The 572,260-nt window shown below is 40.4% G+C and overlaps 3 protein-coding genes and 2 long non-coding RNA genes across 8 annotated transcripts; 2 read left to right on the top strand and 3 right to left on the bottom strand.

Annotated features, from left to right (window-relative positions):
• Nucleotides 1–90,113: 90,113 nt before the first annotated feature.
• LOC132825216 (uncharacterized) lies at nucleotides 90,114–100,523 on the bottom strand. Its single transcript, XR_009645765.1, has 3 exons — nucleotides 100,479–100,523; nucleotides 92,713–92,792; nucleotides 90,114–90,185 (listed from the first exon to the last, which is right to left on the bottom strand). It is a non-coding gene; the product is annotated as an uncharacterized LOC132825216 (long non-coding RNA).
• Nucleotides 100,524–100,537: 14 nt separating this feature from the next.
• Nucleotides 100,538–376,382, bottom strand: LOC132825603 (probable helicase with zinc finger domain). Its single transcript, XM_060840985.1, has 21 exons — nucleotides 376,314–376,382; nucleotides 376,160–376,216; nucleotides 366,805–366,850; nucleotides 364,586–364,661; nucleotides 357,974–358,172; nucleotides 354,212–354,319; nucleotides 351,053–351,350; nucleotides 350,530–350,797; nucleotides 348,066–348,405; nucleotides 340,463–340,590; nucleotides 339,331–339,510; nucleotides 338,519–338,626; nucleotides 336,595–336,773; nucleotides 276,414–276,532; nucleotides 239,055–239,200; nucleotides 227,622–227,769; nucleotides 204,254–204,441; nucleotides 172,401–172,625; nucleotides 162,702–162,915; nucleotides 100,619–100,662; nucleotides 100,538–100,562 (listed from the first exon to the last, which is right to left on the bottom strand). Exons 1-21 carry the CDS (start codon nucleotides 376,380–376,382, stop codon nucleotides 100,538–100,540), a joined length of 3,165 nt encoding a protein of 1,054 aa, XP_060696968.1.
• An 8,732-nt stretch (nucleotides 376,383–385,114) lies between these two features.
• LOC132825215 (uncharacterized) lies at nucleotides 385,115–409,481 on the bottom strand. 2 transcript variants are annotated; one of them, XR_009645764.1, is made up of 3 exons: nucleotides 409,414–409,481; nucleotides 388,627–388,830; nucleotides 385,115–385,929 (listed from the first exon to the last, which is right to left on the bottom strand). It is a non-coding gene; the product is annotated as an uncharacterized LOC132825215 (long non-coding RNA). The 2 variants fall into 2 exon arrangements; XR_009645763.1 differs by having other exon boundaries at nucleotides 385,115–388,830.
• Nucleotides 409,482–409,634: 153 nt separating this feature from the next.
• On the top strand, nucleotides 409,635–439,833 carry LOC132825458 (E3 ubiquitin-protein ligase RBBP6-like). Of its 3 annotated transcripts, XM_060840751.1 has the most exons (7): nucleotides 409,635–410,978; nucleotides 418,805–418,904; nucleotides 423,560–423,596; nucleotides 427,106–427,195; nucleotides 438,840–438,890; nucleotides 439,002–439,046; nucleotides 439,446–439,833. In XM_060840751.1, exons 1-7 carry the CDS (start codon nucleotides 410,813–410,815, stop codon nucleotides 439,446–439,448), a joined length of 492 nt encoding a protein of 163 aa, XP_060696734.1. In that variant the 5' UTR covers nucleotides 409,635–410,812; the 3' UTR covers nucleotides 439,449–439,833. The 3 variants fall into 3 exon arrangements, with proteins under 3 accessions (XP_060696734.1, XP_060696736.1, XP_060696735.1); XM_060840753.1 differs by lacking the exons at nucleotides 427,106–427,195; nucleotides 438,840–438,890; XM_060840752.1 differs by lacking the exons at nucleotides 427,106–427,195; nucleotides 438,840–438,890; nucleotides 439,002–439,046; nucleotides 439,446–439,833 and having other exon boundaries at nucleotides 423,560–424,034.
• Nucleotides 439,456–468,948, top strand: LOC132825602 (E3 ubiquitin-protein ligase RBBP6-like). The gene is made up of 16 exons (XM_060840984.1): nucleotides 439,456–439,549; nucleotides 440,051–440,142; nucleotides 444,429–444,497; nucleotides 444,632–444,720; nucleotides 444,822–444,918; nucleotides 445,582–445,721; nucleotides 446,025–446,197; nucleotides 446,499–446,602; nucleotides 446,928–447,304; nucleotides 449,933–450,023; nucleotides 451,531–451,591; nucleotides 451,667–451,724; nucleotides 454,184–454,543; nucleotides 461,947–462,048; nucleotides 462,947–464,731; nucleotides 466,923–468,948. Exons 1-16 carry the CDS (start codon nucleotides 439,456–439,458, stop codon nucleotides 468,493–468,495), a joined length of 5,265 nt encoding a protein of 1,754 aa, XP_060696967.1. The 3' UTR covers nucleotides 468,496–468,948.
• The last annotated feature ends 103,312 nt before the right edge of the window (nucleotides 468,949–572,260 follow it).

Raw genomic sequence — 572,260 nt, 5'->3', positions numbered from 1 at the left:
AAGATAGAGAAAAGTAAAAACATCTGATCAGTTATTGGTGTTTCAGTTGTAATGACCCATGATCAAAGATCAGCAGAAGCCAGTTGAAAGCTTTGTACAAGATTTTAGACAATAAATCATGATAGAAGAGTTATCGAGCAAAGCCATTCTGAGCTGTTTAGAACTGATGGATACAAGGCTGGATAAATATGAGATTCTGCTGACATTCAGCAGAACATCCAAACCACTTATGGTTTTAGGAATTGTCATCTTTGTTTTACATTCCTTATATTATAAAAGATATGTAGTGTTCCCATTCACTTCTGGGATAGATAGAAAGTCTGGTACTTTCTGACAGAAACTAATATTGAACCTGGATGAAGGGAGACAGTTATGTAACTTTAATTTATAAGCAAAGAAAATTAATTGCACTGGAATCTTTATCACAACAGTGCCAACAGGTGTAATTAGTACCACAGCTACCTACTGTGAATGCTTCTTTAATAGATCTTGACATATAAACCCGACCCAGATGTTTTCCATGAACTCTGAGAATGAACGTTCTGATCCATCCAGTGATTTTCATATAGAATGGATTATAAGAGTGTATTAGCATATGTCGTGTGATGTTGCTCTGAGTTGAAGGATTTGCTTATTTGTAATGACAGGTGCAGTACAGCATGTAAGAAATGATGCCTTATTTCAAGGTCAAATTCTGTTCCTCAACAGCTCAATATCCACTAGGCAAGCCTTTATAAAACCTTTTACCAATTCTTGCCTCCTTTCCCATTCTACTGTAAGTTGCATTAAGTTAGCCATCTCTTGATTACACATTAAGGATTCACATGGATCTTTGCAAGATTCTTAAATTAAAATATGAAGCAGCTTTTGTTTTTTTTTCACCAAAATATTTAATTAGTTGTTTTATGTACAATAAATAACAAAAATAGTGGCAACTTTGCCAAAATAAAGCAAGTTTAAAATGGCCAAATCAAACATTTTCCGCACAGCTTGTTGAAGTGAACAGCTTGAGCTGTCAGTAAATTGGAAGCATACAACTGTTGGTACAGTTTTGAATTAGACTTTCTGTGCAACAGAGGAAAGTAACTAAAAATTCAGAGAAAGGAGGTCATTACCATTTAAGGTAGACACCATGCGGTTTAGGAAAGCACAGCGTAGCTTAGCAACTGAAAAATTACAACAGTTACAAATGCTGAATGCAGTCAAGACTTTTTTTTTAAATACCATATTAAATACATTACTACATAAAGAGAATTAAGAAACACTACAGACTTTGGATAATGTCGAGTATATAACTTGGACACTCAGATTCAAAAGAACAATGAAAATGCAAAGGTCAGAAGTGGCAGTGCTAAAAGCTCATCACATTTGCTATGTCATATCTTCACGACGGAAGACAATATCACAGCTCCAACAGAGCATAATCACCTTGTAACATAAATACAAAGCTCAGAGAGAAGAGAAGTTTGTAAAATTTAGAAAATAAACAGAATTTAAAATATCACTGTTTTTCTTGCAATGTTACTCGTGATCGTTGAAACATCGATTACTGTAATATTAATGGGCTTAGCTTCTCTCTGACATCAATTAGTTTCCAACCATACTCTTTGAGTATGGCTGAGTGATTCTGAGAAGTGTGGTTGACTTTCCTCTATGGTTGGAAGAGGGCTGCATCACATGTCACACTCATATTAGTACAAAATCAAACACCAGCAAAATTAAAAGTCTAAATTAAGCTTTGGTACAACATTTTCCCTCCCAAAAATACAAAATAAATAGAACAAACCCCACAAAAACTCACAATACCCATTTTAACAGAATTCATCTGGTTCATGTGCAAATAAGCAGAGATGATAAGCTTTTGTAAAAAGAAACATTTTCACAAGTGACGCCTTTCTACATGTCCAATATAGCATCTATAGAAATTTTTATGTGCACACAATAATATCTTACAAAAAAGGGTTTTAAAGAAAAGTAATAATGTCTCAAAAAAAAAGCAGTGAGAAGTGCTTTGTAAATTAAATCATGTGATCATAATCAGCTACATCAATTATTCAAAATAAGAATAGTAGCCACTGTCGTTTAAGGATGACCTCTTACTCAGGTCCTGCAATATAGAAATAGGATCAATAGGTTTCCTATCTGCTTCTGAAGACAACTTCAATCTCGTCTTGGGTGGAGCTCGAAGAACACTGGCATAAGAAGCAGCTCCTTTGCCTTCTATCGGCTTGGATGGACTCTGGTACTGAAGTTGGTTGGGCTGTGTGAGGGAACTTACATTGGTATTACCTTTATTACACCCAGTATCCTCCTCGGTCTCAAAACCTGGAGCACCATGGCCTAAAATAAAAGAGATAAATATGAAGCTTATTTGATGCAAAAATGTAACTTAATCCAAATGTTGCCAAACATAATAAATGTTAACATTTATTTATATAATTGATTTAGTTGTTTGCTCCCTTCCCCTTCTTGGTCCTCACGCAAGATACATCATTCCCCAATGCTGCCAATACAATGTCGCTCTGCAATAGTATCTGGGAGAGATATTAGCACCACTTTATTCCCATCAAGAAGGCTTTATGTTGATGACCCTATATATGGTACAAACTTGTATTACACCATTCAGATACAAAGCACACTGGAAGCTCCATCTTACCAAAATGACATTTGTTAATTTTTGCTTCAGATTATAATGAGGGCAGATTTCATAAAATAAACTTGTAGGCCTTTGAGTATGGAGGATTAAAGAGTGAAGTAATTGAACTGTTTAAAATGATTAAAGCACTTGATAGGGTGGATAGATGGCAATTATTTCCTTTGGTGGGGGTGGAGTTCAGAATAAATAATAGCCTGGCTGTTTCAGGAGTGATATCATAATGTCAAGAAGCACTTCTTCACACAAAGGGTGATGGAAACCTGGAACAATTTCTCCAGAAAGCTGTTGAAACTGTGGATTAATTGAAAATGTACAAACTGAGATTGACAGATGTGTGTTAGGCAAGGGTAATAAGTTACAGAACTAAGAGATGAGATAAGATATGGATCGGTCATGAACTAACTGAATGTCAGACAGGCTTCAGTAGCATTGTGTTCAGTTTTAGGCATCACTCTTTAAGAAAAAAATTGAAAGATTAAGTCGGTGCAGAAGAGATTTACTAAAGCACTTCCGGGGGAATAAGCAATTATAGTTTCGTGGATAGGCCACGTAGTTGCTCACCAGGAACCAATAAAACAAGAAGGAAATTGGATAGAAGTGTTTGAAATCATGATTAAAGTAAATGGGATAAACTGTTTCCAACAGCAGAAACATTTATAAAGAAAAGGTAAAACTTCCTTGCAAATGGCAAAACAACCAGAGGCAATGTGAGGAAAAACACTGTTACACAAGCAATTGGGATTTGGAAAGCACTGCCTGTTAGTGTGCTGTATACAAATTCAATGGTAGCCCTTCAAAGGGAAATTGGATAAACAGATCATGGAATGGTTAAAGTATAAATGAAAGCCAGCTGTCTAGTCACATCTGTAACAGTGCTATGCAAAAGCAATTTTGTTAGTCCCACGCTTCCATATTTATCCTGCAGCTCTGCAAATTTTATTCTGTTCAGGTGCATATTCAAATTCTTTTATAAAATCCCTGAAAGTATCTGCCTCTATTTCACTCACAGCTGTAACCAGCTCCTCACCACATTGTGCAAGAATAAACATTCCTCATGCTGCTGTAGCTTCTTCCAACAATTACCTTAAATTGGTCACCTCTGCTCTCAACATTTCTGGAATGAAAATTGTTTCTTTCTATATAATCTAGACAGACTCTTCCTGACTTCGGACACTAGGATCAAATCCCTCAAGATTACCTACTCTGAGGAATCTAACCACATAATTGAAATCCCTCATCCCTGGAACAATTCTTGTACATCTTTCTGCACCCTCCCTAATATCTTCACATCTTTTTGGAAGTGCACAATTGGATACATTGCTGAAGCTCAAACTGTTTATTTATAGAAGGTGAGCTTAATTTCTACATTACTTACAAAGATTTGGATCCCAAATGCCTCACTAACTGTTTTTCAATCTGCAGTGCTATCCTTAACAACTTGTGGACATTTACCGCAGTGCCCCCACCCCCCACCTCACCCCACCCCACTCCACCGATCTCTCTGCTCCTGCACTGCATTTGGAATTGTAACCCTTATTTTATATTGCCTCTTCTTGTTCTTCCTACAAAAATGTATTGCTTCACAGCACTCGATTGCACCTACTATATGCCAGCCATTTCACAGCCTAGCTACATCTTACTGAAGTCTATTAATATTCTCCTCACAGTTTCCAATACACAGTTTTTGTTATCCACAAATTTTGAATTGTGCCATGCTCTGCAACAAGAAATGTAGTGTTTTTAACAGCAATCCATGGCAAATTCATAATCATGGAACCGTATGAGTATAGGAGATAGTGAGGACTGCAGATGTTGGAGAAGTCAGAGTTGCCAAAGTTATGATGGGTTGGTGATGAGAGGTGGTGTCATGGTCGAGGGGGCAATAGAAGGAGACATCGGCAAGTTGGCATCTGGCCTCAGCGATGTAGAGGTTGGTGCACCATATAGTCCCGATGAAGGGTTAAGCCTGAAACGTCAACTCTCTTGCTCTTCAGATGCTGCCCGACCTATTGTGCTTTCTCCAGCATCACAGTTAATTGACCCCATGAGTATGCATTGCTCCTGTCTGAAAGACTGTACGCTATTGCTCTCGGTTTCCTATCACTCTGCCACTATATTCCAGGATGCCATTTTGCTTTTATTTCAGGGATTTCAACTTTGCTGATAAGCCTATTATGCAGTACTTGAACAATATATCAATGAATCAAACAATTTTTTGGAAGCCCATGTACACCACGTCAAATGCATTACCTTCATCAATCTCAACAATAAATTTCAATCATATTAGTAAAACATAATTTATCCACAATAATTCCTGTTGACTTTCCTGAATTAGTCCGCATTGTTCTAGTCACTGTTAATTTTGTATTGAATTATTGTTTCTAAAGTCTATCAGTACTGAGGTTAAACTGATTGGCCCAAATTTGCTGGGCTTACCTTTACACCCTTTGGTGAATGAGGGATAACTTTTGCTATTCATCAATCCTCTGACAGTATTTCAATTTCAAATATATACCTTATTCATAAAATATCTTTATATACATATATAGTCACCAAAGCAGCACTAAAACAGTAGCATATGAAGAAATAAAAAACATTGGAGTTTGACTCTATCCAGCAAACAAACTAAAGGCATTTCTTCCTTGAAGAAGACTAGATTTATATATATCTGAGGCATTGGGAGAGTCTGATAACTAAATAGATACCATTTAATTTCAGCAGCAAGACCTTAGAAGGTGATCTTTCCCCACTGCACCTTGGTGGCAGCTGCGCCAACTGTTTGTCCGTCCCTCAGCACGTGGTCTTGGACTTTGGAATGTGTCAGTCTGCAACAATCGGTTCAGGTCAACTCCATGCTCTGGAAGATCAACAAGTTCCGAAACTTATTGGAGACCAAAGAGCATCTTTTACTGAATTGATGGTCCTCCGGGTGCAATCGATGCTTGACCCAGTGTGTGCCCTGTGTCACAGAGCTGCTCCGGATGAACCTTGACAAAGACCATCCTTTCATTTAAAGAGGATTGTAAGTTTCATGTCCAGTGTAAGCTCAATTTCCACCCTTACTTCATTTGGCATCTTCCAATCCATCTAGTTTGGTCCTGGTGATTAAACAACTTAAAAGATGTAATGACCTAATAAGAGCCAGCCTACCTATTACTTCTCTTTAGCTCATCCAGTGCTTTAACTATTTCCTCTTTCACTGTGACTTTGGTAGCATCTAGTATCTTCCTCCTAGGTAGACGGAGATGCAAAGTACTCATTAAGTACCTTAGCCCAGTGTCTCATCTTCATAGGCAAAACTCACTGAGTGCACCCAGATTGGCCCTATCCTTCTTTTACCACACCTTACTAATTCAATGTCTACTGAAGACTGAGACATTTCCTTTAATGAGTGAAAATTAATTATTCTTCTGCTGGGGACTAGGAAGTGAGGGAAGAGGGGAACAGTTGTGAATTCAGGAGGGAAAGTTTGGGAGGCAGTTTGCCTAATTTCCGGATTCTCATCTCTTGCTCCCACAGATTGTGACTGGTGGTGGGCTCTCCTGATCGAGCACCCCTAGCCTACACACAACCCCAAACAGTGAAGCTGAAAGACAGACCTCTTCACTTCACCAGGAGCACCACATCACTGACTAGCCCCAGTGATCTCTCCAAACTCACCTTAATTCAGGTCTTCCTCCTCTGGACCTCGACTCCCAATGACATTGCTGGAACTAAATGAGAAACCTCCAGCCATCTGATTGGTCAACAGCTCTCAGAAGTTTGTTCCCAGGAAGAAAAATGAGTAAAACTGCTGAATAAGCTGAACTCATCTGATTTGTCTTGTGCTCTTCAAAATTAAAAGGTCCAGTACATTTATTTCTGAATATTATTGTTTGTTTTACTGTTTTTCTCCGTCTGGGATCGCCTCTCTTACATGGGTAGAAGCTCCGAGAGGTGGCAGTGAACTACCTACCTACTATTGAAATTAATTGTGGCATTTTCAAAAAAAAACTGCAGCAGACTGACACCACCTTTCCAGTCAGTGCATGAGGATATCGCTGCATACATTAAATACAACGCTATTGTTGCCAGTCTCTTCCCATACACTCTCTTTACCTTTAATTTGTTTTCTCACTTTTCTACCTTCTGAACTTTTAATAATCAGCCCGGATCTCACTTGTATTATTATTAACTTGATGTTTGTCATTTGCATCATTTTTCCGTTTGTTAATAGCTCAATTTCTTATCTCATCTATTTCATTTGCCCTCCCCCAATTAATGTGTCTCCCCTGGAATGTCATAAAGTCATAGAGATGTACAGCATGGAAACAGACCCTTCGGTCCAACCCGTCCATGCCGACCAGATATCCCAACCCAATCTAGTGCCACCTGCCAGCACCCGGCCCACATCCCTCCAAACCCTTCCTATTCATATACCCATCCAAATGCCTATTAAATGTTGCAATTGTACCACCCTCCACCACATCCTCTGGCAGCTCATTCCATGCACGTACCATCCTCTGCATGAAAAAGTTGCCCCTTAGGTCTCTATTATATCTTTCCCCTCTCACCCTAAACCTATGCCCTCTAGTTCTGGACTCCCCGACCCCATGGAAAAGACTTTGTCTATTTATTCTATCCACCCCCCTCAATTTTATAAATCTCTATAAGGTCTCCCCTCAGCCTCCGACACTCCAGGGAAAACAGCCCCAGCCTGTTCAGCCTCCCCCTGTAGCTCAGATCCTCCAACCCTGGCAACATCCTTGTAAATCCTTTCTGAACCCTTTCAAGCTTCACAACATCTTTCCAATAGGAAGGAGACCAGAATTGCACACAATATTCCAACAGTGGCCTGACCAATGTCCTGCACAGCCGCAGCATGACCTCCCAACTCCTGTACTCAGTACTCTGACCAATGAAGGAAAGCATACCAAACGCCTTCTTCACTATCCTATCTACTTGTGACTCCACTTTCAAGGAACTATGAACCTGCACTCCAAGGTGTCTTTGTTCAGCAACACTCCCTAGGATCCTACTATTAGGTGTATAAGTCCTGCTAAGATTTGCTTTCCCAAAATGCAGCACCTCACATTTAGCTGAATTAAACTCCATCTGCCACTTCTCAGCCCATTGGCCCATCTGGTCCAGATCCTGTTGTAATCTGAGGTAACCCTCTTCGCTGTCCTCTACACCTCCAATTTTGGTGTCGTCTGCAAACTTACTAACTGTACCTCTTATGCTCACATCCAAATCATTTATGTAACTGACAAAAAGTAGAGGGCCCAGCACCGATCCTTGTGGCACTCCACTGGTCACAGGCCTCCAGTCTGAAAAACAACCCTCCACCACCACCATCTTCTACCTTTGAGCTAGTTCTGTATCAAATGGCTAGTTCTCCCTGTATTCCATGAGATCTAACTTTGCTGATCAGTCTGCCATGGGGAACCTTGTCGAACACCTTACTGAAGTCCATATGGATCATATCTACTGCTCTACCCTCATCAATCTTCTTTGTTATTTCTTCAAAAAACTCAATCAAGTTTGAATGTGATTTATCCATTTCTACGGCTAACCTAATCATAGTTCATGGAGGCCTGCCTCCTGCCTTCTTACCTTGTCCCAGGTTTGTGAAGTGGCAAACCCCTCAAGCTATGTGCAACGAACTGTCTAAATCTAAAGGAGATCATTTGCGGAGCAGTGGTACCAATCTTGCCTCTGACTCAAAAGCTCAGATATTGAGTTTCACTCCAAAACCTGAAGCCCAAGGAAACTGCATTCATAATGTGACCAAAGTAGTTTTGACTTGTAAGACCTTCCAACATATGTCAATGGCAGGCAGTAAGAGAGAGAGAGAAAAATTGCTCATTAGCATGTAGCAGGAAGAAGATGGAACCTGCATATTCAGGTCTTGAAGCTACAGCATGCATGGAAAAGGGTAGTTTGCCTGATTAATACAGACCTCATTGGGTGATGGCTGACTCAGGTGGCTGTCAATATGACTGGGTTCAATCCCTGCGTGATGCTTTGAATCAGACTTGCCTTCAGGCAGAAAAGTCAAGAAAAATGAGAAAAATGGAAAGAGGTGCCTCTGGTGATGTGTCCTTAATGGACTATGGCTAATTACCATGGCAAACCTAAACTTTATAAGCACTGTCCCCTAAAAGATTCCCAATGATAAATGATCCATTTGATCTCAGATCATTTTCCAGAACCAGGGTGCATAAATACCTACCGGGTCAGACTGGAAATATACCAATCTAAGGAAAAATCTCCTGAACAGCCACAACTGTTCACATTATATATTAATGATCTGGATGAAGGGACTGGGGGCATTCTAGCTAAGTTTGCCGATAATACGAAGTTAGGTGGGCAGGCAGGTAGTACTGAGGAAGTGGGGAGGCTGTAGAAAGATCTAGGCAGTTTGGGAGAGTGGTCCAGGAAATGGCTGATGGAATTCAACGTGAGCAAATGCAAGGTCTTGCACTTTTGAAAAAAGAATAAAAGCGTAGACTACTTTCTAAACGGTGAGAAAATTCGTAAAACCAAAGTGCAAAGGGATCTGGGAGTGCTAGTCGAGGATTCTCTAAAGGTAAACATGCAGGTTGAGTCCGTGATTAAGAAAGCAAATGCAATGTTGTTGTTTATCTCAAGAGGGTTGGAATATAAAAGCACCATTGTGCTACTGAGACTTTATAAAGCTCTGGTTAGGCTCCATTTGGAGTACTGTGTCCAGTTTTGATCCCCACAACCTCAGGAAGGACATACTGGCACTGGAGCGTTTCCAGCAGAGATTCACACGGATGATCCCTGGAATAGTAGGTCTAACATACGAGGAATGGCTGAGGATCCTGGGATTGTATTCATTGGAGTTTAGAAGATTAAGGGGAGATTTAATAGAAACGTACAAGATAATACATGGCTTGGAAAGGGTGGACGCTAGGAAATTGTTTCCGTTAGGCGAGGAGACTAGGACCCGTGGACACAGCCTTAGAATTAGAGGGGGTCAATTCAGAACAGAAATGCGGAGAAATTTCTTCAGCCAGAGAGTGGTGGGCCTGTGGAATTCATTGCCGCAGAGTGCAGTGGAATCCGGGACGTTAAATGTCTTCAAGGCAGAGATTGATAAATTCTTGATGTCACAAGGAATTAAGGGCTATGGGGAGAATGCTGGTAAGTGGAGTTGAAATGCCCATCAGCCATGATTGAATGGCGGAGTGGACTCGATGGGCCGAATGGCCTTACTTCCACTCCTATGTCTTATGGTCTTAACATTTGAAATAAGCCCTTGATACTATTACCGTCTATCAGTCTACATTATAATAATTAAAGCTCTTCCATTATAATTACTTTGAAATTCTCCCATCTTTCCTTGCAAATTTGTTCCATGACATTGTTCCCAATAGCTAGTACCTATAGAACACACTCAACAATGTAATAGTAGCTCTATTGCTTCTTAGTTCTAACCATATAGACTCTGTCCTTCACCCTCCGACATTCTCTCTTTCCAGCACAATAATCCTGTCAACCATTCGTTTTCTTTATTTTCTTTTCATATTTGAGCACCTTGTATCCAGAAATATTAAGTAGCCAGTCCCACCCTTTTTGAAACCAAGTCTCTGTTATCACCATATAATATTTACAATCGGCTATCTGCACCTAATTGATTAAGTTGACTAACTTTAATGATCATATTCCATGCATTCACTTCAGCATGTAGTAAACCTAGATTAGACATTCCCAGGAATTTAAGGCTCTCCCACCAAACCATCTCTCCTGGCACATTTTTAAAACAAATTCACATGGACATTGGCTCGGCCAGCATTTGTTGCCTATTTCTATTTGCCCTGGAGAGGTGGTAGTGAGCTGTCTTCTTGAATCACTGCAATCGTTGGAATGTAGGTGTTCTATACTCACTAGTCCAAGACAATGGGAATAATATGGAGTTTACTACCATTGCTTTTATTTAAGAGAAAAATAATCAAGCAAAAAGTACTGGAGAAACTCAGCCAGATTGGCAGCATCTGTGGGGAGACAAGAAAAGGTAGAGCAAATGCTTTGAGTCCAATATGACTGGTCTTCAGAAATAGAGTCCCACATAAGACTTCCAGGAAGACAACAAACCATCTTGGATTCAGATCTGTGGCTGCAGAAATGCTTATGTTTCTATAATCTCAAAGTGTGTATAACTGTTGTCTGTCTGATCTTCATGCTGTCACGGATGAACCATGGTATCATGTATTTGGCAGCGATTGCATTCCTCAGAGGAATCATCTCTCTAAACAGTGTTCAAAGGTTGGAGAGAAAAATTCAGGCCACTACCTGCCTAGTCCTCCTTGACTTCCTAGTAGCTATCCATTTCCATTATATTTACATAGAAACTAAACAGTGACCACATTCAGAAATGGAAAACCCACAAAACTGTCACATTCACGGATGCATCTCGGTGTCATAATCTCCAGCATGACAGAACCACATCATTTCTTCCCTTCTCCTTCCAGCATTCTGAAGAGATTTCTGCTTCTGGTCCACTCCCCTTTTCAAACTAACTTCCATTTTGGATTCATAGTGAGGAATCACTGAAAAGAACTACACAATAATATCAACAGGCTTCATCTCACCATCAGATTTACCACGTACCATTCTTTAGAATCAATCTCATACTTGGACACATACATCTCCAGCAAGAATGGACATCTCAGTACCTCATGCTATTGCAAGCCCACAGATAATCACACTACGCACTTCTCTAGATTCCATTTCAAACATGTTAAAGAAGCCATCCAGTACGGTCAAGCCCCACGTATACACAGGATCTGCTCAGAAGAGTAGGAACGTGATGGACACCTAAAGATGTTGAGTGACAGCCCCATAAGAATGGGATATGATGCTCAACTCATTGATTGTCAGTTCAGACGCATAAAACTTTGCGCATTTGACAACTGAAATTATTGCACTCCTTCAAGAAGGAAACTTGCTTCAGTTTGCCGCAGTGAAAAAACCGCACTGATCTCCTTAGGTGACAGACACAGGATATGACTGAAAGAATACGCTTCATTGTAGAATACTTTCCCCCCTGTGGAAAAATCACACCATGTTCTTCACAGCCTTCAACAGGTCATTGATGAAGACGAAAATCTCGCCAAAATCATCACCATGCCTCCGCTTCTTGCCTTCAAACAACTGCCAAACCTTAAACAGCAAACTATACAGCCTCCAAATCACATCGACCACAACCCTGTCACGGCAACCTCTGCAAGAAATGCCACATCATCGATATGGATACTACCATCACACATGGGAACACCACCCATCAAGTACACATCAGATACTCATGACTCAGCCAATATTGTCTACCTCCTTTGCTGCAGGCAATGATGCCCTGAGGCAGGATATATTGGCGAGACCATGGATGAATGGGCACCACAAAACAATCCTCAAACAGGAATGTCCTCTCCCAGCCCAGGAACACTTTAGCAGTCAAGGACATTCAGCCTATGATCTTTGGGTAAGCATCTTCCAAGATGGCCTTCGAGATACACAACAATGCATAATCACTGAGCAGACACTGATAGTCAAGTTCCATACCCATGAAGACATCCTCAACCATGATCTCGAGTTCATGTAACACTATATGTAACCCCACCATACTGTTCTGCATTTGTAAAATCTTCCTTACTGCTCTGTTTTAACATGATCACCTTGATAACCTTTAATGATCTCTCTACCTTAATTAGTTTGCACAGTTTTGGATTACTTGTTACTTTGGTTAGACCTTTGACATACAACTCTTATACCTATCATGTTATTCCAGCCACTTGATTTGTCTCCACCATTACTTTATTTTTCATTTTTGATAGTTATCTCTCTGCCTCAATTAGTTGGATCATTCGTCATCCCTTCACTTATTATTCAACTGTTGGCACTTTACTCACACCATCTGACACTTTTGATCACCTGTAGGGACTTATTATTCAGCCTGTTGACACTCCACTCACACCATTTGTATAATTTTTTGATCTCTCTGCCTATAAATTGTGTGCATATTTTCTTCTATTCACTTCACCTGATGAAGGAGCAGCGCTCCAAAAGCTTGTGATTCCAAATAAAACTGTTGGACTATAACCTGGTGTTGTGTGACTTCTAACTTTCATGTGAGCACAGCAGATGCAACATCTCAGCTTTCAGCTCGTCTCTCCTCACCATCCAAGGCCCCAAACACTCATTCTGCATAAAACAGCAATTTCCATTTACTGTTTTTTATTTTAATAGGTTGCATCTGCTGGTCATAAACCAGTCTATTCTGTTCTATCCTCAAGCATGACCTCGAAATTCCTGTAGCCAATCATTTTAATTTTCCACTTCAATCCCACTCTGACCTAGACGTCCCCTATCTCCTGCAGTGATCCAGTAGAAATCAACATAAGCTTGAGTATTAGCTCCTCAAGTTTCAATCAGGCATTTTACAGAACCCTGCAGGCTTACAATTTCGAATTGTAATCTCCACTCTCAATTTTTCCCTTTTTCTTTGCAATTTTCAGTTTTTCTCTTCCTTTCTCATTTCTACTTTTGGGCAGCAGTTGTTCATCGTTAAATCATTCATATTTACTCTAAAACATCTTTTGTTTCTATATATCAGTTCTGGTGAAGTAACTGCATGGAGACTGGATCCTGTCACCAATTCAGCCTTTACTTACTAGTTCCCAGTACACCGAGTCAATCATCAACTGAGGAGTTTCTAATCGCCTCTTTTTTTAATTTACACACAAAATACGAGCAAAGAAACCCTTGAATAAATAGTTTACAATCAATGAAATACAATTGTACAGAAGAAACGAAACCTTGTGCTTTTGACAATCCAAATTATTGCACTCTTTCAAAACAAAAAAGTTTGTTTTTCTCCAAGAGTAAAAATGCATTGCAGTGCATTCAAGTGAAGCCTGAGGTTTGAAGATCAATTCACATAATATCTCACCAAGCTGTCAGCTTAACACATGAAAGCTCGGTCCACACTCGAAGGCTCAGTCTGGGGCCTACATACTGAAACAATGGCACAGAAGCTGGGTTCCATTGCCACGTCACCCTTTACTGGTACATTAGTACACTGGCTGTAGCTAGCCTGGAGTCAGTCTTCAACTGAGGAGATTCTAATCTCCTGGTTTTTTTTTCCTAATGTCCTGTTTTTTTTAATTATAAACCCTCACACTACCGCCTCCTCCTGGTTGTATTGTTAACCTTGGCTCAGGTTAACAATCCCAATCAAGAACCTTGCAGTTAACGAGGTCAACCTCATCCCAATCACTACATCACTCTCACTCCCACTGCTGCCCCCCCCTCCCCAAGTACAGCGACCTAGGCCTGGTCTTTTGCTTGCAGCTTCTTTTGCAATGCTTTCGCCCCGGATCCAGTTCCTCAGATTTGGACTCAGACATGGGTGGCATGTACCGGACCCTGGCTCATCCCTCATGTCCAGAATGTCTTGGAAGAGTCTCATTCTCTTCTTCCGGCAGCAATGGTATCGCGGTTGCATCCATTTCGAACTCTGATATTTCCTCAACACTAGATGGAGGGAGAGCACGCAGTTTCTGCCAGGCCTTCAGGCTGTTCTGAGGAGCCATTTATGTTTTGCTCCTGCCCCATTTGAGAGGTAATGGTTTTTAGGAGCTCCATGTGTTTGTTCTGAGCAGTTTCACCAACCCAAACTTTCTAAATCACTGGGCCTGACCTCACATCAACCTTGCCTCATACCCATACAGGGCCATTTCCATGGTTCCAGCACCGAACTTCATCCCCTGAATTAAACTGTTCTCTTGTTTGGAGAAAGCATGTGGCCGGCATTGGCGTTCCTGCTGCTGTTTCACCTTCTCCCCCCGCCCTCCCCAAGTTTGGAAATATCAGGTTTAACCTGGTGCAGAATGTTCTCCCCATCAGCATCTACGCTGGAGCTATCCTGTTTGTTACATGCAGTTGATTCTGCAATCAAACAGAAACCAAGACAGTTTGGTCTCAATTGACACTGTTGGCCGTTTCTTTAAGGGCTTTCAATGTTTGGACTGCTCTCTCCATTAGACCATTTGACGATGGGTGATATGGAGCTGTCCTTATGTGTCAAATGCCACTGGACTTTGCGAAATATTTGAGTTCCCTGCTGGTAAACAATATCCCATTGTCTGTGATCAATACCTCTGGGAGTCCATGTGTCACCAATGATCCTTGCAGCTTCTCAATTGTCATCCCGGAGTTTGCTGAATGAACTTTATGCACATCCAACATCTTTGAATGGCGTCCACAATGACCAGGAACATTAAGACCATGAAAGGACTGGCATAGTCAGAATGCAATCGAGTCCAGGATTTATCAAGATATTCCCACCAATATGGGGATGCTGCTGGTGGCAAGTTTTGTCCTTCTTGACACTCTGGGCACTGCCCCACCAGCACAGCTATGTTGTCCTCCAATCCTGGCCACTAGACATAGATGCTTGCTATCATCTTCATCTTTTAAACCCTTGGACTGTGATAGCATGAAGTACTCCAGCCAATAGGTGGCAGCGATGTTTACTGGAAATACATCACCCTTGCTCCCCACAGCAATATGCTGTCCTCTATGGTGATCTGGTCTCACCAGATTCAAAAAGGTTTCAAACCTGTTTCCAATGGCTTTTTTGTTTCCCCCATTTACACCAGCTGTTTAAGTTTTGCTCGAACATGATCTTTTTGTGTCCACAGTAGGATATTGCCCACGGTGACTGGAAGAGTGTCAAGAAAGTTTATAACCAAAATGGAATCTTCCAGGGAAGGCACCACCAATGGAAGGTGGCTTAAAGCACCTGCATTAGCTACTTGGCTTCCTGGACAGTGTTCTAAGTTGCACTTGTACAACTAAGAATAAAGGCCCAATGCTGAATTCTACCAGAAACTATGGGTGGCATTGCCTTGTCTTCCTTCAGTGGCCCTAGCAGGATCTGTGATCTGTGACTATGACAGATTCCTACCTGTAAAGGAATTTCCTCACACCAAAGATGACGGCCAAACCTTCCTTCTCTATCTGGGCACACTTAGCATTCAGCATCAGCCAGAAGCCAAAAAAGCAAACACTATCAAGCGTTCCTCTCCACTGGGTCACCAGTGAGCCAACACCACCCTGATACCATACCATGTGAGCACTACTTCTCGCTTCGGATCGTAGTGTGCCAACACCTTGGATGCTGCTTCCTCACTTCCCTAAACACTGCTTTTTGGTTTCGTGACCATTTCCAAGGCTGACCCTTCTTCAACAACAGATGTAAGAGTGCCAACATAGAGACCAGGTTACTTATGAATTTTCTGTAATGATTCACTAGCCCAAGGAAAGACCTAAGCTCTGGTACAGACATAGGAGACGGGGCTCCTTTGAGTGCCCTCACTTTCTCTTCTAAAGGGTGTAACCTAACTTTATCGACTCTGTAACCAAAGTAGGTAATTTGGGGTGCCTGGCATATGCCTGCCAGGAAGAAACATTTAAGCACTACGTCCAAGTTCTCCATATGCTCTTTATAGGTTTTCCTTATTATTAGGAGACAGTGAGGTTTGTAGATGCTGGAGATTTGAGAGTGTGTTGCTGGTAGAGCACAGCAGGTCAGGCAGTATCCGAGGAGCAGGAAAATCAACGTTTCAGGCCGGAGCCCTTCATCAGGAATGTTATCTATTGTAGTTAGGTGATGTTATGTTGAGACAGTGTCCCTTTTAAAGGATGAGTTATTAGTACATCATCCAGATAAATGGCAACCTGGGCTAGCCCTTGTAAACTGCCCTCCATAGTCCACTGGAAAACAGCAGAGGCTGATGATACCCAAATGGTAGTCTTGTATATTGGTATAAAGCCTTATGGGTATTATTTGTAGCATACCTCTGGAAATCCCTTATTCAGTTGCAATTATAGATAGGCATGGCTCATACCCAGCTTTGTAAAGGAGAGCCCCCTGCCAACTTTTCATAGAAGTCCTCTGTGCAAGGGATCAGGTATTTATCCAGCTGCGAGAAGTGGTTTATAGTTGACAAAGATGAACAGAGCTGTGGGCTTCACAACTGGTATGACTGGTGCTGCCCAGTTTGCAAACTGCACTGTTTGATGATTCCTTCACTCTCCAGCCCCCTGATTTCCACCTCTACTTTTACCCAAAAGGCAAATGGCACTGGGCGGGTCTTGCAAAATTTCAGAATTACATCCCAGTCAACGCGTAAAGCCTTCTTGGTAAACGCCTGGACATTTCATTAGGACTTCACTAAGACAGTCATTTTCCAATTGAAAAATGTTGAACCAATCAAGGTTCATCAGGAAGATATATTCTGGAGTTAAGATTCTAAATTTAAAATCACTTGTGCCTGCTAACCTACAACACCTAAGTGGTGGAATTTCCTTATTTGTAATTCAAGTCATTTTCTTAAAATTTGAGATGCATATTGCCCAGTCTGCTGTAGCGTGAAGTGATCTTTCTCACACAAACCTCTGTTCTTTACCTTATTAACAAGGTTCTTGGCCACCTTTCTCAGGGAATCATTTGGTTGAAAATGCACAAGTACATGTCACTGCCATGACCTTAAGTTTTCCTTAGATTCAGCCCCTGAGCTGAATTGCAATAGGTTCTCATTAACTTCTAAGTCTAAATATGTGATTTTTCTTCAAATTCCCTGCCTCTGTGCCAGAGACCTTTCATGTAGTGAGCTCTGCAGCCCAGGCTTTCTGGATTTCCTCCTGTTTAAAGTTTTAGTTCTCTCTTTTTTTTTGTTTGTGAACAAGGAATCTTCCATCCTTCCTCCATCTCTCTCTTACTGGGCCCAGAGTCAGGTGACCTTCCCCTCCTGTTGGTCCAATGTTTGAGGCATGCCAGTGGGTGAAAGAAAATCCATTGTTCCTTCCCTCTGTCATATGCTGGCTGAATTCTACTCTTATTGCCAGCTATTTTGTACTGGGCAGAAATTAGACTGCAGTCAGAACTAACCGAACAGAGAGCATTTATGCCAAAGCTGTGTACACTATAAGAACCTGAAACAAGTTTGAAGAAGCCCACGAAAGTGGTTGATGACACATCAGTGTGACTCAACAGTGCTCACCTGACTCACCCTTGAAAAGGGACACTGTCTCAACATAACATAAGCCAACTATAATAGATAATGCTACACTTGTCCCATCAATACTGCTTTTAGCCTTGATCCATCAACTCTCCTGTCATTTAATTTCTCCTATTTTCCATCCTGTCACAGATCTTCCCTTGTGTTTTATTTCCATTATCTCATCCTTCACTTGCTTAATCATGTTACATTTCCAAGTTTTCCCACTGCTGATGGAAGGTTATCACTTTCTCTCCATTGACCTGCTGAATATTTCCAGTATTCGGTTTCTATTTCAGATTCCAGTAGCCACAAAATGTGGCTTTTGTACAAAAGTCAAACAGAACTCAAAGGTCAGTGGCACAGTGGTTAACACTGCTGCCTCACATCGCCAGGGATTCAGGTTCAATTCCCGCCTCAGGCAACTGTCTGTGTGGAGCTTGTTCATTCTCCCTGTGCCTGTGTGGGTTTCCTCCAGGTATTCTGGTTTCCTTCCACAGTCCCAAAATGTGCAGATTGGGTGAATTGGCCATGCCAATTAGTGTTAGGTGAAAGGGTAAATGTAGGGGAATGGGTCTGGGTGGGTTGCTCTTCGGAGGGTTGGCGTGGACTTGTTGGGCCGAACGGCCTGTTTCCACACTCTAAGTAATCTTAAAAAAAAGGTAGATGGCCACAATTTCACCAAAGTGAAAGACAACAGCACAACATATTAAAACCAGAGCTGGAGAAGCCTGTGACAATATATTCCAGAGTTAAGATTCCAAATTTAAAATCACTTGTGCCTGCTAATCTTCTTTTGTGTAACACTTTATTGGTGGAATTTCCTTATTTGTAATTCAAATCATTTTCTTAAAACTTGAGATGCATATTGCCCAGTCTGTTGTAGCGCAAAGTGATCTTTCTCACACAAACCTCTGTTCTTCACCCTATCAACAAGGTTCTTGGCCACCTTTCTCAGGGAATCATTTGGTTGCATAAGTACATGTCACTGCCATGACCTTAAGCTTTCTTCAGGTTCAGCCCCTGAGCTGAATTGCAATAGGTTCTCATTCACTTCTAACTCTGAATATGTGATGTTTTTTACAATTCCCTGCCACTGTGTCAGAGACCTTTCATGTAGTGAGCTCTGCAGCCCAGGCTTTCTGGATTTCTTCCTGTTTAAAGTTCTTCAGCACCTTTCTCAGGGAATCATGTGGTTGGAGAAGCAGAAGTACATGTCACTGCCAGGACCTTCTGGCATTGATGCCTCTTCAACCAGTGAATCCAGATGCACACCACTTCAGATTCTGCAAGCCAGGAAAGACCCATATGCTGTATTGATTGAGGTGCTACAATCTAGACTTTGCCCAGGAAAAAAGAAAGCTCACTCTTCACTGTAGACAGGGATTGGGAGCTGCTAGTGGATGTGGTGACGGAAAAGAGGGCAGTACTTTCTCTCGTTCACCACCACAGGATGTCATGCAAGCAGCGAGATTCAGTCTGGAGCAAATTGCAACCTGGGTCCTCGGTGAAAATGGATGCCCGGGAGGAGATGTTCTGAGATGTGCAAGAGTAAGTGCCATCATCTTCTCTCTGTTAACTCACACTCACAGGGTCACCATTCACTCTAACTTTGTCACTGCACATTTCACCAAAGCTCATCCTTCCAAACTGGTAACTCTACCTGCCCTCTGCACTACTTACTTACTCAGTAGATATACTCATGCATTCCCACTAACTGCTCTTCACAGAATCAGAGAATCACAGAATTGTTACCATGCAGAAGGTCATCCAGACCATCATGCTTGCACCATTTCGATGACCAAGTGCCCATCTTCTGCCTTTTCTCCATACCCCTGCTCACCATTTCTATCCTAATAATTCTCTAAAGGCTTCAACTGAATCAGCCTCCACCATATTTCCAGGTAGTGCAATCCCGTGCCCTAACTACTTGCTGTGCGATAAAGCTTTTCCTCACATCAGTCATGCTTTATTTGCAAATTATTTCATTCAATGTTCTTTTGTTCTATTTTCCTTTATGAGCAGGAATAGCTTTGCTCTGTCTACTGTATCCAGTCTGCTCATGGTTTTGAAAACCTCCACCAAATCTCCTCTCAGCCATCCTCTCTCCAAGGAGAACAGGCTTCAATCTATTCTCATCACTGAAATTTCTCATTCCTGAAACCATTCTTGTAAATCACTTCTGTATTTACATCTTTACAATTATACACAATACTCCAGCTGAGGTCTTAAAAATGTCTTGTATAAATTCAACATCACTTCCCTGCTCTTGTATTCTATGCCCCGTTAATTAAACCGAGGACTCTTTTAATAACTGCTTTTCACCTTTCCTGCTACCTTCAATAATTTGTGCACATATACAGCCAGGACCTTTTGCTCCTACATTCCCTTTCGAATTGTACCATCTATTTTATATTTTCGATCAATGCTCTTCAGGCCAAAGTGCTTCATCCCACAATTCTCTGCATTAAAACTCATATGCTACCTATCTGCCCACTCCACCAATTTGACAATGTCTTTTTGGAGGTCCATACTGCCCTCACAGTTTACAATTCTTCAAAGTTTACTGTCATCTCCAACTCTGAAACTTTTTGTCACATTGTGTAGCATTGTGTCAAACTTTTACTGGAAATCCATGTACACTATATTAACAATGTTACCTTCTTCCATCTGATTCCATGATACGCAATCTTTCTCTTTGTTCCATTACAGGAAAACAACTGGCCTAGCACTTTCTGAATGATGCCTCAACAGGATCTAGACTGATCCACCTGTAATTCCTGGCCTGGTTACAATAACCTGTAGGCTGACTATGATCCAGTCCCCAGACTTCCGAGACATGTATCCCTGAACTTTGATAGGACCACATGGCCAACATCTGGACTGGAATCGAACAAGCCCTTTGACGGACTGTGGCAGTATCCCCTGACTGACTGTAGTCCACGTTCAGTCCACTAAGGATTGCTTCCTTTAGAGTTTCACACATAGCCATTTGCTTGAATCACTTGCAGTGTGTTTGCCACGTAAACAGTTGGCACATGTTGCATGTGTGATACAACACAACATAGTGTCACATAGCAACAAGTCCACCTCCTTGACTGTTCAATGCTCCGCACTATAACACCCACCTCTCTTCTGAGATAAAAAGCAAGACAAGCTACAGAGGCTGACAGACAGTAACTGAATATTAAAGACCCTGTACTTTGAAAACAATGTGACTATACAGAGGCTGACAGTCTTTAAGTCAATGTAGATGTCAGTAGTGTGTGCTAAGAAGGTGGTGTGAGCTATACAGAAGCTGGCAGCCTCAAAGTAGGTACAAAGTGAACAACTGCTAAGAAACTGACAGCCATAAGATGTCTTCTGTGTCAATGCATTAGATGCTTGTGTCTCTGTGTGCAAAGCAATCTACCAGAAGCAGCAAAGTCAGTGTCCCTGAACTTTCATGTAAAATGCGAATGGCTGAGCTGGTGTTCAGGTCGTACGTGAGCAGACATGATGATGTGGTGAGGCTGGTGATTTTGCTGATGCCAACCTGTACGTATGAAGGAGGATGGTGGTATTGGAGCATATAGGGTATATTTGTGAAGAAGCAGTTGAAGGATGGTCGGGACAAGTATTTGGTGAGCTGCAACCACCAGCTAGATATTCTGATTTACATGTCAGAAATTTGTGCCAAGTAGTTTCTCAGGAAGGAGAGGAGAATTGTAAGCAAGCATATAAATAAGATGAACTAGGTGTGTGCTTTAATGAGATACAAATGCATCATTATAAGGTAGTCATCACTTAAGGTGTGGTTCTGAAAACACCATTTAACATTCCAGAGGAAAATCAGACAAAGTTTTCTTGACATTAAGATTCTGGTTTTTCCATTCTGATTGTATTTTCCTATCTTTCTCATCATCACGCAAGCTGCATAAGGAAGGGGAGCATTCTACCAATGTTAAATGTAACATGATGGTTTGGCTTATTGACTGCAACCACAAACAATAGTTCAATAATCACTGAATTATTAACGATTGTGATGGACTAATTCTACCTGTAGTTGATATTTGTAATGAATTGCCACCAAATAAATGTCAGTACTTGTCACAAGTGTGAACAATATTTTCTCATCCATTTATTAGTTGAGTCAAGTGTAAATGAGCATGGAGAAAAAGTCTCAAAATATAAAAACTCTGACAAAAGATTTTGAAATCAAAATAGGGTTAACATTTTTTTTGTTTGAAGTAACAACCAATCCCCTCGTCACAAACTTACTTCTACTATTCAATAAACAATTCAATGCAGTTACTCTTAGTGGCTCTTAGAAAATTACAATATGTTATTACTTTAAAATAGTTAATAAACAGGGAGAAAACTCTTCTTAAAAGCATTAAATGGATTCCAAATATTACCAAGTGAAATGTAATTACCTGTTAAAAACTGTCCATTGTACACAATTCTTTCTGGACTCAATGGGGGTGATTGGACGTTATAATTACTGATGGTGTTATAAAGCTCTTCATTTGGGTCCCCTGGCAATTGATTTGCTGGGACAGGTGATAGCTGCTGATCGGGGCTGCAGTATGGACTTGGACCTTGGCTGCTTTCCATGGGAGATGCTCCCAGAGGGCTGGACGCAGAATGCCTCTGGTACAGTGGCCTGCCTGACACTCGGACTTCAGCCTGGAAAGGGTATTAAGGTAAAATATACAATCAAAGAAGCAACTTGAATCAAAACAGTATGACGTATCTCAGCACACAGTATAAGCATTTCTGTCCTGGAATAGAGAATATTTGTTCACTCATATCATCAAACTCATTTAAAGTCTCAAATGCATACAAACCAGGTATGTTACAATCATATTTATTGGGAGCTTTCATCTCTGACCATAACCTAATCTGAGACATTTAAAGAAAGCTCTGGTCTAGGTCTGTCACAAAAAATCTTCAGTACATTACATATGTGTATTACATATGGTTGTTATTAACACGTGCAAATTGCCATATTTCTGATTGGTCCTTTTAGGATTCAGAACACACCCAAAAGTTTGTCAGGCATCTGTAATTTGATCAAGTTATAGTCAGATAGACAATCAGGTTTCAAGAGCAAGTACTGCTGCTATGAATAAACTGTTACTGAGAAAGGTGCAAATCCTGCAATATTGGCTTTATAGAATACACAAAGTGGAAATGCAAAAATTGTGTGTTATTTAATGTCCTAAAGTTGTAATTATATTCATCCTAAAGCTATGAAGGACTTTAGAGCTTAATTCGTGTTAGCTACTTATTTGAAGTTCTTCGTTTATTCTCCATATGGAAGTGATAAAAAGTTAAGAATTGCTGAAAAAAGACACATTTTGTCAAAGTGTTTTGGCTGCATGAGAGGAGAGGGCTACTGATTATTAAGTGACCTCTGACTGGTAGAGATGTTGCTGTGGAGAATACATTAATGATGACTGACATTTAACTGTGAAACAGTATCAATGTTTGTCGTACCCTTGAATTCATATTCTTGCAAATTGTCCTGATGAGAGCAAGATGAAAAGCTTCAACAAAATGTGTCCTTTCCCAGCAATATTCAAGCTCCGTACTACCAAATGCCTATTTGATGAAAAAGGATCTTTAATCTCAAATAAAGTGCAGTTTTATAAAATACACCAAATTGGATAATAATAGTGTCTTCATTGTTTCTCAACTCCAATCAAAGATATCCTCTTTGCCCTCGAGGACATTCCTTCTTATACCTTAACCAAAACTGACCTCTTTTTCTCCATATCTTAAAATATTAAAAGTTAATTCTCCCTCTTTTTGAGGTATCAGGTATCACCATTACATTGTAATTCTATATGAGGATTTGGACCAGTTGCTCACCAGCCTTGTTAACTACACTTTTTACATTTGCACACATGCACGCCAAACCAAATTTATATTTTGCTATATTTTCTCATGATCCAACATAATTCTGTCTTACTTCAAAATCTAAACATGCCTCACAGATCTTTGTACACCTGGTTTAAATAATTAATCTTGCATCCTGATGGGCCAAAGGGCCTGTTTCCACACTTTAAGTAATCTAATATAATCTAAACCTTGTGAATTAATTTAAACATTTTCTCACAGCACTAGTCAACGTGCCTACAAGGATTCAGTTCCAATTCTGCTTAGATGTAACCCATATCTTGAAATGTTCTTTTTTGTCACAAACTGGCCTCAATGCTCCCTCTTGTTTCTTCAAAGGTCGATTATTTTGGTCATTTCAGAAGTCTGTACTAACGGGCTATATTTTGCCAATATTCAATAATTTTATCCTGTATTTTAATAATTTATCACCAACCGATTAACTGACTGATTTCTTAGCTTATTTTGCTTTCCTTTGTTTCCAAGTGCAGAATCTTCACCCACAACCTTCAGGTACAATTTTTATTTTCACGCAAGTCTAGAAAACTCTGGTTAGGTCCTCTTGAAATTGTTTCCAAAGCATATTCAGATGTAAAGCATTAGTTTTGGTGATTTGTCAAACTTGTGGGTGAATAAGTTCCTTATTTCTTGAATAGCAAACATATTATGTCAGTTTATCACTTAATTATACTTAAGCAAATAATTATATTTGTAAATTCCTTGATGTTTCCGAGTTGGATTGAGTATAAATGCTTACATATTAATCTGAAAGGATAAAATGTCTGAATGGCTCAGATGAAGCCCATTGAGCTGATTGTCTCCTTTAAAGGTTAAGTGCTAGATACCATGACCTTCTCAAAGAAAAGCTGGCGACGTTTTGCATTACAGGAGGAAATCTTTTCGTTTAAATTCAAATAAAGGTCAGGGGTTTAAAAAAAAGATTTATTCGCTGTTGTCAAAACTTTCAAGACAATCCAGTTGAATTCTCATAAATGCAACCTTATTATCAGAAAATAACTGCCAGTCCTTTCCACACAAATCATCGCAAAGTCCAATATTATCATGCTGAAAGTCAGTTTGTACACACGTTCTCCAACAAGTATTTACCAACCGAAGCAGACCTTTGCTATACTGATATCTGACAAATAGCACTATCCATTAAGATATGGATTACTCCACAAATTACACATAATTGATGTGTTGGCTTAACAATCATATTCAATCCCCAATGGAAAGAAAATCAGCAAAAAAATGGAAAGCTAGCACTCAATTATGTATTTCCATTTACACCTACTGTAGCATGAACATTACCATAGCCAAGGTCTCAACTACATCAGCTTATTGAATGAAAGACAGATCAGGGCATTGGGAATGGTACATAGATACATGAGGAAACAAGGTGATACTTAGACACAATTGTTCGCAAGTACAAATGTATTCTGACCTTAATTCTTGTATTAATACACCTGAGTTAAGTGTCTTGAACCTCTCTATTGGCTGTTAATGGTAGTTTCACTATCAAAAAATCTAACTCTCCAATGGGCGGAAGCAAAACTGGAGACAGCAAGGTTAACTAACTACCAATCAATTTACTCTCAATGAAGGGATCTGCAAACATAAAAAAAAACCTTATGAAACTGAACTTCCAGGGTTTCAGGTGGGAGAGGAGGATGTGTCATTACTTTTATTCATGATATTGATCTGTCAAATCACCTGACTGCTTCAAATCTGGTGGTCTTGGTAGATTCATTGAAGACAAAATGTGCAAGGGATATCAAAGGGACAGAAGCAAATTTTCTTTCTATTTCTTCATAGAATGTTGGCCTCACTGGTTAGATTAACATACATTTTCCAAAAACTTCTTGTGGCTACATATCCGTAGGTTCAAAGGCCACTTGTTTCACTTAAGTAGCACCCTCTCTATAACTACCACTAATCATCATGCATAGTGAACCTCAACTTAGATTAAAGAAGTGGTCTTTACACAAACTCAATGCAGCTCTGTAGACTTTTGACCAATATAGCTCCATGCTGCTAATTCCTGAAAAGAAACTTTCTGCCAATGTATAATTTCTACGTATCCAGATGTTTCTTTGCCAACTTGTCTGTCTGGTATTAAGTGAGAGCAGGTGTCATTCAAATGACAATACAAAAAGAAGTATTAGGCCTGTTGCATTTGAATTGAAGCCAAATAAAGTACTAATACACACAGGCTCACAAGCAGAACGGCTTGTTCTAGAGAGAAAAGCATGGACAAATGCCATATAAAAGAGCAAATCCTTGTGACTTATTCCTGTGGTGATGTGCTATATTTGTTTCAAACAGGAATTTAAATTAATTATCTCTAATCTTCAAAACAATCCTTTGGTTCTGTGATCTGCATGATTAAAATATAGCGTTCACAGCCATTTTTCCATATTTACTATGACCATCAAAAAACACTCTGCCAAAAAAGTTGCTTTTAGACCTTTTGATTTGAGAACAATATCCATTATTTAAAATCGCTTTCTGAAATATCTATCCCACCAAGCTAAGAAATTATTTCCACACTGACCTTACTAACTAAGTTCAGATTACCCTGTAAACTGCCATTACTTGAGGAGGTCCAGCAATTTCTAAAACCTACCACTTTAATTACCTTGCCTGTACAAATTTAATTTCTTCAAAACTAAAAGTTTTCCCAAAAATTTTAAAATGAACTATGAAACTAGATGATTATGACAATAATAATAACTTGTAGTCACAAAATGCCTTAACCTTGTAGAACGTCTCACAGTGGTTCACAGGAGCATTATCAACCACAACCAAACATTGAGATGCATTCGGAGATATTAGAGAAGGACAGAGATAAATTTCAAGGAGATAAGATAAGTGGAGAGATTTATGGAAGAAATTCCAGAGTTTAGGCTCTTGATACTTGAAGAAAAGGCTGCTGATGTGAAGTGATTAAACAGGAGATGCATAACAGTCCAGAATTGGAGAATCTGGGAGGGTTGAAAGGCTATGGAAATAGGAGAGAGATCATGGAGGAATTGAGTGGTGCCAGAACAGGAGCCAATGTGGATAAGCAACCATAAATAACGATGGGTGAATAGAATTTGTTAAAAATTAAAAGTAGGCAAGCAAAGATTTGAATGAGTTTAAGTTTATGAGAGCGAAAGAAGAAGGGAATCTGCCAGAAGAGCACTAGAATAATTAAGGTCAGACAGAACAAATGGATATATGGAAGTTTCAGCAGCAGATGAGCTGAAGTCATGCAATGTCACAAAGATGGAATTAGGCAATCCCGATAAGGAAAAGATGTGCCTGAGATTAGATGCTTGTGTACTGTCCATGAATTTAATCTGAAGTTTTTTTACCATGTTACCAGTTAGAAATAGTAAAAGGGCAGAACTCTCAAAGACAATGATTAGTACATTGTGCAATATATGATTTGTTATATTTACGATATTTTGTCTTATTATTGTGGCCACTTGGTTGGCATGTCAGCAATTCAAAGCACTGGTCAGTGGAAGAATATAGGCAAATACCCATGAGTTTAAAGATGTCAGTAATGTCATGGACCTATAAGGGAGAATCTGGAAAACAGGATGGATGTGGAAAGTTCTGGAAGCTTTTGCAGTAACTAACTTCAAATGGCCTTGATAAACAGAATTAGTTGCTAAAAAGTGAGTGGGCACAGGAAACTTTAAAAAAATGTTAAAATAAGAATTACCTGGTTTTTAGTGACCCTGCTCAATGCAGACCCTATCTCTTTCATGACCATGCCCTGAGGCATACTTACATACTATAGATTTTATGAGGAAAAGAACTACTTGTTAGGATTTACGGGGCAGCACGGTAGCACAGTGGTTTGCACTGCTGCCTCACAGTGCCAGAGACTCGGGTTCAATACCCTCCTTAGGCGACTGTCTGTGTGGAGTTTGCACATTCTCCCCGTGTCTGCGTAGGTTTCCTCCGGGTGCTCCGGTTTCTTCCCACAGCCCAAAAACGTGCAGGTTAGGTGAATTGGCCAAGCTAAATTGCCCAAGCTAAATTGCCCATAGTGATGGGTGAAGGGGTAAATGTAGGGGAATGGGTCTGGGTGGGTTGCTCTTTGGAGGGTCAATGTGGACTTGTTGGACCAAAGGGCCTGTTTCCACACTAATCTAATCTAATTTATATGTTGAATATTCCACATCAGTTCAATTTTCATTATTAATATGATTATAAAAATTATTAATTGCATCTGAAAATATTTTAATATAAAATTAACATCTGCTCCAGTAACATATAGCTCTAGTATCTTCAAACACTACTGTTACTGAAAGAGCTACTGTATTGTAGTTAAGAAATTAATGGAGAAGAAAGTTGATAAATCTCCAGGATCTGATGGCCTTCATCAGAGTCTTGAAGAAAGTGGCTATTGAGATGACCAGTGCATTGGTAATTATTTTCCAAAATTCTATAGATTCTGGAATAATTCTTGCAATAGCAAATGTCACTCCACTGATTAAGAAGGGAACACAGACCTGTTAGCCTTAAACCAGAAGTAGGGACAATGCTAGAACCTATTATAAATGAAGGGATAAATAGACCTCTGATTGATAATGATCTGATTGTGCATAGTCAGCATGGAATTGTGAATATGAAATTATATTTGATAAATATGTTGGAGTTCTTTTTTTAAGATGTTACCAAAGGAAATTCAATGGACATGGTATACTTAGATTTTAAGAAAATTTTGATAAGGTCCCCACAGGAAAAATGTGGGAGAGGGGGTAATGTACTGACATGGATTAATGATTGGGAAACAGAAAGAAAATGGAGAACGGGACTTTCTCATGTTGGCAGGCTGTGACTAGTGGGATACCGCAAGGATCAGTATTTAAGACCCAACTGTACGTAATATATTTCAATTATTTGGAGTTGAGGACTGTGATACTATAAGTTTCAAACTTTTCGTTACTGTTCAGAGATTGATAGAATCAGCAACAACTCTTTCTGGAATAAACCGTTTATTGAGATAAAAGAGACAAGGAGAAAACTATTATAGAGGAATTAAAAGCAACATGCTAATTTATCATCCCGAGGAGGGAAGAGTTGAAGCAACGTAAACAGAAGCCAGGAGGTAACACTGCTTCATAACCTGCTGCCTTCTGATAAATGGGCAATGAAGATTGTCTGCAGAAAGAATGTCCTGAGGTAAAGGGGTTAATTGCAGAAAAGTTGTGTATCGAACAGGGAAACTACTCCTGATAAGAAGACAAGCTATGCACTTGAATCTAGAAGTGTAATCTATGTTGTGGATGATCACATCTAAAGGATTATCAATAATGTCACAACAGAAACTTCATAAACAGAAATTCCTATAAGAATTCAATTTCAAGATTCTTCAGTAGAACTTTGAAGAACAACACTGCACAAGGATCGAACTTTGGACATTTCCAGAGAGAGATATTTTTGCCTGGAATCATAACTAAATTCAATAAGGCAATAGCTAATTTGAGTTGGGAGGCTTAACTTGCTTATATGAGGCATTTTATTTTTGTTGCTAAATGCAGTCATGTATTTGATTGTGAGATTTCTTAATAAGTAGCCAATTTAAATAGTTTGCGGTAAGTAATACTCAATGGATCACTATATTTATATATATCAGGGCACGAGAAAGACAGAGAAAGAGAGAATGTATGTCCAAGTCCGCGGATGATACAAAGTTAAGTTGGAATCTGTGTTTTGAGAAAGAAATGTCTTTAGGAAGATTTGCACAGACTTAGTGAATAGGCAAGAATTGTGCAGATAGAATATAATGCAGAGTGTAGGAGAAACAGGTACTCAGATTTTTTTTTAAAATGGCAAAGGTTAGAAAGTATAGATGTGCAAAGCGATCTGGGCATCACTGTTGCTAAGTCATTGAAAGGGTAATATGCAAGTATAGCAAGGAATTAGGAAAGTAAATGGAACGTTAGCCTTTATTACATGAGGATTTGAGTACAGGAGTAGTGAAATCTTACTTCAAGTGCATAAGAGCTGTATTAGACTGCACCCCAAATTATGGCTATTGTTTGGGCCTCTTTATCTCAGGAAAGGTATTATTGCCATTGAGAGATTGCAACAATGGTTCAGTGGACTTGCTCCCAGGACGGTGAGGTTGTTCGAAAAAAGATATTGGGAAATTAAGCTTGGATTCTCTACAGTATCAAAGAATGACAGGTTATCTCATTGAAATCCACAAAATGCTCAAAAGGATAGATAGGGTGGATGCAGTTAAGATGTACCACTAGTCAGGAGTCTAAACTCAGGGCACACAATTTAAAAATAAGAGGAAATTCACTTAGGTTAGAGATGATGAGAAATTAGTTTCCTCAGAGTTAAAAACACTGGAATTCTCTACACTTTGAGTATATTTAAGATAGAAATTTATCAATTTTTGATTACCAGTGACATACAGGGCTGTAGGGATTAGATAAGTAAATGGCAATGAAGTGTTTGATCAGTCAGGATTGAACTGTATGGCAGGGCAGATTCAATGGGCTGGCATCTGAGAATTTGTAATGACACTCAAGTTAAGAACTGATCAGATCTAGAAAATATCATCCCACCTCACAAATTGGTTCCTGCACTGAGGTTTTCTCTCAGAGGGGGAACTTGCTTTCCACCATGTGGCTCACTTGCAAAGAAATGTTCAAGTTTGCTCAACCTTCATCCATAAAACATTGACATTAGCGCATTCTATTATGTCCCATTTAAGAGACCTTTTGACAAGTCTCAATCACTCAATGCTCTCCAACCTTTTGATCAATTTGTACTTTTCCTAATTTGCTTGCCTCCTCTCTTTCGTCAGTCACAAAATTCTGAATGCTGCTACCACTGTCTGTTCATTTGTTTTGCAGCACTCCCTTGCTCCTTTCATTGACCGGCACTCCACTACCAGCTGATCGATCAGCAATCAGTTGTTCCCATCCCAGGCTTCTTATTGAAACTGCCTCCTATGGCTGTGGGTGGGGGTGGAATGTTTTCAGACATTTATTTTACTCACATTGCAAGCTGAGTTGACAGCTGAGAAAGACAATGACTGTGGGACTGTACTGACCCCCAAGCAACTCTTTTTAATTCTGTAGCATATCATGAAAAATTTATTGAATTATGCAATCTCACTGCCTTTTCTTGATCTGGGAGGCAGGAATTAAACACATGTTACAGATCAGGCCAGATGTTAGGCAGCTGCCCAGATCTCCAATGATGGCTGGACACATATGCTATTTCTGAATTGGCATAGACGTTTCAGAGCAAACTAAAATCAAAAGTGTAGTAGGGACAATGTATAACTGATAAAGTTCTATGGGTGGTTTTATTGATGACTCCATACTAGTGACACTCCTTTTAACTATAAGCGAATTTTATACACATAGGTGGGGCTTACATTATTGAAATCATTATTGTGGACTATATTGCCATAGCTGTTTTGGATGAGCATCTCTGAACAAAATTGTGCTTCTGATTCAGTGGAAGTGGATTCAGGGTATAAAACATTTGCAATATATAAGTGGTTACAGGCACTAGAACTTCACAGGCACTCTGGATTTTATTTCTTAACAATGCCATAAGCATTGTGCAAAACATAGAACATAGAACATTACAGCACAGTACAGGCCCTTCAGTCCTCGATGTTGCGCCGCCCTGTGAAACCAATCCAAAGCCCTTTTAACCTACACTATTCTATTCTTGTCCGTACGCCTATCTAATGACCACTTAAATGCTCGTAAAGTTGGCGAGTCTACAACTGTGGCAGACAGTGCGTTCCATGCCCCTACTACTCTCTGAGTAAAGAAACTACCTTTGACATCTGTCCTATATCTATCACCCTCAATTTGAAGCTGTGCCCCCTCGTGCTAGCCATCACCATCCAAGGAAAATGGCTCTGTCCACCCAATCTAACCCTCCAATTATCTTATGTCTCAATTAAGTCACCTCTCAAACTTCTTCTCTCTAACGAAAACAGTTTCAAGTCCCTCAACCTTTCCTCATAAGGCCTTCCCTCCATACCAGACAACATTCTAGTAAATCTTCTCTGAACCCTTTACAAAGCTTCCACATCCTTCCTATTATGAAGTGACCAGAACTGCATGCAATACTCCAAGTCCAGACACACCAGAGTTTTGTACAGCTGCAGCATGACCTCATGGTTTTGAAACTTGATCCCTCTACCAATAAAAGCTAACACATTGTATGCCTTCTTAACAGCCCTGCTAACCTGGTGGCAAATTTGAGGGTCCTATGTACATGGACACCAAGATCTCTGCTCACCTACATTGCCGAGAACCTTACCATTTGCCCAGTACTCTGCATTCTTGCTACTCCTTCCAAAGTGAATCACCTTACATCTGCATTAAACTCCATTTGCCACCTCTTAACCCAGCTCTGCAATTTATCTATGTCCCTCGGTAACCTACAACATCCTTCGGCACTATACAGAAATGTACCGACCTTAGTGTCACCTGCAAATGTTCTAAACCAAAACATCTCAAAGCATTTCAAATGGAATCACAGAGATGTATGCTGTTTCTTGGGAGGAGAGATAAGAAAGAATGAACAAGCTCATCTTTAACTGTGAATATATTGGGAGAAAGTGCATACACTCCTCTGCATAGTATTTGTGAATCAACTGTAACCTTTCTGTCACAAAAGTCAAAAACTATTCCTGGATTAAGTTACAAGGAACACTATCCCTACACATGTCACAATGGTATCGCAAAGGAATAAGAAACATGATTTTCCACCGGTTAACTTTGCAATATTTGATACATTACCCTAATAAAAGAAAGCTCCTGCCCTTGCACAAATTTTAAACTCCAAATATTGAGGCAGTTTTCGATGGAGGAACATAAATCACTAGCAGAAGAGATCATACTCAAATCTCCACATGCCCATCTCAGTCAACCCATTAGGGAGGATCTAGTCTGATGTGAAAAATCAGACAATTCAGCTATGACATAGGGACGGGATTATCTGCTTGGAGATACACATCCTCCAGTGAAACAGTGGCCCTGACAGAGTTTATGTTCGTTTCTCTTTGCTGAAATTCAATGTATCGCACAGCAATCAAGAAAGAGGTCAGGAAAACAAATAGGATTATTTTTAAAACACGGAAACTTCTTAAAATGAGTCAAACTGATTTAAAGCAGAAATGTGAATAAAACAACAACGTTTTCACTCTGACAGCAGTGAAAAGACATGTGGTTTGTTTTTAACAGCTCCAAAATGAGTCCTCAAGTGAAGAGCATCATGCATCAGAGTAATGCTAAGTTAACCAAATAAACATGCCATGATGTGTAAATAGGAATTAGCAGCATGCAGACACAGAAAAGTCAGCATGATTAATACGATACTTTAATCTAATTACACAGTTAAACACAGAGAAAAGCATCTGCTGCCTGCAGCACATGGAGCTCATGCTTCTGAAATGAACTCAGACCATCATTCCTTCAAGGTGCAACTGTCATTTATCTCATTAAACTGAATTTGGCAGCATCAACGTTCACATATTACAACAAATCAACAATTCACTAGGAACGTGAGAGGTGACAGAGAAACAAATATATCAACATAATTATGACACAGTTAAACGTTTGGCCAAATGTGATTTCAAGATTCCTATACAACTTATATAACACAGCAGATTTCCACTATAATGAGCATTCAGTTCATTTTCCCCCAGGTGCTTTCCTCAGTAAATGGTCTTTAAAAAAAGACATCTTGTACATGGCAAAGAAGTATCCTTCAGGGAATACACTGATTATCTAATCCACATCCTTTTTGCTTAATTTCAAAAACAGCATCAGACAGAAGTTGTTTTTATTCTGAACATTTCTAATTGTTTTGGAAGTGTGGGAATAAATTTAATCTGAACCTCAGCTCCAGAAACAAGTACAGTGTACACTTTTAACAAGTTCATTGCAACTTAAGTGCTTGGTATCACTGCATTCCAACATGCAGTCAAGTTGTATCTGCCTATGATGAAGTTAAACTCTCAGTTTGGTTGCCCAGCTAATAGTAGCTTTACACTATGCAAGAATAAACCCAAGACAACAAACATCATCATGAGTCGCTAAGAGTATAAAATAGATTTTGAACGAGAAAAGAACTTACAACAAGAGATCCAACTGAAAATCTCACTGCTAGTATTTTGTTTCACTGTTTAAGTTATAGGGATTTAAAGCACTACTGAAAACAAATTACTTTCATAGGCTTCAATGGAATTCAGACTTTATGGAAATACAGGAATTATTGCATAGAAGATGGCCATTTGGTCTATCATGCCTGGAATATGGACCAATTGATGACTAATGTTCCTGATGGCCTCCTTGTTGCCTTCCCCATTTCTGTCAAAAACTGCAGAGTTTGTGACCAAGGTTCGTCTGTACACCATCACCTCTAATCCGAGCTCTGTAGTTCTCTGTGCCTCAAAATTCTTGATTTGAAATGTCTTACCATGCAATCATCAGAAAACCTTCCGAATGAAATACCGTCTCATACCATCCCCTCTGATTTCAGTTTGCAGCTCTCCTTTTTGTTTCACTATTGGAAACCAATTCTTCAGTAATGGCATCTCTGCCTCAGAATGTTTCCCCCAAACCACTTTACCTGACAACCACTAGATCTTGATAAGAATCATAATCACAACTGTGCCTTGGTAATCATCACCCCCATTTACTTCACACTTATTGTTCAACTGACCCAAAGAACACACACACATTTTCTGCATTGCAATAATCCCTATTTATATGAAGCCAAATTATTTCTCAGAAAGAGAAGAATGCCTCTTGTATGTTAACATGATAATTTTTCATTCAGTCTCTTCTGCAGATATAGATTCATGCTGGGATTTGGTCCATCAAAATCCCAGTTCTTGTCACATTGACATCATGTGACCACACAGGCATTGCAGTAAGAATCACTGCACATCAAGCAATAGAGTGTGGGATTTTCTTGGTCAGGCTCAGTCAGGAAAGAAGAGAAAAGAAATGGGTGTGGAGATTTACATTTCATCTAAACTATCCAGGAAAGCTTTTAACAAATAATGGGATGCAATTCAAGCACGTCTGATCGCAATTCAGAACATATAAACTTTGCATAAATTATTTATAAGTTCACATTTGAATTATAAATAATTCTAGTTTAAAACCACATTGCTGGTAAGAAAAACTCACAAAATTAGGATTATTTTTATTAGAATGAATTGATAGAGACCATTATTCATATATGTAAGATGATGCCAAAATGCATATCAAGTAGATTATTTATCTTGGATTATAATCATTGAACAAGTGGGCAAACATAAAATTAAGAAGCCTTCAATGAACAGAAAAAAGTGCTGGTGATGAACAGAATTTCTTTGCCATATATAAAGCAAACATTCGGAAAAGTACATTGGTAATTCCAGTTTTGCTGCTCAAAACATGGATTATAGTTTTGCTTTGACAAAGTCTGACTCTTTTCTGTCCCTTATATTGCACCAGTTCTTTTGAAAAGGAATTTTATTCACATCAGTTATGATTTTAAGCACTATTTAGTTAGTCTCAAAAGCTTAAACAACAGTGTGGTACTTGAACAAAACTCAATACATTTGTGTTCAGTTAAAGTAAATAGGTTATTAATCCTTATAAATCAGTGACAGAATCTCCAGTTTAACACAATCGTGCCTTTGGGGGAGGGGAAGTCAACGAAGGGACAGACCTGCAAGAGCTGTGAGATAACCTTATGTGCAATGAAGCCTACTACACATGATGAAAAAAATTCTCAAATCAATATTTAAAATAATGAATACCAGGACTCAAACTTAGTGCAAAACCAGTGATTAATCTACATGTCTCTACAGAAATAGAATGTGAATAAGCCAGTGGCTGCAGCACTATAGAACTGTAATTCAGATGCCTAGATGCCCCAGTTCCAGCTTTAACTGGACCACTGTCTGGTTTAGTTGGAGACACTAAATAATGGTAGAAGTCAAAATCAGAGAAAGTATAAAAGAAGCAGGATTATGATCAGTTACCCAGGATTCTGTTAGACTAGTTCGCTCAACATTGATGAAGAAGAGCACATTTTAGAAATTAGAAAGTTAAAAGGTAAACTCCAGTAAACTTGACTTCCATCGCCAGTCTATGGTGGTTTCTCATTAAAATAAAGATATCTTTCGAACTGTATTGCCCTATAAATGTACCTGGAAAGGTCAAACCCTTTTTTTCTTGTTTGTGAATGATATTCTGCTTGTTACTATGGGTTTCCTGTGGATTATGCTGGCAGCAATCGAAGAGCAGGCAGTATGGCACAGCATTCATAGTTTGCTCTCACTGACTAGCAGACAAGTCTAATTCCTCACTAAGAGTTTAAGAAAGGATAATGATAATACATACTGGAAAGAAATCATATTAAAAGAAATTAGAATAAAGCTCTAACGCTTTTGTGAAGTTGGAGTGAAATCTGTATGACTACAAAATTGGAGCTAGTCATACTGTTCTTAGATTCATGGTGGACAAGGGAATCAATCTCCACCTTAAAAATACATAATGACCTCAACTCCACTGCTTTCCAAGGCAGAGAGTTCCAAAGTCATGCTAGTAAAAGATTTTCTCACCTCTGTCCAAAAAGGGTGACTCCTAATTTAAAACAGCATCATCTCATTATGGATTCACCCACAGGAGGAAACATACTTTTCACATCCACCATGCCAAGATCATTTAGACCACTTTATAAATTTAATTCAAGCTACTTCTTGCTCTTCAAAGCTCTAGTGAAAAGAAATCCAACCTATCCTCAAAAGATAACCAGCTCATTCCAGTTATCAATCTGGCAAACTTCCTCTGAACTACGTCCAGTGAATTTACATCCTCTCTTAACAAAGGAGATCAAAACTGCACACAGTACTCAATACGTAGTTTTACAAAAGCCCTTTAAAAACTGAAGCATAAGCTACCTAGTTTTATGTTCTCTTCTACTTTGTAATAAAGGACCACATTCCATTCGCTTTCTTAACCATTTGCTGAACCTGCAACCTAAATTTTTATGATTCATGCACCAAAAAACTTAGATCCCTCTGAAGTTGTTCTCGGTTTAAGTAATAGCCTTTTTTATTCTTTTTTCCAAAGTGAATACATCTTCCCACATTACACACTATCTGCCAGATTTTTGCCCACTTACTCAATTTGTCTAAAGTGATCTGCAGGAGATCGTGAGGACTGCAGACGCTGGAGATCAGAATTGAGGAGTGTGGTGCTGGAAAAGCACAGCCAGTCAGGCAGCATCCAAGGGGCAAGAGAGTTTAAGTTTCGAGTATAAGCTCTTCAAAGTGATTTGCATCCTTAATGCTTACAACATACTTTCCTACATACCTTTGTGCCATCTAAAAATTTAATCACCGTGTCTTCACTTTCCTCATCTAAGTCATTGATATAAATTGTAAAAAGTTGTGGGACCAGTCTCTATAGGATCCCGTGTCGCAGCCTGCCTATCTGAAAAAGACACATTTAAGCATACTGTATGTTTTTCTGTCTGCCTGTCAGCCAATCTTCTGTGCCTTGTACAAGGTGCAGTAATTTTTTAATGCCTTCTGGAAATCCATGTATAGAACAATAATTGTCTCCCCATTAACCACAGTGCAAGTTACTCCTTCAAATGATTCCAAACGATGGATCAAACGGGATTTCCCTTTCACAAAATGATGCTGACTCTTCGCCAGTACATTGAATTTTTCAAAGTGCCCCAAATTATAACTTCCCTTGAACACCTCCTACAGAGTAGATATTAAGCTAACTGGTCTATACTTTCTGTCTTCTGCCTTCCAGCCTGCTTTAATGGAAGTGTTATATTTGCCACTTTGCAGCATGAACTTCCCAACCTTTCTAATAGTCACTGAGTTGTACTGCACAAAAACATTCCCTTTGGTCCAACTCGTCCATGCCAACCAGACATCCTGAATTAATCTTGTCCCATTTGCCATGTCCCTCTAAATCTGTCCTATTCATACAACTAGCCAGATGTCTTTTTAAGTGTGGTTATTGTACCCGCCTCCAACACTTCCTCTGGCAGTTCATTTCATACTTGCACCACCCTCTACATGAAAAAAATGGCCCCTTATGTCCCTTTTAAATCTTTCCCCTTGCATCTTAAACTTATGTCCTCTAGTTTTGGACTGCCCTACCCTGGTGAATAGATCTTGGCTATTCACCCTGTCTATGCCCCCCCATGATTTTATAAACCTCTATAACGTCACCCCTCACAGCCTCCGACACTCCAGGGTAAACAGCCTCAGACTAATCAGCCTCTCCCAGTAAACAAACCCTCCAACCAGGCAACATTCTTCTAAATCTTTTCCGAACCCTTTCAAATTTCACATCTTTTCTCTAGAGGGAGACCAGAATTGCATGCAATATTCTAAAAGTGGCCTAACCAATGTCCTGTACAGCTGCAACATTAGCTCCCAACTCCAATACTCAATGCACTGACCAATAAAGGCAAGCATACCAAATGCCTTCTTCATTATCCTATTTACCTGCAACTGCACTTTCAAGGAACAATGAACCTGCACTCCAAGGTCTCATTGTTCAGCAACATTCCCCAAAGCCTTACCATTAAATGTATATGTCCTGTCCTGATTTTACTTTCCAAAATGCAACACCTCACATTTATCTAAATTAAAGTCCATCTGCCATTCCTCAGCAAGATCCATCTGATCAAGATCCTGTCGAACTTCGGGTCACCTTCCTCGCTGTCCATTCCACCTCCAATTTTGGACTTCTCTGCAAACTTACTAACCATACTTCCTATATTCACATCCAAAAGCAGTAAACCTAGCACTGATCCTTGTTGCACACGGCTGGTCACAGGTCTCTTTTTGGTATCTTTTTGACAATCTTTCAGCATTTCTTCCTTTAAGGTCCACTCTACCATATGATTATTGCTTGAGCGTCTATATACTACTTATCTTTAGCATTTCTCACTCCTACATTCTGTAAAGACATTTAGAGAACTAAATTGGGAATGATGGGAAAGGGGAGTGCAATGACACATCAAAGGCATGCAAGAGAGAAAGTTGGCAGGGTGGCTCAGTGGTTAGTACTGCTGCCTCACAACACCAGGGTCCAAGGTTTGATTCCAGCCTCGGGCGACTGTCTGTGTGGAGTTTGCACGTTCTCCCGTGTCTGCGTGGGTTTCCTCCTACAGCCCAAAGATGTGCAGGTCAGGTGAATTGGCCATGCTAAGTTGCCCATAGTGTTAGGTGCATTAGTCAGAGGGAAATGGGGCTGTGTGGGTTACTCTGTGGAGGGTCGGTGTGGATTTGTTGGGCTGAAGGGCCTGTTTCCACACTGTAGGAAATCTAATAAAGTGTTGGGGGCTATTGGAAGGAGTGCCACAGCAATAGTTTTAAAAAGGTGGGAAGAATTTCAGGGAGGTGGTCAAAAAGGGTATTTGCCTTGTAAAGATAAAGATTGGAAGGAGTTTGAGGGAATACAGGAACAAATGAAGCCTGGGAAGTATGTCCTGCCTGTTGGGAAGAAACAAAAAGTGACCTTCCCTAATGCAGGAGTACAGATTCGAAGGGAGAAAGCCAATTGATAAGAAATAAGTAAAGCCAAGCAAATATTTATAATTTTTTACTTCTAATTTGTTAGGCCTTTTTGTGGGTTTATAGTTTCCAAGACCTGTATTCTGTAGTAACAGGGAAGAGGAAAGAAGGACCCAAGAGAAATTAATATAATTTGATAATAAGCATTTTCCAAAAGGCTTCATTTAAAGGAATAAATCATGTCAGGAGAGGTCAAAGCCACGGTGTTCTCAAAGGAAACCAGGTATTAGAACCAGCATGTGAGCAGGAACTGTCTCTTGCTGCAGCTCCCGGATTGCCTTGGTTTTGGAGCTGGAGGGGCAGCTGAGAAAATTGTGGACTATTCGTGAAGCTGAGAGAATCACAGATCAGCATGTGTGGACAGGTGGTCACACCACAGGTTTAAGATTCCACAGACAGAAAAGCAATAGGTGACCAGGAGAGTAAGAGGACCTAGCAGCAGTGCAGGAAGCTACTGTGGACATTATCTGAAAAACAAGTTTACTGCTTGGATCTGTTGAGGGGGATGGGGAAAATAGTGGCAGCCAAATTCATGGCACCATGATTGTCTCTGCTGCGCAAAAGAGGAGCAAGAAGAATGGAAATGCAATAATCATAGATAGGCATTTTTGTGGCTACAAACAAAGCTCTAGGATGTATGTTGCCTGCGTGGTGCTTGGGTCAAGGATGTCTCAGAGCAGCTATTAGACATTCTGGAGGGGGAGGGTTAACAGCCAGTGGTCATGGTACACATTGGTACCAACAACATAGATTAAAAAGGGATGATATTCTAAAAGCAGAATAAGGGAGTTTGGAAGCAAGCAAACAAGATTGCAACGGTAGTGATCTCAGGATTATGACCAGTGCCCCATGCTAATCAGCATAGAAATAACAGGGTATATTGAATGAACATGAGAAAGTGAGGACTGTAGATGTTGGAGTGTCCGAGGAACAGAAGAATTGATGTTTTGGGCTTAAGGCCTTCATCAGGAACTTCAATTCTCCTGCTCCTTGGAAGCTGCCTGACCTGCTGTGCTTTTCTAACACCACATTTTTCAATATTGGATAAACATGTGGCTAAACAGATGGTGTGAGGGTAAGGGTTGCAGATTCCTCAGAGAGATGGGACTACAACAAACTTGATGAGTTACAACTGGGCAGGCCTAGGTCTGATGCCCTAGGGGAATATTTGCTAGAGTGGTTGAGGAGGATTTAAACTAAATTGGCAGGGAAATGAGAACTTATACAAGCAGTCAGAGGAAGGGGAGTCAAGACTGAGACAGAAAGAGGAATAAGAGAAGTGATAGGCAGAAGAATCAAAGGCCAGAATCAAACAAGGCCACAGTAAAAGAAATAGTGGAATTGGACAAGAAACACTAAAAAGAAAAAGTTTAAGGCATTGTGACTAAACGCATAGAACATTCACAGCGTCATACAGCATGGAAACAGGTCCTTCAACCCACCACATCTATGCTGAACAACAAATACCATACTCAGCTAATCCCATTTACTTGGTTCTTTGCCGATGAAGTCCTGGTATTTTAAGTACTCACCCACATGCTTTTGCAATGTTGCAAGTGTACTTGCCTCCACCACCCAGGCAGAGAACACATTCCATATATTTAAAACACCATCTGGGTGAAAGAATTTTCCTCAGATCTTCTCTAAACCACTCACTCCTCACCTTAAACTTCGGCCCTCTGGTCTTAGACACGTCTGCCATGGGAATGAGATTCTCACAATCTACTCTGTTTATGCCTGTCATAATTTTGCATTTTTCAATCAGATCCTACCCCGTCCCTCGCCTCTTCAGCCTGTTCTGCTCCAAGGAAAACAAATCCAGCCTATGCAGTCTCTCCTCATAACGGAGACATTTCTTCCCAGGCAATATCTTGGCAAATCTTATCTGCACCCTCTCCAGTGTAATTACATCCTTCTGATAGTCTGATAACCAGAACTGCACAGACTATTCAATCTGAAGCCTCATCAATATTTTATACAGCTATACCAAGGCTTCCTTGCTTCTATATTCTACATTTCACCTAATAAAGGCGAGCATCCTGTATGTTTTCTTCACCAATCTGTCTATCTCTGCCAACACCTTCTAGATCTATGGACTTGTTACACCAATGTCCCTTTGGTTCCTCAAAATTCCCTAAGGTCCCACCATACGTTGTACATATTCCCTCCCTTATTAGACCTCCCAAAATGCATCAACTCACACTTATCAGGGTTAAATTCCATCTGCTACTGCTTTGCCCAGTTTACCATCTGAGCAATATCAGATGGTAGCTTGAGACCATTGTCCTCACTATCAACACCTCAAATTTTTGTGCCATCTGCAAACCTTTATGATACTGTTTACATTCACATCCAAGTCATTAACATTAATAACAAACAGCAAGAGTCCCAGCACTGAACCCTGTGGCACATCGCTAGTCACAGGCTTCCAATTACAAAAACAACTCTCCAACATCACCCTTTGCCTCCTATTTGCAAGCCAATTTTGGATCCAGTTTGGCATACTGAAGTCCATGTAAACTATATGACCAATATCTTCAGTGACCTTTTCAAAAAAACTCAAAGTAATCAAACAGGATCTCCTTGTAACAAATCCATGCTGACTATCCATGAGCAATTCCTGCCTCTCTAAGTATAAGTTAAGCCTTTTTTTCAAATAATTTGCCTCCCACTAACATCAGACTAACTGGTCAAATTGGCCTATCCCTGCTGTCATCCTCAAACAAAGGAAATATATTAACTATCTCTAATAGGCACTGCCTTTGGCCAACAAAGTATTAAATGCATCCACCAGGATCCCATGAATCTCCTCCCTTGCTTTCCATAGCAGCCTGGGATAGATGTCATCAAGCCCTGGAGATTTATGCATCTGTATGCCTGTTAAACATTTAATATTTCCTCCTTATTAATCTTGGTGTGTTCTGGAACCTCTGCATTCTAACTGAAGACTCTTTGAGAAAGTCCTCCTACACTATTGCAGTGTATTCAAAATAAAGTTGATGAATTAATCATGTAAATAGGTATGTAACAGTTGGGATTATGAACACATGGCTGGATGGGGACCAGGGAAGGGAACAGAACATCTATGGATACATAGTATTTAGAATCGGCAGAAAATTGAAAAGGTCAAAGAGGATATAAACACAATATTAAGGAAAGATATTAGCTCAACCATCTGTGTAGAATTGAGGAATACCAAGGAGCACAAAGATTTGCAGGGGAAGTACACAAACCACTGAAATGTAGTGGTGATGTTGAGAATGGCCTGAAACAGAAATAGAGATGTATGCAGTGAAGGAATATCTGTCATGATGGGGACATCTGTATCAAGAGTGGGCAAATCAAATTAATCACAATACTGTGGAGGAGGAATTCCTAGGGGCTGTACAGGTTGGTTTTCTGGACCAATACCTTGAGGACCCACACAGGCCATCTTACACTGATATTACACAATAAGAAAGGAATAATTGGTAATGTAGTTAGGATATACTCCTTGGGGATGAGCGACCATAACATGATAGAATTCTTCATCAAGATTCAAAGGCAGGTAGTTGATTCTGAGACTAGAGTCCTGAATCTTATCCTGGGAAACTACGATGGTATGATGTCTGAGTTGGCTATGATAGATTGGGAAATGTTACTGAAATGAATGACAGAGAATAGGCAATGGCAAACATTCAAAGAGCAAATTGGTTAGTTACAAAAATTGTTTTACCCTGCCTGATGCAAGAGTGCAAAGAGAACAGTGGCCAAATTGTGGCTTATGAAGGAAATTAGAGATGGTATTAGATGTAAAAATATGCATTCAAATTGGCAAAGAAAAAACAATAGATCTGAGGACTGGGACCAGTTTAGAAGTCAGCAAAGGAGGACCCAGGGATTATTTTAGAAGGGGAAAATAGAACATAAGAGTAACCTTTCAGGAAACATAAGAACTTGCTGTAAAAGCTTCCATAGGTAAAGAAAAAAAGATCGGTGAACACTAAAAATTGGACCCATATTGGACAGCTATTGTAGATTCTGATAGGAAACAGTGATTTTTGCATTAAAAATAATTTTATTCATGCTTTTTGAATGGAATATAAGATTTTTAGATTTAGATTACTTACAGTGTGGAAACAAGCCCTTCGGCCCAACAAGTCCACACCAACCCGCCGAAGCGCAACCCACCCATACCCCTACATTTACCCCTGACCTAACACTACGGGCAATTTAGCATGCCAATTCACCTGACCTGCACATCTTTGGACTGTGGGAGGAAACAGGAGCACCCGGAGGAAACCCACGCAGACATGGGGAGAACGTGCAAACTCCACACAGTCAGTCGCCTAAGTCGGGAATTGAACCCAGGTCTCAGGCGCTGTGAGGCAGCAGTGCTAACCACTGTGCCACCGTGCCGCCTGCAGCTCTGTTTATTTGGTCCTTTACAGTTAGAAGCAGGGGAGTTTATAATTAAAACAAAATGGCTGACAAATTAAATTCATACTTTGCTTCTGTCTTCACAAAAGAAGGCATGAATAACATACCAGAAATGATGGGGCTGCAGGGTTTAGTCAGAAGGATGAACTGAAACAGATCTGTACTAGTACAGAAAGGGTATTGGAGAAATTGATAGGATTGAAGGCTGATAAATCTACATCCCAGAGTACTTAAGGAAGTGGTCATAGAAATAGTGGATGCGTTGGTGGTTCTGCCAAGATTCTTTACACTCTTGAACAGTTCCTATAGTCTGGGGGTAGCTAATGTAACCGCATTATTTAAGAAAGAGAGGTAGAGGGAAAACATGGAATTACAGACCAGTGAATCTGACGCTGGTAGTGGGAAGATGCTAAACTCCATTACCAAGAATTTTAGAGCAGAACACTTAAAAAGAAAGTGGTAGAATGAGACACAGTCAGCATGGATTTACAAATGGGAAATGATGTTTGATAAATCCATTGGAATTCTTCAAAGATGTTACTTGTAGATTTGATTGGGGAGCCAGTAGATGTGATTTATTTGAACTTTCAGAAGGCTTTTGACAAAGTCTCACTTAAAGAGATTAATGTGGAAAATTAAAGCACATGGGATTGGGGGAATGTACTGAGATGGACAGAAAATTGGTTAGCAGACAGGAAACAAAGCGTATGAATAAATGGGCCATTTTCTCACTGGCATGCAGTACCACAGGGATTGGTACCAGGACCCCAGCTATTCACAATATACGTTAGTGATTTAGATGAGGCAACTAAATGTATTACCTCAATATTTGCAGATGACACAAAGCAGGGTGGAAGAGTCAGCTGAGAGGAGGATGCAGAGATGTTATAGTGTGATTTGGACACGATGAGCGAGTAGGAAAAGGTATTGCAAATGTAGTATAATGTGGATAAGTGCGAGGTTACTATACTCACTGTATACCCATGACTGCATGCCAAATACTAGACTAATTCCATTTACAAGTTCACTAATGACACCACCATAGTTGGTCTAATCTCCGATAACGACAAAACAGACTACAGACGGGAAGTGAAAGAACTGGAAAAATGGTGCACTGAGAACAACCTAGCTCTCAATGCCGGCAAAATCAAGGAACTCATTATTGACTTTCGGCAGGATGTTACTCATGGCCCCCTCCACATTAACAGCACAGAGGTGGAATGAGTGGAGAGTGTCAAGTTCCTGGGAGTGGTCATCTATAATAAGCTTTCTTGGACTCTTCATGTGGACGCACTGGTTACAAAGATCCAACAACGTCTCTTCTTCCTCAGGCAGTTGAGGTAATTTGGCATGACGATGAATACCGTTGTCAACTTTTATAGATGCACCATTGAGAGCATTCTGTCTGGATGTATCACTACCTGGTATGGCAACTGTACCATTCAAGGTCGGAGATGGTTACAAAGAGTGGTGAACTCAGCCCGGACAATCACAAAGGCCAACCTTCCAGCTATAGAATCCATCTATCAGGCCCGCTGTCAAGGAAAGGCTGCTGGCATTTTCAAAGATCCATCCCATCCTGGCAATGCTTTTCTACAACCTCTATCACTGGGGAGACGGTACAGAAGCCTGAACACACAGATCAGTGGGTTTTGAAACAGTTTCTACCCTACTATTGAGAGAATACTGAATGGACTCACAAACTCTTAACATCCACCTGTACCTGTGTTTTTGTTTTTGCTACTGTTTACCAATTATTTACTTATCTATGCTACTTAACTATGTGATCTGCCCGTATTTCTTGCAATACAAGGCTTTTCACTGCACCTCAGTACAAGTGACAATAAATTCAATTCAATTCAATTAGTAGCAAAAATAGGAAGACAGATTATTATTTGAATGGTTATAAATTGAGCGAAGTGAATGCTCAATGAGACCTGGAAGTTCAAGTGCACCAATTGCTAAAGTAAACACATAGGTGCAGTAGGCAGTAAAGATGGCAAACTGTATGTTGTCCTTTATAGTGAGGGGATTCGAGTACAAGATCAAGGATGTCTTACTGCAATTATATATAGCATTGGTGAGGCCACACCTGCTGAATACTGTGTGCAGTTTTGGCCCCCTTATCTGAGGAAGGATATTCTTGCTACAGAAAGAGTGATTTCTGGAGTGCTCAGACTGACGTATGAGGAGAGGTTGAGTTGGTTAGCATTGCAGTCACTGGAGTTTAGAAGAATGAAATGGGAGCTTTGACAAACCTATAAAATTGAAACAGAATTAGACAGGTTAGATGCAGGATTTTTGATAGTGGGGGAGTCCAGACCTAGGGATCATAGTTTAAGGAATAGGAGTAAATATTTTGGAACTAATTTGAGGAAAAAAAATCCTCTCCCAGAGTAGTAAGCCTGTGAAATTCACTACCACAGAATGTGGCTGAAGCCAAAACATTGTGTTTTCAGGAAGGAGGTAAATGTAGTTCATTAATCAAGAGATATGGAGAGAGGGCAATATTAGGGTATTTATGAACTCAAATGATCATATTGAATAGCTGAGGGGTTGAATAGTCTCCTGCTCCTATATTCTATGTTTCCCCAAGATTCAAATTGAACAAACTACAGAGTGTATGCACAGTGAAGCAAGGCATCGGTAGTGGAATATCCCTTGTAAATAGAACAACTGCTATTTTGGGACACTGAAGGCAACATTGGCCAACTGAATGGCATGCTGGGAAGACTTGCCAACTGCCAGGCAGGGAATTGGATCAGGCCAGACATACAGGTGTGCAAACCACTTATCTTGACTGATTATACATTGAATAAGTATTAATGAAATAGTGGAACTGAGACATTAAGCCAGGAAGCTTGCAGCATTCACTGCCAAATTGAAACAAGTCAGGCAGATCTGCAAGCCATTCACCTTGATTGACTATTAAATAGGTTGTTGATGAGACAATGCTGTGAGGTTTCAGGTGGAACAATAGATCTAAGTTTCAATAGAACTATTTTTGAGACAGCTTGGCTACCAAGGTCGGTTCAATCTATAGGGGAAACTGTAATATCCAGTACCGTTTTCTGTAACACCCTTCCTGAGATAGAAACTCAATTTAAATTATGCTAATTACATAATTACATTTGATTTGATTTGATTTATTACTGTCATGTGGACTGAGATACAGTGAAAAGTGTTGTCTTATGTGCTTTACAGGCAGATCGCACCATATTTATGCATCAGCTTACAGAACAGAGTGCAGGATACAGTGTTCAACTGCCAAGAAGGTGCGAAGAGAGATCAACATTAACATTAAAGAGGCCAATTCAAAAATCTGATAACAGTGAGGAAGAAGGTTTTCTTGAATCTATTTGTATGTACACAAACTTTTATATCTTCTGCCCAATGGCAGAGAGTATAAATGGGGAGAGGGGGGTTTTTGATTATGTTGGTTGCTTTCCTGATGCAATGGCAGAGAGTATAAATGGGGTGAGGGGGGTTTTTGATTATGTTGGTTGCTTTCCTGATGAAGTCAAGGATGTGAGGCTAGTTTGGACTGTGTTCACAACTCTCTGTAGGTTCTTTTAGTCTTGGGACCAGCAGTTGCTATACCAAGCTGTGATGCATCAAGATATAATGTTTTCTGTTGTGCATTTATAAAAAATAGTATGAGCCTTTATAGACATGCCAAGTTTCCTTAGCCTCCTGAGGAAGTGAAGGCAGTGCTTGCTTTCTTGACCATAAGTCAACATAGGTAGATCAGGACAGATTATTGGTGATCATCACTCCCAGGAACTTGAGGCTGTCAACCATCTCCACCTCAGAACCATCGATGTGGATAGGGTCGTGCCCTGCACTCCACTTCCTGAAGTCAATGATCAGCTCCTTCGTTTTGCTGATATGCGTGGAGAGATTGTCTTTACACCATGCCATTAAGTCCTCAATCTACCTTCTGTTCTCCATCTTATCATTCTTTGAGATCTGACCTACAATAGTGATGTCATCAGAAAAATGGTAAATGGTGTTTGTGCAGAATTTGGTCACACAGTCATGTGTGCATAAGGTGCATATTAAGGGGCTGAGTAGGCACTTTTGTGGGGCACCGGTACTAAGAAGTACAGTGGAGACAGTGTTGTTGCCCACACTTATTCATTGCAGTCTGTGGGTCAGGAAGTTGAGAATCCAGTTACAAAATAGGGAAGCAGAGACCTAGGTCCCAGAGTTTGGAGATTAATTTATTTGGAATTATGGTGTCGAAGGTGGTGCTGTAGTTAATAAGCAGGAGTCTGGCATGGTATCGTTGTTGTCCAGAAGGTCCAGGGATGTGTGTTGGGCCAGGGAAATGACATGTGCTGTGGACCCATTGCACCAGTAGGTGAACTGCAAGGAATCAAGGCAATCTAAGAGGCTGGAGTTGATGTGAGCAATAACCAACCTCTCAAAGCACTTCATAATTATAGACGTGAGAGCCACAGGGCAGTTGTCATTGCGGCATGCTACATGATCTTTCTTTGGCACTAGGATGATAGCGGTCTTCTTGAAATAGGTGGGGACTTTAGAACATAGTAAGGAGAGGTTGAACATGTCTGTGAATACTCCCACTAGCTGGTCCACACAGGACCTGAATGCATGGCCGAGGACTCCATCTGGACCAGTGGCTTTCCATGGATTCACCCTTAAAACGGCCAATCTAACAATTGCAATAGTGATCGAGGGTGCAGGCGCATCCAAGGTTGATGGGTCATGTGATATCGTTTCATTGTCCTTTTGTTCAAAACAAGTGTTAAATGCAGTGATTCATCAGGTAGGGATGTACTATTGCCTGCAATTCTGTTTGACTTTGCTTTGTAGCCTGTTATGTCTTACAATACATCAAACTACTGCAAAGCCATTGTATTTGGAAATTATCCAGATAACTAGTCAAAAGAAACCACTCAAATCAGAAGGGTCTCACGCGCACACACACTCCAGAGAACATTAGAACCAAGCAGCAAGAATTTTGGGAGCAGGAAGAATAGCTACAACTTCAGTTTGACCAACTATAATCGGGGTAGTATAGACTTTTTTTAAACATCTTGTGCTCCCAAAGCAGATTTTAAACTATTATGAGGACATAGACATTTAAGAATTGTAAGGTTACTCAGGATTTTAGAAGGAAAGACTAGCTTTGTAAAGTTGTATATGTATCTATCTTGTGTTTCAAAGATAATAAACCACGTATCATGGTAAACCACGCCTCATTATTAGTTTAAAATGAGTCCCACTATGTAAGCAAGTAGTTCAGACCATATAAATATAAACCTTAAAAACAGCTGGGTTAGTAGTTAAAAGAGAAAGAAACGTTCAAAAGGAGTGAGGTGATACATTTAGAATCATAGACGTATAGCACAAAAACAGACCCTTTGGTTCGGGGGTTAAGTCCCTGGATATATTCAGGAAAGAGCTTGATGATGCTTTTACAGATTAAAGACATCATGGGGTGTGGAGAGAAAGTGGGAATATGGCATCGGGATAGAGGATCAGCCGTGATCATACTGAATGGGAGAGCAGGGTCAGAAGGTCTGAATGACCTCTTCCTGCTCCTGGTTTCTAGGTTTCTGTCAGTTCAATGTTGTCTGGAAAATCTTCCCCTGAGAACTCTCTGGGACTGTATTGGGGAAGCACAGCAGTCTCTGTTTTCAGTCTAACATTGCTACATCTTGAGAATGGGATGTGTGTTTGCAGAGGCTGTTTACACTCAGTCTGAGGAGGGACGTGACCCCCAGGATTCCTGACGGCAAGGCCCCTCACAGCAAGGCCTTCCTTACTCTTTACCCTCTGCCAAAGATTCCAATTGGAGGCCTACTCTGACCCACTGAAGGAATTGGACCCTGACAATTCGATTGACACTGTTTCCCATCAATCTTCACAGGATCCCTACGGCAGAAGGTAAAGAGTAAAGAATGCCTTGCTGTGAGGATTTTAGTGCGACACCATCAGGAATCCTGGGGACCACATCCCTCCTCAGACTGAGTGTAAACAGCCTCTGCAAACATACATCCCATTCTCAAGATGTAGCAATGTCTGACTGAAAACAGAGACTGCTGTGCTTCCCTGATAACAGTCCCAGAGAGTTCTCAAAGCAAGATTTTCTAGACATTGAACTGACAGAAACATAGAAAACAGGAGCAGGAAGAGGCCATTCAGCCCCTTGCTCTCCCATTCAATACGATCACAGCTGATCCTCTATCTCGATACCATTCAACCTCTCCCAAATCCTCCAACATCCTTGTAAATCTTTTCTGAACCCTTTCAGGTTTCACAACATCTTTCTGATAGGAAGGAGATCAGAATTGCATGCAATATTCCAACAGTGGATTAGTCAATGTCCCGTATAGCCACAACATGATCTCTCAACTCCTGTACTCAATACTCTGACCAATAAAGGAAAGTATACCAAACGCATTCATCACTATCCTATATATCTGCGACTTCACTTTCAAGGTGCTATGAACCTGCACTCCAAGGTCTCTTTGCTCAGCAACACTCCTTAGGACCTTACCATTAAGGTGTGCAAGCCCTGCTAAGATTTGCTTTCTCAAAATGCAGCGTCACGCATTTATGTAAATTAAACTCCATCTGCCACTTCTCAGCCCATTGGCCCATCTGATCAAGATCCCATTATAAACTGAGGTAACCTTCTTCGCTGTCCACTAAACCTCCAATTTTGGTGTAATCTCTGAACTTACTAACTACAACTCTTATGCTCACATCCAAATCATTTATATAAATGACAAAAAGTAGTGGACCCAGCACTGATCCTTGTGGCACTCCACTGATCACAGGCCTCCAGTCTGAAAAGCAACCCTCTACCACCACCCTCTGTTTTCTATCTTTGAGCCAGTTCTGTATCCAAATGGCTAATTCTCCCTATATTCCATGAGGTCTAACCTTGCTAACCACTCTCCCATGGGGAACTTAGTCAAATGCCTCACTGAAGTCCATATATATCACATCTATCACTCTGTCCTCATCAATCCTCTTTGTTACTTCTTCAAAAAACTCAATCAAGTTCGTGAGACATGATTTCCCACACACAAAGCTACGTTGACTATCCCTAGTCAGTCCTTGTCTTTCCAAATACATGTACATCCTGTCCCTCAGGATTCTCTCCAACAACTTGCTCACCACCGAGGTCAGGCTCACCGGTCTATAGTTCCTTGGCTTGTCCTTACTACCTTTCTTAAATAGTGGCACCACGTTAGCCAACCTCCAGTCTTCCGGCATTTCACCTGTGACTATTGATGATACAAATATCTCAGCAAATGGCCTAGCAATCACTTCCCTAGATTCCCACAGAGTTCTAGGGTACACCTGATCAGGTCCTGGGGATTTATCTACTTTTGTGCATTTTAAGCCATCCAGCACTTCCTCCTCTGTAATATGGACATTTTTCAAGATATCACCATCTATTTCCCTACAGTCTTTATTGTTGGAAAATGTTACTTCACATCTAACACATTGATGTCCCATTACTGTAAATTCCATGTTGTTCGTAGCGAAGGCATACTTGATCGTACATCACATGATCTAACTTTCATACCCCATTTAATTATGAATTTTTCAGTCAAGACTTCTAAAAACTGGACACAAATAGACTGCAAAAATGGCTACTGATAAAAATTCATTCACTGGGTGATGAGGCCTAGGCCAGCAATTACTGCCATTCTTAATTCCCAGAATGCAGTTAAGAGTCACTCACTTTGCTGTGGTTCAGGAGTCACATGTAGTCAAGACCAGGTAAGGATGGCAGTTTCCTTCCTGAAAGGACCAGATGAGTTTTTCTGACAATCAACAACGGTTTCATGGTCACCATCAGACTCTTAATCCCAGATTTTTATTGATCTGAAATTCCAACATCTGCCATGATGGGATTCAAACTCGGATACCAATGACACTACCTGGGTCTACAGATTAACAATCCAGCAATAACACCTGTAGGCCATTGCCTCCCCACTAATGTGTCCTTTGGCATCTTGGTTCCAAACAATACCAAGTGTCAAGCACCAAGAAAATACTTTGAATATGGGTATTCATAGATATGTGAGGGATTCACACATCTATATTTTTAAGGGTGCTCAACAAAAAATGGTCAGCCAAGAATAACCCTGTACTGTAGACACAGTGGGAGTGAAATGAAAAGTAAAAGCTCTTGAGGACACATAGATGTCATGGTGATGGTTAATTGGAAATAGAAGATAAAGAATTATAGAATTCTAATGGTATAAAAGGAGGCCATTTTGCCCACTGTGTCCCTACCAGCTCTCTGAGCATTCTAATTTAATGTTTACCTCTGCCTTTTCCCCCATAACCCTGCTCATTGTTTCTGTTCAAATAACCATTTAATGCTCTCTTGAAAGCCTCAATTGAATCTGCTTCCACCACAATTCTAGGCAGTGCATCCCATTCAATAACAACTTGATGTGTGAAGATTTTTTTTCTCACCTCACACAACATTTCAAAACCATACCTTTTGGTTCTTGTTATGTTTAGAAGTGAGAACAGTTTCTCCCTATCCACTCTGTCCAGACCTCTCATGATTTTCAAATCTCCCCTTAGCCTTCTCTTCTCCAATCCTTCCTCATAACTGAAATGTCTCATTCCCAGAACCATTCTTGCAAAAATCTTTCCAATGCATTAACATCCTTCCTAAAGTGTGGTACACGGAACTGTACACAATATTCTGGATAAGGTCTAACCAGTGGCCTATGTATGTTCATAAGATCTTTCCTGCTCTTGTACTGTGTACCCCTATTGAGGAAGCCTAGAAATGGTATGCTTTATTAACAGCTCTGTCTATCCATCTTGCCATCGTTACTATCCTTCTCACAGTTTTCAATTCACAGTTTTGTGTCATCCACAAACTTTGAAACTGTCCCTGTACACCAAGATCTAGATCGTTTATATACTATCTATATTTCAGGAAAAGCAAGGGATGCAATACCAATCCCTACAGTTGGGCAACCCATGGTACCACAGGCTTTGCTTTTGCTGCATTCATCCCTAGGACCCATCAGTCTCACTGATTTCCTGAATGGAAAACCAGTTAGTGAGCAGGACCTCTGAGCTCTCCTGCACTATCTGCTTAGCAGTTACCAATTCTATATTTGCCTGCTTGACCCTCACATGTGGTGTGACTACCTCACTGAATACATATACGTACTGTACCACAATAACTCCAGGTGCTGTTGCTCGAGCTCTGAATCCTAAAGTTCAAGATTGTACAGCCAATGATATTTCCTGCATACAAACTCATCTAGGCCATGGGAAGTGTTGATGACTCCCCACTGCCATAGGATCGACATTCTATTGCTGTTTGGACATGCTTTAACTTAAATTTGTAAATCACTTTATTTGTTTTAACCTTAGTTGGGGGTTTGTTAGCTCAGTTGGCTAGGCAGTTGGGTTGCAATGCAGAGTGATGCCAACAGCGTGGGTTCAATTCCTGCACCTGATTCTATGATGACTAATGTTGATTCATGTTCATGGCACGATTTCATCATAAACTGTGGTGAGTAGACAACCCCTAGAGTATATTCTGGACTAAACTGCTTTTGTACTCATACAGTCACATCTGCTGAATTGCCTTAAGCAGTTCAATGCAGATGATACTCAAATTCAGAAGAATCAAAACATGTATCCTATTGTACTTTACAGCTGACATCAGATTATCATTTCTAAAAGCAGCTAATTAAGCAAAATTATTTCACTTAAAATATTTGAGATTTCGAGACTGCACTCAAAATTAGTAAGAGTATTAGCTGTAAAATCATAAATAAATTGCCATCCTGTTAAATTTCTTTACTGCTCAAATCACAGTGGATTAAAAAAAATTTCCAATAACAGAAGAATATGCTGTATGTTTCTGACAACAACATTAGACCACTGGACCTTTAAAGTAAATAGGCCCCAAAATTTAAATTGGAAATATTTCAAAGCATTGATCAGTTGCAAGGATTGTACAAATAAAGAAAGACATAAAATGAAATAGTAAGGTACACAGAATCTGTCAATCAGGCCATGCAACCAAGCAACAATCACTGTAGGGATTTCTTGATGGGCAAACTTCCTTTTCTTCAGAACTGAATCCACCATATTACTTTCATCCTAAGAATAAAACACTTAACCTGCATATCAGGAATGGTGCATAAATACTAATTACTGCTGCATTTATTGCATGTAAAAGCACAAATATATTTTAAAATGAAGGCACACTAACTTTAAGAATGTAATTATATCAACTGGAAGACAGTAATTTTGCAAGTTTGATAGCTACACAATGCTTATAAATAACAACTGGGTTTTCAGAACAAAAGGGGTCATAGTGGGGAAAAAAAAATCAGGAAAAGTACCATAGTCAGAAAAGATACTTCTCTCTCCGAACAGCCCAATGTCACCATGGTGTAGGTTTGTGAAACTGTCAATGATATGTTCAAATTTGTTCTTGTTAGCTGGGTGTAAGGATGGCACTACTTGTCAATCTTGAGCATCTGTACAAGTTAAAACATACTGCTTGACTAAGGGACATGAATACAAATGTGACAGGCCAAGTTCAGGAAGTGCTCCTTCAGACAAAGAGCGGTTGCCTTCTGGAAGGGTTTCAATAACAGCAGTGGAACCAAAAGTCTACAGTTGTTCAATTGTCAAGAAAGATGCTATTACGTAAGATCTCAGATTTCAGTAGAAAAGATGACATAGGTAGATTAGAAAGCCTCCCTAAAGTAATGAAATTTCTTTTCCTTCTTCAATTGCATTCCATTCCCAGAGATGACTCATAGCTAACAAAGCCCCAGAAACCTCTACCACTACCGTTGAAAGGTATGAGAATGGACTAGACATGCTTTTTCTCTCTTTTGAAAGTCCAAAGGTTAACTCAATTTTGTGACCAGAAAAACCTATCACACCACTTCACAGCAATTTGTCTCTTCCCACTATTAACATTGAGATCAGAATGCCCTAAACCCCTCTAGCCACAATCTACAGTTCGAAAAGAAAAAGGCTTGCATTTATAGAGGATTTTTCAAGACCCTGAACATCTCAAAGTCTTCCTACATCTAATGAACTATTTTTGAAGTGATGAGAAAGAACATCATTTAGCCTTACCACAGCAGAGTCATCAGGAACAATGCACATTGTACATTTACAAAATGGTATAAGCAACATTGAGTGCATTACAATGAGCCAGAGATGGCACTGGTTTATATTTTCAAGAGGTAAAAATGAGTCTTTTCTTTGTATTAGACTACAGTTAGAGTCATAGAGATGTACAGCACAGAGACAGATCCTTCAGTCCAACTCGTCCATTCTGACCAGATATCCCAACCCAATCAAGTCCCACCTGCTAGCACCCAGACCATATCCCTCCAAACCCTTCCTATCCATATACCTATCCAGATGCCTTTTAAATGTTGCAATTGTACCAGCCTCCACCACTTCCTCTGATAGCTCATTCCATACAAGTACCACTCTCTGCGTGAAGACGTTGCCCTTTAGGACTCTTGTATAACATTCCCCGCTCACCATAAACCTGTGCCCGCTAATTGTGGTCTCCTCCACGCCAGGGAGAAAAGACTATCCTATCATGATTTTATATACCTTAGCCTCCGACACTCCAGGGAAAACAGCCTCAGCCTATTCAACCTCTCCCCATAGCTCAAATCCTCCAACACTGGCAACATCCTTGTAAATCTTTTCTGAACCCTTTCAAGTTACACAACATTCTTCCGACAGGAAGGAGACCAGAATTCCATGCAATATTCCAAAAGTGGCTTAACCAATGTCCTGTATAACCGCCTGTAGTCAATACTCTGACCAATAAAGGAAAGCATACCAAACACCTTCTTCAGTATCCTATCTACCTGTGACTCTACTTTCAAGGAGCTATGAATCTGCACTCCAAGGTCTCTTGTTCAGCAACTCTACTTCGGACTTTACCGTTAAGTGTATAGGTCCTAAGGTTTGCTTTCCCAAAATGCAGCCCAAGCACTTATCTAAATTAAACTCCATTGTAACTCCTCAGCCCATTGGCCGTTGTAATCTGAGGTAACCTTCTTTGCTGTCTACTACACCTCCAATTTTGGTGTCATCTGCAAATCTACTAACTATACCTCTTATGCTTACATCAAAATCATTTATATAAATGACGAAAAGCAGTGGACCCAGCACCAATCCTCGTGGCACTCCACTGGAAATCCAAACACATAAACAGAAAGCAGGAATTATCAACAGTGCTTCGCCCGGAGGTCCACTGAAAATGTTACCTAGTAGGGTGACGAAATGTCTGGAAATGCATCTTCCAGCTCAACGAGAAAACCTACACCCAGAACCTCAACCTTAGCTACAAATCTTCTCAAAACTCTCTAATACTCCTACTGTCTTTATACCCTTCCAAGGATTCACTCGATCTCTCCTATCTATACCTGATATATGCTTCCTTCTTTTCCTTAACTAAAATCTCAATTTTTTTAGTCATCCAACAATCCCTACACTTACCACCTTTTTCTTTCACCCGAACATGAATATCCTGTCTGTGGACTTTCATTATCCAGCCGTCCCTTTACCTGCAAACATGTGCCCACAATCAGCTTTTAAAAGTTCTTGCCTAATACCATCAAAATTAGCCTTCCTCCGATTTAGAACTTCATCTTTTAGATCTGGTCTATCCTTTTCTATCACTATCTTAAAACGAATAGAATTATGGTTGCTAGCCCCAAAGTGCTCCTCCCGCTAACACCTCAGTCACCTGCCTTGCCTTATTTCCCAGATTAGGTCAGGTTTTGCACCTTCTCTAGTAGGTTACATCCACATACTGAATCAGGCATTTTTCTTGTACACTTATTCCTCTCCATTTGAACCCCTGACACTATGGCAGTCCCAGTTTATGTTTGGAAAATTAAAATCCCCTAACATAACCATCCTATTATTCTTACAGATAACTGAGATCTCCTTAAAAATTTGTTTCTCAATTTCCCGCTAACTATTAGGGATTCTATAATACAATCCCAAAAAGATGGTCATCCCTTTTCTTATTTCTCAGTTCCACCTAAATAACTACCCTGGATGTATTTCTGGGAATATGCTCCCTTAGTACAACTGTAATGCTATCCCTTATCAAAAACGCCATACCCCCTCCTCTCCTGCATCCCTTGCTGTCTTTCCGTAGCATTTGTATTCTGGAACATTAAGCCACCAGTCCTGTCTATCTCTGAGCCACATTTCTATAATTGTTATGATATCCCACTCCCATGTTCCTAACCATACCGTGAGTTCATCTGCCTTCTCTGTTAGGCATCTTGCATTGAAATAAATGTAGTTTAATTTAATCAGTCCTATCTTGTTCTCTGCTTTGTCTTTGCCTGTTTGACTCACTTCTTTTCTCAACTGTACCAGTCTCAGACTGATCGCTTTCCTCACTATCTCCCTAGGTCCCAGCCCCCCACCTGACTAGTTTAAATCCTACCCAGCAGCTCCAGCAAATCTCCCTGCCAGTCTATTAGTCCCCTTCCAATTCAGGTTCATGAGAATGGGCAGTTACCTAGTAGGGGAAGCAACATGTCCTTTTCAAAAAGTCCATGCCAACCAATTATCGTGGGCTTAATAATTGAAGAAAGATACGACTTTCAATACAACAATGTATATCATTAAGGGAGATGATGGTGTAGTGATACTTCCACTGGGGAGGTAATCCAGAGCGAACTACTCCATAGAAGCCAGTACTCCATCACCAAGTCATCCTTCATTTAGACGTGGAGAGTCCTTGACACTGATCCAGCTTCTTCAGAACCAGCTCTCAAGGTGAACCAGGTGTCACACCTCTTCTTAACTGTCAGTTAGAGCTCCCTGATTGGAAAAAAATTAACAGGCCTAATCAGGGAATTCATATTCTATGAGCTACACCTGGCTGACCGTATTCCAATCACTATCACTAATCTCTCTCTCTCTCTGAGTATAAGGGCAGAGGCCAGTTCTATTGTTTTGTAGCTCCTTCTGGGACATTTTAGCACCAATTGCTCCAACTCTGCCTCTGATATGGGCAGCATGTAACACACAGTTGCTCACCTCTTGAACCCGGAGTGTCTCAGAAGAAACTTATTCTCTTCTACAGGCAGCAAAGGCATCGAGGCAGCAACAATCACCATGTCCATCTGAGATTCTGAGGTACCTTCAAAACTTGATGGACAGGAAGAAGCCACAAGGTTCAGAACAGTCGGAAAGGCTGTCGTGAAGCTGGGCACGTTTTGCTCCTGCATCGTTTGCAAGTTTGCAGCTTGTTCAGGGCCGTTGCACCTACACGATCATTATAAAGTCATTGTACCTGACCTCACATCTTACCCAAGCAGGATCATTCACGTAGTTCATATACCTTGTCCCCTGAAGTAAACGGTCTCTCTCGCTTAGCAGAGTCTTGTATCTGACATTGATGTAACTGATGCTATTTCACCTTCCTCTCAGTTCCAGGAAGATCAGATTTAACTTGGTGCTGAATCCTCTCCCTATTAGAAACTCTGATAGACCTATCCCTGTAACTGAATGAGGAGTGGGCCCTATAATCAAATAGGAACCGGGACAGTTTGGTATCTAGTGAAGCTGTAGGCTGTTTCTTTAAGCCTGTCTTCAAAGTTTGAACTGCTCTTTCTGCTAGACCATTGGTCATTGGATGGTATGGAGCTTTCCTTATGCGACATATACCATTCTACATTTGAAAATATTCAAATTCCCTGCTGGTATACGATGAACTATTATCCGTAACCAATACTTTCAGGAGTCCATGAATTGCAAAAGATGTGCGCAGTTTTTCTATCATTGTCACCGTGTTTGATTATGAACTTTATGCAACTCCAGCCATTTTGAGTGGTCATCCACAATGACCAAGAACTTTGACCCCATAAAAGATCGTGAATAGTTCATGTGTAACTGAGTCCAGAGTGTATCCGCCATTTCTACGAATGTGGAGAGCTGCTGGCAATAATGGTTATCCTTGTCGGCACTCTGGACACTGCCCCACCAATGCAGCTATGTCTGCATCCAATCCTCGCCATAACTTCTCGCCAATATCTATAATCATTTTGGGAACCTCTGGATGACTCTGCTGGAGCTCAGTCAGAATCCAGCGGCGACCTTTGCTCAGAACAAACACTCTTGTTCCCCATAATAATATGGTCATCTGGTCTCTCCAGGTCAAAAAGGTTTCAATTCTGGTTGTGACAACTCTTTAGTCTCCCTCATCACCACCAGCAGTTTCAATTTTGCTAAGACTGGGTCTTTCTGATTCCAAAGTCTGTTATTGTCAGCTGTGATTGAAAGTGTGACCAGAAAAGTTAAAACTATCATGGACTCTTTCAGGGGCAGCACCTGTATCTGTCAGCAGAGGGTGGCTCAATGCATCCGAATTTGTTATCTGGTCTCCTGGACAGTGTTCTAACTTGTAATTATACACACTTAATATTTGAGCCCACTGCTGAATTCACCCTGAAGCTATGGGCACCACTACCTTGTCCTCTTTAAATAAACCTAGCAGGGGTTTGTGGTCTGTTATTATTATAAATTTACATTCGTAAAGGCATTGGTGGAACTTCCTAACTCCAATAATGACCACCAAACCTTCTGTCTCTATCTGGCCATATTTGCGTTCTGCATTAGCCAAAGTCCTATGCATCCGCTATTGGGCATTCCTGTCCATTGAGCCACCTGTGAGCTAACACTACCCGATGCCATATGGGGAGGCATTGCATGTCAAAACCAGATCTCGCCTGGCATCATAGTGTGCCAGTATCTTAGAGGATGAAAGCTATTTCTTCACTTCCCTGAAAGCTTTGGCTTGGCTACACGACCATTTCCAAGGTTGACCCTTTTATAAGAGTTAATGCAAAGATGGCAGAATGGAGGCCAGGTTCTGTATGAACTTTGCTTAATAATTTACCAATCCAAGGAAAGACCTCAGCTCCAGTACAGATGTGGGAGCTGGGGCATCTTTTAATCACTCCCATTTTTTCTTCCAATAGGTGTCGAATCTGTAGCCCAAGTAGGTCACTTACGGTGCTTGGAACACATTTTTCTCTTAGAAGGTGTACGCCCACCTGGAAGAAATGTCTAAGTACTATGCCCATGTTTTCTAACTGCTCTTTATTGGTCTTGTCTGTTCTTTGCATGTCATCTAGATAAATGGTGACCTGGGGTAGACTTTGTGAACTGCTCTCCATTGTCCGCTGAAAAATTGCACAAGCTGACGATATCCCAAATTGCAGTTTCATATATTGATACAAACCCTGATGGGTACTGATTGTAGCATACTCCTGGAAATCATCACCTAACTGCAATTGCAAGTACGCATGGCTCATGTCCAGCTTTGTGAAGAAAGACCCCTGCCAGCGTTGTGTATAACTCCTCTATGGTGAGGGACCAGGCTTTAATCCAGCTGTGAAACCGTTTGTTTAAAATCCTCACAAAAGTGAACCAACCCGTCAGGCTTCACAATCGGTATGACCAGTGCTGCCCATTCCGCAAACTGGACAGGTCGATGATTCCTTCACTTTCCAGCCTTCTCATTTCTGCCTCTACTTTCACCTGTAAGGCAAATGGTACTGGGTGGGCCTCACAGAATCACAGAATTGCTTCCTGGTCAACAGGTGGCCTTTGATAGGCCCTAGACCTTCTTGAGAAATTTCTAGGGATTTAATTAGGATTTCACTCAGGCTGCTATTTTCTAATCGAAGAATGTTGAGCCAATCAAAATGAATCTTTCTCAACCAATTTCACTCCATCAGACTTGGGCCTTAGCCTTTTACTACAATCAGTGTTAACTGAACCAGCTGCTTCTCATATGAAATCAGAACCAAAGTTGTCCCCTTAATCTGTGAGGTTCTCAAATTGCCAAGTAAAACCAATAGCATCTCAGAATTAGAGGAGGCTTGGGGTTGTAATATTCTTTAACTAAATCCGTCAACTCTTGAAAGGTTTTAGTATTTGGTGCCTCAGGGAAAGTTAGGCTCCCAATAAATGAAAAAACTGCAGGCCCATAAGTTGTCAGGAGACTTACTTATTGCTGTTCATCTGCCCCAACGTCATTTGCCTGGAAAAAAAATGGATTCTTTTCACATACTGGGCCCAGTCCTCAACTGCAAGGACGAAACTTCCTAAACAATGGCATGATGCCAAAAATGCTCACCTCAACTCAAAGATGACCATTGTGAGTGAATTTCTTCAGGAGAATGTTTGTCACACATTGCCATTGGCATAACTCCACAGAGGGCAGTATTCTGTCAGCAAGTCACCCTTTATTTACATGAAGAGAGTCCAGGACACTGATTCAGCTTCCTCAGAGTCAGCTCTCAGAGCAAACAGGATGTCTGACACTCCTGTTCTTTTTCTTATTTTATTAAACAATACAGTTTACAAAACAATGAACATTAACAGCTTTACACAGAGAAACAGCAATTTACAAGGGAGAGGAGTGGCAAAGCGAGGCCCAAAACTCTAACATTCAAGCAGTTTTCAGGGAAATAAGGACAAACCTCAAACTCCGACACTCCTGCCCTGATCTGTCAGCCTGGCCTCCCTGGTTGGTCTAAATTAACAGTCCCAATCAGGAAACTCCTATTCAATTATGTCAACCTGGCTGACATAATTAAATCACTGCACAGAAACCCAAGCTAATAGGAACATGGATTTGAATTCTACCTTGGCAGATTGTAATTGAATTACACTTTCTCTATCTGGAGTAAAAGCTAGCCTAATGATGACGATATAACCACTATCGATTGTGTAGCACCTGGTTCACTGACATCCTTTAGGGAAAGAAATCTGCCACCCTTATCTGGTCTGGTCAACATTTGACTCCAGATCAACATCAATGTGATCAATTCTTAACCGCCCTATGAGCAATTAGCGTTAAGCAATTAATGCTGACTTAATCAGTGACAAAACTGAAAATGTGTTGCTGGTTAAAGCGCAGCAGGTCAGGCAGCATCCAAGGAACAGGAAATTCGATGTTTCGGGCAAAAGCCCTTCATCAGGAATGAGGAAAGTGTGTCCAGCAGGCTAAGATAAAAGGTAGGGAGGAGGGACTTGGGGGAGGGGCGATGGAGATGTGATAGGTGGAAGGAGGTCAAGGTGAGGGTGATAGGCCGGAGTGGGGTGGGGGCGGAGAGGTCAGGAAGAAAATTGCAGGTTAGGAGGGCGGTGCTGAGTTCGAGGGAATTGACTGAGACAAGGTGGGGGGAGGGGAAATGAGGAAACTAGAGAAATCTGAGTTCATCCCTTGTGGTTGGAGGGTTCCCAGGCGGAAGATGAGGTGCTCTTCCTCCAACCGTCATGTTGTTATGTTCTGGCGATGGAGGAGTCCAAGGACCTGCATGTCCTTGGTGGAGTGGAGGGAGAGTTAAAGTGTTGAGCCACGGGGTGGTTGGGTTGGTTGGTCCGGGCGTCCCAGAGGTGTTCCCTGAAACGTTCCGCAAGTAGGCGGCCTGTCTCCCCAATATAGAGGAGGCCACATCGGGTGCAGCGGATGCAATAGATGATGTGTGTGGAGGTGCAGGTGAATTTGTGGCAGATATGGAAGGATCCCTTGGGGCCTTGGAGAGAGGTAAGGGAGGAGGTGTGGGCGAAAGTTTTGCATTTCCTGCGGTTGCAGGGGAAGGTGCCGGGAGTGGAGGTTGGGTTGGTGGGGGGTGTGGACCTGACGAGGGAGTCACGGAGGGAGTGGTCTTTGCGGAACGCTGATAGGGGAGGGGAGGGAAATATATCCCTGGTGGTGGGGTCCGTTTGGAGGTGGCGGAAATGATGGCGAATGATACGCTGTATACGGAGGTTGGTGGGGTGGTAGGTGAGAACCAGTGGGATTCTGTCCTGGTGGCGGTTGGAGGGGCAGAGGAGCAGGAAGTGGAGGAGATGCGGTGGAGGGCATCGTCGATCACATCTGGGGGGAATTTGCGGTCTTTGAAGAAGGAGGCCATCTGGGCTGTACGGTATTGGAACTGGTCCTCCTGGGAGCAGATGCGGCGGAGACGAAGGAATTGGGAATATGGGATGGCGTTTTTACAGGGGGCAGGGTGGGAGGAGGTGTAGTCCAGGTAGCTGTGAGAGTCAGTTGGTTTATAGTAGATGTCTGTGTTGATTCGGTCGCCCGAGATAGAAATGGAAAGGTCTAGGAAGGGGAGGGAGGAGTCTGAGACACTCCAGGTGAATTTGAGGTCGGGATGGAAGGTATTGGTAAAGTTGATGAACTGTTCAACCTCCTCGTGGGAGCACGAGGCAGCGCCAATACAGTCATCGATGTAGCGGAGGAAAGGGTGGGGGGTGGTGCCAGTGTTGTTGCGGAAGATGGACTGTTCCACATATCCTACGAAAAGACAGGCATAGCTGGGGCCCATGCGGGTGCCCATGGCAACTCCTTTAGTTTGAAGGAAGTGGGAGGATTGGAAAGAGAAGTTATTCAGGGTGAGGACCATTTCAGTCAGTCAATGGAGGGTGTCAGTGGAAGGGTACTGGTTGGTGCAGCGGGAAAGGAAGAAGCGGAGGGCTTTGAGTCCTTCGTGATGGGGGATGGAGGTGTACAGGGACTGGATGTCCATCGTGAAGATAAGGCGTTGGGGACCGGGGATGCGAAAGTCATGGAGGAGGTGGAGGGCGTGGGTGGTGTCCCGAACGTAGTTGGGGAGTTCTTGGACTAAGGGGGACAGAACCGTGTCGAGGTACGCGGAGATGAGTTCCAGGGTGAGGAACAGTTCAGTCAGTGGAGGGTAGGGGAGGGAAATATATCCCTGGTGGTGGGGTCCGTTTGGAGGTGGCAGAAATGACGGCGGATGATACGCTGTATACGGAGGTTGGTGGGGTGGTAGGTGAGAACCAGTGGGGTTCTGTCCTGGTGTCGGTTGGAGGGACGGGGCTCAAGGGCGGAGGAGCGGGAAGTGGAGAGATGCGGTGGAGGGCATCGTCGATCACGTCTGGGGGGAATCTGCGGTCTTTGAAGAAGGAGGCCATCTGGGCTGTACGGTATTGGAACTGGTCCTCCTGGGAGCAGATGCGGTGGAGATGAAGGAATTGGGAATATGGGATGGCGTTTTTACAGGGGGCAGGGTGGGAGGAGGTGTAGTCCAGGTAGCTGTGGGAGTCAGTCGGTTTATAGTAGATGTCTGTGTTGATTCGGTCGTCCGAGATAGAAATGGAAAAGTCTAGGAAGGGGAGGGAGGAGTCTGAGACAGTCCAGGTGAATTTGAGGTCGGGATGGAAGGTTGGAGGAAGAGCGCCTCATCTTCCGCCTGGGAACCCTCCAACCACAAGGGATGAACTCAGATTTCTCCAGTTTCCTCATTTCTCCTCCCCCTACCTTGTCTCAGTCGATTCCCTTGAACTCAGCACCGCCCTCCTAACCTGCAATTTTCTTCCTGACCTCTCCGCGCCCACCCCACTCCGGCCTATCACCCTCACCTTGACCTCCTTCCACCTATCACATCTCCATCGACCCTCCCCCAAGTCCCTCCTCCCTACCTTTTATCTTAGCCTGCTGGACACACTTTCCTCATTCCTGATGAAGGGCTTTTGCCCAAAACATCGAATTTCCTGTTCCTTGGATGCTGCCTGACCTGCTGCGCTTTAACCAGCAACACATTTTCAGCTCTGATCTCCAGCATCTGCAGTTCTCACTTTTTACTTAATCAGTGACACTTTTGTCTCTTGAGCAAATAAAAAATTAAATGAATAAACCTGGAGGTAAAAGGCCACAAAACTATTGTTGTGGAGGCCCATCTGTTTGATTAAATGACCTTTTCTTTCTTTAGGGAAGTAAATCTGCAAATTTTATCTGGCTGACATGTGACTCCAATCCCAAAGCAATGTTGTTGACTCTCAACATCCTTATAAATGGCTTAGCAAGTCACTCAGTATCAAATCAGTGTCCACAGAAAGGAATGAGACTGGTAGCAACATATGGCATTGACCAAGAAACCAGGAATGAAAATCCTCTCAGCCCTATTAACCCTACACAGTTATCCTCATTAATATATGGAGAAATTTCCAACATTTGGGTCAGCTCTCCCACAGGCTAGTCCAGGAACCTTGTCTGAAGCACCTCCATCACCAAAGATGGCATTATAATATTATGCATTTGGGAAACAGCTGCTCCAGGAGATCATAACATTGACTCTACACTTTGAAAATGCTATTAAGTGTTCTCAGTTTTTTGGCTAATTACTATCTACCCTCCCTTTCAGTGGATGAATCAGTGCTTATTTATGTTGAACACATGCATCTGTCCATGACAGTATTTGTAGCAGTGACAACCACAGTCTCTCGGAAGATAAACTCTCTCCTTAAGACCTTTACCTCCACTAATGCTGTACTGAATGGAGTAAATTTTAGGCAGATCCAGCAATTCTAGTCAGAAGTGCCAACTGGATGACCCATCTCAGCCTCCTTAAGGTAAACAGCATCATAAACAGCTCAAGAAGAGCTGAAGGCATTGGTTACTGCAAAGATTAAAAGAGTTCTGACAATATGCACTTCAGAAACAGCAATGCCTATAACCAAACTGTTCCAGAATGGCTACAAGATTGGCATCTACCCAGCAATGTGGAAAATTAACTAGATATGTTCCATTCACAAAAGTCAGGATAAATTCCACGTAGCCAATTACTATCTTATCAGTCTACTCTCACCCATCAGTAAAGGAAGTGAGTGGTTCATTGATCGTGATATCAATTTGCACCATCACTGCTCACCAGAGCTCAGTTTGCAAAAGCCACTCAGCCTCTGACCTCAATATCACCTTGGTCCAAATATGCACAAGAGTTGAACTTCAGGGATGATGCGAGGGTGGCTGCCCTTGACATCAGGGTTGAAATTGACCAAGTTACAACATCAAGGAGGTCTAACAAAGTTGCAGTTGATGCAGACTGGAGGAAAATGTCCTGCTGCCAGGAGTCATATCTAGCACAAAGAAAGGTGCCTGCGATTGTCAATCATCTTTATTTATCTTCAGCTACTTCATTGATTACCCTCATTCCATTATAAGGTCAGCAGTGGGGATGTTCTCTGAGGATTGCACAATGTTCAGCACTATTGTACTCCTCAGATTTGTTTTTTTATTCATTCACAGGGTGAAGGTGTCATTGTCTCAGCCAGCATTTATTACCCATCAAACACATTGCTGTGGGTTTGGAGTCACACATAAGCCAGTCCAGATAAGGAAGGCAGTTTCCTTCCTTGAAGGTCATCAGTGAACCAGATGGGTTTTTCTAACATTCAACAATGGATTCACGATCATCATTAGATTTTTAATTCCAGATTTTGACATGGCAGAATTCGAATGCGGGTCCTCAGAATATTTCCTAGGTTTCTGGATTAACAGTTCAAGAGATATTATCACTCAAACATTACTCCCCTGTAGCAGTACATATGAAGAACAGGACAACATCAAGACTTGGGCTGAAAAGTATGCAAGTAACATTTATAATGCAATAACATCCCGAGTGAATGTGAATCTAACCATCTCTCCTCGGCATTCAAAAGTAATCCCATTACTGAAACCCCATTATCAAAATTCTAGGGTGCTGCCATTGTCCTGAAATGAAATTCAACCAGACAATTAAATCATGTGACTATGAAAGCAAGTCAGAGACTACTTATTCTGCAGCAAGTAACTCTCCTCCTATCTCCCCAGTCTCTGTCCACCAACTACTAGGCTCAAATCAGGAGTGTGATGGAATACTCACCACTTACCTTGATGGGTGCAGCTCAACAACATTTAAGAAGGTCAACGCCTTCTTGAAGTATTCCACATGACAGGTATTCCAACCACTATCTTTAATATTTACCTCCATGCTGCAACTGTGCATCAGTGATGACAGTGTACCATCTATAAGATGCACTGTAGTAATTCACTCACACCCTTCCAATTAATACATTCATCCCATTACCACTACCATAGAGTCACAGAGATGTACAGCGCGGAAACAGACACTTCAGTCCAACTCATCCATGCTGATCAGATATCCTAACCTAATCTAGCCCCATTTGCCAGCACTTGGCCCATATCCTTCTGAGCCCTTCCTATTCATATACCCATCCAGATGTCTTTTAAATGCCGCAATTGGACCAGCTTCCACCAACTCCTCTGGCAGCTCATTCTATACATGCACTACCAACTGTGTGAAAAGATTCTCCCTTAGGTCTCTTTTATCTCCTTCCCCTCTCACCCTAAACCTATGCCCTTTGGTTCTGAACTCCCCCATCCCAGGGAAAAGACTTTGTCTATTTACCCTATTCATGACCCTCATGATTTTATATACTCTATAAGGTCACACCTCAACCTCTGACGCTCCAGGGAAAACAGCCCTAGCCTATTCAACCTCTCCCTTTAGCTCTGGCAACATCCTTGTAAATCTTTTCTGAGCTTTTTCAAGTTTCACAACATCCTTCCTACAGGAAGGAGACCAGAATTGTACACAATATTCCAAAAGTGGCCTAACTGATGTCCTGTACAGCTGCAATATGACCTCCTAAAGCCTATATTCAATCCTCTGACCAATAAAAGAAAGCATACCAAATGCCTTCCTCACTATTCTATCTACCAACAATTCTACTTTCAAGAGCTATGAACCTGCACTCCAAGGTCTCTTTGTTCAGCAACACACCCAAGGACCTTACCAGTAAGTGTATAAGTCCTGCTAAGATTTGCTTTCCCAAAGTACAGCCCCTCATATTTATCTAAATATAACTCCATCTGTCTTGCCTCAGCCAACTGGCCCATCTGATCAAGGTCCCATTGTACTCTAAGACAGCCTTCTTCGCTGTCCACTATACCCCCAATTTTGATGTCATCTGCAAACTTACTAACTATACCTCTTATGTTCAGATCCAAATCATTTATATAAATGACAAAAAACACTGGACCCAGCACCGAAACTTGTCACACCACTGGTCACAGACCTCCAGTCTGAAAAGCAACCCTCCACCACTACCCTCTGTATTTCATGCATCTAACCATGCTCATCAGTCTCCCATGAGGAACCTTGTCAAATGCCTTTCTGAAGTCCATCTAGATCACATCTACCGCTCTGCTCTCATCAATCCACTTTGTTGCTTCTTCAAAACACTCAGTCCAAGTTCGTGAGGCACGATTTCCTTGCTGATGATCCCTAATCAGTTTTTGCCTTTCCAACAACTTGCCCACCACCAATGTCAGGCTCACTGGCCTATGGTTCCCTGGCTTGTCCGTACCACGTTTCTTAAACAATGGCACCACTTCAGCCAACCTTCAGTCCATCGGCACTGTGACTATCGATGATACAAATATCCCAGCAAGGGGCCCAGAAATCACTTTCCTTGCTTCTCAGAGTTCAAGGGTACACATTTTTCAAGATGTCACCATCTATTTCTCCACCTTCTATATCTTCCATGTACTTCTCCACAGTGAATACTGGTGCAAAATACCTATTTAGCATTTCCCCCATCTCTTGCGACTCCACACACAGGCTGTCTTGCTGATCTTTGAGGGGTCCTCTTTTTTCCCTAGCTACCCTTTTGTACTTAATGTGTTTATAAAATCCCTTTGGATTCTCCTTAACCCTATTTGCCAAAGCTATCTCATGTCCCCCTTTTTTACCTCTTGATTCCCCTCTTAGGTGTACTCCTACTGCTTTAATACTCTTCTAAGGATTCATTCAATCTATCCTGTCTATACCTGACATATGCTTCCTTCTTTTTCTTAACCAAAACCTCAATTTCTCCAGTCATCTAGCTTTCCCTACACTTACCAGTCTTTCCTTTCCTCCTAAGATGAATATACTGCCTCTGGATTCTCATTATCTTATTTTGAAGGCTTCCTATTTTCTAGCAGTCCCTTTATATGCCCACCAGTCAGTTTTTGAAAGTTATTGCCTAATACTGTCAAAATTAGCCTTCCTCCAATTTAGAACTTCCACTTTTAGATCTGGTCTGTCCTTTTCCATCACTATTTTAAAATTAATACAATTATGAGTGCTCCCCCACTGACACCTCAGTCACATGCTTTGCCTAATTTCCCAGAGGAGGTCAAGTTTTGCACCTTCTCTTGTAGGTACAGCCACATACTGAATCAGAAAATTTTCTGGTACACACTTAACAAATTCTTCTCCATCTAAACCTTTAACACTATGGCAGTCCCAGTCTATGTCTGGAAAGCTAAAATCCCCTACCATAACCACCCTATTATTCTTACAGATAACTGTGACCGCCTTACAAATTTGTTTCTCAATTTCCCGCTGACTCTATAATACAATCCCAATAAGGTGATCATCCTTTTCTTATTTCTCAATTCCACCCAAATAACTTCCCTGGATGAATTATGAGGAATATCCTCCCTACGTACAGCAGTATAGCTATCCCTTATCAAAAATGCCACTCCCCCTCTCTTGCCCCCCTTTCTATCCTTCCTGTAGCACTAAGCTGCCAGTCCTGTCCATGCCTGAGCCACATTTCTGTAATTGCTATTATATGCCAATCCCATGTTCCTAACAATACTCTAAGTTCATCGCCTTCCCTGTCAGGCCTCTTGCATTAAAGTAAATGCAGTTTAATTTATCAGTACAAGCTTTCTCTTTGCTTTGTTCCTGCCTGTCCTGACTGTTTGACTCACTTGTTTTCCCAACTGTACCAGTCTCAGATTGATCTCTTTCCTCACTATTTCCCTGAGTTTCCCCATTCCACAACACCCAACTTACTAGTTTAAAATCTCCCGAGCAGCTCTAGCAAATCTCTCTGCCAGTATGTTAGTTCCCTTCCAATTCAGGTGCAATCCACCCTTCTTGTACAGGTCACTGCTACCCCAGAAGAGATTCCAATGATCCAACAATGCGAATCCTTCTCCCCTGCATCAGCTCTTCAGCCATACATTCATCTGCTCTATCCTCCAATCCCGAACCTCACTAGCTCGTAGCACTGGGAGTAATCCAGATATTACTACCCTCAAGGACCTCCTTTTTGAATTCCTGCCTAACTTTCTATATTCTCCCTTCAGAATTCCATCCTTTTCCCTTCCTTTGTCATCAGATCCAATGTGTACAATGACCTCCTGCTGGTTCCTCTCCCCTATGAGAACATTCTGCACCTTTCTGAGACATCCTTGATCCTGGCACCAGGGAGGCACCAGGATGGCTGCAGAAATGTCTGTCTGTGCCTGTGAGAGTCCCCTATCATAATCGCTCGCTTGGAACTCATTACATTGAAGCCAGTCTCGATACCAGCGAAACTTGGCTGTTCGTGCTACATTTCCCTCAGAGTCCATCACCCGCTACATTTTCCAAAACGGCATACTTGTTTGAAATGGGAATTGCCACAGAAGTCTCCTGCACTACCTGCCTATTCCTCCTACCTTTCCTGGAATTAAACCAAATACCTGACTGTATCTGCGGCTTTTCTCCCTTCCTATAACTGCCATCCGACACACCCCCTAGCTCTTGTAAATTCTTTATTGCCTCTAACTGCCATTCCAACCAATCCATGTGATCTGATAGGATTCACAACAAATGACACTTCTTGCAGACATAATCATCAGTAACATGGAAACTCTCATAAACTGTCCCTAAACTCCCACATCACTTGACTAAAAGCCATCTTTAATCCTTCACAATCTACAGACCCAGAAAATAGCGCCAATGTTTTGTTCTCGTAAATAGTTCTCCAGGCTAACTCAGTACTTGTGGTTTATATTTTTAAAACTTAATCAAGAGACAGATTCCAATAAAACATATAATCCAGAAAAAACCCCACTCTACTCACTACTATAGACTTACAGCAAGGTTACACATAAAAACTATGCACTTATCTGTTCCTGTGCTGTGAGCTCTCCCACACAGGCTCCTTCAAGATCAGCTGTGAATTTCGCTATTTGTTAATTTTTCCTCCACGCACTGTGATGTCCAGAGATACATGAACTCAAACAGCAAAGGCAATAACTGTGCAGATTCACTGCTGTGTCAGTTATCGGTGTAGATTTCTTTCTCTCTCTCCCTTGCTGACCATGTGGTCACTGCCTTTTTTCTGACCTCCTCCATTGTTTTGATCTTTTTCCCCCCACAAGTTTCAAAACAATGCAACAGCATGTAATACAGTAATTGCTGCTGCTGGAATTCGAAGAAATCACCTCTAGGGCCTAAAATACCTCAAAAAAGAAACAGCTCTTACAGCCACAATTTTCTCCTGTACTCCATTTTGGATTACCCAGCCCCTAGAAGGACAAGAGCAGCAGATACATGGGAATGCCACCATTTGCAAGTTTGTCTCCAAGCCACACATGATTGTGATTTGGAATTATACTGCAGTTACCACTTTCTCAAGGCCTATTAGGGATGAGCAATCAGCCAGCTAACTAACAAGAAATGTTTTAAAAAACTGAATTTTACGAGTGAGGCAATAAACATGCAAGAAACCAAAGGGTGCTCAGGAGATAACTTGTGGTATAATTGGAGGTCTTTTGAAAGAGCAGGAATAGGAGACAACTAGTGAAAAATATTTAGGAAGAGAATTTGAGTACACTTGTGTATTAACAGAATGTTCTACCATTATGGTGTGGAAACAGGATTGGGTACTTAATAGAATATAAATCTTGTTTCCAAACATTGCCATGAGTTCACTTTAGATGGAAACCACTCATCAATGTTAAATATTTAAAATACTGTTTTATGCTTTTGGAAATGATGTATCAATTTTAAACAGATGTACTTAAATTTCCTATCAATACAGTCTGACATTTAGACTACGATCAAATCACTTGTGTATCACATGCCTGTAACTGCTTCATCATTTAAAGCAATGTATGACGAGAGAAGCCACAAGGGTTTTATACATATTTTCATTTTCAGAAGAATCAGAGAAAACTGCACACCTTTTACTTTTGTGGTAATATTGATTTTTTTTAATCAAACAGCATCTTTTGCTGTTCTCCTCATTAAATATCCATTAATAACTGAATGAGAGTTTCTTTTCTCTTATTGTACAGTAGTATAGGGTACAGCCATCAGTTACAGTGAAGAAGACCATTATTGTATGTTGTATTGAATTATATATTGACACAGAAGCAGAATTAAGCTATTTGGCTCATCAAGTCTGCTCCACCATTTGATCATACTTGATATGTTCCTCAACCTTATTCTCCTGCCTTTCTCCCTAACCCTTTATTCCCTTACAAATCAAGAACCTACCTATCTCTGTCTTAAATACCACTCAATGACTTGGTCACCGCAGTCCTCTGTGGCAATGAGTTCCACAGATTAATCACCTGAAGAAATTCCATTTCATCTCAATAAGAAGACTGATGACACTGACTGCACAGAATCATAGAATGATACAACACAGAAAGAGAATATTCATTTCATCGGCCTGTGTCAGGTACTTTTTAGAGCTAGTGCTTTGTGCTGTTTTCCCATAAGCTTGTAAGCTAACCAAGCTATCATTGCTGGGCTTAGTCCCTCTCTTCCTTTAAACAGAGGGAGAGCATATGCGATTCTCAATTCATTTGCAACACCCACATAATCCAAACAGGACAAGAAGAGCCTGGCTAAAGTGTTCACAATTCTCATTCTTCCTACCCTCAATAACCTAAAATGTATTTAATCAACACTGGGGGACTGTTCTACTTTGAGAACTATCAACCTTATAAGTCGCTCACCTTTGTCTATTTTAATCTTATCTGAATTCATTACTGTCTTCTTGTGCACTGTGATAAAGACAAATACAAAATACCCAATTGTTGCTTCTCTGTCTTCTCATGCCCTCTGCCTCCTTTCTCATCCTGTATTGATGCACCAATCATTTGGTCACTCTTTTATCATTTGCATATTCAAAAAAGTCTGTTAGCTTGCTTTTTATGTTAGTCACTAACCTACTCTCATACTCTTCTTTTGCCCATCTTTTTTTAATTCTCCTCTATACTTTCTGTATTCAGCTTAGTTATTTATTGTCTCATAAACCTTGTACAGGTATCCCCCACTTTTCGAACGCTAGCTTTATGCAATTTCGCTTTTACGAAAGACCTACATTAGTACCTGTTTTCGCGAATCCGAAGAGGATTTTCACTTTTATGAAAATCTTTTTCCTCATATAAATCATGCACTTTCACTTTACGCAATTCCCAGCTTATGAAAGATTTCCTGGGCATGCTCTACTTTCGAATAGCGGGAGCTATCCGTACTGTCATAAGCTTCCCTTTTCACGTTTCAATTAAATACCAATCTTAAGTTATCCAGGAAGTTCTATCTGTCAGAGCAATTCTTTCTTCCTTGTGGAATTGTATCTACTCTCTCCATCACCGTCTCTTCTTTTAAGAACTCCCATTTGAAATGACTGTTTTGCCTATCAATTTATTGTTCAAATCAATCTAGACTCTTTTTCATGAAATAAAACAAAGAACTGAGGATGCTGGAAATCTGAAACAAAAACAGAGGATGCTGAAGAAACATAGCAGGTCAGGCAGCATGCTGCAAGATATCAGTGTTTCTCTAAATTCCCATTCATCTCATCTACAGTATAAACCTAGCCATGTACAGGTTCCTGTTCTGCTATTTCATTCCAACCAAATTCTGCCTCTCAACTACATTATCTCCCTTTAGTATTTTAGGACTAATAGGTAGTCGTTCATTAATATTAAGTAAAGATCAATACCATCACCATCTTCTCCTCCCTTTTATTTCCTTCCCTATGCTTCCTGAAAACCTTGGATTTCAGCATATGAAGTGCCCAATCTTCCCCTTTTTTGAGTGAAATATTATGTTATTGCCACTATTGCATAGTTCCATGTTAAAACTTGCACTTGCAACTTCCTAACCTTATTTATCACACATTTTCATCTCCAAGAGTGTGTTTTTTTTGCCTCTTCCAATTCCATCTACTGATGAACATAGGTGGCAAATTATCAGCAAAGAAGAAAATTCATTGTGATCACGCAAAATTCTATTCTATTCTCAGTCATTGCAATGTAATTACCAATGTAAGCCTGTAAAGGATTATCTCTGCCTGACAAGCCTTTTAGAGGCGTGCAAGCTGTTAGAATGTGGAAAAGGACAGAGCTGGAAAAGCTTTAGAGATCATCAAGGATTAATACCCTTCAGTTATTCATGGGCATTTTCCATACACTATATCTATATACTCTTACCAAATGGTCTATTCCACATATTTACCAGCATCTGCATAAAGCAATTGAGTTTGAATCTGCCTTCTGCTAAGCTTGATCCAGCACCCCCTAGTTTTAGAGTTTATTAAATTTCAATCTCTTCCCTTAATAATCTGGAAAAAGTTAATGATGTCCACCTAGAAGTAAAAACCAATCTCTTCAATCGCTCTTCATAGGTCAGATGCTTAAGGTAGGCATTGCCTTGGTTGACATTTTTACCTCCAATACCCTGGATGAATACATTAACCTCAAATATAGCCATACCACCAGGTTCGTTACTACTTTCTAGGGTTTGTGTGTGGTGCAATCTCCCTCTTTACCAAATGATCTCAAATGTGTGTTGCATTGAATTCAATGAGACATCAACCAACTCACAACTTTCATCTCACAGCTCACCTAACCGAGTCTCACTATTCTCCTGTTTGTGCTTGATATCCTACAGCAATTTAGTTTATACCCATTCTATTATTTCTCATCTCTATTTATCAGTAGTGCACAGTTCCAGCCTTTCTGCAATGCCTTAATTTTTGGTGCCAGACTTACTTCTCATCATGACCTATTACAGAAACTACAAGTAAAAATTTAAAACTAAGTAATTTGTATTCCTCATCACAGTTCAAATTTATTTTTTGAAAATTTATGCGTCAGTAGCTGGAACATGTACATAATTAACCAAGAGTTACTCACCAGCTCTTTTCGCCAGCATGTGGGTTGGTGTGTGTCAGAAGTTGGTGAGACAAGCAAAGCTTAATTCCCGCTTTGCGCATCTACCTAATAAAAGTAAAATACTGTGGATGCTAGAAATCTGAAATAAAAAGTGCTGGAGCAATTGAGCAGGTCTGTTAGCATCTGTGAAGTAAGAAGCAGAGTTAAAATGTTGAGCTGAGACCAGTCTGACTTCCGGAGTCTCAAAGAAATGTCATGGTGTACTTGACTCAAAACATCAACACTCACTCACTCTCTCTCTCTCTCCTGCCCACGCAACTCCACCACCCTACCACAACCCCCCACCCCCATCAACCCTTCGAACAGATGCTGCCAGACCTGATAAGTTTCTCCAGCATGTTGTTTTATGGCAGATTTATTTCCGATGGTTTGGTCTGATTGGAAACTCAATTTTCAAAATTAGGTTTGGAAGAGGAAGAGGCACGTTTCCCCCAATCCCCAGCTCACAACAATTATGAGCCACTTCATCAATTGCAATTGTGACTCCTGAAACAAAAAGCACAGGTATCAAAAAGGAAAAAAAACAATTTCAAGTTTAACCAGTTAAACGTTTTCCTGCATCACATTCAGAGCAGTAGATTGTAACAACATGTGATTGGATTTAAATTATGGCAATTCTCTACAAATTCTCCAGAGTATTCAGATCTCAGTTTGTAAAATGGGGTGATTATGTCTGTAAATGTTTACCTTCAATAGTTCAGCAGAAGACTTATCGTCAGTCTATTAATTTGCATGCATTGTTATTTATAATAGTTTTTGTTAATTGCCTGGATGTTTGAAATGTAAACACAGGAACTATCTCTCACCTTCAAAGAGTATAACATAAATTAATTTCAGGAAGAAAGGCTGCTGGGCTTTGATTCAAACTCCGTGTCATCAGCTTAAATTTAGATTCCACAGAAGCAGTTGGAAAGCCTCTCTAATCTTCAAAATGATATTTGTATATAAGGTTAAGTCAATCTTCTGTGCACACTTGAAGTCAAGACTATCATGCCCAGAAGTGACAATAAAGAGTTGAGAATTATTCAGTCAATACACAAAGGTATGCTTCAATGTCCATTTTAAATTATATACTTGAATCTAACTTCATATTATTTGTAGTAAATTGAAAACTTGATGAAATTTGGGAAATTGAGAAGTAAAGAAGATTGGATTATAGGAAATTTTGGCTATATTGCCAAGACAACTGTGAGATGCAAAACCGAGGCATTACACCTTTACTCACCACTGCCAGAAATGAAATTAAATGTGACAAGTTTAAATGGGGAGTTTCAATTTTTAGGGCTTTATCACAAAAAATGAGATAAGAAATCAAAATAACAGCAACTAAAATTTTGTATACAGAAACATATGCAAGATTATCATCTTTGTAGCTCAGCAAGACTCTGGGAGCTGAAGGTGAATGCCCCCTTCATCCTCAATTTTAGTAAAAGAAGTTATTGTCAAATGCTGAAATCTTAACTAAAAATTAATCTTTCTCCACAAAAATGCACATGCAATCTTTGCAAGGTGAGGAACTCACATCCTGTCATCGACAAGGCCAGAAGTCAGAAGGGTGATGGAACCTGGCTGGATGGGTACAGCTCCAACAATACTCGAGACCATCTAAGACAAAGCAGTTTGTTTGGCTGGCACCATTCCTTTCACCAGTGATGCACAATGGAAGCAGTGTACCATCTACAAGATGCACGTTAGCAACTCGTTGTGGCTCCTCTGAAAGCACCTCCAACCTTGCTACCTCCAACACCTTAAAAGGACGAAGATAGCAAATACATAGGAGCCCAACCACGTGCAAGTTCCAAAGAACAAAGAGCGGGCCCTTCAGCCCACTAAGACTGCACTGACATATGCTTTTCTAAATTAAAAGCCTTTCACATTACACAGTATGAATTCCTCTATTCCTTGCCTATTCATATATCTGCCTGTTATAATTTTGTAAACAGCAGGTCACTCCTCATCCTTCAACATTCAAGTGAAAACAAACCAAGTTTGTCCAATCTTTCTTCATAGCTAATATCATCCAAATCAGGCAACATCCTGGTGAACTATTTCTATATCCCCACTAATGCATCCACATCCTTCTTATAGTGTGGTGACCAAAACTATAAACAATATTCCAAATGTGGCCTAACTAAAGTTCTACGCAGATGCAACATTACTTACCAATTTTTATACTCTCTGCCCTGACCATTGAAGGCATGCCTTCTTGATCACCTTATCCACTTGTGTTACCACTTTCAGAGAACTGTGGACCTAAGCACCTACATCCCTTTGTAAAAGTTCTGCCTATATTTGCATTTACTGTATTAGATCCTGCATTAAATCTTTCAAATGCAACACCTTGCATTTGTCTGGATTAAACTCCATCTACCATTTCTCTGTCCAAGTATCCAGCTCATCTACCTCCTGCTGTATCCTCCAGCAATCCTCCTCACGATCCACAGTTCCCCCAGTCTTTGGGTCATCCATAAACTTACTAATAAGGACACCTACATTTCCCTCCAAATCATTATACGTATGTCACCAACAACAGGAATACCAGCACTGACCACTGAGGAACACTATTGGTCACAGATCTCCAGTCAGAAAAACAACATTGCTGTACAACCTGTGTTGTATATAGAGTCATACAGCATGGAAACAGACTCTTCGATCCAACTCGCCCATGCCAATCAAGTTTCCCAAACTAATCTAGTCCCACTTGCCTGTGTTTGGCATATGTCCCTCTTAAGCTTTCTTATTCATGTATGTATCTGAATGTCTTTTAAATGTTGTTCATTCTACATACAAACCACCCTCAGTGTAAAAAAAGTTGCCACTCAGGTCCCTTTTAAATCTTTCTTCTCTCACCTTAAAAATATGCCTTTTAGTTTTGAGCTCCCTCATCCTAGGGAAAAGACCTTTGCTAGTCACCTCATCTATGCCCCTCATGACTTTATAAACCTCTATAAAGAACTTCCTATGCTCCCGTGAAAAAGTCGCAGCCTATCCAGCCTCTCTTAATAAATCAAACTCTCCAATCCCAGCAATATCTTGATAAATCTTTTCTGAATCCTCTCCAATTTAGCAATATACTTCCTATGGCAGGCCAACCAGAATTGTATACAGTACTCCAAAGGTAGCCTCACCAATGTCCTGTACAACCTTGACATGATGTCCCAACTCCTGGACTCAGTGGTCTGAGCAATGAAGGCAAGTATGCTAAATGCCTTCTTAACCATCCTGTCTACCTGTGATGCAATGTTCAAAGAATTATGTACCTGGAATTCTAAGTCTATTTGTTAGACAATACCACTGAGGGCCCTACCACTGACTATATAAGTGCCGGCCTTGCTTGTTTTACTAAAATGCAATAATTCACATTTATCCAAAGTAAACTCCATCTGTCACTCTTCAGCCCACTGGCCCAATTGATCAAACTCTCTTGGTAATCTCTGATAACCTGTTGACTATATAACTAAGCCTGTTCTGGATCTATCTTACTAGCCACTGCGGATTCCTCATGACTTCACCTTTTGAATCAGCCTGTAATGAGGGCTTGCTAAAGTCCATGTAGACAAAATCCACTTCCCTGTCCTCATCAATCATCTTTGTAACTGCCTCAAAAGACTCAAATTGTGAGACACAGCCTCCATACACAAAGCCATGCTGCCTATCGCTAATAAGTCCATAGTTGTCCAAATGCCAGTAAATCGTATCCCTAAAAATACTTCTCCAATAATTTCCACCACTGACGTAAAGCTCACCAGGCTGTAATTTTCTGGATGATCCCTGTTGCCGTTCTTAATCCAAGGAACAACTTTGGCTATTCTCCAGGCCTCTAGAACCTGTCCTGTGACTAAAGAGCATAGAGATTTCATGCAAGGTCCTAGCAATTTCCTCACCTGCCTCCCTCACATTGAAGGATTTGATCAGGACCTGGGGACTTGCCCACCTTAATGCTTTTTAAAATACCTTCTCAAGTACAATTAAAGACAGGCAATAAATGTGGCATAGCCATTGATTCCCACATGCCATAAATTAATTTTTAAAAATATGTATTGCTACCACATGCTGGCTCCAATCTAATGCTCAGTCAAGATTCAGAAAGGCACTTTTCTTGTCAGCAAAGGTCTGTAATCAAAAGCAGGTCCTATTGTTGAGTTTTCAACTGCAACCATTTAAATAATTTCTATGGATGAGATTTACAAGCAAATATAAGATATTTACCAGAGTTCCACATTGAGAAATACATCTACGAACTAAACAGCAAGTCATACCCACCTAAACGTGCAGATTTGATATTATTTTTAACAATGATACACTTCAAGGTGGAGGCACATTGTAAAAGAGAAATTACTAATAATGGCAGCTGGTACATTTTGTTACTGTGCATTTAAAGCACCTGCTGGAGGGATCATAAACAGCCTGTAAGTGTACTAAAAATGTCTTAATTAGTATAAGAGTCATAGGGCACTGGAGGGAGCCAATGGCCTATCAAATCCGGTTAGTCTACTCCTTGGCTCTTTACCCAAACACCTATTAGTAGCTTGCTCCTTCAAGTTACCTTTTGAAAGCTTCTAATGAATCTATTTCCAACACTCTAAAAGGTTATTAGCAACTTAAAGTGTCTGCAAAATAAATATAATCCAAGCAGTAAGATCTATAATAATAACTCACTCAAAACATTAGTTAAAAATGTGAATAATTAAAATCCTTCTCTTCTGTATAGAATACAGGAACAGACTCTCGCCAATCATTCACATTGTTCAGATCTCAAGTGGATCAAGTTGTTTCTATTTATCCATATGTTCTTTAAATTTCTACTTCCTGATTCCAGTGCTAGATCCTGCCATGAATGGATCTACACAAAAAGAGAATCAGACAATGCAAATGGACTCAGCTAGGAAATTTAGGAGCATTGGTCACTCAGCAGATGTTATGTTTTTTGGTGGCGACAGATGCCTCCCAGTGAACTGTCAGCTCATGTTTCAACCTTTTGTCATTCATTCGAATATAATCTAACTCTACCTGATGCAAAGGTAAGAACAAATGAAAAAAATGTAAAAATGGTGACAGATAGATATTGTCCAAGACAAGATGTGGTGCATGAAGATTATTTTTGAATCTACTATTAATTACATTATGACAAACCAGCTCTTCATCTAATAGGGTCATACAGCGAGGAAACAGATCCTTCAGTCCAAACATTTCTTATTCATGTACACATCTAATTATCTTTTAAACATTGTAACTCTATCCCCATACATGCTTTCCTCTGGAAGTTCATTCCCCACATGTTACCACTCTGCATAAAAAACTGTCCCCATGTCTTTTTAAAATCTTTCTTCTCTCACATTAAAATATGCCCCCTAGTCTTGAAATCCCCCACCACAGGGAAAAGATACCTGCCATTCAACTTATTTATACCCCTCATGATTTTATAAACCTCTATAAGATCATCTCTCAACCTCCTAAGCTCCAGTGAAAAAATTCCCAGCCTATCAAGCTTCTCCCCATAACTCAAACCCTCCAGTCCTAGTAATATCCTGGTAAATCTCTTCTGATCCCTCTCCAGTTTAATAATATCCTTCCTATAATACAGTAACCAGACGTGGACACTGTACTCCAGAAGAGGCTTTACCAATGTCCTGTACAACTTCAACACAACATCCCAACTCCAATACTCTAAAAGGTCTGAGCAACAAAGGCAAGCATGCTAAATGCCTTCTTAACCACCCTATGTGTATGTGATGCAAATTTCGAAGAATTATGTACCTGAACTCCAAAGTCTCTCTGTTCTACAAGGCTACCGAAGGCCCGACTTTTGACTGTATAAATCCTACCCTTGGTTGTTTGACCAAAATGCAATGCCGCTCATTTATCGAAATTAAACTCCATCTAATATCTGATAGAACACTTAATGTTAACAGAAAATAGAAACATACTAAACTCTGAATACAATAAGAGAAAATAAAAATAACTGAAGAAACTTAGCATGTTAAGCAGCATCTGTCAAGGAAGGAAGAATTAAGTTTTTCTCTCTCCACAGATGCTGCCAGATCTGCTGAGTTTCTTGAGCAATTTCTGTTTTTGTTTGTTTGAGATCTCCAGTATCTGCAGTTCTTTACCTTGTTTTTTTTATGACAGAAAGCAACTTATGATTCAAAAACATAGTATACATCTGAGTAGTTAAACGACACTAAAGTCTAGCTGGTTGAAAGCTGATATTCAGCTTCTGGTATGTTCTATAAATCTGGATTAAAGGAAATATCAAACCCAAGTGGTTTATCCAGGTTACTACTGCACAGAACAAGCAAAATCATAGTCTTCACAACAACATTTTAAATATACAATTGATTTTAAGCAGTCTAACCATACCATCTATTTTTTAAAGGTCAAACATAAACTGTAAGTATAGAATTAACCAGAACTATAAGTTACAACATCCCTACCTCAACTATTCCTTGAAATGTCTTTGAGTTAATACTGGAATGATAGGATATCTCTGGCTCCTGATGGTAATGGTGCCCTGTATATGTTTTGTCAGCTAAGATTGTGGAGTTTGCGCAGTGGCCTATAGTTTCCAGGGCATGATGATCCAATAAATCTGAAGATGCTTCTCCCGCGTAATTCTGTCCCAACGGAGCATGAGATGTCTGTGCAAAGTCCAAGAGCAGAGGATTCTGCAGATGAAAAGGGTAACAATTGTTCGATGGTAGCTCAGGAGATGGGAAAGGATAAAGGTTGCATATGGGGTACTTTGAAGGGTCTTTAACCATCCTGTCAAAGAGATGAGGAGCATTTTGTTGTCCTGTGTTCTGCAACTGATTTTGACAATATTGAAGTAGCCTGGACTGAGGTGGCATCTCTGCTAACTCAGGGCTTCGAGACTGATTCCATGTTGATGATTGTTCTGTGCTGAAATGAAATAAATAGACAGCATTGTTCACATGCAATATGCTTTATGCACAACTGAAAAGCAAATGTGTACCAAATACTAATCAATTTAGAAATACATCAGAAATGTTATACCAGTACATAAAAATAATAACGCTCATATCATAATTATGAAATATCCTATTAGCATGTATAATGTAGATTGTAGATATTCATAAATGTATTTATTCATTAAGTGAATGCAAATTGCCAAAGCCAAATAATAGGTGATTAGTTCAGCATTTTATTTAAAGAGGATACTATTCAGTAATGTGAGCATAATGGGTTACTACTCAGGTCCTAGCTGAGGAGGTCCACTGTTCTGATCCATTTTATCAAGGACCACTTAAGCTATGGCAGTTCGAAGTCTGCAGTTTGACAGATGGAGTTTGCCACAAGGTACTTTGACAAATGTAAAGTGTGGCATTTTGCAAAGGTAAACCAGGGCAAAACTTATACACTTAATGTTAGGGCCCTGGGAAATGTTGCCAAACAAAGAGACCTAGGGGTGCAGGTGCATAGTACCTTCAAAGTGGGGTTGCAGACAGACAAGGTGTTGAAGAAGGTGTTTTGCACATTTGCCTTCATTGGTCAGAACACTGAATAAAGGAGTTGGGATGTCATGTTGCAACTGTACAGTACATTGGTGAGGCCACTTTTAGAAAGTATCGCCACCCTTCTATAGAAAGGAAGTTGTTAAACTTGAGGTGAAGAAAAGGTTGACAACGATGTTCTAGGACTGAAGCATTTGAGTTATGGGGAGAGGCTGAATAGGCTGGGGCTATTTTCCCTGGTGTCAGAGGCTGAGAGATGACCTTATGGAGGCTTATAAAATCATTAGGGGTGTGGCTAGGTTGAATAACCAAGGTCTTTTTCCCTGCCCGATGAAATGGTGGAGGCTGGTACAAGTACAACATTTAAAGGTATGTGGACATGTTTAAGAATAGGACAGGTTCAGATTGATATGGATGAAATGTTAGCAAATGGGATTAGGTCTGATCGGCTCAGCTGACTTGGGCCAAAGAGGTTATTTCCGTGCTGCATGAATCTATGCCTTCTCATGTTTTCCATTTCTTGATCCAAAGACTGTTTGTGGGCAGATCTTGTTTCGGAATGTTGCTTCGTGCCATACATCAAGACTGAGGGCAGGCATTAGGTGGGTTAACAGGTCATCATTGAGTGAGGTGCTGCGCAGATGCTTTCAATGAATGTGTGCGTTTTCATCAGTCAGCGGACAAGAGATGTTTGAGGGGCTAGTATGACAAAGGAGGGGTGTTGGGCAGAGGATTTCAGTTATGCTCAGTATTGATGCTTTCAATTGATAAATTATGTGTTGCCAGATTTAACTAGGAAGTTTTCAACATTATAAAAGCAATTAACAAACAGTTTAGACACACAAGTGAACAGGCAAAGAACAAAGGTATATGGACCATGTGTAGGCAGATGGGATTAGTTGAGAATAGCATCTTGCATCAGCACAGACAGAGTGGGTTTAAGGATTGGTCACTATTCTGTTCTGTTCTATATTCTATAGTCCATGCAGTGCAAGGGTCAATTATCAAAGAACAATAAGAGGAGGGAGGAAGGCATTTAGGCATAAATTGTGGCCAATGCAAATCAAATAGAATCAATTGGGTACATGTTTGCAGATCAGAGTGGTGGTCTGTCAAAAAGGGAGGGACTTACTGAGTTGATAGTTATTTTCCCATTCCTGAGAACTCTATTGTTAATATGATTAGTCCAGTAGGTAAAATGCTTAAATGGGATTGCTACCATACCTAATACTTTTTCAAAAGTGTTTTTCTGAATTCATTCATGGATCAAGAGTGTCAACATTTATTCTCCACTCCTTAGTGATTCTGGATGCAAGTTTGCTCACTGAGCTGGAAGGTTCATTTTCAGACATTTCGTCTCCATACTAGGTAGCATCATCATCAAACCTCCGGTGAAGCACTGGTGTTATGACCCACTTTCTATTTATGCATTTAGGTTTCCTTGGGTTGGTGATGTCATTTCCTGTGCTAATGTTATTTCCTGTTCTTTTTCTCAGAGAGTGGTAAATGGAGTCCAAATCAATAGGTTTGTTGATAGAGTTCTGGCTGGAATGCCATGCTTCTTGGAATTATTGTGCTTGTCTGTTTGGCTTGCCCTAGGATAGATGTGTTGTCCCAGTCGAAGTAGTGTCTTCCCTCATCTATATGTAAGGATACCAGTGATGATGGGTCATGTCTTTTTGTGGCTAACTGATGTTCATGTATCCTGGTGGCTAGCTTTCTGCCTGTTTGTCCAAATGTAGTGTTTGTTACAGTTCTTGCAAGATGTTTTGTAAATGACAGTCATTTTGCTTGTTGTCTGTATAGGGTCTTTCAAGTTCATTAGCTGCTGTTATAGTGTTTTGGTGGGTTTGTGGGCTACCATGATGCCAAGAGGTCTGAGTAGTCTGGCAGTCACTTCCGAGATGTCTTTGATGTAGGGGAGAGTGGCTGGGATTTCTGGACATGTTTTGTCTGCTTGTTTGGGTTTGTTGCTGAGAAATCGGCAGACTGTGTTCATTGGGTACACATTACTTTTTAATATGCGGTATAGGTGATTTTCCTCTGCTCTTCGTAGTTCTTCTATGCTGCAGTGTGTGGTGGCTCATTGAAATAATGTTCTAATGCAGCTTCGTTTGTGGATTTGGGATGAATGCTTCTGTAGTTCAGTATTTGGTCCATATGTGTTGTTTTCCTGTACATGCTGGTTTGATGTTCCCCATTGGCTGTTTGCTCTACTGTGACATCTAGGAATGGCAGTTTATTGTTGCTTCCCTCCTCTTCTGTGAATTTTATGCCAGTAAGGATCAACTCAGCGAGCAAACTTACATCCAGAACCCCAATCTGAGCTACAAATCTTCTCAAAACTTGCTAACTCCTCAATGATCTTGAACTGAGTGATTTGCTAAACCTTTTCAGAGGGCAGTTAAGTGTCAGCCATATTGTTGTGGGTTGGTGTCACATGCAGGCCAAACCAGGTAAGGATAGCAGATGTGGGCGGCACGGTGGCACAGTGGTTAGCACTGCTGCCTCACAGCGCCTGAGACCTGGGTTCAATTCCCAACTCAGGCGACTGACTGTGTGGAGTTTGCACGTTCTCCCCGTGTCTGCGTGGGTTTCCTCCGGGTGCTCCGGTTTCCTCCCACAGTCCAAAGATGTGTGGGTCAGGTGAATTGGCCATGCTAAATTGCCTGTAGTGTTAGATAAGGGGTAAATGTAGGGGCATGGGTGGGTTGCGGGTCGGTGTGGACTTGTTGGGCCGAAGGGTCTGTTTCCACACTGTAAGTAATCTAATCTCAAAAAATGTCATTCCATAAAGGACATTACAAAGCAACGATGGTGACAAGGTTACCATTAAACTACCTTTTCGTCCCAAATTGTTATTGAATTCAAATTTTACCATCTGCTATTGTATGGTTCGAACCATTTCCCCAAAGGACTATTTTCAGCGATGGAATATTAGCCGAGTGATATTTCCATTATACTACCACCTCCCGAGAACATTACAAACACTGGGAATATAAACAAACTTCAGATATTAACTGCCTATTTTACAGTCAGGAAACTAATTTGCTAGAACACAGGCTTGATTTTCAGGTACAAGAACCTGGAGTGCAGGAGGGGAAACGAAAAGAAACTTTCCATGTCTGTTAAAATGGTGCACTTTCCTGAACTCATGAAATCAGTCAATACAAATTATTTATCCTGCAATTATTTTTTGAATTTTGTTGAAGGACATGGATGTTCCTGTCTAAACCAACATTTATTTTCCATTCCTATTTGCACTGGAGAAGGCAGTAGTAACCAGCCTTCTTGAACTGTTACAATCCATGTGCAGTTGGAAGACCCACGGTATTGTCAGGATACTTTTGACCCAGTAACGGTAAAGGAACAGGGATATAGTTCCAAGTCAGGATGGTGCATGGCTTTTTGTAGTTTTGAAGTGAGTTTGCAGCTGGTGGTGCTCCTGCCTTGACCTTTAAGGTGGCAGCGGCAGCCGGTTTAGAAGGTGCAATCAAAGGAGTGGGGGCAAGTTGCTACAGGTCATCTTGTAGATGGCACACACTGCTGCCTCTGTGGTTTGGTGGTGGAAGGAGTGAATGTGGCATGAATGAAGTGGGCTGCTTTGTTCTGGATGTTGGTAAGCTATGCTGATTCAGACAAGTGGAAAGTCTTCCATTGTACTCTTGACATGTGCCTTTAAGTGGTGAAAAAGCTTTGGGAATCAGGAGGTAAGGGGCTTGCTCAAAATTCCTAATTTCTGACTTACTGCTGTAGCCACAGTATTTATGTCTTAGAGTCACAGAGTGATAGAGCTAGGAAACAGACCCTTTGGTCCAACTCATCCATGCTGACCAGATATTCTGAATTAATCCAGTCCCAGTTGCCAGTATTTGGTCCATATCCTTCTATGGTCTTGCTATTCATGTACCCATCCAGATGTCTTTTAAATGCTGTAAATGTACCAGGCTCCACCAATTCCCCTGGCAGCTCATTCCATACAAGCACCACTTTCTGCATGAAAAAATAGCCCCTTAGGTCACTTTGAAATATCCCCCCTCTCATCTCAAGCTTGTGCCCTCTGATCTTGGACTCTCCTAACCTGGGAGAAAGACCTTGGCTATTCATCCTATCTATGCCCCTCATAATTTTATAAACTTGCATAAGGTTATGCAAGAGCCTCTGATGCTCTGGGTAAAAAAAACACCAGCTTATTCAACCCCTCCCTACAGTTCAGACCCTTAAACCCTAGCCACATCCTTGTAAATCTTTTCTGAACCTTTTCAAGTTTCACCACATCCTTCCTAAAGCAGGGAGACCAGAATGTGGCTGATCCAGTCCAGTTTCTGGTAAATGGTAACACCCAAATGTTCACAGAGGTTCCAAGTAATTATAATGTCATTGAATAAATGGTTAAGTGAGTAAATTCTCACTTTTGGAGTTGTTTTAGGGAAGAACGTCTTATCTGGTCTAGCCTACGTGTGACTCAAAACTCACAGCTCAACTGACCTCTGGGCAATTAAGGATGGGCAACAGAAGCTGGTCTAACCAGCAATGCCCACATCCTGTGAATGCATTAAAACGATGGCTACTGCCTGACATTAAGGAGGTATGATAGTTGACACTTACTCACCCAAGTCTACATGTTCTCTTGCTGCATATGGACATGGACTGCCCTGATAACTGAAGAGTCACAAATTGTGATAACATTGCGCAGTCATTAGCGATTATTCTCACCTCTGGTCTTACAACATAAGATAGGTCATTGTCAAAGCAACTGAGGGCTTGGAACACTCTTCTGAGGAACAACCAGCACAGTGATCCCCACCAACATTTGTCTCAGAGTAGGAAACCAGAGATGGGTATTATATGGTTTGGAAAGAGCTACAGTAAATAGCTATGTAAATTACAAGGTATAGATGAAATTGGAATACAATTACCTTTTCTGCACAAATACTGGGATGCCTCCCTGTAGTTCACCTATATGACTATAGAAGGGTTGCAGATTGAACTTGGATGCATATTCCTGAAAGTGAGATTTGACAGAGTTTGGAGAGTCCATATCACCACTACAGTCGAGCAATTTGGGCACTGGATTTGAGTAGCTTTGTTCAGTCCATTGGTTGAATCTGGAATGGAGCCGATTACTCTTCTGAACATGGGATTTCAACAAGGAGTTTGTTGTGCCTGGGAAGAAAACAAAATGATGTTTCAGCTTAGTTGCCCTAGGATTTTCAAGAAACACTGACTGATTAAAAAATAGGTTAGTTCAGAGTTTCTCTCAACTATCACTAAACAAACTATAATTATTAACTTCTGCCTGTATGTAGTGGATATGTGGGAGAAGGAAGGAAAAGGAGGAAAAGAATGAGGGCAGACGAGGCTATTTTTTTTAATATAAAAGCAAAATACTGCACAGGCTTGACATCTGAAACAAAAGCACAAAATACTAGGAATATTCAGGTCAGCGAACATGTCAAAAGAGAAAAATAGTCAATGTTTCAAGTCAAAGGCCGCAAAGCAAGTACAAGGCAGGAAAATCTTAAGGTAGTCATGGTGGGATGGAATAAACAAAAGGGAACATCTGTTACAATGTGGAAGGCAAGAGAAATGCAACGGAATAAGAAAAGGATGATAGTGTAAACCAAAGAGAAATGATAATGGGACAAGCACAAAAAACAAAATGTAAGTTTGGAATAACTGTATATATCAACAGCAAATTCACAACAGTTACAATCCAAACAAAAATGCAGTGCTTATGGATTGAGTTTTTTGTAGTCAGTCCATGAGCCAGTACGAAGTGACTGACTGGAAGATGAGAGTTACTCTTCAAGTTTCCCTAAGGCCTAGTTGAACAGCAAATGAGACTAGGTTAAGGATGTCAGAATTGGGGTAGAGTAGAAAATTAAAATGACAGGCAGCCAGCGGCTCATGGACATTCTTGAACAAATGCATTCAGCAAATAGATCCTCGATATGTGTAAAATCTCCAACGTGGAGGAAACAGTACTGAGTTCTGAATTAAATCAAAGCATGATGTCACAGGAAAACAGCTAGTTCATTGGTTGGTTTGTATTTCTTTGTTTATTAGTAAATGTGATGTTTTGTTAATAGTAAAGTTTCCTAGCAGTTGTAAAGATCATAAGGAGCAATAAGTTATATTAATCAAAGCAGATCATTTAATTAACACATAATAAAGGTGGCATGGCAGAGGTGGTGTAATACCAAGGATTGTCCTGGGCAACCTCATCTGCAGTAAGTGTTTGCAGCTTAAGGAGCTTCAACTCTGAATCATTGAGTTGGAAATTGAAGTGCAGATCCTGCAACACATTGGTGACGGTGGTTTGGTGGGGGTTATGACATGATCACATCCTTTAAGATAGGAATAGGATAGGGTGGTCTGATTTGGTCAGTGATCATAACCAGGAGAGTGTCACTGCAAGTAAGATTGGTAAAGGGATAAAGGAGATGGAGATGGATGAGCCTCACCTTTTCCAATTGTACAACAGATTCAAGATTCTTGCCGTTAGTACAGATGAGAATGGTGGCTGCAAGTTGGATATGTGAAGTGACAATGGAAGAATACACTGGAATATTGCAGCAGTGGGGCATGTTATCGTCAGGGAGATAGACAGAATTGTCTGCAGCCAAGAGCAATCTTCCAAGTTGGCTTGCTATATCTGCTGGAAGTTGAAAAGGAACCTCTAATGGGAGGAGGAGAATCCAGTTGTCATGGTCCACATAGGTATTAACAACATAGACAGTACTAGGAAAGACGTTGTAGTTAAGAATTATGAGCAGCTAGAGAGCAAATTAAAAATTAGAACTTCAAAGCTCATTGGACTATTATATGACCCACAAGCAGGCTGGCGTGAGGTAAATAAGAGATGCTGACATGACTCAGACTGGTGTAGAAGAAATGGGTTTTGATTCATTGGGCAGTGGCACCAGTAAAAGGAAAAGTAGAAATTGAACTGTAGGGATGGCCTTCAAATGAATCTTGCTGGGAATAATTGCTGCTGAGTTGCATATTAAGGGCAGTAAAATGGGTTTCAAAATAAATAGTGAGGGCAAGGGATCAATTGAGAGGAGATATGGCAAATTAGAGGGAAACAACAAAGTAGGGTAGCAATTTGGGTCATGATAACCACAGTGTGGCGGGAAGGGTCAGAGATACAAACTTCAGAATGCCCTCTGAAATAAAACCAGAAATTGCAAAAAATGGTAAAAGACCAGTGTTAAAAATTCTATGAATGTAACCAATATTTGTGACGAAACACATTGACTGTTAGTACAAACATAAATAAATTTCTATGACCTGATAGCCATTGCAGAGACTTGGTTGGAGGATGACCAAGACAGAATCTGAAGAGTTCAACATTTCACAAAAGCAGAAAACTTGGAAAAGGTGATGGGTAGTTTGGTTAATTGATCTAATCAGCATAAGGATGAGAAATGACCTTGGCTCAGGAGAGTAAGACAAAGAATCAGGTTGGGAAGAGATGAGAAATAGGGAACTACCGATGGAAGTCAGTAACAAACCCTCTTAACAGTAGCAGGTTATTAGTAGAACAGAGTATAAAGAGGGAAATAAGCTGGGCAAGCCAAAAAAGAACTGTAATAATTATGGGTGAATTAATCTACATGGAGATTGGGTGAACCAAATTGGCAAAAAATAGTTCATAATTAAATTAGTTATTCTATGCTTTAGGTATACAGCCAACAGCAACATTCAAGTTACACAAGAAATCTTAAGAAAGGGTTTAATGTCAAAGAAGCCTCAGGCACTTACCCAAGAGAGCTTGCCCTCGGAGGATGTGGTCATGTTCATCAAAATGAATATGTTGAGTTCCATGGTGCTTGGAGAAATTGGTTGGGCTGGATGCTGAAGCAGGTGGCAGTTGGTGATGAACTGCAACGCGGGGTGAAATCTGACCTCTGTTGGTAGTGTCAAACTGAGGTGGCAATGCTGTCTGAGCTTGAATATAACAAGAATGGCCTGGTGTCTGTCCAGGAGAAATTGTAGGATGTTTCTGGGGACTGCACAGATTTTGCTGGTTAAAAGATCGACTCTGAATATTCTGTGAACAAAAACCTTGTTGTGATATCAACTGTGAATAGGACTGATCATGAATATTCTTGTGACCAGGACCAAACTTCATATTTGAAGTCATGTTCATCAAGTTGTCAGAAAGCCATACAGGACCATCTTGAACCTGAAAAAGGAATAAACAACATATCACACACGTATACATTTCACAAGGGGACTGAGGGCCTGTCAAAGACTTCATGACAAAATATCATGATTGATTTGTTCAAGTCAGTGTTCTGTTTTTAGCTTTTAGTTAACCAGATAATTTCATGTAAATGAAATAGATGACCAGAATCTTCCCAGTCCCTGAATTACTTAGGCATTGATGGGAAGGTTTTTTTAGATTAGATTAGATTACTTACAGTGTGGAAACAGGCCCTTTGGCTCAACAAGTCCACACTGACCCACCGAAGCGCAACACACCCAAACCCATTCCCCTACATTTACCCCTTCACCTAACACTATGGGCAATTTAGCATGGCCAGTTCACCTAACCTGCACATTTTTGGACTGTGGGAGGAAACTGGAGCACCCGGAGGAAACCTACATAGACACGGGGAGAATGTGCAAACTCCACACAGTCAGTCGCCTGAGGCGGGAATTGAACCCGGGTCTCTGGCACTGTGAGGCAGCAGCGCTAACTGCTATGCCACTGTGCCGCCCATCAACAGTAAGCAGTTTCCCATTGTCATGAGCAAAATGTCTTGTTTTTAAACAGAACATTGAAAGATAAGACAGGATTCTTGCAGGGAGGGGCAAAGGGCCCATTCGCATGTACGAACATCTTCATTATGATGTTATCTTGCCTCATTGATCCTCCCCCCTGCCACATAGAAACTAGATGGTGACAATTCCCAACACTGAAGTCAGAGTAACCTGGTGACTCCAATTCACCACTTGATCCTCCAAACATCCATCAGTCACGAATATCTCAGGGTACTGTCTATAGGCAGTGACTACACACACCCTCTCACCCAGCAGGATTTTCAGGTCCTGTAGGACAGGTTGCTAATTACCCTTTGCACAAAATACCCAGGGCAAATACATTAAAATGTTCAGGACAGCTTTGGGCAGCCAGTGCCTGATCAGTCGCATGGCTGGGCACAGACACAGACCTCAGGAATCTCTTTCACCTGTGACAAGTAAGATGCCATGGGGCTGTGGCACTTTTGTAATGAGACATGTTCAGGAAGATAGTATGAGAAACCCGCTAGGGCTCATGGACAGAACCCTCCATGAAAGGTGCCAAAAGCAGGTTTTAGCTGATTTTTCCTGAGCTTCAGTCTGTTCTTTCACTCAGCCCAGCGTTACTGTTTCAGACCTTACATTTGCACTGGTATCACAACGCAACAGTTTTGATGAAAAGAAATTAAATTGAAAAATTAACTTGGTTTGTTCATCTACAGGTTGGGCTCGATCTGTCGATGATTGCTTTGAATATATAGCACATACATGGCATTTAACCAGCCATTCTTGTAAGCTTCCACACAATTCTTTTCGCACTTCACTTTTTATTTTAGATTTCCACCATTTATAATAGTTTTGTTTAAAAGTAAACAGGATGTTGCTAATATGAACTTACAAAAACGTTTAACAGCCAACCATATAAACAGCTTGTGGCAAACATATTTACACAAGTAATTGAGAGAAAAGAACACTCATATCTATAGAGACGCAATTGCTGAATCAGAAGGAATGATGTAAACCAGACCTTCTCAAATTGTCGGTTGCTATAGCAAGTTGTGATTGAGACTGTTAAAGACTGCACAAGCAAATGATTAGGGATGCAAGATGGGCATTTGGAGTTTAGAATATTGTTAAGTATCGTAAGTTTGGTTGCAGTTCCATGTCACACTGGTGAAACCTGCTAGTTAAAGTTAAATCTTTCCCAGATGTAAATTTTAAAGTAAGATTTCAAACAGAGTGAAAAAGTAGAAGAGCCGAGATTGGTAAATCCTATTATTAATAGTGGGAGCAGCAGCACATAATCCAGAAAATGGCAAAGCAAGATCCTTTATTTAGATGGTAAGAGACCACAAATCAAAGGGAAACATAAAAATTAGCAATGTATAGAATGATGACTTTTCTGCCACAAATTATTGAAACAGTCATGAGTACTTCTTTAAAAAACATTTTTTCAATTTTTGAGAAATGAGAACTTAAAGGGACACAAAGAGCTTGTTAAATGGGAACTGATGTGGTGGGACATGCAGGAAAATAATGAAGAAGTAATGGATCTTGCTGGGACTGCTGCACATTGTGAGAAGATGCAGGAAGAGAATGCTTTCAGGAGTTTGGAAAAATCTAAATTTCCTAATTTGGAATTCTGTCCTGAACATTAACAGTTCCTCCACAACAGAATGCTGATTCAGTGGTAGACATGGCTTTGATTCACATGTTCCAGAGTTGGAAGAGCATCAGATGATATTAAAGCAATGTGGTATTCCACATTACAACGGTTATTTCTTGATCTTCCAATCAACATCAATTCAAGTTAACCAGTTGGCATTCAAAGTAACCTTGGTACATCCATAATTCAGATGACAAAATCAGAAATTTTTGTGATTACTTCCCTAATCCATTGCTAGGAGATGGATCAACATCACTTTTCCCTTTTGTAAATTAAAATTATAATTTATGAGCTAAAATACCTTTTCTCTCACATCATTATTCTTTCTGCCCGGAGCCCAAAATGATCCCAAGTCCGATCTTGGTGTCATTCTTTCTCTACCTGAAAATGAACAATAATGATTATTTCGTACAATGAGGGAGTATTATAAGCAGCAAACCATATTGAAATGAAGCACACATGTCACCTTGCATGGTCATGAACTTCAACCATTTCCTGCTAAGCCTGTAGGCATGCAATGGCTGAAGAATAAACAAAAAAACTGAACTTGCACAATTGCTTTTCTTCAGGTATTCCATTTTTGCTCTTGACTGAAGCTGTTGCAGAACTATAGATGGAAGGAATTAAATCTGTCCTATGTGAAACTAATGCTCAGAAACATTCTCCTATCCTATGCATGGATTGTGCATTTTTCACTGAGGCTGCACAGGATATGATCATATTTCATCTAATGCAATGAGAAGCAGTTGATAATAAGAAAATTTACTTCAGATTTTTCTTTTTCTTTTGTATCATTATGCATAGCTTTGAGATTGCAGAAAATATTAGAAATACTGAGCAGGTCATGCAAAATCTAGACAGAGTGAAACAAAATTGGCAAAGGTCTCAGGTCAATGATCTTTTTGTGATGAAAGGTTATCAACTTAAAATGTTAACAATGGTACAAAGTCTTTTGAGAAATGGCAAGCACTCCTGATTGCTGCATTTCTCTTACTTTCTTGTACAATGACAGAGCTCTGCTTTTCTGGGCCAGATTTCTGATCTGAGCTTCTTCCATGGTGTAAAGCACACCTAAAATCCAATTGCTCCCTCATAGTGCAAGAACATTTGGGAAGGCAAGACACACCCCTTGCGTTAGCACCGATTGCCATCTGCTGATAAGAGTTTAAATGTCCATTGTATCAATTGCAGTATGTCCAACTCAGTTTCACAGAAGAAAATAGTTTCAAAAATAGAATTAATATGTCTTAATTATTAGGTAGCCTACATTTCTTTCTTTAGTGTTCTCCTCCCTCCTTGCCTGACACCCTCCCCCAACAGTGTTCTCCCTCACACTCTGATATTGTTCTCCTCTCTCCATTGATATATTCCTCTCAATACCCCCTAAAAGTGTTCACTTCCCTTCCTCATTCCATGATAACACTGACCCTATTAACATTGGCTGGACAGGAGCCAGGAACCAAATGAAGAAACACTTCTTCACTCAAAGGACAGTGAACCTGTGGAATTCATACTGCAGAAGGACGTGGAGACCAAGTCACTGAATATCTTGAATTAGCTTTATGGTCACATGTACTCAAACTAGTACAGTGAAAACTTTACACGTCATCACTCATGGTGTCATCTTCGGTATAAAGGGACCCAAATGCAGATGCTTAACGTACAAATTCTTAGGAAACAAGTACAGAAAAATAGAGAAATATAAAGTGTAAGGAAAGCATAAGAGGCCATAAACCAAACCAATATATTTGGCAATTACTTCCACAGTTAGCAATATACATCTGGTGAACAAATGCATAGCCAATGCATTTTAAAACATAAACAGATACATCAAATGGATGCAAGTTAACTAGATGAGTTAGAAGGTTTGTCTTCAGACATTTCATCACCATGAACTAGGTGACATCATCAAAGAGAGTCTCCGGTGAAGCGGTGAAGTGAGACTCTCACTGATACGTTACCTGGTCATGGTGGCGAAACGACTGAAAACAAACCTTCCAGCTCAGCGAGCTAGCTTACACACTTTTCAACCTGAACTACAAATCTCAAAAATCGCTAGATAAATCAAATATTTGCACAGAAACTATTAATTTGTGTGTCATAACTCTTATGTAATATTAATTCCACCAAGTTGGGAATCATGAGTTTCATGTGATTGAACAGGTCAATTTCTGACCTGTACATCTTTGAACACATGGGACAATATATCCCATCTCTGAGGCAATGGGATCCAGAGTACAAAAATTGTTTCCTTTTCTTTCCTTCTCTCCCATGGCTAGTTGTCTGTCTCAATGTAAAGGCAGGTGAGTCCAAGTGTGTCGTGATTTGATGTCACCACTTTGAATGATTGGTACAAGCTTCTCCCAGTCATTAAGGTCGACATATATTCTTCAAAGGAGCTTCAAATTGTAGTTGAAACATTTTGTTTTGTCTTCTTATGGAATTTAGGCCTTTTAGAATAAAAGAACAGGATATGATGGTGGACAGTTTTTGATCACCTGGAAGCACCATCCAAAACACGGAAATTGATTTTGCATGTGGTTTGCCAAATGCTTGCAGGGTTGGCTTCAGGAAGCATAGTAGTGTTGGGTCATGTCCACTAATTCAATATGGAAGATGCAGAAGACACATTGTTGATAGAAACCTTCTACCAGCCCACTAAAACTGATAGTAGTGAGTGTTTGACAAGATTAACCTCCACAAGTGAGCAAAAGTAATATTGTACAAAGAAATTATTGTCAGAATGCTCCAATTTCAGTGGGACCCAGATTCTGTTTCAGCAACACATAAGAGACTAAAGAAATGCCACCTATATGTATAAAGACAGATGTGTACATAAGGAGGCAAGGCATAATAACATTAACTGTTGTTGGGTGAAGTAGTAGGACAGCTGCTAGACAGATATACCGGAGATGTGGAATAGAGTTAGCCACAGAGGTCTCTCAAAATAAAGGTGAATTGTAGGGAAAAAGCAGATTACAGGGAAAGGCCTTGAAAGAGGGACGAAAACCAGAAACTCATTGGTGGAAAAGCATAAACAGACAAGGTAGACTTCTTGGAAAACCTGACCAATAACAGGATGAGCCAGAGATTCTTGTCTTTATTTGTTTAAACACATAGGCCAGAGACTGTGGAGATAGTCTTCAAGGTAAAACAAACCACAAAGTTAATTCAAGGCAAAAATCCTCAGTTAGAAGTGAAAAGTTGTCTTAAACTCATAACATAAGAACCATTGTCAAAAACACATCATATGGCACAATATTTACGAGAGAGACAGGTGACCTGACTTTAACAGGATAAGCCTTTTGACATAGAGTCATAGAGCCTCACAGAATGGAAATAGAACCATCAGTCCAAACATCCATGCCAACCAGGTTTCCTAAACTGAACTAGTCCTATTTGTCTGCATTTGGCCATTACCTGCCCAAATTCTGCAAGTGGCCTGATTACATTGCATTGGTTTTAATATAGCATGCAACCTTTATGACATGACTGGAGCCAAACAGACAGCTGGTAAGTAAGACACCTTATACTGAGGTCACATTTGAAATACTGCATACAATTATGGTTACTTTGTGTGATGATGCTGTCACTTTAACAAAATTATTTTGTCCTTGGGTTTTTTTTAAGAGAGGTTGTGAAGATAGAAGTGACGAAATGTCTGGAAAGATCCTATTTTGCAATGGCAGGGGAGTGGCCAGTTCTCCCAGTTCATGGTTTTTCTAGTTTGGTTTAGTTGTAACAGTGAGAAACTGTTGGTTTAGCTGTAACAGAAGCTTCTGCAGTGCAAAAGATTCCATGCTTCAGCAGATGTTTCGGGGCTGACTTTTCTCTCTGAAATCTCTCCTGCCTGTAACAACCTGTGCTTGAATTTATCTTTTGACAAGGGTGTATTTAGGAATATTGTGGGAATTGGAGAAGCTCCTCAATTAAGTTGCTGGATCCAGTCGGTTGAGTTTTCCAATAGTTACACTATTCTAAATTCTGTTTTCTTTTGTTCGTGTTTCAACTGAAGCGTTACAATAAGTTTAGTTTACTTAAAGCGGAGTGGTTTGACCAGCTGCATCACACCTTGAATGTCAACTTCACATCTGCATTTAAAATAAGCAAAGTTAGATGTTGGGTTACCTTCTTAAAATATTTTGAGGGGGATTGGCCTGGTCCAAAACACTTGCTATCAGAAGGATGTTGTTAAACTAGAAAGGGTACAGAAAAAAATTAAAAGGACTTGGGACAGAAGGGTTTGAATTATAAGGAGAGGCTGGATAGGGTGGGATTTTTTTCCCCTGGAGCATTGGAAGCTGAGAGGTAACCTTACAGAGGTTTATAAAATCATGAAGGGCATGATTACAGTGAATAACCAAGGGTCTTTTTGCAAAGGTAAGGGAATCCAAAACTAGAGGCCATAGGTTTAAGGTTAGAAGAAAAAGATTTAAAAGGGACCTCAGGGGCAACATTTTCACACAGAGGGTGGAATGTGTATGGAATGAGCTGCCACAGGAAGTGGTAGAGGCAAGTACAATTACAACATTTAAAAAGTATCTTGACAGGTACAACATGAAGAGAAAGAGCACAGAAATAGCACGTGTGTTTCAGATGAGAAATTAATAGACCTTGAGACAAGTTTGAGAATTTTGAGTTTCAAGAGCAACATCAACACACGTTTTTCAAGAGGTTGCAGATTAGTGTCAGAACTGGTTGAATCTCGCTATCATACAGGTTTACCAACATCTGTTTCACAGTCCTCGTAATTTAATGCAACCAATTTGCGATTAAAAATGCCTGTATGTACCCATGGACAGATTAAGCAAGGATATAAGCACTTTGATGGCTCATCAGGATTTATGGTGAAGACCAGTGATTTTAATTTTAATCTAACTTAACTAAATGAATTATGCTGAATGGTAGTTAAGAAGCTACAACGCAGACGTTGATACTAACTGCAAACAAACTCTAACTAATTTATGCTATTACTTAGGATGCATTTTTTAAATCAAGGATATTGCCATTCTGGGCTAGGCCAGTAATAATTGCCCATCCTAATTATCCTACAGAAGGTGATGGTGAGCTGCCTTTTGGAACTGCTGCATCCATTTGGTATAGGTACACCCACAACGCGTTCAGGGAAGAGAGTTCCAGGATTTTGACCAAGTGACACTGAAAGAACGACAATTCATTTTCAAGTCAGAATCATCAGTGGCTTGGAGGGAATCTTGCAGGAGGTGGTGGTGTTTTCATGTCATTTAGATGGCACTTTACAGGGTCAACAGGGCTCAGTTTGCAGTTGTAGTTTCTGATGCCTTGGTTGATGGAAGGTGGTCCATTCAGTTTCAATTCCTTTACATGTTTTAGCAGTTTTATACAACTGAAAAATTTGCTGGGCCATCTCAGAGTACATTCAGAGTCAGCCATATTCCTGTGGGTCTGGATCACAAGTGGGCCAGACAAGGTAAGGATACCTTTTACGAAAGGAAAATTGCTAATAGTTGACCAGATGAGTTTTTTTTATGATAACAGACAATGTTTTCATGGTTATCCTTAGACTTTTAATTCCGATATTATTTTATTCCAATTTGAACCATAACAATGTAATGCATAAGGACAGAAGCGGGCTACTTGGCCTATCAATCTATTCCATTACTCAGTGAGACTGTGCTGATCTGATAATTCTCAACTTCATTTTCCTGCCTTTTTTCCATAAACCTTGATTTTATTACCATTTAAAAATTGTCTATCTCAGCCTTAAATATTCTTAACAAAACACCCGTGACAGTTCTGTGATAAAGAATTCCACAGATATACTACCCTCTGGGAAAAGAAATTCATCCTCATCTGTCTGAGATTATTCCTCTCTCACAAGGTAAATCAACTATTCACCACTTATCCTATCAAGCACCCCAAAACTCTTGTGTCATTTTAATAAGGTCACCTTCTATTCTTCTAACTTCCAATCAGCACAAGTCAAATTACTCAACCTCTCTTCATGAGAAAATTACTCCATATCCACAATTAACTTAGTCAACCTTCTCCGGATTCCTCCAATACCAGGATATCTTTTTTCACACAAATTGTTCACAGTATTCTAGGTATTGTGGTCTATTTAATACCTTATACAAAGACTTGCCTATTTTTATAGCCCATTCACTTTATTTCAAAGGCCACTGTTCCATTTATCTTCCCTAATGCTGGTAATCTGGTAAGTGAAAGTTGATACAACCTTTTTTTTGATTGATTCATGTATGAATCCTGCTGCAGCTTTTTGTTTCTCTATTTAAATAATATTCAGCTCCTCTGTACTTCCTGCTGAAGTTATAAGCTCACATTTTCCCACATTATATTCCATCCGTCAAATTTTTGCTCACTTGTTTAACCTGTTCATCTCCTTTTGCAACTTTGTATCATCCTCACCACTTGACTCCCTATCCATTCTTGTGCATCCACAAATTTGTTTCTGGCACACATACTTCCATCAACTAACTCATTAACATATACCATAGATAACTGTAGCCCCAGCAGTGATCTCTATTTTACTCCCAGGTTACAGGTTGCCATCCTGAAAAAACACCCTTCATTCCAAATCTCTGTCTTCCATTAGTTATCCAATTTTCTATCCACGCTAATATACTAACCCTAACACCATGGACTCTTTTATTATGTAGCCTTATGAGTGGTATCTAATTAAGTAACTTTGGAAATCAAAATATTACACCTATTGGTTCCCTTTCTTTCTATCCTCCTTGTTACATCCTCAAAAGAACTCTGATAAATTTGGTAGGCATAATTTCCCCTTTATGAAGCCATGATGACTCTGCTTTATCATATTATATATTTCTAAATGCTCTGCTATTACATCCATTACAACAGACTTTAATGCTTTCCCAATGATAGATGTTAAGTTAACTGGCCAATAGTTACCTGTGTGTAAACAGGGATATACATTGGCAGCTTTCCAATACACTGGATTCTTGGAAGGTTAAGCCAATGTGTCCATTATCTGAGTAGCTAGTTCCTTTAATATTCTAGGATGTAATCAGGTCCAGAAGATGTATCCATTAGGCCCATTAGTTTCCCTAGTATTTTTTACCTAGTCATAATTATTGCATTTATTTCCTCTCCTCCTTTTGCTCTTGATTATTTAGCAGTTTGGAATGCAACTAGCATCTTTTACCATGAAGAGTGATACAAAGTATTTATTCAACTCTTCTACCATTTCCTGATTCCTCATTATTGTTTCCCCAGCCTCATTCTCTAAGGGACCTATGCTCACTTTGCTGTCTGTTCCGATATTGCTCCCAAAATGTTTTTTCAGTTATCGTTTGTTGACTTTTAAACTTTCCCAAATAGCTGGCTTTCCACTAATATTTGCTACATTGTATGTTTTATTTGTTTCAATTTGATGTTATTCTTAACGTCCTTGGTTAACCATGGATGTTTTATCTCCTTACTAGAACATTTCTTCCTCACTGGGATATATCTGTGTTGTGATTCATGAACTGTTTTCTTAAATATCTGTCATCATTCCTCAACTGTCTTTTGTGTGAAACTCCTTTTAAAGTTAATGTTAGTTAACTCAGCTCTCATTCCTTCCAAATTATCTTATTTAAACTTAGTACAATTGTTTCTAAACTAATTTTCTTGTTTCCAAATTGAAAAATAAATTCTAACATGTTATGGCAGGCAAATCGTTTTTTCAATATCATTCAACACTTCCTGCCGGGAAAGGAAAAGAGGAATCCACTTCTGCACATATACGTGCCTCCCAACAATCTCAGGACAGCAGTAACATTAGCACAGACTATGAAGCCATTTATATGATGATTATAAATAAATGATAAACAAGATTATTTGTTAAGAATCTGAATGGAACAGAACATCTATTTTAAACAAAGATCTGAATCATTGAGCATCAGTATAAAAATTATAGATGAGGACATAAATAGTGAGAAACAAAAATCCTTAATTGAACATACCAAGCTCGCTCATTTCATTGACCATGAATAATCTACAGTATGGCTAACACAAATGCTGTACCAACAGACAGCTTAAATTCTAGGGATAATAGCTCACCAGACTTGGTATGTTCCAGATCTCTGTCCATATGCGATTGATGTGCCGAAGTCCCAAGGTTATAAGGACCAGGTGAAAGCCTTCCTGGAGTCTGTAACAACTTGAAATTATATGCCATGGCCGCCTGACGAGCCACAAACCTCGGGTCTAATGCTAATCTGTTCTGGTATCCCAACCAGGTTACCTAAACAAAGTTGGAACGACATAAGTAACTGGTGCCTTTATATCACATTTCTGTCAAGGACACATATTTATCAAAAAAAGATTTTATTAGAAACGTGGACAAATAAATAGTACTTAAGTAATTCAATAATTACAAGAAATATTACTGCCAATTTTCTAAAATATTATCATTTGCAAATTAGAAAAATCCACAAATGTGGTCTTATTTTGCTTTTTTTGAAGCATGGTGGAATGAGACATTTGCATTTTCAAAAGGAAAAGAGAATGCATTTGTAAACATTTACTGCTAAGTTGTAAAATAATTTCAAAAGTTTCAGTGTCTACTTTTGAGACTACACTAACATTTTCATTATATCCCTCAGCATGATCAGACTGCGTTTCATTTTTGTTAACTGCACACATGATCAAATATAATGAAATTCTACTGAGCATCTTATTCGCCCACTTCATAGCTTTTAGACTGAATTTCATTTTCTGTGCTTTTAAAGAAGTTACAGCAAATTGCTGACTGTAGTGGCTTGCTGTTCAAAATTATAATGACAAGCATCACTTCAAGTTAGCAGAATTATAAGGACGCCCTTGGTACCAAACTGAGGTAAATATTTAATACAGTTATACTATTTTGTGATTACAATAGATAAAATGTAATGACCAGCTGTTTTAAAGTTACCGGTGCAGATAGTATACGTTAGTGTACAATATCAACTATATAATATGTAATTCATGAAGTCTTACTGCAGTTAATCCATTTATTTTAAGGCACATTGAACTAGGGCAAAGCAAGATCAAATTTTTTTTCTCTGAGGGTTGTGCAACATTGGAACTCTCTGCTTCAAAAGATGGTGCAAATAGTGTAATTAAATATTTTCAAGGTAGAGATAGATAGATTCCTGTTGGGCAAAGGAATCTAAGGTTGTCAGAGGGATAGTGGGACTCAAAACACAAATAGATCAACAATGATCTTAGTGAATGATGGAGCAGGTTTGAAGGACTGAATTGTCTACTTCTGCTCCTATTTCATATTTTGTAAGCCAAAATAATTACATTTTGAAATGGGCTCATGTCATGCGACTGCTTTCAAGACACTAAGGGCAAGGAAGCTAGCTCAACATGAATTTGGCATCTTTACAGTGAACTACAACAAAATCAATTACAGATTAAAAGAAATATCAGAACTTTCTCATATGGACTTTCAGTTCACAGATACATTTTCCTTGTCTGCCTGGATTTCCCCAAAACCTTGCTACTAGCCAAAACTTTTGCTCACCAGACTACATAGTTTGAATCTAAATGACAATTCTATTCATTTAGTGATAAGACAATCCTTAACAGCAGACACACATTGTATAGTTCTGTCTTTTTACTTCTAAGTTAGAAATGAAGATACATCAGGTGAAAGCACCAACTCATGGAAACTGGTTGAATATGATATAAATGGATAGTAACTTTGAGAATTCAGGGTCACTCGGAAAAAGGCTGTTTTTAAACACTGAAACATTAATGCATCTGATAAGGTATATTGGGCTTTTGCGGATGACTGAGCAAAGTCTATAGAGATACAAGCAGGATGACTCTGTATGTGATTTGGTTAGTAACGTATTGCTCAAAGTGAATGAAAGGTGTTTGAATTAACTATGTCAGTCACAGAAAGATATCTATTTCATTTTTTTTAACATCAACATGGAGACGGACAATAGACAAGATGATGAACAAAAAGAAGCATGAGGTTCTCATTCAAGAGATAAAGCTGTGATGCTGGTTAAGTCTAGGATACTACCCTGAGGAGTGCTTGTAGAGATATCCTGTAGCTGAGATGATCGATCTCAAACAACTACCACCAGGGTATGACTTGTGCCAAGTATAATGCCAGGTATGAACTCACACTCAACATCCTCCTATACTCATTGACTCCAGTTTTACTAGGGCTCCTTGATGTCACATTCGGTCAAATGCAGCCTTGATATTGTGGGCATACATTCTCACCTCACCTCTGGAATTCAGCTCTTTCATCCATCTTCCAACCTTGGTTATAATGAGATCAGGAGTTGAGTGGTCCTGGTGGAGGCCACAATGAGTGTCCGTGAACTGGTAAAGTGTTGATTGATAGCACTGTTGATACTTTTGATCATTTCACTGTTGGTCAAAAGTAGATTAAGTGTGCGGTAACTGGTCGGATTGCACTGGTCCTTCTCATGTACAGCACATGCCAGGGCAATTTCCATATTATCGAGTCGATGCCAGTGCTACAGCTGTACTAGAACCACTGAATTCACATGAAATGAATCAAATTGGCTGAAGACTAGCAACTGTAGTTCTGGGAAACATCTGGAAGAGCTCAAGATGATTCAACCACTCTCAGCATGTCTGGCTGAAGACTGTTGCAAATCTTGCATTTTGTCCTAATGTTTTGGATTCCACCATTACTGATCATGGGATATTTGTAGACCCTCATCCTCCACTGAGTGGTTTAATTGTCCACCATTATTCACAGATGTGGCAGGAGCTTATGTCTGATCCATTGTTTGCAACATTTCTTAGCTCTATCTATCGCTTGCTGCTTCTGCTGTTTAACACTCAAATAATCCTGTTTGTAACTTCACCAGGTTGACAATTCATTTTCAGGAATATTTGGTGCTACTCCTGGCAAGTTGTTCTGCAAGCTTCATTGAACCAGGATTGATCCTGCTAACTTTATGGGAATGGTAGATTTGGGGATACAATGGGTCATGAGATTATAGATTGTGGTTGAAATCAATTCGGCAACCACTGATGGCTCACAGTGCCTCATGAATGCACATTCTCGAGTTTCTAGATCTGTTTGAAGCCTATCCCATTTTGCATTGTGATAGTGCCACATAACACGATGGAAGGTATCCTCAGTGCAAAGACAGGACTTCATCTCCACAAGGACTGCAAGGTCATCATTCATTCCAATAGTGTCAAGGACAGATGCACCTGGGACAGGTAGATTAATAATGCTGTGGGCAAGTCTTCTTTTCCATCGTGTTGGTTCCCTCATCACCTGCTGATGACCGAGTCTAGCAGCTTTGTCTTTTAAGACTCAACCATTCTGGTCAGTGTGGTGCTGCCAAGGCACACTTAATAGCGGACACTGAAGTCCTCCAACCAGAGTAAAATCTGTGTCATTGCCACCCTTACTGCTTTATCCAAATGATATTTCACATATAACTGCACTGATTCATCAGCTAAGAGTGAGGCTTGATGTGGCAAACTGCAGGAGGTTTCTCTGCCCATGGTAATATGTATAATATTTGCATGTCTTCTTTCTGATGCTATGAAACATCATGGGCTCCCGAATCAATGCTGAAGACTCCTTAGGCAACGAGCTCCCAAAATTATACCACAGTGACACTAACTCTGTTGGGTCTATCCATCGGTTGTCATGACATACCATTGATGGTGGGATTACTTGCTGCAACTGTGTATCCGATATTATTCTGAGAATACAATATGTCAGGATGTTGCATGATTAATCTGAGAGACTAGACTATTTTTTCACCAGTCACAGATGTTAGCAAGGGAGTCTTTACAGGGTAAATAAAGCTATGTTTCCTGCAGTTATTTCTGGTACCTTAGTCTGTTATGTTTCATTCCTTTATGTTGAGAATTCTATCAGTTGATACAATTGAATAGCTTGTCAGTCTATATCAGATAGCAGTTAAAACTCAATCACATAGCTGTGGGTCTGGAGTCTTGGTTGGGCCAGATCAGATTAGAACATAGGTTTGTCTTCCCTAAAGGACATAAGTCAACCAGATAGATATGTATTGACAATCGACAATGTTCTCATGGTTATCATTATTGATTTCAATTTCCACCATATGCCATGATGGGATTCAAATCTGGAAACATTACTTTGGTCTTTGTATAAATAATTCAGCAACAATGCCACAAGTCAACTGTCCTCCAGCGGTATTAGTGTGAACAGCAGCAGTTGGTTGATGAAGCCAAAGATCGTATAATGCAGGGCTCTACAGAATGAATGTGAGTTGGAGAATTGGAGAATGACCAATGTAGAACAACGTTATAAAAAAATTAATAACTAGTTAGAGATATAGCCAGAGATATATTTGAAGATTACCCTAAGACACCAAGTGAGCAATGTCCAACTCAAATTTCCACAAAGTAACAATTACAATTATAGGGTAGAAAGTAATTTATATACTACTTGTGTGCCTTCTTACTCTGAATGGTAGCAGACAATGTGAAAAAGGAGTTCTTATCCCAACAGCAGCACTTTAACACAGAAATTTTTATTAAATTATCCTTTGTTTATCTGCTTCTTCATTTTCTGAAAAAAGCAGATTACACATTTATAGGTAAAACATTGGAGTTAGCCTTTAAATAGTTGGGGTAAGATTCGCATGCATACAGGGAAAAACCAGTGACTACCTGCCAAAAACTGTTAGCTTAAACCACAATAATTCCCACCCCACAATCTCACAATCCTCTCAACAGTTTACAAACTGGGGAAATTTTATGGGAAAATAAAGATTAAGGGGAAAATAAAGATTAAGTGGAAAAGAATGAACCTGGACAAAGCTCCATGTATTTATTAATGTGCAAGTGATCAATAAAGCTATTGCTTGCATACATCTGCTAGAATCTTCAGTGAAGATGACTTTGTCAAATCAGCATAATTTGAGGAACACCAGTGACCTATGTTATGAAATTTTGATAACAGTTTTGATAACAGAGCTGTCACCACAAAATGAACATCATTTGGTTGACTGTTTTTATTGGCACAGGCATATTCTGACTGACCCCGATTATCATGAACACAGATTTCTGTGTGCAGTGCATTTTCAGCACTACATTTCAAGGATGATAATAACATTCAACCATAAGCCACTTGTCATCCATACAGTAATAAATTCTGTAGAATGATCTGAAATGGTGGAATATGGCTTTAATTTAATTTAATTTTAACTCCTGAGGTAAATCAATGATCAGTTCTGACTTATAGATGCCATCAATCGCCAAAATTCCTCAGACAGCATCTTCCAAACCCATGACCACTACTATCTAGAAGGACAAGGGGAGCAGGTAGATGGGAACACCACTACCTGCAAGTTCACCTCCAAGCCATCCAACATCCACACTTGGAAATATATCACAGTTTCTTCAGTGTCTGGGGACAAAATCCTGGCATTCCCCACTCCCCCCCCCCCACCCCCCGAATGACTTTGTGTGTCTACCTGTAGTACATGGACTGGAGTTGTTCAAAAAGGCAGCTCACTGCCAACTTCTCAAGTACAACTAGGGATGAGAAATAAATGCCAGCGCAGCAGGCAAAACCCACATCCCATAAGGGATGTTTTTAAAAAAGAGGCAACAAACCAGGGAATCTTGGGGTTTTATCTGGAGAGTTTCAGCTTTGATTGATCATTTGAGTGTCATTGACCGATTTTAGCCAAGGTTCTGCATTCTCAGTATTACTCAATGATACCTTTTAGAAGTCATTGGGTGTAGATTTGAGTTGAATGATGATTTCCTATTTTCTTACCAGTGCCAGTTATTGCCAAGAGTTACATACAAAGAATGGTACTTGGACCTATATATATGTTAATATCATTTATTTTTAAGTTTGCATTTTAAACTAATGGCACGTGGACTGTGGCCTGTGTGTCTGAAAGAATTTAATGATGAACTTGTAAAGATTAAACTTTCTAAAGTTACGGCTTTTGTAAAAAAAAGCGCGAGAGAGATTGTTCCTGGAGGCTAATGAGAATTTGTTTACATTGGCAGAGTTTTTACAAGCAAAAGTGGAATACATTAAATTTCAGTTAGAAGGATCCAGAAAGTTGTGTCTTTGGGCTTAAGTAGAGGCTCTGCTTGAAGCTAGACATGTAAAACAGTTTCGCCTGAGAAAAGGATATAGCTTACAACTGCTAAGAAATAGGATACCTCAGTGAGCGTTTAGTTGAAAACTCCAGATCAGACGTGATTGGTTAAGACTTAAAAGGATCATTTGAAGCTGAGAGGATTGAAGCTCAGATATATGAAGCTTCAAGGAAAAGGCAATCAGATTCTCAGGATCAACAATCAGTTGTTAAACCGCATAGAGGTAACAGGGAGGGAGTTTTCTCTGGTTTGAAAACCGGAAAGAAGTGCAGTTGGGATTAATGTAATTGTACTTTACTGTGTGTCTTGAAATATTTAAACACGTGCTAAATGTAAATAGTTCTTTTTTTTCCTTCATTCTTTTGTAACAACCTTCTGTTTTATTGTTAAAGCCAAATCTGTAGCATTATGTGCATGTGTTTCAGTAAAAGACCACCTTGTCAAAACTAAAAAAATCAAATATGATATATCTATCCAGATTTTAGTCTTGGATCTAACTTGTCCAGTAATAAAATGAATTGGGATCATAACAGTGCCTTTTGCTGATACAGTCCCAAACATATGGAATGCCCTTTTGTAACCTGTAGCACAGAGAAAATGAAGCATAAATGACCCTACTATTGCAGATTTTTTTAACACCATTTTATCAGGCACTCTGTAGTTTACACAAGAGAACTAGAAATAAAGTCTGCTTCAGTCCAAAAGCTAAAAAGGAATCAGTTTAATATTTACAGTACTAGAACAGGGCAAGATATATTCAAACTGTCTGAAGAATGACATTTACATTGGCACAGCTCCAGTACTGGAGATAATTAATAAGTTGGCATTAAACTGACTGCTTAGATGAATAATTAAAGGATTAGTATTTATAAAGAGGATGAAACAGGGACAATAATTGGTTATGTTAAATTAAAGACCATCGAAATCAGAACAAGATAAAGGCCTTAGCAGAAAGGAATGGCAACAGGATATTTATCATTTGCACAAAATTAAATATTAGGCAAAGAATTTTATTCAAATCAAGTACAATTTAATCTACCGTAAACCTGAAATATCATTTAAAAAATACATAGACTATGGAAACTGATTTAATTCAATCATTATTCAACGGCCTAATTACTAAAGATGCCAGTTATGCTTCTATCTTCCCAAGCAAGATTAAACTCACAAAATCTCTGGCTTCCCACACGCAGACTTAGATCAGCTTGTAAATATTCTAATGCCAAACTTGACCAACTCAAGCAAAATGTGGTGGCCTTGGTACTTGCCTGTATTTGCAGTTTCTAGGCTGTTCTTTCCACAATCAGCAAAATTGCTACTGAAGTTTATCTTTTTATAATTTGATGTCTTTCTAAACCACCTGGATCAAGTCTATAACCCAATGTCAAGTCACGTCTTAGTTGTTTTGGACCAAAATGCACCAGAAAAATAAAGAAAATTTGATGCACAAGATTAAATGTAATATTGAAATTATAGAAGTGTACAGTGAGTCACTGTATTTGTCGTAATTTAGTCATAAAACTTGTTGGAAGCATCTTTCAGGATTCAAACTGCAGTCATTGCCTGACAGGTACATGATACCAGTGTCTTACCACTTTCTAATATATGCCGTCTGTCTGCTCCAATACCAACACACAGACAAGTATTACTGTGGGCACTTAGGATTTGGGAGGGTGAGGTTTAGGGGCAACAACATGTGTATATTTTAATCCCCACCTACGCAGTGGAGCCTCGTCTCTTACTGCCTCAGCTATCTCTGCCACTGGTCAAAGACCTTGCTCTGCCAGTAGCAGGTGGCAGTAGGAATGTAAAGACCACCCCATATTACTCAATGAGGACAATGATATCAATGATATACTGGTGGAGTTCCCAAGCTATAATAGTGATATGATGTTCAGATGTGTTGCCACCAGAGTTGGCCATGAAGGTCTTGATGTTCCAGGTTTCAAACTTCGCTATGAAGAGGTGGGAGATGCCTGTGAGTTCTTGCAATGTGGCGCCTCCCCTTTGTACTGATAAACTGGCCTTCCCATAATTGAGCAGTAGCATGTCTATGGCAACTCTTCTTCTGGTTATTTGGTTAATTGTCCATCATCGTTCATGACTTGATGTGGCAGGATTGAAGAACTTTGATGTATTATATCGACTGTCAGATTGCTATCCTTATTGACATGCTGTTTTTGCTGTTTTACTAGTAGATAACCATATGTTGCAACTTAACCAGGTTGTCATTTACAGGTCTGTCCTGGCATATTCTCTAATACTCATCATAGAAACCAGGACCATGCTTGAACTTATAATTGTTGTTGAATATAATTCTGCCACTGCTGGAGGCCTATAGTGCCTCATGGACGCACAACATTTTCTTTCAATGAGATGCACACATCACTAGAAAGGTAGTGTTTTCATATCTAATATCTCTTTAGAATATATTGGTAAGTCATGTTCTTGAACATCAGTCCATCTGATGTTTGTATCTCCAGAGTGGTGTTCGGAGGGATGTTTCAGGTTTTTGACACAGCAACAGTGAAGGAACAAGGATTTAGGCTTGAGGCTTAATTTGTGGATGGCAGTGGTTGTAGGTTTGAAAGATGATTTCAAGAAGGCATGGTAATTTGCTGCAGTGCATCTTACACATGATACACGCTGTCACCATTGTGTGTTGCTGGTGGAAATGAACATTTAATATTGAGGGTGAGGTGCTAAACAAGTGTGATTATTTTCCTCTATGGGTTTCAAGCTTGAGTAGTGATTTGGACTTCATAGATTGTAGATAGGTTTTGGGGAGCCAAGAGATGAGATACTTGCTGTGAAATCCTTTCTAATAGGTATGACTTCAATCAGAACAGAGATTTTCCTCCCCAATTCCCACTGATTCCTGTTTTACTCGGGGTCCTTAATGCCATGCTTGATGTTAAGGGAAATCAACAGGAGTTTGACTCTTTCATCCAAGTTTGAAGCAAGGCTCTATTGAGGTTAGGCCCGGCATAATTCAACTGAGCACCAGTGGTTAGGTTATTTCTTTTGGAATGCCACATGATAGCATTGTCTACAACTTCTTCCATCACTTTGTCACTTTGCTGGTGACCAAGGGTAGGCTAAATGGGGAGCAACTGGCCATGTTGTGTTTTTTTATTATGGACAGAATAAACGTGAACAATTGTCCACATGTCAGGCAGACACCATTACTGCAGCTGAAACAGCTTGTCCAAGAGTGTGGTTAGTTCTCTAGCACAGGTCACAGAAGCACAGAATTGATACAGAGTTGGAAGATTTGAGCTATAGGGAGACGCTGAAGAGGCTGGGAGCTTCGGAGGCTGAGGGGTGACCTTATGAAGGTGCTTAGGTCGATCCTGAGTGGTCTGTCTGTTTTATTCTTTTTCAACTTATTTGTGGTTGACTCCTACAAATTGAATAGCCTGCTGGACCATTTAAGTAGGCAGTTAACAGTCAACCACACTGTTGTAGGTTAGAGGGACATGCAGGCCAGGCTGGATCAGGAAGGCATACTTTATTCCTTGGAGGACATCAGTAAACCAGATGGAGTTTTACAAAAATCCAGTAGTTTAGGGATCACTATTAATGAGGCTTATTTTTTAATTTCAGATTTATTTTTAATTGAAGTTAAATTTCAGCAGCTGCCTTGCTGAGAATTGAACTACTACCTCAAAACATTAATCCAGCCATCTTGATTAATTGTGCAGTAACATTACCCTTACGCTACTGTCTCACAAACTCAGACTGGAGTGCAAAGCAGAGTCTTAGTTGGATTCAAGTAGTGACTTGACAATATCGAATTTGAGTATCGCTGAAAAAAAGAGATGTACCATAAAGGCTTCTGGTCTTGGACTCATCAGGACAGCTGCAAGAAATTTCAAATGGAACAATAATTTATACTCCATGACAAAAGTTTGCTGATTGATTGGCAAATGGACTCTGATTAGTTGAGGTGTGGCTGTGAGAGAATGCATCTTGGCACAGTTATCTCCCATGCTTTTGCAACTGTTTCAAAAAATATGGGCAACAGGTGAAGCTGAAAGTTTCACATTGCTACAAAACAATAAAACAAAAGAATGGTATTGTCCACTAACAGGATGTAGTTTGCTTGAGGAATAAATATACCTTGCACACTTTCCATGGCTACCCCTCGACCAGAATCCACTTATCAATCAATCGGCACCTTTTTCTAACAAAGAATAAAAAACAGTTACCCTTGAGATTGGTTAGGTTACTATGGCTTCTCCAATGACATCCAACAAATTGGAAATAATGAGGAACAATTTAATGCTATTGGCCAGTTTGAATGACAATGAATTGTTCTTAGTTTCGGATATCTAAATAATGTGAGTAGACTTAAAAGGGCAAAAGAAATCTGTGAACTCTAGAAGTCTGTGATTACAGCAAGAAAATATTTTGAGAAGTACCAATGGTCCAGCAGCATCAATTACGGGGTTAATGTTAATTTCTTAATTGATGCAGATGGATTTAGTATATATTTTCAACAATTTTGCTTTTCTCAAATCATCAAAATTACAGCCCTGCAATATCATTCTACATGCAATGTATAACTAAAAGGAAAATGTGAAATCACTATGTTTACCTTAGTTTACATACTGGAACTGTGCAGTTATTTGCTCTTAAAATTTTTAAGTATTCTTATAACATGGAATGTTACAGTATGACGTGTACTATTTCCCTGACCGCAGTTGTTTTATTTATATCCTGTTCTATTGTGTGCAGACTAAAGCCATTCACCGTGTTGTTAGCCTGCAGGCGTGTTCTAATAAACTGCTTTCATCTCATTCAACTGTTTCCATTGCTCAATTTGATGAGATGTTGATCCAACAATGTCACCAGTTTCTAGCAGTGAACCTGTGACTTCAAATCTAAGACTAATGACAGAAAAATGTACTGCACAATGAGTGCAATAAAACACACATATGCACTAAATTGAAAGAACAATCACATCTCAGATAAAAATGATGCATATTATTTCATACAGCGCAAACAGTATGTAGCCTTGGGCTGGATTAGAAATTGATTGCAGGTAAAAAGTCAAACATACTGGAAGGTTCATAAATATACCACTTCAAATTCAAGTATGGGTCACGTCTGCATTAACACAGTGCTGCAGTATAAAGTGGCAGATCACCGAAGCATGAAGGAAAGTGACCCTTGTGAAAAATTAATGGAATATTTTACTTTTAAGTGACATCAAACAGCTGTCAAAAAATTACTGCAACTCTTCACATTTACAGGGTGAACATTAATCTAGCACATCACAGGTAGATAGGATAGTAAAGGAGGTGTTTGGTATGCTTTCTTTTATTGGTCAAAGCATTCAGTATAGGAGCTGTGGGGAGGAGGGGGGTCATGCTGCGGCTGTACAGGACCTTGGTTAGGCCACTTTTGGAATACTGTGTGCAATTCTGATCTCCCTCCTATAGGAAGGATCAGGTTCAGAGAAACTTTACAAAGATGTTGCCAGGGTTGGAGGGTTTGACTATAGAAAGAGGCTGAAAAGGCTGGGCCTGTTTTCCCTCGAGCATCGGAGGCAGAGGGGTGGCGTTATAGAGGTTTATAAAGTCATTAAATATAGAACATTACAGCACAATACAGGTCCTTCGGCCCTCGGTATTTCAATGACCTGCGAAACCAATCTGAAGCCAATCTAACATACACTATTCCATTCTCATCCATATGCCTATCCAATGACCATTTAAATGCTCTTAAAGTTGGCAAGTCTATTACAGGTAGTGCGTTCCATGCCCCTTCTACACTGAGTAAAGAAATTACCTCCATCTATTCTATATTTATCACCTCTCAATCTAAAGCTATGCCCCCTTTTGCTAGCCATCGCCATTCTAGAAAAAAGGCCCTTACTGTCCAACCTATCTAACCCTCTAATTATATGTCTCAATTAAGTCATTTCTCAACGTTCTTCTCTCTAACGAAAACAACCTCAAGTTCCTCAGCCTTTCCTCATAAGACTTCCCCTCCATACCAGCAACATCCAAGTAAATCTCCTCTGAACCTTTTTCAAAGCTTCCACATCCTTCCTATAATGCTGTGACCAGAACTGTATGCAATACTCCAAAAGTGGCCCCACCAGAGTTTTGTACAGCAGCAACATGATCTCATGGTTCCAAAACTCAAACTCACCACTGCTAAAGACAGACACCGTATGGCATCTTAACAACTCTATCAACCTGGGTGGCAACTTTCAAGGATCTATATACCTGGACACCAAGATCTCTCTGCTCATCTACACTACCAAGAATATTACCATGAGCCCAGTACTCTGCAGTCCTGTCACTCCTTCCAAACTTAATCACCTCACACCTTTCTGCATTAAACTCCATTTGCTACCTCTCAGCCCAGTTCTGCAGCTTATTTATGTCTCTCTGCAACCGACAACATTCTTCATTACTATCCACAATTCTACTGACCTTAGTGTCATCCATATATTTGCTAACCCATCCTTCTATGCCCACATCCATGTCATTTAATGAATGACAAATAACAGTGGACCTAAAACAGATCCTTGCGGTACCCCACTAGTAACTGAACTGCAGGATGAATATTTCCCATCAACCACCACCCTCTGTCTTTTATCAGCTAGTCAATTTCTGATCCAAATCACTAAATCACTCTCAATCTCATGCCTCCATATTTTGTGCAATGGCCTACCATGGAGAACCTTATCAAATGCCTTACTGATATCCATATACACCACATCAACCGCTTTACCCTCATCCACCTGGTCACCTTCTCAAAGAACTCAATAAGGTTTGTGAGGCACGACTATCCCTAATCAACTTATTCCTCTCTAGATGATTATAAATCCTGTCTCTTATAACCCTTTCCAACACTTTACCCACAAATGAAGTAAGGCGAACAGGTCTATAATTACCAGGGTTGTCTCTACTCGCCTTCTTGAACCAGGGAACAACGTTTGCTATCCTCCAGTCTTCTGGCACTATTCCTGTAGACAATGACGACATAAAGTCTAAGCCAAAGGCTCGGCAATCTCCTCGCTGGCCTCCCAGAGAATCCTTGGATAAATCCCATCCAGCCCAGGTGACTTACCTATTTTTATACTTTCCAGAATTGCTAACACCTCCTCCTGATGCACCTCAATCCCATCTAGTCTGGTAGCCTGTATCCCAGTATTCTCCTCGACCACATTGTCTTTTTCTCGTGCGAATAATGATGAAAAGTATTCATTTAGCACTTCCCCTATCTCCTCTGACTCTACACACAACCTCCCACTACTATGCTTGATTGGCCTTAATCTTATTCTAGTCATTTTTAAAATTCCTGATATGGCTATAGAAAGCCTCAGTGTTTTCCTTGATCCTATCCGCCAATGACTTATGTACCCTCCTGGCTCTTCTTAGCTCTCTCTTTAGGTCTTTTCTGGCTAACTTGTAACTCTCAAGTGCCCTAACTGAGCCATCACATCTCATTTTAACATAAGCCTTCTTCTTCCTCTTGAAGAGAGATTAAACGGCTCCCGCGCTTGACAACTTCTCTGCCTGACTGGTACATACTTACCAAGAACCCACAGTAGCTGGTCCTTGAATAAGCTCCACATTTCAATTGCGCCCATCCCCTGTAGTTTCCTTCCCCATCGCATTGTAATTGGCTTTCCCCCAGGTATACCTCTTACCCTTCAGTATACAGCTATCCCTTTCCATCCCGAAAGTAAACATAACTGAATTGTGGTCACTATCACCAAAGTGCTCACCTACCTCCAAATCTAACACCTGCCCGGATTCATTACCCAGCACCAAATCTGATGTGGCCTGTCAGGAAATACTGCATCAGGAAACCCTCCTGCACACATTGGACAAAAACTGACCTATCTAAAATACTTGAACTATAGTATTCCAAGTCAATATTTGGAAAGTTAAAGTCCCCCATAACAACTACTCTATCACTTCGCTCCTATCGCGGATCATCTTTGCTGTCCTTTCCTCTACATTGCTGGAACTATTTGAAGGTCTATAGAAAACTCCCAACAGGATAATCTCTCCTTTCCTGTTTCTAATCTCAGCCCATAATACCTCAGTAGAGGAGTTCTCAAACGTCCTTTCTGCAACCGTAATACTGTCCTTGATTAACAGTGCCACACCAGCCCTAATTATGCCATTTTCTCTGTTCTTTCTGAAACATCTGAATCCCAAACCTGCAATAACCATTCTTGTCCCTGCTCTACCCATGTCTCTGAAATGTCAAAATCCCAGGTACCAACCCATGCTGCAAGTTCACCCACCTTATTCCGTTGAAGTAGACACGCTTCAAACCAACTTCTTGCCTGCCGGTGCCTTCTTGCAATCTTACTACTCTCATCCTCCCGTATACTCAAACGACAATCTCAGTTTCCATCCCCCTGTTGAATTAGATTAAACCCATCCAAAGAGCATTAGCCCTCCCCTCAGGATATTTGTACCCTCTGGTTCATGGGAAAAACCATCCTGTTAGTAGAGGTCCCACCTACCCCAGAAAGAGCCCCAATTATTCAGGAATCCAAAACTTCCCACCTGCACCTTCCCTGTAGTCAAGTGTTCAACTCCTCTCTCTCCCTAGTCTTTGCTTCACTCGCGTGTGGCACGGGCAACAAACCAAAGATAACAACTTTGTTCTAGCTCTAAGCTTCCACCCTAGCTTGCTGAATTTCTGCTTTAAATCCCTATCTCCCTATGTCGTTGGTGCCTATGTGGTCCACAACTTAGGGCTGCTCCTGCTCCCCCTCCCTTTCAAGGATCCCGAAAACACGATCAGAACCATCATGAATCCTGGCACCTGGGAGGCAACACACCAACCGTGAGTCTCTCTTGTTCCCACAGAACCTCTTATCTGTCACCCTAACTATGAAATCCCCAATGACTAATGTTCTGCTCCTCTTCCCCTTCCCTTCTCAGCAAAAGGAACAGACTCTATGCCAGTGCCCCACTGCTTACCCATAGTAAGTCATCCATGAGGGGCATGGCCAGGGTAAATGCACAAGGTCTCTTCCCTGGGGTAGGGGATGCAGATCCAGAAGGCATAGGGTTTAGGGTGAGGGGGGAAAGACTTAAAAGCGACCAAAGGGGCAACTTTTTCACACAGAGGGTAGAGTGTGTATGGAATAAGCTGCCAGAGGAAGTGGGAGGAGGCTGGTACGATTGCAACATTTAAAAGACATTTGGATGGGTATATGAATAAGAAGTGTTTAGAAAGATATGGATCAAATGCTGGTAAATGGGACTAGATTAATTTAAGACCATCTGGTCGGCATGGACAAGTTGAACCGAAGTTGTTTCCGTGCTGAACATCTCTATGACATCAATGTGAGTGGTGCACATGTATGTACATATATCTAAGTAATATGCATAACCCTTAGACAGACACACAACATTCAAACACATGCATGCAGGTACATATGCGCAAATGGCAAAGATGAACTGAGAGAGACACATACACAGACAGACATACAGATATTAACAGAGTGACCAACAGGAAATGAAAATGGATTTCCTGCAATGTGTACACGACTAGTTCAAAACCAAACACACAAAAATGGAGGTTTTGCTATTCAATCTAATAATAGAGAATATCAAAGAAATCAAAATAATAAATTAACATCAGTCACAGTAATGTCAGGCTGTGAAGGAATGATGTTGATTAAGGGATAAATATGTTAATATCACAGGCAGTGAGGGAGGATGAGTTTAAAAGAAATGAAGTTAAAGTAGATAAAGCTTCTGGTCCAGACTGGGGGATAGTTAATTTCTATATTCAAGACTTGCTTAGGAAATTAAAAGGAAGTTCAGGATCAGAGGTAGGAAAAAGTAAGGATTTTTCTGGAATGGCAGGATTGAAGACCATTAAGAAGAGAAAAATATTACAATTAGTACTTAGCATGAACTTCACAGGGAAAGTTTTATTTGACCTGGCTGACTGAATCCTTTGAACAGGGGAGTCGGCAATGGTAATATAGTAAAAGTACCTGAAAATTTAGAGGGCTTCCAATAAGTACCTTATAATAGACCCATGAACAAGGTTGAAGAATGAGGATGGCAAATGGCAAAATGGATTGTTAGTTGACTTCCAGACAGAAAGCAAAGTTGGAGTGTCGGGTCATTATTCAGAATGGCAGAGATAGGAATGGATCATTGCAGGGACCATTGCCATTCACTTTTACAGTTACAACGTAATTTTAGAAACACAATACAATTTCTAAATTGGTGGATAAAACTATATTGGAAGTAATAATCAATATTAAGGAGGACTACAATAAATAGACAGACATCAAAAATTTGTAGAATGTGAAAATAACCTGCAAGTTCAACAAAAACAAATGTGAGGTAGTACATTTTAATGGATGAATAAGGAAGCCATTTATCAGTACTAGGGTGCAAGTCTACTGGGGGTAGAAGGCCAAAGAATCCTGGAGTACAACTATACCAGTCACAAAAGGCTGTGCCACTGGCCAACAAAGCAATAATAAAAGCAAACCAAGCATTATGATTTATTTCTCAAGGGATAAAATTGAAAAGTAAGGAAGTTATGCCAAACCTGTATCAAACCTTGATGAGACCATATGGATTATAGTATAGTATGTGGTAGTTCTGACCATGATACAATGAAATGTATAGAGAGGGGTTTGAGAAGGTGCAGAACATATTTAGCATGGTTACAGCATTAGAGGTCAATATTTGGCTCATAGTGTCCACTCAAGGGCATATCCCTTAATCTGAGTTTTACTTTGTAGCACTACAATTATTTTTGCTGCAGCACTTATATAATTCTGCCTCAAACATCCTCTAAAGCATGGCATTTTAGATCATCAACACTTGAGTAAAAATCTTCTTAAACAATATGTTGCCAGTAGTTCTTTTGCCAAACGCCTTAAGTCAGAATTCTTTGGTTGTTGGCCCTTTCAGCAAGTGATAGATTTCCGTATCTGCTCTAGACTCTGAACTTCTCTATAAAACAGTTTCTTGTGCAAGGCAGACAGACCAACTTTTCCAACAGCCAACAGTGGTGGTTTGTCATTGCCTCCTGCTTTGAGGATCCAGGTAAGGAGGTCGGTCACAGGTCTACCTCATAAGGAATGGACCTGCACAGTTGATGTAACTCTGAACTGCACACTATCCTTCTAGTCAACTGAGCTAACAGCTCAATGCCTTTCAGGACAAAGCAGATTGTTTGATTGACACCAATCCACGACCTTCCATATTTGCTCTCTTTACCACTTGTACACAGTAGTTATCAATAAGTACCATCTACAATATTTACTGCAATAACTCATCAACACCATCTCAGCATCACTTTCTAAACCCATGACTACCAACACTTAGAGGGACAAGGGCAGAGGATGCATCTGAACACCAACACGTCGAGCATCCTCTCTAGGTTACATACAACTTCATTGAAACTATATTGTTATTTCTTCATGGTCACTGTCCTGAAACTCACTCCTGAACAGTATTGCGGGTGTACCTAGATCACAAGGTTTGAATGGTTCAAGAAGGCAGCTCATAACCCTTTGTACTGCCTCTCAGTGTTGTTCCCATCAATGAATGATATCGCAATACTCTTCACTAGATTTCATTTGTCATGTGCTTACCCATTCCATAGCCTGTCCCTTTTGAAGTTTTCCACTATCCTCCTCACAGTAAGCTATATTTCCACATTTTGTGCCTCCCACAAATGTTGAAATTGTGCCATTTATACTCAAGTTTAGGTCATTAATTTTGACCAAGAAAAGCAAGAGTTCAAGTACTGACCACTGAGGGGAACACCATACACCCTTCTACCAGTCCAAAAGCAACAATTCACTATTATTCGATTTCCTGTCAATCAATCATGCTGCTCCTGCCTCTTATTTTATGAGCTCTAACTTTGCTGACAATCATGTTATGTGACATATTTTCAAATGGTCTTTTGGAAGTCCAGGAAACCACATCCACTGTGTTGCCTCTATCACTCTTTCTGTTCCTATTTCCATAATCTCAGAAAATTAATCATGTATTATTTGCTTTTAACAAATTGATGTTGGCTTTCCTTAACTAATCCACACTTGCTCATGATTGTTGAATTTTTTCCCAACATTTCACCTGGAAAATCATTTGCATCACTGAGGTTAAACTGATTGGTCTGTAGTTGCTGGGCTGATCCTTATACTGTTTTTTGAATAATGGTGTAATTTTATTATTCATTAGTCCTGTGACACCGCTTCTGTGTCCAAGAAGAATTGGAAGATTATGACTCGTGTCTTTACAATTTCTACCTACATTTATATCGGCCCCAGATTTTTTGAATTCATGTCATTTAGTACTAGTGAATGATCAACTCTAAGTCCAGCCAATGTATCTAATACATCCACTTTGAATTTTTAGATTATCAAGTTTCTCAATTGCCTCCTCTTTCATCATGACTTGGTCAGCACCTTGTTCCCCAGAAAAGGCAACTCGAAAGTATAAACTTAGACATGCCATTCATATTCATTTGTAATTCTGTTTTTGGTTGTCAATCAGCCCAATTCCATCTTTTACCAACATTTCACTACATATATATGCCCATAAAAAGAAAGCTTTTGGATTCCTGTTTTTCTGCCTGCCAGTGTCTACTGATAAACAAACCTAAGTGTGTTCATCTACTTTTTCAGTGAGCCTCTGAACCTTCTTTAGTCAGTCTGTTTCTCAATTGTAATATCCAACTGACAACTTACTATACACATCTTCTTTCTTATTAATCTACTCTTCTGTCATGCAGGTAGCTCTAGATTTGTCTCTCTACCTTTCCCCCTCCATTGTCCTGGAGCTAGATTTTCAAGGTAGCCCTTTGTACAAATGCAGTTTTTAATTCCAATTTATTTAAATCATACTGGTTCTCATTCCATTGATCTTGATTCTCCCCAGCTATTTAATGTTACCCTGGATTGCTCCTTGTACTTTTTCATAATGACCTTAAATGTGATGTTATCATTGGATGAATTAACCCACTTTATTCCTTAGAACCAGACAGTAATATACATTCCTCACTGGACAGGCAATGAAATGTAGAAAATTCTCTTGAACACACCAGAATCACCAGGGTCATGATGTTCCAATGAAATGGCACCAAAAAATTTATTGGGTACCACATGATTCTATTATCAAACCAGTGTTTGGGAATATAGGATTTTGCAGTCTGAGAGGGAGTGACAACTAACCTTCAAATGGAGGTTGGAAAAGGGAGAATGATCATTCTGGTGTTATGGCCATTAGCTGATTCAGACAGGTTGACACTGCATTGATTACCAGTGCTCAAAATAGGGTATATTAAATGGGGGAGGCGGAAGTGAGATGGGAGGTCCAGGGGAACAAGCTGTCACCTTCTTGTGAGAAGACCAAGAGTTTGAGAGAAAAACCAAGGACTGTTACCATTAAAAGCTACTATATTTTGAGAGATGAACACCTTGTCACTCAAAATTGTAGGGATCCACCGCTTCTGCTTCTCCATTCTACAGAATAGTTACAGGATTGGTAAAATGTCCCAACTGTCATAGGTTGTATCTTACCTTTCTTTAATTAACAAAATAATACATCATATCTAAACTGCTGCTTCCTAACATATTCAACAACTATCTGAAGATTGCTTACAAGTGGTTGACTGTCTATATTAGATAACTATGATCATGACATCTCAAAATCTAACATCCCCAGTATAATAAAGACCATAAGAGTTGAAGCAGAAGTAGGCCATTCAGCCCATTGAGTCTGTTCTGCCATTCAATGAGAACATAGCTGATCAGATAATCCTCAACTCTACTTTCCTGCCTTTCCCCCAAAATCCTTGATTCCCTTACAATTTAAAAATCTGTCTATCTCAGCTTTGAATATATGCCCAGCCTCTACAGCCTTCTGTAGTAAAGAATTCTACAAATTAACTACCCAGCGAGAGAAGAAATTCCTTATCATCTCTGTCTTTATCCCTTAATCTGAGTTTATGCCCTCTGCTCCTGTACTCTTGCACAAGTAGATACATTCTTTCTGCATCTAATCTGTCACATTCCTCTCATCTTTCTAAACTCCAAACAGTATCAGGCTCAACCTTCTGAAACTTTTCTTTTCATATCTGGGATAAGCCAAGTGAATGTTCTCTGAACTGTCTCCAATGTCAGTATATTCTTTCTTAGATAAGAGCACTAAATTCTAGCTATAGTCTGACCAGTGGCTTGTATAGTTTTAGCAAGAATTTTCTTTGTTTATATTCCATTCTCTTTGAAATAAAATCAATGTTTAATTTGAATTCCCTATTACCTGCTGAACTTGTAAAATAGCTTTTTCTGATTCATGTACAAAGATTCCAGATACTTCTGTTATATAGCTTTCTGCAGTCTTTCTTCATTTAAATAATATTCAGTTCCTCTATTCTTCCTGCCAAAGCAAATAACCATACATTTTCCCACATAATATTGCATCTGCAAAGTTTTTAGCCCATTTACTTAACCTGTCTGTATCCGTGTGTCATCTTTGCGTCACCCTTGCCACTTGTGTTCTCACTTACTTTTGGGTCATCTACAAACTTGGTTACAGTACATTTACTTTCAAATCATCAATTATTGCGGACCTAACAATGTGGCATTTCACTAGTTACAGCATAGCTACAGGTTGTCATATTGAAAATATCCCCCCTTATCCCAATTCTCTGTCTTCCATTAGTTAGCCAATCCTTTATCCATGCTAATACACTACCCCCAATAACCATAAGACCATAAGACATAGGAAAGGAAGTAAGGCCATTCAGCCCATCGAGTCCACTCCACCATTCAATCATGGCTGATGGGCACTTCAATGCCACTTACCCGCACTCTTCCCCCATCCCTTAATTCCTTGCAAGATTAAGAATTTATCAGTCTCTGCCTTGAAGACATTTAACGCCTGGCCTCCAATGTGCTCCATTACAACGAATTCCACAGGCCCACCACTCTCTGGCTGAAGGAATGTCTCCTCATTTCCATTTTAAATTGACCCCCTCTAATTCTAAGGCTGTGCCCACGGGTCCTAGTATCCCTGTCTGACGGAAACAAATTCCCAGCATCCACCCTTTCTAAGCCATGCATTAATTGTAAGTTTCTATTACATTTCCCCTCACCTTTCTAAACTCTAATGAATACAATCCCAGGATCCTCAACCGCTCATCGTATGTTAGGCCTACCAATAACATAGGCTCTTACCTCATTAAGTAGCCTTCTGAAAATTCAATATCTTACATCCACCATTTCCCTTTTATCTATCATGTGGCTTACTTCCTCAAAGAATTCTCATAATTTTGTCTGACACAATTTCCCCTTCATGAAGCCGTGCTGATTCTGATTGATCATATTATATATTTCTAAATGTTCCATTATTATAGCTTTTATAAAAATACCTCTAACAAGTTTTGAGATTTGTAGCTCAGGTTGAGGTTCTGGATGTAGGTTTGCTCGCTGAGCCGGAAGGTTCATTTTCAGATGTTTCGTCATCATACTAAGTGACATCTTCAGTGAGCCTCCGGACAAAGCAGCATCAGCAGTGCTTCGTCCGGAGGCTTACTGAAGATGTTACCTAGTATGGTGACAAAACGTTTGAAAATGAACCTTCCAGCTCAGTGACCAAACCTACATTCAATACCTCTAACATTTTCCCAAAAACAGATATTAAGCTAACTGTCTCCTATATAGTTACCCGCTTACTGTCTCCTTCCCTTTTTAAGTAAAGGTATTACATTGGCAGTATTCTAATCCTCTGGAACTTCTCCAGAATTTAAGTATTCTTGGAAGATTATTACCAATACTACCATTTCTTCGTAGCTACTTTTTCTAACATCTGAGGATACAACTCATCAAGTCCAGGGGATATACTGATCTTTAGTCCCATTAGTTTTCATAGCACATTTTCTGTAGCGAAGGTTGTTATTATTTCTGCTCCTCCTTTTGCCCCTTGATTACTCAAGTAATCTTGAAATATTATTAGTGTCTTCTACTGTAAAGACTGATATAAAGTATTTATTCAATTCCTCTGTTATTTTCTGGTTAACCATTATTACTTCCCCAGTGTTACAACATGGAGAAGACAGCTAAACCAATCAGCCTTTCTACCTTTGTATTTGCAACACCGTAAAATTAAGCAGTCAAAAACCTTCAATAATTACTCCAATGGTTCCTAACCAAACCTCTGAATAACTAATTCCAGACATTGTGAATAAGTAACTTTAGACACGGTTCAGAATCTCAAACAAAAGACTTAACTATTCATTAAATATATAAGTTCGTCAGAAGAACAATTAAACTACAGGTAAACTGAGGTCTATGTTTTAAACACAAGACACTTGCTGTCATAATTCACACAAAAGACAGACAACGGATGATGAAGGGCTCCTGCCTGAAACATTGATATTCATGCTCCTCGGATGCTGCTTGATCTGCTGTGCTTTTCCAGCAACACACTCTAATCTTGACTCTAATCTCCAGCATCTACAGTCCGCACTTTTGCCTTTCAAATCTTCATGCAGATTCAGCACAGGCAAAAACCATCTTCCAGAAGCTAAATTCAAAATAGCTTTAATTTTGATTACACACTGCTAAACAGATGGACTCTTCCTGAGGCCTCAATTATTGTTCAACAACAGCGAACTGCTTGAACATAGGGTGTCTTCCATACTTGTCAGAATCAATTCCAAGGTATTCAACTGGTTGATAGCCAACTTTTCCTATCTATTTAAACATAATGCTCTGCCCAGTGCTGCTGTGTCCATTAGAATTCCTTTGATCAAGAATCAGCTGAGAATTAGCCTTCAGGTCTGGCCTCGACGCATGACCCCGCCCCCACGCTTGACCCCGCCCCCACACCAAGCAACGTCACTACGTCTAACCCCGCCCCTACGTCGATCTCTGTCCCCGCCCCCACCCCCAGCTCCAGTCCCACACCAGGTCCTAGCTCCCAGCCATGCCGGATCTTCACCATCCCTCCAGACCTCCCCCTCTCTGAGGATGAAAGATCAGTCCTCAGCAGAGGCCTCACCTTCATTCCCCTACGCCCTCGGATCAATGAGTTCAACACGCGGCGAGATATTGAACAATTCTTCCGCCGCCTTCGCCTCCGTGCCTACTTTCACAACCAAGACTCCTGCCCACCCACTGACGACCCCTTCTCCCACCTCCAACACACCCCATCCACCTGGACACCCCGTGCTGGCCTCTTACCCGCCCTCGATCTATTTATAGCCAACTGCCGCCGCGACATTAACCGACTCAACCTGTCCACCCCTCTCACCCACTCCAAGCTCTCACCCTCAGAACGTGCAGCCCTCCACTCCCTCCGCTCCAATCCCAACCTCACCATCAAACCGGCAGACAAGGGAGTCGTGGTACTAGTTTGGCGCACCGACCTTTATACCGCTGAGGCCAAACACCAGCTCACGGACGCCTCCTCTTACCGCCCCCTTGACCACGACCACACCTCCCACCACCAAACCATCATCTCCCAGACCATCCATAACCTCATCACCTCAGGGGATCTCCCATCCACCGCCTCCAACCTCATAGTCCCACAACCCCGCACCGCCCGTTTCTACCTCCTGCCCAAAATCCACAAACCTGACTGCCCCGGCCGACCCATTGTCTCAGCCTGCTCCTGCCCCACTGAACTCATCTCCGCGTACCTCGACACGGTTCTGTCCCCCTTAGTCCAAGAACTCCCCACCTACGTTCGGGACACCACCCACGCCCTCCACCTCCTTTTCGCTTCCCCGGTCCCCAACGCCTTATTTTCACGATGGACATCCAGTCCCTGTACACCTCCATCCCCCATCACGAAGGACTCAAAGCCCTCCACTTCTTCCTTTCCCGCCGCACCAACCAGTACCCTTCCACTGACACCCTCCTTCGACTGACTGAACTGATCCTCACCCTGAATAACTTCTCTTTTCAATCCTCCCACTTCCTCCAAACTAAAGGAGTTGCCATGGGCACCAGCATGGGCCCCAGCTATGCCTGTCTCTTCATAGGATATGTGGAACAGTCCATCTTCCGCAACTACACTGGCACCACCCCCCACCTTTTCCTCTGCTACATCGATGACTGTATCGGCGCTACCTCGTGCTCCCACGAGGAGGTTGAACAGTTCATCAACTTTACCAACACCTTCCATCCCGACCTCAAATTCACCTGGACTGTCTCAGACTCCTCCCTCCCCTTCCTAGACCTTTCCATCTCTATCTCAGGCGACCGACTCAACACAGACATCTACTATAAACCGACTGACTCCCACAGCTACCTGGACTACACCTCGTCCCACCCTGCCCCCTGTAAAAACTCCATCCCATATTCCCAATTCCTTCGTCTCCGCCGCATCTGCTCCCAGGAGGACCAGTTCCAACAGCGCACAGCCCAGATGGCCTCCTTCTTCAAGGACCGCAGATTCCCCTCAGACGTGATCGACGATGCCCTCCACCGCATCTCCTCCATTTCCCGCTCCTCCGCCCTTGAGCTCCACTCCTCCAACCGCCACCAAGACAGAACCCCACTGGTTCTCACCTACCACCCCACCAACCTCCGTATACAACGTATCATCCGCCGTCATTTCCGCCACCTCCAAACGGACCCCACCACCAGGGATATATTTCCCTCCCCTCCCCTATCAGCGTTCCGCAAAGACCACTCCCTCCGTGACTCCCTCGTCAGGTCCACACCCCCCACCAACCCAACCTCCACTCCCGGCACCTTCCCCTGCAACCGCAGGAAATGTAAAACTTGCGCCCACACCTCCTCCCTCACTTCCCTCCAAGGCCCCAAGGGATCCTTCCATATCCGCCACAAGTTCACCTGTACCTCCACACACATCATCTATTGCATCCGCTGCACCCGATGTGGCCTCCTCTATATTGGGGAGACGGGCCGCTTACTTGCAGAACGCTTCAGAGAACACCTCTGGGACGCCCGGACCAACCAACCCAACCACCCCGTGGCTCAACACTTTAACTCTCCCTCCCACTCCACCGAGGACATGCAGGTCCTTGGACTCCTCCACCGGCAGAACATAACAACACAACGGCTGGAAGAGGAGCGCCTCATCTTCCGCCTGGGAACCCTCCAACCACAAGGAATGAACTCAGATTTCTCCAGTTTCCTCATTTCCACTCCCCCCACCTTGTCGCAGTCGGTTCCCTCAACTCAGCACCGCCCTCCTAACCTGCAATCTTCTTCCTGACCTCTCCGTCCCCACCCCACTCCGGCCTATCACCCTCACCTTGACCTCCTCCCACCTATCACATCTCCATCGCCCCTCCCCCAAGTCCCTCCTCCTTACCTTTTATCTTAGCCTGCCTGGCACACTCTCCTCATTCCTGACGAAGGGCTTATGCCCGAAACGTCGAGTTTTCTGTTCCTTGGATGCTGCCTAACCTGCTGTGCTTTAACCAGCAACACATTTTCAGCTGTGATCTCCAGCATCTGCAGACCTCATTTTTTACTCACAAATAAACAAAGCTTGCTTGGTCTGTTCTTTTTCTTTTGTCACATGCTGTCCACAAATCATTTCCAGCTCACAATTCAAAATTGATAAAAGAATGAAAAATCAGTAAGGGTTCGAACAACAGCCTAATTTTCTCAGGGGCCAATGTTACCTTTGGCTCTCTGTTCCATTTTATATTTTTAAAGAAATACTTGCTGTCCATCTAGACTATACTTGAAAGTTTCAGCATCAATGTTAATATTTTCCCTCTTTAGTTTTTCTTGGTCACCTTGTGTTGTTTTTTAAAACATTCCCAATTCTCTGCCATTTTGTTTTTACCTTTCAATTTGATGCTAGTCTTAACTTCTCTGGTTAACTGGGGTTGGCATATCTCCTTCCTAGAATCCTTCTTTCTCACTGGGATATATGTACATAATGAACTACTTCCTTTAACATCTGCTATTTTTCCTCCACTGTCTTTGCTGCTAAACTTCTTTCCCAGTCCATTTGAGCTAGCTCTGTCCTCAATTATTTGTAATTACCATATTTCAGCTTAGCACAGTTGATTCTGATCCAAGTTCCTCTCTCTCAAATTGAATGCTAAATTCTACTGTATTATGATCTCTCTTTACTTTGTGAGTCCTTCTCTTACAGAATTTATTAAGCCTGCCTCACTGTACATCACCAGATAAAAAATATGCAGACACATGTTTGGATCCACAAAATATTGTTCCAGGAACCTGTTCAGAACTAACCTTGAGTTCTTAATAGCTATCTCTGTCAATCTGGCCACCCCAAATTACATGAAGATTGAAATCATCCATGTGCTGTCTTTTTAATGCCCTCATTATTTCCTGATATATTCTCAGTTCTGCCAAATAGCTACAGTTAGGGGCCCCATGACTATTCCGACCAGAGTTGTCTTTATCCCCTGTTATTGCTTACCTCCAGCCATATGGATTCTACATTTTCAGATCCAAGATCATATTTTGCTATAGTACTTATTCCATCCTGTACTAACAATGCTACTCACCACCCTTCCCTTCCTGCCCGCACATCTGAAAAGTCACATGCCCTTGAGTAGTTAGTTCCCAGCTTTGATTTCCTTGTAACCATTTCTCTGTAGTGGTGATAAAATCATACCCATTTACCTGTATTTCTGTGAATAATTTAATCATTATGTTTTGAATACTATGCACATTCAAGCAAACAGCATTAACTTGTCCTTTTCACCATTTGTTTTGCCCCCTTGACTGTATTTACTGCTGCTTTTGTATCTTTGTAGACTCTGTCTCTTTTTTTACTCACTCTGGATATCATTATTCAAAATAGCTGCCCTCTAATGCTGCCATATTCTCTTGCTTTGTAAGCCTACATTTCCTTCTTCCAAACTCTCCCCTCCTTTAATGAGTTAAAAGCCTTCTCTACAGCCCTAATTATTCAATACATTGATCCCAGCACAGTTCAAGTGAAGCACATAATTACTCTAGAATTCTTCACCTCTCTTTATTCTTGGACATTTGCTCCTCTATTTGTTAGTAGCTTATAAAATACACCCAGCAGTGTAATTAATCCTCTCTGGTTTCTTAGCTTCAGTGAAATAGATCCTGTCATTGAGTTCTCCAGGAAATCTTCTCTTTCTAGCACTGCAATCTACTCATCAACTGATACGTCTCCCTCTCCTCTTTTCTTTCCTTCCCTACCTTTCCCAAATTCCTCTCATCCAGGAACATTTAGTATGTAGCCCCATGCTTTATCAAGCCAGATTTCATTATTTCTACAACATCACATTTACATGCTATCTGTTCTCAATATTCAATAATCAGCACTGTCTCCATACACATGCAGCAAGCCTAATTCAGACAATATTAAATTCCCTCTTACTCTGACCCATCCCTTATTATTTGAGACCCTAGTGCTCTCTGTCTCTCCCGATTCATGTGGATATTAGTTTTCCTCTCTAATGTAACCTCCTAGTTCTCACATCGTTGACAATTTCAAACTATATGTGAAGTTTTAAACTAAGAAATCTTTCTGCAAGGTTATTGTTTCTGGCTCTAAATTGCAAACAATTTAGCCTACAAAGGTCCAATCTCCTCCAGCAGTAGTCCCAACAACAGAGAAATCTAAAGCCCTCCCTTCTATACCATGTCTCCAGTCACCCATTCATCTGAACTATCCTCCTTTGGAATTGTACACAGTAATTAATTAGCAATTGCTACCTTTCAGATCCTGCTTGGTTGTTTTGAAACCCTCATCTGTTTCAATAATTACATCATTGGTGCTGATGTGAAACAACACTGCGACTATTCACCCTCACAGCTGAACGCACTGCAGTGCCTCACTGGCATCCTTATCTCTGATGCCGAGGAGGGATTATCTTGGATTATTTTGTCCTTGATTAACATCTGCGACCACAGAAATGCTGGCCTGTTAATGCTAACTATCAAATCCATTATTATTGATTTTGCAACATTCCTCCTGCATTATGTACACAACTGAACCAGCCATGGACTAGGCTCTGGCTCGAGAAACGATCACTTGTATCAGTACGCTGAATGGAATATTGGTTGGAGAATGAGGTACTCCTGCACTAATTCATTAGTCCTTCTTGACTGCCCATCAATCCCCCATTCCCTCTCTACCTAAATACCCTTAAGCTGCAACAGGACGATTAAAACTGATTTTTACTAGGTCAGCCATTAAAATTAGGTTCAGTGCTCCCTATAAAATAGGGAAAGGGGTCAGTAAGATGACATATTTAATTGATAATCCAGATCTAAGAAAAAAAGAATCACTTATGTCATGTAAACACATTGAAATAGTACTATTGCAGAGATGATGATGAGAAAGTACAGGTATGTCAGGTAGTAAGTATAGTAGAGGAGGAAAGAAGAAAGAAGAATGAGCACGAATTTCCACAGCGAACTTCCTACCATTAGACCAACAAATTTGGAGATGTTAGAGAATTTAGACATATGTGTTTTCATATCTGGAGAAAGGTCAACAGGAAGAGATAGTGAGATTCCTCAGGAGAAACAAAGACATTTGCAATGATAGGGTCTAAATCGATGCGTTTATTGATTGAGTTCTGGTTAGAATGCCAGACCCCTAAGAATTCTCGTGTGTGTTTTTGTTTTACCTGTCCTAGGATGTGTAAACAAACACTACATCAGACAAACTAGCAGGAAACTTGCCACCAGGATAAATGAACACAAACTGGCCACCAAAAGACACAACCCACTATCACTAGTTTCCATAAGAAGGACACCACTTTGACTGGGACAACACACACATCTTAGGAAAGGTGAAGCAAAGACACGCATCAGAATTCTTAGAGGCATGGCAATCTAACCAGAACTCCATCAATATATACATCGATTTAGTCCCCATCTACCTTCAAAAAAAGAATCGGAATTTACATCACCCACCTTAAGAACCTGAGACCTGTACATAGAGAGGAAGACATACCATCAGTGCTTCACCGAAGACTCTCACCGATGATGTTACCTAAAATGGTGATGCAACGTCTGAAAGCACACCTTCAAGCTCAGCGATCTAATATACATACATATATATGTAGATACAGAGGAATAAATTTGCAGAAGAACTACGAAGAGTTGTGACAAGTGATTCAAATGACAACTGAATATTTAGGGAACAGTTATTACAGTGTTACAAGGTTTGGGTTAGTTATTGAAAAAGGGAAAGAACAATTTGGAGTAAACCTAATTCATCGCGAAGGGGAAGCATCACCAAGTCATACAGGATGGAAACAGACCCTTCAGACTAACTAGTCCATACCAACCAAGTTTCGCAAACTAAATTAGTACCACTTTCCTGCATTTGACATATTCTTTGAAACCTTTCATATTCAAACATCCAAATATCTTTTCAATGTTGTAACTGCACCTGCATCTACCACTTCCTCTGGCAGTTTGTTTCACATATAAACCACCTCTATGTGAAAAAGTTGCCCTTCAGATCGTTCTCCTTTCACTTTAAAAATATGCTCCCCAGTTTTGAACTCTCCCATTCTAGGGGAAAGACCTTTGCTATTCACCTCATAGATCGAGGCAAGTAAATTGAAATCAAAGATGGGCAGAAAAAATTGTAATTGAACAATGGGTTGGCTTGAAAGAGGAGACAGTATGGGTGAAGTTCAGAAACATTGCCCTGCCTTTCCTCCATGAGATAAACAAATAATAAAGATGAAACAGAAAAAAGGGTGCCCATGATAGATATTAGGTTGCTGATATAAGAACGAACCAGGGTGAACATGAGAAAGTTCAGTGGGAAGTGATTTAAAAAAAGCAACAAAAAGAAAGTTCTGGAAACAGGGGATGGGGTAGTGGAATTGAGTTGCTCTTGTAGAGAGCAAACACAAAGGACAGACTGATTGGCATCTTGCTATGCTGTTATCATCCTATGATTCTGCAGTTTTCAAATCTCTACAGAAAATCAAGATCCTGAGAGGAGTTTTTAAGTTATTAGCAATCAGTTGGAAGCAAGGGTGCAAAGTTAAACTGTATTGCACAGATTAACTGACAAGTAGCTTTTATATCATTCTGAATTGAGAGCAAGCCAACTGTCATGCTCAACAGTGCTTGGATAATCCCAGGTTGCAATAATACAGAGCATATGTAGGATGTGAGAGATTGATTGAGACAATGTTGAATTTCACATATTCATGAAGCATAATCAGGAGTTTTCTTTTTTAGAGGACCTAAATTTAAACCTATTAAAGGTTAGAGGAAGAATTGATTGGAAACTTGAAACAAAAGCTTGAAATATCATGTTCTCCAGGAAGTCTCCCTGACCTCCAGGTGCCCTCTGAAATCAGACAAAGGGTGGGAAGTAAAAATCAGGTTATAAACTGGCATTGTCATTAAAATTCACAATTTCGCAACAATATAACCTTCTACAAATCTCTGGAAAGCTGTGCAATGAACATTTACAATATGCACAAATTAGTTGCACTGGTATAGTGCTTTTAACAGTGAGATAGCAGAAGAGTTTCCCAAAAATATGAGAAAGAATCAAATTAAAATGATTAGGGCAAGTCATGGAGTCATAGTCAAAGAGATGTACAGCACAGAAACAGACTCTTCAGTTCAACTCGTCCATGTCGACCAGATATCCTAATCTAATCTAGCCCCATTTTCCAGCATTTGATCTATATCCCTCTAAACCCTTCCTAATCATATACCCATCCAGATGCCTCTGAAATGCTGTAATTGTACCAGCCTCCATCAATTCCTCTGGCAGCTCATTCCATACATGCACTACCATCTGTGCGAAAACGTTGCCTCTTAGGTCCCTTTTATATCTTTCCCTTCTCATTCTAAACCTATGCCCTTTAGTTCTGGACCCTTGCACCCCAGGGAAAAGACCTTGTCTACTTACCCTATTCATGCCCTTCATGATTTTATATACCTCTATAAGGTCACCCCTCAGTATCCGACCCTCCAGGGAAAACTGCTCCAGCCTATAACTACCCTTCTCCTATAACTCAAATCCTTTAACCCTGGCAACATCCTTGTTAATCTTTTCTGAACCCTTTCAAGTTTCGCAACATCCTTCCGATAGGGAGGAGACCAGAATTGCATGCAATATTCCAAAAATGGCCTAACCAAGGTCCTGTACAGCTGAACATGACCTCCCAACTCCTATACTCAATCCTCTGACCAATAAAGGAAAACATACCAAATGCCTTCTTCATTATCCTAGCTATTTGTGACTCTACTTTCAAGGAACTATGAACCTGCACTCCAAGATCTCTTTGTTCAGCAATACTCCCCAGGACTTTACCATTAAATGTATAGGTCCTACTCTGATTTGCTTTTGCAAAGTGCAGCACATTTGTCTACATTAAACGCCATCTGTCACTCCTCAGCCAATTGGTCCACCTGATCAAGATCCTTTTGTACTCTGAGGTAACCTTCTTCACTGTCCACTACACCTCCAATTTTAGTGTCATCTGCAAACTTACTAACTGTACCTCCTATGTTCACATCCAAATCATTTATATAGTAATGATGAAAAGCAGTGGACCCAGCATCAATGCTTGTGGCACAGACCTCCAGTCTGAAAAACAACCCTCCATCTCCACCCTCTGTCTCCTACCTTTGAGCCAGTTCTGTATCCAAATGGCTAGTTCTCTCTGTATTCCACAAGATCTAACTTTGCTAATCAGTCTCCCAAGGGGAACCTTGTTGAACGCCTTATTTGAAATCCATCTAGATTATGTCTACTGCTCTGCCCTCATCAAACCTCTTTGTGACTTCTTCAAAAAACTTAATCAAGTTTGTGAGACATGATTTCCCATGCACAGAGCCATGTGAACTATCCCGAATCAGTCCTTGTCTTTCCAAATATATGTAAATTCTGTCCCTTAGAATTCCCTCCAATAACTTGCCCACCACCAGTCAGGCTCACTGGTCAAAAGTTCCCTGGCTTTTTCTTAAATAGTGGCACCACATTAGCCAACCTCCAGTCTTCTGGCACCTCATTTGTGACTATCGATGATATGAATATTTCAGCAAGAGGCCCAGAAATCACTTCCCTAGCTTCCCACAAAGTTCTAGGGTACACCAGATCAAGTCCTGGAGATTTATCCACTTTTATACATTTCAAGATATCCAGCACCTCCTCCTCTGTAATATGGACATTCCTCTAGATGTCACCATCTATTTCCCCACTTTCTATCATTTCCACATCCTTCTCCACAGTAAACACTGATGAAAACTACTCATTTAGTGTCTCCCCACCTCCTGGAGCTCCACATACAGGCTGCCTTGTCAAACCTTGAGGGACCCTATTCTCTCCTGAGTTACCCTTTTTGTCCTTAATGTATTTATAAAATCCCTTTGGATTCTTCTTAACCCTATTTGCCAAACTTATCTCATGTCCCCTTTCTGCCCTCCTCATTTCCCTCTTAGGCATACTCCTACTGCCTTTATACTCTTCTGCTTCCTTCTTTTTCTTAACAAAACGCTCAATTCTCTCGTCATCCAGCTTTCCCTACAGTTACCAGCCTTTCCTTTCACCCTAACAGGAATATACTGCCTCTGGACTCTTGTTGTGTCATTTTTGAAGGCTTCCCATTTTCCAGCCGTCCCTTTACCTGCAAAGGTCTGCCCCTAATCAGCTTTTGAAAGTTCTTGCCTGATACCATCAAAATTAGCCCATCTCCAATTTAGAACTTCAGCTTTAGATCAGGTCTATCTTTTTCCATCACTATTTTAAAACTAATAGAATTATAGTTGCTGGCCCCAAAGTGCTCCCCCGCTGTCACTTGCCCTGCCTTATTTCCCATAAGTAGGTCAGGTTTTGCACCTTCTCTAGTAAGTATATACACATACTGATTCAGAAAATGTTCTTGTACACACTTAAATTCCTCTCCATCTGAACCCTTAACATGATGGCAGTCCCAGTCTATGTTTGGAAAGTTAAAATCCCCTACCATAACCATCCTATTATTCTTACAGATATCTGAAATCTTCTTACAAATTTGTTTCTTAATTTCCCACTGACTATTAAGGGATCTATAATGCAATCCCAAAAATGTGATCATCCCTTTCTTATTTCTCAGTTCCATCCAAATAACCTCCCTGGATGAATGTTAGGCCTCTTGCATTGAAGTAAATGCAATTTAATTTATCAGTCCTACCTTGTTCTCTGCTTTGTTCCTGCCTGCCCCTGACTGTTTGACTCACTCATTTTCCAAAGTGTGCCAGTCTCAGATTTGTCTCTTTCCACACTCTTTCCCCCACCCCCCACAACCTTTCTTGTTTAAATCCTCCTGAGCAACTCTAGCAAATTTCCCTGCCAGTACGTTAGTCCCCTTCCAATTCAGGGCAATCCATCCTCCTTGTACAGGTCACTTCAACCCTTTAAAGACATTCCAATGATTCAAAAATGTGAACCCTTCTCCCATGCACCAGCTCCTCAGCCACACATTCATCTGCTCCATCCTCGTATTCCTACCCTCAATCGCATGTACCACTGGCAGTAATACAGATATTCCTATGCGCGAGGACCTCCTTTTTAAATTACTGCCTAACTTTCTATATTCTCTCTTCAGAATCTCATTCTTTTTCCTTCCTATGTCGTTAGTTCCAATTTAGGTCAAAAAGTGTGGTGCTGCCAAAGCACAGCCAGTCAGGCAGCATCCAAGGAGCAGGAGAGTTGACACTTCGAGCATAAGTTTTTCATCAGGAATCAAGAGCTTATGCTCGAAATGTTGACTCTCGTGCTCTTTGAATGCTGCCTGACCCCTAGATGTGCTTTTCTAGCACCACATTTTTTGACTCTGATCTCCAGAATCTGCAGTCCTCACTTTCTCCTGATTAGTTCCAATGTGTACAATGACCTCCTGCTGGTCCTTCTCCCCTTAGAGAAAATTCTGTACCCTCTCTGAGATATCCTTGATACTGGCACCAGGGAGGCAACACACCGTTCTGTTTTTTCATTACAGGCTGCAGAAATGTCTGTCTGTGCCTCTGACTAGAGAGTTCCCTATCACAATCTATCGCTTGGGACCAGATGTACCCTTCATTACATTAGAGCCAGTCTTGATACCAGAGAAACTTGTCTGTTCATGCCCCTCAGAGTCCATCACCCCCTACATTTTCCAAAACAGTATACTTGTTTGAAATGGGAATTGCCACAGAAGACGCCTGGACTACCTACCCAACCATCCTACCTTTCCTGGAGTTAACCCATCTATCTGACTGTATTTGCAGCTTTTCTCCCTTCCTATAATTGCCATCCATCACACCTCCTAACTCTTGTAAATTCCTCACTGACTCCAACTGCCGCTCTAGCCGATCTGATAGGATTCACAACCAAAGACACTTCCTGCAGACATAATCAACAGTAACATGGAAACTCTCCCTAAACTCCCACATCTGACAGGAAGAGCATATCACTCTACTAAAAGTCATCTTTAATCCTTCACAATCTACAGATGCAGAAAATAGCGCCAATGTTTTGTTCTCGAAAACAGTTCTCCAGGCTAACTTACTATTTATGGTTTAAATTTTTAAAACTTAATCAAGAGACGGATCTCAATAAAACATATTATCCAGAAACAAAACACTCTACTGACTACTGTAGACTTACAGCAATGTTACACTTAAAAACTATGCACTTATCTGTCCTGTGTTGTGAGCTCTCCCACACAGGCTCCTCCAAGGTCAGCTGTGAATCTTGCTGTTTGTTAATTTTTCCTAAATGCACTCCGATGTCCAAAGATACATGAACTCAAACAGCAAAGGCAGTAACTGTATAGATTCACTGCTGTGTCAGTTATCAGTGTAGGTTTCTTTCTCTCTCTCCCTTACTGACCATGTAGTTGCTGTCTTTTGTCTGTCTTCCTTCTTTTAAAAGTGCCATTGTTTTGAATTTTTTCTCCAAAGTTTCAAAACAATGCAACAGCATATAAAACAGTAATTGCTGCTCCTGACATTCGAGGAAATCACCTCCAACACCCAAAATACCTCAAAAAAGGAGCAACTCTTGCAGCCACAATTTTTTCCCATCCTTCATCTTGGATTACCCGGAAACTTGGTGATTGACAAAATTGGTTGGCTTGAGTATATTTTGAATGCAGAGATAGAGAAGTCTGTTGGAAGAATGGGCTTTGGGACAGAATGCCGGAACGCACATCTATGACAGAATAATGCAACATTAGCAGACAGAAGGCTTGGGCCAGCTTTCTGAAGCTGTGCATTCAGCCAAATCTCCTGTTCTGCAGAAATACTTGTTTCAACATGCATACATTATCTTCATTGGAAAACTTTCCTGAAAATCCTTATTTTGAGTATAACCCCAAAACAGTAAATGATCACTTAGTTTTGAGCCATTTCACTGGTACACGTGTAAACTTCAGATATAGTAGTCAAGGAAACATCTTGCAGCAAATCTGAATAATACACCACAGATAGAATACAGCTCGTGGCCATATAGATTTACTGATTGATCTCTGTTTATAGGTGTTGGGGAGCAACATTTAATCAAATAAATTATTAACAGAAATGAAATTATTATGGTACAATTTGAATGCTTGCTCTCATCCAAATTTTTAAAGAGTAGCTGATGCATTGTCAAGGGATTTCAAAATCAAAGAATCATGCAAATACACATTAACAAACATCCATGTAACACTTTTCATGTAAAGAACAAGCCAAAATGCTTCACAGTTAGGTGTAAGAGAAACAGCCGAAAACAGTAAGGGAAGGTTCGGGAGGGTAACCATTTCTAAAAGGAGGAAGGTGGGGAGCGGTTAGGGATGGGATGTTAGGAAGCTAAGAATGCAAAAGACTTGAGCCACTTTTTGCAACCTGTCTCCCCCCTATTTATCTGTCTATTTTTTCACTTTTATCGTGCAACTATAATCAAGATCACTGATTTAAGTTTTAACTCAAATTCTGGTATTATTAGAATCAGGATTTTAACCAACATTTTTTGAGATTGTGTCTCCCAAATCTGCCCAATTTCTCATAGGACCATGAAAAGCAGCAATACGCTCACAACCAATTTAAATCCTAATTACCTCACTTGTTATAAAGTTCAGTAATGCCAATGGAATCAACACACAACACAGATATTGGATCAGAGAAGCAGCGTGTTTAGAATGATCAAAATGGAACATTTCCTTTATGGTAAGATTGTTATGGAAGTCAGTCATTCTATGGTTCAAAGAAAGCCCTCTTAAATAGTTGAGAAATATGCGTGAGTATGTTTGACCATAATTTGCTTGAAAGAGAACCAACATTTAATGACAAAAGGGAAGTTCAATAAAAGCAAAAGAAGAAACATAAATTATTTTTAATTCCATACATTCATTTGATATCTACCAATATAAAGAGAATGATCTTCACAGTCTAAACAAAATGTGAAAATGTGAAGGAAAAAGTCACCAAAGTCAAAGAGATTGCTCTCTCTCAGAGAAAGATGGCTGCTGGTGACTTGAAGGTCACTCCACCTCAGTCGACAAGCTAGATTAAGAAGGTGGGCTATCATGGCAACCTCAGTCAATAACAGAATTGAGCTTGCACTGTTGGCGCCGCTCCGCATCACGAAACAGCTGTCCAACCATGTGAATTAAAATGTGACATTTGAACTAGTGCACGTAACGAAACAGACTGCAAACCTAGCAATTTGGAAAGTGGAAGTTCGGTTGGGAGCTGGTAAGGTGCTTGTTTCTTTTGGCTTTCATATCCGTCTCACCCAAAGGAATTGCTTCTTGATTTTGTACAGGGTAATGAGTTTGGTGTTTGCTTGTTTGGCCAGTATTAATGTCTGGATTCTTTGTATCAGAGACAATCACACAAATTAGCACAGGGACTTCTGATTTGAGCAATGGTTAGAGACAGGAGCATTTGACTGTGAGTCAGATAGGTAAGGAGATCCAGATGGCAAAAGTGCAAGAGTTGCCCAATCAATTTGAAGTTATGTCAGCTTATTTGGTTGGATGCGCATATTGACCGTGACACTGTTCAGAGAGCAACAATCAATGTAGTAATGCAACATAGTCAGGAAAAACTGTGGGGGCTACATACCAAATGTGAAAAGATATGATGCATGTGATATGATATGAATTGAGCACTCTTAGAAAGTTTTCAAGATAGTTCCTTAGGCAGCATATTGACTAAAAAAGTCAAATGGCAAGTCAGATGCATGGTCAGAATATAAAGAACAGTAGAGGATGGATAAAAGGTTACTCAGAAGACAAAAATTAGAGAATCAAGGGGCTTGGTCATAGTACCACTGCCTCACAGTGCCAGGGACCTGGTTTCAATTCCAGCCTCAGGTGATATTCTGTGTGATGTGGTGTCCTCCCTGTGTCTGCATGGGTTTTTGCCCGGTGCTCCAGTTTCCTCCCAAAGATGAGCAGGCTAGGTGGATTAGGCATGCTAAATTATCTATAGTGTACAGGGATGTGTAGGCTACGTAGATCAGTCATGGTAAGTGTGGGTTACAGGGATAGGGGAGAGAGCTGGGTGGGATGCTCTTCAGAGGGTGCACACTTGATGCCAAATGGCTTCTTTGCCCACAGTAGGGATGCTATGATTCTAACAGGAAGCTGGGCAGAAATGTGAGAAAAAGATTTCAAGAGTTTCTACAGGTATTTTTAAAAAGTAAAGGAAGTATTCTCAGTCCATTAAATGGGAATGGGGAACAAGTCGTACATAATAAGGAAATAGCAGATGAACATAACACACATTTTGCTTCTACCTTCACTATAGAAGATACAAAAACATTCCAGTAATAGCTACATACCAGGAGGGGAAGCGAGACAGCAACTTAGTGAAACTGCAGTCATGAGGCAAGATGCACTAAGCAAATTAACTAGTCTCGGATCCAAATGGACTTCATCTTAGTGTCTTAAAAGAAGTGGCTAATGAGAGAATACATACATTACTGTTAATTTTCCAAATTTTCTGAGATTCATGAAAAATTCTGTCTCACTGGAAAGTAGCAAATACAGCAGCAAAGAGTCCTTCTATTCAAGGAAGGAGAGAACTAGAAAATTATAGGCCAGTTAGCTTGACATCTGTCACAGGAGAGGTGTTATAATCAATCATTAAAGAGGTTTTTATAGCTGGGCACATAACTTAGAGAAACTGAAGGCAACTGGCAACAGTCAGCATGGATTCATGAATGGGATATCATGTATCACCAATTTATTATCTTCTTCCAAGGAGTAATTAATTAGTGCTGACGCACTGCATTTGGATTTCCAGAAGTCATTTGATAAACTATCATATTAAAGATTACTATGGGAACTAAATGTTCAGGGTATGGGGGAGGGAGGTGGGGGGGAAGAGCATATTAATATAGATAGAGATTAACAAGCTTGCAGAAAACGGTGTATGGGTCTTTATCTAATTTACAGGATGTGATGGCTGGTCTACTGCAAGGGTCTATATGCTGGGGCCTCAACTTTTTACAATTTACATCAATGACACAAATGCAGACAGCAAAAGCACAGCAGCTAAATTTGCAGATGACGCAAAGGTAGGTTGGAAAGCATTTTGTGAAGAAGATGGAAGGAGTTTGCTCACAGAAATAAATAAGTTGGGTGAGTGGGTAATGTTCTGGCAGATGGAGTATAATGTGGGAAAATGTGAAATTGTTCACTTTGGCAGGAGTAATGAAGAAAGCAGAATATTGCTTAATTGGAGAACGGATGTGGAATTCTGAGGTATGGATGAATTTAGCTATTTAAGTTTCTGTGCATGCTTTTGTTTGGCTTGTTCTAGGATAAATCAGAAAAACATGCACCGGAATTCCTTTAGGCCTGGCACTCAAGCTGGAACTCATCACCAAACATGCAGAATTAGAACCCACATACGAACCACTAAGAAACAAAACCAGAAGTGATATCACTCACCCCAAAAAACCAGAGCACAGAAATAGCAAATAGGACAGAACAACAATGCTTCACCAGAGGTGCACTGATGATGTAACCTAGAATGATGATGCGGTGTCTGCAAACAAACCCACTAGCTCAACAAGCAAATCAACAACCTTCAGAATGTGGTCAAGTTCCAAGGCCTTTTTGATTATGTCCTGGATCTGCAAATTAACCTTTTGTGACTAATGCATTTAATTATAGAATTAAATTTGTCTGTCTCTCAGAATTCCAGATTTATTCTCCATTTAACTCATACTCAGCTTTTTCTCATTATTCCTGTCAAAGTGAACTAATTCACATTTTCCCATCTTGTACCCCATCGGCAAGAATATTTTCCAATCACACAATCTATCTACATCTGTCAGCAAACTCCTTTTATATTCTTCACAATATGCATTCCTACCAATTTTTGTGTCATCTGCAAATGTAGCTGCCTTACATTTACACTTTTCATTGCCTAGCCAGTAATATCTATATCCCATGAATGGAAAAAAAAACTTAAGATCTCTTTTACAAGGGCACTAGTGAGACTACATCTGAAATATTATGTGCAGTTTGGACTCTTTATTTAAAGAAGGATGCAAATGCAGTGCAGACATTTCAGAAGAAGTTAATTAAATTGATGCCTGGAATTAGTGGGTTGGTGGCACAGTGGTTAATACTGCTGCCTCACAGCACCAGGGACCCGGTTTGATTCCACCCTGTTTGTATAGAGATTGCACATTCTCTCCGCATCTTATGAATTTCCTCCAGGTCCTCTGATTTCCTGCCACAGTCTAAAGATGCGCAGGTTAGATGTTTTGGCTATGCTAAATTGTTCATAATATCAAGGGATATGCAGGCCAGGTGGATTAGCCATGGTAAGTGAAGAGTTGAATAGATAGAGTGGGGTGGGGGCACTGGATCTGGGTGGGATGCTTTTTGGAGGGTCAGTGCAGACTTGATGGGCCAAATTGCCTCTCTCTGCACTGAGGTGATTATGATTCTTTATGAGGATAAATAGATAGATTGGGCTTGATTCCACTAGAGTTTATAAGGGTAAAGGGAGACTTGATTGAAATGTATAAAGTCCTGAATGACCTTGACAATTTGAACATAGAAAGGATGCTTCCTCTTGTAGGTAAGTTAGAACCAGGCATACTGCTTTAAAATTAGGGATCACCATTATAGGACAAAAAACAAAGATGAGCATTATTTATTTCATCTAAGAGGGTTGAGAGATCTGGGAGCTGTCTGCCTCAGAAAGTGGTGGAAACAAGGGCATTAAATATTTTTAAGGAAAAGGTAAATATATTTCATTAAGCTAGGGAATCACAAGTAATTAGGATGGATAGAAACACAGAACTTGAATGACATTCAGATCTACCGCGATCTTATTGAATGGCTAAGCAAACTCGAGGAATGAATGGTCTGCTATTGCACCTATTTTTCATATTTGTAATTTTTGTGATTACAATTTTAATTTGGTAGAGATAGATGTTGAACTTTGCTTTCTTTGTGTTTTTTTCTTATCACAACCTGAATGTGAACCGAGGGGCAGACAGGCGAGACATTACATTTTGATTCTTCCTTGTAGAAACTTATCACCTTCTTGCTTTTGCACTTTATGTCCTCATGTACAGAGTTAAATACCACTAAATAATTTAATAACAGGGGTATTCATTCTAGCTTATTTGATAATCTTAACTGCATTTTAAACTAAATCGAGAACTTCTTCCTCCATCACCTTTTTCGGGACATGTTCCAAGTACTGTATGGATTACTATTTCTGTAATGAAATGTTTCCTTACATCACTCCTTAACTGACTTTTCTGTTAAAAAAAAGTTCTTATTCTTCACATTGTGCAAATGAAAAACAGTTTTGTACAGCACGACTTAATACTTAGAACTGATATCAATTGCATTTTCTAGTGCTTTTTAAATGTGCCCACAATTTCTAGGCTGATTAGTGCCCTGTGCATCTGGGTACAACAATCAGGAAGTGACTCAGAAGCAGTTAACTTAACTTGCTTTTTTTTATTCGCCAGCAGGTGCATATTTGAAAACACATTCTGTGTTATCAGCAATCAGCACAAATTCAGAAATGCCTCTCGTTATCAGAGAAGCTTCATCAGCACAGCAATTGAGTTTCCCTATTTTTATGAAGTAACCACTTCAAGATACATTTGCAAAATCTTTTCCCACTTTTTCTTACATCTCTTTTTGAAACAACATGTTGCCAAAGAAAACTTCTGAATTTATGAAGAATCCATGCCTCTAACCTAATAAACAATCTCTGATTTTTTTTTACTCCATAAAAGATCAATTCAATGGAAATACACGTGAACAATTCCCTTGTCTAACAATTTTGCTTGTAATAAATAAAATAATACTTTTATTTCTTCTAATGGAGGATGCTACAAACATTGCTGTCTGAACTAAATATTGTGAAGCTTTTTTTGTGTTTGTGCATTCATTAAGCGCATACACTTATCCAACAAAAAGGTTTAGGCTACGTTGCCTTTTCGTATTGTACACCATTCCACCTTCTTCTCTACTCAGCAATACCATCCTGTCTCCACATCCTTTTCACAAAAACAGTGAAGCCAAAATTCCCATGTTGCAATCTAAGTGTGGAGTCTCACCCACCAACATGAAACTTTGCCAAATTAAGCTCCAATGAGCTTGAATAACTTCTCAGTGAGGTATTAGCTCCAACGTTAAAGTCCATTTTGCCAGAAGCTGATGGCCAATGATACATTGGTAGCTTCTGGACCCTGGAGATACTGCTAGTCTGATTAGATTAGATTACTTACAGTGTGGAAACAGGCCCTTCGGCCCAACAAGTCTACACCGACCCTCCAAAGAGCAAGCCACCTAGTCACCCCACATTTACCCCTTCACCTAACACTATGGGCAATTTAGCATGGCCAATTCACCTAACCTGCATATTTTTGGACTGTGGGAGGAAACCGGAGCACCTGGAGGAAACCCACTCAGATGCAGGGAGAATGTGCAAACTCCACACAGGCAGTTCCCTGAGGCGGGAATTGAACCCGGGTCTCTGGCGCTGTGAGGCAACAGTGCTAACCACTGTGCCTTCAGGGGATCCAGTGGCGAACAGGTTAAATCTTTTGCTTTTAGGTCACTGAAACAGAGGGGTCAAAGACAAGGGCAGAGGGTGACTTTTAATTGTTGAATAAATCCCCAATTACCACAATGATCTTTCAACAACCTATTTTAAAGAAACCATTCAAGCTTCTTCCACAAAATTTGAAATGAATTCATTTTTCAACAATCCTTCAGACTTAAATCCGCCAAAAAATTTTAATATGAAGCATCTTTGTAACATATCATTGCCTGACATGTCCACAGTATGAATGCTGCTTGCCACTTATCAGCCCAAGCCTGGATGTTGTCAAAGTCTTGTTGCATACGGACCTGGACCCGCATTAGTATCTGAGGAATCATGAATGATGATGAACATTGTGCAATCACCTGTGATTATCCCCATTTCTAACCTTATGACGGAGGAAAAAGTATTGAGAAAGCAGCTGAAAAAGACTGGGCTGAGGATGCTGCTGAGAAACTCACTCTGGAACTGAAATTATTGATCTCCAACAAGCAGAATCATCTTCCTTTGCGTAAGATTTGATTCCAATCAGCAGAGGGTTTCCAACTAATTCCCAGTTAACTTCAGGTTTTTTTTCCAGGGCTCCTTGATGCCACGCTATGTCAAACACTGCCTTGATGTCAAGGGCAGTAACTCTCACCTCACCTCTGAAACTCAGCTATGCTGTCAATTCTTGGATCAGGAATTTTAGCAACTGAGTGGAACCCAAACTGAGTATCACTGAAGAATAAATGCCTGGTGCAGATTGGAAGAAAATGCTGTGCACGTGTTTTCATTTGTTAAAATAGGGGACAAGTCAACATTATGTTGGCTGATCTACCCAAGCCTACTTTGCATACACTTGTAGTCCTCAACTGGATATCATATAAATAAATTTGTTTAGTGAACAGTAATGTTGAACTTGATTTATTTCTGTTAATACTATTATTTAGTTGCACAGATGTCTTAAAGGGGAATCAAAATAAACATTTTATGGTAAGGTCCTGGGGAGTGTTGCTGAACAAAGAGGCCTGGGAGTGCAGGTTCATAGCTCCTTTAAAATGGAATCACAGGAAAATAGGATAGTGAAGGTGGTGTTTGGTATACTTTCACTTATTGGTCAGTGCACTGCGTATCGCAGTTGGGAGGTCATGATGTGGCGGTACAGGACATCGTTGAGGCCACATTTGGAATATTATGTGCAATTCTGATTTCCCTGCTACAGGATGTTGTGAAACTTGAAAGGGTTCAGAAAACATTTCTGAGGATACTGTCAGCATTGGAGGATTTGAGCTCTAGGGAGAGGCTGAATCAACTGGGACTATTTTCCCTGGAGTCGCGGATGCTAAGAGATGACCTTATAGAGGCGAATAAAATCATGAGGGACATGCCTAGGGTGAATAGCTATGCCTGCCTCTTCGTAGGATATGTGGAGCAGTCCATCTTCCGCAGCTACACTGGTTACTCCTTTGGTTTGGAGGAAGTGGGAGGATTGGAAAGAGAAGTTGTTTAGGGTGAGGACCAGTTCAGTCAGTTGAAGGAGGGTGTCAGTGGAAGGGTACTGGTTGGTACGGCAGGAAAGGAAGAAGCGGAGGGCTTTGAGTCCTTCGTGATGGGGATGGAGGTGTACAGGGACTGGATGTCCATAACGAAGATAAGGCGTTGGGGACCGGGGAAGCGAAAATCATGGATGAGATGGAGGGCGTGGGTGGTGTACCGAACGTAGGTGGAGAGTTCTTGAACTAAGGGGGACAGGACCGTGTCGAGGTATGCAGAGATAAGTTTGATGGGGCAGGAGCAGGTTGAGACAGTCGGTCGGTCGGGGCAGTCATGTTTGTGGATTTTGGGCAGGAGGTAGAAACGGGCGGGGTTGTGGGGCTATGACGTTGGAGGCGGTGGATAGGAGATCCTCTGAGGTGATGAGGTTATGGATGTCTGGGAGATGATGGTTTGGTGGTGAGAGGTGGGGTCATGGTCAAGGGGGCAGTAGGAGGAGGTGTCCTTTAGCTGACGTTTAGCCTCAGCGGTGTAGAGGTCGGTGCGCCAAACTACTACCTCCTTCGACTGACTGAACTGGTCCTCACCCTGAACAACTTCTCTTCCCAATCTTCCCACTTCCTCCAAACCAAAGGAGTAGACATGGGCACCCGCATGGGCCCCAGCTAAGCCTGCCTCTTCGTAGGATATGTGGAACAGTCCATCTTCTGCAGCTACATTGGCACCACCCCCCACCTTTTCCTCCGCTACATCGATGATTGTATCGGCGCTGCCTCGTGCTCCCATGAGGAGGTTGAACAGTTCATCCATTTTACCAAACACCTTCCACCCCGACCTCAAATTTACCTGGACTGTCTCAGACTCCACCCTCCCCTTCCTAGACCTTTCCATTTCTATCTCGGGCGACCGAATCAACATGGACATTTACTATAAACCGACCGACTCCCACAGCTACTTAGACTACACCTCCTCCCACCCTGCCCCCTGTAAAAACGCCATCCCATATTCCCAATTCCTTCGTCTCCGCTGCATCTGCTCCCAGGAGGACCAGTTCCAATACCGTACAACACAGATGGCCTCCTTCTTCAACAACCGTAATTTCCCCCCAGATGAGATCGACGATGCCCTCCACCGCATCTCATCCACTTCCCGCTCCTCCGCCCTTGAGCCCCACCCCTCCAATCGCCACCAGGACAGAACCCCACTGGTCCTCACTTACCACCCCACCAACCTCCATATATATCATGTCATCCATCGTCATTTCCACCACCTCCAAACAGACCCCCACCACCAGAGATATATTTCCCTCCCCTCCCCTATCAGCGATCCGAAAAGACCACTCCCTCCGTGACTCCCTCGTCAGGTCCACACCCCCCACCAACCCAACCTCCACTCCCGGCACCTTCCCCTGCAACCGCAGGAAATGCAAAACTTACGCCAACACCTTCCTCCTTACTTCCCTCCAAGGTCCCAAGGGATCCTTCCATATCCGCCATAAATTCACCTGTACCTCCACACACATCATTAACTGCATCCGCTGCACCTGATGTGGCCTCCTCTGTATTGGGGAGACAAGCCGCCTACTTGTGGAACGTTTCAGAGAACACCTCTGGGATACCCGGACCAATCAATCCAACCACTCAGAGGCTCAACACTTCAACTCCCCCTCCCACTCCACCTAGGACATGCAGGTCCTTGGACTCCTCCATCGCCAGACATTGCAACATGACGGCTGGAGGAAGAGCGCCTCATCTTCCGCTTAGGAACCCTCCAACCACAAGAGATGAACTCATTTCTCCATTTTCCTCATTCCCCCTCCTCCGACCTTGTCTCAGTTAAATCCCTCGAACTCAGCACCGCCTTCCTAACCTGCAATCTTCTTCCTGACCTCTCCGCCCCACCCACACTCCAGCCTATCACCCTCACCTTGACCTCCTTCCACCTATCGCATTTCCAACACCCCTCCCCCAAGTCCCTCCTCCCTACCTTTTATCTTAGCCTGCTGGACACACTTTCCTCATTCCTGAAGAAGAGCTCATGCCCGAAATGTCGATTCTCCTGTTCCTTGGATGCTGCCTGACCTGCTGCACTTTTCCAGCAACACTTCACTTCAGTGTCAATCTCCTCCATTACAAGGCAAAACACCCATTTGCATTTCCTGCTGGTCTATAGTTGGATTGATGATTTCAATGTCTTGTCAACAATAATCATTAAATTGATTTCTTATCAATGTGCTGTAACAATTCTTTAACGTATTAAGAAAGAATTAATGCAACTTTTTGGTTAAAGAGGTTATGTATGCTGCTCTGTACTGCATTGGCACCACATTAAATAAACCCAGGTTTACAAGACAGGAATTAAATTTTAGAAATGTGTACATACATATATATGTTATACAGAGGAACAAAGTATGTTTAATAAGACAGTACAAGCATACATAACAGTGCAAGGCAAAAGCTTAGGTCGTGACTCTGTAGAATAACCAATACTTCTGAGCCGAGAACTCTGGGTTCAACTTCAGGACCTAATGGCCACAGAGGTTCAAACAAGTTCATAACCAGCCTAGTAATCTCTCCAATTCTTTCCTATTATGTACCAAATAGGGAAAAAAATGTGTCAAGATAAGCAAGCAAGCAAGAAATCAACAGCAAAACTAGTTGATGCATGAATATTCAGTATTTTGTCAACACCATGAGGTGCTACATACATGCAAATATTTTCTCCTATTGACTTTACTCTTATGGGTAGACAAGTAAATTTTAGCTCTGTTGAAATGATCAGTACTCAGACAGAGAGCAACTAAGTATTTAGTATGAGAAAATTTGCCCTTTCCTGGCTGTGATGTAAGAAAGAAAATCCCAAAATTTGCAGGAACCAGAAAGAAGGACTCCTGGGACCACGAATGTACTGTACTACATTCAGATTAGGATTTTCATCTACAAGGTTAACTCTGTTCTCCTGATGCTGACTGATGTGCATTTTAAGATTTCCTACAACTTGTAACGCTGCAGGGGTATAATTACGAATGATTCTGGCATTAGGAGGCTTTGGATCAAGGTGATAGCACTTCAGTCTGAGTTAGAAGGTCGTGGGTTCAAGTTCTATTGCAAAAATTGGAACATGAGATCCTGACTGACACTTAGCAATATTGAGCCAGTGATTTGCTGTTACAGATGCTGTATTTGTGATAAGACATTAAACACGAAACCTGTCTACTCTCTCAGATCCCAAGGTAGTATTCAAAGAGCAGTAGAGTTCTCCTACAGCCTTGGATAAAATTGAACCCTCAACCAAAGTAATCAATGAACAGATTATCTGATTACTTACATCATTGCTGTCTGTAGGACTTCCATGTACACACACAATTACTGCTCATTTCTGTACTTTGGAAAACCTACTACATTGCAGAAGAGTTTTATTGCAAAATACTTTATGCCATCCTGAGGTTGCAAAAATGCTGCAGAAATACAAGGTTTATCTTTGTATTACATTTCTAACATGTGCAAATTGGCTTGATTTCAGCAATAACACATAAAATACACATGTACATTGAAGAAAGGTAGGATAAAAACTACAAGTACGAGCCAGTTCACTTTGTTTTTTTTTCAACCAAAATGTTAAATTGTTCCATAATTTATTTAGATTTTTTTAGTAATTCTATTTACTCATCTTTGCTCCATATGTCCCTTCATAGTCTTACTGAAGAAAAATTTAATAATACCAACCGTGAAAATTTCAACTGACCCAACACTTACAAATTTTGATCCAAGAGTTTGAGATTTCTAATCACCTTTGTGTGGGCTTCCTGATTTCAGTTTTGAATAATCTTGTTCTAATTTAAGATTAGAAACTGAAAACGTGTTGAATAACCTTATCTCTTTTCTTTTATAAAAGAGCCACAATTTTGCCAAATATCAAAAAGCAACTTAGGAAACACAAACATGAGATTTCATTTAGTATTTCACTTCACCAGTCCACTTTTAATGTGAGTCTGTTATTTTACTTGATCAACTTTATTTTGGAAGAACTTATGCAGAAAAACATAGCACCTCTGAACACTAATATATGGAAAAGACAAAGGTAAAATTGCCAGCTTGTATGCCCTTTCATCATTCTTGTATTAATGAGTATTTGAATTCCATTCTCTAATTCTCCTCTGACTGTTAACATATATGCAAACGCAACAGTGCATTATTTTTATGGAGTTATTTCATCACATTTTAAATCAACTGGAAATATTTGCAGAAGAGTGACCAGGGGTTACAGGATCTCTAGGACCTAGGTCAAGTTGTCTCAATTTCTTATATTCTAGGTTAGAGTGGTGCTGGAAAAACACAGCAGGCCAGGCAGCATCCAAGGAGCAGGAAAATCAACGTTTTGGATTCCTGATGAAGGGTTTTTGCCCGAAACAGCGATTTTCCTACTCCTCGGATGCTGCCTGACCTACTGTGCTTTTCCAGGACCACTTTAATCTAGACTCTAGTTTCCAGCATCTGCAGTCCTTGTTTTTACCTAGTCAATTTCTTATATTGCCTTGTCAGACATGGATGTCATACCTTGATTTTAAATTCTACCACCCACCAATGTGGGATATGAACCCTGGTTCCCAGACCATTAGCTAAGTTTCTTAGTTATGAGTCTAGTGATAAAACTGCTAGGGCATTATCTCTCCAACTGGTAGTCAGTCAGGATGCAAAATGGTTTGCTTTAGATGCAAATTGAATAGTAAGTGGTCAAGACACATGGTTACAGATTTTTAAAAATAAGGTTTTTATGGAATATGGTAGTGGATGTGACTACATGATCCAGATCAAATGTTGCCTTGCTATCCCTGGAGAATTAAGCTCTCTTATTCATGTTTTGGCCAAAGGTGTAGTGGGATGTGGAGTAGAATGGTCCTGGCAGAACCTGAACTGAACATCAATTGGCATGTTGTTATTGAGTAAGTATGATTTGATAATACTGTTGGTTACACATTTCTATCATTTTGCTGTTGAGGTACTGATTGTGTTTGACTTAATTGTTGTAGACAGCACATACCTGTGCAGTTTTATACAGTCAGGTAGATGGCAGTGTTGCAACTATATAAAAACAGCTTGGTTAGAGACACAATTGGCTCTGAAGCATAAGTCTTCAGGACTGTAGCCAGAACATCAGCAAGGCCGATAGTCTTTCTGTATTGCATCCACTTAGCCCCTGCTTCAAATCACAGGGAGTAAGCTAAATTGGGTCAAGATTGACTTTTTAAATGCAGGGACCTTAGGGAGGCTCTAGTGGATCACTTTTGCTGGCTAGATATGGTCCATTTCTTCAGCCTTGTCCTTTGCACTCAAATGCTGGTCTTTGCAATCAAAAATAATTTTCTGTTTCTAAAGCCATCACTTCCCATTAATTGTTTAATTGTCTGTCACCATTCAGGGCAATACATGGCAGCTTTGCAGCATTTATTTTAGCTCTGCTATTATAATATGCTACACTTGCTGTTTAACACGCGAGTGGTACTTTATTGGAGCTTTACTAGATTGGCACATCATTTGCTAGCACACTTGGTACTATTCATGTTCCTTACATTTTCTTCCACACTCCTCAAAAGAACGTGAATTGGTTCCAACCCTCATAAGGATTAGCCATCATATAAACCAACAAACTGACGATTTTAGATTAGATTGAATTACTTACAGTGTGGAAACAGGCCCTTCAGCCCAACAAGTCCACACCGACCCTCCAAAGAGCAATCCACCCAGACCTATTCCCTTACATTTACCCCTTCACCTAACACTACGGGCAATTTAGAACGGCCAATTCACCTAACCTGCACATTTTTGGACTGTGGGAGGAAACTGGAGCACCCGAAGGTAACCCACGCAGACACAGGGAGAATGTGCAAACTCTACACAGACAGTTGCCTGAGGCGGGAATTGAACGCGGATATCTGGCACTGAGAGGCAGCAGTGCTAACCACTGTGCCACCGTGGTGAAAGAAAATCTGGTGCTAATGTTGGCCCATAGTTTTAAAGTGCAACAAGTTCTGAATCTATTCCACTCAGGATGTCAGTGGTGCCACACAATATGATGGATGTTTCAGCTTCAGACATGACTTTGTTTACAAAACAACTATGTGGTCATTACTCCTACCAATACTGTCCTTTGTGAATACCGATGCAAAGTACTCATTAAGGACCTCACACAATTTCTCTGGCTCCACATATAAATTCCCTCCTTCGTCCTTGAATGTATCTACCCTTTCCCTAGCTAACCACTTGCTCCTAATATAAAGTACCTTGGCATTTTTCTTAATCCTGTTAGCCAAGGACATTTCATGGCCCTTTTTAGCTCTCCTAACTCCTTGTTTAAGTTCTTTCTGCCTTCTTTATATTCTTTGAGGGCTATGTCTGACTTCAATTACCTAAACCCTATGCATGCCTCCTTTTCCTTTTTGACTAAGCTCATAATTTCTCGTCATCTAAGGTTCCTAAATCTTGCTCTCCTTATCCATACATTTGGTCTGATCAATATTTGATCCAAGTTTAGCATATCTTCCCTCCATTTCGATTCTATCCGTTATAAATAAAGTTGAGTGCTTTGCTTTTAATTTTATACGATCTTGTTAATTACTAGTCTATGTGACTTAAACTATACTTTTCAAACTGCAAATATACACACACACACACAAACACATACACACACATACACACACACCTTCATAAGATAGACAGTTTGACACAAATATTAGAGTTGAAAAAAATACAGGCAGTGAAATTTCGACAATCAAAAGTTCATACCACAAGGTGGCTAGTTAATTATCATGATTGTTTTGCTTTTAGAAATGGTCACACTGCATTGTCTGTAGAAAGATGCTCATTCATGAAACCGCTCTGAGGGCTGTAGACAACGTCTCTTAATTCAAAAAACTCTGATGCTGTTATGGCTCAATAATGTAACAATCTCTCTGCTCCAAAAGCTGCATGGTCTTGTGCAACTAAAAAATGTGCACAACTTGATGTTTCCAAATTGCAAAACGATCCTGCTATTTCAGCTACATAGTAATGTCCAACTTCCATGCTAGTTTAATGTCCAAAAATCAAAAATCCTCTATTCTTTTATCCTACCTAGTCTTACACCATCCAAGTAATATCATTAGACCATTAATCCAAAATCCTGATAATGTTCTGGGATCTGGATTCAAATCTTGGCATGTCAGATGGATAACTATCTGGAATCAGGATCAAATGCTGACCATGAAACTACTATTGATTGTTGGAAAAACCTATCTGGTTCACTCATATCTTTAGGGAAAGAAACTGCTGTGCTTACCTGGTCTGGACTAGAGGTGCTTCCAAACCACAGCAGTGTGATTGCCACTTAACTGCCCTCCAGGCAATTAGGAATAAGTATCAAACGCTGACTTAGCCACTGATGCCCACATGAATGAAAAAAAATACACCAGTTTACATTTATCCTATTATTGTTTTATAAAGTTGTTTGCCAGTATCATTGCTGTTTATTTTCCAAAGTTCTATTCTCAGCTCCTCGAAGGTCAGCTTTTCTCCAGTCAATTAAGTTAGCTTTCATCATCTATTGCCGAGCTGTTTTCCTATTTTTAGTCCTCTTATCTGCCCATCTCCATTCCCCACAATGAAATTTAATAGCAAATCTTCTCAATGGACTTCTTACATATTGGGTTAGGTAGGAGTCCTGAATATATTGTAGGAACTCCAATCCCTTATCCATTAACTACCAATCCTTTCTAATCAAATCAGATTAATTGAAATTCCCTGTGATTATTATCCTATTTGTTTCTCAATTCCTGAAATTGACAGAAAATTTCTTCCTCCATGTCCATTCCATTATTAGGTGGTCCTTACATTAGTCTGATTAAACCTCTATTATCTATATCCATATGGATTTTACATTATTCTACTGCCATTACATTATCTCAAATGAGATTGGTTCATCTGCCTCGAGATTTTCTCCCTCTATCTTTGCTGAGTATGTTAGGCCTTGAATATTTAGTTCCATTGTGATTTTTAATGTAGCTCTGTTTCAGTGATCCCCACTACATTTGCTGTCTCCCAATGCATGATTGCCTCCAGGTTTCTAGTCTTATTACAGATACTTTGTGCATTGCTGTTCATGCATTTTAACTCGTTTCAAACAGGATTTCTGCACATTACATTTAATCAAAACTCCCATCCTAGAATTATTTTTATAGTCTTGCCATTAATGTCTTCCTTTACCTGCTCAGCTGCTCTGCTTCATTTACTTGAAAGTTTATAACATCTCTGGTACAACCCACTACCCTCAATTTACAACTTTAAAATCTTTGTCTCCTCCCAATTAACCCCTTCTATGACGGCAAGAGTATTATCCAATTCAGCTGTAGCTCACTCCATCAGTACAGCTCCTTCCTGTTCCAGAACTGGTATTGACGTTCTGACATTAAATCTGATGACACCAAAAGAAGGTTACCTCAGATTACAACGAGATCTTGATCAAATGGGCCAATGGGCTGAGAAGTGGCAGATGGAGTTTAATTTAGATAAATGCAATGTGCTGCATTTTGGGAAAGCAAATCTTAGCAGGACTTATACACTTAATGGTAAGGTAAAAATCCTCCCACTTCCTCCAGACCAAAGGGGTAACCATGGGCACATGTATGGCCCCCAGCTATGCCTGCCTCTTTGTTGGCTACGTAGCACAGTCGATCTTCCGTAATTACACCGGCACCACTCCCCACCTCTTCCTCCGCTACATTGATGGCTGCATTGGCACCACCTCGTGCTCCCGCAAGGAGGTTGAGCAATTCATCAACTTCACCAGCACATTCCACCCTGACCTTAAATTTACCTGGACCATCTCTGGACACCTCCCTCCCCTTCTGGACCTCTCCATCTCCATTAATGACAACCAACTTGACACGGACATTTTTTACAATCCCACCGACTCCCACAGCTACCTGGATTACACCTCTTCCCACCCTACCTCTTGCAAAAATGCCATCCCGTATTCCCAATTCCTCCGCCTCCGCTGTATCTGCTCCCAGGAGGACCAGTTCCACCACAGAACACACCAGATGCCTCCTTCTTTAGAGACCGCAATTTCTTTTCCCATATGGTTAAAGATGCCTTCCCTCGCATCTCGTCCACATCCCGCACCTCCGCCCTCAGACCCCACCTCTCCAACCGTAACAAGGACAGAACGGCCCTGGTGCTCACCTTCCACCCTACCAACCTTCGCATAAACCAAATCATCCACCGACATTTCCGCCACCTCCAAAAAGACCCCACCACCAGGGATATATTTCCCTCCCCACCCCTTTCCGCCTTCCGCAAAGACCATTCCCTCCGTGACTACCTGGTCAGGTCCACGCCCCCCTACAATTCACCTTCCCATCCTGGCATCTTCCCCTGTCACCGCAGGAATTGCAAAACCTGCCCCCACACCTCCTCCCTCACCTCCATCCAAGGCCCTAAAGGAGCCTTCCACATCCATCAAAGTTTAACCTGCACATCCACCAATATCACTTATTGTATCCGTTGTTCCCGATGCGGTCTCCCCTACATTGGGAAGACTGGACGCCTCCTAGCAGAGCGCTTTAGGGAACATCTCCAGGACACCTGCACCAATGAACAACCACACCGCCCTGTGGCCCAACATTTCAACTCCCCCTTCAGGATTAGTGGTGCCGGAAGAGCACAGCAGTTCAGGCAGCATCCAACTCCCCTTCCCACTCTGCCGAGGACATGGAGGTCCTGGGCCTCCTTCACCATCAGACGCCTGGAGGAAGAACGCCTCATCTTCCGCCTTGAAACACTTCAACCCCAGGGCATCAATGTGGACTTCAACACTTTCCTCATTTTCCCTTCCCCCACCTCACCCTAGTTCCAAACTTCCAGCTCAGCACTGGCCCCATGACTTGTCCTACCTGCCTATCTTTTTTTCCACCTATCCACTCCACCCTCCTCCCTGACCTATCACCTTCATCCCCTCCCCCACTCACCTATTGTACTCTATGCTACTTTCTCCCCACCCCCACCCTCCTCTAGCTTATCTCTCCAGCCTTCAGGCTCTCTGCCTTTATTCCTGATGAAGGGCTTTTGCCCGAAACGTTGATTTTACTGCTCCTGAACTGCTATGCTCCTCCTGCACCACTAATCCAAAACTTAATGGCAAGGTCCTAGGGAGTGTTGCTGAACAAGAGACCTTGGAGTGCAAGTTCATAGCTACCTGAAAGTGGAGTCGCAGGTAGATAGAATAGTGAAGAAGGCATTTGGTATTCTTTCCTTTATTGGTCAGAGTATTGAGTACAGGAGTTGGGAGCTGTGCAGGACATTGGTTAGGCCACTGTTGTAATATAGTGGAAAGATGTTGTGAAGCTTGAAAGGGTTCAGAAAAGATTTACAAGGATGCTGCCAGGATTGGAGGATTTGAGCTATAGGGAGAGATTGAATAGGCTAGGGCTGTTTTTCCTGGACTGAGGCTGAGGGGTGATCTTAAAGAGGTTTATAAAATCATGAGGGGCATAGATAGGATAAATAGACAAAGTCTTTTCCCTGGATTGGGGGAGTCCAGAACTAGAGGGCATAGGTTTATAGTGAGAGGGGAAAAGATATAAAAGAGACTTAAGGGGCAACGTTTTCATGCAGAGGGTGGTATGTGTATGGAATGAACTGCCAGAGGAAGTGGTGGAGGCTAATACAATTGCAACATTTAATAAAGGCATCTGGATGGGTATATGAATAGGAAGGGTTTGGATAGAAATGGGCCAGGTGCTGGCAGGTGGGACTAGATTGGATTGGAATATCTGGACGAGTTGGACTGAAGGTTCTGTTTCCTTGCTGTACATCTCTATGACTCTATCGCCAGGTATTAATTCTATTTCTTGCTCCTATGCCTAATTTGCATGTGGTTCAGAGAACAATGCTCAGACTATTATTGCAAGGTCCTGCTTTTTATTTTAGAGCTGGACCTTCTCCTTTTTGTTACATCCAATGTTTATTCCAATGTGGACCATGATAACTGAATTTACCCTTTCTCCTTTCTAAGTTTCTTTCTAGACACTTTGAGATATCCCTTAAGCTGGCAATGGGTATGCAACACAAACTTGTGAATGCTCAATTTTGTTTGGAGAAGCCACTACCTACTCTCTAATCAGAGGACCTAATGCTATCCCATTTTCTATTCTGCTGTTCCATGGTCCCCACCCTTACAGCAAAAGACAACTATGTGAGTCATAGTGATCTGAAAGCTGTCCTTCCTGTGGGTTTTCCTCCAGTCCTCACAGGCAATAAGTATGTCAGAAACTGTTCAAAAAGGTTTGAGACTGCAGGGTTTCTTTCTTAATTTGCTGTAATTCCCCCCAGGGCTTCCATCTGTCACTCCTTTCTTTTCATGAACGTGTGCTTTCCTCGAGGGCATGATTGTACTCTGGATAAAATAGTCCAGAAATTTCCCTCCTCCTTTATGTGTTTGTTTTTCCAACTTGCTCATGACTCTGAGTCAAAGAGATGAAAGTTGGAGACATCTCCTGGAGATTTATTTGCTCAAGAAGCTCATTTTCTATAAACTATCTTGTCCCCTGTCCAAATATACAATCTATTTTGCCATAGCATGGATTAACTAATTAGTTAACAATTACATACCTGCTAACCCAATCAATGTCTCTGGGCTTCTGCTCATGCCTCCCACTCCCTCTCTCAGACTATTCCTTGCTATGTAGGAGAATCAAACAGCACCTCTTCCCTCACTATACCCAATATCCTGACTTCCAAAATCCTAAGTAAATAGCCTTTCAAAGCAGTAATCCATTGAGCTGGACTTGTGCCAATCATAAGGCAATTATGCCCCTTGCTATTTCATAATAATCTACCTTCACATTGCTCAGTAACAATTCAATTATTTTTTGTCAATTTTACTTCCTAGTGACAGTGCATCAAGAATTAATTTAATAAATTAGATTTCCTCATCAGGCACTACAACCTTTCTTCTGTGTACAATTTCCAAAAACACTCTTTCGACTTGGATGCTTTATTTAAGTCAAATGCTTAATATTTACAGATTAGTTAATGATTTTTTTGTGGATAGTCTTTTTGAGGGCATCATTTCTATTCCAACTCCATGTCACCACAAAGGACATTACCCACAGCTACACAGGTTCCCATCCTCTTTTGGTCAATGACATCTGGCTGACAGCTAAGAGCTAACCATGTCTGTCTCTCTCTTACTGTCTGTGGGATGAGGTGGAGAAACAATAGGTTGGAAATTGTGCAAAGGTTTGAGATGATCGGTTTCTCTTTTACAGAAAGCTGAAATCTCAAGCAGGTTTACTTCCACATGTGAAAATATATGCCATTCCCTTCCCTATCTGGAATTCAAACTCCAAATTGCATCATCAGATCCAAGCGTAAACCAGGTTCAAACTAAAGTGAAACAATTGTCTCTTTTGGTATATTGTAGCTGCTTCACCTCCATGAATTGTTGTATTTAGATAAGTTTATGCTTAATGACTAGTATATTGAATTTAGTTTAACTGAGGATAGACTGTTGATTATTTATTGGTAGAACGGAACCCCCAAAAACTTTGAATTCATATTGGAGGCAGCACATTGAGTACACCTGAGCAGCCTGTGCTGTGTGCTAAGTCAATGTCAATCATTCTTGTGATAAAATATTTGAAATGACCAGGTTTAAAATTGTGTACTCTGGAATAAACACACACCCAAAACACTAAAGCAAATGATAGACATTAAGTATACTTCCTCACAGCTGAAAACTGTCTATGCAGCCTGTTTTTTATTTGCACATTTTAATTCCACAGACAGATTAATGAGTTGCCATCAATTACCACTTTTTCATTCTGGTGATCAATATACACTCTTAATTAGAGCTCAATATAAGCTTAGAGAGCCATCGACAGAGGTAGAGAATTGTAACAGGCCTACACTGCCTAAGGTCATCTATGCACTTGCCATCTGTGGCTCTTTGATACAAGTATGGAGAGAAGAAATGTGACTGACAGTCAAATAAAGCATTTGAAAGCTTTGCAGGCCAAAGTTTGGAGGGACAGGTGGGAAATTTTTTGAATCATAGCCTGTGCTATTAATATTTCAAAGAAAAGAACCAGTGACTAAACCTTAAGCTTAAAAAACCTTTCTGTTCTATTTTGAGTCTCCACTATATTTCACATGCATCTCTTAAAGCAGAAGCAATATTAGTTTTTTTAAAAGATCTGAGGCAACAGCCTTTTTTGAATGTTTTCTTTTTAAATCTCAAGAATAATTTAAGACGACAGTGCTTAAGGCATCATGCTAGCACACATTTGGTTTGAAAGCTTTTCAACCTAACAAACATTGTGATGACCAAATTAAAAATTCAGTGTCATGGTGCTGAGGCATGCACAAAAACACAGGTGCACACCAACTTATGAACAGAATAGTGTTTTATACACAGGATTGACAATATATGGTGTGAACTACTGCATGAAATCTATTTGAAGATTTTGAATAGTTTAGATATAAAGTAACACATCATGAAACTTTATTAATGTCAAAATTTAAGATAAATAAGAAACAGATGTGGGCTATTAGTTATCTGAACACAATCAGGGAATTCATGTGGTGCAATGGTAGTGGTCCTACCTCTGAGCCAGACAACTCAGGTTCAAGTCCCATCTGCTCCAGAAGTGTATAACAATATCTCTGAACAGGATGATTAAAGATATCCATTCAGTCAGGAAGCTAAGGACCTTGTGGCTCAGTGGTAGCATCGCTATCTATAGAGCTCTGGGTTTAAATCCCAGTTGCCATGGAGATGTGCCATAACATGTATGAGCATGATGATTTTTAAAAATGGAGTATCTGTAACACTGGGTGGGAAATGAGAGGGGAAGACTAATGAAGTCAATATGCTCTATATAAAAAGGTACATCTATCTTGATCCTGACCTCTACATCTTGCTATGAATCTACTTATCATGGAAGCAAAGGATGGTGTCTAAAGTTGTAAGTTGGAAACAAAGATTTCTTTCAGACAGAAGCTTGTAATTAGAGTTATTTTGGAGAAGAATGATTTCAGTCAAGTTTATAATGTGGATTCAGACTAAAGATTTGTGAAACAGAACCTTACAAGAAGTGGATTTGTGGAGATGGGTTATGTCTTTACCAAGAAGAAAGTAAGGTTTGGCCATTTTGTTGCCTCTTACTAGAAGCAAGATCAGATGAAAAGGATTCTCAGGAGGTAGAGACTCAAGAATTGGACACTGATACATATTTATGAATTTATGAGCAACATTTCATAAAAGAAAGATGTCCTATCAAATGTATATAAATAATGGTCAGACTGATAAATTTCAAAAGCTGATGAAGAATCTATAGAATATACAATGGAATTTAGCAGACCTTTTGCAAGATTGTAAAAATTTTACTCGACTCCTAATTCAGTGCTTGCCTTTAAATTGCTGGATTGTGCCAAAGTGTCAAACATGGATTGGCTATTAACTAGAGTGTTAACTGGTAATATCTTTTACAACCGTTTGCAAGTTTACAAATGGCAGTATCAAAAATACAATAGGATTCAATGATAGCAGCTTTTCAGGCCGTCTGAATATAGGGTGCAAGCATCAGTATGAAGAAAGGATCATAACTAAAGAGGATCATATCACCTTTTTCAGTTATGACAGGAACTGAGAAACTATAAGAATTATCTCCAGGTATGCATGGAGAATGGTCAACAGCTTTTTATATCTAAACCTAAATATCATGATACAATGAATTATCCTAAAGGGCATAACACATTTTAAAATGAAACATGACACAGAAAGTTCAAAAAGTGAGAAGAGGGGAATACTTATTAGGCAGAAGGAATCATACTTTAATCCAGTAATAAATGTCTAGTCACAGATACATGCAATGGTACGGTGGTGGACTGGATGCACATTTATTTAAAGAAGAGGAAACTGTTAATATCTGGTTAAGTCTTTATACAAGGCTGAGAAAAAAAGATAGTGGTTAGAGAAATAGAGGACATTTACAACATTGTGGATGAAAGGGAAGTTAATAAACTCTTCCACAAAAGAAATGTCTCTTAATTGTGATCTCTACAACTAACTTGGAATCTATGAATGTGCATAAAGCGAAAATGATTTTTTAAAATTTACCCTTCCCATCCTAAGCAAAATTAAAATAATGTTTTAACACAGTCCAGGTAGTTGACGGGATGAGTCAACATGATTTTTTTTTGCCCATTCTCTATGTTTCCTCACACTGTATGCAATGCAAATAAATTATCTAGTTGATTAGTTTCATATCTAACAGAGAAACTTGCCCCAGATTGATCTCTCTGTGGCCCCATTTAAAAAATCCTAATCATAATCGAGGATTAAATGTGAGAAATCAGAGAGGTGCACAATAGCAACAATCACCAAGACTAGACAGCTTCGATGCAGGATGATGGTAGGTGAGTCTAGAACTAGGCGTTTATAGTTTAAGGAAAAGGGATAAATCTTTTAGGACTGAGATGAGGAATGGTTGTGGCCAAAATATTGTGTTTTCAAGAAGGAGGTAAATATAGCTCTTGTGGGTGAAGAGATCAAGAGATATTGGAGGAGGGCAGGATCAGGGTATTGAGCTCAATGATCATCCATGATGATATTGAATAGCAGAGTAGGGTCAAGGGTTTAAATGGCTTATTCTTGCTTGTTTCTATGTTTAAATCGTTACAGTCACCAATTCTCCTATCTTTATCTGACATACAGTTTAATATTTGTACTACTGCTATTACCTTCTAGGAGAAAGTGAGGACTGCAGATGCTGGAGATCAGAGGCCCTTCCTGAAGAAGGGCTAATGCCCGAAATGTCGATTCTCCTGCTCCTTGGATGCTGCCTGACCTGATGCGCTTTTCCGGCAACACATTTTCAGCTCACTACTGCTATTACGTAGTGCACATACAGATTGTAGTCATGGGATTAAACCAAACATATAAATACAACAGGAGAAAGTGAGACTGCAGATGCTGGAGACCAGAGTTGAAAAATGTGGTGCTGGAAAAACACTGCAAGCCAGGCAGCATCCGAGGAGCAGGAGAATCGACATTTCGGGTATACGCCCTTCTTCAGGAGTGAGGAAGGTGTGCCAAGCGGGCTGAGATAAAAGGTAGGGGGGAGGGAATTTGGGGGAGGGGCGCTGGGAATACGATAGGTGGAAGGAGGTGAGGGTGATAGGCCAGAGAGGGGGTGGGGGCGGAGAGGTCGGGAAGAAGACTGCAGGTCAAGAGGGCGGCGCTGAATCCTGGGGTTGGGACTGAGATAAGGTGGGGGGAGGGGAAATGAGGAAGCTGGAAAAATCTACATTCATCTCGTGTGGTTGGAGGGTTTCTAGGCGGAAGATGAGGCACTCTTCCTCCAGGCGTCGTGTGGTCAGGGTCTGGCGATGGAGGAGACCAAGGACCTGAAAGTCCTTGGCAGAGTGGGAGGGGGAGTTAAAGTGTTCAGCCACTGAGCGGTTGGGTTGGTTGGTGCAGGTGTCCCAGAGGTGTCCCCTGAAACATTACGCAAGTAGGCGGCCTGTCTCCCCAATGTAGAGGAGGCCACATCGGGTGCGACGGATACAGTAAGTGATGTGTGTGGAGGTGCAGGTGAATTTCAACAGATATGGAAGGATCCATTGGGGCCTTGGAGAGAGGTGATGGGGGAGGTGTGGGTGCAACTTTTGCACTTCCTGTGGTTGCAGGGGAAGGTGCTGGGAGTGGAGGTTGGGTTGGTGGGGGGTGTTGACCTGACGAGGGAGTCGCGGAGGGAGTGGTCTCTCCAGAACACTGATAGGGGTGGGGAGGAAAATATATCCCTGGTGGTGGGGTCTGTTTGGAGGTGGTGGAAATGACGGAGGATGATACGATGTATCCAGAGGTTGATGGGGTGGAAGGTGAGGACCAGTGGGGTTCTATTCTGGTGGCGATTGGAGGGGCGGGGTTCAAGGGCAGAGGTGCAGGAAGTGGAGGAGATGCAGTGGAGAGCATTGTCGACCACGTCGAAGGGGAAGTTGCGGTCTTTGAAAAAGGAGGCCATTTGTGATGATCAGTATTGGAATTGGTCCTCCTGGGTGCAGATGCAGCAGAGGCGAAGGAATTGGGAATATGGGATGATATTTTTATAGGGGGCAGGGTGGGAGGAGGTGTAATCTAGGTAGCTGTGGGAGTTGGTCAGTTTGTAGTAAATGTCCGTGTTGAGTCGGTCACCCGAGATAGAAATGGAAAGGCCTAGGAAGGAGAGGGAGGAGTCTGAGATAAATACAACACAAGAGAAAGTGTATTAAAGCATTCCTTGACCCAAACTGTTGTTAACATGAAAACTGGCAGCTTCAGACTTGATGTGTTTCAGAAGGCCAACAAAATGATGCCTTTAACAAAAAAAACTAATCTGATCAGCTGTTCTTCTGGGATCTGTAGGCACAATCATTTTGTCTGAGAACATATTGTTTGATCAAGCTGTCATTCATGTATCTTTCTTTGCAGCCTCATTCTTTTAGATTAAGCACAGGTCTAATACATTTCAATGGGTTTGCAATCCATCTCTATTTCTGAACATACATCTTACAGCACAGCAGAAGAACCACTCTTTTTGTCATTGCATAATGCACTGCACAGCATGAACCCTGAATAGAGTCATACAGCATGGAATGACATGTCCAACTCATCATCTGCACTGATCTGATATCCCAATCTGATCCAGTCCCATTTTCCAGCATTTGGCCCATATCTCTCTAAATCTCCCTATACATGTACCCTTCCAGATGCCTTTTTAAATGACATAATTGTATTTACCTCCACCACCTGCTCTGGCAGCTCAGTCCATACATACAACACCACCTGTGTGAAAAAAACTGCCCTTCAGGTGCTTTCTATATCTAGCTCCCTACCCCCTACCCCCACATGCCCTCTAGTTTTGAACTCCCCTAACCTGGGTAAAAGACCTTGGTTATTAACCCTATCCATGCCCCTCATGATTTTATAAAACTCTACAAGGTCACCCCTCAGTCTCCAACACTCCAAGGGAAAAAGTCCCAGCCTATTCAGCCTCTCCTCTGAAGCTCAAACCCTCCAATCCTGGCAATATCCTTGTAAATCATTTCTAAACCCTCTCAAATTTAACAGTGTATTTCCTGCAGCAGGGAGATCAGAATTGAATGCAGTATTCCAAAAGTGGCCTCACCAGTATCCTGTACAGGTGCAACATAACATCCTAACTCCTATGCTCAGTGTACTGACAAATGAAGGTAAGCGTGTCAAACACTTTCTTCACCACCCTGTCTACCTGCGACTCCACTTTTAAGGAACTATGCACACACATCCTTAGGTCTCTTTGTTTGGCAACACACTCTAGGGCCCTACCATTAACTGTGTAAGTCCTGCCCTGAATTGCCTTACCAAAATGCAATACCTCATATTTATTTAAATTAAACTCCATCTGCCATGCCTCAGCCCATCCGATCAAGTTCCCATTGTGCTCTGAGGCAACCTTCTTCACTGTCCAATTTTGGTGTCATCTGCAAATACCTCCTAAATTCATATCCAAATCAATTTTACAAATTATGAAAACTAGTGGACTCAACAGCTAATCTGTTTATTGGTAAATGCATATTGTCAACATTGGTTTATTCACCTCTGCTACTGCAGCAAAATGCACACATGAGAATGGGTTTTACCTGAGAACAAGTCTTTGCTGGTGACGCCTGGAGTCTGCCAGAAAAAGCTGTAAAATTTGGAATGGTTCGAGGGATGAATTCAGGAGCCAGGGGGTTGAGCACACATCCTCTGCTGAGTTCCAAGTTGTCAAGCTGTGTCTTAATCTCATGTAAGGTGGTTCCATGGAGGCTTCCATTTTTGTGACAAACGAAGATGAAATGCTCCCAAATTTTCCTACAAAATGAACAATCCCAGTAAGTACTTTTACAGAACTCAAGTTTAACAATTCACACCATGGACTTCTGTCAGAAATCACAATGTGCCTCAAATCATCACCATTTTGACTTGTAAGAAATGCCATTTGTATATCAAACCTTTGCTATTGAAAGTACAATGTCCATATACTGGAGACTTTTGGTAAGGTTATGCTGCAGAAGTAGGACTTATGCCCGAAACGTCGAATCTCCTGTTCCTTGGATGCTGCCTGACCTGCTGCGCTTTTCCAGCAACACATTTTCAGCTATGCTGCAGAAGTAACTCTACAGCAGAAATATTTTCCTCTATATTCCAAGTTTTAATTTTAGCTTATCTTCAAATAACTTAGAACAACAGAATTAATAAATGGATATAGATTTGCTTGCTGAGCTGGAAGGTTCATTTCCAGATGTTTCGTCACCCTACTAGGTAACATCTTCAGTGGGCCCACGGGTGAAGCATTGCTGATAATTCCTGCTTTCTATTTATATGTTTGGATTTCTTTGGGTTCGGACCAGAACTCTATCAACAAACACATCGAGTTAGACACCATCTACCACCCCCTGAGAAAAAGAACAGGAAATTATGTCACCACAGGAAATGACATCACCAACCCAAAGAATTTTGGAAAATTACCATAAATGCACTTGCTTTTTCTCCCGCTATCTCTTTTAGTGCCCTTGGGATGCATTCCATCAGGACCAGGAGACTTGGTTAACCTTCGCTCCATTAGCTTGCCCAATACTATCTCTTTCATGATAATGACTGTTCCCAGGTCCTCCCCTACCTTTGTCTCTTTCATGTCTTCCATTGTGAAGAACTGACACAAAATCATTGTTCAATGCTTCAGCCATTTCCTCAGATCCAATGACTAAATCCCCATTCTCATCCTCTGAAGGATCAATGGCTACTTTAGCCCCTCTTTTGTTTTATATATTTATAGAAACTTCTGTTATCTGCCTTTATATTCTGATTTAGTTTATTCTTATAATTCAATCTTTTCTTTATAGCTCTTTTGTGGCTTTCTGTTGACCTTTAAAGCTTTCCCAATCTTCTAGCTTCTTGCTGATCTTGACCACTTTGTATGCCTTCTCTTTCAATTTGATAGCCTCCCTTGTTTTCTTAGACACTCATGGCAGATTACCTCTTTTCCTACAGTCCTTCCTTTTCACTGGTATACACTTTTGCCGAGCATTTTGAAAAATTGCTTTGAAAGTCCTCCACTGCTCGTTAACTGTCCCATCATAAAGTCTTTGTTTCCACCCTACTTTAGCCAACAACTCCCTCATCCTATTGTAGTCTCCTTTGTTTTAAGCGTAAGACTTCGGTATTGGATGTTATCTTCGCACTATCCATCTATATTCTAAATTCAACCATATTGTGATCGCTCCTTCCAGAGGATCCCTAACTCTGACATTATTAATTATTCCTGTGACTGAGAACTGCCAAGTATATATTCTACATCAAAAACACATCATGGGTGTATTCACCAAAAATACTAGCAGCTGAGATATTTCCAATAAAATGCAATCTTCTTGTATTGCTTGAAGCACATAACATGATTAATTAATGTAATTCATTTACTTAGCTTAAATGGAATGCAAGTATTAATTTCGAAGTCATTCACTGTCATTTTGTTAGTAACAGAATAACTCAAGTACAAAGACTAAGCAAGGATGCACTGTATAAAGACTAAGCAAGGATTCATGAGCCATGGACTAATCAAGGATGCACCACGCAAATGTTGTTGTACAAAATAGAAAATGTATAAAGGAAACAAACATTAAAAAGAACAAGAAAATATATGACTATCACTCAATTACTCTCTATAGACATTTAAAAAGTAGCTTTGTGTTTAGGCAGCTTTACTCAGTACTACATTTTTGATTCACTGTTTTAAGAATCCACCGTAAGAACATAAAATACAGGAGAAGTAGGCCATTTGGTCCCTCAAGACTGCTCTTCCATTCAACACCACTTTCATGTCAACTCAGCATTAGCATCAACTCCTTAGCAATTCAAGATAAAGCCCAATCAATATTCCTCAAGATGTCATCTCATTGATGAAACTTCAATGATAATACTTCCAGAAACAAATCACAATCCAAATCTACATCATATTGTACAGACAGCTGAGATAACAAACTCAACAGCGTTGTTGTAATCTTCATATTATACCAGCAAACCTCACATGGCAGTGAACAGTGTTATGGCTGACAATAATCTATGGTGAATTGGGTTCAAGAGAAAGATAATTGTACTTTGGTCATCACAATATTTCAACATTGGTTTTGATATAAATATATGATGTACTTCCTTGAATATTACACTATTTTCCCCAGTTTTTTTTTTCTGTATTCAGACAATTTCTATTAAAATCTATCAGGTTAAAATTTTCCTCCAAGGCATTTACACTTGCCTTTGCAAGTTCCTAACTGCTGAGTAATTGGTTCATCATGATAATCCCTCATTGCTCAATATATTTTAGCCACCCTAATGCACTTATTCTCAACAAAAATGTTGAGTCTGCCATAATTTCCTCTGTTCCAACCTCTATTTTCATTCCAAGCCTGAAATAACTGTAGAGGCCAGTGTCCCATCATCTAATCACCTTTTATTTACGATGGTCCAGGAACTGGTTGTAGCGCGCCAGCTCGGAATCAATTCTCAATCGGAGAGATTCTAATCTTCTGGTAATACTGGTCAGCACAGGCTTTCCTGACTGGGGTGGTTAACCTGGGCCAATCAAGAAACTCGTAGTTAATGAGGTCCCACCTATTTCCAATCGTTACATCTCCCTGCTCCCTAGTCCAGGTACGTAGGCCTGGTCTTTCACTGGTATTTCTTCTACCATGCTTTCCCCTGGCTCCAGTTCCTCCGACTGAGACTCTAACACAGAAGGCGTGTACCAGACCGTGGCTCATCTCTCACGTCTGGAACATCTTGGAAGAATCTTATCCTCTTCTTCCGGCAGCAATGGTATCGAGGCTGTATCCATTTCGAACTCTGAGGCTTCCTCAACACTAGACGCAAGGGGAACACCTGCAGTTTCTGCCAGGCCTTCGAGCTATTCTGAGGGGCCAGGTATGTTTTGCTCCTGCCCCATTTGCAAGGTAATGGCTTTCAGGTGATCCACATGTTTGTTCTAGACAGTGCTACCCAACCAAACTTTGTAAGTCACTGGATCTGTCCCCGCATCAACCTTGCCTTGTACCCATACCGGGCCATTCCATGATTCTAGCATCGAACCTCATTCCCTGATTTAAATTGTCCCTCTTGCTTAGAGGAGGCATATGACTGGTAGTGGCATTCCTGTTGCCATTTCACCCTCTCTCTCCTTCTCTCCCCAGAATTTGCTTGGAAGAAATATTGCATTTGTTTAGGCATACCGGGTCCAATCTTCGACAGCAAGGCCAAATGAGTCAAGCTTCCCAAATAGAGGCATGATGCCAGAAATGCTTACTTCAACTCCAAGATGATAGTTAGAAGCATCCCGTTTTCTGCCATCACCACTGAAATAACTGCAGAGGCCAGGTCCCATCAACATGTCACCCTTTATTTACCAGTGCCCAGTACACTGGCTGAGGCCAGCTAGCTTGGAGTCAGTCCTCAACAGAGTAGATTCTGAGCTCCTAGTTATTTCTTTTTTCCTTGAGATTCTCATCTCTTGGGGATGTTTTTTTCTTTTGCTTTCTCCATTCCTCCCACACTACTGTCATACAACAGTAGTGCTCATATTCCTCAGCACCCATGTTTATGTGTGTGTGTGTTTAGGTGCAAAATGTGGTGAAAAACCACCAAGTGAAAGTAACTATATTAGCATTCCACCACCAGTAAAGTAGAATTAGGGTGTGTGAGGAAATAAAGCACTCCATTATCCCTGGTGTCCACCTTTGCCTAAAGAAACCTACAGTATTGGTAGACACTGCATGCTCCATCTTCAGGGACACCCGGGCCTGAACATTACCGTGAAGAGGGGAATTTGGTTTGCCCAGGCTTTTCTGATTGGCTCAGGTTAACAATCCCGATGAAGAATCTTGCAGTCAACAAGGTCCACCTAGTTCCAATCACTACAAAGTGCAAGGAGCAAATCTGACTCTCAGTAACATAGTCAATCACCATCAATTCAGCCTTGATCATGGCAAGTCTGACGGCCTTGTTCTCCATTGTCAAGATACATCAGGCCCCTCTTCATGAGCCATGGAGCAACCTACTTTAACTATTTACTTCTTGCCATCCTTATTCTTAGCTCTAATAATAAATGTGAAAAGTTGCAGGATATATATAAGTATCTGCCATCCAGTAAATATAAAGCTATGCCAATGAAAATAACAAAAGTAATGTTTGCATTTGTGGAGGTAACATTTTCAGCAGGTCTCCAAATGTTTCGCACAATTAATTACTGTTATGTAAACAAAGATGGAAGTTATTCAGTGCTATCAACACAAATGGTGTGAACACATAATTGTGTTGCATCACAATTTGTTATTGGCGCACAGTGCAATTGCTCATATCTTCAACTGATCACTCGGTCACTGCTGTTCCACTATCCTGCATATCTCACTAGTGCCAGTGTTTTGGATGAAGAGCAATTTGTTAGCTATGTCCAAGAGGGGTTTTTGAAACAGCATGTAGATAGTCAAATGAGGGAGGGAGCCATACTGGAACTGGTATTAGAAAATGAACCTGGCCAAGTGATCAAAGTTGCTGTGGGGAAATATTTTGCGAATAGTGACTGTGATTCCATATGTTTGTGGATACTTATGAATAAGGACAAGATTGGACCTTGGATGAAGGTGTTAAATTGGCGGAAGGCCAACTGTAACCAAATTAGGCAAGAATGAAGCATGTGGATTGGGAGGGGCTGTTTGAGAATACATCTATCTCTGAAATGTGGAGTCTTTTAGGGACCAGTTGATTACAGTGCAGGACAGGAATGTTCCTGTGAAAATGAAGGACACGAATGGCAGGATTTGGGAACCTTTGATTACAGGGGAAATTATCAGCTTAGACTAAAAAATGAGCCTAACTATTGCATAGGCAACTTCAAACAAAGTCCTTGAAGAATATAGAGAAATTGGAAGGAGCTCAAATGGGGAATCAGGATTAAAAGGAGGTATGAAATGCAGGGTTAAGGAGAATCTCAATACATATATTAGCAGCAAGATGGTAGCTAGGAAATCAGTAGACCCATTCAAGATAAAGGAGGGAGGTTATGTGTGGAGCGAGGGGAGGTAGGTGAGATTCTTAATGAGTACTTTACATTGGTATTCACCAACGAGAGGGGATGTTGAGGTTAGGGAAAGGTGTGAGAATATTCTCGGGCAGGTCAACATAATGAAGGAGAACACGGTGGGTGTCTTGAAATACATTCAAGATAGAGAAGTCTCCAGAGCCAGACAGAATCTATCCCAGGATACTGTGGGAGGCAAGTGAGGAAATAGCTGGGGTCTTAACAGATACCTTTCCATCCTCTTTGGCCTCAGGCGAGGTTCCAGAGGACTGGAGAATGGCCAAAGTTGTTCCTTTGTTTAAAAATTACAAGTAATTACAGGCCAGTAAACCTGACATCAGGAGTAGGGAAGCTGTTGGAGAAGATACTGAGAAATAGAATTTATTCACATTTGGAAGCAAATGGACTTGTTATTCAGAGGCAGTATGGGTTTGTGCGGGGAAGGTCATGACTCAATAACTTGACTGAATTTTTTTGAAGAAGTGACAAGAATGATTAATGAGGGAAGGGCAGTGGATGTTGTATAAATGGACTTTAGTAAGGCATTTAGCTGGTACAGAAGATAGAGTCTCAAGAGATCATAGGTGAGTTAGCTAGATAGATATAAAACTGGCTTGGTCATGGAAGACAGAGTAGCAGTGGAAGGGTTCTTTTCGGAATGCAGATCAGTAACTAGTGGTGTTCTGCAGGGATCAGTGCTGGAACCATTGTTGTTTGTAATATATGTAGATGATCTGGAGGAAAATGTAGGTGGTCTGATTAACAAGTTTGTGGATGACACCAAAACTGGTGAAGTTGCAGATAGTGAGGAGAATTGTCAAAGTATTCTGTAGGAAATAAATAGATTACAGATTTGGGAGGAGAAATGGCAAATGGAATTTAATCCAGACAAATGCAAAGTGATGCATTTTATAAGAACAAACTCAGGTGCAAATTATACAATTACTAGCAGAACCCTTAGGAGCATTGACATTCAAAAGGATCTGGGAGTACAGGTCCACAAAGCCCTGCAAGTGGCAACACAGGTAGTTAAGGTGGTCAAGGCATCATTCAGCATGCTTGCCATCATCGCTGGGACAGTGAAATTAAAAGTTGACAAGTTATGTTACAGCGTACAAAACTTTAGTTCAGCCACATTTGGAATATTCCATGCAGTTCTGGTAGCCAGATTACCATTAGGACATGGATGCTTTGGAGACAGTCCAGAGAAGGTTCATCAGGATGTTGCCTGGTCTGGAAGGTTTTAGTTATGAGGAGAGGTCGGATCAACTCGGCTTGTTTTCACTGAAAAGATGGAGGCTGAGGGATGACCTGACAAAGATCTACAAAAATTATGAGAGGGTGGAGAGTTAGAGGCTTTTTCCCAGGGTGGAAAGGACAACTATAAGAAGGCACAGGTTCAAGGTGAGAGGGGAAAAATGTAAGGAATTTTTTTTATGCAAAGGGTGATAGGTGGCTGGAACACACTGCCATTGGAGATGGTGAAAGTAGGCACACTAGCAGCGAAGGTGTACCTTGGTAGACACATGAACATGAGGTGAACAGAGGGACAGATATCGTGTGTGGGCCATAAGTTGTGGGTGTGAATAAGGAATCGGAATTGGTGCAGGCTTGGTGGGCTAAAAGGCCTCTTCCTGGCTGGAATGTATTGTGTTGTATTGTTCTGCTACTCACAACAAGTTTAACCATTTTAATGGTAATAATCATTAGAAATTTAAATGGCACTATTTCAATAGGTGGAAGGTAATGATATTTTAATGAAGATAAATATTTAGATGAGTCATTAATGGCAGAAGAGCCTCCACACAAAAACTAAAGATTAGCAAATGAACAATCACTTCACAGTAATGTTACAAAACAGGCATGATCAGGATTTCCGTTCTTTGTCACCAATACTATAAAAAGTGGTGCAATTTCTGTTGTCATTCAAAATTCATACATACTGATTTTAAAATTCTGGACAAATGTTTTGGTGACTAATCAACCGTTTTAGCTTCCCATCGACAATTCTTCCTGATGATGGCCATTTCTTGCTGTAGTTGGTGGTTCTGTGCGTGTTGTGCATCAGAGTAATTCTTTCATGAATGTTGCATTAGATCCAGTTGTCAGTGTTAAAAAAATTGAATTATATTGTATTTTAAGGGTTCAGTAATCCACCTGCTTCATCAATAAAAACTGTAACCAACTACTTTGATTGCAAATAATCCATTTGTTTACTGATCCTCCATGATGATGTGTCAGGTCACTGTTTTGGACCTGTCTTGAGAACATTTCTGAGATTGAATATTTTATTATAATGAAGTAAGTGTAAATGATTTTAATCAGGATCAAGTCAGAATACTTCTGGAACATCAATACTGGATTCCAACAACTCTGCCATGATGCCAGCACTAGATCTAGCACTGCTGCATGGAATGCTGAAATTGAGCTTTTTTTCTACTAAGGACTCTACATTATAAGCCAGGCCCTTGGTCCTGCTCAAGAACAACTAAATTAATCACTTATTATCTATTTATTGGATGAAGTGTTATATAGCGCACACCATCTTACAATATTTTCTTGATTTCAGAGTATTTCAGCTGTACTTGCAATTGTCATTATACATGTATTATTTTTTAAAACATGACACAATTTTTTAAATTATAGCCAGTCCTCTGCTTCTTAGGCAGACCTCAAAGACCAAAAATGACTTTCTTCCATTCCAGAACAACGTGGCCTGAGGTGACTAAACAGTCTAATGATAAAGGTTTGGCAGGAAAATTTGGATTTCTGCGCACTCCTCTCACAGTTTGTGCTTGGCCTCCACCTGGGACCATTCAAGATCATCAGAATGTTTGGCATCTTTGAGAATTCTTGGCCAGTTTAGGCAGTCTTGGACAAGACATTCTCATGAAGCAGTGGGGATAGTTTTTTCCAGAGAGGCTTTGAGGATGCCCTTGAAGTGTTTCCTCTGTTCTCCTGGTAACTACTTGCTATGTTGCAACTCAAAGCAGAAAGCTTGTCTGGGTTGCTGGTGTCAGGCATGCAGACAATGCGGCCTGCCCAATTCAGCTGATTGACCTGTAATCTGTGCCTGGATGCTGGGCTGTTGGCTTCAGAGGGAACCTTGACAATGAATTACCAATCTTGCCATTACATTTTCAGGATTTTGTGTGGACATCGCTGGTGATATTTCTCTTGCGATCTGAGGTGTCTGCTGTAGATTGACCACATCTCTGAAACATACAGAAGGTCAGGTAATCTGGCCAACCTGTAGACCATGATGTTGGTGCCAGGTATGAGGTCTTTGATACCAAACACACTATTCTTCAGCTGTCCAAAGGTTGCACTGGCACACTGGAGGCCATTTTAAAATATATTAGCAATGTCTGTTCTCATGGAGCTAACACAAAACAAGGGAAAGTAGTCATTCAATCAGAAGTCAAAATTATTTTAAACAACAGCTTGAGGACTATTCACCCGCCTTATGTCATTCCAACCTCATGATTATAAAAGATAAAATCATCATAGTCTTACCGGACTATAGGGATTCTCTCTTATTAGAGAGAGACAACTGGTGGTGGTTTAACCAGAGGGTCACCACACCTTAAGCAAGCGGAGAATCCTTCAAGGTAATGTCAGCCGATAAGGAATTGAACCCACGCTGTTAGTGTCACTCTTCATGGCAGACAAGCCATCCAGCTAACTGAGTTTAGTTTAGTTTAGGTTTCAGTTTAAACTAACTATGGGCGGCACGGTGGCACAGTGGTTAGTACTGCTGCCTCACAGCACCAGAGACCCAGGTTCAATTTCCGCCTCAGATGACTGACTGTGTGGAGTTTGCACATTCTCCGTGTGTCTGCGTGGGTTTCCTCCGGGTGCTTCGGTTTCCTCCCACAATCCAAAAATGTGCAGGTTAGGTGAATCGGCCACGCTAAATTGTTCGTAGTGTTAGGTGAAGGGGTAAATGTAGGGGAATGGGTCTGGGTGGATTGCGCTTCAGCGGGTCGGCGTGGACTTGTTGAGCCGAAGGGCCTGTTTCCACACTGTAAGTAATCTTATCTAACTCACTTATGGTTATTACAGATATATCAAATCGGCTAATCACAAACTGAAAGCATACATGTACAATAACAGTGCAGTCATGTGTACTACAATAAAAGTCAAGTTAACTATCACACTAATAACATTATTCCAACTACATCAATACAATCTTTTGACACCTTGCTGCAACAGAAAACCACTGACTCACCGACATTTGCCAATGGAACAGAGAGCTACTGGATCTCCAACCACAACCACAAGGGACTGTGTCCTAGTGAGAATGGTATTCAGCATCCTATAACTAGAAAAGAATCCATACTCCAAATCTTCAGCGGACTCTTCAAGCTGAGCATCTCTTCGTCTCACTGATGCTGGTGGGTCTTTGTAGGTGTGCCGTGTTCTGACTGTGCTTAGAAACAGGACTCGGAATTGTCTGTCTGTAAACAGCAGTAAAAAAACAAGAACGTCTCTGAATTTTTGCACATCAATGATATCTGGAATCAGTTCTAATGTACATGTTTTAAAAATATAATTTAAAAATAGATAATAGCTTTAAAGCTTTTAAAGTCCTTTGAATCATGATAATCTGAACTCCAGTAAGTGCCACAGTATGTTAAAGTGTAAGTTTATTTAAATAAGAACTGAAAACATACGAGCAAGTGTAGATAATATCATGGTTCAATTTCTACATGAAGTATATTTTCCTGACCTGTTCCCAGGTCCCTTGATCCGTAAGTGACCAAAAGTATTCTTGCTTAGTCCTAAATATGCTCCTAAGCATCCACTCCCTTCAATTCACTCCCTGTGATATCAAGGAATAACTAAAGGTAGTACTGGGTACTACAGAGGCCAAGGGCCCTGACAACAGTCCAGCAACAGTACCAAAGATTCAATACTCCAAGCCAAGCTGTTCCAGCACAGCCTCAACACTGGTATCAATGTACTAAGTTGCCCAGATACATCCCGTCGGTGAGGGTGGAGTTGGAGGGGGGGGGGGGGGGGTGGTATGTGTGTTGGTGGAACATGATAGGTAGACTTAGAGCCCAAAGAGAGAGAATAACACTTGGACAGGAAAAGGAGTGGTTAAAGGTCAGTCTGGGGAATGAATAGCTACTAATAGGGATGATTAGTGGCTGACAATGGGTAGAGTATGGTAGCAGCCCAGGGGATGACAAGGCCGAATTTATGGGGGTTGAGTAGCAGCCTCCTGGCTGCTAAAAAACAGATAGATTGCTAACTTCTCCAAACAGCAAAGGATGCTGGGTTAATTGACCAAGCAAAACTCTGAAATCACAAAACCCACACACCAGACACACTGCAAAAACAGCAGCCAGGTGTTAATGATATTAGCATAATATAAAACGCAACAGTTATTCTGGACAGACAGACACCCTCAACAACTTATCCATTAAATAAAGGAAAGCCCAGACTGAAAAGCACCAGGTCCTGCTAAACAAAGAAACTGAGAGTAGCATGCCATCCAAATGATTGATTCACTCTTGTTTCAAACTATTAAGTGTATCTCCCTGACGGGCCAGTACTATAGAAAGTTCCAGAAAACCATCTAAAGGTTTCAAAACATGTATTCGCCTGCAGACCTCGCTTCCTGGGACCGCTCTCTTGGAACCACCACCGGAATCTCTAGAACCATCTGAGGCCTTCTGAGGAGACGAGCATGGCAAGAAGAAAAGACCAGCTGACCATCCAGAGAGAGAGGAAGAAAGCAGCTTTGCAGACCCAGAGACAGAACCACAAAGAGAGCGACTGCATAAAGTATTGTAACTTTAGGGATAGTATGTTGAGTAGCAAAGATTCTTGCAATCTTGTTCTTAATAAATTGGGACTGTTTTGCTTTGGCACCAGCTTGTGTTCGTATTGATTTGACCGCTTTGGTATTGTGGGTCACCTGGGCAAACTCATTCATAATATTTTGGGTGGAGTTGTCTAATTTGTTTCAAGGAGAGACCAGACAACTGTTGTTTTTTTAAAGGCTGAAACAATAGATGCAGCCTGAATGGGTTCAGTCAAGCTCCCATAGAACCAGGATTTTTAGTTTTAGCTTGCTGCAGTTGCTGGGGTCTTGAAGATAGATGTGGAAGCTCTTCTTCCTCCCTCTGTTACAGTGAAAAGCTGGGGTTCTCTTCCTGCTGCTAGAATTGCATGTCAGATAATCTATTTTACAGAATTTGCCTTTGCCAAGGGTGTATGTATGGGATGTTACTATGTTAGAAGAATGTTTTGTTAAGCATTTCAATAGAGTTACAGTTAAGCCAATTTTCTTTTTATTTTGTCTGTATTTTAACTGTACTGTAAATATAAAGTGTTTTTAGTTAAAGTTGAGTAGTTTGACCATTCGAATTGCATCTGGAACACAATGCTTTACACTTACCTGTAAAATAAAAAAAGTTAAGGTCTAGGATATAATATTGTTTTTGGGTGTTTGGTCTGGTCCATGACCCACATCCATATTAATCTGTGATCCGAAAATAGATGGATCTGTTCATGATAGTATTGGTAGCAGCGACCACAGTATATTCATTCTGGGGACAAAATCCTGACCATATTGAGGATAAACTTCATCATGCAGTGGAGCATCACTACTGTAATACATGGAACAGGTTTTTGAAGGATCTAGCAACATAAGGTTGGGCATTCATGAAGTGTGCTCTGGACCATCATAAGTAACAGAACTGTAGTCAACAATCTAATCTTTGACCTGGCATGATCCCGACTCTACCATTATTGTCAAGGTAGATCAACCCTGGTTCAGTGAAAAGTGAGAAACTGCATACCAGGAATAGCAACAGGCATTGTTCAGGTGTCAACCTGGTGAATCTACAACACAGGAATACTTGCATGCCAAATAGCAAAAGCAATGTGCAATAGGCAGGGCTAAGCAATCCGATGATCATCAGATCAGACCTAAGCTCTGCGTGTCCTGTCACATCTAGTCATGAGGGTGGTGGACGACTAAACAACTAACATGAAGTGAGGGCTCCACAAATATTCATATCCTCAAAGATGTCAATGCTAAAGACAAGGCTGAAACATTTGTATCACTTGTCAACCAGAAGTGAGAAGTAGGTGATCCATCTCAATCTCTTCCTGAGAGCTAATATCACAGATACTAGCTTTCCATCAACTCAATTTAATCTTTGTGGAATAAAGAAACAGCTGAAGACACTGGATGCCACAGGTCTTGATAAAATTCAGGCAATAGAATTGTGCTTCTAGACACCTTGTTCAGTACAATACTGGTATCTACTCAACAATGTGGAAAATTGCAGAATTTCAAGAAGCAGAGAGATTCAAAATATCTAGCAAAACAGTCAGGAAATGTTAGTCTAACAGATGTAACATACAATCAAGATGACTAATCCAATGCTATCCTTTAGTACAAGAAGAACTTAACATAAATGTCAGGACGTTTTGCTTCAGTTATACAGGGCATCAGTGGAACTACATCTCTAATATTGTGTGCCATTTTTTGTCTCCTTATTTCAGAAAAAATGTAAACCCAAATGGAGGTAGTTCAGAAGACGTTTACTAGTTTGATATCTGAAATGAGCAAATTGTCTTTTGTGGACAGCTTGATCAGGCTGGGCTTGTTTGCACTGGAGTTTAGAAGAATGAAGGGTGACTTATTGAAGTACATAAAATCCTGACTGGCCTTGACAAGATGGATGTAGAAGGGATGTTTTCTATTGTAGGTCATTTCAAAATAAGGGAATATGGTTTTAAAGTTAATGGTAACTCTTTTAGCACAGAAGTGAGAAGAATCAAGACTGAGACTTTGGAACTCTCTACATAAATAGATAATGAACAAGAAGCCATTAAATATTTTTAATACAGAATCCAAAACACAAATCAGCCATCTTTTTGAATGACAGAGCAAGTTCATGTTTTGTATGCTTATAGGATACAAATGCTTGTCCTTTACATCAAAGAGCCCTAACAAAACTGGGGTCAATGGGAATGGAGGAAAGCCTTCTGCTGACTGGAGTCATATCTAAGATGATGTTTGTATTTGTTGGAGATCAGTCATTTCAGCCACAGAATACAACTGCAAAGGCATATTCCAAACCCACGACTTCAGTCACCTAGAAAAATAAGGACAGCAGATGCACGGGAACAACATCTACAAGTTCTCATGCAAATCTTACACTATCCAGACTTGTCACTTGGTCAAATTCTTGGAACCCCTTCCTAAACAGGGCAGTTCTTATCCCTGAATCTTATCAAGGACTACAGCAGTTCAAGAAGACACCTCACCACCACCTTCGCAAAGGTAATCAGGGATGGGCAATAAATACTGGCCTATCCAGCAGTATCCAAAATCAATGAAAAGGACAGTAATACCTTATCTAGGACTGTAAAACCTTATTTATACATAATATAAATATGCTAAAAAGGGAAAATAAAAAAAATGTTTGTCCATCTCAAATTCAGGATAATTAATAATGGGGATTAGGAATTGGCAGAGAAACAAAACAAATGTATGATATCTGTCTCAAAGGACAATAATAAAATCCTCGCAGAAATAAAGGTGAATCAGGAAACAATTTTGAAGCACTAGACAAATGAATGGGTATGAAAGTAGGTAAATCACCTGGACCTGATGATCAACATCTTGGAGGTAGCTGTAGAGATAATAGCTAGCTGGTAGATGACTAGTTTTCAGGATTACATAGAATCTTGACTCTGAAATGGTTCCTGCATATTGAAAGATTATAAATGTATGCCTACTATAATTGAAAAGGAAGGAAGGAAAAGGGAAAACAGGGAATTACAGACTTGGTGGTCTATTATCAGTCATAGCAAAAATGCTAGAAATTATAATAAAGGATGCGATAACAAGACATTGAGAAAATAATGATAGGATATGGAAGAATCAAGGTGGATTTCTGGAAGTGAATCATGTCTAATAAACCTGTTGGACATTTTTTGAGCATCTGACTAACAAAATAAATAAAAAGGAATCAGTGTATGTGCTAAAGAAATAGCTATCTAGAAAGGTGTTGAGGAGTAGGAGGAATGAATGGAAGTATGGTGTTGAGATAAAGGATCAACCATGACACTTTTGAATGGCAGAGTGGGCTGGATGAACCAAAGGGTCTATTTATACTTCAGTTTTCTATATTTCTTTGAAAATTAGAAGATGTATTTCTCTCTCCTGGTTTAATTACACAAGACTAAAACAGTACAACAGAAGGACAGGTTAAATATGTAGCCCAAATAAGCATCTTTATGTAAACCTTGAAATGTAAGGGACAAATTCAAGACATGATAGTAATTATTTCTACATGGTCTCAAGATGGAGAAATGAAGATAGCAGGTTATAAGATTTAGGACAATAGAGAAAAAAATGTTAGAAGGGTAGAAGGAAGGAATCTACTTAATGTGTAGAGATAGAATCATGGCTATGATAAATGAGCTGAGCAAGCATTAATCTTTATGGATAGATTTAAGGAATTGAAAAGGATTGAATAACACAGAAAGATGAGCAGACGCTTCTTGGTAGTAGCTATAAAGTATCAGCTGTCTAAATGCTAAGGTTTTGTGTCAGTCATCACATTAGGAGGCACAAATAATTTGCCAATAACTGATGACAAGGAGGCTATGGCAGGTGAAGGTCTAGAAATAATCATTATCACTAAAGTAGTAATATTGGACAAACTAATGGTAGACAATTCTCTTGGCCTGATGGAAATCATCCCAGAGTATTAAAAGAGATGGCAGGGGAAATAGCAAATGTGCTCATGGTAATTTACCAAACTTCACTGGACTCTGGGGCGGTTCCATGAGATTGGAAAACAGCAAATGTGATGCCTCTGTTTAAAAAAGGAGATAATCAAAAGGCAGACAACTTCAGGCCCATTAGTTTAGCATGAATAGCTTGAATCTATAATCAAGGAAGAAATAGAAAGATATCTGGATAGAAACTATCCTATTGGGCAGACGCAGCATGTGTTCATGAAAGGCAGGACATGTTTAAGAACACTAGAATTCTATGAGCACATTATGAGTGCAGTAGACAAAGGGGAACTGGTGGATGTGGGATATCTGGATTTCTAGAAGGCATTTGACAAGGTACCACACAAAAGGCTGTTGCATAAGATAAATGTGCACAACATTATGTGTAAAGTAATAGCATGGATAGAAGATTGGTTAAGTAACAGCGGGCGAAGACTGGTGATAAATAGGAGGTTTTCGTGTTGGCAATCAGTGGCTAGTGGCATGCCTCAGGAATCAGTGTTGGGACCCCAACTGTTTATAATTTACATAGATGATTTAGAGTTGGGGACCAAGTATAGTGTGTCAAAGTTTGCAGATGACACTAAAGTGAATGGTAGAGCAAAGTGTGCAGAGGACACTAGAAGTCTGCAGAGGTTAAGTGAGTGAGGAAGGGTCTGGCAAATGGAATACAATGTGACTAAACATGAAGTCATCCATTTTGGTAGGAATAACAGCAAAATGGCTTATTATTTAAATGGTGAAGAATTGCAGCAAAGTGACATGGGTGTCCTTGTGCATGAATCATAAAAAGTTGGTTTGCAGGTAATTAAGAAGACAATGGAATAATGTCCTTCAATGCAAAATGGATGGAATTTAAAAATAGGGAGGTTATGCTGCAGCTGTATAGGTGCTGGTGAGGCCACACCTGGAGAACAGAACACAGTTTTGGTCTCCTTACTTGAGAAAGGACATACTGGCACTAGAAGGGGTGCAAAGGTGGTTCATCATGTTAATTCCAGAGTTGAGAGGGTTGGCTGATGGGGGGAGATTGATTAGACTGGGACTATACTCATTGGAATTTAGAAGAATGAAGGGGATATTATGTAAATATATAAAATTATGAAGGGAATAGACAACATAGAAGCAGGGAGGTTGTTTCCACTGGCAAATGAAACTACAGCTAGGGGGCACAACCCCAAATTTAGGGACAGCAGATTTAGGACTAAGCTGAGGGGAAACCTCTTCACGCAAAGGATTGTGAATCTGTGAAATTCCCTGCCCAGTGAAGCAGTTGAGGCTACTTCATTGGATGTTTTTAAGGCAAAGTTAGATTTTTGAACAGTAGAGGTTATGGTGAGTGGGTGGGTAATTGAAGCTGAGTCCATAAAAAGAGCAGCCACGATCTAATTGAATGGTACAGCAGATACATCAACGAGATGGCCTACTCCTGATACTATTTTTTATGTTCTTATGTAATAAAGACAGGGTGATTTTAACAGGGATTTAAATTCGTATATAGATTAGGCTAAGCAGACTAGCACATGTGAAAGATAGTAATGTTTTTGAGTATATCTGGAATTTTATTTGCAGTAATACATCCCAGAACCAATAAGATGATAGGCTATAATAGAATTTGGAATGATAATAAGCAAGATTTAGTATATAGTTTGGCAGTGTATGAACATTTATTGCATCACAAAGTTTGACATAGAGTTTGAAAGGAAGAAATGGGAAACTGCTACAAACATCCTGGATTTGGGCAAAATTGATTGAAAAGATGAGAAGCAGAGTAAATGGTGCAAATTGGGGAAAGTGACAGTAGATGGGCAGGAAGTGTTCAGAAAGCTATAAGCAAACATTTTTTTTAACATCCTGAAACTGCATAAGTTTACCAAAGACACAGACAACTAAAGAGGGAAGGGCTAACATAAAACTAAGCAAACTTAAAAAAATGCAAATCAAAAGCACAGATCCTGACAAGTGGGAAGGATGCAAAAAGCAGCATATGGTAACAAAACAGTTAGCATGAATGGCAAAAATGTAGTATAAAAAATTCCTTGGCAGATATAAAAATAATCACACAAACATTTATTTTTACATTTGGAAAATGAGAATCAGAAAGAATGTAGGCCCCTTAAAATTTGGTAGCTGTTATGTTGATAATGATAGCAAGGAAATGGTGCATATGTTGAATAAATATTTTGCATTTGCACAACAGGGACAAGTCAACAAATGGCCAACATTCCAAGAAAATGATGACTGAATCAAGGACAGTATCTCAACAACAGGAACAAAAACAAGATAACTGTGATGGAGAAATAAAATAAGACAGGGCAGGTGACTGAGGTGTCAGTGGGAGGGGGGGGGCGCTTTGGGGCCAGTGACCATAATTCTACTAGATTTACAATAGTGATGGAAAAGGGTAGATCAGATCTAAAAGTTGAAGTTCTAAAGTGGAGAAAGGCCAATTTTGACGGTATTAGGCAAAAACTTTCAAAAGCTGATTGCGGGCAGATGTTCGCAGGTAAAGGGACGGCTGGAAAATGGGAAGCCTTCAGAAATGAGATAACAAGAATCCAGAGAAAGTATATTCCTGTTAGGCATAGGGAATGCTGGATGACTAAAGAAATTGAGGGTTTGAATAAGAAAAAAAAGGAAGCTTATGTAAGGTATAGACAAGATATATCAAGTGAATCCTTAGAAGAGTATAAAGGCAGTAGGAGTATACTTAAGAGGGAAATCAGGAGGGCAAAATGGGGACATGAGATAGCTTTGGCAAACAGAATTAAGGAGACTCCAAAGGGTTTTTACAAATACATTAAGGACAAAAGGGTAACTAAGGAGAGAATAGGGCCCCTCAAAGATCAGAAAGGCGGCCTTCGTGGGGAGCTGCAGAAAATGGGAGAGCTACTAAATGAGTATTTTGCATCAGTATTTACTGTGGAAAAAGATATGGAAGATATAGCATGTAGGGAAATAGATGGTGACATCTTGCAAAATGTCCAGATTACACAGGAGGAAGTTGTGGAAGTCTTGAAACACATAAAGGTGGATAAATCCCCAGGACCTGATCAGGTGTACCCAAGAACTCTGTGGGAAGCTAGCGAGGCCTCTTGCTGAGATATTTGTATCATCGATAGTCACAGGTGAAGTGCCAGAAGACTGGAGGTTGGCTAACGTGGTACCACTGCTTAAGAAGGGTGGTATGGACAAACCAGGGTATTATAGACCAGTGAGCCTGACGTTAGTTGTGGGCAAGTTGTTGGAGGGAATCCTGAGGGATAGGATGTACATGTATTTGGAAAGGCAAGGACTGATTCTCAATAGTCAACATGGCTTTGTGAGTGGGAAATCATGTTTCACAAACTTGATTGACTTTTTTGAAGAAGTAACAAAGAGGATTGATGAGGGCAGAATGGTAGATGTGATCTATATGGACTTCAGTAAGGTGTTCAATAAGGTTCCCCATGGGAGACTGGTTAGCAAGGTTAAATCTCACGGAATACAGGGAGAACTAGCCATTTGGATACAGAAATAGCTCAAAGGTAGAAGACAGAGGGTGGTGGTGGAGGGTTATTTTTCAGACTGGAGGTCTATGGAGTGCCACAAGGATCAGTGTGAGGTCCTCTACTTTTTGTCATTTACACAAATGATTTGGATGCGAGCATAAGAGGTACAGTTAGTAAGTTTGCAGATGACACCAAAATTGGAGGTATAGTGGGCAGCGAAGAAGGTTACCTCAGATTACAACAGGATCTTGACCAGATAGACCAATAGGTTGAGAAGTGGCAGATGGAGTTTAATTCAGATAAATGTGATGTGATACATTTTGGGAAAGAAATCTTAGCAGGACGTATATACTTAATGGTAAGGACCTAGGGACTGTTGCTGAACAAAGAGACCTTGGAGTGCAGGTTCATAGATCCTTGAAAATGGAGTCGCAGGTAGTCAGGACAGTGAAGAAGGCGTTTGGTATGCTTTCTTTTATTGGTCAGACTATTAAGTACAGGAGTTAGGAGGTCATGTTGCGGCCGTACAGGACATTGGTTAGGCCACTGTTGGAATATTGCGGAAAGATGTTGTGAAACTTAAAGGTTCAGAAAAGATTTACACAAGGATGTTGCCAGGGTTTGAGCTACAGGGAGAGGTTGAATAGGCTAGGGCTGTTTTCCTTGGAGCATCGGAGGCTGAGAGGTGACCTTATAGAGGTTTACAAAATTATGAGGGGCATGGATAGGATAAATAGACAAAGTCTTTTCCCTGGGGTCGAGAAGTCCAGAACTAGAGGGCATAGGTTAAGGGTGAGAGAGGAAAGATATAAAAGAAATCTAAGGGGCAACATTTTCACGCAGAGGGTGGTACGTATATGAAATCAGTTGCCAGAGGAAGTGTGGAGGCTGGTACAATTGCAACATTTAAAAAGCATTTGGATGGGTATATGAACAGGAAGGGTTTGGAGGGATATGGGCCGGGTGCTGGCAGGTTGGACTAGATTGGGTTGGGATATCTGGACGGGTTGGACCGAAGGGTCTGTTTCTATGCTGTACATCTCTATGACTTTATGGCATGCACACACATCTCTCCATTTGGTATCTGTTTCTTGATGTTGGAAAATTACTCATCTCTGGTCTTTTATTAAAGAAAGATGCCAATTTAAACCAAAGCATCACAGACCAACTCACCTAATGCCAGTTTCTGCAAATTACTGAAATCTATTGCTAAGAATATGTTAATTGAACATGTTGGAAATTATCAGAAATCAGATAGATTTGCAAAAGGTTGATCATGCTTGATGAAGGCGATATCTTTGAATGTTACTTACAAGCATGTCCAGAATGAATTTGTTGAAATCTCTCATAACAGACTGTTAGCTAGTGCTGACACTCATGGAATTGGAGGTCACAAAACTGACCTAATTAAGAAATTAGTTGAGTACAAGATAAGGGGAAGGAATAGTGGACATGCACGTGAATTGGCGGAACCATATCCTGTAAAGATCTGTGTCGGGCCTCAACAATTCGCCGTATTTGTAAATGACTTGCAGGATGTGAAAGCTTCAAATTCATAATGTCCCAAAATAGGCAGTATTGTAAGCAGTGCAAATGGAAACAAAATTACTAAGTTATTAATAGATTAAGTGAATGGACAAAATTGTGTTAAATGAATTTCAGTATAGGCAAATGTGAGGCCATATATTTGAAGCCAAAAATGGATAGTACTTTTTAAACTATATAAACTTAGACATAGTCGAGAGATCAAAAGTTTTGAATGTTCTTGTAAATAAATCATTAGAATGTCTTGAGCAGGTACAGAAAATAACCAAAAGGGTTAGTGGTATGCTCACCTTTATATCTAGAGGACTAGTTGGCTTTCACCCCAGTAGGTGAGAACATTTCCAGATAATTAGGACATATATAAAGTTCTCTCCATTTGGTAATTGTTTCTTTAGGTTAGGAAATTATTCCTCCTTAAGGAAGATATACCGGCCTTGGAGTGAATGAAATATGGACTTAAGAGCTTGATTCCTAAATATTATTACAAATTAACCGTACGCTTTTTTTGCTCTCTAAACAAATTGCAAAGTCCACTGTGTATTGAATATAATAATGAAGTTTCTTCCCTCAAATTACTGAATGATTGCAATGTTTTGCTGTAACAATCAATTTTGAAATAAGTAGCGGAACAAACTTGGAAAAGGATATACATGCTATGATAATGAATAACAGTCCAACCTTTGACATAATGCTATTTCAAGAAAACGGATATTGTAGGAAAAGAGGGCATGTGAAATTTTCCTAATTGAAAACTATAAATTTTGGCTGGAGGCAGTAGGTTTAGGCATGTATTCTGACTAACACTCTGTGCAGTTCTAAAAGAATGAAGCAATGTTGACCTTCCTCCAAGTCAGAAGTTCAAGGTCCTGCCTGGATGCTTCAGTGGATTTTGTAGCAATTTGACACAGAGTAAACAATTAACTAATGCTCTGGTGAGGATCACTCCATCAGTCACCTGAATGTCTGTAAATAGGAATATATCTGCACAAGCTATAGAAGGTAACATGTCAGGTCTAAAAGTGATTCAAAATCATAGAGGAGTTTCGTCTTGTAAACGAAGACACAGAGTACACAAATAGGGAAGTCATGCCTTAACTAGTGTATGGTGTCTCATTCTGGACACTCCACTTTACGAAGCCTGAGAGACTTTAGAGGGGGGAAAGAAAATACGTACAAGAATGATTACAGGGCTAAGAGACTCCAGTTATATTATTTAGAAAAGCTGGGGTTGTTTTCCTTGGAGAAGACAACTGAGAAGAAATTTGATTGAAGTGTTAAAATCAAGAAGGATCCAGACAGATTACATAGAGAGCATTTCTGATTAATACACATAACACTACAGGCAATTTAACATGGCCGGTTCACCTGACCTGCACATTTTTGGACTGTGGGAGGAAACCGGACAAACTCATGTAGACACGGGTAGAATGTGCAAACTCCACACAGACAGTTGCCCGAGACTGGAAATGAACCTGGCACCCTGGTGCTGTGAGGCAGCAGTGCTGACCACTGTGTTAACTTGGTTTATCTTGACAAATGTTGCCTGACATGCTGAGCGTTTCTAGTATTTTGTTTTTATTTCATCATTCTTCCTCCTTATCTCAGAATCCATCGCACAGCAAGAATGTCACAAATACCATATTCACAGAACAATTAGTATGTCAGGCAGCCATGATTGCAGCAGTTATCTAACTGAAAATTTGCATTCATTGTTGAAATGTTACCTTCTGTCAGGCAGAAAATGTAGAGGTTTATATGCATATACAGATTCAAAAACAGCTTCTTCCTCGCTGAATGGACTTCTCAAATTTTAAATTTAATGTTGATCTTGCTTTCTGTACACCTCTGGGCTTCAGATTAGTAGGACAGGGTGGCGCAGCATCGAGGGCCAAAGGGCCTGTACTGCACTGTAATGTTCTATCTTCTCTGCAGCCGTGACATTGTATTCTTCGTTCTGTTCTATTACCCGAGGTACTTTGTATTGTATGATCTGTCCCTACTGCACACAAAATAAAACTTTTCACTGTACCCAAGTACACGTGACAATAATAAATCAAATCAAATCAAATTGAAGAGATTAGGATTTTGTGCAATAAATCACAGCCTGCCTCAGGATTTCTTAATCTGAGTCAAAAGGTGTAATGCTGGGAAAGCACAGCCAGTCAGGCAGCATTGGAGGAGGAGAGTCAACGTTTTGAGCATAAGTTCTTCATCAGGAAGGGAGCACTTGTTGTGGTTCTGTTTGCCGAGCTGGGAATTTGTGTTGCAGACGTTTCGTCCCCTGTCTAGGTGACATCTTCAGTGCTTGGGAGCCTCCTGTGAAGTGCTTCTGTGATCTTTCCTCTGGCATTTGTAGTGGTTTGAATCAAGCTGAGGAGGTCACCTAGACAGGGGACGAAACGTCTGCAACACAAATTCCCAGCTTGGCGAACAGAACCACAACAACGAGCACCCAAACTACAAATCTTTTCACAAACTTTGAACACCTGAGGGAGAACTTATGATTCCTTATGAAGAGTTTATGCTCGAAACATCAATTCTCCTGTTCCTTGGATACGGCCTGACCAGCTGTGCTTTTCCAGCACCACACTTTGTGACTCTGATCTCCAGTCCTCACTTTCTCCCAGAATTTCTTAATGTAAATATCAATCAATCAATTTGCACAAATGGTGCATCTGGATGGTTGACATGTGTTGACTTCAATTACGTATTACCACATTCAGTTATAGCATTTATGAATTTACATTTAATATAGGTTGCTCTAAGCTGATTATCCATTGCTTCATTATTATTTTACAGGTCACTTCCCCCAAAATTTAAGTGGAATAAAAAAGACCTTCTATGAGGAGACATGAAATAGGACTCTGAACAGAAAGTCCTATTAGAAAGATCTTCTAAGAGTACCACTGCAATACTGTAATGAGGCAGGAATCATTGGTCAGGAAGAGATAGCTAAGGTTTCTGGACAACCCTGATCATTCCAGTTATCCCTCCTGCTCATCGTGCAAAGGTAGGAAACCACTCAGCATATGTACTCATTATGGACGGGGAATATGTGTATGTATCAAGAGAATCTCTATGTGTCAACAGAACAAGTGTGCCATGATTAAAACTAGACCATTTGGAAGCAATTTTAAAGAATGTCCTCTTGTGCTTGATTTCTCCACCAAAGCAAGTAGTTTCTCTGAAACTTTATAACTTATAATAGTGGTCCAGGAAATCACAAATTAATGCCAAGTTATATTAGGCAGACATTAACAGGATGAGAATTTAATCTTCTCTAACTATTACAATTTTTTTTGAAGAATACTCATTTTCAAAAATGTGACGTGATAATATATAGACTGACACACAAACAATTGGTAGCTCTCTCCCTTCTCAAATCAGAAGGCTGTTCCCCACCCACACTGTAACTTGAAATGTATAAAAATAAAATCACCCTAGCTCATTGAGGGAATGCTCCATTGTCAGAAATTCTATTGAACAAAATTATCAATGCCCCTGTAAACTTCCCTGTCAAAACAGCAACTTAAAAATTCCTGTGTAGGCTGAGTACAAGTCAGTATCATTAAGTTATTGCATAATCAGGGAAAGAAATTTAAAGCATCATGCACTTTAATGAATCAGACGTGCATCACAAAAGAAATTAGAGAATATGTTGCAAAGTACCCTGGTCAGGATATTTTAGTCAAATAGTTTCAATAGTACCAATTGAATTTTCCTGATGTCCTGACTGCCAATAATTCCTCCACCAAAAACAGATGATTCATCATATTAATCATTATGGTGCTATGTTTGTACACACCAAAGCAGTAACTATGTTATTCAAAATTTACCTATTTCTAGTAAAATATATCACAATAAAATGATATTCCATTCGTGTTGCAGTCACACTCCAAAATTAATAAATCACACAAAGTTCTTAGAAGATGTGTCACTTACTCTCTGTTGAAAAATGAGTAACCAAGTGAAAAACTGACATTTGCCCAAATCACAGACGAAATAACATTGGTTGAGGATCGAACAAAGTAGTCTTAACAAGAATCTATTTTCTAAAAATCTATTTTCTTTACAGCAAACTGAAGAGATTACCTCATTTCATGTGAATATCATAGCATTTAAAACTAAGTTTACTTCTAATGTAAAATCTTTAAGATATATTCATATTACCTGACAGTTCTAGAAGCTGACAGAGGTTACAATCTAAGCACATGACTATTTAGTTGAATTTCTTGGGCATTTCTCCCTTTAATGTACTGAAGGGCTCATGCCTCTGCTTGCAAACTCTTACTGGGTCATGTTTTAACAAATCAAAAAAAAGGAGGCCATTGGCCCATCATTTTTGTACCGAAGAGATGGGTCTCCTATGGAGTCATACCATTTGTCCACCCCTCTGCTTTCTCCCTATTACCCTGCAACTTTTGTCCTTACATGGATTTATCCGATCCTTTCCTGAAAGCTAACAATGAATTTTACATTTCTAGGCAATGCATTCCTGATCACAATTTGCTATGTTAAAAGAAAAATGAAGAGTGCTTCAGAATTGGAGGATTGACTGACAAAATGTGATTGATTTTGACCTTTGGACAACTGACAAGTAGAACATGATGTTTGCTCTCACTGTGCCCACAGAGCAGGACATGATTTTGAGACATCATGTCATTGATATCAGGAAGGCAAGTTACAGTGCACCAAGCAGCATGCCAATATGGTTGAGGATCTGAAACCTGAATACAGGCTGAAGTAACCAGTTGTTGTCAGAAACAGCCACTTAACACATGCTCTTACTAATTTGGGTGGCAATAAAATGGCTTCTCAATGCACGTAATATGACAAAATGGCTTCTAGGCTGCAAATTGACAAGTCTGCTAAAAGCTGCATAAAATGCTTTTAACTCTGCTATAGCTGCATAACTGACTAACCACAGTCTGCTTCAATGGAGATTAGCAGACAATGCTTCCTTTACATCATAGAAGTAACTAGGCGAGATAAGACATTACTGGCTATCCTAACTGACCTTCAAGTGCAGGTGCAAAGACTTGGTTCATGAGAAAAGGGTGACTTGAGTGTTAGAGCTGAAAATGTGTTGCTGGTTAAAGCACAGCAGGTCAGGCAGCATCCAAGGAACAGGAAATTCGACGTTTCGGGCCGGAGCCCTTCATCAGGAATGAGGAGAGGGTGCCAGGCAGGCTAAGATAAAAGGTAGGGAGGAGGGACTTGGGGGAGGGGCGATGGAGATGTTATAGGTGGAAGGAGGTCAAGGTGAGGGTGATAGGCCGGAGTGGGGTGGGGGCGGAGAGGTCAGGAAGAGGATTGCAGGTTAGGAGGGCGATGCTGAGTTCAAGGGAATCGACTGAGACAAGGTGGGGGGAGGAGAAATGAGGAAACTGGAGAAATCTGAGTTCATCCCTTGTGGTTGGAGGGTTCCCAGGCGGAAGATGAGGCGCTCTTCCTCCAACCGTCATGTTGTTATGTTCTGGCGATGGAGGAGTCCAAGGACCTGCATGTCTTCGGTGGAGTGGGAGGGAGAGTTAAAGTGTTGAGCCACGGGGTGGTTGGGTTGGTTGGTCCGGGCGTCCCAGAGGTGTTCCCTGAAGCGTTCTGCAAGTAGGCGGCCCGTTTCCCCAATATAGAGGAGGCCACATCGGGTGCAGCGATTGCAATAGATGATGTGTGTGGAGGTGCAGGTGAATTTGTGGCGGATATGGAAGGATCCCTTGGGGCCTTGGAGAGAAGTAAGGGAGGAGGTGTGGGCGCAAGTTTTGCATTTCCTGCGGTTGCAGGGGAAGGTGCCGGGAGTGGAGGTTGGGTTGGTGGGGGGTGTGGACCTGACGAGGGAGTCACGAAGGGAGTGGTCTTTGCAGAACGCTGATAGGGGAGGGGAGGGAAATATATCCCTGGTGGTGGGGTCCGTTTGGAGTTGGCGGAAATGACGGTGGATGATACACTGTATACGGAGGTTGGTGGGGTGGTAGGTGAGAACCAGTGGGGTTCTGTGTTGGTGGCGGTTGGAGGGGCGGGGCTCAAGGGCGGAGGAGCGGGAAGTGGAAGAGATGCGGTGGAGGGCATCGTCGATCACGTCTGGGGGGAATCTGCGGTCCTTGAAGAAGGATGCCATCTGGGCTGTACGGTATTGGAACTGGTCCTCCTGGGAGCAGATGCGGCGGAGACGAAGGAATTGGGAATATGGGATGGAGTCTTTACAGGGGGCGGGGTGGGAGGAGGTGTAGTCCAGGTAGCTGTGGGAGTCAGTCGGTTTATAGTAGATGTCTGTGTTGAGTCGGTCGCCCGAGATAGAAATGGAAAGGTCTAGGAAGGGGAGGGAGGAGTCTGAGACAGTCCAGGTGAATTTGAGGTCGGGATGGAAGGTGTTGGTAAAGTTGATGAACTGTTCAACCTCCTCGTGGGAGCACGAGGCAGCGCCAATACAGTCATCGATGTAGCAGAGGAAAAGGTGGGGGGTGGTGCCAGTGTAGTTGCAGAAGATGGACTGTTCCACATATCCTACAAAGAGACAGGCATAGCTGGGGCCCATGCGGGTGCCCATGGCAACTCCTTTAGTTTGGAGGAAGTGGGAGGATTGGAAAGAGAAGTTATTCAAGGTGAGGACCAGTTCAGTCAGTTGAAGGAGGGTGTCAGTGGAAGGGGACTGGTTGGTGCGGCGGGAAAGGAAGAAGCGGAGGGCTTTGAGTCCTTCGTGATGGGGGATGGAGGTGTACAGGGACTGGATGTCCATCGTGAAGATAAGGCGTTGGGGACCGGGGAAGTGAAAATCATGGAGGAGGTGGAGGGCGTGGGTGGTGTCCCGAACGTAGGTGGGGAGTTCTTGGACTAAAGGGGACAGAACTGTGTCGAGGTACGCGGAGATGAGGTCGGTGGGGCAGGAGTAGGCTGAGACAATGGGTCGGCCGGGGCAGTCAGGTTTGTGGATTTTGGGCAGGAGGTAGAAACGGGCGGTGCGGGGTTGTGGGACTATGAGGTTGGAGGCGGTGGATGGGAGATCCCCTGAGGTGATGAGGTTATGGATGGTCTGGGAGATGATGGTTTGGTGGTGGGAGGTGGGGTCATGGTCAAGGGGACAATAGGAGGAGGCGTCCGCGAGCTGGCGTTTGGCCTCAGCGGTATAAAGATCGGGCTGGCGTTTGGCCAAAGGACTTGAGTGTTAGAAAACAAAGTTGGTACCCAGGATATGTCATTGGACTGAATAGCTGTCAAATAAAACTATTTTGTTAATTGAATGGTAATTGCCTGAATGTACTATACGATTATGATCTGTACCTTCTTTAAGGAAAATATAATAAATGTCTCTGTTTTAAACTGTGTGTGCAGCTCCTCTGAGGAACACGGAATTGTATAACCTCTATGTTTCTGGACGATCTGTGCCCGGCCATATGAAGAAATAAAGTGTGAAGTCTTAAAGGACCAGACTGATTGCGAGTGTTTATTGACCGATCGCGGAACAGAGAGACCCCGCCGGGGGTCGAGATCTTCATGGTGGGGCCCCATAGGACATCCATCAGAGATTTACCTGCACTTCTACATACGTCATTTCCTGTATCGTTGCTCCCGATGCTGTCTCCTCTACAGTGGGGAGACAGAACGCCCACTTGCGGAACGCTTCAGAGAACATCTCCAGGACACGTGCAAGAAGCAACCCTACTGCCTCATGGCCAAACACTTTAACTCCCCCTCCCACTCCCACTCCTCCAGGTCCTGGGCCTCTTCCATTGCCAAACCCTTACCATCCTCTGGAAACTGCAATGGAAGTTCAGAGGATTCTGAGAAAATAATAAAATACATACAATCTTAGTGGCTTCAATGCGTAGAAAAGAATTCTTATAGTTACCTTGGAAGGAAAATAATTGAACTATTAAGGGCTAATACAGGTATTTGAATTCGGGAAAATTCTGACGTGTAAAAAGGTCACTCTAAAACTAGCTTCATCTTACCAATCCTTATAAGATTCCACACCATGACTGACTTTAGTCGACAGTACATATAGATTAGCAGCATCAGATTCACAAAAGTAGTCCAGAAAATAAGTTCCGAGAAAGCATTTATGCTATCCTAGACTTGATAATTTACAATGAGACAGAATCAATGAATATCCTCAAAGTAAAGAAACTTCAAGGTGACGGTGATCAAAGCATGATTCAAGCTGAATATGAAATTATAAGGGAGAATGTGGGTCAATGAACTGTGTTTCAAACCTAAATAAAAGATAACCATGACATTATGAAGGCAAAATGCAGTGGTAAAACTACATTAAAAAGGCAGGAGTTGTAATGCCAGAATTTTAAATAAATATATATTAACTTTCAACAAAGATTTACCCTAGTGAGAAAGCAAAACTCCGAGAAGAATGCCTCATCTGAGGCTAAGTAAGGAAGTTGAAGATAGCACTAAATGTGAAGAAACAATGCATAAATCTGCAATGATTAGTGATAGGTCAGAGGATTGGAATGGCTTTCAGAACAAAAAGACCAAAGAGATAATAAATGCAGCAACACAACAGACTATGAGAAACAACTAACTTGTAACAGAAGAACAAATTCGAAAATTTATTACAAATATTTAAATAGAAAAAGGGTAACTAAAGCTAATGTTCGTCATATGGAGATGGAGGAAATAATCATGAAAAGCAAGCAATGGTAATGACTGAGGAAAATAATCTTTTGTTGCCTTCACAATCAAAGTATTAGAAAACCTTCCAAAGATCATTGAAAATTAAGATGCAACAGAGAAGGATAAACTTAAAATTATCACCACCAGGGAGAAAGTGCAAGGAAAACAATTGGGTGCAAAGGGTAACAAGTCATCAGAATTGGACAACCTGTATCCTAAGGTTGTAAAAGTGGCAGCACAGATAGTAGATGCATTTGTTATAGTCTTCCAAAAGTCCTTCTATTCTGGAAATGTAATAACTTAATTTAAGAAAGGAGATGCACAGAAAACAGAAGAGTTAACCTAATATCTGTGCTGGAACATAGTCATAGAGTCATACAGCACAAAAACCCCTTTTGTCCAAACATGCCAAACATAATCCCAAATTAAATTAGTCCCACCCACCTGCTCCTGGCCCATATCGCTCCAAACCTTTCCTATTCATATATCTATCCAAATGTCTTTTAAACATTGTGATTGTACCCACATCCACCACTTTCCCAGGAATTTTGTTCCACACACGAACCACCTTGTGTAAAAAATTTGCCTCTAACGTCTTGTTTTAAATCTCTCTCTTGTCACCTAAAAATGTGCTCCATAGTCTTGAAATCCCCCATCTTATGGAAAAGACAACTACCATTAACTCTATCTATACCTCTCATTATTTAAAAAACTTCTTTCAAATTGCCTCTCAACCTCCTATGCTCATTCCCAGCCTATCCGCCCTTTCATTATAATTCAATTCTTCCATACCCAGCAATGTCCTGGTAAATCTCTTCTGAACCCTCTCCAGCTTGATATAATCCTTCCTATAAACAGGGCGACCAGAACTGGACACGGTATTCGAAAAGAGGCCTCACCAATGTCAACTTGCTGAAATCCATTATTAAGGAGGCAAGAGTAGGATATTTGGAAGATCACAATGTCACGGGATCCATTACTTCTTCATGAAAAGACTCAATTCCTCTGTGGAATTTTACCTGATTATATTATATTGTATAAGATTAAGCTTAACAACAATGATGCTATTAACTCGTTAAGTGTCATGGGATCCGTCTACTTCTTCATGAAAAGACTCGATTCCTCTGTGGAATTTTACCTGATTATATTATATTGTATAAGATTAAGCTTAACAGCAATGATGCTATTAACTCATTAAGTGTCATGGGATCTGTCTACTTCTTCATGAAAAGACTCAATTCTTCTGTGGAATTTTACCTGATTATATTAGATTGTAGCAACAATGATACTATTAACTCTTTATTGTATTTTAGCCTAGCAACAATTAAGTATAACTATGACTATGTGGCAACTGCTCTCTACCAGCTACTTATCAGCTACTTATTGTTTTCTCAGCTAATTAAGTGTTTAACGCGACCTTTAAACAATGCTGACCGAGGCACAGTTTGAGATTCCAGTTCTTTAAACAAATGATGTAATTGCTTAACTTAGACTGTAAGGGATATAAAGCAGAGCTAAAACAGACAGAACTCACTCTTGTCTTGAAACACAGACAATGAGTCACCCAACCATCCTCTGAACCACCAGGCTTGCAGAAAAGACACATTTGTGCAAAATACGGACCGATCGGATGAAACATACGGACGGCTAAGAGCTTGCTGAAATACGCCTGCCTAAAAGATTCTCGGTTGAGGCACTGCATTCTAGCCTGAAGAAGATACAATCTGAACCAACTAGCTGATACACGCTAGTCTATGAAGATCCCATTTGGGACACTCAGGTATTAAGCTCTGCTTTTATCCTAGGTATCTTTTAAGAACATTCAAAAAGGCTGTAACGATTGTGATTAACTGAAAACATCTGATTGTGAGTATTCAACTTATTATATTGATAAATTTCTATTATATTTTACACCACACACTTCGTATTCGCCGAACCTTTATTTGATAAGATATGTTTACCATTGTGTTGGTATGTTAAGTCTAGAACTTAGCTGAGAAGGCATTAGGATTGACTTAAAGTGAATCCCTCTCACTCCTAGGTGAAAGGATAAACTGAAGGGACCTAGAGACCTGCGATAAACCCAGCCGAGTTTGTAGCTATCAGGACCATACAGTCAATAGGGACCACTGGTAAACTTGACAGGTAACGGCCTCAGGTATATGCCCGAGGTACTGTAGTTTAATCCGGTAGTAACCCATACCTATTGAGGATATCCACCTGAATAACATAACAACAACATGATCAGTCTGAACCAATATGAATTTGTAACAGGGAAACAGTTGTTAACTAACTATTAAAGTTTATTGATAAAGGACCGTTCATAGTGGATATTGGGGATTTGGTTGTTGTGCTGTATTTGAATTTCCAATAAGTGTTTCATAAGGTTGCATATCAATGCTTGCAGAACAAGATAAGAGCACATGGTGAAGTAGGTAACATATTAAAATGGATAAAGGATTAGACAGTTAACAGGAAGCAATTGAAATGGGTAGCAATAAATGTTTTTTTTTCCAGATTTGCAGGCTACAGCTAGTGGAATGCAATAGGGATAAGCACCAAGGACTCTGCTTTTACCAATATACATCAATGTTTTGGATGAAGGGACCAAGCGTATGATAGCTAAATACGCTGACGACAAGTAGGCCGAAAAGTAAAAACAGAATGAAAAGGGATGTAGACAAGTTATGTGAATGCGTAAACATTTAACAGGTGGAGTATAAAGTGGGTAAATGTGAAATTGCTGGTTTTAGCAGAAAAAGTAGGAAAACAATGTACTATAAACAGGAGAGAGATTGTAGGACTCAATGGTACAGAGAGACCTGGGTATCTTTGTACATGAATTAAAGTTATAATAAAAGTGCAGAAAGTGATTAGAAAGGCAAATGGAATGCTGTTGTTTATTGAAAAAGTATGGAGGTTTTACTACAATTGTATGGGGTGATGGTACAAGCTTATGTGAAGTACTGTGTACAGTTTTGATCTCTTTATTTGAAACAAAAGACATAATTTTCTCAGAAACAGCTCAAAACATTGGTTCAACCAACTCATTCCTCAGATGGAGAACCACTCAGCACCTGAAATACTTAAGAGATATTCAGCAACCCATAAGATTTAGCATAGCTACCTATTTATCATATTGTCAAACAAACCACAGTGTACATTGACACTGATTGTATACTAAATTAAGTTCTTCAGTTGGCAATATCTCACCATTCACTCCACTTTTTCCTATTAGGTATAAATTACTGGTATGCATTTATTATCTTTATATATGTATTAGCTAGTGCTTTGAAAGATGAAAATTCCCAAGCTAATATAATAGTGCTTTCCCTGATTTAAAAGTAGAGTACTTAAAGCAATTTAATTCGTAATCACGCTGCCAAATAAACAATGAATCTACCTTTCAAAAAATATATAATTGCTGGAGAAGCACTGTGCATTTGGACCAAATTTTTAAAACTAGGGACCCTTTGAAATAAATACATAAATTTGAATATATATACACACAAAACAAACACTAAAAGATAGAAATAAAACATGCAATGTATTAAGTCCCACATCCTGCAGTCCATAAATAGAGGAAACTACAGGTTCTGGTGTTATAAATTTATAAAGATAATTCTAAGTTGTAAAAATTTAGTCAAAGGCAAATGCTGTTATCTTGCCACCAGCTGCCCTTGGAATTATAAAGAGGATGTGTTCACTTGCTCTAGCAGCAGTATTGAGACATTTTGATGGATTTTGCAAAAAATTGCATAAGTTGTGTCACTCCACTTTGGTACAGTACAGTACCAAAAGGATAAAATAGCAATCCTCTTCAAAGATTAGTTCAGCAACTTCAATAAAAACACTATACAATTGATAGAAATGAGCTCATAGTCAAGTATCCCAAGGAATATATTAATTCAATGTCAATTAGTGCAAACTCTTAAGATCAATAGCCATTAGAAAAGTGATGATGGAATAGGGTAGTGAAAGATGCGTCGTTTACTGTTTTAGGATCCTGTTCCGTGGGCACATGACTTTAACTAAACTGAAGCTTCTTTCAATCCCTAAACTGGTTTGAAGTTTGTCAATTTGTGTCTTTTAATCTATTATATTGGCCAGGTTCATCAACATTATTTATGCTGTTCATTGTCTCAAGGATTTGCAACCTAGAAAATTTCAGTACCTACAGATTTTACTCTATTTTTCTGATCAACCTGTTCAGAGAAGTTGCTACACACCTCTGGAGCAGATTGGACTTTAACCTAGGACTCCAGGTCCAGTGGTAGGGACATACCACTGCACCTCATACTGAGATCATTGTACCTTCAACTACTTTTGTTATTTGCCACCCATTTCCAGAACTGCATCGTTTGTTTTTTCTAATTCTTGATGATTTTCTCATATGAAAGATAGAGTTGAAGTCTAAACAGCTGAGGCAATATTGCACTGAGGAATGTACAGATCACCATGTTTAGATATGAAATAGATCCAGCCTGGACATTAAGTCTTCCATCCAATTTGCATTTAAAGCATGTCACATAATATTCTTAATTTCTTCCACTCACAGAAAATCCAGATTCCAACAACTTTTACCATCAGATCAGAGAGAGAAAAATAACTTAAAATTCCTCTCCCTGCAACTCAAAATCAAGCTTCAAAACCTAACAGATGTAGTCAATTCTAATTTTTGAATGGTGCTCCAAGATGACTTCAGGGGATTAGTAACATCTAGTTCCAATAAATTCCCAAGATGCTCAAGAGTTTCTCTATTATACTTGCCAAGTGACCAATTTACTCAGCACAGCACAACCTGCTGAGTTTCCATTTTTTTATAATTAACAGTATTATAAAAATTTGCTCAAGGTTTGGGTTAGAAATTCATTCCATGGAAATATGCAAATCCCATGGTTATTCAAAATGGAAAACAAAAGCAATTACTGTGAATCCTAGATTACATACAGCTTTGTAGAAAGCTAACCTGGTGTTTAGTCAAATTTAAGTAAAACTGTTACTGGCTTTTGACAGGATTGCTCTCCTGATCAGATATCCAACATCTGGAGATAAAAACTGCAAATATATAGGTCACAGCCTCACTGTCATTTACATCTCTCTCTCAGTGTTTCTACTTAAAATGTAAATTAGTCAAAGGATATTGTTGCTGAAGCACATCTTTGTAAATGAATAAATCTGTTGTTACAGATTTTGCTCAAGAAAGAAGACAAATCTATAATAATGCTACTGCAGAGGAAAGACAAATCCCATTTACACAGCAGTTTACCATTCAGCCACCTGTGCTATTGCCATGTAGGCCTGCAAGACAGAATAGTCAGACAAGAATTTCAGTTTGTCATCTCAAATCAAAGAATAATGCAACAAATTTCTTGATATTATTGAAATAGGATTTCACTGCTCTGTAAGCCAAGATGGACAAGGCTAACTTGCATTTGAGCAATGCCCAATTAACAAAGAGATGTGAAAACACATTTTTCAACAATAATGGACTTAGTCTCTTAGACTCAGGCAACGTGCTTTAATGACTACCACCCAGTGGCTCTGATATCCATGATTATGAAGTGCTTCAAGGTTAGTAATGGCACACATCAACTCCAGCCTCCAACACTGTCTTGATCCGCTACAATAGGTCCACAGCAGATGCCATCTCCTGCTCCTACACTCATCACTGGTACATGTAGATAAACAGGAACATCTTCTTCAGACTCCTATTTATTTGGTTTGTAGTACCCTATTCAGTAGTGGTCTATCATCTCAAGAAGAGCTTTCTTCTCCCCAATGTTGTCATCCTCCCCCTTGGAAGACCACTCCAATTCTCCCACATGCTCAACATCTATTGCAATTCCTTGCTGCCTGATCCAGTTATACAGGAGACAGCATACCAGAATGATGCAACAATAATGGAGGACGAATGATCCAAATAGTAGAACAGCATCTTCAGCAACCTCTTTGTCTATTCCACCACAGCTGTGCCAGCTGAATGACCAACACATTACATTTGGAAAGAGAATGCCTGCTGTGTTCTGACCCCTTCCCATCAAATCCACATCAATTATTCAAGTTTTCACTGTTTTCCACAGACTTTATTGTTATATTTACATGATGAGGCGATATTCCCCTCATCCTACATAACCCTTGTAAGTTTCAAAAGTGATAGGATGCTCTTAGCCAGCATTTGTCTTTTTTTAAGTCAGTGACACTAACTTCTGCATCATTGACATGGAAATGGTAGACCTGAAAGCTCTAATGGCATGGTGCAAATTGCCCTTGACCAACATTCGAAATAGTCACACGTTCACTCTTCATGCATTACAAATTTGCAAAGAAATGATTGCTTATGAAATGTAACTGGAGTTTGCAAACTCATGCTTCATCTGTTTGTGCTTTCAATGTCTTAGAATCGAGCAGATGTGGATCCTGTGCTTTTGTCCATCAAATTGACATTCACTCCTCCCACCTTGGGCATTATCCCAGCAATTCTCCAATTGCATTTCGCATCTAGAGAACAGCAGGTGATGACAGGGAATGCAATTCACATTGAACATCATAAACACCTGACTCCATCTGGTCACAAGGAAACCCCAACTCCTGCCCACAAGAGCCTCCATGTCCCCTTTTACTTTACACTATCCAGAAAGATCATTTCCACCCATTCCCTGCACCCCATAAAGACACACATTGAGAAAACAAAAACACTCAGGCAACGTGCTTTAATGACTACCACCCAGTGGCTCTGATATCCATCATTATGAAGTGCTTCAAGGTTAGTAATGGCACACATCAACTCCAGCCTCCAATACTGTCTTGATCCGCTACAATAGTTCCACAGCAGATGCCATCTCCTGCTCCTACACTCATCACTGGTACATGTAGATAACAGTAACACCTTCTTCAGACTCCTATTTATTGACTTTAGCTTCGCCTTCAGTACTATAATTCCAACCAACCCACCTCCAGACTGCAAGACCCGGGACTCTGTTCCCCGCTCTGCAAGTGGACCCTCAACTTCCTGACCTGCAGACTGCAATCGGTAAGAACAGGTGACAACACCTCCTCCACAATAATCCTCAACACCAGTGCCCCATAAGGCTGCATACTCAATCCCTGACTATATGCCTTATAGACTCATACCTGTGTGGTCAAATTCAGCTCTAACTCCATTTATAAATTTACTGATCCCATGTGGTGGATCGGATCTCAAACACCAGCAAGACAGAGTACAGGAAAGAGATAGACAGTTTAGTGGTATGGTGTAAAGACAACAATTTCGCTCTCAATGTCAGCAAAACAAGGGAAGTAAATTGGAAGACACGCCCCCGTCTGTATCAATGGTGCTGAGGTGGACTTGGTTGAGACTGTCAAGTTCCTAACAGTAAATATCATGAAAAGTCTTACCTAGCCCATCCTGGTCAACACTGCAGTCAAGTAAGCAGACCAATGCCTCTACTTCCTCAGAAAGCTGAGGAAAGTCAGTTTGTTCACAATGGCGCTAACCAATTTTGTAGACGCATCATAGAAAGCATCTAGATGTACCACAGCTTTGTATGGAAACTGCTCTGCCCAGGACTGCAAGAAATTACAGAGAGTTGTGAACGTAACTCCATCCATCACAAAAACTAGCCTTCTTTCCATTGATTCCGTCTACACTTCCCACTGCCTCGGGAGAGCAGCCAACATAATCACAGAGCCCTCCCACCATCTTCCACCCTCTTCTTTAGGGCTGAAGATACAGAAGTCTGAAAACATGTACCAACACACTTAAGAACAGTTTCTTCTCTGCTATTATCAGACTTATAAACAGTCCTCTCAAGTAATAGAGTCTCTGCACCTTGTCTGTAACTGTAACATTATATTCTACATTCAATTCTATTACCCTGACGTATTTATGCAAGGCCTGGTTAGCATACAAAACATTACTTTTCACTGTATCTCAGTACATGTGACAATAATAAATCAAATCAAAACTCAAGAGGTTTTGCCTCCACGTGTTCAGCTGCCTCTGAACCCCAGCATTGAATCGTAGAGCATACCCACCCTAGACCTCTACAGTCCCCTGTGGAGGCCACATTGGTGGTCACTGTTACTACCACCCTGCCAGTAGCCTACCATGTTATCTGGTCCTACTTTGTCTCCCCTGCAATATCTGCAGCACCCTTGTCCTCACCTCTACACACACCTTTGTCTTCTCCCCTCAAGTCTTGGAACCCCTTTCCCACTTGGCAGTGATCCTCCAATTGCCCTTAGAGATCCCTCCACTTTGCACCCTCCTCAATGATAAATGGATGGACCTCCTGGATTGCATTCACCTCAGACTTCTAAGTGACTTTGATGAACAGCCTCTTACCATAACAGACCAGATCCCAGCCACTGTGTTTGCAGCTCCCTGACTGCTTTTGATGAAGCTCACAGACTGACTGTAGCCCACACTCCAGATTGTAATCAGACATAACCCCTTTCCCTGCCTGACACAGTGGATGAATGGCCATATTCAAGACCCTGGACTGTCCGTGCAGTTGGCCCATGACTGACAGCAGACCCACCTTGACTGGACTGAGGACTAGTGTTCAGCCACTTTCCAAGGTGCCATTTGGTTGAATATGTGTACAGTGTATTTGCCACACAGACAGTTGGCACATGCTGTAAGTGATAGATTGATATCTTGGCGCACCATCTAGCTAGATATCCTCCATCCCAACCCCTGGACAAATCCCTACTGACAAGCAGCCTGTATATCTGCACAAAAGAACACAACAATACAACAGAACTAATGGTATCTAGGTTCTGACTGAAGTGACAACATGCTGACAGATATGGCACCACATGGTGCAAGTGCAGGTAGGTGTTACATGAGTGAATGCTAAGGAAGCAAGGCAGCAGCCCTGTCAATTTGTCAGCTGGGTGCCTATCCCTGTATTTTTCCTTGCAGCAGCCTTTCAATGTTAGTTCCTGGTGCACCTTCAATGTAGTTCTGTGCTTTCTAAGCATACAGCAAGTGAATCATAGAGGTGCCATGAGCATCCTAAGGTGCTGGCAAATGTTGAATGCTAATTTCCATGCATGCAGCTGGTGCCCATGAATTGTGCTCTGAAGTGTTGCTTGATACTGAGCTAAATGGTGGGATTTTGTAGCCAGTGGTGAGCTAAAGTCACTAGGTAGCTGCAATATCAAGAATTCTTGATACCTAGTTTGGTTGATATGTTGGGTAAGATCAGAAGCTGAATATTAATGAGGCATTTTTCAAATAACAAATTGGCAACTCACCAGTCCCTAGAAAGAAACTTATCTTTCTGCCTGACAAAGGATGCAGCAAATTGCTCCCAATATCAAGACAGGTTTCGTTGTACTGTGCATGAGATTCTGCCTCAAATGCCCCCATAACCCACATAATTCAAGGCCCTGTCAGTTTCCACCCAACACTTCCATCACCTTTCATATAAATGTATGCATGGACTCAACTAAAGATTCTCTAATCTTTATTTCAGATTTGAGATATTAACTAACGCATATTTTCTATTATGAATTCAGGCAACGCCTGTGCTGAGCGATGGGTTTTTTTATTGTTAGAAACCAACCAAAAATTACTACTGAGACTGTTTTCACAGCAGACGGATTAAAGAGAATTGTATTTTTTATTTTTCCAAGTGATTTAAACCCTGCCAGAATAACACTCTTTGTGTTATTAGATTTCTTTGGACTGTCCATGTCAATCACAGCACGTAGACAGAGACAAACAGGAAGAAACCATCGACAACTGGGAAAACAGTAAAAGCAATGCCAACAGGACAATGCATCTTTGGGTGGGCCAGGGATGGCTGATCAAAGATTGAATTGTAGCAAAATGTAGATATTATATGTTTTATAAAAAGGCCAACAGCCAATTGAATATCCCCTGAACCCCTCTAACTGACTGGAAAGTAAAGCATTTTTTTTCACATTTATGTTTGACCACTTTGATAACCTAATACTGCCAGAGTCTGACCATACTCTTCAGTCATTCTGGAAGCCGTTTCAGAAAGACTCTTTCATTCATCACTACCACCTCCAGATCCCAAAACAACTTCTCACTTTACCTAACCTACATTTCAATCTGCCAGAAGCTTACATTTCCAGACTTCAGAAGCTCTTTGCAATGCTCTCTAGGGTGCCTCATGAGCCATTTCAAAATATCAAACTCACTATGAGCTACACAATATGAGATCTGATATAATAATGAAATATGTTTAAGAGTCAGGTTTAAAGAAGAATAATGAAGTGGATCGAACATAATGTCCTTGTATTTTGACAACCCCAATCTGGATTCAGATAAGATTTTTGAAGATCGTAAAGGTTGATCATTTTTCCAATGTCAATAAATAGAGCATTGTGTTTCTAAATGTGAAGAGAATTACATCATTACCCTATAGGAGGATTTTATTTTATGCTTTGATCAGAAGTTCCTCAAGGTGAAATTTAGAACTAGTTGTTACATTTGCAGGTTTAAACAAAATAATCACATCAGTCTTTCATTGTCAATAATGCATTTTAAAAAGGGGGGCATTTGGAGCCCTCTTGTAGCATAGTGGTAATGTCCCTGAACCTGGACCAGGAGATCAAGGTTCAAGTTCCACCTGTCCCAGAGGCATTTTGCCGAACAGTTTAGTAAATTAGGTAAAGTAGAAAGAAACTGGGAAAAAAAAGAGATTTGAATGAGTTCCCTCCTGGATTTGGTTCATTTCTTCGACATCAATCCAAGATAGGATATAGATAACAAAGACTCTGAAAAAGAATTTTTCTTAACATATAGTGTAGTACTGTGGTTTAACACAGTCTACGTAAGTCAACTTATCTGGTGTTTACACTGGCCATTACATCAATGTGAGTACAGTCAGTTCTTTCAATTTGACCTCTTCTGTCATGCTGTCAAGAACTGTCATGCAATGACTGTTGTGACAGATTTGACTACTGACAAATACATGATCTGATATAAGCAACCTGATGGTTTGGCACAATAGTGCAATTAAAGATCCCTAATTTTGGGCAACTCAGTTAAGTTGCCTGGACTTAAGAAGTGTGAATGAATCCAGATCTCAGGTTGTCAAAATAAAAAAAGCATGATGTCCTGTGATTACCATACAATATTAATTTGTTTATAACTGACAATTTAATCAACCTCATTATAGATCTGGAATGCATCAATAGCCAGCAATTAGCTTCAGGCTAGTACAAATGCTCATTAACCTATTATAACCTTGAAAAGACAACTGGTTGATAATCGATTTGGCATTTTTAGAAATAGTACCAGTAGGAGACAAAACAAAATCGGGGTGGATACTATCATTTAAATTGTCAAGCAGCATTTTAAGAGAACTATTATAACATATTTTATTAAAAGTTTAAATGGAGTCAATTTTGTCTTTTGTTTTGTGTTCAGTGTCACAACAGTAGGAAATCGCAGCCCACCTATTTTCACAATTAATGTCTTATCCAGCTCAAATGTTTCATTTGATAACACTTGGACATTATGGGGCACTGGACAGCTCAACAACATGAAAATCCCACAAGACCCAGTCTGACTACACCATTCACAGTAGAGTGAAAGACATGATACAACAATTTCCCGAGGAGGGAAAGCACACAAAAAACCATAAGAAACAGAAGCATGAGGAAGCTATTCAACCCATTGAATCTGCTGTACCATTCAATAAGATTATGGCTGATTTGATGGTGGCCTTCATTCCACTTTCCTACATGTTTCAACATTTGATCAACATCCACAGATTTGCTGAACATTAGATCTGTATGCGTGCATGCCAGTAGTGGCACAGATATAACTTGGATGTGATACTCCCATCAGAACAAATTACTCTTGCTTATTGTTAAAGCTCATTAATGAGGAAGGGCTGCAGTTTATCAAAGCATCAGAGGTAACACAGACTAAAGAAGGTCCACCCAGCAGGGAGGAGAGGGAGGGAAAATATAAAGGTTTTTTCTGAAACATACAAAAATGTTTTACATTTTCTTTTCCTCTCAGAACCACTGCACAATTGTCCCATGGCCTCTTACGTGGTACTTCTGAACAACTGTTTGGACAGTAATAATTGATTTAAGACAATTGACTGAACATTTCCCTTCCCTCTTTATGGAGAAACAATTATACTCTGTTCAATTCATGCCCAGCAGAGAGAAGAAACTAAAAGTACATGGAATCACATCTTGTGAACTATAATTTTAATGTGTTCTTTAATTTATGATTAACCTTTGAAAATGGGAATTATTATAAATCACTGAAATAAACAAACTTTTTTTTCAGAGTAACTGTAAACTTAGGAAAGTTGTGTCATCATAGTGTACATGTTCACAATATATCTCATACCTTAACAAATGGAACTAACAACAGATGAGAAACAGCAGGAATTAGATTGCCTCAAATAATGTGCAATGATTGTTAGTTTAGTAGAGATTTTGGCATAAAGTAATTAAATTAAGATGCAAGATGCAAAAATAAACTGCAATTTTTAGGAAGATGGAATAAAGCAGAGAATACTTTAATGAACAGTAGATCTGTGAGCATCGGACACAATTTTGACAGAAATTTCCAATGGATTTGCTTTTTCTGCTACTACCAAACCTACTGGTAAAGTTTCAAAAAAGATGTTCAAGGCACTTACCTTGTATGTTCAAAACCTGTTCAACAGTGACGTCATTAAGTTTCTTTTTCTGCATCTCTGCACGGATTCGCATGACTTGATTGGCATATGGCGTCACAACTCCTATGCTATTTTCATCCAGCTTCCCCCAGGCCACTGGCCATCTTTTCTGCAATTCTTCCACTTGCTCAGCTATTTCCAAAACCTGAAATGGATTGCATTTAATTGTAGTACATCCATTATCCTCCCATGATTCCTATCCTCCCAAAGCAAACATGTCGATTTAAAATGCTCCTAAAAATGCTACTTCAAGAAACTAAAATGACACAATTACTAACTTGCACAAAAACTAGAATTATTTCAGACTTTAACTGATTTAAAAGGTCATTGATATTTTAATGGTCAGTTTAGACAGGTTCAGTTCCTAGATTGGTCTGTTCTGATAAGTAAACTGCTCACCATGGTAATTTTGCACTTCAGATATCACTATACCCACGCATTACAAACATTTCAAGAAAATGCCCTTTGACTGAAAAAGATAAAATTCATTGCGGCAGTTGCATATTGCAACATTTATTAACAAAATAGATGGTTATTAAGTGTCCCGCAGACCTCCAGCTCAAAATAAAACAAAACCAGATATGTTGTGTAGAAGAAATCTATGTATGAAGTGCAAAGTTGTCTTCAACATAATAACTATCAGCTCCAGTATTGACACCAAGTCTGATTCAAGAAAAATGCTTTTGACAAACATCAATGCATATGTCCTTTATGATGTTCATTATGGCATTGATTCTTCAGTAAATTAGAAAGTTCAGCCACCTTTACTTAAAGCTCAGGAGAGGACCGCAGATGTTGAACTTCAGAGTCAAAAAGTGTGGTGCTGGAAAAGAACAGCTGGTCAGGCAGCATCCAAGGAGCAGGAGCATCAACGTTTCATGCATAAGCTCTTTGTCAGGATTATGCTTGAAAAATCGACTCTCCTGCTCCTTGGATGCTGCCTGACCAGCTGTTCTTTTCCAGCACCACACTTTTTTACTTAAAACTCAGTCTATTCTGCCAAGAGAAAGGCACTAGAAGCAATAACATTTAAGAGGCATTTGGATGGGTATATGAATAGGAAGGGTTTGGAGGGATATGGACCGGGTGATGGCAGGTGGCACTAGATTGGGTTGGGATATCTGGTTGGCGTGGACGGGTTTCCATGCTGTACATCTCTATGACTCTATGTCACAACAAGTCTGAACAGGTTGATATCTCTTTATAAAAAAAAGGAAATACATTAAGGGGCTCTTGTAACACTGTGGTTGTATCCCTACTTCTAAGTCAGAAGGCCTGGGTTGAAGTCCTACTTGCTCACATCTGAATACTTTGATTAAGAATATCAAACTAGCTAAGGAATAACTAACTAATTAATATCACTGAAGGCATTATTTCATGACTGGTTACTTTCCAAGGATCAGCAGTTATGTCTCTAAACATAGACTTTCAAAGAACCACTCCTCTTTCAAATGGCACTGTTGCACACTATTCTATGTGAACAACATGTAATGTACTTTAAAGTAATTAACATCTGCTCACAGGCAAACCCATTTATTGATCACTTTTTTTTAAAGGATGTTTCTGTCCATTTCCTTACTTCCAATTATTTCTGTTTATCCCTTGCCTTAGAATGGTATGCTTGACCTCATTTGCTGCATTTTACAAAGTAATTCAGTATTCAATTGCCCCAAGATCTTTTGCTAACATGATAAAGCTCCAAATAAATACAAGTATTTGCTTTCCTACATTTTCACCTGTTTTCTGTCTTTGTATGCAATTTCAACAGTTTCTCTCCCACCTGTATGCTTCACAAAGTCTTGGCTTTTGTCTTTGGATTTATGTCTGATTTTAGTCATTCTGCATGCTGCCTCTTGCTCTTCTTGGCAGTTTTTCTTAATCTCTCAAATCCAACTTCTTACATTAGCTCTCCTCTCTTAAAGTCTTATTTCAATTCTCTAAACTTATCTTTATCTTTCCTGTGAATGACTCTTTGTCAATCACACAATCACACAAGCAATCGTTTACTCTATGATACGGCCTGGGTCAATTGACTTCGATTAGCCCAGAAGTATGAGTACTTCTAAACCATCAAAAGAATACGACAACTTTACAGAGTTTGCATAGGGTTTATATACATTGTTCATAGTCTGAAATGGGGCATGATTGCATAGTAACAATCAATTAATACATGATATCACTTCATTGATAGTTGCTTGATCCAATGATATTAACTGGTAAATAACTTAGATCATAGCGGTTTTATCAGTATACTTCTGCATTCTAATGGTTAGCTATTTATTTAGCTTTAGAAACTAGCTGCAGTTAGTCACGTAGGCGCAGGGAACCATTTTGACTCCAGCTGCAATTTAGAATTAACCATTACTTTTGTATTTTATTGGAATTACATCAGTCTGCAGTTTCTTGTTTCTGTCTAGTTCAGTGCAATCTAATTTAGTAATGCAGAGGCCATTTTGTCCCATCTCCCAGATCCCATATCCTCACAACCACACACTGAGGGCCTATCCCAGCTGTGTAAACTGTCGAACATACTAGCCCATGAGCACCCTATAACATTGTCATGGTTGTGTTCGCTGAGCTGGAAATTTGTGTTGCAAATGTTTCATCCCCTGTCTAGGTGACATCCTCAGTGCTTGGGAGCCTCCTGTGAAGCGCTTCTGTGATCTTTCCTCCAGCATTTGTAGTGGTTTGAAGCTGCCGCTTCCGATTGTCAGTTCCAGCTGTCCGCTGCAGTGGTCGGTATATTGGGTCCAGGTCGATGTGCTTATTGATTGAATCTGTGGATGAGTGCCATGCCTCTAGGAATTCCCTGGCTGTTCTCTATTTGGCTTGTCCTATAATGGTAGTGTTGTCCCAGTCAAATTCATGTTGCTTGTCATCTGCGTGTGTGGCTACTAAGGATAGTTGGTCGTGTCGTTTCATGGCTAGTTGGTGTTCATGGATGTGGATCGTTAGCTGTCTTCTTGTTTGTCCTATGTAGTGTTTTGTGCAGTCCTTGCATGGGATTTTGTACACTACATTGGTTTTGCTCATGCTGGGTATTGGGTCCTTCGTTCTGGTGAGTTGTTATCTGAGAGTGGCTGTTCGTTTGTGTGCTGTTATGAGTCCTAGTGGTCGCAGTAGTCTGGCTGTCAGTTCGGAAATGCTCTCGATGTATGATAGTGTGGCTAGTCCTCGTTCCGTTGTCTTTCCCTTAGGCTTCTGTTGATGAAATTGTGTGGGTATCCATTTTTGCGAATGCATTGTACAGGTGTTCTTCTTCCTATTTTTGTAGTTCTGGTGTACTGCAGTGTGTTGTGGCACTTTTGAATAGTGTCTTGATGCAACTTCTTTTGTGTGTGTTGGGGTGGGTGCTTTCGTAGTTTAGGACTTGGTCTATGTGTGTGGCTTTCCTGTATACCTTTGTGGTGAATTCTCCATTTAGTGTTCTCTGTACCAACAGGACAAACAGGAAGAATATAGATTGAGATAGATAGATTCTTGATTCTTGATTGAAAGGGGAATCAAAGGTTATGGGGAAAATCAAGAGAGTGGAAGTGAAAAATGTTGGATCAGCTGTAGTCTCAACAGCACCATGCCCAGTTGCAGTAAGACTTCCCTACTTTTATACTACAACCCCCTTGAAATAATGTCCAACATTCCAGTAACCTTTGTGATTTCTTGCTGCAACCATGTGCTGGCTTTCTCTGTTTCACATATAAGTACCCCCAACTCCCTTTGTGTTCCAGCTTTCTGCAGCTTTTCACAACTTAATAATATTCTGTTCTCCCTTCCAAAATGAAAAAGTATTTATATATGGAGCCAGGGGAACGGCTGAAGTGTTAAATGAATACTTTACCTCTGTTTACAGAGCAATGAGATGCTACCCAAGCCATGGTGATAGAGGAGGAAGCTCAGTCGCTAGAAGGGCTCCAAACTGATGAGGTTGTGGTACTAGATAGGCAGTCACCAGAACTAGATGAGATACATCCAAAAGTACTGAACAAATGAGAGGAAATTGCACAAACATTGACAATAATCTCTCAATTTTCCTTAGACTTATGGGTGGTGCCACAGGGCTGGAGAATTGCAAATGTAGCATACTTATTTTAAAACGGTTGTCAGGATGTGCCCAGCAATTACAGACCAGTCAGTTTAACGTCGATTGTGTCGAAACCTCTTGAAACAATTACTTGGGATGGAATTAAGATTCACATGGAGAAATGAACATTAACAAGGAAGACCGAGCAAGGGATTTTCTGAAGAAAAATTATGTCTAACTAAATTGCTGGAGTTTTTTTGCAAAGGTAACAGAGAGTGTTCATGGGGGCAATGCTATTGATGGGTATATATGGACTTCGAAAGGTAGTTGACATAGTGCAAAACAACAGTCTTGAGGGAAGTTAAATCTCAGTAATAAAAGGGACAGTAGCAACATGGATACAAGATTGGCTGAGTGATAGGAAACAAAGAGTTACGGTTAATCGATTATTTTTGTGCTGGAGGAAGGTTTGTAAAGGAGTTCTTCAGAGATTGGTTTTGGGACCCTTGCTTTTCCTGATAAATATTATTGATGTCAACTTTGCTGTGCAGGGGACAAGATCGACCTTTGCGAATTATACTGATTGGATAATGGATCATAGCCATAAATTACATACAGACATAATCAATGTTTAACACAGGTTTCTTTTGTTATGGACTAGGCCAGACCATCAGAACATTCTTAAGCAGGCAGCCCAGACTAGAACTTAGCAATTTGTTTTGGTAAGTGTACACTGAAAATTACCTGGAGTAAGGTAGCTAGGTTGAGTGCCAGGCTTTAAAATAGACAAAAATTTATTCACAAGGTTACACAATGAAACACAAAGAACAGCACTCAGTCTATCCAAACTGAACTTAATTATAATGTCTGAATATACACAACAGTCCTAATAAGCAAACCCTCTTGAAATACAGTTAAAAAAAGGAACAGATGCTTAGAGATTGAAGTTAGAAGGGAAGAAAGAGAGAGAGTTTGCTCACTGTTGAACTCCCAACTAATTCTGGACTGAACTAAACTGCTTAGCTAGGGAGCTGACCACTCTCTTTTTATTATACAGGTCACTTCTAAAACATGACCACTTTGGCCTGATGTCTGATCTGTTTACGTATAAACAAAAAGGTCTCTTTATACCCTTTAACCTCTGTACCAAACCAGACTAATCGGAACCGGGAGCGGTTTATTATCCCTCTGAAAAAAAACAAGGACATAGTATCGTTGAGAAAAGGAAGAGCTTTTAGAAAAAAAGAAACTAGCTTTGTGATACTTTGTTTAAAAAGCGGGGCCATACACAAGCCTAAGATGACTCAAAAAGAAAATTCTAAGACTGTAATTCAGGGACTGGAAAATTTGTGTGTGTATTTCCTCAGTCCTGTGAGAGAGCATGTAATTGTACACTTGGAAAGTGTCAAGGAACTTCAGAAAGAGACACTTCAAAAGGAAGAAATGCATGGACAAACTAAATTGTAATCTGTTGTGGTTGCAGAGTTAATGGAAGCCAATTACCCCCTCAGCCGAAAACATCTCCTGAGAGTTACAGAGCAGCAGCCTGTGGATGTTATGTAAAGTAAAAGAAAGCAGTGTATTGTGAAAGCAATGTTGCATTTTCCCCTTCCAGGAATGCATATGAGAGATGTTAAAAGATTAATACCCCAGGTTGGTGTGTGCTAGTCTGCTATTCTAGTCCAATGTATTGTGTGCTGTAATGCTCACAATTGCACATAAAAAGTCACTCTCTTTGGCTGATTGCTAGGAGCAAGTCAAAAGTCAGTAAATCCACAATCAAAAAAGAAACAAGACAACTCCCATCAACAAACTGGAAGAACCAAGAATCTCCAGACCAGGTGATTAACCACCGAGGTCAGCACTACTGGAACCACTCAACTTCAATGTTTCACCATTTACTTTTCATAGACAAGCTAAAGACTGATTTGTTTTTTAAAAGACTTATACACAGATTAGGAATGAGGAGTGAGAAAATATATATGCGCAACGTATCCTATTTTTCTTCCCCCTGCTGTAGTAACTAATAAAATAATTCTTTCTTTAACCCAAAAAAGCCAGGTTAAAACAATATCCACAAGAGAAGGAATACCTTGTGTTAATACCTTGTTTGCAATCAACAAAAATGACAAGGGAGTTGAATAAAGAAGTGGAGCCTGTTTTTCCCTCCTCATCCAGTAATATAACATTTGGGGTTGTCCCCTCCAGCATCATAACTTCTGCCTGACGCCTGGTCATAACAATGCAAAGCTTGGACGCATTATAAACTATGAGGAGCGCATTGTAAACTTCAAAAAGACAAGTTGGTAGAATGGGCTGACAGGTAGCATGATGTTCAATGAGGAGAACTGTGAGGTGACTCATTTGGTACAAAGATCCTGGAGAGACAGTATAAAGTACAGGGCACAACCCCCTACAGGGTGTGCAGGAGACAAGAGATCTTGGTGTAAATGTGCTTAAGTCACAAAAGGAGACAGAACAGATTCACTCAGCAATTAATAAAACATACACTATTAGTGAGTTTTGAGAAGATTTGTAGCTCAGGTTGGGGCTCTGGATGTAAGTTTGCTCACTGAGCTGGAAGGTTTATTTTCAATGAAAGAAAAACCTTCCAGATTAGTGAGCAAACTTACATTTAGAACATATAGCATCTTAGGTTTTATTAGCAGGGCATAGAAGAGAGGAGCAAGGAGGTTATACCAAACTTGTAAAGCACACTCATTAGACATAGCCATTGAAGTATTGTGTACAGTCCTGAGCACCATAGTTTTGACCATAAGTAGGTGCTTTAGGAAGCATGTAAACAATTGGAGGGAGTGCAAGAAAAGTTTACAAGAATGATTCCAAGAATGAGAGACTCAGTTATGCTGAAAGTTTGGGAAAGATGGGACTAGTTCCCTGGGGAAGAGAAAAAGTTAAGAGATTTTATAGCAGTTTTTCAAAATCATGAGGGGTCTGGACAGAGTTAATAGGGAGTGAGTTTTCTCTCATAAAAAGATTGAGAGTGAGAGGGCACACATTTAAGGTAATTGGCAAAAGAAACAAATGTGATGCAGCAAAACAAACTTTTTCACAAAGAGACCAGTTAGGGTCTCAACAAACATCGTTGAAGCATGGTGGAGACAGGTACAACTGAAGTATTCATGATGGTATGAGATGATTATTTAAATAGAAATTTTTTTAGCTTATGGGGAAAAGGCAAGATAATAGTGCTGAGCCTTAATACTCGTTTAGAGAAGTGGTGCAGAGACAAAAGGATAACATCTTCCTCTGGACCATAACAACTCTGTGAATGGACTGTTAAACATTAGGATGTGTGGAGTGTGTGGGACATGTGTGCGTGGGGACATGTGTCTGCGGTGTAGCAGGTGGTGATATGCAATGTGGGCTAAATGGCCTAACATTTAACACAACTGGGACAAATGTCCTTGAGCACTGAGGAGTGCCTTTTAACCAGCCTACCTCAGCAGGCTCTGTGACCAGCACCAAATGTTTCAAGATGTGTACGTCATGTGTTGCATGCACATGTGCAGGAAGTGTTGTGGTGTGCGGGGCCTGTCTGTGTGCAGCGTGTGGTGTATGGGGAATGGCATGTGGTGCGTATGTGTGCGCGGGCGGTGGTGTGTGCATCTGTGCATGTGGGATCAGAACACGCATGATGTGTATGACAAAACTAAGTACACCTGTTTGAACCCCATTCCTGCTGCTGCAGCAAGTCGAGAAAGGACTTGTCCTCTTGATAAAGCATGACAAACTGAAAACTGCAAAACTTTGGGAGCGAGAAACAGAGCCATAGACTCAACATTCCACACATTCATCTGATGCAGAACAGTATTTCAATAAAGCCAATTTAATATGCTAAAACAGGACATATGGGTTACAGGAAATCATGAAAAGACTACAGGGTTCTGAGCCAAAATCATATTGAGAAATTATGTCCAGTCTGGTCACTGAGTTAAAACAAAGACATTAAGACCTGGAAAGAATGAAAAGAACAACTCAGTTGTCACTAATTATGAGCAAACATTTGAAAAATCTCAGGCAATTCTATTCCAAAGAGAAAGGCAACCTTCAGAGACATAAAAGATAATTTTAGAGAAAAGGAAAATCCTGAAAATGACTAAACTAAATTGTGAGATTCTAAAGGGGTTCAAACTCTTAAAGAAGAAAACCAAAACCAATATCTAAGATTTCTTCAAAGTATGGTCAACACACCAAATGGATTTCCAGATTAATGAATGGATTTCCAGATTAATGAATGGATACGAAAACCCCAAGGACCATTAATAACAGCTGGATTTTACAACAGGGGCTTTTCAAGTTATTCCAACTAGATAAAGAATTAGGGTTAATCATTCCTCCTAAAATTATCTTATGATATGCAATATAATCAAACAATACATTTATGACTTTACAGTACGTTCTGGGATATGCAGTGATTGGATGTTAGATATCTGTTATAGAATTGAACATTATGAAAACAGACCTCATCCATTCTGACCAGATATCCTAAATTAATATAATCCCATTTGCCAGCATTTGGCCCATATCCCTCGAAACCATTCCTATTCATGTATCCATACAGATGCCTTTTAATTGTTGTAATTCCGAGCCTCCACCACCTTCTCTGGCAGTTCATGCCATACACGCACCACTCTATCGTGAAGAAGTTGCCCCTTATGTCCCTTTTAAATCTTTACCCTCCTATCTTAAAGCTTTGCCCTCTAGTTTTGGACTCTCCTACCCTTGCAAAAAGCCTTGGTTATTTATCCTATCCATGGCCCTCATGATTTTATAAACTTCTATAATGTCACCTGTCAGCCTCCCATACTCCAGGGAAAACAGCCCCATCCTATTCAGCCTCTCCCAGCAGCTCAATCCCTCCAACCCCAGAAACATCCTTGTACATCTTTTTATGCAATCTTTGAAGTTGAACAACATTTTCCCATAGCAACTGATGCGACTACTGGACAAGTTATATCCCAGAATAAAATCTAGCTTGATTGATCATAACTTTTAGTTATTTTTTGAACTTCAATGTGGTGGTCTTTCAATGAAATACAAGCAGACCAGACAATAAAACAGAACTTTATAATGCAAAAGAAAGAAACATAAAATAAAACAAACCAATAATACTAATAATTATAATTAATAACAGTTGAAAGGATTTTAAACTTGCGCCAAAACAAAACATTAACTATCCAACACCATAACTTTATAGTTCATCAAAATCCAGAGATATTTCCATTCCCTCTCAAATCATTAGGTTAGTTCAACTGCTTCTTTCTGTTTCTAGTTCTGCAAAGCCTTTATCTTTGACTCCCACAACTGAGATCTTAGACTTTCTCAGCTTTGAAGAAACAATATAGATTTCTCACCAAACACTGCTTGTCTGAAAGTTTCACAAATTGAAACCCTTACAATGAAGTAATGTATTCTTTTAACTGCTCTGAACAAACTCCTTTCTCCAAGAGAGACTATTCTTACATTTGATTTCAGTTAGGTCTTTTTCAAACTGAATTCAGAAGCTTTTGACTACCTGTGTTTTAAATTGTGAATCCTTGCTTCTGCTAAGCTTGTAGCTTAACTTCCCCCCTCCCCCTTTCTGGTTTGTAAACTTTCACAATAAAAACAAACTTCCATTAACAATCCAGAAGTTCTTCAGTCATTTGCACGCAGAAATATCTTCTGAAAAGACTGATCTAGTCTATCATTACACTACTTTATAAAAAGAGTCCAATACCCAGATGCCACAATTTGAAATCTAAACTAAAAAAAAATTGCTATTAATATAGGTAAAATACATTTTACATCACAAATCCCACAAACATTCAATTTCCATTTTCAGAAAGGTTGCACTAGTTAAGGCTTTAAAAATGTAACGTTGGAGAGTTCTAGTTTACAGAAACTTCACTGTTTAGAAGGTCCAGCATCCTCTGACATCCTGACTTGGACGTTATTATCATTCCTTCAAACTCGCTAAGTGAAAATCCTGGAATTTCCTTTTTTTATATAAATATTTTTATTGCAAAAAAGATTTTAGGTTTCTTTTACAAAGTTATAAACCTAGTCCAAAGTAGTATGACCACTGTACAATATAATAGCAACAACAAAACAAGAAGAAAAATCAAATTACTAATCTACTTCCCAAACTACCAAAAAAATCTATAAAAACTATCGTTCAATCAATAACCAATAAGAAAGAAGAAACAAAAAATAAACACACAAAATAAAATTATACCATTAAGTTATATTCAATTAAATTACTACACTCAGCATACTTTCATCAGACCTCCTCAACACTGGGAGCAAGAGTGAGTAGACACGTATTTATACGGAATTCTTCCTCTCAGGGGCCCCCAAACCGACAGGCACAGTCCCCACAGCTAGACAAAGGTCCTAGTTATATCCAATACGTCTACTTAATATAGTTCAAAAAGGGCCGCCATGTTCTATAGAACAATTCCGTTTTCTGGTGCACCATACTCGTAAGGAAGTTCAGGGGGATGTGTTCTATAACTATCCTATGCCAGATCGAGAGTCCTGGGGGATTTTCCGATAGCCAGCTCATTAAAATGTTTTTCCTCTCGCAGGAAGAAAGAACAGTAAACAGTTTCTTCATATATATATCCAAGGAAAGAAGATTTGGAAAACCCAAAAGGAGGGACCCCGGATCCAACCCAATCTCGATTCCCAAAACCTTTGGCAAAGCACTCGCTACGTCATCCCAATACCAGCGGATCTTGTGGCATGTCCATGAACAATGACTGACAGTACCAACCTCCATCTTACACTTGGGGCACATTGCGAACACTCTTGTCTTAAACTTCAGAAGCCATTCTGGTGTCAGGTGAACCCTATGGAGTACCTTCCATTGAATAGCTTGAGTCCTATTACAAATAGAGATCTTCCTAACATTTTCCCAAATATCCTCCCACATCTTTGAGGAGATTTTCACCCCTAATTCTTGAGTCCGGCGTTTATATAGTCATTCCATGTCCTTTGACACATTACTACCAAATAAATGATACAGAGTGCTAACCAAGGGGGCGCCCGCGGACTGGAGGACTCTCCTCTCCATTTGTAAAGCTAACTATCAATGTAGTCTTTTTTTGTACGAAGTCTCTAACTTGGAAATAGTGAAAGAGATCCTTCCTAGGTAGCCCAAACTTCTGACCCAGCTGTTCAAAGGACATCATGACCTCCCAATCAAATAGGTCTCCCAAACAGGAGATTCCTCTGGACTCCCAAAGCTTAAAGCCAGAGTCCATCAAACCTGGCTGAAATCCCAACATTCCCATTATAGGAGTGAAAGGGGTTTTTTTTTGTAAATTGTCTTCACCCTGCCACATCATCCTCCAAGCATTGACTCTGTTTAGGACAATCGGACATTTACAGTAATCTGTAACAGTTCTCATCTTGTCCATAAACAATAGGTTAATACGGGGCATTTTGTCTGAGAGGCCTCGATATCCAATCAGACTGATCGTGGATCACGAGGGGCCCAATCAGCCACATAGGATAAGAAGGAACTCGGTACTTCCTGAAGTCCGGAAAATCTAGACCACTCACCCACCCCCACCACTTTCTTGAGAAAGCTGCAATTTATCCAGCTTAATAAGAGGCCACCTATGATGCCAAATAAAAGATTTGAGCCAGCTTGTAAAGCCTTGGCGAAACCAAAGGGAGCATTCTCATAGGATATAATAAACAAGGAAGAACATTCATCTTGACCAAAGCTATTCTGCCCAGCCAAGATACCAGAAGATTTTCCCAGTGCTGAAGGTCCTGCCTAAGTTTCTCTGACAACTGTGCATAATTGGCTTTATATAACTGATCAAAAACGGGGTAATAAAAATGCTTAAGTACAAGAAAACCTCCCTGTGACCACTGAAAGAGGAAATGGATTCTATCCCCAAAGTTGGACATATTGGTAAGATACCCCCAGAGGCATGGCCTCTAATTTCATGAAATTAATTTTGTACCCTGAAAACACACCAAATAAATTAATCACTTATATTAAGCGGGGCACGGATGTTATTGGATCAATTAAAAAGAGGACATCATCCGCATGAAGAGTAATTTTATGCTTGCCTGGTCCTACCTCCGGGGCCGTTATATTGGATCTGTCTGAATGGTTTCCATCAGTGGCTCGATCACCAGTGTAAATAATAGTGGCAAAACAGGGCACCCTTGACGACAGCCTCTGCCAACACTAAAACTATCTGATCTTATACCATTAGTGAGCACCGCTGCTTTCGGGCCACTATACAGCACTGCCACCCATTTTGCAAAAACCTCTCCAAGACCAGACCGTTCCATGACATAAAGAGGTATGGCCATTCCACTCGATCAAACGCTTTCTCTGCATTTAGGGAAACTACCAAACCTGATATCACTCTTTGCTGACATACGCGAATCATATTTAATACTCTTCTAATATTATTGGTAGACGTATGACCCTTAATAAACTCTGTCTGGTCCTCCTTTACAATAAACGGCAATACCCTCTCCAGCCTTAATGCCAGTATTTTTGACAGGATTTTGAAATCCACATTCAATAATGATGTAAGCTTGTATGAAGTACAATGTTCTGGGGCTTTCCCTTTCTTAAGGATTAGACAGATATTTGCTTCTCTCAGAGAGAATGGGAGGCTACCCTGACTGAATGAATAATTGTACATATCCAAAAGTGGCCCAGCCACTTTGTCTATAAACTCCTTACAGAACTCACTTTGAAATTCATCTCGCCCGGGCGCTTTACCACCCTGGAGCAGCCTCACCACCTCCTGCACTTCCTGAATTGTCAAGGGGGCACTCAAAAAGGACACTTGTTCCGAGGTTATACCCGAAAGGTCCAAATTCTTAAAAAAGGACTGCATCTTCCTATTCTATCCTCACAGTCCTCCAACTGATACAGCTCAAAATAGAACTTTTTAAATGCTGCATTAATCTTTTTGGCATCACAAGTTAAAGTACCAGCACTCTCTCTAATACAAGTAATGGATTGGGGAGCATTCTTCTTTCTGCCCAAGTACGCTAAATACCTAGCCAGCTTATCACCATACTCAAATAGTCTCTGTTTTGCAAATAAGATCTCTCTCTTCGCTGTTTGGGTAAGTGCAACATTCAAAGTAACTCTGAGGTCTGTGATCCGCTGTAATTTAGTGATGGACGGCCTATCAAAATATGCTGACTCAGCTGCCTTCAGGCAAGCCTCGAGCAGACATTGCTGTTCACTGGTCTATTGTTTCTGGGTCAAACCCCGCGCATAGGCCTCGGTCTTGGCAGTCTCCCACAGCACCGATGGATTGCTGGCCATACCTGAGTTTATACCCCAAACAAATTTAAAATCCTTTGATAGGTATTCTATAAACTTACTATCTTTCAGGAGGAAAGGGTCCACAAGCCAGTGCCGGAAATCCAGTTCACCACCTCCGACCTTAACCTCCATGTATACTGCCGCGTGGTCAGAAACAGCTATATTCCCTATTTTGCAGGACAATACCAAGTTCAAAAAGGTTGATGGGGCAAAAACACATCAATTCTGGTATGACACTTATGTGGGTTAGAATAAAAGGTAAAATCTCTACCCTTGGGGTGAAGACATCTCCATACATCCACCAATCCCAACTCCCTGTTCGGGTCCACCAGTTGCCTAGATTATGGAAACATACCCACAGGACCTCTAGGCATCCTGTCCACCTGGGGGTCAATAATGCGGTTGAAATTTCCTCCTATAATTGTATGATGTGCCCCAAGGGCCATCAATCTGGAGAACTCATCTGTTACAAATTTAAAGAGATTGCCTGGGGGCAGTATACATTCAGAATCCCATACTCTTCCCCATGTATTAAAGCTTTAAGTATTATGAACCGCCCAGACTCATCCATTATTTGGCCTACCAGCTGAAATGGGAGCTTCTTCCGGATGAGAGTGGCCACTCCTCTACTTTTTGAGTTAAAAGATGAGAAAAACGCCTGGCCGAGTCCTCCTTGTTGCAGCTTCAAATGCTCCTTATCAGTTAAGTGTGTTTCCTGTAATAAGGCTACAACGACCTTCTCTTTTCTAAGACTTGACGATATCTTTTTTCTTTTAATTGGTTAGTGACTCCCTTTAACATTCCAGGTGCACCATTTAAATGAATGGCTAGCCATGATCATCCAAGCCCTCCCGGGAGGAATTACCCCACTCATAGCTTGCCAAGTAAAAACCATAAACAGTTCACATAGATTTAAAAACACAACTTTTAAAACTACTAAATCAAAACTGCTAACAACTACTTCTAAAAAAATAACAACATAAAACATGAGTAAAAGAGACTTTCCCCCTTGTCCACATGGGGCATGCCTACCACCCAACAAACCCACCATGACTCCTTCTAGCTAGAGCCATGCCCCTACCCCATACACCACAAAGTAAGAAAAACAAATAGCAATATCTTATGACAAGAAACTTAAGTGGGCACCCAACCCATCCCTTCCACACTGTAACCCTAGGCACTCCTGGCAGAACAACAACATAAAAAAATGGAAAAATTATATAAAATTATAATCCTGACACATATTAAAAGGAAAAGCAAAATTACCCCCCAAAAAACCAAGTAAATCAGGCAAATTACAGACCAAAACAAAAAAGAAGGAAAAAGGGTCGGGGGGGGAGGAGGAGCACAGTAAAGTAATTGTCCAGATAATTCAGGCCAATCAGTCTATTTTAAAGCATCCAAGAAGTCCTTTGCCTTTTCTAGCGAACCAAAACTAAACACAGACCGTCCATGGCTTAAACGCAGTATCACTGGGTATCTCATAGAATACTGAATATTCAGGTCCCTCAGACATTTCTTTATCTCATCAAAGGCCTTCCTCTTGTGAATCACGACCGTGTAAAAGTCCTGAAAAAACATAATTTTTGATCCCTTGTATGCCATAGCCTGGGGATCCTTCCCCAGTTCTCTAAAGGCTTCCACCATGGAAGGATCCAGTCATATAGAGGTTTAGTGTTGCACTGAACCTCATAGCCATTAGGAGAGGATGGCATCTCACTCCTGACCTCCCACGTCCCCTCCAGCTTCTGATACAGTTCAATTCATGTTCAGGGAAACTGCACCTCACTCATGGCCAGAAACCTCTGGGCCTCCTGAGCACCCCACGTATCCTGAGATGCCCAAAGGCTGCGACTCTCCTAGCTGGATGGTACTCATTCTCCATGGGGCTGCTCCTGGACTTGTCATTGGTCCTGCTCCTCCTGCATCATCTTCACCTTCTTAGGTAGGCAGACACAGCATTCAACATACCAACGGTTGCATTAATCTCTGTTGAATGATCTAATTTGGGCAATAAAGAATGAAAGAATTTCTTAAATTTCCAAACAGTCACCAATGGCTAACTTTGCAGTTGAGCACACTTTACTGTACAGTTGGAGATAATGGGGGACCATGTCTGTATTGGGTATCCTCACTCCACCTCAGCATGTACAGGAATCTGAAGGTGTCGCCCAATTAAGTGATGGCATGTCAGTAACAATGGGCTGCAGCATAACACCACCTCCGCAAATTACACCCAGATTAATCACTGAACCTGACACTGCATCCAGCACACACAACTGTGACACTTACACGACAGAGGAATAGTAAAACTTTTATGGCTCACACAGCACCCTTAGGAGTTGCACTAAAAGTGGTTTGCCTTAAGCCAACACTAGTCTTTTAGACCATCATTGCTAATGTTATTGATATACGCAGGCTCAATTTGCAAGTACCAATGGTATGTATTTAATCACCTCTGACAAGCATCTGAGTTCTAAGCATTCGAAATGGGCAATGTAATGATTGCAGATCCAATGTATGTGTTCAACAAATGGCAACTTCTTCCTTTTGTTCATTACATCAGTATCAAACAAATATGGATTCCACTCTTTCAACCTTCAAACTGGCACATACTCCACCCACACTGGGCACTGTTCCAGCCATTTTTCAAAAAAGCACTTTGCTCCTCAAGGAGGAATATTAAGGTTGGCAACACAGATCTTGCTGTCCACTGTCAACACCTGGTTGCCAGGTGCCACCAGCCAGGTAACCTTCATGTCCCTATGACCTAATACAAACCTGACAAACCATTTCAATACCCTCCAGCATCACACCATATTGATGCCTACCCTGTTCCTTTAAATTTCCCATGTGGAGATTATAGTGGTAGTCACAATCAATGATTCCCCTCCCATAACCAACAATGCTCTCCAATCCTGTTCAGAACACCCTGCATTTGACTTGAGAATCCCCTATCACTGTCCTTATCCCAACAACTTCATATGCTTCTGCTTTCACTCCAGTCTCAACCCCCCAAATCCTTCTATTAATGATCCCCAGAACCCTAACACTTCAGAAATATTAACAGGTGACATTCAGGGATGTATTCTCCTTGACCTGCGACTGACTCCAATGACTGCCCAACTGCTGTGTTTGCAACTTTCCAACTGACGATACGTGATTCTCCTGACTACCTGTGCTTGTTCTACAGGGCAGACTGCTGAACACTCCTGGCTTGCATTATGATAAACCCCCAGATCCTGATTGTACAAAATGGACATCTGACCATGACAGAGCCAAAGGACTTGGCCCATGATGGCTCCAACACATCTTGACAGACAGCAACATCTCCCTTGACTTACCTGAACACTAGTCCCAACCAGTTTCAGCCAGGTTTGTTTGGTTGAATGAACATCCTGCTGCACAGACAGCTGGCACATACTACATAGACATCCTCCTGTGCTGTACAGCCGGATGGCTCCTCCCCATGTGCAAAACATTCAAAGATATTCAACATAAATGAAAAGCAGCCTTTGTGCATTGCACTAAGGTGGCAACTAATGTGGGCAGCACGGTGGCTCAGTGGTTAGCACTGCTGCCTCACAGCACCAGGGTCCCAGGTTCGATTCCGGCCTCGGGTGACTGTGGGTTTCTTCCGGGTGCTCCGGTTTCCTCCCACAGTCCAAAGATGTGCAAGTCAGGTGAATTGGCCATGCTAAATTGCACATAGTGTCCGGTGCATTGGTTAGAGTGAAATGGGTCTGGGTGGGTTACTCTTTGGAGGGCCAGTGTGGACTGGTTGGGCCAAAGGGCCTGTTTCCAGGGAATCTAATCTAATCAGCCCTTAGAATGACAATAATGACAGGGCAAAAGTGAGGATTGCAGCTGCTGGAAATCAGAGTCTAGATGTGCTTTTCCAGCACCACTCCAATCTAGACTCTAACAATCTAGCTGGACTGTCAATATGTTAACAGACATGACAGGCCAATGATGCATTGCAAGGCAAGGGAAAGTATTGATCGCATAAAATGAGCGAGCACTAACAAAGCAAGGAAGCAGCTCTAAACTGCAACCTGTTCCAATGTGAAAGGGTCCCTTTCCAAGTGTACAAAGTACCCCTACTGTAGCCTTCTCAATGTTAGTTGCTGTTAAGTTCTGTTATGCACATCTGTGCTTTATAAATGGCCAGACAGTGTATCGGGGAAGTGTCATAATGGTTTGGCAGATGCCAGATACCACTGTCTATGAAAATAGCTGTGTGTGACTTGTGGCCACGAATCATAATCTAAGCAGTTACTGCTCAGTGTCCATCCAAAATGGAAATCATTTGGGCCAAGCAGTGAGCTGAATCTTCACGCATTCTTTGTTAGGTGTTCCAAATGTCAAACTTGATTGGCAAGTTGACTAAAATGGGAGGGTAAATATTAATAAGGCAAGTTATGGTGTTAACAGCGCATTTAACAAGCATTGCTCCCCAACAATTGGCATCTCAGAACTGCCTCATAAGAATCTCACCATGCTGCTTCTGAAAAGCATAAAAGACAAAGCAAGATGACCTTAATGGGCCTTGCCACTCATAATCCAATTCTGTCATACTTCTCACCATTGCTCCACGTCATTCACACCACTGTCAGATTCCATCCTGTAACACTCAATAATTTCACTAAAAATAATGTCTGACAAAGTTTTCTAAGCATTCCATTGTTGAATTCTAGATGGTAAATTGTAAAAGCATTTTTATTTTCTCCAGTTACCAAAAGGATAAAATAATTTTGATTCTCCAGCCTTAGAGAAGTCTGTTCTCAGAACGCTGGCTTTTTCTGTCATGAATAGATCACAAGTCTGCTCATTTGACCTCATCTTTGGTCCAAAACAATAAGCAGACCAATGCAACCCAGAAATGATCCACATCCTCATTACGAATCATTGAGCAGAGAATGGAAAATTCAAATACGGCCACGAATACAGAGGCACATTTAGATCTTACCTACAGAAGATGGATTATCTTGCTGACAGAATTTCTCATGTATTCACCCACTTTAACTTTTGACACAACCAGTGATTTTAAAATTTTGTACATATCAAAGAAGGAATAGTTCATGGCAGAACAGAAGTTTGCAATTAAGTTACAGCTTTATCATTTTTTGTGTGTAGTTCAATATGCAGCTCAATAAATAGACTGTAATCCTAAGAAGTAGACAAAAAAAAGACAAAAGAAAGAAACAGGACCAGAAGTAGATCATTTGGTCCCTTGAGCCTGCTCTGCCATTCAATATCACGACTGATCTGATTGCAAACTTCAGGACACTTTCCTGGCTACCCCCACGTAACCCATGAAAAGAATTGCAAAAATTAATAATTTATTGAGAAAAGAAATTCTTCAATATCTCTTGTTTAAAGGTAAACCTCTGATTTTGATACTGCATTTCTGACTTCTAGATCCCTCCACAAGAGGAAACATCCGCTCAATGTCTACCTGAAAATCGCCTTAGAACTTCATATGTTTCAGTCAAATCATCTCTCAAACCTATCAGAAATTGAAAGGATAAGTCAATTTGCTAATTTTTTGTCCTCATGATTTTTGAGATTGTAACACAATCAGCCAGCTGACCTCAGAATATGAGGAAGTCCTGCCTGACAGATATAAACAGGCGTGTCAGACATTCTGACAGCAGGCTCTGAGGGATCTGAATAAGTGTCAAGGACTCTCTACATGTAAATAAAGGGTGATGTGATGATGGGAATACCTACCTCTGTGGAGTTATTTCAATGATAACCTCTTTAGCAATCTGGTGAACATTATCTGAGCTGCACTCACTACAAGTAGATGCTCTGTAAATTTGGAGGCCAAAACTGTACACATATTCTAGGTATGATCCCACCAATGCCTTGTATAGGTGCAACACGACTTCCCTACTTGAACATTGCAACCTTTGCATTAAAGGGCAACATTCCAGTTGCTTCTCTAATATTTTGCCAGTCCTGCATGCTGACCTTTTGGATTCATGGACAAGGATACGCAGCTCCCCCAAACTGGAGCACACTGTAGTCTCCCTCTATTTAAATAATATTCTGCTTTTACATTCTTCCTATCAAAGTGGAGAACATTCCCACATTGTACTATATCCGATCATTTCTTCCCGCTGCGCACCCCCTCACCCCCATTCACACAACTCTATAAACTTTTGCAGACTTGTGTTCTCACAGCTTATAAATTTGGTTTCAATGCACTCTGTGCCTTCACCCAAGTCATCAGTATAAATCATAAATAGTTAAAGCCCCAGCACTGATCCCTTTGACAGTCCATCAATTAGTTTGTAAACCTGAAATGACTCATTTAACCTGTCTCTATGTTTCCTGTCAGGTAAACAATACCCCAGCATGCTTATGCTTACATTCAACAGCATGAATTATTATTTTAATTTGTTACCGTTTATGTGGCACCTTACTGAATACATCTTAGATATGCAAACGCACTACTGCTACTGGTTCCTCTTTATCCTGTATGTTACATCTGAAAGAACGTGACTCCAATTGTCAAAAAACACTACTTCCCTTTCACGAAGCCGTTCAATTTCTATATGTCCTGCTTCAGAATGTGAAGTCAGTCGCACACCTCCCAATCATGCTGTATAAATAGACTCATGCTGACAATATTCCTCACTTCTTCTGGGCATAATAACTAAGGTGATCCAATAGAAGCTCTTGAAATGACAGGTTTTTACATAACCAAGAGGTACACAATCTTTTTGTTGAATATGCCAATAATCAGAAGTAAATGATTTAAAATAATTGTTAAAACATATAGACAGGATATAAGAATTTCTTCACTAAGTTATTGGGATCTGGAATGCTGTATTTGAAAAGATGATGGAACTGTTTCCGTAAATAATTTTAACAGAGAGTTGGACAAGATACTTGTGGCTGAAGAACTTAAATTCAAGGATGTAGAATTAAGCATGACTGTACTTTGAAAGAGCATGCACAGATACAACAAATTGATTGGCTACCTCCAGTTCTATAAGTTTCAATGATTATAAACCAGAATGCCAAGCAAACAAACAAAACATGAGGTCAGAATAATAAAGAACAACAATGGGAAAGAGGTCTGCACATAAACACTGAAATACATGCAATGAATGAGAAAGATTAATTCCAACAACAAGCAATGAACATTTGAATGATGGGGATCAAAGAATCACAGATAGAGTCGTAGAAATGCACAGCGTGGAAAGATATCCTAAATTAATCTAGTCCCATTTGCCAGCATTTGGCCCATATTCCTCTAAACTCTTCCCATTTATATACACATCAGATACCTTTTAAATGTTGTAATTGTACCAGCCTCCACCAATTCCTTTGGCAGTACATTCCATACACACATTACCCTCTGCGTGAAAATGTTGCCCCTTAGGTCCCTTTTATATCTATCCCCTCTCACCCTAAACCTATGCTCTCTAGTTTTGGACACCCCACCCCAGGAAAAAGACTTTATCTATTTATCTTACCCATGCCCCTCATGATTTTATAAACCTCTATAAAGTCACCCCTCAGCCTCTGAGGTTCCAGGAAAAACAGCCCCAGCCTATTCAGCCTCTCCCTGAGGCTCAAGCCCTCCAACCCTGGCAACATCCTTGTAAATCTTTTCTGAACCTTTTCATGTTTCACAACATCCTTCCGATAGGAGGGAGACCAGAAATTAATTGGCCAAAGACAAAATAGGTGACAGAACAGGTATGGAAAAGGGATCTGGGTAAGGTGCAAAGAGAGTTGTCAACTTGCCATCTTTCACCCAAATTAAATTTCAAATTATCCTCAACACATCACCAAATACAGGTAAGTCACAACATATTGATGAAGAAAACAATTAGAGGTAGATGTTGTTTGATGATTTGATGCCAATCACGGGTTATTTTTAGTTGTCAAACCAGACACGCGTGGTTTGAGACTGACACAGTTGGAATGAATTAAAAATCACACAATACCAGGTTATAGTCCAACAGATTTATTTGGAAGCACTGTTTCATCACCTATAATGTGATGTTGTGTGTTTTTTAACTTTGTCCACCTGTGGGAAAAGATCTGTCATCCTACTAACCAATAATAGGCCCACAAAAGCAAACTTGGCCAAACTGTACCAAAAACACCCAGAATGCCTCAGCAGGGACCAAGCAGGCTGACAAGCAAAACTAGACAGCACTTGCAGACAGGGGAATATACTTCAAGCACCCACTAACAATAACAGAGCATCATCGCTATCCAAAAGCTCCGAGGGCAGTTTTACAACCCAGCAATACCAAAGCCACACAAAGAACAGGTCAGACAGCGATGCACCACCAAAAGCATTGCTCCCAGGACAGGACAATGGAAGCACCTCATCACTTCAGAGGAGACATTAGCACCTACCTGCTAAGAAGAATGGAAGTTCCGAACCCATTGGTACTGTCAGGATGTTGCTTTGTGTAGAGCATTAGGACATTCCTCTGATAACTGTTTTCCGATTAGCATCATTGTAACTAAATTACTCCATTTCTAGATACATTCCAAATACATTGTATTTTCCCCATTTCTAATTCATCTCATTGTACAGGGTAATTATAAAATCTGGCTTCTTCCTCAGATCGAGGAAGAGAAATTCTGATCTACCTGTACAGACTGTCAGTTCTGTGTCAGCCTAGTTAACTTCTCTTCCAGCTATATCACTTGTAATAAACAGCATATCAATTTCACCCAATCTGGTTTTGTGGTCTCTATTGGGCAAATTTCTCTGACACTACCCCAGTCCACACCAGCTCCTCCACATTAGTTTTAAATAGAATTAGTTTTCAACATTTCATCAGGAAATTGGTTGAAAATTCAATCTATCTAGGAAGAAGGTAAAAAAAATTGTGATTTATTTAACAGGATGCTGATTAATAATAACATAACATAACATTTTGTTATCAAATGAAATAATGCTTGCATAAATGGGTGTCTTTGCTCTAAACACAAAACAATACTTGGATCGATCTGATCATTGTTCTTTAAGGAGACTATGCAAGGGGCAATACAATTTGCACACTGTTAATTTCCAAGGGCATGTGAAATTCTCTCACAATTTTAAAGCTGAAATATTTGCCCTAAATCTACCATTCCTGGATTGGTTTCTGAATGCATTTAAACCAATTTTCCATTGTCTGACCTCAGGAGTTAATCTATGATGAGGCAAGGAAATTACTGTGACATATTACATTGATACTGTAGAAGAGAAACTATATAGTGGAGATTGCCAAGCACTTAGATAATGAATACTGTCATTTCACCCAACCCACTCACGGCAAAAGGAAGTTTTCAAACAATGTTTTGTTTTGTAATGCTTCTGTGAAATGCTACATAAAATACATTGTTGTTTTTACTGAAAATCACCATGTGACAAAGAGTCACATAAGTGCAGAAATGGAATAGTTCACTTTGTGAACTTGAAGTGGGTTAAGGAACTGATACAGAAAAGATAATTTTACAAAGGAATGGTATATTCATGCCACACTCCCTACAGAAAGTGGTTTCCAAACCATCATGTTACTAGCAGCAAACCACAACATACTTTGTCCAGCACAGAACAGACATCAAAAAAGGTAAACAGGAATAGGATCTAATTATTCCACACCTCAAAAATATAAATAATATTATTAAAACAAAATTAAACTGTCCTGTTAAATTTGTATTTGAGATATTTTAGGCTAACTTTCTCCTTAGGTAAAGGAGAATGACCATTCCAACTGCTAACATGAAATTAATGATGATCAGGCAAAGCAGCTAGGAGATCCATTAGTGTGTTTCTGAAAAATAATAATATCATGCAGTCCAAATCAAGTGAAACATAAACAATTTTTATAACATTTTTCAACACCACTCAACGTAACTAATTTCATTAGACATCTACAGACAATCTTAAAAATGAATCTCCTCCATCTCTTGATCAAGTATATCAAAAATTAGTATAGAACCAGCCAGGGCTAACCTCAGAACAGTTGTAATAGCTGGTACTGATTTTGTCTTGTACGTCTGCTCCCCAGGCCACACAAAACATGAGGGGATAAAAATCTTTGTGAATTGGCTGTTTGCTGTTAGCCGTAAGGCCTCCTTTGTAGAATAGTTCAGATGCAAGACTAATGAAAGAAAAGCAAGAAAAGATTAAATTGGCATAGGGTAACAAGATAAAAGAGCTATTCAATAGCCACAAGTATAAATCCATTAGTGTATTTCTGAAAAATAATAATCTCATGAAACAGAAAAACTCAACAAGTCTAGTAACGTGTGAAGAGAGAAACACAGTTAACATAATATCCAATGACTTGGAATTACAAAGCAAATATGCTGAGTTAATCCAGCTCTTTCTATCTTTATTTCAAATTGCCAATATCTGCAGTATTTTGCTTTTATATGATACATAAGGTCTCTCATTAAATGAAAGGCATTTGCTCAAAGTCCACATAGAAATATCAACCAGACCAGAGTAACAGGAAACAACATCAAGCAAATACAACTAAATGGAACTCAGACAGAGCTCTAGATTGTGTATTGCTTCATTTACAAAGCCCATTAAATTTAATCATATTTCAACAAAGGATATACAGGTGAGCATTTGTACGGATTATCCAATGGGGATCCATTTTGGAGAAGAATAAAACAAATCACACTATTCACTCACTTTTAAAAGACAGATATTTTCAATTATTTTACGCCCTTCACTTTGAAACTTATAGCTATTTCCAAGTCTACAACAAGAAATGGGAAAATTATAGGGATATATGTAAGCAATAATAATAAAGAATGAAATCACTTCAATGATAGGAAAGGATATGATAAGAGATGTATAGGCAGTGGAGATCTTATGGGATAAATTAAGATACAGAAAAGGACTTAAACCCATAATCGGATTAAACATATGTCCCTGATAATAGCAGTGAAGTTGCAACATGGATTGATGCTGAGAGAAGACAGGCATATGGCAGAGGCTTGGTGGTTTTAATAGAGTAATTTAACTCCTATAGTCTGGTACAAATGAGGCCATATCAGAAGGCTGGCGAATTTCTTTATCGAGGATAATTTTTTCAATCACTGGGTGGAGTTTTCTACTCTCAGAGAAGGCAAAAAGAACAGTGAGCTTAATTGAGCAGGAGTCAAAAATCAGATTCTTGCATCAAGATTAACGTTAGCAATTAAGTTCTCCCTCCATAAAAGCTGAGTTGACCTTCTTGCGAACAGAGGTCAAGAACCTCATCTGCATGCATTTTCATCTCATGAACTACACAATTGATTGGAATTAACCTTGCTTTCCTAATTAACTTCTGCCCAGTCAAGATTCTTGTACTTCAGATACTTGATTGTGAATAAGACCTTTGGCTTCCAGACCAGATAAGTTATTGGCCTTTTCTCCTTCTTGTGTCCACTGTCTTCACGTCTGCTGAAACTTAACAAATGCATTAGCCACCTACAAGAGGACCAAGACAAGATGCATCCCTGGGCCATTATAAAACCAAACTGGCAAACGGTAAGGGAACAGAGAGTACTTCAGAATGGTAACTTGGCACAGAAAACAAATCAGCAGCTTGTGGCTGTAGGGTATAGTTAAGTGACAATGTGAAAGTGCTTGTAAATGTGGCTGTGCATGATTCTGTGCTGCACCAACATCAGAGATGGTGCATTTTCCTGCAGCACATGTCAAAAATATTTTATATGTGGATGAAGGATATGGTGATCTATGAACAGAAAGCATTATTACTGTGGGAAAGTAGATTCATGTCAGTTAGGGAGATCTCCCATAGTGAGTCAAGGAGTGAGCAATTTCAAGCCTGGGCTGTTGGCCATAGTCAGTCAGACAATTGGTCCAAATAAGGTCAGGAGCTCCTCACCATTCCAGTGAACTGAGCCATGGTCAACCGAGAAAGTCAAATAAAATCAGTCCAGGCTTTTCTGGTTGGTCAGTCAGGGATGTACTGAGGGATGAACCATAGTCAGTGGGTGGGATCTGGGGACTCGGTAACAGTTATACAGGGAGGCATTGTTGCTGCTGTCCATGCAGTCATTGACGCCGCGGGCAATCCAAGTCTTGGGACTAGCCAGTCAGATGGGGCAACTAAACATTATAGGACAGAATCTGGTAGATAACATAAAGGAGCATACAGTCTTGAAAGGGAGGTTAGGTGGGGAGTTGAGGAACTATGAGATGTTTCTGGTCTACATGTGGGAAGAGTACAGGGCCAGCTTGAGTATTAGGAGCTTGATTGTGAAGGCCTCCAAGTGTAAAATGGTGAGTAACAGTGAGATAAAGTATAATTGGGAAGGTAGAACAGCGGAAGAAGTCCAGAACAGGGTGGACATATCCGAGGGAGGCTGCACCTGACTACAGTTAACACAAATTCCAAAGTTACAGTCTTGATCCAAAAAATGCGCTAATGTGCTTTCAATTTTGAGCAGGCAACGTCCAAAATGGGAGAGATTAGTAACTGCTTTTTAGAAAGGGGATGGGACTGTTGGCTACAATGTGTGGCTACCTAAAGGGCTAGGGTAACTGAGAGAAGGTGCAAGGCATTGGACGCTTTCTATTTGTATTATAATACAAACACTATGGGAAAAATAGATCAGAAGTTGATCACATCACAGCAAATGTCTCAAATATGTACAGCTGTCTAATTGAGAATAAAAGGCCATACTGGGGTAATATACATTGAAGTAAAAGAAGAGCCAAAATTCTGACCCTCTTCACATAGCCAGTGTCTTGAAATGCAGAACAAGTCAACAAATTTGATTTATTATCTCAAATATTACTTTCATTTTTATTTTTATCAGAACCCCAATGATTATTCAATGTTCTACAAATGTTTTGTGCCAGGGACACATTTGTAGAACAACATAAATAAACTCAGTTAAAAATCACACAACACCAGGTTATAGTCCAACAGGTTTAATTGGAAGCACACCAGTCCAACACCGGCATCTCCAAATCATAAATAAACTCAAGATGACTTATGTGAATAGGAAGAGTTATTAAGAGGCTAAAAGGTGATCCAGCCGCAGTAGATACTCCAAGCATCTGTGATGTTGGAGGCAAGGAGATCCACAATCAACCAATACATGAATGCAAATGGTGTACATGCTGGTTGGAGCTTGGCCATGTGTGAGACCAACTTCCGCGGGCCAAAAGGTGGTAAAGATTTTGAAACTGCTTCTGAAAACAGCCATTGATACTTAATCAATTTTTAATTTTAAAACTGAGATTGACAGATTTTTTTTGTTATCCGTAAAATTAAGCATTCTGGAGTAAGCATGGGGTTAGTTTGCATTATCTAGTGGAACAGAACTCTGAGGATAGCCAAAGGCCAATCATTGAGGACATCCCATAGGCTGACGTTTACAGCCTTCATAACTACATAAGGAATAAAGGGAGGGAAACTAACTCAGCAGGGAAAAACAACAAAGATCATTGTGGGGTTACACCAGAGGGCTAAATCTTCACTCCTTCTTGCCCAAAATCCCATTCAGTGGTGGATCACCTACAACATTAATAGGGCTTTAGTCATAGTGTAAATGTTCTCTGCTCAATCCAACACAGCAACAAAATTTATCTTGTGATTAATTATTCTCCTCTTGATTGAGATTTTGTTTCTCTCTGTGGAGAAGCCAGTTGGGGTAACTGTGAGAAGGTGCAAGGCATTTGATGCTTTCTATTTGTACTACAATATAAACATTATGGAAGCGGCAGATCAGAAGTTGAACACATCACAGCAAATGTCCCAAATGTGTACAGCTGTCTAATTGAGAATAAAAGGCTATACTGGGGTAATAGATACTGGAGTAAAATAAGAGCCCAAAAATCCATACCTTTTCATTTAGCTAGTGTGTTGAAGGGCAGGACAAGTCAACAAATATGATTTACTGCCTCAAAGGTTATTTTTATTTGACTAACATTACAGTTCCACCTACAGCCATAAGTTCGCATTAATATTGGCAACTTAAAAGTTCCAAGGTGGAGGCAGAATAGCAGGGCTATGTGCAGATTCTTATAAAGGGCTCATTTGCGATCATCTGCTTTCTTTTCACTTCTGTTCTGTTTCTTTTATTTTTTCTTTTATTTTTCTTTTCTTTGGTAGGTTAGTTGGCAGCATTGGCACAGTTGCAAAACGGAGTGTGCGGGGAGTGGCAGCAGCCTCCCAGTGGTCAGGCGTGGCAGAAGCAAGGACATCCTCCCAGCATTAGGGGCAGGTCACAGCAGTGGCATAGCTCCTCCAGCAATTGGTGGCAACAGAGTCTTCAACATGGAGGCACCAAAAAGGTAATAATTTGGAGGTGGCCAGCTGCGTGGCATGGTAGCGAAGCCAGGGACTCCTGGTTGCAAAAGACCCAGAGCAGGGACTCCTAGTGCTGGTGAGGCAGCAACAAAATGGTATGCCCAGAGCAGGGACTCCTGATTATTCGTGAGGTGATAGTAGCAGAGCAAGGGACTCTTGGATGTGGAGCCAGTGTGGGTTCAGCACGGGACTTGGCAGCAGTGAGATGGGCCCAGTGGTGAAGAGATGGCATCTAAAGAGTGACAACTCCTACGTTGATGGGTCCAGTGCAGACAGCAAAGCAGTGAAGGAAGGTTGCTGGCACATGTGTTGCTGGTGAACCAACACAGGACTCATGGTGGAGGCAGCAGAATGAAGATAAACTCTCTTTCAGTTATATTGTTTTGCTCTTTACTCTTTTTATTTTTAAACTATTCAAAATGATGCCGGCTTGTGGTGATTGGTGAAGCTTTTCACTATTTTACTGCATTATTCACTGTAAAATGCAAGTGACAAATCATTCACTTTGAAAAATTTGACACTAAGCCCAACGTACAATTAAACTGTTAATTTTATTTTAAATGCAACATTGTACTTTACTCATTGACTTTTGTAATATAGTAATACTATGCTATCCACACTTATAAAATCAGAGTTATACAGCATGTGAACAGACCCTTCAGTCTAACACATCCATGTTGACCAATCTGACGTAGTCTCATTTACCAGCATTTGGCCCCTATTCCTCTAAACCTTACTATTCATATATCCATCCAAGTGAATTTTAAATGTTGTAATTGCACCAGCCTCCAACACTTCCTCTGGCAGCTCGTTCCATACAAGCACCACCCTCTGCATGAGAAAGTTATCCCTCAGGTCCCTTTTAAATCTCTCCCTTCTCAGCTTAAATCTATACTCTCTACTTAATGGACTCCCCCACCTTGGAAAAGCATTTTGGCTATTAACCTAAACTATGCCCCTCATGATGTTATAAACCTCGAAGGTCAGCCTCCAATGCTCCAGGGCAAAAACAAATCACAGCATACTTAACGTCTCCCTTTAACTCAAATCTTCCAGTCCTGGCAACATCCTTGTAAATTCTTTCTGCACAGTTGTGTACAATGTTGCCTACTCAGTTGTACACAACTCTGTTTAATAACATCTTTCCTCGAGGAGGGCCATCAAAATTGTATGCAGTATTCTAAAAGTGGTCTCACCAATGTCTTGTACAGCTGCAACATGATATTCCAACTCCTTTTCTCAATGGTCTGACCAATCAAGGAAAACATGCCAACTGCCTCTTTTTTTTAAACACTCTACCTGTGACTCCTCTTTCAAGGAACTGTGCACCTGCACCCATAGGTCCTGCCCTAGTTTGTCTTACCAAAATGAAACACCTCACATTTATCTAAATTAAAATCCATCTTCCACTCCTTTGTTCTTTAGCCTGTCTGATCAAGGTTTCATTGTACTCTGAGGTAATCTTTTCACTGTCCACTACATCACCAATTTTGGCATCATCTGAAAATTTATTAACCATGCCTCCTATATTAGCATCCAAATCATTTATATAAATGACACAAAGCAATGGACACAGCAACAATTCTCGTAGCACATTGCTGGTCACAGACATCCAGTCCATAAAGCAACCCTCTACCATCAGGCTCTGTCTCCTATCTTCAAAGCAATTTTATATCCAATTGGCTATCTCCTCTGGATCTGACGTGATCTAACCAAACTAACCAGCCTACCATGCGGAACCTTGTCAAATGCTTTGATGAAATCCATATAGACAATGTCTATCGCTTTGCCTTCATCAATCTTCTTTGTCACCTCTTCAAAACTCAATCAAGTTTGTGAGATACAATTGAGATACTCACAAAATATTGCTGATGATCCTTAATCAGTCACAGTAAAAATGGAATTTTTTTTGATGTTCTCCTTTTCCAGATTGGTGGTTTTCTGCTGTATTGCTCACACAAGTCACACTCACTGAGTCAAGGCCAATCAAAACATTATTATTAAGCAGTTGTCCCTTTGTTCAGAGCCCATTGGCTCTGTGCTATCTGTTCCAGGAAAAAGGCACCATTGTACACAATTCACAATGTGGTCCAGTAAAAATGCTTTAAACATGATATAATAAATGTACAGCCATCTCTTTGCACAGACTTCTTGGCTTAAAGCAGTACCTTCCTTTTCTAATCTGCAGTCAAAATTAGGCAATAAAAACATGTGGTCTTTATATGCCTTCACTCTTTAGAAAGATAAATTTTTCGTCATGGTGATAGACAACAAAAAAACAAGAGAAATCTATTCATCCTTTTGCTCCCCTGATACATGCTCCTCAGAGGGACAGTGCATACTTGATAGGTTATTTTGCCTCCTTTCACATTGTAGAGATTCTGTGATTCTATGAAGTGAAGTACTGAAGAGCCAGCAATAGTGCCAGTGTTTCCTTTTCTATGGTACAGAACTTCCTCAATATTTGAAAATGTTATTGTAAAAGTACCCCACTGGTTTCTCTACTCCCAACTCATCACCTTGCAATAAGACTGTGTTTACCCCAAGTTACGAGTGTCAATTACCATTTTAAAAGGTTTGATAAGGTCAGGAGTGATCAACATTAGTTCATTCATGTGATTTGGCTTCAGTTTGTCAAAGGCAGTTTGACACTGTGCTGACCAAAACAGTTCTGTGCTTCTGTAACAAGTTTGTTAACAGTAGCTTTTGTGCTGATATTAGGCACAAATTTTCCTACTAGATACACACAATCCTAAAAATCTAGCGATTTTCATTTAGTTTTAGAAATGGGAAATTCAATCACAGTTTTTACTTTTGCAGTTCTTGGCAATGTTTGTCCCAGTCCTGCAATGTACCCTAGGTAAGTAAGCCTTGCTTTTGCAAATATCCTATTTGCAAGATTGGTTACTAAACAAGCTAACAGAAATTACATAAGCATTAACTAATTAAATAAATAACATCAAACATCTAATTGCTTTACATGTTCTTCATATGTATTACTGTATACTGCATCATCGAAATACACCACAAAGTTAGGTACTTCAACTTAAATTATAGGGTTTTAGAATACAGCCAGGGCATTTTTAAAATCAAATGGCATGAGTCAATACATCCATAATTCATATGGTGACAAAGACAGATTTCTCCGTAATCCTTGATGTTAATGGAGTTTATCAGTACACATTGATCAAGTTTGGAAGGAAATAAGGCCATGGCAACTCTATCAGTACAAGCTTCTAACCAAGGAATTGAGCTTGAAATGGTTTTCACCACTGCATTTTACTTTCAGTTGTTTATGTAAAATCTAGCTGATCCATCTGGCTGAGGAACAAATACCACCAGTGAATTCCAGCTGTTTTGGCATCAATTAAGCTGTTACACAGCCTGCACTGAATTTCTTTGTTTCCACCTGAACTTGTTTCTCTGGGCTCAACCAACAAGGGTGTTGTTTTATCAGCACCAAGTCCCCTCAGTCCACATCATGTCTAGTTACACTGAATATCCAGGTGTACCTTTAAATATTTCCTTATTCTTCCGTAGTAACTTTACAAGATCTTCCCATTGTCCTTCCTTTAAGTATGAAAACAGAGTCTAACTATCCCAGTAATTCTCTATTGCAAGTCAAATTGTAAAACGTTCACTTTGTGAATGGTCAACCTCTCCTTCAACTTCATTCTTACTGTCTTTGTCATCTTCCAGTATTCTTATCACCAGATGCACTTGTTCCTTTTTATCCTCTTCCCTGTGATGATTCTGCTTCAATATGTTTATATAACATAATTAATTCTTCCTCCTCGTCAGGTATATTTATCAGATAAGTCACTTTAATTAATTCTTCTTCCAACTCCTAACTGCCTTGTAAAATAAATCATTCAGCAAAGGCAATAAACTAATACATTGTTTTAATGTTTTATAACCAAACTGCTGATAATATGCTGGAAACAATTAGATAAACTTAGAATCCTGGTCAGATTGTACTTCTTGTTGCTGTCAGTCACTGTGAAGGACCTATCAGTGCAGATTTTAAAGATCCTACAGCAAAATTTCCCAAATTTTGAGCAGAAATATTAAATGGAAATGCATACAAGTATATTAAAAATTATATTATATAAATGTACCAATAATGAGATGCCCAGATGTAACTGCTGGCAAGATAAGTAAACAAACATAACATTTTTGGGTTAATGACTGCATTGCAAATTGGGCAGAATGTTATGTGAACTTGTTCAGTACTAGCTCACCAATATCACTAGCATTAAATTCCAGACTGTCACCTGATATGGAACTGTGGGAAATCATGCCACACGAGGCATGATTGAGTTTTTTGAAGAAATAACAAAGAGGATTGATGAGGGCAGAGCGGTAGACGTGATCGATATGGACTTCAGTAAGGCAAGGTTCGACAAGGTTCCTCATGGGAGACTGGTGAGCAAGGTTAGATCACATGGCATACAGGAAGAATTAGCTATTTGGATAGAGAACTGGCTCAAAGGTAGATGACAGAAGGCGGTAGTGGAGAGTTGTTTTTCAGACTGGAAGCCTGTGATCAGTGGCGTGTTACAAAAATCGGTGCTAGGTCCACTACTTTTCGTCATTTATATAAATGATTTGGATGTGAACATAGGAGGTATAGTTAGTAAGTTTGCAGATGACACCAAAATTGGAGGTGTAGTGGACAGCGAAAAAGGTTACCTCAGAATGCAAGATCTTGATCTGATGGGCAAATGGGCTGAGTGGCAGATGGAGTTTAATTTAGATAAAGGTGAAGTGCTGCACTTTGGAAAAGCAAGTCAAAGCAGGAGTTATGCACTTAATTGTAAGGTCCTAGGGAATGTTGCTGAACAAAGAGACCTTGGAATGCAGGTTCATAGTTCCTTGAAAGTAGAGTTGCAGGTAGATAGGATAGTGAATAAGGCATTTGGTATGCTTTCCTTTATTGGTCAGAGCATACAGTATAGAAGTTGGGAGGTCATGTTGCGGCTGTACAGGACATTGGTTAGGCCATTTTTGGAATATTGCATGCAATTCAGGTCTCCTTCCCATTGGAAGGATGTTGTGAAACTTGAAAGGGTCCAGAAAAGATTCACAAGGATGTTGCCAGGGTTGGAGGATTTGAGCTATATGGAGAGACTGAATAGGCTGGAGTCTCGGAGGCTGAGATTTGACCTGATAGAGGTTTTTAAATCATGAAGGACATGGATAGGATAGGTCTTATTTCTGGGGTCGGGGAGTCCAGAACTAGGTAGCATAGGTTTAGGGTGAGAGGGGATTGAAATAAAAGGAACTTAAGGGGCAACTTTTTCATGCAGAGGGTGGTGCATGTATGGAATGAGCTGCCACAGGAAGTGGTGGAAGCTGGTACAATTACAGCATTTAAAAGGCATCTGCATGGGTATATGAATAGGAAGGGTTTAAAGAGATATGGGTCTCGTGCTGACAAATGGAATTAGATTAGGTTAGGATATGTGGTTGGCGTGGACGAACTGGACATCTGTGTGACTCTTTGACTCTACTGTTAACAACAACAGAAGAACTGACTCAGTCCAAACCAACAAGAAGGCTGGAATGAAAAAAAACATTGATTCTTGATGTGGGAGACCAACAGATCAATGGAGTTGTCAGATAGAAAATAAGAGCAAGCCTAGATGGAATAGGTTCAATGCCACAGTAGCCTTTTCTTTCCACTCCTGAATTTAAGTTGGTTTCCTCTTGGTTTCTGGTTTTACAGTAGTAGTTGGAAGTTTCAGATCTTTGTGACTGGCCAACTGTCATCAGATACCATAAACAGAAATCAGACCAAAATATTGAAAATATTCTTTGAAGTAGCTGTTCCATCTCAAGAAGAACCAGGAGGCCAAAGTGTTTAACTACAGCAGGAGCTTTATTAAGAAGGTGTTTATTCTGTAGGTAGCAAGAGTAGACAAAGCTATTTCCTGCCCAAAGTGATCAACAATTGACATAATAATGTCATGCAATCAAATCTTAAAGTGGCAGTTCACCAAAATTCCAAATACACAATATCTCTCCCCCTTCACATCAGAGATTCCTGCAATGAAAAGATCACAATATTTTCGATCATATAAACAGCATTCATTAGGTAAGATATTGCAGCGGGCGTGAATTCCTGTGTGGCTGCTAGTGTAACTCAGCTGTCCATTTATTTTTCTCATTGGCTTTAACCTCTGCTGTTTTAGCTGCATCAAGAACATCATCTGTCTTTCTCTTTTCCTGAGACGACTGAATGTTCAGAGATTCGCACAATGTCATATTATTCTTTATTAAGGTATTGATTCTCTCAGATGCTCTAGTTACTGCTCTGTCCTGAGGCATATCCTGATTTCTATTTGGCACAGTTATTTGTGGACCTTCAATTAATGTGTTCGCTGGTACATTCATTTTGGTTGCCAAGAGTTGATCAGCATGTCTTCTCCATATTGCATCTGAACAGTATAGAAAATGGGTCCAATCTGCGTTACAATGATGGCTGGTATCTACTTCTCGCCAATGGTATAATTCCTCACTAACTCTTCTTGACCTTTTTGCAAAAAGCAGCATTTGGCCTTGGAAAACATGATCCTGTTGTGTCCTGTCAACAATGCTTTTTGTCATTCAACAAACTGATACTTTACCATGACCAATACTGGAGAAAATTGAGTGGATTGTATTCTGGTATGTCAACAAAAATTGACTCAGTTTTTTGAATAGGATGGCAGGGATGTTAATACAGGCATGATAGAGAAGGAGAAAAAGGAGAACATTCCTGGAAATTAAACTTTTAACATTTGCAATATTGCAACCTGTGTAAAGTCCTGGATCAGCATTTCGAAACAAATGTAAACACATTACTGCCATTCAGCTGCAAAGTGGCAGTTCTATATTTCTGATCTTAGATGGTGATGATGCCCAATGATATTGCTTTCAATAAAGTGCAACTGCAATTGAGTATCAAGATTGTTAACTGGATCTCCAAAACAAGCATAAAGGCAATGTGATGTGCCAAAATGTTTTGCAGTTTGACAAATTTACAAACTCCAATACTTTACCATGATTAAACGCATATTCCAATAAAAGTCAATGTACTACCTGAAACTTTTCAGGAATACCTGATGATGACTTCATGTGATCTGTACTGTTCTTCTAGTGATATATGATAGCAGGAATCAGGTGGATAGAGCTGTGATAAGCGTTTGATCAAAGAAATATGGAGGTTTCGCTCCCGAGCAAATTCACTATAAACGACAGGATTGAGCTGGAAGACAAAATGAGAATCAGTTTACAGATTTATATAGAACTTTTTGCATTAACATTTCAAATTAAAACTATAATGTACAGATTATTTTGCACAGCAACAAACATGCCCAAAGGTTCAAAGGCAAGTGAACCAAACTAATCTGAAAAGTTCTTGTCTCAATTCCCAGGGATGTGCAAAGTTAGCCAATCTAAGACAATAATCAATCATCGTAACCTTTTGTTAAGGAATAAGCAGGTGGGGGCTAAAGAAACAAAAGTTCCATTTCCTCCTCCTTTCCATGTTTTGGTGGCACTACAACATCTAGATGCCGACTAAGTACAGAAGATTAGCTTTTAATAAATTCACTCCAAGAATGGCTACCCAATTACTTGAGAACTGACTGACACCTGGGAACCAGACTTGAGCACCGATCAAAGACTTCATGGAAGTGAGTGGAGAAAACTAACCCAGAATGTATGTCAATTTGGCCAAATCTCACAAAACATTCACTACAGAATCAATGTAATACAGTAGCGCCTCGACTTATGAACTTAATCCGTTCCAGGACCCGGTTCGCGAACCGAAAAGTCGTGAACTGAATCAATCTTTCCCATTGTTCGGATAGCTGAAGAATGCTTGGACGTAGCAACAAACTCTGTTCACAGCGCACGCGCCAAAGACGAACTGATGAGATCACGCGGGGCCAAGAGTTTTTGCGTTCAACAAGCGCGTAGCAAAGCAGAACAATGAAACCACGTGGTCGCACACGGGCTTTCTGCGTTCGTACCTTTGCTCGTACCTTGAATTTTGTACGTACGTTGAAGCAAAATTTTACATACAATCCTATTCGTAAACTAATTTGTTCGTGAACGGGGTCGTTCGTATGTCAAGGCGCTACTGTATCTTTATTCACAGTTTAACCAAGGTTTTAGGGGTTGTGAGGTAGAATGAGTATTTAAAATTGATACAAAATGAATTGATACTAAGTTACCATTCTCTGAGGGCAGCGACATAGCACTAAAGGTGGGGAACAGGCAGTGAGAAAGGTCAATGATAGAATCACAGAAGAGTTTAGCCAAACGAAGTCTTTGACCCACTGACTTTGTGCCAGCCCTTATGACTAACAATCCAATTTGTCCCACTTCCTTCTTCTTTCCGTATATTCCTGCAACAGTATCTCTTTCAAGAATTTATCCAACTCCCTTTTGAAGGATACTGTTGATTATAACAGTGTAAAATATTTTCCTTATTTTGCCTAATCAGATAGCAACACCAGCCATGGGAAACAAATTTTTTTTTGTTTATTCAATCTAAGTTTTCATGATTTTAGTTCTGAGATCCTCTTTTAACAATCACTGCTCTTGCAGAATAACCCCAATTTCTCCAACCTGTTCGTTATAATTGTAATCCATCATCACTGAAAACTATTTAAATATATGCTTTCTGTACCTCCTTCAAATCATTCAAGCACTTTCTAATATATTGGACAAAACTTCCAGTTGGGGTCATAGTCAATTTTCAATATCAGTTTAGCACAACTCCACAGTTTCTTTACTCTGTCTCTGTCTCTTATTAATTATCTAATTAGAGATATTGTGCTAGAAATATTTTTCTACATTACAAAGAAAATAAGTCCTTATACACAGGAGAATGTTCAAGCAATTAATAAATAAAACCATTTAGAGCCATTATAAAAGATTAAATGATAAGACATGTCTATGCTCCATTTGACTGAAGTTTTCTTTAGGTTGACTGGGGAGTAAAGAGAGAAAGGACAGACAATTCACTTCATTTCAGCAACTAGAAGTTGCAAGTAGTTACACACTAAAATAAGCCTCTTTTCCCATTGTGGTGAATAATGGTAATACAATCGTATTATAATATTAGACACCTTGGAGCTTCAGTGTGCAATTTGCATCTAAACCCCAAAAATGTCTTATATAACCATATGATGCAGACTAAAAATTGGCAGGATATGGGGAAAAAATGTTCCCATAGCCACTACAAGGTAGGATTTAGTCAATTGAGCCCATCTGTGTTAGCTTTTCTTCTCCAGCAATACACTTCGGCTGACCCCAGTCTTCCCAGAAAAAGAGAACAGCCCGATTACACCTAACAGCAAAAGGTTCCCAAATGTCCTCAGATGGCAAAGACAATCCTAGTGCATCTCAGATGCTAAAAGAGGTCCAGTATTTTCTGATGAAAATAACCTCTCACATTTTATCAAAAATTATCAACCAGTTATTTGAAGATTAATATTTGACTGAAACAGAATGACCTGCATTTGAGATTAGAATTGACTTTGTAACTCATGCCAAATAATTTATCTTGTGTAAAGGACTACGCCACACCACTCAAAACAGCCCAGATCACAACTTTGCAATTTGTTTCGGTGAGTATACAGTGAAAATTACCCAGAGTGGGTTAGCTAGGTTGACTACCAGGTTTTAAAATAGATAAAAATGTATTTACAAAATTACACAATGAAACACAAACAACAGAATAAAGAACCCTAAAGAACTCAGTCTATCCAAACATACACAACAGTCCCAATAAGCAAACGCCCTGGAAAAAAATAGTAAAAATGGAACAGCTGCTTACAGGTTGAAGGTAGAAGAGCAGAAGGAGAGAAAGTCTTGGTCTGTTCACACACAGCTGAACTCCTAACTAGTTCTGGACTGAACAGCTCACCTAGAGAGCTGACACTCCCCTTTCATTATACTGGTCATTCTAAAACATGAGCACTTTGGCCTGAAGTCTCATCTGTTTACGTATAAACAAAAGGCCTCTCAAAATCCTTTTTCATCTCTGTACCAAACTAGTCACCTTGGAGCCGGCAGCTGGTTTATGACCCCCTGAAAAAAAAACTCAAGGACACAGTATCCTTGAGAAAAGGTATAGGCTTTTAGGGAAAAAGGACCAGCTTTGTGACACCACCCCACCTTTACAACCCCTCATTACCAAAAGATGGCTTCATTTTTAAAACCTTTCAAAAAGAAACTGATTAGTAGTGTAAAACAGACAGACACACTATACTAACTATACACATGGAGACATGCATATCCACATGTGAATTCAGGCCATGGCAAACCCACCAGTGAATGCCTCCATATCTCATTCGAGTCTCGATAACGCATCGGTAACCACATTTTCGCGATCTGTCACATTCACGATTATCAAGTTGAATGGCTGCAACTACAAGCTCTATCTAAACAGTCTGGCATTTTTGTCCTTAAATATTTCCACAAATGGCAATGGGTTATGATCAGTGCATATGATTGTCTCAGATACATTGCTGGTAGTATAAACACTGAAATGTTGTAATGCCAACACCAAGCTTAAAGTCTCTTTCTCCACTATTGAATATTTCTGTTGATGAACGTTCAACCTCCTAGAAAAATACCCACTGGGTTTTTCTATTCCCTTATCATCCTCCCGCAGGAGCACTGCACCGACACCCACATCACTGGCATCGATAGCCAACTTGAAAGGTTTTCTGTAATCCAGTGTGGCTAACACTGGGGCAGTGGTTAACAGTTTTTAGGCTGTCAAATGCCTTTTGACAGTCTGCTGTCCACTGAAATTTCTGCCCCTTTTTAAACGATTCGGTGAGTGGAGCAGCCACACTGATAAAGTTCGGCACAAACTTTCAGGAAAATCCACTCAATCCAGGAACAGTAGACTGCTTTTCTCATCAACAGTGTGGGAAATTCTCAAATTACTTTTGTTTTTACATCTCGTGGAGCCATTTGTCCATGTCCAATAACATGGTCCAGGAAGGTGACTTGGGCTTTGGCAAACTCACTTTTAGCTAGGTTTACTATTCATGCTCCCGAAGTTGATTGAACGAGTCCAATAAATGCTGTAAATGTTCCTTCCATGAGTGACTAAAAACCACCAGGTCATCAATGTAAACAACACAATTGGGTAACCAGCAATGACCTTAATAACCTTAACTGACCTTAAGTCAGTTTCTGAAATGTGGCTGAAGCTTTTTTCATACCAAATGATATGACTTTGAACTGATAAAGTCCATTTGGCGTTACGAGAGCCAAAATTGCCTTTGCTCTCTCCGACAGAGGTACTTGCCAGTAGCCTCTGAGCAAGTCCAACTTAGAAATCTAAGTTATTTGTCCCACATTTTCGACACAGCCCTCCAACTGCGGAATTGGAAATGCATCAGTCTTTGTAACAGAGTCGACTTTGCAATAGTCCACACATAAGTGTTGGTTACCATCTGGCTTTGGCACCATGATTATGGGTGAGCTCCAGTCACTGCAACTCACTTTGATTATGCCATCTTGGAGAATGCACTCTATCTCCTTCTGAACCTGTGCCAACTTTAGAGGGTTATACTTCAAGGATGTTGCTTAATTGGAACAGCATCTCCTATCTCTACATCATGCACAATTAGGTTAGTACTTCCCAGTTTATTTCTACATATCTTCCCATGTGATAACAATAACTCTTTCAGATCATTTCAACTTTCTTGTGGAGGATAACTCAATAATTTATCCCAATTTTTGATGACTTCCTCATTGTCCAATTGATTTGAGGAATCTCCAATTCAGAATCCTCTGAACTTGGCTCTTCCTTCTGTGCTGTAATAATTAACAGCTTCTCCTCTTGCTTTCCTTCCCTATCAAAATACCTTTTGAGCATATTCACATGACACACTCTGTGAGATTTCTTCCTGTCTGAAATCCTTATCAAGTAGTCCACTTCACTCAATGTCCTCTCGATTTGATAAGGTTCACTAAAGCTTGCTTTTAAAGGCTCACCTGTTACTGGAAGAAAGACCAATACCTTATCCCCAATTGCAAAATTACAAATTTGTGATTTCTTATTCACTTGCTGTTTCATTGTACGCTGTGATAAGTTTAAATGCTGTCTAGCCAACTCTCCAGCTCTATCTAATCATTCTCTAAAATTTGATTGGTGGTCTCCGAATTCTAACTTGTTAGTTTCTCTTTAGTCAATTTTAACAGTCCTTTTACTTTTTTTACTTCATGCTCAAAAATTAATTCAGTTGGACTGAATATGGTCGATTCATTCGTTCCATCTCTGATCACGAAAAGTACAAATAGGACTCCCTTATCCCAATCGTCTGGATAATCCTGACCATAAGCCCTCAACACAGTCATTAGTGTTTTATGCCATCTCTCTAGCCCACCCTATGATTCGGGATGGTACGCAGTAGACTTGAATTGCTTTATTCCCAAGATACCCTTAACCTCCTTGAATAGTTTGGATATGAAGTTTGATCCTTGATCTGACTGGATCTCTGATTGGTAGTCTGTATTTAGTTAAAAAAAAGTAAGTAATGCTTCTACAACCCTTTTAGCTGTGATATTGCATAATGGGATTGCCTCTGAAAATCTAGTCGACACATCCATTATTGTTAATAAATATTTATTCCCATTTACATCCTTGTGTACTCCAGGCCAGTAAAAATGTCTTTGTATTTTAGCTTGTGTTTTCCTCACCCCTAAATGACCTCCAAGTGGTTGCTCATGCACCACTCGCAGCACATCTTTTCTATAACCTACTGGCAAAACAATTTGATGAATCTCTGCCCGTTTCTCATCTGCTTGAATGTGTGATAGTCTCCATTTTCTCATTAAAACATCATTTATTAAGTAATCCCACACAGGGATGCATTCACTCTCCTTCTCTGTATATGCCTTTTGATATAACTGTTTTAAATTCTTATCTTTCTGCTGTAACTCAATAAGCGTAGCAGAGCTAATGATACTTGCATGTTTATCTAGTTGCTCCAGCTCTGTCCCACATATCTGATCAAAAAAGTCTTGGATAAAGCTATGTCAGCTTCCTTATCTGTGCCTCTTGATCTCTCCAGCTTCAACTTGTGCCTCTGTCATCTTGTGATCTGGGAAAATTCCTGGATACACATCCTTCATTTCCTCAGTTCCCTGCATCTCCACTGTCTTTTCAGCTAGAGTAGGCAGCATGCCTACCAGTGAACCAGCTATATCAAGGACAAATTGTATTCCTGGAGCTAAGAGTTTGTCTAGTACACCTACCACAAATTCTCCACTCTTCTCTGGATTCTCTAGCCTCACTTTACATAATTGAGTGCTTTTTGTCTCACCATGAATTCCGTTACCAGTACCTTTTCTTGCAATAGTCCCTCAGGCATACATATCTCCTCATCCTTCAGCATTACAGCCTGAGAGGTGCTAGCAGCATGAAGAGTGGGAGATTGGATCAGGGGCCTGTCAGGAAAGGTGAGTCACTGATTTAAAACTTTAAAAGATTACCTTGAGCATCAGTGGTGGCAGCACCTCGGAGAGCAGAGGCTTCTGGGAAAGGAGGGACAATTTGTTTTCCCCCCAGCCACATAAGTGAGTGTAAACCCGAGATCCTACCCTTGTAGGCCCTCCCACTCATCCATCTCCTCAAACCTTATACACCAGGGACATTTTAACTTTCTGATAAGGGGACTAGCAGGGATGGATGTGCAGGGAGAGGAATGTTCCTCATGTATGATACTTGAGATTAAGGACGCCATTAGTGTCCCATCCTACATCTGTAGGAAGTGCACCCAACTCTTGCTCCTCCAAGACCATGTTAGGGAACTGGAGCAGAGGCTGAATGAACTTCGGATCATTCGGGAGGCAGAGTTTGTGATAGATAAGAGTTACAGGGAAGTAGTTACTCCTAGGCACGAAGAAAGCTGGGTAAATGTTAAAAGGGGGAAAAAACAGTCAGTGTAAGGATCCCCTGAGGTCGTTCCCCTGAAAAAAAGTATACCGTTTTGGATACTGTTGGGGGTGAACTTATCAGGAGCATGCACTGGGCTGCTGATCCATAGCACAGAGTCTGTCTCTGTTGCATAGAAAGGAAGGAGGGAAATAGGACAGTATTAGTCATTGGGGATTCAATAGTGAGAGGGTCAGATAGAAGGTTTGTTGGGAACGAAGGAGACTCAAGCTTGGTGTGTTGTCTCCCAGGTGTCAGGGTGGTGTCTCGGAACGTATCTTTGGGGTCCTGAAGGGAGAGGGTGACCAGTCCCAAGCCATGGTCTACATAGGTATCAACAATATAGATAGAAAGAGGGATAGGGGTGTAAGGCAGGATTTCAGTGAGCTAGGGTGGAAGCTGAGAGCAAGAACACAGAGTTGTTATCTCTGAATTACTACCAGTGCCAAGTGATAGCAAGGGGAAGAACAGGGAGAGATACCAGCTGAACACATAGCTGCAGGGATGGTGCTGGAGGGAGGGATTCAAGTTTATGATAATTGGGGGTCATTTTGGGGAAGGTGGGACTTATATAAACAAGACAGTTTTCACTTAATCCAGAAGGATACTAATATCCTGGGTGAGAAATTTGCTCGTGCTTAAACTAGCTCAGCGGGGGGGGTGGGAACCTATATTGTAGTTCCAGTACACAGGAAGATGAGAGTAGGGAGGGCATGGACAGGATGTCATGGTCACAGGAGTGTGCTGGCACTCAGCAAGTGGTTTGAAGTGTGTCTACTTCAACACCAGGAGTGCCTGGAATAAGGTCGGTGAACTTGCAGCAGAGATTGGTACCTGGGACTTTGATGTTGTGGCCATTTCGGAGAGATGGATAGAGCAAGATCAGGAATGGATGTTGCAGGTTCCAGGGCTTGATCTTTCTTTAAGATCAGGGAAAGTGGTAAAAAAGGGGGAGGTATGGCTTTGTTAGTCAAGAACAGTATAACAGTGGCTGAAAGAACATTTGACGAGGACTCATCTACTGAGGTGGTATGGACTGAGGTTAGAAACAGGAGAAGAGAGGACATACTGCTGGGAGTTTTTTATAGATCCCCGCAAAGTTCCAGGGATGTGGAGGTAAGGAATGGCAAAGCGATTTTGGGAAGGAGTGAAAGGAACAGGGTGGTCATTATGGGGGACTTTAACTTGCCCAACATTGGCTAGAAATGCTATAACTCTCGTACATCGGATGGATCAGTATTTGTCCAATGTGTGCAGGAGGGTTTACTGTCATAGTATGTCAAAGGGCCGACAAGAGGGGAGACCACACTGGATCTGATACTTGGTAACAAACCAGGCCAGGTGTTTGATTTAGTGATAGGTGAGCACTTTGGAGAGAGCGACCATAATTATGTTTAGTTTAGCGATAGAAAGGGCTAAGCATATGCCACAGGGCAAGAGCTATAGATAGGAGAAGGGCAATTATAATGCGATTAGGCAACATGTAGGAGGCATAGAATGGGGCAGTAAAATGCAGGGGATGGAGACAACCGAAATGTGGAGCTGGTTTAAGGAATAGATATTGTGTGTCTTTGACAGGTGTGTCCCTGTCAGGCAAGGAGGAAGTGATAAGGTAAGGGAACTGTGGTTAAGTAAAGAAATTGTATCTCTTGTTAAGCGGAAGAGGGAGACTTATGTGACATTGAGGCAAGATGGTTAGATGAGGCGATGGAGCATTACAGAGTAGCTCGGAAGGATTTAAAGACAGAGTTAAGCAGAGCAAGGAGAGGACATGAGCAGTCTTTAGCAGGTAGAATAAAGGAGAACCCTCAAGCTTTCTATAGATATGTCAGGAATAAAAGGATAAATAGAGTAGGAATAGAGCCTGTCAAAAACAGAAGTGGGAATTTGTGTGTGGACCCTGTAGAGATCGGAGAGATGTTAAACAAATATTTCTCATCTGTTTTCAGTCAGGAAAAGGTGAACAATGTAAAGGAGAAGACTGAGACATGGGCTATTAGACTTGAAAGGATTGAGGTTAGTAAGGAGAAGTGTTATCAATTCTAGAAGGTGTGAAAGTACCTAAGTCCCCTGGGCCAGATGGGATTTTTCCAAGATTTCTCAGAAGCGAGGAAGGAGATAGCCAAGCCTTTGGCCTTGACCTTTGAGTTGTCATGTCTACAGGTTTAGTACCAGAGGATTGGAGGATTGCAAATGTTGTGCCCTTGTTCAAGAAGGGCAATAAAGATGACCCAGATAATTATAGACCGTGAGCCCTGCGTCTGTTGTAGGAAAAGTTTTGGAAAGGATTGTAAGAGATAGGATTTATAATCAGCTAGCAAGCAACAATCTGATTAGAAATTGTGTCTCACAAACCTCTGAGTTTTTGAGAAGGTGACAAAGTATGTGGATGACGGTAGGGTAGTTGACGTGGTATACATGGACTTCAGCAAAGCCTTTGATAAGGTTCCACATGGTAGGCTATTGGAGAAAATGCAGAGGCATGAGATTAAAGGTGATTTAGCAGTTTGGATTAGAAACAGGCTTTCTGGAAGAAAGCAACAAGTAGTGGTTGATGGAAAATATTCAGCCGGGAGTGCCACAAGGATCTGTTTTGGGACCATTGCAGTTTGTCACTTTTATAAACAACTTGAATGTATGCAGACGTGGATAGATTAGTAAGTTTGCAGATGATACTAAAGTTGGTGGAATGGCTGACAGTGTGGAAGAATGTTGCAGGTTGCAAGGAGACTTGGATAAACTACAGAACTGGGCTGAAAGGTGGCAAATGGAGTTCAATGCAGATAAATATGAGGTGATTGGCTTTGGGAAGAATAACAGGAAGGCAGAATACAGGATCGATGGAAAGATTCTTGGTAGTGTGGATGTGCAGAGGGATCTTGGTGTCCATGTACATAGATCCCTGAAAGTTGTCACCCAGGTTGATAGTGCTGTTAAGAAGGCATATCGTGTGTTAGGTTTTATTGTAGAAGGATTGAGTTCCGCAGCCGTGATGTCATGCTACAACTCTACAAAATACTACTGCGGCCTCACTTGGAGTACTGTGTGCAGTTCTAGTCGCCCCATTACAGGAAGGATGTGGAAGCATTGGAAAAGGTGCAGAGGAGATCTACCTGACTGCTGCCTGGTCTGAAGCGAAGGTCGTATGAGGAAAAGCTGGGAGACTTGGGTCTGTTCTCATTGGAGAGAATAAGGCTAAGAGGCAATTTAATAGAGACATACAAGATGATCAGAGGATTAGATAGGATGGACAGTGCGAGTCTTTTTCATAGGATGATGACATCTGCTTGTATGAGGGGGCATAGCTGCAAATTGGGGTGTGATAGATTTAAAACAGATGTTAGAGGTAGATTCTTCACTCAGAGTGGTAAGGGCATGGAATGCCCTGCCTGCCAATGTAGTTAACTCAGCCACATTAGGGGCATTTAAACAGTCCTTGGATAAGCATATGGATGATGATGGGATAATCTAGGGTGATGAGCTTACATTCGCTCTCAGGTTAGCGCAACATCGAGGGCTGAAGGGCCTGTTCTGCGCTGTATTGTTCTATGTTTTATGTCCCTTAATTTTGTAAACTCTTTACCTGCTACTCCTGCCCTATGTGAATAAACTTTACCCTTGCATGTATATTTTTTAAGCAGATCTGGCATTTCGTCCTTAATCAACCTCTGATCATCTTGTACAGTCTGAGGCAGTTGATTAACTTCCCTTGTGCTTTTTGTTACTAGTCCAACAAAACATTCAGGCTTGTCCGGTTTTCCTACATCTGGCTTTCTCCTAGCCCACTAACACTGTAATTTTGTATATCCCACTTTATTACAATGAAAACACTGGAGCTTTTTTAACTTCTTTGTCCCCTCAAGAGTTTCTTTTTCACCCTGTGGTAAGTTATTCTCATGATCTTCACTGAAATCCATCTTTCCCTTTCCACATGAGGATATCTCTTTGCCCCAATTTCTATCCCCCATGGACTGAAATTGATTCTAGAAGCCAAACCAAGTTTTCTGGACCAGCTCATAATCATCAGCCACTTCAGCTGCTAACCTTGCCATTTTATCTCTCTGCTCTTCCACATGAGTTTGCATTACCTTCAGCCTTTATCTCCAGACTTTTAAGCTAACTTTCCTTTTTAAGTGTCAGTTTCTGAAGTTCAAACACTCTTTTCTCTCTGTTCAGCTGCTCTCTCCTTTTCCGTCTCTTCCACTGTTAATTGTAATTCAAACTGTTTCAATTCTGCTGCTCTTTCCATATCTCTCACCTCTAACCCAAGCTGTTACATTTGCAATCGAATTCTTGCTATCTCTATAGATCCTGATGGTTTCTCAAGCAAGTTTAAATGCTGAGCACTGCTGTAATTGTCTCTCCTTTCCTCACAGTAGCAGACAGTTTCAGTCCCAGCTTGTCTGCTAATTCCTGCAGCTTAGTCTTATTCACCTTTTGCAAACCTTCCAAAGTAACCGCATCCACTTCAGAAAACGTTTGGCGACTGAAAGGTCCATTACTATCCCAAGGTTTGTCTACCCAACTAAATAAATACTCGAAATAAAGACATTAGCATCAACCACTTGCTGTTTAAAATCCCACAATGAGCCCCCAATCTGTTATGGTCTAGGCCAGACCATTCAAAATATTATTGAGCAGTCAGCCCAGACTATAACTTTGCAATTTGTTTCGGTAAGTGTACAGTGAAAATTACCCAGAGTAAGTTAGCTAGGTTGACTATCAGGTTTTAAAACAGACAAAAATGTATTCACAAAATTACACAACAAAACACACAGAACAGAATAAAGAATCACTACTGAACTTAGTCTATCCAAACTAGACTTAATTATGCTGTTCCAAACATCCACAACAGTCCCAATAAGTAAATTTCCTTAAAAAAACAGTAAAAATGCAATAAATGCTTACAGGTTGAAGGTAAAAGGGCAGAAGGAGAGAAAGTTTTTGCAGCCTGTTCACAAACAGCTGAACTCCTAACTAGTTCTGGCTTGAACTGCTCAGCTAGAGAGCTGACTACTTCCCTTTCACTATACAGGTTGCTTCTGAAACTTAACTACATTGGCCTTAAGTTTCATCTGTTTACCTATGAACAAAATGCCTCTCAAAATCCTTTTTCATCTCTATACCAAATGAGTCAGAGCCAAGAGCTGGTTTGTGACCCCTCATAAGAAAAAAATCAAGGACACAGTATCCTTGAGAAAATGAACAGGTTTTAGGAAAAAAGGACCAGCTTTGTGACACTTGGCAGTATTTATACTGCAAGAAAAATGAGTGATGGAGCTGATCCAAATATAGAGAATAATCACCTGGACGAAAATTGACCCAAAACAATAAAAGTATATGTATGTGTTATTACAATCTAACAAGCCTGGGACTGTAATCTGCTGTATTGAGGCAGTTGGGAGATTTCCAGCTGTATCACAATGTAGTCCTTATGCTGAACAAAAGCAATGCTTCATCAGATATTTCATGTAATTCTGTTAGGGAAATTAGCTCAGTTTAGTGGAAGCTTTGAACATTTTGAACAGCTGTCATTTATTCTGAAAGCAATGTTTTATATTTCCTTGTAATCTTTTTGAATGGAAATAGAAATTTCAGTATGACATTATAAATAAACAGAATTATTTTACTCCATGGAGGTGCAACCAAAGCAGAGTTAAGAGATAGCATATGGTGCATTATAAAATTTGAAATTAATAACTAGTACAATGGCAACCACGTTATTGTCAATTGTCATAAAAACCCATCTTATTCTCTGATAGCCTTTTAGAGAAGGAAATCTGTTATCCTTACCTGATCTGGTCTATCTGTGACTCCAGACCCACAGCAATGTGGTCAACTGTTAACTACTTCTGAAATGGCCTCAGAAGTCACTGATTTGTATATAAACCATTACAATGGCAAAAGATAGGAATGAAAGCTGATGAAGTCCAGCAACAAGGGCCATCATCACCAAGAGTGGCTTGTTAGCCCCATGACTGATAGAACTGGCCAGTCCTAACACAGCTGCTAGACTGGGTCTGGGGGCAGGTGGCAAGGGAACAAACACTAAAACAAAACGAGCCTAAGTATAATCATCTTGAAACTCTCATACAATTCTCCAGCTACAACATCACACATTTCTTCAAGCATTTTAACTAAATTTCAGTTTAACAGAACCTAGCAGAGACCTAGAAAAATCATCAACTTTCTATACCTGATCAAAGACTTTCCTGAACTACTTATTAAAACATATGAATCAGGTCAAAGACTTTGGGAGAAGGATAAAAGATTTTTTTTAAATGTGAAGTAAATGTTATAAAACAAACTATCTTTGGTTTATGACAAGATGAAAACTGGGAAGGGGTGCTGTGTAAGGATTTTAGGACCCAGGATCAGCTTCATATTTCTATGATTACCATAATTAGCAGCATTTCATATTAAAGTTCAATAAATAATATTTCTTCACCTCAGCCTGAAGGTAGTTCTTGACTCTGCTTGCTCCTCAACCCCTATCTTGACCCAAACTTTTAGTGTGGCATCAAACTACACTTACAAGAGTGATATAGGTAGATGTTAAGAGTCAATGCTTAGATTCTCTTGTTGAAGATGGCCATTGCCTGGCAACTGTGTGGCACAAATATTACTTGCCACTTCTCATCCCAAGTTAAATGCTGTCCAGGTCTTGCTGCACACAGTCAAGAATAGGTTCAGTATCTGAAGAATTGTGAATGATGCTGAGTATTGTAAAAACACCTGTACTCCTGACCTCATGACAAAAGGAAGGCCATTGATGGAGCAATGGAAGATGGTTGGGGCTCAACCACTGCCCTGTGGAACTTGGACTAAGATGATTAACTGCTAACAATCGCAACCATCTTCCCTTCTGTCAGATATGACTCCAACCAGCAGAGAGTTTTCCCTTTAATCCCATTGTTTCCAGTTTTGCTTTGGCTCCTTGATTCCACATGCAGAAAAATGCTGCCTTGACATCAAGGACAGTCATTCTCATCTCAGCGCTGGAGTTCAGCTTTTGGTCATTAATTGAATCAAGGCTGTCACGAGATTGGGAGCCGAGTGGCCCTGGGAAATACAAACTGAGTGTCTGTGTGCAGGTTATTCTTCGGCAAGTGTCAAGTGACAGTACTGTCAATGACACTATCCATAATTTATTTATGATGACTGAGCATGGACTGATGGGTAATTGGCTGGCTTTTTGTACAGTGGAAAAACTTGGGAAATTTTCCATATTGATGGATCCATGTTATAGCTGTACTGGAACAGCTTGACCAATAATGCAGATAGTTCTGGAGCAAAGGTTTTCACTACTATTACTGGAATATTGTCAGGAATCATAGCCTTTGCAGTCTACAGCACCTTCAGCTAATTCTTTATTACATGGAGTGAATCAAATTGGTTAAGAATGGCATCTGTGATGTTTCTCAGGAGGAGGCTAAGATGAATCATCCACTCTGATTTCTAACTGAAGCTGAATGAAAATGTTTTAGCCATAGCTTTTGCACCAATGTCCTCGGCTTCCCATCATTTGTGAAGCAGCCTGCTAATGCTACTTGTTTCAGTGTAAACCATCATTCATGACTGCACTTGGCAAGATTGCAGATTTTCAATTTTATCCATTGGTTGTGGAATCCCTTAGCCTCAGTCTGTTGTATGTTGCTTCTGCTGTTTTGGCATGAAGGTAGTCCTGTGTTATAGTTTCCCATGCCTAACACTGTCCTTGATATGTCCTCTTGCATTCTCCACTGAACTAGGTTTAATCTTCCAGCTTGATGGCAAAGATAGAATGAGGGAAATGCCATTCATGCCAGTTGGTGGTTGAATCAGCTACTGATGCCCAGTTTTGAGTTGATAGATCTGTTCAAAATCTGACCCAGATCACGTGGTAATGCCACACAACATGATGGAAAGTATCCTCAATGTGAAAATGGGACTTTGTCTTCAAAACCAATGCATGGTGGTCACTCTTAATGATACTGTCATGGGTAGATGCCTCTACAACAGAGTAGTGGAGATAGAGTCAAAGTTTCACAGCATGGAAACAGACCCTTCTGTCCAACTCATCCACGCCGCCTAGGTATCCTAAACTGAATTAGTTCCATTTGCCAACATTTGGCCCATTTCCCTCTAAATCCTTCCTATTCATGTAACCATCCAAATGAGGTGTAATGTGTGTTTTTCAGCTCCTGTTGGTTCCCTTATCAACAGCCCCAGAGCCAGTCTAGCAGCTATGTCCTTTAGGACTCGACAAGTTCAGTTGGTAATTGTGCTGCTAAGTTAATCTTGGTAGTGTACATTGAAGTCCCCACCCAGAGTACACTCTGTGCCATTGCCATCCTCAGTGCTTCCTCCATGGGTATTCAATATGGAGAAGCACCGATTCATCAGCTGTGAGGGGCTCTGTACATGGTAATAAGAAGGAGGTTTCCTTTTCCATGTTTGATCAGATGTGCTGAGACTTCATGGGTTCTATAATTAAAGTTGAAAACTGGTTTAGACCATCCAATCAATTATTTCTCAAGAAACCTTAATACATGTCACTATAAGTACTCTCTTGTTTTGTTTCTTCGAGCGTGTGATTCAAATGATCAAGGACAGACATTAGCTTATAATGATCATAGCCTTCAGTAAGAAATGGGAACTTTAATAAATGGTACTTTGCAAAGCAAGTACAGAAATCGCAAAAAAATGGACATGCATAGCATAATGCCACCTTGGCGCAGAAATGGTCTTCATCCTCTCGCTCTGGATATATGCATGAACAAACCAAGGAAATGTCTAGCTGTCTTGGTTTGCAGTTCTATGTTAACATTCCTAAGTTTAGTAGGGTGGCAGCTTGTGGATCTCTTTATCTGTGCAAGTTTATAGAAAGAGTTAGAAAATGGAGCTCAGCACGATACAATCCAAAAAATTGATCTTGAACTAAACATGGAATAAGAGAAAGATGACTGTCATGGCATCTTAGGTTGTGCATTCTATTTTTAACAACTGCTCAGTGACAGGTGACAATCCTTGTCAACCAGCTACCTTCTTTAGATGGAAAATGAACCAGGCAATATAGAGGAAGTCCCAAGAGAAAAATTCCTTAACACTTGGACTGGAGAGCAAGGTGCTGCAAGTACAGGCTACAGAGATCCATACACTCTGTGCCAACCACCCCTTCACCTTCTGGCATTAGTGAACCTCCCTTAACAGCCATGGGTTGTAATCTTTTCCTGTCCATATAGCTAATCTAAATAGTTGCTTCTTAACAAACTAGCTTAATATTAGTCACGTTCAGCCTGTTGTAGGGATCTATGACCTCCAAATCCATATTCTTACACCCCTGATGTTTCTGGAAATTTATGCAAAAAGTTTCACTGAGGTTTGATGCTCCAGATCTTCAACCTAAAATAAACTAGCATGCTGCCAGGAGAATGCAATTGCTGGTGCTCATGCCAAACCTGAATGTTCTTGTTGTGTCCCAGCCTTTGCTGCATCCAAGCACAGATTGTTCCAGTATTTGAGGAGTTGCAAATTGTATTGAACACTGTACAAATAGAAAACTTACCCACTTCTGACTTTATCATAGAGAAATTATCAATGGAGCAGCAAGTGTTAGTACTGCAGAGCCAATCTTAGCAATGGACACTGAAGTTCCCTACAAAGAGACAATTATGTACTTCCTACTCTCTGAAACAGTGCTCAATATAAAGAAGCACCAATTCATCAGTTGAGAAAAAGATAAAGGTGGTATGCAGCAGGGGATTTCCTTACTGGTGTATTATCAGATCCCAAAAGACATCATGGGGTCTGTGGTCAACCTGCAGGACACCTTGGATCACTTACCCTTGACTGTATACCATGGAGCTTCCACCTCTAGTGGAGATATCCTGTCAACAATACAAATGCAAGAATGGTGATGGTAGCACCTAGGACAGGAACTGTTTTACATGTATGACTTGGTGAATCTGACTATGTTGCTTGACTTGTACTAAAATTGGGTAGGCTGTTCCATGGAAGAATTCTCAAATGCTAATGAGGAAAGCATTGTCAGATTGACTGGGTAGGATATGTCTGTCAACACTAGTGTCCAAGTTGATTCAAGGTGATTTGTCCTGCTTTATTCTTATTCAACTTTTCTATAACAGTTTACTACACCAAATGGTTTTTAAGTCGTTTCTAAGAGCAGTTAAGAGTCAACCATATTACTGTGGGTCTGATGTTACAGGTAGACCAAGACTGGGTAAGAACAGCAGATTTGCTCCCCAAATGGCTACAAGAGAACCAATTTTTATTCCAAACCTTTTGTGATTATTATTATTACTATTTGAGACAAGCATGTTATTGCATATATAGAATCAAACAGTACAAAAGAGGTTCTTTGGCCCATCAAGTCTGCACTGAAGAAACTACTGTAAATCTACACAAATTCCACTTTCCAGCAATTAGCCAAAAGTCTACAATGTTATGATATTTGAAGTGCTCAGGAAGTGGGAGATGAAGATACAGTTACAACATTTAAAAGACATTGGACAGGTACATAAATAGGAAAGGATAAAAGTGCTACAGGCCAAATAAAGGCAAATGGGACTAGTTTAGTTTGGGGTGGAAGAGTTAGTTGGCGTGGTTGAGTTGGACTGAAGAGTCAGTTTATGTGTTGCATGACTCTACTTTTTAAAGATTATGAGATTTCCTGCCTCAACTACTTTCTTCAGGCAGTGCATTTTAAATTCCCACCACCCTCTGGGTGAAAAGCTTTTATCTCAAATCCCTTCTAGCCTCTTGCCTTTTATCTTAAAATTATGCACTCTTACTATTGACCCTTCAACTGAGGAGAACATGTGCTTTCTATCCACCCTATCCATGCCTCTCATTATCTTATGCATCACAATCAGATCCCCTCTAAACCTTCTCTGGCTTAAACAAAACAACAGAATATGTTATGTAATTAAATTCAAATTCCTACAGTTGCTGTGACGAGATTTAAACTCCTCTCCAGAGCATTAATCCATGTTTCTGCATTACTGGCAAGATTACTACTATGCTGTTGCCTATCTACAACAGGAAGGAGGGACTTTGATGATGTGGGGATACATGGAAAGCTAGAGTTGTTCTCCTTCAAACAGAAACGGTCAGAAGGATATTTGAAGGAAACATTCCAATTCATGAATGCTTTTGATAGTTTCTTGTTATTTACTCCGCTTATAGTGGCAGAAGGTCAGTAACTAAAGGACAAATGCCATCTCTGATTCTTTTGCCAATTGCAGGAAGAGACGTTTTCTTTAGATTACTAAGATTACTTAGATTACTAAGATTAGGTTACTTACAGTGTGGAAACAGGCCCTTTGGCCCAACAAGTCCATACCGACCCGCCGAAGCGCAACCCACCCATACCCCTACATTTACCCCTTACCTAACACTACGGGCAATTTAGCATGGCCAATTCACCTGATCCGCACATCTTTGGACTGTGGGAGGAAACCGGAGCACCCGGAGGAAACCCGCACAGACACGGGGAGAACGTGCAAACTCCACACAGTCAGTCACCTGAGTCGGGAATTGAACCCGGGTCTCAGGCGCTGTGAGGCAGCAGTGCTAACCACTGTGCCACCGTGCCGCCCAGAAGTGAGCAGTGAGCAGTAATGCAGTGAGTTGCTGTAATCCAAAATGCACTGCCTGAAAGTGGTGCAATATTCAACAGTAACATTCAGAAGGGAATTCGATAAATATTTGAAGGAGAAAAATAGAGTGAGTCCATCAGAGATATAGCAGGGCTTTGAGAAAAGAGCAGAGGAGTGATAGAAATCGAATAACACGATCGAATTGCCATCTTAATTTTCAACAATTAAAAATACTCTTGAATTGGCAAAATTGATACAAAAAGCTTTTTGAACTAGTGAAGCAATCCAAGAAATTACAAATGAAACAAAAGAGAAAATGCGTTGCACTTCAGTTGCAGATAACTGAAAAAAAAAAGTCTGTTTTGTCATTCTTTAATTGTCGCTATGTCTCCAAGGACAGAAGAAAAAGTGCCATTCCATTAAGGGCTCACATGCCTTAGAAGTTAGGTAAAATACACATTTTTTCCAAATATATGCTACTTTATTTTGCAATTTTATTTAAATTCATTCTTATAAGCAACAGTCCAGATACCAGAAAAATTATTATTCTGTTTTCTAGAAATTTCTTCTCCCTCTTTTCATCACCAACATTTCAGTTAACCAGAAAATGTCTTTCCTCATCTATCATCGCTGGCTCCCATTCCCCACTGCCAAAGCTTCTGTACTTCATTAACACTCCCACACCAATCTGTCTTGATACTCCTACCCTAAGAGTATATTTGCACACTTCCTGCCAGCTGGTACATTCCAGGTCTCTGTAGCTTATTGCTGATGTTGCCAGAGCTTTAATTAAATATATTTTGAAGTAAGTGCATTTAAAAGAGGTTGTTATAAAAATAAAGTTTCTTTAACAGCAAAAAAAAGAGTCAATCAATACTTCATACAGCAAAAAATCAGCAGAGGCATAACATTAAGCACTTCACTTGACCCATTTTCATTTCGGAACTAAATGCACCAGAAGGTGATGTACAACAAAGAATGATGATTTCCTAACTTATCAAATAATGCATCATTGCAAAATAATCAAAATATGGATTCAGGGCAACATGCCACAAAAAAAACCATACAAATATTTGAATTCCATTTCCTCCAGCTTCACAATGGCCCTGAGCATCCCATGATGTCTTGCGTGTAAAGACAATCTAAACAGTTCAAAAGTGAATCCATAGAACTAAACGTAAAATGTGTGTATGAGCTAAGATATATTTCCAGTCACTCTGGTTAACAACATAAGGGGGACTGCTGATTAGTTTTTAAAATGGCAAGTTTTAAAAGCAGACCCTACAGCAGATTTAGTTGTGTTCTGCATTCCTCCTTTAAAACAAGACTGAAATTCTCTCAAATCTTCTATAACTGACACTTATTTCATGTTTCATACATTCAGAATCAAAGCCAGGCTATTGAGCCATTTTTAAAAAAAATTGAAAGCAGTTTTTTTTTTATCAGTTGCTTATGTCACACGGAAACTAAACCAAACAGCATGAAGGAGCTGATAATTAGCAGTGATAGTCATGAGTGAGGGAGGACAGGATAGGGTATAGATGTTGGCATCATGGATTAGTACAGTAACTATATCACTTCAACTGTGTTCATTCAGCTCCCTCACATTGTTGGGCTCAGTAATTGCTACCATAGCATCTCCATAGCGTCACCATTCTGCATTTACTTACATCTATTCCACATAAAGGAGTGATGCAAAAACATTCCATTTGCCCTTATCAGTCCACATCCTACCTGAAAATTTAATTCAAGATATAAATATTTTTATGTGACTTCTTTCTCTATATTTTTAGCTTCCAATCAGAAATCCAAGTAGTTGTTCTTACTTTTTAATATGATTTTTAAAGCTTTTGAGAAATTATATCACACTGCTGGACCATGGTATAGTTAAAGATGCCAGGGAACTAAGATGTTCACTTCCTGAATTATTATTTTGTTGGATTTTTGCTGCGTGACTCAATGATTTTATGACTCTATAATTAGGCAAGAAGTAGCTGGGGTCTTCAGTCTACATTTTCTGACTAAGTTTGACAGCTACCTCCCATACCCCAAAATATCAAAGTGACCATGACTTTTGCACAAATACTGCTAAGAAATATTGAGGTTATTGCCAGGAATTGGTTTATTAAGACAGGTTCTCTGCTGAACCTTATTCTCATTCATCCGATACCATGTTTTCTGACGAAAGGTGATCTAAAACATTGGGCTGAATCCTGTTGGGAAGAAGGGTCATTGGACTCAAAATGTTAACTCTGCTTTCTCTATCCAGGCGTTGCTTGACCTGCTGAATTAGATTAGATTACTTACAGTGTGGAAACAGGCCCTTCTGCCCAACAAGTTCACACCGACCCGCCGAAGCGCACCCACCCAGACTCATTCCCCTACATTTACCCCTGCACCTAACACTACAGGCAATTTAGCGTGATCAATTCACCTAACCTGCACATTATTTGACTGTGGGAGGAAACCGGAGCCCCCGGAGGAAATCCACGCAGTCACGGGGAGAATGTGCAAACTCCACACAGTCAGTCGCCTGAGGCGGGAATTGAACCTGGGTCTCTGGCGCTGTGAGGCAGCAGTGCTAACCACTGTGACACTGTGCCGCCCACCATTCCTCCAGCAGTTTCTATTTTTGTTTGCTGCTGAATCTTATGCTTTTTGGCTCAATGCAAGTTGTGTCGAGTTTAGAAGGGGCTCTTGTCACAGGGCCCAGCAAAATTTCCAACCATATTTTATGAGTGCATCTCATTCACAATCTATCCCATCTCTATGGCATGTCTCACATCCAATTCTAGCCCACCTTACTACATGTCACACCCAGAACAACTGGCCACTTAGCAGATTTCAGCAAAAAGGCTGGCATCCATGCCATCTTTAGAAGACTGCTGTGCACCCAGGCAAAGTGTTTGCAATGCAATGTACCCCCCTCACCGGCAGCATCATGACACAACAATGACAGTCATGCTGCCCACGACACATAATCGGTATGTTTGATATAACCCTTGCACATAAAACCCTATTATCTCATCCTTGTTGTCGTTTAAGTGCCGTGCCACACAGTTTACCAATACTTAGATATATTCTGTCTCTGAGTCCCAAATGCACTTTCCCAAATGCCCGGTGGTGACCCATATCTTGTCATTGTTCAGTAGGGGAACAAACATTTGGGTGTCGAAGCATGATCTTTCATTGACAGCTACCTAAACGGAACACAAGGAATTAGGCTGCATTTCACACCCACAATACAAACCAAATGCTTGGATCTTGTTCTTGACAGTCCATGATAAGACCATAAGACATAGGAGTGGAAGTAAGGCCATTCGGCCCATCGAGTCCACTCTGCCATTCAACCTTGGCTGATGGGCATTTCAACTCCACTTACCAGCATTCTCCCCGTAGCCCTTAATTCCTTGTGACATCAAGAATTTATCAATGGCCTTCTGCACCCAGCTAGCATCTACTGGATGTGTGAATCACTCCTGTCTGGTTTGTAGAACCTGATGCAGCTGAGTTCCAACATCTTTAAGGAGAGTTTCCTCCAGCTGTGTCCTCCTCGTCCTCAGACAATGGCGCCGTTCCCCAGCTCCTCAGCATCTATCACATTGTCTTGTTGCCTGTTCCAGTTGTGCAGAATACACCATCCCAATATGACAGAAAACAGAAACAAAAATAAGAGTAGGCCATTTGGATCCTTGAATCTACTCTGCCATTCAGTATGGTCATAGCTGATCATCCATCTGAGTAATCTGTTTCAGTTTTCATCCCATACCCTTTGATCCATCCTAAGAACTATACGTATCACTTTCTCAAAACATTCGATGTTTCAGTCTCAACCACTTTTTGCAGCAGAGTATTCCATAGGGTCACCACTCTCTGTGTGGAATTTCCCTTTCTTACAGTCCTAAATGACCTACTCCATAACTTTTACATTGTGACCCCTAGTTCTGGACTCATGATGCTGCAAGTTCTATCTGAACTATATTGGAAGGACTCCCCAGAGCGCTCCAACCAGCAGAATCACATCTTCAACAACCCTACACTCTGCTCCATCACAACTCTGGTCACAACATGTGTACCAACTTGGTGAAGGTGTGGCACTGACTGAGTGACCAACATATGATCAGATATTCATTTTGGATGCACACTTGGGCCCCTTCCCATTCCATAACCAGCTCAACCATTCCACTTCCATTGAGTTGAACAGAGTCCAGCATTACATTTACATAACGTATGATGTAGTCACATTTCATTCATCTATTAGCACCCTCAGCAGTTCTACAAGTGATGGACACTTTTGATCAGTGTTCACTTACTTCTGAGTTATTACCACTAACTTCTGCATCACTGAGATAGCAATGTTAGTTTGGCTAGTACCAATGGCCTGGATTAGCCAGCAGCTTAGCATGTGAAATATGTGTCAGGAACAATATATAAATTTATAAATATACAACTGTATTTAAATGTATTGAACAGTTAGGTAATTAATTACTAAGAAGAACCTCCAAGATAATAATCTTGGGATTACTACCCGAGCCACAGGCAAACTGGCAAAGGAAACTAAATTTAAAGAGTTAAATATATGGCTCAAAGATTCATGTGGGTGGAACAGGTTTTAGGTTTCAGTTCATGGGACACTGGCACCAGTATGATGGTGGAAGAGAGCTGTTACAGTAGAATAGGCTTCACTTGAACTGTACTGGAACCAGTGTCGTGGTGAAGAGAATAGGTACAGCTGTAGAGAAAGGAGAGTTTCCTCCAGTCCAGTGTCCTCTTCTTCTTCCTTCAATAACTGTGCCCATGTTCCGGCTCTTCAGCATCTATCACAGTCTTGTTGCGTACTCCAGTTAGGTGGAAAACATTAGATAGATACAAAAAAGGAACAAGAGTAAACCATTTGGTACCTTGAAACTGCTCTGCCATTCAATATAGCCATGGCCTGTACTCTGTACTCTGTTTCCACTTTCTCCTACATACCCTTTGATCGCTTTAGCCCTAATAACTATATTTAACTCCGTGAAAACATTCAATGTTTTGGCCTCAATCTTTATCGGACTCAGAAAATTCCACAGGCTCACTACTCTCTGGGTGAAGAAATTTCTCCTCATCTCAGTGTTAAGTGGTCTTCCCTGTATCCTTAAACTGACCCCTGCTTCTGGACTCCCCAGTCGCAGAAAGATTCTTCCTGCATTTACTCTGTCTAGTCCTGTTCAAATGTTATTGGTTTCTATATGATTCCCCCTCATTCTTTTAAACTCCAATGAAAATATTCCTAACCAATCCAGTCTCCCTTCACGCATCATTCCTGCCATCCCAGGAATCAGTCTGATAAACCTTTGTTGCATTCCGTCCATGGCCAGAACATCCGTCCTTCCTGAGGCATGGAGACCAAAACTGCAATATTCCAGGTTTGGTCTCACCACAGCCTTGTACAACTGCAGCATGGCATCCATGCCCATTTAGTCAAATCATTTCATTCTGTAGGCCAACATACTGTTTGCCTTTTTCACTGTCTGCAGCAACTGAATGCTTACCTTCACTAACTGGTGGACAAGGACACCCTGGTCTTGCTGCACTTCCACTTTCCCAATCTATTACCATTCAGATAATAATCAATCTTCCTATTTTTGCTACCAAAGGGGATAACCTCACATTTATCCATATTATACTTCATTTGCCATGCATTTACCCATACTCTTAACTTGTCCAAATCACACTGAAACATCCTTGTATCCTCCTCACAGCTCACTCTCCCAATCAGATTTGTGTCATCTGTAAACTTGTAAATACAATATTTAGTACCCTCACCTCAGTCATGAACATATATGATGAATAGTAGAGCTCCAAGCACTTACCCTGTGGCATCCCACTAAACACTGTCTGCCACACAGATAAAGACCTGTTTATTTCTACTCTTTGTTTCCTCTCTGTAAACCAGTTCTCTATCCATGTCAGTATACAATTCCAATCACATGCACTTTAATTGTACATGCTAACCTCTTATGCAGGACCTTATCAAAAGCCCTCTGGATGTCCAAGTAAACCATTTCCACTAGCACCCCTTATCAAATCCAAAACTTAATCTTCAAAGTTCCAATAGATTTGTCAAGCATGACTTTTCTTTTTTGTAAATACATGCTGTTTCCATTGTTTTCCAAGTGCTCTGCTATTAAATATTTTATGGTAGTCTTTAGTGCCTCTCAACGACCAAGGATCACAGTCTCCAATTCCTTGTTTTCTCTCCAACTTTCTTTTTCAATATTAGAGTACATTAGCAACTCTCCAATCCAATGTTCCAGAGTCTATATTAAAGTTTACCACGAATGCATTCATGATTTCTAGTGCCACTTCTTTAAATCATTCGGGAAGTAAATTTTCAGGCCTTCGGTATTTATCAGCTTTAAATCTCATCAATTTGCTCAACACTATTTCCCTACCAATATTTATAATCTTAATTTCCATATTTCACTGGAACCTATATTCCTCAACGACTGGGACACTATTTGTGTCCTCCTTCGCATCAAATCGGTCTGTCATTTTTGTTTCCCCATTATAATTTCTCCTGTTTGACTTTAAGGCATGTACATTTGGCTTCACTAAACTTTTTCTCTTCAATATCTGTAGAAGCTCTTGCAATCAGTTTGCATATTCCCTGCAAGATTATTCTCATACTCTATTTTCCCACTTTATCAATCCCTTTGTTCTCCTTTGCTGAAATCTACACTGTTCCCAATCCTCAGGACTGCTGCTTTCTTTGGCCAATTTATATGCCCTTTCCTTGAACCTAAAACTATCCCTAATTCCCCTTATTATCTGTAAGTGGGCCATTTCTCCCATTTTATTTTTGAGCCAGACAGAAATGAATAATGTTGCAGTTCCTTCATATGCTCTTTAAATGTTTGCCATTGCCTATCCAATATCATCCTTTTAAGTAACATTGTCCGATTTATCACAGCAAGCGTTTACCTCAAATCATTATTGTTTCCATTATTTAGATTCAAGGCTGGTCTCAGAATCAACTACTTCACTCTCCATTTGAATAAAGAATTCTATCATATTGTGGTCATTCTTCACCAATGGGTCTTGCACAGCCAGGTTTCAATTATTCCTTTCTCATTAAACAACACCCAGTCTACTGGCCTGTTCTTGTCCTCAACGTACTAACAGAAAAACCACCTTGTACACACTCTCGCAATTCCTCCCCTATGATATTGATACTAATTTATTTTGCCCATTCCATTTGCATCTTAAAGTAAATAGAGCTGTACCTTTATATTGCCTGATCCATAATTTCCTACTTTATTGCTTGCATCTCCAATTTCCTGCCTTCCGCAACATTACAACTGTAGTTTAGGGGTGTATATATAACCCCCACTAATTTTTAGTTCCCTTGATGGTTCCACTTCACCAGAGCCAAAGTCCTTCCTCGTTATTGCATAAATGTCCTCCTTAACTATCCAAGTTACCTGCTTTCCTTTTCCTTTCTGTCTACCCTTCCCAAAAATTGAATACTCCTTGGATATTCAGTTCCCATCCCTGGTCTTCCTTAGCCACATCTCTGTAATTCTAACTGCATCATATCTGTTTTATTTATGTCTTTTTGCAAGTCTAATGGATCATTAGATGCAAATGCTCCATTCATGAAGATACAACACTTGAACATTCTTAGTCCTGTTCCCATTATTTTGTACAAGGCCCTGTTAATCCCTGAATGGGATTATTTCCCATTCTGCCTTTTGATTTTGCCTTTATTTTTCTCTCCTGTCTCTTTGCAAAGGTTCCCATCCCCATGCCATTTTACTTTAAATCACCCCCAACCGAACTAGCAAACACTCCCTATAGGATATCATTTCTAGTCTTACTCAGGTGCACCCCTTCCAGCTTGTACCAGTCCCATTTGCCACAGAACCAGTCCCAATATTCCAGGAGTATGAAACCCTTCCCCTTGCACCATCTCTCCAGCCACATATTTATCTGATTACATCCTGCTATTTTTATTCTGACTAACATGTGGCAGTGGTAGCAATACTGATATCACTATCTTTTAGGTTCTACTTGTTTCCCAACTGCCTATATTTTGCTTTTAGGACCTCATGCTTTTTTTTATATAAAACCTGCATTGTTAGTAACAATGTGTATCATGACCACTGGCTGTTCACCCTTCCACTTAAGAATGTCCTGGAGCAGTTCCAAGATGTCCTTGACACCAGCACCATCCTGATGTCTCATTTATGGCCACAGAAACATCTATCTATTCACCTTAATTTTGAATTTCCAATAGTTATAGCACTCACATTTATTCCTCCTCAACAAATTTAGTCATTCCTACACTCCTTTGAGAGTCCATTTCCCCTGAAAGCAGTATCTTTGTTTTGCAAGGGCCTCCCATGTTGCCTGTCCAGTCCTCTTGCTCTGCCTGATGGTCATCCAATCCCACCCTGTATGTGGAGTTTTAGCCTCAGGAGTGACCACCTCTGGGGTGTATGTTGGTGTGTGTTGTAGGAGTATTAAACTCTGTGGTAAGAAATCCTTCAAGACTGCTGGAAACTGCATTTAGGGATTAGATGCATTTTGGGTCTTGTCTGAGTGTTTAACCAGCTTAACAAGTTATTAAACTTCTTAAATGTTCTTTTCCTTCCTTTGATACAAAATCATCTTTCAATGAGCCAAGGGCCTGGCCCAATTTATCAGGATGCAGCTAACACTTTCCAAGTAAGACTTCTGACGCAAAGTCACTCCTGGTTTATTCAGCTTAATGTCTAACCCAATAAGGCCAAAGTCCAACTTCCAATCGTAGATTCATATTTAATTTGATCAATTACACATTGTTCAAAATACATAAAAACTCCCCACAGAAAACTAATGATTTTCATCAGAAAGATGCTTACTAGTTTCTCTCTGTGATACCAGTAGAACATTGATTGACATGTTTTCAACTGAATACAGCCTACTTGCAGTAAGATGGAATGAATTGAGTCATAGAGATGTACAGCACGGAAACAGACTCTTTGGTCCAACTCATCCAAGCTGACCAGATATCCTAAATTAATTTAGGGTGGTATGGTGGCTCAGTGGTTAGCACTGGTGCCTCATAGCACCAGGGACCTGGATTCAATTCTGGCTTTGGGCGACTGTCTGTGTGGTGTTTGCATGGGTTTCCTCACACATTCCAAAAAGATGTGCAGGTTAGGTGAATTGGCCTTGTTAAATTGCACATAGTGTTAGGTGCATTAGTCAAGGGTAAATTTAGGGAAATGAGTCTGGGTGGGCTACTCTTCAGAGGATCAGTGTGGACTTGTTGGGCTGAAGGGCCTGTTTCCACACTTTACGTAATCTATTCTAATCTAGTCCCATTTGCCAGCATTTGGCCCATACCCCTCTAAACCCTTCCTATTCAGATGCTTTTTAAATGTTGTAATTGTACCAGCCTCCACCACTTCCTCTGGCAACTCATTCCACAGTTTGCATGAAAAGGTTGCCCCTTAGTCCCTTTTAAATCTTTCTCCTCTCACCCTAAAGCTAAACCCTCTAGTTCTGGAATCCCCCAACCCAGGGAAAATACCTTGTCTATTTACCCTATCCATGCCCCTCATGATTTTATAAACCTTTATAAGGTCACCCCTCAGCCTACAACACAAGTTTCACAACATCTTTCCTATGGGAGGAAGACTAGAATTGCATGCAATATTCCAAAAGTGGCCTAACCAATGTCCTGTACAGCTGCAACATGACCTCCCAACTCTTGTACTCAATACTCTGATCAATAAAGGAAAGCATACTGCTGCACTTTTTCCACGGCCACACTTTATCAACTCTGACTCTCCAGCATCTGCAATACTCAGTATCTCCTCAGGATCATTCAGCTGAACAAGGTGAGATTTTCAAGATTATCTTTTCTGCATAAGGGGAATCTACAGTAACATCCTGATCACCAAACTTCTCTTTGAAACTTCTATCCATAACTCAGGCTTTAGCCTTATATGCACATAAGTAAGCACTTGTCTTTGTGTATCCATCTGCAAGATAAGTCCAGCTGTCCCCTATCTGCTACCTCAGTGGTTGTCCTGAAGACCAGGGAGTCCAGAACCAAGGGCACAGTCTAAGGATAGAGGGCAGTCAATAGAAATAGACAATAGGTGAAGGAGTACCTTTGAGCCAGCACCACCATTCATTATGATCATGGCTGATCATACACAATCAGCATCCTGTTCCTGCCTTATCCCCATAACCCTTGATTCCACTGTCTCTAAGAGCTCTATTCATCTCTTTCTTGATTCAGAGTATCCAGAGACTTGGCCTCCATGCCTTCTGGGGCACAGCATTCCATATATCCACATATATGAACAAGTTTCTCCTCAACTCTGTTCTAAATGGTGTACCCCTTATTTTTAAACAGTGTCCTCTGGTTCTGGACTCACCCATCAGCGGAAACATGCTTCCTGCCTCCAGAGTGTCCAATCCTTTCATAATCTTCTACGTCTCAATCAGATCCCCTCTCATCCTTCTAAACTCAAGTGCATACAAGCCCAGTCACTCCAATCTTTTAACAAATGATAGTCACACCATTACAAGAATTTACCTCTTGAACCTATACTGCACTCCCTCAAGAGCCAGAATGTCCTTCCTCAAATTTGGAGACCAAAACCGCACACATTACTCCAGGTGCGATCTCACCAGGGCCCTGTACAGCTGCTACTCAATTCCTCTTGTTATGAAGGCCAGCATGCCATTAGCTTTCTTCAGAGTCTGCTGTACCTGTGTGTTTGCTTTCATTGACTGATGAACAAGAACACTGAGATCTCATTGTACTTTACCTAACTTGACTCCATTTAGATAGCAATCTGCCTTCCTGTTCTTGCCACCAAAGTGGATAACCACACATTTATCCACATTAAACTGCATCTGCCATGTATCTGTCCAATCACCTAGCCTGTCCAAGTCACCCTGTACTCTCATAACATCTTCCTCACGTTTGTGTCATCAGCAAATTTGCTAATATTTCTTTTAATACCTTAATCTATAGCATTAATGTATATTGTAAACAGCTGCGGTCCCAGCACCGGCCCCACTGGTCACGCCTGTCATTCCAAAAGAGACCTGTCACTACTCTTTGCTTCCTGTCAGCCAACCAATTTTCAATCCAAATCAGTATTTTGCCACCAGTACCATGTGCCCTAATTTTGCTTGTTAATCTCCTATGTGGGACTGTATCAATGGCTTTCTGAAAGTCCAGGTACATGACATCCACTGGCTATCCCTTGTCCATCTTCATGCTTACATCCTCAAAAAATTCCAAAGATTAGTCAAGCACAATTTCCCCTTGTAAATCCATGCTGACTGACCTATCCTGGTACTGCTATCCAAGTGAGTCATAATTTCATCTTTTATAAATGACTCCAGCATCTTTCCCACGACTGACGTCAGGCTAACTTGGTCTATAATTCCCTGTTTATCTCTCCCTCCTTTCTTGAAAAATGAGACAACATTAGCCACCCTTCAATCTGCAGGAACTGCTCCTGAATCTATAGAACATTGGAAAATGATTACCAAGGCATCCACAATTTCTCGAGCCACCTCAAGTACCCTGGGATGCAGACCATCAGGTCCTGGGGACTTATCTTCAGACCTAACAGCCTATCCAATACCATTTCCTGCCTAATATAAATTCCCTTCAGTTCATCAGTTACCCTAAGTCCTTCAGCCACTATTACATCTGGGAGATTACTTGTGTCTTCTCCAGTAAAGACAGATCCAAAGTACCTATTCAACTCTTCTGCCATTTCCTTGTTCCCCATTTCTGTCTTCAAGGCCCCTATTGTAGTCTTAACCACTTTTTTTGTTTTCACATACCTAAAAAAGCTTTTACTATCCTCCTTTATATTTTTGGCCAGTTTGCCTTTGTATCTCATCTTTTCTCCGCACATTGCCTTTTTAGGTATCCTCTGTTGCTCTTTAAAAGTTTCCCAGTCCTCCAGCTTCTGCTCATCTTTGCTATGTTATACTTCTCTTTTATCTTTATACAGTCCTTAACTTCCCTCAGCAGCCACAGCCGCCTCTGACTCCGCTTAGGATCTTTCTTCCTCATTGGAATGAACTAATCCTGCACCTTCTGTATCATATGCAGAAATACCTTCCATTTTTGTTCCACTGCCTATCCCTGCTAGGGTACTGAACCATTGAACTTTGGCCAGCTCCTCCCTCATAGCTCCATAGTTCCCTTTATTCAACTGCAATACTGACACTTCCAATTCTCCCTTCTTCCTCTCAAATTGCAGATTAAAACTTATCGTACTATAGTCACTACCTCTTATTAGCTCCTTTACTTCGAGGTCCCTGATCAAATCTGGTTTGTTGCACAACATCAGATCCAGAATTGCCTTCTCACTGGTAAGGTCCAGTACAAGGAATCAAAAGGTATGAGGTGAAAGTGGAAACAGGGTACTAAATTGGATGATCAGGCATGATTATATTGAATGACAGGGCAGACTTGAGGGGACGATTGGCCCATTAGTGTTCTTATTTTCTATGGTTACATTACGTTCTTTCCAACTCTTTTCACTGGCATCCTTTAGCATTCTAATTTGCTTATGGCCATAAAATACATTTCAATCACAAGGATCTATACTCTCATTGTTTTTCTAGTCAGTTGCACTTTCCTTGACCATATCAAACCACAACCTTGACTCGCCCTCTGATCTTATTTCTGACTACTACGAGGAGATCTCCCCTTTCTAAGATCAGAATTGTTTTCATAAATTTGCCGTCTTTTCAGGTCCACTTTCAGAACTTATATTGTGCATTTTCATCTTCCACATCTTTACCTAATTTTGCCAATCCATCGACCTAAATTCCTGTCCATCATCTTGGAAATGAGCTAGTGGTGGCCTTCCCTACTTTCTTGATATGGTCTGTGGAATATTGGTCCCTCCTGGTATATCTATGTTATTTTGGTTTCCAGTTTTGGTTGCTGCCACCTGGAGAAAAGAGATTTGTTCTGCATACCTGTATCACTGAGTCAATCCTTCTACTTGATAATATGGCGCTCGTAATTATCTTACGTATAATTTAAAGCTCGTGGAGCCTCACATTCTCTATGATGCGTTCGGCTTCTGTAATTGCATTGTAGAGACCATCACTACCCTTCTTTTATTTTTCTCATTATTTGGTTTGGGACGGAGATGAAATTAACAACTGAACTTTTAACAGTGCCATGTTTGAAGAGAAGAGAACAAAGACAGATGTCTTCTGCTAGGAATTAGCCTGGAAAATAAAGAAACATTCTAACTGATCTATGGACACAATAGGCAAATTGCTGTACTACTGCCATCGTCAGGGATGGCAGATGGTTGGATACTGAGTTAGTCAAAGGAGGACCAGTATTAATTAGCCAAACACAGAGAATGCTGATTGAAAAGAGACCCAGTCTGACTGGGCTTCAGCAGAAGGCAGCATGATTTCTGGAAGCTTCCATAACTACACAGCTTTGTTTTGCTCTCTCTCTAATTTCCCTCCAATTATTGAACAGTTGAATGTCCTGAGAAAAGAATCCCAGTCTGTAAGAAATAAATAAATATTTCTTGAAGACAGCCAAAACTGGTTTCGTTAACCCTTGACTTCAGAAGTCAAGCAAGGTATACAGTTCCACTCACCTGTGAATAACCCATTGTCCAAGGAATTTTTGAACACCTGATATCCATGATTTGAAACTGTTTCTGCATTGGCATATTACAACACCTTTTAATTTAATGCTTAATTGTGTCTGTATGAGAGTGAGGGCTTACGATTAAAAGAAGGTAGGGCTTTAGATCATAGGTATCAATTGGATCACCTTACTGTTTATGTTAAAGTTATAAATTTGGAGTCCATGATTTTTTATTTATAAAGTCTTGATTGGAACAACTGGGCAATTTTGAGGATCGCTGAATGATATCATTTCACTGTATACAAATGCAATGATGACAAGGGTAATTTTGATTCAGCCTGCTATCTGTCATAACAATGTAATCAGTACCTCTAACATCAAGGAATGTATCCTACTATTTTGGTTGTCATGCTATGAAGTTATTGTGAAATGTTTTCCATCACTCATGTAAAGATCACAACATTTTTCTGTGTACTTAAAATGGGAAAAAAAACTCCATTATTGGCAAATGTATCTCCTGCCCTACTAGCATGGTTGCCAATTAGGAATTGGGTTGCTGCTCCCAGTCCAGTCCTTTCCATTTCTCCATACCTTGTCCACCTTTACTCTCTCTCTTTACTATAAATTATTAGAGTCTGACTACTAAATGTAGCCACCATATTTATGGCTGGCATGATGACAATGTTATTTTCCTTATTTTATATCTTAAAATCCATTGCTATAACTTGGTTCAAGTCTCTTGCTAGTGGGAGACTCATATTGGCCGCAATGGCATGCTCCGATTTTTCTCTCTGTGTTTCACAGACATCACTGAACTCTTCTATTAATTTAACGTACTCATCAGCGCTTACTCCTGCTTCCCTTAGCAGGATTCTTAACTTACGAAAAGATGGATGAGCAAAGCGCTGATGTAGTTTGAAAATAACTAGCCTATTTTCCTTTAAATCCCATTTCCTGATACCAATACCACCTTTTAACATTTTAATGAATGAAGTTAGATCTTGTTAAAGAAATGCAATAATGTGAAGTCTGGATAAACAGTGGATCCAGAGAATTTTGAAAAATAATTACCTTTTCTTTTTCCATGTCCAGTTTCATTTGAGCATCTTTTATGTTCAACAGTTAGGGTAAATCATTTGACATTACATCTATACTGATAAGTCTACTTTATAGGAAATCATTCATCTTTTTACCAATTGTAGCATGTTGTCATCCCTAAACCTGAAGCATATAGTGCTCTTAAATGCCTTAAGTCTACTTGATCCTTATTATTTAAATAATCTTGGTAACATTTTAATCATTTCTGATGAAGGGCTTTATGCTCAAAATTTTGATTCTCCTGCTCCTCAAATCCTGCCTGACCTGATGTGCTTTTCCAGCACCATACTTTTCGACACTAATATTTTAACCAATCAACTCGACACACAATGTGTAAATATATTCACTATCCAACGCAGCACAATTCAATGTTTCTGCAACTAAAACATTCATTTCTGAGCCAAGCATTTTTATAATGGTATAATTCACTCTGGCTGATCAATATCACCATCTTCTTTTGAACCTTCTGTGTACTGCATAATTTCAAAACTATCTTGATGCATTTAAGACAATTCATTGCATAATGTTATTTCAACTCATTTTAGAGATGCATGTTGGCCAAATCCCAGACACTCCGGGGGTTCATACTTCTGTGAAAATTCTTCAATTCTTCTTTTCTGTTAGAGTAGCCAGAGGCATCACCATCCTCACCAGTTTTAATTATAATTCTTCTTTCATATTAATATTTTCAGTCTGTATCTGTGCAGTCTCACATCGCCACTACCACTGAAGCTTTCATTCTTCATTTGACTGCTGAAGGTCACATTTGAGACAAAGGAAGCTGGGAATGAATGTTTTTCCAGAATTGTTTTAAAGGATTCTGATAATCTGTCCCAAAAGTATTTCTTTCTGAATATCTGAGCTCTGCTAATATTGAGTCAATTCACGTTCAATATTTTAGCACAGTCAAAGAATTTAAAGGTAAGCATTGAATTAGGAGTCTCCAAGCAGAATCTTTGCAACTGTGCATCAAGTCTGTTAAATTCCTTTATATAAAGTAGCCATTCAGCTTTCTAACTTTATCAAAGTTTAATGTTGCCTCATTTGCATTAAATAGGCAACCTTTCTTAAATTTTGTCCATATTTTAATAAAATTTTCAAAACTTCCTCAGTGTTCAATGGTTGAGCCTCAGTTTTGGGAATATTTGACAATTGATCTTTCTTCTAGTAGGAAGTGGCAGTGTCAATGCCACAGCTTGCTATCTTCTTGGTAAAGGCAGAACCCCGTGTCTATATATACGCTTCATTTTTTTAATTAATCTGAAGGTTAAGCTTCACAAAACATCAGTGGAAAGTAATATCCTGACACTTGACACTTGGTTTCAGCCATTTTTCTCCAAACTAATTACAATTACAATCTTCAGTCTGAAAAGAACTTAATTTTCGATCTTCACCTTGAGGCAACTATCCTCTGCTAACAATGTCTGTCTGGATCGAAGACAGTAGATGAGACAGAAACCAAGATAGCCTTTTTTTGTTGATAGAGTTTATTAACTACTCAGTGGAACAGCTCTTTCTTATGCTTGTCCCACTTGTTTCCTCTTTATCTCAATCCAGATAGTGAATTCAAATTCAAGCCATTCAACACCTGATTTGGAACTGTAGCACTCACTGCCGCTGAGCCAAACTTCAGGAACTCCCTTTCTGACAGCACCATCAGGGCCTCTACACCCCAAGGACTGCAATAGTTCAAGACGACAGCACACATTTGCTTTTCCCAGGCAATTAGGGATGGACTGAAGCATGCAAATCTCATGAACAAATGAAAAATACTGATCAATTAACTTTAATCACCTGCTTAATTACTTGCTATCAACCATCAAGACAAATTGAATACAATTTAATACTTCACCATGTTCTTTACCTCCTTGTATAGATTCTTTTCTGATCCTTAATCAATCTTACCCCTCCTCCTGCTACCTTGTTGCTACTTATTTTTCTGTAAAAGACTTATGCTTTCAACACACATAGACAGACCTGAATAATGCTTATTCATTTGGAAAAACTCATTTTCGTTGCATAGTAAAAATGTGTTCTGTGACATTAAAATATTTTATCATGACATAAAAAAGTTAATTAGCTGATATCTTTTGACCAGATGAAACTCAGTACAGTGTAAATGCACAATGTGATATAATTTAAAACTTGATATTTTAAAGAGAAAAATCAGAACTAAAAACTACAAAGGCAATATTCCTCAAGAGCATTTTTAGATTTGTTTCTGCATTCGCAAAATGCCTATATTAATTCAGATGGACTCTAGCCTTGAGGCACCGTGAGACACACTCACATAAGCAAAACACTCAGAATATTTAAGTACCTAAGCACCTAATGGGAACTGCTGACATATTGGTAATGTCATGACACTAGTCGTCCAGAGCCCCAGGCTAATGTTCTGGGGATATGTGTTGGAATGGAGAGGAGATAGCCTGGTGGTATTATTGTTAGTCTATTAATCCAGAGACCCAGGTAATGTTCAGGGAACTCGGGTTCAAATCTGCTATGGCAGATCATTGAGTCTGAATTAAAAATATGGAATTAAGAGTTTACTGATGACTATGAATCAATTGTTGGGAAAACCCATATGATTCACTGATGTCCTTTAAGGAAGGAAACTGACATCCCCACCAGGCAGTTACAGATGGGCAATGAATGGCAAGCAGTACCCACAGCCTCTGAATAAATAATTTGTAAAAATCCCACCACGGCAGATTCAATTAAAAAATTTGAAATAAGCTGTTATTGAAAAAAACCTTTGCAGAAGGAAATCTTCTTATCATTGTTCCCTTCCTGTTCTGAGGAAGGGTCACTTGACTCAAAACATTAATGCTTATTCTGTCCACAGATGCTTTTCCAGCAATTTCTACTTTTGTCTCTACCATTACCTGGTAAAAAATGAGGTCTACCATTACCTGATCTGGCCTATGTGTAATATTGGAATCATAGTATTGTGGTTGGCTCTGAAATGGTCTAGAGCCACTCACTTATACAAAACTGCAAAAGTCTAAACAAAGGAATGAAAACAAACAGGATACAAGGCATTGAACTAAACATTGGAAAGGACAATAGGAAACACTGCCCTCTAACATACAGATATTCTCGGTCATGTTCTGCGACACTACCACCATTCAAAATTGGAACAGACTTCAAACATATCTGGCAATTCAAACTGGTGCTGTAGGCCATCAGCAGCAGAAAAATTGTAATTGACCACAATCTGAAATCTTACAGCCTGGCAAAACCCCCACTCTACCATTACCATCAAGCTTGGAAATCAATCCTGGTGTGATGAAGAGTGAAGGAAAGTATGCAAAAGTAACATATCTGCAAACACAGGAACATTTGCACACCAAGAGCAGAACAGCATTCAAAAGACAGGGTTAAGTGATCCCACAATAAAGTGATTAGATCTAAGGTCTGCATCCAGACACATCCAGTCATGAATGGCAGTGGACAATAAAACCAATAAAGATAAGGCTGAAGCGTCTACATCCACTGACAGTCAGAAGTGCCAGATGGAAGATCAATCTCAATCTCTTCCTGAGGTCTCCAGCATCACACATGGCAGTCTTCAACCAATTCAATTCATCCACATAACATCAAGAAATAGTAGAAAACATTGGATACTACAAAGGGTAAGGGCCCAAAAATATATTGGCAGTTGTATCAAAGACTTGAACTCCAGATCCCTAGCCAAACCATTTAAGTCCAATTACAACACGGGCATCCATTCGATAACATGAAAAATTGCCCAGTTTTGTCCTGTACAGAAAAAGTAGGACAAATTCAACCCAGCCAATTACCACCATCAGTCTATTTTGTAATAGTTATCAAACTGACTTTTGAATTCATAATGTAAGTACATTTGCATAAATATTCAAGCACCATATGTTAGTTAAATTTAAATTTAACCTGCATGAAATATTTGCAATACAATCACTTTAATAGTTTATAGAGAAAGGATACAAGAAAAACAACAACTCAACTTACACCGAGAAGAGCAACTTCTAATTCAAAATCTGAGAGAACCCCATAATTGGTCGAAATAAGAGACTTAACCCTTTTCATGATGAACTAAGTACTTTTTGAATCAGGACTGACTAAAGACAATAGTGTAATAAAGATTATATATTGTCAATAGTAAAATTAAATATTTTGTCTTATGATCTACCTGCATAGGATCTCCAGCCAGGACTATTCTAGTGGTTTTATCAGCCAACCCAAGCGCCATAATGGATTCACATTCAATAGCTCGAGAAGAATCATCCACTAAAATGTGTGTGAAGTAGCCTGCGGAGAGACAGCACATTTAAAGCATTACAAAATCTGCACAGAGCTCAAATGTACAGTATTTATTTGAATATACATCATCTTCTATCTTAATTCATTGTCATTGCTAGCTCTGCATAACGTATGTTACATCCAGGTGAAGATCAGCATGATAGCTATCCTATTCCTCCAGCTTTCTGACTGCAACAGGTTCTTCCCTCCTTCTTTAAGGAATATGCTTGCCAATTCCACCATATTTTAACTATTTATAGCTGTGACTGTAAAACACTTCATGATTTTGACATCAAGGAAGCATAAAAAGTTATCCATTCTTTTGTAGATAGTAGCTTTCACCACGAGCACATGGACAGCCAAAACAGCAGAAAGGTTTGAAACTTATAAGTTGGCTGGAGTGAGGAGAGAGAGAGAGAGAGAGAGAGAGAGATGGAGAAAGTCCCACACTGGATAATGTAACATTTACTTTTCTTCGTCTGCAGAGAAAATAGTTGCTTAAAAACACAAAGGGTTAGCTGGCTTGCCACATGTCTCCCGTGCTCCAACCATCTGATTACCTCAAACATCATGGGGGTATAGAGAATTCCAGATCTAGGTTTCCATAATTAGATGATGGACATCGACGATGCCCTCCATCGCATCTCCTCCACTTCCCGCTCCTCCGCCCTTGAGCCCCACCCCTCCAACCGCCACCAACACAGAACCCCACTGGTTCTCACCTACCATCCCACCAACCTCCGTATACAGCATATCATCCGCCGTCATTTCCGCCACCTCCAAACGGACCCCACCACCAGGGATATATTTCCCTCCCCTCCCCTATCAGCGTTCCGAAAAGACCACTCCCTTCGTGACTCCCTCGTCAGGTCCACACCCCCCACCAACCCAACCTCCACTCCCGGCATCTTCCCCTGCAACCGCAGGAAATGTAAAAATTGTGCCCACACCTCCTCCCTCACTTCCCTCCAAGGCCCCAAGGGATCCTTCCATATCCGCCACAAGTTCACCTGTACCTCCACACACATCATCTATTGCATCCGCTGCACCCGATGTGGCCTCCTCTACTTTGGGGAGACGGGCCGCTTACTTGCAGAACGCTTCAGAGAACACCTCAGGGACGCCCGGACCAACCAACCCAACCACCCCGTGGCTCAACACTTTAACTCTCCCTCCCACTCCACCGAAGACATGCAGGTCCTTGGACTCCTCCACCGGCAAAACATAACAACACGACGGTTGGAGGAAGAACGCCTCATCTTCCGCCTGGGAACCCTCCAACCACAAGGGATGAACTTGGATTTCTCCAGTTTCCTCATTTCCCCTCCCCCCACCTTGTCTCAGTCAGTTCCCTCAACTCAGCACCGCCCTCCCAACCTGCAATCTTCTTCCTAACCTCTCTGCCCCCACCCCACTCCGGCCTATCACCCTCACCTTGACCTCCTTCCACCTATCACATCTCCATCGCCCCTCCCCCAAGTCCCTCCTCCCTACCTTTTATCTGAGCCTGCCTGGCACTCTCTCCTCATTCCTGATGAAGGGCTTACGCCCGAAACGTCGAATTTCCTATTCCTTGGATGCTGCCTGACCTGCTGTGCTTTAACCAGCAACACATTTTCAACTGTGATCTCCAGCATCTGCAGACCTCATTTTTTACCCGAAGATTCCTTTCATAGCCAGAGTTTCATGATCCAAGTGATTAATTGGATTATGTTCCATGGTTTATCGCTACCCAGGCATGGATCAAGATGACTGCCGGATCCTTTACTAATGGGTAAAGGACGTCTGTCATTCATCCTTTTTCAAGGCAATTGCTCCTAGTGACGTTTTGAGAGCAGTGAACTCCACTGAATGATCTTCGAATTTAAACAGTGCAGTGATGCAAACATGCAGCCATCATGGATGATATATCTCAATATGGCTTTAATCTTTCTCAGCATTCAAATGGTGGCATCCAGCAAGTATCCAGTTATTTTTCATAAAGTATGATTTCATTACACCTTCCCACCACGCAAAACAAAACAGTATGATTTCCTTACATGTTAGCCCGAAAATAAAGCATTCATACTCGGACACTCCCTTATCAATTAAGGCAAAACACAGTGCTTTTAGAAATCTGAAACAAACTGGAATGCTGGAGAAACCAAGCAGGTCTGGCAGCATCTGTGGAGAAAGGAACAGAATTTGTGGTTTGTGTCTGGTACAACTCATCTTTCCAGTTCAACTCTCATATTAACGCTTTCCTGCTCTGTTGAAGTTGAAAACTATCATCAACTCCTTCAGATGAGGCACAATTACAAGTGGCTGTCTTTTGGCTTTGGCATCCAGCTTAAGAAAGTTGTTGTTTTGGAAACCTGGGGCCTTCTGTTCTTATTTTGCTAAGCATCAGCAAAGGGGTTTGGGCTTTCAGCAATACATGGTGATAGTTTCTCTTGGTATTTTAATGGAACTTTTATGAGATTTTATGAGAGCTTTACTTTTGTAGAAAATCAAGTTCAATGCTCAAAGTTTTGAGCATTGGGTCCCAGGATTGTATTGTGCACATTTTGTTTTACTGTAAAATTCTTACTGTTGTGTTATGAGCCCACAATCCATGGGTTTAAATATTCTGTGTCTGGTACATTAATATATTTACTTCTAAGGTGACTGGTGATAAATTATTGTTGAGGCCTTGTAAGGTGACTGCATTCTCCCCTTAAGCTTTTAATTCAGTGGATTCAGCTAAGTTTGAACTTTGAACTTGACAACTTGATCCTTGACAGTGGTAATTCTACATTGAGTACACTTGCATTTCCCCTGTAGTTTTCAAATGTGGCTAGTTTACAGTATATTTTCTTGTTCCTTGACCTCAGAGGTGAGCATCCACACAAAATCTGCCCCATGATATCATGCAGGTCACTGTCCAACGTCCACTGCACTTCTCTGTGGATATCTTCTCCAATTTCTGTTGGCCTTGTTGGAAGCTAAAACCACCAAGATGTCACATGAAAACCATCCACTAGCATCTCAAAGTGCTATATTATTTAAATGCTGAAATTAGGCAACTGTGCAGCACAGGCGAAAGTGAGGACTGCAGATGCTGGAGATCAGAGTCAAGATTAGAGTGGTGCTGGAAAAGCACAACAGGTCAGGCGGCATCCGAGGAGCAGGAAAATCAACCTTTCAGGCAAAAGCCCTATGTAGCAAAGGCAGAATAGTATCAATGGGGTGTTTTGATCTTAACAGGGACTGGGAGAAAGCGACAAGCAGCTGCCAGAAAAGTTGTGAAGTTCTAGAGTGTGTCTGGGAAAGTCTTGGATGCGACAAGGGGACAGGCAACATTGGATACAGTAATGAGCTATGAAGCTGATATAACTAGTGACTAAGTTGTGAGCATTTGGCAAATAGTGATCATAATATGATCAAGTTCATGTAGCGTTTGTAAGAGATAAGCAAAGATCAGATACTAGAATTTTGGATTTATGTAAGGCAGACTTTAATGGGTTTGGGCAGAGACTGTCCACAGCAAACTGGGAAGGTCTGCTAATGAACAGAGGAACAGTGGAGGATGTTCAAAGAAACATTTAATGCTATTCAGAAATAATTTGTATCATAAGAAGGAAAACCCTGACCTCAGAGAGAAAAAAAACTACTGCCATGGATATCTAAGGAGGTAAGGGAAAGCATAAAATTAAAAGAAAGATCTTATAGAAATGCAAAGAACAGTACACATCCACAAAATGGGACAAATACAAAGACTAAAAAAAGGCAATAAAGCTGCTTAAAAAGCAGCTAAAAAGAATTCCGAAAGGAAATTTGTATGGGACATAAAAGACAACATGAAGAGATTTTATAGTTATATGAAGAGACAATGGCTAATTAAGAATATTATTGACTCATTGAAGGCTGTGAGTGGGAATATTGTCAATGACCAAGGGAAATGGCACACATGCTGCACAATTATTTTGCTTTAGCATTCACAGCAGGAAAGAGGGACAGATTGCCAGAGAAATTAACAGAGAATCAGGGTCTAAATAAGATTAGTTTAGTAAATCATCTGTAGTGGGGAAATTATTGGAACTGAAGAGAGATAAATCCACAGGACGTAAGAGACTACATTGCCGATACAATCTTTCAGAGTTCCCTTGATTCAGGAGTTGTACCACTGGATTAGAAATTTGCCTATGTCACTCCAGCCTTTAGGAAGGGTGACAGAGGGAAACCAGGAAATTACAGAACAGTTAGCTTAAATGTGTAGTGGGGAAATTGTGAAGTCAATAATCAAGGATAGGGTAACAGATCATCTCGAAAAATTTCAGCTAATCAGGGAGAGTAAGCATGGATGTATGAAAGGTAGGCCTGACAAATCTTTTTTGAAGAGGTGAAAAAGATAGTGGACAGAGATGAATCAATAGATATTGTTTATATGGATTTCCAGAAGGCTTTCGACAAAGTCTCACACAAAAAGCTGTTAGATCAGGAGGAAGCCCACGGAAGTGACGGCAAATTATTGACATGGATAAGGAATTGGTTGAGTGGCAAGACACAGAGTTGGAATAATGGGGAAGCACTCAAAGTGACAGGATGTGACTAGTGGTGTCTTGCAGAGATCCATGTTGCTATTATTCACAATGTCTCATTAACGGTTTGGATAATGAAACGGTATGTCAAATATCTAAGTTTGCTGATGACATAATACTGGGCAGCAATGTAGATAGTGATAACAGCATAAAATACAACACATTATTGATAGATTAGGTGAATGAGCAAAGCTGTGGCAGATGGATTTTAATATGAGCAAGTGCGAGATTATCTATTTCAACACTAAAAGGATAGAGCTGAGTTTATTTTAGAATGTGCAAAGTTAAATACAGTAGATGTCCAACAGGATTTGGGGGTTCAGGTGCATCGTTGTTTAAAATGCCATGTACAGATGCAGAAAATACACAAGAACACAAATACAATGCTTGCCTTTATATCTAAGGGGCTGGAGTATATGGATACAGATGTTTTGATGCAGTTATCCAAAATTTGAGTTAGACCCCACTTAGGGAACTATGAGTAGATCTGGCCACTGTAGTTTAGAAATGATCTTTTGGTCCTGGAGGGAGGTCAAATGAAGTTTACAAGGATGATACCTGGACTTCAGGGGTTAAGTTTATGAGGAGAGATGAGACAAGACAAATTAGGCCTTTACTTGCTAGAATTTAGAAGATTAAGGGGTGAGCTAATCACGGTTTTCAGGTTATTGACAGAGAAAAAAATAGGTAGATAAAGATAAATTATTTCCACCAGAACAAGGAGGCAAAGCCTAAGAATTAGGGCCCGGCCATTCAGGAGAGATGTTAAAAATCACTTCTACATGCAAAGTGCAATGGAGGTTTGAAACTCTCTTCCTCAAATGGTGGTTGATGCTAATTGAGTTGTTAAATTTAAATCTGATTTAGACAAATTTTTATTAAGCAAGGTATCAATGGATATGGGCCCATGGCAGACATATGGAGTTAGGCCATAGAACAGCCACAATCTTATTCGATGGAGAGGCTGAATGGTGTACTCCTATTCCTGTGTAATTTTTCCAGTCCTGATTTAAATCCTGGAAGAAGGTTTGCAAACCACACTGCTGCTGTATTTCAGTCTACCTCTGATGCTTTTACATATGCAATTTTATTTTCCTATGTCGCTATTTTGACATATTTAAACATTTCAGGACCTATCCTCACCACTTAGAATTCTGTTAGCTTTCCTTTGGCCTCCTTAACCTTTTACTGGCTTCATCACCTCCTGTGGAATCTTTGGGATTCCCTTAGCCATTTGCACCACTGCAGGATTTTGCTTCATCGCTTCAAAACCTTCTAAACTGCTACTTCTTTACTTAATAAAGGCCCTTAGCATCCCTCCTGACATGGGAAAGCTTGGATTCATCCAAACTCCTAGCAGGCTTATAACTAGCTAATTACAGTATTCCACAGGTGTTCCTTTATTTCAGGAACCTCCACACATTCTGTAGTGAGTCCCTTAAACATAACTGTCTATATCCTCTTGGCTTTCAGGAAGAAAATATCCATCACCAGTCATGAGCAAAAGTTGCCAGCAACCAAGTTTCTTGAGGATGCTGATCTTTCAAATTAAAATTGTTTCAAACAGAAGGTTCTAACTGATAGTTGGATTGGTTGTCGTAACATTTAAATACGAACTGACAACTTCCAAGGCCACTGTCATGGGTTTGGCTACAAAGCACCCTGCTGAACGAGGGTAGTAGTGAATGGTAAAGGTTCATCTTGGAGTGCAGTTAAGGATCTGTTTTGGGACCATTGCTGTTGTAATTTTTATAAATGACCTGGAGGAGGGGCTAGAAGGTCGGGTGAGCAAGTTTGCGGATGATATGAAAATCGGTGGAGTTGTTGACAGTGAGGAAGGATGTGGCAGGTTACAGCGGGATATAGATAAGCTGCAGAGCTGGGCAGAAAGGATGCAAATGGAGTTCAATGTAGGTAAGTGTGAAGTGATTCACTTTGGTAAGAGTAACAAGAAGATGGAGTACTGGCTAATGGTCGGATACTTGGTAGTGTGGATGAGCAGAGGGATCTTGGTGTCCATGTACACAGATCTCTGAAAGTTGCCACCCAGGTAAATAGTTCTGTGAAGGCGGCTTATGGCGTACTGGCTTTTATTGGTATAGGAATTGAGTTCCGGAGTCCTGAGGTCATGTTGCAGTTGTATAAGACTCTGGTGCAGTTTTGGTCGCCATACTATAGGAAGGATGTGGAGGCACTGGAACAGGTGCAGAGGAGGTTTACCAGGATGTAGCCTGGTATGGTAGGAAGATCGTATGAGGAAAGGCTGAGGCATTTGGAGCTGTTTACACTGGAGAAAAGAAAGTTTGGGGTGACTTGATAGAGGTGTACAAGATGATTAGGGGTTTAAATAGGGTTGACAATGAGAACCTTTTTCCATGTATGGAGTCAGCTATTACGAGGGGGCATAGCTTTAAATTAAGGGGAGGTAGGTATAGGACAGATGTTAGGGGTAGATTCTTTACTCAGCGAGTCGTGAGTTCATGGAATGCCCTGCAAGTAGCAGTGGTGGATTCTCCGTCTTTATGGGCATTTAAACGGGCATTGGACATTCCTGATGAAGGGCTTTTGCCCGAAACATCAATTTCGCTGCTTGTTGGATGCTGCCTGAACTGCTGTGTTCTTCCAGCACCACTGATCCAGAATCTGGTTTCCAGCATCTGCAGTCATTGTTTTTACCTCATTGATTTTAACCCTACTGCGAATCCTCTTGCAAGGATGCCTGCCTTGAAGAAGTTTTTCTCCTCTCTCTACAAGAATCTCAGGGAGTCCCTCTCCCACTGCAACTCCCAGGTCATTTCTTCTGCCCCGAAGCTCTTCAACCATGTCGTGAAACAAACTCGGTATCACAGCCACATTTGCTTCCTCAGTGCCTGCCTCCGTAACCTTCCTAATGAAGGGCTTTTGCCCGAAACGTCGATTTCGCTGCTCGTTGGATGCTGCCTGAACCGCTGTGCTCTTCCAGCACCACTGATCCAGAATAAGGAGGATAGTGGGCTAGTGCAGGTTAGGTAGGCTTGGGTCGGCACAACATCGAAGGCCAAAGGGCCTGTTCAGCACTGTATTTTTCTATGTTCTATGACTGTGGTAACGCGAATAATTAGTTTTCAGATACCCAGATCTCCCAGAGAAAACATACCAGGTGTGCCCCTACTGGATTACCATCGAGTTTCTTTCTTTTTAAAAGTTAAAACTTTTGCTTCCCCTTTTCCTGCAGAGCCTGTATCCATTTCATCTACTTTACTCCTATTTCTTCCTTGTTTACAAAAACCGTCAGATCCCAGCTTGTTTCGCATTCAAAATTGGTATGATTAATCCTGTTTTTGTCTTCTATGAGTGCTGCTTGCCTGCTTTATGAAAATCTTTGTTCTTTCACATGAGATATTGTGGAAACAGGAAGCAAAATTTTGAAACTTGAGGAGAATTACCACTCTAAAGTTCTCATAGTTGGAATCTATTTTAAGAATCTTATCCATTGGTCAAGAGCAAGTCGCTTAATCTTTTCAAATGCAATACAGATTTGCTTGAGCCATTGCAAGGAAGTTCAGAATCTCTGCTGGCATGCCTCCAGTACCAGTTAGCACACTCCATGAATATAGCATTTTTGGTAAATTTACAGTCTGATAAACTTTCAGCAGACAACAGGGAGTACAATGGGCTTTGCAGTGGAAGAGACCAGACCCCTAATGGCCTTCAACCACTTGGGCGGCTTTTCAAATGGCGTCGAAAAACAACATTTCCATGTTGGGTGTTAGTTGAGTGTTCTTTAAGAGCTCAACCCTCAGTCCTAAGCTAGGGCTGTTTACCTCACTCATGGACCTTTCTTCACTTGGTTCGAGTTTTCCTGCTTTTCCTTATGAAAAGTTTGTTCTTCTGCCCTTAATTAGAATTCTCTCTCCTCTTTCCTTTCCCATGTCTTTGTCATGGAGTGATAATATTATATAATACGTAAAGAAAGCCAACCTGTCTTTAAAATGGACAAAATGAGTAATAAAAGGAACCTTATAAAGTTGTCCCAAGAAGCCAGTACTCTTGTGGATTCAGTTGCAGCCAATTAGACTGTATTATCTTAATGGGCAGTCAAAAACTGGTTTTCAAATAATTCAACAATATCCATTGAAACCTCACAAAGTGTGAAGACTCAAAACCTTCTGTAATGTTGAACAGGGATGTCACAAAAAATTCCAATATAATTGACTGTACTCTGTGGTATATTAATTCATCAAAACTAACCTTTCTAATCATTTATTTAATTGTGTAAAAGCTGGCTGAAAACAGCCATTTTGAGGACAGTCACTTGAACACTACGAGAGAAACCTTATGAAACAGCAACTGCTTCTCAACAGGGAGACAGAGGAAGCATCCAGGTCTGCTGTCTTGAAAGAGGCGACCAAGAGCCATCACTTGTATTGCCATGAAAGTGAAACAAAACAGCAGTCATTTGCTCCCAGACCCCTGATCTATTCTGTTCAACTGTGGGAATAACATCCAACTGATGGACGACAGAAGCCATTGCAGGTTCTGAACCTGACTTGGGCCCTGTCAACCACGGAGCTTTCTGAGCCCCCACTGGGTGGTAGATGCCATCATCAGAACAGATGTAAAGGAGACAGAGAAACTGGGAGAATGTAATGGAGTCTTTACAGGAAGCAGGGTGTGAGGATGTATAACCAAGGTACCTGTGGAAGTTGGAGAGTTTGTACTAGATGTCAGTGACCAACCCATCCGTAGAAATGGAAACAGAAGTGTCAAGAAAGGGAAGGGAGCAGTCAGAAATGGACCAGAGTGGAAATTGGAAATAAAATCAATACATTTTCCCAATTCTGGAAGTGAGAGGGAAGTAACACCAATGATGTTATTTATCTACCAGAGAAAGAATTATGGGGAAGGATACAAGTGGGATTGGAACAAGGAATGTTCCACAAACTCCACAAAAAGACAAGCATAACTGACCATCATGTGAGTACAAATGTGCCCATCTTTGATCTGAACAACGTAACAGGAGTTAAAGGAGATGTTGTTCAAGGTGAGGGCAGGTTTGGGCAGGCAGAAGGGGGTGGTAGTGGATGGGGATAATTCAGGCCTATTTTCCAGGAAGGAGTGGAGAGCCCTGAGACCATCATGATGGGAGATGGATGTACAAAGGGATTGCACTTCCATGGGGAAGAGAAGGTGGCTTGTGCCCATGAACTGGAAATTCTGAAACTAACAAAGCGTCAGAAGAATTGCAGATGTAAGTGGGAAGAGACTGGATAAGGGGGAAAAGTATTGAGATGAAGTAGAAAAAGATGGGCAGATGCAGACAGAAGCAATGGTCTGCCAGGACAGACCTGTTTGTGAATTTTGAAAAAGGTAGAAGCAGGCTGTACGGGGTTGGGGGACTGTGGATGGTGGTGGTGGTGGTGCTGGAATCACAAGATGAAAGAAATTAGTGATTGTCATGGACACAATACCTCGATGCTGGATGGTAGGATTCATGGTCTAGGAGAGATAGAAGGAGGCATCAAGAGCTGGCACTCAGCCTCCATAATGTGGACGTCTATACACCAGATAACAACAGGACCCACCCTTGTTAGCAGGCTTGATTAAGAGTCAAGGTTGGATCTAAGATCATGGAGTGCGGTCTGTTCTGAGGGAGGTAGGTTTGAATGGGGGACGGGGAGCAGAGAAATTAAGGCGTTTTTATCACGTCAACGGTTCTCAACTAACAGGTCAAGTGCAGGTAATTTGATAGAAGGTGGGGTCTACGTGGAAGGGAAGACTTAGAGATGGGTAAAAAGGCTTACGGTATGGGGAGAGGAGTCTTGTCCAAAGAAACAGGCATGGAGATGAAGCAACAAGAGTTTGATGTCATGTTATACCTAAAATTAATTGCAATGAGGGAGCAGGGGGATAAAACTAAGACAATTGTTTTGCATGGAATATTTAGCATTAGAGGGCAAATCAGGAAGGAAAGTAATTACCCCAAAAGCAAAGAGATGGAGACAAAGGAAAGCAGAGAGGAGGAAGGCTCCAGAAAGTGTGGGTATCTCTGAGCTGTTGCAGCATGCATTCCTTAATGCCTGAAAGGAAAACAAAACGCTTCTTGTCACAACGTTAAACAAGCCAGAGAATTAAGTGGGGGAGCAGGGCAGCTCTGAGATAGCGTGAGGTGCTCCTGAAGAAGAGAGAGGTTGAGGGTGTGCAAACAGCAGTGCATTGCATTGAGTGTGGATCTCAGAATGCAACAAGAACAGCTGTCTGAGAAGCATTGAATACCTGTGATCCTGGATGGATTCAAAACAAAATGAATGAATCTTTAGTTGGAATCCACGTGTTGTGACTCTGCGCTGGAGGCAGTCACTAAGGAATGTGATGTGGCTGTGGAAGTGAGTTTTGACAAATACCTTGTCAAGTACTGGGAGTGACAATGGAAGTAATGATGGTCCCAATGAGTAACTTATCTTCCTCCCCAGCTCACCATTTCTATCCTTTTGTCTGTTCAACTGCTGTTCTCTCTCCATAGGCTCCATCTCCACCAATATTTTACCCTCTACATCACCCTCATCTTCAGCATAAAAGCCATCTTTTCCAAGCCACAATCAGTCCTGAAGAATGATCACTGAAACCGAAATGTTGTCTCTGTTTTCTCTCCACAGACAGTGCCAGACCTGCTGAGTTTCCCCAGCAATCTGTTTTTTGTTACAATTGTAATGGTAGTTGTGAATAATAGAAAATAAGTCAGTTCTGCTGACAGACAACCCCTGCAACTATAACAACGGATGGGGCATGTGTAGTCAAAATTAAGGTCAGTTCATGGTCTGAAATTGTTGAAATTAATATGGAGTCCTCAAGATTGTGAAGTGCCTTAGAGGAAAATGAGATGCTGCATTGGGCTTCAGGGGAAAACTACAACAGGACTAAGACAGAAATGTGAGCATGAGAGCAAGACTGTACACTGAAATGGCAAGTGGTTAAAAGATTGGGATCTTCTTACAGACAGCGAAGTGGTGCTCGGCATAGCAGTCTGTCTTTAGTCTCACAAATATAGAGAAGAAAGCATTGTGAGCAGTGAATACAGTAGACTACCCAGCAAAAGATTTTCTGGATCTTTTACTAATAGGTAGAAGACAAATGTTCCGAGTGAGGTTTTGCAGGTGCTTGACCGATTTCAAAAACACAATTTGGTTTTAGACTATTTAACAATTTAATTAATAGTTTCCACACAGTAAATTCATAAAGTCATTCTTTTGTAAAGCATGGTTTCATAAATCATCACGTAACGGCATAATTTCAGGCAATCCTTATTTGTTGGGTTTATCCATGAAGTCCAATGATCACCTCAAATAATGCATATTCAAGGAACATGCAGTCATTGTGCAATGTGTGCTATGGCCTTCCTTCTATTCCCTCTGACCCTTCCATTCCAATATGTTGACTCCTCAACATGAGCGTCATGTCTCAGTTTTAGCAAGAACACTGTAAACACTATTATGTTAACAGTATATTCAGATCATATAAGCCAAATAAGTCTCAATACAACAACAAGTAGTTGTATTTACACTGAGTCTTTAAAGTAGTAAATAGCCCCAAGTGGTTTCACAAAAGTGCAACAAAAAATGGTTAGATGCCATTTATGTGGGGTGAACAAAAGATTCAGTCAAAACAATGTTTTTCAAGAGGGCATAAAATGAGAAGGTATTAATGCGAGGTTTCAAGGAGCAAATTCCAGGATGTGAAATTTGCATCTGAAGGTGAGCATTTGAAGGCATCATTCTTTGGAGGTTTGGGCAAAAAAAAGAGTAATGTCTGTCGAAAGAGAAGAGGAGTTGACTGTTCAAGTCAAAATTGTCAAAACAGCTCTGATGAGATGTCAAAAACTTAAAATGTTAATGGTTTCTGTCTCCATAGATGCTACCTGACATAGTTATCATTTTTACCATTTCCTCTTATTATTTCAAATTTCCAGCATCTGCTGTGTGTTGCTTTTGAAGAAGTGAATAAAATTGCTGGAACACTCAATCATATAAATGATGGTAAAAATTGCCTCAAACTAAAAAGTCCAGATGTAATCTGGAAGTAGAAATGATTCAACATCTGTCCAAGCAGAATAAATGCAGCCACAAAGTGAGCAACTGAGATTGCGCGACTGGTGGCTTTCCTTCACGAAGAGAGGAAAACCAGTCCAAGTGACAGACAGTCCCCGTATTCTTAACGTGAGTGCAATTCCCATTAAGGAGGTTAAGCTGCCGGATAGCCTTGTAAACCAAAATCATTTTTATCAACTACGTGAGCTCCCATTGTGGCTTCCTTTCACTTTCGATAATATACAAATTTTTTTTTTCCAAGTTTCACTAATATTGGTTTTGACAGATGTTAACAGTTTAACCCTGAAGCAAACTAATCATTTCTATTGAAATACCCAACTCACTCTTGATTGATTTACCATACTTGACAGACAAGACACCAATACCTCTCATAGACTGATCAAAAGCAAACAAAATCTATTAGTAATAGCCTTTCACAGATGTTTAATGCCTAACATTATAAGAACCTGATAGCTTTCATTTTAAATAAACTCTTCATTAAATTACAGATGTGTAGATAGCTGTTGGTCACCAGAGGCCAAGATGACTCATCTAAAGTAGCTAACCCATCAATATCACCAAAAGCTAACGATTCTCTTACAAAAACATGTTTTCACTGTGTAATGCTCAATTTTGATTAGATTGTGAAATTCCAGTGAAGTGTTATGCAAAGAATAAGGAGATTCCATCAAATAGAATCTTCTGTTTTTTAAGACAAACACAAGCTCATTCAATGATGAGCACAGATAAAGAAAGTGCAAGGTGTATATACAAATAATTAACTTCAGCTCATTTTCCCTATTTTCTCCAAAGGATGCCACATAGCCAATTTAGGTTTGACTACACAAGGAATGGGAGACAGACGAGCTTACTGTCACACACAATAAAGACATAAGTGTCAGAAGTCTCAGATTAGTCAATGCCAAAAATATGAGAAAATACAAAGTTCATTAACTAATTAAATGCTGAGGTCACTAAAGTTGATAATTTATGTTGTTTTGTGCAAGCTGGTACAAGATTCAAATGACACAAAAAAACTTCTATTTTTGTATCGGTCCCTGAATACAACAAGCACACAATTCTGAATTAAGTCAAAGTAGAGGTTTCCCCCACCAAAAAAATGTATAGATGCTACAATGGAAGATTGCTCCTCTTTTCCAAAGATTGGTAACAAATTTGAGGATTGACTATTTTTGGAAACACGAAAAGGTTGGTGTGTGGGGAGGGCAGAATGACAGCAAATTAGCCAGGAATATAAAAACAAACTCTGTAAGAATTTTTACAAATCTAAAGAAAGGAAGAGTATTGCTAAAATAACCATTGGTCTCTTAGAAGCAGGACCAGAAAAATTATGCAAGATGAAGAAATAGCAAGCAAAGGTGAGGACTGCAGATGCTGGAGATTAAAGTCAAGAATATGGTGCTGGAAAAGCACGGCAGGTCAGGCAGCATCTGCGGAGGAGGAGAATCGATGTTTTGGGCATATGCCCTTCATCAGGAATCAGACAATTTGAACAATCATATTGCCTGTTACTCGAAAGACAGACACAAGTTGCATAGGAGCTAAGAAGTAAGAAAATTAAGGAAAAGGAATGGTCAAATTTAAGGGACTAAAGTTAAACAAGCACCTAGGATCAGACTATGTTCATCCTAGATTTCAGAGAAAGATAGTTGCAGACAAACTGAATGTACTAGTTATCATTTTCTCAAAATTCCTAAATCTGGAACAATCACAGGAGAATGGAAATGTGCATATGGGATACTGTTGTTCAAGTTGGATGGAGAGAGAAAACAGGAAACTACAAGCCAGTTAGCTTGCCATCAATTGTTGGGCAAGGGCTCATATCCACTATTATGGAAATCTCAACGCTGCATTTGGAAAATCAGACGATGATCAGACAGAATCCATGTTGTTTTATAGTTCTGAAGGGTCATAGTGCTCGAAATGTTAACCTTGTTTTCCCTCCACAGATGCTTAAGTTCCACAGTTTCTGTTTGTGTTCGTTACAGATCTCCAGCATCCACAGTTTTAGTTTTACTTCATAGAAGGAAAATCCTGTTTGACATATTTATTGGCGGTATTGAGAATGTAACCAGTAGGATATATTACGAAAAACTAGGAGATTTATATCTGGATTTGCATAAGGTTATCAATAAAAAAAACCATAGAAAAAGTCAATTGGCCAGATTTAGGTTCATGGATATGGAAAAGTCATTAGCATCAATAGGGGATAGATGCACTGGAGCACTCCATGATAGCTCCTAATCCCACGAAATAACATTGGCACCAGGTTAAATATAGATAAAGAAACCTCCTGCTCATTACCATCTAGCTACACTCCATCACATTTTGGGCATGATCATCTTTTTAAACATGATGTGGAGATGCCAGTGTTAGAATGGGGTAGACAAGTTAAAAATCACACAATACCAAGTTATGGCTCAACAGGTTTATTTGGAAGTACAACTTTCAGAGCACTGCTCTTTCACCAGGTAGCTAGTGGGGCAGGATCATAGGACACAAAATTTATAGTGCAAGATCAAAGTGTCATACAACTGATGCGAAGTATTGAACAAACCTATATGGGTGTTAAGTCTTTAATCATTTAGAATGAGGATGCAAGTTCTGATTGATTACTATGTAAATCCCAGAATTTCTTTCAAGTTATAGTCCCAAGATAATATAGGTTTAAAAAAAGGGTAACATCTTAGGTCAGACAACGCATTAAAGGTGTGAGGTTAGAGTCTGTTTGTATTCCAACCTTGACTCAGACTGGTTCTATTTCCAAAGAAGGAATTTAAAAGACGTTACATGGACAGACTGACAAAGGATACAACTGATAGGGTATCCTTCGTCGTCCAGTACTTCCCGGGTGTGGAAAAACTACACCATGTTCTTTGCAGCCTGCAACACATTATCAATGATAATGAACACCTCGTCAAGACCTTCTCTACGCCTCCACTTCTCGCCTTTAAACAACCGACAAACCTTAAACAGACCATTGTTCACAGCAAACTGCCCAACTTTCAGGACAACATTGACCACAACATCATACAACTCTGTCATGGCAATCACTGCAAGACATGTCAGAGTGTCAACATGGATATAACCATCACACGTGGGGATACTACGCATCACGTGCACACCAGGTACTCATGTGACTCAGTCAACATTGTCTATCTCATAAGTTGCAGGCAAAGATGCCCCGAGGCATAGTATTTTGGTAAAACCAAACAGATGTTACGACAATGGATGAATAGACACAGCACAACAATTGCCAGACAGGGATGTATCCTCCCAGTCAGGGAACACTTCAGCAGTCAGCCTCGGATCTTCAGGTGACCGTTCTCCAAGGCAGATTTCAGGATATGCAACAATGTAGAATTACCGAGCAGAGGTTGATAGCCAAGTTCAGTATATCACACTACAGGTGACCCCACTACAATATACACTCTCCTACACACATTCTTACACACAATCACACTCACACACTCCCTCTCTCATACACACCCACACACATCCACACCCTCTCTCCCATACATACACACACATGTATAAGTCTATGCAGTGAATTTGTATTTGCAGATACATTCTATTTTGTTCAAAAAAACACAAAATCTGTAGGCAGTCACTTCATGTGGCATTTTATAAATGCATACTTTGGAAATAGAACCAGTCTGACTCAAGGTTAGGATACAGACAGACTCTAACCTCACACCTTTAATGCATTGTCACTTTTTTAAAAAACTTAAGTTACCTCAGGAATGTAACTTGAAAGAAGTTCTGGGATTTACATATTAATCAATTGAAACCTACATCCCCATTCTAAGTGATTAAAGACCTAACAGCAATCTAGGTTTGTTCAATACATCGCATCAGTTGAATGACACTTTGAACTTTTACAACAAATTCTGTGTCCTTTGATCCTGCTCCATTAGCTACCTGACAGAAGATCAATATTCCAAAAGCTTGTAGTTTCAAATAAACTTGTCAAACTATAACCTCATGTTGTGTGATTTTTATCTTTTTAAACAGAATAGGTTTCAAATTGATATAGGAGTTCAAAACTATGAAGCATTGATGACCATCAGCAAAACAGTATTCAACCACAATATGTAACCTAAAGGCCCAGCTTAAATGACACAATATCCTTTTGATTAAAAATGCAGGGAAGCACACAGGGCGCAGCCAACAATAGGTGTCAATCCAGGAAGGAATGTTCGTATCCCAAACAACAAAAACAGCATCTAACAGAACCAAGCAGTCCCACGGTTAACAGATCAGATCTATATTTTGCGTTCCTGCTGCATTCAGCTGTGGTGGATGATTGTGGACAACTAATTAAACAACAGGAGAATGCTTCACAAATATCCCCATCCTCAAACTCAGGGGATTCCGTCACATCAGTGCAAAAAGTAACATTGAGGCATCCACTTTCAGCCAGAAGTGCAAATTGGTAGTCAACTCAGCCTCCCCACGAGATCATCAGCATCATTAATGCCAGTCTTCAGCAAATTCAATTTACTCCATATGATGTCAAAAAAAGCTGAAAGGCACTGGATACTGCACAGGCTACGGTCCCTGGCAATATTCCAGCAAAAGCACATAAACTTATGTTCCAGAACTAACTGCACTCACAATATCAAACTAATGCCCTATAGCTACATTGCATGTATCCAGCAATGTAGAAAATTACGCATTTTGTCCAATTTCACCTCTCTGTTTTCTCTCAATCATCTGCAATTTGATGGAAGGAGTCATCAATAGTGCTATTAAGCAGCACCTGCAAAGGAGTAAACTGCTCACTGACACTTCGCTTGGGTTCCACAAGGTCCATTGAGCTGCTGACCTCATTACAGCCTTCGTACAAATATCGACAAAATGGCTTAATTCCAGAGGTGAGGAGGAAGTGATTGCTGTTGCCATTTGGCCAAGAAGGGCATCAGGGAGCCCGAGCAAAAACTGGAGTCAATGGAATGAAGGAAGCAATCTCTACCGGTGGTGTTATACTGAACAGAAAGGAAGATAGCTTTAGTTGTTGGAGATCAACTACCTCAATCCCTTGACATCGCTCTGAGTGGTTTTCAGGGTAGAATCCTAAGTCCAAATATCTTAAGCAGCTTCATCAATTTCCCTCCTACTATTCCAAAGGTTAGAGGTGGGGATCTTCCTGACGATTACACAATGCTCAACACCATTCACGTTGCTCAGATACTCAAGTAGTTCATGTCTATACGCTACAAAACCTGGACAACATCCAGGTTTATGCTGAAAAGTGGCAGATAACATTCACAATATACAAGTACCAGGAAGTGGCCATCTCCAATGAAAAAATATAACCATCTCCACTGGACATTCAATTATATTATCAACAAAAATGTCCCCACTATTAACATCTTTGGGGTTACCAATAACCAGAAACGGAACTATACCAGCCTTAGAAATACCATGGTTACAACACGTTAGGAATTCTGCAATGAGTAACCAACCCTGATTTCATTCGGCTTGTCCATTTTCTACAAGGCACAAGTTAGAAGTGTGATGGAATACTGTCCACTTTTCCAGATCGAGTACAGCACCAACAAAATTCAAGAAGCTTGACATCATCCAGGACAAAATTGTCTATTTGAATGGCACCTATCCTTCACCTTCAACTTTCATCTTCTCCATCATTGGCACACAGTGGCAGCTTTGTACACCATCTCCAAAAGGTATTGCAGCAACTTGCCACAGCTCAGTCTACAGTACCTTCCAGACCTGCGACAACTCGACAACTTCAAAGGACAAAAGTAGCGAATACATACAAACAGCACCACTTGCAAATTCTCCTCTAAGCCACTCACCTTCCTGACTTGGAAAATGTATTATTTTTCACTATTACTGGGCCAAAATCCTCAAACTCCCTCTTAACAGCATTGTAAGTATTCCTACTCCACAATAGATGATAGTAGTACAAGAGGCAGCTCATCACCACCTTTTCAAAAGCAATTAAGGAAGGGCAGTAAATGATGGCCTCACCTCTGAACAAATACAAAAGCAGAATATGCATAAAGCAACCATCCTGGAGTTAGCAGTCATTACTAGTGGAGTGTCACAAGGTTCAGTGTTAGATTCTTAACTACTTGTAATCTGTATTAATAATATTGATAATTTAAATTGTATTAGTTTAAGTTTGATAGTAATAGAGTCTGCAAAGAGATATAGTCAGGTTAAGTGAGCGGGCAACAAGGTGGCAGATGGAGGATAATGTAAGGAAGTGAGAGATTAATCATTTTGATCATAACGATAAAAAGGCGAACTTTGTTGGCAAGGCAAGAAACTTGTAAATGTTGATGCTCAGAGAGACTTGGAGTTCAAAGTTAGCATGTAGATACAGCAAATGATTCAGGTCACAAATAGCATGTAAGGGGACTACAATGCAAGAATAGGCCATTTTGTTACAATCATTCAGGGCATTGTTGAGATCACACCTGGAATGCTGTGTGCAGTTTTGTTCTCCCTATTTAAGTGAAGATAAACTTGTTTTGGAGATGCTACAATGAAGGTTGACTAGATTGGTTCTGGGATGAGAGTTGCCCAATAATAGGTGGGGATTGAAATATTTAAAAATCTGAAGGGGTAGTTTCTGCTAACTGGACAATGTAATCTCAGGATTAGGGGTCAATCATTTAGGACTGATATAAGAAGAAATGTCTTCACTGAAAAGGTTGCAAATCTTTAGAAGTCTCCGCTTCAGAGGGTTGTGGATGCTCCATTTTTGGCAATTTTTAAGGCTGGACAAGATAAAGTTTTGGTCTTCGACAGTCAAAGCACATGGGGATCAGGCAGGAAAGTTGAGATAAAAACAGAGATCAACTATTATTGTATAGTATGCTCAATGGGCTGTACAGTCTACTTCTGCTTATATCTTGTATGTTCTTATATCTGAACCCTCAGCAGGAATCATCTATATCTAGGCTCTGCGAGGTCCACCAACTGAAGTCAATTATAATGAATGAATGATAAATTAATTATTATATTGGACAACATCAGATACATAAAAACAGACAATGGCCAACCAGTCAATACTGGAATTTACATTCCACCCAAGCCTCTTCCCTTCTTTCCTCATCTAAATTGATCATCATAACCTTTAATTCCCTCTTTCCTTATTTGCTTGCCCAACTCCTCCTTCAATGTACCTACATGATTCATTCCACCAAAATCTGTGGTTGTGTTATTCAGGTACTAAATATTCTTTGGGTAAAGTTTCTTCTGAATTCCCCATGGGATTTCTTATAGTGTCTTATAATTTTACATTGATAGGCTCTAGTCATGCTCCTTCCACAAAAGGAAACCTTCTCTCTATAACCATCCAAATTCAGAAGAGCTTCTCTTATCAATTCCTGTATCAGAAAAGGAGACAATATTCCATGAACATGGAACACCCTTTCCTACACCAGCCCTTGGCCCCATGTTAACTTCTTTCATCTCTCTGGTTCAATGCTAGTTTGCGTGTTATTCAGCCAATAATCCTCAAGATAATTCTTCCCAATTGAGAGCCTAACTCCTGATATTTTCAAGTGGACTGGTTCTTTGCTGCTTACCCAAGTTGTTGTTCCAACATAGACATAGAGGACTTAATCTACTCCCCAGCTTTCAAAATTCCTCTGCAGTTATTAGAGATATTCCTACCTTGGTACCAGATAAACAACACAGCTTCAGTTTTGCTCATATAAAACACGATAGTCCAAAGTACAGACCCCCTGCTCACTGTCATAACTCTATTCATTCCTCCCGACCCAAACCCAGACAGCCTTCTAATCAAATGTCTTGGTGTGCATTATACCTACCATTCCTGTAGTCTTTCTCCTTTCCTCACAGCGAGTGAGTACTCCGAGTGTATTAAATGGGTCTGTTTCTGCAGTACTTCTTTCTCAATTTCTCTTAAATCAAACAGAGTTGAGACAAAGTTTTTTGACAGGTGATTTTCTTGCACTATTGGAGAGAGTTGAAACTAACCCTGTTGGGATGTAGGAACCAGTCAGGAATATTAGAGATCAAGGTCCAGAATACTGATAGAGAGAGATAGCACTCAAAGAAGGAATAGCAAGTTATTAGTTGGAATTAGGGTAAGTGAGAAACTATTGCAGTGTAAACCAGAATTACTTTGCACGTATATGAGTGCAGCAAATTGGTGTGTTACAATGCAGATTGCCACACAGAAATATGACCTTGTGGCTATAATGGAGATCTAGGTCAAAGGAGGTAAGACTGGGCATTAAATATTCCTGAACGCAAAATGTTCAAGTAAGACAGAAATAAAAGAAAAATGGTGGGTCAGTGATATTCAATAAGGAAAGTGCTACAGTGCTAGAGAAACAAAGATTAAAGAGAATCCATTTACCTAAAGCAATGGAACAGAAAATGGTGCAGTTATATGGCTTGGTGCAGTCTATGCATCTTGCCCACTGATTGGCTACCCTGATCAGAGAATTTCTTGTCATGCTTCATGTAAATTCAGGAACATGGTTAAGGCTCTGGACCAGAGAAAAAAGTGAAACTGCTTGTTTCACACTGCTACTGTACAACAGCAATATGACTAATGAGCTGCTGTCAACAAGCCAAAATGCCAAAAAGATATTCACACAAATGAGTATTGCAGTATATGAATTTTGGTGATGCAAGGGATTTAGATCATAGTCCCGAAGACTAGTGGATCATATCAAACAGCGTATTCCTTCAGCTGTTCACAACAGACAAGATACTTCCCATATTCAACCAACCCATGCTTGGAAAACTTAAAGACAGTATCCAACATAGACATGTTTCTGCATTGGCGTAACATTTGCAAAATAATTAAAGCAGTTTAGTATCGCTAGGGAGATCACAGTATGAAGTACTTGTGTACACTTATATGCCTTATTCTTTGCAGACAGAAAGAATATCTGCACCCATTGCATCTGTTTCAACACAGCAAAATAGATGTCAGACATTTTTTGATTAACTTTTCATGCAATACATTAATCAATCAGAAGTAACCTACCTGTTCTAAAATTTAAACAAAGCTTGGAAGCTAATGGTCAGTCATCTTCTAACTGGTGAGTTCCACATGGTAATTCATTTACCAGTCAGAATCCACTTGCAAATCAGCAGTCTCCTATCAGAATTTAAATGCTTTATTTATTGGTATTTCTTGTAAATTGTTCTGATGAGGCAAAACAAAACCCTTGACCAAATACATAAGCAATACTCAAGTTCTGTTGTGCAAAATGACTGAAAAGTGCAGAATGCTAATGTACACAAGCAGTCTTCTTGTGCAAACACAACTCCCTCCAAACTTGAGGGAAGAAAATATAATACTCTGCAGAGGACCGTCTTAAAAGTACTTTGGTCAAGTAACAGTTAAATTATAAAATCAATATTTATTCACAGGCATCAGAAATGTTCATCAGCAGCCAGTCACTTTCCATGTAAACTGTTGGTACTTGTGTTTCTTCCTAGTTGACAGGCTTGAGCTCTCTTTTCTTGTAGATGTTTCCTTTATGAAACTCCGCTTGCGGTGCTGTTATCTTCCACATTTACAACTCTCAGATTTGATGAGAGCGATGTTAGAGAAAGGGATAGAGGGTAAAGGCTGTTTCCCCTGGGGAATGTTCACAAGACAGGATATATGTAGCATCCTAGAAACAGCTGTTAATCACAAACTGAAAGGGAGGGAGAAACTCAAGAAAACTACAATTACAAGGGAACTGGTACTGTGTAACTCGCTGTTCCAGCAATTTACTAAGTCCTCATGTCCTGATGGATTTCATTTAAGGTTTTTACAAAAAAGTGAGGTAATTGATGCATTGTTTTTAATTTTCCAGAACCCATTAGACTTTGGGAAAGGTTCTTTCAGATTGGAAAACAGATAAATTTAATTCCTTTATTCAAATGGAGATAGACAGAAAGCCAGAAACTGAAAGCCAGTTAGCTTAACATCTGTTATAGAAAAAAGTTAGAAGTCGTTATCAAAGATACTATAACAGGGCGCATGGATATGTTTAAGGTAATCAAGCAGAACCAATTTGGTTTTGTCAAAGGGATATCAAGTTTAATGAATTTATTGGAATTCTTTGAATAAATAACTTAGCTTGTAGATAATGAGGAATCAGTAGATATATTATACTTAGATTTCCAGAAGGCATTTGATAAGATGCCAAAACAAAGGTTACTGGGGATAATAAAAGCTCAAGGTGTAGTGGGTAACTGGCATGGATAGAAGATTGGCTGGCTAACAGGAAGAGAAGGATAGGAATAAATGGATCTTTTCTAGGCGAGCAGAATGATGCGAGTGGTGTGCGACAGACATCGGTGCTGTGGCCTCAATTCTTTAGAATTTATGTAAATGATTTGGGAGAATGGAATAAAGGTCGAGAAACCAAATTTGCTGATGATACAGAAAAGGTAGAGAAAATGAATTTGAGGAGAACATAATGAGCCAACAATGGGATTACAGATAGGTTAAGTGGGCAAAGATCTAGCAAATGGAGTTCAAGCTGGGGAAAGTATGAAATTGCCCACTTTGGCATAAAAAATTTAAAAAAGCATAATATCTAAAAGGTAAGAGGTCACAGAACTCGGGTGCAGAGAGATCTGGGTGGACCAACACATGAATCATAAAGGGTCAGTAGCATATAAAGCAAATAATCTGGAAAGCTCATGTTATCTTTTATTGTGAGGGAAACTGAATCTAAGAGTGGGAAGGTTATGAGTCATAGAGTCATATAGCATGGAAACAGACCTCAGATCAACTCGTCCATGCTGACCAGGTTTCCCCAACTTAACAAGTCCCATTTGCTTCTCAACCTTTCTTATCCATGTACTTGTCCAAATGTCATTTAAATGCTGTAATTATACACGCCTCTACCATTTCCTGGCAGCTCACTCCATGTACGCATCAACCTGTTTATGAAAAAGTTGCCCCTCAGGTCCCTTTTAAATCTATTCCCTCTCACTTTAAACCTATGCCCCCTAGTTTTGAACTCCCATTTGCTGCAGAGAAGATTTTACTGTTCACCATATCTCATGATTTTATAAATCCTGATAAGGTCACCCCTTAACTTCCTACGGTCCAAGGGAAAAAAAAGTCTGACCCTATCCAGCCTGTCTTTATAACTCAAACCTTCCAGTCTCAGTAATATCCTTGTAAGTCTTTTCTGTACCCTTTCCAGTTAAAATCCTTCTTACAACTGGGTAACTAGAATTGTATGCAATACTCCTTTTATAGTATAATGTCTTGTATAACAATCCCAATTCCTATACTCAATGCTGTAACCAATGAATGAACCAATAACCGAACCATGCCAAATGCCTTTTACACTACACTGCCCATCTGCGACGCCACTCTCAAGAAACAATGTACCTGCACCCCTAGATCTCTCTGTTCGATAACAGCTCTCAGGGCTCTACCATTAACTGTATAAGTCCTACTCTAATTTGTCTTATTAAAATACAACATCTCGCATTATCTAAATTAAACTCTATCTTTAATTCTTGGCCCACTGGCCCAATTATACAGAGCACTGATGGGACTGAGTCTGGAGTACTGTGTACAATACTGGTCATCCTTCTTAAGGAAGAAATTTAATGTATTGAAAGTAGTTCAGAATAGATCTATAGACTAATACCTGGAATGAGCAAATTTGCTTATGGAGGAAAATCTGAGTTCCATAGTTTAGAAGAGTCAGAGGTGATTTACTCGCAACATGTAAGATCCTGTGGTTGGTTGAGGAGTGAGTGGGGGGGGCTTTGGCAGGTTTGTTGTGGGGGGGCGGGGGGGGGGGGGGGGGTGAAGGGGGTTGATGGTTATGACCAGTTGGATGTTAAAAGCATGCTTCCTTTTCTGGAAAATCTAAATTTTAAAAAAAGGTGTCACTGTTTTAAGATAGGGACGAGGAAAAGTTTTTTCTCTGGGTGGGTTGGGGAGTGGAGGGGTTCTTTGGAGTTCCCTTCCTCAACAGGCTGTCAATGTAGAATAGTTGGAGGTAGAGATAGATAAATCCTTGATTACCATGGGGATGAAAGATTATCATAACGATGTGCAGAGTTGTGGTCAAAATCAAATCAGCCATGATCTTACTGAATAGTGGAGCAGATTCAAAGGGGATACTGTTGTTTCTTGTTCATTTGACAGGAATCCATGCAAAATCCTGTAACTAACACAGTCACAATTTAGCCATTGAATGTGAATGTTAACGTTAAATGTTAATGGTAATTGTTGAATGTTGAACAGCGTTGAATGTTAAACAAATCTCAGGACACAGAGCATCATCCGCCACCATTTCCGCTACCTACAATCTGACCCCATCATCAGAGATACCTTTCCCTCCCCACCCCTGTCAGTATTCCATAGAGACCATTCCCGTCACGACTCCCTTGTTAGGTCCATGCCCTCCACTCTCAGTACCTTCCTTTGCCACCGCAAGAGATGCAAACCCTGTGCCCATACCTCCCCCCTCACCTCCATCCAAGGCCCCAAAGGATCTTTCCACATTCAGGAGAGATTTTCGTGCACATAGAAACACCTCATCTACTGTGTCCATTGCTCTCGATGTGGTCTCCTCTACATTGGGGATACAGGACGTCAACTCGCGGAACATTTCAGGGAACATCTCTGGGACACAAGCACCAAACAACCCCACTGACTGGCCATAAACAGGTCCAGGCAGTGGGCCGTGGAGGGGGTCGTGAGGGCCGACTGCCTGCCCCTCTTCCACGGTTACGTTAGAGCCCGAGTATCCTTGGAGAGGGAGCACGCGGTGTCCACCAACACCCTGGAGTTGTTCAGGGAGAGGTGGGCGCCGCAGGGAGTGGAGTGCATCATTTCCCTCTCCAACTCTATTTTGATTTAGTCCTGCCCTCCCCTTCACTGTTTTTGATCACACAGCATTGCCCTTTGATGTGGAGGGCACTGCTTGTCACTGGCCACTCAGGTGTTTTCCTATTTTTCCTGGTGGTGGATATTGAATAAAGATTTGTACACTTTGTGTCTCACTTTGTCTCACACCTGCACACACATACACACACAATGGGTGCTGGGGAAAAAATAAGCACTACCGCAGTTAGGCAGTAGTGTAGGGGTTAAAAGAAAAAAAAACAACCCCACTGACCTGTGGCCGACCACTTCCATACCCAGTCCCACTCCGCCAAGGGCAAGAAAGTCCTAGGCTGCTTCCACCACCAAATCCAAGCCACTCAACGCCTAGAGGAAGAACACTTCATTTTCTGCCTTGGAACCCTCCAACCACACGGCATCAAGGTCAACTTCGCCAGTCGGTTCCTCCCCCCAACCTCTTCCCAGATCCAACCGTGGAACATGGCATTACCCTACTGAACTGTCGCACCTGTCCATCTTCCTTGTCACCTATCCACTCCACCTTCCCCTCTGGCCTATCACCATCACCTCACACCTGCATCTACCTAGTGCCTTCCCAGCTATCTCACCCCCACTGTCCCATTTATCTCTCATTCCCCTTTCCCCCACCACATTCCTGATGAAGGACTTATGCCTGAAACATTGATTCTCCTGCTCCTCGGATGTTTCGTAACATGTTGTGCTTTTCCAGCATCACACCTTTTGACTCAGATACCAAACCAACATTCCTTTCTTAATTCTTAACTTCTTAATTTAAATTCACACTTGGAAAGCCCTGAAAACAAGACAGAATTTAACTGGAATTATGGATGACAAGGAAAAACTAGGTTTTTTTTTAATCCTGGCTTTTAAATCAGACACACAAGGTACTTCAGTACAGCTGAGAGATTTTCTTTTCCTATATGCAATATTATTGCAAAGATTGACTTGAGCTTTTTGGAAATTCAAATAAACTACAATAACAAATTTCCCCCATTCATTATAAATGCTCTTTCAATAAACTTTCATTAATTAGTTAATAACTAATTCCTGTTACAAAGCCATATCGGTTATGAATGGTCACACTGTGCTCTTCAAGATATCCTGATGCAATCTCCTTGATAATGGATTCCAGCATGTTTCCAATGTCATATATTAGGCCCACTCTTCTCCTTTCTGTGCATCTCCTTTCTTAAATTAAGTTGTTACATTTGCTATTTTGGAAGATTATAACCAATACCTCTATCATCTGTGCTGCCACTCCTTTCACAACTCTAGGATGCAAGTTGTCCAATCATATGGTCTTGTCATCCTTTATGTTAAATTATTTTCTGAGCAACCTTTTCCTGGTGATGATGATCTTAAGTTTATCCTTCCCTATTGCCTCTTGATTTTCAATGATCTTTAGAAAGTTTTCTAAATCTTCATATGTGAAGGCTGACAAAAGATTCTAATTCATTGCCATTCCTTGTTTTCTTTAATCCCTTCCTCAGTCTCCAGTCTTTTTCTATTTATATGTTTGTAGTAAATTTTGGAATTTGCTTTTACATTACGAGTTAGTTGTTTCTCCTCATTGTCAGTTTTGTTACCTTCTTTATTATCTTTATAGTCTTTCTTTTTGCTGGTTCTGAAAACCATCCCAACCCTTTGAGCTTACACTGATCATTGTAGATTTGTGCATTATTTTGTCCCATTTAATATTATCTTTAACTTTGTTATGAGCCTCAGATGATGCATTTTCTCACTGGGATAAATCTTTGTGGAGTGCTAATAAATATTTACTTAAAATTCTGGCATTACAACTCTACTGTCCTACCTTTTTAATGTAGTTTTATCACTTCATTTTAGCCATCTCTGCCTTCACGGTGTCGTAGTTATCTTTTGTTTAGGTTTGAAACACCGGTCAGAGACCCACATTCTCCCTTATAATTTCATATTCAGTTTGAATCATGTTGTGACCACCATCACCTAGAAGTTTCACAGCCATGGTGTGAAATCTTACAAGGGTTACAAGTTGAGATTTTTCTCGTACACCTCAAGATTTTCCTGAATTCAAATAACTGTGTTGGCTGACAATGCCTTTAAAATTTAATTATGTTCCTCCCAAAGAAGCTGTAAGAATTCTTTTCTAAGCATTCAAACTATTGAGATTGTGTATGTTTTATTATTTTCCCAGAATCCTTCTGAATTTCCATTGTAATTTTGATTCCTTCAAAAGTTTAAAATACCAACATGTGAATCTTAATATAATGCCTTGTGTTCTGCGTGTGTCCAGGCTTAGCTGTTTTGAAATGTCTGATGCTCAGTATTTAATGTTGTTACAGCTCTCCTGTTCTCAAGCAGCTTGTTAACAAATGGCTGGCATGGGTTAAAATTGCTTCCTTTTGAGAAGAAGAAGATGGAATCAGATGTAATTATATTGCAGTTGTGTGAAAGGTCATTACAAAAACATGAGAGAGGAGCTGGCCAGAGTTGACTAGAAGGGGAACTAGTAGAGATGATGATAGAGCAGCAATGATCAGAACTTCTGGGGCAATTTGGGAGGCACAGCAGAAACTTAGACAAAGGAAGAAGAATCATACTAAGAAAGACAAGGCAACCATGGACTGGAGGGTGAGAGTTATAAGGTGAGACTGGGTTTTATTTTTCCCTGGAGTACAGGAGGTTAAGTGGGGTTCTGGTAGAGGTTTATAAAATCAGAAAGCACAGATAAGGTATTTTACCTAGGATGGGAGAGTTCAAAAGTAGGGGGCATGGGTTTAAGGTGAGAGGGGAAAGATTTGAAAGGAACCTGAGGGGCAACCTTTTCACACAGACAGTGGTGCATAAATGGAATGGTCTGCCAGAAGAAGTGGTAGATGCAGATACAACATTTAAAAGATATTTAGACAGGTGGATAAATAAGAATTGGAAAGACTCAGAGGGACATGGGCCAAATGCAGACAAATGGGATCAGGTTTAGTTCGGGAACAAATTGGACCGAAGAATCTGTTTCCATACTGTATAACTCTATGATTCGAAGTTTCTGGGTAAAAAGATGATTTTAGCAAAGCATTATGAAGATGCTTAATTTTAACAATGTTTTTGTGGACTTGAGTAATATTTGTTTTAAGTAAGAAGTGAATGAAAGGACAATGGACCGTTTTTGATTACATTTCTCATAAGCCACATCTGTTGTGATAATTGCCTTTTTGCTGAACACCCCTGCTTGGGCTTATGACCATCAATTTGCTGCATCTGCTTTGGAGCTTGTTTGGATACTTCAGTTAGATTTTAGCCTGAAGTAGAGAAAGAGCTTTGCTGTTCAGCTCATCCATGTCTGAAAAAAGAACTCTTATTGCAGGTCCAGTACGATACCTGGAGCCCTGGTGTAGCCAGAACCCTGACTACCCTCATGATGAGTGTCCGAAAAAATCCTTGATACACCTCGGCAAGCTGCATCAGCAAAGATCCCAGAGGCATCTGCATGTTTTTGGTGATACTTGTTTTCATAAGTGAGGCTAATAGCCATTTAAGCATTTCATATCTCAGCCTTTCTTTACCTTCAAGAACAAAGACCTATTAGCCAAAAGTAATTTCCACCCTTCTATTCCCTCCCCCTCACCACTGTGATTTGCTGCAAACAGAAATGTTTTGTGCCCCTTTTCCCCATCTACTCATTTTCATATTATCTTCTCATTAATCAATTTTACATCTTCACTGAAGACTTGTTGTTTTGTTATAAGCAACAATTTTGTGTTCTTATTAAAGAAATGTGGTTGGATAATTCTATTTCACATCTAAAACAGAGAAAGCAAAATAACTGGCCAATTCAAGAACCAGGTATAACAATTACTATTGCATGCAACCCATGGAGTCACAACCAGAGAAAGGCAATGTACTCCTCCCATCTCAGTCATAACAAAAGGATTTGTGAAACCAGAGCAGATCTCTCCCTTTGTTTCATAGGTAAATCAAGTTAAGAAAAAGAGATAGACACCCATTTCAAATATTATATCATTACATTAGTGACTTCTCAATGCCTTGAAATTTTTTTTTAATAAAGGACATTGAACCAACTTCAGTATCACATCCAATAGTCTTCCTTTTAGCTTCATTAATAGATTTTAATAATAGCAGTGCCAGAATAGTGGACACAGCTTTACATCTATAACTCACGACCAAGGAAGCATGTGATTATGCAACAAGGAATAAATGTAAAACATTAACCATGCCTCAAGGGGAGGGAGAAAAGAATCAAACATGACTTATGCAAATCTCACCTTGCACTTTGTTCAACATAAACAATACACCATTAGCGCAGCAGAAATCATGCAAGAGATGTAACTTGCACATGATGTGGTTGGTGACTTTAGGGAAAGTACACCATCATTTAATTGTCTATACCCAATTAACAATTCCATTTATATCAACTTATTAACATAAAAATATCATGACTTCCTCATCAACGTTCGCATTTATTTCCAAAGATTGCCAATCACTTTCCTTAAGAACTGCATTAAACAGTAAATTTTTCATCTTATACATCAGAATTTGATTCAGCTCAAGCAATCATCCAGCACAGAAAAATCATACTGTCACTCTGGGTAATAACTGCAATACCCTACACATTAGTCCATTTTACTCATCAGCTAACAATCAGTCAGCCTCAAACATAAATTGTGTTCCTTCTGAATGTAGTGACCAGGCTTGATCCCTGCTCCTCTCAGCTCGATTGTGGTACAGTACTAAAGCTGCTAAACAGTTCAATCAGCAGTTGGTAGATACTTTCAATCAATCTGTTCAGATATGTTATGACATACCTCAGGAGCACGTCGGATTTGAAACTGGACCTTCTGGCCCAGAGATAGAGTCACAACCATTGTGTCACAAGAGCCCCAATTCGCTATTGATATAAACTTATATCAATCATATAATTTTGATTCAAATAGTTCGTAGTCTTGAAGATAGGAGCCATAGATTTCAGAGAAACAGTCATAGATTTGCTTGTCTTGTTAGGGTATAAAGGTTAATTTATAAAATTTACAGTGAAAGTGCTACCACTTAACAATGACTATGCCTCAAAAGTAATTTATTGGCTGCAAGACACTTCAGAAGGTCCCAGGAATATGAAAACATTTGCTTTATCAACAACCACATTGCTCAGACCATTTTCTACCTTGCCAGAAGTGACAGTTGGGTAGATGAATGTTTTTAAATCAATGCTGAAAGAGTGGACACTTTTTACTCACTGAGCAACTTTTATTCTGCTATCTTCATAATCACTGTTCGTACTGGGAGCACTTGTCATTTCTGGCACAATATCAATATTAATACAATCCAGGTTTGATTAAGGATTATGATATGATACAAAATAAACAGCCCTACAAAAAAAAGAGTATCTGGGAAGGACTATTACCTAATGAAGGTCAGAAAATGCTGCTGAATTTCCTTATGCCCACAAAGTCAATTAACTTGAATTTCCACTGCCAGTCAGCCATCACTGCCCAGTTTTGAATTGTTACGTTTTGCTGAAACTGCCAACTATGAGCAATGAATTGTTCTTAAGAACAGTTTAATAAAACTTGTTAGAGGTATTCCAGAGTATGTCAACCAAATTTTATTACCTCACAAGGAGCCTACTGTTATGGTATTTATTTCTCAGGAGTTTGTTTATGGCTGTTCTGGGTAAATGGGGTTATTAATTATCTTAGCTAATGGCATGACTGACAGTACATGTATATTCATTGCATTTCATTGCCCACTACGTCCCATTCAAATCCCATCAGTCTGCTTTCTGCCCAGCCTACAGCATTATTCTATTATGAATTACATTATTCTGACTTTGACTACATTGCAACATCCCTCTACAAACTGTGCACCTTCCATTTCTGAACTATATATTGTTCTCCAGCATCTCTTCCTGTCTTCATACTTTTACATGCAGACTATGAACTGGTATACTTTCTACAAATGTTTGTCCTTTCCATGCTTCTTGTTCAACTGTGTTTCTCTCGTATGCTTCATCTACATGCAAGTTATGAATGGCTTTCATATCCTGGTGATGATACTCCGCTTCAAGTCTGAGCAACTGCACTATAACGATCCCATGCTATGTGACTGTCTAACCCACAAAGTTATCTATAAACCAAATCTTCGAGCTAATCAACATTAATAAGACTGAATAAAGGCATCCTGCTCAGTCCCCTGAACCACTAGGGCATACCTGAATTTTACGAACATGTCCCAATCCTCCTCATCAATTTGAATGCACACTAAAGCGAAATCTGATATTTCAAATTCCTGATGTAATATGAAACATCCGATTCCGCCCAAGGAAGAAGAATCATTACATTATAGCAATACAGCAGTCAATATCAGTACTGACAGACATCTATACTTAGCAATAAAAATTCAGCAAAGGCCTCTTACCTCAAAAAAGGAAATAACCCTGCTGACAATCAATTTCCTCAAGAGCAGCTTATCACCAATCTAAATTTACAAAACTAAGGATATACGATTTCAAATATATTCCAAATGCCCTTGAATTCAAATTCTTCAAATGGTTCTGTCTGTATCTTAAATTCTGTCAACTTGAAAGTGTGTATCAGCCACCTTTTTCATGATTTCAAAATAAATTGCATGTTCTCAGATCTGGAAAAGTCCCACGCCATACTATTTCTTGTTGTTCACATGCAATATTGTAGTAGCAGGGGTGGGCAAATCTTCCAGCTCGGGGACCAGTCTGGTAATACTATGTATGGCAAACCATCAATTCTCAAGAAACAAACAATTAGAAGAAAGACAAGTTTCGTATGTATAAATAGAAAATCATAGCATTTTTAAAAATCTATTCATTAATGAATGAAATTTACCCACGTTTTCACACAATCTTGGCTTAATTTGAATGTAGTTGGTCATCCCTCTTAATAATGATAATCCATCACCCCAACTTTCCATGAATCTATCTACTTCTGCTTCAAAAATATTCAAAGATTCTGCTTTCACTACCTTTTCAGGAAGATACTTCCAAAGACTCAATGGCTTATCTCTGTTGTAAATGGTGTTTCCTTATTTTTAAATATTGACCCCTGGTTCCAGGTTCTCCCATAAGAGGAAACAGCCTCTCCTCATCTAGCCCGTCAAGACCCCTCCGGATCTTACATGTTCCAATCAATTATCATCTTACTCTTCTAAATTCCAGCAATACAAGGCTGATCCTGTAAGACCTTTCCTAATCAGATAACTTGTCCATTTCAGATATTACTTTGGCAATTCTTCTCTGAACTGTATCCAACATACTCCATCCTTCTTTAGCAGAGGAGACCAATACTGTACATGACTTCTACTCTGATCTCACCAGGACTATATATAACTGAAGCAAAACCTCCTTCTCTATTCAATTCCCGTCGCCACAATCATTCTATTAGTTTTCCTAATTACCTGCTGTGTCTGCATAATAGTCTTTTGCAATTCATGCACCAAGGTCCTTCTACATCTCAGAGCTCTGCAATCTCTCACCATATAGACAATGTACTTACTTATTCTTCGAGCCAAAATGGACAATTCACATTTGCCCACGACTTTGATCACTCAGTTGACTTTTGTGTATCCTTTTGCAATCTTTTTACATCCTCTTCACAACTTACTTTCCTGAGTTATCAGCAAATTTGGCAACAATATCTCCATTCCTTCATTCAAGTCATAGAGTCATAGAGATGTACAGCATGGAAACAGACCCTTCGGTCCAACCCATCCATGCCAACCAGATATCCTAGCCCAATCTAATCCCACCTGCCAGAAACCGGCCCATATCCTTCCAAACCCTTCCTATTCATATACCCATCCAGGTGCCTTTTAAATGTTGCAATTGTACCAGCCTCCACCACTTCCTCTGGCAGCTCATTCCATACACGTGAAATAGTTGCCCCTTAGGTCTCTTCTATATCTTTCCCCTCTCAGCCTAAACCAATGCCCCTTGGTTATGGGCTTCCCCACCTCAGGGAAAAGACTTTGTCTATTTATCCTATTCATGCCCCTCATGATTTTATAAATGTCTATTAGGTCACTTTATATAAATTGTAAGTAGTTGAGGTCCCAGAACCAGTGCCTGTGGTACACCATTCATCACATCCTTTACATTTTCTGATGTATTGCTGCTTCCAGAAAGTTAATTTTAACTTCTATCGTAAAGACTGATGCAAATTACCCTGTTCAATGTATCTACCATTCCTTTATTTTCTATTATTCGGTCTCATTTTTCTTGTGAAAATCCACAATAAGATGATGAGATGTCAACCAGTTAATTGGAATCTACAGTGAGGTTTATTGTGCTTCACTGAGCAACGATGTTTATTTGTACACATTGGTGGAGTTAAACAAATATTTTCTGTACCACCTTGCAGATATTTGGGAACTTACATTTACTCAAGGAGCTACAAAGTTCATTCTGGATTGCATGAAGCAAAAACTTAAGTCACAAATTGATGTAGTTACTTACAATCAAATCTTGGCACAATAACCAAACAGGATTGAACATTCTGATCTAAGTATTTGAATCTACATTTATAAAGATTGCCATCTCTGGCAGTGCAGCATACCCTTGTAACTGTACTGGAACATTTTGGGTTCAAGCCCTGGAGTGGGACTTGAAGTCAGACTACATGATTTAGGGAAAAAAAGAGTGCCACCAACTTAGCCACAATTGTAATTGCATTTCTGTTTCTCCATTCACCCTGAAGTATGGGTGCCTGTGTTTAAATACCAAGCTTGTCAGGATCAATCCATCTATTGAGGCAAAATCACTTGTTAAAAGGTCACAATATCGCTTGTGGAGGTCTTTAATCATACATACCTTGGTAGTCACTGCAGTTATTGCAGCATTCATGCCTCTATATATTAATTCCTTCCCTACCACAGATGAAGATCAAGTTTAATTGTTGTGTCGACAATTGTGCTCCTCTCCTTTTGCCAGTTTACTTATTGTATGTCCTCTAGTTATCAACTCTTCGGACACGACAAAAAGTTCTCTTCTAATAGAGAAAAAAAATCCAGCTTCTCCCAACTCCTCATTTAATGAAGTGCCTCAACTCTGTTTCTATTGTAAAACTACAAAGGTTGACTGGGCATAAAAGCATTCAGAATTTTTTTAATAGACTTTAGGTAAGTAATTGAAAAAACAAACACTCCTGTAATAATAATGCCAGTGAACGAATACTCCAGAGACCAAGATTTATACTCTGTAAACATATATTCAAATCTCACTATTACAGTTAGTGGAATTTAAATTCAATTAATGTCGCTGGAATTAAAAGCTACTGCAATAGTGATCATGAAACCATTGTTGATTGTTGTAAAAATCATCTGGTTCACTGTAGTCCTTTAGGGAAGGACATAGATCATCCTTAGCCTATATGCTCAATCCTTAAAAGTGGTGGGATATCATTGTAATTACAGCAAATTGGCTCGGATAGACAGGACTGGCAGCTTAATGTTTGAGGGTTTGGATGCTATACGAAGGATAGAAACGGGATGGTAAGAGACAAGGGGGAATGGTGTTTTTAAGGATAATATTAAGGCTATACTTAGGGAGGGTATTCCTGGGAAGTTATTTGGGTGGAACAGAGAAGTAAGAAAGGGATGATCACCTTATTGGGGTTGTACTATAGACCCCCAAATAGTCAGCAGGAAATTGAGAAGCAAATTTATAAGGAAATCTCAATCATCTGTAAGAATGATAGGGTGGTAATGGTAACGGATTTTAACTTTGCACAAACTGGGAATGGCATTGTGTTAAGGGCTTGGATGGAGGAGAATTGGTTAAGAGTACACAAGAAAATTTTCCATTTTCATACGTAGATTTGCCTACTACAAAATGAGCAAAACTTGATCTATTCTTGGGAAATAAGTGTCACAAAGCTGGCCCTTTTTTTAAAAAGCTGTTCATTTTCTCAAAGATATTGTGTCCTTGGTTTTTTTTCAGAGCGGTAATAAAATGCTCCCAGCTCCAATTAGACTAGCTTGGTACAGAAATTAAAGGGTATTGAGAGGTCTTTTTGTTTACATGTAAACAGATGAGACTTCAGCCCAAAGTGGTCATGTTTTAGAAATGACCTGTATAATGAAAGGTTCTCTAGCTGAGAAGTTCAGTCCAGAACTAATTAGGAGTTCAGCTGTGTGGAAACAGGCACTCTCTCTCTCTCTCTCTCCCTCTCTCTCTCTGCCCTTCTAACTTGAACCTGTTAGCATCTGTTCCTTTGTTTTTACTGTTGTTTAAGGGGGTTTGCTTATTGGGACTGTTGTGTAAATTCAAAACTGTGTAATTAAGTCTAGTTTAGATAGACTGAGTTCTGTAGGAGTTATTTATTCTGTTCATTGTGTTTCATTGTGTAATTTTATGAATAAATTTCTGTCTGTTTTAAAACCTAGTAGTCAACCTAGCTAACTTATTCCGGATAATTTTCACTGTACACTTACCGAAACAAATTGCAAAATTGTCTACTCAAGAATGTTTTGAGTGGTCTGGCCTAGTCCACAACATAATGCAGGGCGGGTGACTGAGATGCCAGTTCAGGATCACTTTGGGGACAGCGAATGCAATTCTATTAGTTTCAAAATAGTGATGGAAAAGGATAAAACTGATCAAAAAGTTAAAGTCCTAAATTGGAGGAAGGCCAATTTTGATGGGATTAATTTAGAACTTTCAAAAGTTGACTGGGGGGCAGATTTTCACATGTAAAGGGATGGCTGGAAAGCAGGAAGCCTTCAAAATGAGATAACAGGAGTCCAGAGATAGTATGTTCCATTTCAGGTGAAGGGCAAGGCTGTTAGGTGTATATAATGTTGGATGACTAGAGAAATTGAGCTATCAGTCAAGAAAAAGAAGGAAGCATATCTCGGTTACAGACAGAGGGATCGAGTGATTTCCTAGTAGAATATAAAGGCAGTAGGAGTATACTTAAGAGGGAAATCAGAAGGACAAAAAGGGGATGTGAAATAACTTTGGCAAATAAAGTTAAGGAGAGTCCAAAGGGCAAAAGGTAACCAAGGAGAGAATAGAATCTTTTAAAGTTCAGCAAGGCAGCCTATGTCTGGAACTGCAGGAGATGGGGGAGATACTAAATGAGCCATAGTCATAGAGTCATAGAGATGTACAGCATGGAAACAGACCCTTTGGTCCAACCTGTCCATACTGACCAGATATCCCAACCCAATCTAGTCCCACCTGCCAGCACCAAGCCCATATCCCTCCAAACCCTTCCTATTCATATACCCATCCAAATGCCTCTTAAATGTTGCAATTGTACCAGCCTCCATCACTTCCTCTGGCAGCTCATTCCATACAAGTACCACCCTCTGTGTGAAAAGGTTGCCCCATAGGTCTCTTTTATATCTTTTCCCTCTCACCCTATGCCCTCTAGTTCTGGATTCCAGACCCCAGGAAAAAGACTTTGCCTATTTACCCTATCCATGCCCCTCATAACTTTATAAACCTCTATAAGGTTATCCCTCAGCCTCCGACGCTCCAGGGAAAACATCCCCAGCCTGTTCAGCCTCTCCCTATAGCTCAAATCCTCCAACCCTGGTAACATCCTTGTAAATCTTTTCTGAACCCTTTCAAGTTTCAAAACATCTTTCCGATAGGAAGGAGACCAGAATCGCACACAATATTCCAACAGTGGCCTAACCAATGCCCTGTACAGCCGTAACATGACCTCTCAACTCCTGTACTCGATACTATGACCAATAAAAGAAAGCATACCAAACACCTTCTTCACTATCCTATCTACCTGCAACTCCACTTTCAAGGAGCTATGAACCTGCACTCCAAGGTCTCTTAGTTCAGCAACACTCCCTAGGACCTTACCATTAAGTGCATAAGTCCTGCTAAGATTTGCTTTTAACTGAATTAAACTCCATCTGCCACTTCTCGGCCCATTGGCCCATCTGATCAAGATCTTGTTGTCATCTGAAGTAACCCTCTTCACTGTCCAGTACACCTCCAACTTTGGTGAAGTTTGCAAACTTACTAACTATATCTCTTATGCTCACATCCAAATCATTTATGTAAATGACAAAAAGTAGAGGTCCCAGCACCGATCCTGTGGCACTCCACTGGTCACAGGCCTCCAGTGTGAAAAACAACCCACCACCACCAACCTCTGTCCTCTACCTTTGAGCCACTTCTGTATCCAAATGGCGAGTTCTCCTTGTATTCCGTGAGATCCAACCTTGCTAATCAGTCTCCCGTGGGAAACCTTGCCGAACGCCTTACTGAAATCCATATAGATCACATCTACTGCTCTGCCCTCATCAATCCTCTTTGTTACTTCCTCAAAAAACTCGATCAAGTTTGTGAGACAGTATTTTGCATCAGAGTTTACTATGGAGAAGATATGGAAGCTAGAGAAATAAATGCCAACATCTTTAAAAATGTCCATATTACAGAGGAGGTGGTGCTGGACATCTTAAAAATGCCATCTTATTAGGTGGATAAATTCTCTGTTTCCGATTAGGTGAATCTAAGAACTTTGTGGGAAGTTAGGGAATTGGTTGCTGGTCCCCTTGCTGAGATATTTGTGTCATTAATAGCCACAGTTGAGGTGCCAGAAGACTGAAGGCTGGCTAACATGGTGCCATTATTTAAGAAAGGTGGTAAGGAAAAGCCAGGGAACTATAGACCAATGAGCCTGACATCAGTGGTGGGCAGGTTGTTCAAGGGAATCCTGATGGACAGGATTTATATGCATTTGAAAAGGCAAGGACTGATTAGGGATAGTCAACATGGCTTTTTGTGTGAGAAAACATGTCTCACTAACTTAATGAAGTTAAAAATCACATAACACCAGGTTATAGTCCAACAGGTTTATTTGGAATGCCAAATGATGAAGGAGTAGCGCTTCAAAATCTAGCGCTTCCAATTAAACCTGTTGGACTATAAGCTGGTGTTATATGATTTTTAACTTTGTCCACCCCAATCCAACACTGGCTCCTCCACACCATAACTTAATTGCGTTTTTGAAAAAGTCACAAAGAGTACTGATGAAGGCAGAGTGGTAGATGTGATCTAAATGGACTTACCCACATGGGCTGCTGTATTTCTACATTCTCAAGAGTACTAAGGATGGGCAATAATTGTCAGCTTTATCAGTAAAGTCCATTTCACCACAAATATGTATATATAAAAATATAAACTTATTTAAACTGTTTTATATCAGAAATGCCCTGCAATCACTTCCAAATTGCACAGATGCTTCATCCTCAATAGGCAAGCTCTTTGACATTACAAGGGACAAATACTGCAGGATGAATTAGGCCAAGTGCAAGTACCACCCAGTCAACCTCAAGTCCCCAGGATAGCACTCTTGGCAGCCCTCACAAAAGAGACGCAAATTTACTTCTCCAGCTTCTTAACAATGCGGCTCACAATTGAACTCTGTATGCACAGGACTGTAAAGTTGTGTTCTATGCAGTAAACTGAGAAAGAGAACACGCACTTATAATTAGAAATTGTTGCCGAATATATCAGTTATAGCATGCATGCAATTTAGTGAAAGAAAAATCTTCAAAGTATTGTGCAAGAACAGAAAAAGACGATTAGGCACAATAACTGGTTCAGCTTTTTGAAATGCATTAAATATGTTGACCACCTTTCGCAACACTATGCTTCTTGAGTAATACTAATTACCTTGTGATCTCATCGACATTGTCCATTTCAATCTACTTGAATTATATTATATTGCATAATCTGATAAACTGGAGGGTATTAATTCGGCCTTACTTCCTTTCCTATGTTAACATTTAAAAATGTACTTTGGCAGCACCGGATTGCTTGGATCTATTTTGATTCTCAGCTTTGAAATTTTAGCTGCTAATTCATTTAATGGTCACGTGAACCCCAAATAGCGATCAGATCAACAGTTAATATGCCCTCTACTATAGTTTTATTATGAACAGTGAAACAGGGGCAGTACAAAACAGATGTTCTCTATTCAAATAAGGTCGGAGACAGTCTGAACCCCCATTTCATGCAGTTGAATTCCTGGGTGTGCCAACGTGCAGCAATCTGGAATGCATCTTATGGTACAATAAACAGGCTGCTGACAAAGAAAAATTAGAGGGGACATTGCCTTAATGCCTTAGATGATTAAACAAGTACGTTTTATATTGACTGAAATTGACAGCACAAAGACATCAGACAACACTTTCCTGGAAGAAGTGGCATATAAAGGGTTGGAAACAAAACAAGGAGGGGTGGGGTGCAAAGTACTGGACAACTGGGGACATGAATAATGTAGTTCATAATGAAATGATGATAAAAAATACAGACAATCTTAAAAGCTGACAATTAAAAGTATTGCAACATCTGTGAAGAGAGAGAAACAGAAGTTAATGTTTTGAGTTCTGGCCCAATTCTGAAGAAGAATCATACTAGATTTGAAATGTTATCTCTGTTTCTCTCTCCACCAAAGCTGCCAGATATATTCAGTTTCTCAAGCGTGCTCTGCATTTGCTTCAGATTTCCAGCATCTGCAGTGGTTTGCTTTTATTAAAAGTCTTGGACTTTGGGGTTGGGAGAAATAGAGTTTTAAAAAGGAGCTGGGATACTAAAGTGGCTGCTACAGTCACCTGTCCTAAAAGTAGCCATACTCTCGGGACTATATAAAGAAACGCGGAATGGAATTTGAGATTAATCAAATTGCTTAAGAATGAAAGTCTGTCATCCAGGGGGAAGGGGACAGAACACACAAACTGCCCTCAATTAGGATCATCTCAACTGCAATTATTGCTAGAACAAATATTTAAATCCAAAATTGTTAATATAAAGTGAATGCGAGCCTTTTCCTACGCTCCATCAATAGACAAATCACAGGGGAACGCTGACAGTCAGTCAGCACACACACACACACTTTCACCCCATAGCACATACCTTCATTCCCTCACATAAACATACACACACATACACATACACACACGCACCCCGTCATATACACACACTCACCCCCCCACAACACACACACACTTTCACCCCCTCACACACATTTCCACCCCTCACACACACACATAGTTTTTTACCCTGTCATGCACACACATTCACCCCCCCCACCCCACATACACGCACACATACACACTTTCACCCCTTCGTGCACACACACACATTTTCATCCCTGTCGCAAACACACACTTTCACCCCATTGCACAAACGCTTTCACTCCCTCACACAAACACATATACACACTTTCACCCCCTCACACGTACGCATACACTTTCACCCTCCAACACACAAGTGCACACACACACACACTTTCACCCCCCAAAACACACACACACACACACTTTCACTCCCTCACACAGACACACACACTCACACCACACACACACACACACACACTCACCCCCACACACACACCACCCCACACACACACTTTCACACCCTCACACACACACACTCACACCACCTCACACACACCCTCCCCCCCTCACACACACACTAACCCTCCACACACACTCACCCCCCTCACACACACACAGACTCACCCCCCCACACACACACACACACTCCACCCAACACACACAAACACACTCACCCCCCAACACACTTACCCCCCCACACACACTCTCCCCAACACACACTCACACACACTCACCCTCTCCCACATACACACACTCACCCCCTCCCACACACACACACACACACACACTCACCTCCTCCCATACACACACTCACCCCGCCCACACACACACTCACCCCACCCACATACACACTCATCCCACCCACACACACACTCATCCCACCCACACACACACTCACGCCCCCACACACACCCCACCCATACACACACACCCACATACACACTCACCACCCACACACATACACTCACGCCTCCACACATACACACACGCCCCACATACACACACACACCCACAAACACACACACACAAACACACACACACACCCACAAACACTCTCCCACACACACACACACACACACACACACACACACTCACCACCGCCCACACACCCACTCACAACCCCAACACACACACTCACCACCCCCCACACACTCACTCACCACCCCACACACACACACACACCCACGCCCACACTCACCCCCTCTCATACACACACATTCACCCGTCCACATACACACACGCCTCCAACCCCCCCACACACACCTCCCACACACACACACTCACCCCCCACACACATACACAAACACCCTCACACACACATACACACACGCCCACACACACACTCACCCCACCTACACACACACTCACCCCCCCACACACACACTCACCCCCCCACACACACACTCACCCCCCACACGCACACTCACCCCCACACACTCTCCCTCCCCTCACACATACATACACTCTTTCTCCTCTCACACATACATACACTCTCCACCCCCTCACACATAAACACTCTCACCCACTCTCTCACACACACACACACTCGCCCCCCTTTCAGATACACACTCTTCCCCCCCCCCCACGTACACACACACTCTCCCCCCAACACACACGCACTCTCACTCTCTCTCCCCCCTCTCTTACACCACGCATACACATATGCACGCACATATAAATCTGCCAGGTCAATGTGAATTTGCAGATTTGTCCTTGCAGATACATTCTATTTTGTTCAAAAAGCACACAATTAGTTAATGTGGCATTTTATAAACTCCTACTTTGGAAATAAACCAGGCTGACTCCAAGTTACAACACAGACTCCAGACAAGACTTCACCCTAAAATACATTGTCTAACCAGATGTGTCACCTCCTTTGTATCAATAACACCTTGAGTTATCTTATGGCAATGACTTGAAAGAAATTCTGGGAGTTGCATATTAATCAACTGAAATCTGCACTTTCATTCTGACTGATTAAAGATTTAAGAGCCATTTTAGGTGTGTCCAATCGTTCACATAACTTCTATGACCCTTTGATCTTTTCCTTATTAATTCTGAGTCTAAAGTCTTCCTCTCTCACTAACACCTGATGAAAGAGGACTGCTCCAAAAGCTAGAGTTTTCAAGTAAACCCGTTGAACTATAACCTGGTGGATTTTTGACCTTTTTCAAACTGGCACTCCACATCATGTGTTTTTGGCAACACGGAGGATCCATTCAAAAAAGTGAGTCACGCCCAGGAACTTGCACTAGCATCCAGATGATGGATAAACTCTCCTTCTTTGGAACTGGCGTTCATGTCTGTAAAAAGTGATCAACCCTGAGAGACAACCAACAGTAAACCAAGGTAATTTCAATAGATGCAACTTTTGCTACGGCTGACTGCAACTTGAAAACCAGCTAAGCACATTGGCCTCAGACATTTTTTTAAAAAACCTTGTGTTTTAATGATCACTAAAGGACTCTAAATCCTTGCATTCTTATATCCTCATTTGCACTGGACAACATTTCCTTTTAATTTCGTACCCATTTGTTTGTATGTATGGCCCAAGTGACTGTGCAAAAGCTGCATGCTGGGCGCCAGAATGTTATTTCTTCGTTTGAACAGGAGATAAATTTGATCCTTTCACTAAAGAAATTCTTGTTGACTGGCTTATCACATACAGCAAACCATATTTAATTGTATTTCTCATTGAAGAGAACGTAGCCTACTCCAAAAGGAACTTAGACCTGTTGTGATCAACTCAAGGAGAATGAGAGGAATCAGTTTATCCCTTCTCATTTGGGAAAAACAAAATAAAAAGTTTCAAGCTTATACAAAGTAAAAATTAGCATTTTTGTTCCAAATTGCCAGCCAAAGTGAAAGAGTTGCTTGGTTCTAATACTATCGCCACTGCATGTGCAAAGCTAACAATGCTGCTTCCCCCAATCTCCAGAGAATAACCAGAAACAACTACTCATTTATGGAGCTTGATTAATTTTTATAAATTTCAATCAGCAAGCCCTACTATCCAGAGTCAGAGAGATAGGTCAATATCATTAGGACAGTTCTCCAGAGAAAAGAAATTCATAATAGCAAATGGACATGACTGTGATTACAGGCCATCCTCACTTCAAGTTTTCCCATTTAACATCATTCTAAGCTTGTTCGTTCTTTGGGACCTGTTTTGTATTTTGCATCACCTTTTTCCATTTAACATCTTTCGCTGCATTGTTGACATCCAATGTCATCATTGATCTGCATTCAGTACTGCACTGCATGCAACCCAGACATTCTCACCCTTGGGTTCTGGTAGTGGACAAGGACGTTTGCCTCCTCTTGGCCTTGCTTTCGAGTGTTGCTTCCTCCTGGATGGGTCTTCAGCTTGCTCCATCACAGCCTTGTTCTCTCTCCCTGGGACTTGTCTCCCTGTGTTGCTTTGTCGCAGCTTCATTTCCTGCCCTTTGTTCCTACTTCTAGGCATCAGGTTTAGCCTTCTCTTTGCTCTTGGCTCCATTCTTGGATTCTCAGTTCCAATTCAGGAGGGAAGTAAAGTTCTGTGCTCCATCTCATGGCAGAAATTGGTCAATGCATGTAGTTCTGGGAGTCCAACTGCACCAACCAACTTCTGCAATAAGATAAAGCCTGATCACGAAAAGGGAGTAGATATTTTTAACATATTGTACTCTTTTATTTTGAATTTAATAATGCATTTTATTTGGCAAGTTATTTTAGCTAACAATGAAAGGTTGTATTTGTACGATTTCAACTTCTACTTTCTTTTTAAAAAAAAGAGTAAGAAATGTTCCAAGGAACCCAACTCTGGCTTTAACATTGATTCCTTCAGGAAACCATTTCACTTAAAATTCAAGAGCTCTGCAGATGCTGAAGATCTGAACCAAAAACAGAAATTGTTAACGGTTTGAGTCCAGTGACCCTTCTTCACATCTGCTGCCAGACTGGCTGAGCTTCTCCAGCAATTTCTGTTTTTTTATTCATGCTTCCCTTAAGATGTTTTGCGTGAAGTTTGTATTTTCAGGAATACTACCACAAATTTAAGTCAGGACTTGTAGGAGTTTGGAAATTCAGTTTGAAGTCCATTAAACCAACCTTTAATCACACGCGCAAACAGATCTACAACAAAGTGTAAAGATGTTGACTGGAAGGGGACAAATCTATATCGGAGAATAGTCTCCAATTCTAAAAAGTATTCATCATACAGTGTTAAATTTATAGTTACATTTTTTAACTAATGAAAGAGACGTTCACTAGAGACTCATATGATGCACTTCAATAATTAGCTCAGCCAAGGCCTGATTTAGCAAATAAAGAGATATCTGTTTCCTCAGGGTGGGAAATCAAATAATTGAATAAAATCAAATCTGGTGTTGAAGGAGGTAAGTGTAAGGTAAGTAAAGGTAAGAGTTAAGTAGCTGGGCAAACAAGCCACGAATAGATGGAAATTTCTCATTTTGCAAGTATTATCCAACAAAATAAATTACTAGCCACAGACTAAGGCAACACCAGTTCAGTTACATTCACTTATGAGTACAGGTACTTAACATGTTTTTCCTCAATAAACTTCTCCTAGCTTTCAGTATAAACATGCAGTCTTTCTCTTTCACTGAGGTCTGAGTTTGTCATAAATTTAGTTAGTTACAACATATCCTTTTGCGGGATCCAAACTTTTTCCAGCAGTTGAGAATATTAAATTGACTTCAGTGATAGCCGAAAATTTTGTCTTGCACAAGATCCAGCCAAGCCTCACTTTTGTGATGACCTGTTCTCAGTTCAGATCTACACCATCCTCCATTCAAACTTCCCATTCCAAACCATGTTTTCTTTCCAAACTACTCAGGTGCCACTCCAGAATGGAAATGGGACATCATGTGGCATCACCTCAATTAAATTAGAGCCTGCAACGCATGTCGTGGTTTCAGTGATCCTATTTCACAAATTTTCAGATGTCTTCAAAATGGTTTTTCTTCCCCACTCCTAGATCAGTGACTCAAACATTTTGGTAGAAAAGCCCTTTTCAAATGGATTAGGAATTCCAGAGTCTCCTCCCATTCAACCATAATGCATAGTAATAAATATCAAATGAAAATAATGTATTTTGATAATTTTAAGGAAATAGATGCTTAATTGCTAGAATTTATTGAAAACATTTCCAAACTCATTATGATTTTTCATGCTCACTTTCCTCCTCAGTGAGACTGTCTGCTGAATCTATAGCCGTGCAGGCCCCAGTACAACACCACTGTCCTAGATTTCCTATATCCAATAGTAAAACAGAATGTGAACAACTAGTGAGAACAGACATCATGGGCTATTGTTTCATATGTTTGAAGAATAATAGTTGTATTTCACCTTTAGAGTTCTCTGCTAACAATCAACACCATGAGTGAAAAGGGGTGTAAGATGCATATTAGTTGGTGAGCAGCTTTGTTGCAATTTCTTATAAAGGTACATTGACAAGCTCAGCAGTTATCTTGAGGGAAGAAGAAAAATATTGCATATAATACAAACTACTACTTGTCTGCATGTTCCCCAGCTACATACATAAACAATTGGTCATTTGTCTTTATCTTGTGTTACCAAGCTTATTCAAAAGAAATAGTGTCCTATATGAATCAAAATCAACAAATATCTCAGAGACAAAACATGATGATGGAACGGTGCTGCATACATTTAAATGCTTGGAATATTTTTCCAGCTTCAAGTGACCTCTACAAATTATTTGAACTTTGGCCTAGACTTTTGCACAGCCATATTCTTCGTGGCTTTTCTAAAATGGTGACGGAAACCTAGATCCAGACATCCCGTCTGATCGTAAGACACAGAACTTATAGCAAAGGATTACCCATGTGATTTAACTGAAATTATATATCGAAAAAGACCTGGATTGTCTGTTAAGTCTCTCATCTTTTAGAATGACCATGTTGGTTTCAGTTCTTTAATATGTAAATCCCAGAACTTTTTCAAAGTGACATTCTCAAGTGAACTTTAACCATAGATGCCATGTTGTCTCAGATAATGCACTGAAGGTGTGAGATGCCCTGTGTGAGGTTGTCTGTGCCCCAATGTTCAGACTGATTCTATTTCTAAAAAAAGGGATTTACAGAATCTTACATGGATTCATGCAGTGTTTGAGCAAAACAAACTATAATTGTGCTGGTGCAAATTCACCCCACAAGCTTGTGTGTGTGTGTGTGTGTGTGTGTGTGTGTGTGTGTACGCGCGCGGGTGTGTGCGCGTGGGGGCATATGAGTGTCTGTGTGTGCGTGTGAGAGTGTAAAAGGGTATAAGTCTGTGAGAGGGTGCATGTGTGAGTGTGAATGTGGGAGTGTATGTGTGAGCGTATGAGAGACGGTCTGCAGTAGTTGATTTTGTGTGTGTGTCTGTGTGCATGCATGCACGCGCATGTCGTGCAGTGGGGTCACCTGTAGTGTGATATGAACCCAAGATCCCAGTTGAGGCCATCCCGATGGGTACCGAACTTGGCTATCAGCCTCTACTCGGTCACTTTGCATTGTTGCCTAACCCGGAGTCCGCCTTGGAGGATGGTCACCCGAAGGTCCGAAGTCAAATGTCCCGGACCACTGAAGTGTACTCCGACTGGGAGAGAACACTCTTGTCTGTTGATTGTTGTGCGGTGTCGACACTCTGACACATCTTGCGTGTCTACCCTGACAAGGTTGTATGGTGTTGTCCTGAAAGCTGGGACAACACCATACAACCTTTCAGGACAACACCATACAACCTTGTCATGGTGGACGCTACAAGATGTGTCAAAGTGTTGACACGGATACCACCATTACATGTTGGGACACCTCCCACCACGTATGTATCAGGTATTCCTGTGACTCACCAATGAACCTGAGGCATGGTACATTGGCGAGACCAAGCAGAGGCTATGGCAACGGACGAATGTACACCACACAACAAAGCAAAGTGGCCGAGCAGAGGCTGATAGCTAAGTTTGGCACCTATGGGGATGCCCTCAACCGGGACCTTGGGTTCATGTCACACTACAGGTGATCCCACTGCACCACAGACATACTCCTACAGACAGACAGACAGACACACACACACAATCACTCCTTCAGACCCATGCACTCACGCAGACCTTCTCTCCATACACACACATTGTAAACTTTTGCCTAAATTCTGTGTCTTACAATCTTATACTCCACAACCACCAGATGAAGGAGCAATGCTTCGAAAGCCTCCAAATAAACCTGTTGGACTATAACCTGGTGTTGTGTTATTGTTAACAACAAGATCATGGCTGATCTGATTGTAATCTCAATTTCACAGTCATCCTATCCTGATAACCTTTCAACCCTTTGTTTAAGAAGAATCTATCTACTTCAGCCTTAAAAATATTCATGGGTTCTGCTACCACTACCTTTTCAAGAAGAGAATTCCAAAGACTCATAGACCACCTTCTCAAGACAGCTGGAATGGGGAATGAATGTTGACCTAAGCAGGAATGCTCATATCCCATGAATAAATTTTAAAAACCAGTAAAATGTAAAGAAGAATTAATGGAATTGAATAAAAATCAAATGCAAATGATGATAAGACGTTTTGAATGGATTGGAACCTCTCCAACTGACTCCCATTGTAACAAATGTTTGCTGTTTGCAAAGTTTTCAAAGAGCATAACCCTCTGAATGGCGTGATTTAATTGTACAAATGCTTAATTAATAATGAATTAAATATATGAAGGAAATTAAATATATTGAAAGGGCATTTATCAAGTAGATTTTTTTTCATTTATAATGAAGTCCCTGATAGATACTAGAATATTTCTTTATCATATCAGCATGGCTCCTCAGGTCTGCGTAAAGTTGATACTCAGTGTGCTGGCATGGAAGGTCTAAGTGCAAAGGGAGAGAGTGGGGGGTATTGGTTGGAAGTAAGATGGCATAAACTATAAAGGGGCATGAGGATGGATGGAAGACGATAGATTGGCAAAGACTGTACAAGGGATTATGGGTACCTAAGGTGGGAAGTGAGAAGACGTGCCTGGGTTTGAGGGGTGTAGGTTAAAGGTCCTAACATTGAACAAAATGACTCAAACTGCCAAGAACCAAGAAGGACCTATTAACCAGTTCACCTCAGCACTCAGCAGCTTCCATTCCAACCCGCAAGCCATTTTTGCCATCAATTGCAGCACATGCCACCTTTCAGAATGAAGTTATAGCATTCTGAGCACTTCCTTCCAGAGTGGCAAATGAGAAAATTTTCTGACCTAGCACATATTCTTCGAGAGTGAAAATCTAGGCCTTTAGTTTTCATAGTTAATGATGTCATCTACAAATACTTATTATGAATTCAGTTTTCTTACCAACTTCAAGCTATCATTTACTTCACACAAGCAACAATACTATGCTTATATTGATTTATATGATTCTTATTAAGAGCTTAAAACAATGGTATAAATCGTTAGATTAAAATGTTATAGGGTCACCCGGCTCTTGACCTCATAATAGCCTTGGTTCAAACACAGAAAAAGAATCTGAATTTCAGAGGTGAGGCAAGAGTGGCTGCCTTTGACATGAAGCTGCATTTGACCAACTGTGCTGTCAAGGAGCCCAAGCAAATCTGGAGTCAATCAGAATCAGAGTGAAAAACCTTCACTGGGTGGAATCATATCTGGCACAAAGGATGATAGTTAAAGTAGTTGGAAATCTGGCACCTTAGCTCCAGGCCATCTCTGCAGGAGTTCCTCAGGGTACTGTCCAAGGTCTAATCATCTTCAGGTGCTTCATTAATGACCATCCTTCGGTCATAAGTGGGGAAGATCACCAATGACTGCACAACATTCAGCATCATTTGTGACTTCTCAGATACTGAAGCAGTCCATATTCAAACGCAGTAACACTTGGACAATATCCAGGTTTGGGATGAGCAGTAATATTCATTCCACACAAATCCCCCATTATAAACATCCTAGAAATTACCATTGGCAAGAAACTGGACCAAGACATATAAATATAGTGGTTAAAAGAGCAGATCAGAAACTGGAAACCCTGCAATATAGCTTATCTCCTAACTTCTTAAAGTCCGATCACCATCCACAAGACCTAAGTTAGAAATGTGATGGAATACTTCTCGCATGCCTGGATGGGTTCAGCTCCAACAGCAGCCAAAATGCCTGACATCATTCAAAACAAAGCAGCCCCCTGACTACTCTACCATATCCACAAACATCCACATCCCTCCACCACAGACATTCAGAAACAGCAGTGTGTGCCATCTACAAGATGCACATCAGAAATTCACCAAAACTCCTCTGAAAGCACTTCCCAAAACCATGATCACCACTATCCAGAGAGTCAAGGGCTGCAGATACATGGGAAACACCACAAGTGTCAAATTCCCCTCCAAGCCTCACACCATTCCGACTCAAAAATATATTTGACATTGCTTCAGTGTCACTGTGTCAAAATTCTCGAACTCCCTCCCTCCTGAAATTGTGGGTCTACCTCTGGAAGTGAACTGTGCCTAGCCAAGTCTAGAAAAAAGCTTCCATCTCCTGGGATACCTGCAGAGAAGAGCACATGGTTGATACTCGGTCACCACTCATAACAATAAGATAAACTGGGCACTCAACCTAATGCACAAAATTAAAACTGGTTTCCAGCAATGTCAATAATTCTAGAATGTTAAAAACAGGATTACTTGTTTGCTGGCTTCAAATCATTTCTGAACCAGGAAAGTCAATCGTAATACAAATAAGATACATTAATTGCGAACATCTATCAACACCACTACAATAATACTGAGGCTGATTAGGCTCCAAAAAGAGAGGTTCAGGGCATGAAAGCAGTGCTGGCTAAAGTGAATTGATAAACTGGGTTGAAAAAAGATCAATAGAGATGTAGTGGCAGACATTGAAGGAATTTTTCAGAATACATGGAAGAGATACACATCAACCAGTTAAAAAATTTCTAAGCTACAGACCCACCATCTGCAGTTGACTACAGTATGTTAAAGATGGAATCAAACTGAAACAAAAAATTGTAATTGTGCAAAATAGGCAGCATATCAAAATATTAGAATATTAAAAACAACTAGCAATAACTTCAAAATTAATCAGTGAAAAATTAGAGTAGTGAGAAAGATAGCTAGAAATTCAAAAACAGATAGCAAGAGTTTCTTTTTCTTCATAAAGTCAACAAAGTGAGGATTGATCTATAGAAAGACCCAAGAGAACTGATATTGGAAAATAAAGATGCAGATGAACTTATCAGGATAAAACACAAATAAAAGGAGTTGATGGGAAAAATAGAAGAGCAAGTTTCTATATCACCAATCTAAAATCACATGTTCCACAACCCTTAATTCCTTGATGATACCTTGATGTTATCTGCACAGTAATAAGCAGGCTTTAATTTACTGGTTGTTTAGTTAGACTTGTGGTCTTTCAAGTTGCCTCTGGTGTTAGAATTATTTATTTCAGTATTTCTAGGTGCATTTCTTCTTCTGTTCTTTGGATAAAATATTGAAGTTAGTAATAATACAAACAAAAGGGAAAGAGAAAAGATTGGTACAGCTAATTTCTGGAGGTCTTCTTACTTATCTCCATTTCACTAACCTACCACAGCCTGGGTTAAACTATCATCTGACTAATCAGACAATCATTGCTATGTTGAGCTCTTTTGCATACATAATAAACAATGCACTTTACTCAATGTCGTCTTAAAATAAAATTAAGGTTTGGGTTAGAGTTATATACATGGTTTGTTTTTCCAAGCTAAAAATAATTCCATATACCTTCTCTCTATTTTAAAGCAGTGTCTATTTCTCTCACTTCCAGTTCAAAGTCCAAGAATAAAGTAAAATGTGGAGAAAGAATGACATGAAATCAACTATTAATCTTTACAAATCACTATGTTTCTGTACTTGATACCATACAGTGGATAGGTGAATGAAGCATCAATATAATAAACTGCTACATGACTAGGATAGGTAAATATGGTAAAAACTATTTCTTGCAATGAAGCTGCTACAGAATGGTTGAGTTGAGTTTCCCACTGTTATAACTTTAGCATATCTTTTAAGCAAAAGGTTTAACTGCAAAACTTAGGTAAGACAAGCAGTTACTGACGGCTACAATTGTGAACGTATTAAAATTAGCATGCCATGATGTTTTAACTTGTCATGGCTACAAATTTCAATGTCCACAAAATAAATTAAGCCCAAGCAATTAACATGTTAAACAAAAACAGAAAATGCTTAAAATACACAGCATATCAGCCGACATCTGTGGAAAGAGAAGTTGAGAAAGGTTTTAGGTGTGTGATTTTACTTCAGGAGTTCTCATCACAATATCAACCTTAAATGAATTAAAGAGTTAATTTCAGAACGATTACCAGTTTTGTAACTAAAAATTGACAGACTCCTGCCCACCTTCCAAGGACCCCTTTTCCCACCTTCAGCACACCCCATCCACCTGGACACCCCGTGCCAGCCTGTTACCTGTCTTTGATCTCTTCATTTCCAACTGCCGCCATAACATAGATTGCCTCAACATGTCCACCTATCTCACCCTCGCAACACTCAGCAGTCCATTCCCTCCACTCCAACTTCAAAATCACCATCAAATCAGCAGACAAGGAGGGGGTGTGCTGTGGTAGTTTGGTGCTCCAACCTCTACACCACTGAAGCCAAGCGCCAACTCACAGACACTACCTCCTATTGCCCCCTCAACCATGACCTCACCTCCCATCACCAAACCATCATCTCCCAGACCATCCACAACCTCATCACCTCTGGGGATCTCCCACCCACAGCCTCCAACCTTATAGTCCGAGGACCCCGCACTGCACCATTCTACCTCTCCCTAAGCTTCACAAACCTGACTGCCCCAGTTGACCCACTTTCACAGCCTGCATCTGTCCCAGCAAACTCATCATTGCTTACCTCGGTCCCGCATGGTCCAGGAAGTCCTCACCTATGTTAGGGACACCATTCCCGTCCTTCACCTCCTCCATGAATTTCAATTCTTCGGCCCCCAATGCCTTATCTTCGCCATGAACATCCAGTCCGTCTACACATCCATTCCCATGACGAAGGGCTCCAAGCCCTGTTTCTTCCTCTCATGTCAACCCAACCAGCATCCTTCCACTGTCACTCCATTCGCCTGGCTGAATTGGTCCTCATCCTCAACAAATTCTTCTTCCACTTCTCCCATTTCCTCTGAAACAAAGGGGTAGCCAATGGGCACACACACGGGCCCCAGCTATGCCTGCCTCTTTGTCAGGTACATGGAACAGTCCATCTTCTACAGCACCACCGGCACCGCTCTCCACCTTTTCCTCTGCAACATCGATGAGTGTATCAACAGTACCTCATGCTCAACTTCATGAAATCTTTCATCCTGACCTCAAATTCACCTGGGCCATCTCGGACACCTCCCTCCCTTTCCTGGACGTGTCCATCTTCATCTCTGATGACCAACTAAACATGGACATTTACCACAAACCCACTGACTCCCACAGCTTCCTGGACTACACCTCCTCCCATCCTGCCTCCTGTAAAAACACTATCCCTTATTCCCAATTCCTCCGCCTCCACTGCATCTGCTCCCAATTCCACCATAAACATCCAAGATGGCCTCCTTCTTCAAAGTCCAAAATTTTCCCTCCCACGTGGTTGACGATGCCTTCCAGCATATCTCCTCTATTTCCCTCTCCTGTGTCCCTGAACCCCACCTCTCCAATCACAATAGGGACAGAACCACCCTGGTCCTCTCCTTCCACCCAACCAACTTCCACATACATCGCATCACTTCTGCCACCTACAAACAGACCCCACTACTAGGAACATATTTCCCTTCCTACCCCATCAGCATTACAGAGAGACCATTCCTGTCACAACTCCTTCGTCAGATCCATGAGCACCCTATCCCACAGCACCTTCCTCTGCCACCGCAGGAAGCACAAAACGTGTGCCCACACCTCCCCCTTCACCTCCGCCCAAGGCCCCAAAGGATCTTTACACATCTGACAGAAATTTACCTGTACTTCAACGCGTGTTATCTACTGTATCCGTTGCACCCGATGCGGTCTCCTCCACATTGGGGAGACAGGATACCAACTTGCGATTGTTTCAGAGAACATCTCTGGGACACCCGCACCAACCAACGCCACTGCCATGGCTGAATATTTTAACTCCCCCTCCCACTTCACCAAGGACATGCAGGTCATGGGACTCCTCCATCGCCAAACCATTACCACCCGAAGCGTGGAGGAAGAATGCATCATTTCAGATTTGAAACCCTGAAACCACACAGAATCAATTTGGATTTCACCAGTTTCCTCACTTGCCCTTCCACTACCTTATTCCAGTCCCAAGCCTCCAACTCAGCACTGCCCCCTTGACCAGTCCTACCTGTCCATCTTCCTTCCTTTCCACACATCCGCTCCAGCTTCTCTTCTGATCTATCACTTCCTACTGCACCTACCCAGCTACTTTCCCCCCAGCCACACCCCCCTCCCATTATCTCTCAGCCCCGGCCCACAAGCCTCAATCCTGGTGATGGACTTATGCTGAAACGTCGATTCTCCTGCTCCTTGGAAGCTGCCTGACCTACTGTACTTTTCCAGCACCACACTCTCAAGTCTGAAAGCAGAAACTATGCACGAAGTGGGTTCAATTTGCAAATTCTGATCTGTTTGCATTTTCATGGATGAGGTGCTATACACATACTAACAAAGAAAATTTTACATGAACAACCAGCTTTCATTTTGTTTCTGGTGAATAAGATTCATATATACCTATTGTTGTTACTGTTCACCTTACTCTGAAAAGACATATAAGAAACAGACAATCTAAATCCCATTGAGTATAAAGTTTTATTAATAGCCACACCAGTTTTGAAGGTTTATTCTGATTGCCAAAGAAAATATTCAGCGAATCTTAATTTTTTTCCTATGTTCTTATTATTCAAGAAGTCATGACGCAAAGATGTAGAAAAAAGAACTAGTTATACACTCCCAGGAAAATAAGATTTAAAAGAAAAATCTTAAATCAATAGAGCATATTAATGCCGGTATTTAGGCAAACATTTTACAATTTCAAATATTCTACAAGTTCTGGTATGGAACAAGGGCTCAGTGTCTCCATGCAACCCACTTAATACGTGGAATATCTTGCTACAATCTACATTCAAGGTTTCAATAGTGCAGGAAAAATAACTTTTATGTTTCGCAGTTGAATCATGGTATTCATTTGTCAACCAATTCCACGGAAATGTTAAAAATACTTTGGCAAATAGAACTAAGGAGAATCCAAAGGGTTTTTACAAATACATTAATGCCAAAAGGGTAACTAAAGAGAGAATAGGGCCCCTCAAAGATCAGCAAGGTGGCCTTTGTGTGGAGCTGCAGAAAATGGGGGAGATACTAAATGAGTATTTTGCATCAGTATTTAATGTGGAAAAGGATATGGAAGATATAGAAAGAAGGGAAACAGATGGTGATACTTTGCAAAATGTCCATAATACAGATGTCTTCAAACACATAAGGGTGGATAAATCCCCAGGACCTGATCAGGTGTACCCTAGATCTCTGTGGGAAGCTAGGGAAATGATTGCTGGGCCTCTTGCTGAGATATTTGTAGGCACTGATGAGGTGCCGGAAAACTGGAGGTTGGCTAACATGGTGCCACTGTTTAAGAAGGGTAGTAAGGATAAGCCAGGGAACTATAGACCGGTGAGTCTGATGTCAGTGGTGGGCAAGTTGTTGGAGGGAATCCTTAGGGACAGGATGTATATGTATTTGGAAAGGCAAGGACTGATTAGGGATAGTCAACATGGCTTTGTGTGTGGGAAATCATGTCTCATAAACTTGATTGAGTTTTTTGAAGAAGTAACAAAGAGGATTGATGAGGGAAAAGTGGTAGATGTGATCTATATGGACTTCAGTAAGACGTTCGACAAGGTTCCCCATGGGAGACTGGTTAGCAAGGTTAGATCTCATGGAATACAGGGAGAACTCGCCATTTGGATACCGAACTGGCTCAAGGGTAGAAGACAGAGGGTAGAGGTGGAAGGTTGTTTTTCAAACTGGAGGCCTGTGACCAGTGGAGTGCCACAAGGATCGGTGCTGGGTCTTCTACTTTTTGTCATTTGTATAAATGATTTCGATGCGAGCATAAGAGGCATAGTTAGTAAGTTTGCAGATGACACCAAATTTGGAGGTGTAGTGGACAGCGAAGAGGGTTACCTCAGATTACAATAGGATCTTGATCAGATGGGCCAATTGGCGGAGAAGTGGCAGATGGAGTTTAATTCAGATAAATGTGAGGTGCTGCATTTTGGGAAAGCAAATCTTAGCAGGACTTATACACTTAATGGTAAGGTCTAGAGAGTGTTGCTGAACAAAGAGACTTTGGAGTGCAGATTCATAGCTCCTTAAAAGTGAAGTTGCAGGTAGATAGGTTAGTGAAGAAGGCGGTTTGGTATGCTTTTCTTTTATTGGTCAGAGTATTGAGTACAGGAGTTGGGAGGTCATATTGCAGCTGTGCAGGACATTGGTTAGGCCACTGTTAGAATATTGCGTGCAATTCTGGTCTCCTTCCTATCGGAAAGACTGTTGTGAAACTTGAAAGGGTTCAGAAAAGATTTACAAGGATGTTGCCAGGGTTGGAGGTTTTGAGCTATGGGGAGAGGCTGAACAGGCTGGGGCTGTTTTCCCTGGAGTGTCAGATGCTGCGGGGTAATCTTATAGAGGTTTACAAAATTATGAGGGGCATGGATAGGATAAATAGGCAAAGTCTTTTCCCTGGGGTGCGGGAGTCCAGAACTAGAGGGCATAGGTTTAGGGTGAGAGGGGAAAGATATAAAAGAGACCTAAGGGGCAACTTTTTCACAGAGAATGGTACATGTATGGAATGAGCTGCCAGAGGAAGTGGTGGAGGTTGGTACAATTGCAACATTTAAAAGGCATTTGGATATATGAATAGGAAGGGTTTGGAGGGATATGGGCCGGATGCTGGCAGATGGGACTAGATTGGGTTAGGATATCTGGTCAGCACGGATGGGTTGGACCGAATGGTCTGTTTCCATGCTGCACATCTCTATCACTTCATAAACCACACATGAAACATTAATCTCTCATAAGTTTCAGAAACTGGATTTGAGGGTTATCAGATCAGCCATGACCTCAATGCAGGAAAGTGGACTTGAAGACTGTTGGATCAGCTACTGAATGGCAGAGCAGAATTGCTGAGCCGAATTGCCCACATCTGCTCCTGCAATTTTGGCCTTATGGTCTTATCTCCATAACCGCTGAAAATGTGTTGCTGGTTAAAGCACAGCAGGTCAGGCAGCATCCAAGGAATAGGAAATTCGACGTTTCGGGCATAAGCCCTTCATCAAGAATGAGGATGAAGGGCTTATGCCCGAAACGTCGAATTTCCTATTCCTTGGTTGCTGCCTGACCTGCTGTGCTTTAACCAGCAACACATTTTCAACTGTGATCTCCAGCATCTGCAGACCTCATTTTTTACTTATCTCCATAACCACAGACCATAAGATAAAAGAACAGGAGTAGGCCATTTGGCTTCTCAATTCGGCTCCATCATTAGCTGATCCAACAGTCTTCATGCCCACTTTCTTGCATTTTCCCCACGAACTCTGATTCCCAGTTGACCAAGAATCTCTCTGTCTCAGCCTTAAATACAGACCATAAGACATGCGAGTAGAAGTTAGCCATTCAGCTCATTGGGTCTGTCCTGCCAGTCAACCATGGCTGATAAGTTTCTCAACCCCATTCTCCTGCTCTCTCTTCATAAACCTTATTCCCCTCGATACTCAATAACCTATCTATCCCAGTCTTAAAATATAGTCACTGACCTGGCCTCCACAGCCTTCTGTGACAATGAATTCTATAGATTGACCACTCTTTGGTTGAAGACGTTTCTCCTTATCTCCATTCTAAAAGGTTTTCTCTTTATCTAAGGCTATGCCCTAGGGTCCTGTGTCTCTCCTTCTCATGGAAACACCGTCCCAACATCTACTCTGTCAAGGCCATTCTGTATGTTTCAATTAGATTCCCCCTTCATCCATCGAGTATCAACCCAGAGACCTCAAATGTTCCTTATATGTTAAGCTTTTCATCCCTGGGACCATTCTCGTGAACCTCCTCTGAACACGCTTCAGGGCCAGTACATCCTTCCTGAGATATGGGGTCCAAAACTGTGCACAATACTCCAAATGTGGTCTGACCAGAGCCTTAGAATCTCAGAAGTACATTCCTGCTTTTAAATTCAAGTCCTCTCAAAAAAACATGCCATCATTGCATTTGCCTTCTTAAATATTGACTCAACCTGCAAATTTACCTTGAGAGAATGCAGGACCAGAACTCCAAGTCTCTTTGCACTTTGGAGTTCTGAATTTTCTTCCTGTTTAGAAAATAGTTCATACCTCTAATCTTCCTACCAAAGTGCACGATCCCACACTTTCCCTTAAGTTGTATTCCATCTGCCACTTCTTTGCCCACTCTCCTAACCTGTCCAAATCCTTCTGCAGCCTCCCTGCCTCTACCTATCTACGTATTGTCTGCAAACTATCCAGAATGCCCTCAATTCCTTCATCTAGATCATTAATGCATTAAGTAAAAAGTTGTGGCCCAACACTGAGCCTTGCAGAACACCACTTGGCACCGGCTGCCATCCTGAGAAGGGCCCTTTTATCCCCACTCTCTGCTTTCTGCCAGACAGCCAAGCGTCTATTCATGTTAGCACTTATTGTCTCATTGATTAAATATCTAATTATCACATCTTTGAAAATACTTAAACCAATCTCATCAGTCCTCTCCAATAAAGAATTCCACAGATCAAGGAATGTGTCCATACATTGCACCTTATTAAGTAAGGAACAGTTTATGGCGATTGCAAATCCCTGCGACAAGCCTCATACAAACCAATCAATGTGCTTGTCAATGTTGCATAAGTTGACGTGCCATTTCCAAATTTTGTTCCTTGCATGGCAGCCCTCATGAGTACAAGATGAAAAGCTTCAATTCTGTGATAAATTACACTTGTCATCACTGTATCAAACTTACATTTCTTTTTTGAGGATTAAATATTTCATTGCTGCAAAATGAAGCTATCACAAAAACAGCAATGGGCAGTGGATGAGATGTTTCAATTTAGATTGAAACAAACAATCGATAACAGTTTAATCTAACTGAAATCCAATTTTCAGTCAGCTGCATTTTGAGTCAAAGAAATATCTTTCTGCCAGTTTCTATACACTTTCAGTTCCTTTTGCATAACATTATGCTCATCTAAAATAAACCTTGCTCATCTACAAATTCTAATGAAACACTGTTCTTTAACCAACTAAGATTCTCTCTCTCAATTCTTTCTGATGAGAAGCTCCACACTTCCATCTATCTCCCGCAGAAAATCCAATTCAGATTGGCATTTGATCTAACAAGGAAACCATGCATGTGAAACAGAGAAGGATTTCTTTCATCTCAGGTATAACCATGACTAGGAGGTGCCGGTGTTGGCCTGGGATGGACAAAGTTAAAAATCTCACAACACCAGGTATATGCTTCCTTGCAATATCCATCACTAACAGAATTGAAAAAGGATACAATATCCTCTCATGGTGCTGTGACTAATTCTGTCATGGCTCCCTGCTATAGAATACATAATGTCCAAACGATGCAAACAATAATCTGCACAAATATAAAATTGGAATACAATTGATATACATTGACGTTATGTACTAGAAAAGTACAACTATATCCAAACAACTCATTGAGGAATTCATCCGCATTAAGAATAATGTACATACAGGGGGAATAGGGACTATAAAAGTGCTAAAGTCATCATTGCAACTTACATCAGGGCAATGTCTCCAATAAGAAACAATGGAATGAGGTAGGGATAGGGACTGTAACTTAGGGAAAGGTTGTGTTTCAAACCTAGCAACCAAAATACATACTAAACATGTATGACACTATACAACACAATATATGAACATACCCTGTAAAACATTTTCATTATTCTACAGTAATAGACTTGCTACTCATTGTCAAAGGTTTGCAATGATAATTTCTGACAAAGTTCATATCCACTATGAACAACATGAGAGAAAACACAACGTGTTTTCTATGCTAAGTTGAACTTGAGTCAAAAACACCGCAACAACATGAATGCAAGGAAATTTTGTATTCAGTTCCTCACAGTGATGTGAGTGCAAAGCAATGTATATCACAAAAAAGTTGTATGATGGGCACCCCAGTACACAACTCTCAGCCTCAATACTAACATCCTCATCAATTTGTACTGAAGCATTTTCATGAGCTTCTGTGAAATTCTGTTCTTCTTACAATTTCATTACTCCAATCAACAACTGAACAGCCCTGAATGCTTCAAACTTTTAAACTAGTTACCGAAAATACGTTGAGAAACATGGAAAGTTGCAACTTGTGCTACAGAAAATCCCAGTTGGAAAGATGCTCAAGTTCTTATTCTCACTTGTGGGGCTGGTTTTCTACTGGACCACGCTCTCTTGTGAAAAAGAGTCGCTTCCCTTACAGGTTTTGACTAGCTTGCTTTTTTTAAAACAGTATTAGAAGGACCTCTAGTGGTAGAGAAACAAGTATGGAAGTATCACACTGGACACAGAATACATTGGAAATTCAGAGTTCAGAGTAAACGTACCATGTTGGAGGTCAGCACAACAGAGGTATTTTGATGAACTCACAGTTGCCACAACCACCTGACACTTGAGTATGTCTTCTTTCCTTGGCAGCAGGAATGCAGACTGGTTCCGAGCAAGTAGACAATACCGCTGTACTGTGGGATGCACAGTTTTCACATTTTTGGTTTTGTGATAGATTCTAGAACAGAAGGTTGAGTTTTAATCACAAGACAAATACATAACAATTAACAAAAGAACCAGAAGAGAATTGAAGGAAGGTTTTATTTGTCAGGTTTTTTTTGTGATTGCATTAAACCAGTAGCAGGTTCAAACTTAAGTTTCAAAACCAGAATTAAAAACTTGAAAAGAGTAAAGAAAAATGAATGTGTAAGGTGAAGGGAAGACTAGGACAAATTGCTTAGCTCTGTTAAAGAGTGGAAGAACAGTAGGCTGAATATGTTCTGTGCAAAATTCTATCATACAGCTCAAATACATTGGAGTTAAATAATTGATTAGCCATAAGGAATATATTCAAACTAAGAAAATCAGATCCACAAAAACATATCTGCACCAAGGTGATACAAATAATACATATTAAGCCATTATTACGTTTATAAAAAGGGTACAATTCTGTGTTTTAATGTAAGTACAGTATTCCCTACCAAGTTCCCTACAGTATGTTTGGCCAGCAAGTAAATCTTAATGGTTGAAGCACACCATAACGAACCATTGAATTATTGTAGCTTTACAAATACCAAGTTAATAGATTGACAAATTGAAAAATTCAAAGACTCATGAAAGTACAAGAAATTAATTTAAACAGACAGTTCCTGAGAGAGAATCATGACAATAGTTTTTAAGAGTCATGGAGTCACAGAGTAATATAGCATGCAAACAGGCCCTTCAGCCCCAAACTGGTTCATTGGCAAAAGTGAGAACTGCAGATGCTGGAGAGCAGAGTTGAGAGTGTGGTGCTAGAAAAGCACAGGAGGTCAGGCAACATCTGAGGAGCAGGAAAATCAACATTTCGGACAAAAACCTGATGGAGGACTTTTGTCTGAAACGTCGATTTTCCTGCTCCTCCGATGCTGTTAACCTGCTGTGTTTTTCCAGCACCACACTTCAAATTAGTCCATGCTGACCATGGTATCCACTCAGCTAGTTCCAACTGCCCATATTTGGTCCATATCCATCTAAACCTTCCCATCCATGTACCTGTCTAAATGTTTTTTTAAATGTTGCTATTGTGCCTGCCTCAACCGCTTTCTCTGGCAACCCATTCCACATATGCATCACTCTCTGCTTGAAGAAGTTGCCCTTCAGGTCCTTCTTAAATCTTTTCCTCTTGCCTTAAACCTATGCCCTCTAGTTTTCAACTCCCCTCCCTGGGAAAAAAAGACTATAGGCATTTATTCTATTTCATTATTTTTCATGGCATGTTACCTCAGTGTCCCTCAACGGAGTATCTTGCTAGGTCTTTTCAGAGGGTAGGTAAGAATCAACTACATTGCTATGGGACTGCAGGCCAGATCAGGCAAGATCGTAAGATTCTTTTCCTAAAGGACATTAGCCAACTAGATTTTTTTATGATAATTGATGATGATTTCATGATCATTTCTGAAGCAGATTTTGAATTCCAGATTTTATTAATTAATTGAATTTAAATTCCACCAACAGTTGTTATAGGACTTGAATCAGTGCCTCTACAGCATTAGCTTATACCTCTGTTTTACTCATCCACTGACATTACCACTTTGCCATTTGTTCCCTCCTATTATAGCTCACTTTGTCTTACCTCTAGGAAAACAGCACTGATCACCAATTCCAACTGAACATATCACAGATCTGTCCAACATTGGGCAGGAATGGTTAAATATATATCAACTTCTTTGAGGTCATAAATTAACAATATGTCGCTTATGTTTAAGTGAATAGTATCCTCACCTGAGAAGTGTAAGATTACTGGCATCATTTTCAAACATAGGAACGAGGTAGTCCTTTATAAAGTTGTCTGCTGCAGTATCGGAATGAGTACAGAACAGAATCCTGAGACTGGAGGAAACACAAATGGAAAACCATTGTAAAAATGAAAATCTCTCTCTCTCTTTCTCTCACTCTCTCTCTCCCATTCCCCCAATGCCTCATAGTAAAACATCTAAAATATCAGGAATACTTTTGGCCACAAAGATTTACCTACAATAGTTCAGTCAGTAAATATATCATATGACATGGTCCTGAGCTATGCAGACCAGATACATAAATTGTTTGTATCCTTTCAAGCAGCTAGTCTCAGTTGGAATGCTAGCATGGCCACAATTAACTTCAACAGCTCATGGACAGAGAGGAATCATGTACATTACCTTGAGTCCCACTCAGCTTTATTACATGTTAATCCCTTCCAGAACATCCATACTTCTAACATATTAGATTATCAGCAGTCAACTCCTGCAAAAGCAAATAACCAAACAATTCCTCAAGTGCAGCCTCACACATTTGAAGCAGATACTTGGGGTAATATTCAATAAGCAGCTATTTACCATATGCCAGAAAAAGTCACCATCTGCAAACAGAATAGACTAGGAAAAAAATTTGTGTTGTGAATGGAAAAATATTTGGAAATACCTCCTTTATCTAGTCATTAAGGCGACTGGCACAATTCTAAAATTCTTCAGTTCGTGCCTGATTGTACACTCATACATCAAAGTCTGGAGAATTTTTGCAATTTTTTTTAGGTCCATCCATCAACTTCACTCTACCTTTTGTCAGGGTCTTTCACCAATTGTTTGACTGCATGTGCCAAAGTGAAGGTTTTCCCAGTGCCACACGGCCCAGTCAGAAGAATCGGTGGTAGACTGAACAATATGGGAGCTGTAATAATACTAGCTGCTTTCCTCTGTTTGGAGTTTAGCCTAGGGTCCAGCTGCTTTTCCCAGTCCCTGAGAGACAAAATTGAAAATCATTAGTTTGAAAATTGTGCATTTGCTTCATATCTACAGCATAGAAAAAAATTAATAGCTATGAAATAAGGAAAAATATTGTATGCAAAAGAAAATATTTAAGCATCAATTTCTCTATTCAGTACCATGCCAATATTCTCAACGTATTTCAGCCATAATATGCGTTTATATAGCGTTTTCAATACGCTTCACAAGGGTTTCAGAACAAGGTTTCCACACAGTCCCATTTCAGTAATAATTACAAAACCCATATCTGAAAAATGCAATATGAATCTTGTCTAAATTCTCCTTCACCAGTCCAACAAGTAGAAGAACAGCAAAAAAAAACTTATTTCACCTTGTAAAACTATCAGAGGCCATAAACAGATTGTTTATACTTTCCAAGGAGAAAATATCCAACAGCTAACATGCAACAACTTTGAATGTGAGGAAAGACCAGATGAAAAAAAGTCAAAACCAGCAGAGATCACAAGCCAAAGTGGGTATAGTTACTGTGACTTAAGAACAAGAATAGGAAAGCACCTATGAGTGAGCTATTAATCTCCAAAATACTAAAGTGAATGAAAGATTAATTGTCAGTTCTTACCTGTAAAGTATAATTGCAAGGCTCTCCACAAACTAACACAACTATAACTAACAGATTTGTAGGGAACAATTTCCTTTCTGGTTATTGGTCCATTCTCCTAGCCAAAGCAGGATCCTTCCAGCATTTTCTGAGAATGTTATAATCCACACCACTACTTTTTTTAAAAATAGCCTTAAAGGTTGCTGATTCAAGAGTCATTATAATTTTGATTTCATCAGTTTTGTTTTTCCTTCTCCTACCCCAGCACCTCCAACAGCATTTCAAATCATTAAGTACAAATGTTAATAGGTTATTTGGAAAACCACTGCATTTGGTGGCGACTGGGGAAAGAAAAGAGTTCCATACCTATCTGGCAAATCAAGTGTTAGAAGAGAAGAAACATCTGGGGACACCAGGCTGCAGTCTTTCAGATTATCCAATGCTAGGTGCATCTCACAGAGAGACAAACGGTTCAACTGAAACTGAAGCTCCACCTGTTGAATGAACCAAGAGACTAATAAGCAATTTAAAAGTGTTAAAAAAACAATAGATTCTGAGAAAGCTGTTACCCAATATATGACCATTCTATAACAAGCAAAATGAAGGCAGAAATACTCTTCAATTTTAGTTTTCATGACCAACTAAGTTGGATACTATTACTGGTGACCCATCACTACCATTCTAGACGTTTTCGCAGTTCATATTTTCTTATGACTGATGTAGTTGTACAGTAACAATTGTGATTACATCAGGAATAAAAAAGTGAATTGTTCTTTTATCTGTGAATCAGGCATCCAGTCGTTATATATTCCATGTTGCCTAGGTTACCATAAATTTTCCATTTTTGCATTAAGTACCCATAACGTAGGAGTAAATATGCATTCTTTCAATTGGATACAACCTTGATGAGACCTGGAATATTAATTTTAAATTTGGACCCTTTACCTGAGTCGGGTGTGTTGTTGTCATTGAGGGAGCACAAAAGAAGTTCCCAAGGTGAATCCTTGGGATGCCAGGACTACCCTAAGAGGATCAATTGATGAGATTAGACCTACTTTCTGTAAAGTTCAGTAGTATGAGAGGTGATTGCATTGAAACTCTCGAGATTCTTGAAGAGAGTAAACATAATGCAGAAAAGAGGTTTATCCTGGTTGGAGGCGAGGTGGGGAAAAGAGAAACATCCAGAATCAGAATAAAAGGCAATCAATTTAGGACTGAAAAGAAAAGGAGTTTCTGGGGAACGTGAATCTTTGAAAATCTCTACCCCAAGGGCAGTGACAGCATAATCATTGAGAAGATTCATGACAAAGATTGATAGGTTTCTAGGGGCAGCACAGCACTCAGTGAGGTTACATACTACCAAAATCTTGGGTTCTTGATAATTGTGGAATACAGCAAAAAATAAAGAACAGAATGCTGAGCACATCACAAAACAACAGCAGTTAATAAGGTGATACTCCTCCAGTCAGCAAAACTGCTTATTTACCAATAATCCTGTGTGGAGTTTACACATACTCCTCATGTCAGTGACAGTTTCCTCCCAGGTGCTCTGGCTTCCTCTCACAAACTAAATATGTGCAAGTCAGTGGATTGGCTATCTAAATTGCCCATAGTGTCCAGGGATATGTAACATATGTGGATTCGCCATGGGAAATGCAGGGTTACAGGGTTAAGGTAAGGAATTGGGTCTGGTTGGGATGTTCTGCAGAGGGTCCATGTGGACTCGATGGGCTGACTGGCTTGCTTCTACACTGTAAGGATTTTATGATATTTAGGTAAGTGGAGAAAATGCTGAAAAACAGCCTGGACATACTCCTGTGCTTTTGCTTCTATCCGCCATATATGTTTTAATGTTGCTTAATGCTGATTTTGAATTTAGCAAAAGATTAAATCCAAGCATCTTCTGCATTGGATCTTCTGTGAAGTGCTGGCTTGTGGTTTTTTATAAGCTGTAATCATCTTTCAAGCTACATCAAGACAGAAATCATATGTTGCAGATTAGATTGTACGTCAATAAGGGCAGATTGAGGGACAGTTTTGGGGTCCTGGTACAATAGAAAAATGAATTATCCTCAATTTGCTGCACTTGGCAGAAGATTGCAATGAATAGACAAGAGTGACATGGAACAGCATGGGAAGCTAAGTGTTGGGTTGGAATTCCACTGTACTATTCCATTAGATGTCAACAACTTGATATGGCTACTTCTTGACCACAGTGATTAGATTTAGATTAGATTCCCTTCAATGTGGAAACAGGTCCTTCAGCCCAACCAATCCACACCAGCCTGCCGAAGAGTAACCCACCCAGACACATTTCTTTCTGACTAATGCACCTAACACTATGGGCAATTTAGCATGGCCAATTCACCTGACCTGCACATCTTTGGACTGTGGGAGGAAACCGGAGCACCCGGACAAAACCCACGCAGACACGGGGAGGATGTGCAAACGGGGAAAATGCACACATAGACTGTCGCCTGAGGCTGGAATCAAACCTGGGACCCTGGTGCTGTGAAGTAGCAGTGTTAAACACTGAGCCACCATGCCGCCCCTGGTGTACAGTATTCAAAGCAAGATGGTAATCAAAAGTACAGGCCACAATATCATTGGAGAAAAATGCTGCAATGAAATGTATTATTTGACAACATAAAAACTAATTTTCAATCTTACTGACTCAAAGCAGCAATGCTTAGTCCATTTTCTTCTGTTAAGTAATCCGTGACTGGCATGAGCCCACCAATTTGGTATCAAGTAATACAGCATTCAATGAGATACATACTATCAAAACCTTGGGGTTTTGATAATTTGTGCAATACAGCAAATACCAGAGGAAACCTTAAAGAAAATAACAGATTGCTGAGCACATTACAAAACAACAGCAGTCAATGAGGTGATTTTCCTGCAGTCAGCAAAACTGGTATTTACTGATAATCCATGGTGAAAGGGTATATAAAACACCTTTTACCTCAAATTACATTGCTCCCATCATTATGTAAATATCATATAGAATATACTTTAAGATATAACAGTAACTTCAGCACTTAACTCCAAAATATTCAAGAGTAAAACTTAACAATTAATTTGTACTGGCTACACATTATGACCAGGCTCCCTCAATACATTCATTTTTATTCATTTCTTAATTTCTTCTTCAGCTAATAAATCAGTCTCTCCTCATCCTTGCAGTAAGGTTTTGGACAAGACATGAAAGGGGCCATGTCAAGAACTTATGTTTGTACAATGAGAAGTAATGCCCTGGAACTTGCTGCTAGCATGCATTCATGTGCCCTTATGACTTTACAATACTATTGCACTTGCAGAAATATTACATCATGCAAATTTAAATCAAATGCTAGGATGTAAAATTTGTAAAATAGTAATCATTACCAAGTGGAATACAATTTAAATGCCACGCACAGGAAATCCTTCATAATTTGCTCAATTTCTTTTTAAAAAGTGATGTATGATCAATGAGCTAAGGGTAAAACTCAAAGAATTTTACTGCCATTCATAAATGAAGTGTTTTATATAACTTGTAACCATACGGCAGCAATCAACAAATTGAACGAACTAGGAGAAAATGAGAACTGCAGTACTGGAGAGTCAGAGTCAAAAAGGGTGGCGCTGGAAAAGCATAGCAAGTCAGGCAGCATCTGAGGAACAGGCGAGTCAACATTTCGGAATGATGAAGGGCTGATGAAGGACTTATGCTCGAAACAGTGACTCTCTTGCTCCTCAGATGCTGCTCAACCTGCTGGGCTTTTCCAGCGCCACCCTTTTCAAAATTGAATAAACCAGTTTTATAAAGAAAATTATTGAAAAAGTTAAAGGGGAGGAGTGCTCAGCAAAGGTTATTCAAGTTTCCAGAACAAGTAATAGGACAGAGTATGAAAAAGGTCAGAATTTAACTAGAATATGCACAATATACAAACTAAGGTAAATGAGCTTATAGTACATATTGAAATTGGTGGGTACGATGTTGTGGACGTCACAGAGACATGGCTATAAAGGATCAGGTTTAAGAACTAAATATCTAAGGATATGCGTCCAATCAAAAGGACAGGCAGATTGGCAGAGAAAGCAAAGTTGCCTTGTTGATACGACATAAAATCAAATTGATAGTAAGAAGCAATATAGATTCAAAAGGTGTAGAATCTGTGTGCGTAGAGCTGAAGAACGACAAAAGTATAAAGACTGTGAATGGGATTTATGAACAGCCCTCTCAGCAGTAATCAGGATGTGAGGCAGAAAATAAATCAAAAGATAGAAAAGGCATGTCAGAAACTATTGCAATAATCATGGGGGACCTCAACATGCAGGTTAACAGGGAAAAACAAGTTGGTTATGGATACCAAGAAAACAAATTTGTAGAATATCTTTGAAGTGATTCCTTGGGGCAGCTTGTGTTACAGCCCATTAAGGAACAGGCAATTCTGGATTTGGTGATGTGTAGTGAGGCAGACTTGAGAAGGGAGCTCAGGGTGAAGGAACCCCTAAAGGACACTGACCATAATATGCTAGAATTCATCTTGCAATCTGGAAGGGAGAAGCTTGAATCAGATGTAACAGTATTACAATTGAGTTGAAGAGTATGGTGCTGGAAAAGCACAGGCAGCATTCGAGGAGAATCGACGTTTCGAGAATAAGCCCTTTGTCAAGAATGAGGTCTGTGGCCCAAGGGAGCTGAGAGATAAATAGGAGGTGGGGTAGGGCTGGGGTGGTAGGCAGCTGGGAATGCGATATGTAGATGAAGGTGGGGGTAAAGGCGATAAGTCGGAGCAGAGGGTGGAGCGGATAGGTGGGAAGTAAGATGGACAGGTAGGACAGTTCAAGAGGGTGGTGCTGAGTTGGAAGGTTGAACCTGGAATAAGGTGGTGGGGGAGGGAAATGAAGAAAGATGAAATCCACATTCATCCCATGTGGTTGGGGGCCCCCCCCCAAGCAAGAGGTGAGGCGTTCTGCCTCCATGCATTGAGTGGTTAGGCTTTGGCAATGGAGGACGCCCAGGACTTACATGTCCTTGGAGGAATGGGAGGGGGAGTTAAAGTATTTGGCCACTGAGTGGTGGAGTTGTTTAGTGCATGGGTCCCAGAGGTGTGCTCTGAAACTTTCCACAAGTTGGCGCCCCATCTCCCCAGTGTAGAGGAGACCACATCATAAGCAACGAACACAGTAGATGACATGTGTGGAAGTACAGGTAAATCTCTGCCAGATGTGGAAGAATCCTTTGGGACCTTGGATGGAGGTAAGTGGGGAGGTGTGGGTGGAGGTTTTGCACTTCTTGCGGTGGCAGGAGAATTACAACTGAGTAAAGTTAAGTACAAAGACAGGAGAGAGAAGCTGGCCAGAGTTGATTGGAAGGGGAGCTGAGCAGGGAAGATAGTGGAGCAGCAATGGCAAGAATTTCATGTTGGCAGGAAGGCACAGCAGAAATTCATGCAAACAAAGAAGAAATACACGAAAGGGAGGAAGAGGCAACTTTGACTGGCAAGAGATGTAAGGAACAGCATAAAAGCAAAAGGGAAAGCATCCAATATGGTGAAGATTAATGGGAAACCAGAGGATTGGCAATCCTTTAAAAATCAGCAGACGACAACTCAAAAAGCAATGGAAAGGAATGATGAAATATGCTGGTGAAATGGTTAGTAATATAAAAGACTGTAAGAGATTTTTAGATAGATAAAAGGTAAGAGAAAGGCAAGGTTGGACATTGAACCACTGGAAAATGAACCTGGAGAAGTAGTAATGGGGAACAAAAAAAATGACAGAGGAAATGAATAGGTACTTTGTGTCAGTCTTCACAATGGAAGACACCAGTAGCATAACAGAACGTCAAAAAGAGTCAGAGACAGGGATGAGAATAGTGGCCATCATTAAAGGGAAGGTTCTAAGGAGACTGAAAGCTCTGAAGGTGGATTCATCACCCAGACCAGATGGACAATATCCCAGGGTACAGATAGCTGAGACTATTGTTGAGGCACCGGTGGCAATCTTTCAGGAGTCACTGGAGTCAGGGAGGATTCCAAAGGACTAGAAAATGGCTAATGTAAGAAGGGAGGGAAGCAAATGGGAAATTATAGGCTGATTGGCCTAACCTTGGTTATTGCTCAGATTTTGGAGTCCATTAATGTGGGAGATATGCAGTATTTGGAAGTGAATGGTAAAATAGGGCTGAGTCAGCATGGGAGGGCATGACTGACAGTTCTGATAGCATTCCTTGAAGAGGTAATGTGCAAATTAGACAAAGGAGAGCCTGTGAACATAATCTATTTGGATTTCCAGAAGCCTTTGACAAAGTCTTGCTCAGGAAGCTGTTAAATAAGATAACAGGTCCACGGTGTTAGGGGCAAGGTGCTGGCATGGATGAAGGACTGGCTGATTGCAAAAGGCCGAGAATGGAGATAAAGGGGTCTTTTTCTGGCCAGCAGCCAGTGATTATTGGAGTTCCACTGAGGTGAGTGTTGAGACCACAAATATTCACATTATACATTAACAATCTGGATAAAGGAATGGAGGACATTATCGCTAAGTTTGCAGATGACACAAATATAGGTGGACAGACATGTAGTGTTGAGGTAGCAGGAGGCTGCAGAGGGACTCTGACAGACTAGCCAAATGGGCAAAGAAGTGGCAAATGAAATGCAACATAGGAAAACATGAGGTTTTGCACTTTGATTGGAATAGACATAGACTATTTTCTACGTGGAAAATGAAGTTGGAAATCTGAAGCAAAAAAGGGATTTCCAGACTCCAATTTCAGGATTCTCTTAAGGTTAGCATTCAGATTCAGTTGGCAGTTAGGAAGGCAAATGAAATGTTAGCATTAATATTGACAGGGCTACAATACAGGGGCAGACATGTATTGCTGAGGCTGTAAAAAGTTCTGGTCAGACTGTATTGAAAGCAGTTTTCTTATATCCAAAGAAAGCTGGCTTTCAAGGTTTACAGAAATGATTCTCCGATTGAAGGACTTGTCATATGAGGAGCAGTTGACAACTCTGGGTTTTTACTCAATGGAGGTTAGCAGGATGAGGGGGAATCTCATTGAAACTTACAGAATGCTGACAGGCCCAGATAGGATGGATGTGGAGAAGTTTTTTTTAACTAGGAGGATAGAGTAGAAACTGAGGGCACAGAGCGAAGGAACAACCCTTTGGAACTGAGAGGAGGAGGAATTTCTTCAGCTAGAGGGTGGTGAACCTGTGGAGATCATTGCTGCAGAAAGCTGTGAAAGCCAAGTCATTGAGTGTATTTAAGACAGAGATAGACAAATTCTTGACTAGTAAAGGGGTTAAAGGTAAAAGGGAGAAGGCAAGAGAATGTGCTTGAGACACATATCAGCCATGATCAAATGGTGGAGCAGACACTAAAGGGCAAATGGCCTAATTCTGCTCCTAATATCTTTTTGTTTTATGCCTAAATCAGTCAAGTACAAGTCAGTGTCAAAGAGTGTAGTGCTGGAAAAGCTCAGCCGGTCAGACAGCATGCAAGGAGCAAAAGAGTTGAATTTTGAGCAGAAAGTGGCAATCCTCTGATAGCCTTAAGCCATGGAAGTGGTGAACAGGCCCTACATTCAACGAAGAAGGTCTGATTAGGTAACTTAAAGATTACTAATTAATACATAACCGTGTCAAACCAGGCTGATAATCACCCCTGCAGTGAGTTGCAACACATTATTTTTAAATAACATCAAATGTAAATAATTTATAATTAATTTTACAAATGAATGCTGAAGAAAAGACTCTACTAATATCCTGCTTTTTATATTTGCTGTTCAATTCTGTTAAATGAGTCGAGAGTGAGGCAGGCATTACTTCAGATATCTTAGGGTTTTCCAATCGACAAGCTGAATTTCTCAATTCAAACTTTGTGGGACTTTCTTCACAGCGATGATCCAAGGAAGACTAGAATATATTTGGTCAAAGATAATGTCCCCAAGACACAATCACACTAATTCATAGAAACTTGCCTCTATGTCTCTCTCTGGTCGAAGCTTCAGATCCTCACAGCACTCTTTGGAAAGCCTCAGCAACATACACTCCCTGGACCGATCTTCCACAAGGACTTCGTACACTTTTTCTTTATTTCCCTGATTTGATCCAAGACCCTTTTTTTTGCTGAGTGGGATCAGCAGAACACTCGTGACTTTTTCCATTACCAGTCTTCCCACAGCAGTGTCTTTGGTTATCACAGTATCATTCAACAAAACACAAGCAAATAGTTGACCATTCTGAACATGCCGAGCAGCACCATGATTGCCAGGAACCACATACGATGTCGTTATGTGCAAATTTGCTTTGACATTAAACCTAGTACAAAGAGGAGAAACTTTAAACCAATCAAGGAACAATTTTCTTTTTAAATTCACCAACATAATATTTCCTGCATCCTGTTCCCTCCAAAGGGATATAGAGAATAATGGATGAATCTAATGTGCTAGGTAGAAATTCAACAGTGAGATTTCAACAGTGTCACAGAAAACCCAAATGGCTCATCATTATTTGATATTTTAAGAAAGTCTTTATTTAAATTAATTTTCATTTCTTTGCCTTCTTTGCTTAAGATCCATCTGTTTCTGATGGCAGTGTAGTGGTAATATTATTAGACTAGCAATTCAGAAGCAATTGGGGACACTACTTCAAATCCCACCACAGTAGTATTTAAATTCCACTTGCAAGCTTTGTCTCCATAATGGTGACTATGCAAGTATCACAGTCATAAAAACATATCCAGTTCACCAATTCATGTATGGATGAAATCTGCCATCTTACCTGGTCTGGCCTACATGCAACTCCAGAACCATACCAATGCAGTTGACTCTTAACTGCCCTCTGAAATGACCTAGGATGTCTATTAGTTCAACAATAATAATAGATGGATAAAAAATTGTTGGTCTCACCAATGATGTCCAAATTTTATCAAAGAATAAATAAGAATTCACAATACCGTTCTCAGGAAAAAACTTTTAATGTATGCATGCAATGATATCCAACTATTCAATTATTGGGACACATAAGCAAACCTGATCTCATCTTCACCTCATCAGCTAACTGCACAAAGACACTTTGCAGATTGAATCAAAGTTTAACTATCAACAGCAAGTGCTGATGCAGACAGTTAACACGTTGCCCATAACAAATTTTCAAACTGTTCAAAATGAATGCACTCTTGGCATAGTTTGCTGTAATTTTAAATGTAGCTATACAGAAAAAAGATTTTAGATGCTAGCTGTCAGTATACTGTATATGTAGCTGACCCAGTTTAAAAAGTCCTGAGTTTGCACACGGTAAAAAAAACAGCATGGTCTATAGTCGAGTGACTACAATTACCATCAACATCTTGTGTCAAGGAGATTTACCAAAGGCAACAAAATTGTCCACCGACAACTTAATATCAGTGTTCAGCTCAATTTAAATAGCCTAACAACGGAGGCTCACAGTGGAGTGGTCAGCATGTAGTTGCAGGACTAGGTCACTGGAGAGAATGTGAGAAAATGTGACAAAAAAAATAGAAAAGGAATATAAAATTTACTGGTAAGATTTTGATGACTTTCTGGGGTAACCTGGAGTCCAACAATCCAAGGATAAGGGATCAGATTGTATATGATATGTCAACGTATATTTTCAACATTTCAGCAGAAACCGAGGCATAGAGTCATACAACACGGAAACAGACCCTTTGGTCCAACCAGTCCATGCCAATCATAATCCCAAACTTAAGTAGAACCACCTGCTTGTGTTTGGCCACATCCTTCCAAACATTCCTTGTTCATGTATTTATCCAAATGTCTTTTCAACATTTTAATTGTACATGCATCCACCAGTTCGTCTGGAAGTTCATTCCAGGCAAGAACTACTCTGTGTAAAAAAAAATTGCCCTCATGTTTTTTTTAAATCTTTCTCCTCTCACCTTAAAAATATGTTCCCTAGTCTTGAAATTGCCCACCCTGGGGAAAATGCACCTGCCATTCACCTTATCAATACCCCTCATGGTTTTATAAACCTTTATAAGGTCACCCCTCAACCTCCTATGTTCCAGTGAAAAAGGTATCTAACATCTTACAACTCAAACCCTCCATATCCGACAATATCCTGGTACATCTCTTCTGAACCCTCTCTAGCTTAATAATATCTTTCCTATAACAGGGCGACCAGAACTGTACACTAGACTTCAAAGTCCTGTTCAACTAAATGTCTCATCTTCTTTACTCAAAAAGGTCTGAAAAGTGGAGGCAAGTATGCTAATCACTTATTAAACCACCATATCTATATGTGACGTAAACTTCAAAGAATTATGTACTTGAACCCCGAGGTGTCTCTGTTCTATAACATTACCGAAGGCCCTACTTTTAATTGCATAACTCCTATCTTGTTTGTTTATAAAATGCAATATCTTCTGTTTTTCCAGAAACTACAAACATAAAAAGCCCTTACTTGCTTATCTCTTTATTTTGTGCATTTTCCTCAATGTAAAGAAGGTCATGAAAGCGAGAATGATAGTTGTGTCGGTTCAAAGCTTTGTCCAAAACTGACCGGGTGAACAACTGGTCGGCAGCAGCAGGAATTTGATAGGTCACTAGTAGTGTCAGGTCAAGATCAGACTGCTCTTGAGGTCGAAAATCAACCACTTGCTTGCACGTTGAATCCCAACGTTGTGATGTTGTAAGGGATTGCTGCTGATGCAGTAGCAATGCTTCTGTACCTGTCAAAGAAATCTATTTAAATCAATGGAATAGTTTTGCTTCTTACCACTCTATCCAGCTGAGAAGCTGACATTCAAAACCTTCACAATATATATTACGATAAAACCATCTTCAATTGTTTCTCACCATTAAAAAAACGCTCTGCTTTACTGATTAATAATTTTCCTTGTTTCATCATGATTATATTTCCTGGAATTGCAGAAATATCTTTCACCTTATTTGGACAAATGCAAAGTATAAAAACAACTAAATACCTTGATCTGACAGTGTAGACACTGTAACTGTCTGCATCAAAACTGGCTCAGATCCGAAGTCAAAAAATATGGTTTGCTGAAAATTTCCAAAGACTTCTACAGAAAATTTGACTACAATTTCGTAAACACGTTCCTCCATCCTATTCTGACCACTCAAGTGTTGACTCCACTCTTGACATTTGGTTGATATAGAATATGGATGGAGACTATCTGAGTCACCAGCAGCAATGGATGCAATGTGGAAACATGGTGTGTAGGCATTAATCAGAAACGCAACATGATCGAGTAACCGTGGAGGCTGTTGGTAAACAAAAAAGGACTTAGTTACAACAACTTCACACAGAACAGAAAATTGTTTATATCCTCTTTGGAAACCTTCAACATCAAAGCTAATCTTGAAAAAAGAAACAATTTTTTTGACTGCTACTAGTTTTTAAGCAATTAATAAAGACAGCATAACAAAATGTCTGATGAATTTGACAACATTCATTTGTAACACATTTAAAAGTTTCATGCTTACACACGTTAGATCCAAAAAATTTACTTCTCCTTGCCAATTATTTCTACCAAACATTCTTAGCTCCATATTTAGACTGAATATAGCTTTTGTAAATTGTAGTTATACATTCCAATGGTTGCAATGTTGGACCTTATTTGTTATGTCCCAACTGTTACAAAGATACTTTATATTTAATATTTTTGTAGAACTTAAGACATAAAGGATTGTCGATAAAAAGAACCTTTATCCAGTTTTGTGGTCATACTCGGAATGGTTTCTTTAAAAGAGATCATTAGACGTTCAGTTATAGACACTGAATGTTTTGCTGGTGATAGCTGCTGCTTTGCTGTAGAGCCTGTTGTAGTTGTTTTAAACGGTGACTGGCTTGTAGAGGTTCCTTTTTTATCTAATTCACTTGAAGGAAAGCCTGCTAAAAAAAACAGCTGATGTAGAAGAAAGCTTGTGATGTCAACTGCCACCAGGGTGTGGGCATTACCTCCAGCAGCGTATTTATACCCATTGTGATAATACTTTTGTTAGCTCCCAAGACATAAGAACTAAGTATGGGTAACGTGGTATTGAAAGTTTGCACCAAATGTTTATTACAGCTTCTAATAGAAACAAAGTTTCTAATAGGAATATCACAGCATCTGGGGTAATATTTAGTTATTCGATTCCAAAGAGTTGCATGCTTTCACCAACCTGCTTTACTTCAAATAACCCCACTTGCACGAAACAACCCAACCACCCGTGGCCTCCTCCACCACCAAACATTTAGCATTCAACACCTGGAGGAAGAATGCCTCATTTTGCACCTTGGGACCAACCACATGGGAATAATGTGCATTTCACCAGTTTCTTCATTTCCCCTCTCTCCACCTTGTCCCAGATCTAATCTTCCAACTTGACAGTGCCCTCTTGACTTGTCCCACCTGTCCATCTTCCTTCCCACCTCTCCACTTCACCCTCCTCTCTGACATATCATCTTCACCCCCAACTTCATCAAGCTATTGCATTCTCAGCTACATTCCTCCGGCCTCACCCCCTGTCCCTCCTATTTATCTCTTTGCTGCCTTAGGCCACCCCCTCATTCCTGATGAAAAGCTTATGCTTGAAACATCAACTCTCCTGCTCCTCGAATGCTGCCTGACCAGTTCTGCTTTTCTAGCACCACACTCTTCGACTCTCATCTCCAGCATCTGCAGTCTTCACTTCCACCTATTTATGATAGACTCTGACAACTTTATACCATCAGGTTAGATGCTAAAAAAGTGATAAACATGCATGTCTCAAAGGTACACAGCATACTAACCGTGAGATATAACACAATAATATCAGCAAGCTAAAGCTAAGTTGGAGGAAAGCTTGCTCTGAAGATGCTGCCCACCTGATTTCTCCTATTTCTGAAAAGGAAATTCTCATCAACAGTTCACGGTGAAACATTTTTTTTTGAGACAGCATTTGAAGTAACATCTCAAAATTTTGTTTCCTGATAAGCTGCATCTACAGACTTCAGGGAAAACTGTGAAGTATCCATAAATGCTAGAACACCACAGCAACAGACACCAGAGCATCTTATGCTTAATCCTTTTGAATTCAAGAATCACCCATTGACCAAAATGTTTTTTTCCTGAAAACCAACCTGCAGAAAATTCTGGGACCTTTTTTCTCTTTTGCTGAAGAGTGCCTGTGTGTTTACATGCGCGGTTTAGGGTTACTTAGAAGGATAAGCATTTATACGCATATTACACATTGTTAATCAATGACTGCATGTTTATTGAATCAGTTTGGTTTTGATCAGAAACGTGGAATTATATTTATTTAAAAACCTGGTCGATAGATCTTCTTGTCTAAAACTTAATATAGATAGCATTCTTAATTGGTCTTCTTTGTAACAGGAAAAAGAGTTTGTGGAAAAATGAAAAGAAGTGACCCATGGAGGAGTGGAAACAGCAATGATGCATTCCTCCAGCCTTGGACTGAACACAACTCCTAAGTCTTTATGGCAGAAATCTCTGACACCAAAACCAATTTTATTTTTTCACCTAACATTTTGTGTTCAATTACAAATCATACAAAATCTAAGTACACTATATGATATAAAAAGAGGAGAAGAAAGAAATTCAAAATGGGATCCATTTTCTATCCTTTTTGTATTTCAACCAGTAACCAATCTAGCCAGAACATTCAAGTTGCTCAATTGTAAAAAGAAAACCGTGCTTGCTTAATGTTCACCCATGTACTTTTCAGCAGGGCTCTACTGTCTGTGGAATTGTAGTGCAGAAAAGAGTCAATTCTTCCAAGAAAAGAACATCACAGAATTTTGCACAGTGATAGTTCATGACAAGTTGTGCTTAAATTCTTGATGTCAAATTATTGCAATCATAATCCTTGTTAGGAGGAAAACTGATATCCTGTTCATGTGAACAGCTCAATTTTCATAAGTTCTGAAGACTGACTAAAAGCGAAACATTTTTTGCTTTCAAGCTCAGCGATACAAAGGCCACTGTAGCCCTCAATTGCTAGGTATAACTAAGATCCTTAATTTATCAAATCAGCTATTATTCCTACACCTGGATTTTAGCTATTTGTAATAATATTTAATTCATACTTAGCACACTTGCATACAGTTTCCTTTAAAGCCCCCTTGTTGAACTTACATCACAAGTAAAAGCAAATGTCCACGAAAAGTCATACTTTCTGCTGTCAGAGACCTGATTCAATTCCTGAGCACATTCCACTCTCACACCTTCAACAGACCCACTCACCTGTTGAAGAAAGTCACAAATATTTAGGCACACAATACAATAAATATTCAGTTACCACTACAAATAAAGGTGCATTTGACCTCAAATTGATTTTGGAATGCAAAATAGCCAGAACTTAAAAATCCCATGATCATCAGATTTCAATCTAACACGCAGTGCATGTACTTGCTGAGTCCCAGAATTTTTTTTTAATGCACAAAAACCACAGGTTTTTAAAACTACAAGACAAAACATCTGAACACAAACCTTCCAGCTCAGCGAGCAAACTTACATTCACAAAAATAGTTCATTGCAATAATAGCTATGCTTTCTTTCAGTTACCTGAAAAGATCTGTCAGGAATTGATGTACCAAGGTTACGGTCATACTTGCAAAGTATTTCTATACACATTGGGCAGAACCTTCCCAGGTTCTGAATGATATGAGCAATGGTGTGAAATTTTGGTAAATCTTATTAAAAATATCAAAAATTATGAGCAAGACTTTCCTCAATGTCAAGATTGATAAATTGCATTTTTCAACCAAACCCTGGATTGAGAAGATACTCTCATTAGTGAGCAGCAAGAAACTTGTTTACAGGGATAATTGCTCAATATCACTTCATTGCTACCTAGTCTCACCTCATTAATATGCAAAATTCCATTCTCCCTCCTAGCAAATAAAAACTAGATGCCAAGAATTCCCAACATTTAAGTTTGAGCGTGTACCTGGCAAATCCAGTTTGCCACTAACTCCCCCAGACTTCCATCTTGGACACCCAGCACCAATGTCTTGGGGACAGCTGTCCATGGCCATGGACGGCATGTACCTCTTCACACCCTTATAGCAGAGCTCTAATCCATATACAGTACACTTCTGCTCCACTTTGGAACACACTGTGTGCAAAGCTGCTGCAAGGAACTCTACAAGCAGGGACAGGCATCCAGTTCATGGACTGGAGAAGGCAGCATGCTGAAGAAGGGTTATAGTCAAAACATTGACTTTTGTTTAGAATCACTAGTGTGGAAACAACAAGACCACACAGACCCTCCAAAGAGTAACCAACCCAGACCCATTTCCCTACCCTACTACTCTACATTTACCCCTAACTAAGGTACCTAACATACACATTCCTGAACACTATGGGCAGTTTAGTATGACCAATTCACCTAACCTGCACATCTTTGGATTGTGGGAAGAAACCAGAGCACCGGAGGAAACCCACACAGACACGAAGAGAATGTGCAAATTCCACACAGACAATCGCCTGAGGCTGGAATCAAACTTGGGTCCCTGGCGCTGTGAGGCAGCAGGGCTAACCAGTGAGCCACCATGCCACTCCCAACTCCACTTCTCCACTTCCTGATGCTGCCTGGTTTGCTGTGCTCTTTCAGCACCACACTCTTGACTGTGCGCTTCGTGCCTCCTGTTTGTCTACAAGGCAGCATCTCAGGTTGCTCACTTATTCTGAGCAGAAACTCACTTTGCACCTACTAGAAGCTCACAGCATCCCTCTTTTGTCTTTTATTTCAATGTTTTGACTCCTTAGATGCAAGTTAAAGGCTCTCAGGACTTCTGTCTTGCCAAATAGTTTGGTGCAGACAGAAAGTCAGGCAGTTTGACATACTTGTCAATTGTCATCACCCAAAGGCTGGACATGTTGCTGTCCAGCACAGTGCACAATGGCCTTTTAAAGATGGTACCTGCACCAGCGATCCTTGATTGTCCCTGAAGTAGCAAACACTTCCAGCAACAACAAATGGAAGAATCAGATTAGCATTAGACAAGAAAGGCAGATAGATAGTTAACCAGAGAGTTTGGGAATGATCACGCAAGAAAACTTGCAACACTTAATGGAAAGTGACCCCTACCCCCAGCTTGCATCAATCTCAACAAAAATGAAGCTGTGTCAAAATAGGGAAAATGAGGATTATTAGAGGCTGACAATGGGTAGTATGTGGCAGCAACCCATGTGATGCCAATACCTGGTGTGATAGGGTGAAGTAAAGCATGGGGAAAGGTGCTTTAGCCCTAAAATGTTTGAGGAAGGATCACTTGTCCTGAAACGTTAACTCTGATTTCCCTGCCAGACCTGCTGACCTTATCCAGCAATTGAATATTGTATTGAGCCCAAAAGGCTGAAGAGTTCCCAAGCAAAAAATCAGATGATGTTCCTCCAGCTTGCGCGAAACTTTGCTGGAGCACTGCAACAAGCCTGAGACAGAGATTTTGACCAGAGAATACAATTTGTTGAAGTGGTAAGCAACCAATGGCTCAGAATCTTTTATGCGGACAGAACATAGGTACTCTGCAAAGCGGTCACCTCGTCTCCACTTCATTTCTCCAAAGTAAATGAGATCACATTGTGAGCAGTGAATACAGTAGACTAAGACAGTAGGTTTCTCTCAACAATTGACAATAGTTTCTTGGTCATCATTAGACTCTTAATTCCAGATTTTTACTAAACTCAAATGTAACCATCTACCATAGTGGAACTTGAATCCAGGTCACCTAGTTTACAATGTCCAATCCTGCTAATTTATGCTAAGAAGTCTAATTCTAGTTGTGAACGTAGAAATATGACGGGTAAGGTGACTGCCTATCAACCCCAGCCCACCCAGTTGCAATCATATATGAGCTACTGTGATTGGAATCCTTATTCACCAAAAGGAGGAAAGGTACTACTTTGGATGAAGTCCAGAAACTGCTAACCAAATAGCTACATAGCAACCAAACCTAAATCTGATTAGGAAAATGATGCAATAAACAAAATTTAGGTATGAGTACTACAGGAGTTAATTGAGACAAGAGAACTGTTTTGGTTGGCCTTATGTCTGACAAGCAAGGAAACGTTTTGCATAAACATCAAGTCCAAGAATTGTACACGGCCATTAAAGTAAAATTTCTATTCAGAGACTCCTTGAGTTACATAGATTAAAAGTCAACAACTTACAAGTTTACAAGCTCAGGTAAGCAACATACCACCCGTTAGGGCAGAGGTATGAGGGGCACCCCAGTCATAGTTATTAACCTCTTCCCCAACTGAGAGAAACTGTGCAATCTGCCTTACCCACTTTGAGATGAGAAAATATGTCCTTTGTGAAAGACTGTTTCAATTTTTTTAATCAACTTAGAGCCATTTCAATAATTTGAACCTACATATCTGAATCTACATTCTCTGAACTGGCATGTCACATTTCTACATTAAGTGGACTATGTACAGGGATTTGAAAGATAGTATGCTATTCTATTACAACAATATTTTATCTATAAAATCAACATTTTTCTGCTATCAGAGCTGGTTTCATAGATTTTAAAACCCAAACAATTTATAACTTCATCCAAGATCACTTCCAAGAAGGAATAGTATTGTCATATTTGCAGTGGACTACATAAGACCGAAGCATGCAGAACTGCATTTGGAAAAGTCAGGATGTTACAAGAATATAAGACAGAGCATGTGATTGATGCAAAATATAAAGTGTATGAACAATAAAATTAAGAGGATTATCTATTGAACATCTATTGAAGCAGGGACAGACAGTTGTAGTTGTAGAGAGATTCATATGTTAAAACTGCGTGCAACACACCACGCATAACATGCAAGGAGGTGTGCAATGTAAAATGATGCAAGATTGCACCAGAAGTGCTACGCAACAAAAGCATTTTATCTTACCACTCTTTCTGGACTTGGACTGTTAATCCATTTTTCAATCAATCTTTCACTATAATTGCCACCGTGTTGAAGTTGCTCCCTTTGTTGTTGATAATGAAGTTGCCTGTAAGCGTGTCGCTCTCTCCATTCTAGCAACTCAGAGTCAGAATGAGCAAAAACACAGAAATCTTCAAAATGGCATGCTCCACATTCCAAATATCTGGGCCAGAATAAAATGTTGAGTTCAGACATAAACAAGAAGTCCAATCTATAAGCATTGATTCTATTATGATATTCTCTAAGCAACGTCAGCAGCATTGTTCTCCATATTTTCTGAAGTGGCATGTCACATTTCTACATTAAAAGCACTATGTACAGGGATTTGATATAGCACACTTATTCTATTGCAACAACATTTTATCTATAACATCAACATTTTTCTGACATCAGAGCTGGCTTCATAGATTTTAAAATCCAAACAATTTATAACATTCATCCAGGATCACTTCCAAGACTACTACCTGATGAAGGAACAATGCTCCGAAAGCTAGTGTGCTTCCAATTAAGTCTGTTGGACTATAACCTGGTGTTGTGTGATTTTTAACTTTGTACACCCCAGTCCAACACCGGCACTCCAAATCAAGAAGGAATAGTATTGTCATATTCGTAGTGGACAACATAGGACTGAAGCATGCAGAACTGCAGACAGAAAAGTCAGGATGCTACAAGAATATCTAAGACAGAGAATAAGATGTATGCAAATTAAGGGGGTTAGGTCATTCAACGCTCAAGCCTGCTTGGCTATTCATAAGATTATGGTTGATTTGACTGTAACTTCAAATCTGCATTCCTGCCAACCCTTGATCACCTTTTATCCCCCTTGCTTAAAAACAAATCTATCCATTCTCTGTCTTTAAAATATTCAAGGAGTCCACTTCTCTCCTTTTCAGGAAGGCAGCTCCGAAGACTCTCAATCCTCAGAGAAAAGATTTTGCATCATCACTGTTTTAAATGGGCAACACCTAACTTTTAAATAGATTCTCCCATCAGAGGAAGTGTCATTTCCAGATCTGCCCAGTCAAGACCCTTCAGCATCGGGCATGTTTCAATAAAATCACCACTTCCTCCTGTAAACTCCAGTGGATACAAGCCTAGCCTGTCAAAGCTTTCCTCATAAGGCAACCCCCATTCCAAGTATAAGCCTGGTAAACCTTCCTTTAACAGCTAGTAATGCATATACAACTTTCCTTAAATCAACTGATCAATACCCTGCATAATATGTGAGGTGCAGTTTCACCAGTACCCTGTATTATTGATGAATAATATCCCTACATCTGCATCCAATTCTACATAAAATAATTAAAACATTTGATTAACTTACTAATTGCTTGCTGCACCTGCACACCAACCATTTGCAATTCAGCACAAGGACATCCAGATCCTCCTGCATCTCAAAGCTCTGTAATCTCTCATCTAAACAATATGCATGTTTATTATTCTTCCCATCAAAATGGACAATTTCATATTTTCCCACATTATACTCCATTTGCCATATTTCAGGTACATTGTTCTTTGCAAGTTGCATCACAGGTAGACAAGGTGTTTAAGAAGGCATTGAGCACGCTTGCCTTCATTGTTCAAACCTTTGAGTATAGGAGTCGGGACATCATGTTGAGGTTGTCAGGATGTTGATGAGGTCATTTTTGGAGTACAACTCTGGTTGCCCTGTTTTAGGAAGGATATTATTAAATTTGAGAGGGTTCAGAAAAGATTTACCAGGATGTTGTCAGGACCGGAGAGTTTCAGTTACAAGCAAAGGTTAGATAAGTTGGGACCTTTTTCACTGGAGCGTAGGAGATCGAGAGGTAACTTTGTTGAGGTTTATACAATCATGAGAAGCATACATATCGTGAATAGCAAAGGTCTTTTGCCTAGGGAGGGGGGAGTTCAAAACTAGGGGGTATATTTTTAAGGTGAAACTAGAAAGACTTTAAGGGGACCTGCGAGGTAGCTTTTTCGTACAGAGAGTAGTTCGTATGTGGAATAAATTGCCAGACAAAGTGCAGATGTAGGTACAGTTACAATATTTAAAAGACATTTGGATAGGTACATTAATAGAAAAGGTTTAGAGGGATATGGACCAAAGGCAAGCAAGTGGAACTATTTTGGTAAGGGATGTACGACTTGGACTGATGGGTTTATTTCTATACTGTATGACTCTATGGCTCTATTTCTCTCTCCCTCAAGATGAATGGAAAATTCAACTATATTATGGTGGCTGCTACCTGGGTGCACGTTCACTATGAGATCATTAATTAATCTGATCTCATTATACAATATGAGATCTAGATAGCCTGCTCTCTGCTTGGCTCCAGTCCATGCTGTTATAAGAAATTGCCCAAAAGACATTCCACAAATTCGTCAGTTAGACTACCTTTGACCCATCTGACTTTTCCAGCCGAGACTAAGATTAAGATTTCCCATGATTATCGCCGATCCTTTTTGACAAGCTCTCATTATTTCGTCTCCATCCAAATGTGTAGTTACTCTTAGAGGGCTTTTAAACTACTCCCACAAATGACTTCTTTCCTTGATCATCTTGCATTTTCACACAAATTATTTCAACAACTTGGTTTCTGGGATTGACTTCATTCCTTGACATTGTGCTAACTAGCAGTGCCACTCCTTCACATTTTCCAAGTTTTCTGTCATTCCTATACCCTTCAAGATTCAAGTAGCCAATCCATTTCATCCCACAATTATGTCTTTGTATCGGTCACCAGATCATACTTATTCATTTCTTTGCACTTTCAATTCTTTGGTTTGATTTGAATACTACATGCACTCAGTCACAGAACCTTCAGTTCTGATCTTTTTATTTGCTTTGTAGATTCTAGTCTTATCTGTTAGTTGACTCTTGGATTCACATTGTCATTCCTTCTTGTCATGATTTGTTTATGATTTCCCTATATAACATTTTCCTCTTTGGCCTTGACCTTACTGTTTGATTTACAGTATCTTTCCAAATTTGATCCTTTGCCCTTTTTTACTCATTCTCCATTAGTTTGGTGAAACTGTTCTATAAGGTCGTCAAAGAAACAATGGGCGAAATTGGTCCATTTCATGGGATTAAGGTAAAATAAAATTAACAGCACACACAATGTAAGAAGGACAGTAACTCACAATAATATATCCTTCAAACGTAATAAAATGTCCCAAGGCATTTCATAGTGTCGAAACCATGCACCAAAGTCACATCTAGAGACACAAGGGTAAATGTCCAGAGCTTAGTCAAAGAGCTAGGTTTTAAGAAGTGTCTTAAAAATGAAAAAAAAAGTAGCATGATGGAGAGTTTAAGGTGGAAATTCCAAAGTTTAGGGCCTTGATAACTGAAGACAGATCTACAAATGGTGCAGCACTTGAAAATCATCATGCTCAAGGAGATCAGAATTAGAGAAGGGATGACATTCTGGAGGATTTTAGAGCTGAATGAGGTTAAAGACATAGGGAAGAAGAAGAAGATGGAACAGAAGGAATTGAAATAACAATGAACATTTTAAAGGTAATGTATTGCTTAATTTGGTGCCACTGCAGATAAACAAGCAAAGAATTGATTCAACCTGATTTAATATACAAGCCTTGTTCTGGTCAGGAATGTGTTGGAATGATCATCTTCACAGGCAATAAAACATGGACGAAGTTTTTGCATTAGGTGGAGGCTAAGTTGGGTAATGCATTAGAAGTGGAAATTGGCCATTTTAGTGATAGTATGGATAAGTGGCCAGAAGCACATATCAGCATCCCACAAGAACAGAGAGATCCAAGGATATCTCTGAAGGTAGCAGGGCAGGTTGAGAAATGGTTAGAAAAACCTTATAGGATCCTGGGTTTTATAAATAAGAGACATTGAATACACAAGCATGGAAGATGTAATGAACTTTTAAATGGCCTCAGTTGGAGAAGCATTTTCAATTCTGGGCACCCCACTTCAAGTAAGAGGTAAAGATTTTAGAAATGGTGCAAAACAAATGTACAAGGAGTTATGGGTTTAGACTGAAGAATCTGGGATTGATTTCCTCAGAAGAGAAAAGGCTGAAAGGTGATTTGAAACAGGTATTCAAAATACAGTTAGTAAGTTTGCAGATGACACCAAAATTGGAGGTGTGGTGGACAGCGAAGAAGCTTACCTCAGATTACAACAGGATCTGGTCCAGATGGGCCAATGGGCTGAGAAGTGGCAGATGGAGTTTAATTCAAATAAATCTGAGGTGCTGCATTTTGGGAAAGCAAAGCTTAGCAGGACTTATATACTTAATGGTAAGGTCCTAGGGAGTGTTGCTGAACAAAGAGACCTTGTAGTGCAGGTTCATAGCTCCTTGAAAGTGGAGTCGCAGGTAGATAGGATAGTGAAGAAGGTGTTTGGTATGCTTTCTTTTGTTGGTCATAGTATCGAGTACAGGAGTTGAGAGGTCATGTTACGGCTGTACAGGGCATTGGTTAGGCCACTGTTGAAATATTGTGTGCGACTCTGGTCTCCTTCCTATCGGAAAGATGTTTTGAAACTTGAAAGGGTTCAGAAAAGATTTACAAGGATGTTACCAGGGTTGGAGGATTTGAGCTATAGGGAGAGGCTGAACAGGCTGGGGATGTTTTCCCTGGAGCGTCGGAGGCTGAGGGGTAACCTTATAGAGGTTTACAAAATTATGAGGGGCATGGATAGGATAAATAGACAAAGTTTTTTTCCCTGAGGTCAGGGAGTCCAGAACTAGAGGGCATAGGTTTAGGGTGAGAGGGGAAAGATATAAAAAAGACCCAAGGGGCAACTTTTTCACGCAGAGGGTGGTACGTGTATGGAATGAGCTTGCCAGAAGATGTGGTGAAGGCTAGTACAATTGCAGCATTTAAAAGGCATTTGGATGAGTATATGAATAGGAAGGGTTTGGAGGGAAATGGGCCGGGTGCTGGCACGTGGGACGAGATTGGGTTGGGATATCTGGTCGGCATGAACGGGTTGGACCGAAGAATCTGTTTCCATGCTGTACATCTCTATGACTCTATAACGAAACAGAGTAGACACGACCATTGACACAAATTTGAGAATGATAGTAACATAGAAAATGTCTTTTTGTTTTAAATCACAACACATGGTGAAGATCTGGAATGTATTACTTGAGAATCTATAATTGGAGTTTTGAAAATAGAAATGGTTAGCACCTGAAACAAAAAGTTGTGCGAGATTACATGGAAAGGGCAAGAGAGTGAGCCAGGCTGACTTATTCTTTCAAGTAAGCAATGCAAACACAAGGGCTCCTTCTGCATTGTAACCATTCTGCGCCAATCAAGCCATCTGATTGGACGCAGTGAAACAGTCAAGAGGAACTGTGGTGAGTTGCTAACACTTTTAGATGAGTTAAAAGCTGTGGAGCAGCAGGGAGTAAGTGGAAAAGAAACAGAGGGTGCAAGGATAATTCCTTGGGAAACACCAGAGACAACTGTTTGGCAGCAGAAAGTTCTGTGGATGTGATTAATTAAATAAGATTGGAACAAGGCAAGAGCAGTTGGATCCAGCTGCTTGGCAGAGAAGAGGGGTTGAAAGTGGATGGTATTGTCAATGATACCAAACTCTGTAAGTAATTTGAGGAGGACAGGACAAATGAGTTTACTTTGATCACAGACACACAGGATGTAATTTATGTTGTTGAAAAAAATTGTTTTGATCCTGTTGAAAAAGTGAATAACTAATTGAAGAGATTCAAGCATGAAGTTTAGGAGAGGCAGGCACATATTCAGAAGGCAACTTTGGAGAGAAAAGGGCAGTTGAAAAAAGGTGATAGTTCGCAAGCTTTGCAGAAGTCAAGTTTTCTTAAAGAAAGGAGAGCAATATGATGGCAGATTTAAAGGGGTAGTGATAGTAGCTGATGAATTATATATTCTATGAAATATAGAATAATCTCAGTTGATAACCTGAGCCCTGAATTCTATTTCCAATCACAATATTTCACTCTTTGAAAGAAAAAGAGAGGAGCCAAGAAATCAATGCAATAACAAGTCTTGTAAGCTTCACTGAGGCTAATTAAGTTCAAAGTTCTACCTTGCAGTTCTGCTCAGAAATACACTTCCCAACATCTTAAAAATCTGAATTTGACTTCCTTCACCTTAGCAAAATCTATTTTCAATGAAAACAAGTTTAGACACCAGACACAAGACTTCCATCTGTTCAGTAAATTTCCTCTAAAGTACAACTCAGGTAAATACATCTCCAAGAAAGAAATCTGGATCAAGAAATCACATTACAGACCCATGATGATGCTAATTGCCACGCTTTCACTTTACATTACCACTCCTTTTAACCTCTCCTTTCCACCTATGACAGATTTCCATTATTTTTCTTCCCTCGTTTCTTCCAGGCTCTGTGCTTGCTTAAAACCCTCAATATTTCTAACTTACTCCTAGTTTATGAAAGGACACAGACCAAAAACGTTAATTCTGTTTCTCTCCCCATCAATCCTTCCTGACTTTCTAAATACTGTCAGCAGTCTGTCTGTTTATATTGTATATGTAGTGAGACAGCACAGTTCTACGAACATCATTAGGGTATGATTGCATCAGGCACACCGGTAATCAGAAACTTACTGGCAACACAAGGAATACTCATCAATTCCAATAATTCCTCGTGGGGGTGGACGGAACTTCCATCGACAATCATTTTCTGAAAGACAGTTAGAAATGTGACTTGTGTGTGTAAGGACTTCTTAATAATAATAATTTAGCCTTCACAGGGAGTGAGTAGGAACTTGCATAGAGATTATGATTAATGACATCTCAATATCACCCAGGATAAAACCACATAGATAGTAGAATTTTAGAAGACCTTTCTCTTGGAATTTTCATCGTGTCATGAAGCCATATTCCCAAATGGCTCTAGCTGAAATCTGAATCCCACTCCTTCTTCCGTAATAAAACCTATTTTCAATGAAAACAAGTTCAGACACCAAACCAAAGACTTCCATCCATTTAGTAAAATTCCTCCATATATGAATAGTCTATTATAAACCATCTTCTTTATACTCCATAGGACTCAATGTGATGAACTACAAGACTGCAAAGGAACCAAAAAAACCCCTATGTTTTTGGTTATTCACCAAAGTCAATAAGCTACTTTTTAATTTATTGGCTTATTTATTAGGTTCAGTTGCATCATCACTCTCCTGTCAGTTTTTATTATTCATTCACAAGGTGAAGGTGTTGCTAGCATTTATTGCCCATTCCTAATTTCCCGGAGGACACTTAAGAGTCAACCACATTGCTATGGGTCCGGAGTCACCTGTAGGCCAGACCATGTAAGGACGGCAGTGTCCCTCCCTGAAGAGAATTAGGGAACCAAACAGGTTTTCCAACAAATGACAATGGTTTCAAGGCCAATATTAGACTTTTAATTCCATATTTTTTGATTAATTCAAATTCTACCATCTGCCATGGCAGAAGTTAAACCCAGGTACTGAGAATATTACCTTAGTCTCTGGATTAACAGTCCATTGATAATACCACTAGCCATCATCCAATGATATTATTACCCTTCTCCTTTCAAAACTGTTTTAGAAACAAGAATGAATATGCATTTCATCAAAGTGATTTTCAAAAGAGAGCTTGATATACACTTATAGGTGGTATGCTTGCTGAAACTTGTAGGAAGATGTTTTCAACAAGCCAACAAATGCACGATGGGCTGAATGGATTCCTGTACTAAATTGTTCTACTCATTTTTTGTGTGTATTTAGAAACTGAGTCCCAGTGCCATTCTTCAAGTCAGCTCATAAAAACCTCACTAGACCAAGAAAATCTGTTCTTCTTTTAGATTTCGCCATTGCTTGCAAACAAACCATCAACTTAAAATTTGTCCTGTCTCATTTCACAGTACAGTTTGCTATTCCACAACTCATCCCATACTCTCATTACTTTAACTTCTGTTACTCAATTTACTGAAAAAAATAAGAAGCACATTATCTAATTAAAGCAGCTCCATTCACATCACATGAGTGGGAGGTGATGCAACACAAACAATGTTACAGATTGGAAATATTTTTGAGAAATTCAGTGTAACATTTTCCACTTTTTTATAAATTCTCATTAAAAAAAGCTTAACAACAGTTCTAATGGAGCCCAAGAAAGCTCCCTCCATAGATTCCCCACCACAATTCCAAGACTCCTTAAAGGTCAGAACCTCTAGATTGTATTGCTCAATCCTTATTAACTCAGAGTTCCTTAACCCAAAATCATTGGCCACACACCAAATCCCTGGAATCTTCTTTTACAACAATATTCCTACAGCCCAGGATTATTCTACCAATGATTATCATACTCCCTCCAGTTTGCCTGCACTCCTTGAACACAAGAGGTACACCCATCCACATTTAGAAATTTGAGATTAATGGCAAAATATCAGAGAGTCTTTCTTACGCTCACAGATCCCAATGCAACACAGTGCTGGTAAGTAAATATTCCAGAAAAAATTAAGGATACTTCTGTTCCAACAACTTATTTACAGTTTTGTCCAATAAAATACATTTCAGTTTGCAATTCTGATGTTGGGTCCAAAAAAATTAACATGAATTCCTTTTAGCATTTACTGCATATGCACCGAAGTAGTGATGAATATTAAAATAGTATTCTATTAGCTATTTTCTAAAGACATCTCCAGCAAAATGTTTTAAATACATTATCAGTGAAGTGGGCATAACTTTCAGGGAGACAGCCAATAAAAGGTTGCATCAGAGACATAGCTGATATTATTCATTTTTAATCAGCATAATTCATTGCATGACTGCATTTAGCTCCACAATGTCAGCACAGACCTTTGGCATCTTGCTCTGATGAAAAGAGAGCATCATTAGTTGCTGCCTGCTGAAGAGAAAAAGTTCATATCAATAATTAACATCCTGAAAGTGTCTAATCTGCATCACCTTTTATAAATATAAAAATTTGTAACCCACTTATTAACAGATTATTAAAATCACGTCAGAAAAATCACAATTATTCTGTGACCAAGAACTAATTTGTCCCACTTAAATAAGGAAAGGTACCCATATCACATCTAAAACTGGAAATCGAAGTGTTTACTTGTTATACTCTTCTCAGAAAGTTCACGAGATTCACAGTTAACATAATAGTATTATGAAGCTTCAAATATTTTAACTTGTATCAAATTGTGAGATTACCAACTCTTTTGCAACAACAGCCAGAGTAGTTCTATTTGCTCAGATGCAAAAAATATTAAGGTAACCATATTTATGAACTTAGCCAAAAGGAACCTTTGATGATAAAAGTAGCAGAAATGTTACATAAAACTACTCATAATGGCACGATAATAGTGGCATTCAAAAATCCACCTTCTCATCTTCTGTGCCTTTAATTGATCCAGCTAAGATAATCATAAGTAGCCATGAATCCATACACAAAATTGAACCAGCATCTAATGGAGCATTCTCACCCACAGACTGCTGATTTAAACACTGAGAATATTACACTGAAATATATCATTGCATTTCTTAGAGAAAGAAGAAAAAATTGAGAATGCAGATCAGATTTATGAAACTCACTGCAGGGATGAGGAACTTCAATTATGAAAACAAATTGGAGAAGTTGGAACAGCTTTCTTGAGAAAGCTGAGAAGAAACTTGATAGAGCATTCAAGGTCATGAGAGGACTGCAGATAGTAGAGAAAGAAAATTTTCCTACTTTAACAAGTATCAAGAACAAGATATTGTAGACATAACTGGATATTATAACTACAACAAAAATGTGGCTGAAAGAAGGGCAGGACAGGCAGCTCGATGTTCCAGGATACAGAAGCTACAGGTGTGATAGAAGTACAAGTAAACGAGCAGGGGGAATTGTCCTTTTAATAAGTGAGGACATAACAACAGCGTTTAGAGAGGATATTCTTAAGGGATCATCAAATGAGACCAAATGGTTAGAATGTAGAAACAAGAGGAGGATGGTCATCTTGTTGGGACTATATTATAGACCCCCAAATAGCCAGTAGATACTAGAGGAGCAGCTGTGTAGAGAGATTGAAGATACCTATAGGAATAATAGTGTTGGTTGGGGATTTTAATTTCCCCTGTATTGATAGGCCATCCACAGTGTAAAAGGTCTGGATGGGGTGGAATTTGTCAAATGTGTCCAAGAAATTTAGGTAAATCAATATATTGGGGGCCCTACTTGGGAGAGTGTAACACTAGGCCTTCTCTTAGGAAACGAGGTTGGGCAAGTGACTGAAGTGTCAGTCGGAGAGCATTTTGGGTCCAATGACCATAACGCTCTTAGTTTTAACATAGTTATGAATAAAGAAAGGACAGGTCCACAGATTAAGGTGCTAAACTGGAGCAGGGCCGCTAGGAAGATCTAGCAGAGGTCCATTGAGTGAGTCTGTTTGAAGGAAAAGGAATGACTGGCAAATGGGAGGCTTTTAAAAGTGAGATATCAAGAGTCTAGGGTCATTATGTTCCTCTTAGGGTGAAGGGAAAAACTGGCAGGTTGAGGGATCGATGGTTGACAAGACATATTGAGGCTCTGGTAAGGAAAAAGAAGAAGGCATACGTTGGGTTTAAGCTAATGGGCTCAAATGAATCCCTAGATGACTATAAAAAGTGTAGGGGCACACCCCTTAAGAGGGAAATCAGTAGAGCAAAAAGAGGGTATGAGATGGATCTGGCAGATAAGGTTAAAGATAATCCCAAGAGGATCTATAGCTATATTAACGATAAAAGGATGGCTACGAAGAGAATAGGTTCCCTTAAAGATCAGCATGGCCATCTGTGTGTGGAGCAGCAGGTCAAGTCCATCCTCAGACATTGTGGGAAGCTAGGGAAGAAATTGCAGAGGCCTGGCAGAGATGTTTGCTTCATTTCTAACCACAGGTGAAATTTTGGAAGATTGGGGATTGGTTAATGTTGTTCCACTGTTAAAGAAAGGTAGCAAAGACAAGCCAGGGAATTACAGGCCAGTGAACCCGACATCAGAGGTAGACAAGTTGTTGGAGAGGATACTGAGGGACAGGATCAACCGACATTTGGATAGTCAAGGTGTGATCAGGGATAGTCAGCATAGATTTGTGTGCAGGAAGGCATATCTGACAATCTTTTAGAGTTTTTCAAAGAGGTAATCAAGAGGATAGATGAGGGCATGTTATCTATGTGGACTTTAGTAAGGCCTTTAACAAGGTCTCACACAGCAGGCTAGTCATGAAGGTTAGCTTGCATGGGATCCAGAGAGAACTACCTAACTGGATTCAAAATCGACTTGATGGGGATCTAAGATGGCTGTGATCTGAGAAGATCGCACTGCAGAGCTTTACATCGCAGCAGGAGCGGGATGGTCCTTTAACACGCCCAACTCAGGTCATCTGGATTTTTTTGGGACTCTGGAAAGATCGTGGAGTCCCAAGAAACGCATATAAATTAACTTACCTGTATTTTCAGCCATCCAGAAATGCCGAAAAAGGGAGGATGAGCATCCGAGGCTGGGTCTGCAGTTCAGCCTGCAGCAGCCTCGGAGGCAATTACTCTCCAGGACCTGGTGAACCAGCTCTCAAAATCTTGTGAGATGCTGGGTAAACAGATTGAAGAGAAGCTGGCTCCAGTCTCTCTCATGCTGCAGAAGCATGAACAGCAGCTAGGAGACCTGGAGAAGAGGACAGATGAGGTGGAGGGGTCACAGTGGTGGAAGCTGATGCCAGTTCATTCAAGGATGAGATCCAAGCCCTGAAGACGCAGGTTCGTAATTTGCGTGATGAAGAGAATGATCTTGAAAACAGGAACAGGAGAAAAAACATTTGGATCATCGGTCTGCCTGAGGGTAAGGAAGGAGAGCGGCCTGCAGAATTTGTTGAAGATTGGTTTCCGAAATGCCTTGACTTGGAGGCTGGCATGAGAGGTCTGAAGATAGAGAGGGCTCACCAAGTCACAGCACGGAGATCAGGTCTGGGTCAACGTCCTAGTCCTCTCCTGGTGCGGTTCCATCATTATCAGGATAAGGAGAGAATCATGGAGGTTTCCAGATTCCAAGGGAAGGATCCAGAGGCCCTAATTTATGAGGGTTCTAAGATCATGTTTTTTCAGGACTTTTCAGCGGTGATGATCCATAAACAAAAATCTTATGACGGTGTCAAGAGAAGACTGAGGGAGCTTGGGATTCAGTACTCCGAGATATCCGGCAGTGCTTCGGATCACCTTAGATGGATCCATGTATCTCTTTGACACATCGGAGAAGGCAAGAGACTTTGTGGACAAACTAACCTAATCTGAACAATCACAGTATGTATATATAGTGTTGCTTGGGTATATGTTTATCATTCTGGGAAAGAAACGGAGGAAATCCAGTTGGAGCTTTATTTTTCTTTCCTTTTCCTCTATCGATAATAATTTGGTTTAAACTATGTCTGGCGGTGGTTACGATGCACATTTGCAATTTCTAAGTTAGGATATACCAAAGGAAGGGTGGGGTATTTCTTTCTCCTTTCTTTTTTATAAAATAATTTATTTTATTCATATCAATATTCTATGGGGTGTTTATTTTTTTCAGCTTGTGTTTGTGGTGCGGCTCTAGCTGAAAGAAGTGAAGGTGGTTGAGATGGTTAGATGCCTACTTATGGGCAGTTCGGGACGGGTAGTTGCCCCCTCTAGGCAGGAGGTGAGTTCCACTACTCAGCGCTGTTGGCACTTTATATGTTGGTTTGTTTTCTGGTTTTTGTTGGTTTTTTTATTTTTAATAATTTTGTAGGTTTGTTAAATGTAGTGGTTTTAGTTTATGTAGTTTTTATATTTGGTGGATCATGTGAAACTATGGCTCAGCAGTTTGTGGTTCGGGTTCCTCCTCTCTGGAATTTAAATGTAATTGCAGAAGATTATGGCTAATGATTTGATTAAATAGTGTATCTAGAATATCAAGGGAAGTCACACACCAATTAAGAGGAAGAAGGTACGCTGGAGTCTTAGAATGGAGAAGGTCAATATTGATTTGTTACAGGATGACAAGGAGCATCTGAAATTATAGCAGAATAGCTTTGAATGAGTTTATTTTACATCATTTAATACCAGAAGTAAGGGAGTGCCTATATTAGTTAGGAAAAATCTCCCATTTAAATTGTTGCAATGTGTTAAAGACACATACGGGAGGTGTGTAATTCTTAAAGCCTTGATAAATGGGGAAGAATGTGGTGTTTTAAATGTTTATTGTCCCCTTGCTCATCCCCTTAAATTTTGGTAGATGCTTTTTCTAAACTGATAAATCTCAAGTCCTAGCACATCATTATCGGGGGAGATTTTAACTGTCTCGTGGACCCCACAATAGACAGGTTGCCCAAAGGTCCCTCGATACCCTCTGCACAAACTAAACAGTTAGTGGGTCTGTCAGGGGAATTAGGGTTGGTGGACGTCTGGAGGCATCTTCACGCTACAGGGAGGGATTTCACATTTTTCTCTAATCCACACAGATATCACACAAGGATTGATTTTTTTTCTGACCCCTGCGGTAACCCTAGATCTGGTGGCATCTTGTACAATTGGTAACATTACCATCTCTGATCATGCTCCAGTGTACCTTATGGTTAAATTTAAGGATGTTACAGTGGGTTCAAGATACTGGCAAATAGATCCCTTTCAAAGTTTGTGAGAAGATTTGTAGCTTGGGTGCTCGTTGTTGCGGTTCTGTTCGCCGAGCTAGGAATTTGTGTTGCAGACGTTTCGTCCCCTGTCTACGTGACATCCTCAGTGCTTGGGAGCCTCCTGTGAAGCGCTTCTGTGATGTTTCCTCCAGCATTTATAGTGGTTTATAAATGCTGGAGGAAACATCACAGAAGCACTTCACAGGAGGCTCCCAAGCACTGAGGATGTTACCTAGACAGGGGACGAAACGTCTGCAACACAAATTCCCAGCTTGGCGAGTAGAACCACAACAATGGATCCCTTTGTTTGTGGAGTATTTCTCTCGGGAATTTCAGGTGTTGCTAGACATCAACATAGGCTTGGTTGATAGCTCATCCGTTCTCTGGTAAACTACCAAAGCCTATGCTAGGGGGTTAGTTATTTCATATTCCACCAGTAGGAAACAGCAGAAGGGTGAGCAGCAACATCTCCTTGAAGCACGGTTGAAGGTATCCGAGAAGGCCTATTTTGACAGACCCTCACTGGTCAAACTACTGAGGATTACAGCACTGCAGTCTGCATTAAATTCCATGTTCACGCAGACAGCAAAGAAGGAGCTGGCTTTTGCAAAGCTAAGGTTATGCAAGCATGGTGACAAGCCAGGCAAATACTTAGCATACCTGGCCAGAAAGAGGAGTGCCTCACAAACCATTACATCGATTAGGGAGGGGTCTGGGAACCTAATGTGATTCTAAAAAGATTAATGTGGCATTCCAGAGATTTTACTCTAAGTTATATCAGTCTGAGGATTGTGAGGAGGGGCAGGCCAAAATGGAATCCTTTTTTAGAGATCTGAAGCTCTTGGGTTTGACTCCCAAACAACAGTCCTTTCTCAATGCCCCATTATCAGAGCAAGAAGTGCAGGGAGCTGTGAGGCAGCTTCAGAGTGGAAAGGCGCCCGGTCCTGATGGACTTCCCAGTGAATGCTATAAGGAATTTATAAGTACACTGTCAGGCCCGATGCTGAATATGTTTAATGATTCATACAGTCATGATTGTCTCCCACCATCTCTGAGAGAGGCCAATATTTCACTTATCCTTAAAAAAGGGAAGGACCTGGAAGACTGTGCTTCATGCAGGCCCATCTCACTCTTAAATGTGGACTTTAAAATCCTCTCTAAGGCTTGTGCGTTAAGGCTGGAGACTGTGTTACCGTCTATTATTAAAGAGGATCAGACGGGCTTTATAAAGGGTCGCAGATCCTCCAATAATGTTAGGAGACTGCTTAACGTAATTCAAGCATGCCAACAGCAGTCAATACAGGGATTGGTGACTTCTTTAGATGCAGAGGAGGCATTTGACCAAGTTGAGTGGCCGTACGTTTTCTATACTCTAGAGCGGTTTGGTTTGGGTGAAGTCTTCATAAGATGGGTAAAGGTTCTCTACAGTGTACCTCTTGCGGCAGTCATTATCAACGGAGTATGATCAAGCAATTTTAATATTTTTAGGGGCAACTGGCAGGGCTGCCCCCTTTCACCGTTGCTTTTTACATTGGTGATTGAACCATTGGCGGAAGCCATTCGTGGGGAGTCCAATATATCAGCTCCAGAAGTGGGGTCAAAATTACATAAGATCTCGTTGTATGCAGACAATGTCTTTTTTTTTGACAAATCCAGCAGTTTCAGTGCCTCGCCTATTACATTGCATTCGCGTGTTTGGCACTTTTTCAGGGCATAAGATTAATTTTGCTAAATCTGAGGCTATGCCTATGGATGGTCTAATGAAGGAGCTGTCTCTTGAGGGCGACTACAGATTCCCATTTAGATGGTCACAGGGGGGTTTTGTGTATTTGGGCATATTTATTACTCCAGTTCTGGATTGGCTGCTTAAAGCTAATTTTACTCAATTATTTGAAAAAATTAAACAAGATCTTCAAAGATGAGAGGCACTTCCAGTCTTGTGGTTGGGTCAGATAGCGCTTATTAAGATGAATATTCTCCCTCATTTGCTATTCTCTATATGAATGCTCCCCCTGAGTTTCAATAAACAAACACTCAGGAGACTGAATGGCTGGTTCAGCTCCTTTATTTGGCATCGTAAGCGGCCCCTCATTAAACTAGCCAAACTGCAGATACCTCACAGACTGGGGGGAGTGGACCTTCCAGACATTAAAAATTACCAATTAAGCTCACTTTTGACCTACATGAGTGACTGAGTTTGTGGGGATTCTCTTTCAATATGGCTAGATATCAAAGCCTCCCAGGCAAGGTGCCCCCTTACCAGTTTGCTGTTTTTGGACAAGAGGAGGACAAGTAGGGAATATTGCCATAACCTAATAGTCATCAATACTGTTCAAGCATGGAAGGCAATTCAGCAGGGGGAGGCAATATTGGCAAAACATCTTTGTTTACACCTTTAATGGATATGCTGGGTTTCAAACAGTCATGATAGATTCAGGACTTATATGCTGAGCAGCTTGGAGTGTGTCTTGCATGGGTGATTTATTTGAGGGAACGTAATAATGTCCTTCGATCAGTTAGTACGGAAGTATGAGTTACCTAATAGAGACCTCTTTCGTTTTTTTCAAGTTAGGGATTTTATTAAAAAAGAACACACTTTTGACTGATCCCTGCAAATCTGACATAGAGAGGGGGTGCTAAGGGCTAAGGGTACACCCTCTGTCAGTACTTTATATCATCATTTGGGGGGTGACACCCAGATGAGTCTGATCGACTCTGCAAGATGTGGGAAAGAGAGCTGGGTGTTGAAATTTCCTCAGAGGCATGGGAGGATATTTGTGAGAATGCAAAGAAGATATAAATTTGCAATAGGACCCATGCTTTACAGTTGAAGATTCTCCATAGGGTCCACTTGGCTCCAGACCATTTGTCAAAATTTAAATATCTTCAGCATGTCCCAATTGCAAGGTCTGCATGGGCACTCTTACCCATTGTCTTTGGTCTTGCGATAGGCTTCAAACATATTGGAGTGCTGTGGCAAGGGCAATGGTGAGGATTTTGGATGTAGGGGTGGAAAGGGACCCTATCTCTCTCCTTTTGGGCCTACCCATTATATTTCCTGCAGACATGCATAAGAAAAAACTTTTCAATATTCTCACATTCTGTGCAAGAAAGAATATCTTGCTAGGTCGAATATCCATAAAACCCCCTGAGTCTGTCGGGTTGGCGGAAGATTGTTATGAAGCAGATTCCCCTAGATTTTCTCACAAATATGGTACACCACAAAACTGAGAATTTTTACAAGACATTGCAGCCCTTTTTGGAATACCTGGACACAGGTTTATCTGCCACACTAACAAGGGCTTTTATATAGCCGTAACGATTATGTTTCACGATTCCAATATCCAGGGAGGAGGAAGTGTGAATGTATGAGTGTTTTGTTTGACTGGGATCAGTTACTACTTGTTATTTGTTTGTTGGTGGTTATTTATTTATTTAGTTAAAAAGTTAGTTTAGGTTTTTTAAAAATTTTATATTTTTATATATGTGTTTATACATTTGTATAGGAGGGTGGGTTGGTTTTTTTTTATTATTTGGGTTTATTTTTGTACTGTTTTGAATTGCATAAGTTTGCGGATGATGCAAAATTAGGAGGCATCGTTGACAGTGAGGAAGATTAACAAAAATTACAGAAGGATCTTGGATCAGGTAGGGAAATGCGCTAAGGATTGACAAATGCAATTCAATACAGGTAAGTGTGAGGTGTTGCACTTTGGAAAGTCAACCAAGGTAGGATGAAGGGTGACCTTATAGAGGTGTATAAAATCATAAGGGGCATAGATAGGATGAATGCATATTGTATTTTCCCAGGGATGGGGAGTTGAAAACTAGAGGGCATAGGTTTAGAGTGAGAGGGGGAAAATTTAAGAAGGATCCAAGGGGCAACTCCTTCATGCAGAGAGTGATGCATATATGCAATGGGCTGCCAGAAAAAGTGGTCGAGGCAGATATAATAGCAACATTTAAAAATCATCTGAATAAGTACATGGATAGAAGGATTTAGAGGTATATGGACCAAACGCAGACAATTGGAACTAGCTGAGCGGGCACCATGGTCAGCATGTACCAGTTTGGGCTGAAGGGCCTGTTTCCATGCTGTATTACTCCATGACTCACAGAGGGAACTGATTTTAAATTATTTGCAGAAGATGATATGACCAAATGCTTTTCATGCAATAAGTAATTAGGGTCCAGAATATATTCAGACGACGTGGTGGGGCAGTTTAATTTAGACATTCAAAAGGAATTAGATGGTTATCTGAAAAGCAAAAACAATGCAAGGGTACAGAGAGAAGGCAGGGAAATAGCATAAAAGTGAGATGTTCATTTTGCAAGTCAGCGCTCCAACAGTTCTGTGACAAGACATATTGCTAGTGATACTAGGAGGAACTTCATGTTACTACAACATTCATTCTACATCTAATGTAAGCCCAGTATATGCAAATTCTCACCCTCCAAAAAATATACAACAAGTTATCTGTTCCTGCATTACTTGATTGAAGGAAAGCATGTTTAAGTTCTGCAATCATCCATTAGTCTCTTACCTGCAACTCCGTCAGCAAGTGAAGTAACCGTCTCAGATGGTTTAAGGAGGTTCCATTCTGGAAGCATAAAGCGACATGTGCTTTGTGCGCTATGAATTCTACTGAAATCGCATTAATTACAAAACAAACTTCAATTGCCAAAATGCTGACCTACCATACAGTCCGTAGTCTTACAATCGCACAAAGCATCATAAACATCCTTCAGTTTTCCCTCTAGAATCATTGATGCCAACACATCTCTTAAGAGGTTTTCCCCCAGAAATTCATGGAAGCATAGGACTTGGAACAGAAAAGTTAATTTAACATGTTAAGATTTCATCTATCACCAAAAGCCATAGGAGACATGTTTAGTTTTTATTCAACATTAAAATTCTTACCAAAGGATAATTAATTAAAAACTGGATTCATGATCTCCAATTAAACATATAAATAATTTATTTTACACAACTTACTATTTTTGCAATCTTCTTCAGCCTCTTTGTAATTCTTCTGTAAAGACAATGAATGCAAACACTTTTTAATCAGGTGGAAAAACACCTTCACTAAGTAAATCTAAAACCTACGTTTCTTCACAAGATACACAGCATAAGGTGCAATGTAAAAAGTAAGAATTCAGATGATTTGTATTCACCTAATGGCAATAGTACCCATTGCATGCAATTTACATGGCTCTTATCTTCATCAGACTCTCCAAAACTTGAGGACATATTTGGATCTGCAACTGTACCGAAGGTTCTGAAGAAGGGTCACTCAACTCAATATGTTAACTCTGCTTTCTCTCCACAGGTGCTGGCCTGCTCAGTTTTTCGAGAAATTTCTGTTTTTGTTTCAGGTTTCAACATGTGCAGTTCTTGGTTTTATTTTTGTTGTTTAGAGGAGTGCATTACTTGTAACAGATTTGAATGAGCTGGGATTTACAGGATGAAGATTGCAAGTATAAAGTTCAAATCTGAAGATGGAATGAGCTGCCAGAGGAAGTGGTGGAGGCTGGTACAATTACAACATTTAAAAGGTATCTGGATGGATATATGAATATGGGCCAAATGAGACTCAATTTATTTCGGAGTTGGATAAAGGGTCTGTTTCCATTTTGTATATTTCTATGGCTCTATAATAAAGTTGTGGTAAAAGGGTTTCAGTGGAATAGGCATTGAAACAGGAAGAGGTGGGCAATGTTGACAGGTGACATGAAGCAGATTTTATGATGTAAAGGAAATAGGGACTGATGTGCAACTCAAGGTTGAACAGAATGCCATGAATGTAAATACCATAATGCAGTCTGATATGGTGATCAGCTATTAAGAATTAGTGATAAAGGAGCAGATTTTGTCAAGGACCTGGTAAACAAGCATCATTATAATGGCCGATTAAATTCCTTCTACTCTTTCATAGTAGGTGAGAATTCTACCATTGAATAACCAATGGAGCTGCTTAAATTCTTTCTATGCTGTAATTTCAATCATATTATGAAGTTTTCCTTGTATTTCCTCATAAAAAGGTAACTAGCCACATGCAAAGACTTTCAGAGAAACTCAAATTGAATACAGGATATCCCTTCCCCAAGTTTAAAATTATCAAGAAGGATCAGTCAAGTAACATAGGCAGATGTTCTTCTTGATCAAGAGTTCAGCAGGAGAAAGTATTTATTTGATAAGAATAGTTTAAAGTACTGATGAAACACAACAAAGCTGCAACTGCAAATTCGAAAAGATCGTTCAACTGTCTCCAGCTTTGTGATGTGTACTTCAGCCACAGATCTCAAGAGAATGTGTTGTTTTTAGGTGACAGCATTTTTATTTAGATCTTCAATGCATATTATATTTTAAATCTTCTCATCTTGTCACACCACCATCGAGATAGTGAAATGAGCACAATATCAGATTCAAAGTGATGGCAAATGCCATGAAGGCATTTAATATGGCAACAAAAGACAGAACAGAGAGTACTAGTGATCAAAAGCCATCATCTTTTAATGGCTGGAATCAAACTTCAAGGAAAACAGTCATGGTTAGCAGAGATTAATCAGTACAACCTCAAAACATTGCTGCAAGCTTGCCTCAGAACAGCAATCTACTCGCCAACATCTTTAGTTGTTTCAAAGATCTTGCCACTAGTATAAAATTAATGAGTGGCTGTTCATTGCAATAGTCAGCTCCATTCCTAGCTCTTTTAATGAGGGAACCCATCTGCACATGCCATAGAACATTCAACTAAGTTACAGAAAGCATCACAGTCCCTAAGTGTTAGGAAAAACTATCTATCTTGAGCAAAAAATACACTTACTACTGAACTTAAAAGGTGGCATGATTGCAAGTGACCCACCACCAACATCTTTCAAACATTAAACTGGATCAGCATAATTGCAAGAGCAGAGCTGAGACTAGGTTCTCTGACAAGTAGTTCATCTCCGAGCCTTGATGACATCTACTAGACAGCATGATGGAATACAGTACTCATCAGTGGGGTGCAGGTGTAAAAATATTCAATATGCTTAAAGCAATCAGTCTGCTTACTATCTCTCAGTCCAAAGTGGCTGAAGAGCTTCAGGGCAGAGATGATAATCTGGAGGGTGCAGTGAGAGAGAGAGAGACTCACTGAGATCCTTGCAGAGGAAGGAGAACTTCAAGGTAGGCATCCTTGGAAGAGGCTTTGCAGTGAGGTTACGCAGAAGTGAGGTCTACAGATGTTGGAGATTAGAGTCAAGACTGTGACGCTGGAAAAGCACAGCACGTCAGGCAGCATTCGAGGAGCAGAAGAGTCGACGTTTCGATTAAAAGCTCTTTATCATTCCCGAAGATGTACCATTAGCACACTGTGGCTGCACTATGCATGAACTACAGGGCACACCATCACAACTCGTAAAGTATACATCTTAATATCTTCCAACCCTGCAAACTCTACCACAGAATAGGCAAAAACATCATAAGAACACCAGCACCTGCAAGTTTTCCACCATCCCAACCTTAGCACAGTCTTTTTCCAAAGTGGAGTTAAAGTCTTTCAACTCATTGCTGAACACAATAATAGTTCCATTAGTGCAAAAACTGCAGCAACTCAAGACAAAGTCCATAAACTATCACTTCAGGATAAAGTGAGGATGATCGAAAAAAAATCGTGCCTTTGTCATTAACCACACCCTACCTGAAAATGTTCAAATTGAAAATAAAAAAATGCCGGAAATCACATTGGGTCAGGTAGCATCCATGAAGAAAGGGCAAACTAACATTGAGTTCAGATGACTCTTCAGATTACGGGCAATTTCTATTTCAACATTGAAGTCTGGAGCTAGAAAACTGCACAGTTGTGCCCTGTGGAACATTTTCTGACATTCTAAAAATATAAGTTTTCTTGTGATGTTTTGTGTTTTAAGTTTTGTACATTAAACTGACAAATAAACTAAAGAAATTGTTTTAGTTTTGAAACCAGACTGATATAGCCTTTCCCTATAGCTTATCCCCTCCAATCCTACCAACATCTTTATAAATCTTTTCTGCACCTCTCAAGTTTACCATTTTATCACAGGGAGACCAGAATTGAACCAGAATGTGTAATATTCAGATCAATCATGATCTCAGGATGTTATCATTTTTATTTAGATGGAGTATTAATTACAATTTTTTTTCATTCACAGAATGAGGGTTTTGCTGACTGGCCAACATCCTACCCAGCCCGAACTGGCCGTAGCGCAGTTCAGAGTCAATCACATTACTGTGGGCCTGGAGTCACTTGTAGACCAGACTAGGTAAGGATGGCAGTTTCCTTCCCTAAAAGGATATTAGTGAACCATGCAGGTTTTTCCTGATAATTGACAATGGATTTGTAGTCATCAGTAAACATTTAATTCAGATTTTTATTAAGTTCAAATTTGACTGGCTGCATTAGTGGAATTCAAACCAGGGTCCCAGAACATTACCTGGGTCTGTGGATTAACCAGCTAGCGATAATACTAGCAGGCTGTCACCTCCCCTAGAATAGTATTCTAGTTATTTTTTGGAAACCTAAAAAAAATGTATTGTACAATCACAGAGCTTTAACAGTTAAACACTGAATTGGCAAGTGCGTTCTGACTTGAAAACTTGATTTAGTCAAAACAGGACTGTAAAAAGAAAGCAGTTCGACCATTCTCACCATACACAAGAAGTTTTTTGTATAAAAAAAGTCTTTTTGGCCTAAAAATTACACAACTGGTAATAAAATTTAGGATGAGGTAATCCAATACTACGAAGTAGCTATAAAACATTACCTGCCTCATGTGGCACTAGCTGCAAGAAAGTCCAAGAGTTGAATTCAACTGTTACTAACTAAATCCAAGTTGCATCAAGCTTTTTTTAAACAATGGGTTTGCCGCCACGAGGCTTAGTAGGTTTTATCATCCTATTTTAATAAACTCTCTCCATTAATTGGCTACAACATCATGTTGTATGTCTCATGTCAGATTTGTGCCCCATCTTACTACATGCACAGTGGTTAGCACTGCTGCCTCACAGCGCCTGAGACCCAGGTTCAATTCCTGCCTCAGGCAACTGTCTGTGTAGAGTTTGCACACACTCCCAGTGTCTGCGTAGGTTTCCTCCGGGTGCTCCGGTTTCCTCCCACAGGTCAAAAATGTGCAGGTTAGGTGAATTGGCTATGCTAAATTGCCTGTAGCATTAGGTGAAGGGGTAAATGTAGGGGAATGGGTCTGGATAGGTTGCGCTTCGGCCAGTCACTGTGGACTTGTTGGGCAGAAGGGCCTGTTTCCACACTGTAAGTAGTGCAAGGTTTGTGAAGGTTTGTAGCTCAGGTTGAGGTTTAGAGTGTAGGTTTGCTCACTGAGCTGTAGGTTTGATATCCAGACATTTCATTACCTGGCTAAGTAACATCATCAGTGGCGACCTTCAAGTGAAGCTTCACTTGGAGGTCGTCACTGATGATGTTACCTAGCCAGATAATGAAACATCTAGATATCAAACCTACAGCTCAGCGAGCAAACCTACACCCTAAACTGTAAGTAATCTAACCTAATGCCATTCTTGGAACAACTCACTATTCTAGGAGAAAGTGAGGACTGCAGATGCTGGAGATCAGAGCTGAAAATGTGTTGCTGGAAAAGCGCAGCAGGTCAGGCAGCATCCAAAGCGGGAGAATCGACGTTTGGGGCATGAGCCCTTCTTCAGAAAGGGCTCATGACCGAAACGTCGATTCTCCTGCTCTTTGGATGCTGCCTGACCTGCTGAGCTTTTCCGGCAACACATTTTCAGCACAACTCACTATTCACCAGCTATCCCAGAATTTCCAAGGATCCCTTGCATGCATTCTATCTTTAAAACCCTATTGTACATCCACACAGTAACCTCAGTCTGCAGCTGCCCATATGATTCCTGACATTTGCCCCAGACATATCAGACAAAGGTAGGGTGGAGGAAATTGGTGCTACAACTTGCAAGCCACTCCCTGCTCCTGAAGGGTGTGGGAGACAGGCAAAACCTCCCCCTCCCCCAGAATCAATAGTGGACGCCCTTGCAGAAGACCACCCAGATTAAAATGGACAGCACTGCTGCCACACAGCGCCAGGGATCTTGGTTCAAATCCAGCCTCAGGCAACCATGAGTGGAGTTTGCACATTTTCCCCATGTCTGCTTGGGTTTCCTCCAGGTGCTCCAGTTCCTCCCACAACCCAAAGATGTGCATATGACATGAATCAGAGATGTGTAGGTGAGATGCATTAGTCAGGGGTAAATATAGGATAGGGCAACAGGTCTGAGTGGGTTACTATTTGGGGGGTTGGTGTGAACTTCTATTCTTAAGCAGCTTCAGCCATTTGAAGGGATACTCAACATTGTAGGAAAAGGAATGTCCTTCTCCAGTCTGCTAGGTTAAGTGACACGATTTCCCTCACATGCCTTATGTTGACTTTACCTCTACTACTCTTCCATTATGGTTTATATTCTGTCACTCACTACTGCTTACAACATCTTGCCCACTCATTGTACTCCACCCCTCAATACTAGTCCTGTATGCTCATGGTTCTGCATACTGTCTTGAGACACTTACCCACCTGCACAAAGAGGAACAGTTTTGCCACTCACTTTCATCTCACATGGTAGGGCAGGAGTCAAAAGAGGTGGTGTGCTGCCATCATTCAACTCCTCATCCCTTATGGGAGTATGCAGACCCTAACTGCTTCACCAGGGCAATGGACTGGTATCAAAGGCTGCCCTTGTCAGATTGTACTCGGACCCCCTTAGAAAGCAGGCTATTCCCCTTCACTTGACTGAGACCTGCTGAAACTATGACAAACATCCTGACTTTGCATCTACCTTAAACAGCGAGGCAAAACATCAGCAATTTGAGCCTTGGATCTGAACCTTGCCATGGGGGCAAAGCACAAAATAGGAAAGGCAATAAAGGGCATGGATTCTGTGATAATCCAAGTAAATTTAGAGCAAGTGAGCACTAAGAAGTGGACAAGCCGCCTGGAGGCACAACCTGTCCATGAGGTGGATTCGTATCCTCACTACAGCATTACAGTGATAGTTACCTGTGCAACGTGTGATACAACATTAAAGACCAGATATTAGTACATCAAATGCTAATTTCTGTAGACACAGGATGCACAGGGCCAAACGTACAAGTAGTGTGCTCAGAAATATTGGTGCTTAATTTCCAAAAGGGAGGTCATTTGGAGCAAGGAGTCTGCCAGGTGCTCTAGAATTCCATAGAGATTTCTCGATGTTTAGCTTGTTGGGGAGTATGGAACAGTGAGAGTATGAATATTAAATGAGGCAAGTATTGATGTTAACAAGGCATTTAACAAGCAATAATGAGCCACAGACAAACAGCATTGCCAAATTTGCCTAAGTTATGAAAGATGGACTGATGCGAACCAAATGTCACAATGAGCCTCACCACGTGTCCCACAGTTCTGCCACTCAGTTTGCTACAGCCCACGTCACACATATTACTGTAAAATGTTACCACAAGTCTAATCCAATTCTGGGACTCTACAAATCTGTATTATTCCAGGATGTTGGTCAGTTTGTCTGTCTCATGAATGAAAGCAAATTCAAACATTGAATGTCAGAATTTGTAATACTTGGCTAAGGAAAACCCATCTTTCTAAATGAAAATGACAATCCCAGCCCAACAGGCAGGAATTCTAAATCCATGAAATCTTAACCATTAATACTTGGTTTTATCAGTCTGGATCTTATATTATAAATGTGATTTTGTTTGTGTCTTGCATATCTTATCTTCAGGATGTGCCAAGAAAATGTATGGTCAATTTATATCCCTACCATTAGGTGAGAGATCAATCCCACCTGCTCCTGTGATGTATGATAACATGTCGGAATTGGTTAATTAAGAGGTTACTTCTATCCTACCCCTTCAGTTAGAATGTTGCAAATTCAAGTAGTTAATTGATACTCAATACCAGAGTGAATCCTGCACTACTGGCCAGGGAGCTCTTCATATCAAACACTCAACTAAGGCCCTACCTGTTTTCTGCTGGCTCATATTGAAGAATCTTCAGCAAAGAAGAGACATTTCCTTAAATCTATTTTCAGTCACAACAGCCAAAAACCTAACTTGGCATTCATTTCACAAGAGCCCCTGGCACTGTGAAATGATTACTAAGCTGGTGAGCATAGCAATGATTCCACCTTAAGTTGGAGTCTGTTCAACGATGAACTTTAAAAAGGCTGAGAAAGAAAGGCACCATTTTAATTGAAGCTTTTCTCTCTTCAATTTTGCATTAATAATTTGGACAAAGTGCCCTTACACCATGAACTTCAGAATAAACGTGAGCATTTCTTCGTAACCCAGCACAATAAAAATATCCACTACTCCTCACAACTAATATTTCATTTCCAGTTAAGGACCAAATACAAACACAAGGAAATGAATTTGCTGGAATGTAAAGATAAGCCAAAAACATAAACTTTATTCCCTCCAAGTAAACAGTAAAGTCACTATTGTCCCAAAGGACCACTGGGCTGCTCTCTCATTAAAGAGAGATGACCGGTGTTGAGTTTAACCTGAAGGGCACAACACCTCAGCAGAGGCAAGAGGTTGAGGTCGGATATGGTTAACTTCAACTGGTATGAAGTTAAAATTTGCACAACACCAGGTTATAGTCCAACAGGTTTATTTGGAAGCACTAGCTTTCGGAGCACTGCTCTTTCATCAGGTCATTGTGGAGTATAAGATCGTAAGACAGAATTTATAGCAAAAGTTTCGACAGTATGGGAATTGAACCTGTGCTGTTGGTGTCACCCTGCATCATAAACCAGCCAACCAGCCAACTGATTCTACCTTGCAGTGACTATTGAGATAATAGCAAATACATAACTTAAGTGGGAAATTCAGTAATTAAGAAAGGAAAAATATACAATGGATCCAAAGTAAAAGGCACAGAATTTGAATTAAAAGACTACTCTAGTTGATGGACAGGTGCATTGACCTCCCTTTCTGCTCCAGTTTAGTAAAATTTCCCACTTCCAATTTTTGATGGGAGTTCTTGCCTTTTATTGACTAAGCTATGATGAGCTAGTTAATTAAAATTAAAAATGAAAAAGACATTTACCTACTATTATGGAGGATATTTTATTTATGATGGCTTTGGTAAAGAATGGAGCAAGGTAGAGGGTACAAAAATGAAAAATGCATAAGGCCTATTAAAGAAACTAAACAGCAACAGAATAAGAGGCATCTGAATCAGACTCTGGTAAACAGAAGCTACAACTTCCATTTATCATCTTGCAATAAACTGGATTTGTTTTTGCTAAGTATTCCTGTAGATTAATATTCATGTGACTTTTCACCTATCCATTTTATTACCAAACGATACAACTTCATCCAATTATATATACACATTTTAAAAACTGTAAATTGATATCCTTCCATGAAGTTCAAAACTCTCAAAACAAAATGAATCTCATGAGAATGACATGCATAAATAAATGTGACAAAGTATTTTTGTAAATAAAATTTATTAACAAAATTAAAACAAAGGAAAATGAATTTGATTGCATGAATTAAATGACCTTACATGCGATACCTATGCATTAAACATTCAATCTGCACAATTCACATTACAAATTGAACATTTGTTAACAAGCATGCTAGTATCAGGGGTTTTTCTGACAATTATATTCTAACAGCACAATTTCAGCATATGTATTTATATTCTATCCTTACAAACAGAAATACTGCAAGGACTCATTCAGCTTCTGCAGCATGTTAGCATTCTGTAGGGTTGTTCATTTAAGTTTACCAAGGTAAGTTCAAATCACTATGGGTTTTGGGCATTGAGATTCAAATTTGAATCAAATAGAATATAAAACATATTTTCACCAAAATGATCAATCATTAGATTTTATTTGAATTTAAACTGCAGCATAGTTTGGTAGTATAAAAGTCAAGTATTGCTGAAGAGAGACATGCTGCTGAAGCTATTCATCTTGCACTGTTCAGGGTAAATACAAAAAACGTCAAATTTCAAACAAACAGTCACAAGAAATTTACACTCCAAGACAGAGTTCCTCAGTGGCTGGTCAAGGCATTGCAATGGAGAAAGCAGCAGCGAACTCAGGCTCCCAATGCTTCCGGATATTTGAAAAAAAAAGTGTGTTACAACTCAGCACAATAAGTATAATTGCTTCAATTTGAAAAATCCAAAATTCGTCCATTTAGAAATTCATCTTCATTTAATTATAATTGAAGATAGGGGATTGATGACTGCATGCAAAAACACTCTGCCGTCTGTTCAAAAATCAGTGAGAAGGACTCTGATAGCAAACAAAAACATAATTTTCAGTTTACCAGCCAAGCTTCATGTAAGCAAATTTCTGCTGTGTCTCGAAATTACTGATAATTCAATGAGATTTGATGTGTTTAATTCCAGGTGCAGCTCAATAGTCAAATTTTACCAATACTGATGATGCAGACTGTGTTCAGCTTCACATATTTTTAGTGTTCTCCTCCAAAAGTACAACATTGGTTTATTTTTCAATGCTCCTCTATCCTCTCTTAAGCCTGCATAAAGTTGGTGAGCTTTTGAAGCGAGGACTGCATATTCTAGAGTCAGAGTCAAGAAGTGTGGCACTGGAAAATGCAGAGTAAGTCAAGCAGCATCCGAGGAGCAGTTACGTCAAGATTTCAAGCATTTGCCCTTCTTCAGGAATGCAGGGGGGAAAGGTGTCCGAGAGATAAATAGGGTGGTGGGAGTGGGACTGCGATAGCTGGATACAGGTAGGAGGTGATTGTGATAGGTTGGTGGGGGTGGAGCAGATAGGCAGGAAGGAAGATGGGCAGATAGGTCAGGTCAAGAGGGTGATGCTGAGTTGGAGGGTAGGATCTGGGACGAGGTTGGGGGGGGAAGAAAGGGGTGTGGGGAGATTTGGAAACTGTTGAAGTCAGTGTTGATGCTGTGTGGTTGTAGGGTCCCGAGGCAGGATATGAGGTGTTATGCCTCCAGTCAGCAGGTGGCATTAATTTGATGGTGAAGGAAGCCCCAGCTATGCCTGCCTCTTTGGAGGATATGTAGAATATCCCTCTTCCATAGAGACACCCATACCTGCCCCCATCTTTTCCTCCCCTACATTGATGAATGTATCAGTGCCACTTTATGCTCCCACGAGGAGGCTGGACAGTTCATGAACTTCAACAACTTCCACCCTGATTCCAAGTTCACATGGACTAGCTCAGTCATGACGCTGCCCTTCTTGGATCTCTCCATCTCGGTCTAAGGCAACTGACTCAACACAGATGTCAATTTCAAACCCACCAACTCCCACAGCTACCTTGACTACTCCCCCTTCCACACCATCTCCTGTAAAAATGTGATCCCTTACTCCCAATTTCTCCACATCCCCATATCTGCTCCTAGGAGAAGCAATTCCAAGCCAAGAAATTCCAGAAGTCCTCCTATTTCAAGGACTGCAATTTCCTCTCCTATCTCCTCCACTTCCCACACCTCCATCCTCAAACCCCACCTCCCAACCGCGTCAAGGATAGAACACAACTATTTCTCACATTCCACTTGACAAATCTCCAAGTACACCACACTATCCTCTGCCATTTTCACCACCTACAGTCTTCCGCCTCAGGACCTGACAACCACAAGGTAACAACATTGACTTCATCAGTTTCCAAATCTCCCACCTCATCCCAGATCCAACTCTCCAACTTGACCTGTCCATCTTGCTTCCCACCTATCCGCTCCACCCTCCTCACCGATTTATCACAATCGCCTCCTACCTGAATCCACCTATCACCATCCTACCTTCCTTTGTCCCATCCCCAACCCCATCCACCCTATTCATCTCTCAGCCCATTTACCCCTCCACATTCCTGAAGGGCTAATGCCCAAAATATCAACTCTCCTGCTCCACAGATGCTGCCTGACCTATTGTGCCTTTTCCAGTTTTTTGATTTTTGAAACTCTAATTCCATTTACATTTCATTAAAATGAAAATGAGAGACAGAAGTTTAAACAGTTTCAAAAAGGGAAGAGAGTCTTCCACAGAGGTGGCAAGGTGATGTTTTCTGCGATACAGCAAGTTAACTGGTTATACTTTTCCATGACATACTGAATTCAAAATCTGATAGGATTTATTTTCATTGTTCAGTAATTTTTTTTTAAATTAAACACTCATTTGATGGGGTTGCTTTCTCAGCCTTTTCACATGATCAAGGTAGCCATCTCAGATAATTTCCAGCAAGTAATTCATCATGATTCAAACTTAAGTGTTAAACTCGGGCTCTTTGAATCCATATATGGGAAATAATTAACACATTTTGGCTCAAATGAGAGCTGCCTTACTCAAAGAAATAGCAGTTTAACCTAAACACAAGAAGCCATTCAAAGGCAATTTGAATTGTTGCTGTTTCAACTCTAATTCCATTTTAGTTGTCAGTCATGTTGACTTCCATGATGTTTCTGTTCCATTCAACAGGTTAATCATACTTGCATGGTGCCATTATTCACAATCTCCAAAATATTCCTTGAACTGAGTATTTCTCCAATGCCCACCACCATTTTCCAAGTTGCCAAGTACCTCATCATAAATGCATATCGTTCTTTCCCATGATGCACTGCTATATATCCATAAAATGTAAATGTGTACTTCAACTGGGAGCAAATTCTTCACAGTACCCTAGTTACCTGTTTAATTTATTTTACTGTGACATGAAATAATTCTGGTCCAGCAGATGCTTTGTACTTCAAGAGTGGATCAATTTTGTACATGGAACAAGGTCATGCAAATCATGCTACAAGGAGTTCAAAAATCCACTACAGGTTTTTCTTTATATGGACATAGTTTTCTGTCCTTTTGAACTTAAACATACACAACTTGTTTAAAAGAAAATTGAATCACTTATTTTGCTCAAGCCTGTATAGAATAAGAAAGGACTCTGAAAAACAAGAATGTTAGTGCTGTGAAACCTTTGAAATAATACAGTGGTTAAAATCAGGTATTTACCAGCCGTACGAGACATAAGATTCTGTACAGTAATTCCTCAAGTCTAACAGCTTCAACTGATGCAGTAGAACCATCAGTACAACTGGCTACACCAAGCCCTTTCTTCCAGCTACACGCCAGTTTACACTTCTGTTGCCAGGTTTGCTCGTCTGATTGGTCACAAGACTCTCCAAGTCTTCTTTCAGCCATGTTTCAGATGACAACCTGAAATAGATAGTTACAAATTAATTGAAGAAACCTTAGTTCTATTGTTCTATACTTCATTGAAGCTAAGCCCTCTTTCATGCTCCCACTGCCCACAGATAATTTTTAAACACTCAAAAGATCCAAAGCTTATTCCATGTGATTACAGATAACAAAGTCAGCATTCGTTGTGCAACCGTAATTGCCAATACAACAATTGAAAGTCAACTATATTGCTGAGAATCTGGAATCACATGTAGACTACAGCAGGCAAGGACAACACATTTCCTTCTCTAAAAAGGACATCAGTGAACCAGATGGATTTAAACCAAAATTAAGAATGTTTAGACTAGTATTTTTTTTATATTCCAGATTTTTATTGAATTTAAATTCCACCCACCGCCATGGTGGGGTTCAAATCCTTGTCGCAAGAACATTAGACTGGAGCTTTGGATTATTGCCCAGTGACATTACAACTATGTCACTGCAAGAAGTATTCGGACATTAATAAAAGCAATCAGAGTCAACATGGTTTTGTGAAAGAGAAATTAGGTTTGATAAATTTGATCAAGTTCTTTGAGGATAGAACAAGCAGAAAAAGGGTGACCAATAGATGCAATGTATTTAGACTTCCAGAAGGCAGATAAGGTGCCACCTAAAATGTTATTGCACAACATAGAAGCTCATAATATTGGGGAAATTAATCAGCATGAATTGAGGATGGATTAACACACAGAAAACAGAGTCAGGATTAGTGTGCCTTTTTAAGATTGGAAACGAGTAAGTAATGGAGTACTCCAAGAATGAGGGTCTTAATTATCCATATTAATGACTTGGAAAGAGAACAATGTAATATATCAAAATTTGCAGATACAAATAGATGTGACGGCACATTGGGATGAGGACATGAAGAATCTGAAAGGGGATAGATAGGTTGAATGGGTGGACAAAAAGTTGATAGTTGGAAGTTGCACATAGGAAAGAGTGAGGTCATGTACCTGGGTAGGTAGAATTAAAAGGCAGATTGTTTAAATGGAAAGAATTTTTAAAAAGCACCACAATGGGATCTGGGTCTCTTTTGCATGAAACAAAAAGTTAGCATTCAGGTGCAATAAGTAGGTAGAGAAGATAAATTATCAAATTTTGGCCGATATTGCTAGCAGTTGAGTTTACAAATTCGGAAATCTTGTTACAAACGTACAAAGTGTTGAGGTGGCTGCAGTTGGGGTTTTGTACACTGATTTGGCCTCATGTTTAAGAAAAGATATGTTGGTAATTGCAGCAATTCCTGGGATGAAGGAATTGACTTATCAAAAACAGGTATACAGCTTAGAATTTAGAGAAATGAGGGATGATCTCATTGAAACGGAGAAGATTCTGTAATGAATTGACAGGGTATAGGTTGAAGAGATATTTTCACAAGTGGAAGAGCCTTGAACCAGGAAACATTGTTAATGGACAAGGGGGCATTCATTCAGAGACAAGTGAACATCACTACCCAAAGAGTTGTGGTTGCTGGATCACAAAGTATTTAAAAGAGCGGATTGGTTGATGTTGAAAATATCAGGGATTGAGGACTTTGAGAAGCTGACATGAAATAGGAATAGACAGCTGGGGCAGATCAGCCATAATCCCGTTGAATATGGTACGGGGTAGGGATGACAGACTCCTAAGGTCAAATAAGCCACTCTTATTATGTTTTCAGAATGTGCAGGTTTCCACCATTCGTTACACATTCCCAGCTTGAGATGGTTATGCTGGTGGGCTGCCTTTGAGTAGTTTGCCACTGAATTGTTGACTTTAATTTATTTCTAGATACACGCAAGCTTGATTATTAAAATAAATCTGATTCATAAAAAAGGATATCAATTGTCTGCTATTAGAGCATTAGTTGAATTTTGAATTTTTTTTTTAAAAAACAACTCCACCATTAAGGTCATGATCCTACACAAGGTATTGACCTCCCTCACCTTCAAGGCTCCTTAAAAGCTGCCTCTACCCCAAAAGACTGGTCACCTTCCTAATATCATACAATTCAGCATCAAAATGTTCGAAAATGCCCTCAGAATGTTTTATAATGTTAAAGGCACCGTGCAAATTAAGTTGCTCTTGCAACTGCAATGAATGCATTGGGCTTTTAAAAAACGAGTCACAGGTACAAATACTTACTATCATCTGCTGTGGTCTACAAAATGATTTTTAAACTGATATACTCAGGATATCCAGCACAGAAGGAGACCAGTAAAACCAATCCTTGTGGAATTTATAGTCAGAGCTTTCTCCATTCTTCCCCAAATAGACTCAGTCAGGGTTACCCTCTAAATCCATATTGTCTCTCAAACATATCTAGCTCTCTCTTCAATTCATTCACCTCAGCTAATCACAGTAAGGAGTTCCACATTCTCACAACTCTAAATTTAGAGTTTCCTTGTTATCATATCAGATAATGACTAAGTCATCAACATTCACAAGACTTCCTTTACCACAGTGAAATATTTCCTCTGACATTGGCCACGTTTCTTAAAGAAATATCCCACTGGCACCAAAACTGCATCTATCCAGTCACTAGCATTGGTTGCCATTTTGAAAAATCTGGAAAAATCAGTGATGGCCAACAGGTCATTTATTAGGATTGCCTTCAGCTTCTCAAAAGGTTGCCTGGGAGTCTGCTGACAATATTACTTTTGCTCGTTTCTTCAACAAATTTGTTAAGGATCCAACTAATATGTGAAAATTTCACCTAAATTTGACCAGGATGTCCAAAGTACGTTATTCTTGCTTTTCCGATTCACTTTTAGGCTAAATTTATTACTAAGGCAGACAAGCAGGGGGCTGGAAGAACACAGCCAGCCAGACAGCATCAGGAGGTGAAGAAGTCAACATTTCAGATAGAACCCTTCTTCAGGACTCAGTGGGGAAGTCAACATTTTAGGTTTAACCCATGTTCAGGACACCGAAAAGAAGGGTTGTACCCAAAACGTTGACTTCTCCAGCTCCTGGAGTGCCTTGCTTGCTGTGTTCTTCTAGCCTCCTGCTTGTCTAAATTTATTACTAAGCCAGCCAACTACAATTTCTTGAACAGGTTGTCTATTTATTTCACAAGTTCTTCCTACATATATTTATATATTATAATATATAAATAATCTGCACAGTTGCAGATTTCAACTGCAACTAGACTCAATCCTGTGGGTTGCAGATGGACTTTTGTTTAATCAAACAGCATCACTTCACACTTAGTGTAACAAAAGCAGATATTTCTTTCACCCTTGAAGCCAAGGGCACTTGCCAGAACCTTTTCAATAGATTTTAGAAAGAAATGAAGCACTACTAACTTTATCAATGCAATCATCTAACCACAGAATTAAGTACAAATCAATCTTCATGACAGCAATTACCTTCCTCTAAAACTAGACAGAGTCTGGTTGATTCATCTGGTTTAGGAATTAATACGATTGGTGAACTCCAGCTGCACTGATTGGGTTAAATCAAGTAATTTTCTAGAATGTACTGAATACTTTTACCAATCGAGTTTGTTTCTCTAGGCTCAAATCGATAAGATTGCTTTTTTAACAACTGGTCCTGACTCTCCACATCACGTCTAGCTAGTTTATTACATCCAGGTGCATCTCCACAGACTACCTTGGACTTCATCAGCAGTCTTAGAAGATCCACCCATCGTCCACCTTTAAATCAAAAAAGTTTCAGTATTTTTATATTAGCTAGACAAAGTTCACTCTGAGAACCATCTACTTCTAGGTTTTATCTTATTGACTCTCAGACTCCACTACTCTAACCATCTGACACACTTTTTGTTCCTTATCCCCTTCCCTATGATGATACTTTTCAGCATATTTGCTATGTCGTAACCAGTTCTGCTGCCTACAATTAGAAAAATTTATCAAGTAGGTCCTTTTACTAACCCTTCAAATCCTTTGCATGGACTATTGCCTCATTGTTTTGAGTTTGATGGCACCTCTTCAAAGGTTCCTCATGTTTGCTGATGATACCTAGCTCATCCTCTACAATACTTGCCCCAAAACTACACATGATCTGACTTTATTCATTGATCTATTGTGTGGCATTTTGAAAATTTGCTGTTTACCTCTAGTACATTACTCATCTAGTTTCTGTTAGAAATTCCAGAATTCAATAAGACCAATCAAGCAAGACTTCGCCTTCTGAAATCTACACCAACTAGCTCTGCCAAGTCTTAGGTTTCTCAATGTTTTTCTATTTTTACTTTTGAGGAATTCCATTACTTTTACTAATATCAAAAGTTAAGATACAGATATGTTGCTCCTCGAACATCCTTTTGCAAACACTGGGAACAGGCAGTCTTCTGACACTTTCTTTCAAATGAAATACCAATATAATAGATTCCATGCTAACTATTCCTTAAATGAATAGTGCAATTCATTCAGATCTATATTTTATGCTGAGGTTTTAGCTTAAGTAACCAAAATGTGGGAATATCATTTCTAATATCGTTAACTTAATCCATCTTGCTGGTAAGTACCGAAATATTTTATCACTTTAAATTTGCTTGATAATTTACTAGTTCTGAGTTAGCTTCTTTCCAAGTTGCATTTCCCCATGTTTTGCTCACCACATACTGTAAACCCATTTCCCGAGCCTCAACTTCCCTCCCCATAGTTTTATCCACAAACCATATTTCATTATTATTCTGCCCAATAAATCTTGCTTGGATTATTGAAGTACTTTTCAAATTTTTCACACCAATGTTCCACAATATGATCTGCAATAGAATTAGGAGTATAAACAATTGCCTTGGTGAGATTTAAACTTTAATTCTATGAATTATTAAAATCAAGCCTCTGAATAGCAAGCTCAGTAATATAAGCAATTTGTTACCCTACCTATTCTTCTCATCACAACACCATGTTTAAACCACAACTTTACATACAGTTTTCTACTTATCATCCTTTGATTGGAAAGCAGAATTTTTCACCCAACTCCTCGTGCAGCCATTGATAACATTTTAATCCATCTGGGTTACTTAGCCATGAATAAAATTTACCTCCTTTCCTACCCTATTATTTTTAATTCCTGCTGTATTTTCCTCTGTGAGCATTTCGCACAGTAACCTTCACACAACTTCATTTGGACAGTTGAGAAACAGACATTTAGTGTAGAAAGTACTTGTTGAAAAAGAGTGCAAGACAAATAGTTTATTAATAGCTCGTCTCTGAGCAATAATGTTAATTATGTACCAGAGATTAACAGCTGACACAACGAAAGGTCTATAGTAGTTGGTGGGATTGCTGACTCGGATGAAATGGAGTTAAATTGTTAGAACCAGACACATTAGACAGCTTAATTCTACACGCAGTACATTCCATAACTAGACTTGATGATTCTTTCCATTCTGAGCTAGAAGCAATTGATTATTTTCGATCACTGAGAAGGGTTCAAACAAAATTGAACACATTAATCTGATTCTACAAAGGTCCCCACATGATACAACATAGCTTTTTAACCTTCAATTTCCACATTGAAATTAACTTTATCTTACGATATTTTAAAATGCAAAACAATTCTGTTGATGAAATAGTAAAGACAAGAATGCTTAGGACAGAGTGTACAACTACATCAAGTGTTTGAGGATGTTGCATCCTCAATCTACTACACAAGGTTTGCATTCCAAGTCATAGTTAAGAGGGTGAGGCCTTCTGGGATGTAGACCACAAAACAAGATGGAGGAAGAATCAAATTAGCAGGCTCATTTTCATATGTAGAAAAATAAAAATCAGCAAGTTGCATGAACTGACATACATCCTATCCAGAAATGGTCAATAAAACTTAAATAATAGGAGAGCACAATGACAATAAACTGGGGCAGCACTCAAGTGTTAAAATGTCCAATTTGCCTGCTAAATATTCATAATTGTGACAAAAAGCAACATCAAGCAAAAAAAAAGTGTTGCTTCCCCCTGCAATAGCATGAAGTGTCATTAAGAAATATCAAGAGAAACTTACACTATGTAAAAACCACAACTTTGTTAAAATATGCAGACCATATACAATAACTCAAGATTAGTTGGAGTTAAACTCAAATAACAAGAAGAAAAACACAGAATTTAGATCTTCTAGAATTGGGAGGGAGTGGAGAAAGGACATAATACATCCATGCAGATCCAAATCTAATTTTAGAAGGCAAATTATTCCTTGGGGCTAATTGATTCTTACTACACAATTCTCTTTGAATGAAAATGACAAAATGTAGTCCATTCATGGAAATATAATGCAAAAGATGCATTTTATGAATACAAATTGATCAAGGCATCTGGAAAATAGATAACTGAAGTAGAAATCTCCCATTTCATTGCTGCATTTCTTTTAAAGTACAAACACTAATCTTCAACAGTTGGAAAAAATTATTTCTTTCAAATTTGGTGGCAATAAGTTGTTCCTTTAAAAGGGGCTGTTAAAAGGTCACATTGAACATTAAAGAAATTTTCAAAAAGCTCATTCTAAAAATCACACTACACTGAAATTTACTTGCTTTGCTGTAAACTCCTTCTGGGAGGGTTTTGAATACCATGTGTCTTGCTTTATCTGGTCTTCAGCTAGCTGTCCAGAAATCTGCCTGGAAGGGTTTCATCATTTATATAAAATGATTTGGATGACAGCATAAGAGGTATAGTTTGCAGATGACACCAAAATTGGAGGTGTAGTGGACAGCGAAGAACGTTACCTCAGAGTACAACAGGATCTTGATCAGATGGGCTGAGGAGCAGCAGATGGAGTTTAATTTAGATAAATGAGAGGTGCTACATTTTGGGAAAGCAAACCTTAGCAGGACTTATACACTTAATGGTAAGGTCCTGGGGAGCATTGCTGAACAAAGAGACCTTGGAGTGCAGGTTCATAACTCCTTGAAAGTGGAGTCGCAGGTAGATAGGATAGTGAAGGTGACGCTTTCCTTAATTGGTCAGCGTATCGAGTATAGGAGTTGGGAGATCATTATGCAGCTGTACAGGACATTGGTTAGGCCACTGTTGGAATATTATGTGCAGTTCTGGTCTCCTTCCTATCAGAAAGACGTTGTGAAACTTGAAAGGGTTCAGAAAAGATTTACAAGAATGTTGCCAGGGTTGGAGGATTTGAGCTATAGGGAGAGGTTGAATAGGCTAGGACTGTTTTCCCTGGAGCGTCAGAGGCTGAGGGGTTTATAAAATCATGAGGGACGTGGATAGGATAAATAGATGAAGTCTTTTCCCTGGGGTGGGGGAGTCCAGAACTCGAGGGCATAGGTTTAGAGTGAGAGGGAAAAGATATAAGAGAGACCTAAGGGGGCAACTTTTTCACGCAAAGGGTGGTACATGTATGGAATATGCTGCCAAAGGAAGTGGTGGAGGCTAGTACAATTTCAACATTTAAAAGGCATCTGAATGGGAATATGAATAAGAAGGGTTTGGGGGGATATGGACCAGGTGTTGGCAGGTGGGACTAGATTGGGTTGGGATATCTGGTCAGCATGGACAAGTTGGTCCAAAAGGGTTTGTTTCCCTTTTGTACATCTCTATGACTTTATGGCTGCCCGGTTAAGTCAAAAATAATCCTTTGTGAAATTCAGGGGAAACTTTGTTGTTCTTTTCAGAGTGATTGGATGAACATGAAGTCCATATTATTCTATTTCCTCAAGTAAGATGTGCTCACCAAAACTCCAGAGACAACTTTGCGGGATTACTGACTTGTCCATGCGACAAACATCAATACACTATGCTTTATCCTTTTGCCTTCAAGAACAACTCAGTGGCTAAACTGCCAGCTTTTCTCTTCAGAAATCAAACCTGTTCTCTCTTTTTCTGAAAAGTCTGTACTTTGAGAATAACCATTTATAATTCTGTATTACTGACTAAGTAAGTTAAACGAAAAGCGCAGCAGGTCAGGCAGCATCTGAGAAGGAGAATTGACATTTCAGGCACAAGCCCTTCATGATTTCAGATTGTTGATTCTCCTGCTCCTCAGATGCTGCCTGACCTGCTGCTTTTCCAGCAACACACAAGTCTGATCTCCAGCATCTGCAGTTCTCACTTTCGCCTAAGTTAGTGAAGTGATTATTACATCAACTTAAGAACCTAATAGGGTGAAATCTTACAGGGATACGAACAATCCAAACATTGGCTAAACGTTCAGAAGAAGCGCATGAGAAGTTAGTGAGTTATTTCTCCATGTTGGAAGCAACTTGTGGCATTTTCCTAGGGCTAAACAGTTGAGGAAAGATTCTCATCAGGAAGTAGTAACTTGCCAATTAAGAGGAATGCTGTTTGTTGACGGTTTAATTAACAATAAATTTTGCGTCACTGGCATGCAGGCTCAATCACCTGTCATGAAAAAACCAGACTTGAAATGCCTTTGAGCACAATGGGTCTTCACTGAGAGCTAAAGCCTCACGGTGCTGCTATACTGACATGCAATTTAGCACAAGCTGCTTGTCATTAGTGACAGTGCAGGGGTGGGTATCTTGTTTCGTGGCACAATGATTGGTGAATCTCACACATACAGCATGAGCCAGTTGTGTGGCAAATTCACTACATGCATTTTCATATAAATAGCCATGTCTCAGAGTATAAGGGGTGGTAGCCCTATGTAAGTCAAAAGGGCCTGCAATCACTCAGGGAAGGCATAGTTTTACATTTGCATTCAGGGCAAATTACAGCCTCTATTTTTGCTTATGTTCAATTTTGATCACCGCAAATAAAAGCTCATTATTGGAAGTGTTCAAATGTTTACCTGTCTATGATACCCTTCATTGGGCAATGATAATGTGCTGGCTTACGGTGAGGATTTGGGGCAGAGTAGCAGTGATTTTGGGAAGATGGAAGCTAAGATGTGACGAAGGATACATAAGTTGTGTGACCTGGTGGACAGGCAGCAACTGGGGAAAGAAGCTGGACCTGTGTATGCTATGCAGCAGTATTTTGTGTTCTGCTGTGTCATTACTTTGATGGTGAAGGGAAACTCTAAGATGTTAATGCTTGGCCAGGCATTTGGCTGCATCGCCAGGGATACTAGTGTATTCCAGTACATCTGGTGAATGTCAAGTTTTTCCAGCAATGATGAGATGGTTGAAGCAGACTAGTATCAGACAAGACAGGAACCATAGGGACATGGTGGCTACTTAATAAGAAGTGTTTGGGACTAAATGGCAAGAAATCACACAAGGCCTCATGGAGAGAAACCCTCTGTGAAACTCAATTAAGTTGACGGCTAGCCAAAATATCCTAAGGTTAAGTCCATAATTTTAAAAAGCAGTTTTATTTATTTAAAATTGGTCATAGATGAGCTATTAATTGGTCTTCTCAATAACTGAAAAGAAGCTAGCTTTTTTCCAATGTTGTGACCATGGAATACAAGGAGGAGAAAAATTGCACCTCTCTAGTCTCGGCCATAAACTTAACTGAAAGTCATGATGATAATTTGGACCAGTTTATTTTTTCAGTCACCAAGTGTAGTTTCTGAGGAGTGATTCTAAGTTGCATTGGCTTGTCCCTCTGCCACCCACCCCCCCCCAAGCTGGCAGTCTACAGATACCTTCGCTCAATCCTGACATCAGTTAATTAAACATTTCATTATAGCAACTGTTTACAATTTAGGACAAACATTCCTTGTACTTCGTGATAAGATTTGTTAAATTCAAGTGGAACTTATTTTTCCAGCCCAACACTTAATTTGGGTAAGAATAACTGGACTGAAAATATGTTGCTGGAAAAGCGCAGCAGGTCAAGCAGCATCCAAGGAGCAGGAGAGTCGATGTTTTGGGCATGAGCCCTTCATAAGAATAACTGGACCCAATGTTCTGAGATGCAGACATCTATTAGGCAAGTACAAAATCAAATTTACAACTACAAATAAAGGAAAAAGTATTTCACAAGTTCAGCAGTAGGTTTTCCACTTTTTATTCCGACGCAAGATCTTCAAATTAAGTTCCCCTTGTTGCTATGCTATTCTAATGATGTGACTGAGAAGAGACTGCACACCAGGAAGGTTCCAAAAGCAAACAGAAGGCAGAACAAATTCAAACTAACCTCCAGGCAGGGGTTACAATTTTTTCCAGCATTGACCTGTTTAAAAGATGCACATGAGCTTGAAATTTCACAAACCACTCACTATTTGCTATGAGCATAGATCAGGCAGCAGCGTGGACTATGCCTGGAGTGGGAACTTCAGATTGAGGTGCTGGCAGAGGTTATCAGCAAGGTAGTGGTAGCAGCAGGGGGGGAATTGGTGCTAGAAAAGCACAGCAGGTCAGGCATCATCCGAGGAGCAGGAATCCTGATGAAGGGCTTTTGTCCGAAACGTCGATCTCCCTGCTCCTCGGATGCTACCAGTTAATGTCATTTGTCCAGGGATTTTTTACAGCAGAATTAATAGAACATGAGCAAAGTTCTCATCAATGCAGTTTATTTTCATTGATAGAATCAACCGCATACCCAGTGGAGAAGCAGTGAATCACCTAAAAGCAATTTCTGAATTTTCCATTATCAACCTATGTGCGAACACCAGAACCTGCTGTCAGTTTTTGACTCTGATCTCCAGCCCTCACTTTCACCTAAATGACATTAACTGTTAAATGACGCAGCAACTGTATCAATACCATATGTAGCTTTGTATTATGTTGTTACTTGGGAACTTCAAGTGAAGGAAAAATAGTTTTCACTTTCCAATTCTGTGAAGTTGACTTGATTGACAGTTTTTCCAAGAAACAATGCGATTTCAATTAAATGACTTAGCAATTAACACTCCTAGAAAGCTAAGTTTTTACAAATCTGAGCTTTATGATTCAGAAAAAGTTGGCCAGGGGCCACTAATGGGCTCATTTCAAGAGAACTCAGCTGAACAAAAGAGCGCTTTTTTTAAAAAAAAGTTCAAGTTTCAGACTGTAGTGCAAGCAGCCTGAATGTGCACCAGGGGAAGAAAAGAAAGAAGGAGCAATAGTGATAGAGAATTCATTAGTTAGGGAAACAAACAGGTATTGTATTTCTGGGGCTGTCAATGAACCCAAGATGATATATTACCTCCCTGATGCCAGAGTCAAGAGTGTCATAACAGCTACAGGACATTGTTATGGGGAAGGGAAGCCAGAGTCATAGTTCATGTTGGTACCAGTGACTTAGACCAGGACGGGAAATATGGTCTGGCAATCAGGATTTAGGGAGTTAAGCAGAAGATTAGCGAGAACAACCACAAATGCAGTAATCTCCAGATTACTCCCAGTGCCACATGCAATTAAGTACAGACATAGGATGATTAGGCAGATGAATCAGTGGACAGAAAGGAGGCCTTTAGATTCAAGAGATTGGCTCTGAGGAAGCTGCCATCTGTAAAGGTGTATAGCTTGCACCTGAGCAGAGTTGGGACTGAGTTCCTTGCAGGACATTTTGCTAGTGCTGTTGGGAGGACTTTAAACTAACTTAGCCAAGGTTCAGGAACCAAGAGAGAATAGTAGTGGAGAATGACGTGGTTTACAAAGTACTTGTGAGTACAGAAGACAACAATGAGAATTATGTGCGAGACAAAAAACCTGCAGATATTGGAATCCAAGATAGACGAGCAAGAGGTTGGAAGAAGACAGCAAGCCAGGCAGCATCAGGAGGTGGAGAACTCAACATTTCATGACTAAGGGTGACGAGGTAGGGATAGGCGAACACCATAAGTTACGACCTGGTTGGTCGATGGGACCAATGAATCCAGTGGGTAGCTGGAAGGAAGGGTTGATCAGACGAATGGAAGGGAGGGGAGGAGCTGGGAAGGGAGATTATTTGAAATTGAAAAACTAAATGTTGAGTCCTTGGGGCTGTAGGCTGCCCAGGCAGAAAATGAGGTGTAGTTCCACCAATTTGTGGTCTGATTCGCTGTGGCAATGGAGGCAGCCAAGGATCATGCCAGAAAGGGAGTCGTAAGGGGAATTAAAATGGGCAGTGACTGGGAGGTCAGGTCAACCCATGTGGGCCCAGCTAAAACTTTTGGTGAAATGTACCCTGAATTTACATTTGGTCTCCCTGATATAGGGAAGATCACATCGGGAACACTGGATACAGTAAAGTAGGTTGGAGGAGAGGCAGGTGAACCGCTCTCACCTGGAAGGACTGTTTGGGGCCCTGGATGGAGGTGAGGTGCGCCAAGAGGTTTTGCATTTTTTAAGGTTCCAGGGCAAGATATCTGCAGGTTCAGAGGGGGTGTGAACCAAGACATAGGGAAAGCTCTTTACAGAAGGCACAGAGGGATGGGGAATGATGCTCTTGGTGGTGGGGCCAAATTGGAATCGGTCGTGTTTAAGGATGATATATTTGATGTGGACACTGGTGGGGTGGTGGATGAGAACAAGAGGGATCCTGTCTTTATTGCATTGGGAGAATGCAGTTTACAGCAGTCGAGCAGGGAATGGAGGTGGTGCATTGGAGGGCTTGTCTGGTTGACTATGTTTACTATAAACCCAAAGATTCCCATAACCATCTCGACGACACCTCCTTCCACCCATTATCCTGCAAGAACTCCATCCTGTTGTCCCAATTCCTCCTCCACATCTGCTCAGACGAGGAGACATTCCACTCCCAAGCATCCCAGATATCCATCTATTTTGATGAATGTGCTTTTCCCCACATCATCCAGACAGCCCTTCACTGCACCTCCTCCATTCCCTGCTCTCCACCAGCCCCCTTTAAACACAATAAAGAAGGATCCCCCTTGTCCTCACCTACCAACCCACCAGTGTTCACATCTAATGTCTCATCCTTAAAATACTTCCACCAACTCCAATTAGACCCCACCACAAAGAACACCCTCCCCTCCTTCCACAAGAACCGTTCCCTTTATCAAACCTTGGTTCATGCCACTCTGCCCACCAACCCGTCCCGAACCCGCAGGTACCTTCCCTTGAAACAGTAAAAGATGCAAAACCTGATGGCACACCAACCCTCCTCACTTCCATCCAGGGCCCCAAACAGTCCTTCCAGGTGAGACAGAGGTTTGCCTGCCTCTCATCCAACCTAGTTTACGGTATCCGGTGCTCCCGATGTCGTCGTCTCTACATCAGGGAGACCAAATGTAAACTCAGGGCACGTTTCAACAAACATTTAGAGTCAGATGTACAGCATGGAAGCAGACCCTTCAGTTCAACTCGGCAAAGCTGACCAGATATCCCAATCCAATCTAGTCCCACCTGCCAGCATCCAGTCCATATCCCTCTGAACCCTTCCTACTCATATACTCATCCAGATGCCTTTTAAACATTGCAGTAGTACTAACCTCCACTATTTCCTCTGGCAGCTTGTTCCATACATGTACCACCCTCTGCATGAAAATGTTGCCCCTTAGATCTCTTTTATATCTTGCCCCTCTCACCTATGCCTTCCAGTTCTGGACTCCACCACCCCAGGGAAGAGATTTTGTCTATTTATCCTATCCATGCCCCTCATGATTTTATAAACCTTAGTAAGGTCACCTCTCAGCTTCCAACTCTTCAGAGAAAACAGCCCCAGCCTGTTCAGTCTCTCCCTATAGCTCAAATCCTCCAACCTTGGCAACATCCTTGTAAATCTTTCCTGAACCTTTTCAAGCTTCACATCTTTCTGATAGGAAGGAGACCAGAACTGCATGCAATATTCCAACAGTGGCCTAAACAATGTCCTGTACTCTATAATCTGACCAATAAAGGAAAGCATACCAAATGCCTTCTTCACTATCCTATCTACCTGCGACTCCATGTTCAAGGGGCTATGAACCCGCACTCCAAGGTCTCGACCAGACCTCCCAATCACTGCCCATTTTAATATCCCTTTCCACTCTCTTTCCAACATGACCATCCTTGGCCGCCTCCACTGCCACAACGAATCAGACCGCAAATTGGAGGAAACCTTACCTTCCACCTGGGCAGCCTACAGTCCAACTGACTCAACGCTGTTCTCCAGTTTCAAAATAACCTCCCTTCCAATCCCCTGATTCCCTTCCCAGCCCCTCCCATTCCCTTCCATTCTTCTGATCAACCCTACCTCACCACCCTCCCACCCCCTCTTATCTCAGCTCCTCTTACACCCATCCCCAGTCCTGAACACAAAACGCTGGCTTCTCCACCTCCTGATATTGTCTGGCTTGCTGTGTTCTTCCAGCCTCCTGTTTGTCTAAACAAGAGAAGAGAATGGCAAGTTAATGGGTGAAATCAGTACAAAAAGGAGAGAGAAACACAATTCAAAATAGACAATATCTATACAGAGTATAGAAAATAAGGTTAATGAATGCAGACGCAGATTACCACATGGGGGTGGTAATATAATATGATAAGAACGGAGGCCGAGTTGAAGACCAAGACCATCTGTTAAATTTTCTTGGATTCAAGCTGTTCAGAAAAGATAGAAAAAGGAAGGAAGAGCATCAGTATTGATTAGGAAGTGCATTGCAGTGCTGGAAATAGAGGAAGTCTCATTTAGATTCAAGGACAGTTAATTTGGCAAGACTGAAGAAATTTTTCTTTTTAAAAGCGCAATTACATTGCTCAGTGTAGCCTACAGGTCACCAACTCATGGAAAGGACTGGAGGAGCAAATCTACAGGAAAATAGCAGAAATAAAATACCCAATATTGAAGTCTCCCATTCTAGTTACAATGACCCAAATATTAACTGGGATATTGGTCGTGTAAGGGGCAGACCTCCTGAGAACGGGTTCAAACGGGATTCCCATGGCAACGTATATCAGCCCAAAGCGAAAGGATGCATTATTAGACCTGGTCCTTGGAAATGAGGAGGGCCAAGTGAATCAACTATTCAGAATGCAGGAAGAAAAATAAAGGTTATGAAACAATCCAGAGTAAAACAAATTGGCAGAGAGGTGACTTTAAGACAATAAGATTGATTGGAACATGAGGTTTGCATGAAACACAATAACTGAACAATGGGGTACCTTGAAAGAGAAAATGATTTAGATACAGCAAAGGTACATTCCTTCAAAATGGGACAAATAATCCCAAGTTTCTTGGCTGACAAACGAGAAAAATTAACATTAAAAAGAATGTGTACTTATGACAGTGTAAGGCATAGAATACAATCGAGAACAAAGAGGAATGTCAAAAGTTCAGTGGAGGTGAAAAGGTGGAGGAAAATAAAATTAAAAACTAACAAAGTCTCCTAATAGGCATAGACATATAAATAATGAATCATAATAAAAAGGAGTAGCCCATGAAGAGACCAAAAGGGAGTTACACATGGAGGCAGGGGATTTAGTGTGATGTGCAAAAGAAGAGCGATGTGAGAAAAATATTTCATCATACAGCAAGAAGTTAGGATATTGATTGCACTGTCTGGAAGCATGGTCAAGGCAGGTTTGATTGAAACACTCAAGACGGCACTGGATGATAATTTGGTTGGGTAAAGGTTTAAGGCGAGAGGAGAAACATCCAAAAGGATGTTCAAGGGCAACATTTTCACGAAGAGGGTGGTGTGTGTATGAAATGAGGTGCCAGAGAGAATGGTGTAGGTTGGTACAATTACAATATTTAAAAGGCATCTGGGTGGATACATGAATAGGATGGTTTAAGAAGGGTACAGGCCAAGTGCTGGCAAATGGGACTAGATTAATATAGGGTATCTAGTCAGCATAGACGAGTTGTACCAAAGGGTCTGCTTCTGTGCTGTGCAATTCTGACTCCATGCAAGCAGGCTGTGGCATATTTATTAGGAAAAGGTGAGTACTGAAGATGCCAGAGACCAGAGTCGAGATTGTGGTGCTGGAAAAGCACAGCAGGTCAGGCAGCATCCAAGGAGCAGGAAAATTGACATTTCGGGCATAAGCCCTTCTACCATTCCTGATGAAGGGCTCTTACTCTTATCCTCACTTTTTCCCGTGCTCAAGCTCAGCTGACTCAGTTCAGTACTAGAATTGTCATTCCTGATTAAGGGCTCTTGCCTGAAACGTTGACCCTCTTGACCACATGGGCCAGGTCTGTCCAAACATTCTGGATTTGTCATATGCTACTGCTTTACCATATTTCAGGTCCTTAAATGGACTTCTCCAATTGTGTTATCTTGAAGAGATCAGGACTGCCACATTGAAAATTAAAACATATTGCCAGAAACATGCACAATCATGGTCATAATCTGTCTTGAAGAGGACAAGTATGACATCAGAAAACCTGAACAAAATGGGAAGCAGTGGATATTGGGGTAAAAATTCACCATTGGTTGGAATCATACCAAGTACAAAGGAAGATGGGTATGGTTGGTGGAAGTCAATTGTCTCAGTCCCAGCAGTCCCTCACAGGAGGGATTTTCCAATCAACATGTTCTGAGATTTAATTGCACACCTCAGGAACAGGTGACACTTGATCACAGGACCTCTGACTCAGAAGGAGGGGACACTACCACTCCATCACAAGAGTCCTCAGCTCCTCAAGACAAACATTTTCTAATCAACCAGTTCAGAGAGGTTACGAAACACCTTTGACACAGTTGAACTTGATCCTAGAGCTCTTCCCTCAGCAGTTGGCATGACCACTGCACCACAAGAGTCCAAAGGCACTGTAAATGGATACTTTTTTAAAATGCAACCTGTCTTGATGTGTAACCCATGAGATAGCGCTGGACAATTTCCAAAAATCACCCTGTTTAGAAATGTTATCAAATGCCTCTGGAGCATGTGGGACTCGAACCTGGGCCTCTTGGTCTAGGGGTAGGGACACCACTATTACAACACAAGAGCCCTCAAGTTCCTCAGAATAGTGTTGTAGGTGCAAGCGTTTTCAGCCACTTCAAATGTCTTTCCCTCCATCATTTACCCAGAGGTGGGAGCGTACAATCAACAATGTTAAGCAAGCTTCACAACCCTTCAGATACTGGCGCAGGCCGTGTCCAAATATGGCAAGGGCTGGACAACATTCAGACTTGGGCTGATAAGTAGCAATTAACATCTACACCACACAAATTACAGTCTCCAGCAAGAGAAAAATCTAACCATCACCCCTGACATTTAGTGTCATTACCAATTAGCAATAAGCAATAAATACTGGTCCAATGATATCTGTTTTTTTTTGAAAAAGTCCTCAGCATCTCCCTGTCAAACCCCTTTGCAATCTTAGAGGTCCACATAATGTAAAAACACACACTAAGTTGTTGAAAAGCAATGCAGGGGATATACACATACTGTTATACTTTATTTGCAGCCTAAATCACTTAAATAATAATGAAATTTTGCAATAAATAAAACTTAACAGCAGAAAGCCTTCTCACTCACACCCTCAACAACTTAGTTTCTCCTCAAATACCAAGAAATCCAACTCAAAATTGATCAACTGTTAATATTTCATGTGACCATTCAATTGAACAATTATATTTACGCTGAGGTAAATAAATTAAGATACTCATAATTGGACAGAATAATACAGTAAACTTTGCATATTTTAGGTTTATAATTTTTGCTAGTTTATCAGGTGCCAGTTAAAACAAAGTTTGCTGTACAATGAAAATATCTTCAACTTTTATAGTACTTGTGTTTTCAATATCACTTACGAAAGCAATGAAGACCCAGAGCTGTGGAAAAACACCAAAAGCATAATTGGAAATATTAGTCCTTCCCAACTTAGATTGCATCAGTAATGAACATTGTTTTAATTCATTCATGGAATGCAGGTATCACTGGCTGATCCAGTATATATTGCCTTTCCCTATATTCTCTTCAGAAGGCGGTAGAGAGCTGTATTCTTGAACTGCTGCAGATCATTTGGTGTAGTGAGACAGACAATGCCATTAGCAAGGGTGTTTCAGAATATTGACCCAGCAACATTGATTAGATTACCTAGAGTATGGAAACAGGCCCTTCAGCCCAACAAGTCCACACGGACCCTTCGAAGAGTGACTCACCCAGACCCATTCCCCATATTCACCCCTGACTAATGCACCTCACACTATGAGCAATTTAGCATGGCCAATTCTCCTAACTTGCACACATTTTGACTGCGGGAGGAAACCGGAGCACCCAGAGGAAACCCACACAGACACAGGGAGAAATGTGCAACTTCCACACAGACAGTTGCCAGAGGCTGGAATTGCACCCGGGTCCCTGTGCTGTGAGGCAGCAGCGCTAACCACCGAGCCGCCGTGCCGGCCAAAACAAAGTGGTTAGAGAGCGAAGACAGTGAGCACTCCATCCCTAGGTGGCTTTGAACCACCCATCTTTCAGTTAACAGGTGAACACGCTGATCAATTGCGCCACATAGACTGGGTTTAAGTCTTTTTAGATTAAATTCCCTGCAGTATGGAAAAAAGGCCCTTCAGCCCAACGAATCACACTGACCCTTCAAAGTGTAACCCACCCAGACCCATTCTCCATAGTTACACCTGACTAATGCATCTAACACTATGACCAATTCACCTCACCTGCACATCTTTGGATTGCAGGAGAAAACTGGAGCAAACCCACAGACACAGGGAGAATGTGCAAACTCCACACAGACGAGCCAGAGGGTGGAATCGAACATCGGTCCCAGCACTGTGAGGCAGCAGTGCTAACCACTGAGCCATTGTGCCACTAAAGGAAAAATGACATATTTCCAAGTCAGGATGGTGAGTAGGTTGGGAAGGAAGATGCTGTGGTGGCAATCCCATGCATCGATGTTTATATAACTAGTCCAGTTCAGTTTCTAATCATTTGTCAACATCCAAGATATTGACAGTGATGAAATTCAGTGATGGTAATGTCATGAGGTGACTAGTAGATTCTCCTTGGTCAGAGATGATCATTGCCAAGCACTTGTGTGATGCAAATGTGCCTGGGCATTTGTCAGCTCGAACTTGAATACTGCCTAACTCTTGCTGCATTAGACCATGGACTGCTTCAGTAATTGACTTGTTTTGAATGATACTGAACATCAAACACCCCCACTCTGACCTTATGAAATCCCAACAAACGTAGAAACAGACCCTTCAGCCCAACAAGTCCACACCAACCCCTCCAAAGAGTTAACCCATCGACACCCATTGCCCTCCCCTCTTAGCCTACATTTACCCCCCAACCCCAACTAATGCACCTAACCTACACATCCCTGGACACTATGGGAAATTTAGCATAGCTAATTCACCTAACTTGCACATCTATGGATTGTGGGAGGAAACCGGAGCACCCGGAGGAAACCCATGCAGACATGGGGAGAACATGCAAACTCCACACGGACAGGCACCCGAGGCTGGAATCGAACCCGGATCACTGGTGCTGAGGCAGCAGTGCTAACACAGAGCCACCATGCTGAGGTGGTCTTGATGAAGCAGCTGAAGATGGCTGGACACAGAACACTACCCTAAGTAGCTTAAAGGGCTTATGTGGCCAGTGGTAATGTCTCTCTCTTGCAGCTAGGAGGCCCAGTTCAAGTCCCACCTGCTCCAGTGTACGCAATAACTGCTCTGAACAGGGTTGGAAAATATCTATTCCAAAAAACTCCTGCAGAGATGTTCCAGAACAGAGTTGATTGACCAACAACCATAAACCTCTTCCTTTAAGCCACGTTTGCTAGGGCTCCTGATGCCACACGCAGTCAAACTTGCCCTTAATCCCAAGGACAGTCACACTCCCCTCAGATCTCAATTCAGCTCATTTGTTCATGTCTAAACTAAGGCAACATTGAGGTTCGGAGCTAAGTGGCCCTGACAGAAGCTAAAGTGAGTATCAGTGAGCATGTTATTGTGAAGCAAGTGCTGCTTGGTAGTACGGTGAGGACATCTCCCATCATATTATCATTTCTCTTGATCATCATAGGACAATAATTGGCAGGGTTGAGTTTGTTCTGCTTTTTGTGTACCTGGACAATTTATGACTTGTCTAAACTAAGGTTCTAGCAATTGCACATTTGACACAAGAACAAGGAAAGAAATTTACTGACAGTCATTAAGAAATTAAAAATATTCAACTGTGATTTCCCCAGAGAACATGCAAACCAGTGCATTAGTAAATTGTGGTCATTGGGAGAATATTGCTCATTTGACATCAACATTACACGAATCAATGGCAGCACATTTAACAACAGCTTTTCACGTTACAACTACATCGCGTTACTTCAATCATTTCTTTTAAATGAACATCTGCCGAATGACAGATCATGAATACAAGGAAAACTTTTTGGGGGAAGAAAGTGGAATAAGATAACAGAATCTACGTCTCAGTTACTATAGGTTTCCAAACAAAATAGTTACTTACCAGTTTTATCAAAGTTACCTGAAAAACCAAAAAATGTGTTGATTTACAGGATCCGAGATCATAGGCGAGGGCACCGAAATAAACTGGGGTAGCTCCTCGGGTGGAATGGGATAAACAACTAACAGCGAAATAAAGTGTCCCATTGCAACATATCAGTAGAAATACAACCACTTCTATATTAATATACACCGTCTGTTCAAAAAAAACAAGTTAACTTCTTTCGTGGTTCAAATTAAAATATTGAGAAATACACAAAATGCAAAAATAGTTCGCTCTAATCGAACTGTCACTCTACAGTTCAGAGCTTAGCGTTCTTTAATGATTCCAGGCCAGTCAAAATAAGCAGCACCACAACCACTTTTTACAAAAAGCCTAAAGAAAAACAACTTTAATCAGGAAATACCCACCGCCGTTTCAACGAACGCCATCTTAAATCTAAAGGAAATAAAAAAAAGCTCGAGCGCTCGCCTCAATCTCGCGGTATTTTGGCGAAATGTCAGGGGGAGGGGCGTGGTTAAAAAAAACCAGGTGATTGACAGGAGATGTGCGTCACTTCCGCAACCTGAATACACTCTCGCGGTGATTGTGACATCGTTGCCCCTGCTCCTAGTTGTAGGAGACCCCTGGCGTTTTTGCGTTGGAGGCGCCATTGTTGTGGCTGAGAGGTGGTGTCGGTTTGAATTTGTGGGATCTGCCTCAGATTTGACATTAGTGCCGTCCTTATGCATCACTTTATAACTTGAGTGGTTATTTATTATTTTTTCTAGTGTGGTTTATAATGAGGTGTAGTGATGACTGAGTGTTAGAAAGCTGCAGTGCGAAAATGTATCTGAGAAACGCTGACGGGCCTATCGATTCGAGCTGAGCCTAGGAAGCCACCTGCCAGGAAACCGGCCTGTCTACTGTGCCGTCTGTCCGGAGCGCTGATTCTGCGTTCCTGCATTTTCGTCGCCCCTTCCCTCACCTCCTTCCCTCCCCTTCCCCCACCTCTTTCTCTCCCCTTCCCCCACCTCTTTCTCCCAACCCCCCACCTCCTTCTCCCAACCCCCCACCTCCCCAGTCCTCGCATCCTATCCCATTTATTTCCCATTTAATCCCTCAGCTATTCGAGCAAAAGTCGTGGATCACACTTGCTCCTGAGGAGTATTGCCGAGGAAAAAGAGGCGCAGCTCTGTTGGTACTAGGGCCTTGTGTGTGTTGTGTATATTTTTACTCCACCACTAATACGAGTGACCTTTTTCGTTTTAAAAACAAACTCCCTCTCAATCTTAGCTAAAAAATAAACGACATTTAGAGCTGCTACCGAAGACCGTATTTGTGGGCGAGATCGTTGGAACAGGATTTTCCGAAGGAAGGAAGTCAAGAAACAAATGTGGATCCGATTCCTTTTAGTTTAAAAAAAACTGTGCCGAGACATACTGCATTGCGGCTTTGTAATTAAAAGGAAGAGGGAAAATAAACTGAATATTTTTGAACTCTTTACCTTGGGAAATAAATCCTTTGGACTTCGTACAGTTTCTTGGACATTTAAACTATACCATTGACTTTTGAACTATCCGGTTTATTAGTGAGTAAAACAGCTAGTATTTAATTTTGTGCAATGTGCATTTGAAAGCCAGTTATTTCCTGACTTTACCATCCAGTATAGTGTTTTTTATAAACTTGCTTAAATACAACAAAGTCTAAATACTTGAATTTCAAATATTAAATTGTGAAAAAGAGGACTTTTTTGTTTTTGTGTTTTGCAGTGGTAAAAGGGTAAAACTTTTTTGTGGGTAAGGCTTGTCCCATTCAAAAAAAACAAAAATGTCGTGTGTACATTACAAATTTTCTTCTAAACTGAACTATGACACGGTCACTTTCGATGGGCTTCATATTTCTTTGAGTGATCTAAAGAAGACGATCATGGCCAGAGAGAAGCTGAAGGCGGCAGATTGCGATTTACAGATCACCAACGCACAAACTAAGGAAGGTAAATTAATCCCAACCACTTATTTGCATTTAAATAATGTTTACTTCTCTGTCCTTTTGTTCAGTGTTGCTTCTATCTTGTATGCTAGACAAAATGGCGTATGTTTGCTGGAATGGTCTGAATTCGTAAGCACATCTTATACGTTGAGACAAACAAAATCAGACGCATTAAACCCGGTTACGACGTAACTTTTCCAGCATAATCAGTTTAATTTTCGCTGCAGTTTTATAGTGAATTTTTAAGTCAACGGCGGCATCTACATCCGCGACCCCCGGAAGTAAAATGCATTCCTTGTCCTTTGTCATCTACAAACTCTCCTTTCGCCCTCCGGAGACACATTTAGAAAGCAATCATGTAATAGTTTAATTTTCAATTAATGTTCCTTGGAGGTCATCTACCCTTGTCAGCTGCGCCGGCTCGAAGACTGCCATTTAGACTGACGGTCTGAAGGCACTGGTGGCGCATAAAGTAGCAATTAGTTGGAATCTTGTTCATGTTCTCGCATGCAGCTGGAATTATCTTAGACACATCAGTTTTAAAAATGGATGGCTGCACTGATAATTGATTCGAGATTAATTTTTGCGTGGCGTATAGTTGTGATATACCAATGCATTTGTAAATGTGTTGGAAATTGACTTGTTTTAAAGACATAAGTCGTCTGTGAATTGATTTGCTGCATTTTTAAGATAGTTATTGGAATGATTGATCTCAACAGCGAAAATTCTGTCATCTTGGAAGAAGAGAATGTGTGTATGGCCTCACTATTCTAGGTCAAACATGCTGTCATTTTACTGAAGTTTGTTACAAGTTGTTGAATGACAGAGATTTGGATCTAATATCTCAATGACAAATTTTGCAATTTTTGATTTCTATAGTTTTTTGCTATAAGTCAGAAATACCAATCGCTGTGGCGATGCTGCACTTTTTGCTTTTGACCCCCCCCCCGCAGCATTTACTAGTTAACCAAGGCAATCTCCTAATCCTTGAAGGTTGAGTCAATAAGACAGGGTAGTGAAGACAGTGTTTGGTACACCTTGCTTAGGAGTTGAGATGTCATTTGCAGATGTACAGGACATTAGTTAGGCCACATTTGGAATATTGCCCAGTTCTGGTCTCCCTGCTGTAGGAAAGATGTTGTTAAACTTGACAGTGCAGACAAGATTTATAAGTACGTTGCTAGGGTTGGAGGGTTTGAGCTTTCGGGAGAGCTGAATAGGCTGGGACTATCCTCCCTGGAAAGTTGGAGGCTAATGAGTGACCTAGAAATTTATGAAGTCATGAGGGGCATGGATAGGGTGAATGGCCAAGTTTTTAAAAAGTAGAGGGCATAAGTTTAAGGTGAGAGGATAAAGACTTATAAGGGATCTAAGGGGCAACTTTTTCTCACAGCGGGTGATGTGTGCATGGAATGAGCTGCCAGAGGAAGGGGTGGAGGCTGATACAGTGACATTTAAAATGCTTCTGGATGGATATATGAATAGGAATGGGCCAAATGCTGGCAAATGGGGCTTGATTAATTTAGAATATCTGGTTGGAATGGACTAGTTGGACTGAAGGATCTGTTTCCATGCAGTACCACTTTATGACTCTATAATTTTGCTTCAGTGGTCCAGGTAATTTAGATTACCCTTGTTTAGTTCCACTTTTACCAATGTAGCCATAGCCATTGAATGTTCTACAAAAATTTCTCATGTTGTGTTGAGTCTGACAGGATCTAGAAGTGTAGTCTCTGTTGTAATATTAGCATAACATCATCTGTGGCACAATATTAGTTTCCATGTGTGTGCTGACAAAACCAGTATCTCCCTCACAGTGCCCATTTTGACATCTCATCTGTCCTGGTCTTGTTATCAGACTGCTTGTTGACATCATTTCCTGCAAGATCAGTTACCCCTGCTGAATGTCTGGAAGGCAAATCATTATATTTCACATAAATTAGAATTTTCACGCTACTGGTTTCATTTGTCAAAAATTGGCCAGTGTATATGGTGGAAGCAGCCAGTTCCTAAATTTGCCCCTGTCCTATTGATTGGTCATCCTCCCATCACTGTCTCCATAAACTTAAGTTTGCCCTAAGCTTTGATGCCCTTATTCAAAGTACACGAAGAGCCATTCATGCATCAACAATTGCTGATGTGTTAGCCTCCAATCCATTAACATTTGTACTTTAAAATTCCAATTTTGTTATTTAAATCTCTCAATGGTGTCTCTCCACCTTATCTCTAACATTTTCAGACTATGAATTGTGGCCTGTCATGCATCTTGCACTTTTTCACCCTCCGGTGACCATACTTTTGGGGCTCTGTACTGGGCCTCTTTCCCCATCTTTGATTCTTGAAATTCGTTAAACCTATGTCTCATGAAACCGTTGTCAAATTTTATTTGATTTTACTGCATTGAAGCACCTTGAGATGTTGTACAGTAGTATGTATAAGCCATTCTGATTTGTAAGTCATTCTTTGTACTAGCTGTCTACAATCACTTTTTTTTCTGGTGTATATGCTGCCATTGAAGATGCTTCTGAGCAAGATTAGTAAGCAGCTTGCATGTGTCCTGGTTAAACTCCAGTCTGATGGAATAAACTATGATGCAGGACATTGAACCAGCTAAATATTGGTAAACAATTTCAAAACCATTTAATTTTTTAAGACTTTGCATGTTGATCTTCAGTGATTTGTGCAGATTGTTTTAAATCATCCAGTTTCAGTTGGAGGCAAATTGGTTGCTGTGGGAGACATTATTGTGAACTTGAGCTCCTTAAAGACTCTACTTGATACCCTGTGTGATTGATTCAAGCTTGAATCAATCTGGGTACATGCCACAAAATGATAGTGGACATGATTTTGTTCTGACAGGTTTTAAATATGGAGAGTACTTTTAATCGTTTGTCCAATATTATTTGTCACCATAGAACTTTATCTGTCTCTTTACAATCCTCACCATCAGATTTTTAATTATAAATCGGGATCAGAAAAGCATATTTTTATTTATTGCATGTTTCAGTTTCTTCTTTACTGTTCACCTGTCGTGTAATTGTTTTCTTGTTCCTTTAGTCTCCTGTAGATTTATAAGATGGAGTGGTTGTACAGTATTAATGGCTGCTAATATAGGAGAGTATCCTACAGCTCTCCCTTCCCTGTGTATTTTTTAAATTGGTTTCATTTAAGTAGCCAGTAAGGTAGTTGTGTCAAAATAAAAAGGCATATTTCCCTTTGGGTTGTTTGGGAGAAATGAAGGAATAAGTGAAATAACAAACCAGACAAGTGTGTGTCTATGGATCATACATACAAACTAATCTAAACCTTTTTAATTACACCTTTTTAACGTACTCTACTATAAAATATCCCAAGGTGCTTCTTCACCAATTCTTAGCAAACAAAATTTGACACCAAACCACCAAAGGAAATATTAAGACAGTGATCAGAGGTTGGCTTTGAGCAGCATCTAAAGCAGGAAAGGAGGAAAAAAATTTGAGGGTATTTCGACTGGGGTCTTGGTAACTGGAGGCATGCCAGAAATGAGCATTTTAAATTTGGTTTTTAAGATACTAGAATTGAGGATTAAGTATGAGGAATTTTAAAATTAGGTATTACTGCTATCAGTATTTTTTAACCAAAGACTATAGACTATTATAGAGCTTGGGTTGCACCAGAATGGAACTTGGTGAAAGGTACAAGACTATTAGCAACATGAAGATTATGGAAGTTGGGAGATGGCCTAGATTGCAGTGTAATAATCACAGGTAACAAAGGCATAGCTGAGTGCCTTAACAGAGACAGGCAATGTAACACAAGTGGAAATGTAGTCATGGTGTTGGCAGGGTCATGTCAGAAGTTCATGTTGGGATCGTAAATGGTGCAACTATTTATTGATAACTGTCTAGCTTGGGCACTGCCAGTTGCCAGCAGGGTCAAGTTGATAGGAAACGGCATTTGTGCAGATGATTTTGATCTTCCTAATATTCAGTGTTGGATATCTAAATGTTTGGAGTCTTGACAGTTTATAGAAAGGTAGCAATTATGGACAGCGCTGGCACGAGGTGGAGCATTGCTATCTGCAAATGAACATTATACCTGACTGGCCAGGTACCCATGTTGTTGCACCAAATTTAATTCTAAATAGGAAACAAATAAGCAGACTGCAACAATTTTTAGATTAAATCTTAAACTAGGAGTAAGTGCTTAGAAAACACTTCAACTTTCTATAAATTTATTTGCAAACTGATATTTTATGGTGACTATTAAATAGCCTGGTCTCTCTACAGGTATTGTCTCACTATTCTTTAAGACTATGGCTCATAGCGCTGTGGCCTTAGCTTTTGTCTCTTTATTCAACTCTCCCTTGGACTCTGACTACATTGAGGATCAAATACTTGTCGAACCCAGCCTTTAAAGTGACAGGTGATGTTACCCCTCAAATTTCAATGAAATCAGGGGCTCTCTTGGCAAATAAATTTAAACTGATGATTGTTTTGGTATTTTCCCAGATCTTGCAACTAGTTTTAAAATATTATCACGGTGGCTTGTCACTGGTGCAAATGTGTATGTGCAGATCCATTGCAGCTGTCATTTTTATGTTGAGAACATGCACTCTGTTTAGAGAAAGTAAAGCAACTGACAACAAGCAGCTCTAACTTAACTCATTGTAATTGTGTAACTGGCACAGTCTTAGTTGCCAAGAGACCGACTAGGTGAGATATGCAGGAGAGTCAAGAAGAAAGAGTTGGGGGAGTATCAGATCTGACATTGCGAAGATGATGATTCTCTGTAACTGGGTAGTTAAGAGTGGAACCTGTCAAATGTGATTCCACCCAACTCGAAAGTGGAATGGTCAACTGTCAACGGTTGCAGACTGGTAAGGAAGTTTAAGTTAAACCATATCCAAATTGCTTAAGATGCTGTTTTGATACTTTGAGAGTTGTTTGGCACTCAATGAGGAATTCAATGATAGTTGTGGAAACATATGGGAAATTTGGAGCAGAAATGGGCAGTTGACCTTGTAGCCTCTGATGCTGCTCAGTAAGATTATGGCTGTTCTGTGCCCTAAGCTTCCCCTTCTTTCACTCCTCCCATCTTTGCCCTCTGGGTCAAAACCTATATGATCTAACCTTTTAAGTGATACCCACATGGGTATGCAAAATGATCCTTTCCTCAAGGACTTTTGCTGAGGATCTTGAGGTTGGAAATATGGCAGAAGTTTACAAGAGCAAGGCATGTCAAGGTTTTAGTTTTTTGGGGGAGGTTGCAGCTGATAAGAATAGAGGGGCATCAGCAGTGAACATTGAGTGGTCACCAGTTTAGTAGTGTAGGATAGATGGTGCAAGAAGTCAAGATTAGCTTCAAGAAGTTGCAAGGGTGGCGTGAAGGAGAGTGGCAAAAAGCAAATTCGTGGCTTCAAATGGAGGTCATTGGAAGATGTTCAGTTTAATCTGGTGGGCTACTAGAACAAAAGTCTTTTAGTTGTTTGTTCTTAACATTGGGAGCGAAGAAATCAATAAGCTCCTTTCACATTAAAGGTCAACATTACTGGGTTCGGTACAGGACCTTAAGATTGGTCACTTTGCTGTCCAAGAAAAGAAGCGGGGGAACTATTTTTGAGTTCCAGGACAATAATCCAAAAATAGTGACTTATCTTGGTAGTTGAGAAAATTGTACTTTACATAGTACAGCAAGTTAGTGATCAATGATTAAACCGTTTGCCACAACCTCTCAAATCTACACTGACTAGGAGTAGACTACACAATGGGAAGCTGCCAGTGTAAGATGTGAATGGGTTTGATGGCAAATTGAACTTCGTAGGTTGAATTAAAGATGTGTTTGAACTGATTTGTAGTTGCACAAGTATTTTGGCATGGCAGGACAAACATTAACTGGCTAGGATTTTTGAAGTACAATCTTAAATGAACTGAGATAATTGGTAGTTTTTTTTTCACCCCAGCTCACTCGAAAAATGGCTGACACCATGGGAAGGATATATAGGTGGTAAGGTTACAAGGAGTGATTGGAACTGGTCTTGAATAATTTGCAAATGACCTCACTTCCCCGGTCCAAAGCATAAATAGAACTGGGGAGTTTATAGGAAGGGAGAGATTCGGGGGCAGTGGGATTACAATGAATTTCGAGGAAGAGCATGTTTTGTTGAGATGAATTCCAAAGTAATTTGATGCAGATGCTAGTAAGAAAAGCAAGTGATAAATTATTAATCATCACCAGGATATTATCATGCTCTAATGCAGATTGAATCATAGACTGATTGGGACTTCTCTGCACAATGGAAAAAAAAATCCAAATATAATAATGAACAGTGTTCACAGACTCTCTACAATGTGGAAACAGGTCATTTGACCCAACAAGTCCATGCCGGCCCTCCGAAGAGTAACCCATCTGGACCCATTCCCGGACCATGTTACTTTTACCCCTGATTAATACACCTAGCATTCCTGAACTCTCTGGGCAATGTAGTATAGCCAGTTCACCTAACCTCTTTGGATTGTGGTAGGAAACCAGAGCACCCACACAGACATGTGGAGAATGTGCATACTCCACACAAGACAGTTGCCCGAGGCCGGAATTGAATCAGGGTCCCTGGTGCTATGAGGCAGCAGTGCTAACCACTGAGCCACCATGCCATTTAAAAATGAGTACTCAAATCAAGGAAGTTGAAGCAGTAGAATTCAGGTTTGGCGGAGAAGGAAAATGTGTTTAGGGAGCTGACCCATCAATCAGAAATTGGTGTGATTTTTTTAAAATCACCTTGGGAAAGATTATTTATTTTAAATCTACATCAATCTGACCTCGAAACAGCTATGAGAAACACCTTGATTTGCAATGTCTATCAAAACAGCATTGTTACATTCCATGTTACATTCCAATTTTCTTGCACACTTTTGACGTATGTGTCTTATACCAGGTTAACTAATAAAATAAATCGTGTGCTGACACAGTAAATCAGAAGAAATTCAATAAGTTTTGAAAATTGCGCACTTTAATTATAACATTTATTTGGCTTGTGATATCACAAGTCATTTGAAGATTAAATTTTGCCAGATTATCATGTCATTGGGCATGTCATCTGGAAGCATTAAAGAATATTCCAGAAAATGCATTTTCAAGAATCCAGAAGTTAAAATACGCAATTAAGAAAAGTGTCATACAACCTCATATGCTACACCATATACAATTTTATAATTTAAGCTGGTCACTTTGAGAGTTATAAAAATCTATAAAATGGCAATTGTATCAGCATTTTACTCTTCACTGAGAGGTTCAGACTTTTTTGTGGTTTATTGGTATGTAGGTTGTTAAATATTAAGCATTAAATGTAAGAATGTCAATATAAAGATCGATTTGATTAAAGATTTGAAAGCTATTTACATCATTTTCAATGTACAAATGAGCCAGAGAGTTTGGGGAAATTGTACTATGATCTGGGTGCATGTGTCATGAGGCTTTTCCCATTGGGGGTGAGTATTTTATTCCTTTTGCACAGAAGTTTTGCCAGTTCACATGTTGCAGTATTAAAACTAGTCATCAGAGCTGTAAATAATGAAAGTGTTCCTTGTTCAACAAATATTAGAGTTGATACAGCTGATAAAGAAAATACTGTTCATGAGGTGGTTTTAGCTCATCGATCAAATCTTCAATGTTGCTTTCTCTGTTTAAAGGTTAATCTGAAAGAAGACTATGTCTGACCCATATAGTTTTGACATTATTAAAGCACTTGAATGAATTTGACATGCATTCTGCAGTTGTACAAAATATTTCTAGTGACTGAGAGGTACTTGTATCTGACACCTGTAAATTAATGCTTACTTTAACTCTTAACAGAATATACAGACGATAATGCTTTAATCCCCAAGAATTCATCTGTGATTATAAAAAGGATTCCAATTGGAGGTGTGAAATCTGCTGGCAAAACATTTGTCATGTAAGTATCTGAAATTTTTAAGTGTAAAATGAATTTTGTATTTGTTTTGGGGAGTAAGAATTTTTAAGTTACAGTGATTGTAGTTTTAACCAGAGATGCATTCAGCAGTCCTTGATTTCACATTACAAGTGTTAATGACAGCAATAAAGGCTTTAGTAAGTAAGGTTGATGCATTCTGGTGTCCTCCACATCTGTGTTTTGTATCAAATATTTGATTTGTGAATTTTCACATGTTGTAAAGACAAAATGAAACCACATGCTATCTAAACTGCAGTCACAAAAGATGGTGATTGCTCACTTCACTCTAATCGTATCATCTGCACCAAACAGACAAATATAGAAGGGTAACTGATGTACTGCATTTAATAATTCTTTATGATCAGGCATCTTATGTGAACATGACAGAATGAAAGCTGATTGCATTGTTTTTGCCCTTTTGTCATTGCTGTACTCAAACTTATCTGAGCAATCTAAGGCAGATTGAGTTGATTATTTCAATCTTGACACTTCGATCAATTAAGACTCTCACCCAAGTCTGAAGTTATGATGTGTTGCTAATAAACATGTGCGTCCAACTTAAAAGTAGTGTTCGTTATTTTGGTTTTATGCACAGTTTAGGCCAATGCATAGATCATAAATGTACATTAGTATTAATTTGTATATGTTTCAACCTGCAGGTGTAAGCTAGTGTGGATATTGCTATTTAGGATTTGTCTATCTTTGCAAAATAAGAAGCTTGATGCTCTAATAAAATACATTTACAAATCTATGGGGCTGATAACGGTCATGTTCTCTGACATCCCTAATCGAATACACTTGTATTTAATTTTGGATCTGCAAACATAAGTCGGATGTTATTTGCACCTGTTACGTATATGTTTGCATTCTCTTTTGAAATCTTATTTAAGCAGACTCAAGTATTCAGACCTTTGCTCCAAACCAAAAATGATAAAAGCAGAAAGTGACCTTTGAACTGTGAGCAGTAGCTTGTTTGGTAAAAAAATAACATGGATATTTGCTGATTGGACCATTGTTTTAATTTTACTGTGTTGCAAATACAAGGATAGGAAGGCTATTTGAGTTGGCTCAAAAACAAGTTGCTGGAAAATTTTAGGTTTGGCAGCGTCTGGGGAGAAATCAGTTGACATTTCAAGTTCAGTGATCCTTCAGAACTGGATGTTTTGGTAGGAAATATAAAAAAAAAGTTGTCAAAAATGTTGAAATGGATTATTGGAATAAAGCATTTAGGGATACAGTTGCACATGTTAAGATTAGATTACATTAGATTGGATTACTTAGTGTGGATACAGGCCCTTCGGCCCAACAAGTCCACACCGACCCGCCGAAGCACAACCCACCCATACTCCTACATTTACCCCTTACCTAACACTACGGGCAATTTAGCATAGCCAATTCACCTGACCCGCACATCTTTGGACTGAGAGGAAACCGGAGCACCCGGAGGAAACCCACACAGACACGGGGAGAACGTGCAAACTCCACACAGTCAGTCGCCTGAGTCGGGAATTGAACCCGGGTCTCAGGCGCTGTGAGGCAGCAGTGCTAACCACTAAAGAAGTAAACAAGACATTGAGTACTGGGATACATTTTTAGAGGGATAACACTGAGAAGCAGAAGTTTGAATTACTATTAGTGAACATTAAACAGGATGGGATACTGGAGGAGATGACCTGGTAGAAGATATTAAAGTTATGTGGGGATGTGTAAAGGTAGACGTATTGCAAGTATTTGTGGTGGGTGCAGAGCTTGGTGTTTTAGCAGTAATTATTTGTGAATCCATTGAGCAATTCTGGAGAAACCATTTTACCCATAGTAATAGGAATGTAAAACTTTGCAAGTAGTTAGACAGAAGGCATAGATCCCATAACTGCCACATTGTATATCAAATTGAGGAAGTAAGACATACAAGGACTTATTGATGGTGTGAGGTAAGAAATTTAAAGGAGGCTTGTGTGGAGCATAAACCCCAACATGGATGTGTTGGATAGAGTGGTCCTGTAGCAAGTGCAGATGAACTGTTCTTTTGCTTATGGCTAAACCTTTGTCATATTCCTGTGCAAGACAGCAGAAGCTCCATTTCTTTTGATGTGTTTTAGTTTCTTGGACTTTTGGCTTAATTTAGTTACAACCTGACAGATCTGTCAATTTCTCGAGAATGCTGAAATAGTAAACCTAAAACTGAGTAGAAAGAACGTGTCAAAAAAATTCTTCTAAATGTAAAAATGGGGGAGAAAAGCCAGTGTTGTTGAAAGGGTGTTGTTGAAAGGATGTCGTTGAATCTGAATCTGGATTTCATTTAAGGAGAGCAAAATACTGCATATGCTAGAAATCTAAACAAATGAAATGCTGGCAATACTCCATTTTACAAAGTCACTAACTCAAAAATTAATATTTTTCTTGCACAATTGAGTAATGCCTTCATAGGAATTGCCTAGCAAATGTTACACTAAATATTTTTGGTCTTCAATATTTAATTTTCAATTAACAAAGTTTTATATTCAGAATTAAATTGTGTACATACCAAAGCAGAGTGCGCATTAGTAATCAAAATGTAAATTTGGGTAATTAAGCGATTTTTGAATCGAGTTGACTGTATATATGGTAACTGAAAAGGGCATGCAATCTCTCAGGCACCCTATCATTTTTAAATACATTGCAACACATTGTTTTAAATTGGTGTAATATGTTTGACCTGCTGTGGTAAGTGTGTGCTGAGCAAGGTCATACAAACAGCAATAAAATTGACTAATAATTGATCTGTTATTGAATAAAGATGAGATTTTGGCAATGCAGGGTATTTCTTGCTCTTCAAGATACCATGGTTACAAGCCTTTAGTGGAATAAGATGGTGACACTCAGTGCTAGTTTAGTGTCAGCCTCTAGTTTTCAAATTTGTTTTATTTATTTCAAGCATGTTGGTTTGGATTCAGTTGTCTGACATCTTGCTTGAGTAAGTGAATATGAAATTGGTAGTTCTAGAAAAAAAAGTCTTATTATTTTGAAGTAGACCAGAATTTCGAGTTTGTGTTGTCTCCATCAGTCCACATAAGTGCATTGCATTAACTATCCTCTTGTGTAGAGATCTGTTGTTAGTTCACTAAGTGATAAATTTTATTGGCATTTAACTTCAAAACTACTGTACTTGTATTCAGAATGTTGTGTGTCTGTAATATATACAACCTGTCCGCCACTTTACAGATGCCTTCACCCAATAGGGTAGATAAGGCAAGCATGATCATTGACCTTATTTTTGCTCACTGAATGAATCAGTATATTTTTGAAATGTAAGTTTTATGATATCAGGGGCCACATAATTTTCCTTAACCAGACTGCAGTTTGTGCAGCTTTGTTGTTAAAATACCAGGAGAGTTTTGCAACTTGGAAAAATCACATGGTACACATTTTATTTTAGCTAAGCAAAACATGTTTGCTTTGCAAAGTAGTAAGGGAGATACTTTCAGACTGTGGTACTGAGCGTCTTTAAGACTACTTGACAAAAGTTCTCTGTTTGAATTACAGTTTGTTGCAAAGCAGTAAGTGCAGGGTAGCCAGTAATATCAGCACCTGTGAATTGGAAATGTCGCTGTATGGTTCTCTGTTACCAGAAAAGACCGAGGCCCACTGGACAAACTATCAAAATGACAAAAGACAATCACTTGACAGACTGTATTGCAACTGTTGCTAAAATCCGAAAGCAATTAACAGACAATTTAACCAAATTTTGAAATCTAGACTTCTGTTCTTCCATACCTTGCTGATATTTTCAACATTGCTTGATGTGTTGAACAGGCTGTCTCTTGTCTCTATCATGAATAAGTATGTATATTTGGAGTTTCTGAGGGGTATAGTTAAAATTGCACAAAGGTATGTTAGAAATGTTTTTTTGCCTTTGTTAAAAGTTTGTGTTACAAAGCTTGTGGGTGGCACAGTGGTTAGCACTGCTGCCTCACAGCACCAGAGACCCAGGTTCAATTCCTGCCTCACAACTGACTCTGTGGAGTTTGCATATTCTCCCCATGTCTGCGTTGGCTTCCTCTGGGCGCTCCGGTTTCCTCCTACAGTCCAAAAATGTGCGGGTTATGTGAATTGGCCATGCTAAATTGTCCGTAGTGTTAGGTGTAGGGTAATCGGTCTGGGTGGGTTGTGCTTCGGCTGGTTGGTGTGGACTTGTTGGACTGAAGGGCCTGTTTCTACACTCTAAATAATTTAATCTTAAAAAAAAAATTAATTCCTGTGAATTGTTTCTGTTCCTCATAGCAGTTCGGCACGTTGGTCATCCTGTTGTTTAAATTGGAATTTTCAATGTTGGTAACATTAGCTTGATTCTAGCGGCATTATTCTAGTTGTGACGCTGCTAATTTTCAAATTCTATTCGACTGTAGTGAGGATTGATTCTAGCGGCATTATTCTAGTTGCGACACTGCTAATTTTGAAATTCTATTCGACTGTTTTCTCATGACTAATCTTTGACTATTTTTGAAGCACACTGGTGATATTTTTGGTTGAGAATCCATAATAGGAATATTCTGTATTGAAAATATTTTCTCTTTGTTAATCTTGTTGTGAAAGGTGTATTTTATGTTCAACATATGAATTCAAAACACGTGACTGAAACATCATTTTCTACTTTCTAGAGATCGTTCTGAACCAGCAAGTGGAGCATCGAAAGCAGTATGTAAAACAAAAATACAATCTGAACCTTTTTTTTCTTTTCTTGATTTTACATCTAAGTTGCTATTTTGAAATAGTCATTAGACAATGTTAACTATTTTAAAAATAGTTTTCCAAGTAATACGTAAATTTAAATATGCCGTGATGCGCATCTTACCAGGGTATGTTCTGTAATACCTACAAAAATGCAATCGTAGTATTTAAAAATACTGATGGATAATATTTAGAAATAATTGCCCATATTTGCACATATTATCTGTATGTGTGACCTGATGGTGCAAAATAATGCACTGTATTTCACATTGAAAATGCGAGTTAATTTCTGTATGACTTGATGTTGTACAGATCAGTGTATGATTTTCAGAGTTTGTGGTTCAACAGTTTGCTTTGGTGAACATGAAAGTGTTCATGTGATGTCTGTCTTTAGTACTACATGTGTATAGGCTATTATGTGCATTCTGTTTATTCAAATAAAGAATGTTTGAAGTGTATTATCTTCCATTTCACATTGTATCACTCAACTTTTTTATGATTTAATAGGTATGTTTTTAATGGTGAAACTGGTTTCTTTACACTATGATAAGGCACATGGAAAAAACCACATTAGACTCTTCGACTTAATACCAAGCAGATGTTGAATTACAATTTTAACACTATATTTCTTAAAATTCTATTTTCGTAACAGCACATCTTTGAACTTTGAGAGCAAACAAAAGAAAATTTGACAAGTATCATTCAGTAACAAATATTCGACTTCTTTTGTTTTGCCTTTTGGCTACATAGCTTTTACAAATACATACATTCAAGTCATTCAGCTTTTGCGGTGTTACTTAAACTAAATTGATATTCTTGTCTGTAGTGGCAATAAAACAATACCATACCATGATTAGTCACTTGCACACCATACATATCCCCGACTTCAAAAAATTAAGCTTAATTCTGCCTGGTTTGCCTGTCTGTGTTACCAGTGAAGTAAAATTTGAATCCTGTTTTGTTTGAGCCTTTTTATAAAATCCCTAAAATAAACTCATTGTATAGTTTTTGCCTATGATGCACATTGTGAACGTATTGTACTTTAACTTATACCTATTAACAGTCAAAATTGAAAATCAAACCAAGCCTTTAGTTTAATTCTAAAATTTCAAAAATAGTTTACAATCTTTTGATATTAAATTTTGCTAATTCCCATGAATTACTTTTGAGGTTTGGGACTGCATTCCTGAACGTTTCAACTTAGCCTGAAAGGGGCTGTTGCAAAAGCCAGTGCCCAACTTATATTTTGATTAAATCATGTGCATGTGTAGTTTGCAGTAAAAGTTGTTCTTTGATTGCGGCCCAGGTAAATTCTAGGTTGTGTAAAAAAAGTTTTTATCTGTGCATTACTTTACTTAGAGCGAGTACACAAGATTTCAAAGAAAGCTTTATAGTTGTTTCGATCTTGTTTAAAATCCACTGTAAATTTCAAAGAAATAAGTAAGATCAAATAAAATGCCATGTTCTTAGCTGTCTAAGTACTTATGGATGGACTTCAAATTTTTTTCTTGTATACATTGTACACTTTTACAGCTCAGTACTATGTATAGCACCCATGCTTGAAGTTCCATACATCTTGCACGGAGATTTCTGAGCTCATATGAATTTTAGAATTCTCAGCATTCTCTGGTTTAGTGGAGTAAACCACTGGTGGATGCACTACATTTTCTACTCTAATTATGGTATTAACCAAGCTGTTAAATTTCTGCATGCATAAATTTTTAAAATCCAGAAAGCCAAGACCTTATGAGCTATAGAAACAAGCAGAATATAATCCATTCAGTGGTCTTTGTCCACTGACTCCATTAAAAAAATGAAGGGCTCGTTTTCCTGCGGCTTGGGCATGAATTGAAAAATGCACTCCCCGTTTTCTCAGTCTTTCCACTACAAAAAATGTTATAGTGTCAGTTATAAAAAGATAAGTATGTTCTTGATACATCTTCATAATATCAAATAATATATTGGCATATTGTTTCTCTTGTCAAATCTGCAAGTGTTTCACAAAAATTTGTTTCAAAGTGGCCTGGTTGTTAGCCATCAGAGTGCTGCAGCCATTTTTTGAACAAAATCCCACAAATATTGAGAGAAATGAACAAAAGTTTTTTTTCTGTATTGATTGGAGGAGGAATGTTTTAAGTTCAGAGGGCTTCTTCCTGTATTCAATTGTATTGTGCAATCTTGAGCATTTTCTTGAACCAATGGAGAAAATCAGTGACTGGGCTTCATGTCTTATCCAATGGACAAGACCTGAAAAATCTAGTTAAACATCAAACTATCTTGCTGAAAGACCAACTATTCAACTTTTAACAATGTTGCAATGTAAAAAAGGACGCAGAAAGAAGCATTGAGCCTACTGCATTGAACACAGCATGTTGCAGGCCACTCTAGTGTTTGGCTTGGATCACTGAGGAAGAGAATAGTAATCCTCTTGATTCCAGTTCATCATTCCTACGGGGGATAGAAGGAGCAAATTATTTGTCCACACTGTAATCACTAAAGTTAAGAAGGATGAAGACAGATCTGATTGAAATATATAAAATTCTAAGGTGACTGGGCAGGCAAGATACAGAGAGGATGTTTCCCCTTTTCAGGATGTCCAGGTGCCAAAGTCATAGCCTCGAGTTATGGGGTAGGCCACTTCGAACCGAGATGAGGAAGAATTTCTTCACTGAGTAGTGACTCTGGAATTCTGTTCCACAAGGGTTGCGAATATAACAGTTTTTTTTAAGAATATGAAAGGCAGCAAAGAATGTGCGGAGAAAACAGGATTACAGCATTGAGAGAGTGCACCTATGATCCAAGTGGAAATTTGGTGCTCAAATGTTTATTAGATTATTTAAACTAAGTATAGATTAGTCTTATTTATTAAGTTTACCACAGTCTAAGATGACCTCAGCCTTATGTACAGAAAGGCATTTTTTGAAAGAAAAGATTGCCCATTGAGACAAGTTTGCACTGGAGGAGTTCTTATACTTAGGTTAACCTATCAGGGTGACAGCATCTATACAAGGGTTGAAATCTTTCATTATAGGTTAATTTTTTTCCATGATCTTGCTGTTGCCTCACCACGATTAGCAAATTTCTTGGGTGCACTTGACATTTTTTTCTTGCAAAGGAACATGTTTAAAATTCATGTTGCAATTTATAAAGCAAAGTAAATCCTCAGTATTGAAGAAAAGTTAACCAGTAAATAATTAACTTTTTAGTACTTTTCAACAGTAAGGTATAAATGGTATGTTTGTTTCCCTAAGATGGAAGCTCTAACTTTTTTTTTCATTTATAGACATGTCCGGCATTACTTGGCTTTTATATATCAGTATTTGCCGTGGTAATGTTCAGTAGTCATCACTCAGCAATGTTCACCTCATTTGCTATGTATTTGTGCCACTGTTTTCTACTTTGTCTTGATCTGTTTCTCTGTTCACATTTTCTGCAGTTTTTTGAATTCATAGTTTCCTTCATTCTGTTTTATCAAGTTTTATCCTTTTGCTCACGGAGGCAGCAGGGGAAGGCAAGAGAAAGAGGTTACAGACCTAGTTGCCAGACTTCAGGGAAAGCTCAGCGAGGTCAGTGTTTAGTGGTGGTAATGGAATAACCAAATGTATAAAGTGGGATATTTGATGCAAAAGGAGAGGAAGCTGAGTTTCATTCAAAGGAATTGCTTTCAAATCCTTGTTTAAAATCTGATCTATTTAAAAACCTGATTTTCTTCATAATATATACAACTATTAAACCTTATTACCTTTTGTTCATGTACTGTTCACTTTGATTGCTATGCCCTACCAACTTCAGGCCTTTTTTACTTTCTGAAACTACAAATTCATGAATATTCCATTTTCTTAATGTTATGGTAGAAATTAACTTGAGACAGGAACTAGGTATTTTATTTTAGCGTTTTGAAGTATTTTGTTATCACGTTACCTGTCCCAAGCTACTGTTTGGTTTGTGATTTCTTTCTCATGTACTGTGAGGAGGTACAAAAGAATACCCTGGGTTCCATTTTTATGGTGATACTCTGCCTGTAATTAATATTTTATCCACACTAATATGACTGACAGACATGTCAGCCATTAATGTTGGGCACAAAGCCCTCATCTCAGCCATTAATTCAAAAGCTGTTGCTTTCATGTTTTAATATATGGCGGTGCTATTGTCATACGTTAAACTATTGGAGTATGAAGGTTTCCATGTTTAGAAATGATTAATTATCTGTAACTTGTTAACTGTTCAGTGACGATACAATGTGAAACTTCTAAATTTCAGTGAATTCCCTTAAGATTCTTAACCCCTCAATCTAAAAATAACTTGAATTTGTATAATGACTTCACATGCTTCTGTGTTCTGTTCCAATGAATTATTGTAGTCAGTGATGTATGGTTAATTGCAAGATCCAGCTTGTACACAGCAGTTGAGGAAAAAAAGTTGTTTGAAGGGTAATTAAGTAATGTTTATGGTATTGATCATAGGGTGATGAAGGCAAGCATGTGAGTAAAATATCCAGCCTTAGCTGAGTACTGAGATATTTTACATTTATCTCAATAGAAACATCTTGTACATAGACTTTATGAACAGAATTTTGCAATTTCTTTTCGTTTATCCCAAGTCATTCAATTCCAAAACTTTGGTTTCAGTCTTTCAAGTTTTACATTACAGACCTAGTTTTCAAGTTTGGCATTAGGTCTACCTAATTATTGATCTTTAAGATTAAATTGGGGCACAAAACCATTCTAGTCAATTATTATAGAGTATGCAAAACAGTGAATCATTACATGCTGTGATGGAGGAAACTTACTTATATGGGCATCTATTTGAAATAAAGACTATGTAACTGGCAAAACTGATCCATATGATTAAGTGACTGGATTGATGTTGAGATATACTGTAAATGGATTTGTGTAGTTTTAGATAGCATTAGAAATGGAAACTTTAGACAACTGGAAAAAGATGTCCAAACTCCAATTGTTTTGGCACTTGGCAATCTAATCTATGTTGAGCCATTGTTTATCAGATTTTATGCTAGCTGTCAGTGCTCTCTTGTCATTGCATTCCATATCCACAATACATGATGGCATTTAGACCATCTTGTGGAATTTTTAATAAGTCTGCCCATGAATTACCAGGAATTTTCATTTTTAGTATCAAAATGAAAATACACCAATGGATTGCAGTTTTTCAGGCCAGTCAACTGTAACCATCATCCACGTTGAGTAATTTGCACATGATGGGTGCTTGTAGAAAAGTGATTGCATTTGGGTGCTGTATCAGCTTTGTATAGCTCAGCAAGACTTTTTTTCTACTGGAGTTGTTGATTTGCTTTGTAATAAAAAGGTGGATGGATAGCAATCTTGAATCAAAGTGCAGGAGAATTCTTAATCTTCTGCGCCAACCAAAGTTTGAGGTGTAGGATAATGTTGCTGTAGCAACAACAATATAACTGTTCTTGTCGAAAGCATCTAAAGAATGAATTTTTTTTAAATGTCCAACTGTTTGAATTGGATCACCAGTTGATGTTTTATTTGAGTCACTATTGTTGAAACTCTCCCCACTTTTGTGCTGAGATTTGTTGTTTGGCTTATTCTGACTGAGCAATTTCTTGAAATGAGCGATTGTTTTGATGACTGCTTCAGGTTGCTCAGCAGACTGTTCTGAAAACCTGTTTTCTTTTATCTGAAGCTGCCGTGTTGTCTAAATTTGTTCTCCTGAGCATTGCACATCTGCAGAAATAGATTGTGTACTGCCTACTCACTGGTAGCACTAAACAAAAAAGGCAAAAATACATAAAATGTAAACCATCTTTTTTTAATTAAATAAAGCTTGATATATCTTTGGGTGGGGCTAGTAACGGAGGGCATTTCTTTGCAGTTTTCTCTGCATGGCCATTTCGTAGCTATATAGATAATTTGAGCAAAAATCATTATGGCTTCAACCTTGTTGACTTTTAATGATTGCTACCAGACTGCTTTGTTAGAGACCTGGGAGATGGTCAAACTGGTATTGTAAGCATGATTGTAAAAGCAACTTTTGTATGCCACAAGTTAAATTTGGCCACAAATAGATTTTGACGTTGCTTCAAGTTTTTTCTTTCTGATGACAGCAAGGTTTCCAAATTTAAATGGAAGATTTACTCATTAGGGTATCTGTTTACGTTCATGCTTCTCTTAGGAAAAAACGTGTGTACTGTATTTAGACAAGAACATGGTTTTGATGTGAGGAAAATGGCCAGCTAGCCAGCCAGTGCAAAATTTCAATTTATTGATATTGAACTCTTACAGTTGAGATATGCTAATACCTGTTTGCTGAGTTCATCTTTTTTTAAATTTTTATTAAAGATGAAAGTACACTAATGGGCTGCAGTTTTACAAGCCAGTCAGTTGTATCCATTCACATTGAGTAGTTTGCACATATTGGGTACTGGTAGAAAAGTGATTGCCCTTAGGAGCTTTGTACAGCTCAGCGAGACTTTTGTCGACTGGAGTTGATTTGCTTTGTACTAAAAAGTGGGAGGATAGCAATCTTGAATCAAAGTACAGGAGAAGTCACTTTTGGGATGTGGGTGTTGCTGGCTGACCAGCATTTACTGCCCATCCCTTACTCCTGAGAATGTGGTGGTGAACTGTCGTATTGAACAGCTGCAGTATACCTGCTGTGGATCAACTCACAATACCATTAGGGAGGGAATTCCAGGATATTGATCAAGTGTCCTTGAACGAACGGTGATATTTTTCCAAATTTAGGATGGTGAGTGGCTTGGATGAGAAATTGCAGCTGGTGGTGTTTTGGTGTATCTGCTGCCCTTGTCCTGCTGGTTGGAAGTTGTTGGTTTGGGAGATGCTGTCTGAGGATCCTTGGTGAATTTCTGCGGCGCATCTTGTACATGGCACACTCTGCTACTGTGCGCCTGTGCTGGAGAGATTTGATGCTTGTTGATGTCGTGCCAATTAAGTATGCTGCTCTGCCTGAATGGTATTGGTGCTGCACCCATACAGGCAAGTGGGGAGTATTCCATTACACTCCTGACTTGTGCCTTGTAGATGATGGAGAGGCTTTAGAGTGTCAGGAGATGAGTTATTTGCCGCAGTATTTTAAGCCGCAGTATTTTAAGCCCCTCTAGTAGGATGTGGGCATCACTGACTAGGTCAGCAATTATACATTCCTTAATTCCTCATTAGAATGTGGTAAGGAGCTGTCTTGAACCATTTGCATTTCATTTGGTTTAAGTGCACCCAGAATGCTTTTCACGGAATTCCAAAATGTTGGCCTGCCAACACTGACAATGGGAATGCCAGTATATAATTTCAGATTAGAACACTGTCAGAATGTAGAGCTGGAAAAGCACAGCCGGTCAGACAGCATCCAAGGAGCAGGGCAGTTGATGTTTTGGGCATGACCCATTCCTGAAATGTTCATACCCGAAACGTCAACTCTGCTGCTCCTAGGATGCTGCCTGACCTGTGCTTTTCCAGTGACACCCTTTTCAACTCTGACTTTCCAGCATCTGCAATCCTGCATTCTCTCAATGCTGTGTATGTGTTGCTGGTCAAAGCACAGCAGGTTAGGCAGCATCTCAGGAATAGAGAATTCGACGTTTCGAGCATAAGCCCTTCATCAGGAATAAGAGAGAGAGAGCCAAGCCGGCTGAGATAAAAGGTAGGGAGGAGGGACTAGGGGGAGGGGCGATGGAGGTGGGATAGGTGGAAGGAGGTCAAGGTGAGGGTGATAGGCCGGAGTGGAGTGGGGGCGGAGAGGTCAGGAAGAGGATTGCAGGTTAGGAGGGCGGTGCTGAGTTGAGGGAACCGACTGAGACAAGGTGGGGGGAGGGGAAATGAGGAAGCTGGAGAAATCTGAATTCATACCTTGTGGTTGGAGGGTTCCCAGGCGGAAGATGAGGCGCTCCTCCTCCAGCCGTTTCCCAGGCGGAAGATGAGGCGCTCCAACGGCTGGAGGAGGAGCGCCTCATCTTCCGCCTGGGAACCCTCCAACCACAAGGTATGAATTCAGATTTCTCCAGCTTCCTCATTTCCCCTCCCCCCACCTTGTCTCAGTCGGTTCCCTCAACTCAGCACCGCCCTCCTAACCTGCAATCCTCTTCCTGACCTCTCCGCCCCCACTCCACTCCGGCCTATCACCCTCACCTTGACCTCCTTCCACCTATCCCACCTCCATCGCCCCTCCCCCTAGTCCCTCCTCCCTACCTTTTATCTCAGCCGGCTTGGCTCTCTCTCTCTTATTCCTGATGAAGGGCTTATGCTCGAAACGTCGAATTCTCTATTCCTGAGATGCTGCCTAACCTGCTGTGCTTTGACCAGCAACACATTTGCAGCTGTGATCTCCAGCATCTGCAGACCTCATTTTTTACTCAATGCTGTGTAAGAAGAGGACTGTGTAGCTGGTTGTGTTCCTATGCATCTCCTTAGTCTTTTAGCAGGTGAAGACCTTACATTTGGAAAATGCTGCCCAAGGAATGTTGGGCAGTTGCCAAAGTTCAATTTGCAGATGGAACGTACCACCATTGTGTTGGTGGTGGAATAAGTGAAAAAAAATTAATTACTTCAGATTTTATGTCACCCCTCCATGCCAGCTGGGACTTAAATTTAGACTTCTGACCAAGAAGTAAGGACACCTGCTATGCCACAAGAGCCTTAAGTTATGTTGTAGGTTGGATGGGGTGCCAATCGAACAGTCTGCTTTTGTCCTGCATGATTGCTAGGACTATGCTCGTTAAGGTAAAGGGGAAGTATTCCATCATCATCCTGATTGTGCTTTGCAGCTGGTGGGCTTGTATTGAGGAGTCAGAGAATGACTACCTACAAATTACGAGCCTAGGCATACTATTGTAGCTGTAGTATTTATTTGCTGGGATGGTGTTATGGTGGAGAAAAGGTTTTTGATTAGGTACCTGAAGATGTTTGGGCCTTGATCACTACCCTGAAGAACTCCTGCAGCAATGTACTGGAACTGAGATTACTGACCAATAACGACAACTATCTTTTTGCACTAGGTAGTACTCCAACCATTATAGGATTTTATCTCTGATTCTCATTGACTCATTTGGGGTGGCATGGTGGCTCAGTGGTTAGCATTGTTGCCTCACCTGGGTTCAATTCCAGCCTTGGGTGACTGTCTGTGTGGAGTTTGCACATTGTCCCCGTGTTCCTCCCACAGTCCAAAGGTGTGCAGGTTAGGTGAATTGGCCAAGCTAAATTGCCCATTGTGTTCAGGGGTGCGTAGTTTGGATGCATTAGTCAAGGTAAATGTAGAGTGATAGGGGAATGGACCTCGATGGGTTACTCTTCAGAGGGTCAGTGTGGACCTGTTGGGCTGAAGGGCCTGTTTCTACACTGTAGGGATTTTATGACTCCAGTTTTGCAAGGCTAATGCCATTCTAGATCAAATGTGATTAGCTCCCAATTCCTAAGTGGACTCCATTGCGACTATAAAACGTATTTCCTGCATCGGCTATTCCTCTTTCCTTTTTGGAAAGAGATTGCTGGTTTTGTTTTATGAACTCATGTCTGTGCTATATTATTGATGGCAATTTAAACTTTGCTATCAGATTTTCATTTATTATTTAAATAAATTTGCTGTATCTGATGTTGATATTCAAGTTGCTTTTACAATCATGCTTGCAATGTTTCTGACGGTTCCCAAGATACATTTCAAGCAGCTGGAAACAGGCCTGAGTAAATAATTTGCTGACCTCGGGGCCAGTTTTATTCCTGTCAGCTCTTCTTCCTGCTGAAGAAATTTGTTTAAAAAAGTTCTAGCAGGCTGCACAGATTTTGTATCTTAGAATCCAGTTGTGCCAGCTTGGCAGCTGAATGGCAATGGCTCAAGTAAAACCATTTGTTGAAAAGGAAAATGTCTCCTTTAATATATTATTGAAAGTCATAAATGTTCTTCCGTTTCAAATTAATTTTTTTTGCAGGCAAAGTATTGGTATTTTTGCTTGCTAAATCTGTGCAAATGTTAGACCTCAAAACACTCTTTATTGAATTCAACAGTGCTTCTTAATACTGTAGTTAAGTACATTCGAGTTTTATTGGTGTTAATTTACTACATTGTTAATAATAATGTTGGAAGGAGTACTAACCAGAAGCAAAGTCTTCTAGTAATATTTTAAACACTTTAGGTTTGTGATGATCAGCAATTTTATGTTTGAGTTTGGGTAGTGTTCTGCAGTGGTGGAAGGGGTGTCACATTTGGCTGATTTTGATTACTTAAGTGAGCAGTGGAATGCATTTTATGCCACATGAACACCATGCACTCCCAGTCCAGTTTAGAATCTAGAACAGATATGTATTAAAGCATCTGCACTATCCCATCAAGATGTGTTTAATGTTGCTGTTACTTAGATGAGCCTTAATGTATACTCTATACATCTGTTAATTTTGGAGAACCACATTCATTTGGAAATGGTGGTACTGAAATTTGAAAAACTATTGAGGGCATTTGACCTATTTTATTGTAGTTGTGAAAGTTGTTCCTAACTAGAATGTCATTGACTAATCTCAACAATAACAATGTTCAAATATAAGACCACTACTTCTGAAGACTTGGACCACTTTGCTTTGAGTATTGCGGTTTTACATTAGCAGACCTGTGCTTTACTTTTGTCCTCGTATGTCATGATTGTGACATTGATCATGGATTATTTCTCTTTAAAGACTTAATGAGGCATGTTTATAGCATCTAAATATTAAACCTGCTTTCATTCAACTGAGACATTCATCTGGTATTCTTGTATGTTTCCTTTTATGTATCAGTCCACTTTAACATAGGAGGTTGTGTTTTGTGAATAACAAGTTACTCAGCTGTCACTGTTCCCCTCAATAAAATTAATTGAACAGAAAGGAATCTAAATAATAATTCACCCAGCATCATTTTGCAGAGTGTAGTTGTTTCTGATGCATGTTTACAAGTATGTGATTGATTCATCTTTGAGCTGGTTTTTACTGTTTTATAGACATCCTGGTCCATAAGTATGTTTTTGGGAAATGCAAAAAAATGCTTTTCCTGTACCTCACGTTTGCCACATGTTTAAAAACGTATATTAGATTTATTCACAATGCAAATTTTTACCCAGAATCATGGAATTTTGCAACACTAAAGCTAGCCATTCTGACAAATGTTTGTGTAGTATATCTCAACCTGAGACACCTTGTTCATTTCCACTTTATTCACTCAGCAAATATTTAAGCAGTAACTAAATCCCTCTTAAGATTTTAGGTTTTCTGTTGTAGCATTGATGGCGGAGTATTGTACATTCCATTTTTTTTTTGGCTACTTGTGATACAAATTTTATCCCTTTTGTTATTGTCTGCCTTGCATTTGTGGGAGCAGTGACTCACTTTACTTGCATGAGGGCAAAATTAGATCATGTGGCTGTTGAGCTACTTCTACCAAAAAGTTAGATCATGTTTGATCTGTTTGTTTTTCAAATACATTCTCATTGTGACATTCTCATCTAATCTTTGATTTCCCTTTCCTGACAAGAATTTACCTTCCTCTACCTTAAGTAGAGAATTGCTAAGTTGTAGAATTGTCAGTAATTTCTTCTCATTTGTCCTAAAGCAGCAGCTCCTAATTATAAAACCGTGCCCTTTAGTTCTGGTCTTGCAAGCAAACATCCTTTCCACATTTACTGTTCCAAGACCACTGTCATTGCTTCAACAGAGTCGCTCTCATTCTTCACTTCAGTGAAAATACCCCAACCTATTCTCTTAAGTCAACCTGCACAATCCAGTTATCGATCTAGTAAGCTTATTTTGAACTGCTTCAAATATATTTGCATCACGATTTATTCATTGTCCAGCAGTATTCCACCAAATTCTCCCTTTAAATTACTGAGGTCTAATGACAAGAAATTACCTTCAGTTTTTCCAATGTTACTGAGTAACATTGGTACATCTTAGCTGTTAACCCATATTATTCTTAGAACACCTTTATTATATTAAGATATCCCAAACTGGTTGATCATTGTAAATAATTGTTCTTTGCCTCTTGTCTCACTGAAGAAATCTTCAGATTGGCAGTTTTGGATAAATTTCATAAAGAGATATGTGCAAACTAATGGGAGAAGAGTCATGGGTCACAAATCAACTTCAAGTACCCTTTTATAGTTACCAGAGACCAAAACCTTCCAATTGTAGGAATTAATAAGGCATTCATCTAAAATTAGTTAAAAAGGAAATGTTTGATTTTATTTAAGGCCAACTTGGAATATGTACATCTAAATTGTACATTTAAATGTTAGAATTGAAAGTTTTGAGTTTTTGCTTATTCCAATTTAGTCCTTTAATGCATAGGATTATTATACTAGCATGCAAACATGTTTTTGCTATATGTTGGAGGTAGACCGTAATGTAGAAAGCTCATGCAACGAAGCATTTTTCTCTAATTAAATCATCATCTTAAAATGTTTTGTGAGTCATTTAAAGGTAAATTGAGATTGGCCCATGCTTCCTTTCCATAACACAAATCTTACAATATTTACATATCTTGCCAACTTGCATGACACTAGTGGCAGCACGTACAAATTTGGCTGAGCGGCTGCAAAGATGGTGAATGGCTTGATGAGCAGAAGGAAGGCAACATTCCGATCAGAAGATTGGGACAACATAAAATGAGGACAGTTCTGAATAGGGATGCGGGAACACTATTTGGGTGTATATGTGCACACCTTTAAAATTTCCAGAACAGATTGAAAAATATCTGGGATCCTGGAGTTTTTAATCAAGGCAGTGGATTACGCAAGCAATAAAGTATAGTTGGGACTTGAAATGACTGATTTAACCTCAACTGGTGTATTGGAAAGGCTGTTGGAATGAGTGCTTTTTTTTAAAATCTGAAATGGTTCCAGGGTCAATTTGTGAATCGATTTGAGAAGCTCAGGTTACTTCCATTTGGACAGAAGTTTGGGAGGAGTTTTGATAGTCATCCAGAATCATTGTGTGTCCAGATATCGAGCAGGTGTTCACTTTGAAACAGTCCAGAACTAGAGGACACCCAGTTTAAACTTAATGACAAAAAAAAAAGCAATGATGAAATGAGGAAAGTCGTCCTTCCATAATGAGTAGTTAGGGTCTGAAATGCACTGCCGAAGTGTGTTGGAGGCACATTCCGGTTTAATTTTTCAAAAGGAAATGGGTAAGAACTACCAAAAGAAGAGATTTGGCAGCAAAATGGGAGAAATGTGAAAAAGTGTACTAACTAAGTTGCAGTTTGAGAGCCAGCATGGATGTGACTGGTCCAGTGATCTATGTTGTCTATTTTTACTGTAGAAACTGCATATCTCTACCTCTATCCTGTCCTCGCAGTATTTTAGTTTAGTTGTCCCAGATCCACTGGATATGCAGTAGACAATCCAACCATTTCTGCTTTGCAAATCACAGAAAGCTGTTCTGCATAACATAAAATCAAACATTTTATAAAACTAAGAATAGAATATGACTTCAAAATAGTTCCATTTCACCTAGGTCTGAATCTAGTTATTCTGCTACCAGTCTCTTGCCACAGTTTCCCCCAAAGAGACTGTGAACTTAATTTCATGTATGCAATTCCACGATTATTATCTGTCATATTAATTCCATGTTTCTGCCAGTGTTGGTGCAGAAGGATCTTGTGCCTTCTAGGTTCCTCATCGAGATGCAGCTAATTCTATCTTTTAAGGATATTTTACTCAATAACCAGTTCAGTGTGTTATTACACACGTCTGGAACAGGTGGGACTGGAACCTGGGTATCCTGGTCCAGAGGCAGGGACACAGCCACTATGCCACAAGTGCCTGATTCTAAATTTTTACTGTTTTGTAGATTTGTTTCTGTATCACACCAGGTAGGGATGGAGTGCATGAACGGGGTAAATTATATCCAATTGACATGGTGCAATTGATTAGCACTACTTCTAATGTTCATTTCAAACTCCCTCTAATTCATTTCACCTGAATGATTTCATATTCTGCTTTGATTCAGTGTTTGCTGTCCTGCTGATTTTTGTTTTTGAATCCCAATTCATGATGTAGTCATATTGTGCAGCAGGTAATACGCTAACAACCTGTGTCTTGATCCAGAGTTAGTCTGCTACTCTAAAAGAACACTATTGATTTCAAGAGTGCCTATTACTGTTTGCTCCAGAGAGGGTAGTTTAAATACTCACTGTTATTGCTCATGCAATTAAAGGACATATTGTTTCCTCATTCTGTGCTGTTCTTCTATGATTGAGATAAGACGTGAACTAGACCACAGGACTTCAGTTGTACAATTCAATAAAAGTCAGAAGTACCATCACTGACAAGTGACGGAATAACAGCAGAAAAAAAATCTAATAGAGAATACATATAGATATTATTCTTTAAATTCAGGCATCAACTGATCATTTTTGTTTTCATGTAAAGTACAGTGTTTCATGGCAAAAGCCGTTTCACTGTATTTGAAATGTGAAATTGCTACTAGTCTGTTTCATGGTACCTAATCAAAATAGAGTGCACTAAGAACATCTGCCATCCTTGCAAGCAATATACTTGTATAGCACTTCCCACTATCAATAAAAGCTTGTATGGATGGATTACCAGGGTTTATTGCGCCAAACTTGTTTCAGCCTCACTTTTTTTTTGTGGTCTACCTTAAATGACAAGTAGTCAACTTACATGAATGAACTTATTCTGTAGTTTGGGATTCATGTCCCCACCACATTCAAATATATAAATAGGAAATTGTCTGGGTTAAAATTATGACCTCAATTAAACTTGTAATCTCTGGACTGTGGTTTTGGATCCTGCTTTATTTTGAACCCCATTGTCATCACTACATCCTTAGCAGCTCAAAACATTTGTAAGGGTCTCTTTCAATGCTGTATGACTGTTTCTCTAAATGGAGCTGACACTTTGCTTCACTCTCCAATAGCAACCTGTTCACTGCCCTGCCCTCTCCCTCCCTCTCGCTCTCCCGCCCCACCCCCTTCTCTCCCCCTCCTCCTCCTCCTCCTCTCCCCACCCCCCCCCACCAATTGATATACTTCAGCAAAATATTTGCATCCTTTTGTAAATCTGTGTAGCAGCTTTATGTGAAGTCACTTCTGCTTTAGAGTCAAGCTCGTACTGTTTTTCATCTGTTCATCTATTAAAGTATAGTCAGATTACAAAAGTTGTATTTAAGAGCATTTCATTATAGTGTGAACTTTTTTCTTAATTTCCCCCCCTCCCCCAACACACAGACTCAATGCATGTACACTAACTGTGCATATTCTGAAAGAATGTTTACTCAGGTGAGTTTGTTACTAAAATGTGAGTAATGACCAGACTGTCTATTTGGGTTTGAAATATGTGCCTTATCATGGTTAAATGTGAATGTCTGTATTTAATTCTTCCATTAACAGATTGATGACTCTGGAACATCTATCTCTCTGGCCCAGCTTACAAAGGTAGAAAATGTTTTTTTTTGCTGTTAGTGGTGTTTATTCCCTGCAAATTTAATTCATTGCAAAGTTTAATTGTACTAAATGTTGCACTAATCTGTAATTGTCCCACAAGTTATCCAGTGCAAATTTACAGTAATGCATTGTATATTTTGCATAAAGTTACATATTCAAATGCGTTTATATTGTCATTAAAAATATTGTATTTTACATGTAAATGTCAGTAACTTGAAACATTAATATATACTGAATATCCTGTAAAGAGTGAGTGATATGGGGAAGATGGAAGGGGAGTCCCTCGACAGCCTCACCTAGCTACCATAATGCTCGTCTACCTCAGTCAGCCTTGAAAATACGGCAAGATAAAATCATAGCTTTTTGTCTTTTTTTAAATCTGGGATGTAGTGAATGCCGGATGGGTTATTTCACCTCTGATGGCTTTGAACATCTCTCCAGTAAAGAAGGTGGTAGAAGAATGAAAAGCCCCAGATCACTGGATACCGTGATTGGTACGAAGGTTCTCGCCTTTAGCACCATCAAATCAGTGTATGGCTGTAAACAAAAAGACTGTTACCTCAGCAATTCGGCTAGGAAATAAAATCTACCTCTGTTATTGAAACTATAAATTTTGTGTGTAAATTTTTCCTGAATTTTATAGCAATGTCTGCAATCGATTTAACCGTGAATTAAGTGTATGCCAATCCCCTATGTTGTATTGACCCATGCATAGCTTAGCATTGACCATGTAAATGTAAACTGTTAAATACAATAAACTATATTCTCTAAGACCATATGTTGGAAAGGGTCTATATGGGTGGTCATTTGTTTGAACGCAGACTGTGTAAATCTACGTGAATTTTTTTTGCGTCTTGGCTGATCTCTAGGGAAAGACAAGTATTAGTCATGTTAGTGGATGCTTGTACCATGAAGGGGGAAAAGATGCAGATACCAATTACACTCATGATTTTTATGTTATCTGAAATTACTGTACTTTCCCTCCTGGTTTGTAGATTTCACTAGTTTAGACCCAGTGTTACGATATGCACAAGAAATGCATCATTTTAGGGCTAAAAAATCTACAGAATCCCACACGCTTTCTCTGGTATCTGCAGTTGATCATTTGTAGTCATTTGTTTCATCTCATGTGAAAAGCTGTTTGGGTTCAAATAAATCTGTTTTGTGTGAGTGGTACAGTTAAACCTTGATGGGATCAATCTCCCTTTGCTGAATCATGGAATTAAAGCTAAATTACTGAGTGACCCTTATAGATTGGGTGAACAGTGAGATTTTCTTGTCTGATAAACTCTTAATTTGCACTCATGACATTGATTTAAAAGTTCCAGTTTGCATCTTGTTGAGTAGTATTCGAGCACTGAGGTTTGTTTGTGGTTGAAACCATTGAAATGTGGTTTCTTTGTATAGCCTCCATTCCCAGTAACTTGATCCTAATTATTTGAGGTGTAGTTAAATGCCGTTTGTGAATTCTCTCTGAAATAGAGGTTGCTTTAGAGTATGTTTTCATTCTCTATGTCAGAAGCCAGACAACCTAATGGGATAGGTCACAATGGATGTTCAGCAGCTTGTAACCTCCCTCTTGTTCACTGTTGTGTATCAGCATTCCATTTGGATATATGGATAGCTTTTTTTCATCCATCTGCATGGGTGGTTTTAGTATTGCATGGAAGAAAAAGAATATTTCCTCTTCAGTAGAGGTGATGCATTGATTCCAGAGTTCTGCTTGAAAATCTGCACTTACAAAGAAGGCAGTTCCTAGCTGCAACTCATACTTTTACCTGTTCACTCTTCTGATGGGTTCCATCAAATTCCAAGGACTATACACCAAGAAGAGGATCAAAACTGATCAGTGTTTCTCAATAACTGTAATTTTGCTCATTGGAAAGCTGGCTCTACAATGTTCAGAGTTGACATCAAATGCAAATACTTCAATAGAAATCCAAATGCTACCTGGAAGGAACGTCAATCCAGACCATTTCCAATTTGCTTAATTGGGTGGTATCAAGGATGTTCAAATCATGCTATGACTATTTGTGGATCACTTGAAAAAAATCTTGGTATTCAATCAGCTGGGTATTCAATCCAACGCATCTGACTTAAGGAAATTTAAATTTGTTGTGCAAAGGTCTAGAAGCTTGCTTCTATAAAGGTAAGTGCTGCAGTATAGCAGCATCTGAGTCCTGCCTAGAAAAGGCTTCATTCAGCTGGAAAACTAGACTTCATAACTGAAGCATATGATATAAAATAAACAAGCTGATAATGCACAAGAATCCATGGTTTGTCTGTATATAAGTTGTGTATGCAGGCTGTTTGAGCCATTGGAAGGTGAAGATAATTGCATACCTTCATCACTTGATACCCTTTAAATTATTTACCGCATGCACAGACCACCAGTTATTGAATCTTGACAGAAATTCTTGAACTTGTGATTTCTGAATTTCATCTCTTCCTACCACTTAATGGCCACTCTGAATTTGAAATCCTATTTCTATTATGAGGCTTTGAGAAGATCTTGATTACAACTTGGAATACAATAATTAGTCATGAAATTGGGATCAGCCAATGTTAATTTCTTTCCTATCTGTTTGTGTGGTACACACATTCTGCTGTGTTACTAGCTATAAGGGAAAGGGTTTTCGTTTTCCTTGCTCTTCAAAATCGGTAATTTGATATTCACTTTTGGGTCTGTTGTGCTCATCATTCCTTGTATGAACTTTCCCATCATATTGCAAATTCCAAGCCCTGCCAGCTTGCCTATAAGCTGATAACAGCAGGTTTAATTTCTGTATTGCACTCTGCATAAGTTGCTTCAACTTAGAATAAAAATTGTTGCCAGTGTTCAATATTTGAGTATACTGAATTCCAAACTGAATGTCAGGAATTTTAAGCTTCCTTGGTTTTCTTTTAAAACAAAGACTACCCTGAAAGAGATCTGGGAATGCTGGCTGAATAGAGTAGTGTCGAAATGAAAATCTAAAGGGACAGGATTGATTTTAGGTTTTGTCACTGTCTAGAATTATCTGAAGAATCTGGAATATTGCAGCTAAAGGTGAAAGTACTCTAGTTCCTTGGCATTAGCAAAATCAAAACAGGCCCACTTTGGGGTAACGATTATGTAGAATTTGTATTTACAGCTGAAGTTGTTTTTTCTAACTCTAGTACCCAGAATACTTAGTCTTCTGATTTTGTGTAAACCAGTTAAATATATTGCTGTTAGGTGAAAAATTGCTTTACTTGATTGAATTTTGCTACTATTCAGAATTAGGACATGTAAATGTAAAACTTCATGAGGTAATTCACAAAAGCATTGGTGGTTTAGTTGAGTTATCCATTTTAGTGGTCTGGATAGTGAAGGAATATTGAGAATTGCAGATTATAGTTAGGGGTACTGAAGTTTAAAAGTTGGAAATTTGAGCGTCTTTATGTTATTAGCGTGATTGTTAGAATAAGTGGGGAATCACCAAGTTATGATACAGGACAAGGAAACCATTCAGATCGCAGAGTTGGAGAATTTTGTTCAAATGAAAGTAATCACTGTCAAGAGTTTATCTCAAGGCTAGATTCTGTTATGAGGAGGATATCTGTTGAGTTTGAGCATTCGTGTGAAATATTAAGACTCGTGGTTAGCTGATCATAAAGATTTACTTCAGTTTGTTCATTTATCATGTCCATATTACCCGTCTCCATTATAAGGGGGTTCTATGCTCAGTTGAGAGATTGCTGTTTTACTGGGTAATACCTGAACCACAGCAAGTTCACGGTGTCAGAAGTGAACGGATTGTACTAAGGTTTTTCAGAATAAGGGAAATGCAGTCATTTTTGTACCACTTGTATGGGTGATTTTTGCAGATTCTGAATGATGATGCAACTTGCTTTTTAATGATTTCCAGATTCTGCCTGATGGGGACAGTTGTTTTTGTTTGTGAGCTACTTTTGTAGTTGTGAAATTTACTTCTAATTTTTAATAAAAAGTAGCAGCATGATAGACTTAGAATCGCTTGCAGCGCATCAACTACTATGATTCCATAAAATTTCTTGCTACTCCCATTTTAGGTTTTTCTTGAAATCTCCTCATTGAACTGCATGATGGCAGGTCTACGGCTCTTGATTGCATTAACACCATGATCTTGTGTCACAATCTCTTGTCAGTTTATTTACAAATTAGTTTCACATGGTATCGAATAGAAGCAGAGATGTTCAATATTTTATGAAATATTTGGACGTTCACTTAAAGTACCCTAACATGCGAAGTTCTCGCGCAAGACCTGATAATTAGCTCCTTGTCAGTTGGTCCGCAGATGATGGGCTAATTGGGCTCCCTCTGTTTTAAATTTTTTGATTCTACTCTGTAATATGGCCCAATTGAGGGTCAATTGCTTATAGAATAGTGAACTTGATGCAAAATCTTCACCCCAATGTAATGTTATACACTGCAGTTAATTTAATTGCATGTTTTTAAGACCCTGGTACTTATTTCAAGTCCAGTTAACTTGATGCAAGTAGGCTTTGAAAAACGCACATTTTATTTCTAATTAAAATATATAAATACCAAATGAAATTATAAATTGAGAAATTAAATGATCACCCACACAAGCAGAATTTAGGTAGTTATAACTGTGAACTTCCAGTGAAATGTCAGCAGGGTTGATCATACCAAGTGTTTTACTGTACGTGCATGTGCTGTGCTGCTATTTTTGAGAGCATAAATTGTGTGGATTAGAACCCAAATGGCTAGTTATGCTTTTGTGGGAACATTAAAAGAAACTCTCTGCTAGGTCTTCTCCAATAGTTAGATAGTTAGAGGTGTTGCTTTAAATTTGGTAGATAAGATTCAGATTTTGAGGGCATATTCCTTGCCCATCTTAAAATAGTTTTCTTCACAGCTAGCTTTGCTTTTAAGCATGCTTGCATTGCCCCTCTATTTAATTCAGAATATTTCTTTTTATTTTTAGTGAACTGGGTCTTTGAACTTTTTACACTGAGATTGCAAAAAGTAAGCAATATCCGCATCCAGTTCATTCTGCTAGTGACCATATTCATCACTGGCTTTGTCTTTCTTCTGAGACAAGTGCCAGCTTCCATGAAACGGGGTCATTGTCATCTGGGCTAACAACTCATCCAAATAGTCCACTACAATGAAAATTCTTCCCAGCCATCCTTCTTTAGCAAAAGAGCACCTTACAAGAAAAAGACACTAACATTAATTTAGGATTGTTTTGGTATTTGAAACTTTTGATCAATGGTCAATGTCGACCTGGCAAAATCCTCCCTAGTATGATCGTGACATGGCATTTGGGATTTTACTGAAATCCTTGGAACATGAGCATTATATAATGTCTTTGACTTCCTAAAAGTATTATAATTCGGCTACAGGTTACAGGCTTGAGGAACTCTTCCTCCCTCCCCAAGCTAATCGACAAGCTGGATGGAAGATGGTTTTATGTAAGTGGACTGACTTATTGATTATACAAGAGCAAAAGGGACAGGGCTTCCTGCTACTCTTTACAGGATGTGGACTGCAGTGTACAATAAATTCTAGATGGTAATTATTTTTGTAACACACGCCTATCAAACAGACGGCCAATCTGGCTGAAGCTAACGCCTCAGAGGAAGATAAAATTAAGGCAATGATGACTCAGTCTGGTCAAGAATATGATCCAGTCAAGTAAGTTGTAAAAGAGACACTATTCAAAATTTCAATTTGGTTAATATTCCACAAATAGAAGCTGATAATATATATTAATGTTTTTACCTTTTTTCCCTTAGTTACATGAAGAAACCTTTGGGTCCTCCTCCTCCAACATATACATGTTTTCGTTGTGGAAAACCTGGCCATTATATTAAAAACTGCCCAACAAATGGGGTGGGTAAACATGGTTCAACCTTTTATTTTGTAGTAACAATACTTTGTGTTCCTCTTGAAGTGGAATCCTGAATCCCCTGCTTTCCCTGGCCAATGGTTAAACTGGAGGAACAAGTTGGTTCGCTGGAACTACTTCAGAAATGTATTTATAATTTGTTGTCGTAGCAGAACAATGTTGCTGGAGGCTGCACTTTTTTTTGTATTGACCTAGTGTTATCCAGAATTGAGATTTTAATGATTCTGTTTGTGGTGTCCTCTTGAAGCACTTAGTCATCTTCTGAAGATGTGGCTAGTTCTAACAGTGTTAGACTATTTCATTCAGTCATCCATTATTCTTGGTAGAGTTTCAGAACAACAAATTATAACATCAAAATAATTGAAATCCTGTTTTTGTCTTGGTGTTGGGCTTGCCATGCGAAGTGAAATCTGGAGCTGTGAAAAACTGTTGCTACACTTGATTCTAATATGGTTCTCAGTACTGTGCTGAATCTTTGTACTTGTAGATCAACTTCAAAACAAGGTTGTAGCTCTGGGATGTATTTTAGATCAGCACTAAACTCTAACTGCAACAGATTGCTAAGGGCATGGGAGCAGCTCCATTGTCAGTGCGACACTTCTATAATTTAAAAATAAATACTTCAATTTTTCTTTACAATAATTCAGGACAAAAATTTTGAAGCTGTGCCAAGGATTAAGAAAAGTACGGGGATTCCCCGCAGTTTTATGGTAGAAGTTGACGACCCCAACATGAAGGGTGCAATGCTCACCAATACTGGGAAATACGCAATACCAACAATTGATGCGTAAGTATATAATATTTATTATCCTGCAGTACTGAGCTGTTTAGCTCGTGGATAGTTAATCTTAGTTAAAAACCCATGTAAAGGGTGAATATAGTCACAAAGTTTAGGCTCCAGGCTCAACAACTGTGCAAGTAATTATCCCATTATAAAATGTTATGCATTATCTTTATTAAATATTTTCCCATTTTAAGTAGATTCTTCACTGAGTAATCAAATTGGAAATTGCAGTCTTTAAGAAAAAAAAATTAGCGAAGTTGCAGCAATGATAAACTCTATCTTACTATTAAATATTTTGCGTTCTAGGGAAGCATATGCACAGGGCAAGAAGGAAAAGCCACCATTCTTGCCTGAGGAACCCTCATCATCATCTGAAGAGGAAGATCCAATCCCTGATGAACTGTTGTGCCTTATCTGCAAGGATCTTATGATGGATGCTGTTGTTATACCATGCTGTGGGAACAGTTACTGTGATGATTGTAAGTCATCTGAGGAACACATTGCTATTCAAGCAGGTCCTTAAGCAATCAGTCACTGGGATTCCTCTTATGGCTGTGGTTCAGTGAGTAGCACTTTCACCTCTGAGTCACTTGGTTCTGGGTTCAAGACCCACTCCAGGGCTAGAGCACAACAATCAATGCAGGCACGCCAGTGAGGAAGCAAGTCTTTTTTTCTTCTTTTTCACATTTTTCATGCAGTTGTTGAAGTTGTAATTTTAAGTACTTTTTATTTTTTAAGGTTGAATTATATTTGTTCATTTAATCTAATTGCTGTGTGCAGGTATCAGAACATCATTACTGGAATCTGAAGAGCACACCTGCCCAACTTGCCATCAGACAGATGTTTCACCTGATGCTTTGATTGCAAACAAATTTTTAAGACAGGTATTTCATCTAATGTGAAATTCCTAATTCAAAATCTAAGAACTTTGGTCTTGCATATGAAGTAACATGGTTCTTGCTCATAAGTTATTTATGATGATGTAATTTTTGGAATGACAAGCATATAATTCCTGAACAATTCTTGGTAGCAAAAAATTATAGCTCAGTTTGCATCAGATTTGTCTGTGATATAAACGATCTCCAAATTGCTGTTCGAGGGAAAGTGGAAGTTTGGATATAAATGGCAGAATAAATATTTGAAGTCTGTGTAGGGAACAGAATGTGGGAGTTTCAAATTTATTCTCAGTCACAGTATTCTTATTTGCAGGCTGTGAACAACTTCAAAAATGAAACCGGTTACACCAAACGAGCTCGCAAGCAACAGCCAACTCAGCAGCAGCGACAGGCTCCGTCCCAACAAATACATAATCAACAATCTGCTCTGAGGCCATTGCCCCTGCTCAACCCTCAACCTGTTCTTCCAGTAAGCAGAGCAGCTAGCTCAAAACCAGCAGACACGCCAGTCACCACCACTCCTCCGACTGGCCCAACTTCCCTTCCAAGTGCAGTCCCTACCCCAGTACGTGCTCCTTCTCCTGTGAAAACTAGTAGAGCTCCCCCCACTGCCAACAACCCTGCTCCAGACTTGTCAACAGCCACAGTTCATGTTCATCCGTTACCTCCAAAGCACGAAGAAGGGGATATGTAAGTTTTGTTCTTGTCACAAACTTTTAGGGATTGCAGTTACATCTTAGTATCAGATTTTCAAAGAAGTTGTTTAAAAGGTCGCAAGGGTGTTTCTGAGCAAAACTAGGCCCCTCAGCCTATGGTATTAGTGCCACTGCTGTGTGTTAAATGCAGAAGTGGTATCACCTGTTACTACCATAAGTCAAGATTTCACTACTTCTTTAAACTAGACTAATTGATTAAATTTTAGTTTGTAACTAACTCATGAATATTTTTCACTACCTATCTCTTTATTCTTCTGTAGAAGTCATCATTACAGTACCTAGCTATCTCTTAAGCAATTTCAAAATCTTTATTTTGTTCATGCACTTCAGAGTATCATTCTAGATATTAGTCGCTCCTTTTTGAGACGCACTGATTTTAGACTGAATTAATTGTGGTTCCCAACTGTTTGATTCTGAATTACATTGTTGCACTTCTCAAATAATTATAATGATAATCAAACTGGGTGACTAAAAGTAAATATTATTCCTTATGAAAAATTAACTTGTATGATTGCTCACTTCTCTCCACTGCTTCTAAAAACTGTGTTGATTGACTGGGTCACTATATTTAGAAACCCATTTTTGTATATTAGTGATTCAATTTTTTTTTTGTTGTGGTTATTTAACTGCTTGTCTTCACTTGATTGCCCTCTTCCCTAAAAGGGGTGGTATGGAAATGTGCATCAGAGTGAAAGGTGACTGTTGAGCCTGAATAATGCAGCCAAATTTATTATTCTGGGTTTGAACTGCTGTGACCTAATCCCTCGAATTAATGGTGAATTTTCAGCTGTTCACCCCACGTTCTGGAATTTTCCTTCAGCCACTTGGCCTCATTTCCTTGCACTTTTCAAAACCTATTCTTTTTTATTTTTGGAAAGCTAGGTGTAGAAGTGGGTTATTTAGCCCTCCTGAACTTGTTCCTTGCCATGCAATGAAGTTATGGGTTATTTGCAGTCTTTACCATCTTCCAGCATGTATGTATCTTTGCTGATAACTTAAGATTTTTATCAGCCAAAGTATCAACCTTAAATCCATAATTAACATAATATCGATCAGTTGCTATTGTGAAAGCCAGTTTCAAACATGTCACACTTTGCATGAGAGAGTGTTTCCTCATTTCATTCTTCTTTGGTTTAATTTTTAAATTTTCCATGAACACTCTTGTCGATTTAGACTCCATATCCAGCATAATTAGTTTGTCCCAATCTATTGTATGTGTTCTCCTTGATACCTGAGAAGTTCAATCAATTTCTCCCTTAGTCTTGTAAATTCCAGTGAAAATAACCAAGTTTGTGTAATTATTCCATATAATTTAGTCTTTGGAATCCAGGTTCCATTCTGTTAAATTCATTATTTATTTCTCCTATGGTCAATTTGTAATTTCTCAGGGGTAATACCTGGAATGAGTACAGTACTCCAAATATATTCAGCCCAGGCCTTTATATGCTGAAACATGAGTTTTTTCCCCTTGTATTCAGTTCTTCTCCATATAAAGATTAATATTCCTCCTTAACTTTATGCTGTTGTCATGACATTTGAATAATTTTACTGGACCGTTGTCTCCTTGACTTCTACTTTTTCTAGCTTTTCACTATTTATGCAGTACCCACTACTGTATCCTTTGAGTCTATTGACAATTTGTCCGAAGTAGGCAAATGCACCATTTTCCACAGCTTAGCCATTTCATTTAATTTGGCAATGCCTCGCCCTTCTATGCCTTTATTGCTACTTGTCTTTTTGTCAGTGGCAAATTTGAATCTGTAGCTTTCTTTCTGATCTCTCGGTCATGAATAGATAGGTTGAATAGTTGAAGCTCCATGCAAGTTCCTTGCTGGCACAAGTCATCACATGCTTTGAATTGAAGTACCTCTGAGTGATCCCTACTGACAGTTGCTCAGGTAATTTCCTGACTACATCACTAATGTGTCTGCAGTTCCATGAACTTTGAAAAACTCAGACAAGGGACTTAATCAAATTCCATCTGGAAGTCTATTTTAAACTTTTATCTGCTCATTACTCAGTCACCTCTTTGAAACATTGTCAGATTTAAGCGTGATATGCCATTTTCAAATCCATGTTGGATCTCTCTAACCAGAAAATGTTCACAAGTCAACCTTAGTTATGACTCCAGCAATTTTCTGACATGTTGGGATTACTGACTCCTGGTTTTGCTGATCTTGCTTTTCATAATCCCCTTTCTTTGTCATATTTCCACTTGAAAAATGTTACTTCTAATATGAATAATGGGAGTAAGTTGAAGAACTTGAAAACTAATTCACACAAACACTGTTCCCCAAATAATCACTAAACAGGCTGTGAATTGTGACATTAAGTTTCAATGACGGGTAGTTCTTCTTTAACGCGATAATTGAATTTCTTGTGCAACCCCCCCATTATAGAAAAATCACTCTTCAAAACAGCGCTTAACAGTATTGGCAATGTAATCGCGTTACATCCAGCGAATGTTTAAAAGTTCTCTTTTGAGAAACTGTGTCCTCAATTTTTCAATCACATTACAGTGAATTTGCATTACCAAAACATGTTATAGCAGAACGACCTGTAACTGTAAAAGCAAAATGTTTTATTCTTCTTTCATATTCAGTGAACTCAACAAAACAGTTGTTGTCACAGCCACAACTGGAACAATCACAAGCAATCCATCGATGTCTACAAGCAGTACCTCTGTCGTAAAGGTAAATCATTGATTGTGCGTCAATATTATACAAAGTCAAAAGTCTCACAACACCAAGTTATAGTCCAACAGGTTTATTTGAAATTGCATGCTTTTGGAACATCGCCTTTTCGCTTGGTGAAGTGGGAGGGGAGCGCACAACCCAGAATTTATGGGTAGAGAGATAAAGTGATTGTACAAAAGGTGTGAGTGGAGTGTCACATAGTAAGTCTCTGCAGCTGACCAAGGGTGTTAGACTCATTGTCTTAACATCCTTGGTCACCTGCAGAGACTTGTTATTTGACACTCCACTCACAACTTTCATGTGTTCTTTTGATTTCTCTGTCTGCAAGTTCTGTGTTATGTCTGCTTCCCTCTCACTTCATCTGACAAAAAGGCTATGTTGCGAAAGCTTGTGATTTCAAATACACCTGTTGGACTATAACCTGGTGTCATTTAATTGCACCTCCAAATCAATCTTGGTCAACTTGACCTTTATCTTGCATGATGCACTGACAGATAAAGGATCGTTTTGATCCACCTGATAACATCCTCCAACTTTACATAGCTAATTTCAGGTAATTAAATCCAGCACAGTCCAACCATACCATACTAGAAAAGGCCAGGCATATATCGAAGGCCGAGGAACCTGTACTGCACTATAATGTTCTATGTTGTATATATCAATTGAGCCCAGATGTGAGAAAAAGGGGAGGGGGGTATAATGGAAAAGGTCAACAAGTAGAAGAATGCCAAGGGACCAAAATGGTACAGTAAAATGATTCGTCTGATTCAAGTTTTACAAATGGGACCATGTATGAAATTCCATAGAAAATTACATATTGCATGGCATTTCATTTCAGCTCTATCAGCCTAAACTTGAAAACTGAGTTTTGGTAATTAGAAGTCACAGCTCTCCAGCATATAAAACAATGACAGCATGATTACCTAAAAGCAACATGTGCATCTCTGTTTATATCGGTGTTACTTTGAAGTTTCCTTGCAGTCCAGTCAACCCACTGATAAATTATTTTTACCTGTTAACAGGTTAAAAAGCTGATGTTTCTCACCTCGCACAATCACAATGGAAATGAATGGGGTATAGCTCGTTCCAAAATTTTATTTAGTGGACTAAGATTGACCAGTCATGTTGTGTTAGAATGGAAAGATGTTTGTTCAAATTTTATGCAAGCAATCCCAGGTTGCAAGCATGTTCTGTCTTTCAGTTTTCTTGCAAGTTAAGTTGTACACAAGCCAGAACATGATGCAGGACAGTATAAAATAGCCATTTGTAAGTACAGGAAATGTTCATATGTCAAACCTTAAAAATTACACCATATTTAAGATTGCACTCATTAAGTATGAGCATCCAAAAATTGGGAGCCCTATCCAAGACTGAAAATCACTGGACTTCTGTTCAGTTGGAATAACTGGGAAAGATTAGTTTAAACTGTGAACTAGTAATCCAACTAACTCGCGATCTGTTTATTATTGCTTTGGTTGGCTTCATTGTCACTGTTTTATTTCAGGGTTATCAAGTTCCTGTTCTTGGTCATCCAGCTTCACACGGGCAGTCCATACCCACAACAGGTTTGTTTTTAGGAAATGGTTTTCAGATTTGGTTATAAAATGAAGCAAAACATTAATTTGTTAACTTTTGTTCAGGTCAACCAATGAGAAGCAGTGGGGTTCGACCACCAGGGAACAGGCCTGGCTGGGAATTGTAAGTAGAAACCATTTGGAATTCCTGTCTCCAAGCATAATTCCACTTTGAGAAGCCATTTTACTGTACCACTGTAACATTTCTGTTTGTATCTGACAATATTCTGGTTTTCCTGTGTGCACTTCTACGTTCTGAATTGTGAAAACCTCTGTCTTTGAGGTATTCATAGCCATTTTCAGATCTTTACATTTGCTATTCAATAAATCGTAGAAATGAGGATATAGAGTAGACCATTTGACCCTTGGAACCTGTTCTGCATTTCATATGATCGCGGCTGATTCTTTATCAAAGTGCCATATTCTGCTTTCTCTTCATCCCACTTGATGCCTTTAATATCTAAAAATGATCCATCTCTTTCTTTGAATATATTCCATGACTTGGCCTCCGCAGCCTTCTGTGGTGGAGGATTCTACAATTTCACCACCCTTTGGAGTAAATAAATCTTTCCTAATCTCAGTCCTAAATGGCCAACTCCTTGTTCTGGACTTTCCAGCTAGCAAATACATCCTCCCAATAGCTAATCTGTCCAGTACTGTTCGAGGTTTATCTGTTTCAACCAGATCCCCTTGCATTCTTCTGAACTGTGGTTTGACTGAGCCTCCTAAGACAGTTCTGCCATCCCCCACCTCTTAAATCTCCTCTCCAATGCCTGTATTAGTAAATTCTTTCTTAGGGAGACCAAAGCTACATGTGATGCTCTATATCTATGTTCTACCGAGGACTGAGGTCCTGTATAACTGTAGTGAGACATCCCTACTTATAACTGCAGTCTTCCTGAAACAAAGACTAATATAGCATTGGCCTTCCAAATTGTTTGTTACATCTGTCGATCTGATTTATTTTTGAGTCACTGTAGTCTTGCCAGATCAGAGGACTGTGCTCTCTGAGAGGTGACTGGTGGGAGTTTAGCCTGAGTATCTCCACACCTTAGGCACAGGGAGACATTGAGAGGGTGAATTCTTAATGGTAATTTAAGCCAGTATGGGAATTGAACCCATGCTGTTGGGATCACTTCATATTGCAAACCAGCTTTCCACTTGACTAAACTAACCATGTGCTTTAATTAGCTGGTGGACAAGAGATCCAGAACTCTTGTACATCCACATTTCCCAATATAATGGCAATTTAAATAAAACTGTTTTTGTTATCACACTGAAGTGTATAACTTCACATTTAGTGAAGTATACCATATCTGCCAAGTGGTTCCCCACTCAACTTGTCTAAACCACGTTGAAATTCTCCTCAATTTTGTAATCCCATCCAATTTTGTTATCAGTCTTTGGTTTCTTCATCCAGATCATTTGTATTCATCGTGAGTAATTGGGGCCCAAGCACTGATCCTTGCAGTACTCCACTAGTCACTGCCTTCCACCTGGAAAAAAAACACCCATTTATTCCCATTGATTCAGTCTGCCAACACTCAACTCACATTTTAATTTTGCCCAATAGCCTCTTATGCGGAACCTTACCAAAAATGCCTGTTTGTCTTGTTTTGCTGAATTCTAAAATGCTCCCAGTTCTCAAGCCTGCTAGTCTTTCTGACAACTTTATATCTCTCCTCTTTGATCCAATACTATTCCTAATTCATTTTGTGAGAATTTTAAGTGATTGGGACACTGTTCCTGTCACATTTTTGCACCAAACAGGAATGAATAATTGTGATTTGTGCATATTAGCCATTGTGTATCCACTGTCAATCATTTTAATAAAGTTCCCCAAGCTAATTCATGTTCTTCATACCCTCTTGGTTCCCTTTTTAGATTCAGTTTTGGATTTGACAACTTTGTTCTCCATCTTAATGAAAATTATAGACTATGTGGGCATTATTATGTTGCTGTTTTTCCCAGAGAAACCTACACAGCAAGACTGTTAATTATTTTTCCGTTTGTGGAACCAACCAGAGAACAGGTTATTCTCAATGTGTTTTTTTTTTGCAGGAAATTCTCCACAACATCATTGTTAATTTGCTTTGTCCAATCCATATGTAAATTGAAGTTACCTGTGATTAATTGTACCTTAATTGCACGCATCTCTTATAATTATTTAATGCCTTTGCTACATCGCTACAGTCTGCTGATAGCATCCATCAAAATTTTCTGCCCCTTGGTGTTTCTTCTCTAGCCATAAAGATTCCATAGATTCAGTCCATCATAGGGTGTATAGGTTTGTGATTGGGTTTTCTTCAGAGGGGAGCGTAATTATGGTAGAAATGACTTTCAGTTAGGCTTCTAGTTGAGCTATAACCAAGGATCTCTCGGCCTTGCCATCTTGGTTCCTTTGTGATACTGAAGCATTTAGTGTGAAATACCATGTTTGAAAATAATTGTTAGTGCATTTCCATTTTTAAAAAAGTACTGAGAGTAGATACTGTATAGCAAACAACGTGAACCTTTTTCAGATTTGCAGCTATACTGCAACTTATTATTTCTGCTTATCTCTAACTTAATCTGTTCACCTAGGCCGTCCACCAGAGGGCATCAGCAGAGTGATCGTGTTCCAAGAAGCAGAGCGCAGGCAACAAATCCCCCACCAGTGTACGTGCATCCACCAACCCTATATCCTCCTCCACCTCACCCAGTTCCACTTCCTCCAGGAGTGCCTCCTCCTCAATTCCCTCCACAGTTTCCTCCTGGCCAACCACCACCCGCTGGATTTAGCATCCCTCCTCCAGGATTCCCGCCAGCTCCAGCCACTATTTCTGCTCCTTGGGTACCTCCTGCCACTCCAGCAACTCCTGCAAGTGTAATGCCAACAGTCACACAAGCACCTCCACTTTCCAGGGAGGAGTTCTACAGGGAACAGCGACGGCTGAAAGAGGAGTGAGTGATTCTAATGAAATGCTCATAAGTTCGGTGGTTGATCAATAGTTTATGACATGGGATTCTGTTAGAAAGCTGGCTACAGTTGAAATGTCATCAGATGTATTATTTGCACCATATTTGTTGAAAATCTGAAATAAAAATAGTATTGTAGATTTTATGTAGATTTCTCCGTATGCATGAGAAAGAAAACTTGATATCTCAGACTGAACTATACTTATGACTTTATTTTACTTCAAACATTACAAGTCTTAGTTTTCCTGTGATTAATTGTTGCTATTGTTTAGTATTGTTGCTACTCATAAAAATCATGCTGAGATTTCCTGTGAGATGGCGGCATCTTTTCTCACCAATATCTTGTATAATCTGTATCTATAGTACATAGAAACAATATGGGCCTGGTATAGGCATTTAAAAATGTTGTTTGGAGAGTTTATCGTGTTGAATGTAGGACTATCGCTAGACACTCCGCAGTAATTGGTTAGAACAAAAGTTGAAACAAAAATCTTACAATCACCCAGGCTGGAGGATTGAATTGTCACTCTCATCCAACTACTCCGAATATCACAAGTTAAAATATTTTTTTCCTTAGCAAGATGACCAAGTAAATTCTTTCAGGTTTTACGCAAAAAGGAAACATCAACCATGTCTTGATTCCAAGATGGCGGCAAGATAGCAGGGCTTCTTGCCTGGGGATTATCTGTTCCAGTGTGTTTTTTTTTGTTTTATTTCTCTTTTTCTTTTTTTTTCTTTTGTTTTTTTTCTTCTCTTTGGGTCAGTCAGCAGCATCAGCGCAGCAGTGAGAGCGGGCCATGCACAGAGTGGCGATTGGAGGCAGTGGCAGCACGGATGTCTTTCCCGGCACCCATGGTTATCAGCGTCAGCAAAGCTCTTCCAGAGATCAGTTGGCTACTCCAGCAAGGCAACATCTCGAAGGAGGGTTGTCGAAGCAGGACTCTTGGCATGGCGGCCTGGCAGCAGGGCCAGAGACGACTCATTGCAGTCCAGCAAAACTGGGGACTCCTGGCATTGGTGAGATGGCAGCAGCAGTGTGGTATGCCCAGAGCAGGGACTCCTGGTGTCATTTGAGGCAGTGCGGAGCCAGGAGCTCCTGGCTGTGGTCGCAGTAGGCCTGGAGCAGGGAACCCTGGGTATCAGTGAGGTGACTGCTGGCTGTGGGGGTGAGCTTGGGTTCGGCATGAAACTCGGTGATGGCAAGGTTGGCCCAGCACCAAAAGAGTGGCGACCCTTACAATAGTGGGTCCAGCACAGACAGTGGTGAGGAGGGTTGCCGGTGCAGATGTGTGACTCAGGACTCGTGGTGGAGCCAGTGGAACAAAGGCTATCTTTCCATAATATCTTCTTGCTCTTTTTATTCTTAAACTATTCAAAATGGCGCCTGATTGTGGCGACAGTTGAAGCTTTTCACTATTTTACTGTATTATTCACTGTAAGATACAAGTGACAAATCATTAAAATACACAATCAATCATGTACAAATATAAATGCTTGTATCTCTATAAATATCCCTTAATCACACAATTATTCTGAACAGAAGTAGTGTTTTGTTTTTAGAAATGGGAGACATTTGCTGGATAGCTTGTTAATAGCAGCCTTTCTTCCAGTTCAGTTAGTTCTTAGGCTTCACTCCAACTGAACCAGATAAAAGAAAAACCTCTCCAAGCCAGTTGCTCTCCAAAGTTAGCAGTCATGTGATTTATATTTTTTAATCCAATGTCCACTGTCAATTTTCAAAGGCTGTTGTCAAATAAACTATTGTGTATGTCCACCAATTTGAAATCACTTAATATTTCTGCAATTCTTCAAGCAATATTAAATATAAAACACAATGTAACCAGCATTTCATTGTGTGCTGCTGGGGATCACATGTAATGAAAACAAAAATGCAATACAATGTTGTTCAGTAGTATTGGTCTAGGTTTTAATCAAGTAACTGCTATGAAGAATGTCTTAAGTTGTATGTCACTAACGTGAAAGTCATACCTCGGTCATATCTTAATCCTACAAAGATTGTGATAGTTGATCGCTCATCTCAGGCCCACAATTTTCCTGAAGGAGTTCTTAAGGTTAGTACCCTCAGCCAAAACAACTTCACATGCTTCTTCAATTACCTTCCTTCCATCATGAGATTAAATGTGTAAATTTCACTGGTGATTGCAGAGTTTCCCCTTAAGGAGCTTGGGGGCTTTCTTAAACCACTCCAGTCTATTTGATGTAGTTGACACCAATTGTGCTGTTCGGGTGGGAGTTCCAGAAACCTAGCAAAACTGAAGGAACAGAAACATTTTCAAGCCAAGGTGTTGAGAAGCTTGAGGGGAGCATGCAAATGAAGGTTTTCCCATGTATCTACTGCCTTTTTCCTTCTAGATGACAGTGATCATTGGCTTGGATGGCTGCTGTAAGGAGCCTTAGTGAATTTCTGCACTACTACTGAGGGTTGGTAGTGAAGGGATTGGAAGTTAGTTGACATGGTGCCTATCTAATGGACTGCATTGTCCTTGGTGGAGAAAGTGAGGTCTGCAGATGCTGGAGATCAGAGCTGAAAATGTGTTGCTGGAAAAGCGCAGCAGGAATGGGAGATTCCTGATGAAGGGCTTATGCCCGAAACGTCGAATCTCCTGTTCTTTGGATGCTGCCTGACCTGCTGCGCTTTTCCAGCAACACATTTTCTGCATTGTCCTTGGTGTCAAGATTCTTGTATCAAGATCCCACCGAGTTGTCTGTTGCTCTAGAATCTGTAAATGTGCTGTAATCTTACAGGCAAGTAGAGAGTATTCCAACACATTCTTGGCTTATGCCCTGTAGATGGTTGGTAGCCTTTGGGCAATCAGCTGAGTTACTCACTGCAGGATTCCTAGCCTCTGGACATTTTAGCACCAATCCTAGGCATTGTGTATTTGGTCATGAAGTACGTCAGTATCTGCAGAGTGGCACATGATGCTAAGCATCATAATTATCTGACCACTTCAGACCTATTGGAAGGCTGATCACTGACAATTGTTGAACCTAAGACACTACCCTGAGGACCTCTTGCAGAGATGACATGAAGCTGAGGTGACTGACTTAGATGTTCGGCACTATTCGACAACTTGGGTCCTTGCATAGTTTGGGTCCAGATGCAGCAAGCCATGGGCAGCATCCAGGCTTTGGCTAAGTGGCACATAATATACAGTGCATTTTTTTTTCCTTTTAAATGCATTTGCTCACTAGATGTCGGCACTGCTGGTTCAGTCAGCTTATATTGCTCATCCGTGAAATGCTCTCAAGCTAGTAATGGGGAGCTGCTTTCTTCCACTGCTGTTCATGTGGTGGAGGTACACCATAGTCTTGTCAGTGAGGGAGTTCCAGGATTTGACCCAGCAAAGGTGCAGGGACATTGATATAGGTCCACATTAGGATGGGGAGACTTACAGGGGAATTTCCAGATCATAGTGTATTATCCAGGAGATGAACAAATGGCTCAAAGACGAGTGGTGTGAGTAGATTCTGGTTCATGGGTCACTAGCCCCTTGACCATGACCCCACCTCCCACCACCAAACCATCATCTCCCAGACCATCCATAACCTCATCACCTCAGGTGATCTCCCATCCACCGCCTCCAACCTCAGTCCCACAACCCCGCACCGCCCGTTTCTACCTCCTGCCCAAAATCCACAAACCTGACTGCCCCGGCCGACCCATTGTCTCAGCCTACTCCTGCCCCACCGACCTCATCTCCGCGTACCTCGACACGGTTCTGTCCCCTTTAGTCCAAGAACTCCCCACCTACGTTCGGGACACCACCCACGCCCTCCACCTCCTCCATGATTTGCGCTTCCCCAGTCCCCAACGCCTTATCTTCACGATGGACATCCAGTCCCTGTACACCTCCACCCCCCATCACAAAGGACTCAAAGCCCTCCGCTTCTTCCTTTCCCGCCACACCAACCAGTACCCTTCCACTGACACCCTCCTTCGACTGACTGAACTGGTCCTCACCCTGAATAACTTCTCTTTCCAACCCTCCCACTTCCTCCAAACTAAAGGAGTTGCCATGGGCACCCGCATGGGCCCCAGCTATGCCTGTCTCTTTGTAGGATATGTGGAACAGTCCATCTTCCGCAACTACACTGGCATCACCCCCCATCTTTTCCTCCGCTACATCGATGACTGTATCGGCGCTGCCTCGTGCTCCCGCGAGGAGGTTGAACAGTTCATCAACTTTACCAACACCTTCCATCCCGACCTCAAATTCACCTGGACTGTCTCAGACTCCTCCCTCCCCTTCCAAACTATGCAAGGACCCAAGTTGTCGAATAGTGCCGAACATCTAAGTCAGTCACCTCAGCTTCATGTCATCTCTGCAAGAGGTCCTCAGGGTAGTGTCTTAGGTTCAACAATTGTTACTTCTGTAGTATTATTGCATCTTTCCACATTTGATCCCATATTCACACGAGTTAAAAGTACTCTGTTCCAGCCTCGTTAATATAGCCCATTCCAACAGTTCAGCCCTTTTCCCCCCCCCCCCCCCCCTTTGTTTTGGTGCTAGTGCTGAAAATGTGTTGCTGGTTAAAGCACAGCAGGTCAGGCAGCATCCAAGGAACAGGAAATTCGACGTTTCGGGCCAGAGCCCTTCATCAGGAATGAGGAGAGGGTGCCAGGCAGGCTAAGATAAAAGGTAGGGAGGAGGGACTTGGGGGAGGGGCGATGGAAATGTGATAGGTGGAAGGAGGTCAAGGTGAGGGTGATAGGCCGGTGTGGGGTGGGGGCGGAGAGGTCAGGAAGAGGATTGCAGATTAGGAGGGCGGTGCTGAGTTCAAGGGAATCGACTGAGACAAGGTGGGGGGAGGGGAAATGAAACTGGAGAAATCAGAGTTCATCCCTTGTGGCTGGAGGGTTCCCAGGCGGAAGATGAGGCGCTCTTCCTCCAACCGTCGTGTTATGTTCTGGCGATGGAGGAGTCCAAGGACCTGCATGTCTTCGGTGGAGTGGGAGGGAGAGTTAAAGTGTTGTGCCACGGGGTGGTTGGGTTGGTTGGTTCGGGCGTCCCAGAGGTGTTCCCTGAAGCGTTCCGCAAGTAAGCGGTTTGTCTCCCCAATATAGAGGAGGCCACATCGGGTGCAGCAGATGCAATAGATGATGTGTGTGGAGGTGCAGGTGAATTTGTGGCGGATATGGAAGGATCCCTTGGGGCCTTGGAGAGAAGTAAGGGAGGAGGTGTGGGCGCAAGTTTTGCATTTCCTGCGGTTGCAGGGGAAGGTGCCGGGAGTGGAGGTTGGGTTGGTGGAGGGTGTGGACCTGATGAGGGAGTCACGAAGGGAGTGGTCTTTGCGGAACGTTGATAGGGGAGGGGAGGGAAATATATCCCTGGTGGTGGGGTCTGTTTGGGGTTGGCGGAAATGACGGCGGATGATACGCTGTATACGGAGGTTAGTGGGGTGGTAGGTGAGAACCAGTGGGGTTCTGTCTTGGTGGCGGTTGGAGGGGCGGGGCTCAAAGGCGGAGGAGTGGGAAGTGGAGGAGATGCGGTGGAGGGCATCGTCGATCACGTCTGGGGGGAATCTGCGGTCCTTGAAGAAGGAGGCCATCTGGGCTGTACGGTATTGGAACTGGTTCTCCTGGGAGCAGATGCGGTGGAGACGAAGGAATTGGGAATACGGGATGGAGTTTTTACAGGGGGCAGGGTGGGAGGAGGTGTAGTCCAGGTAGCTGTGGGAGTCAGTCGGTTTATAGTAGATGTCTGTGTTGAGTCGGTCGCCCGAGATAGAAATGGAAAGGTCTAGGAAGGGGAGGGAGGAGTCTGAGACAGTCCAGGTGAATTTGAGGTCGGGATGGAAGGTGTTGGTAAAGTTGATGAACTGTTCAACCTCCTCGTGGGAGCACGAGGCAGCGCCGATACAGTCATCGATGTAGCGGAGGAAAAGATGGGGGGTGGTGCCAGTGTAGTTGCGGAAGATGGACTGTTCCACATATCCTACAAAGAGACAGGCATAGCTGGGGCCCATGCGGGTGCCCATGGCAACTCCTTTAGTTTGGAGGAAGTGGGAGGGTTGGAAAGAGAAGTTATTCAGGGTGAGGACCAGTTCAGTCAGTCGAAGGAGGGTGTCAGTGGAAGGGTACTGGTTGGTGTGGCGGGAAAGGAAGAAGCGGAGGGCTTTGAGTCCTTTGTGATGGGGGGTGGAGGTGTACAGGGACTGGATGTCCATCGTGAAGATAAGGCGTTGGGGACTGGGGAAGCGCAAATCATGGAGGAGGTGGAGGGCGTGGGTGGTGTCCCGAACGTAGGTGGGGAGTTCTTGGACTAAAGGGGACAGAACCGTGTCGAGGTACGCGGAGATGAGGTCGGTGGGGCAGGAGTAGGCTGAGACAATGGGTCGGCCGGGGCAGTCAGGTTTGTGGATTTTGGGCAGGAGGTAGAAACGGGCGGTGCGGGGTTGTGGGACTGAGGTTGGAGGCGGTGGATGGGAGATCACCTGAGGTGATGAGGTTATGGATGGTCTGGGAGATGATGGTTTGGTGGTGGGAGGTGGGGTCATGGTCAAGGGGCTAGTGACCCATGAACCAGAATCTACTCACACCACTCGTCTTTGAGCCATTTGTTCATCTCCTGGATAATACACTATGATCTGGAAATTCCCCTGTAAGTCTCCCCATCCTAATGTGGACCTATATCAATGTCCCTGCACCTTTGCTGGGTCAAATCCTGGAACTCCCTCACTGACAAGACTATGGTGTACCTCCACCACATGAACAGCAGTGGAAGAAAGCAGCTCCCCATTACTAGCTTGAGAGCATTTCACGGATGAGCAATATAAGCTGACTGAACCAGCAGTGCCGACATCTAGTGAGCAAATGCATTTAAAAGGAAAAAAAAATGCACTGTATAAAGAGCATGCCATGGCTAATGGTCATCAAAGGAGGGATCGAGCAAGGACATGGTTCAGTTTTGTCTTGTCATACTTTAATCTTGATGCACCTCATCTTTTCAATAAATGAAATAAATGTCTCATACAAGTTTATTTCCTCTATTTGTATTTTCATTGGAAGGGAATGGCTTTTGCAGCTCAGTAAATTGGGTATTATTTAGCTGTTTGAAACATAAAGTAAGTTACATGGGGCAGACTTGCGATATTCCAAACTCATTTTGAAGTTTGTGCTCTTCCTTTTAATGGTACAGCTTATGAAAGAACAAAATCTGGTTGTGTATAAAGGTGGGCAATTCTCATTGTTAGTAGCATGTTAAAAGGTATGCAGAAGTGAACTATGTAGATGTAATAAATATGTTAAACATGTGAGGCCTACAATTTTTGTTTTATGTAAATTTACTTCTGTCTTCTCCTCCCCAACCCCCACCATCACCCACCCCATCACCACCACCAACTGATAAATCCAAATATTTTAGGGAGAAGAAAAAGTCCAAGCTTGATGAGTTCACTAATGATTTTGCTAAGGAGTTAATGGAGTATAGAAAAATTCAAAAGGAACGCAGGCGTTCCTACTCGAGGTAAGTTTGCTTATTGTAAAATTAAACATGAACAGATCTGTCAATCATGTAGCAGGTATAAAGATTAACCTGTTTGTTATGCTTATTTAATCTGTAAAGAGGCTGTCTGATCTAACAACCATGTGGGCTATTTTGCTGGTAAAATGGCAATCTGCCATAATTGTAGAATGTTCATCAAGAAATTATCAAATTCTGAAGGGTCACTGGATCCAAGTGATGAATGTTTCTCACAACAGATACTGCCAGACATGCTGAGTTTCTCCAGCGGTTTCTGTTGTTTCAGCTATCCTGCATCTGTTTTTTTTTAAAGTCATCAGGTCTTTATTCATGTAAAGTTGGGGTGAAAATCTTTTACTTGATTCCCCCCACCCCACCCCCAAAATATATTTCCTCACTTTTTTAATCTTCTCTTGCCTGTACGTTATATGGAGTTTCATTTCCTTTCTGAAAAATCAACACTCCGGTCTTTTTGTATTGTGATTGGCACTTCACTGTTCCCTATTGTGGAATTACTGAGTGAATTCTATAATCCAGATAATTTTTGTTTTAGTTTGATATGAATTTCAGGATTTAGTTTTCTGTGGTTTTTAAAGCTTGCTTTAGAAGTTTCCTATACCAAGTGTAACACTCATCATGCTGTCAGAATAATGGATTTCATCTATTAGCTCCACCTAGGTGCCACCATTTTGCTTATAAAGCAGTAGACAGAACAGTGAACATTGGGCCAGAAGCTGCCTTTCCAGCAGGCTGACTCCCTGATGCCCTGCCCAGCCAGCTTTTCTTTTACGCAAATGTAGTCAAAATTTTAAATGGGTTCTCTTTTCAGGGATATGGGAGAAAGCTTGTGTATTTTGGAGTTGTAACATTTAATACTTTTTTCTGATCATTTCCTACTCAGGTCCAGGTCACGTTCATATAGTGGATCATCATTCAGTGGAAGCTCTTATTCTTATTCCAAGTCTCGATCTAATTCCTCACGATCCTATTCTCGGTCAGTTAGTAGATCACCAAGTCGTTCGTATTCAAGATCCCCTTCGTATCGAAGAGGCAGTGGGAAGAGTCGAGGTTATCGATCCAGATCCAGGTCACGTGGATTCCACCGATCCAGATCCAGGTCACCATCTTACAGAAGCTATCGCTCTCGCACCCGATCTCCAAATTACAAAACACATTCTCCTTACAAACGAAATGCTCCCCAAGGTGAAAACGATCGTGAATATTATGATCGCTACAGAGAGCCACCGCCTCCATTCGACTACAGAGAACTTTATGAAAGGCCTCGTGATCCAAGAGACTCTTTTGAGAGGGAACGGTACAGAGAGTGGGAAAGGCGATGCAGAGCATGGTACGAATATTATAAGGGCTACAGTGGTGGTAATCAGCCGCGACCACGGTCTCCCTCAAATAAGGATCACTTCTCTCCAGAGCGCTTTGGTACTGCAAGTGCCAGGCGTGACGGTTCACCACATAGCCGGGGCCGTCGAGATGAATATCCAGCCGAACAGACCGCTCGTATTCGTAATATAGCTGGCACTGGGAATTATCAAGAAAAGTACTCTTACAGAGAGAGTCACAATACAAAAGAATCAAGAGATTCAAAAGAAAAAGACGCACCAAGCCTTCGTCCTGATTCCAAAGGAACAAAGCATAAAAAACACAGGAAGAAGAAAAAAGATGAAACAGAGATGCTCACCAACCCTGATTCTTCTCGGGATGGGAAGAAAACTGGGGAGACCCCTGGCGATGAAGGGAAAGGGACCTCTTTGTTTCTGCCCCTCAGCAGAGATGATGCAACACCAGTGAGAGATGAGCCCATGGAAGGAGACTCTATTCCTTACAAAGCCACATCTGAAAAGGAGAGAAAGGAAAAGTTAAAAGCAAAGAGTGAGAAACAGAAACGGAAAACGGAGAGCAGCACACCAAAGAAGGAATCCTCTGGCAAAACAGCAAAAGTATCTCAGGAAAAGCCTATCGAGAGAGAGCGAGAGAAATCCCCTCACACTGAGATCACTGCAAAGAAAGCAAGAGAGGAATGTCCTCCCAAAACAGAGGGGACAAAAATCCATCTTCTTCCAAAAAGCGAGAAGTTTTTTTTACCCAGGAAGGTGCAACTTAAAATGGGGCGTGAATACCAAGAGATGAAGATTGTAAAAGAGGAAAAACAAAGAAAGGATTACGCCAGGGAGGAAACTAAACATGAGAAACACGATAAAGTAGTCAATAGAGAGGAAAAATCAAAAAAGATAATTAAAGCTGATGAAAAACCAACTAAAGCAGAAGTAAAATCTGATAAACGTAAAAGGAAAACTGATGAAAAAGTGCCCGAGAGAGAACTTGGAACACCTCCGACTAAATCTTCAAAAGTAGAAACAGCAGAGGGAGCAAAAACTTCAGTGAAAGGTAAATTTAACTCTGGCAGTGAGAAATCAACAGAAAAACACACAGACTTGCCTGCTGACAAGGAAAAGACCACCCCTCCAAATGTATCAGTGAGGAAAATCAAAATAAACCGGGAAAGTGGCAAAAAGATTGTGAGTGGAGAGTCCCCAGCTCCACTAGAAGAGTCAACAGAATTAGCAGAAATTAATGGTGCGAAATCCAAACCTGAGAAAGTGAGAACCAAGACGAGGAGGAAAGTGGCTGGGGGCGAGGTGGCTGGTTCAACACTTGTGGATTATACTAGGTTAGAACATTTCCAATTATATCTTTTATGTTTCGAATGATTAACATTAAAAAGTCTGGTTTCTTTGATGGGGGGGGGGATGGATTGTAGTTGTGTTTTTTTTTATATTTTGTTTGAAGTGTTTTTAAGCTGAACTGGTCCTCACCCTCAACAACTTCTTCAAATCCTCCCACTTACTTCAGACCAAAGGAATAACTATGGACACCCACATGGGCCCCAGCTAAGCCTGCCTCTTTGGATATGTGGAAAAGTCCATGTTCCATAGTTACAGTGGCACTATTCCCCACCTTTTCCTCTGCTATATTGTTGACTATCGGTGCTAAATTGTGCTCCAGTAAGGGGGTTGAACAGTTCATCAACTTGATGAACACCTTCCACTCTGGCCTCAAGTTCACCTGGACCATCTCGGACACCTCCGTCTCAGTCTCCGTTTCCAGCGACTGACTCGACACTAGCAAATACTTCAAACCCACCGACTACTTCAAGGACTGCAATTTCCCTTCCAACGTCAACAATGCCCTCCAGCGCATATCCTCCACTTTCCACACCTCCACCCTTGAACCCCACCCCTCCAATCCCAACAAGGATAGAACCCCACTGGTCCTCACTTTCCACCCCATTAATTTCCGGATACAGCGCATTATCCTCCACCATTTTAATCAAATACAGTCACACCCCACCACCAGAAATAAATTTCCTTCCCCACACCTGTCAGCATTCCGCAGAGACCATTCCCTCTCCCAATTCCCTAATTAGGTCCATGCTTCTTTCCACTCCCAGCGCCTTCCCTTGCTGCCACGAGAGGTGTAAAACCTCTGCCCACATCTCCCCACCCCCCAACCTCTATCCAAGGCCCCAAAGGATCCTTCCACATCCAGCAGAGATTTTCCTGCACATCCAAACACCCTGTGTTTGCTCTTGATATGGTCCCCTCTACATTGGGGAGACAGGATGCCTACTCACGGAGCGTTTCAGAGAACATCTCAGACGCACGCACACGCTAAACAACTCCACCGATATGTAGCCGACCACTTCAATTCCCCCTCTCACTCCGCCAAGGACATTCAAGTCCTGGGTCATCTCCACTGCCAAATCCTAGCCACTTGATGCCTGGAGAAAGAACACCTCATCTTCCACCTTGGGACTCTCCAACCTCTCAGTATCAGCGTCGACTTCACCAGTTTCCTCATCTCTCCTCCCTCCACCTCATTCCAGATCCAGTCCTCCAATTCAGCACCGCCCTCTTGAAGTGACCTATCTGTCCATCTTCCTTCCCGCCACCTGCTGCACATACCTTTTGCCTTCCAAGCTACCCGCCCACCCTCAACCCCACTTACCTCCTCTTTAACTCTCAGTACCATCACCACAATCCTCCCACCACCACCATGGCTTATGCCTGAAACATCGACTCCTACTCCTGTAAAGCTGCCTGATCTGTGCTTTTCCAGCACCATACTTTTCAATTCTGGTCTGCAGTCCTGTCTTTCTCCCAGTGATATAAAACAGCCCAGTTTGTGTTTGTGTGGTATGGTTCAGTTACCACAGCCAAATGTTTGCATTCCTGATTCTAAATAACTTTGTTAATCAAGCCCGCAAAATTCCCAAGCCCACTTGAGTGATTTTCAAAATCTTTGACTTCCTGTTTTCCTTCAACAAAAGAGAGCTGAATGTTGAGCATATTATTAAAATTGTGATTCCACTGGTGGGAGCAGAGAGGAAATTGCATCCTGTCCCCATATGCAGATGTTTGGTTGAACTACAGCTATAAACCAGAATGTGTACCTGAAAAATCAAGTACACCTCAACTGCTGTGCCCTTTTATCATCCACTCATGCAGACAAGATCACCTGGCCTCTAATTGCTCCCTATTGCAGCAACCCTTCACAATTTCATTGTGCACCAGTTTTACCTGGGGGTTTAGGGTAGCTACGTGCGATCACCTGTTGACTCTCGCTCTGGCTTCCTCCTTGTAGGGAAGTGCATTCCTACAACAGCTGAGATGGAGGTGGGGTAAGTTGTGGGTGTGCAGCACGTGCTATTTCAGGTTAGTGCTTGATTGCATGCTGTTTCTGTGTTGCATTAGATGAGCCTTTCCAAGGTGACCATAATTAGGAATTGTAGCTACTGAAGTGGTGGAGGGAAAGCTGGCAGTCAAGATGATGTAATTGAGCTGTTATCTTTCCATCCCCAGTACCAGTTCTGCTGGAGGCAGCCCCATTAGGAAAGCTGAAGAGAAATTGGACACAAAGAAAACCGTGATCAAGACAATGGAAGAGTACAACAGTGATACTAGACCCCCAGCTGAAGATGAGATTGTTATTGTCCAAGTTCCTCGTTCCAAGTGGGAAAAGGAGGATTACGAGACTGATGAAGATGAAGGAAAAACAGCTGCTGCGTTAAATGTTGGGAAAGCTGCTGGCTGTGGACTAAGTGCCACTGTGAAGCCTTTCAACCCAACAAAGCAAAACGATAAAGAGGTTCCATCTGAGAGATTCCCAAAAACTGTTAAAGAGCCAAATCTGGATGAGACTCAACAGGAGCCCAAAACAGCGACAAAAAATTTAAATGAGAAAGGTTTGAAGACCAAAGATAAAGAGCATGGGTCAGACAAAGAGACTCCAGACAAGAAAAAAGCTCTAATTCAGCCTGACAAGCCAACTGTTACAGAGCGGGATATAGAGTCAGCAGTTGCCAATAATCTCCCTCAATCTTCAAAAGACCGGTTAGTTGAAAAATTAGATCCAGGCAATAGAGGAGCATCAAACAAAGACTCTGGTCCTTCTGTTGATGGAAAGGTGGAAAATGTCGACAGGCAGGTCTCTGTTTCCAAACGCAGAGAGGAGCGAACTCGAGATATTAAGAAGCGAGATTCTCCCAGTAAATGTGAAGAACTGGCACCAAGCTTAAAAGGCAAGGAGCAACAGATAGACACCAGGAAAAGTAGTACAGAGCCCAAGAAAAATGACCACAGTCCTGGGAAGGAAAGGAGACTGCATACAGACCACAGAAGTAGTTCTGAGTCTAAAAGTGCCACTGAAGAACCAAAATCTTCAACCCTTTCCAGCAGAGAGAAGGAGAAATATATGTTGGAAATCAAGAGCAGTAAGGAGAGGCAAGTCTCTGGGAAAATGGTCTGTCACCGGACTGAAATATCAGCAGAAAAGAATGAGCAAGAGCATTCTGGCCGAAGTGACAAAGATCACAGCCGCAACAAGCCCCCTGGACCAGTTAGCCGCTCTGTCCGACATTCTCGCCACTCTCTGGATCTGGCCAGAGAAACTGATGAGGCAGCCTTTGAACCTGACTACAATGAGAGTGAAAGCGAAGTTGAAGAGGAGCATACACCGAGAGAGGGAAGGGAAGCAAAGGAGATTATGCACCAAACAAGGGAGATCAAGGGGGCATCCATAGGTTCCAGAAATAACAGCACTAAAAGTCTCACCCAAAACAGCCTGAGCCCGACTTGTTGTCGGAGTCACAGCCCAAGTGAGAGCCAGACTCGGAGCCGCAGTAGCAGTGTCAGTTCAGGGGACACTCAAGATAGCAAAAAGAAAAAGAAGAAAAAAGAGAAAAAGAAACACAAAAAACATAAGAAGCATAAAAAGCACAAGAAACATTTGGGCATTGATTCTGAACTTGACAAAACACAGAAACACAAACACAAAAAGAAAAAGTCTAAAAAAAGCAAGGACAAAGAAAAGGACAAGGACAGTGACCAGAAGGTCCGATCATCTGTCATCTTACGAACAGCAGAAACTGATTAGACAGTGGCTGGAGCATTTGATCTGATCCTGTAATAAATAGAAGCTTTGTAAATATTCACTTGGACATTGCTATTCTGCGCTGAGTCCACTGCAACTTTGGAGATTTTGTTTTCTGTAATATTGAGGGTTTATAAATTAGTTTTTGTACAGAATTATGTTTGACCACGTGTATGGGCAGATTATCCTGCAGCATTTTTAAGTGAACTATCAGACTACACTGGGAACTACTGTGAAAATTTTTCACTAAACTTTTTTTTTATAGCTGTGTATACAAGCTAACAGTGTAATTAATGTAAATGTTTTGCCTGATGATTTGCAGTATAAAGTAAAGCCTCACTGTGTCATCTTTTGACTGAATAAATTTTCATTGAATTCATTAGTCATTGCAAATACCATGTGTCGCTATGCTGTTCCAAACTCCACAGCCCTAGCACCACCAAAAAGACACTAGTGTATGACCAAGGGTTTCGCTCTATCACTGTATTGATATTTAATTTTTGATTAGTGACATCAAGTTGATTATACTGGTTTCATTAGTGAGGCAGAAGTTAAGAGTTTGACATGCCATCCAGCATTTTACATGCAATAAAAGTGGGGATTAATCATGTCGTCGTAAGGTTTCTCACGAGTAAGGTAATATTGAGTATTTCTTCTGTTGTGTTAACTAGTCATTTCCAGCTCTTTCAGTACTACTGATAAATGTAATTACCATCCAGCTATTATGAAGAAGCTTAAATGAAGATTTTGAAGGATACAGAACGTTAAAAAAACCTTTGTCATCAGTGGGCAACATTTGCTGATTTGTGCAAATTCTGAATTCTAAGCGTAGGGTTTGAGCTGTGACTGCAGACAGTAAGACTGGAGAGCAGCTCCTGCATTGCTTTGATTTGATGCCAATGGAATCTAATTCTAACACTGTCAATGACCTAAATAGTGTTTGGACCTTTTTAGACTGACTACTGTCTGACATTTGTTTAATTCCAGATGTATTTGCAATGTCAACGTATATAAAAACCTGCTCAAGCACCTTGACTTATCATGTTTCCTAATTGAGCTATTAATGTCACTGATTTGAATCCCACTTGGTGAGGATAGGTAATTTGAAGCAACAGGAATCAAACACTGCCAAACGTGTTGCTGTCCTTGCAGATCACTGTTGGACCCAAAATGCTTCAGAGTAAATTTTGTTCTGTGGTAAATGCCATCCTTTTGACAAATCTTTGAATTTCAGACAATTTTTTTAATTCAGCATAGAGTAGTATCATGAGGTTAACATTGGGATAGCTGTTGGGAAAACAGTCCTGAATACTATTATACGTTGTCTTTTTTTATTTTCACTTTTATGGCATGTAGGTTTTGCTAGCTGGGATAGCATTTATTGCCTGTGTGTACAGCTGTAGTCAGTCACAGATCATGGTAAATGATTTTGCTGATAGGGTATAGGCAACTGGCAAGCCAGAATTTATTGCGCATTCCCAGAGATTATATCTGAGGAAGTATTGAACATGATCATATTCTTCAAGAAAAAATAGAAAGGTTTAATAAAGTAAAAATGGTAAATGGTTTCCATTTGCAAAAAGGACCAGATCTATGGGTGATAAATGTAGTTATGAATCAAATTGAAAAATCAGAAGTGGTTATTTTACCCTGTGGTTGTGCTACTGAATGGTGGTTAAAATGCAAAACAAACTAGATAAATGATGAAGCAAATACAATGGGGTTTGATGAAGAAGTATTTTATGGAGTATAAACATTGTGTTTCTGTGTAAAAATTGATTATAAGCTACTTTTATTGACTGACCTGACAAAATACTCTAATAATCGAAAGCTACTTGCTTTGGTTTCTGCTGACTTCCCTTGGTGGATTCCCAAAATCTGAGATTTCACCAATGCAGTTGTGATCCATCTTTAAAGTTTAAAAAACACACAACACCAGGTTATAGTCCCAACAGGTTTAATTGGAAACACTAGCTTTCGGAGCGCTGCTCCTTCAGGTGGTTGTGGAGTACACAATTGTAACACAATTTATAGCAAAAGTTTACAGTGTGATGTAACTGAAATTAGACATTGAAAAGTACCTTTATTGTTTGTTAAGTAGAATGACCACGTTAGTTTCACTTCTTTCATATGTAAATCACAAAGCATTTTTTTAAAAAGTTACATTCTCAGATTAACTTTACCTGGACTGACACCAATTGTTAATATGTTGAAGGTGTTTGCCCTCTGTGCTGTTGTCTGTGCCATAATGTTTAGACTGATTCTAATCTAAAAAATGAGTTAGCAGAGTCTTAGGTGGATTCATGCAGTTTTTGAGCAAAGTACAATGTAACTCTACAAGTACAAATTCACCCCACAAACTTGTGTGTGTGTCTGTGGAAGGGGGTATTTTGGCTTTCATTAACAGGGGGATCAAGTTAAAGAGCCGTGAGGTTTCGCCACAGCTCTACAAGTCCCTGGTGAGACCACACTTGGAATAGTGTGACCACTTCTGGTCACCCTACTGTAGGAAAGATAGAGGCTTTGGAGAGAGTGCAACGAAGGTTTACCAGGATGTTGCCTGGACTGGAAGGCTTGCCTTATGAAGAGAGGTTGACTAAGCTCGGACTTTTCTCTATGGAACGGAGGAGGAAGAGAGGTGACCTGATCGAGATATACAAGGTGATTAGAGGCTATGGATAGAGTGAATAGCTAGAGACGTTTCGCCAGGGCAGGATATTATGAGAAAGGTATAGAGGGATCATTGGAGGAAGGTTCTTTATGCAGAGAGTTGTGAATGTATGGAATGTGTTGCCAGTGGTGGTGGTGAAAGCAGAGTCATTAGGGACATTTAAGCGACTGCTGGACATGCACATGGATAACAGTGAATTGAGGGGTGCATAGGTTATTTTATTTTACAATAGGATTGATCCTCGGCACAACATCATGGGCCAATGGGCCTGTTCTGTGCTGTACTGTTCGATGTTCTATACTAGGGTCAAATATATCTTGGTAGCTACAAGACATGCTGGAAGGAGAGGGTAAAATAATCAGTGGTCATGGTACACATTGGTAAAGATGACATTAATTTTTAAAAATTGGGATGAGGTCTTAAATGGAGAATATAGGGAGTTAGGAAGTGATCTCTGGATTTTTGCCAGTTCTATGTGCTAGTCAGTGTAGAAACAGCAGCATCTATCGAATGAATACATGACTGAAGAGATGATGCAAGGGGGCAGGTTTCAAATTCCTGGGGCACTGGGTTTGGTTCTGGGGCGTTGGGAATCATACCATCTGGATGGGTTACAACTATGCAGGGTGGAGACTGATGCCCTGGTGGAGTGATTGGAAGGCTTTAAATTAAAATTGCAGAGGATGAGAATCTATGCAAGGAGTCAAAATATGGGGATAAAGTACAAGAACAAACAATAAGAAAAGTTCAAGAAATCAAAGGCCAGGATCAAAACGGGGCTATTGCGCAAAAAGTGCGAACAGGACAAATAATGTCAAAAAAAATGACAGGCTGTATTTTTGTGTGTGGAGTATTTGCAATGAAATGGATGAATTAATCACAAAGTTGAAATCAGATATGATACTGTTGGGATTATAGAGCTATGGTTGGAGAGTGAACATCCATGCGTAATCACTGTTTAGGAATGACAAGCTGAAATGAAACCATAGTGAAATTGCATTGCTGGTTAAAAGAGGAACTTACTGCAGTGGTGAGTAGGGCTATTGGCTCCAGCAATATGGAATCTGTATGGTTAGAGCTGTGGAATGCCATGGGGCAAAATCATTAATGGAGAATGTATATAGACCCCATTCCTGACGCAAACCTGTAGGGGTGCATTAAAGAAAGAATTAGAAATGCATGCAATGAAGGAGCATCCTTACTAATGGGTGCCTTTAATCTGCATATAGATTGGCAAATCAAATTTGTAACAATACTGTAAAGTATGAAATCCTGGATTGTGTATGAGAAGCTTTTTCAGGACCAATATTTTGAGGAATTAACTGAAGAACAGTCTTCATAGACTGGGTGTTGTGTAATGCGAAAGGAATAATAAGCAGTCTAGAGGAGGTGATGCTGTCATAGTATTATCACTAGACAATCCAGGAACATATCAAATGATCTGGGGACCCAAGTTTGAATCGTGCCATGACAGATGGTGGAATTCAAATTCATTGAAAGTATCTGAAATTGATTATCCATAGGTTCTCGTGAAACCATTTTCGATTGTCAGGAAAACCTATCTGGTTCACTAATATCCTTCAGGGAAGGAAACTGTTGTCCTCTTGTCTGATCTAAATGTGACTCCAGCCCCAGAGCTGAACTAACTCTGAAATAATCTAGCTGCCCATTCAGTTGTATCAATCACTCCGAAGGCTCAAAAAATGAAACTGCACAGACCATCTGGCATCAAGTGGAAAAAGCAACAACAGAAACAGCTGTGTTGACACTAATATCGAAGGGTTAGTGCCAGAGTTGGAGAAAGCTGTCTCTCAGCTTTACCAAGCAACAGCCTGCTATTGTCTGTAATAATTTAACATTATAACCCAGATGCCACCATCAGCTTCCCTGGAAATTGTTTGTCCCACCACCCAGGACAGATCCAAAAGAAGTGGCGGTGTAGCGGAATACAGTTGGGAAGCAGTTGTCCTGGGAGTCCTCGACTTTGATTCTGAATTCCATTAAGTCTTATAGAAGACTAAACATGGGTGAGGAAGCCTCCAGCTGATTACTACATAATATCCTCCCTCAACTGATGAATCAGTACTCCTCCATGTTGAACAACACTTGAAGCAATGAGAATGTCAAGGGCACAGATTGTACTCTGGGTGGGAGATTTCGGTGTTAACCGCCAAGAATGCCTTGGCAGCAACACTGCTAATTGAGCTGTTCACGTCCTATAGGACGTAACTGCGAGACTGGGTCTGTGGCCAGTAGTAAGGGAGCCAACAAGAGGGAAAAACATGTTTGGTAAAAATGAGGTCAATGTACTGTCTGCAGATGCATCTGTTCATGACAGTATTGGTAAGAGTGACCACCGCATATGTTGTGAAGCACTATCACCATGCTAAATGGGACAGCTTTCAAACAGATATAGCAACTCAAGACTGGGCATACATGAAGCACTAGGCCATCACCAACAACAGATTTGTACTGAGCACAATCGCAGCTTGGCATTATTCTCCACTCAACCATTACCATCCAGCTAGGGGATCAACCCTGGTTCAATGGAGAGTGCAGGAGGGCATGCCAGAAGCAGTACCAGGCACACCAATAAATGAAGTGTCAACCTGGTGAAGCCACCAACAAGACTACTTGCATACCAAACAGCATAAACAACAAATAATAGACAAAGCTAAGTGATCCTACAACCAACAGATCAGATCTAAGCTTTGCAGCCCTGCCATATCCAGTCGTAAATGATGGTGGACAATGAAACAACTCATTGGAGGAGGACGCTCCACAAATATTTCCATACAATGATTGAAGCACCCAACACATCAGTGCAATAGGTAGGGCTGAAGTACAGGTTATTTACAATAATCTCCAGCCAGAAATGCCGAGTGGATGGTCCTTCTTGGCCTCCTCCAGTGGTCCTTAGCATCATGGATACCCGTTTTCAGCCAATTTGATTTACACCACATGAAATCAAGAAACTGGTGGAGGCGTTGAATACTGCTAAGACTATGGATCCTGACAACATTCCAGCAATAGTACTGAAAACTTCTGCTCCAGAACTTGCTACTCGGCTGTCCAAGTTTCAGGGCAGTTACAATATTGGCATCTACCTAACAATGTGGACAATTGCCCAGGTATGTCCTGTACACAGGAGTACACGTTTCAGGCTTGGTTCAAATATGGACAAAAGAGTTGAATTCCAGAGGTAAGGTGAAAGTGACAACCCTTGACATCAAGGCTGCATTCAACTGAGTGTGACATCAAGAAGCCTGAGCAAAACTGGAATCAATGGGTATTGGTGGGAAAACTCTCCAGTGGTTGGAGTCACACCTGACACATGAGATGGTTGTGATTCTTGGAGGTTAGTCATTCAGTCATCTCAGCTCCAGGACATCTCTGCAGGAGCTCCTCAGGGTAGTATCCTAGGTCCAACCTAGCTGGTTCATCAATGGCCTTCCCTTCATCATAAGGTCAGAATTGCAGACGTTTGCCAATGATTGTACAATGTTCAATACTGTTCATAACTTCTCAAATAATGAAGTAAATGCAGCAAGATCTGGACAATAGCCAGGTTTGGGCTGACAAGTGGGCAGAAGTATTCATACCACCCAAATGCCAGACAATGGCCATCTCAAAGACGAGACTAATCATCACTGAATTGCCACTATCAACATTATTGGAATTACCATTGACCAGAATTTCAACTGCCACATAAACAGAGTGGCTATAAGAGTAGGTCAGAGTCTAGGAATACAGCAGTATGCACATCACCACCTGATTTCCCAAAGCCCCATCTACAAGGCACGAATCAGGAGTGTGATGGAAGGCTCTCCACTTGCTTGGATGGTGCAGCTCCAACAACACTCGAAGCTTCACACAACCAGGACAAAGCAGCCTGCTTGGTTGGCACCGCATCCAAAAGCATCTACTCTCTGCACTGCCGATAGTACACACTGCTGCTACTATCTACAAGCACGTAGAAATTCATTAATGAGCCTTATATAGCACCTTCCAAATCTATGAGCACTTCTGTCTAGACGGAAATGGGCAGCAAATACATGGGAACATTACCACCTGAATGTTTCTCTCCAAGCTACACTCAATTCTGACCTGGAACTATATCATTCCTTAACTGTCACTGCATCAAAATTTTAGATTTGTCTCTATCATTGTAGGTCAATCTACAGTGTGTGGACTGCACAGTTCAAGAAGGCAATTCATCACCACCTCAAGGACCACTAAGGATGTGCAATAAATGCTGACCAGCCAGTGACACCTAAGTCCCATGAGGGAACAGAAAAATGGTTGTGCAAGGCCCCTTGGGGTTGAATGACCATAATATGATAAAATTCTTCAAAATAGAGAGTGTTATAGTTAATTCTGAGACTTAGTTTCTGCCATTTAGATTTATGTCCTATGATAGATTGGCGAATGTTACTTAAAGGGATGACATTGGAATGGCAATTGCAAATATTCAAAGAGCAACGGGTTAACTGCAACAATTGTTTGTTCCTGTCAGACTCAAAATTAAAATGGATAAGATGACCAAACCATGACTTAAAGGGGAAATTAGAGAGAGTATTAGAACCAAGTAATAGGCATACAAGTTGGCCAGATAAAACAACAGACAGGAAAATGGGAGCAGTTTAGAATTGAGCAAAGGAGGACAAAGAGTTTGATTTAAGGGGAAAATAGACTACAAGAGTAAGCTTGCGGGGAACATAAAAACGGATGGTAAGAGTCATTTCAGGCATTTGAAGAGAAGAAGATTGGTGAAGACAAATACAGTCAGAAATGGGAATTTATATTGTGGAACAAAGAAATGGCTGACCATCTACAGACATGTTTTGGTTTTGTGTCCCAGAGTAGGACACAAAAAGCATGACAGACATCTTGAGAAACAAAGGGTTTAGTGAGAGGGAAGAACTGAAGGAAATCAGCATTGCTTGGGGAATGGTGTTGACGAAATAGCTGGGATTGAAGGCTGGTAAACTCCAGGGCTTGATGATCTGCATCCAGAATAGTTAAGGATATGCCCCTAGAAATGACAGATGTATAGGTGGTTATTCAAGAATTCTAGACCTGTCAGCCTGATGTCAGGAGTGAGAAAAATGCAAGAGTCCTTTATAAAAGATGCAAAAGCAGAGCACTTGGAAAACCGTGGCAGGATCTGACAGAGTAAGTAATGGATTTCCAAAAGGGAAATCGTGCTTGGCAAATTGACTGGAATTCTTCAAGGCTGTAACAAGTAGAGTTGGTGAGTGGAAAGCGGGTTCATTTGAATTTTCAGAAATCTTTTGACAAAAGCCCACATAACCAATTAATGTTTCAAATTAATGTGCATGGGATTGAGATAGTGTTGGCAGACAGGAAACAATGTGAAAATTGTTTTGACAGAAAAAATAAACTGATCTTTTTCCAAGTAGCAGGTAGTAATGATTGGGGTACTGCATGGATTGGTACTAGAACCCCAGCTATTCACAGTATATATTAATGATTTAGGTGAGGAACTACATGTAATAGCTCTAAATTTGTAGATGACACAAAAACTGGATGGGAGGTTGAGTTGTGAGGCGAAGGTAGACATGCTTCAGTGTGATTTGGACAAATTGAGTGAATAGACAAAAGCATGGCAGGCCAATGTGGATAACGGTGGGGTTATCCATTTGGTAACAAAATCAGGAAGGCAGATTATTCTCTGAATAAATTGAGAGAGAGAAATGTGCAAGAGACCTAGATTTCCTCATACACCAGTTACTGTAGGTAAGCAGGCAGTGAATAAGTCAAATGGTATGTTGGCCTTCGTAGGGCATAGATTTGAGTACAGGAACAGGGATGTCTTGCTGCAGTTATACTGGTCCTTGGTTGGTCAGCTCAGTTGGATTGGTGGCAGGGTGACGGCTACAGAGTGTATTCAATTCCTGGATGGGCAAATTAGGACACTCTCTTTCTCAACCTCTCCTCTCACCTCAGTTTAAACCGCCATGTTGTCATTCTCTCTAATGAGAGAGCAAAACTAAGGTGTGGTAAAACTATTGTGACTTTACCTTTTACAGAGTCTTGGTGAGGTCATATTTGGAATATTGGTTGCAGTTCTGATGTGGACGAGGGGTGTTGGATTGGAGTGGACAAAGTTAAAAACCACACAACCTGTTATAGTCCAACAGGTTTATTTAGAAGCATTAGCTTTTGGATTGCTGTTCCTTCATCAGGTACACTACCTTTTTTTAATTCATTTGTAGGACTTGGCATCACTGGCTGGCCAGCATTGATAACCCATCTTAGTTGCCCTTGAAAAAGTGGTGGTGAGCTGCCTTTTGAATCGTTGCAGTCCACTTGCTGTGAATTGACCCACAATGCCAATAGGGAGGTAATTCTAGGATTTTGACACAACGACTGTATAAATGGCGGTATATTTCCAAGTCAGGGTGGTGAGTGGCTTGAAGGGGAACTTGCAAGTGGTGGTGTTCCCAAGTACCTGCTGCCCTTGTCCTTCTAGATGGAAGTGGTTGTGGGTTTGGAAGGTGCTGTCGAAGGATCTTTGGTGAATTTCTGCAGTAGATAGTACACACTGCTGCTACTGAGCACCAGTGGTGGAAGGATTGAATATTTGTAAATGTGGTGCCAATCAACCGGGTTGCTTTGTCCTGGATGGTGTCAAGCTTCTTGAGTGTTGTTAGAGCTGCACCCATCCATGCAAGTGGGGAGTATTCCATCACACTCCTGACTTGTGCTTTGACGGGGTGTTGGCTGATGAAGGAGCAGCACTCTGAAAGCTAGTGTTTCCGAATAAACCTGTTGGGCTATAATCTGGTGTATTGTGATTTTTAACTATGCAGTTCTGGTCTCCTTTTTCTAAGGAAGAATGTTCCTACTTTTGAGGAAGTATAGCAAAGGTTGACCAGACTGATTCCTGGGATGATAGGACTGATGTTTGAAGAGGAGTTGAATTAGTTAGAATTATGTTCATTAAAGTCTTTAAAATTCTAACAGGACTAGCTAAATAAGGTAGACACAGAAAGAAGTTAGGGGAGTCTAGAAACGAGTCGCAGTCTGAGGATACAGACTAAATCATGAAGGATGGATGAGAAATTTCTTTATTTAGAGAGTGTTGAGTCCGTGATATTCTCTACCAAAGACAGTAGCGGAAGCCAAAAATTGTCTGATTTCAAGAAGGAGTTGGATATAGCATTTGGAACAATGGTTATAGAGGAAAATCAGAAACAGGCCAAATTGTCATCTTCTGCTCTTCTTTTCTATGTTTCTCCGCAGTTAGTTTCTTCTGTTCCTGATGGTTAGGCAGAGGGACTGCCACTAGGTGGCAGTGAAACTGAAATGCTGTTCGGTCCAGGGCACCAGCTGAAAGAAATCCAATCCAGTATGAACACACACCAGCATAAAATCCAGGAAAATGAGTTTGTCTTTCAGTGTAATTATTCTGCAACATTTTCATACTGATTGTTATTGTTATTACGTATTTGGCATCTCAGTAACCCCATTGTGAAATGTACCAGCTACTGCCTTATTTACTGTCAGTAACTGTATACAGGAACTGCTCTGCAGAATCATTCCAGGTAGGATATTTTATGATTGCTTCAGTATCGCAAGGCGAGAGGAGGTAGCTCCTATTTAAATTCTGACTGCACTTAATGATAACTCTGATTTCTCTCCACTGATGCTGCCAGACCTGCTGAGATTTTCCAGCAATTTCTATTTTTGTTTCTGATTTCCAACATCTGCAGTTCATTTTGGTTTTCTATTATTTTAAATCTGGCCATTTGCATGTGGTATTTTTGACCTTTTAGCGAACTAATTTTTCATTGTATTAATATATCAAGAATCATTTTTAAAGCAAGAAAATGATCAATTATGTCCTGACTTGTTGCCTGTTGGCACTAGCTCATGGAAGCATTTAAGATTGTAAATAAGTTTGAGAGCAAATTTGACCCATAAAATTAATTCAGAATGCTACTAAGATTTCAGGACAATTTTGTATCCAATCATTAATCAACTGAAAGTGGAATTACATAATTTCAAAGCCTTCAAAGTAGAGAAATGAAGTCAATGGTTTATTGAACAATGAATTTTATCGGAAGGCTATCTTAGGGGCTGATACTTTGGAACAAGTGACAAACATCTTTACAACTTATTTACTGAACTTCTCCCAATTTTCAAGACATCTATAAGGTCACATTTCTGTCTCCTCCTATTAGAGGAGAAAAAGTCTGAGCTTATTAGATTTTCCTGGTAGTTACACTCTTTTGATTCTGTTATCAGCCTAGTAAATCTCTCACACAGAGAAATACATACACTTTGTACTATTTTTCCACAAAGGGACTTTATGATCTTGCTGTGCTGCTTAAATATTTGGAACTTGATTTAACTGCTTTCTTCATTTGAGGGGGACAATTTCAACAGAAGCAAAATAATGTGGTCATTTGATGAAGAGGTAAACAAGACTTAGTTAACTAGTAACATGCTGAAATTCCTATGTTTAATTTTTGAGTATCATTTTATGCGTTGGAACTGTTTTGTGATGTGCAACATAGGTGCCAAAACGGAATTGTCATAGGGCAGATGGAAGAAGTATAACTAAGCAATATGTACACAGTACAGTATCTGCTCTGCGAGATCGTTCCAGATGGGTATCTTATGATTGCTTCAGTATCGCAAGGCTAGAGGAGGTTGCTTCTAATTAAATTCTAACTGCCCCTAACGTTAACTCTGATTTCTGTCCACAGATGCTGCTGGACCTCCTGAGACTTTCTAGTAATTTCTGTTTTGTTTCTGATTTCCAACATCTACAGTTCTCCCTTCCTGCATAATTTTGTTTTTTTCTTTTGCACTGTCCCCAGCCCTTGCCCCTCTTCTTCCCCACTGGTATGTTAAGGTTCAGTATTGGGCATAAGCACTATGCGAACTCTCTCTAATCAAATTGGTCCTGCTTACAGTTCATGACAGTTGGAAGCAATTCTTGGATTGTTGATTGAAAGAAAGTCATGGGAGAATTCTCTGGAATTGTATCCTGGCCTTTTCAGCCTAGGTTTAAAAATACACAATTTAGACAAATCCAATCTAGTAACTTTAATGAGTCATTTGTTTGGAAACTAAACTGCTGGAACGGACAGAATCAAGTAAGATTAATTGAAATATTTGTTTTTGTTGAGGTCTGTATCACTGTGAAATTGATGTTACTATGTGATTGCTCTTGACATCAAGAATTCAGTGCTTGTTTTGAGCTTGTCATCAGCCACTGGAAGAACAAACTTCTATTTGGTGTTTTCACTGTCTCTGGATATCCTCAAGTGTTTACAATCAATGAATTACTCTTGAAGTACAATCACTGTTAGAGTACAGGAAATGTGGCAGCCAATTTACATGGGGCAAGGTCTGATAAATAGCAATGTAATAATTACCACATAAGCTGTTACTGTAATGTTGGTAAAGCGATAAACATTGGCAAGAAGCAGAGAGAATTCCACTACTCTTCAAAATAATGCAGCAAAATCATTTCTGTCTACCCGAGGACAAAGCCTGTGTTTAACATCTTGTCCAAAAGGTGATTTCTCCCTGAGTACAGCGTGTGTGTCAGCCTGGACAAGAAGTTCGAATGTCCATTGTGGGACTTAAACCTACAAATTTTGACTCAGAATTAAAAGTTCTACTGAATGACATACAACTAATGTTGTGAAATGATTAAAGCCCAGAACAGTGTTTCCTGGCAGTTACATTTGTCTTGATGCCAAGGTTGAGGGTAGATTGGCCAAGAATTTTTATGCATAGCAATTCTTGGCTCACACAACAAACCTTGTGCACTGCAATAAGAGCTCTGAAGTCCTTCCAAATGCTTGAGCTCATAAAACTAAGATTATCTTACGCAATTTTGTGCAGAGTTTCAAACAATGGTACAATTCAGAAAGCAGAACTGGGGACTGCAGAACAGTTGGGAATGTGGGCTGAAGGTGGATCTAACTTCATTGATACTCCTGCAGAAATTCTTTTGATATGGATATAGATTTGCTCACTGAGCTGGACGGTTCATTTTCAGACTTTCCTCACCATACTAGGTAACATCATCAGTGGGCCTCCGGATGAAGCACTGGTGGTATGGCCCGCTTTCTATTTATATGTTTAGGTTTCCTTGGGTTGGTGATGTCATTTCCTGTGGCGGTGTCAAAGAACAGGACATGATGTCATTACAGGAAATGACATCACCAACCCAAGAAAACCTAAATACATACATAGAAAGCAGGCCATACCATGATGTTACCTTATGATTAGATTACTTACAGTGTGGAAACAGGCCCTTCGGCCCAACAAGTCCACACCGACCTGCCGAAGCGCAACCCATCCATACCCCTACATACACCCCTTACCTAACACTATGGGCAATTTAACCTGGCCAATTCACCTGACCCGCACATCTTTGGACTGTGGGAGGAAACCACTGTGCCACCGTGCCGCCCACTTTTTTTTTAACAAATTCTGAGTTTTTTTTAGATTACTTACAGTGTGGAAACAGGCCCTACAGCCCAACAAGTCCATACCGACCTGCCGAAGCGAAACCCACCCATACGCCTACATTTGCCCCTTGCCTAACACTACGGGTAATTTAGCATGGCCAATTCACCTGACCTGCACATTTTTGGACTTGTGGGAGGAAACTGGAGCACCCGGAGGAAACCCACGCAGACACAGGGAGAACGTGCAAACTCCACACAGTCAGTCGTCTGAGGCGGGAATTGAACCCAGGTCTCTGGCGCTGTGAGGCAGCAGTGCTAACCACTGTGCCACCATGCCGCCCACAAATATATGGTGATGAAACGTCTGAAAACGAACCTTCCAGCTCAGTGAGCAAACCTACATCCAGATCCTCAACCTGAGCTACAAATCTTCTCGAAACTCACTAATTCCTTTGATAGGCATTGTATTCTGACAAAACATACAACAAAAAAAAGCTGAGGATATCTGTTTCAGGCCTGTTGTTTAAAATGCACGGTTATCTCCAGCCCATCAAAAGATAGGTGGAGTTTAAGGTTTTCCTTGTGTGTTACTTGTGTTTTTCTGGTTTGGTAACTTCCATGCTTTGTGTTACATGCAAAATTCATTGTTGACCACCAGAATTAATCGAGAAGGACAAGGAAATCACAGTTCTCAAAATCATTTAGCTCAAATTGAGTGAAAAATTGTACTGTGTTTAGAGGAAAGATAAGCAAGATAACCTCATCAATCTCTATGGCTAACAATGCACCCATCTCACTGTCCAAGATGTCCTTGGTATCAAGATAATATTTGAGTGCGTGCAACATCAAGGAAAATTTAAGTTTATGAGAATTAGGAGTGTGAGGGGTGGAACTCTTCATTTTGCAAATGAAGCTGCTTCGGCTTATTTTAAGCTAAACATTTCAGTCTTAGGATGTCCTAGATCAGTCATCTTCAGCTGCTATATCCATGACCTCTCTCCATAAGGTCAGAGGTTCTGATGATTGCCTATCTACAATATCATTTACAAAGTCCTCAGATAAAGAGGCAGCACATGCTGCAAAAACTGCAGAATATTAAGATGAAAAAGTAACATTCATTCATTGTATCCCTTTAACCAAATCGTTTTCTTGCAGCCATGCCCTGATATGTGCAAGACAAAAACCTTCAACATCTTGTCTCCTTTTTTTAATCAATGTTTAAGCTCTTTAGCACCTGGACATTACTTACAATACATTGAAATTAGAACATTAATGAGCCATAGCCTTCATATATCTTTGCTCTATTGCCAGCATCATATTCTGGGTGTAACTCAATTATGCTGAGGATGATAGTTTGACTCTAAATGGAAATACATTTAGAAATCCTCTGGCCCAAAATGTTTTCTGTTAAGCAAGAGCAGGGAATAACTGACTCTAGAAATTATATTCATATATTCATATATCTAGAACACTTCATGAAACTACACAATTGACCCAATGTTCACACAGACAAAAGTGAAGACTGCAACTGCTGGAGATTAGAGTCAAGACTAGAGTGGTTCTGGAAATGCACAGCAGGAAGGGTAGCATCCGAGGAGCATGATAATCATCATTGCTGGTAGGAACCCTTCACCAGGAATGAGGCTGGAAGCCTCAGAGATGGAGAAATAAATGGGAGGGGGTGGGGCTGGGGTGAAGGTAGCTGGGAGATAGGTGGATGGAGGAAGGGGTAAAGGTGATAAGTTGGAGAGGAGGGTGGAGTGGATAGGTGGGAAGGAAGATTGACAGGTGGGACAGGTCATGAAGATGGTACTGAGCTAGAAGTTTGGAACTGGGGTAAGGTGGGGGGAGGGGAAGTGAGGAACCTGGTGAAGTTCACATTGATGTCTTGGGGTTGAAGGGTTTCGGGGTGGAAGATGAGGCGTTCTGGTGTTGGGTGGTGAGGGAGTGGCATTGGAGGAGGCCCAAGACCTACATATCATTGGCTAAGTGGGAGAAGGAATTGAAATGTTCGGCCATGGGGAAGTGGGGTTGATTGATGAGTGTCACAGAGATCTTCCCTAAAGCACTCTGCGAGAAGGCGCCCAGTCTCCCCAATGTAAAGGAGACCACATCAGGAGCAACAGATACAATAAATGACATTGGTGGATGTGCAAGTGAAACTTTGGATGTGAAAGGCTCCTTTAGGGCCTTGGATGGCAGTGAGGGATGAGGTGTGGCCACAGGTTTTGCAATTCCTGCGGTGGCAGGGGAAGGTGCCAGGAGGGAAGGGTGGGTGGGTTGTTGTGGGGGGGGAGCATGTACTTGACCAGGTAGTCAAGGAGGGAACAGTTTTTTTTGGAAAGCAGATAGGAGTGGGAGGGAAATATATCCTTGGTGGTGGGGTCCATTTGTAGGTGGCAGAAATGTTGGTGGATGATGCGGTTTATGCGGCGGTTGGTGGGGTGGAAGGTGAGAACCAGGGATTTTCTGTCCTTGTCACGGTTGGAGGGGTGGGGTTTGAGGGCAGAGGTGCAGGACGTGGATGAGATGCGTTGGAGAGCATCTTCAACCACGTGGGATGGGGAAATTATTGTCTTTAAAGAAGGAGGCCATCTGGTGTGTTCTGTGGTGGAACTGGTCCTCCTGGGAGCAGGTATAGCAGAGGTGGAGGAATTAGAAATACAGGATAGCAGCCTCTTGACTCAGTTATTTGTACCATAAACCCTATTACTAGCTCTTGACTGGAATTACATTTCTTATTAACTTCTAATTGCTGTTTAAAGGCTCAGTGATTTAGTACACTGCTTGAATTAGCTCTCTAACATGGTATTAAGGCATATATCAATGGTCTGATGATCCTCTTCATTAATAGACAACAGTGGGCAGCACAGTGGTTAGCACTGCTACCTCTCAGCGCCAGAGACCCGGGTTCAATTTCCACCTCAGGCGACTGCCTGTGTGGAGTTTGCACATTCTCCCCGTGTCTGTGTGGGTTTCCTCCCACAGTCCAAAGATGCGGGTCAGGTGAATTGGCCATTCTAAATTGAGGTAGTGTTAGGTAAGGGGTAAATGTAGGGGTATGGGTGGGTTGCGCTTCGGCGGTTCGGTGTGGACTTGTTGGGCCGAAGGGCCTGTTACCACACTATAAGTATTCTAATATAATCTCCCTCCTTCCTTCATTTCAGGAAAGAAAAGCATTGCTGAAATGTACAGTCTGTATTTTTCATCACACTGGCAATGGAATTTATTCATGATGTGGCTCAATTTGTATAGTCAGCAGAATGTTTTTTTTCAGACTGAAAGCACCATTCTATTTGTGAAAAATACCACTTGTGTGGCTAATACACGGTAGCTATGTGAAATGGCTTGCTGTGTTCAAATTTGAGATGCTTTGCCCTTCCAGGATAATTTGAAGTAAACTGGGCAATTTTATTGTCCTAAAGTGATGGGTTTTCTTGTTCATTTCAGGTTTGTGGGATACTCAGCAAATAGTCGTCTGATCAGGGAGTCATGGTCCTGCAAGATTGGTTGGTTGAATGATATAGGATTGTCCCTTGGTTTATGATAGAGTACTGACCATATTCAACTAGCCAGCACTCACAAAACCCAAAGCAAAACATCTACTAATGGATATGATTTTTCAATTATGTAACACCTGCTGAACAATCCCGGATGTGCTCATTGCTACAGTAACAATTTATTTAAGATAATCATTTGAGCTTGTATTATGGTTCATTTATTCCTTCCAGGAGCTCTATACGTTCTCAGACAGGTCCAGGCTCTCTTCAAACAAAAGGAAAATATTCAAGTTTAGTGCTTTTATTTTCTGAATTACTGGGAGCTTGGAGAAACTTTTAACTTCCTATTACTTTTTTCCATGGCAGTGTCTCAGCCAATCAGCCCTCTCCTACTATTATTTAAATTGCGGCAGTCATTTGTAATTTGGTATTCTTGTATTTGTCCTGCTGATTTCAAGATGAAAAGCTTTAGCAACATATCTCTTTTCTCATCAACATATTATGTTGCTAATTGTTGATCCCCCTAACCCATGCATGCATCACGGATTGCGGGATATGAAGCAGTAAGTGATTTATTCAAATGTCCTCGAAACGCATGTCTCAATCAGAGGCAACAGCACTGGTATTTATTTTCCCAATTTGCATCATTTAGTCTCACGTGAAATTGATATTAAGGCTGAGATTTCAAATACGTAATGTCAATGATCAGAATGCTTGGAGGATAGAGATTATCAGATAATTCAACTTTCTGGCTATTTGGAAGGAGGCAGATTGTATAAACTGATCATTATTAGGGAATTAATTCAGCTGTTACCTGCTGAACATCTTTCAGAGTTGCCTTAAGCTTCAGGTTCCTTCAATTCACTTTGAAATTGCATGTGAAATGTATGCGAAGCACATAGGAAATGAGAGGACACAGATCAGATGTACCCTGCGAAAAGATATTATTAGCTTTATTAACTCCTCACTTTTAAATGAGAAGTGTGTGACTGACAGTATTCAGACATCTGTAATCACTTCAAACTGGTCAGAGATTAAGATAGGAGGTGTTAGGTATGTTGTAGTTTTTTCCAGCAAGTAGCAAAACAGAAAGATCTACTACTTTAAAGGGAACGAGAGAGAGAGAAGGTTCTCTAAGAGAAAGGGATGGAGAGTGGAATGGAATGGAAGGGAAGAGAGGAGTTACCACTTAGTAAGAGACACATTGGAATTAGATTTAGATTATTTTATCAGTGTTAAAAATTGAAGTTTATTGAAAGCTCCCAGATATGGTCTACTGAAACAGTTTCAGCCATGTTTGCTAGTTTTATTTAAAAACATTGTTAACCCATACAGCTAAATGTAGTTTATTTTCTCTGCCACCATTCAATGTTGAATTGAATCATTTATTGTCACGTATTCAATATAAAATACAGTGAAAAGTGTACCATCACCTTGCATAGGCACCACTCACATTTACTTACAATAATAATAAAAAATAGATACCTTAAAGAGTTCAACTTTTCCTTCTGGGCTGCTAGGCCCCCCCCCCGCGAGGGGCCAACCCCACTCGGAAGCAGCAGTCCCGCTCTGGGTTTCACAGGCAGCCCAATTCTGTTGCCATGCTGCCTCTGACGATGTCGCTTCTAATCCGGAGGCCATCGAGGCAGCCTTTCTGCCGAAGGACTCTCTTTATCGGGTAAGTTTGAGCGAAAAGCTAAGTAACAGAAGAAGGTGACAAAGGAAAAATAAAAGGCAGATGAATAGAACAAGCCCGGGCACAGGAGCCCGCACACTGCCTACTCCACTGCTATCTATTTGATATGTGTCACTACCTGCAGGTAGTGCGGGAGGAAGCGGCACTAATCAAGGAAATAACATTTACACAGCAATTGAAACACTCAGATACTCCACTTTCCATCCTAATATTTTACCAACAAATGAACAAAAATGCTAAAGATCACGTTCATGCACGAAGCAACTGTGTGTTGAGATCAAACGCCTGATAACACTGTCTGTTATCCATCAGAATTACAATTATTCCTCAAATATTTTCTCAAATTGCTACATGTAACTAGTGACTAATGTATTTTATAATAACATGCTGGCAAAGAGTTAGAGTAGACACTAAGGGTTGGTTGGCTCAGGCAAATCTGGGATATTTAATAATGTGCTTTGTTGATTAAAAATCCAACTAATTATGTCTGATTGCTTACTGTCCCACTTCAAAGCTACTAACAGGGGAGAGTGTAAGGTGATGACAGCGAATTGAAGTGAGAGGTGGAACAAGTTCACAGTCTTCCCATATTAAAGGTTCCTATTCCCATTTGTTACATCACAGGATAAACCCTCTTGCTTAATTTAAACCAGCAACAAAGAAACGATTTATCCCATACAGTAATCTGTGAAAATTCAAGAGGCCAAGAACTATTTAAAGTAAAAATTAACTATATTTCTTAAAGTATAACAATTATTTACAACTCCTTCCTCTAACCTATCTTTTACTTTCTCCTCTACAATAGTGGCCCAGTAAAGATCCTGATTACGATTTACAAAACAAAACTTCTTATCTCAAAAGTAGGCAGCTTTCAGTTCTTCTCTGTATTCTTGCCTCCTTTTCTTCTTCTTCTTCTTCTTGAGGATTCTGCTTCACAGGTTGCTGATTGATAAAGTTACCTCGAAGAGAGCTATTTTTCGGGCAGTCTTTACATGCTGTTTGCTGGGCAATACTCCTCTCAAATGTTCAATTTTCACTGATCTTATACCCCCCCCAAAGCATCAGATTATGTCAATATATTCAATTTAAGATTGTCAATATACTCAATTCAAACTTGATTGGAGGTTAGTATTTTGGGGTATAATCTAAACTGATTGGCCGTATTCAAATTTGTTTTTGTCTCCAGGCAACCAACTAATCGAGTTGTTTGATCAAATGTTACATTATATTTTTTCTGAATTCTTGGTGCCGTCAAGTAGTCTTGCTAGTTTTTAAACTTTCTTAAAGGTATAGTACACACATATCTTCATAACACCTCCCCCCCCCACAAGAAAAAAATGAACCGTCAGAATGAAAAGATGGCTTCATTTTTTTTTAACACATTATCCTTACATACAGATAACTTTAAAATTCACCTTTACTTCTTTCCATATACCTGTATATTTAAAACATTAAATAAATACAAATCTCACCTAAACTTTATCAGTTAAATCCATGATAATATATCTCTGATTACATTCTTATGAACCGCAACATGCATAATTTTTACATTAAAAGTCTGTGACATAAGACTTCAACAAAATAGTCTCATATTCTTGTCTTTAAAGCATGCAATGTCACTAGCATTGATAGTGATTTTAAAAGGTTTTGAAAAGTTTGGTGTAGCTAAACTAGTTTGGTGGTTAATATGGCTTTCGAGTGGTCGAATGCCTCTTGGCATTGTTCTGTCAATTTTTCTTTAATTAATTTCAAAGGGACTCTCACTTTATGTCTGAATATTAACTCAAAGGAAGTGAACTGAGTAGATTCATTTGGGGCATCTCTAATGTCTAACAATACAAATGTTTATCCCAATCATTCGGGTAATCCTGACAGTACACTTTTAACATGGTCTTCAAGATCTGATGCCACCTTTCTAAAGCTTTCTGGGATTCCGGATGATGTGTACTGGATTTAAAGTGTTGCATACCTAACCTATCCATAACCTCCTTAAACAGCCGAGCAGTAAAATTTGACTGAATCTCTCTGGGTAACCCATACCATGTGAAGAAAGCTACTAACTCCTCTACCATCTTTTTTGTCTTGATACTCCATAATGTAATTGCTTCTGGAAATCTGATGGGCACATCCATTATGGTTACTAAGTACTGGTTCCCACTTTTAGTTCTCGGGAGGGTATCTACACAATCAATTCTAACCCGTGTGAAAGGTTCTTCAAATGTGGGAATTGCAACAAAGTGACTGGTTTTATTACCGCCTGTGCTTACCTACCATTTGGCATGTATGACACAATAAGCAAAAGTTAACCATATTCTTGACCATTCTGGGCCAATAAAAATGTTTTTGTATCTTAGCCTGAGTCTTTCATACCCCTAGGTGACTTCCTAGAGGAACATGCTATCCGTAACACACCTGTCTGTGTGCTACCGGCAAGACAATCTGGTGCACTTTGGCCCTTTTCTCCTCTGCACTAACCTGCCATGGTCTTCATTTCCATCTAACGATTCCATGATAACCCTCCAGAATATTTTCTGTCTCTCTTTCAGAGTACACATCCACGTATTATCTTTGATCATGTTGCAAGTCTCTTAGTCTTTCAGGACTAAACACTTCTGTCTGACCTTCTGCTTGTTCAGGTTTTTCCTGCACCATTACGTCAAAGAGAGTATCCACTATCTGAACCTCAACTCCTTCATCTTTCTCTTTATTTTTCACTTCATGCTGTGACTTATGATATTGGGATCTGGTTACCACACAGTCTGGGAAAATACCAGGATATTTCTGTTTTAACTCCTCAGTTTCTTGGTCTTCCTTGGGCTCCTCCACAACAAGGGGTGTCACTCCCACCTTGGATCCTGCCAAATCATTCCCAAGAACAAACTGATTTCTGGAATTGACAATCTGTCAATCGCTCCCACTGTAACTGCCCTAGTCTTGAGTTGGACTCCAACCTGATCTTAGGGGAACGCTAAATTTCTGTCCCATAAATTACCACACTCTCAGGTAACAGATCAGAAAGAGTGCATATTCGCTCATCTCTTACTATCAGCAACTGGTTAGATCCTGTATCTCTCAAAATTATATACTTGTTGTCCTTCTCCCTGTTCTTTCTGAGGAAACTTTACCCACTGTGGCAAATTCTTTGTAAAGATCAGGTACTAACTCCATACCCAGCCCCTGCTGAGGCTGTGCACTCTCCTGTAGCACCTTGGATCTTCTTGCAGTTTCCTTTACTACTTTCACTAATGCCACTGGCTTTGCTACTTTTACCACATCTTTTCCCGCAGTGCCTTTCTTTAACGACCAGCCCTGTGACTTTACGTGTCCCACATTACCATAGTGGAAATATCTGAGGCCTTTCACCTCCTTTCCACCCTGTTGGGTTTCTTTTTTTATCCCGTGGTAAGTTCTTGCCAGTGCTCTCTACTCTTGGTTTCATAGTCTAGGATCTCCCCTTCTCCCAACTTCTATCCGTCAATGGACAAAATCCTGGCCAGAAGCCTGTCCTTTGCACCAACCTGCACTCATCTGCTAATTCTGCTGCCCTTCTTACTTCCTGAATTTTCTGTTTCTCCACATGAATTCTTACCATCTCTGGAAGCGAGTTTTTAAACTCCTCCGGCAGAATAATCTCTCTTAGAGCCTCAAAGGTCCTATTTATTTTAAAGCACGCACCCATACATCAAAATGACTATGTTCATTCTTTCAAGCTCATCAAAAGTCTGACCTGGTTCCTTCTTTGTGTTTGTGAACTGCTATCTATACGCTTATTCCATAATTCATAAGTACTTAAAATAACCTGTTTACATCTTCATAATATCTCGACCCCACATTTGACAGTGCGGCAAATACCTCACTAGCTCTGCCTACCAGTATAACCTGAACTATCATTACCCATAAATCCTCGGACCACACCATCTACGTAGCCGATTTTTCAAATTAAATAAAAAAGGCTTCAACATTTTTCTCATCAAAATGTGGCAGAGTTTTGACATTTATATATATCACTACCTTCTCTTTTAATCTCAATTCTGTTAACTTTACTTTGCTGACTAAGTCACAAATTCTCAAGTTCAAATTCTCTCTCTCTGTGATCAGCCATAAACTTTTTCTCTCTCCCCCCCCTCTCTCTCCCCCCCTCTCTCTTTCCCCCCCTCCTCCCCTCTCTTCCCCCCCTCCCTCTCTTTCCCTCGTTTCTATCTCTTTCTCCCTTTCTTCTCTCTCTCTCTCTTTGCTCAGCTAAGATCTCTCTCTCTCTATCTCTATCTCTATCTCTATCTCTCTCTCTCTCTCTCTCTTTATCTATCTCTCTCTCTCTTTATCTTTTAATTCCCTTTTCCTCAATTGTAATTTAGGTTTTTCTGCATCTACTGAACTTATCTGTTTCTCTGACACACCTAAGTATTTGAGTAACTCCCTTACCATTTGAGCTTTGCTTTTGTCCTTGGTTAAACTCAAATCAAACTTATTTGCTAATTTTAAAAGTATGGCCTTTTTTTCCTTTCTAAAGTTTGTTGGCAAATTTGAGAATTATCTTCAAATCCCAGAACCTCTTCAGCAATTTTAAGAGCCATTTCTCTCACTTTTAATTTAATCAACCACAAGTCACCAAAATTAAACAAGTTGTCTCACCTACATTTTATTAAAAGATCTTGGACATCAACCTGCAAGTATTTTAATCTGCTGGGATTTTTCATACCCCCAAATCTATCTAAACCAGTGCAAATTCCGTATGAGGCCCCAAACTGTTACAATGTGGGAAAAACCCTCCTGCTTAATTTAAACTAGAAACACAGAAAATATTTATCCCGTGCAGTAATCTGTAAAAATTTGAGAGGCCAAGAACTATTTAAAGTAAAAATTAACAACTTTATTTCTTAAAGTATAACAGAGAATAATTAACTAACAATTATTTACAACTCCTTCCTCTAACCTATCTTTTACTTTCCCCTCTACAATAGTGGCCCAATAAAAATCCCAATTAAGAAGTTTTGTTTTGTAAATCTTATCACAAAACCAGGCAGCTTTCAGTTCTTCTCTCTATTCCTGTCTTCTTCTCCTCTACTTGGGGATTCTGCTTCACAGGTTACTGATTGTTAAATGTATCTTTAAGAGAACTAGTTTTCAGGCAGTCTTTGCATGCTGGTGACTTGGCAGTTCTCCTCTCAAATGTTCAATTTTCACAAGTCTTATTTCCCTGGGGTGCGAGTGTCCAGAACTAGAGGGCATAGGTTTAGGGTGAGAGAGAAAAAAATTAAAAGGTACCTAAAAAGCAACTTTTTCAATCAAAGGGTGGTGTGTGTATGGAATGAGCTGCCAGATGAATTACAGCCTTTAAAAGGCATCTGGACAGGTATATGAATAGAAAGTGTTCAGAGGGATATGGCCAAAGCGCTGGCAAATTATGTTAGGATATCGGGTCGGCATGGACAAGTTGGACCGAAGTTTCTGCACTGTAAATCTCTATGACTCTAAAGCATTGGATTGTCTCATTGGCTTTTAAGGTTATTAATATACTCAATTCAAATTTGATTGGAGGTTAGTATTTTGAGGTATAATTTAAACTGATTGGCCCTATTCAAATTTGTTTTTGTCTCCAGGCATCCAGCTAATTGAGTTGTTTGACCATATGTTGCATTTTTTTTTTCAGAACACTTGGTGCTGTCAGGTAGTTCTGCTAGCTTTTAACTTTCTTAAAGGTACAGTACACCCACATCATCATAACACATTTATGTCACATTCCTCCATTGTCCATGAATCTTCACCCAGAAGTATAACTAATCTAGAAGACAAGTAGGAAGCTGCTCAACATACATCACCTCCAGATACAGAATCAAGACCACCCAATCCTTGCCAGCGAGTTGCAGTATGCAGTCAATGCTTCTGTGAATGCACATTGAGACTGAGCTCCAAACTATCATCGATGCATTCATTGAGGTATATGAGACAATGGGCATTCAGCTAAACAGTGAGGAGTCAAAGGTCATCTAGCAGTCTGGTCACATAATTGCACCCCCAACAATCGAGATTGTCTAGTTGTTATCATCAATATGGACTAATTCCATGCGATGGGATCTTCCTGTCAGTGAGGCAGATATTGACAATGAATTCAATATCAACTCCAGTGTGCAACTCAACCTTTGTTCCTCAGATGGCCAGAGTGCTTGATGACAAAGACTTCAAATCTGACACAAAGCTTATGCTCTACAGAGCAGCAGTATTATTAGCCCTCACGTCTGCATCAGAGACGAGGACAATGTACAGCACACTTCAACTCCCTTGAGAAATATTACCAGTGTTACTTACACAAAAGCTTGCAAGTCTACTGGCAGAATGGGCACTCCAATATTAGTGTCCTCTCTCACCAACATCCCCAGTATTGAGGCACAGATTGCAACTAAACTGTGCAAACCATGCCATCAGTAAATTTAAAGAGGCTCTCTTACTTCAAGTTACAGCCAGCAGTTACCAGAAGAGCACAGGCAACCTTTCAAGGATGCCGTGAAATCATCCCTGAAGAAGATGCAATATTCCCATTAACTCATAGAAACCAATAGCTCAAGACTGCCCAAAGTGGAGAAGAAGCATCCATAAAGAAACCAATCATTCCAGAATCTCCAAAAGGCCCAGATGAAGAACAAGTGAACACAGCAGAAGGAACTAGTTGGAAAACTGTACTTATTCTCAAGCCCTGAAATACTCATGGTAGTCACAAAAGTTAATGATTTAATCAAAGTACCTGTCCCCTTTTAACCCTCTTTTTAAAATCCCCTCCACACACAAGCAGGAAGACACAGACAAACAAAAAATATTGGGGTATGGATGGTGGGAAAAATACTGGGAAGCACAGTTCAATAGCACCAGTCAATAGAATTCAATGAGATATCCATCTTGCTTCCTATGACCTTCTGTTCTCCAATCTCCTTTCTGAATTCTTGCACTTATTTCCAGGAGGCACAGGCCGATTGGTATACAGATTCGAAAGTCTTTGGTTAAAGGCAACAGTTTAGAGCATCTGATGAGAAAAGGTAGGTGGCTTGCTTCAGGCTTTAGTCAGTTTTACTACAGAGCAATAGAGACACAGTATCTGCTCTTTCTGCAATCAGAGGCTTCTCACCACCTATCATAAACATCCAAATTGTTTATCTGTGCAGGAGCCAATCAGGGAGCTGTTATCACGCTAATGAATTCCCTCTCTACAACTGGTTACATTTGTGCTCACCAATCAGAAATCCACCGTTGGATAAATCATACTCTGAGCACAACCCCCAGTGTTGTGGTGCCTTAACTCTCCCCAGTCCCCTACTGCTTGCAAAGCAATAGTGTAAACATAAACTCACAATATGTTCCAGGAGCTTGTTTTTAAAAGTGCAACAATGTCTTCCATAGTCCTTGGTTTTAAACCAGTCCTTTCCTCATTCTATTTCATGGTCAAAAACAAAGAAGAAACAAAAAGTATCCCACCAATCCACTTCAGCAAACAGTACCTATCATATCCAGAGTTTGTAGATCCAGAATTGAACTATTTAGTCATCCCTCCAGATCCAGAACTATGAAGTGGAACAAGTCATGTTTGATCCTAAGGGACTGCTAAAAAAAAAGGGAGAAGTGGAGGAGGATGGAGTAAGAACTTCATTCTAGTTCCTCCCTCTTATTGCCACTTTCCATTCTGAGTTTAACCAGTCAGCTTCATTGCCAGATACATTTTGTTTTGTTTCTCTGTGCTTGCTGATTAATAGTTTTGCCTGTCCTATTACTAATTGCACAGATGATTAGAACCAAGATTTGTTCAAAGTAATTGTTAGTTTCATCCTGTGTAACATATTTAATTATGATTGATAACAAAATGTTTTAGAGCTACTCATTCTCTTAACTTGTTGTTAATTGTTCTGAACTGCTGACTGTCACACGTTTGTGAAGCGATACAGTTGTTCAACAGAACTTATTTTAATATAATATTTAATATCAAAAGATACTTATATTTAAAGGAACATAAAATAAGAACAAGGACAAATAAAAGACTAACAATTACATTATATTTTGTTCCAAAATTATTAATTCACCATTTATTTAAATACTCACGTTAGGCCGAGCATGGATCGAAGACAGAGTTAAATACTGTCTACATAGTCCCACCAAACATTCACAAGGAAGCTACAGCTACATACAGAGTACAATTCCTTATAAATTCTTCCCAGAAAGACCTGCTAAACCTTTATATGTTTCTGGTTGGGCCTCCATTGGAATATAGTGCACAATTCTGGACACCACACTTTAAGAAGAATCTCAAAGCCCCAGAGAGGGTGTAGAGGAGCCATAATGATACAGGGATGAGAGAGTTCAGTTATTTGGAAAGATTTGGGAAAAGCTGGGGTTGTTTTCCTTAGAGCAGGAAACATTAAAGAAAGATTTAATACCGTTATTTAAAACTATGAATTTTAATAGATCAAATCGGGATGAATATGTGGTCTGACAAGGTGGTCAGTAGCCAGGGAACATAGTTTTAATTAATTGACAGAAGGGGGAGAATGAAAAAAAAGACCATTGCACACATGATTGTTAAGATCTGAAACACAAATTGGAAAGTGCAGAAGGTGGTTTCAATTCAAAGGTACTTTCAAATAGCAATTGGATAATTTTAATTGATGAGGAATAAATTTCAGGAGTCTGGCGAAATGGTGGAGGTGGAACTAAGTTACAGAGCTATTTTGACCAGCTGGCACTAACATAATTGATTCAATGCCTCCTTCTATATTGTAAGATTCTAGGATTTTAATTCCATAAAGCTCTTCCCCCCCCCCCCCCCCCCCCCCCCCCCGCCAGTGCCTAACAAGCATTCCAAACACAGCTAGAGTATAGGTTAGATTCAGAATAAAGCCAGTAATCTGCTAAAAGGCTTATTCCATGTCTCCTCTACCTGCATGGTCAAAAACAAAGAAGAAACAAAAAGTATCCCACCAATCCACTTCAGCAAACAGTACCTATCACATCCAGAGTTTGTAGATCCAGAATTGAACTATTTAGTCATCCCTCCAGACCCAGAACACTCTGCAAGCATCATCTTGTCATTTGTATTCCTCCAGTTGTGGTGGTCTTGCCCTGAAAAGTTGACTTCTCCACCTCCTGATGCTGCCTGGCTTGCTGTGTTCTTCCAGCCTCCTATTTGTTTACTATGTTAATTCGAGTCCATTCTAGAGAATTGAACATGCCTGCACTGCAGCATCAGAGCCGAGAATGTAGTGCTGGAAAAGCACAGCAGGTCAGGCAGCATCTGAGGAGCAGGAGAATCGATTTTTCCATCATAAGACCTTCATCAGGATTGAGGCTTGTGGGTCGGGGCACTGAGAGATAAATGGAAGGGAGATGGAGTTTGGGGGGTGGGGGTGGGGTAGCTGAGAAAGCAATAGGTGGATGAAAGTGAGGAGAAGGTTGTAGGTCAGAGGGGGCAGTGATGGACAGGTCCGGAGGGCAGTGTCGAGTTGGAGACAATTTTTGGAGCAATTTGACTTTTCTTCATTTTTGTACAAGGTATCAACAAAGATCCTGTAGGATACTGCCCTGTTCCCAGAGAGCCATGCAAAGCTCAAGGAGCTTGGTGTATGCAGAAAAACAACATAGAGAAGATAAACAAAATTCTGAAGATCAGCAGTCCAGACCAGAATATCGGAAGTTATTATTTTTCTCAAAGTCCTTCTAATATTTGCAATGATAAAATACTGTTGCCGATGTTAATGATTGTCCTTTGATTTGGAAGTTGATCAGGTGAACTTAGGTTTTATTTCTACGAATTCATCCTTTTAAGACTTCTGGGGTTGTTTGTCATCTTTTCCCACATAGAGTGGGAGTTAAAGGGGGAGTGATGGTGAGTTTCTGTCTGTAGGCTCAAGATGGGTTTTTACTGTCTGATGCACTTGGCAGTGCCAACTTTTTCACACTTTGCAGTTTAACCAATCAGAGGGCTGCTAAAAAGCAATAATTTCCTCAACTGAAAAGATTCTTGATGCTGTTCAGTCTCAGAATCTCCCACGTTCTGCTTCCAAAAAGCAATATTGTATTGCACAGCATAGCCAGATGCAACTCTTGCTTTTCAAACTTCAAGATTTTCTAGCTACAGCAATCCAATTTCAATTTCTGTCTATGATCCATGGTGTAAAAAAAAAACATGGCTCCATTCATCTGGGAAAATGAAATGTCATTTTTATATGCGTTTCATTACAAGATAGACATAGCACAATTTGCATAAAGGTTGACATTCATTCATTCCTGAAACAGTATTCAAACAATTGATTGTAATTTACTTCCCAAATTCTTAAACTATTTCTGTATAATCATATTGTTGATAATGTATTGACTATTACATTTCTCTTTCAGTAATTGAAGATATTTTATATTGAATATTAGAATAATCTTCCATTTTGAGTCTTAAATTTCTCTGTAAAGTTAACAGTTTACGATCAGAGGTTGTTTGGCACGTTGTTGACCATACTGCCTTTGCCTATTCTTGCAGCCAATCTGTGAGAGGTACAGCTGTTCTACTGAAGTTAAGAGCAAATTTCCAATAAATTCCACACATTCCCAAAAATAATTTATTGTACATTTAAGAATAGGGAATTCAATCAGACTCTTTTCTTGGCAAAACTTTCCCTTGCCCTACAATATGTCTGAGGTACTTCACACCCTTTTACAAATTCACTCGTGACAAGATTTATGACTAAGCCAGGTAATCATAGTTGATATAACTAATACTTTCTCTTCTTGTGATCAGGAGTATCTGTCAAATAAGTCAAATTACTAACTCTCCTTTTTTTGACTTCTGAATCTCACTTTCAGAGGTTCAGTAAAGGTAATATCACTGATCCTTTGTCTCCTGTCTGAAACATTCTAATTGCAGCATCTTTGTGTTTCCAATTTTTCAACTTTGCTTGTGAACACCTGTGCTACTTGCATATGTGCTTCTCAAGAAACATAATCTTGTCTGTCTGAATGTGTGTGTAGCGGTTTTGAGTTTTAACCCATACGGCCATTTATTCATAGTACCATAGCTGATTACTTGTTATTAGAAATTTCTTATTTGTAATAAATAGTAGTTCTTTTTGAGTACAGGAATATGACTAAGGTTTTCTGTTAACCTGATTTCATCAAACAGGTGAATTGGAGACTTTGTGCACTTTAATTAAATCATTAACTTTTGTGGTGACCCCAGGAGTAGCAAGTCTTGAGAATCAGCACACTTTCCCAAGGGATCATAACAATTCATTTGATGATCTCTGATGCAAAGAATAATAAAGACAATCCTTTATCCCTGTCCTATGAGTATTTATGACAATAGCTTTAATCATCATTTTGAGAGTTCCATAATATCTCTACAAAACACCATGTGTTTGTGGATGATAGACAGTAAACTTCAACTGTTTTGTACACAGATTGCTTATCATGCCGTGAACAATTTTATACATAAAGTTAGAATTATGATTTGATTGTATTTCAATTGGTAGTCCTTGATGAGTAACAAAACTTAGTTTTTCCACTAACACCTTAACTGAAATTGACTTTAAAGGAATAGCTTTTGGAAATCAAGTTGTACTTTCCAAACCTGTGAAGATATATTGGTGTCCTGCTTTCATTGTTAGTGGGGGTCCGACATAATCTATTAACACTGTTTGGAATGGTTCTTCAAAAGCTGGTTAGTATTAAAGGTTTTCTCACAACCTGATATGCATATTGTGTTTTATAGAACTGCATCACTTCCTTATGGAGTCTTGGCCAGATAAAATGCTTGTTTGTCAACGCTTTTCCATATTGCTACATGTTCTGCCATAGGAATTTCATGAAATCCTTTTCCAATGTTTGGGCATTATCACAATCTGATGAACAACTGTCCATTCCTCATGTTTAGGTTTATGAGGATGTCTCCACTTTATCAACAGAAATCCATTTTTAATAAAGTAACACACCAGAACTCCTTTGGTCTCTGCTTCATTGTGAACTACCTATATTAACTTCTCATGATTTGTTTTTTTAGCCTTAATTAACTACTCCCACTAGCACTGTTGTGTGATGATGATGCTCCTTTAAAAATGTTATGGTGCCTTTGGCTTTTTTTTTGTTTAGAGAGGTCATAAAAGCCACAAACTCCAAAAAGTCTTAGTTCGAACGGTTTTAGGACCAATTTGATTGTAGCTAACAGATACTGCCTCAGACAAAGGCTTCAAAGTTTAAAACAAACACTTGTACAGTGAAAGGGGAGCAGCCAGTTCTCCCAGCTCAGCATTTCTCTGGTTTGATTTGGTGTTTTGGCAGTCAGGTAGTTTTGAAGCTGCTGAACCCAAATAAGCAGGTCTAGACTGATCCTCTCTCTCTGACATCTCTCCTGTAAGACCTTGTGTTTGATTTTACCTTTTGTGCCAAGGGGTGTTTATGGGGATTGTTGCAAGTATTTGGAACAGCATCATTAAGTTGGGGTGATCTGTTAGGTTTTCAGATAGCTTAAGTTATTCGGTATTCTATTCTCTTTTGTTTGTGTTTCATTCGGTAATTTTGTAAATAAATTCAGTATATTTTAAAACTAAGTGATTTGACCAGCTGCATCCCTCCTGGAATATCTACGTTACACCTGCTTAAAACAACAAGGAAAGTTAGGGTCGAGGCTACTATCTTGAAATGTTTTGAGGGTATCAGGCCTGGTCCATAACAGTTGCAGACAACAAGTCATATTGTAATTTTATTTCATGCAATGGAACTAGCTATGCTCTCTGCTTACCCCATTTACTAATACCTTAGCTTTCATTTCACTCTCTTAAGAGAAGATTAAATTATTTTTATTCATTCGGTCATGGGACATAATTGGCTGGGTCATCATTTATTGCCCATCATAGTTATCCTTGAGAACCACTGCATTTCTTGTGCTGTAGGTACACCCAAAATGCTTGTTAGAGAGGGATTTCCATTACTTTCATCCAGTGACACAGAAAGAACAGTGATATATTTCCAAATCAGGATGGGTGTGCCTCTTGGAGGGGAACTTGTAAGTGGTGATGTTTCCATGTATCTGCTGCCCTTGTTCTTCCAGAGGTAGTGTAGGTTTTGGAAGGTGCAGTCAAAGGATCTTTGGTGAATGTCTGCACTGCATCTTGTAGATGGTACACACTATATCTACTGAGTGTCAGTGATGGAGGGAGTAGATGTTTGTGGATATGATGCCAATGGAATGGGCTGCTTTGTCCTGGATGGTGTCAAGGTTTTTGAGTGTTATTGGAGCTGCACTAAAATCACAGAAGCTACCTCTAATCTAAGCTAATTAAAAATTCCTATGATATAAAATTGGAATCATGCTTGAACTGCATCCTGGTCATTACAGAATAATGGTTAGTTAATATGGTCTGCAGTTTGTTCTTCTATGGAAGGGCTGTGTAGTATGAACACAAGAAACAAAATATGAAAATGAGTGGTTGCTGCTTCAATGTGTTTTCTTTTGTACTGTCATTGTTATTGCAGGTCCAAGAATTGGGAATCTTAACAAAATAAAATCAACCAAATATTTAAGTCAGGGCCTGAAAATTGAGCCAAGTTGGTTAAAAGCTTTGCCAGTCACAGAAGGTAGGATATCACTTGGGTCGATAGGGCGCTTAGATGGTTGAATGAATAGATGGTTAAGGTGAAGTGTAGTGTCAATATGTCAAAACAAATGTGTTGGATAATTTTCTACTCTGGGGAAGGAAAGTGGTTATTTTCTCAGTGTCCTGTGGAATGCAATGAAGAGGAGTATGATCTGCATGAATACTTTGTGCCAACATTGTCAACATAACAATAAAGCTAATCTGATGGAAGAAAACTAAAATCACAAATCTCAGTTATTCCTAAATATTAGAAATTCTGTTCTTAATCCCTCCAAAGTTGAGATGTGAGAAATTTAGCAGAAATTACTAAGACACTCAGGAATGAAGTATGCAAGGATTTTATACAGCTGTCATCACAAGTCTCTCATTGACACTGCGCCAGGGACTTGAGCTGAAAAGCTGCCCACTCACAGAGATTTCTCTGAATTCTTTTACATTTATTTCAAATGTGGATCTAATCCAATATTACACAGTATTTAATCAGGTCTCTTGTAGTCAAATTATCCAAGCTGTCTGAAAAAATGTGACCCAAACCTTTCTCCATCCTGCTAAGGACAATCCCCAACTTGATACACAGCTTCAAAGCTTTCACTGTTGAAACCTTGTGTTGAGATCTCACTAACCTGTTCTGTCCCAGTCAAATAATATATGCTTCCAAAGTCCTTCCTTCATAACGGCCATATCTGAGCCCTGAACCTATACCAATGCATCTTCACTGCGTCCTTTCCATGTATTCTCCCTGTAACTGGGGGCTCAGATCTAGCTCAGCACTGGGACCTGAACATTGCACAAATCAAGTTCGTATTGACTATGTATCATTGGAACGATCTGTGTAAACATGATTTTTAATGGGTGAGCAATACATTCTTGGACTCCATCACTTTCTGCATACACTAATGTTGTAGTGGACCTGGGAGTATTTGTTGGGTCAATGTTCAGGGAACGTTATTCAGTATCTAACAAGCAAAGAAAAAAGGATCCATCTTAAATCTGCAGAGTTGATCTTTGATACCCCAGTAGTTTGTTGCTTTAGCAATATTTGTTTGAAACCTGGGGGCATGAAGATGACACAGAGTTCATTAGAAATAACAAGTTAATTTCCATTGTAAAGATGGTGAATACGAATGCATCTTTTGACTCGAGTAAGAACTGGGCTGAGGGTAATGGGAATTCTGAGAGTGTATTCTCTTTCCCAGGGCCAGCATTGAGGTGGTGGCAAGGCGGTGCCACCTCACTGTCCAGTTGACCTGAACAGTTTCAGAGGTCAGTGATAAACTGAGCTTTTGGGATGTGAATTGAGTGGCAAAAGATGTTTTTGTTCATTAATGCCTTTAGTTCAAGAAACAGCATTGCGTATCCCAGGCTGAGTGGATGAACCAATTCCTGGCTTTGGTCACCAGGCGAACTCATTCTCACACAAAGTGGTTGAGCCCAATTTCACAATTCATTGGTTTGGGGCTATGTATAGGAGTAATTGGAATATCACCTGATAATGCTCCTCCCACCCTCCATGACAGATCTACCTTGCGGGAACTAGAGGGTTTCACAGAACTGCCTGGTTCAGTGTGGACAAGACCAACCAGTGCCCATCTCCAGTGGACATCATCTCAAATGATGTAAAGCAGAAACATGAGTACAACATTCAGCCCTTCAAGCCTGCCCCACCATGACCAATATGATCTGCCTAGCCTCAATCCCTCTTTCCTGAAAGCTCCTCACAGCCCTCACTCCCCAATGTTTTCAAACCTGTCTACATTCCCTGTAAATACTTTCAGTGAGCTAATGTCTACAGCTCTGCAAGAGTGGAGAATCCAGGCATTCCCTACTTTCTGGGAGAAGAAATTCCTGGTCCTCTCAGTTGTGAATGAGTGACCCGTTATTCTCTACATTCCCTTAATCAAGACTTCCTCACAAGTGATAACATCTTCTCAACATCTATCCTGCCAAACTCCCTCAGACCCTTGTATATTTCAATAAAATCATCTCCTATCCTTGTAAGTTCATTAGTCACTGATGAAGTGTGTTGGTAGGTTTGGGGGCTACCATGATGCCAAGGGGTCTGAGTAGTTTGGAAGTCATTTCTGATGTGTCTTTGATGTAAGGTAATGTTTTTGGTTGCGTTGTGTCTGCTTGTTTGGGTTTGTTTTTGAGAAATCGGTGGATTGTGTTTCTTGGGTATCTGTTTTCTTGAAAACGTTGTATAGATATTTTTCTTCTGCTTTTTGTCATTCTTGGGTACTGCAGTGTAATGTAGCTCATTGAGATAATGTCTTGATGCAGCTCCATTGTGGGTGTTGGGATGATTGCTTCTGAATTTAAGTATTTGGCCCAACTGTCACATCTAGGAATGGGAGTCTGTTGTCGTTCTCCTCTTTTATGAATTTTATGCCTGTCAGGATATTGTTGATGGTGTTGTATGTTCTGTCTAATTTGTTCAGTTTTATAATGACAAAGTTGTCATCTATGTGGTGGACCCAAAGTTTGGGTTGGACAGATGGGAGGGGCAGCTTGTTCAAGTGTCCGCATTACTGCTTCTGCCAAGTCCTGCTATTGGTAATCCCATAGGTGTACCTTTTTGATGCAAATTGTGGTTTTGTTTTTAAATGGGCATTTATTCCACTGAAAAGATGCTGGAACCCTGAGTGACTCCCTGGTTGACTCCAGGAGATGTGCAGAGGGGTGGGGAACTGCCCATGAACCCACATATTCCTCAATCCAGGATCTCTCCGTTTTAAATTCATCAGCTTCTACAACTCAGTTTATATACCAGAAGTGTGTAATAATATCTCTGAACAAGTTGATTATTGTTTTTTTTTATTAACCAGACCTGTGGACTAGTAAAATTCAGTCCACATCCCCAATTGGAGGAATACAGTTGTAGGGAATGAGGTTGGGGGGCAGAGTCAGCGCAGATAGGTGGGAGAATGGAAGGAAGGGAAGAGGGACAGGTTTTGAGCAGGTGGTAGTGTGAGTGAAGGGGAAGTTGGAGCTAGAGAATGGGGAGGAAGGTAAATAGGAAAGAGGGTCTAGGTGAGGGTGAGGAGGTGTGGGAGATTGAGAGTGAGAAGGGAGAGTGGGTGGGAGGATTCAAAGTGAGAGACTGAGGGTGATGTATCTGAGATGTGTCAGTTCTTTTTATCTGACATTTCAGGTGAAGATGGGGGAGTTAAGATGGGAAACTGACAGGCCGCAGGTGTGGCAGAGAGAAAGAACCTGAAAGGATTGGTGGTGGTCTGTGGAAATGAAGCCACGTAATTAATGAAATGTTTTGAAAACATTTCCACCCCTTCTCCACACAAGGAACGTAAATTAATGTTTTCTTATTTCAGTAACCTATATGGGGCTGAAACTGCAGAATGCACTGGGAGATGCTTCCCTTGGAACATGACAATGCAGCAGCTGCTGGGAGCCCAGAGACAAGGTTGGTTCAGGCACGTCCCCCGTCTCTGGCACTTGTCAGTTCTGAGGTTACTCCGAGCTCGAATCAGAAGCTCCATGACAAGGACAAAGAGGACGAACAGCCTTCGGCACGATAATATCAGGAGAAGGGGCAAAAGATTCTGTGAGCACAGTTGGTTCTTGGAAGGAAGCGTGTGGTTCTTGTATGGTGTAAATCGAACCTTTCATCATCCCAGTGCTGCGTTGTAGACTGTCAGGTACTGCCATGTGCTGAGAATTTCAATGAACGCCGAGCAGAGGAATGCGTTTCATTTTAGAAGATGACTTTATTTTGAATAGAATCTTAATAGGAATGTTGACATATGAGGTCCTGAATCTAAATATATTGCATGAAAATTTTAAATAGGGAAAGCAATAAAATTATTAATTATAAGTATTGCCCAAGACACAGGCATTCAGGTGTCACGATCCGTATATATACACACGTATACTCTCATGTACATATCAAATTAAACACAAGTGAGTGTTGTGTTGAAATATTATACATTTTTAAATTCCTCAGTCTGAGAATGAGGGAGAATGTTGGAAAACTCAGTCAGTTGAATCCGTGTCATTTGCACATTGAGACTGAGAGAAAGGGAGAACAATTGATAGAACGGACAAGCATGAAAAACGACAGAGAGAGACTGAGAGGGAAAATAAACGAAAATAGGTAAAAACAAATACATCAGATATGGAGACAGAGTGAGGAAAAAGGGATGATGATGAGTTAAGATGAAATCGAAGGCAATCGATAGCAGGATTAAAACAAAGGCATTAAACTGCAGACAACACAAAACCTGGCAGTAAAATGAGCGGCTGAGCAGAATGCGCAAAAACAGAATTTAAAAACATACAATAGAGAGCCCGGCTGCTGGTACCCGTATCTCAACAAGGTGTGCATTTCAATACAGTTTTTACAGCTTCTTCGTCTAGTGTTGTACACCTCAGTATAGTGTCCACACATCAGTGCAGGGTCTGCCCAGATTAATGAATACAATTCTCAGTGCAGGGTACACACTCTTCATTATAAGCTCATATAACCCGGCCAAGCAACCAGTTGATACAGTTAATACAATATCAATTAATAAAAGATGTGCGTCTCGGTACATGTCGAACACAAACCTCAGCACAGAGTTGACGCACATCAGTTGGAGTACACAGACCCGAGTATGGGCGGTACTTAATTCTAAGGGTAGAGATTTTCTAATCAACAGGTTTAGAAATATTTTGACACATCTCTGGAGCAGGTGGAACTTGAACCAGGGTTTCTCGGATCAGAGAAACATTTCAGTACAGGATACATACATCTCTGTATATTCAGCACAAGAACCTTAGTAAAGGGTACGCACGCGGCTCAATTTAGGCTACCCCAAGTAACATGGACCGCAGTGTATGCAGTATATACAGTTTAATGCAGGGTGCATATCCCTCAGTATGTAAGTACACCTCAATATGAGGAATTTTACTTCCGACTAACCCGAAGAAAAATACTGAACATGACAATAACAATTCAAGATGATGTACACACCTTATCAGAGAGTACACATACCTCATTCTTTATAATACATACAGCTCAGATTGCAACGCACACATTTGGTATAGAATACAAGTGTCTCAATATGCAAAATACGTGTCCTTCTTCATAGGATACAAATATCTCAAGAAAGGATACACATGCCTTAGTGCCTAAGGTAGACATTTTGGTACACGGTACACATACCTCAATATTTCCAGTTCACACACCTCCATTTGGCTACACACATCTTGGTATATTGTACGCACTTCAATATGATACATGTATCTCAATAGTGTATACTGTTACAATCAGATAAAGGGTAAAACGACTCCCCTCTGTCGGCTGCAACAACTTTTACTTTTCAGCATGCAGCTATGTCACACTTCAAATAAAATACTAGTCAAGATTAAGGAGCTCGATGCAAGGTATTCTTGAAAGGAGGAATTTTATCACCTATTCTCCCAGGAAAAACAATAAAGTGCAGCAAACATACACACAATATAACGTTTTAAAAATACAGAGGGTCTAATACAATAGGAATATAAAAAATATGCAGTTTGAAAAGTCTTGGCACCCTTGTGTTGCTGTAGTTGAACCCAAGACCATTCCTGATGAAGTGCTCCTGCCCGAAATATCAATTTTCCTGTCCCTGGGATGCTGCCTGGCCTGCTGTGCATTTCCAGCACGACTCCAATCTTGACTCTAATCTCCAGCATCTGCAGTCCTCACTTTCACCCTGAGACCATTGCAGTTTAGTTAATGTCTTGTAACTTCAGCCATAACGAAGATTTTAGAATCATTGGTAAACAAATGTTTCTCCATTTTATGTTTTTTTTCCCCCACAAATATTGGCTTTTGTGGTGATGAGAAGGATGAGAAAGGGAATTTCCAGCCCTTGCTATTATGAAGCCATTTTCTTCTTTCTCTATGCTGCTCTGTCATGCAGTGACAGAAATATACTCATTGGTGTATTACTGAGTCCAGATTCATTGTTTTTCCGAGCTGGATAGTTGCAGGCAACCCTTTCATGTCCAACATATGCAACTTCTCATACAAGTATAAATTAAAACAGGATTTGCCAAATTTTTTGATGGTCTAACTCAGTTGATAGGTTTCAATGTCTTTGGATAGAATAATAATCAGTTCAGAAGATTTTGTTTATACCATATTGGTTCCTTGAACTTGCCTCAATCTCAGCTATTTTAGGTCCTTGTTTTTTTTTGTTTTAGTGAACAGTTTAATCCATGAAGTTCTCAGGTATTAAAATCAAATAATGGAAGTGAAATCAAATGATGGAAGTTGAAAATGTATAGTCCACATTTTACCATTATTGTGACACTTCCCAATCATGAAAAATAAATATGAACAATTTTCTCCCCTTGTGTTTGCAGTGACCATTCCATGGCAAAGTCAATATGAGCTAACAATGCAAAAAGTGGGTCAACGGCACAGAGACAAATTCCACAGTAACTCACTCCACCAAATGTGGCTTCAAAACTTCCTTTGGTGTTGTCAATCAGACTTGTTGCCTGAGCTATGTTGTCTCTCTGAGTTTTAATCCTTCATTAACAACATTTATAATCCACATGCCTGTGCAGGCATTTTTACAAAATTGATCTCTAATAGATTGGTGAGCATTAATCTAAGATTCGTCTCCTGTAGTGTCTCTGGATTTGCATCCTGCATCTCATTCTCATTGAAATTTATTTCAAATCAATTGGACTGGCTGAGGGTTGAAACTTAATTTTGTTTACTTGAACTTCAAATGTTTTAGACTCCATGAGGCCTCCAATAGTGGTGACTGCTGGTGGCTGCTTTCATTCCCTTTTCCTTTACTATTATGAATGGATTTTTCCCTAACCTGTTTCATTTTTCTGGAACATTACCAACTTCAAGTAAATGTCCTGCTGCTGCCATAATCCTGTGTGGCTCTTCCAATAAACGAGGCTTCACCTTATTCCCTCCTGGCTTTTCTGAGAAGTTGCAGAAAGTGAGGACTGCAGATGCTGGAGAGTCAGTCAAAAAGTGCGGCTTTTTGAAAAGCACAACAGGTCAGGCAGCATCCAAGGAGCAGAAGAGTTGATGTTTCAGGCATAAGCCCTTCATCAGGGCCTATGCCTGAAATGTTGACTCTCCTGCTCCTCAGATGCTGCCTGACCTGCTATGCTTTTCCAGTGCCATACTTTTCGATTTTGTCTGAGAATTCCTCTGGTTCCCCCTGTAATTTTGCCATGAAGGTATCTGTTAATCAGATCTCTGACTGTGTCCCATAAACTGTTGTCACCGTCCTTTCTGGTTTTCTTTTATGGCTTAACTCCTTTGGATTCTGTCCTAATCCTTTCTGATACTCCCAGCTAGACTTCAGCCCTGGACATCCCAAGCCTCATGACTTTGTAAGGCTTTCATATCTCTCTTCCTTCCAAATCTCTTTGTAGCTTCCTGCTGATTTAATTCAAGTGACTATCCTTGAGCAACTCCAACTCTCATGAGTTTACTACCCACTGAAGGACTTCTGAACCTCTTCCAGTTCCCCGCCTGCCTGCCCTTGGTTGCTGGCTCTCTCTAGCCTTCTCAGCTTCTCTGGAAAGCTCTATTCTATTTGGGGGAGGTATCATAATGCCAATTATTACATTAATCTATGTACTCAGCGTATTACTCTGTAAGTATTGGCACTTCTAAGCTCTTCTCTATGAGCCCTTTAATTAGATCACTAGAATTTAACCCACTTTCAGGTGGACATCTTTTATTTTCCCAACTAGCAAGGACTACAAGCTCCCTGTCTCCGAGAGAATGCTGATTTCTGTTTCTGGTTGTTTAAAATGGTAAGTGGTCATTATTGCTTTTGACACAAACTACTGATAACTGTGCTGATCAACAACAATATCTGAGCAGCTAGTGACCACCTTTAGTGGTACAGACATCAGTTTTGCAGCTTTAATTTCTATAGGATACTGAGAGTAAAGATTTTCCTTCAAATGCCTTATCTGTTTGTGATTTCCATCCAGTCTCCCATCGAGATCCCTTTCTATTAACAGTTCAGAATAGTTCGACCTTATCTACTTCACTTACCCATTTCTTTTCAGCTGGTCTCAAGGATATTTACCTTACCCTTATCACTTTTTGGTTCAGAACAGTTTCCAGACCCAGCCTCCCCTGTGTCGATGTATTCATTCATAGTCGTCAGCCAAAACTGTCTGGACTCTCCCTGGCTCTGTTCTATATGTGGCCAGATTGAAAAAAATATTGAAGTTTTCCTTGAGGAGAGGTGATGGGTTTTATAGGTGGTCACAATTTTGAAAGCCTGCACCCCCTGTTCTAAAGCGATCTGCTTAAGTAATTAAAATTCTAAGTGTGTGTGGTCAGGTTATTTCTAGAACTATAAACGTATGCATTTATGTATCTAGTACTAACCAGTATACACTTAAAATAGCTGCCTCATGGTTAGTGGCATTCTCCTTAGGCGAGAGCTACAAACTTCATGAGCTTTCCTGTCAGACCACTCTGCAACATTTGTATCCATTATTGGATTGACCAATTTATCTGCTGAGCTAGCCCTTCAAGACAGCTGATAATGTATCCACCTCTTCCTTATCACTTTTTGGGATGAAATAGGTGAACTTGAATTCTGCAGTCCTTCAATTAAGATGGTTCCTTCATCTTACTTGGGAGTTGCTTTCATTAAGATTGACCCTTCTCAGCTCAAACTGTCTCAGCTGGAGTTTCTTCCTGTTTCTGGTCTCTCTTTCTGCTTCTCCCAATCCTGGAATTTTCTCTTTTCTTTCCTTTACTCGCATTCTTACCTGGAATTTTCTTTCCTATCTTTTCAGCTGAGATTGTAATTCTAATCATAGATGCTCCATTTTTAATTTCTGTCTCACTGTCTTCACTTCCCACTTCTAGATATTTTGCTCACATTTTCCAGTTTCTGCTCTCTTGGCTTGCAGGCAAATGTTTACCTGAAAGAAAAGAATTGCATCTTAATTCTTACAAGTACAGTGCCCTTAATTTTTAAAAGAATTAATATCAAATAACATCTTAGCACATTGATTAGATCATGAAAATCTGAGTTAATCTTCTCACTTTTTAAAATAAAAAGCCATTAATGAAACATTTTTTTTGTCATTCCGCAATGCTTTTGGAACATACTGGTCCAGCCCTCAAATTTGATATGACCAGTGGCAGAAGAATAAATTTGTTCTCCCCCTTTTTAATCCTCTTGGTTGGCTGCAATAAAGATTTTTAAAAAATTTTAGCATGCAGCTTTATCACACTTCAGTTGTAATGTGGCATTAGTCAAAGTTGAGGAACCAATTACCAGGTCTCCTTGAATTTTATTACATGTTAACAGCAAAAAAAAATCAATTCCATCAAATACACATGAACAGGCATAACATTTTTTTTTAAGGTCTAGGACATTAGGAAGACTATGCAATTTCAAAAGTCTCAAGAATCCTTGACTTGTTAAAATGGAACCTGATACCATAGATTCTTATAACCTTAGATTAGATTTGATATGATTAAATTCCCTACAGTGTGGAAACAGACCCTTCAGCCCAACAAGTCCACACCGACCCTCCAAAGAGCAACCCACACCCCCTCTAACTAATACACCTAACACTATGGGCAATTTAACATGGCCAATTTACCTGCCCTGCACATCTTTGGACTGTGGGAGGAAACCGGAGCACCTGGAGGAAACCTTAGTAGTGCTTAAATTTGTTCAATCCTTGTGTTTTGAGTGAATGAATGTGACTTTGATTTGCTTTGTCACCAGTGCTAGTTTTGAGATGGTCAGAACAAAACCGGGAAAAATAATTTCCAGTCCTTGCTATTACCAATCTATTCTCTCTTTCTCTCCCCTTCTCTCTCCCACACATTGCTGCTGTCCCAAGCAGCTTCTGAAATATGGTTCATATTTTTGAGTCTGGCTCAATTATCTTTCCAAGCTTGATAGTTGCAGGTCATCTTTTCTTGTCCAATACGTACAATTTTTCATGCAAGTGTAAATTAAAACAGGAGATGTAAGTTGATGCCTGACTGAGTTGACTGGTTTCAATGTATTTATGAAAAAAAATCATAGTTCAGATTATTTTTATTTCATTAGCAAGTTTTGAGAAGATTTGTAGATTTGTAGATTAGGTTGTGGTTCCAGATGTAGATTTGCTCGCTGAGCTGGGAGGTACATTTTCAGATGTTTCGTCACCCTACTAGGTAACATCTTCAGCGAGCCTCTGGACAGAGGGTTCATTTGGAGGCGCACTGAAGATGTTGCCTAGTATGCTGATGAAACATCTGAAAAATGAACCTTCCAGCTCAGTGAGCAAATCTACATCCAGATTTCATTTCATGTTGATTCCCTATTCTCATCTCAATCTGTGGTCAGGTGATCACTGCTGCTAATTTAGGTTCATGTTTCTTTGTTTGTAAAACCATTTTAGTATATAAAAGTCTCAGGTATTAAGATCAAATGATGGAAGTTGATCATTGATACTTTATATTTTACCAGTAAATGCACCTCAATGCATAAAACACTCAGATTTCAGCTTCGGGTACATTGACCTCAGTCTAGATAAAGACTTTGTACAGTACACAAACGTTAGTGTAGGTTACATGAACCTTAGTTGCACATTTATGTACCGTACACAGTTTAATATATACATTGCAGGACCTCTTGACATGTATACCATTTGATGAATAAGGCCCCTCAATGTATGTATTATGGAGCTCAAGCTGCTCTTGGTTATTGAAGGTGTGTTCAAAATGTGGCTAAATAATTTACAGACCTACAATTCCTTCCAGTACGCCTATGGCAAACTGTACCAGTGATAGTTCCCGGTTCGCCACAATGGTGTCAGAGGGAGTTTGCTAACTGCAAACTGGCCGCTGGGATTTTTTTTTCATTATGGCAGTGACTACCCTTCACATATGGTCGCTTGTAACCCGATTTGGGATATCGTGAATAACATCGTGAAATATGGGATGTGCAAGTCCACACAGTCCCACTGTATCCAGCACATAGGTCTTGATTTTATGTACACAGTCCGAGGGATCGCACTGTGCGCAGGACACGCTGGGCTGCAGTGTTTGAGCTGTGGGGACAGGGAGAACGGATTCGGAAGTTAACAAAAGAGAATATTGAAATGAAGTTGGCACCCGTCCAGAATAGCAGCGCCTGTAAAGTGGGAGGGTTGGAGGAGGACACATCAATTATACATGAAAATATAACCGCCTTGGCGTTTTACTGCGCTCGGGTTCTTTCTAGAAAGAGCGATTTATGGTCTGACTTTTTTTTCTCCGACCACGGTGCTTCCCCTTTCGATACCGATCCCCCAGACGGTGAATGGGGTAAAGACCCTCCCGTGTCCCCGGTTGTCGGTGAAATGACACTTCACCAGCCCTTATTATCATGTGACTTTTGACCTTAGTCATGTGACTAGGTGGACCGATGCCAGTGAGCAACATGTGATCCCTTAATGTTACCTGAGACCCTCAGAAATTTAAATTGGGAAAATATAAAGCAGATTTTTCCTGAATGTTCACCACGCCAGCCTAACAAGGGCAGTTATAACATGTTCCTCATTCCAGAGACACCAGTTCACAGGAGGGCGAGCTGAATTGATCGGCAGCGGGGATACTGATTCGGTAAGTTAACAGTTACTTTCACTAATTAATTTGTGGGTTTACCCAGTGTAACTCATTAGCATGCGCGGCGCGGCGCCGGGTATAAATAGGCGGGCAATTTCATCAAAGCGAAATTACACAGACGCACCATCAATAAATAGCCAGTGCTGCCGAGTTTGCTGTATGCTCTGGATTCTCCCAGTCTCTGCACATCGCTCCCAGCTGTGTCTACCTTCCTGTCTCCGTCTATACATCAATGTGTACTCCTTTTTTTTCTCGGAGTGAGCAATCCAACATGGCTTGTCGTTTGATTTGATGGACCCTGTATTCTCACTCCTGTTACAATCGCTGTTTAGTTTCATCCAGTGTGTATAAAACGGCGGTGTGTGGGATCTGCAACCAACATTCCTGCCAGACTCCAAGCCACCTTATTTAACGTCTTTAAATGAAATCTTTGAACCAATGAAGCGAACATGCGGCCCCTTTTTGTTAGCTGCAGCCCCAGAGTTCCCGGTTAATGCTGGTTGTGTTTTGTGAATGCAAAATAAGAGTGATGCCGTGAATAATTTGAGAAGGGAGCGCTGGTTCTGTGAAGTTGCTATTTTAAGGACTGCCGTTAACACCTTCTGTTTTGTATATTTCACATTTTTTCTGATTTTCAGAATAAATGACATAGCGGTGAAAACGTTCTCTCCAAATAAAGTATAACAGCAAATTAGGTAGATGTAGGTGATGAAAGAGTCAATTTTTCTGATGTCAAATGAACCAGGAGTCAAGTTTTCCCCTGTGTGAAGGGGCTGGTCGCGACTCTAGGTCAGAGTTCGTGTCTTAAAAACTGTAGAGGGGCCGGAGCCCAGACTGTGGTTTAATGGAGATTTAACCCTGGTTATCCGCATCGCTGGAAGACCACGGGAAAGCGGATGCAGTCTGCAAAGGGCGGGGGAAAGGCTTTGACAAACAGATCTCAATCCTTTTCTCTCCCAGAAGGAGAGGGAAGTCATTTCAGAAAATGATCAGGTTGCGCGCAGTCCGATCTGGTGCTAATGTTTTTGCAAGCACCATCCCGCCCGGGCCGATTTTAACCCAATCCCACGCAGTCCGGGAACTGGTGTGATTGTCAACGCCGCTCAGCGACAGACTTCCTTTGTATAGAACCTCCAATCCAGGACACATCCTGCTGCACGGAGAGACTGGTCAAACAATGGCCATCCGACCTGATGGAGATATCGGGCTGGTGGCCACTGCATGGCGCATGGAGATAGATTAGAATGAAGGATCGTGGGAGTTAGCGTGAAGGCACTGCCGCTAACGGAGGCTGAGGGGAAGGAGTCCTGGGGCTCAGCTGTTGAATGCACTGTCCAGTATGGGACTAAGTTACACTAATCAGGAAATGTGGGAGGATCTTTGCTGAGTCAGCTGATGTAATTCCATCACTCACGTTTGGCAGAATGATATTGGAGGCATTATATCCAGTGCTTTATTTTCGATGACTTGACAGCAACTTTTTAATTTTTAGAGACTACTTTTGTTTTCTCGCTAACTCTTTTATTAAATGTAGTTAGGCAGTAACATTACCTACATGTGTTGACGTATACAGGATTTGGATTCGTACAGAAGCAGAATTAGAATTAATCAATATTTTATATTATTATCAATCCCACTGAATTTAAAGCCACAACTTACAAGGAAAGCCTAGACACAAACAATGTTCAAAGTGGCACAATGCAACACACATAAGTCAGCAATGAAAGTTTTTCAAAATAACTGACAGGTTTCTGCGCACACAAACCATCATCTTTAACATATCTTCCACAAACTGGTGAGGTTACAATGTATTTCCATCACACATGTATGAGTGTGATACACTTTAGCAATACAGTTACTAGCCTTTCTGTTGCTTTTCAGAATTAAAATGAACAATTGACACATTGTTCATGATAATAGAATCCACTGCCTTTTTACCTGTGTAACCCTGAACAAAATGTAACTTTAAACTAGAGATACCACATTCATTTATGCAATTAATTACCTCAGTGATTTCAAGTTTCCTGGCTCCCTGTTAGTTGAGCACAGTCAGGTTGGAAACCATTCTGTCTTTGTTGCAGCCTTCTTCTACTTTCCCTGCCCTTTTGGTTGTCCTCTCTTTCCTGTCTTTGCCTCTCTCCAATCCTTCATTTTAGCCTTTCTGGCATTACACTCCCAACTTCTCACTGCCTCCCCATCTCCCCTTACACTCTTACAACCTGTTGCCTCCATTCAGCCACTCTATCTCTCCCCTCCACCTCAGCCCCTTATAGCCCATTCCGATTCTCTGCAGGCCCTTTGCGATGGCCCTGTTTCCCCTAAGCCTCCATGCATCTCCCACGTTTCCCCCACACTCTTGCAATCTGCCACTTCTCCTAAAACATCCACTGACCCTGCACCTGGTGGGGCAGACAGTCACCTGAGCAAAAAGTAACTCCCAACTCTCCCTCCTGGTATCATCCCAACCTCAGTGATATCACAGCTGGCTCTTGTCTCCTCAATTCACCAGCAACTCTCTCACTGCTACCATTTACTTACTAGGCTACTTACTGCACTTTCAATTATGGATTGTTTCTCCCTTATTGTTTGTTGTTGATAGGCATACTATGAGCCTCCTAAAAACAAGCCTGTAGGCACAGTGGCTCAGTGTTTAGCACTGCTACCTCACAGCGGCAGGGACCTCGATTCAATTCCAGTCTTGGGCGACTGACTGTGTGTAGTTTGCATGTTCTCCCTGTGTCTGCAGGTTTTCTCCGGGTGCTCCAGTTTCCTCCCACAGTCCAAAGATGTGCAGGTGGTCAGGTGAGTTGGCCTTGTTAAATTGCCCGTAGTGTTAGTGTTAGAGGGAAATGGGTCTAAGTGCGTTATTCTTTGGAGGGTCAGTGTGGACATGTTGGGCTGAAGGGCCTGTTTCCACACTAATCTAAGCTAATTGGAGGAGCAGCTCATTATGGGTTCCATCTTTTTTTAATTTATGAGGGTGCTGTTTCTCTTAGGCAAAAGTGAGGGCTGGAGATTAGAGTTGAGAGTGTGGTGCTGGTAAAGCACAGAAGGTCAGGCAACATCTGAGGAGCAGGAAAATCGACATTTTGGGCAAAAGCCCTTCATCAGGCAGCATCCTGATGAAAGACTTTTGCCCAAAATGTCGATTTTTTTTTTCCCTGCTCCTTGGATGTTGCCTGACCTGCTGTGCTTTTCCAGCACCACACTCTCTGCTGTTTCCCTTCGTCAGCCTCATTTTCTGGAGAGATTTGATGATTTCTGGGGCAGATTTTCCCACTGTCTTTATGTATTTTGAGTATTAAATGTAGCTAACCTTGGTACATCTCTAAAGGGTGTGAAGGAAATTAAGCGCTTCTTCCTCCTGATGATTACTATGTGGCCTCTAAGGTCATATTTTATCTGCCAGTATCCCAAGTCCCATCATCAATTACCCCTGTGCTTGTTGACCTACATTGGTTCCACATTCAATAATGCCTCAATCCAGGAGAAAGTGAGGACTGCAGATGCTGGACAGTTATTGTCAAAAAGAGTGGCACTGGAAAAGCACAGCAGGTCAGGCAGCATCTGAGGAGCAGGAGAGTTTTCAGGCATAAACCTTTCATCAGGAATGTGGAGAGGGAAAGGGGTTGAAAGATGAATGGGAGGGTGGGGTGAGGCTGTGGGAAGATGGCTAGGAAAGCGATAAGTTGATGCAGGTGGGGGTAACAGTGATAGGTCAGTGGGGAGGGTGGAGTGGGAAGAAAGATGGACAGGTAGGACAGTTCAAGAGGGCAGTGCAGAGTTGAATGTTGGATCTGGGGTGAGATGGGGGGAGGGGAGACTTGGAAACTGTTGAAGTCAGTGTTGATGCTGTGTAGTTGAAGGATCCCAAGGTGCTCTTCCTCCAGTTGTCAAGTGGCTTGGACAGGCATACAAAACATCTAAATTCTCTATGTCTCTCTAATTTCAGTTTTTAGTGCATTGCCAATTTTAATTTGCTCTATCTTCAGCTAACTAGGTCCTAAATTCTGAAATTCCCTTCTCTAAGCCTCTCACCCTTCTCTCTCCACCTTTATGACACTCATTGAAACATACTTTCATCTGTCCAATATCACCTTATGTGTATCTATTTTGAATTTTATTTGCCTTACAAAGCACCTTGGGATGTTTCACTAACAAAAAGTTACTGTCATTGCAAGTCATGTTGATTCATAGACTCAGAACTCCATACCTGCTTTTAAACTCTAAATATTCAAGAACATTCAACAAAATCTAAGATTTATTAAAAAGAAAACTCTCTGGCTAAAGATGATTTCGCAACCCAGATCTCCACTTCCTCCCTCTTCTAATTACTGAACCAATGGTTTCCTATGTATAACCTCATTATCTCTCCTCATAACTACAATGGAAAAGCTACTCTGAATGTTTTGCACCATATCCTTTGAAGTGACATATAAATACTTGCCATTATTAGATGAGGCATGAAAATGGAAAGTTATTTTAGATCTGGGTTAAACACTGGTTAGGTAACAACTAGGGTACTGCAAGCAATTCTGGATGCTGCACCTTAGGAAAGCTGTGATTGCACTAGAGAGTGTACAGAGGAGATTTGAAAGGATATTGCCTGAACTGTTATAAGGTTAGAATGGATAGGCTAGAGTTCTCTTTGGAATAGAGGAGGCAGGGTGGAGACTTAATTGGAGTATAACATTATGTGAGTTGACATAGAGTGTGTGGGAAGGCAGTACAGTATTCTTCTTCTTTGAGGGGAGCGTAACACGTGTATAGAGATTTAGGATAAGAAAAAAGTTTGGAGGAGATTTGATGGAGAATGTTTTCACTGAGAAGTGGTAGAATTAAAGGAAGGTGGAGACAAAGACCATCATAAAATATAAAATGACTTGGATATGTATTTAAAGTGCTATAAAATACGAGCCTTCTGACTAGTGCTAGAAAGTGGGATTATGCTGGACTTCTGCTTTTTCGCTATCAGGGACATTTTGGGCTGAATGAGTGCCTTCTATCCTGTAAATTTCTGATTCTTTCTGTGCCTTTAATGATTATCTGACAAGGATCCCAAAACTATATTCTGTCTGTGGCCTAACCAACAATCTGGACACCATTGTCATTTCTCCTATTGGTGTGATTTATGTTGCATTTCCTTGGTCAAAGTTTATTGTTTACCTCTAGTTGCCCTGAGGAAATGTGATGATCCACCTTCTTGGGCTGTTGAGTTGATATAACAGGGTATTTTACCAAGTCCCTTCAAAGGGCAGTTAAGAGTTGGTGTACAACTGTAATCACATATATGCCCTGACTGGGTAAGGATAGCAGATTTATTTCTCTCAAGGGTGTTTTAGGGTCTTACTTCAATGGCATAGGAGTTTGGTTAGACTGGATCTGGAGTACTGTATGCAGTTTTGTTCTCCTTACCTCAGGAAGGATATTGTTGGCATTGAGCTTGTGCAGTGAAGGTTCACCAGACTTGTTTCTGGGATTCTCCTATTAAGAGTGGTTCAGCAAACTGAGCTTCTATTCTCTAGAGTTTTCACTGACAGGCAATAGTATTGAAACTTGCAAATAATGAGAGGAATGGGCAGAGTAAATAAAGGCGAGAAGTTTCCCAATGTTGGGGAATCTAAAACCAAGGCCACATTTTAAGAATGCCATTTAGGACCAAGTGGAGGAAAATGGCTCAACTCAGAGTACTGTGCAACTTGAGCATTCTCTACCCAAGGCAGCTGTGGAAGCTCAGTCTTTGAGTTTGTTTAATAGAGGAATTGATAGATTTCTGAATGCTGAAAAAGCACAGCAAGTCAGGCAGCATCCGAGGAGCAGGAGAGTCGACATTTCGGTTATGCCTGAAACGACGACCCTCTTGCTCCTCGGATGCTGCCTGACCTGCTGTGCTTTTCCAGTGCCGCACATTTTGACTCTTGACTGTCCAGCATCTGCAGTCCTCATTTCTCTCTAGATTTCTGAATACCAGTAGTATAAAGGGTAATGGGGTTGTGTGGGTAAAAGGCATTTAAATGTTCAATCAATCACAATTGCATTAAATAGTAAAGCATGCCTGATGGACTGAATGGTCTGCCTCTTTTCCTATGTTACTAAAGAATGAATCGGTTTTTTATGGCAATGCAATAGCCTTATCATCACTTTTACTAGTCATGGAGTCATACAGCATGGAAATAGACCATTCAGTCCAATTTATCCATGGTGATTAGACATCCCAATCAGACTGAGCCTCATTTGCCAGCACTTTTAAACTAGTAAGTTGGGGGTTGGGACCCAGTGAGGAAAAAGATCAATCTGAGACTGGTACAGTTGAGAACAAAGGCGAGTCAAACAGTCAGGGCAGGCAGAGACAAAGCAGAGAACAAGGTAGGACTGATAAATTAACTGCATTTATTTCAATGCAAAAGGCCTAACAGGGAAGGCAGATGAACTCAGGGCATGGTTAGGAACATGGGACTGGGATATCATAGCAATTACAGAAACATGGCTCAGGGATGGACAGGACTGGCAGCTTAATTTCCAGGATACAAATGCTACAGGAAGGACTGAAAGGGAGGCAAGAGACGATGGGGAGTGACGTTTTTGATAAGGGATAGCATTACAGCCTGTAGTAAGGGAGGATATTCCCAGAAATACATCCCAGGGAAGTTATTTGGGTGAAACTGAGAAATAAGAAAGGGATGACCACCTTATTGGGATTGTATATAGACCCCGTAATAGTCAGAGGGAAATTGAAAAACCGATTTATAAGGAGATCTCAGCTATCTGTAAGAATAATAGGGTGGTTATGGTAGGAGATTTTAACTTTCCAGACACAGACTGGGACTGCCACTGTGTTTAGGGTTTAGATGTAGAGGAATTTGTTAAGTGTGTACAAGAAACTTTTCTGATTCAGTATGTGGATGTACCTACTAGAGAAAGTGCAAAACTTGACCTACTGTTGGGAAATAAGGCAGGGCAGGTGAGGTGTCAGTGGGTGAGTACTTTGGGGCCAGCGACCATAATTCTATTAGTTTTAAAATAGTGATGGAAAAGGATAGACCAGATCTAAAAGTTGTATGTCTAAATTGCAGGAGGGCCATTTTTTGACAGTATTATACAAGAACTTTCAAAAACTGACAGGGACAGATGTTCGAAGATAAAGGGACGGCTGGAAAATGGAAAGCCTTCAGAAATGAGGTAACAGTAGTTCAGAGAAAGTATATTCCTGTCAGGGTGAAAGGGAAGGCTGGTAGGTATAGAGAATGCTGGATGACTAAAGAAATTGACGGTTTGGTTAAGATAAAAAAGGAAGCACCTGTCAGGTATAAACAAGGTAGATCCAGTGAATCCTGAGAGTATAAAGGCAGTAAGAGTCCACTTAAGAGAGATGTCAGGAGGGCAGAGAGGGGGTGTGAGATCTCTTTGGTAAATAGAGTTAAGGAGAATCCAAAGAGGTTTTTTTACAAATACATTAAGGACAAAAGGGTAATTAGGGAGGGAATAGAGCCCCTAAAAGATCAGCAAAGTGGCCTTTGTATGGAGATGCAGGAGATGGGGGAGATATTAAACGAATATTTTGTATCAGTGTTTACTGTGGAAAAGGATATGGATGATATAGACTGTAGAGAAATACATGGTGACATCTTGAAAAATGTCCATACTACAGAGGAGGAAGTGCTGGATGTCTTGAAACACGAGTGGATAAATCTCTAGGACCGGATCAGGTGTACCCTAGAATTCTGTGGGAAGCTAGAGAAGCGATTGCTGAGCCCCTTACTGAGATATTTGTATCATCGATAGTCACAGGTGAGGTGCCAAAAGACTGGAGGTTGGCTAACGTTGTTTAAGAAAGGTATTAAGGACAAGCCAAGGAACTATAGATCAGTGAGCCTGATGTCAGTGGTGGGCAAGTTGTTGGAGGGAACCCTGAGGAACAGGATTTACATGTATTTGGAAAGGCAAGGACTGATTTGGGATAGTCAACATGGCTTTGTGCGTGGGAAATCATGAGTCACAAACTTGATTTGAGCTTTTTTGAAGAAGTTACAAAGATGATTGGTGAGGACAGAGCAGTTGATGTGATCTATATGGACTTCAGTGAGGCATTTGACAAGGTTCTCCATGGGACACTGGTTAGCAAGGTTAGATCTCATGGAATATCGGGAGAACTAGCCATTTGGATACAGAACTGGCTCAAAGGTAGAAGACAGAGAGTGGTGGTGGAGGGTTGTTTTTTTCAAACTGGAGGCCTGTGACCAGTGGAGTGCCACAAGAATCGGTGCTGGGCCATCTACCTTTTGTCATTTACATAAATTATTTGGATGTGAGCATAAGAGGTACAGTTTGTAAGTTTGCAGATGACACCAAAATTGGAGGTGTGGTGGAAAGCGAAGAAGGTTAACTCAGATTACAACGGGACCTTGGTCAGATGGGATAATGGGCTGAGAAGTGGCAGATGGAGTTTAATTTAGATAAGTGTAAGGTGCTGCATTTTGGGAAAGCAAATCTTAGCAGGACATATACATTTAATGGTAAGGGCCTAGGGAGTGTTGCTGAACAAAGAGACCTTGGAGTGCAGGTTCATAGCTCCTTGAAAGTGGAGTCGCAGGTAGATAGGATAGTGAAGAAGGAGTTTGGTATGCTTTCCTTTATTGGTCAGAGTACTGAGTACAGGAGTTGGGAGGTCATGTTGCGGCTGTACAGGACATTGATAGCCCACATAGGAATATTGCATGCAACGCTGGTCTCCTTCCTATCGGAAAGGGTTCAGAAAACATTTACAAGGATGTTGCCAGGGTTGGAGGATTTGAGCTATAGAGAGAGGTTGAATAGGTTAGGGCTGTTTGCCCTGGAGTGTCAGAGGCTGAGGGGTGACCTTATAGAGGTTTATAAAATCATAAGGGACATGGATAAGATAAATAGACAAAATCTTTTCCCTGGGGTGGTGGGAGTCCAGAATTAGAGAGCATAGGTTTAGGGTGAGAGGGGAAAGATATAAAAGAGACCTAAGGGACAACATTTTCATGCAGAGAGTATTATGTGTATGGAATGAGCTGCCAGAGGAAGTGGTGGAGGCTAGTACAATTGCAACATTTAAAAGGCATCTGGATGACTATATGAATAGGAAGAGTTTGGAGGGATATGGGCCAGGTGCTGGCAGGTGGGACTAGATTGGTTTGGGATATCTGGTTGGCATGGACGAGTTGGACCAAAGGGTCTGTTTCTGTGCTGTACATCTCTATGACTCTATTTGCCCCATATCCTTCTAAACCTCTCCTATTCATATATACATCCAGGTGTCTTTTAAATGTTGTAACTGTACCAACCTCCACCACTTCCTTTGGCAGCTTGTTCCAAATGAGCACCATCCTCTGCAGTAAAACATTATTTCTCAGGTCCTTTTAAAATCTTTTCCCTTTCACCTTAAACCTTAAGAAAAAGATCTTGTCTATTTGACCCTATCCATGTCCCTCATGATTGTAAATACTTCTGTAAAGGTCACTTCGTAGTCTCCTATGCTCCAGGGAAAAAGACCCCAGTTTATTCATTCTATAGCTCAAATCCTCCAGTCTTAGTAACATCCTTGTAAATCATTTCTGCACACTCTTAAGTTCAACAACATCCTTCTTATCGAAGGGCGACTAGAATTGTACACAGTATTCCAAAAGTGGCCTCACCAATGTTCAGTACAGCCACAACATGACATCTCAACTTCTGTAGTCAATGTTCTGACCAATGAAGGTAAGCGTGCCAAACACCTTCACCACCCAGTCTACCTGCAACTCCACTTTCAAGGAACTATGCACCTGCACCCGAGGTCTCTTTATTTGGCAACACTCCCCAGGGCCCTACCATTAACTACATACATCCTGCCTTGGTTTGCCTTACCAAAATGCAACACCTCATATTTATCTAAATGAAACTCCACCTGCCACTCATTGGCCCATCTGGTCAAGGTCCCATTGTACTCTGAGATATTCTTCTTCACTGACAACTGCACTACTTATTTTGGTGTCATGTGCGAAGTTGCTAACCATACCTGCTATGTTCATATCCAAATCATTTACATAAATGATGAAAGGCAGTGGACCCAGCACTGATCCTTGTGGTGTACACTGGTCACAGGCCTCCAGTCTGAAAGGCAACCCTCCACCACCACCCTCTGTCTCCTACTTTTAAGCCAGTTTTGTATCCAATTGTCTAGCTCCTGTGGATCCCATGCAATCTAACCTTATCAACCAGTCTACCTGTCAAATGCTTTGCTGAAGTCCATTTGACAACATTTACAGCTCTGCCTTCATCAATTTTCCTTGTCACTTCTTCAAAAAAATCAAGTTTGTGAGATACAATTTCTCACACACAAAGCCATGCTGACTATCCCTAATTAGTCCTTGCCTTCCCAAATGCATGTAAATCCTATCCCTCAGAATCCCCTCCAACAACTGATGTAAAACTCACCGGTCTGTAGTCCCCAGTTTTTAACTTTGAGTATTTAAGTAAAGTGAATTCAAGTTTCAAATTTCTCATGAAGGCATTTGAACTTGGCTGCTCTGAATAATTTATCTAGTAATATTAAGACTGCATTAATCTACCATTTGTAGACCTTCTGTCTGGTGAGTGCTGAATCAGCACAATTCAAACTAAGCAAATCCATATTCTGAACTGACCTCGCAATACAGCCTTCTGAACTCGTCGACCTGGTTTTCTAATACTCAGTGTTGTGGGTATGCCAATTGTGAATGGCACTGATACACACACATCACGTGAACTGATTAGTCCCTGTCATCTAGTCACTTGTATGCAGTTAAGTACTGCTGACAGTGATGAAAGGCATCAAAAATCAGTGTATGAGCAGCAGCAAGAGCTGAACTTGTGGTTTTAATCTGTTTTAAATGCCATTTATATAAAAAGCGTCTTGAAAATGATAAATGACTGACATCATTTCGTGAACTTTGTAGATGTAGTGCAGCAGCCTCTTAAAGAACAGGTGTACCCAGGGGTTATGATATTGCACAATTATTACATCTCCCTGTAACATCAGCCTTCAAACACTGACAGGTAAGGACATGACACCAAAGCTTTTCTGGAAACGAGCATATGAGATTAGATAAGTTCCCTACAGTGTGGAAACAGGCCCTTCGGCCCAACAAGTCCACACCGACTCTCCGAAGAGTAACCCACCCAGACCCATTTCCCTCTGACTAATGCACCTAACACTACAGGCAATTTAGCATGGCCAATCCACCTGACCTGCACATCTTTGGACTGTGGGAGGAAACCCACGCAGACACAGGGAGAATGTGCAAACTCCACACCCGAGGCTGAAATCAAACCTGGGACCTTGGTGCTGTGAGGCAGTAGTGCTAACCACTGAGCCACCGTGCCGCCCCTGGTATCATCTGGTACGTTTGAGGTCTCTTACAAGTATTGGCGCCAAGGGGACCCAGAGTGCATCATCATTCCCTGGAAATATTGTTAGTTTGATTTGTTAAATTTCCTTTAATTTTTTTTTGTTGTTCAGAAGGTGACGCTATTTACTTCATATTAAAAAAGTTAGAAGTGCTAACACAAACTCTGGCAGCATCTGTGAAGAGAGAAACAAAAGCTAATATTTAAAACCCGATATGATTTTTCTTCAGAATTGAAGAAAGGTACAAAAGTGACAAGATTTATCCTGTTGGAAGGCAGGAGGGTCAAATAGAACAAAACCATTGGTCAGGGATACATTAGAGTGGGAGAGATAAATAATAAAGGTGTCATGGAACAAAAGACAAAGGGAGTGGTAATGGTTGTCTGGGTGGGATGCTGTTCAGAGGGTTAGTGGAGATTCAATGGACCAACTGGCCTCTTTCTGCACTGTAGGATTCTATGATGCCCATAGCTTTCATGGAGTACAGATCCACAGAGTATTTGTCACTGTCAAACTAAACAATGATCCTCCAAGGAATGCTGTCATAGCCAAGTCTAATTTCTGTCCTCTTTCTGAATACCTCTGCAAGGGTCACTTTTAAAATTGTTGCTTGGTCCGTTTTACATAGATGCTGAATGACCATCCAATTATTCCATTCAACCAGGGCCCTCCATTATGTTAGCTCATCCTGAAGTCTAGGATTAATGAGCTTGTGCTGCAGATTCCTGAATAGTCTTTCCTTTGGCCACATGTCCTTGGTTGATAAATCCCTCATATATTGCCTTGTACAGGAGGTTAGCTTCTCAAAGTTTGTGAGAAGATTTGTAGCTTGGGTGCTTGTTGTTGTGGTTCTGTTCGCCGAGCTGGCAGTTTTTGTTGCAAACGTTTCGTCCCCTTTCTAGGTGACATCTTCGGTGCTTGGGAGCCTCCTGTGAAACGCTTCACAGGAGGCTCCCAAGCACTGAAGATGTCACCTAGAAAGGGGACGAAACGTTTGCAACAAAAACTCCCAGCTTGGCGAACAGAACCACAACAGGTTAGCTTCTTTCCAGTGTCAGGAACTGATCACTTAAAGCACTACTGCAGAGAGTGGTGGTGGGGAGTAGCCCTTCCTGTCAAAATCACTAAGAATACAGAAGTAACTTACTTTTCTAAAGCATTTTTCAAAGCATTCTCTAGCCAAGTGTTTTTGCAACGTGGTTATTATTGTCATGTAGAACACATCACAGCTAGCATGTGTAGGTCCCACTACAAAATATGGTGACGACTAGCATTAATGTTGTTGGTAAATATTGGTCACAACACTAAGGAGAACTAAAAGCAAAGTTTAAAAATCACACAACAGCAGATTATAGTCCAACAGGTTTATTTGGAAGCACTAGCTTTCGGAGTGCTGCTCCTTCATCAGGTAGCAAAGCAGGCAGCATCTGTGCACAGGGAAACATTTAATGGAGGTGACCAGGGGTCTTGCCCACCCTTTGAGGAGCCAGGCAAGTAAGATCTCTGTGTTACTTTCTTCTGGAAAGCTTTTCCAGGATCAAGGACTCTGAAGTAGAAATTCTAACTACCATGAGAGCTGCCATCCAATGAAAGGTTAGAATCCATGTATTGCAGTAGCAGTAGTGGCTGCGGCTGACAATATATTCAGAGGCCTGAGATCACCAATGGACCTAGGCAACTTATGAATGATGGAGGAAAGAGGGTTGTGGGAAGGGGTCGCAATTGGGAGACAATTGCAAGGGCGGATGGGTTACCTTCAGTGGCCACCCCTCCCTTAATCAGGCAAAGACCTCAAAATAGGTTTGCCTTCTGGGCTTCCCACATGGCATATCCCCACCCATTGTTGAGTGAATTCCATCAGCAGTGGGATGAGATCCTTAATTCCATGACTCTCCTTGCCCTGGATTTAATAATCTATTCTCTGGAGAGGGGTGGGGATTACATTCTGCCTAATGTTTCAGGTCTATGACTGAGAAATTTAGAAAACCTACTACATTCTAAGCAAGGCATTGTGCGTGGGAAATCATGTCTCATGAACTTGACTGAGTTTTTTTGAAGAGGTAACAAAGAGGATTGATGAGGGCAGAGTGATGGATGTGATCTATATGGACTTCAGTAATGTGATCGACAAGGTTCCCCATGGGAGACTGGTTAGCAAGGTTAGATCTCATGGAATACAGGGAGAACTAGCCATTCGGATACAGAACTGGCTCAAAGGGAGAAGACAGAGAGTGGTGGTGGAGAGTTGTTTTTCAGACTGGAGGCCTGTGACCAGTGGAGTGCCACAAGGATCAGTGCTGGGTCCACTATTTTTCATCATTTATATACAGGATTTGGATGTGAACACAGGAGGTATAGTTAGTAAGTTTGCAGATGACACCAAAATTGGAGGTGTAGTGGACAGCGAAGAAGATTACCTCAGATTACAACAGGATCCTGATCAGATGGGCCAATGGGCTGAGGAGTGGCAGATGGAGTTTAATTTAGATAAATGTGAGGTGCTGAATTTTGGGAAAGCAAATCTCAGCAGGATTTATACACTTAATAGTAAGGTCCTCGGGAGGGTTGCTGAACAAAGGGACCTTGCAGTGCAGGTTAATAGCTCCTTGAAAGTGGAGTCACAGGTAGACAGGCTGGTGAAGGATGTGTTTGGTATGCTTTCCTTTATTGGTCAGAGTATGGAGTACAGGAATTGGGAAATCATGTTGTGGCTGTACAGGATGTTGGTTAGTACACTTTTGGAATATTCCATGTAATTTTGGTCTCCTTCCTATTGGAAAAATTTGTGAAACTTGAAAGGGTTCAGAAAAGATTTACAAGGATATTGCCAGGGTTGGAGGATTTGAGCTGTAGGGAGAGGCTGAATAGGCTGGGGCTGTTTCCCTGGAGCATCGGAGGCTGAGGGGTGACCTTACAGAGGTTATAAAATCATGAGGGGCATGGATAGAATAACCAGATAAAGTCTTTTGGGGTTGGGGAGTCCAGAACTAGAGGGCATAGGTTTAGGGTGAGAGGAGAAAGATATAAAAGAGACCTAAGGGGCAACTGTTTCACGCAGTGGGTTGTACATGTATGGAATGAGCTGCCAGAGGAAGTGGTGGAGGCTAGTACAATTGCAACATTTAAAAGGCATCTGGATGGGTATATGAATAAGAAGGATTTGGAGGGATATTGTCCAGTTGCTGGCAAGTGGGACTAAATTAGGTTAGGATATCTGTTTGGCATGGATGAGTTGGACTGAAGGGTCTGTTTCCGTGCTGTACATCTCTATGACTCTAAGTGAAAGCTGGGAGGATGAGAAAATTAGCAAAAGGGAATGTCTGTGATAAGGTAAAGGGCAGTTAAAACTAAATTGTAAAAGGTTTAATTCTACAAGGCCAAGTGATTATTAAAATTATGTTAACATATCAATATTGTGAATAAATATATATTAATTATAAATATTATGGGAAGTAAACAAACAAAACATTTGCCTAGACGAGATGTATATTGTAGAATATCTGCTGTCTTAATTGCAAAGTAGAGGAAGTAACATAACAAGATAATGAAAAAACAACCCACCAAAAAGACATGAAACTAAAAGGGCATCGAGGTTGTTATGGAGCTCAGTATCGTCTCGAAGGCTGTAAACATGAGTTGCTGTTGCTGGGGTTGAACTTAATTGGAACACTGCAGGATGCCAAGGATGGATTTAACCCTTTGGTGCCCCTGCCCAGGAAGTGTTTGAAGAGCACGGTATCGAAGGAACTTTACTTTCAGTTTAAAAGAGTAGAAAGGTCAGAGCAGGAACAAGGTGGCAAATATAAAATGACAAGTGACTAGAAACTCTGGGTCAAATTTGTGGACTGAACAGGGTTATTCCACAAAGTGGTTATCCAGTCCCTATTGGTCTACTAAAGTAGAATAGATCACATCATGAGCAGTGAATACAATTTACTAAATGAAGAAATATAGGGCAGACGTTGCGTCTTCTGGTACATTTGTGAAGAATACCCTTTCTCTTATTCAGAATATTTTGGATCTATTGTGAGACTCCAGTCTAAGAAGGAATATGTTTGTAACAATCCCAACAGATGTTCTTATCTTTGGGACTAACACCTCTCAAATCTTGCCACTGGGAAAAAAGTGTTGGTTCACAAAGATGGCCTGCCAATCTCCATAGGGCACCCAGGAACAGGCAATAAATGCAATTTTGCCCTTAAATTGAGAATACCTGTTTTAAATCATGTAGTTAGTGATTGTTTGAGAAATATGTGTTATACAATGGTTGTAATAAATACACAGTTATACAGAATGGAAATAGACCTTTCAGTCTAATTCATCTGCACTAATCAGACATCCTAATCTGACCTAGTCTAATTTGCCAGCATTTGGCCCATATCTCTCTGAACCTTCCGATTCAACATTGTTGGAAGCTTTCAGGGAAAGTTTTACATCTACCCCATGCTGTACCTGTCCTTACAACAGTGTTTGATGGGACAATGCTGAAGGAGCTTTCCTAGGTCTAACTTGTGTTGGTCCTGCCTTGAGAGTGTTTGATCTCACTGTTTATGAATGCTTGCAGTTCATCATGATTTTAGCTAATCCAAGGGGAAGGACTATTATTGTATTATCAGCTCACCCATAGGCCTGCCAGCAAAGCAGCTTGCCAACATTTTTTTTCCCAGCAGCAAGACTTGAGAGGTGATAGTCCCAAAGTTAAGAACCTCTGTTGGGATTGTTACAAACATATTCCTTCTTAAACTGGAGTCTCACAACAGAACCAAAATATTTTGAATAAAAGCATGGGTGTTCTTCACAAATGTAGCAGAAAGTGCAAAATCTGCCCTGTACTTACCTATACTTCTTAATTTAGTAAATTGTATTCACTGTTCATGATGTGATCTCTTCTACTTTTAGGAAATCCAATAGTGACTGGATAATTACAGAGCCCTATCTAATTCCAGAGGCTCACAGACAGTAAACTGCCCCCAATAACTCATAAACAGTGTGAAAGTGAGTGTTGTGCTCAGCATGTTAGAAAATACATGTATCAGCAGAGCAAGTCTTTGGTTTCCGAACTGTCAGCGATTTTCCAATGATAGTTTCTTACTGTCTGAGGCTGTAGCTGTGTCTATCATGACAGACAAACCCCTTCTGCATGACCACCTTAATCCCACCCCATATAAGCAGATCCTCGTTTTCACTGTTATACCACTCCTGGACCTCTGATCTGATTATATCTTCACACTGCCTTGGGAGCAGTTCCAGACACTACATTGTAGAAAAGATTGGTCTTGAGCAGAGTGCAGTTCAGATTCACCATGATGTTACCAGAACTCCAGATTTAGATTTTGAGAAAAGACTGTGTTAATGAGATTGGTATTCATGGAACATAGAATAATACAGCGCAGAACAGACCCTTCGGCCCTCGATGTTGTGCCGACTTATGGAACCAATCTGAAGCCTATCTATTCTACATATTCTGTTTTCATCCATGTGTTTGTCCAATGACCATACGAATGCTCTAAAGTTGGCGAATCTACTACTGTTGCAGGCCCTTAATACTCTCTAAGTAAAGAGACTACCTCTGACATCCGTCCTATATCTATCACCCCTCAATTTAAAGGTATGTCCCCTCATGCTACCCATCACCATCTGAGGAAAATGGCTATCACTGTCCACTCTGTCTAACCCTCTGATCACCTTATATGTCTCTATTAAATTACCTCTCAACCTTCTTCTCTCTTACGAAAGCAGCCTCAAGTCCCTCAGTCTTTCCTCATAAGACCTTCCCTCCATACCAGGCAACATCCTGGTAAATCTCCTCTCAATCCTTTTGAAAGCTTCCACATCCTTCGTATAATGCGGTGACCAGAACTGTATGCAGTACTCTAGGTGCGGTTGCACCAGAGTTTTGTACAGCTGCAACATGATCTCATGGCTCTGAAATTCAATCCCCCTACCAATAAAAGCTAACACACAGTATGCCTTCTTAACAAACCTATCAAACTGGGTGGCAACTTTCAGAGCCTGGATTAGTGGTGCTGGAAGAGCACAGCAGTTCAGGCAGCATCCAAAGTGCAGCAAAATTGACGTTTCGAGCAAAAGCCCGTCATCAGGAATAAAGGCAGTGAGCCTGAAGCGTGGAGAGATAAGCTAGAGGAGGGTGGGGGTGAGGAGAAAGTAGCATAGAGTACAATAGGTGAGTGGGGGAGGGGATGAAGGTGATAGGTCAGGGAGGGTGGAGTGGATAGGTGGAAAAGAAGATAGGCAGGTAGGACAAGTCTGGACAAGTCAGGGGTTTGTACAGAGAGGAGGAAAACTTATTCAAGGCAGGCATCCTTGCCAGCACCACTAATCCAGAATCTGGTTTCCAGCATCTGCAGTCATTGTTTTTACCTCGGCAACTTTCAGAGATCTATGTACATGGACATTGAGACCTCTCTGCTTATCTATATTACCAATGATCTTGCCATTAGCCCAGTACTCTTTATTCCTGTTGCTCCTTGCAAAGTGAATCACCTCACACTTTTCTGCATTAAACACCATTTGCCATCTCTCAGCCCAGCTCTGCAGTTAATCTATGTCCCTTTGTAACCTGCAACATCCTTCGGCACTACCCACAACTCCTTACTGTCATCCACAAATTTACTAACCCAAACTATTAACTAACTATTCACTGGAATTAAAAGAAATTAAAGTGTGATGTGATTTGAGTTTTTATGATTTTAAAAGAAATCAACAATGTTGATAGAATGTATTTCTGCCGTTCGATGTCAGAACAAGAACAATTGGGAAATATTTCTTCATGAATGGGATGATGGCTATTTCTCACAAAAATCAAAACATCCTTCAGTCACCATCTATCACCTATCCTGTGAGTGTGACTGGTGGATTTGAAAACAATATAACTCTAACTCTCTAGCTCTAAGAGCTGTTCCTATATTACAGTTCTGATCTCTTCCTCACCCCCAGTTTCCTTTGCGAAACCATTGGCAGCTGCGTCTTCAGCTGCCAAGGCTATTAAGTATGGAATTCATTCCCTGAGCTACACCCCTTTGTAGTGGATGGAATGAGGTCAGCCAGGTGGACCGTATAGAATGAGTTCTCTGATTGGACCAGGTTAACATCCCCAATCAGGGAGCCCTGGCTGACAGATATAACAGAATGTCAGAGGTTCTGTTCACCCTGAGAGCTGGCTCCAAGGAAGCTGGACCAGTGTCAAGTACCAGGCAAATGATAATAAAGGGTGACTTGGTGACAGGATGCCAGCCTCTGTGGAGTTATTTTAGTGGTGAAGAGAGAATATAAATACGTTCTTGAAGAAATTCGTTCGCAACAATCATCTTTGAGTTGGGGGTAAGCATTAATGGCATCATGCTGTTATTTGGGAAGCATGATTCTTTTGATTTTCCATCAAAGATTGGGCCTGGAATTTCAAAAGAATCCATTTTTTTTCCAGGCAAATAAAATTGGGGCAGATGAAAAGCAACAAGTAATTCTCCTGGCAGCTTGTGGACCCACAATGTTTTTCATTATTAGGAGCCTAACGTTTTCTGAGGCACCAGACACTAAAACCTTTCAAGAATGGAAGGATTGAGTTAAGGAGTATTACGACCCTAATCATCCTCTACTTTTGAGATGCTATTGGTTTTACTTAGCAGTTCAAGAACCAAGGGAATCTGTATCAGTACTCTTAACAGTGTTAAGACAACCGGCTTTGGTTTAACCCTAAATGAGATGCTGAGAGACTTTGTAACCATGCAAAACTGCCTATTAGCTGAAGCCCAACTGGACTTCACACAGGAACTACAACTGGTTTTATCATTAGAAAATGCAACAAGTAGAGCAAATGAGTTACAGGGTATGCCGATGGATGTAGACACCCTCGGCAGGCTGACGGAGCTTAGGTGACACCACTTGAGTGAAGGCAATCACACACCCTCACTCAGGACATATCCTGAACCAAAGGACTCTAGGTCAGCCCATAGCAAAACCCTAAAACAAATCCAAGCCTTGGCCAAATGGTTAAAATTTTCTTCAGGATCTGGGCTGGCAATCCATTGCGCTTGCTGTGGTATGTGGGCTCAAGACAGCAAAGGAGTCCCACTCGACCTGGATTGAGTAACAAAACGCATAGGCTGGTATCTGGGAGAGTGCACACCCTTGAAAGTCCACTTACATCTGGCTTGGAACAGTTAAATTATTTAGCAACATCCAATCAAAATAAATGCCCAGTTAAATGGTCACCTGGAGGGTGTTACCAGTCCAGCTGTATCAGTGATTGTGGAACCAGTCTTTAATAAAATTAGCTCTGGACTCCAATCCTTAAGTTTGCATAAGACCTCAGTTAGACTGAGAACCTGTACCAGGGAACGTTTACAGATTAAGGGTACATCAGTTCCGGTCTCTTACGAGAAGCATGTGGTTCAATTCCCACTGCTTGTAGTAAAAGGCTCAGGCCCAAGCCTGATGGAGTGAAATCAGGTGAGAAAGATTCACCATGATTGTCGAATCAAAAAATGTTGAGCCAATGGCTGTCTGAGTGAAGTTCTAATTAAATACCTGGATACCTGCACACACACAAAAAAAACAGGAGATTAGAATCTCCTTTGATATGAAGGGCACTGCTTGTCACTGGACCACTCAGGTGTTTTCCCTGTTAGGAGTTGGACCAGTGTCAGTGTGTAGCTATGCAAGGAGAAAGGAGAAAGGAGAAAGGAGGTAGGAGGTGAGAGCTTTGTGTTCTGGGCCTAGCTTTGGAGCTACAGTGGGGCCTACTCCCACTGCTGGTCTCTGGGACCCTGCCTGGGCCTGCCTCCACCACCACTGCCTGGGACTCGCCTGAGGCCCCTTCCCACAACCTCTACCACTGGTGCGACCTGAGGACCACCTCCACCGCCGCTGCCTGGGACTTGCCTGGGAGTCCCTCCCCAACAGGTCTGCCTGCACCGCTGAGACCGAGGGCCTGCCTGGGACTTGACAGAGGCCTGCCTCAACTGCTGCCGCCGCCTGAGGCCTGCCTCCACCACCGCTGCCTGGGACTTGCCTGGGAGTCCCTCCCAGAAGAAAAAATTAAATACCTGGAAGTTTTTCAGGAAGGTCTAGGGACTATCAAAGGAGCCAAGGCTACCTTGCATGTTGACCAGGAAGCAATTCCAGGATTCTGTAAGGCCCACCCAGTGCCATTTGCTTTACAGGTGAAAGTAGAAGCAGAAATCGGGAGGCTGGAAAGTGAAGGAATCATCAAACTAGTGCAGATTGCAGAACTGGCAGCACCAGTTGGACCAATTGTGAAGCCTGATGGGTCCTTTTGTGGGGATTTTAAACAAATGGTAAGCAGCTTCTCATAGCTGGATAAATATCCAATCCCTTGCAAAGAGTTCATTAGTTCATAAGGCTTAGGAACAGAATTAGGCCATTTAGCCCATCGAGCCTGCTCCACCATTTGATCATGACTGACATGCTCCTTACCCCCATTTTCCTGCCTTCTCCTCATTACCCTTCAACTCATTCCAATTAAAAATCTGTCTACTCCTCCTAAATTTACTCCCTCAGAGGACTTATACACAAAGCTGACAGAGGGTCTGTTCTTCACAAAGTTGCACTGAAGTCATGCATACCTGCAATGGTAGTTAGATGAGGATTCCCAGAAGTATATTACAATTAATACCCATAAGAGTTTGTCACAATGTACGGGATTGCTATTTGGGGTATCATCAGCCTCTGCCATTTTTCAGCAGAAAATGGAGAACATTTTACAATGTCTACTCCAGGTTGCCATTTATCTGGGTGATGGCTAAAACAAGGAAGATCAATAAGGAGAACTTTTAGGGAACTTGGACATAGTCCTTCGACACTTCTCCAAGGCAGGTGTATGCCTTAGAAGGGAAAAATGTTCCAGGCACCCCAAGTGACCAATTTAGGCTAGAGTCGACACGATCAGGTTACACCCATTGAAAAATTAAGTGAGGTCGATCAAAGATACGTCAGCTCCCACATCTGTACTGGAGCTCAGGTCTTTCCTTAGATTGGTGAATTATTATGGAAAGTTCTTACGTAACCTGGCCTCCATTCTGGCACCCTTACATCTGTTATTGAAAAAAGGTCAGCCTTGGAAATAGTCTTGAAGTCAAGATGTAGTCTCTAGGGAAGTGAAGAAGCCGCTATCATCATCTAAGGTGTTAGCACACTATAATCCCCAAGGAAGGTCTAACTGCATACAATTACAAGTTAGAACACTGTCTGGTTCTAACTGTTTGCTAAGTAACAAATGCGGGTGCCTTGAGCCTCCTTCTGCTGGCAGATACAGGGGAACCTCAATTATCCAAATACCAATTATCTGAAAATCGTATCATCCAAAGGAGATCTCCAGGTCCCAATTGAAACATTGCATCAAAGACGTGTTTCCAACAGTGATCACCCCTTTTGTTTACAGTGATTAAACAAGTACCGTCTCCAAATGACTGACCTGCCGCCCCCTCCCCTCTCTCCCCACACTTCCCCTGGAGTTCTACACAGGGGTGTACCCTACCCAGCCCACCCCCATGTTTCCCCAGATAATCTCTCCCCTATCCAGTACAGGGCAAACATGGAAACAGTCAAAAAGCTGCAGTAAAAAGTTGTGTGGTTGTGTGTATGTGCTATTTGGAGACTTACCTCACAAGGCAGCAGCAGCGGTCTTGTTGGTGTCCAGTCCAGCTGTCCCGGAGAGGGGGCGGGGGTGGGGGGTGAGCAGGCGAGGTTCAGGGGTGCAGTGTTGGATGGCTTTGGGGTTGGGAGCGCAGTGTTGGACTGGGTTTGAAGCGGAGCACGGTGTTGGACAGGGTTGGGAGCGGGGCACGGTGTTGGAGCAGGGTCAGGTGGGGGGGCGCTGTTAGATGAGGTTGGGGGGCGTGGCCAGGGACAGACAGGTGGGGCAGTGTTGGATGGGGTGGGGGGCAGGCGGGGAAAGAGGACGGGTGTGGGGGGCAGGCGGGGCAGTATTGGATGGGGCTGGGGGGGGCAGACGGGAGAAGTGTTGGACGGGGGTGGGGGGGCAGGTGGGGGCAGTGTTGGATGGGGTGGGGGGGCAGGCGGGGAAAGAGGACGGGTGTGGGGGGCAGGCGGGGCAGTATTGGACGGGGCTTGGGGGGGCAGACGGGAGAAGTGTTGGACGGGGGTGGGGGGAGCAGGTGGGGGCAGTGTTGGATGGGGTGGGGGGGCAGGCGGGGAAAGAGGACGGGTGTGGAGGGCAGGCGGGGCAGTATTGGACGGGTTTGGGGGGGCAGACGGGAGGAGTGTTGGATGGGGTGGGGGACGGGTGTGGGGGGTGCAGGCAGGGGCAGTGTTGGACGGGGGTGGGGGGGACTGGCGGGGGCAGTGTTGGACGGGGGTGGGGGGGATTGGCGGGGACAGTGTTGGATGGGGTGGGGGGGAGGAGGGTGCAGTGTTGGACGGGGGTGGGGGGGCAGACGGGAGCAGTGTTGGACGTGGGTGGGGGGCAGGCGGGAACAGTGGACGGGTGTGGGGGGCAGGCGGTGCAGTATTGGATGGGGTTGGTGGGCAGGCAGGGGCAGTGTTGGCCGGGGTGGGGAGCGGATGGTGGGCGGTGTTGGACGGGGTTGGGGATTGGGGATTGGGTGGAAGGCAGGGGGAGGCGGTGTTGGGGGTGGGGTCTTGAGTGCTGTGTGCTTCTGCAGTCTCCTGAAGGGGGGAGCAGACTTTAAAAACTCTGAGCCCCAGAGGAAAGGCATTTAATCGATTAACCAAATAATCGATTATCCGAACGAAATAGTGCCCGCCCATCTCATTCGGTTAATCGAGGTTCTCCTGTACATCAGTGGTGGTACCACCACTAGAACAGTCCATTCTGGTTTTAAATTTCTGGAAACCCTGCCGGTCATATCAGACTGTGGATGCAAAAATATCCAATCCTGGCAAAACAAAACAGCAGGTGTTAATGGAAGAAATAAAAGGGTCATCACAACCAGGATTGAAACCTTGAGACCGGATGACTGTAGAGGATGATGTTTTATTATGAGGAGCAAGAGTGACTGACCCAAGCAAAGGTTACTGACACATTCTAGCTGAACCCCACCAGGTTCACCTTGGGGTGTCCAAAATGAAGATGTTGGCGAGATGTTTGGTGGCCAGGATTGGAGTAGACACAGCCACATTGTGGGCTAGAATGCCAACAAGGACAGAAATTACCACCTGCAGCTTCCCCACACCTTTTATTCAGTTGGTTACACATCAACTATGCCGCCCCTTTCATGGGCTCAATGTTCTTAGTCATCGTGAATGACCACTCAAAATGGTTGGATGTGCATTTGTTGGACACTGAGACAATGATAGAAAAGCTGTGCCTATCTTTTGCAATACATGGGCTTCTGGAAGTGTTGGTCACAGACATTGGCCATCATCTACCAGCAGGGAATTTGAGTTTTTCCTAAAGTCAAATGGCATTCGACATGTAAGGACAGCTCCATACTATCTATCTTCCCTCATCTGGTGGATAAAGCAATCTAAACTTTGAAGGCAGACTTAAAGGAACAGCCTACAGCTTCAATGGCCCAGTTCCTATTTGATTGGAGTACCCTTCATGCAACCACAAGAACAGATCCAGCAGAGTTGCTAATGGGGAGAAGCCCTCGCACCAGGTTAAATCTGACCTCCCTGCACCTGGGGAGGGAAGAGACTGTGAAACGGCATTAGGAATGCCAATGCCAAACACAAACTTCCGCAAAGCGAGAGAGACAGTTTACTTCAGCACGTGAAGTTTGATGCAGAAACCAGGGAAATAGCTCTGCATAGGTAACAGGCATAGTGGAAGCAAGGTCAGATCCTGTGACATACAAAATTCAGATAAGTGAGGAGGTCCTGAACCAGCACATGGACCATATTAAAGATGCAAACTCACAAATTGGGCAGGAGCAAAACAAACCTGGCCCCTCAGAACAGCCGGAAAGTCTTTTCAGAAAATGTGGATCAAATCTAGGAGTCAGAGATTGACGTGCGGAAGCTGAAGCCTCAATGCCTTTACTGCCTGAAGAACAAGATAAATTTCTTCTCAGTGCTCTGGACACAAGAGGCAGATTATGGACCACTACACGCAGCCCATATCTGAGGCTGAATCGGAGGAACCAATGTTTTACTATGTTAAAGGACCTACAGCAATGTAAATTGTGTTAATCAATTCATTATGTTTCCATTCCATGGACCCCGTTCTCACCCACCTCTCTATTCTGCTGCTAATTTAACAGTTCAAAACTCCTAGTTCATAGCAGGCAGAAGGACATACATTGCCCATGAAAAATATTGGGATAGTGTTTGCTGCTTAGCTTCTGATTGGTCCTAGTTAAGCAATGGCTGATTCCAGAAAGCTTGAAAGCAGTGATCATTCACCATTTTGACTTGAAAGTATATCACTGTTTTGTTCAATGTTGCTGGGTCAAAATCCTGGAAGTCTCTTCCTAACAGCACTGTGGGTTTATCTACAGCACATGGACTGTAGCAGTTCAAGAGGCAGTTCACCACCTCCTTCTCAAGGACAACTAGAGATGGACAATAAATGTTGGCCCAGCCAGGGACACCCAAACCCCATAAATACATTTTTTAAATGAGTTATAATTAAACTATTAACACTGATCTGAAGCTGGAGGTAGTCTAAACATTATTTCAGTGAGAGGCAAGGTGTTGGAGGGAAACCTGGGCATCATTCTCACCCAGTAGTGTGACTAGGAGTCAGTACATAGCTATTTATATATACACACATTTATGTGGTTGATGGGAAAAAAATCTTAATTTGTTAGAAGGTGTCTATTTCTAATAATTTGTCAATAATTGTGTTTAAAAGTGTAGACTTGGTGGAGATATGCTGATTGGAGGTCAAAAGGTGGATTATTATGCTGATGACATGGTTTTGAAGTGATAGCTTTTCCCTATTAGATGTCTTGAGCAAGGGTCTGAGGTCAGTGACACTGCTCCCAATGCAGTGTTTCATTTAAATGACGGACAAACTATTCTATCAAACAACAGGTGGCCCATTGAGTTAAAACCCTTCTCACTGTGGCACTGAGCCATACACAGCCAAAAAGACCCAAATTCCAAACCTCAGTCAGTACATTGTTAGCTGATCATTTGCTGGATATTGACAGGAGAGCTTCATTTGATGTAGTGTACCTGGATTGGGTAAAAGAGAATCAACTGAGTTTACAACTTGTTAGATGATGAATTTTCACAGGAGGTCCATTTCAGTTTGTTACTTGAATTGGATTTTAATTATGATTATTGTGAAGGAGCAACAGCCTTGTTGACCATATGTCTAATCACTTTCACTGGCCTAAAGATCCAAGGCATTGGGATCTTTTCAGAGTCAGCAGCACCCCCAAGCTCATAACCTCCAGGACAACAGATACATGGAGACAGATTGTCTAAGAACACCAGTTCCACGCCAGTCCAACCCGGATATATACTGGAACCAAAAACAGAAATTGCTGGAAAACCCAGCAGGTCTGGCAGCATCTGTGGAAAGAAAGCCGATTTAATATTTCAGTTCAGTGACCCTTCAGAACTGTTCTGAAGAAGGGTCACTGGACCCAAAATGTTAATTCTGCTTGCTGTCAGCAAAGATAGGTTATAAAGGCCAACTTTCTCTGCAATGTTTATATTCTGAAGGATGAATAAATAACTACTGGCAATTGGAAATGATTTGGGATCCCTCTGAATTTGTACTTATCTCACGAACTAGTGAATGGAGAAACAGAGAGGGAAGAGAGACTGTGGAATGGAAGAGACACTGCGAGGAGAATGTTAGACGATGAGGGAAATTAAATGAAGGACTAAAAGAAAGGGGAAGCTGTGGGGAAGTGGACAGGTACAGACGATGGCTATGAGGAGAATCAATGAGAAACTGAGACTGAGGAGAGGTTGAGAGGGCGGGAAGAATTGAGGGTCTAGGTGAAAGGATATTATTTTGTTAAAACTCTCCACAGTTTTAGTCTGTGGCACCTAGTTCCTGGTTAATAACCTCTATTCTCTGATTATGTAAATACAAGAGCCTGGTTTATAAACTCAAAAGTCAGGAAGGAGCCCTTTGCTGCCTTGTCATTGAAGTACAAAGGAAAGACAAAGGAATATTAAATGATGCTTGCTCCGTGAACTGGAACATTATAATCAGGCACTCTGACTGCTGACTGTGAGTGGTGTCTGTCTGACGTGTTTAATCACACTTGTTCCTGCAGTAGTAATTTTACTGCAATTAATGATTTAAATTTGAATAGCAATGGAGGGTTACAATGAGTAAGCAATCAGTGAGAATCAAAGCTGGGAGGAGCAAGTTAATGAGATACGAGAACTGATATAGAAAGGCAGCTTCATGTTAACCAGGGAAAGGATGGAGCTGAGCTGGACAGAAAGAGCAGACCTGGGGAGGAGATTGTACTTGCAGTGTGTCTAGCTTCTGGCCGTGCTGATAACTTTCTGTACAAACCCGTCACCCTACACCACCCTGAGACCCTTCACAAGATTGAGAGTGGAATCTAATCAGCAGGGTTGTGAATGGTTCAATGTCACTGTGACATTTAAGGGAAAATTGGATGAATACATGATAAACAAAGAATAGTATAGCACAGGAATAGGCTCTTCAGCCCTTCAAGATTGTGCTGACACATGATGCATTTCTAAACTAAAGACCTTTTGCCTCTGTGGTTGGTATCCTTCTATTCCCTGCCTATTCATATATCTGTCAAGATACCTCTTAAGTGTTACGATTGTATTTGCCTCCATTACCTCTGGCATCACATTCCACTGGGCACTTACCACCATCAATGTAAAGACTTGCCTCTCACATCTCATTTAAACTTACTCATTTTACTTTAAACCTGTGTCCCCAAGTAATTGACTACCCTGAGAAAAAGACTCCAACTATCCATTTTGTCCATGCCTCTCATAATTTTGTAAACTTCAATCAGGTCTCCCCTCATCCTTCAATATTCAAATGAAAACAAACCAAGTTTGTCCAATTTTTCCTAATAGCTAAAATCCTCCAAACACGGTGGCACAGTGGTTAGCACTGCTGCCTCACAGCGCCTGGAGACCCGGGTTCAATTCCCGACTCAGGCGACTGACTGTATGGAGTTTGTACGTTCTCCCCGTGTCTGCGTGGATTTCCTCCGGGTGCTCCGGTTTCCTCCCACAGTCCAAAGATGTGCGGGTCAGGTGAATTGGCCATTCTAAATTGCCCATAGTGGTAAGGGATAATGTAGGGGTATGGGTGGGTTGCGCTTCGGCGGGTCGGTGTGGACTTGTTGGGCCGAAGGGCCTGTTTCCACACTGTAAGTAATCTAATCTAAATCTAAAACACACCAACCAACCTGGCCACCTGCTTCTGTACCCTCTACAAACTCTCCATATCCTCCTTGTAGTGTGGTGACCAGAATTATACACACTATTCCAAATGTGGCTGAAGTAAAGTTGTATACAGCTGAGGGTTAAAGGAACAGAGGAATTATTAATATGATCAGAGGAGAGAACACCAGCTTGGCATAAGTGGCTTGTTTTAGTTCTGTATTCTCTGTGACAACATCAGCTCCATCTCTGGGATGGAGGGGTTTGACTGGGAATTGGGATGTTCCATTGCCTTTGCCCCACAGTCATTAAATTATCAATGGGATAGGAATAGCAATAAATTGAAAAGCACATAAGCTGTGGAAGTCCACTTGACTTCTAAGCATACCTGTCAAGCCAATTCCATTGGGCAAATAGAAAGAAACATTTTCCACTGGTAGTATAAATCACACAGAGACCAATAAAAGGAATCTCCATAATGCCAAATAGAAAGAAGTTTGTACAGAAATGTTGCTTTTTAAAACTTTAACTGCAACAAACCAAAATCAACATAATTCAAATGTTAGTTAAAATGAAAAAGATGTTTAATTTTAAAGGTCAAATAAAAAGGTCAATTCACTTGAAATAACTGAGGCAATAAAGATATGCTTTAGCAAACATATAAATTGCTGGGAAAACTCAGCAGGCCTGGCAGCATCTGTGGAGAGAAAGCAGAATTAACATTTTGCGTCCAGGGACAGTTCTTCAGAACACTTCAGGTCACTGAACCTAAAATGTTAACTCTGCTTTCTCTCCACTGATGAAGCCAGACCTACTGAGTATTTCCAGCAATTTCTGTGCTTGTTTCTGATTTCCAACTTCTGCAATTCTTTGTTTTTTGTGTGAAAAGCTATGTTTTATTTGGTTATAAAGATCATATTATTTCCTACACAAATGCAGCATAAAGTAGAGTGTCACAATCTTTCTAACTTGGCCTCCATTATGTAAAATAGAATCTTTAATTTCCCACTCAAATGTTTTGCCTTGAGTTGCAGTCACTAGCATCCATATTCTGTCTGGATACAGGTAACACCAGCAATGAGCACGTCCACTCTCTCTTTCAGATCACAATAGACATGATTACACTTAATCCCCAGAGATTCCCTTCCCCAACCTGTTTAGACAGTTTAGCTGGCTCTGGAAACACTGAAAAAGCAGCAGCAAGACTTGTCCAATCCAGAACCCCCTGTTCTCCCTGCCTTCAGGTCTCCATCCATTCCAAATGTTTAACACACAATAAATGTGGATGCTCTATTCTCAGAGATCTGCTTGAAAGCTGTGATGTGTTATGAATTGCTGATTTTATTTTGAACTATTAGTTATGTTCTTAATTCAACCACATAGCTTGAAATCTGTCACCATTGCAATTAGCATTCTGTTTACCCTTTGCTTCTAAGCTTTTCATTCCCATGGCAATATTAGGTTCCTTGGCATTTCTTGGTATTAAGATTCCTGCTAAGAAATCTACTGGCACTTTCTGTAGAATAAATCTCAATTTCACTTTGGTCTTAACGGAGACAGTACACCCAAAAGATGTACACTTTTCCCAAAGCAAATGAATCATCACAGTGAGAAATCCATATTAAGGGATAGAACTTTTAGAATTAGGGCTTAATTGGTATTACAAAGTAATTTTTCATTTTAAGGATATTGAATATTTGGAACTCTCTTCCCTAAAGACTTTGGATACTGGGGTTCACTTGGAGTATGAAGATGGAGATTGATTTTTTTTGTTGTTTCAGCGTATATTAAGAAGTATGGAACACTGATGGCTAAATAGAGTTTGGGTACAGGTCAGCAATGCTTCATTAAAGGATGGAGCTGGCTCAAGGGTCTGTGTAATGAACTTCTGTTTTTGTGGTCCAGATATTTTCTCTTTATCTTTTTAATTTTCTGTACCAGTGTCCGGTATAACTATGCTGAAAATGTGTTGCTGGAAAAGCGCAGCAGGTCAGGCAGCATCCTGAAGGATTCCTGAAGAAGGGCTCATGCCTGAAACGTCGATTCTCCTGCTCCTTGGATGCTGCCTGACCTGCTGCGCTTTTCCAGCAACACATTTTCAGCTCTGATCTCCAGCATCTGCAGTCCACATTTTCTCCTCCGGTATAACTATGTCAAAGCATGTCGCAATAATTTGCATTGAGTCTTTGGGAAATCAATATTTGCTGAAATAATTACTTCATAATTGTTTTCTAGAATTAAATTTGATTTATGAATGTTGCCAATAATCAGAGCTGAGGATTAATGATGTCATGTCAGGGTTTGTTGGTTTAAATTATTAAATGTTAGCAGGTTCCCAAGTGGCTCAGTTTCTGTCCCTTTCTCTGGAAAACAATTTCCAGTATATCTCAAATGTAAATACAATGTTTCATTAACAGTGTTAGACTGAATTAAAGTAGAAAGAGTTTTCTTAGTTCAGTGGTCACCAATGATTACTGTAGTGAAAGTCTCAGTATGGTTACCTTGCTTTCTCTCTGTTACAAACATTCATCTCTTCAGAATGACCATCTCTTAAGTGTGTTATGATAATATCTCACTTATCTCACTGTAATGATCAACTCATCTTTCTTTCTTTCTTTCTTTCTTTCTCTCTCTCACTCTGGACTGAGCAAGATAGTGGGTGGGCTCAGAACCCTGGTTGGAGAGGCAAGTGGGAAATTTGTCTATTATCCTCCAGGAAACTTTGTAAATATTGAAAATCACCCACTCGCATCGAAATGAAATGCAATTTGTCAGGATTTAATACAGCCTCCTGCATTAAATTAAACTACCAGAAATGCCTTCAGGTTACTTATTGACTGCTGGCAAAATAAATGTGGCTAACCTGACCCGCTCCAAGAATACCTTTCACTTGTAGGTGAATGAGTCACAGGAACTGCAGTGAAAGATTTTTTCTGTGCTCAATCTTGATGATCTGTCACTGCGGTGCAGAATCTGATGTAGGAAGTAACTAAGCTTGAAGTGTTGGTCCCAAATATTAAACAGCAGCACACTGCCTCCGGTCAGAGGGCCCAATCATGGAAGTGGCATCTGAGATCCTAAGGGAACAGCACTGCAGAAGTTGATTTGAAAGAAGCAGATAGTGCATTACATCATGGAAATCATTCATCTTATTTATACTCCTTCATACCTAAAAACTGCAGAGGATCAGCACTTCACAGGAACCCATGCAGGCACTCTGGAAGCAGTTACACAAGGAAACACAACAACAGGAGGTCAGGCAGCAATGGAGAGACAGATGCAAGTCCCTGACACATTTCAGAGTCTGTGGGAACAGGATCATATATCTACAAATGTTAGACTGTCACAGAACTATATTCGGGATGAACTGCATCCACAAACAGTGGCAATTGAGGCTACTGCAGTTTCTAAATTATCTCTCTGCAGTGACCAAAGCTCCTCTGTATAATGACCAACTTTCCCTGTGATGTCCATTTTCCTGTGTATATAATAGCCAGCTTTCCTCATTGAAGTGGTCCTTTCTGTCTCTGTTTTATGACTATCTCTCCCTGTGTGCAGTGATTATTGCTCTCAGTGTAAAAACCACCTCCCTCTTCTGGTGATTTCTGGACCTGCACAATATTGTACAAGGTAATGGTTCTGAAGGAATTAATGTTCATGTTACATTGGCTCCACCCATTCTATTGATGTCAGACATGGTGTATGGATGGAGACAAGGAGTTCTACTCTAACTTGCGGTGGAAACAGATCTATTTGGACAGTTCCCTAGGGTCCTGATAATTACATCCAACCAAGTTGTAGTTATTACCATCACATCATAAACCTTTTTCTTATTTAAGAGCAGTGACGTTTCCATAGAAATTGTACTATGGGGTATCCTCTACTACTAATCATTGGATCAGCCCAAGTCAAAGCAAAGGCAAAAGAGAATTGGTGGCAGTTCATTACCTCAAACAATCCTTTTCATAGTACCACATACTGGTCGAGATGGCAAATACCACAAGGTCTTCTGCAACAATTCCATATGATTGCATTGATTGCAGATCAGACCTCTACCATGTAGAGAAGAAATCCAGAAGACCCATAAGAAAATTAAAAAATTAAAACAAGTGAGTTTATCATTTTAAGAGGAATATTGTTTGAAGAAAATACAGACTGTCAGTCAACAGCTGAATGCAATTCCATCAGAGAAATAACAATGCCATGGAAATATCTAAAAAAACAAGCTAAGCATTTCAGAAACAAAACTTAATTCAGAAGCTGGTAAAAAGTGCTTTGGCTAGAGTGTGGGCTATGAGAAGATAAAAAGGGCAGCCAAAATGTAGGGGTCTTCATGAAGAAAGTTTGGTAAGGAGGAACTGAATGCTTCAGAAGGTAAAGAATGGATCACTACTAGAAAAGTGAAAAACCTCATGAAAACTGGTACAAAGTCCAGAAAGGAAAGGAAAAGGAGTGTAAGGGGAGTTTTCACCTCTCAGAATGAGCATCACAACCATTGACATTAGGCTTCATGAGAAACAGTTGCAAAGATGTAAGGGGTAAATTTCTTACACAGAGGATGGTTTGCATGTGGAATAAACTTCCTGAGGAAGCTGTTGTTGTTGTTATGGGCAAAATAGAACATTTAAAAGACATTTGGATAAGTACATGAATAGGAAATTTTGAAGGAATATGGGCCAGGAACAGGCAGGTCGGACTAGGTATGACTCCAACCACTGGAGATTTTGCCCTTTGATTCCCATTGACTCCAATTTTGCTGGGGCTCCTTAATGCTATACTCTATCAAATGTGGCCTTGATATTAAAGGCTTCACTATCATCACACCTCTGGAATTCAGCTTTCTTGCCCATGTTTGAACCAAGGCTTTAATGAAGTCAGGAGCTGAGTATCCCTGGCAGAATCCAAACTGGGTGTCAATAAGCAGGATATTGTTGAGCAGGAGCTGCTTGATAGCATTGTGATGACATCTTTAATCACATGGCTGATGATCGAGAGCAGACTAATACCTAAGTTGGATTTATCCTGTTTTTTTATGCACAGGACATATGTGGGCAATTTTCTGTATTGTTGGGTAGATGTCAGTACTGTAGTTGTACTGGAACAGTTGATATAAAAGAGACCTAAGGGACAGATTTTTCACACAGATGGTGGTACATGTATGGAATAAGCTGCCAGAGGAAGTGGTGCTGGTACAATTGCAACATTTAAAAGGCATTTGGATGGGTATATGAATAGGAAGAGTTTGGAGGGATATGGGCTGGATGCTGGCAGGTGGGACTAGATTGGGTTGGGATATCTGGTCAGCATGGACGTGTTGGACTGAAGGGTCTGTTTCCATGCTGTACATCTCAATGACTAGGTAATTGGCAAGCTCTGGAACATAAGTCTTAAATGGTATTGCCAGAATGTTGTTAGGGTGCACAGCCTTTGCAGTATCCAGTGCCTCCAACCATTTCTTAATATCACAGAGTGAATCAAATTGGCTTGAGATTCATATCTGTAATGTTGGGGGTGTCTGGAGCAGGCCGAGATGGACCATCCACTCTGTACTTAGAGTCATAGAGACATACAGCATGAAAACAAACTCTTCGGTCCAACCTGTCCATGCCAACCAGATATCCCAACCCAATCAAGTCCCACCTGCCAGAACCCGACCCATATCCCTCCAAACCCTTCCTATTCATATACCCATCCAAATGCCTCTTAAATGTTGCAATTGTACCAGCCTCCACCACATCCTCTGTGAAAAAGTTGCCCCTTAGGTCTCTTTTATATCTTTCCCCGGTCACCCTAAACCTATGCCCTCTAGTTCTGGACTCTCCGACCCCAGGGAAAAAAACTTTGTCTATTTATCCTATCCATGTCCCTCATAATTTTGTAAACCTCTATAAGGTCACCCTCAGCCTCCGACGCTCCAGGGAAAACAGCCCTAGCCTGTTCAGCCTCTCCCTGTAGCTCAGATCCTCCAACCCTGGCAACATCCTTGTAAATCTTTTATGAACCCTTTCAAGTTTCACAACATCGTTCCGATAGGAAGGAGACCAAAATTGCACGCAATATTCCAACAGTGGCCGAACCAATGTCGCAGCATGACCTCCCAACTCCTGTACTCAATGCTCTGACCAATAAACGAAAGCATACCAAATGCCTTCTTCACTATCCAATCTACCTGCAACTCCACTTTCAAGGAGCTATGAACCTGCACTCCAAGGTCTCCTTGTTCAGCAACACTCCCTAGGACCTTACCATTAAGTGTATAAGTCCTGCTAAGATTTGCTTTCCTAAAATGCAGCACCTCACATTTATCTGAATTAAACTCCATCTGCCACTTCTCAGCCCATTGGCCCATTTGGTCCAGATCCTGTTGTAATCTGAGGTAACCCTCTTCGCTGTCCACTACACCTCCAATTTTGGTGTCATCTGCAAACTTACTAACTGTACCTCTTATGCTCGCATTCAAATCATTTATGTCAATGACAAAAAGTAGAAGACCCAGCACCGATCCTTGTGGCACTCCACTGGTCACAGGCCTCCAGACTGAAAAACAACCCTCCACCACCAACCTCTGTCTTCTACCTTTGAGCAAGTTCTGTATCCGAATGGCTAGTTCTCCCTGTATTCCATGAGATCTAACCTTGCTAATCAGTCTCCCATGGGGAACCGTGTCATACGCCTTACTGAAGTCCACATAGATCACATCTACTACTCTGCCCTCATCAATCCTCTTTGTTACTTCTTCAAAAAACTCAATCAAGTTTGTGAGACATGACGCACAAAGCCATGTTGACTATCCCAAATCAGTCCTTGCCTTTCCAAATACATCTGAAAATTGTTGCTGGTTAAAGCACAGCAGGTTAGGCAGCATCCAAGGAATAGGAAATTCGACGTTTCGGGCATAAGCCCTTCATCAGGAATCATGTGCATGATTCCTTTCCAAATACAAGTATATCCTGTCCCTCAGGATTCCCTTCAACAACTTGACCACCACCGAGGTCAGGCTCACCGGTCTATAGTTCCCTGGCTATTCTTTACCGCCCTTCTTAAACAGTGGCACCACGTTTGCCAATCTCCAGTCTTCCGGCACCTCACCTGTGACTATCGATGATACAAATATCTGATCAAGAGGCCCAGCAATCACTTCTCTAGCTTCCCACAGAATTCTCGGGTACACCTGATCAGGTCCTGGAGATTTATCCACCTTTATGCGTTTCAAGACATCCAGCATTTCCTCCTCTGTAATTTGGAAATTTTGCACGATGTCACCATCAATTTCCCTTCCGTCTATATCTTCCATATCCTTTTCCACAGTAAATACTGATGCAAAATATTCATTTAGTATCTCCCCCATTTTCTGTGGCTCCACACAAAGGCTGCCTTGCTGATCTTTGAGGGGCCCTATTCTCTCCCTAGTTACCCTTTTGTCCTTAATATATTTGTAAAAAACCCTTTGGATTCTCCTTAATTCTATTTGCCAAAGCTATCTCATGTCCCCGTTTTGCCCTCCTGATTTCCCTCTTAAGTATACTCCTCCTTTCTTTATACTCTTCTAAGGATTCACTTGATCTATCCTGTCTATACCTGACATATGCTTCCTTCTTTTTCTTAACCAAACCCTCAATTTTTTTAGTCATCCAGCATTCCCTATACCTACCAGATGAAGCTGGTTGGAAATGCTTCTGTGTTTTCGTTTGCACTGATGTGTTGGGTTCTCACATCAAGAAGGGTAGGTTATTTGTGGTGCCCAAAGCACCTCATGGATGTCCAGTCTTGAATTGCTAGATCTGTTCAAAGTCTATCCCATTTAGCATAGTGATATGCCACATCACATGATGCAAGGTGTTACCAGTACGAAGTCAGGATTTCATCTCCACAAAGACTGTGAGCTGTTCACTCTTATCAATAATGTCATGAACAGATGCATCTGCAGCACGCAGATGGGTGAGGTCAAGTATGTTTTTCCCTTTTGTTGGTCCCCTCATCACCCAGTGTAGCAGCAATGTACTTTAAGACCCAACCAGTTCAATCAATAGTGCTGTTGCTGAACCAATCTTTGTGGTACACATTGAAATTCCCCACCCAGAGTACATTCTGTACCCTTGCCACCCTTGGTGCTTCCTCCAAGTGTTGCTCAGCTGGAGGAACACAGAGCCATCAGTTGAGGGAGAACAGTCCCTGGTAATCAGTAGAAGGTTTCCTTTCCTATTTTTGCCATGAGACTTCATGGTGTCCTGAACAAATATTGTCGACTTCCAGGGAAACACAATCACAACTGTATACTGTTATATTGCACCACTACTGAGCTTGTCCAGTTGTGAGGCAGGACATACCCAGGAATACTGATGGTGGTGTTTGAGACATCCTATATCCATAAGGTACGATTCCATGAGTATGAGTGTCAGGCTACTGCTTGACTATTCTGTGAGACAGCTCTCCCAACTTTGGTACTAGCCCCCATATGTTTAGTATGGAGTACTTTGCAAGGTCAACAGGGACTTTTTGGCATTGTAGTTTCCAGTGCTTAGATTGGTGCTTGGTGACCTGTCAATTTCATTTCTTTATTTTAGAGATTTCATGGTGATTGATACAACTGAGTGCCTTGATAGGCCATTCCAGAGAACAGATGAGAGTAACCACACATTGCTATGTATCTGGAGTCACATATAGGACAAGCCAAGTGAGGATGGCAGATTTCTTTCCCTGAAGGGCAATAATGAACCAGACGGGGTTTTTCTGACAATGGTCATCAAAAGATTCTTAATTCCAAATATTTATTCAATTGAAATTCCACCATCTGCTGTACAGAACAAACTTGAGTTCTCAAAACACTACCTGAGTTTCTGGATTAATAGTCTAATAGCCTCTCAGAAATAGAGAGTTAAAATTACTGGCAAATTAAGTAACATGACTGCAGTATAGAGTGTAGCAAGTTCTACAATCATTTAACTTAAAACAGCACATATGAAACAGCTTTACGAATAGCAGATTTAAGGCAATATTGAAATGTTACAGACCTATAATACCTTTATGACAATAAAATTAATCAGCACATTTAGAATAAAGAGAAAAAATATAATACTTCCTCGGAGATTCAAAATCAGTGAAGAACCATTCAGACCCCAAGGTTGGACTTTGTGGAGGTGACAGTTCTTAAGATACAACATTGCTTCAAAATTAGACTCTAAAACTGAGGTTGGGCAAGTTAACATTCAATTGCAAATTATGTTATTAAAAGAAAATTCAGACACTTTTTTTTAAAGCTATCCTGACGACTCTTGCTAATTACTTTGATACAGGAACAAATACAAATATTGAAAGATTTAGTAGAAGAGTTCAGCTTCCAACAAAATTCATGGACAACTTTACGAATGATCTCTACAGATTAGGGGAAAGTTTTTGAATATGAGCTTTGAAATCTGAATTTATAAGATACAGATCTAATGCTGGAATTCTCAATGAAACTTTATCAGATTTCATTCAACCAAAGAAGGTTTAACTTTAAATACACACATTAGAATTGTACTAAAAGATTCATAGATAGTTCTGAGTGGAAAAGAATACTACCTCAAGAGAAAAACAGTATCTAATAACACTATAAGGCATGGACAGTCTAAAAATACATATGAGAGCCTATACAGAGAACAAGCCAGATAGCTGGTGCTTATAACAGTGTCATCACTGCCAGATAACAGTGGCTACCATGCACAGAAATATCCAGTCATCACTAATGAGTATTATATCAACAAATGTGTAGGCCATTTAAAGAAGATGTGAAGAAGAGGACATTTTCAGAACAGTGTAAATATCAATGCAAACACACACAAATAAGTCTGCAAAGGAGAGTACTCACCACTATTAGAAAATCAGATTGCATGAGATACTTATATTGGAAAATATATCCAAAGCAAGCATTGGGAAATTAAGTAAACCAGATGAGCCACACAAGTTAGAACTGTGTACCTTAATAGACATGCTATTGATTTTGTGCTTGATACAAGTGCAAGTTTTACTTTTCCATCAGACCAGTTACCATGGCTGAAGAAGTAGTAGTTATGGTCTTCACACAAGACTATATGGCACAGGTGGAATAGCTGTCCAATGAACAAACCATTATTGACCATTCAATCAAGAGGCAAATAGTTAAAGACTTAATTGGGCTGCCCAAACTCTCAGTGCCACTCAAAAAGAAGAAAGAATCAAGTAAGGTTGCTTATGTTTGTACAAAGGAGCTATTTAACATTTTATAAACCTCTATAAGGTCACCCTGTCAGCCTTCGTTGCACTAGGGAAAACAGTCCCAGCCTTTTCAGCCTCTCCCTATAGTTCAAACTCTCCAACCCTGGCAACATCCTTGCAAATCTTTTCTGAACAATTTTAACACTGTCAAGATAGAGGAAGTCACAGACTTCACTAGATTGGTGGAAATGCTCAATCATTTGTCTTCTCAAAGAAAATAGTCAGTGAGAGAGATGGTGCTGAGTGAGTAGCAAATTTTCAGTGACATGATTGAATTTGTGAAAAGGTTTGTCTCACTAGTCAAACACCACCATAGATGACTAAGTGTGTCCATCCTTCAATTAAAGAGGATAAGCTGCGTTTTACTTAATGGGAGCCAAAGCAACATTCACAGATCCATGACACAGTCAAGATGGAGAAACTGCCTGGTCTAAACACCCAAGATACTGCAAAAAAAAATATCCATAGCAGTAGGAAAGATATTGCCTGGTAAAGAAATCCAGCATACAAGAGTAAAGAAAGTATCTGTTTCAACAGAGCAGCTGTTTTCCATGATGGATAGTCAGAAGATATCCAAGAAATAAAAGATCCTCCAGCAGAGAAATAATACATAGATCAGAATCATGGTTAACGATCCTCAAGTGAAAAATGTATCATTTTTCCCAAGTGTGAAGAGTGTGTTCGTAGAATAGTGTGAAATACCTAAATCATCTGCACTTGTGAAGTAAATGTAATATATGATTTTATAATAGTTTAACATAATAGGGAAAAAGGCTTGGATGCAATGTTGTATAAAATAATGGCTCTGAAGGGGTTAATGTACATGTTACAGTAGCTCCAATAATTCTATTGATGTCTCATCGTCCATAAGTAGAGACAAGAAGTTCTATTGTAGCTTTTGGAGAAAGCAGAAAGCAGATGTATCTGTACCAGCTCCCTAAGGTCCTAGTAATTATGCCTGACCAAACATAGTTGTATTCATTGCTTTAATGCAATAAAAAAAAGGTGCCTCTTCTGTAGATACTCTATGGTAATGTACCTTCTACTATGAATCACTTGCTCAATGCAAAACAAAGCAAATTGGTGACAGCAAATTACCACAAACAGCCCTACATATGGGTAGCAGTGGTAAATACCACAAGTGATTATCTGGGAAAATACCACGGTGGTCATCTCTTCTTCTGCAATGAATATCTTTATGACCAAACGGTGTAAAATACTATTGTACACAGTACTATTCGGTGCTGCTGCCAAGTGGCACTGTGTCTATCGACAATGCTATCCTAATCCATGTGGTTCAGAGTAAATTAGGAGAGGCAGTCAGGGATATGGAGAGGCTTCATTAGAGTTAGAAAGGGTAGATCAGAGGAGAAGATGTGTGCAATTCATAGCCAATAGACTGGCTAAAAAGATGTAGGACAGCTCCATACCTGTAATTCTGTATCTCCCTTCTAACCACCAACAGAATTGCACTGAAAATGTGAAGAGTATCAGATCAAGCACTTGCCCTTAGGGAGGGGCAGAGAGCGACGTGAACACAGAACCTAGGGCAGAACTGCCAAAAACAAATCAAGCATGAAAATAATACATGACAAGACTCAACAAATTTAGAAACCTGTAAAATGTCTTAAAAGACACAATGTTCATGTGTTCATTTCAACATGGACATTGAAAGTACACAAAAATTAAGAAAAAAGCAGAATTTGTAGATGACATAAAACTTGCAAGTATTGTGAACTGTGAGGAGGATGTTGGTAAACTTCAAGATGATGTGGATGGTTGGAGGAATTTGTGGACAGGCAGCAGATTAAATTGAATGCTTCAGTTCTGAAGGGAGTACATGAGAGTGAATGCGGACAGATCTTTGAAGATTATAAAAGGATGCATTAAGTGCTAAAGTAAGTATGTTATGATGAACCTTTTATAAACACTGGTATGTAGTCTCAGAAGAATATGATGTTCAATTCTGAACACCACAATCTAAGAGGGATTTGATGGAGATGTTAAGTCATTGCAGAAAATATTTAAGAACATGGTTCCACGGATTTGGGACTTCAATTATGTGGATAGATTGGAGATGCTGGGGCTGTTCTCCTTAAACAGATAAGTTTGAGAGATTTAATAATAGGGGTGTTTAAAACTAGGTGAGGTCTGGACAGAGTAAATGTTGAGTCCAGAACCAGACCACAACAATTTTAAGGTGATTGGCAAAAGAAGCAACAGAGAGTCATAGAATAATACAGCATGGAAACAGGATGTTCAGCCCAAACTGGTCCATGCTGACCATGGTGCCCACTCAGCTAGTTCCAATTGTCCACATTTGGTCCACCCCTCTAAACCCTTTCCATCTACGTACCAATCCAAACGTTTTTTTTAAATGTTGCTATTGTACCTGCCTCAACCACTTGAGAAAATTCTTTTGTAGCTTGGTAAGGATCTGGAATCCATTACCTGCAGTGTGTTGGGGCAGATTGAATTGTGCCTTTTAACAAAAATTGCAGCGCTCTGGGGAAAACGAAGGTAAGTGCATCTTCCTGAATGGTTTTGACAAAGTTGGCATGGACGCGACGGGCGGAATCGCCGCCTTCTGTGCGATAACCATTCTATGGTTTAAGGGTGACAAAAACTGTCGAGAGGCTTCTTAGCTCCTTCATTAACACTAGCTAAACCGTGAGCTAATAAACCATTCGTAATGTGTCTTTAAGATGTAGCCGGCTCTAAGGTCTTTGTGCAATGTGAGGGAACTGGATGCTGCACAAATCCTCTCCCGCCCAATGAACCTCTCTCTTTTTGACGCCATGCTTTCAGAAATTCGCTGCAGATAAATTTGCATTTGCCGCATCCACACACACACCACCAATAGCTGTGGCCCGACCCATGATCATTTGGCGCGTTAAGTGTACACCATCATTTGTAGACTGCAGATATCTTTGCGATATTTTATGACAGCCCGAGATAAAAGTCTGATTAAAGACTGGAGCGCCAGACAGCGTCTCTACCAGTGCCATCGCCCTACCTCCCTTGATGTCGGAAAACTGCAGTTGTGCCACCATGTACTCTACTCGACTCGACAAGCAGGGACCCATTGCCGTACTGAATGACCCTCACAAAACACACTGTACACATTCTCCGCATTCAGAATGAACCTGCACCTCATAAATGTGCACTAGCACTGCCTTTACAGATTAATTAATTATGTTATATAATGAGAGGTTTCACAGTTATCGGAATTATTTCTCCCACATTGCAAGTATTCTAAAGCTTCCTTCAAAGGATTCCCTTTTGAGTCTGTCACAGCTGCATGTGTGCAGTAGTATGGTCTTGCTCGCATTCACAGCCCCAGCTACTCCACATCGGAGTTCATCCCTCTTTTGTCCAACTCCCCTGGATAAGCAACATACTTTCTGCAAATGAGACAAAATAGATTAAGTTGCATTTATATAGAACCTTAGAATTATTTCATTAGATGTAAAACTCTGAGTGTCCTGAGGTATAGTGACTGCTGCAAATAGGAAGCATGACAAACCACACAAACACTGGCATTCCGGTTAAGATGGTGGAGGAGTAGGATGCTCCAACGGCAGCTCCTCGACTTCTTCTGTTTCCATCTCTTGTTTTTTCTTTTCTTGCCCCTTTGGTCTGTGGGAGAGACCCACCTGGTCTCCTGGCGGCCTGCAGTGGGTCCCGGCCCGGTCTCTCTGCAGCATGTTGGCTGGTCTCTCAACAGTTCATGGCAGTGTCTCGGCTTGACGTGCCCAGGCATGTTCCCAAGGTACCGGGTGGAGATTGGACAGGTGGCAGTTTCAGCAGCAACAACATATCTGCAGCAGTAGCATCAAGATCAGACGGCTAAGCAAGATAAGCGGAGGACTCATCTGTTGACTTTTAACTTATTCCTTCACTTGCCTAGTCTAAACTATGAAAGACTTCAATGTAAACTGTTATCTATTCGTTTAGTTTTCTACTATTCTATGATGTAACACTGAACATTTTAACTCTCGTATCTTTTACTTTGTACCTGTTTTTTTTCTGTATCTTGGTACCTTAGTACCTAAGATGGCACCATATATGGCGACATTGTACGCTTTTCACTGTACTTCTATACTTGAGTACATGTGACAATAAAATCTAAAAATAATCTAAAATTTAGAAGGACAAAATAATTTGTTTTGGTAATGTTGGTTGAAAGAATACTATTAGATAAGTCTCTAAGGAGAACATATCGATTATCCTTCAAGTAATACCTTGGGATCTTTTGCATCTATCTATGAGAACAGACAATGATTGTCTCGCAGGCTAAGGATTATATAAATCAGAACATGGACACAGACGAATGGTACATGGCCTCAATAGAGTGTGAAACCGTTTCCATCATTCATGTCTTCAATTTGAGGTTTTACCTGCAACTGGACAGTAAACTGTTAATAATAGAACAGGTAGACATCTTTGGAATATTATAGCATGGAAAATAATTCATCATACCTATACTGGCTGCTTGAAAGACCTGACCAATTGGCCCCATTTGCCTGCTCTTTCTTCATAGCCCTGATAATTTCCTTTAGTAGTACAGAGCAACCTTGATTATCCGAACATCAATTATCCGAATTTCAGATCATCCAAAAAAGATCCCAAGGTCCCACAAAAATGCTATCAGTTATCTGAACTCTCAGTTATCCAAATAAAATACTCCGCCTCCCCAGCTCATTCAGACAATCAAGATTGTTCTGTATTTATCCAGTTGACTTCTGTAAGTTATGATTAAATCTGCTTCCATCAAAATTTCAGGCAACGCATTCCAGATGATAAAACTTGCCACATGCAAAAAAAGTATTCTCATCTCTCCTAGTTTTATTGAAAATAATGTTAACTTTCTGACCTTTGGTTATCATGCCTCCAATTGGTGGAACAATTTCTGCCTAAAGACTCTTGTCAACCCTTCTTAATCTTTGACAGTTCTATTAAATCCTCCTTTAGTCTTCTATGCATTGCCAAGAATAAATAATCACAAATTCCCAAATCTCCCCATACAGCTGAAGTGTCATATCCCTTTGGTTTTTGACCATCCAAAGTTCAGCAATGTAATGCCTCCAATGTAAAATTTCTATCTTTCTTAGAGTTCCTCCCTTGGCCTCAAATCTTCCTTCCTCTAAATACTGTCTTACAATCTTACAATAATTTTGCACTCTAATTTTTTTTCCTCCAGTTTCAATTTAAATTGCTCAGCCATAGCTTCAGCTGCCAAGGCCCTAAATGCTGAAGTGTCTTCCTTTCCACCTTCCTTCATGCTCCTGAAAACTTGCGTTTTTAACCAGGTTTTTAGTCACGTGTATGTCTTAATGTAATTAATTGTCAATTTTTTTTCTTTGATACACTCATTATGAAGTCTCTTGAGATATTTTATTTATATTAAAGTTGTTATGTAGATGTCTGCTGTCTGATCAGTAGTCGCCATTACCAATTTGTCAGAATCATTAAATGGGGGAGGCGATCACCTAATGGTGTTATCACTAAACATCTAATTCGGAGACCTATTCTGGGAATTTGAGTTTGAATATTGCTATGGTAGATGGTGTATGTTGAATTCAATAAAAACCTGGAATTAAGAGTGTAATGATGGGTTAGATGCATGAAATTGTTGCCAATTGTTTGGAAAATCCATCTGGTTCACTAATGCCTTTTAGAGAAGGTAATTCCTATCCTTACCTGATCTGGCCTATATGTGACTCCAGCACAGCAATATGGTTGAATCTTAACTGCGCTCTGGGCAGTGTGGAGGGATATACAGAGAAATAAATCCAGAGGGCAGACACATGAATAGAAATATATAAAGCAAGAATACAGGAACTCTTTATAATCTACAAATAATAACAGAAAATGCTAGAAACGCTCAAAGGGTATAGAAACATCTATGGAAATATACATAGGCATAACATTTCACTGAAATACTGAACAGGTTGGAGTTATTTTCTCTCATTAATAGAACACTGAGAGCTGACCTGATAGAGACTTCTAAAATTACTAAAGGGTTTGGTAAATTGATGTAGATAAAATGTTTCACTTGTGGGAGATTACAAGTATGAATATAAAATAATCACTCATAATTTCAATAGAAAATTTACACAGAAAATGCGGAACTTGCACCAACAAGTTATTGAGACAAATAGTATTGATATCTATTCTGGTCCATAAAGTGAATTACACTAAGCAGAATCCCATTGGCCATAACTTCATGATGTTATTTTGGAACATTACAGAGTAGTAGGATAAGTTCAATGTTCAGCTTATGAAGTAGAGGGAGTCAGTAGTGGAAATTGAGGGAGATGTGTTTGGGAAGTGGGTCAGAGACCAGAAAGAAGGGTCAGGAGATTGAAAAGTAGGTGTTGGGTTATATAGTCAGGATTTGGTAAGTGGGGTCAAGGGGGGAGTGAGGGTGTAATCAAGGGCCAAGGAGAGGGGTTGGGAGTGGTGATCATGCAGTGCAGATGATGTTGGGTAGAGTGGGGAAATAGGGGCAGGGTTTGAACTGTTTGCTAGATGAACATTAAGCATTTGTTCAGCCTTCCATACTTTTTGAGCTTACTGATGCAGCAACTTTCAGTTCTCAGAGTTTAAATGAATAAGTACATTGATTGCCTCTTTGTAATTTTTTAAATACAATTTCACAGATTAATTTATGTTTGCTTTTAATAATTAAAAAATTGTAACATTATCTTCCAAACCATAACCTCTAAAACAGTACTTCCCACAACTGTGGGAAATGAACTTGAGTGGGATAGTGAGATGAAATTTTGTGAATGTGGAGCTCAGGCTACTTTCTGACTTTTAGGTCCCTTTATATTCTCTGGGTTTTCTATTGGTGGATTTGGCTTGATAAATTGCTTTCTGAGGCTGAATTGCTGCTACAAAGAAGCCTGTGACAAGGCTTTTGCTTTGGAGAAACCTTGCCAACTCTTCCATCATTGAATTCTTGTACCCTGCCCCAGCTCAACTACTGAGGATTTTCCTGCCATACTTTCTTCCATCAATCTGCAATCATATCACTGGGGTTACATGAAGTCTGAGGCATTAAAATTGGGTCATTTGGGAAGCCCTGCTCTCATTAGGTCCCAAAAACAAAGGGAGCAGGTGGATGGGAATGCCACCAGATCCACATTACCCTCCAAGCTACACAATGTCCTGACTTAAAACTATATCACCATTCCTTCTCTGTCACTAGGTCAAAATTTGAACTTCCCTTCTTAATAACCCACACCACATCGACTGAAGGGTTTCAAGATGGCAGCTTCTCAAGGGAAGGAGCAAATAGGCAGTAATTGCAAGTCTTGCCAGTGATGTCTTGGAACGATTTTTAAAAAAAATCTAATGATTGTCTAGTAAAATTTCAGGTTCACAAACAGAACTTTAACAGAAACCCAACAATCCAAAGCAGCCCTTTTGCACCTCTGCCATTTTTAACTGACTAGCCACATTTGAATTGTTCCAAGCTGTCATTACTCTGTGCATAAAGTGTATAATTGCCTTCAATAAGAAGATGAACTAATTCACAACCAGTACAGCATACTCTGGATCCTGCATGATTGGCAGCATCTTCATCAGAAGTCAGTCCCAGCCTGAGTACAATCATACGCCATATGTTTATTTGCTGGAAATCAAAGATCTCCACTGCTTAAAAGTGCTTATAATGCTTTTGGTTCTGTGATCACCCAACCCTCTAATTCTATCTATGTCACAGACTGCATCATCCTAGCCAGTAGGCAGCTTGTCCCTTGGTGCCCTCTAGTGCTGGTCTCTGACTGAAGAAGGTAAACAAAAGTGAGTCTGTAATGTGTTGCGTGTCCATTTCCCTCGAGTTGAAATTAGAGAAGGGGTCAATTCATGACAACACTATCACAGGCACTCAACTGAGGAGAGATGAAGAGAGAATTGGAAAAGTTTCAATCCACTCAGTGACCTCATGTGCTGGTACACCAACACATGAAAAAACTAGCAACAATTCAGCAACCAGGAAATAGTTAAGGTTGAAATCTGCCTGTACAATATCAGCCACATATCACATAAGTTAGATTGAGGGAGCAGCATATGGGACAGAGTCTATGATGTCCATGAACTGTTAATTATTGAAGGAATTAATTCCCAAACTTTGTTACAGATGCACTCTCTCACTTTCTCTTTGGCGTTGAGTGCCTGTGATCAACTCAATGTTCCGATTCCCAGCTCTTGTGAAAATCTGTTTGAACAGAAGTCAGAACTGTTGTACACAAAGGCCTTCTTAATCACCACAGCAACGCATTAAGCAGGATTGATTAATTTAAAGCCATATATAATTAGACCTCGCAGCATTATAGTTATTTTTTCCCACATGGAAAAGAAATAACAATTTTTAGGATTAATATTCAATTTCCAAACAAGTACCAATCTATTACTACAATTCTACATTTAATGATATTAACCCTCATAATTACTTAATTTGCTACGGATGATGTAGCACATACATAAACAAATAACACCCCAGATAATTTGATCTTTCAGTCTGATCAGCACACTATTGCTCCATGATGCACTAGCCATGCCCTATGGGATCCGTCAGCTGCTTATACCTTTATCTTAAACAAGTAAAGGTAACTTTGAATTGCTAGAATATTGCCAAATAAACCTAAAATTATTATAATAAGCACCTCATGGCATCACTGATCAAAGAAACAAAAGTACAAATAAAATAATGTACTTAATCATACAACAATTTCTTAGGTCAGTCTGGAGTTTTTCATTATCTTTGAGTCTCCATAAGTGAATCATAAAGGAAAAAGACTTGCATTTCTGTAGTGCTTATCACAATCTCATAACATCCCAAAGCACTTTATGGTCAATGGAGCAGTTTTGAAGTTTAATCACTGTTGCATTGTAAGGAAACATCTCTTGCTTCCTGCACCTTCATTATTTGGGTAATTTTCTGTTGTTAGTTACATTTGAAGATATGTGTGAAATCTCCGGAGAAAGTTCAATCGTTCCACTAGCGTATCCGATAGACAGCACCTGTGCCTTAATGTGGAATTCACTTACAAGTTATTAGTTAATTCAGTTACGAATTATGACCCAAGCATTAGGATGTAGGGTGGTTCAATTCTGCACCTAGTTCATGCCTGCCCTACAGAAGACAAAATGCAGCCATCTATACGTCATTTTACGTAGGTTTGGTCTTGCCTGTCATACTGCTAACTTTTGAATGCTGTGCTCACAATTACTACCAAAGCTCATTAAAAAAAAGATGCTAATCTTGGTGCTTGGCACTGCAATCTTAATACGCCCCATTGTATCAAAGTGCAAATCCATGTTTCTTGGTGCAAAATGATTATCTTCTATATTTCACAGGACCCCAGTATGTATTCTCTATATCCCACTATCCTCAGTGTATTCCTTCTGTATCCCACAGTTCCTAGTCTTTATGCTTATATTCCATTGTCTGTGCCCTTCACCATGGATATCCTACAGTTATCCTGTAATATCCTCTATATCCAATTGAATCTTTTCTATATCACACTGTTCCTAGTGTGTTGCTTCTATATTCAATTGTTCCCAGTGTATCTTTTCTATATTCCACTGTTCCCAGTGGGTCACCTTTAGATTCTACTTCCCTTTTTCTAAGCCTGTATGCAATTGCAGTGGTTGCCTAGCACTGAACTCCCTAGCTGCACACCACACACTGCAGTAAATTGGAGAGGACATCTGTTATCCATTATTGATCAGTGTAATTAAATACTAGAAATAAGCATTTAATCGGAGAATGTCAATCAGCCCAACGACTTTTGGGATGTAGACCATAAATCTTGTGGCATCAAGTATTCCATTCTTTGTATTCTCCTTATATATTGTTACTTTATATTCCCCCTCTCAGGATACCAATGGATTTTCTGAGATGTTAGAAACAAAAACAATGCCTAAACATCAAGTCAAATTTAGCACACATTAGACACAATTATGCTGTCCTCTCAAACACTTCTAGGGCAAGTGTGACATTGGTTAGATGCAGCATAAAGCTCACTTTACGCTGAGTAAAACGTGAGGTCTGCAGATGCTGGAGATCAGAGCTGAAAATGTGTTGCTGGTTAAAGCCTGATGAAGGGCTCTGGCCCGAAACGTCGAATTTCCTGTTCCTTGGATGCTGCCTGACCTGCTGTGCTTTAACCAGCAACACATTTTCAGCTCACTTTACGCTGAGTACAGATTGTAACATGGAGCATGTTATAACTGAGAGTGGATATTCTTAAACTAAGCTTGGGGTGTAACCATGAAAACGTTATAGGCTAAAGCTTTGTACTGAGACTGTGGTGTTAGTAGAATGGAGTTGGATGATCCCTGGAAGTTTGGATTCCCTTCCTGATGGAATCTGCCTGTGGTGTATGTTGTCACTCCTACACGGTACATAGCCCTGGTGGGAACATAACATTTAAAACATGATCTAAACAACTAAAATTGATCAGTTAATTAAATATGTTTTGAGCTGTCAAAGCTTTGAGGTGGCCAGGGAAGTGAACTCCCCTTCAAGTGGGGTGAGTTTATAAATCACAGAAATTTCCAGGTGCTTGTTGTCTGTATGAACTCATCACTTGCATGTGAAGTATAGAGTCATTGCCAGAAAGAAATGTGTAATTACAGTGTACTGTGACTCACAGCTTGATTCTCTGTCAAGCTGCTGACCTGTGACAGACTGATTGCTGCCATCTGGTTTTGCTATAAGCAGAGCAGCCAGTATCACAGCAGTGAGTCTGCAGGGGCTCCCGCCACCAATTATCCAATGGCACAGCTCACATTTTGTCAACAGGTTGCAAAAGACAGTTAATTGTCAGTATGTAGTTAGTTGGAATCAAATGTCCCTGTTTCATAAGGTGTGGATTTCTGGTACATTGACCAATATGTTATCACCCTGTCACTTCCTTATTTGTCCAGAATTAGGTCATTCTGAATCCACTCCAGATGGCATTTAGAGTCAACACACATTGGTGTGGGACACAAACAGTCTGAAACCACTGGGCCTGATTTAAATGCTTGTAAACAGGCCACAGTCAGATCTAGGCCCAGCCAGCAGGTTTTACCTGCCTCAAACTTGACCACAGAATATCCAACTTACAATCCTGTCACCCCAGTGGAAATTTTGCTTTTTAGAGCTCTTTTGTAATACAACTGACTAACATATTTCAGATGGTTTGTACGTAAGTGTACCTATTAACAAACTCAAGCCATTGTGTTTAACTGTTTTGTACCCTAGCAAGTAATTCAGTACCACCTTCTCAGAATAACCACAGATGTGGAAATAAGTATACCCTACCAGCTTTTTAACACATATGAGAATGATATGTTTTTAAAAGTTCCTCCTTCTCAAAGGGTTCTGAATGAAATTTGACTTGAGGAATACATTAGAAATCCAGTTAATAAAAAGATTGGAAGATTTTTATAATAATGAAAACAGAAAATACTGGATAAACTCAGCAGATCTGGCAGCATCTGTGGAGAGAATAAACAGAGTTCATGTTTTTAGTGCAATATGACTCTTTGAAGGTAGCTTCCTACAATATGATGCCTATGGTTTAACTTAGAATTCCTACAAATGCCTGGCTGCTGAACAAATAAGTCAGAACAACCTCCTAGCTTCAAATCCTGCTTCAAACAGTTCTGTGTATATTAAAAATATCATGGAGTCAGGTGTAGGAACTGGTTTTTGTCTGGAGGTTTCAAACAATATTTTTTCCATTGTTCATATGATCTCTGATTTTTAAAAGATCTGCCACTGAGTCTTTCAGAACTTACCTTTTAAATATTGCGTGTAGTTGGAAATTTTGATGCTGCCTCCCACACACAAATCGATTAGATGCTTGCAATTATTTTTATTTATATCAAGATTGTTCATATGATTTATATCCTTTGACCAGATGTCACTTCCCTGGACCAAATACTGCTTGGGCACAAGCAGCGCTCTAGTTAAAGGGTGTTTTTTCTCTGTTTAAGAACACCAAGTGACTTTTCGGTAGGTTTTGTTGGAGAAGCGCTTAGAGTGGTCAAATCACCATCCTAATCTGACTGAGAAGTGCAATTGGATCTCCAGCCCCCTTGCCTTTTGGATTCACTATTTAAAACCTATGGCTCTGCAGTGTTCATAACAATTAACAAGAGCCTGAAACAAGTAGAGAGGAAATTCACAGGAGGGTAACAGGAGTTTCACAAACAATTCATAGACATTTTATCTAAATATGTATGCACATTATAAAGTGTAGATATTCATATGGCTACAATGTACACATATACAAATACACAAATGTAGATAAATGTATGGAGTCAGACACATGAAAATGCACATACATTTTCACATATTAATGGATATACACACCCAGGTGCAAGCTTCCACGTAAGGCAAAATAAATATACATATTCACAGATGCACACAAACATATATTTGCACAGCAGTACTAGTATTATACTTCTAGATATTATAATGTGGTATAAATGAGAAGAACAGGCCTCCAAATCTTATTATATTAATAGATATTTTCCAATCAACCTGTTCAGAGATATTACTACCCATCTCTGGTGCAGGTGGAATTTGAACCTGGACCTCCTGGCTCAGAATTAGGGACACAATCACTGCATCATAAAGCCTTCCATATGTTAATTTTAGTATTCTGATACTTATTCTTATTAGGGTTTAATTCCACCCAACCTCTTCTCTTTGATCTCTTAATGCCTTGTATACCTACAGACAGACACATACACTGATATACAGACACAAATACGAGTAAACAGAGAAATATACACAGAGATTCAGAAACAAGCACATAAGGACAAACAAAGAGATACACAAGGAGAACCAAATACAATGACACACAGGTAGATATTTATATACGAGACTGAAATATATGCATAAATTATTACATCTATCTATCTATATATAAGACACAAAAGAGTGCAATAAGATGTACATACACACTCCAGATGCACAGAGGCACACAAATATGAGCACGTAAAAACACATGCCTGCATCACTTCTTTTGTGGAAGATGTGTAATTCCATCCACATTCCTATGACTCCCCATAGAGTTCTATGAAGACCTTTCACTTTGCATGCATCAGTGCAAGGGAATTGTCAGCATATTAGGAAGTGAATTTGAGATAATTGAAAGCCTTTTGATGGAGGCTGGAATTTTATTGCCTGTATATAAATGCGGGAAGCCTTAGGGGCAACTCTGCAGAGTTAAAGAATGTATGATTAGCACAGCCCCTGATGTTATTCTAACAAGCAATGGCAGTCAAATCAGATCAAGACTGAAATTCACTGTAAAAGCTCTGTGTATCTAACAATATTTAAAGCTTTTTAAATACCCAATGCAAGCAATTCTCTTGACTTACCCATTTAGATTGAGGTTTAGGGAATGTGGGTCAGTGATTGCCTCCATATCTGTCATATTGGCCATGTTCAGTTGTAAATAGCTGCTTTGACAATATTGCATGAAAATGATTAATATTTTTCCTTTGTGTGTCACTGATAATTTATATTTCTCAGATATGAGCATGCATTAGCAAGACCACTCACTATTTATTTCCTACCTTTGTTTGGTCTGAAATAGCCTTTATGCACTCCTGCAGTTCACATAGAGTCACAGAGATGTCCAGCACAATAACAGACCCTTCGGACCAACTTCTCCATGCTGACCAGATATCCTAAATAAATATAGTCCCATTTGCCAGCTTTTGGCTCATATCCCTCCAAACCTTTCCTAATCATACATCTATTCAGATGCCTTTTAAATGTTGTAGTTGTATACTTTAAAACTAATCCTTAGCCTCCCTGCTGTGAGTTCCTCTGCACAGGTTTCTTCAAGGTCAGCTGTGAATTTCGCTGTTTGTTTATTTTTCTTAGACAAACTCCAATGTCCAGAGATACCTGAAATCAAACAGCAGAGGCTGTCAGCTGTGCAGATTCACTGCTGGCTCAGTCTGCAGTGCAAGTTTATTTCTCCATTTGATCCACTTCCCATAGGTCACTGCCTTTGTCTCTCTTCCTCCTTTGAAAAGAGCCATTGTTTTAATCTTTTTTTCCGAAAGTTCCAAAAAAATGCAATAATTAATATAACAGTAATCATTACTCCTAGAATTCGAGGGAATCGGCTCCAACACTGAAAATACCTCAAAAAAGGAGCAGCTCTTACAGCCACAATTTTTTCTATTTTCCATCTTGAATTACCCTGAATGCATGTTCATGATTGGAGTACTTTGATAGAATACTTAGATTAAAAGTTGCCACTTTAGAGCACAGTTAAGAATCAATCATATTAGTGTCAGATAGAAGTTCACATGCAGCCCAAACCAAGTAAGATCAGTAGGAATCCTTACTTCAAGCACATTTGTGAAGCATGCCAAATTTAACAATTGACAGCTTTGTGGTTACTTTTATTCAACCAGCAATGCAGGGATACTGTGTGGAGGCATAGAGTGTTGGGGTGTACATTGTACTGGTGTGATTAGTGTGATATGTGTAGCCTGTAGGTTATGTGGGTTTGCAATGTGATGTACTCTGTCTGTGGTGGTACAGTATTGTCAGAACCACATATTGTTTGGACTGAACATGGGAAAAAGGAAGTTTTGGACAACGTCTGGTGGGACAGAGTTTACCATGGGACCATTTGGGACTCAAAGTTCAGAGGTGGAACTGTTAAGGCCGCCTTAAAACCTAAAACAGCTTTTGGACTGTGAACTCCTGTTTTGTCACAGGCTGGGAGTGGTGCAGTTGAAAATAGATTTCCAAGAAGCTTGCAACAAAGTCAGGTCCCTCCTTCTTGCCTGGAAAAGAAAATCTTTATAAATGTTGAGAGATTTGCAAGGGCATAGTGATGTCTCCCTCCCAGACTCTCCTTCCCCTTCTATGAGTAAAAGGCAACACTCAAAGACTCTGAATGCTGAACATCGAGGTCAATAAAAAACCTGGGTCTAATTGATCAGCTACTTAAACTGAGGATCTTCTATTTCCCTGAGGCCAACAGCAAGGTTTTCTTGTTACTGAAAAGAATTGTTAGAAAGTTGTCTAATTCCTCTCTTGTGTTTGGCGTTTTGATATATAAGATCTTTGTCTTTCCTTTTTTTTCTATCTATAATAACTTTGTAGAACTGTATGTCATGTCTTATCTTAACTGTGTGTGAATGTGTGGGTTTAAAAAGGATATAGTTTATGTATGCATATTATAGATAATAACTTGTTTGACCACTATATGAAAACCAAGCTTGTATATAATACATGAGTTTTTGTGTTTATTGATAAAACCTCATGGGAGTCTCATTTTCTGTCCTAGATAACAGTAGAAGTAAAGCAAATTAGCAATCTAGGTGATTCAATTGGATATTAACACTTTTTTGAGCAATGAATTAATGGTGGAGTCTGATTACCAGTGAACCTCTCCCCAGCGTTTCAGATAGTTGGGGTGGAGGAGGATAACATCAGAGTGATTGGATTCTTCATCCACACTGGCGACAAGGAGGTCATCTACATATTGGATCAGTATAGACCCACCTGCAAGGGTTAGATACTTCAGTGTGTTTTTTGTAAGGCCTGAGGGAAAAGAGTTGGCGAGTATATGAAGCCTTGAGGTAGTTGAGTCCACGTCAGCTGATGTCCATTGAAAGTAAAGGCGAATAGGTAATGACTGTTTTCGTGAAGGGGCAAAGAGAAAAAAGCATGTTGGAAGTCAACAACAGCAAAAATTTAGCATCTGATGGTACCGAGGCCAGAATATGGGCTGGGTTTGCGACCAGGGCATGAAGAGGCTGGACAATGGCATTGATAGCTCTTAGATTTTGAACCAGTCTATATTGGTCTGGCTTGCCAGGCTTTGGGACAGCCATAATTGGAGTGTTACAGGGTGATTGACAAGGGACCAGAATGTCTTGATGGAAAAAGTAATCGATTAGAGAGGTAAGGCTCGGTATCACTTGTTGTTTCAGTGGGTATTGGCGGATGGATGGTAGAATAACATTTAGTTTTAAGGCAACCTGAATGGGGTCGCAATTCATGAGTTCAACATGGGGAGGTATTTCAGTCCATATATCAGGGTGGACTAAATCAAGGATATCCCGACTTTCATGGTGCTGGAGTGTGGCACCATGAAAGTTGGATAGTAAAGGAAAATCATCCCTTCTTGGAATGTTTTCAGCTGGTAGCAGTATGGATCAGCCCCGGTGACTACACAATGGACCATAGGGCCCAGGTCCTTAGCATGGTGGGGCGGGTTTACCTTCCAAGTGATATGGGGGATCTAAGATGGCGGCGATCTGAGAAGATCACACTGCAGAGCTTCGCATCGCAGCAGAAGCAGGACGGTCCTTTAACCCGCCAACCCAGGTCATCAGGATTTCTTGCGGCATTGGAAAGTTTGTGGAGCCCCAAGAAACATTTAAAAATTGACTTACCTGTATTTTCAGCTGTTGAGAAATGCCTAAAAATGGAGGAGGAGCATCCGAGGCCGGGTCTGCAGCTCAGCCTGCAGCAGCCTCGGAGGCGATTACTCTCCTGGACCTGGTGAACCAGCTCTCGAAATCTTGTGAGATGCTGGGGAAACAGATTGAGGAGAAGCTGGCTCCAGTCTCTCTCATGCTGCAGAAGCATGAGCAGCAGCTGGGAGATCTGGAGAAGAGGACAAATGAGGTGGAGCACAGGGTCACAGTGGTGGAAGCTGATGCCAGTTCATTTAAGGATGAGATCCAAGCCCTGAAGATGCAGGTTCGTAGTTTGCGTGACCAAGTGGATGATCTTGAAAACAGGGACAGGAGAAAAAACATTCGGATCATCGGTCTGCCTGAGGGTAAGGAAGGTGAGCGGCCTGTAGGATTTGTTGAAGATTGGTTTCCGAAATTCCTTGACTTGAAGGCTGGCATGAGAGGATTGAAGATAGAGAGGGCTCACCGGGTCACAGCACGGAGGTCGGGTCTGGGTCAACGCCCTCGTCCTTTCCTGGTGCTGTTCCATCATTACCGGGATAAGGAGAGAGTCATGGAGGCTTCCAGACTCCAGGGGAAGGATCCAAAGGCCCTAATTTATGAGAGGTCTAAGATCATGCTTTTCAGGACTTTTCAGCGGCGGTGATCCAGAAACGAAAATCATATGATGGTGTCAAGAGAAGACTGAAGGAGCTTGGGATTCAGTACTCCCTGAGATATTCGGCAGTGCTTTGGATCACCTTAGATGGATCCATGCATCTCTTTGACACATCGGAGAAGGCAAGAGACTTTGTGGACAAACTAACCTAATTTAAACAATTGTAGTATGTATAAATATTGTTGCTTGGGTATGCGTTTATCATTCTGTAAAAGAAATGGAGGAAATCCAGTTGGAGCTTTGTCTTTCCTTCCTTTTTTTTCCTCTATTGATAATAATTGGGTTCAAACTATGTCTGGTGGTAGTTAAGATGTACATTTTAAATTTCTAAGTTAGGACATACCAAAGGATGGGTAGGGTATTTATTCCCCCTTTTTTTATATAAAAGAATGTTGTTTTTATTCCTATTGATATTCTATGGGGGTGTTTATTCTTTTTAGCTTGTGCTTGGCGATGCGGCTCTAGCTGGGAGAAGTGAAGGTGGTTGAGATGGTAAGATGCCTACTTATGGGCAGTTCAGGACGGGTAGTTGCCCCCTCTGGGCAGGGGGTGAGTTCCCCTACTCAGCGCTTTATATATTGGTTTGTTTTCTGGTTTTTGTTGTTTTTTATTTTTAATAATTTTGTATGTTTGTTAAATGTAGTGGTTTTAGTTTATGTAGTTTTTATATTTGGTGGACCATGCAACACTAAGGCCCAGCAATTTGTGGTTCGGGTTCCTCCTCTCTGGAATTTAAACGTAATTGCAGAAGATTATGGCTAATGAATTGATTAAATGGTGTGCCTGGAATATCAAGGGATGTCACTCACCAATTAAGAGGAAGAAGGTACTCTTGAGTCTTAGAAAAGAGAAGGTGGATATTGCTTTGTTACAGGAGATACATTTGGATGACAAGGAGCATCTGAAATTACAGCAGAATGGCTTTGACCGAGTTTATTTTTCATAATTTAATACCAGAAGTAGGGGAGTGGCTATATTGGTAGGAAAAATCTCTCATTTAAATTGTTGGAATGCATTAAAGACACAAACGGGAGGTGTGTAATTCTTAAAGCCTTGATAAATGGGGAAGAATATGGTATTTTAAATGTTTATTGTCCCCCAGCTCATCCTCTTAAATTCTTGGTAGATGCTTTTTCTAAACTGATAAGTCTCAAGTCTCGGCACATCATTATAGGGGGAGATTTTAACTTCCTCATGGACCCCACAGTAGACAGGTTACCTAAAGGTCCCTCGATACCCTCTGCACAAACTAAACAGTTATTGGGTTTGTGTGGGGAATTAGGCTTGGTGGACGTCTGGAGGTGTCTCCACCCTACAGGTAAGGATTTCACGTTTTTCTCCAATCCGCATAGATGTCAAACAAGGATTGATTTTTTTTCTGACCCCTGCAGTAACCCTGGATCTGGTAGCATCCTGTACGATTGGTAACATTGCCATCTCTGATCATGCTCCAGTGTACCTTATGGTTAAGATTAAGGATGTTACAGTGGATTCAAGGTACTGGCAAATGGACCCCTTTATTCTCATGCACAGTAGGTTAGTGAAGTATTTCTCTAGGGAATTTCAGGCATTCCTAGACATCAACATAGGCTCAGTTGATAGCTCATCTGTTCTCGGGAAACTGCCAAAGCTTATGTCGGGGGTTAGTTATTTCATATTCCACGAGTAGGAAGCGGCAGAAGGATGAGCAGCAACGTCTCCTTGAAGCACGGTTGAAGGTAGCCGAGAAGGCCTATTTTGACAGACCCTCGTTGGTCAAACTACAGAGGATTACGGCACTGAGGTCTGCACTAAATTCCGTGCTAACGCAGACGGCAAAGAAGGAGCTGGTTTTTGAAAGCAAACATTATACGGGCATGGTGACAAGCCAGGCAAATACATAGCATACCTTGCCAGAAAGAGAAGTGCCCCACAAACCATTCCAGCGATTAGGGAGGGGTATGGGAACCTAACATGTGATTCTAAAAAGATTAATGTGGCATTCTAGATATTCTACTCTAAGTTATATCAGTCTGAGAATTGTGAGGAGGGGCAGGCCAAAATGGAATCCTTTTTTAAAGATCTGAAACTCCCGGGTGTGACTCCCGAACAACAATCCTTTCTCAATGCCCCATTATCAGAGCAAGAAGTGCAGGAAGCTGTGAGGCAGCTTCAGAGTGGAAAGGCACCTGGTCCTGACGGACTTCCCAGTGAATGCTATAAGGAATTTATAAGTATACTGTCAGGTCCGATGCTGAATATGTTTAATGATTCATACAGTCATGATTGTCTCCCACCATCTCTGAGAGAGGCCAATATTTCACTTATCCTTAAAAAAGGAAGGATCTGGAAGACTATGCTTCATACAGGCCCATCTCACTCTTAAATGTGGACTTTAAGATCCTCTCTAAGGCTCTTGTGTTAAGGATGGAGACTGTGTTACCGTCTATTATTAAAGAGGATCAGACGGGCTTCATAAAGGGTCGCAGATCCTCCAATAATGTTAGGAGGCTGCTTAACGTAATTCAAGCATGCCAACAGCAGTCAATACAGGAATTGGTGATTTCTTTAGATGCAGAGAAGACATTTGACTGAGTTGAGTGGCTGTACCTCTAGACTGATTTCGTTTGGGCGAAGTTTTCATAAGATGGGAAAAGGTTCTCTACAGTGTACATCTTGTGGCGGTCATTACCAACAGGGTACGATCAAGCAATTTTAATATTTATAGGGGCAACCGGCAGGGATGTCCCATTTCACCATTACCTTTTATGTTGGTGATTGAACCATTGGCAGAGGCCATTCATGGAGATCTCAATATATCAGCTCCAGAAGTGGGGTCAAAATTACATAAGATCTCGCTGTATGCAGACAATGTTCTATTTTTCTTGACAAATCCAGCAGTTTCAGTGCCTTGCCTGATACAATGCATTCACGTGTTTGGTGCTTTTTCAGAGTATAAGATTAATTTTGCTAAATCAGGGGCTATGCCTATGGGTGGTCTTATGAAAGAGTTGGCTCTTGAAAGTGACTATAGATTCCCATTTAGGTGGTCACAGGGGGGTTTGTGTATTTGGGCATTTTCATTACGCCAGTTCTGGATTGGCTGTTCAAAGCCAATTTAACTCAATTACTTGAAAAAATTAAACAAGATCTCCAAAGATGGGAGGCACTTCCAGTTTCATGGTTGGGTCGGTTAGCACTTATTAAGATGAATATTCTCCCTCATTTGCTATACTCTATATGGATCTTCCCCCTGATTTTCAATAAACAAACACTCAGGAGACTGAACGGTTGGTTCAGCTCCTTTATCTGGCATCATAAACGGCCCCTCATTAAATTAGCCAAACTGCCGTTGCCTCATAGACTGGGGGGAGTAGACCTTCCGGACATTAAAAATTACCAATTAAGCTCGCTTTTGACCTACTTGAGTGATTGGGTTTGTGGGGATCCTCTTTCAATATGGCTAAATATCGAAGCCTCCCAGGCAAGGTGTCCCCTTACCAGTTTGCTGTTTTTGGACAAGGTGATGACAGTAAGGGAATATTGCCATAATCCAATAGTCATCAATACTGTTCAAGCATTTCAAGCAAGGGCAATTCATCAGAGGGAAGGTAATACTGGCAAAACATCTTTGTTTACACCTTTAGTGGGTATGCTGGGTTTTCAACCGGGTATGATATATTCAGGATTTAGACATTGGGCAGCTAGGGGTATATCTTGCATGGGCGATTTATTTGAGGGAGACATAATGATGTCCTTCGATCAGTTAGTACGGAAGTACGAGTTGCCTAATAGAGACCTCTTTTGTTTTTTTCAAGTTAGGGATTTTATTCAAAAAAAATGACACTTTTGACTGATCCCTGCAAATATGACATAGAAAGAGGGATACTAAGGGCTAAGAGTACACTCTCTGTCAGTATTTATATCACCAAATGAGGGTGCCACCTCAGATGAGTCTGATCGACTCTGCAAGATGTGGGAAAGAGAGCTGAGTGTTGAAGTTTCTTCAGAGGCATGGGAAGATATTTGGGAGAATGCAAGGAAGATATCAATTTGCAACAAGATCCATGCTTTACAGTTGAAGATTCTCCACAGGGTTCACTTAGCCCTAGACCGTTTGTCAAAATTTAAACCGGGGTATCTTCAGCATGTCCCAAGTGCAAGGTCTGCACGGACACTCTTACCCATTGTCTTTGGTCTTGTGACAGGCTTCAAACATATTGGAGCGCTGTGGCGGGTGCAATGGAGAGGATTTTAGGTGTAGGGGTGGAGAAGGACCCTATTTCTCTCCTTTTGGGCCTACCCATTGTATTTCCTGCAGATGCGCATAAGAAAAGACTTTTCAATATTCTTACGTTCTGTGCAAGGAAGAATATCTTGCTAGGTTGGATATCTGAAAAACCCCCAGGCCTGTCGGGTTGGCGGAAGATTGTTATGGAGCATATTCCCCTGGGTTTTCTCACAAATATGGTACACCACAAAACTGAGAATTTTTACAAGACATGGCAATTCTTTTTGAAATACCTGGACACAGATTTATCTGCCACACTAACAAGGGCTTTTATACAGCCGTAACGATTGTGTTTCATGAGTCCAAAATCCAGGGAGGAGGAATTATGAATGTGAGTGTTTTGTTTGGCTGCGCTGAGTTATTACTATTTATTTGTTTGTTGTTAGGTATTTATTTATTTAGTTAAATAGCTCAATTAGGGTTTTTAAAAAATTTTATACTTCTCTATATATGTTTATACATTCGTATAGGAGGGTGAATTGGGGAAGTTTTTTATTATTTGGGTTTAGTTTTGTACTGTTTTGTATTGTTTTGAATTGCATTGTTTTGTATTTGTTGTAATATTTAAAAATCTATTTTTTCTTAATAAAAATATATTATATAACCTTCCAAGTGATATGAGGGGCTGAAGTGTCCACTTGTTTCCACAGGTGAGAGGGTATTTGAATAAAATCCACTTCGCCTTCTGGGCCAGTGACCTGAACCAAATTCTGTACAGTCCATTCAGTACCTATCAAGTCTGTAAAGAAGTTTTCAAGGGATTTGAATTGACCTGTTCCAATCATAAGCAAGGGTGATGTAACTTCCAGACCCTTGAGGGTCAAGGTCGAGTGACCACCGTTGAGGTTTAGTGGTTACGTACAGTTGGCGTTCAACTGAGTCAGAG

The sequence above is a fragment of the Hemiscyllium ocellatum genome, chromosome 20 (assembly GCF_020745735.1).
Source record: "Hemiscyllium ocellatum isolate sHemOce1 chromosome 20, sHemOce1.pat.X.cur, whole genome shotgun sequence".
NCBI classification, from domain to species: Eukaryota; Metazoa; Chordata; class Chondrichthyes; order Orectolobiformes; family Hemiscylliidae; genus Hemiscyllium; species Hemiscyllium ocellatum.
This window is presented reverse-complemented; position numbering and strand designations above follow the sequence as displayed.

Coding starts and splice junctions, on each gene's coding strand:
- LOC132825603 (XM_060840985.1), bottom strand. CDS start 376,382: ATGATTCTAGAGGGAAAACTGAAGGATGTTTATGATGCTTTGTGCGAT. Junction 338,627..339,330: donor GTGAAAGACCCTGACAAAAG/GTAGAGTGAAGT, acceptor TGTTTCCTCCAG/TCTCAGGATTCTGTTCTGTA. Junction 227,770..239,054: donor TCACATGAAGTCATCATCAG/GTATTCCTGAAA, acceptor TTCTTTCATTAG/TCTTGCATCTGAACTATTCT.
- LOC132825458 (XM_060840751.1), top strand. CDS start 410,813: ATGTCGTGTGTACATTACAAATTTTCTTCTAAACTGAACTATGACACG. Junction 410,979..418,804: donor CAACGCACAAACTAAGGAAG/GTAAATTAATCC, acceptor AACTCTTAACAG/AATATACAGACGATAATGCT. Junction 438,891..439,001: donor CTGAAAGAATGTTTACTCAG/GTGAGTTTGTTA, acceptor TTCCATTAACAG/ATTGATGACTCTGGAACATC.
- LOC132825602 (XM_060840984.1), top strand. CDS start 439,456: ATGGGTTATTTCACCTCTGATGGCTTTGAACATCTCTCCAGTAAAGAA. Junction 444,919..445,581: donor AAAACTGCCCAACAAATGGG/GTGGGTAAACAT, acceptor ACAATAATTCAG/GACAAAAATTTTGAAGCTGT. Junction 445,722..446,024: donor GCAATACCAACAATTGATGC/GTAAGTATATAA, acceptor TTTGCGTTCTAG/GGAAGCATATGCACAGGGCA.